At 43.9% G+C, this 450,961-nt stretch overlaps 7 protein-coding genes and 1 pseudogene across 22 annotated transcripts; 5 read left to right on the top strand and 3 right to left on the bottom strand.

Annotated features, from left to right (window-relative positions):
* The first annotated feature begins 41,883 nt into the window (after positions 1-41,883).
* Positions 41,884-48,178, top strand: COMTD1 (catechol-O-methyltransferase domain containing 1). 4 transcript variants are annotated; one of them, XR_012093979.1, is made up of 8 exons: positions 41,929-42,137; positions 42,251-42,378; positions 42,623-42,728; positions 42,817-42,935; positions 43,003-43,057; positions 43,243-43,376; positions 47,049-47,165; positions 47,589-48,178. XR_012093979.1 is itself a non-coding variant. In XM_007962921.3 (7 exons), exons 1-7 carry the CDS (start codon positions 42,044-42,046, stop codon positions 43,815-43,817), a joined length of 906 nt encoding a protein of 301 aa, XP_007961112.1. In that variant the 5' UTR covers positions 41,884-42,043; the 3' UTR covers positions 43,818-43,913. The 4 variants fall into 4 exon arrangements, 3 of the variants coding, with proteins under 3 accessions (XP_007961112.1, XP_072875140.1, XP_007961116.1); XM_007962921.3 differs by lacking the exons at positions 47,049-47,165; positions 47,589-48,178 and adding an exon at positions 43,548-43,913 and having other exon boundaries at positions 41,884-42,137; XM_073019039.1 differs by having other exon boundaries at positions 47,049-48,178.
* On the bottom strand, positions 46,590-67,481 carry VDAC2 (voltage dependent anion channel 2). Its single transcript, XM_038009003.2, has 10 exons — positions 67,328-67,481; positions 67,077-67,132; positions 65,979-66,047; positions 64,244-64,293; positions 58,484-58,636; positions 58,344-58,396; positions 56,693-56,920; positions 55,271-55,421; positions 48,098-48,155; positions 46,590-46,974 (listed from the first exon to the last, which is right to left on the bottom strand). The coding sequence occupies exons 2-10, from the start codon at positions 67,105-67,107 to the stop codon at positions 46,883-46,885; spliced, it is 885 nt and encodes a 294-aa protein (XP_037864931.1). The 5' UTR covers positions 67,108-67,132; positions 67,328-67,481; the 3' UTR covers positions 46,590-46,882.
* Positions 67,482-96,485: 29,004 nt separating this feature from the next.
* SAMD8 (sterile alpha motif domain containing 8) lies at positions 96,486-165,934 on the bottom strand. 2 transcript variants are annotated; one of them, XM_007962927.3, is made up of 6 exons: positions 165,625-165,934; positions 126,841-127,433; positions 113,037-113,132; positions 109,050-109,167; positions 102,396-102,546; positions 96,486-102,222 (listed from the first exon to the last, which is right to left on the bottom strand). In XM_007962927.3, exons 1-6 carry the CDS (start codon positions 165,796-165,798, stop codon positions 101,918-101,920), a joined length of 1,437 nt encoding a protein of 478 aa, XP_007961118.1. In that variant the 5' UTR covers positions 165,799-165,934; the 3' UTR covers positions 96,486-101,917. The 2 variants fall into 2 exon arrangements, with proteins under 2 accessions (XP_007961118.1, XP_007961120.1); XM_007962929.3 differs by having other exon boundaries at positions 165,569-165,691.
* Positions 165,935-168,163: 2,229 nt separating this feature from the next.
* Positions 168,164-172,055, top strand: DUSP13A (dual specificity phosphatase 13A). The gene is made up of 3 exons (XM_038009005.2): positions 168,164-168,366; positions 169,166-169,383; positions 171,856-172,055. Exons 1-3 carry the CDS (start codon positions 168,218-168,220, stop codon positions 172,053-172,055), a joined length of 567 nt encoding a protein of 188 aa, XP_037864933.2. The 5' UTR covers positions 168,164-168,217.
* A 5,805-nt stretch (positions 172,056-177,860) lies between these two features.
* Positions 177,861-182,980, top strand: DUSP13B (dual specificity phosphatase 13B). The gene is made up of 4 exons (XM_007962931.3): positions 177,861-178,341; positions 179,547-179,720; positions 181,625-181,845; positions 182,536-182,980. Exons 1-4 carry the CDS (start codon positions 177,935-177,937, stop codon positions 182,736-182,738), a joined length of 1,005 nt encoding a protein of 334 aa, XP_007961122.3. The 5' UTR covers positions 177,861-177,934; the 3' UTR covers positions 182,739-182,980.
* Positions 182,981-187,908: 4,928 nt separating this feature from the next.
* Positions 187,909-188,476, top strand: LOC103215968 (peptidyl-prolyl cis-trans isomerase A pseudogene; annotated as a pseudogene).
* Positions 188,477-208,171: 19,695 nt separating this feature from the next.
* DUSP29 (dual specificity phosphatase 29) lies at positions 208,172-241,907 on the top strand. 2 transcript variants are annotated; one of them, XM_073019040.1, is made up of 4 exons: positions 208,172-208,271; positions 221,543-221,776; positions 235,000-235,220; positions 241,306-241,907. In XM_073019040.1, the coding sequence occupies exons 2-4, from the start codon at positions 221,577-221,579 to the stop codon at positions 241,542-241,544; spliced, it is 660 nt and encodes a 219-aa protein (XP_072875141.1). In that variant the 5' UTR covers positions 208,172-208,271; positions 221,543-221,576; the 3' UTR covers positions 241,545-241,907. The 2 variants fall into 2 exon arrangements, with proteins under 2 accessions (XP_072875141.1, XP_007961131.1); XM_007962940.3 differs by lacking the exon at positions 208,172-208,271 and having other exon boundaries at positions 220,865-221,776.
* A 4,834-nt stretch (positions 241,908-246,741) lies between these two features.
* Positions 246,742-450,638, bottom strand: KAT6B (lysine acetyltransferase 6B). Of its 11 annotated transcripts, XM_038009007.2 has the most exons (19): positions 449,334-449,593; positions 447,212-447,268; positions 437,479-437,548; positions 432,747-433,625; positions 312,158-312,266; positions 301,632-301,747; positions 301,306-301,387; positions 298,782-298,914; positions 295,090-296,021; positions 293,982-294,103; positions 292,085-292,200; positions 289,572-289,713; positions 286,233-286,394; positions 282,396-282,489; positions 258,547-258,778; positions 258,099-258,258; positions 257,153-257,503; positions 254,165-254,456; positions 246,742-250,886 (listed from the first exon to the last, which is right to left on the bottom strand). In XM_038009007.2, the coding sequence occupies exons 4-19, from the start codon at positions 433,365-433,367 to the stop codon at positions 248,338-248,340; spliced, it is 6,213 nt and encodes a 2,070-aa protein (XP_037864935.2). In that variant the 5' UTR covers positions 433,368-433,625; positions 437,479-437,548; positions 447,212-447,268; positions 449,334-449,593; the 3' UTR covers positions 246,742-248,337. The 11 variants fall into 11 exon arrangements, with proteins under 11 accessions (XP_037864935.2, XP_037864941.2, XP_037864939.2 ...); XM_038009013.2 differs by lacking the exons at positions 447,212-447,268; positions 449,334-449,593 and adding an exon at positions 450,442-450,638 and having other exon boundaries at positions 295,966-296,021; XM_038009011.2 differs by lacking the exons at positions 447,212-447,268; positions 449,334-449,593 and adding an exon at positions 450,442-450,638 and having other exon boundaries at positions 295,639-296,021.
* Between the last annotated feature and the right edge of the window lie 323 nt (positions 450,639-450,961).

The following is a 450,961-nucleotide window of genomic DNA, read 5'->3' on the forward strand; positions in this document are numbered from 1 at the left end:
ACCCATGTCCAGAGCAGCATTATTCACATAGTCAAAAAGTGGCAGCACCCCAAGTGTCCACTCACAGATGAATGGATAAGAAAAATGTGGTCTATATATATAATGGAATATTATTTAGCCTTAAAAAAGGAAAGAAGTTCTGACACATGCCACAGCACAGATGAACCTGGAAGGCATTATGCTAAGTGAAATAAGCCAGACACAAAAAGACAAATACTGCATGATTCCCCTTTTCTGAGGAACCTAGAATAGTCAAATTCAGAGAGACAGAAAATAGAATGGTGGTTGCCAGGGGCTAGGGGGAAGGAGGACGGGGAGTTACTGTTTAATGGATACAGTTTCTGTTTTGCAAGATGAAAAGAGTTCTGTGGATAAATGGTGGCAATGGTTGTACAAGAGTGTGGATATATTTAAGTGTATTAGACTATACACTTAAAATGTTAAAATGGTAAATTTTATATTATCTGTATTTTACCACAATTAAAATTAGTCCTCCACTGGCCGGGTGCAGTGGCTCATGCCTGTAATCCCACCACTTTGGGAAGCCGAGGCAGGTGGATCACCTAAGGTTGGGAGTTTGCAACCACTGGTCTGATTCCTACTAAAAATACAAAATTAGCTGGGCGTGGTGGCACATGCCTGTAATCCCAGCTACTCAGGAGGCTGAGACAGGAGAATTGCTTGAACCTGGGAGGCAGAGGTTGTGGTGAGCCGAGATTGTGCCATTGCACTCTAGCCTGGGCAACAACAGTGTAACTCCATATCCCAAAAAAAAAAAAAAATTAGCCCTCCACGGGAGATATTTATGCTGCAAATGAGTTAGGGAAAATTTAAGAGGTATTTTACACCAAAAAAAAAATTTTTCGGCTGGGCGTGGTGACTCACGCCTGTAATCCCAGCACTTTGAGAGGCTGAGGCAGGCGGATCACTTGAGATCAGGAATTCGAGACCAGCCTGGCCAACATGGTGAAACCCCACTCTATTAAAAATACAAAAATTAGCCAGGCAGTGGTGCATGCCTGTAACCCCAGCTACTTGGGAGACTGAGGCAGGAGAATCATTTGAACCCAGGAGGCAGAGGTTGCAGGGTTGCAGTGAGTGCAGATCACACCATTGCACTCCAGCCTGAGTGAAAAAGCAAGACTCTGTGTTAAAAAAAAAAAAAAAAAAGAAAAAAAAAAGAAAAGAAAAGAAAAAAAAAAATGTAAATGCCAGAGGAAGGAAGAGATTTCTCACACCTTGAAAGAACCTAGACAGCTTCTTGGAGGAGGTGTCATTTGGTTGAGATTCAGGAAAGAGAGTAGGATTTACCTTGAGAACAAGAATTGGGTATCCCAGGCAAACGACAGCTTGAGCAAAGGCCAGGAGACTGGAGTGAACACTCTCCAGCCCACTACAACCTCCTGGGGACAGAGAGCTAGCATCCGAGGAACACCCTGAGTTGGGGGTATGAAGTTGAAAAGTAGACGGGGCCTACCCTCGAGGGCCTCCCAGCCTCTGTTGGAGAAGAGAGACATTTGTAAACATCACTCCCAACTGAGCCAGACCCACAGTGCCACAACTCCATGAAGATGGCCACTTGGGAAGGGAGAGACTTGAGGTCAGCTCTGGACAGTCATCAAAAAATAAACATGTCCCTGGACATTCAGGAAACGCCCAGTCAAAGCTGTGTCCAGGCAGGGCTGTTTGCTTATTTGTGACTTTCCTGCTTTCCATCACCCTGTCAGCAGCCACCCTACCCCCATCCTCACTCTGACACCCAGTCCAGCCTGGCCTCAGTCTTTGGCTTCAGAAGAAAACCAGCTCCTATGGCAGGATGTGGTGACTCGTGCCTGTAATCCCAGCACTTTGGGAGGCTGAGACAGGAGGATCACTTCAGCTCAGAAGTTCAAGACCAGCGTGGGCAACATAGCGAGAACTCGTCTCTTAAAAATAAAAAAAGAAAAGAAAACCGGTTCCTGAGAGAAGACAGGCAAGAGAGGAAGCAGCACAGTACGTGTGGGGTTGGTGGGTGAGTGTTGTGTCAGAGTGCTTTTTCTCACACATAGGTCTGGCCGTGTGTGATGAACACAGGTGTGTCTGCCCACATGGGCAGGCAGGAGTCTGTGTGTACATGTGTACACATGTGCATGTCATACTATGGTAGGTGGGGGTCTGGGTGAAGCAGTGTGGACTCTGGGCCCAGCTGGATTGGGCTGAAATCTAACTCTAGCAAGTTACTTTGCCTTTCTCTGACTCAGTTTCTACATTTGCTAAATTGGGAAAATAATATTACTGGTCTTACAGGGTTATAAGGATTGAAATGATTCAAGAAGGCACTTTATCAATGGTGCTGGCGCACAGAAAGTGCTTAATAAGTGTTAGCATTAACATGTATCATGTATCCACGTGCATGTGGGTGAGAGAGACAGGATATGTATGCATGTGTGCACACATGTAGGTTACGAGTGTGGACATGTGGGCAGCTTTGCAGAGACTGCATGAGCGTCTCAAGGGTACAAATGCTGGGATTCTGGAAACAGCCGCCACAAGCAGCCTGGTGCCCTCCTGGGGAGCCCAGGCCCACCCTGCCCTTAGAGGAAAGCCAGGCTTTTAGCAGACTCCTTCCCCGCAGCCCTCTGCCCTGAGGAGGAGGCCCAGGCACTGGTCTGATTCTTCTTGCTTTGAGCTCCTCAAGTCTTTTGTTGTCTTCCCATTTCCTCAGGCTGCAAGAGTGTGGGTATTTTTTTCTATCGAAGGCCAGTGACCCCCAAAAGAAATCGAGCAGGGTTATATGCAAAAATCAACTAAATCTGGGGTCTGTTTTTCCTTGAAAAGTAACAAAGGAACTCAACTCCTCTGCTTTTTAAATCAAGAACAGTAAATGGCACCTACGCTAAAACAAAACAAACAAACAAAAAGTTATTATATTATGTGAAATTGCTTTATAAAGGGTAAAGCACTTTATAGATGTGAGGAAGTCTTATCCCTTCAGAGGCAAAGCGCACTCCTCCAGGGCAAGGGAGGAGGAGCCAGTAAAGGGGGAAAGAGAGATGAAGAGAAAAAGCCGGGAGCCTGGAACTGGGTGGTTCCTGGAGGATCCAACCTTCAGTACTGATAAGCAGACAGCCATGTTGAACTGCTCTGATTCACACACCTTTAGAATTTAAATTCTAGATAGAAACACAGTGGGCTTTGGACTCAGGCTGGCCTGGATTCAAGTCCCAGCTTTGCTGTCACCAGCAGGGCCACTGCATTAAACACTGTGTCCCTGGAGTTGTGCAACCCAGGGATCCGCTGACCAGGCATGTGAATTGAGCTGTAGTTGGATCAGTGGTGACCCCCACAAAGGATATGTCTGTGTCCTAATCCCAGAACCTGTGCACCTGTGAATATTACCTTCTATGGTGAAAGATGTGAATAATCAGAGAACTTGAGAAGAGTTTATCCTGATTTATCTGTGTGGGTCCTAAATACAATGACAAGTGTCCTTATGAAAGGAGGAAGAGAGCAATTGGAGACAGACAAGAAGAGAAGACGTGGACGCACAGAGGTGAAGAGGAGAAGGTGACGTGAAGACAGAGGCAGGGATTGGAGTGATGCAGCCACAAGCCCAGGAATGCCAGGGCTACCAGAAACTGGAAGAGCATAGAAAAGGGTTCTCCCCTAAAGCCCCTGGAAGGAGTAGAACCAGGCTGACACCTTCATTTCAGACTTCTAGCCTCCAGAGCTGTAAGAGAATAAATTTTTGATGTTTTAAGCCTCCCAATTTGTGGCAATTTGTTACAGCAACCACAGAAGATAACAACAGGGGAAATTAGTGAACTTCTCTAAATCTGGGAATAGTGATCACTCCTCCCTCCTAGAGGTTTTATTGAGGATAAAATAAGGAATGCACAGGCCAGGCATGGTGGCTCACAGCTGTAATCCCAGCGCCTTGGGAGGCCAAAGTGGGAGAATGACTTGAGCCCAGGAATTCGAGACCAGCCTGGGCAACATAGTGACACCCTATCTCAAAAAAAAATTTTTTTTTTAAATAACCAGACCTGTTGGCATGCCCCTGTAGTCCCAGCTACTCGGGAGGCTGAGGTGGGAAGATCACTTGAGCCCAGAAGTTTGAGGCTGCAGTGAGCTATGATCACACCACTGCACTCAAGCCTGGGCAACAGAGCAAGACCCTGTCTCTAAAAAAAAAAAAAAAAAAAAATTTCATTTCTGAAGGGCCCTTGGGGGGGAAATTAAAAAGAAAAAGAAAAAAAGTTAGATAGGCAGATGAATGTATAGTTAGCTGTGGAGCTCGGAGGTCCTGTTTGAAGATTCAGGGAGGCAATGTTAACCCTACAGTTGTGTCCCACAATGCTCTGTGCTGGGGATTCATGGCGAGCAGGACTCAGTATCTGCACGACAACAAGAGTTTTGAGCTTTATGTCTGCCTCTGAGGCCTCACAGCCTGAGTCTCAGCCTTCCTCACCTCCTGACTCCCAGCAACAGTCTAGAGTTGCTCAGTTTCCTTGTCTCTAAATGTCCACCAATATCCATTCTACCCAGTTCTTCGTTTTAGGAACAGCAACTGCTGAACTCAGCAGAACTTACTGCTATTCAACTAGAGACTTCATTTCCCGGCCTCCCTTGCAGTTGCGGGGGGGCATCTAAGTAAGTCCTGACCAATGGGGTGTGACAGGAAGTGATGATGCCCGTGAAAGGAAGCGACTTGGGAGCTGCTGCCAGAAATCTCCAAGGTGGATGGGGGAGAAGTACTTATAGCCTCGCAGATGAAAGCGGTCTAGTGCTGTGCTGCCAGATACCGGAGCTACTAGCCACGTGTGGCTACTTAAATTAATAAAAGTTAAATAAAATTTAAGCTCTTCCTTTCTCCACCATCATGGTGTGTGAAGTTAACTGTTTCTCGCCATGTCTTCTCACAAGGCTTTTCAGGGTCAAGTGATTCCCGGCCAAGAAACAAAAGCAAGATCGTTCCATTCCCCAGTGGATTCAGATGAAAACTGGCAATAAAATCAGGCACAACTCCAAAAGGAGACATTGGAGAAGAACCAAGCAAGGCCTGCAAGGAATTGCACATGAGATGGCACACATATTAATGCTGGATCAAGGTCACTATCTTACACTATCAAGCTGACAAGGTCACCACTATCTAGACAGTCAGACATGTTTGATTGGGAAATGTTTTTCTCTTTGTTTACATGTGCTGCACTAGTAGGCTGGTTCAGAAATAAATATGTGAAAAACCCTTTAAATAAATCAATAATAAAATTTAAATAAAATGTAAACCTCAATTTCTCAGTCACATTGGCCACTTTTTTTGTTTGTTTGTTTGTTTATTTGTGGTTTTTTATGTTTTTGGTTTTTTTTTTGAGACAGAGTCTCGGTCTGTCCCCCAGGCTGGAGTGCAGTGGCGTGATCTCCGCTCACTGCAAGCTCTGCCTCCCAGGTTCACTGCATTCTCCTGCCTTAGCCTCCCGAGTAGCTGGGACTACAGGCACCCGCCACCATGCCCGTCTAATTTTTTTTATATTTTTAGTAGAGACGGGGTTTCACCGTGTTAGCCAGGATGGTCTCAATCTCCTGACCTCGTGATCCACCCGCCTTGGCTTCCCAAAGTGCTGGGATTACAGGCGTGAGCCACCGCACCCGGCCCCATCATTGGCAACATTTTAAATACTCACTGGACATGTGGCTAATGGCTGCTGTTCTGGACAGCCAGAGAGAGAACATTTCCATCATCGCAGAAGGTTCTATTGGACAGCACTGTCCTAGAGAATGTACAACAGCAAGAAAGAAGGAGGCTGGGTTCCTGGACAAATTTGAGGAGCAGCCTCTCCTGCTCCAACTGCCTATCATCTTATATTTTTACTCTCTTGTAAAGAGAGAAATAAACCCTCTATCTATGCAACCAAGCCAATATCCTAACAAATACTTCAAAAAATAAAAAAATCTTCTTCATTACTGGAATTAAAAAAAAAAGATAAAAACAAGAATTCTTTTTAATCAACCCCTTTAGGGTTCCTCAAAAAAAAAGTGTCCATTGGCAGATGAATGGATAAGCAAAACGTGGTATATCCATACTGTGGAATATCATTCAGCCTTTAAAAAGAAGGAAGTTCTGGCTGGGTGCGGTGGCTCACACCTGTAATCCCAGCACTTTAGGAGGTGGAAGTGGGCAGATCACTTGAGGTCAGGAGTTCAAGACTAGCCTGGACAACATGGCAAAACCCTGTCCCTATTAAAAATACAAAAATTACCCAGATGTGGTGGCACACACTTGTAATTCTAGCTACTCAGGAGGCTGAGGCAGGAGAATTGTTTGAACCCGGGAGGCAGGGTTTGCAGTGAGCAGAGATTGTGCTACTGCTCTCCAGCCTGGGTGATGGAGTGAGACTCCATCTCAAAAAAAAGAAGGAAGTTCTGACACATACAACAGTACGGATGAACCCTGAGAACATTATGCGAGGTCAAGTAAGCCAGACACAAAAAGACAAATATCGTGATTCCACTTCTATGAAATATCTAGAGTAGTCAAATTCATAGACAACAAATGGAATGATGGTTGCTGGAGCTGGGGGGAGGGGAAGTGGGGAAGTTCGTGTTTAATAGGTACCGACAAATGGAATGATGGTTGCCGGAGCTGGGGGGAGGGGAAGTGGGGAAGTTAGTGTTTAATAGGTACCGAATTTCAGTTTTGCAAGTTGAAAAGAGTTCTAGGGGTGGATAGAGGTGATGGTTGCACAATGTGAATATCCTTAATGCCGCTGAACTATATAACTGAAAAGCATTAAGATGTATTATGTATATACATTAAGATGTGTTATGTATATTTTACTACAATTAGAAAATTGGGGAAAAATCAACCCCTTTTTCATTTAAGTTACCAGGAGCAGTTTCTATTGCTTGTAACTAAGAATATTGATTGTTGAAAAAAGGGTAAAACAGGAAGGGTAAAAGAGGGGGTGCTGATCTGGTCTAGGGGGAGCAGGAAGGCTTTCTTAGGCAACTGTTGTTTACACTGAGACCTTTGCCACTAGAGCAAGTCCACAACAAGGGAACTGAGCTAGGGCTACTCACCATTCTGCCCCTGGGCAGAGCTGCAGTGCCAGGGCCAACGTGGTGCAGAAGATGTCATAGAGGGTACTCCCTCCCCAAAATGAGCCTAGATTTGTTTACACACTAGAAATGGCTGACCCAGTTCTGAGGCAAGAAATGTACAAAATGGGCTATGTTAGATCAGCTTGCAAGGACTTTTCAAAGACCACTAGGATAGTGTCAAATGGACTCAGGAGGCTAGATGCAGCGGCTCACGCCTGTAATCCCAGCACTTTGGGAGGCAGAGGCTGGTGGATCACCTGAGGTCAGGAGTTCGAGACCAGCCTGGCCAACATGGTGAAACCCAGTCTCTATAAATAATACAAAAATTAGCTGGCATGGTGGTGCACATCTGTAATCCCAGCTACTTGGGAGGCTGAGGCAGGAGAATCTCTTGAACCTGGGAGGCGGAGGTTGCAGTGAGCTGAGATCGTACCATCGCACTCCAGCATGGGCAACAAGAGTGAAACTTCGGTCTCCAAAAAAAAAAAAAGGACGCGGGAGCCAACCTGAAGTGCCTCCTACTGGACAAAGGTGGAACAAGTTGCATATTGGTAATAAAACCAATTGAAATACATGAAATCTTTTTTTTTTTTTTTTTTTGAGATGGAATCTTGCTCTGTCGCCCAAACTGGAGTGCAATGGCACAATCTCCACTCACCGCAAGCTCCGCCTCCTGGGTTCACACCATTCTCCTGCCTCAGCCTCCCAAGTATCTGGGACTACAGGCACCCGCCACCACGCCCGGCTAATTTTGTTTTTTGTATTTTTTAGTAGAGATGGGGTTTCACAATGTTAGCCAGGATGGTCTCGCTCTCCTGACCCTTTGATCCACCCGCCTCAGTCTCCCAAAGTGCTGGGATTACAGGCGTGAGCCACTGCACCCAGCCGAGCATGAAATATTTTTAAATCTATGAGTTCATAATGATACTAAAAGCAAATAAACAAATTTAGGATGATAAAAGGGAATTAACTTGTTCTTTTGAAGACTAGTAAATAAAAAGACAAATCCTGCCTTTCTTATATGAGCTGTACCTCTGGATAACCAAAAAGTAAATGAAGATAAGTATTTACTAACAAATGAAGAAGGAATAATAGATTTTTCAGCCCCTTATACATTTATGAATGTAGGCACTGATCGTCAATGGTCTCTAATATCACCAAAAGACAACAGTTTAGAACAAATGGCTAATTGTTTAAAAGATTAATTTTAAAAAGACAGACAACAGATATGTGTCTCCTGATAGAACACATCACCACCAGTGGCATAGCTTTGCCAAAACCAGAAACAAGAACAAGAGAACACCTGAATCTAATCAAACCTCCAGACCCAAATTCCAACTTACAGAATCAGAGTACAGAGGAACCTGCTAAATATACAATTAGAAAATTCAAACTGTGAGAAACTCTTCCTAACAAACAATCCAGTTTCTTTCACAAATCAACCTCAAGAAGAAGAAAAAATAGAGGAGAAACTTATAGTTTGAAAAAGAGGTGTATTAACTAACAATGTGTGGGCCTTATTTAGATTCTCATTCATACATACTATATTTTCGTTAAAGAATTGTTTATGAAACATTTGGAAATTTGGATAATGCCTGAATATTTGATTGTCTTAAGTGCTATTAGTTCTTTTAGGCATAACAATAATATTTTCAGATAAAATGATGTAATGTGCAGGATTTACTCAATATAATTTGGGAAGACAGAAGTGAGTGAGGATGTGGATTTAAAAAAGATTGGCCAAGAGTTGATCCTTGTTGAAGCTGGGCAATAAATACACAGGGATTTATTATACTATTCTCTTTCTGTCTTGAAATTTGAAAGCTTCTGCTTGACTTTTTTTTTTTTTTAAGAATCCTTTGGCATCTGTATCTATTTGAAATTTTCTAAAAAAAATTTTTTTTTTCTTTTGAGACAGTCGCACTCTGTCACCCAGATTAGAGTGCAGTGGTGTGATCCCAGCCCACTGCAATCTCTGCCTCCCAGGTTCAAGCAATACTCCTGATTCAGCCTCCTTAGTAACTGGGATTACAGGCACCTGCCACCACGCTCGGCTAATTTTTGTATTTTTAGTAGAGACAGGGCTTTACCATGTAGGCCAGGCTGGTCTCAAACTCCTGACCTCAGGTGATCCGCCCACCTTGGCTTCCCAAAGTTCAGGGGTTACAGGCATGAGCCACCACACCCAGTAAAATTTTCTAAAATAATTTAAAAATATATAATTTACCACAGGCTGGATGTGGTGGATCACACCCATAATCCCAGCACTTTGGGAGGCTGAGGCAGGCAGATCACTTGAGCTCAGGAGTTCAATACCAGCCTGGGTAACATGCAAAGCCCCATCTCTACGAAAAAGTACAAAACTAGCCTGGCGTGATGGCACACGCCTGTAGTCCAGCTACTCAGGAGGCTGAGGTGGGAGGATCATTTGACCCTGGGAGGTGGAGGTTACGGCAAGCCCAGATTACACCACTGTACTCCAGCCTGGGCAACAGAGCCAGATCCTCTCTCAAAAAAATAAAAATTATATATATATAATTCACCACATACAAAATTTCAGAGGGCGACTCAAGACAACGGGATCAAGGCAGATTTCCATGCCTGCTTTCCCCCACCACCCCCCAGCACCACCTCCCCATGCTCCAGTCAGGCCACTGCTCCTATCCCTTTCCTGTGGTGATTTTATTTCAAGGACCTCAATAGCTTTCCCTGTCACTGGGTCTTTTGTTGTTGTTGTTGTTTTAAATACTGCTCAGTAAGATATAATCCACATATCATATGATTCACCCATTTAAAGTGTATAATTCAATGGTTCTTGGAGTAGTCACAGATATGTGCAATCCTTACCACCATCTATATATATATATATTTTTTTTTTTAATGCGGAGTCTTACTTTGTCGCCAAGGCTGGAGTGCAGTGGCTTAATCTCATCCGACTGAAACCTCCACCTCCTGGGTTCCAGCAACTATCCTGCCTCAGCCTCCTGAGAAGCTGGCATTATAGGCATGCGCCACCACGTCCGGCTAATTTTTGTATTATTAGAGACAGGGTTTCACCATGTTGGCCAGACTGGTCTTGAACTCCTGACCTCAGGTGATCCACCGGCCTCTGCCTCCCAAAGTGCTGGGAGGCATGAGCCATCACACTCAGCCCACCATCAATTTTAGGATATTGCCACAGTCTTTATCAGACACGCACTCCAAAAGTTCTTAATACCTTCCAAACTTACACGAAAGGAGGTGAAGTCTTGATCCTTTCTCTCCCAGGAGGCCTCTGTACCTTTGATGCCAGTTTTCTTGCAATGACACGTGTTCCATGTACCATCCACCTTACATACATACAGTAATGTCCCCTCACTGGTCACCCTACCACAGAATAATGAATGATGGCCTTCCAGGTGCAGGCCCAGCGTGAGCAAAGGCCTGGAGGCATGAAGCTATGAGTGCAGGGTATCTCCAAGAAGCCCGAAGTCATTCAAAGGTGAAAGAGGGAGGAAGCAGGAGATGGAAAAATCCCAGCTGGCCAAGGAGACTGAACCCAAGCAAGCCCACAACACTGTAGGGGTTGCAGGTGCCCCTGCCCAGGGAGGTGGAGCCACTCCCCTCAGGAGGAAAGCCCCGTGCCACCATCACCTTTTCCTGTCCTCAGCCCCTCTCCAGAGGCCTGCACATCACAGAGGCCTAGCAGCCACACCTTTTAAAGCGGGAGTTTTCTTTATTCAAAGACAAGAGATGTTTTCACTGTGGCAGGCCAGCTAGGAGCCCCCTCTCCTTCCTGTCCTCCCTTCTCAGGGAATCAATCTTCTTAAACCTCATCTTTCTAGAGACCATCTGGAGAAAACCGTTCAGGAAACTCAGCCGGGTACTAAGCCCAGAGCTCCCATCCATCTTGCCCTGTCAGAGCCCAGCACTGGGGCCTTAAAGAATCCTTATAGCTGGGGCTGCCACAAAGTTCCTGGCCACAAGAGCAGGCCCTACTTGTGCTCACAGCTGCACCTTCCAGACATCTCCCCCTGCCCCCTCCCCAGTGCCTCTGAACCCCTGGTCCTGCTCCGCTGGTGTCCCTCAGCTGTAACATCCAGAGAAGTCGTGTGGTAGAGTGTGGAACCTGGCTCCGCTGCGTGACTTTGGCCAAGTAACCTGACCTCCCTGAGTCTTGTCCCAATCAGTAAAATTGGGGTTAACACCCTCGTTGAGAAGCTGTGGTAAGGATTAAATGAGATAATATAATTTAAAATGATTCTCCTAATTTGAAAATTAGCCAGGCATGGTGGCAGGTGCCTGTAATCGCAGCTACTTGGGACACTGAGGCAGGAGAATCACTTGAACCTGGGAGGCAGAGGTTGCAGTGAGCCAAGATCGCACCACAGCACTCCAGCCAGGGTGACAAGAGTGAAACTTGTCTCAAAAAAATAAATAAGCCGGGTGCGGTGGCTCATGCCTGTACTCCCAGCAATTTGGGAGGCTGAGGCAGGTGGATCACCTGAGGTCAGGAATTTGAGACCAGCCTGACCAACATGGAGAAACCCTGTCTCTACTAAAAATACAAAATTAACCAGGCGTGGTGGCGTATGCCTGTAATCCCAGCTACTCGGGGGACTGAGGCAGGAGAATCGCTCGAACCTGGGAGACAGAGATTGCAATGAGCCGAGATCGTGCCATTGCACTCCAGCCTGGGCGACAAGAGCAAAACTCCATACATCAATACAATACAATACAATACAATACAATACAATACAATACAATACAATACAATACAATACAGATTCTCCTTGTTTATTCCGCTCCCCGCCATCCTGGCGTTGTTGTTCTCAAACTCACCAGCCATCCTCCCACCTCAGGGCCTTGGCACTTGCCATTCCCTATGCCTGGAAGCTCCCTGGATGGCTAGTCACAGCTCAAATGTTACCTTCTTGGAGAGGCCTCCCTGATCAGGCTATCTACAATAGATCCCTGTTCCTTCCCTCCCTCTCCCTTACTCTGCTTTAACGTTCTTCAAAGTTCCTGACGTACCTGACATGTTACAGAGTGATATGCTGTTGCCTGCCCATCTCTCCACTAGTATGTCAGTTCAGTGAGGGCAGGGACCTCGTCTGTGTTGTTCCCTGCCATAGCCCTAGTGCTAGGACAGTGCCAGGCACATAGTAGGTATTCAGCAGATATTTAATGAATGAAAGAATAAATGGCTGCCTGCATGAACCAGTCACCTTGCACAGTGCCTGGACCATCACAGGAGCTCAGCAAATAGCAGTTTTTTGTTTGTTTCAGACTGAGTCTTACTCGGTCACCCAGGCTGGAGTGCAGTGGCATGATCTCGGCTCACTGTAATCTCTGCCTCCCAAGTTCAAGTGATTCTCCTGCCTCAGCCTCCTGAGTAGCTGGGATTACAGACGCCTGCCACTATGCCCTGCTAATTTTTGTATTTTTTGTAAAGACAGGGTTCACCATGTTGGCCAGTCAGGTCTTGAACTCCTGACCTCAAATGATCTGCCCACCTCGGCTCTCAAAATGCTGGGATTACAGGCATAAGCCACCACACTCATCCAGCAAATAGGAGTTTTTATTGTTTCTGATTTGGAGGTGCTGAGAGGGGCACAGAGGGCGTGGGGACTGGGCTTCTGGAAACAGGTGGAGCTGAAGAGAACTTAGATGAGACTCAACGCTACCCACAGCCTGTTTTGAGGTCAAACACCACAGGGCATGACATTTAGTTAAAAGCAGGCTTCGCTATCAGAGAACTCCCTGGTCTGAGGGGAGCCTCCAGCCCTGCCATTGCAAGCCCTGCTCTCTGATGTCCAGTGAGCTGGGTCAGAATAGGTAAGGGGATTGGGATGGGCCTGTCCCTGAGACTGGACAGACTCCTCCGCCCTTACTTGGGCAAGGTGCCCAGCTGGCCCCAGCAATGGGATTGATAAGAGGCTGTCTCTGCTGCCTGACTGGTCACCAGGACAGAGTTTGCAATAGACCTCTAGGCTGGGTAGGGAATGAGATTAGGCCCCAGCCAGAGGAACTACAGGACAAGGTCATGAGTCTGTAGCCCTGAACTGTGCCAGTGGGGCCTGGCATATCCCAATTCAGAACAAGATGGGCTCCAGTGTTATGGAGGAAAGCCCAGGTTCATCCCTTTAACTGTGTAACTTCTGGCAAATCACTCAAACTCTCTGAGCCTCCTTCCCCACCTGTCAGGGGGAAATAACAATATCCACCGTAAGATGTTGATGGGATGATTATTAAGAATAATAATAGCTACCACTTACTAGCTCTTTGCTATGTGTATTTGGGGGCAGGGGTTGTTACAATATCTCATTTGATCCTCAAAAACTCCCTAATGTTAGATGCTTTATTCTGGTTTTTTGTTTCATTGGTTGGTTTTTTTTTTTTTTTTTAGATGGAGTCTGGCTGTTGCCCAGGCTGCAGCAGAGTGGCACGATCTTGCCTCACTACAACCTCTGCCTCCCAGGTTCAAGTGATTCTCCTGCCTCAGCCTCCCAAGTAGCTGGGATTACAGATGTGTGTCACCACGCCCAGCTAATTTTTTGTATTTTTTAGTAGAGACGGGGTTTCACCATGCTGGCTAGGCTGGTCTTGAACTCCTGAGCTCAGGTGATCCACCTGCTTTAGCCTCCCAAAGTGCTGGGATTACAGGCGTGAGCCACTGCGCCAGCCCTATTTTGTTTTTAAAGATGAGGAGATCAAGGTTCAGAGAGGGTAGTGATCAGTCCAGAGACACACAGCTCAGAAGAATCAGAGTAAAACTGGACTCATGTCTGCGGGTTGCAAAGCCCTATGTTAACCATCATCTAGAAAATGTACTTAAACCCCAGCACCTGGCCAGGCACAACCAGACCCCAAATAAATGTGAATACTTTTCTCCTTCCCTGAGCTTCAGGTCTGGGGGCAGGTGAGTCTGGCTGTAAGGACTGGAGGGACAAGGAGCCAGGTGGCCCTTACGCTGGGTTGAGGCCATAGCAATGGCCCCACCCTAGCCCCAGTCAAGCACAAGCAGCCCGGGCTGGCTTTCCCGGTCTTGGCACCTCCTCCCTGGCCAGGGCGGCCTGGGGTCACCCGAGTAGAAAAAGTTCAGCCAGGTCAGCCTCCTGCTTCCCCTCAGATTTTCCACTCACCTTTTGGCCAGGAATTCCCCGGAGCCCCTGCCCAGGGCCTGCAAGGTTATGCCACCATCTGAGCTGCTCCCCCAAAAGGGGACAGCCTAATTCACTCATGACCCACACCAATAAATCAGGGAGGGGCGGGGGGTAGGGACATTCATAAATCCATATCAAACAGTCCCCAAATTATGACAGATGACATGGCAGTCATAAAATTGCACAAGCAAAACTCACCAAGTCATTAATTTCATGGCCGTAGAAAATAAACAGACACATTTTTTCGCGGTCCTAATAAATTTTTAAAAACTCAAAGAATGGTCCATCTGCTTCGAATAATTTTTAATTTCCTATTCTGTCTCATTCCCATTAGCTATTCCACTGAGATATTTGCTAAATTCTTTCATTTACCTCCTCCCATCTGTATTCAATTACCCTATTCCCAAATAGAGTGAGTTTTTGTTTCTCCTATGCGCGGGACAAAATACCCCCACCTGTACCTTAAAGCAAATGTTATGTGTGTTTTATTATCTGTTAGACCGTATGAGTCATTCTAACTCGATTGCCTGTGCGGAAAGGCTTGGAGAGCAATGTGATTTTGATGTTTTCTGGCTTGGTTGGAAAACACCTGCCCGATTCTCAAAGCTAATCTATTAACGTGGTAAATGCTGTAGCAGATGTTCCTGAGTGAGCGAGGGGCTGCGCTGGGCTATGACCGGGCCCGATGTGTCGGGTGCACTGTGGAAATGCTCGAAGATCAGAGGCCAGCAGCGCCACTGGGGGCCGAGCTGTCACGAAGTCACATTTTCCACTGGCCCCCGGGTTCTGGCTGCCTGGAGGCTCCCTGCTGCCTCCACGGACTCTCAGCAGCCACTCGAGCTGGAAGGACATTTCAAGGTCATCTGGTTCACCTGACCTCCATGTTTTACAGAAGACAGACTGAGGCCCAGAGAGGAGGTATGCCTTGCCCAGAGTCACACAGCATACTGAAAAAGGAGAACACCCTTAGAGGTCAGAGGTGGGTACAGAAAGCTAAGACTTGTTTTATGGAGCTCAGATGGAGGGAGGAAGAGGAAGAGAATTCTATGGGCACTTCCTTCCCCTAATGCCTTCTACCCAGCAAACAAAATCATTTGGAGATTTTCAATCTGAAATTTTCCAAGGCCATCTTTCCTCATTCCGAAGGAGTTGGGCCAGGCCTGTGACAGAGCATAGAACCAAGAATCAGCCAAGGAGCCAACAACTTGCCCAGGGTTAGGTTGTTTCAACACTGTATGCCCTGGCACATGCAAAGCTCCTTTTGCAAAGCCCCAATAACACGGGCTTCCAGCCCGAGCTGCAAATCTGAGGAGGAATCATGGTCTCCAAAGCTACACGTGGCAGGATCCATGTAGCTGCACTGTGAGTACCCACACCCTCTCAGTCCTCAATATTTCCATACACACTGGTGGCTTCTTACTATGGGTGCCTACAATACTGCCTGAGAGCTCCCTCTGGCCTGGGATCATGTTCAGTCAACCCTCAGGACAGGCCAGAGGTGCTAGGGACTTAATGCCCACAAAGCAGACCTAAAACAATGATGAATGGGAGTTGGAGTATAAATACCCCAGCTCCCTCACCTCATGGATGGGACAATTCTGAGACATGTTCTATATCAGTGGTTCTCAATCTGAGATGATTTTGCACTCCTGGGGACATTTGACAATATCTGAGACATTTTGGTTGAGTGGTTGTAATTGGCATCTGGTGGTAGAGGTCAGGATGCTGCTGGACTTCCTACTGTGCACATGACAGCCCCTGTAACACAGAATCCAGCCCAGGCTGAATACAGTGGCTCATACCTGTAATCTTAACACTTTGGGAGGGCAAGGCAGGTGAATCACTTGAGGCCAGGAGTTCGAGACCAGCCTCGAACCTCACCTGAAACCTCATCTCTAATTAAAAATACAAAAATTAGCCAGGCGTGGTGGCACACACCTGTAATCCCAGCTACTTGGATGCCGAGGCATGAGAATTGCTTGAACCCAGGAGGTAAAAGTTGCAGTGAGCTGAGATCACTGCACTGCAGCCTGGGCGACAGAGCAAGACTCTGTCTCCAAGACATCTGGCCCAAAATGTCAATAGGGCCAAGGTTGAGAAGCTCTGTTCTATTCCCTCTCCCAGAGGGACTGAGCTTCAGATGCCCACAGTGATGCTCTGCTTATTTAGGCATACTCTCCTGATTTCCTCCCACCCTCCACCCAGCTCACTTCCCCACTGCCCTACCAGTGTCTCCTGGGCCCACATCCCACATAACTACTTTTACTCAAATCTTCATCTCGGGGTCTGCTTCCTGGGGGACCCAACCTAAGATCATCCATTACTACAGTCATAGTGACAATCTTAGAAGGATCTCAGAAGCCTGGGTTTCTATTTCGGCTATCTAGACTCTTAATACACATGTTCAGTCCCAGTAGCACTCACATTGATGGGGCCACTTGAGGACATATATATGGGGGCATGGCAGACCAGCTTAGGCAGGAGGCCCTTTGTCCTCTGAAGGACTGGCTGATTGGAGCTATGGCCACCCTACACAGTGATGTAAGACTGGGGTCCATATTCAATGCAGTCCCTATCAGAGCCCCAGCTGACCTTTTTATAGAAACTGACAAGCTGATTCTAACGTTCATATGGAATTTCAAGGGACTCAAAATAACCAAAACAATCTTGAAAAAGAACAAAGTAGGAGGACTAACACTTGATTTCAAAACTTGCTACAAAGCAAGAGTAATCAAGATAGTTTGGTACTGGCATAAAAATAGGCATATAGGTCAATGGACTACACAAATTAACTCAAAATGGATCAAAGACCTAAATGTAAGAGCTAAACTGTAAAAGTCTTAGAAGAAAACATAGAGTTTTTTGTTTCATTTTGTTTTATTTTCTGAGACAAGGTTTTGCTCTGTCACCCAGGCTAGAGTGCAGTGGCTCAGTCTTGACTCACTGCACCTCCTTGACCTCCCAGGCTCCAATGATCCTCCCACCCCAGCCTCCCAAGTAGCTGGGACCACAGGCATGTGCCACCCTGCCTGGCTAATTATTTAATCTTTATAACCTTGGATTTGGCAAAGGATTCTTAGACATGACCCCAAAAGCATGAGCAGCAAAAGAAACAAAATGATTAATGGAACTTAAAACTTTAAACTTTTATGCCCTGTAGGACTCCAAAAATAAAGTGAAAATACAACCCACCAAAAGGGAGAAAATATTGTAAATCATATATCTGATAAAAGATCTCATATATTTTGAAGCTATATTATTGGATATCCATGAAGTTAGAATTATAATTTTCTCCTGATGAATTTAAATTTTGTTACATTCACCTTCTATATTTCTTTTTTTAATTAATTAACTTTTTTTTTTAGAGACAGAGTCTTGCTTTGTCACTGAGGCTGGAGTACAGTGGCCCAGTCTTGGCTCACTGCAGCCTCCAACTACTGGACTCAAGTGGTCCCTCCAACCTCAGCTTCCAAAGTAGCTGGGACCACAGGCACATGCCATCTTGCCTGGATTTTTTTTTTTTTTTTTTTTTTTTTTTTGTAGGGACAAGATTTTGCCATGCTGTTGAGGCTAGTCTTGAACTCCTGGCCTCAAGTGATCCTCCTGCCTCAGCCTCCCAAAGTGCTGGGATATAGGCAGGAGCACCACATCAGGCCAACCCTCTGTATGTCTAGTAACACCTTTTTGCCCTAAAGTCTATTTAATCTGATACTGATATAGCTATGCTGTAGCTATATATATATTTGGTCAGTATTTTTCAGGTTTTTCAGTTTTTTAGTTTTGTTTTGTTTTTGTTTTTATTTTTGTTTTTGTTTTTTACTGTTTTACTTAGAATTTTTTATTTGTCCTCATGTTTTAGATGTGTCTCATGTAAGCAGCATTTGGCTAGTCTCTTTTTTAACCCAGTCTGATAGTCTATGCCTTTTAACTGAAGAGTTCAGTCTATATTTCTAGAGATTACAAACATATTTGGCTTTATTTCTTGTTTTTTTTTTTTTGTTTTTTTGTTTTTTTTTTCTTTTCTTTCGAGACGGAGTTTCACTCTTACTGCCCAGGCTGGAGTGCAGTGGTGCAATCTTTGCTTACTGCCACCTCCACCTCCCAGGTTCAAGCGATTCTCCTGCCTCAGCCTCTCAAGTAACTGGGATATAGGCACATGCCACCACGCCCAGTATTTTTAGTAGAGATGGGGTTTCACTGTCAGTCAGGCTGGTCTCAAACTCCTGACCTCAGGTGATCCACCCACCTCAGTCTCCCAAAGTGCTGGGATATCAGGCATGAGCCACTGCTCCCAGCCTGACTTTATTTCTATGACCTTATTTTGTGGTATTTTGGGGGTTGGTTTGGGTTTGGGTTTTGGGGTTTTGTTGTTTGTTTGTTTGTTTGTTTTTGAGATGGAGTTTCACTCTTGTTGCCCAGGCTACAGTGTAATGGCGCGATCTCGTCTCACTGCAACCTCCGCCTCCTAGGTTCAAGCAATTTACCTGCCTCAGCCTCCCAAGCAGCTGGGATTACAGGCGCGTGCCACCACACTCAGCTAATTTTTGTATTTTTTTTTTTTAGTAGGGACCAGGTTTGCCATGTTGGCCAGGCTGGTTTTGAACTCCTGACCTCAGGTGATCCGCCCACCTTGGCCTCCCAAAGTCCTGGGATGACAGGCCCGAGCCACCGTGCCCAGCCAACTCTTCAAATTTTAAAATGATTACTGAACTTAACATGATCTAATATTCACCAATATCGTACCCATCTACTGAACAAGGCAGGGCACTTTGAACACTTTACTTCCATTCGTATCAGGCCCAGTCTTTTAGCTTCATCTCTTGCTTAACCCCATGGAACAGACATTCTTTTGGTCAGTAAGGGTGTTTATTTCGTTTCACCCATATTTTTATTATTTTCTCAATTCGTCTTTTTTTTTTTGTACTTCAGACTTTCTCCCTGAGATCATTTTTCTTCTCTTCATGTTCATTCTTTAGAAATTCCTTTGGGGGAGCATGGGATCTGTTGTATATAAATTCTCTCAGTTTTAGCATAAATGAAAATGTCTTTATTTCCAAACTTAGTCTTGTTTTTTGCATTTGTTACTGAGATAAAATTCACATACCATAAAATTTACCCTTTGAAATCATATAATTCAGTGGTTTTAGTATGTTTATAAGGTTTTGCAAACATCACCACCATCTAATTCCAGAACCTTTCATCACTCGAAAAAGAAACTTTATGCCCATGAGCAGTCAATCCCTATTCCCCTCCAATACCCCTAGCCCTTGGCAGCTACTAATTTACTCTCTGTCCCTATGGATTTGCCTATTGTGGACATTTCATAAATGAAATCATACAGGTGGCCTTTGTGTCTTTCAATTAGCATGGTTTCAAGGTTCATCTATGTTGTAGCATGAATTAGAATTTTATTCCTTTTCATGACAAATAATACTCTATTGTATGGCTATACCACTTTTTTTTTTTTTCTAAACAAGGTTTCATTCTGTCACCCAAGCTGGAATGCAGTGGTGCAATCATAGCTCACTGCAGCCTCGACTTCCTGGGCTCCAGCAATGTTCCTGCCTCAGCCTACTGAGTAGTTGAGACCACAGGTGCACACCACTACGCCTGGTTAATTGTTGTGTTTTTTGTAGAGACAGGGTTTCGACATGTTGCCCAGACTGGTCTCAAACCCCTGAGCTCAAGCAATCCACCTGCCTCAGCCTCCCAAAGTGCAGGGATTACACGTGTGAGCCACCTCACCCAGCCACTATGCCACATTTTATTTATTCATTCATTAGTTCATGCACATTTCAGTTGTTTTTGTTTTGTTTTGTTTTCTTTTTTGAGACAGGGTATTGCTGTGTCACCTAGGCCAGAGTGCAGTGGTATGACCACAGCTCACTGCAGCCTTGATGTCCCTAGCTCAAGCGATCCCCTCCACCTCAGCCCCCCAAGTGGCTGGGACCACAGGCACATGCCACCACACCTGGCTAATTAAAAAAAAAATGTAGAGATGGAGTCTCCCTATGCTGCCCAGGTTGGTCTCAAACTCCTGGGCTCAAGCGCTACTCCTGCTTCATCCTCTCTGATATGCTTTGGCTGTGTCCCCACCCAAATCTCATCTTGAATTGTAGCTCCCTTAATTCCCACATGGACCTGGTGGGAGATAATTGAATCATGAGGGCGATTTTCCTCATACTGCTCTCATGATAATGAATAAGTCTCATGTGATCTGATAGGTTTGGTTTTGTTTTGTTTTGTTTTGTTTTGTTTTGTTTTAAGACAGAGTCTTGCTCTGTCACCCGGGCTAGAGTGCAGTGATGTGATCTCAGCTCACTGCAACCTCTGCCTCCTGAGTACAAGCAATTCTCCTGTCTCAGCCTTCCAAGTAGCTGAGACTACAGGCACACACCACGATGCCTGGCTAATTTTTGTATTTTCAGTAGAGACGGGGTTTCACCATATTGGCCAGGCTGGTCTCAAACTCCTGACCTCAGGTGATCCAGCCGCCTCGGCCTCCCAAAGTGCTGGGATTACAGGCGTGAGCCACCGCACCCAGCCATTCTGATGGTTTTATAAGGGAAACCCCTTGCACTTGGTTCTCATTTCCCTCTTTGTCTGCCACCATATAAGATGTGCCTTTTGCCTTCTGCCATGATTGTGAGGCCTCCCCAGCCATGTGGAACTGTGAGTCGATCAAACTTCTTTCCTTTATAAATGAGCAAGTCTTGCCAGGCATAGTGGCTCATGCCTGTAATCCCAGCATTTTGGGAGGCCAAGATGGGTAGATCACGTGAGGTCAGGAGTTTGAGACCAGCCTGGCCAACATAATTTTGTTTGCCAGAAACCCCATCTCTACTAAGAATACAAAAAAAATTAGCCAGGTATGGTGGCGGATGCCTGTAATCCCAGCTACTTGGGAGGCTGAAGCAGGAGAATTGCTTGAACCCAGGAGCTGGAGGTTGCAGTGAATGGAGATGGCACCACTGCACTCCAGCCTGGGCAGCAGAGCAAGACTCAAAAAAATTAAAAATTAAAAATAAATAAATAAATAAATAACCCAGTCTCAGGTATGTCCTTACCCGTAGCATAAAAGTGGACTAATATACTCCCTAAGTGCTGAGATTATAGGCATGAGTTACCACATCAGGCCCGTTTTTTAGCTATTATGAATAATGCTGATATGAACATGTTAAGTCCAAGTTTTTATGTGGATATGTGCTTTTAATTCTCTTGAGTATTCACCTAGGATCCACACTTACTCCAAAAAGATAATTTCACTGGGGTATGTAGTTCTTCACTGGGGTGTATAGTCCCTAGTTTTGGGACTTTTTAAAAGCCTGTTGAAATTAATATTCTTTCTGTGTTTCATTGCTGATGTTGATGCTGTTATTACTAATCAGCCATTAGTCTAATTTCTTCTAATTATAGAAGTTGTGTGGCCAGGCACAGTGGCTCACATCTGTAATCCCAGCACTTTGGGAGGCCGAGATCGGCAGGTCCCTTGAGTCCAGGAATTCGAGACCAGCCTGGGCAACATGGCAAAACCCCATCTCTAGAAAAAAATAAAAATTAGCCAAACATAGTGGTACGTGCCTATAGTCCCAGCTACTTGGGGGGCTGAGGCTGGAGGATCAATGGAGCCCAGGATACAGAGGTTACAGTGAGCTGAGATCATACCACTGCATTCCAGTTTGGACAATAGAGTGAGACCCTTTCTCAAAAAAAAAAAAAAGAAGAAGAAGTTGTGAACAAAAAAAGTACTTATTTTTCTGGTTCTTTTAAGATTTTCTTGTCTGTGGTATTCTTCATTTTGACTATGATGTATCTACAGATATGATGTATCTATGAGGTATGTATGGATTTATTTCTATTTATCCTGTTTGAGATCATTGGAATTCCTGAATCTGAGGATTCATGTTTTTAATAATCATGGAAAACTCTCAGGTACTGTCTCTTTGAATATTGCCTCTCTCCCTTTTTACTTATAATTACTTTTCAAAACTCTGCTTAGATGTATATTAAATATTTTTTATTCCATCCTTTATGCCTCTTAACCTCTTTCATATTTTCCATTTTTCCATGCTGTATTATGTGTAATTTTTTCAGATCTATCTTCCAGTTTACAAATTCCACCTCCAGCTGTGTCTATTCAATTATTTAACTGTGTCATTGAGTTTTTAATTTCATACCTGATATATTTAAATCTCTAGAAGTTCTGTTTGGTTCTTTTTTTAATCTTCCTGGTAATTTTTATGACCTCTTGCTTCTTTCTTATGCCACAGAAGCTGTGGAGGTTTCAGGCTGCCCAGTGAGGTAGATGTCCTCAGGGTGTGCAGCAGTTTCATAATCACTTCCTGGGCTGATGTTTCCAATTCGTTTCTGGCCTCTGGTAATTCCCTTACCCTCTTACAGGCTCTTCCATTAACTGAAGGAATTTCAAAAGTACTTTTTCTAGCATTTTTAGATGTTTTGCAGCTAATAGATTTGTATGTCTTTAGTCATCATATAGATTTAAAACAATTTGTTACTTTTCTAATGTTCATGCTTTCAGCAAATAACTATGAACCACCTACTTTGTGCCAAGAACTTCTGAGGATTTAGTGGGGAACAAGACTGAACCTGTCCCTCCCCACAGGGTCATTTACAGTCTATGGGGAAGCCCAACACTTAACCAGGCAACTGCACCTCACAGTTAATCAGTGTTCTGATGGAGTAAGCATTAGTAAACAACACCATTCTGAGATATATAGAGGCCAGAAACACTCTAATATTCAAACTGGTTCTCTTTCTATAAAAATTCAACATTTATTTAAGAGAAAGGACTATCCCATAAAGCAAAACCCAAGTTCTTTTCCTACTTTAGAAGGCATTAGGGAAGCTGTCTGTTATTATTCAACTACATGTTGCTATTGAAACATACACTTTCTGGGGGTAAGATCTAGTGCCCTACCTCAACCCCAAACTACTCAGAAAATAAATTATTCCAGCCACATACAGTCGCCTCCCAGAGGATATTCTGGTAAATTTTTTTCATTTCACTACATTTACACTGGTGTTTTAGCTGCTGCCCCAGCCATCCCTTACTTCCAGTGTTCTGGGTAACTACTGCTGCATAACAAAGCACTTCAAAACAGTGGCTTCAAATGATAACTGTCTTCTGGGTTGAATTGTGTCCCCCCAAAAGATATGCTGCAGTCCTAACTCCCAGTACTTCAGAATGTGAACTTATGTGGAAATAACAATCATTGTAGGTGTAATGAGTTAAGATTAGGCATACTGGGATTGAGTGAACCCCTAATCCAATATGACTTGTATATTTACAAGAGGAGGGAAATTTGTACACAGAGACACACAGAGAACACAATGTGAAGATGGAGGCAAATGTTGGAGTGATACAGCTACAAGCCAAGGGATGCCAAGCATTACCTACCACCAGAAGGTGAGAGAAGGGCCTGGAACAGAATTACCCTCAGAGGTTGGGTGCAGTGGCTCACACCTGTAATCTCAGCACTCTGGGAGGCCAAGGCGGGCAGACCACCTGAAGTCAGGAGTTCAAGACCAGCCTGGCCAACATGGCAAAACCCCGTCTCTACTAAAAATGCAAAAATTAGCCAGGCAGGGTGGTTTGCACCTGTAATCTCAGCTACTCAGGAGACTGAGATAGGAGAACCGCTTGAACCCAGGAGGCAGATGTTGCAGTAAGCCAAGATCACACCACTGCACTCTAGCCTGGGCAACAGAGTGAGACTCTATGTCCAAAAAGAAAAAAAAGAATTACAAATTACCCTCAGAGCCCTCAGAAGGAGCCAACCCCACCAACACTTTGACTTCAGATCTGGCCTCTGAAACTGTGATAAAATAAAATTCTGTTGTATTACCCAATTTGTTTTCCTTACCTAGGAAGCCCTTGAAAACTAATACCCTACTATTTTTTTCCGCTTATGAATTTGGAGGTTACCTGGATGCAACTAGACAATTCTCACTCTAGGTCTCATGCATGGCATACAGCTCCAGAGTGGCTGGGGCTGGAACTGTGTTATCTCAAGGGCTTCTTCATGAGGGTATCTGGCACCTGGGCTAGAAAGACTCAAACAGCGGGGGCTGAATGAATTGGGGCCCCTGGCTGCCTCTTACTTTGTGTGATCTCTACACATGGAGGCCTCCTCAGGGGAGATGGACTTCTTATAGGACACCCGATGGCTCTCAGATCAAGGGCTCAAGAGAATCTGGGAGATGCGATGTGACCTTTTCTAACCCAGCCCCAGAAGTCACATGGCATCACTTCCACTACATTCTGTTCAAAAAGGCTGTCGTAGAGGCCTTTCTGGTGTGATCAGATTAGTTCAAGGTAAGGGACATAGACTCCATCTCCTCATGAAAGAGGTGTCTAAAAATTCTGGTTTTTGTTTGTTTGTTTGTTTGTTTTCCCAAGACGAAGTCTTCCTCTGTCACCTAGGCTGTAATGCAGTGGGGTGATCTCTGCTCACTGCAACCTCTGCCTCCTGGGTTTAAGCAATTCTCCTGCCTCAGCCTCCCAAGTATCTGGGATTACAGTTGCATGCCACCATGCCCAGCTAATTTTTGTATTTTTAGTGCAGACAGGGTTTCACCATGTTAGCCAGGTTGGTCTTCAACTCCTGACCTCGTGATCCACACTCCCTTGGCCTCCCAAAGTGCCGGGATTACAGATGTGAGCCACTGCACTGGGCCGAATTCTCTGACATGCTTTAAACCCCTACAACAGCTCCATAAGGAGACAACTGGCCTGAGGAATTGGGGAAGGCTCTGTGGAAACAGCAATGTCTGCCAGCCTGAAGTCATAGGCATGAGGCATTAGCCAGGTGAGCAGGGAAAGTTCCAGGGAGAGGAGCCACTCCCCTTCTACCCCCAGCCCTGCGCCTCCTGACTAACGCTGGAAAACTGCTCCTTCCTTTCCTCACCCACCAGCCCTAGGCTCAGTACTTCAGCTGAGGGCACTGGCTGTATGCCAGACCCTGGAGACATGTGATCCAGCCTCTCCCCAGTTATTGCCCAAGCCAAAGATCATCACCGGGATCCTCTCTACCTGCTACCCAAACCAAAGGCCAACCCCAGGCTCCTCTCTGCCCACTGCCCAGGCCAAAGGTTATCCCTAGGCTCCTCTCTGGCCACTGCCCAAAGGTGGTGGAGGCGAAGTTCAGGTGCTTTCTGTGCCTTGACATAGGCCCTCCTCTTTTCCCCTAGTCTAAGGCCATTCCTGCCCCTGCCTTCCCCACGAATCCAGGGCAGCCCTCAGAGAGGGCTCCCTACACACATAACCACCACCCAGAGTTTGGGGAATCAGTTGCAGGGTCTGGAGCAGTTACTCTTCCCTGCTCACCCCACTGTGGCTCTCAAATTCCCTGCCTTCCAAAGGGCCTATTCGAATCTCCCCACCCTTCTGGGTCAGCTACTGGTCAGTGTCTGGACTGAGATTCAATGTTAGGCCTGTCAAACTCTAACCTGAGATCCTCTCTTCTCCCATCTTCTCATCCTCCTCCTTCTTTACTCTTTCTCCTGCTGTTTTTCCCTCCTTTCCTCTGTCTGTTTTTGTGTGTCTGAGTTCTTTCTCTCTTTTGCTATAACATCTCCCCCAAAGAGGGGCTGTTTAGAGGCCAGAATTATCTCTGAGTTGGGTTTGGGTTTCTCCGCAGTCATTGGTACCAGAATCTGGCCACACTCATTAGGAAAAGTCCATTGAGGAATGCACTGTGGTGACTTGCTGCCTCCCCGCTACTCCACAACAGCTTTTCCTGGGTCTAGTCTGAGACCCTGGGTGGGATGGATAGAGAGAGAAGACCAAAGACCAGAATGGTAAGGGAGGAAGTTATGCCCCATGGTCAGACTGTGATACGACAGATAGAGTGAAGGAGACACGAATTAAATTCTTACCAATAATCAAATCCTCCCAACCCTTCCCAAAGAGGTATTACCACTTGCCAGCTTGACATTAACTATGTCACTTCACTTCTCTGAGTCAAAAACAATCCCCTCCCTAGAGGATTGTTATGATTCAGTGTGATAAGGACAGTTGATTCCGTTTGGAATGCTTTGGGCTACAAATAACAGAAGAGTCAACCAAGACTTGCTTGAGCAATATAGATATTTAATTATTTCACATAGAAAGTAAGGGTCTTCAAGTTTGGTGCAATGATTCAGAAATGCCAGCGAAAACCCAGCTTCTTTTTATATTTCTGCTTCACTAATCCTTAGCTGCTTGTTTGCATGCCGTGTTCTTTCCTCATGGTTGAAAGGTAGCTGCTGCAGCCCAAGGTATCACATTCAAGAAAAGGAGAGGAAGTCATGGTGGCTCACACCTGTAATCTCAGCACTTTGGGAGGCTGAGGCAGGCAGATCACTTGAGGTCAGAAGTTCCAGACCAGTCTGGCCAACATGGTGAAACCTCATCTCTACTAAAAATACAAAAATTAGCCAGGCATGGTGTTGCAAGCCTGTAGTTCCAGCTACTCAGGAGGCTGAAGTGGGAGAATTGCTTGAACCTGAGAGGTGGAGGTTGCAGTGAACTGAGATCGCATCACTGCACTCCAGCCTAGGAGACACCGCTGTCTCAAAAAAAAAAAAAAAAAAAAAAAAGAGAGAGAGAGAGAAGAGGGGAAATTAATAATAATAAAAAACACCCCTTTAGGTGAAGAACTCATTGCAGGTGATCCAAGAATCCCACACTGAGAAATTCTGCCTTGTGGTGTGATCACCTGATTGGATGCTCATTCTCATCTCAGATGCTTTTGCACTGTGAAAACTCCTTCGAGGGAAAAGTGATGCCCCACCCAGTGGCGGAATTCCATGTGCCTGTGGGCCTAGGCAGGGGAGGGAGAAGGCTTCCTGGCACCTCAGGTCACATCATAGACCTTCAGAGCTGGAAGGGACCCTGGAAGATCCTGCTGCCAACCAATCACAGATGGGGAAACTGAGGCCGACGGTAGACCAGTGATTTCCTCACAGTCACATAGCGGAGCCAGGGCCAGGGCCAAGGAGTCCTGGCTCTGAGCCCTGTTGGTGCTCTGGGGCAGTGCTCAGAAGGGAGGCTCGGGCCAGGAAATGCAGGGTCTTAGGTGGACTCCCAGAAGCAGACTCTGAGACCGAACTCCATTCAAATGATCCGCTGTGGAGGTTTGGAGGAGAAGGGGAGTGAGAGAAGCAGAGTAGGGTAGGGGGTGGAGGCAAAGCTGGAATGTGGTCTCAGCTGGAGTCGCACAGCAGCTTTATCCCCCGGGGGTTCTGGAGCATAGAGAGTATCACACAGTTACTCCCACCTCTTGTACCGCCATGCAAGTCCACCATCAGCCACAGCGTGCCCAGGTTGTGGCAAGCAGAGCATGGCCTTCCACGTGGCGGTGGCTCTCTTTTGGCTAAGGACACATCTCCAATGAAGGGGCAGCTATGGGGCTGGGGCATTAGTAGTGACCCCCCACCCCCAGCAGCTGGGGGACAGGTAACTGCAGACTAGAAGGAAAATACACAGGTCTCTTCTCAGAGCCACGAGTCGTCCTTGGCATTGCCAGCACACAACAGTGTCCAGGGGCATAGGCGGTCCTGCCTGCCACCTCATTTTCCCCGTTCATGAAATGGGCGTGCAGGACCAAGGGTGGCCGGGCTCCCTTCAAGCTCTGCCTTCCTGAACTCCTGGGATTCTCCACCTCACCCCAAAGTTCCACTCAGGCCTCCCCCTGCCCCAGACTCCCCACTTCCCCAAGCAGGGGAAGAACCACTGAGACCGAAGTTGGGTCCCCACTCTGTTAGGCCTGAACCCCACGAATAGGCAGAGGCAACGGTTTCTTGGGGTGTGTACCTCCCCTACCTGCCAGTGGGCCTAGGGAGTCAGTATTTCTCAAAATGTAAGTACGGAGACCACACCAGGTTGTCAGTAAATTCATTATCCCATTACGCGGGTCTGAATTATTCAACGCTCTTGGGCTGCCTCAGGAACCTGCCCAAGCACAGTCGATGCTGGCGTGAGGAGATTGGATGGAGTCAGGCCGGGCCCGGGGCAGGGTGGGTGCTAGTGTGACAGATCTGGGCCCAGAGAGGCTGCCAGGGCTGGAAGGCACAGGGGGCACTGGCTGGCAGGGCCTGGGTCCCGGGTGTTCCTGGGGTAGGGGAGGGGGTTGTGCACCGAAGCCCAGTCCTCCTCACCCCCAGCAAATCAGCAGGGTGTGTCTTTGGGGCCCCACCGGCTCCTAAAAGCCCAGGGACAGAAGATCCAGGCTCCACTTCTTTCTGGCTGCGTGACCTCCAGCAGGTCGTGCATCCCTCTGAGCCTTAGTTTCTTCATCCATGAAATGCAGCAATGATGCTAAACATTCTGTCTCCATTCTCCCCTGCAATAGTAGAGCTGATTTTTTCATTGAGATCATAATCACTGGAATAAAGACCTTTTCTTGGCTGAGGTGTTACTGTGTGACTAAATGTCGGTCAAAGGGAGGCAAGCAGGAGCTTCCTGTGAGACTTTCAGCAAGGATCCTTAAAGGAAGGGGTGAGTCCTGTGTGGTCCCTTCCTTTTCGCTGAAAACTGGAGTGAGGTGTAAGGCCGGAGCTCAAGCAGCTATCTTACTCAATGAGAAGCCACATGTTGAGGATGGCATGTCCTCCAGAATGGTTCAGTGGTTAGGAACTGTGGGTCCTGAAACCAGAGGACCTGGGTTTGAATCCCTGCTCTACCACCTATAAGCTGTGCAACTTGGGGCAAGTGGCTTAACCTCTCTATGCTTCAGTTTTCTCCTCTGTAAGACAGGGATAAAAGTGGTACCACTCCCCTTACAGGGCTGGCTTGAGGAGTAAGTGGGTTAATATAAAGCCTCATCCCACGGGGAATAAAGTGTCACAAAAAGTGGCTGGTACACAGGAAGTGTCACATTTGTGTCGGCTGTTATGATACTATTTTATTTCATTTATTTTATTTATTTATTTTTTCTTGATACAGAGTCTCACTCTGTCACCCAGGCTGGGTTGCAGTAGCATGATCGCGGCTCACTGCAACCTGTACCTCCTGGGTTCAAATGATTCTCCTGCCTCAGCCTCCTGGGTAGCTGAGACTGCAGGTGTGCACCACCACACCTGGCTAATTTTTGTATTTTTAGTAGAAATGGGGTTTCACCACGTTGGCCAGGATGGTCTTGAATTCCTGACCTCAGGTAATTCACCCACCTCAGCTCCCCAACACGCTTGGATTACAGGCGTGAGCCACCGTGCCCAGCCAATGATCCAATTTTAAACATCTGCAGGGCTTCTCTGTATAGCTCAGGGATATGAGCCTCCCTGCCCCTCATGTCTCCCAGAGCTTCCTCTCAGTCTGGACTTTTTCCTCAGGTGAGTGTACCCTTGGGGCAGCAATGCCAGAGAGCTTCATTAAGCCAGGACACAAACAGCTTTGCCTGGAGAGAAAGCCCCTAGCCTGAGCCATTGGGGGCAGGAAATAGAGACTGGGCCTCTGGGTTGGAATCCGCAGGAGGGATCCAGATGAAGTTCTTGGGAAGAGAGAAAGAGAAATAAGGTATTGTGACTGGCCATGGAGCCCAGACAGGAGTCTCTCCTCTCTGGGCCTCTGGGGACTGGATTAAATCAGAAGTTACAGCTCACATGCCAGCAGCATAAAGACCAATATAGAAAATTAGTGAAGTTGTTTGGGTGTAAGGCAGCAGAGAGTGGTGGGGACTGGGGCAAGGGCCCTTAACCCATCCGAGCGGGGGGTGGGGCACCATGCAGCCCCAGCAGACCTGCTCTGCAGCTAAGTGGGTCCCATGTAGGCAAATCTTTCACTGTTTCAAAAGGAATAGAAATTAAATCTGAATTCTTTGTGAAATCTGACTGTTTAGTGCTGGCTCCATTGAAACAAACAAAACCCTGAGCAAGGCAAATAAAAATCCATCCCCAGGCCAGCTCAGGGGCTGCCAAATGCAAACAAGAGCTGAGAGGTCCCTGGAGCAGGGCAGGCTGCACCCTGAAGTCCACGGCTGCATTTCCTTGCGTCTCTGCGGGGAGGGCATAGGCTGAGCGTGGGGGTGGCATGGAGGAAAGGGGCAAGTGGCTGGGAGTGTGTCCCTCCCAGGAGGCAGGTGCTCAGGGAGGCGAGCCTGACCACTCAGCACCTCCCTGCTGGGCTCAGGATGGCAGTGGGGGTTGGGCAGTGGGTCTGCCCTGCAATCTCCGGCCACACCCTGGCTCCCTGAACTTCAAGTTCTTCCTCTGAGAAAAAGAGGGAGTCTTTGGCTTCCCAAAGCTGATGGGAGGCAAGATGGGAAACCCTGAACCCTTAGGAATTGAGCAAGAATGGATTTGCAGAGGCCCTGGGGCCAGGCAGACCTGAAGGCAGCTCCTGCGTGAGGCGGCACCCCCACCCCCCTGCCCTGAGGAGATCCTGCCCAATGGTGTAGGTGGGGTTAGGGTGTTACTGTGGCTTTGGGATCACCTTGGAGCATGTGGGACCCATTAGAGTGGATTGTTCATCCTGACCTTTCACTCCTCTACCTGTAATAGGATTACAAAGGTGGCCTTGCAGGGCCACCCCACAGAGGGGGTAGAACAGAGTCACTTACCCTGATACTACAGGCTTGGCCAAGTGTGTGGCTTTGGCCAATGGAACTTCAGCAGACTTGGCGCAGGCAGGGGCTTTCAATGCACTTGTGTGGTTGCCTCTCATGCTTGCGCTGCCCAGCAGGCAAGAACATCCCCAGGTCTCTGCTGCTCCCCAGATGATCTGGACCCATGACTTGAAGCAAAACCATGCCAGCCTACTCCTGAACCAGGAGAGAGAAAGCAAATGGTTATTCTGGAAGCCACTGAGATCCAGGGCTATTACAGCACTGTTGCAACAGAAACCTGTTTCTCAGGCCCAGGAGAACACAGGCCTCCTCAAGCCCTCTTCAGCTTGCTGCATGGAAGCACCCACTCCACCTGGTCATCCACTGTCCCAGAAGCCCCTGTGCCCCTGGCCCTGGGGCAAATAGACAGACTCCCCCTGGAGTGGGACCCCTAAGCTTGGATCCTACAAAACTGGAGCCAGCCCCTACACCCTGCCCATGGGACCTCAGATAAGTCACTTCTCCTGCCAGAGCCTCACCTGCAGAATGTGGGGATCTCGCCTCACCCACAGGGAGATCTGGAGGGGCCATGAGACCCCACGGGCCTGCCACAGGGTGAGGGTGGGCTGCCGGGCTGGCATATGGGCTCCTCAGGATGGGGAGGGACTGGCTTGCCATGAATTTGTCCGCAAGGAGACTGGGCAAACTCACTCCTGAGGAATCAGAGGCTTCACCCATGCAGGGTACGATTCCAAGTTCATTGTGGAATCTGCCACTCTAGCCTGAAGAAAAAGCAAACAGGGTTATCCAGCACCAACTCGAAACCATCCCTGTGGGTACGGGCCACACTGCCTGGGGACTGGAATCAGTTAGGATAGCTCTCTGAGCCTTAACTGAAAGGGTATATATACAGTTAATCATTGCTTAAACACAAAGGGCTCCATTTTCTCTCAGAACAGAGTGTGGAGGTAGATGCTGCTGGTGTTGGTTCACGGGCTTGACAATGTCTTTGAGAACCAACACACTGTCTTTCCTCTTGCCATCCTCACTGTTTGGTGTTTTTTGTTTGGTTTTAATCCTTAACCTTGTTGTCTCATGGCCACAAGATGGCTGCTATGGCTCCAAGCATTTCATCTTTATACAACCCCATTCAAGGTAAGAAGAGACTAAGCAGGAAAAGAGGATTTCTTATTATTAGAAAGAAAAATGTCCTGAGAAGCCCCCCTTTATCTGTGGCCAGGAATGAACCACACAGTCATCCCCAGCAACTATGAGGGTAAGAAAGGAGTATCTTGGGAAAAGGACTCCGATGGTTATGGCAGCCTGAGACTGATCATAGTTCCCCCATAGAGTTGCATGTGTTGCTGCTTAAACAATATCAGGCCCCTGGTGGCAAGGCAGGAGGAGGAATGGCTCCGAGGTGAACAGTAACAGTGTGGGCTGGAGGTCCAGGACTCAGAGTTCTATCAAGAGGAGTGTACCAGGCAGGGTTTTTAATTATAAACCACAGAAGCCACTCAGTGACAAAGGACAGATTCTACTTTATTGCAAACAACAGAATTCACTTTGTTACAAACAAACAGCAAGTTCTACTTTGTTGCAAACAGCAGACTCTGGGAGTACCAGAGAAGCAGACTTGGATGACCCACAACCAGGAACAATACAGCCCGGGAGCCCCACCCAATCACACCACAGGACTGTCCTAATTACAACACAGCTACCGCCACAGCCCGCCTCTTGGTAGAGGCTCCACCACAGCCACCCAAGCGGAAACAGGCACCTGCACCGCCTCGTACCTGCTTGCCGGGAGACCACTCTCCTCCATGCTCAGCTAGTTCACCTTGCCCACGTGTACTTGCTTCCAAGTCTTGTGCATCTGATTGGTGGAAGCTAGTGTATTTTATCTTCTTTGGGGGGAAGGAGATGAGAGGTGACAATGTGCTAGCAGCGCTCACTCTCAGCGCCTTCTTGGCCTCGGCGACCACTCTGGCGGCGCTTGAGGAGCCCTTCAGCCTGCCACGGCACTGTGGGAGCCCCTCTCTGGGCTGGCTGAGGCCGGAGGTGCCTCCCTCTGCTTGCGGGGAGGTGTGGAGGGAGAGGCGCAGGCAGGAACCGGTGCTGCGCGCGGCGCTCGCGGGCCAGTGCGAGTGCCGGCGGGCGCGGGTGCGGGCACCGGCTCGGTGGGCCCAACACACCGGGCGGCCGACTGGCGCCGCCGGCCCTGGACAGTAAGGGGCTTAGCACCCGGGCCAGCAGCTGCGGAGGTTGTGCCGGGTGCCCCAGCCGTGTTGGCCCGACAGCTCTGCACTCAAATTCTCGCCGGGCCTTAGCTGCCTCCCCGCGGGACAGGGCTCAGGACCTGCAGCCCGTCATGTCTGAGTTCCTCCGCTGCTGTGGGCTTCCGCGCGGCCCGAGCCTCCCCAACAGGCGCTGCCCCCTGCTCTGTGGCGCCCGGTCCCATCAACAGCCCAAAGGCTGAGGAGTGCAGGCGCCGCTCCGGACTGGCAGGCAGCTCCGCCTGCAGCCCCGGTGCAGGATCCATACTAGGTGAAGCCAGCTGGGCTCCTGAGCCGGATGGGGACTTGGAGAACTTTTATATCTAGCCGAAGATTGTATGTGCACCAATCAGCACTCTGTATCTAGCTAATCTGGTGGGGACTTGGGGAACTTTTATGTCTAGCTAAGGGATCGTAAATGCACCCATCAGCACTCTGTGTCTAGCTCAGGGTTTGTAAATACACCAATCAGTACTCGTGTCTAGCTCAAGGTTTGTAAATACACCAACTGGTACTCTGTATCTAGCTCTGTATCTAACTAACCTAGTGGGGACTTGGAGAACTTTTCTCTCTAGCACTGTGTGTCTAGCTCAAGAATTGTAAACACACCCATCAGCACTCTGTCAAAACGGTCCAATCAGCTCTCTGTAAAATGGACCAATCAGCTCTCTGTAAAATGGACCAATCAGCAGGATGTGGGTGGGGCCAGATAAGGGAATAAAAGCAGGCTGCCCGAACCAGCAAGCTGCAACCGGAACCAGCCAGCGACAATCGGTTTGGGTATCTTACCGCACCGTGGAAGCTCTGTTCTTTAGCTCTTTGCAGTAAATCTTGCTGCTGCTTAACTCTTTGGGTCCGTGTTTGCCTTTATGAGCTGTAACACTGACCATGAAGGTCTGCAATTTCACTCCTGAAGCCGTCCAGACCACGAACCCACCGGGAAGAACGAACAACTCTAGACGCGCTCCTTTTAAGAGCTGTAACCCTACAAAGGTCTGCAGCTTCTCTCCTGACAGCGAGACCGTGAACCCACCAGAAGGAAGAAGCTTCAGACACATGTGAATGTCTGAAAGAACAAACTCCGGACACACCATCTTTAAAAACTGTCACATTCACTACAAGGGTCCGTGGCTTCATTCTTGAAGTCAGTGAGACCAAGAATCCACCAATGCCGGACACAGAGGGACTCACAATGTAGTCCCGCTTCTCAATGTGGAGAGATAAGAAGTGCAAGGGGGCCGAGCATGGTGGCTCATCCGTGTAATTCCAGCAATTTGGGAGGCCAAGGCAGGAGGATCATCTGAGGTCGGGAGTTCAAGACCAGCTGGGCCAATATGGTGAAACCCCATCTCTACTAAAAATACAAAAATTAGCCCAGCTTGGTAGCAGGCACCTGTAATCCCGGCTACTCAGGAGGCTGAGGCAGGATAATTGCCTGAACCCAGAAGGCAGAGGTTGCAGTGAGCCTAGATGGCACCATTGCACTCCAGCCTGGGCAACAGCGGAGACTCTATCTGGGAAAACAAATGAAAAAAAAAAAAGCTGCAAGGAGACTTTCTTTTTTTGAGACGGAGTCTCGCTCTGTCTCCCAGGCTGGAGTGCAGTGGCGCAATCTCGGCTCACTGCAAGCTTCACCTCCGGGGTTCAGCCATTCTCCTGCCTCAGCGTCCCGTGTAGCTGGGCCTACAGGCGCCCGCCACCATGCCCGGCTAATTTTTTGTATTTTTAGTAGAGATGGGGTTTCACCATGTTAGCCAGGATGGTCTCTATCTCCTGACCTCGTGATCCGCCCGTCTCGACCTCCCAAAGTGCTGGGATTACAGGCTTTGAGTCACTGTTTATTGAGGCCCTGTTTATTTCTCAAAGAGTCTCATGAAGTTTCCACCACTGGAAGGTGCCTAAGAATCAGCTGAGGTGTCCAGTAGAAGCAAGGATACCCAAGAGTGGCCGTGATATGCATCCCTAGCCACCTCCAAGAAAGACGAAAAAACAGCACTACCAGAAAATACACACATGTAAGTCATCCTCTGGGGACTCCTGTTAACACCTATGTGACACAACAGAATTGAGCCAGAGAAGCTGCATCACATGTATATTGCTGGTACATGGTGGGTGCCTCCTAGAAGAACTAAATTTCCAAACGATTCAGGAGCCGTGGATTTGGGCCAATGGTGAGATGATAAGCCTTTATGTGAAGCTGAGACAGGGAGAAGTTCACATCTTGGCTCTGCCGCCTATGTTCCCTGATGGCTGGGATCTTGGTGTGCACATCTGGAAGATGGGGAGACCATGCTAGCTCCCTTAGAGGGTTGCTAGGAGGAGCATTCCCACCACCCAGTGCATTAGTGCAGGAGCAGGGACCATGTATTTAAATGTCTAATACCAGCGCTTCTCAATGATAGGGGATGGGATGGAGGCGGGGCATTTTCACCCTTTCAATCATCCCAAGCTTTTGGAGGCTGGAAGAGGCAGAATTTTGACCCCATAATCTCTGCCACCAGTGTCACTCCCTTGTTTGTGGTGTTTGGTTATTTTGTTTTGTTTGAGACATTGTCTCACTCTGTCGCCCAGGCTGGAGGGCAGTGGCACAATCTTGGCTCACTGCAACCTCTGCCTCCCGGGTCCAAGCAATTCTCATGCCTCAGCCTCCCGAGTAACTGGGATTACAGGTGTGCGCCACCATGATCAGCTAGGTTTCGTATGTTTAGTAGAGATGGGGTTTGACCATGTTGCCCAGGCTGGTCTCGAACTCCTGAGCACAAGTGATCTGCGTGCTTTAGCCTCCCAACATGCTGGGATTATAGGCATGAGCCACTGCACCTGGCCTGTTCTTTGTTTTTTGAGACAGGGTCTCCCTCTGTCACCCAGGCTTGAGTGTAGCAGTGTAGCCATAGCTCCCTGCAGCCTCGACCTCCTAGTCTCAAGCAATCCTCCCACCTCACCCTCTTGAGTAGTTGGGACTAGAGGTATGCACCACCACACCCAGCTATTTTTTTTATTTTTTTGTAGAGAAGGAGTCTCACTATGCTGCCCAGGCTAGACACTAACTCCTGGCCTCAAGTGATCCTCCCATCTTGGCCTCCCAAAGTGCTGGGGTTACAGGTGTGGGACTTCAAAGACATAACCAAGTTTACTAGGCAGTTCCCTTAAAATAGGGAGATTATCCTGGATTATCTGAGTGGGCCCAATGTAATCACAGGAGCCCTTAAAAGCAAAAGAGGGGCCGGGCGCTGTGGCTCACACCTGTAATGCCAGCACTTTGGGAGGCCAAGGTGGGTGGATCACCTGAGGTCAGGAGTTTGAGACCAGCCTGGTCAGTATGGTGAAACCCCGTCCCTACTAATAAAAAGTTTGCTGGCCGTGGTGGTGCATACCTGTAATCCCAGCTACTCGGGAGGCTGAGGCAGGAGAATCACTGGAACCTGGGAGGCAGAAGTTGCAGTGAGCTGAGATTGTGCCACTACACTCCAGCATGGGCGACAGAGACATAGTCTCAAAAAAACAAATAAATAAATAAAAATAAGCAAAAGAGGAAGACAGCAATTCGGAGCACCAGAAAGATGCCAGGTGCCTCTGCTGGCCTTGAAGATGGAAGAGTTTCAGGACAAGGAACTGAATTTTGCCAACAATTGGTGAGCTTGGAAGAGGCCCCACAGCCCCAGGGGAGAATTTTGTCTTGAACCTGGTGAGACCCTGAGCAGAGAATCCAACCAGGCCTCGTCAGACTTCTGACCTATGCTCTGCAAGATAACAAGTGGGTTTTGTTTTAAGCTACTAACTTTGTGGCAATTTGTTGTACAGCAATGGAAAACGAAGACAGAAGGTTCATGCTCATTTCCTAGTTTTCTAGAGTTTCGCAGAAACCCTGAGCTTACTCAGCTGCAAAGTGAGTGGTGGGGCAGATGTTGGAACCCAAGTTCATCTGTTCTAAAGCCCACGCTGTGGCTTTCCCATTCAGCCTCTCCAGATGAGAAAAGTGAGTCACGAGAGGCACTGCCAGGGTCAGCTCCCCAGTATCTCAGCACAGAGGAGGTAGGACCATACTGTGGCCCCCTCATGCTCCCAGCTCATGTGAGGAGCCTCAGGAGCCCCCAAGTCGCCATCTGTCTGTGTCTGCCTGTGTCAGTGCATTCGGCCTGAACCATCCTAAAGCCCCTGGAGTCAAAGCCCTGCCTCCTGACACCTTAGGTAAAAGGTAGTGTTCTCCTCAGGGAGCCCAGCAGACCCTCACCCAGACATCGGCGGTGGTCTGCTGGCTACTGAGGCCCTTCTCACTCTAGGGGACTCCGCTTCATGCCCTAACTTCTCTCATTCATGCTTAGAGTCAGAGGAAACTGGTGCCTCATGAGCCAGAGCAGACATGAAGCTCAAAGACGTGTTCAGGCCAGGCGTGGTGGCTCACGCCTGTAATCCCCCAGCACTTTGGGAGGCTGAGATGGGCAGATCACGAGGTCAGGAGATGGAGACTATCCTGGCTAACATGGTGAAACTCCATCTCTACTAAAAATACAGAAAATTAGCCGGGCATAGTGGCGGGCGCCTATAGTCCCAGCTACTTGGGAGGCTGAGGTAGGAGAATGGTGTGAACCCGGCAGGCAAGGCAGAGGTTGCAGTGAGCTGAGATTGCGCCACTGCACTCCAGCCTGGGCGACTGAACAAGACTATGACTCAAAAAAATAAATAAATAAATAAAAAGATGTGTTCAGTTTGGCCAACAGTGTTTAAACACATACACACACACACACCGATGTTTAAAATGTGAAGTTTCACACTGAAAGCCATATTGCCAAACTCTGTTGGGGAATCGGAAGCTCTGGCCATACTGGGCCCATCTTCCCACTTGGCATCCAAGGCTAAAGCCAAGTGGCCACCATGTCCCCTGGTGAAGGGTGAGCTCTGGAGTGCTCCAGTCCCCACCACCCCCTATCATCTCCCCCCACTTACTTCACCTGCCTGGACCCAAAAGACATCTGAACTCCAATCCCTTAGGATTGATTCTATGACCTTACCCTTCTGCCTCCTGCCCTGCTCAGTCCCAGGGGATCCCAGGCGACAGCAGCCAGCCTGTGTGATGCTAGCAGGGCTATGAGAAATAGGAGTGGGGCCACCAGGATGGAAACTCAAGGGTCTCCTCCAGACCTGTTTGTGTGGACAGCTGTTCCCAGTGACTCCGTTCAGCTAAGACTGTCAGGCTATCTGCATCTGTCTGTGTCAGTCCCCTCAGCCTGAACTGGCTTCCTCTCTGCCTGGTGAGGGCCTAAGTGCAGGTGCTGATGCCCATTTTCTCTGCCCTGATGAGGCTTCAGTTTCCTTGGTGCTTAATGGGGCAATGGCATTTGGCCAGAAGGCACCTGAGACAGGTGTAAATGACCTCCCCTGCCCATTCCCTCCCCTGGGGGCTGCTGCCCACATCCACACGGCCTTTTGGGGAGGCTCAGCCCCCCACCCCACCCACTACCAGGCCCACTGCCAGGAGAAGAATCAAAACCCACTCTGTCTTCATCCCCCAGGCTTCTAGGAAAAAGCCCTAGAACAGATTTGGAGGCGACACTTTGCCCACTTCATGGTGAGCTGAGATGCTGGTGCCGCAATGCAAGAGACAAGAAATGAGTAGCAAAAAGGGGAGGGAGGTGGAAAAATTAAATTTTGCATGATCAGCAAGGTTTCAAACAATCGCTCGCCAACTGAAGTGGGTGCCACATCTATAAGTCATTCTGTTTTATAGACCATTAGGATCTCCAGAGAGAACCTGCATGGAGACCACTGCTTTTTGTTGAAATTAAAATGTCAGAGAAAAAGAAATAGAACAAAACAGGGAATCTGCAATTAATTACCAGGCCATAAAAATTCAATAATCAGGAAGCAGAGCGGCCGCGGGCCCAGAGGTATCACAGCCAGTGTAACAAGAATGGAATACATTAATCTTTTCAAATTAGTTTTTTAATCTGACGGGGATATATGGTGACATGCCTCCCCTCCCCACCCGCTCCCCCTCAACCTCCACGGCTCCGGCCTAAAGCCAGGCTGTGGGAGGGAGTTTCAGTGTGAGCTGGGGGCCTGCTGCAACCCGGACCCCTGGGCTGAAGGGAGAGGGCCTTCCCCGGCCCCACCTGAGCGCAGGGCCCTCGTCCCAGCAGTGGAGCCAGGAAGGCCTGTTCCCCCTGGGTCCCAGGGTACAGGGGAGTGGTAGGCGTGTTTCCTGTATTGGCTGGGGGGTCTGGGCGGTGGTCTCTGAGCTTTCCTGCTTGGAAAATGGGAACAAGATCACAGCCATCCCCGGATCCTGGAAGCATTGTGTCTGGTGCCCGGCAGGTCCTCAATAAAGGGGTCCTGCTATTACTATTTTTACTCCTGGCAGCAAGGAGCGCCGGGCAGCGCCAGGACTCTATTCAAGAGCATTTATTTAGTGCCTGCTGTGTGCTCAGTCCTGGGAAGGAGAGACCAGCAGCCTTAGTCCTTACCCTGCAGAAAGAGGCTCACAGTCAAGTTAGAGGCCAAGCAAGACGTAAAGCGTAAAAGAGTAAAGGGCAAGAAGCTTGTCCTCGAGCAGGGCTGCTGGTCCGGTGGCAAGTCCCAGGAGGGCCGAAAGGGCACCTGGGCACGGAGACGGCAGGCTCTGGGCCCACACAGCCGTGTGCTCCCGGGGCTGCCGGCTGATTGGTCTAAGAACCAGCCCCAACCCATCTCTGATTAGAGGCCGTGCCCTCCAGCCCGGAGCCTCCCCCCAGAGCTTCGCCTCCTCCTTCCTTGCCTCCACTAGGCCCAAGGTTCCTGCAGCTCAGATGACTCCAAGTTTCTGGCCTTCGTCCTCAGCCAAGCCACTCTCTCATTAACCCCTCAACAAGCCGGCCTCTGGGCCTTGCTCAGGCTTAGCCCCTGCCTGGGATACCCCCCAGTAGAGTTCAATGCCTAGTCAGCGTTGTTAAAATGGACTCTTGGCCGGGTGCGGTGGCTCACGCCTGTAATCCTAGCACTTTAGGAGGCCGAGGCAGCAGATCACATGGTCAGGAGTTCAAGACCAGCCTGGCCAATATGGTGAAATCCCTCTCTACTAAAAGTACAAAAATTAGCTGGGCATGGTGGCGGGTGCTTATAGTCCCAGCTACTCAGGAGGCTGAGGCAGGAGAATCGCTTGAACCCGGCAGGCGGAGGTTGCAGTGAGCCAAGAACACGCCAGTGCACTCCAGCCTAGGCAACAGAGCAAGACTCCATCTCAAAAAAAAAAAAAAAAAAAAAAGGACTCTTATAGCCTCCACCCCAGGGGACATCTGCAGAGCGCAGGAACATAACAGTCTGCCCTTCGGACTTTGACTCCTTTTAAAGGTAACATGACAGCTCACTAAGTGCCAGATCCCGTGTAAATCCTCCACCTGTATTGTCTCATTTGGTCCCCTGGGGGGTTGGGACTATTCATAACCCCATTTCACAGAGGCAGAAGTCGTGAAGCTTGGGCCACCCACCAGTTCTGTGTGACCTGCATCTCTGAAACCAGCTTCACTAAGAATACCAACCAGAGGCCAGGCATGGGGGCTCACACCTGTAATCCCAGCACTTTGGGAGGCTAAGGCAGGAAGATCACTTAAAGCCACGAGTTCAAGACCAGCCTGGACAACATAGAAGGGGTCCAGTCTGGACCCCTTCTCTCAAAAAAAAAAAAAATTCTTTTTTTAAATTTTTTTTTAAATTTAGCCAGGCACAATAGTGACTGCCTGTGGTCCCAGCTACTTGGGAGGCTGAGGCAAGAGGATTGCTGAGCCCAGGAGCTCGATGCTGCAGTAAGCGGTAATCTTGCCACTGCACTTCAGCCTTGCCAGAGACCTTGCCAAAAAAAGAAAAAGAACAAGGCCAGGCACGATGGCTCAGGCCTGTAATCCTAGCACTTTGGAAGGCCGAGGCAAACAGATCACTTGAGGCCAGGAGTTTGAGACCAGCCTGGCTAACATAGCAAAACCCATCTCTACAAAAAAATACAAAAATTGGCGGGGTGTGGGGGTGCGTGCCTGTAGTCCCAGCTACTCCAGAGGCTGAGGCAGGAAAATCGCTTGAATTGGGAGGTGGAGGTTGCAGTGAGACTTGATTGTGCCACTGCACTCCAGCCTGGGTGACAGAGCAAGACCCAGACAAAAAAAAAAAAGACAGTGTCTTTCACCTCCTCCGGAATTTGACGCATGGTAGGGGTTCAATCAGTGCTCTCCGGACTGTTTCAGCAGAACAACCTTGCAAGGGAGCTTCACTGGCTCTCTCCTCAAGATGTCTTCCAACCTACAAACTTAACAGCGGCTGCCACTTACCTATTGTGCTACTGTGTGCGAAGCTGTGGGATCTGGTGCCTTTTATGGTAAGATTGTGGGCCTCATTTTACCGGAAGGAAACTGAGGCTCAGAGAGACTGGCAGGCCCAAGATCAGACGCTCATATCTATCTGGCCCCCAAAGGCAGGATTTTAACAGCTAAGAATATGGTCTCAGTTCCACAGGCCCACCCCAGGGCTCCTGAACCCCAACTCGAGGCTGCGTGCCCTCAAACCAGGTCCCTCACTCCTTCAGCCTGATGCTTTGGGGCATCTTGCCCGGGAGGCCTTCAGGAGGCCTTCCCCCTTTAATCTGTATCTCTTGTACTTGTGACTATCTTGTAATTTACACTGGCGCCCTCCACACACAATCCACATATGCCCCAAGGGGCCTCAGAATAAATGGTGGCGAGGAGAAAAAGCATTGGCAGGAGGAGCAATGGACGCAGGCCCCTGGACTGAGGGCAAAGGCGGGAAAATTCAGATCCAGCAGGGGCGCAGTTCCCGGCGCGGCCACCAGATCGCGCCCGGCTCTATCGGGCAGGGCTTGCAGTAAGGCTGTGTGGCCGCCAGATGATGCCCGAGACCACCGCTCCGCGGGCAGTGCCCAGACAAGGTGGAGCCCGGCGGGCCCGCGAGTCCGAAACGTGTCCCAGGAGCTCCAGCGCACGTGACCTGCCACTGCCTCCCGCCGCCTCCTGCCCGCGCCATGACCCAGCCGGTGCCCCGGCTCTCCGTGCCCGCCGCGCTGGCCCTGGGCTCAGCCGCGCTGGGCGCCGCCTTCGCCACTGGCCTCTTCCTGGGTGAGCAGGACCCTGTCCCGGCGGGCGGGCGCAAAGGAGGGCGCGGCGTGGCTCAGGTTAACCCCTGTGGCCGCAGAGCCCTGTACCCTGATCCAGTATCTTCTCCCCGGCAGGAAGGCGGTGCCCCCCATGGCGAGGCCGGCGAGAGCAGTGCCTGCTTCCCCCCGAGGACAGCCCGCTGTGGCAGTATCTTCTGAGCCGCTCCATGCGGGAGCACCCAGCGCTGAGAAGCCTGAGGCTGGTCAGCAGGGCGCGGGACGGGAACGGGCGTCCCTCTCGGGCCCTGCGGGTCCCACGTGGCTGTGTGACCTTGGGCTGGGCCGTGGCCCTCTCTGGGCTTCCGGCTTCCCCGGGCCGGGTGCGGTGGGCGTTCCCGGAGGGTCCATCTCCCAGGCCACGCCCAGAACCGCGCTTTTGGGGGTTTGGGACCACAGGGCGAAGGTGGGTAACCGGCATGGCTGGTGCCACCTTCTCCTTTCACGCAGCTCACCCTGGAGCAGCCGCAGGGGGATTCCATGATGACCTGCGAGCAGGCCCAGCTCTTGGCCAACCTGGCGCGGCTCATCCAGGCCAAGAAGGCGCTGGACCTGGGTAGGGGCACGCGGCCGGGATCCCGGAGGGCCGAGGTTTCTGGGCCGACCCCCACTCTGCTCTGAGCCCGTCTGTGTTCTGGTCCCAGGCACCTTCACGGGCTACTCTGCCCTGGCCCTGGCCCTGGCGCTGCCCGCAGACGGGCGTGTAGTGACCTGCGAGGTGGAAGCGCAGCCCCCGGAGCTGGGGCGACCCCTGTGGAGGCAGGTGAGCGCCCGCGCGTAGCCCCGCAGCCCTTGGCGAGGGCGCAACGGCTGACCCGCTTCCTCCGTAGGCCGAGGCGGAGCACAAGATCGACCTCCGGCTGAAGCCCGCCCTGGAAACCCTGGGTGAGCACCGAAGCGGGAAGGGTTTTGTGGCCATTGCAAACGAGGCCGCTGTGTGGCCGAGCTGTGACTAGGCCTGCGGGTTAAGGGCACGGTCGGCTATCACAGCGCCCGGACCGGCCTGGGAGGGGCCTTAGGGAGGCCGGGGCCGCGGACTCAGCCGCACCTGCCCTCCCTCCCGCTGCAAGACGAACTGCTGGCGGCGGGCGAGGCCGGCACCTTCGACGTGGCCGTGGTGGATGCGGACAAGGAGAACTGCGCTGCCTACTACGAGCGCTGCCTGCAGCTGCTGCGACCCGGAGGCATCCTCGCCGTCCTCAGAGTAAGGGATCCACTGCGGGGGAGGAGAAAGCACCCTCTCGGGGCGGGTCCCCATCTTTTTCCTTGACTCCTCATACCCCAAAACCCCACCCAGTCCAGTCACGTAGGCTCCATCCCCTGCGGGGCTCCGGCCCCAGTAGGTACCCAGGCTTTCCTCCACTTTGGTTCTCAGTCTCCGGCTCTGATCACCTCCCATCCGGGCACCTCCCTCCGAGGTCCCGCCTCCCGCCTGGGCACCTCCCTCCGAGACCCCGCCTCCCACGGCCCGGTTGGCCCCGCCCTCTCGCAGGTCCTGTGGCGCGGGAAGGTGCTGCAACCTCCGAAAGGGGACGTGGCGGCCGAGTGTGTGCGAAACCTAAACGAACGCATCCGGCGGGACGTCAGGGTCTACATCAGCCTCCTGCCCCTGGGCGATGGCCTCACCTTGGCCTTCAAGATCTAGGGCTGGCCCCTAGTGAGCGAGGGAGGGTTGCCTGGGAACCCCAGGAATTGACCCTGAGTTTTAAATTCGAAAATAAAGTGGGGCTGGGACACACGACCTCCTGAGCCTCCGTGTGTGGCGCTGGATGGGGAAGGGAGGGAAGGCCCAGCACAAGACAGCTCCTTCAGTGAAAGGGGCCTTGAGGTTTGTCCCCTCCCTGGCGCCAGGTCTGTGGCCCTACTGCAGGAACCTCCAGCTGGCAGGAGGCAGGTTATGAAGTTTTAATTGGCCTGGCCACATGTAATGGCCAGAGACCCCAGGCTTGTCTCCCTCCTACATCTCTCCCTCAGGGCAGGCGAAGCTCTGGTTCCGTGAAGTTGGGGACTGGTGGAGGGCCACTATGGTGTCTGACAACAGGAAAGAGGATTGCAGGTGCCCACGGGTGTCACTTGTGTGCTTTTGTAGGTGATGCCAGTTCTGCTGGCGGCTTGCTCATATCTTCACAGCACAGTCAGCTCCCCAGCCTCACCTCTCCAGTGGAGGCCCTGGTGGGGGAACATCACCTCTGAGAGCCAGATCAGTTGGCCTGGACCTGAGGACCTCAGGGTTGACTTGAGTATCCCGCCGTCTCCTTGAAATTCTGAAGGAAAGTGAGGGGGATCATTGGCCAGGGAGGCGTGAAGCAAACAAGCCTATAGGTACAGCAGTTGTTACCACACTCCCTAGAGGATGAAGAGAACTTCAGGCTTTCCTGAACCATCTGCCTATGAGGTGAGGTGGAGAAGGAACCAGGCCTTATGGAGCACTTTCGACCCAGGTGCTCTGCTTCTCATTTAAATCTCCCCAACCTCATAGATCTTACCTCTACTGACAGATGAAGGTCAAATTCTTTCCACTGACACTGCCTCAGGCATAAGTGGCATTAGCCTGGAATTCAAGCAGCCTTTGTCGCTACCTGGTAAGCCTCGGTGATGGGAAGTGTCCCTGGAGACTGCTGGAAGCAGGGCTAAAGAGCTAGCTACATGAGGCTGGGTGCAGTGGCTCACGCCTGTAATCCTAGCACTTTGGGAGGTTGAAGCAGGTGGATCATTTGAGGTCACGAGTTCGAGACCAGCCTGGTCAACACAGTGAAACCTGGTCTCTACCAAAAATACAGAAATTAGACAGGTGTATTGGTACACGCCTGTAATCCCAGCTACTCGGGAGGCTGAGGCAGAATTGCTTGAACCCAGGAGGCGGAGGTTGCAGTGAGCCCAGACTGCACCACTGCACTCCAGCCTGAGCAACAGAACGAGACTCTTCTAAAAAAAAAAAAGAAAAAAAAAAAAAAAGCCACATGACCTCACAGCTCCTGGGACACACTTTGCATTTTGGACACTACACAGGACCATGGCTGGAAACCTACACTTTTCTAACTCATGAAAGCATATTAGGATGCACATGAGTGAATAGGTTCAACTTACTCTAAACAGATCCTTGACAAACAGCTAACTCACTTGTGCCACACCTCAGTCTATATCACTGTAGCCACTGCCCAATAAAGGGCCACCTGTTAGCTAAGGGGCAGCAGTCGCCATGACTAGGATTTTTCCCTTTAGAGGACCACCAGCAGTGATTAGTTACCTGTGGGTCTACTTTACACTGTAAGAGTTGCTTTCAGGCCTAGCCTGCATGGACATCTTTTCATGTTTCTCCTCTTACCTGACTCAGGCTGACTCAAATTCTAACCTTCTGTCCCTTAAGTCATGTCTGTCTGGAGAGGGCTTTTCAGAGAACCATGATTCACATGGGCCATTCAAGGCAGTCCCCTAGGACAAAGTGGGACCAGAGGGGTCTTCATGCCCCCAATCCTCCTGTGTGGACAGCTTGCTTGAGCTCTGGTTTCTCACCAGCTTCTTCTCAATCTCAAAGTTTGTAGCATGTATCATTTCTTGGGTGATGAGTCCTTCCATTTTCTTACCCATTTCTTATCAATCAGGCTCTACCATTCTTCAGGTCTACTATTACAGATTTGTTGAACAAATCTTCTCCAGACTTTAATCGTATCATTCCAATTATCTCCTATCAGAAAACTTGCTCCTTCCTACTTTTCCAATCAGAACCACCTATTAATGTCTCATTCGTACCCAGATGAAGGCCAATGCTACACAGCCAAAAGGGGCTGCCTCTGGTCTCCTACCTATACCCACCTTCCAATGTCTGCCTAGAAGGAAATGAGTAATGATCTCTCAGAGTCCCACAGGTTACCCTTACTGTCTACAACTTACTCCTCTTCTGTACGCCTAACACCATCTCACCAAACCAGGACCTACTTTATTTTCCTAGCAGTAGCTCACAGGGGTATGGTGTGTTTGTGTATCTTTTCAGCACCTTCTTTTTCCTTTCAATTATGCAGGGCAATTCTGCACAGACTTACAAACTGAAGAGTGTAAAAGCATGTATCCTCTTATTGTAGTCTTAAAAAGCTCGTGGAATTCTTCTAGGGACACAGAAGATTCTGTGGCACAGATTTAGGTAAAGGGCAAAATACTCACTGGAAAAATTAAATATTGGCTAGCTACCACGGAGATTTGACCCTAGCTGGCAAACGTGGAACTCTGCAAATACTTGGAGCCATTAATTATGTGTACTTGTTTTATTCATAATTTGTCATGTTCTGGGATACCAAAAGTAATAATGGCTGAACTTAACAAAATTTTTAACCTCATCTTAATATCCACTGATCCATCTCATTCAATGGTAATAGTCAATGTTTTCTAAAGGAACATAAAAACAAACATGCACACAATTGCACAGTTTTCATAAAGGTCTATTTCATTATTGGTGGGTAGCGCATTTAACAGTTAAATACATTTAAATAATGTATAGGTGACTGCAGGACTGCAGCATTGGTAACTAGATAACCAATTCAACTAGAAACCAGCTAACAAGGAACTGTCTAAATACTTAAAATACAGCTCTTGTTGAGATCATCCTTTGTTTTGATCATCTTCTTGGGGGGAAAAAAGCCTGCTGCTGGTCACAATGGAAATATATTAAGGCCAAATCTTCTGATATCCATTCCCAAAGGTTATCTTTCAGCTGGATTAAGCCTCCAACTCCAGGGCGAGCCCAAGCTTGTGGCCTCCAGCATTAATGCTCTTTCCGTCTACCAGAGCAGAGAGTGTAAGCTTCACACCTATTAAGACAAACACAAAAACAAAAAACCGTGATGTACCTGGCACTTCACTCAGTCTGAGCCTTCTTTCACAGTCATCCCCAGAAGCCGGCCTGTCACTTCCTCAGCCTGTCAGCTGACCTACTAGTGCTGGCCACCAGAGGGCGCTTGGAAGTATCTGAGACACCAGAAGGACTGGGTTACCATTCTAGGTAAGGCACCAAGTCACAGAGAAATGTTTTAATAACAAGTTCAAGGTGTTCTAGAATATAATGTTGAGTGTACTATCCAGATGAAAAGAGACTAGAGACATAATCATAATTAGATCCTAGAAAGGAAAACCTACAATAAAGACACATTTGGGGACGGGGGTAAATCTGAATATATATTTGGTATCACATTAATGTTAGTTTTCTTAGATGCAACAATGGTATTATGCTTATAAAGAAAAATGTCTTACTCTTAGGATACACATGCTAGGAGCTGCCGTGTCTGTATGTCTGCAAAACATACAGTTTTTTTAAGAAAAGTATGTGAAGTTTCAGAGACATAAAATGTTGTAAATTTTAATAACTGGTCAACATAGGGTAAGGGTATATGATGTTCACTGTACCATTCTTCCAACTTTTCTTTAGGTTTCAAAATCGCCAAAATAAACTTTGGGAAGGAAAATCCTATTTGGAGGGGGGAAAGTCCCCAGTACTTTAACCAGACTCCAAGATGAGTCATGTGCACTGTGAAGTTGGAGAAATGCTGCTCTAGACACAGCATGCTTCAAAATATTATATAAAGTCAACAAGACTATAGACAGAACCAAAGCAATGAATGAACTTTTATCAACAAAATAAAAATTACTTTTATTTTAGAGAGAGAGAGAAAGAAAGAGAAAGGAAGGAAGGAAGGAAGAGAGGGAGGGAGGGAGGGAAAGGAAGGAAGGAAAAGAAAGAAAAAGAGAGCGAAAGAAAGAAAGAAAAAGGAAGGAAGGAAGGAAGGAGAGAGAGTTGTGGCAAAAGGTAAACATGTATTTATTGTACTTTTCTTTCAACTCTTCTGTGTGCTTGAAAGGTCTGAAAAATAAGCTGAAGAATGAAAACTAACTTTTTTAATACTATCAAAACAATCCTACTTTATCAAGAATACTTACCAGGCCTCAGAGTCTGAGTGTAGCCTACTCCAATTAAGCTAGAGTTGTTGACTTTTGCCTAAAATAAAATTCAAAAACAACTGTAAGAAAAATATTTCAGTAGGGACAAAGCCCCTACATGTTTCCCCATCATGTAGTCATGAAGTGTTCAGTTTTATTCACGAGACAATAAAATTCATTATGTATTAAGCCAAACAGAAATGAGTCACTACTTAATTCGTATCCATTCAACTCAAAAATCAAATTGTCAGTAGGACACAATACTCCTGATAGCCACTGGAATGTATCCAAAGACCCCAAACTGTCCGTACAGCATAAGAGCCTAAGCACTCTCATAAAACTCATCTTTGTCGATTCTAGTCTAGCACAACAAAACCAGACCAAATGTGGTACAAATCAGGCTCACTAAAGGTGACACACAGCAGCCTTAAAGTGCAGGGTATAAAGTTTAAATTCATGACTTAGTTACACACATGTAAACTTTCCTACTTTCAGGACTCTTCCTAAAGAACCAAAACCATCAATGTTAAAAAAAAAAAAAATCTCCGAACAAGTAATTCCTCTGAAGAATCAGATCAAACAATCCTTTATCCTCACATTCTCGCACCTCTCATGAATGCCAGTGCCGCTGAGTTCTGGCTGTATGTAACCACTGTGCTTGGGAGGAGGTCCCAGTGAGGTATCATGTACCCATCCAGGCCCCTGCCTTCCTTGCACAATCCTAACATTTCAGGACTTACAGACTTCAAGGGCTGGAAGGAACCCTGAAGAGTAAGACATAGTAAGGAGTAGATTCCTTCTAGTTCCATTCTCTACCACCCCTAACATTATGAAGCCACACCAGAGGCCAGGAACACCTCCCTTCATTTCTAGGGCGTAGGTTGCCTAGACACGCAACTTTGCTTTGCTTTCAGCATTCTGAGGCTACTGTATAAAGGTAACAAACAGCCTATGTGACCAAAACAGATCTCCAAATGATTTGATGTCTATAGTCTTATAATGTGTAACATCCAAAGAGCCCAATCCAGAGAAAGGAATGATGTAACTATACAGACACAAACCACATCCACAACACCTGTATTCACTTGGCACTACAGCCAAATATTCATGAGCTACCAATGACCATCTAAAACAAAAAACAGGCCTGGTGCAGTGGCTGACACCAGTAATCCCAGCACTTTGGGGGCCAAGGCGGGAGGATCACTTGAGCCCAGGAATTCAACAACAGCCTGAGAAACACAGTGAGACCCCTGTCTGTCTGTACAAAATTTTTCTAGCTTGGCAGGATAGTGCACACCTACCCAACTATCGGGGAAGCAGGGGTGAGATGGAAGGATCTCTTGAGCCCAGGTGGCTGAGGGTACAGTGAGCTGTGGTTGCACTAGTGAACTCCAGCCTAGGCAACACAAAGCAAAAAAAAAGAAAAAGAAAAGAAAAAAAAATACCTCACTAATGACCATCCTGTGCCCTACAAATAAGAGCCTCAGACAGCTGAACAGACATTCCTATTATTGGCCGGCGCAATGTTTCACGCCTGTAATCCCAGCACTTTGGGAGGCCGAGGCGGGTAGATCACAAGGTCAGGAAATCAAGACCATCCTGGCTAACACGGTGAAACCCCGTCTCTACTAAAAATACAAAAAATTAGCCGGGGCATGAACCCAGAAGGCGGAGTTTGCAGTGAGCTGAGATTGCACCACTGCACTCTACGCTCGGCGACAGAGTGGGACTCCCATCTCAAAAAAAAAAGAAATTCCTACTATTGGCCAGACTCAGTGGCTCACGCCTGTAATCCCAGCACTTTGGGAGGATCACAAGGTCAGGAGTTCAAGACTAGTCTGGCCAAGATGGTGAAACCCCATCTCTACTAAAACTACAAAAATTAGCCAGGCACAGTGGCAGGCACCTATAATCCCAGCTACTCAGGGGGCTAAGGCAGGAGAATCACTTGAATCCCGGTGGCAGAGGTTGCAGTGAGCAGAGGTTGCAGTGAGCAGAGATCGCACCACTGCACTCCAGCCAGGGTGACAAAGTGAGACTCTGTCTCAAAAAAAAAAAAAAAAAAAAAAAAAATTCCTATTATTTTAAACTCAGTTTCTCCCTCTATACTCTCACAAGGCCTAGGGAGAATTTCCCACACATCAAGCAAACAATTCTGCAGCAGATTCCAGCTAGATGTTCTCTAATTCGATTCTGATACCATCTGGAGAGAGCATTGGATCACACAGGTTCAGCGCTCAGTTTCATAAAACTGCCCCGCCCTCATTTTCAATGCCAATTGAAAGTTCCAGATTGTTTTGCCTCTGTTTCTTACAGACTGGTTATAAATCGGGGTTCCCACAACTCCCTGGGGTTCAATTTCCCAGAGTGGCACAGAGAACTCAGGGAAACACATTTACCAGTTACATAGAATATTTTAAAGGATGTAAATGAACAGCCAGATGAAAAGATACTTATGTATCTTTTCCTTTATAGGTGAGGTCTGGAAGGGTCCCAAGCACAGGAGCTTCCATCCCTGTGAAGCTGGGGTGCCCCATCCTCCCATGACATGAATGTATTATTGTTTACCTTCCTGAAGGCCCCCTGAACTCAGTCCTCTGGGTTTTTATGGAGACTTCATTACAAAGGCACGACTAATTAAATCACTGGTCACTGGCTCAACCTTTAGCTACTATGCCGTCCCCAAGGAAGGTTTGTTCCCTAGCAACCAGCACCCCCTACCATGTGGTCATCTAGGGACTATCCAACAACCACCTCATTAACATAAGTTCGGATGTGGTTGAAAAGGACCCGTTAAAAGTAACAAAATAGCCCAGGGCACAGTGGCTCGTGCCTGTTACCCCAGCACTTTGGGAGCCAAGGCAGGGGGATCACCTGAGGTCAGGGGTTAGAGACCCACCTGGCCAACATGGTGAAACCTCATTTGTACTGAAAATACAAAAATTAGCTGGGCGTGGTGGCAGGCACCTGTCATCCCAGCTACTAGGTAGGCTGAGGCATGAGAACTACTTGAGCCTGGGAAGCGGACTTTGCAGTGAGCAGAGATGGTGCCACTGCACTCCATCCAGCCTGGGTGACAGCAAGATTTCATCTAAAAAAAAAAAAAAACCACAAGACTCTTTCACTTTTATGCTCTGGAGCTGTTTCAGGAACCAAGGACAAATGGCCAAATATCTCAACAAAAGATACTCCTACTGCTCTAGTCACTTGGGAAATTACAAGGGTTACAGAAGCTGTGAGCCAGGAACTGGACAAAAACCAAAATATATACACCATAGTATCATAGGCCACCCCCTGGTTTCAAACAGGGATCCCTTAGAGCAAAAAAGTCCATATATCTGTCAAGGATGTTTACACTTGTTACATTTATGTAACACACGTATCTGCAAGAGTACAAACACAAATATGCTTATCATCTGGAGAAGCTACTGTGGGATAGGGATAGGTTTAAAGAAACAACTAGGCCAGGCGCGGGGGCTCACGTCTGTAATCTCAGCACTTTGGGAGGCTGAGGCGGGCAGATCACCAGAGGTCAGGAGTTTGAGAACAGCCTGGCCAACATGGCGAAACCTCATCTCTACTAAAAATACAAAAATTAGCCAGGCGTGATAGCGGGCACCGCACCTATAATCCCAGCTACTCGGGAGGCTGAGGCACCAGAATGGCTTGAACCCAGGAGGTGGAGGTTGCAGTGAGCCAGGATCACACCACTGCACTCCAGCCTAGATGACAAGAGATTCCATCTCAAAAAAATTTTAAAAACCTAATTTGTCCTATGAAGAGAAAAAAAAAATAGCTCAGCAGTATGAGGAATGTGAGGTATGCAAAATTTATCAGGCCCAGAGAGACGTGAGAATGAGACTTTAGTCACAGGACACACCCCCATGCCCAGGGGAAATTGTTTAAAAACATTTTTTCTTTTTTTTCTTCCTTGTAGTTTCCAGGCTAGCTAGTAAATATCTAAAGTGTTACTGCAAGTTGCACAATGTGACCCTCACCCATTATCTAACATTGTATAACATGAATTCCTGGAATCTGTGATACAAAGAACAATGTATAGCCAATCACTAATCAATGTTATTTCTGTAAACCAAAGAGAATTCCTGCCAAACAACTTTGTATCGGCCCACATCCTGTCCTGGATTTTTGGCCTTTAAAAACCTGTTTGTAACAAAGGCCAAATGGAGCGCAAATCCACTTGGATCTGGGTCTGCTGGGCAGCTGTCCTCATTATGGTGCAAGTAAATTCTTTAAAATTGTATTTTGTGCCTTAGTTTCTTCCTTTAGGTTCACAGAAGCCATTAGAAACATCTTTATCTTCTTCTACCAGCTTTTTCCCCCTTGATCTACTGTTATTTGTACCTTGTGCAGAACTATTCAGGACAGAAATCAGCTGATAGTGAGATCCATTTCCTCCTCAGGCCAGTCACTTTCCATAGGTGTTACATCCTGAGGCGGCTTCAACTCAATTTCACATATGATCATCAATCCGTATTATAAGACTTATTTACACAAGGGAGTTTAATCTTGCCAACAGTATTACCATATGGCAGTATGAGCATGGTACAAAAAAAAATCAGTTTCGTTACAAATCAGTAAGAATTAGAGACACTTGCTTTGCCTTCCCAACAGAAATCTACCCTTCCCCATTTGTCAGCTTTATCTTGATAAGCCTGATTACTGTCCCAGGCAATTTCAGATCACATTTCTCAATGTAATCTCTGACTTCTGACTTTTTAAATTTCTCCAAATTGGGCAAAATACAGCAAATACAGGTCTTAGGGGTACTTTGCCCGAGGTTGGTGGCCAAGGCTTAAGCCAAATGAAATCTGAGTTTGGTCTAGCATCAAGGTACAATCCAGCACTCTTTCACTTTGATTTTAGTGATTACAAATAACAATAATCAAGGACTTATATATTTTGTTTCTTATTGTTTGCACTTCCCCTTATGCACCCAGTGAACCAACTCCCTGGCAGTTGGATCTATCTCCAAATTCCACTGGTAATTTTTAGGTACCTGAGCACAGCACAGTTGTGGCTCCATAGTAGGGGTGACCACCTGACCACCCAGGGGTCAAAAGTTCCTCATTCCCCATCCATTTATCCTTTTTCTTCCTAAACCATGCTTCGATGAGCCACTCTAGCTAGAGCCACTCTAGCAAATCCCAATCCTGACATCTGAGGATACAGAAAAAAACCAACTCAGTTTCTCCTACCATTCTCTCACAACACAGAATGTTTCTGTGACATGTGTGAGGGCTTTCCCCACACACTAAGCAAGCAATAATTTCTGCAGCAGACATTTGGCTAAATGTCCTGTAATTCAATTCAATTCTATCCTGGAGACATCAGATGCCACAGGTTAAGGGCTCAGTCCCACAAGACTGCCCTCCTCCCACTTCAGATGCCAACTGCAAGCCCTAGATTGTTTTAACTGTTTCTGACCTGGCAGCTCTAGAGGTTCCCACAAGCCCCTCCCTTGGGTTCAATTAATTTCCTAGAGCAGGTCACAGAACTCAAGAAATATTGTATTTACATTTACCAATTTTAATAAAGGATATTACAAAGGATACAGATGAAGAGACGTATAGTGCAAAACATAGGAAAGGACACAGCTTCAATGCCCTCTCCAGGCATGCCACCTTCCAGCAACCTCAGCTACCCAGCTCACTGACCTCTGTCCTTGTGGGTTTTCACGAGGCTTCATTATATAGGCATGACTGATTAAACCACTAGCCATTGGTGAACAACTTAACCTTCAGTCCCTCTCCCCACCACCCTCTAATCACACCTTGGTCTCTCCACTGGCCAGCTCCCACACCAGTCAACTCATTAGCATACAAAAAGATACTTAACACTTTGGGGATTCCAAGGATTTTTTAGGAGTTCTATGCCAGGAGAGGGAAGAAAAACCAAATATATACTTCCTAATATCACAAGGAGCATTAAGCAATGCTTCTGGGTACTGCTGAATTGGAGTAGCAGCTAACATTACTAAGTGGGAAAGGCTAGGTATGTTTCCAAACTAATTCCCAGAAGTCACTAAATGACACAGAGGTCCCAACCTGCCTTCCCATTTTAACTATGAACTCCTAGTAGCTGAGATAAGCTTCTTCCACTGACATTAAATCTGTTAAAATGTCACAGACATCAATGCAAATAACAGAATAGTGTGCTGTATGAATCCTGAGGTTTTTATTGCTGTAGTGCAATTAGAAATGGAGAAGGGGGCCAGCCGTGGTGGCTCATGCCTGTAATCCCAGCACTTTCGGAGGCTGAGGCGGGTGGATCACTTGAGGTCAGGAGTTTGAGACAAGTCTGGCCAACAAATCCCGTCTTTACTAAAAAATACAAAAAAATTAGCCAGGTGTGGTGGTGGGCACCTGTCATCTCAGCTACTGGTGAGGCTGAGGCAGAAGAACTGCTTGAACCCAGGAGGTGGAGCTTGCAGTAAGCCAAGATCGCACTACTGCACCCCAGCCTGGGCGACAGAGTGAGACTCCATCTCAAAAAAAAAAAAAAGACAAAGTGATGATTAAAATACTAGCCAGGTGCAGTGGCTCATGCCTGTAATCCCAACAGCCTCCTTTGGGAGGCTGAGACAGGATGACAGCTTGAGCCTAGGATGGGCAACATATGGAAATCCCATCCTTACAAAAAAACATCAAAAAATTAATTGGGAATAGTAGGAGGCTGAGGTTGAACCCAGAATGTCAAGGCTGCAGGGAGTCATGATTGTGCCACTGCAGTCCAGCCTGGACAAAAGAGAGCCTTAAAAAAATGCAGGGAGTCATGATTATGCCACTGCAGTCCAGCCTGGACAAAAGAGAGCCTTAAAAAAAAAAGATTAAAGCACTATTATTTCTGACACGGTAAGAACTACCCAGGGACCAAAACACCAGCTATACCTGGGTTTAGACAGGCCTATGGCTCAAGGTTATCATCAACATTAACTTGGCAGTTTTTGAGATTAAACAAACTCCACGGGCCTGGCCTGGAAATAAAACATCTAACACTGTATTCATCAAAAAAGCAACATTTCAAAATTTAAAGCCAATCTATCTGTAAAGTGGGGACTGTGTGAAATCAGTTCAAATTTTCAACATAATTCAGTATACCCAAAGACTCATTCCCACAACCAAAACCCCCTTCTAAGTCCACAAAAGTACTCACAGAAATGGAAGCAGTGGGATCCAACTGATATTTAGCTGCAATGCCAAAACGAGTGCAGTTGGTACCTGATGTCCAAGCAAGGTTTACTGAAGTGTCAAGATCTTCACATACTTTCTGATAAATTGATCCTCCAAATTCCGTCCCATCATTCCTGTAAGATATTTTAAATTAGTAGATCTAGAATAGACAACGTAATAATGTCTAAGGCACAGGCTGATTTGTAGCATTACATTTAAATAAAAACCACAGCTCAAGTGGGTCTTTAGTGTTCCACTGAAAACTTGCAAGTTTTAACAGGTTTTTTTCCCCAACCCATACCCATACAGGGACTGGTAAAATGAACCACAGAATATCCATTCAGTGGAATTATCACACTGTATTAAACATACAAGAGATTCCCATACAGCCTTTTGGTTATGTATTTCATAAACACATATATATACACACACATATAAAAAGGTGAACCATCACAACGTTAACAAAGATTATATACCTAGCTGGCATGATTACGAGAAATGTAGGTTTTCTTCTTTGTGCTTGTTATTTACCAATAAATTTTTACAATGGAAAGAAAAACATTTTAAGTACTTTTCATATATCTATCTAGTTTGGGCTTAGGTAAAAACACCAGGCTGGATGTAGTGGCTCACGCCGATAATCTCAATACTTTAGGTGGAGGCAGGAGGATCGCTTGAGGTCAGGAGTTTGAGACAAGCCTGGGCAACATAGCAAGACCCCATCTCTATAAAAATAATTAAAAACAAACAAAACAAACAAAAAAACAGCAGCAGCAGCTGGGCACAGTGGCTCACGCCTGTAATCCCAGCAATTTGGGAGGTGGGCAGATCAAGAGGTCAGGAGTTCCAGACCAGCCTCACCAGCATGGTGAAACTCCGTCTCTACCAAAATACAAAAATTAGCCGGGCGTGGTGGCATGCGCCTGTAGTCCCAGCTACTTGGGAGGCTGAGGCAGGAGAACTGTTTGAACCCGGAAGGTGGATGTTGCAGTGAGCTGAGATCGCCACAGAGCAACTCTGTCTCAACAAAAAAAAAAAAGAAAGAAAAAAAAAACCCAACAACAAAACACCATACATTTTAGGCAATCCTATCACGTCAGCATCCCACACATCTTTTAAAATGAATATACTGGTAGCAGTCTGCCAATATCTAATGCCTCGTGTAAAATACAAAGTGCATTAAACCCCATATAAAATGAACATTTACTCTCTCAGCACCAAAGGTCAGATTAACATTCTTTTACTATAAGCTTTCAAGGGGCACCCTAGAAATGACCAAGAATGATTTTGTTTTTAAATGTTAAGAGAAATCCTTTAGGGTGCACTCAGATCAATAAGAGATGACAGACATCAAAATCATCCTCTGAGGGCCTACATCACAGTATCCTATGAAAGAAATACTTACACATTAGTGTGTAGCTGGAAGTCCCCAGTCCTGTAGCCCACTGCAAAGTTATTCCTTGTCAGCTTTGATTTGGCACTGTCAAAGGTCATCTGGTACCCAGCAAGCCAGCCCTCATAACCAAAGACAGCTGAACCATGGATTGCAGGTCCAGCAAAATCAAAGTCAACATCACAACCAAGGTTTATACACTCCCTCTTGTAAGAGGACTTGATTTTACCACTTTTCTTTCTGGAAAAAGAACAAACTGACGTCACTGGGAAAAATGTACACACACTTATGCACAAGAGAGCACAAAACAGACTTAAATGAACTGCAGTATGACCAGGGAGTAAAAACCAGCAATACAATAACGGAGTAAAAAAATCATCTCAATGAACTACAAGACAAGGACACATGAGGCAACTGGATGGCCATCTAGAACTGCTTTGCAGAATTAACAATCATTCACAAAAGCCTGTTAGAAACACATTAATTGCCCAAGTTAGTGCAACAACGAAGAGGCAAATATTGGAAGGCAAGCCAATGATAGCAACCATAGTATTCTAAAAGCAGATACAGGCCAGGCATGGTGGCTCCCGCCTAAAATCTCAGCACTTTGGGAGGCTGAGGCGGGTGGATCACCTAAGGTCAGGAGTTCAAGACCAGCCTGGCCAGCATGGTGAAACCCCATCTCTACTAAAAATACAAAAAAAAAATTAGCCAGGCATGGTGGCACATGCCTGTAATCCCAGCTACTCAGAAGGCTGAGGCAGGAGAATCGCTTGAACCCAGCAAGCAAAGATTGCAGTGAGCCAAGATTGCACCATTGCACTCCAGCCTGGGTGACAGAGAATAAATAAATAGGCTGGGAGCGGTGGCTCACACCTGTAATCCCAGCACTCTGGGAGGCCACAGCAGGCAGATCACAAAGTCAGGAGTTCAAGACCAGCCTGACCAACATGGTGAAATCCTGTCTCTACTAAAAATACAAAAATTAGGCGGGCGTGGTGGCACACTGCCTGTAATCCCAGCTACTCAGGAGTTTGAGGCAGTAGAATTACTTGAACCCGGGAGGCGGAGGCTGCAGTGAGCCAAGATCACGCCACTACACTCCAGCCTGGGTGACAGAGTGAGACTCTGTCTCAAATAAAAATAAAAATAAATAAAAATAAATAAAATAAAACAAAACAAAACAAAACAAAATAAAATAGATGCAATAAAATATGAAAAAAAAAAAAAAAAATGGCCAGGTGCGGTGACTCATGCCTGTAATCCCACCATTTTGGGAGGCCAACGCAGGCAGATCACCTGAGGTCATTAGTTCCAGAACAGCCTGGCCAACAAGGCGAAACCCTACCTCTACTAAAAATACAAAAATTAGCTGGGCGTGGTGGCGTGCGCCTGTAGTCCCTGCTACTCAGGGAGGCTGAGGCAGAAGAATCGCTTGAACCTGGGAGGTGGAGGTTGCAGTGAGCCAAGATGATGCCACCACATTCCAGTCTGGGTGACACAGAGAAGACTCCATCTCAAATAAATAAATAAAAGCAGATACAGAGATTTCACCACCACAAGGTAGCTTAATAAGCTATCAAACAGTAAAGGTACACCTTTTCTAAATACACAAAAGAGAAATGCTTTTAAATGTAATACAGATAAAAATGTCTGTGCTTACCCTGTGTTTGGTGAGAAGGTAGTATCAAATGTCAGTTTCAAACCTTGACAAATCTATTTTGAAAGAAAAGTAATTTGCTTTCTTTTTTTGAAATACAAAAATAATTAATAAAATTAATACTAAAATTTTCAAAATGTTACCTGGTCTTCAATTGCGATTTCTGTTCCCAGAGTGTTATCAGTGTTCCACTTTTCTGTGAAAGTCAGACCATACTCACACCACTTGTATTTGGTCTCCAAGGTCCCAGTAACTTTACCAGTGTCTGTATTAGATGAACCAGACGTTGAAAATTCCTAACAAGACAATCAATAACTTCATGAACATTCTCATAAGCCTAGAATTCATCACTAACTTACAAACACACACACACACACACACACAAACCCGCTGAAACATTTGGTAAATTCATGAATCCTCCTTTTTCTAGGTTCCTGAACACTCGTATCCCTCTGCACTGTGCTACTCTCTGAAGCTTATATAAGAGTGACAAGCCTTTGAGCAACTGACTGCCACTTTACATACAGCTGACACTTCTAATCAATCACAAGTTCATCTGTAGTGAATTCTCAAGTGAACAAACTGTACACCCCCATTTTTTTTTTTTTTTTGAGACCGAGTCCCGCTCTGTCGCCACGCTGGAATGCAGTGGCATGATCTCGGCTTACTGCAACCTCCGCCTTCCAGGTTAAAGTGATTCTCCTGCCTCAGCCTCCCAAGTAGCTGGGATTACAGGTGCCCGCCACCACGCCCAGCTGATTTTTGTATTTTTAGTAGAGATGGGGTTTCACTATGTTGGCCAGGCTGGTCTCCAACTCCTGACCTCAGGTGATCCACCATCTCGGGCTCCCAAAGTGCTCGGATTACAAACCTGAGCCACTGCGCCCAGCCAACTGTACATCTTTTAAGGAAGGTTTTGCTAAGGTGATTTTATTTGGGATTCAAAAGTCAGCGGGAAACTGAGAGTGGCAGCTCACGCCTATGATCCCAGCACTTAGAGACCAGCCTGGGCAACATAGCAAGACGCCATCTCTACAAAAATTAAGAAACCAGCTCAGCGTGGTGGTGTGCACCTGTAGTCCCAGCTACTCAGGAGGCCAAGGTGGGAAGATTGCTTGAGCCTGGGAGGTCCAAGTTGCAGTGAGCCATAATCCCACCATTGCACTCAGCATGGGTGACACAGTGAGACCCTGTCTAAAAATAATAATGTGCCAATCCCTGGTTGCACACGAACTGAAAAAGAAAAAATATGGAGGGCTTATCTGAATTTTTGTTTGTCTGTCTGAGACAGCATCTTGCCTCTGTCACCCAAGCTGGAGCACAGTGGTGTGTGATCACAGCTCGCTGCAGCCTCAACCTCCCAGGCTCAAGTGATCCACATACCTCAGCCTCCTGAGTAGCTGGGATCACAAGCATCACCACGCCATGCCTAAGGAAGACAGCTGATGTGAAAATAATAAAGAGACTACAGCCAGAAATTGTGGTATCTGCAGAGTGAGAAATATCAAAAACTGTATCAACAGGAGGAAAGGGCAGTCATCCTTCTCTCAGAAAATAGAACGTTTGTATAACTATTGCTCTGCTGATAGAGACAAATCCTCAGGTCTTATATATACTCTCCTAAATTAGATCCTTTCATTAACAGGAATTTCAAGTCAAAGCATAGCCCTCAATACCTACACTAAAAAGCACTGGATTGGCTGGGCACAGTGGGTCACACCTGTAATACCAGCACTTCAGGAGGCTGAGGCGGGACAATCACTTGAGGTAGGGAGTTTGAGACCAGCCTAGCCAAAATGGTGAAACCCCATCTCTACTAAACATACAAAAATTAGCCAGGCATGGTGGTGCATCCCTGTAATCCCAGCACTCAGTAGTCTGAGGCAGGAGAATCACTTGAACTCGAGAGCCTGAGGTTGCAGTGAGCCAAGATGGTGCCACAGCACTCTAACTTGGTGATGGAGTGAGTGAGACTCCATCTCCAATTAAAAAAAAAAAGCATTGGATTGGCCAGGCACAGTGGCACACGCGTGTAATCCCAGCACTTTGGGAGGCCGAGGCGGGCAGATCACGAGGTCAGGAGATGGAGACCATCCTGGCTAACACGGTAAAACCCCATCTCTATTAAAATACAAAAAATTAGCTGGGTGTGGGGGTGGGCACCTGTAGGCAGAAGAATGGTACGAACCCAGGAGGCAGAGCTTGCAGTGAGCTGAGATCGCGCCACTGCACTCCAACCTGGGTGACAGAGCGAGACTCCATCTCAAAAAAAAAAAAAAAAAAAAAAGCACTGGATCCTGTTAGGAAAGAACACTGGATATAAAAATTGGGAGTTCTGATGTCTAGTTCTTCATGTCATTTACTAAACACATCACACTGGGCAGGACACACTTTTTGTTTTGTTTTTTTTTTTGGAGACAGGGTCTCACTGTCGCCCAGGTTGGAGTACAGTGCCACAGGCACAGCTCACTGCAGCCTCAAACTCCTGGGCTGAAGCGAAGCGATCCTGCTATCTCAGCCTCCCAAATAGCTGGGACTTCAGGTGCCCACCAACAAGCACAGCAAATTTTTAAATTTTTTTGTAGAGACGGGGTCTCGCTATGTTGCCCAGGTTAGTCTCAGAACTCCTGGGCTCAAATTATCCTCCTGCCTTGGCCTCCCAAAGCGCTGGGATGACAGGAATGAGCCACTGTGACCAGCCTCACTTACCTTTTTTGGGTCTGTTTCTGCAACTATAATTACAAAGCTTACCTCCGGATGATTAAATTGAACTGATACTGTGAAAGTTTGTACATTTTCATATGCTCCGCAGAAAAGGAAAGCATTATTAAAACAATATACATGGAACAGGTTCTTCTAGCAGATAGTTTGAATGGGGAATGTGTGAGTAGCTATTTTTAATCCTGAATGACATTAATGACTCTTGGGGCCCCACCCACTGCCATCCATCAGCCCATAGATCAAGAGCCAGCCTATATACACATGCCAAGGAAGCCTCAAGAAACAAAGCCAATACCACCCTGTGGGACCAGAGTTGGGCCAGATTACAGCTCATGCCCTTTACCACCAGACATTTTGGCTTCTACATTCTGGGGCGGCCTCAGTAGCTTTGCAGTTCAGGTAAGAAAACAGAGCCAGGTATTAATGGGACTTATCCGGGGCCAGAGACAAACTACAGGATCAATACCACAGCTGTTCAATTACATGTATTAAATGTGAGTAAAAACATGCTACATCTAATCCAGCTCCTATACATCCTTCATGCTCTTAAACCTACTTCCATAAAACTTTCCCTAACCCTATACACAATAATCTATTCCTTTCCAACAAAGACTTGGTTTATCAAACAATCTAGTATTTGATATTAATTATCTCAGTATTCTCAGTTTATTTTCTCTCTCCAACTAGAAAGTAAGCTTTTTAAACACGAGGACTGAGTCTTTTTTAGAAGGCCCTTTGTGTTTCAACAAATACGCTAGGGGCCTCAATAGACTAACAATAGGAACATTAAAAAACACACTAAATCACTGCGCTGTAACCTGTTAACTTGGCGAAATAAGTCATTCAATCATAACTAAACACCTAGGCTTCCTTTCAGACCAAAGAAAACAAGTGACAGATACGATCAATGTAAAACCCCAGAAATCCAACAGGCCTAGGCTTTTAAACAACTACAGGCCGAGCGCTGTGGCTCACGCCTGCAATCCCAGCACTTTCGAATCACTTGAGGTCAGGAGTTTGAGACCAGACTGGCCAACATGGCAAAACCCTGTTTCTACTAAAAATACAAGAATTAGCAGGGCATGGTGACAAGCACCTGTAATCCCAGCTACTTGGGAGGCTGAGGTTGAGGCAGGAGAATCGCTTGAACCTGGGAGGTGGAGGTTGCAGTGAGCTGAGATCATGCCACTGCATTCCAGCCTGGGCGACAGAGCAAGACTGCGTCTCGGTGGGGGGGGGGGGGGGGGGGGGGACAAAGAAAGAAACCACAATACGATTAATTTAAATAAATATCAGTTGTATGCACTACATCAAAAATGTCTATACAGGCCAGGCATGGTGGTTCATGCCAGTAATCCTAGCACTTTGGGAGCCTGAGGCGGGCAGATCACGAGGTCAGGAGATCGAGACCATCCTGGCTAACATGGTGAAACCCCGTCTCTACTAAAAACACAAAAAAATTAGATGGGTGTGGTGGTGGCCAGTGCCTGTAGTTTCAGCTACTCAGGAGGCTGAGGCAAGAGAATGGCGTGAACCTGGGAGATGGAGCTTGCAGTGAGCCGAGATCATGCCACTGCACTCCAGCCTGGGTGACAGTGCGAGACTCAGTCTCAAAAAAAAAAAAAGTCTCTCTCTCTCTATATATATACACACACATACGTACATCAAAATAACCTATAGTATTCTAATATGCACACACTTATACCCACCCCGAAATAATCTCAAAACAAAAATTTTTAGAGTAAAAAAAATTGCACAAAGTTAAATTTTACTAGCTGGGCATGGTGGCTCACATCTGTAATCCCAGCGCTTTGGGAGGTCAATCCAAGGCAGGTGGATCACTTGAGCTCAGGAGTTCAAGACCAGCCTGGGCCACACGGCAAAACGTCATCTCTAGAAAAACTATAAAAAATACTCAGGCATGATGATAGGGCCTATACTCCCAGATGCTTGGGCGGCTGACGTGGGAAGATTGCTTGAGGCTGCAGTGAGCTGAGACTGTGCCACTGCACTCCAGTCTGGGCAACAGAGTGAGACCCTGTCTCAAAGAAAGTTAAATTTTACTTTATCCCCTTTGTAACAGTTCACTCAACTATCAAGACACCAAAATACCAAAATATTAACCTCTTTAAAAAATATTCTTGGCCAGGCACAGTGGTTCACGCCTATAATCCCAGCACTTTGGGAGGCTGAGGCGGGCGGATCAAAAGGTTAGGAGTTCAAGACCAGCCTGACCAACATAGTGAAACCCTGTCTCTACTAAAAATACAAAAATTAGCTGGGCATGGTGGCAGTACCAGCTAATCGGGAGGCTGAGGCAGGAGAATGGCATGAACCTGGGAGGCGGAGGTTGCAGTGAGCCAAGCCGTGTCACTGCACTCCAGCCTGGGCAACAGAGTGAGACTCCATCTCAAAAAAACAAAAAAAAGTCTTGGCCGGGCATGGTGACTCACACCTGTAATCCCAGCACTCTCCGGGGCCGAGGTGGGTGGATCACCTGAGGTCAAGAGTTGGAGACCAGCCTGGCCAACATGGTGAAACCCCAGCTCTACTAAAAATATGAAAATCAGTCAGGCAGGGTGGTGGGCACCTGTAATTCCAGCCACTAGAGAGGCTGAGGCAGGAGAAACACCTGAACTCAGGAGGCAGAGGTTGCAGCGAGCCACGATCACACCACTGCACACCAGTCTAAGTGACAGAGTGAGACTCCATCTCAAAAAAAAATTCAGATCAGGACTCCCTAAACTCACAAAATACATGTGGAAATCTTCTCCAGGGAGAACTTCTAGAAAATGGACATTATATAAATGATTAGTGCACATTATATAAATGATTAATGAGTTCCTGATAATTTTATGCCCATAACTGACGAGCATTGTTGACAAAGGGTTACAAAAAAGTCTCATGGGTTCCCTGCTTTCAAATGTGTAATCTTACTGAGTAAAGAATACCACCTGACTGGTCTTTCCTAAGTTCCTTGTACATACATAACACGACAAAAGACCACATGAAAATCAGAAATCACATTCAAGACCAAAATAAATCAGGTTACAAGCAAATCTCTTAAACTTAACTTCCGCCTCTTCTTAAAACAGGTAGACATCTTTCACTTATGACCATTTTACGAGTTGAAAAATTGGGGTATAAAGGTTCAATAAAACTTATTCAACAGTAACACTCACCACGCCACTGCAAGACTTTGTTTTCACATCCAGTTTCACCAACCCAAAACCTTCAACAAATAGAGAGCAAAAGAAACAAAATGATTATTTTGTATGAAAGATGCATAGCAATTGTTGACTATACATAAATAAAAAAAGATTCCACATATTCAGAGGTGGATAAAAATGTGTTAATATACAATATTTAAATGAAATTGTTACAAATTCATCTTTTGTAAACTGGCTTATAAAGGGCAGAATTATCCCTATGCTGCTTTGTCTAGTTTTTTGGTAGTTGGTACACAAAAGAATGCTTTCAAACTGTTCTTTTTTTTTTGAGACAGAGTCTCACTCTGCCGCCCCGGCTGGAGTGCAATGGCACGATCTCGGCTCACTGCAATCTCCGCCTCCCACGTTCCAGCGATTCTCCTGCCTCAGTCTCCCGAGTAGTTGGGACTACAGGTGCGTGCCACCACATCCGGCTAATTGTTTGCATTTTTAGTAGAGATGGGGTTTCATCATGTTAGCCAGGATGGTGTCAATCTCCTGATCTCATGATCTGCCCACCTCCACCTCCGAAAGTGCTAGGATTATACGCGAGAGCAAACACGCCCAGCCCCCAAACTATTCTTAAATATCAGATTTAAAAACCATTCAACTTAAATCTCAGAATAGCTAATAACTTATCATGATATGGCTGGGTGCGGTGGCTCATGCCTGGAATCCTAGCTCTTCAGGAAGTTAAGGTGGGTGGATTACTTGAGATCAGGAGTTCAAAACCAGCCTGGCCAACATGGTGAAACCTCATCTCTACTAAAAATGCAAAAAAAAAAAAAAAAAGCCAGGCATGGTGGCGCATGCCTGTAATCCCAGTTACCAGAGAGGCTGAGGCAGGAGAATTGCTGGAACCCAGGAGGCAGAGGCTACAGTGAGCCAAGACCACGCCACTGCACTCCAGCCTGGGCAACAGAGCGAGACTCTGTCTCAAAAAAACACAAAAACAAAAACAAAACCAATTTATCATAATACAGCAATGGGGTATTTCCAACAATCTAAATAAAGGGGGGGATGGTATGGAACAAAATCTTAAAAAAAACTCAAATTTACCTGAAAAAGCTCATAACTCTGGAAAGTACTAGGAGTCACCACAAAAGCAACACAGTAATATATCATAACTCTAGTCAACCAAGACCTAAGCTATAACTGAAAAAAATTAAAGCACAAGTCGCTTTTTCTTAAAGGCTCAAATCCTCTAACTACAGTTTTAAAAAATTTTGGGAAATTGGGGGAGGGGGATGTAGACTGTAAAAGAACTATTTTCACAGAAGTTTAATGTAAGCATCTTAAGTTTCTAACAGAAGAATTAAAACAAGGCTGGGCACAGTGGCTCATGCCTATAATGTAATCCAACCAGGCTTTGAGAGGCCACTGTGTTTACTGGGTAACACAGTGAGACGCCACCTCTACGAAAAATAAAAAAATTAGCCAAGTGTGGCAGAGTGTGCCTGTAGTCCCAGCTACTTGGGACTTGGGAGGCTGAGGAAAGATGATCGCTTGAGTCCAGGAGGTCCAGGCTGCAGTGAGGTATGATCGTGCCACTGCGTCCAGCCTGGGCAACAGGCTCAAAAAAATAAGTAAGTCTAAATTTAAAGCAGCAAGATATTTGCAATTTGCAACGATTAATCTGATTTTACTAAGCAACCCAAACATACATTTTCACCCTTTATCTAACACGTTTTAAAAATAAGGTTCTTACCAAATCCTTTGTTGAAAATATCTCTGGCAGCTTTGCCAAGGTCAGCATATGATGGAGGAATACACATTGCTGGTAGAAAAAAACATTCCAGTGTTAATGTCTCTATTCTCCCATCTTCTGTCCAAGAAGTAGAGTATGACCCACTGCTGATATCAAAATTCAAGCAATCCCATTTGTTGGAATTATGTTTTTTATCTGGTCAGGAGCTACACTAAAACTATAACGACCTATAAAGGAGATACCACCAACGAATTATTTCTAAAATAGATAACCATGGTTATACAAAGTTGGGAAATTCGTTCCAAAATAGAAAAACAGTCTATTACCTACAGCCTCACTTCCTAGGACTGGACAGGTACAAAGAAACAAGTATTTGTGTGCATGGATATGTATCTGCCAAAATTCACTAAGATGAGCTGACTGAACTAAATTAGATAAAATCAAAACCTAAGACTAGGCCCTGTCCCTGATGCGTCGTTTAATATCTTCACTGAGGTGAAAACCAACATCCTGGAGTGGGAAGAGAACTTAATACTCTGAGAATTTAAATATTGAAACTTTGAAAAAATACTGCCATCTGTGTTTCATTCAAATGTCTGTATCAACTAAATATCAAATGGCGCTTCAAACTTACTAATATGACTCTCAAGTCCTTAGCCAATGCTGTGCTGCTTAAGGGCAGGCAATCTGAGCTCATTACACCAGCTCATTCATTCCACAAAGCACGTCCACGCCCTTAGGAGCACATGTAATGACCTTGTGCTCTCACAAGGACTGCTACTTCCTCTAGAAAAGTGACTGATCCCATCCTCCAAAGCGGAATCCCCAATTAATAACTTTTACTTCTGTACGTCAAAGACACGTACAAAAGCTGAAAGTCCAAGCGGCCACAGACCAACTCCCCGGGCCTTGTTCCCCTATTTGAAATCCAGCAGCCCAGCCCCTTCTCGGCAGAGGTGGTCAGACGGTAAGGCGACCACCAAAAGCAGCCGAATTTCCAAGTCCTCGGAAAGACAGAGGGAAACAAACTGCGGGTTTCTGGTCGACAGGCTTCGACTCCCCGCCGCCCCATCCGGCAGAGATCCCTGCTCTACTTACGCCGCGCGCAAGTCTGTCCGTAGGTCGCCATTGCGAGGCCGTGGGAAGAGGGGAATCTGCGGGAGGGACAAGAAGTGCGGTCAGCTGGGGTCAAAGGGCCAAAGGGAGGTCCCGGGCAGAGAGGGGCGAGGGGCCGCGGGGCAGCGCGGCCATCTTAGGAAGCCAGGGCCGACCCCAAGTCCGGCGCAGGCCTCCCGCTTGGCTGAAGCGGCCTAGGCCCCTGGGTCGGCGTGAGGCGGGCGCGGCGGTACCTGGTGGTCTCCTGAGGGGGGCCGCAGCCACCGCTCCGCTAGCTGCTGAAGCCGCTCGTCACGCTCACGGTCGGGCTGCAGCTGCAGCGGCTGGAGGGCGAAGTGAAGGAGACACCGTTCCGCCCGCCGCAACCCTGTCCTCTCCCAGCCAGGACCCCGCCGCTGCCCCCGGGGCTGTCCGCCGCGCCTGTGCCCGCAGCGCAGCCCGCTGCCAACTCCAACCTGCTCCGGAGCGGCCACGTGGACCGACAGCGCCACGGTCCTGCAGGTGGGCTGCCTCCGTCCGTCGGTGGGGATCGGAAAGGCAGAAGCTGCTGGGCCTTGGATCAGGCAGCTATCCGGGCAGCCTCAGAGGCAAGGGGGCGGGGAACGGCGAAGGCAGCGCGCTGCCGCCCGCCCGGGAGGGGGATGGGGCGGAGGCCCCGCGCGAACGCGTCACGGACGGGGCGGGGCGTCGGCGCGTGGTCTGGGCGATAGGGCGCGGCTGCGCACCACCGGGGTCACGTACATCTCTCCTACTCTCCTTACACGCTGGTGCGGGTCCCGCCCAGAAACAAACCCCTGCATAGGGCGCCTGCGGGGAGTCAGCTGAGCGTTACCCACGTCCACCCTAAGCTAGCGCAGCCTGCGCTTCTGAGGGACAGCTTCTCTTTCCCAACCCAAGGAGAGCGAGTGGGACACAGGGGCGCCACCTCCAGCCCCTCGCGCTCTTCTGCCCTCTTTTCCCATCTTGGTGTGACTGCCTTGCTGTGCCAGGCCGTGTGCCTGAGAGGTTTTTCGGGACTGCCTCTCCCTGAACAAATGTGGGCGGGTCCCAGCGTGCCCCACCCGTTTCCACTCCGCCTTAGGCTTTCTCTTCCGCGGCTCCTCCCCACTCAGGCATGGCACTGCCTCACACCCGCACGGAGCCGGAGCTTGGCGAGACAAGCCCGCCAAGCGGATTATGGGCCTGGAGAAAATGTGGAATCCTGAGCAGACGTTAGAATGCTGCACACCCAAGTTCCCCGGGTGTGCAGGAAGGGTGACAGAGCTGTTAGATAAAATGTATAGGAAGCCGTTAGTTTAGACTAAGCTCCTGCATTAGGCACATCAAACCAAACCAAATTGGGGTTGTTCATGCTGAAGTTCCAAACTACCACGCCAAAGCTAGGATATTTCCAAGAAATCAGGAGAGAAACAGAGATGCTAACCAGATCCCCAAACAGGTTGGGCGCGGTGACTCACATCTGAAATACCAGCACTTTTGGATGCCAAGGTGGGCGGATCGCCTGAGCTCAGGAGTTCCAGACCAGCTTAGGCATAGTGATACCCTGTCTCTACCAAAAAAAAAAATGCCGGGCGTGGTGGCAGGCGCCTGTAGTCCCAGCTACTTGGGAGGCTGAGGAGGGAGGATTGCTTGAGCCTGGGAGGTTGAGGCTGTAGTAAGGTTAGATGGTGCCACTACTGCACGCCAGCCTGCCCACTGGAGCAAGACCCTGTCTCAAACAAAAATCCCCAAACAGGCCAGTTTTAGCTGACGTAAAGAAGTCCCATGTTGTTTAACCTTTACAAGAAAAGTGACTTTCTACCGACTAATCCACGTTTTGTTTCTGCTTTCCTTGGCCCTTTTCTGTCTGTAATATCAACTTCCTCTTCTCATTGGAACATTCATTCCATTTTATAGAATGAAGCATTGCCCAATTGTAGAATTGGAACTAAAAGCCAGTTAAGATGTGTAAACTAAATTTGTTGTAATTTTTTCTTTTAACAGAACCGAAGGAAGGAAAAAAAATGAGCAGTCTAATGATATAGAGCAGTCATCTATCTCAGTAATTTAGCCAGTCTACCTCAGTTTTTGTTTTGTTTTTGGTTTTTTTGGGTTTTTTTTTTTTTTTTGGTTTGGTTTTTGTTTTTGAGATGGAGTCTCACTCTGTCACCCAGGCTGGAGTGCAGTGGTGCTCTCTCGGCTCACTGCAAGCTCTGCCTCCCGGGTTCACGCCATTCTCCTGCCTCAGCCTCCAGAGTGGCTGGGACCATAGGCGCCCGCTACCACGCCCAGCTAGTTTTTTGTATTTTTAGAGATGAGGTTTCACCGTGTTAGCCAGGATGGTCTTGATATCCTGACCTTGTGATCTGCCTGCCGCAGCCTTCCAGAGTGCTGGGATTACAGGTGTGAGCCACCACACTCGGCCTACCTCAGTTTTTTAATCTATAAAATGACAAATGAAACGAAGTGATCTTTAGTAGCCATCTGCCATAGTCTCTGAGCAAAGCCTTTTCCCCCTTGACTTTCTCTAGCTCTGAAAGCCATGTCTGCTCAAATGCTCTCAGGGTTCTACCCTCCTCCTAAACCAGAAAAGGATGGCTAGATGGGCTTCCACAGTTCAAAACCCAGGTTAAAGCTGCAACCCGGAAGATTTCCCTCCCATGAGCAAGCCCAGCCAGCTGTCTTGCCTGGTCATGACTGGGCTTACTTATGTTGCAAAGGTTAGCAGAATTTACTTCTAAGAGATCAATCACCAGAAGCCCTCATTCATTCCTTCATTCGAGCTCAGGTTGGTTTGCAATCATTTTGGCTTTTCTGGGAAATGGTCTGGTATGTTTGATGTTATTGTGAGGCTAATAACAAAGACCGGCATTTCCATCCTAACTGCACCACAGCACACTACCTCTCACACTACCACATCACACCCAGTCTGATAAATGAGTCACTTCCACTACCTGCAGCAGGGCTTATTCACAATGTGAATTTTCTGTAGCAATTTGTAGCCCCCTGAGCTTCACTTTCTCTGAGGCTTCACCTTCTGCAAACCCAAGGAATATACACAATACCTAAGGACCAGGGGAAGAACATCTGTGGCCAAACAGGGGAATAATGGCAGTTTTTTCCAGAGCTGGATTTAGTAAATAAATCTGAGTGCTTACATCCAAAGTCCTTTAGACCAAAGCTGCATTAGTAGGCAGTTACTACCTACCACAAGCAACTACTTTGTGTCATCCACGGGGTAAGCAGAGTCCATTGAGACACAGTACCTACTCTCAAGGCACTTACAGTCAAGTGTGTGTAAAGGTGTCAAGAACAGGGGAAGGTCCAAAATTTTACCCTACTTGCACACTAACAAGTTAGCCTGCCATAGTTTCAGAGGCTCACAGATGCCAGCAGAAGACGTGAGACGTGTGGGTCAAGGACAAAAGACTCTCTTACCTGTGACACAGCAGGCAGCATAAGCTTCGTGTTTTGCCTCAATTTCTGCTGTCCTCTGCGTCCCTCAGGAGTGATGCAGAGCAGGTTAGGTGGATGCTGTGCACACCATGCGTTGGTGTCACAGCCAAGGAACCCTAAGCTTATAAAACCACCTGTCTTAGAAGGAGCTGCTAACAAATCTGCCCAACCTTCATCCTATGAAAGGAAAGTATCTTGGACCCCTAAGATCATTAAGCTAAAGGGAAAAGTCAAGCTGGGAATTGCTGAGGGCAGACCTGCCTCTTATTCTGTTCAAAGTCATCCTTCTGCTCACTGAGATAAATGCATATCTGATTGCCTCCTTTGGAGAGGCTAATCAGAAACTCAGTGCAACCATTTGTCTCTCACCTACCTGTGACCTGGAAGCCCTCTCCCCACTTTGAGTTGTCCCGCCTTTCCTGGCCACTTTGAGTTGTCCTGCCTTTCTTGACCGAACCAATGTTCATTTTACGTATGTTGATTGATGTCTCATATCTCCCTAAAATGTATAAAACCAAACTGTGCTCTGACCACCTTGGTTACACGTCATCAAGACCTCCTGAGGCTGTGTCAAGGTTAAGTGTCCTCAAACTTGGCAAAATAAACTTTCTTTTTTTTTTCTTTTTAAGACTGAGTTTCGCTCTTGCCGCCCAGGCTGCAGTGCAATGGTTCGATCTCTGCTCTCTGCAACCTCTGCCTCCTGGGTTCAAGCAATTCTCCAGCCTCAGCCTCCTGAGTAGCTGGGATTACAGGTGCGCCACCACCACGCCCGGCTAATTTTTGTATTTTTAGTAGAGACAGGGTTTTACCATGTTGGCCAGGTTGCTTTTGAACTCCTGACCTCAGGTGATCTGCCCGCTTTGGCCTCTCAAAGTGCTGGGATTACAGGCATGAGCCACCATGCCTGGCAAATTTTTTTTTTTTTTTTTTTTTTTTTTTTTTGAGACAGAGGAGATAGAGTTTCACTCTTTTGCCCACACTGGAGTGAAGTGGCACAATCTCAACTCACTGCACCCTCCGTCTACCAGGTTCAAGTGATTCTCCTGCGTCAGCCTCCCAAGTAGCTGGGATTACAGGCGCCTGCCATCATACCCAGCTGATTTCTGTATTTTTAGTAGAGATGGGGTTTCACCATGTTGGCTAGACTGGTCTCGAACTCCTGACCTCAGATGATCCACCCACATTGGCCTCCCAAAGTTCTAGGATTATAAGCGTGAGCTACTGTGCCTGACCTGGCAAAATAAACTTTCTAAATTCTCAAATTTTAATTCTAAATTCTCAAATTTCTCAAATTTTCAGGGTTCACAATCCCTGAGGGGGAGATTATTATACTGCTCAGGAAATAAAATCTGTTTCCTGCCCAGAGAGAGATATTATCTTCCAAGGCTGTTTGCTAAGTAAACATCCTGAAAAGATAGTCTGAGACAAAAGCTGCCATAAGATGGGTAGAAACGCCATGGAGAATTGGCCCCAACAAAAGATGGGGAATGGGAAAGACAAGCTCAAGATGTCACAAGTACAGTTTTTTTGTCGGGGAGCAGGGGCTTACTATTTTGCCCAGGCTGGTCTTGAACTCCTGACCTCAAGCAATCCTCCCATTTCAGCCTCCCAAGTAGCTGGATCACAAGTGTGAACCATCACACTCGGCTTCGGCAAGTACAGTTTTAAGATGTAAATACAGAGAACCGTGGGCACAGTCAGACGGAGGAGCTACTTGCACTAAAGTTTGAAAGCAGGACTTAACAAAATTAGAAAGCCAACAGATGGAGGATGGGAAGGCAAAATTCTAGAAAGAGGATGTGCAAAATCATAGGAGTGTTTGAAGTGGCAAGAATTGTTTGGAAACCACATATTATTTTTTTGCTTTTGATTTGCTTTTGTTTTTGTTTTTGTCTGAGACAGAGTCCCGCTCTGTCACCCAGACTGGAGTGCAGTAGCACAATCTTGGCTCACTGCAATCTCTGCCTCCCGAGTTCAAGCAATTCTCCTGCCTCAGCTTCCTGAGTAGCTGGGATTACAAGCACGTGTCACCACACCCGGCTAATTTTTGCATTTTTGGTAGAGATGGGGTTTCGCCATGTTGGCCAGACTGGTCTCAAACTCCTGACCTCGGGTGATCTGCCCGCCTTGGCCTCCCAAAGTGCTGGGATTACAGGTGTGAGCCACTGCGCCCGGCTAGGTTTCTTTTTGTTTGTTTGTTTGTTTTTGATACAGGGTCCCCCTGCATTGCCCAGGCTGTTCTCAAACTCCCAAGCAATTCTCCTGCCTCAGCCTCATGAGTAGCTGGGACTACAGGTGCGTACCACAGGGCCTGGTGGAAACCACAAGTAATTAAGTAAAGCTGGAACAAGCTATCGAAAAAGTTGAGAAATTAAACTAAAGATGTTGGCTGGAGCCAAATACTGAAGGTCCTGAAAGCAGCAAGTGAGGACAAGTCTAGGGTAGCTGGGAGCAACATTTCTGATTTGAGCAATGGGGAGGACAAAGGTTCCAGCCACTGTGGGAAGGTCTGCAGGAAGAGGGGCAGGTGTGAGGGTGAAGACCATGATTCCATTTTGGATGAATATGAGAAGCCAGGTCCACATTGCAATGCAGTTGTCCAATAGGCAGTTATGAAGCTTTGGAGAGAGGTCTGGCTCAGAAGCATGGGTGTAAAAGTTAGTTTTAATTATGACTAACTATGGGTGTGGTTTAAGTCAGTGAGATATGGGACAGGAATAAAGACACTAACAGCCTAAAGGATGAGGCCATGGGCATTAGTCTTCTTTTTTTTTTTTTTTTTTTTTTTGAAATAGAGTCTCACTCTGTCACCCAGGCTGGAGTGCAGTGGTATGGTCTTGGCTCACTGCAACCTCTGCCTCAGCCTCCCGAGTAGCTGGGACTACAGGCATGTGCCACCATACCCAGCTAATTTTTTTGTATTTTTAGTACAGCCAGGGTTTCACTATGTTCTCCAGGCTGGTCTTGAACTCCTGACCTTGTGATCCACCTGCCTTGGCCTTCCGAAGTGTGGGGATTACAGGTAGGAGCCACCGTGCCCCGCCAGGAGCATTAGTCTTTTAGGGGCAAGAAGCAGAGGAGGAGCTAATAAAGAGAACTGACAAAAACCAGCCAGGAGGATAATAAAAAGAGAACTCAAGAGGAGCACTTCTGTGGAAACCAGAAGAAGAGAGCACTGGGTAGAGAAGGGAGCACTCAACAGTGTCACAAACTGAGGAGAGGTCAAGTGAGGCAAGGGCAGAGAGCATTAGGGCCGGACGCAGTGGCTCACACCAATAATCCCAGCACTTTGGGAGGCCAAGGCAGGAGGATCACTTGAGCCCAGGAGTTTGAGACCAGCCTGGGCAACATGGCAAGATCTCATTTCTGCAAAAACAGAAAATTAGCTGGGCACAGTGGTGTGTGCCTGTAGTCCCAGCTACTCGGGAGGTTGAGGTGGGAAGGATCGCTTGATCCCAGGAGTTTGAGGTCACAGTGAGCTATGATTGTGCCATTGCACTCCAGCCTGGGCGAGAGAGCAAAACCTTGTCTTCAATAATAATAATAATAAATAAAAGAAATAGCAGCATTAGCTGCTATTACTGTGTAACAAATTGCCCCCAAATTTAATGGCCTAAAACAAGCATTCTATTATCTGAAAGTTTCTGTGGGTCGAAAATTAGGCACTGGCTTATCTGGGTGGTTCTGGCTCGGGGCCCCTCAGGGGGTTGCAGTTGAGATGCTGACTGGGGCTGCAATCATCTGAAGGGTTAACAGCACTCAAGGACCTGCTTTCAGGATGGCACCCTCATGTGGCTTTTGGCAGGAGGCCTCAGTTCCTTGCTATGTGAGCTTCTCCATGTGGCCTCTTGGGTGTCCTTGTGACATGGCCGCTGGCTTCTCTCAGAGCAAGTGATCTGAGGGAGACACTGAAGCCACAATGTCTTATATGATCCAGTCTCAGAAATCGCACTATCATTTCTGCCTTATTCTGTTTGTTAGAAGTGAGTGAGTAAGACCAGACCACACTCAAGAGGAGGGAAATTAGGCTCTCTCTCTTGAAAGGAGTGTCAAAGAATTTGTGGATATTCTTTAAATCCCCACGGCCTATCTTTTGTTTGTTTTTTTTGTTTTGTTTTTTGAGATGGAGTCTCACCTTGTCGCCCAGGCTGGAGTACGGTGGCGCAATCTCACTGCAACCTCTGCCTCCTGGGTTCAAGCAGTTCTCTGCCCTCCGCCTCCTGAGTAGCTGGGATTACAGGCACCCGCCACCACGCCCTACTAATTTTTTGTATTTTTAGTAGAGATGGGGTTTCACCATCTTGGCCAGGCTGGTCTTGAACTCCTGACCTCTTGATCCACCCACCTCAGCCTCCCAAAGTGCTGGGATTACAGGAGTGAACCACCACACCAGGGCCCCACAGCCTATCTTTTGAAAGGAGAGTCAATTTATGGATATTCTTTAAATCCTCACAGCCTACGCAATGGTCACATTTACTTTCATTCCTCCCACATGCAAAACATACTCCCTCCCAAAACCTCCCCCAGATCCCAGCCTTCACAGTAGCCACATGAGGCTCCTCGGATGTAGTTCCTTGAGTCCAGCAGTTCCTCTCCATCTGAAGACCTGTGAACTAAAGAGATATCAACACAAGTGGTGGGATAGGCACAGCATAACCACTACAGACACCCCTGTTCAAAAAGGGGGAAACAGGAAGTACCCAGGAGTCACAGGTCCACAGAGATTCTGAAATCCAGCCAGGCAAACTTGGAAGTTCCCTTATTAGGACTCAGTCCTCCTCCTGCCTGCACCAGATGAGGTCATGCAGGGAGAGCCAGCCCTAGACACACACTCCTTCTCTTCCTGCCCCTGGCCTCTGTCCCACACTGGAAGGGGCACACCCCAGCCTGCACATCCAAGCTGTCTCCCCATCACGTACATACTCTGTTTGACCACCCCAAGGGCTTAGGGGTGTGTCACTGGCAGTTCAGTCCATCTTCTGGAGGAGGGACCCTGGGGGAAAGTCCATGCAGGCCCCAGAAGCAGGCTCAGGATGGTTCGAAACAAGAATTCTGAGGTCTCCTGTATTCTGAGTTTGGTCTGGATATGGGGAGGGCGGGCGTGGGCTCTGGTGGGCATGTTCTCTGGGCCCTGCAGGCTCCTCACCTCATAGGAATGGGCACAACGTGAGAAGGGTTCTGGTGGGGTCTTCCAAAGCATGAGACCCAAGAGGCCCTCCAAAGCATGAGACTGGGGAGGGGGCTACAAAGCATGAGACCGGGTGGGGCCCTCCAAAGCCTGAGACCCAGGGCAGGGGCCCTCCAAAACTTGAGACCCGGGGAGGGCCTCCAAAGCATGAGGCCCAGGGGAGGGGCTCCTCTTGCCTAGGTTGAAGAGCAATACTGGGGCTAGGGACTGAGAATCTTCCTGTGATTGAAGTATGTTAGGACGAAATGAGAAAGAGAGAGAGGACTGCAAGCTGGGGTTATGGTTAGAATGTGGGACACAGGGAGGCAAGATTTTGCCATGGCACATTCAAGGTGGTGAGCAGCTGTGGAAGCATGGAGTGAAGTGAAGCCCAGTGGAGCTGAGGTGATCAGGGCTGTAGCTGAGGCTAAGATGTTGAAGCTATGCACCCCACACACACCCAGCAAACAGTGGCGGGGTCGGCACAGGTTATTGACAGAGGTACTGATGTCACCAGGGTGTTGCCAGGATAAGAGATGAGGAGGACAATGATGAGTCAGGTACCAAAGTCTTCAGGGGACATGGAGGCGTGACCAGGAAGTTGGCCATAAAGGATGACAAGTAAAGAAAGCCAGAACTGGCCGGGCGCAGTGGCTCACGCCTGTAATCCCAGCACTTTGGGAGGCTGAGGTGGGCGTATCACGAGGGCAGGAGATCAAGACCATCCTGGCCAACATGGTGAAACCCCGTCTCTACTAAAAATACAAAAATTAGCCGGGCCTGGTGGCGGGCGCCTGTAGTCCCAGCTACTCGGGAGGCGGAGCTTGCAGTGAGCCGAGATCGCACCACTGCACTCCAGCCTGGGCGACAGAGCGAGACTCCGTCTCAAAAAAAAAAAAAAAAAAAAAAAAAAAAAAAAAAAAGAATGGCAGAGCTGATGGGATGAACCTCAAAGCAGGTGATCTTATAGGAGGTGACAAGTGAAGTAAGTGGCCCCCTCCCAGTCTCAGTCCAGTCGTGGGGTGTGGGAGGGAGTCTTCCCTGGGCTCCAGTATCCATGGGGAAGGGTGAGGGGAGTGAAAGAGCATTCAGCGGTGCAGCTGAGAACTTAGGGTAGTTTGTTAATAACAGCACAGGCTTCTAGAAGGGCACAATGGGATGGGGTGAGGAGGGCAGTGGTGGAAGTTCAAACCAAGGAGAAGGAAGCGCAGACAAGACTGGGATAAAACTAGGAAGAGCACAAATGAACAGACGAACTCATATTTTGGGGAGTTAGGGCCAACGGCCAGAGGTGAGGGGCATGCTAGGGCTCAAAAGTCAAGCCAGTGCCTGTGAAAATCCTTAAATCATGCATAAAGGACAGTATGCCTGGTTTTGGGTATACAACCTCGGGTTGCCATTTTTAGCCACACTAAAGCATGAAAACCACTGATCTACACTGTCTATCAAATCCCAGAAGTGACTGGGAGAAAGGAGGGGCATTCTACAGCTTTCCAGATGACATTCAGATTAATCTACTGGATGTAGTTTTTAATATACAATGTGCTGATTAAAGCAGATAGTGGAATTATAGCTCAACAGTCAGGACACAAGTTAAGTACAAGCTTCATGCAGCTCCTCTCAACTGATATCCCAGTTTAACCATTCAGAGTTGATATAAAGTTTGATATAAAAGGACTTTCCCACCGGGCGCAGTGGCTCACACCTGTAATACCAGTACTTTGGGAAGCCGAGGTGGGTGGATCACTTGAGGTTAGGGGTTCGAGACCAGCCTGAGCAACATGGTGAAACCCCATCTCCACTGAAAATACAAAAATTAGCTAGGCGTGGTGGCGCATGCCTGTAATCCCAGCTACTTGGGAGGCTGAGGCAGGAGAATTGCTTGAACCCAGCAGGTGGAGGTTGCAGTGAGCCAAGATGGTGCCATTGCATGCCAGCCTGGGCAACAAGAGCCAGACTCGGTCTTAGTTAAAAAGGAAAAAAAAAAAAGGACTTTCCAGCCAGGCTCAGTGGCTCATGCCTGTAATCCCAAAACTTTGGGATACTGAGGTGGGCAGATCACTTGAGCTCAGGAGTTCAAGGCCACCCTGGGCAACATGGCAAAACTCCATGTCTACCAAAAAATACAAAAAAATTAGCCCGGTGTGGTGGCACGCACCTGTGCTCCCAGGTACTTGGGAGGCTGAGGTGGGAGGGTCGCTCGAGCCCAGGAGGCAAAGGTTGCAGTGAGCTGAGATCGCGCCACTGCACTCCAGCCTGGGTGACAGAGTGAGACCCTGTCTCAAAAAAAAAAAAAAAAAAAAAAGGGCGTTCCTATTCATTGTCCAGTCAGTAACCTGTGGCCTTGCTCAGAGTTCTGGTTGCAACACTGGTGAAACATTGTTCTGTTTCTTTAAAAAGCTCAACACAGCTGGGCAGGGTGGCTCACCCCTCTAATCCCAGCACTCTGGGAGGCCAAGGCACGCGGATCACCTGAGGTCAGGAGTTCGAAACCAGACTGACTAACATGATGAAACCCCATCTCTACCAAAAATATAAAAATTTGGCTGGGCGCGGTGGCTCACGCCTGTAATCCCAGCACTTTGGGGGGCCAAGGCGGGCGGATCACAAGGTCAGGCGATTGAGACCATCCTGGCTAACACGGTGAAACCATGTCTCTACTAAAAATACAAAAAAATTAGCCAGGCGTGGTGGCAGGCACCTGTAGTCCCAGCTACTCAGGAGGCTGAGGCAGGATAATGGCGTGAACCTGGGAGGCGGAGCTTGCAGTGAGACGAGATCACGCCACTGCACTCCAGCCTGGGCAACAAAGCGAGACTCTGTCTCAAAAAAAAAAAAAAAAAAAAAAAAAAAAATTAGCGGGGCGTGGTGGCGCACACCTGTAATCCCAGCTACTCAGGAGGCTGAGGCAGGAGAATCGCTTGAACCTGGGAGGCGGAGGTTGCAGTGAGCTGAGATCGTGCGATTGCTCTCCAGCCTGAGCAATAAGAGCGAAACTCCATTTCAAAAAAAAAAAAAAAGCTCAGCACATTCTGTGGGAATGCTTAGCCCCAGTAGTGGGGATAACGCAGAGGCTCCTGCTCAAGGATCTTCAGTGGCTCCCATTTACCCATAGGATAAGGTCCCCGACACAATGGTGATGGAACCATGATCCTACCCTGCCTCTGTCACAGTCGTGTTTCCCACCTGCCACCTGTGCCAATTCAGGTCACAGGCAATTCCCAAATCACGGTTTCTTTAGTGTCACTGCCATTGCTTATGCTCACTGTACCTAGAATGCCTCCTTGTCCCCACTGTTTTAAGTTAAATTCTCGATATCCTTGTAAAGCCCAGCTCAAATGTACTCCCACCACAGTTTTCTTCTGTCTTACCAGCTACAAGTTCATTTTATTTCCTCTGAAATTCTATGGCATTTGTTACCTTATAACACTTATTACATACTTTCTTTTTTTTTTTTTTAACTTTCTCTCTGAGCAAACATGATTAACACAATATTTTCATTTTTCTTTTCTTCCTTTCCTTTCCTTTTTATATTCCTTTTTCTTTTTTTTCTTTTCTCTTTTCTTTTCTTTCCTTTTCTTTTCTTTTTCAAAACAAATGCAGTGGCACAATCTTGACTCACTGCAGCCTTAACCTCCCAAGCTCAAGCAATCCTCTCACCTTAGCCTTCCAAGTAGATGGAACTACAGGCATGTGCACCACCATACCTGGCTATTTTTCTCATTTTTGTAGAGACAGGGTCTCTCTATATTGTCCAGCCTGGTCTTGAACTCCTGGGCTCAAGTGATCCTCCTGCCTCGGCATCTCAAAGTGCTGGGATTACAGGCATGAGCCACCATGCCCAGCCCACTTTTTTTTTATATTAAAAAAACAACAACCACCAAAAAAACACAACTCTGCCCTCCCCATCAAGTTCTTTAATATAATCCTTCCTTCCTTCCTTCCTTCCTTCCTTCCTCACCCCCTCCCTCCCTCCCTCCCTCTCCCTTCCTCCCTCCCTTCCTTTCTCTTTTGAGATGGAGTTTCACTCTTGTTTCCCAGGCTGGAGTGCAATGGCACGATCTCAGCTCACCGCAACCTCCACCTCCTGGGTTCAAGTGATTCTCCTGCTTCAGCCTCCCAAGTAGCTGGGATTACAGGCATGCGCCAGCACACTCAGCTAATTTTGTATTTTTAGTAGAGACGGGGTTTCTCCATGTTGGTCAGGCTGGTCTCAAACTCCTGACCTCAGGAGATCTGCCCGTCTCGTCCCCCGAAAGTACTGGGATTACAATTGTGAGCCCCTGCACCCGGCCGAGAATTGTTTCTTACTCAACTCTATCCCCACCACCCACCAAATATCTAATAATGATGACACTAGTCATGAATAATAAACACAATCAAAGTAGTCATGGCTAACACATATAGGGCACTTCCTCTGTTCCAGGCATTGCTCGAAACACTTCATGTGCTTTATTTAATTCTCCCCACCTTTTTTTTCTTTCTTGAGACGGAGTCTTGCTCTGTCACCCAGGCTGGGGTGCAGTGGCACCATCTCAGCTCATTGCAACTTCTGACTCCCGGGTCCAAATGAGTCTTCTGCCTCAGGCTCCCAAGTAGCTGGGATTACAGGCGCCCGCCACCACGTCTGGCCTATTTAATTCTCGTAACAACCCTATGAGACAGGTACCATTAAGTGTGAAACAGAAGCTTATGGGGGTGCACAGGCCTGGCTTGGGATGCATAGCTAGTTCTTCAGGAGTTAGAGACAGAATCTAAGCCAGCTGTCTCTGAGTGTGAGGTGCATACTCTGAGCCACCACTTATATTGCCTCCTCATTGTCAAAGCCTTTCCCATGGAGGGTGACTAATAATATTTATAGAACATTTAAAGAGTCCACTGCTTTGGACTATTCCAGTCATGACTTGCATCCATTGACAGAGTTGCCTTCAAAATTCTTTCCTTTTAAATTTGTAGTGGGGACAGGAGCTTCCACAATGAGGGTAAATTGGGCAGCAGGGAGGGTCTTCTCCAAGACCTTTCACTGGGTCACCACTGAGAATGTCTCGTGACTCACATTCCACGGCTGCCTGAATCTACTGTGTGACTGCCCTGTGTCTCTGGGGCCGGTGTGGGAGGCAATGGAAGGAGGGAAAGGGAGCATTCTGAAGCCTGGGAAAGTCACATGGGCAATTTGGCCGGCAGCCGCCTGGACACTCAGTACAGAGGGAAGCTGATGAGGAGGCCAGAGGGACAAAGGGCCATTATTTCTGGCTGTAGGAGTTTGGTCAGTTTGATACTGGGTGACCCACCATCACTCCCACCAATTTGAGTTCTCCTAGAGCTTTGGTGGGAAGTAAAGCAATGAGATTTCAAATGAGTCACATCCTATGTCTGGAAACTGAGGCAGCGTCAGGGCTGGTTATGGCTGTAAGGACTGATCAGTCATGACTTTGAGGACTTTTGAGGACCACCCTCTCACTCCAATCCCCACTATACCCCACTGCAAGATGAACACAGCTCTGAGTACGTGACTCCTCTCTCAGAACCTCTCCATGAATCTACCCACATGCCAGGTAACATACAGGTTAAACCTCTCCACGGCATGGCCTCAACTTTCTAAGCCAGCACAGCTTTGTTGAATAATTACACATGTCATTCATATAATTTACATATACAGAAAGAGCTCTGTGATCACATAGGTTGGGGAAACTTTGGATTAAACCAAGATTAACCCATTTCTGTAAGTGGAACTTCTCAGAGCCCCACTTCTGTGCAGGATGAGTCTCTGAGAGGATGCAATATGGCCCCAGTTTTTTAAAGAAGGATCTTGACAGACTATAAAGTATGCTGCATTAAATATCATTCCCACCCTGAAATTTAACCAGTTCTTCCAGGCCCATTGTGGCAATCATAGAAAGGTACTGTTCAGATCTGCTGCTGTGAGGAGCAGAGGGCTGACTGCTGCAGCTGCTGGGCTCTGGACCTACTGATGCCAGGCAGGCTGCTCCCCGCCAAAGACCTGCACTCATGCAGGGCCATCCCTGCAAAACCCGGGACTCCTCTAACAGGCAGCTTTGGCTTGAGGATGACCTTTTGTCCTGGCTGAACTTTCCTAGAACTGTGTTGCCATCTGAGGCTCTTCCCACTTTATCTCCCCTCCTTCCTGTGTCACAATGTGCACACTTACACCTAGATATATAGTTTAGAACATATATAAGCTCTGGAAAACTTTGCAATTTTGAGTCGGTCTGGTGATAATTTCCAGGCCTTTGCCCTGTAACCGGTTGCAGAAATAACTCTCTTCTTCCCTAGTTCATCTCCATCTCGTTATTGGGCCACAAGAAATAGCAACCCAACCCTCAGTTTGGTCCAGGAACAAGAGGGTCTCACCATGTTGCCTGGTCTGGCTTCAAGGGATCCTCCCACTTCAGCTTCCCAATATGTTGGGATTACAGGCTGAGCCACCGCGCCCAGCCTGGTCGTGCTTGTTAAGCCCCATTAAACACAACCTGAAAGGGCGGTTTGAGCAGTGAAAGCCTCAGACTCAGGCTAAGCAAAAGTAGAAAAAAATGGCAGAAAACCAAAGGAAGGAAATTCCAAAGGCTGGTGAGAGTGTGTTGATGAGGGAGCACAATGAGGACACACAGAATCCAGGCTTTCCTGGCCTTCTCCATTAGTGCAGCATGTCAGGCCACCTTGGTATTAGAGTTTTCCCAAGGAGTCTAACTTGGCAAGGGAAACCACAGCTCAGGAGTGGTGGCTCCCAAACTAACCTGTTGTGGGTCTTTGCAGGAGGAAGCTACTGGAATTCTTAGATCTTCTGCCTATGTGTCTAGCTGTGACCTGGCCTCTGGGGAGGCTCAGTTAAGGGCTTCACTTTGTCCCAGGAGCCCAACATTGCTCTCAGAGGGGAGAGGAGGTTATTTTCACTCACCCCAGCTCCTCCCAAAATCTCATTAGTTCCTTGAAACCATAGCACCAGGACATTTTACTTCCAGCTGTAAGTCACAGCTGGAAGAAATTCCTGCGACCCTACTTTGGGGGCATAGTCCATCCCTAAAGGCCTCCTTGCTCTTTTTTTTGAGATGGAGTCTTGCTCTATTGCCCAGGCTGGAGTGCAGTGGCATCATCTTGGTTCACTGCAACCTCCACCTCCCGGGTTCAAGCGATTCTCCTGCCTTAGCCTCCCAAGTAGCTGGGATTGCAGGTGCCCATCACCACACCAGGCTAATTTTTGTGTTTTTAGTAGAGACGGGGTTTCACCATGTTGGCCAGGCTGGTCTCAAACTCCTGACCTCAAGTGATATACCCGCCTCGGCCTCCCAAAGTGCTGGGATTACAGGTGTGAACCACCATGCCCGGCCACCTCCTCGCTCTTATAGGCAGGGGAACTCGTGTGTAGCAAGGTCTCCTCCCCACAGGATCCTTCTGTTCTAACTGGATAATCTTCCATGACCAGTCTCTCATTTTCTTCATTTAAGACCCTTATGGGACAGGAAAGTTCTATGTGTATGTGTATGTATACAGATGTGGGCTTTTGTGGTTGTAGCTTTTTTGGGGGGTTGGAGGAGGGGAAGGTAGGAGGAGTTCTTGTTGAGAGTTGAGGCTGCTGCCACAGCTGCCCTACAAGTAGAAAGCCACTGGGTTTATGAAATTCAAATATAGAGGCCAAAGTATACCAGGGATGCCACCATCACCTCCAAAACAACATCAATTTCTCTGTATTTCCAGCAATTTTATGAGACAAGCTACAAAGATACACCATTTAGATGAATCACTCTGCTCTCTGCAGTACCAAGAACTTCAAGCATAGTTAATTCAGAATGACTAGGTCCAGCTAACAAGAGCTGGTTTGTCTGAATCAAAGTATATTTAAAGAAACTCCGTTTTATTACCTTCAGGAATCTAGTGGAACTATGCTAATAAATTGCTCCTCTATGTAGGTCTTAAGGGAAATATGTTTTAATGAACAGATGAAAATATTTCCTAATTCAGTCTATCCAGTGTTTATATAGAAAGTGTTACTCATCAAGTGTTTACGTTTACTTGAAATGCTTGCTCTTGTTTACAATCACAGTATTTTAGTTTAATGAACCCTGTGTTTATAAATGGTATAAAATAAAACTATCCACCTTGTCATTCCCTCTAAATTAGTGAAGTCCCAACTAATGCCTCAATGGCTCTGTTAGCATAAAATCAAGACTCATTGTACCAGCTGGGTACGGTGGTTCACACCTGTAATCCTAGCTCTTTTGGGAGGCTGAGGTGGGAGGATCACTTGAGGCCAGGAGTTGAGACCAGCCTGGGCAACATAGTGAGACCTCATTTCTACAAAAAATAAACAAAATTATTTTTTGTGGCCATGTGCCTGTGGTCCCAGCTACTTGGGAGGCTGAAGTGAAAGCATCACTTGGACCCAGGAGGTCAAGGCTGCAGTGAACCATGATCATGCCACTGCACTCCAGCCTGGATGACAGAGGGAGATCCTGTCTCAAAAAAGAAAGGAAGGAAAAAAAAAAAAAAAAAAGAATCATTGTACCCATCACTGAAAAGAAACACTTAGCTTTTGCATGGGCTATTCTTCCAGCGGTGGGGGTTTGGGGATCCAGCCCTAGTCTTTCATATTTTGTGACACACATTCTTTCTCCCTCCTTTCTACGAATGTTTGTTAAGGAACTAGTAATGTGTCAGACACTATGCTAGGGACTAATTAACAGTCAACAATCTCACAGTCTAGAAAGGGAGACAGACATGAACAATGAGCAAGTATTGTAAAGTGCTGTAGGTACAAGGATAGCTGTATGAACAGAGGACAGTGAGGTTACAGGAGTCAGTTCACCTGGGGAGCTTCGTGAAGGCTTCAGCATTGAATGGATTCTTTTTTTTTTTTTTTTTTTTTTTTGAGATGGAGTCTTGCTCTGTTGCCCAGGCTGGAGTGCAGTGGTGTCTCGGCTCACTGCAACCTCCGCTTCCTGGGTTTACACCATTCTCCTGCCTCAGCCTCCTGAGTAGCTAGGACTACAGGCGCCCGCCACCATGCCCGGCTAATATTTTTGTATTTTTAGTAGAGACGCGGTTTCACCGTGTTAGCCAGGATGGTCTCGATCTCCTGACCTCGTGATCCACACGCCTCCACCTCCCAAAGTGCTGGGATTACAGGCGTGAGCCACCGTGCCCAGCGAATGGATTCTTAAAAATGGAGGATACGGCTGGGGGCAGTGGCTCATGCCTGTAATCCCTGCACTTTGGGAGGCTGAGGCAAGTAGATCACCTGAGGTTAGGAGTTCGAGACCAGCCTGGCCAACATGGTGAAACCCCATCTTTACTAAAAATACAAAAAATTAGCCGGACATGGTGGTGCACATCTGTAATCCCAGCTACTCAGGAGGCTGAGGCGGGAGAATCACTTGAGCTTGGGAGGTGAAGGTTGCAATGAGCAGAGATCCTGCCACTGAACTCCAGTCTGGGCAACAGGGCGAAACTCAGTCTCAAAGAAAAAGAGAGGCTATAAGACCGGGCATGGTGGCTCACGCTTGTAATCCCAGCACTTTGGGAGGCTGAGTCAGGCAGATTACCTGAGGTCAGGAGTTCGAGACCAGTCTGGCCAACAGCCAAGATAGCACCACTGCACTCCAGCCTGGGTGACACAGGGAAATTCTCTCTCCAAGAAAAAAAAAAAAAAAAAGGAGGGTATATTTAGTTACACCCATGGGCTATTTAAAAAAGAGAGGATGCTCCAGGCACCGTGGCTCACGCCTGTAATCCCAGCACTTTGGGAGGCTGAGGTGGGCAGATCACGAGGTCAGGAGATATTGAGACCAGCCTGGCCAACATGGTGAAACCCTGTCTCTACTATAAATACAAAAATTAGCTGGGCGTGGTGGCGGGTGCCTGTAATCCCAGCTACTTGGGAGGCTGAGGCAGGAGAATCCCTTGAACCCAGGCGGCGGAGGTTGCGGTGAGCCAAGATCGTGCCAACTGCACTCCAGCCTGGGCAACAGAGCGAGACTCCATCTCAAAAAAAAAAAAAGAAGATGTGTTTGGCAGACAGGGACAGGAAGGGCAGCACATGAAGGAAAGGTGTTCAGGCATGATACTACAACTGCAAGGCATATTTAGCCAGCTGCAAACAATATGGCAAGAATGGAAATGACAATGGATGGGCCATTAGGGGAGAAGGTTACCCAGCAAGACCAGGCTGGAGAGGTCAGGTAAGGCCAGATTGGAACCTATGCAAGACAGTGCCTGCTCAAGTTCTACCTCCTCACAAAATTACAAGCATGAAATAAGACATAGATACCCAGCTGTGGCTTAGTCCATATCCCCAGCCATGTCATGACCCATATATGCCCAGTCCAGGTCAAGGGAGAGCACGGGTTGGCTGTCCTCAGCACTTGACCCATATCACATCTGGAGTATCATATTTAGGACCTCAGTGACAAATTAGGGGGCATTGGTGAGGCAAAAGAGTAAATCTCATCCCTGTTACTCTTGTCTTGGCCACAGGCAGATGTCTAAAAGTATGATTTCCGGCTGGGTGCAGTGGTTCATGCCTGTAATCCCAACACTTTGGGGGGCCAAGGCATGGAGATCACTTGAGCCCAAGAGTTTGAGACCAGACTGGGCCACAAAGTGAGACCCTTTCTCTAACAACAACAACAAAAAATATTTAAAAATTAGCTGTGTGGGCCGGGCGCGGTGGCCCACGCCTGTAATCCCAGCACTTTGGGAGGCTGAGGAAGGTGGATCATGAGGTCAGGAGATCGAGACCAGCCTGGCCAACATGGTGAAACCGTGTCTGTCCTACAAATACAAAAATTAGCTGGGCTTGGTGGCACGTGTCTGTAGTCCCAGCTACTTGGGAGGCTGAGGCAGGAGAGTCAATTGAACCCGGGAGGTGGAGGTTGCAGTGAGCTGAGATTACACCACTGCACTCCAGCCTAGGTGATAGAGCAAGACACCATCTCAAAAAAAAAAAAATTAAATTAAATTAAATTTTTAAAAAATTAGCTGTGTGGTGGTGTGCACCCTTAGCCCCAGTTACTCAGGAGGCCGAGGTGGGAAGATTGCTTGAGCCAAGGAAGTTGAGGCTGCAGTGAGCCATGATTGCACCACTGTACTTCAGCCTGGGTTGACAGAGCAAGTCCCTGCCTTAAAAAAAAAAAAAAAATGTGATTTCTCAATTGAAAAATTTAAAAATTGCCGGGCACGGTGACTCATGCCTATAATCCCAGCACTTTAGGAGGCCAAGGCAGGCGGATCACAAGATCAGGCGTTCGAGACCATCCTGGCTAACACAGTGAAACCCCGTCTCTACTGAAAATACAAAAAATTAGCCGGGCGTGGTGGCGGGTGCCTGTAGTCCCAGCTACTCGGGAGCCTGAGGCAGGAGAATCACTTGAGCCCGGGAGGTGCAGGTGGCAATGAGCAGAGATCGTGCCACTGCATTCCAGCCTAGGTTACAGAGCGAGACTCCGTCTCAAAAAAAAAAAAAGGTAAAAATCATATGCATTGTGCAACTCAATTCCAGGCAAAGCCAAATGACAATGCACCAGTGAGTCACCAGTGAGATTGCATTTAAAATCCAGCAGCCTCAGAGCCAAGACCAGCCTTGTGTAAACAGAGTTCAGGGAGGCATGAAGACAGTGGAGTGAGGTGTGCCGAGGCCAGCCGGCCTCTGGGCTCAGGGTGGGCTGTCCTCTGGGGGGCTGAGTGCATCTGCTGGACTGAAGGCAGAGTAATTTTTTCATCTCATCCAGGAGAAGAAAGAAGATATGCAGCAGAGGAAAGGAATGGAACATTATCCCTCCCTACCTTACACAGGGGAGTGGTCATCTACACTAAAGCAAAACTTCCTTATCATAGGAAGACCATTTCCTTGACCTTCAGGCGATTTTATAGTCATCTTGAAAGGAAAATGAAACTCAACTCAGGACTTGATTGAACACAGAGAATCCATTAGGATGCAGTATTCCTGCCCACTTCTCTGGGAAGAAAGAAGCAAATGATGTAGTCTTTTGGCACTGTTTGCTTAATTATAAAGAAATTATTTCGCAAGCTGGATACTGATGCTTTATTTGAAACAGGTGTTTAGATGGTGGCATTTGTGAATTCTTTATCTTTTGTTCCAAACCAAAAGACTAAATAAATAGCAAGTATGGGTAGAAAAAAAAAAAGCCTTCGCCGGGCGCGGTGGCTCATGCCTGTAATCCTAGCACCTTGGGAGCCCAAGGAGGGCGTATCACAAGGTCAAGAGATCGAGCCCCTCCTGGCCAACATGGTGAAACCCCGTCTGTACTAAATATACAAAAATTAGCTGGGCATGGTGGCACGCACCTGTAGTCCCAGCTACTTGGGAGGCTGAGGCAGAAGAATCATTTGAACCCAGGAGGCGGAGGTTGCAGTGAGCCAAGATTGGACCACTGCACTCCAGCCTGGGCGACAGAGCATCTCAAAAAAAAAAAGACTTCAAAACAGTACAGAACTATGGAACTGGATGCCATCCAAGAATACGGGAAAAATACACTCTGACTTCTTTATGCAGTAGAGCTAGGCTTTTCAAGATACAGGAGACCAATGAGAAGGGTTTTTTAGGCCAGGCGCAGTGGCTCATGCCTATAATCCCAGTACTTTGGGAGGCCGAGGCAGGCAGATCACCTGAGGTCAGGAGTTGGAGACCAGCCTGGCCAACATGGTGAAACCCCATCTCTACTAAAAATACAAAAATTAGTAATCCCAGCTACTTGGGAGGCTGAGGCAAGGAGAATCACTTGAACCTGGGAGGCAGAGATTGCAGTGAGCCGAGATTGCATCCCTGCACTCCATCCTGGGTGACAGAGAGAGACTCCATCTCTCTCAAAAAAAAAAAAAAAAGAGAAGGGTTTTTTGTTTGTTTGTTTGTTTTGAGATAGAGTTTCGCTCTTGTCGCCCAGGCTGGAGTGCAATGGCGTGATCTCCGCTCACTGTGACCTCCGCCTCCCAAGTTCAAGCGATTCTCCTGTCTCAGCCTCCTGGGTAGCTGGGATTACAGCCACATGCCACCACGCTCAGCTAATTTTTGTATATATTTTTTGAAACAGAGTCTCGCTGTGTCACCCAGGCTGGAGTGCAGCTGGAGTACGCTCTCGGCTCACTGCAACCTCCATCTCCTGGGTTCAAACAATTCTCCTATCTCAGCCTCCTGAGTAGCTGGGGTTACAGGCACCTGCCACCACACCCAGGTAATTTTTTCATTTTTAATAGAGATGGGGTTTCACCACATTGGCCAGGCTGGTCTCGAACTCCTGACCTCAGATCATCCACCTTCCTCGGCCTCCCAAAGTGCTGGGATTATAGGTATGAGCCACCGCACCTGGCTTAATTTTTGTATTTTTAGTAGAGATGGGATTTCATCATATTGGTCAGGTTGGCCTCAAACTCCTGACCTCAGATGATCCGCCCACCTCGGACTCCCAAAGTGCTGGGATTATAGGCGTGAGCCACCATGCCTGGCCTCAAAGTATTTTTATAATATGAATGCAGTAGGTCCTTATAATATCCTTAAAATGTGGTAATAATAGCAATGTTTAACATTTGTAATAATAATATTTAACTTTACATCCTTTGCATGTTATCCTCAGAATAACCCTATGAAGGTAAGTACTATAATCACCTTAAAACTGAGAGAAAGATAGGTTATATAATTGCTCAAGGTAATTCAGCTAATAAGTGGAGGAGCCAAGATTTGAATACAGGCACTTGGCTTCAGAGTCTGTGTCCTTAAACCACTATGCTATCTGCCTTCCAAATATTATCATGCATTATATCAAAGGAGGAAATTGAGACAGTGCAGTTTGGTGACTTGCCTGACCTCACACACAGTCGCATTACATCATGACTAAGAGACAGAACCCAGGTCTTCCCCTTGAAAGTCAAGCCCCATTAGAGTGTGGCAGTTGAGATTAGCAGCCATTTCTACTTTAGATGGCTTTCCTAATAGGAAGGATTGCAGAGGGTGAGGGGTTGAGTCCAGAGTGGGAGGCCAAAGGCTTGCTGATATTTGCCTTGAGAAGACAATGGCTACCTTTACGTTTAGCAGCAGAGGGTGGATGAAGCTGTGTAAATGGGAGCTGCTTGGTGAGCTGACCCTGGAAGCCAGTCCGCAGGAACAGGGACTTGGCAAAGGTTGGGCCAAGGGAGGTGATGCTCCTTTGCCTCTCTATGAAGACACCCAGCAGCACATAGGGAGAGAGGGTGCAAACACATTATACTGCCACTACCTCCCCCACCCCAGATGCCATCTACCCCATTCCACTACTGTCCAGGAAAGGGCAAATTCACTCTCCCTGCTGCCTAGATCAGAAGCCCCATCTCCTGCCTTCCTTTTGGAGCACTCCAAGAGAGCACAGCTGCCGATTTCCACTGACCTATCAAATGGGCTGAGGGCCACCTCCACCTCTGCCAAGCCCTGTTCCACCCAAGGCTTCGCCTCAGAGTCCCCTCGGAGGCCACAGCTCAGACACTGGACCCACTCAGAAACTCTGGCTCAGAGAAGCAGGACTGTGCTCAAGGTGAGGCTCAGGCTAGGCACTTCCCCACTGTGGGCTGGTAGGGGTTCCACTCACTAGCTCTGGCCAATGAGAACTAACTATTTCATCAAGGCTAGGTCTCCCTCATTTCGGGGCCAGCGGCCTGATCATTTCAGATGTCTTCCCCCTCATTGTCCTTAGTGGTCTTTTCTAGGATTCAGAATACTGTCAAGTTGCTTTGTGAACTGGTGGTATGTTATCTGCCCCTAAATATCATGACAGAATGGGGTTGGCAGATCTAGTTCTGGTCACCAGAGAAACTAGAGTTCAAGATGGAATAGGGGGAAGGATAAAACTGTTGCTATTCAGAAATGATGGGATTGTCTATGACTATGTAAACACACTAACGAATCTATGAAAGAACTCCTACATGACTTTGGCACTGTCACAGGATAAAAGGCCAGCAATTAAAAATCAATTGTATTTTTAGCCGGGCACGGTGGCTCATGACTGTAATCCTAGCATTTTGGGAGGCTAAGGCAGGTGAATCACTTGAAGTCAGAAATTTGAGACCAGCCTGGCCACCGTGGTGAAACCCCGTCTCTACTAAAAATACAAAAAATCAGCCAGGTGTGGTGGTGTGTGCCTGTAGTCCCAGCTACTTGGGAGGCTAAGACACAAGAATCACTTGAACCCAGGAGGCAGAGGTTGCAGCGAGCCGAGATTGCGCCACTGCACTGCAGCCTGGTGACAGAGCAAGACTTTGTCTAAAAAAAAAAAAATTGTATTTCTATACACTAAAAATGCACAATTAGAAACCAAAATGAAAGGATGGGAGGGAGGAATAAAAGCTAAGATGCTGGCAGTGATCATTTGTATGGAGTTTACTAATTTACAGCATTCAGTACTTTCACAACAGCCCAGGGGAGGGAGGAGGGAACTCAGGAGCTTGGGGAACACCTGCATCCTCACTCCAGCCTGTTCTGAAATGCCTTTTGGGGATGCTGCTTCAAGCTGTGGGTGTTGGTGAAAGGCTCTTCAGGGGGTTCTGATCACTTCCTGAGGAAGAACCAGCCTGACAGGGAGCCTCAGCATCACCTGGGAACCTGTCAGAAATAAAAATTCCTCCCACTTAGGCGGAAGGTAGGGTTTAGCAATGTGTTTTAACAAGCTAGGTGATTCTGATGCACACCTATATGTTGTTCAAACCAGTGACTTCCTGTGACAAAGGCACAAGGGCTGCTGGAGGTTTGTGGCACCCTCTGCTGGTGACCAACTGCAAAGGTTGACTTCTGAACCAAAAAAAGGTTCTCATAACTCTAGTTTGTCAGCCTGTGCATTAAAAAAAAAAAAAAAAATTAAGCAAAGAAAAGTTAAAAATTCTGCTGCCATTCTATCCAGGGCTGTCTCATCCCACTGCAGCACTTCTGAGATCATGCCGTATTTTCCTTTGGCTCTGCTGCAGCTTTCATCTCCTTGCACATCCTTCAATTCTTCCATGCTCCTAATAAAGCACCCAGAAGCACTTGATGAAACCTTCAAGGATAACATGGTCCAGGGCCAGGCAAATTGGCCTACACAGAAAGAGCTGGGTGGAGGAGGCCTTCTCTGCCTTGGCCTACACGTCACTCCGGCTCCAATGGAGATGTGAGGTGGGAATGTGAGTCACTCCTCTGCACAAAACCCAAATCCACCAATGGCTTCCCATGTCACTTGAAGCAAAACTTAAGTTTTCACCAGGACCTTCAAGGATTGTATGACTAGAGCCTAGTTACTTCTCTAAGTTCACATTCAGTCACTTTTTTTTCTTTTTGAAATGGAGTTTTTGCTCTGTCGCCCAGACGAGTGCAGTGGCACGACCTTGGCTCACTGCAACCTCCGCCTCCCAGGTTCAAGCGATTCTCCTGCCTCAGCCTCGTGAGTAGCTGGGACTACAGGTGCCCGCCACCACACCTGGCTAATTTTTGTATTTTTAGTAGAGACAGGGTTTCGCCGTGTTGGCCAGGCGGGTTGCAAACTCTGACCTCAAGTGATCCACCTGCCTCGGCCTCCCAAAGTGCTGGGGTTATAGGTGTGAGCCACCGCACCCAGCCGAAGGTAGGTTTTTAATTAAACTTCCTGCAGCGAGAAAGACTAAACACCTGGAGAAGGGAGGGGACTCTCAGTAAGAGAGTGTTAGGTGGGGCTGGTACAGGATTTGGGCTTGTGCTGGGTGTTCTTAAGGAAGGTTTAGGAAAGCAACCAAGTAGGGTGCTGCTCTGGACTCAGCACTTTCAGAAAGCTGAGGCAATTCGGAATCTTAATTCTTATGAAGGAACAAATAATAGTTGCCCATGTTAATCAGAAGAGGGGTGTATGGCTATTTTTGTGGCTGCACAGTGTCTTTATTGCCATTCAGGCATGATCGTGAGTGAAGAGGATCCATTACAGCCAGGCAGGGTTCTCATCTGACGTCGATACTCTATAGAATTGCTTATGTTCATTAGGAGAATGCCACTGTACCCAGGTCAATTACTAGTTGACAACTGCCAGGAACGCTTTTTTTTTCTCTCATATATGTGTTTATTGTCTAGAAAGTAAGATTCCTGAAGGCCGGGGCTTTATTTTGTTTACCACTGAACCACTAGCACTTAAACAGTGCCTGGCATAGAATAGGTACCCAATAAATGTTTAATAAATATTCTTTCGAAACATCTTCCATAGCTCAGATCCTACACATCTATAATGAAGCCCTCCACAGGTAAAGCTGGGTCTTTGGAATGTCTTCCAGGTGATGGTAGGGCCAAAAATAGCTACTGCAGGCAGACCGGTATGAACATTACTCTTTATAGAACTTTAAAACAGAGAGCAGCTGAGTCCTTTGGGCTTTCCCTTGGACCAGACAGGACTTAGCCTCCTACAGGTACTCAAGGAAGACAATGATCAGAAAAAATTGCTACTTTTCAATGGCAAGAGATGGCCAAAGTAAAGACTATGTTAAAAATTAAACAGGAGAAACACTCCTCAATCTGCTAAATCATCTTCCTGGCTGGGCACATGGCTCATGCCTATAATCCTAGCATTTTGGAAGGCCAAGGTGGGAGGATCGCTTGAGGCCAGGAGTTCAAGATCAGCATGGCCAACATAGTGAGACCCCCATCTCCACACACACACAAAAAGATTAAAAAGTATAATTTGAAAATCATCTTTCTTTTCCCACTCAACATCTTATAGTCATATAGTCTTTAATCTATAGTCATATAATCTTTAATAAGTCATAGTTGGCAGTTTCCAGAAAGTTTTACATACCAACCAAGTTGTCACTACTCTACCAATTCCTTATCATATTACTATTTTAAAAACACTTTTTTTTTTTTTTTTTTGGGAGACAGAGTCTCACTCTGTCCCCCAGGCTGGAGTATAGTGGTGTGATCTCGGTTCACTGCAACCTCCACCTCCCGGGTTCAAGCAATTCTCCTGCCTCAGCCTCCCAAGTAGCTGGGATTACAGGCGCACGCTGCCACCCTGGCCAATTTTTTTATTTTAGTAGAGATGGGGTTTCACTGTGTTACCCAGGCTGGTCTCAAACTCCTGAACTCAGGCAATCCACCCGCCTCCCAACGTGCTAGGATTACAGGCATGAGCCACTGTGTCCTGCATCTTAAAAACACTTTTGGGCTGAGCATGGTGGCTCACGCCTGTCATCCCAGCACTTTGGGAGGCTGATGCGGGCAGATCACGAGGTCAGGAGATCCAGAACATCCTGGCTAGCATGGTGAAAATCCATCTCTACTAAAAATACAAAAAATTAGACAGGTGTGGTGGCGGGTGCCTGTGGTCCCAGCTGCTTGGGAGGGTGAGGCAGGAGAATGGCGTGAACCCGGGAGGCAGAGGTTGCAGTGAGCCAATATCGCGCCACTGCACTCCAGCCTGGACGACAGAGCGAGACTCCATCTCAAAAACAAAAACAAAACAACAACAAAAAAACACTTTTGAAGATTACTTTTGTAGCTAGGGAATTAAGATACCATTTTAAAATCTATAAATTTAGGCCAGGCGCAGTGGCTCATGCCTGTAATCCCAGCACTTTGGGAGGCTGAGGTGGGTGGGTCACCTGAGGTCAGGAGTTTGAGACCAGCCTGGCCAACACAGTGAAACCCTGTCTCTACTAAAAATATAAAAATTAGCAGGGTGTGGTGGCAGGTGCCTATAATCTCAGCTACTTGGGAGGCCGAAGCAGGAGAATCACTTTAACCTGGGAGGCAGAGGTTGCAGTGAGCTGAGACTGTGCCATTGCACTCCAACCTGGGCAACAAGAGTGAAACTCTGTCTCAAAAAACTAAATAAATAAAATAAAATCTATGAAATTGGCAAACATAAAAAAATTCTGTAATACATTGCTTTGGCAATGGTGTTGATTAAGTAATTCTCCTGCCTCAACCTCCCGAGTAGCTGGGTCTATAGGTGGGCACCACCACACCCAGCTAATTTTTGTATTTTTAGTAGAGACGGGGTTTCACTGTGTTGGCCAGGCTGGTCTCAAACTCCTGACCTCGTGATCTACCTGCCTCGGCCTCCCAAAGTGCTGGGATTACAGGCGTGAGCCACCGCGCCCAGCCCCTCCTGCCTTGTTAAGATATATTAAGATATTCAATAATAGAAATACCCCCATCTAATCAGAACAGATTCCCACTTCAGTTAAACCTTCCCAGAAGCTGCGTAACTCAAGCCCACATCCTATCCTTTCCAACACCTTCCCACTGAGATGCCCCACAACTCCCCATGGTGTGTATTCTCCATTATAACAAACAGTAAACCCAACTTATTCAACTAAGGCGTGTCCTTCATCCTTGGCTGGAAGGCACTGGAACATGTTAAGTGAAATAAGGTATGAAACCATGTGCATATGTACATATATATGTATATGCTACAATTGGAGTAAAATAATGTAAACATTTAAAATTTAAAAAATATGTTTGTAGGCCAGGCGCAGTGGCTCACGCCTGTAATCCCAACACTTTGGGAGGCCGAGGCAGGCGGATCACCTGAGGCTGGGAGTTCGAGACCCACCTAACATGGAGAAACTCCATCTCTACTAAAAATACAAAATTAGCTGGGCGTGGTGGCGCATGCCTGTAATCCCAGCTACTTGGGGGGCTGAGGCAGAAGAATCGCTTGAACCTGGGAGGTGGAGGTTGTGGTGAGCCGAGATCACACCACTGCACTCCAGCCTGGGCAACAAAAGTGAAACTCTGTCTCAAAACAAAACAAAAACAACAACAAAAAAAACCATTAGATACAGACATTCACTTCATAATGTGACCCGGGGCTCCTAAAGCTGGAATATGAGCAGGTCGTGGTGGTTCTGTATTTCTGGCTCTCACGGGAGCCCCATGAACTGAGAACATACAGCATTTAAATGTCATGCTACTCTACCAGAAGGCTTAAAACTATCATTTGGGCATCTTCAAAGTTCCAGCTGAAGGTGGCAACTGAGCTCCTCTGAGGCACTCTCTTACCTCAGCACCCTCATCTTAACATCTCCATGAGCAAGGCTACAGTACTTTCATAAATTGGCCCTTAATACAACCTATGTGGTAGGCACTTTTTTCCACTTAAATAAGGTTAAGCGGAGGTTTGAAGAAAAACTTTGTCAGTGTCAGAAACACAACTCATACCCAGGTCCTCAGAGTCTAAACCCAGTGCATTTTGTACTCCACCAAGCTCCTTGTGGTCTCTTCTGGACTATTTTTCCCAGAGTTCTCAAAAAGACTAGCTGGGCCAGCACTACAGAGGCTACATATTAGCAGTGATCAGGAAGACACGTTCAGTCGTGGATCAAGCAGATATGGTCCTGCACCTGTGACAATGCTTAGCATTCTAACTACTCCACAGTTCTGGACTAAGTACCACAAATTTAAAGTTGCAGAGCTCAATCACTTGCTTGTTTTTTGGAGACAGGGTCTCACTTTGTCACCCAGGCTGGAGTGCAGTGGCGTGATCTCGGCTCACTGCAGCCTTGACTTCCCAGGCTCAAGCGATCCTTCTACCTCAGTCCCCCAAGTAGCTGAGACTACAGACGTGCACCACCATGCTTGGCTAATTTTTGTACTTTTTGTAGAGACGGGGTTTCGCCATGTTGCCCAGCCTGGTCTCGAATTCCTAGGCTCAAGTGATCAGCCCGCCTTGGCCTCCCAAAGAGCTAGGATTACAGGCGTGAGCCACTGCACCTGGCCAATCATTTGCAAAAACTAAATTCATTATATAAAAAACTGACCAGCTCCATTAATAATGCAAAGACATTTAAATAAGAAACTGCAATCCAACTTTCAAATGTTTTATTTTTAGTGTTTTTAAACATTTTAATACAACAAGGATATAAAATAATATATATTAGTTAAATCTGGATTTAATTTAGAATCAAGATATTTACTTATGTACAAACACTGTGCTTCAAGGTATGGCTACCACAGGAACTTTCACATCTTCAAGTAATACTAGTTTCTCTGTGGATAGAGAGACATTTAGGTAGAATTCACAAAACAAAACATGTCCGTTTTAGTCCAAGCTAATTTTGCTTCTCCCATTAAGTACCAGTTTCCACTTTCTTTGTTCCATATCAGAAATACTTCATTTTTCTAATGATACATAGATCCTCTGAATAAAACTTAGTAAAACTGAACATTTTTAAGATGACATTACTAATTGATAATATTGCTTGGCTATGTTCAATTCTCCAGAAAACCCAGTCCTTCAGATTGAAAGAGACCTGAAGCAACAATGAAATTAACATAGTGTTCTTTCTCTTCCCATATCAGGCACAAACCTTCCTTATGCTGAAATATGAACTACACTGAATAAAAAGCTCTTTGGTTAATTTAGGATAGAATGTATTCTAGAAACCAGAATAGCTGAAATATGGCTTACAGATTTCAGAGATATTTGTACAGAACTTGAAGCAAAGTAATTGGTCACATTTTAGTTATTTGAAATTGGTGGCATTATATCCGGGTGGGGTGAGAAGGGGGGCCCAAAACCTAGTTTCATACTAATTTTAGTCATTCAAAGTTACTCAAAGACAGGGAAAAGAAACAACCTACTCAGTCTCTTTCCATTCTTATTCATCACCTTAAGCATTATGACCTTTGATGTTACTAACAATTCTCCTCTATAGCAGTATGGGGTAATTCAGGCTAAACCGCTTACAAACACAAACGGTTAAACTGTCAAGTTGGCATTAAAATGGACACCTTTGCTGGCTTAGAAACTGTCTAAATGAAACCAATACTGTTTAAGAAAGCAATTGGACTATTCTACAAGAGAGCTTTCTTGTCTCAAATGCCTGAATACCTTAAAGAACTAGCAAATGACTATATTATCATTACCTTTATTATGAAGAAAACCTAAGTCTATAAAAGACTATCAAATAATTACATTTATTAAATTAGAGAGTTTAAAACAAGAATGTGGTTAACATTCTTAGGCAATTTAGATCTAGACTCCTTTAAAAAAGCTTACTATGAAATTAATGGTGAAACTGCGTTTTGTTGAACACAGTCAAAGCAAATTAGTGTTATAAATATGACTTTGTGAATACATGAGTAATACTTTCCAAACAGATGTTTCTAAAACAGACTGTTTCTTATCAGCTATAAAAGAATCTGGCTTCTCTGTTTCCCATTTACAAATTATAGGATTTCTGGAATTCTTAGTAAAAACACACAGGCAGGGACAGGGCATGAAAGACCACTGCTCACAGAGTAAAGAGTTACATTCCCTGCAGGTCTCTTGGTCCAATGGGTTCTGGTCTCTCAGTCACTGACTTTTTCTTCTGAATAGCCCACATTATTATTTAATTTAATTAATTAATTTATTTATTTGAGACGGAGTCTCGCTCTGTCACCCAGGCTGGAGTGCAGTGGCACGATCTCAGCTCACTGCAACCTCCGCCTCCTGGGTTCAAGTGATTCTTCTGCCTCAGCCTCCCGAGTAGCTGGAACTACAGGCATGGGCGCGCACCACCATGCCCGGCTAATTTTTGTATTTTTGGTAGAGATGGAGTTTCACCGTATTGGCCAGGCTGGTCTCGCTCTCCTGACCTCGTGATCTGCCCGCCTCAGCCTCCTAAAGTGTTGGGATTATAGGCGTGAGCCACTGCACCCGGCATAGCCTGCATTATTTAACTGACCAGTTCTAAGGCTAAGTTCACTACTTTCTGATTTCAAAGGATACAAATAAATAGAGCTAGAAGTTCTATTTTTGTCCTAGCAATTCTGGTCACAGAACTATGGAGAGGATAGCCACACCAAGAATTCTTGCAGCACAGCCACGAAAGGTTTCCCCCAAATTATTTGGTGACAACAGCAAACCTGTCTCCTTCAAAACCTCTTACTCTCTACCAACTTTTCAATTACCCTTCAATAACACTACCCTGCCTGGTCTTAAAAAAAAAAAAAAAAAAGGAAAAGGTTAAAAAAGGCAACACTGCTTCCAGGAACATAGAAAATGCATTGAAGACTTGCAACATAACCTCCAATTTGCATCCCCAACCAAAAACCTTTTGGTTCCTTCTATACTAAAGTATCTATGATGTAAGCCTCTCACAAGTCTGCAACTACAGAACCAAATACAAGGTCAAAAAATATGTAGACCAAAGCCATGTAGCTTCTCTGCCTAGCCACATTCACAGATAAAATGTAAACATAAATACTATCTTCACTGTGGTTTAGATTTTAACCAGAAAAAAAATATAAAGAAAAAAATCTGGAAATTTCTGGACAAAACAAAAAGCAACTAAAATATAGGTTTCATGTTTAGGTAAAACTGAAAATAATTTTGTTTCAATGTTTTCCAAGAAAGAGATGATTAATTTATGTAAACACTGCCTTATAATAGTTAAAACAGTAAGTTATAAACCTAACTTACATTTTCCTCACAACATATATGAGCAAGTGCAAGGCTGAAAAGTTATTTTACAATCCCCATTGCAGTCTGTTGTTAGGTACTCTCAATGTCAATAGCTCTGCAAAGTTAGTTGCATTTGATTTTTCTATTTGGTCCTAGAATAGAATTTATATGAAAGAAAGACCAAGGTTAATAGCTATTTAACTTTTTGTTATTGATTGATTGAGACAGGGTCTCACTCTTGTCACCAAGGCTGGAGTGCAGTGGCATGATTACAGCTCACTGTAGCTTCCTTGGGCTCAAGTGATCCTTCTGCCTTAGCCTTGCATGTAGCTGGGACCACAGGCATGCACCACCATGCCCAGCTAATTTTCTAAAAAACTTTTTGTGGGGACGAGGTCTCACTTCGTTGCCCAGGCTGGTCTCGTTTACCTGAGCTCAAGTGATCCTCCTGCCTCAGCCTCCCAAAGTGCTGGGATTACAGGCATGAGCCACTGCGCCCAGTCTAACTTTTTTTTGTTTGTTTTTTTGAGATGGAGTCTTGCTCTGTCATCCAGGCTGGAGTGCAGTGGATTGATCTCAGCTCACGGCAACTTCCACCTGGGTTCAAGCGATTCTCATGCCTCAGTCTCCCAAGTAGCTGGGATTACAAGTGCGTGCCACCATGGCTAGCTAATTTTTGTAGTTCTAGTGGAGATGAGGTTTTGTCATATTGGCCAGTCTGGTCTCAAACTCCTGACCTCAAGTGATCTGCCTGCCTTGGTCTTCCAAAGTGCTGGGATTACAGGTGTGAGCCACTGCACCCAGCCATGTTCTTAAGAGAATGGGTCTTGCTGTGTTGCCCAGGCTGGAATGCAGTAGTTAGTCATAGCCTCAACACACTCCAGCCTAACTCCTGGCCTCAAGCAATCCTCCTGCCTCAGCCTCCTCAGAAGCCAGGACACTACAGCCTTGCACCACTGCACTTGGCTTAACATTTTAACATTAATGTTGTCATAGAGTTTTTTGAACCCTTTCCCAAAAGCCAACATCAGTGCCTCCCTAGCTAAATTCAGTCTGTTCTGTCACTAGAAAAATAACAGTAACACATCTTTCGACCTCAAGGGTCAAACCACTCTAACTAGCATAGGAAACATCCTTTACTTTTCATGATTATGCAACTCCTTTACATGTTGACATTTTGTTCCTAGCATGTAACAGAATCAGCAATTTAAGATATCAGATTCTGAGGTGTGAGATTTAAAAGCATAAAACTTGAATTGCCTCGCAGCATTTCTCAAGTGAGAAATAAATAATGTTCACAGCAGACACAAATTGGGGTCCTTCAGCACTAGCTGAGACTTGTTTGCATAATTTCCTTTCCTACCCAATTCATTTGGGCTTCTATGTAGCTTATACAGGGGTGGAAATATGACTCAAAGTGCAAAAATAAAATATTTCACCCAGATAACAAAGGAGCAAACTTCTGATATGCAGCCTAATTTTAGGCCTCAGAATGCCAGCACCTTTTCTAAGTTTTTATTTTAAAATGGAATGTAAAACCTAATTATTATTCCCAGCAGCTAAGCTCATTAGTTGGGGTTTAAATTCCAATTCCATAACCATCCTACTGTCATAACTATTGTAAAAAATCATTCAAAACAAAGTAACAAATGTTATCACAGAGGTGAAATTACTTAAAGTACTGTATTTCTAGTGTTGTAAATAGCAGCTAAGTTATATCACTTCCTGACTGCCAAATTAAGACTAAATACAAAGAAGGTATATACATTATTATATTTAAAAGTAAAAAACAAGACAACTTTTTCATATCCAAGTATGTCTGAGACTGTTTACTTCCAACGGCCAAGAATGATAAATTTCAAAAACCAAAAAGCTGTATTTTGCGTGCTATAAGTTTCTTTTCAGGAGAAAACAATTCTTTGCATGCATACCTCCCTACTTAACGACAACAGAACTTTAACATCTGGTAAAACACTCCTATTTGGCTTATTAAATAACACCATTAAAAAAGCATAAAATTGGACTGTCATCTACTATAGCACAGAGTTATTCTGGGTACCTATACTACTAACATTAAGTCCATTTATTTTTATGGATGCAGCCATTTTTCCCTCATGAATACTTACTGATGGTTACACTGAACCCTTAGAACAAAACAGGCACTGCATCTTTTGTTGCATCTTTGGTGAAAAATGCCAGCTCTACATTTGCATTAATGAGGAGACCAATGGCATCCTAGCCAGTACTCTGTCATATCATCTATGGCCTCTTTCATTCTCCTCTTATTTCAGGCATCCTGGTATGCTCAGTATACATAAAAGATGGTTCAGAAGGCAAAAACTGTCAGTAAAACAGATCATGTCCCAGCGTGGCATATTTTTAAACTGACACAGAGATTAGTCCAAAGAACAAGTACTGATCACTTGGTAGGGTTTCTTCTTCTAAAAATAATAAGTAGCTTCAAAACATATTATTTCTTGACTAGAGCCTTACTGGAAATCAATGAAAATTCCTCAATCAGCAAACTGCTCAAGTTGACTTGTTTAAAGTTCAATAAGCAAATACTCAACAGGTAAAAGTACAGCCTAACTTCAATCACAACATTAAGTCTTCCTAAAGAGAAGGGGCAGAAAACATCTACTTAAGCTTTCTGTTCAAACAGCTACATAAGGACTCTTGATTGTTCTTGCTTGCTTTTTATAATCATAACTTTGCTCAGAACAGAAAACTTTACTTTGTCAACACATAAGCCAGGCATCTAGGAACAACCTAGGGGGAGAATGCAAAGTTACTCATTTTCAACAACTATTATATATTTAGTCACAAATTCATTAGAAAGATAGTCTTCATCCAATTAGTCTTTTCATTATTGCTGGTTTTGAAAATGGCCAACAATATTCATTAGGAACTGTGCCATTAACATTGCATTCAAAAAAAGAGAACATGGGAAACCAAATCCTTGCTCTCCTACTCTGCTGATATGCTCTGGTATTGGCCAGAGTATGGTAGTACAAAAAGAGTCTTGTTGTTATATAAAAAGCAATAAACACATCAATGGAATAATGTTCATGGGCAGCCAAGATGAAGAAGATTCCAAAGAGGTTGAGAACCCAGGATAAAGTGTGCAAGAAATTCCAGCTTCTTGGTGTATCTAGGAAAAGGACAGAAAGATCATTTTAAAGCTACATTCCTTCCAATGCTGCTCAGTCACATGTTTCTCAGGTCAGGCTGTTTTGCCATTCTTCACAGGATCTGACACCCTCCCCACAGCCTTCACTGCAGCTAGTTATCTAATATGCATAGAAGCACTAAAAAGATACTTACATTCAGTGACAAAGAAATTCAGCATAGTTAGGACAACTGTGTGGCCACTAAACATGTAATCTCCACATGTGTGAACGCCAGTCAGGGTCATACCAAAGCCACTCCAAATGGCAAAGGCTCGATGTAATTTCTCCCATACACTGCCATATATCTATAAAGAAAAGTTAAGAATTAGTGCTTCAAATGCTTAGGGAGGTGGGAACTTCCCAACATCCATTCCCATTGAAATTCAAATGCTGAATAACTTAGAAATAAGATCTAGGCCAAAGCAGTTAGGTCCTCAGTCTAATGAATTCCAGGCAGACTTCAAGACTGGGTGGGTAAAGCTTGGCTGTACTCAGAAATATTTTGGTAATTAAATGAAATCAGGCTGGGCGCAGTGGCTCAAGCCTGTAATCCCAGCACTTTGGGAGGCTGAGGTGGGCAGATCACCTGAAATCAGGATTCAAGATCAGCCTGGCCAACATGGCGAAATCCCATCTCTACTAAAAATGCAAAAATTAGCCAGGCATGGTGGTGCACGCCTGTAATCCCAGCTACTCAGGAGGCCGAGGCAGGAGAATCACTTGAACCTGGGAGGCAGAGGTTGCAGGGAGCCAAGATCGTGCCACTGCACTCCAGCCTGGGTGACAGAGTAAGAGTGTGTCTAAAAAAAATTAATTAATTAAAAATAAGTAACTAAATGAAATCACTGTAACATGAACTCCTTTACTAGGAGTTCCTTTATAATAAAAAGTTCTCTATAACACAAAAACATCTCAAAGTTTTTAATCCAATATCACAGTAGTATTTGATTGGCTATTCTTGCCAGTAAGACATAGGCTATGACGGACAGAGATCAATGTCTACTTTTCAACATCCACTCTCCCCTTCTTCACTGGTAACAGAATCCCAAATATATTGAGGCAGCAATGAATTCAGCCACAATATTGCCTTTCCCAACCTCCCTTGTAGCTAGGTGTGCCCACGTGACTAAGTTCTGTACAATAAGATCTAAGTAGAAGTGTTAAGGGTTTCTGGGAAGGCTACTTATCAAGGTAAGAGACAACAGTTTTGAGGAAGTCTTTTCAAATTTTCTACCTTCCCTTCTTTTAGTCTACAACTCAGACTCATTCAACTGGAGGTGAAACTCCAGCAACCATCTTGGACCACAAAGTGGCTTTGAGGCTACAAGCCAAGTATTGGGATAGCAGACCAGAAAGACAGAAGAATGATGGGGTTTTTTTGGATGACCTTCATAAAATTATCATACCAGACCTGGTGTACCTACCTTCAGACTCTTTTTTGAGAGACAATAAAGCATTGTGTGTTTATTAAACCATAGCCACTTTGAATTTCCAGTTGTCAACAGCCAAACCTAATCCCAACTCCCACACATACGCCTAAAAGAGCAATCCATTTTGAGGAAGATTTTGAGTGATAGCTGCTTTACAAAAGAGGGGCAGTCACTACTTTAAAAAAAAAAAAAAAAAAAAAAAAAAAAAAAAAAAAAAGAAAAAGAGGCATACTGCCGGGCACGGTGGCTCACACGCCTATAATCCCAGCACTTTGAGAGGCTGAGGCGGATGGATCACCTGAGGTCGGGAGTTCGAGACCAGCCTGACCAACATGGTGGAACCTGTCTCTACTAAAAGTACAAAAATTAGCCAGGTGTGGTGGCACATGCCTGTAATCCCAGCTACTCAGACAGAGGCAGGAAACTCTCTTGAACCCGGGAGGGGGAGGTTGTGGTGAGCGGAGATCGTGGCATTGTACTCCAGCCTGGGCAGCAAAAGCAAAACTCCATCTCAAAAAAAAAAACAAACAAAAAACCCCAGCATACTAATATTATAACAATAATACAATTTAATAACAACATAATAATGGTACAAAAAGGTGCTAAAATTTTATGTGCATTTACTATGTGCAAGGCATGCTGCTAAGTGCATTATGTGTTATTGCATTTAATTTCCACAGCGATCCTATGAAGTGATTTAATTGTACAGATGAGGAAACTGGCTTAGAAAGGTCACATAGCTAGTAAATAACATAGGCAGGATGTGAACCCAGGGAGCCCAATTCCAAAGCCCTGTCTTCAAGACTCTATCAAATATGACCAAAATAAACAACCTCATAGATATCATAATCTCATTAGGAATCTCACCTGCTGATTATACACTACCCAGCTTTCCCTTTCTGCCTCATTTGAGGGAAAGAGAGGAAGAAGAATTTACTGTTAGAGAGAAAGAAAGAGAATACACATGGGTTTGGTTCTTCCATGATCGCTATGAACATGGGCTTAGAGATACTACTCTTGAGAAAGTAAAAAATCACGTAGTAAATAAAGAGAAGGGATTGCTACGAAAATGATTCAACCAAGGATAGGAAACTAGTGATGCCAGTCAAAAGGTGTCTCTCCATCCTTTCCCATCTTAAATGTCCCATATATTCTTCCAGAAAAATAAAAACTGAAACACAACAGAGCAGAATGAAGAGGATGTTTTGATAAGAGAAGGTGTAGAAATATGCATTAAGTGTTTCTAAATTTCAAAAATAGACATGTTCTTGGTTCTGTCCTCAACCCCCTTACTTCTGGGAATGCAATTTCAAGCAATTAATTTATTATAATGAAAGTACCTTATGGAATTCACTGTAAGAGATTTGATTTCAAGTTACTATCACTTTAACTTTCTATTTATAACAATTGCTGCAAATAATACGGGTCAGTAAGTAGGTTATATTATAATTCAAAGCAATTAACAGTATTTAGGTCAGACTGGAGGAGAAATATCTATATACAACCAACTGATAAAAACAGTCATTAGAGACAGAAAAAGGGCTGTTTATACCATAGAGGGATGGTATCTAATTTATTTCTGCAGCATATGTTGCAGCCCTATGCACATATATCCCTCTCCTCGGTGGCTGTCCTACAATTAAATCCCTTAGCTATGGAAAATTTTCTCTTTTCAGTGTAATAAGCTTATATTTTTCTTTTTCTTTTTTTTTTTTTTTTTGAGACGGAGTCTCGCTCTGTCACCCAGGCTGGAGTGCAGTGGTGTGATCTCAGTTCATTACAACCTCTGCCTCCCAGGTTCAAGCGATTCTCCTGCTTCAGCCTCCCAAGTAGCTGGGATTACAGGTGCCTGCCACCAAGCCCAACTAATTATTTGTATTTTTAGTAGAGATGGGGTTTCATCATGTTGGCCAGTCTGGTCTTGAACTCCTGGCCTCAAGTGATCCGCCCACCTCGGACTCCCAAAGTGCTGGGATTACAGGCATGAGCGACCTTGTCCAGCCCGTATCATATTTTTCAATGTGCGTGTCCTTTAATTCTGTAATTTTACTTTCAATAATTTATCTTAAGAGATAACTAAGTGCAAAAGCACAATGTACAAGAATGTTTACTATAGCACTGTTTATAAATAGTAAAATTTTGAAACAATCAAAATGTACATCATTTGGAACCTGGTATCCACAATGGACTACTGTTAAAAAGATGTAGTTCCTTTTAGAAAAAAGTAAACAACATACTATTAAATGAAAAATAGGCTAAAGAGGCTGGGTGCAGTGGCTCACGCCTATAATCACAGCACTTTGGGAGGCCAAGGCGGGCAGACCACGAAGTCAGGAGATCGAGACCATCCTGACTAACACGGTGAAACCCACAAAAATTAGCCGGGCGTGGTGGCTGGTGCCTGTAGTCCCAGCTACTCAGGAGGCTGAGGCAGGAGAATGGTGTGAACCTGGGAGGCAGAGCTTGCAGTGAGCAGAGATCGCGCCACTGCTCCAGCCTGGGTGACAGAGCAAGACTCCATCTCAAAAAGAGAAAAAGAAAAAGAAAACTAGGCTACAGAACAATTTTTGCAATATAATCCTGTCTTGTTTAAAAAGTATCTATAAAAACTTACATGAAGGCCAGGCACTGTGGCTCACACCTGTAATCCCAACACTTTGGGAGGCTGAAGTGGGTGTATCACCTGAGGTCAGGGGTTCGAGACCAGCCTGGCCAACATGGAGAAACCCCTTCTCTACTAAAAATACAAAAAACAGTCAGGTGTGGTGGTCCCAGCTACTCGGGAGGCTGAGGCAGGAGAATGGTTTGAACCTGGGAGGTGGAGGTTGCAGTGAGCCAAGACTGCACCACACTACTCCAGCCTGGGCAACTGGGAAAGATTCCACCTCAAAAAACAAACAAACAAACAAACAAACAAAAAACTTATACGAGTGTGTAAGTATGCTTAAAAATGGTCTGTGTGGCTATACACACAACTGTTAACTGTATTATTTATAGGGTGGGGCAAAAAAGAATCAGGTAAATTTTTACTTTTTAATATATACATTTCTATATAATTTGAATTTTTATAATAAAATATAATTTTATAATTTGAAAAAATTACTTTTCCTTTTTGGAAAAAGAAAAAAACACCTCAAAACAGCTTTTACCTTAAAAATAAAACATTTCCTTTACATGAAATCCTGTGTCATATCAACCCTTCCCCCTTTCTTACTGGTCAGTCTAAGCCTTCCTAATATCAGGAGAAAGTTTTGTCACCCTTCAGCTCAGGAGTATATTTTTAGCTCTTGATCTCGTTTGGCTGCTTAATCTTCCCTTGTTGGCATTTCAGCTATGATATTGCAGCACAAGAAGTGAACTTGAATGCTGTTACAAACAACATTAAAATAACTACAAAGGTGTTAACACATACATTTATTTGAATATGTGAGAACACAGAATTAAAGCACAGAGGCCTAGAAAAGTAGGGTTCTTTTGTCCAAATTTGTATATAATTTGGACAAAATTATTTGCAAATTTGTATATAGATTTTACCCAATTTTGTACATAAAGTACGGGCGATTTTCAGAGTTTTATTTTGTCTCCATCTGCATAATTTATTCTGTTTAACCAGAAGAGATGTCTATAGTAAACCAAAACAAAGCCACAAAGAATAAAATGAAAACCAAAAGTCAGCCATTACTCGTTTATCTCAGAAAGAGTAAAGTTTAGAGTGATGAGTATGTCATCAAACTGTAACTTTTTTTTCTTTTTCTTTTTTTTTTTTTGAGATGCAGATTCACTCTTGTTGCCCAGGCTGGAGTACAATGGTGCCATCTTGGCTCACTGCAACCTCCACCTCCTGGGTTCAAGTGTTTCTCATGACTCAGCCTTCCGAGTACCTGGGATTATAGGTGCCTGGCACCATGCCCAGGTAATTTTTGGTGTTTTTAGTAGATTGCACCATGTTGGCCAGGCTGGGTCTTTAACTCCTGACCTCAGGTGATCCACCCGCCTCAGCCTCCCAAAGTGCTGGGATTACAGGCGTAGACACAGCGCCTGGCCGGCAACATTTTTAAAGGAGTGAGGAGGACAGTGAAGGAACCAGAGCATGCCATATGAGAAACTTTGAAAATGCTGAGGATGGTAGGAAAAGGAAAATGATAATTGAAAGAAAATTTTCTTTCTTTCTTTCCTTTCTTCCTTTCTTTTCTCTCTCTCTCTCTCTCTCTCTCTCTCAATCTCTCTTTCTTTCTTTCTTAGACAGAGTCTTGCTATGTTGCCCAGGCTACAGTGCAGTGGCGTGATCTCAGTTCACTACAACCTCCACCTCTCAGGTTCAAGCAATTCTCCTGCCTCAGTCTCCCGAGTAGCTGGGATTACAGGGGTCCACCACTGAGCCTGGCTAATTTTTGTATTTTTAGTACAGATGGTGTTTCACCATCTTGGCCAGGCTGTCTCAAAATCCTGACCTCATGATCCACCCGCCTTGGCCTCCCAAAGTGCTGGGATTACAGGCATGAGCCACCGCGCCCGGCCAAAATAAATTTTTCTTTTCTTTTCTTTTCTTTTTTTTGAGATGGAGTCTCGCTCTGTCGCCCAGGCTGGAGTACAATGGCACAATCTCGGCTCACTGCAACCTCCGCCTCCCGGGTTCAAGTAATTCTCTGCCTCAGCCTCCCGAGTAGCTGGGATTACAGGGGTCCACCACTGAGCCTGGCTAATTTTTGTATTTTTAGTACAGATGGTGTTTCACCATCTTGGCCAGGCTGTCTCAAAATCCTGACCTCATGATCCACCCGCCTTGGCCTCCCAAAGTGCTGGGATTACAGGCATGAGCCACCGCGCCCGGCCAAAATAAATTTTTCTTTTCTTTTCTTTTCTTTTTTTTGAGATGGAGTCTCGCTCTGTCGCCCAGGCTGGAGTACAATGGCACAATCTCGGCTCACTGCAACCTCCGCCTCCCGGGTTCAAGTAATTCTCTGCCTCAGCCTCCCGAGTAGCTGGGATTACAAGCACTCACCACCACACCCAGCTAATTTTTGTATTTTTAGTAGAGACGGGGTTTCACCATCTTGGCTAGGCTGGTCTTGAACTCCTGACCTCGTGATCCACCCGCCTCAGCCTCCCAAAGTGCTGGGATTACAGGCATGAGTCACCATGCCCAGCAGAAAGAAACTTGTTTTCTATAGCTCCATAACATAGAACAAGTTTCAACAGAAATAACGGGAGGTAGAATCTGGCTTAAGACTGTTACCAAATTATTTCTATATTTTTTTGTAGGCATTGCAGATACTAAAAAGCACATTTTAATACTATAAGCAAAATGTTAGCCCTATTGCATATAGTGTGCGATCAACCCACCAAGAACAAGAATGAAAAAGAAGGTAGCAGGCTACCTTTCCAGTACACTGCAGGTGTTGTCCTGGCACGGAGAGGGAGGTCACAAACATGGTAAAGCAGCGAAGCAAGAATACAGTTCCCATCAGACTACAGAGCCTTCGCAGAAGTATTGACCTGTAAACAGATCAACCAAAAACGGGGAAAGATCAGAAGAAAACAAACCAAAAAACCCCAGGTATCAAATATTTACTTCAAGGAAGAGCAAACAGAAAAATCACTAGACTCTTTGAAGAGGACAGAAATCTTAAAGACCATCAAAAGCATCATTGTCCAATAGAATTCTCTGCAATGATGGAAATGTTCAATATACTGGCCAAGAAGCTATTTATATACCATGTGGATCTCAAGGACTTGAAATGTGGCCAGTATGACTGAGGAACTGAAGTTTTAAATTTTATTTCATTTTAGTTAATTTAAATTTTGCCATAATGAACAATACAGGCTAAATTAGATTCTAAAAGCATCATTTCAATGATAAGAAAATATGGCTAAGAGTCCAGGCATGGTGGCACATGCCTGTAATCCCAGCTAGTTGAGAGGCTGAGGCAGGAGAATCACTTGAACCAGGGAGGTGGAGGATGCAGTGACCCAAGATTGTGCCATTGCACTCCACCCTGGGCAACAACAGCAAAACTCCATCTCAAAAAAGGAAAAAAGAAAAAATGGCTAAGAGAAAGTAAAAGAGTTATGCAAGACAGAAGACAAGTAAGCCTGGTGTTAGTCCTATTACTCAAAATTGCTCATAAATTATTTATAAGAGATAAAGTTGGCTGGGGGTGGTGGCTCATGCTTGTAATTGCAGCACTTTGGGAGGCCAAGGTGGGAGGATTGCTTGAGTTCAAAAGTTTGTTTGACAACAGCTTGGGCAACATAGCCAGATCTCATCTCTACAAATAATTTAAAAATGAGCTGGATGTGGTGGTGCACACCTGTGATCCCAGCTACCTGAGCAGCTGAGGTGGGAGAGTTGCTTGGGTCTCGGAGTTGGAGGCTGCAGCGAGCTATGATTGTGCTACTGCACTTTAGCCTGGGTTACAGAATGAGACATGCTTCAAAAAATAAAAATAAAAAACAAAAAAAAGGAGGTAAAGTTAAACACCTGTGATTCCAGGGAATTTTTTGCTCATTAATAACTGAAGGCTAGGTGCAGTGGCTCATGTCTATAATCCCAGAACTTTGGGAGACCAAGGCAGGAAGGAGGATTGCGTGAGACCAGCCTGGGCAACACAGTAAGACCTTGTCTACAAAAAATTAGTCAGGCATGTTGGTGTGTACCTGCAGTTCTAGCCTGAGGCAAGAGGACTGATTGAGCTCAGGAGGTCAAGGATGCAGTAAGCCATGATATATCACTGCACTCTATCTAGCCTAGGTGACAGAGCAAGACCCTATCTCAAACAAAACAAAACAAAAAACTCATTGTAAATTAGTTAATGATAGTAGCTATCGAATACTCATTCTAACTTCTCTTAAGCTATAAAATACTAAGTTAAAAAAATTTTTTTATGTCAAGTATATATCAAACAAAAATTTTGAATAACTGTCACTTGGGTAATCATGAACTGTACTGTGACAACACTAGTACTGTTAGACTAAGATTCCTGAGGACAGGGACCATGTATCACATATTTTTGAAATGATCCTTCCACCCTCAGAAAAAGCACTGAACACAAGGCTAGGTATGTTTCAAGCATTATGTGCACTCCTGGGATGGAGCCTAGGAATCTGCATTTTAACAAGCACCCAGGTGATTCTAATGAAAGTGGTACAAACACTTTGAGAAACACTTTCTTTGACTAAGTAAACATTAACACTTGGATTTAACAGGTTACCTCTATGCTTTATTAAACCTACCAAGGTTTCCTGTAAGGTAAACTCCAGTTTTGAAGAGTAGATAAATTCAAATTCATGAGATCTTGTGAGGCAAAGTTAACCAGAAAGCAGCAATGATACACACGTTTTAAAACCACCTCTGGTTTTAAGCAATCCAGAATTTAAAATATTGCTACAAAACAGGACAAAATGGGAGAGATGAGGCTCAATGTGGCCTAAAAGTGAGATAAGAATAGTAACCACCGACCTTTCTTTCCACCTTCAGAACACTGAAATAACTGCTACTTAGGACCTAAAGCTCATCACTGTGGTTTACCTCAAGCACTTCCTGGTGACGAGAAAGGTCAAAACCTCAGGCAACTACCCTTGTTCCTCTCTCCAGTGTTCCAAAGACAATGGACAGCAGAAGCTACAATTTTTTTTCTTTAAACAATCTCAAAAGCTCACATATCTATAATTTTTTTAACCCCCTCAGGAGTTCTTAGGCAATATCTACTAATTTTGTCTTTAAATTTTTTGCTTACAATGCCTTGTTTTTTTACTTAAATCCACTAATTCTTCCTGCCCATTAAACTAGGAAAGGAGCCCCCCAGGCCTCCTTTTTTTAATTAAAAAAATTATTCCTTGCTGACTCTGGGTACACTGCCTGTGAGTTAGCCCTGCTCCACAAGAAGCAGTAAAAATAAATAAAAGTAAATAAATTCTTTCCTCTATATTTTTTTGTGAAAGTGCCAAGAAGCACTTTCCCATTTAGCAACTTCCTATACCATCTGAAGTAAACCAGAAGTATATATGTGAAGTATATATGTGAAGAAGTATATATATACATGTTGTGCAAAATAATCTTTTTTTTTTTTGGAGACAGGGTCTGGCTCTGTCACCCAGACTGGAGTACAGCGGCACAATCTCAGCTCACTGCAACCCTGACCTCCTGGGCTCAAGCAATCCTCCCACCTCAGCCTCCTGAGAAGCTGGGACTATAGGCATGTGCCACCACACCTGGTTAATCTTTAAATTTTTTGTAGAGACAGGGTCTCCCCATGTTTCCCAGGCTGGTCTCGAACACCTGGGTGCAAGCAATCCTCTTCCCTCAGTCTCTCAAAGTGCTAGGGTTACAGGCATGTGCCACTGTGCCTGGCCAATAATTTTTTGTTGTTGAGATGAAGTCTCGCTCTGTTGCCCAGGCTGGAGTGCAGTGGAGTGCAAAGCTCCGCCTCCCGGGTTCACGCCATTCTCCAGTCTCAGTCTCCCAAGTAGCTGGGACTACAAGTGCCTGCCACCATGCCCGGCTAATTTTGTATTTTTAGTAGAGACAGGGTTTTACTGTGTTAGCCAGGATGGTCTCGATCTCCTGACCTCGTGATCCGACCGCCTTGGACTCCCAAAGTGCTGGGATTACAGGCGTGAGCCACTACACCCAGCCAATAATCTCTTTTTTAATGGGCCTCCTCCAAGCAGAGAAAATTTCTTCCATCTAAACACGTAACCAAAGAATGTCCTTGGAAGAGTTTCTATCCTTCTACAGAAAGTAACATTTCCAGTTAGTTTCTAAAGAAAGATAAGGTTTTCTTATCTTTCTTTCTTTCTTTTTTTTTTTTTTTGAGATGGAGTTTCACTCTTCTTGCCCAGGCTGGAGTGCAATGGCGCGATCTCAGCCCACTGCAACCTCCGACCCAAGGGTTCAAGCGATTCTCCTGCCTCAGCCTCCTGAGTAGCTGGGATTACAGGCATGCACTACCACACCCAGCTAATTTTGTATTTTTAGTAGAAACAGGATTTCTCCATGTTGGTCAGGCTGGTCTCAAACTCCTAACCCCAGGTGATCCACCCACCTTGGCCTCCCAAAGTGCTGGGATTACAGGCACGAGCCACCGCACCAGGCCTCTTACCTTTTTTTAGATCAGAGATGAGCATGATCAGGCATAGGGCATCTCTGATCTTTCCTTGCAAAATGCATTCAGGATTATTACTAAATACGTAGATATTATCTTAGGCTGACTCTTACTGATCAAACTCAAAATCCTTTGTTAATAACTATGTCACAATGACCAGAGAAGGAAATTAACAAGGAAATGCAAAGAGAAAGATAAGATTTTATGGTATTGATACAACAATTAAAATATTTTCAGTATTTTAATGGAGTAATGAGGTACCTGTGCTTGTGAAGAAGAAGAACCAGGAGCCAAATATAGCACAGAATCATGCCACATACTTCCGTCATGGCAAAGGCCCATGGGATTCTAGGAACGCTGCAACAGGAAAAAATGATTTTGAATTGAAGAAGTATATATGTGAATGATGCCACCCTTTTCAGTAAGGTGCTCTTTTAATAATGACCTTAAAATTGGTTTTATATAACTTTTATCCCTTTCAGAAGATGATATTTGGAGAAACAGGAAGAAAAAATCTGTGTCATAAAGTACTCCCACCTATCAGAACCTGTTTCTCGTCCACTGATTCCCAGTCAGGGTTCTCTATAAAGAAGTGACTGACAGCAAATACCAGAGGGGGAAAAAAAAAAAAAGAATTCATTAGCTCCAGAGAATTACAAAAAGTTGTACAAGAAAGGAATTTTTTTTTCTTTGAGATAGAGTCTCGCTCTGTGGTCCAGGCTGGAGTGCAGTGGCGTGATCTCGGCTCACTGCAATCTCCACCACCCGGGTTCAAGCAGTTCTCTGCCTCAGCCTCCTGAGTACCTGGGACTACAGGTGCCCACCACCACGCCCGGCTAATTTTTTTGTATTTTTAATAGAGACGGGGTTTAACCATCTTGGCCAGGCTGGTCTTGAAATCCTGAGCTTGTGATCCACCTGCCTTGGCCTATCAAAGTGCTGGGATTACAGGCGTGAGCCACTGTGCCCGGCCATGTTTTCTTTTTTTTTTTTTTTTTGAGAGGGAGTCTCGCTCTGTCGCCCAGGCTGGAGTGCAGTGGCACGATCTCGGCTCACTGCAAGCTCCGCCCCCCGGGTTCACACCATTTTCCTGCCTCAGCCTCCTGAGTAGCTGGGACTACAGGCGCCCGCACCGCGCCTGGCTAATTTTTTGTATTTTTAGTAGAAACAGGGTTTCACTGTGTTAGCCAGGATGGTCTTGATCTCCTGACCTTGTGATCCGCCTGCCTCGGCCTCCCAAAGTGCTGGGGTTACAGGCGTGAGCCACCATGCCCGGCCTCTTTTTTTAAATAACTATTTCCCTAGTTATCAAATTAACAGGTCATTGTAGAAAAGTTTTTAGTAGAAATGTCCAAAAAATTAAAAAAAAATCAGTATTCCTGGCACCCAGAGATGACCTATTTGAACTATTTCACTTTGTTTCAGTCTCCTTCCCCTTCCTTTCTTCCTCCCTTCCTTCTTTCCCCCCCTCTTTCTTTTTTTCTTTTTTGATACAGGGTCTGGTTCTGTCGCCTAGGCTGGAGGCAGTGATGAAACCTTGGCTCACTACAACCTCTGCCTCCCAGGCTCAAGCCATCCTCCCATCTCAGCCTTCCAAGTAGCTGGGACTTAGAGTTGTACAGCACCACGTCTGGCTAATTTTTGTATTTTTTGTAGAGACCCGGGAGTTTGGGGTGTTCATCATGTTGCCCAGGCTGGTCTCCTGAACTCCTGAGTTCAAGTAGTTGGCCAACCTCAGCTTCCCAAAGTGCTGGGATTACAGGCGTGATCCACTGTGCCCAGTCTCTTTCTCTCTTTTTCTCTCCCTCTCTCCTTTTTCTTTCTTAAAGTGACCTGTCCTTTATTAGTGGGTAATCATAGGAGCTGTTTTGTGAGGAGGAAAAAGGGACAAATGGAAAAAAGATTAAAAAAACAGGGGTCCAAAACAAGGGAGGATAGAGAGAAAGAGATAAAACAAAAAACAAATGAAGGGCCAGGCGCAGTGGCTCATGCCTGTAATCTCAGCACTTCGGAAGGCTGAGACAGGAGGATCACTTGAGCTCAGGAGTTTGAGACCAGCCTGGGCAACAAAGTGAGACCACATACAAAAAATACGAAAAATTAGCCAGGCATAGTTTCACGGGCCTGTAGTCCCAGCTACTTAGGTGGCTGGGGTGGGAGGATCACTTGGGCCCTGGGCGGTCTAGGCTGCAGTAAACCGTGATGGCACCACTGTACTGCAACCTGGGTGACAGGGCAAGACCCTGTTTCAAAAACAACAACAACAACAAAAAACCATCGAGTTCAAACCCTTATTGTTTGCACTCTGAAATGAGCACTTCACGTGAGAAATGGGCCTTTCTCCCATTGTCCTTTGTGGGCAGTCCTATATCCAGAGTCTCGCTTTGTTGCCCAGGCTAGAGTGCAATGATGCAATCTTGGCTCATTGAAACCTCTGCCTCCTGAGTTCAAGCAATTTTTGTGCCTCAGCCTCCCAAGTAGCCGGGATTACAGGTGCCCACCACCATGCCCAGCTAATTTTTGTTAGCAGAGAATGGGTTTCACAATGTTGGCTAGGCTGGTCTTGAACTCCTGACCTCAAGTGATTCACCTGCCTTGGACTAGGATTATAGGTGTGAGCCATGGCGCCTGGCCGATCCTGCTGGATTTTTTTTTTTTTTTTGAGACGGAGTCTTGCTCTGTTGCCCAGGCTGGACTGTAGTGACGTGATCTTGGCTGACTGCAACTTCTGCCTCCTGGGTTCAAGCAATTCTCCCTGCCTCAGCCTCCCGAGTAGCTGGGATTACAGGCACCTGCCACCATGCCTGGCTAATTTTTGCATTTTTAGCAGAGATGGGGTTTTGCCATATTGGTCAGGCTGGTCTCAAATGCCTGACCTCAGGTGATCCAGCCAAATCAGCCTCCCAAAGCGCTCCCAAAGGATTACAGGTGTGAGCCACCATGCCCAGCCCCTGCTGGATTTTAAATCTCTACTTTCATTTTTTTTTCCCCCAAAAGCTCTTTTTCTCTGAATTTTCTTTGGGCCTTTCATTACTGTCATAGAATGCAACATCTCTCATTTCTCTTGAAAACATGAAAGTTTTTTTTAAGTGTTCATCTGCTCCCTATTTTGCGTTTTCCAATTTACTTTTTTTTTTCCTGTTTGCGTTAATGTTTTTCTCAGACGTGTGGTTTCTTGACTGACCATTCATATTTGACAGTAAAGTACTAGAAGAGATGATGAGACATTCTGTGGGCATAGACTGAGCTTTGTCAAGTTTCAGGTTTCTCTGCGCACTCAGAGTGCACAGGGATCTGGTTGATTAGATAAGGATATCCCAACCAGTTATTTACAGTGTTTTTCTCCAGGTTTTCCAAGGAAAGAAATCTTATCCTTCTTGGAAGACTGGGGTTGGGTGGGAAGGGAGATGGGAAATGTCTGGCTACTTAAGGAAGGGAGCTAGAAGTCTCTATGATTGGTATATAGACTTTTAATGAATCCTCTTGAAAACACTGCAGCTCTGTTCCCATCTGGACATGGTATCCCTAAGTGAACAGTGCTTCACATTCAACTGCTCTAGAGAACAGACCACTAGTCTTCTATCAGAGTAGAGCAGGTCTAAAAGCTTAAGTAGATTTTCTTTCTTTTTTTTTTTTTTTGAGACAGGGTCTCACTCTGTTGCCCAGGCTGCAGTGCAGTGGGGCAATCTCGGCTAACTGCAACCTCCACTAACTGCAACCTCCACCTCCTGGGATCAAGCCATCCTCCCATCTCAGATTCCCCAGTAGCTGGGACTACAGGCACACTCCACCATGCCTGGCTAATTTTTGTATTTTTTGTAGAGAAAGGGTTTCACCATGTTGCCCGGGCTTAAGGATATTTTTAACCAATTCTCCCCTACTTAGCTCCTATCTGTACCTGGGCTTGGGTGATGCTTGGTACTTTCTGTTTTATCGGAGCTCTGAAGTACAAATAAACTTACCTCTTGGGCAGGGCCACCTTCCACCCCCAACTTCACAACAGGTACTTAGTGTTCCACTTTCCAAACTTTCATTATTAGCACTGTTTTTGCTTTCATGGGATTATACAGTTTCTTCACTCTTTTACTGTCATTTCAGTGGACTGTTGTGAGGAACCTGTCAAATGTGTATTCAATCCCTCATATTATTTTTGAGCTAAGCTTTTAAAATGCATTATACATGGATACGCCTTTTTTTCTGGATATAATTTAATTTTCTTGGCAGGGCGCGGTGGCTTATGCCTGTAATCTCAGCACTTTGGGAGGCCGAGGTGGGCAGATCACGAGGTCAGGAGATCGAGATCATCCTGGCTAACACAGTGAAACCCCGTCTCTTACTAAAAAACACACAAAAAAATTAGCTGGGCGTGGTGGCGGGCGCCTGTAGTGCCAGCTACTTGGGAGGCTGAGGCAGGAGAATGGCATCAACCCGGGAGGTGGAGCTTGAGGTGAGCCGAAATTGCGCCACTGCACTCCAGCCTGGGCGACAGAGCAAGACTCCGTCTCAAAATAAATAAATAAATAAATAAATAAATAAATAAATAAATAAATAAATTTTCCTTAGTAATTTAGAGTCATCACTATGAACACTGATTATTACACTGTATATGGTAATGACCTCGGAGACTACTGAAAAATGAAGGACAGTTAAGCCCCAGATTGATGTAGTTTTTCCATTATTTATGTTTGCTTTTTATAGTGCTTCTGTTTCCTCCCTTGCTACTATGGTTATCAGCTCTCACTTCTCACTGCCGTAGGTGGGCCTGCCTCTAGAAACATTCCTATTTCCTTCTAATTTTCTGTTTCTATGTGCTGAACATCTTGGATTTGTATAAAGTAAGCTTCAGAAGCAGACCCTGAAACAAACATCAGTATGAAAGTCAATTACAGGGAAATGTTCTCAAAGAAAACCCACAGGGCAGTGGGTTATGAGATTAGAAGGCAAGGAAGCAAAGCAAGGGTGAGACATCAAGCAAAGCCCTGTGGAGAACTCAGGAAAGGGTAACATTGGCTTAGGCTTATGGGGAATTTGGGACAGTGTAGGTCCAATCTAAATGTCATCCCAACCAGGGCAAAGAGAAGTGAGTCACTGGTTAAGGACAGCTGCTGGTGGGAAGTAAATTTCCAAGTACTTTTTGGCTTTCTCTTCAAGCAGGCAAAGTTGCTCCAGCAGCCCAAGAGCAGCCCTCCAACACAGACATATCTACTGGATGTTGGGAATATCCATGTGCAAGAAAATGGAAAAGAGATCTGAGGGGATATAGAAGGAACACTGACATCATCTGCTACCATTCTCCCATGAATAAAGTTTAGATGTTTAAGACCATGGAGTTTCACTGAGTGGCATAGTAAGTAAAAAGAGTTAGGCAAAATTTGGTTTGAAATCATCACTGCAAATTAATAAAGGATAATATATGTCCTGCTGGGCGTGGTGGCTCACACGTGTAATCCTAGCACTTTGGGGGGCCGAGGTGGGCAGATGTCTTAAGGTCAGGAGTTCGAGACCAGCCTGGCCAACACGGTGAAACCCCTTTTCTGCTAAAAATACAAAAATTAGCTGGGTGTGGTGGTGTGCGCCTGTAATCCTAGCTACTCAAGAGGCTGAGGCATGAGAACCGTTTGACCCAGGAGATGGAGGTTGCAGTGAGTTGAGATCACACCACTGCACTCCAGCCTGGGTAACAGTGAGACTCTGTCTCAAAAAACAAAAACAAAAACAAAAAGGCTTTGCACATGAATGTTCATAGCAGCATTATTAATAATAGCCAAAAAGTAGAAACAACACAAACACCTATCAACTGATAAATGGATAAACAAAATTGGTACATCCATACAGTGGAATATTATTTGGTAATAAGAAGGAAGGTAGTGCTGATACACGCTATGGTATGGATGAATCTTGAAAATGTTGTGCTGAGTGACACAGAAAGACCCGATATTGTATGGTTCCACTTATATGAAATGTCCAGAATAGACAAATTCATAGAAACAAAGTAGATTAGTGGTTGCTAGGGTCTGAAGAAAGGAACAGCGTATGACTGCTAATAGGTATGAGTTTCTTCCCAGGACGATGAAAATGTTCTGGAATTAGTGGTACAACTTTGTAAATACACTAAAAACCACTTAATTGTATACTTTATTTTATTATTATTATTTTTTTGAGACAGAGTCTTGCTCTGTCACCCAGGCTGGAGTGCGGTGGTGTGATCTCAGCTCACTGCAAACTCCACCTCCCAGGTTCAAGCAATTCTTCTGCCTCAGCCTCCAGAGTAGCTGGGATTACAGGCACATGCCACCACACCCGGCTAATTTTTGTATTTTTAGTAGAGACGGGTTTCGCCATGTTGGCCAAGCTGGTCTTGAATTCCTGACCTCAGGTGATCCACTTGCCTCGGCCTCCCAAAGTGCTGGGATTACAGGCATGAGCCACCGCACCCAACCAGTATACTTCAAAATAATAAAAGCCTCATTGTTCTGCTGGACCATTTCCTGCTCTCCCACTATGCTTTTTTTTATTATTTTTATTTTTTGCTTGTTTTTTGTTTACTATTTTTTCATCTACCGCATATCCTTTACTTCCTTCTTTCTTTTTTTTTTTTTTTGAGACAGAGTTTCGCTCTTGTTGCCCATGCTGGAGTACAATGTGATCTCAGCTCACCACAAACTCCGCCTCTCAGATTCAAGCAATTCTCCTGCCTCAGCCTCCCGAGTAGCTGGGATTACAGGCAGGCATGCACCACCATGTTGGCTAATTTTGAATTTTTAGTAGAGATGGGGTTTTTTCATGTTAGTCAGGCTGGTCTCGAACTCCCAACCTCAGGTGATCCACCTGCCTCAGCCTCCCAAAGTGCTGGGATTATAGGCATGAGACACCGCGCCCGGCCTTACTTCTTTCCTCATCCGTATCAGTCCGTGGTCCCTCATTATAACCACTCCCTTGCCACTTTTCCCTTCATTGTACTGCCTAGCAAAACTCATTGTACTGCCTAGCAAAAAGCAAAACTGCCTGCTTAAATCCAGTTTTCCACCTATTCCATACCTGTATCTGTTGTTGAATGAGGCTGGTAAAAACACACAATGCTAATATGACTACTAACCTCAAGGAGACCATTAAGTGCTGCTACTGCATTACACAAGTCTATTCACTCTCCTACTCTCCTAGATGGCTAATTTTATACATCTTATCCTTCCTCCTCAAACCTCCATCCTCCTCTCCATTCTCACTGTCTTTACACAGAGAAAATAAAAACAATCAGGAGAGCACTTCCTTGTGCTCCACCATCACATACGGCAACTCTCTACCTGTTTTCCTATTTTCTATCTTCCCCTCTGTTATGAAGGAACAGCCCAAGGGCCTAAGGCCAGCCTCTCCCAGCCACAAGGTCCCATTCCTTTTCATCTACTCAAGGGCACTGTTCTAACATTGTACCCTCTCTTTCCTCTGCCATCATTGCCCCCCCATATTGAGTCATTCTTATTAATACAACAAACATGCTATCATATAGCCAATCAAAAAAACAAAAACGAACAAACGCCCTCTTGACACTAGATCCTTCCCCACTCCTGCCCAAGCTACAGCTCCATTTCTCTGCTGCCCTTCCAGGAAAACTTGCCCCTACAGGAAAGACTTTTTCTCCAATTTCTCTGTTCCCATTTTCTCTCTCTCTCATTTCTTTGCCTAATTCTTTTAATTTGAAAAATTCTGATCCTACAAAAAAGTTAAAAGAATCAACACTATATTTTTCACCTAAACTCATCATTTACAATAAATAACATTTTGCCACATTTGCCTTCTTTCATTCTTTCTATACATACCTACGTACATATACACACATACTCTTTTCAGGGAGGTGAACCTCTCCCCGAAGTAAGTTGCACACATTATGACACTTCTCCCCTTTGTTTCTCTAGGAACAACGATATCCTCCTCATAACCCAATACACTATTACACCTAGGAAATTGTAACACTGATTTAGTATCATTTAACATGCAGTCCATATTCCAATTTTCCTAATTGTCCCAAAAATGTCCTTTATAGCAGTATTTTTCTTTTCTTGATATAGGATCTAATTAAAGTTCATGTTTCTCTTGGTTGTCTCTTCAATTTCCCTTACATTTCCCCCTGGATTTTGCCTGCCATGACACTGACATTTTAAAGAGTCCACATCAGCTGTCTTGTAGAATATTCCATGTTCTGGATTTGTCTGATTGTTTCTTCGTGATTAGATATAGGTAAAAGTTTTTTATTTTTAGACAAGATGATTACAGAGGTGATGCTGTGGACATCACGTCCAATGCACATAATGTCTGCTTGTCCCACTGTGATGCCACATTTGATCGTTTGGTTAAGGTGATGCATGTCAGATCTTGTCACTGTAAAGCTACCTCATTCCCTCTGTAATTATGTAATATGTGAGATGAAACTTTCAGATCATGTAAATAAGCTCCCCATCAGTGGCCTTTCACCTAATAGATTTTATCATCTACTGATGACTTGCCTGAATACACTCGAGGAGGCAGAATAATCATGCCGTCCACATTTATTTGTTCATATTATTCTTGAAGAGCTTCCCCTCTCACCCCACTATTTTTGTTTGTTTGGTCTCAGCCCTGGTCTGGTTCATTTTAGTGAGGAATGGTATGTATTTATTTGTTTACTTACTCACTTACTGAGACAAACAAAAGGTGTCGCTTTGTTGCCCAGGCTGGGGTGCAGTGGCATGATCACAGCTCACTACAGCCTTGATCTCTTGGGCTCAAGTGATCCTCCTGCCTCAGCCTCTGAAGTAGCTGGGACTGCAGGCATAAACCACCACACCTAGCTAATTTTTAATTTTTTGTAGAGACTGGATCTCACTATGTTGTCCAGGCTGGGCTAGAACTCCTGGGCTCAAGCAATCCTCCCGCCTGGGCCTCCCCAAATGCTGGGATTACAGGAGTCAGCCACCGTACCTGGCCTGGGAATAGTATTTTAAAACCATGATCTGTGTGCTCATAGTGCTACTGTTGCTGAGTTTTTCCTGCAAATCATTTTGTATCAGTTCACAGAAATTGTCTTCATTCTTTTCTATGATTAAATAGTATTGCACTGTATAGATGTACGATAGTCTATTCAACCAGCTCCCCATGGGTAAGCATTTAGATTTACAATATTTATAATTATTACAATTAATGTCACAACAAATACTGTTGCACTCATGTTGTTTCATATTTGTAGAGTACTTTCATGTAAATTCCAATACATCTCACATTCTCTCCTGAACCCATTATAACCCATTTTGCCCTTATTAACTCTTGTCATAGTCACTGATGACCAACATGTTGCTAAAGCCAATGGTCAATTATCCTCATCTAACTTGACCTCTCAGCTGCATCTGATACAGCCAATTGTTCCTAACTTCTTTTTTTTTTTTCTTTTTTTTTTTGAGATGGAGTCTTGCTCTGTCACCCAGGCTGGAGTACAGTGGCACAATCTCAGCTCACCACAACCTCCACCTCCCATGTTCAAGCAATTCTCCTGCCTTAGCCTCCCGAATAGCTGGGACTACAGGCAGGCGCCACCATGCCCAGCTAATTTTTGTATTTTTAGTAGAGACAGGGTTTCACTATGTTGGCCAGGTTGGTCTCGAACTTCTGACCTTGTGATCCGCCCGCCTCGGCCTCCCAAAGTGCTGGGATTACAGACGTGAGCCACCGCACCTGGCCTCCTAACTTCTTAAAATACTTTCTTTTTTGGCTTGGCTTCTGGCATACTATTCTCTCTCTCCGCCCATTCCCAAATCTTAGCCTAGATTTCTGTCTCAATCTCTCTGAACTTCTGCTCATATTTCTATCTCTTACTTGACATCTGATTTTGCTATAAAACATATCTCAAACCTGACATGTCGAAAACTAAACCCTTAATTTTCCCTCCAAGTCGGTTCCTTCCACAGTTTTCCCATCTCTGTAAATGGCAACTCCATCTTTACAGATGCTCAGGTTAAAAACTGGAATAGGCTGGGGGTGGTAGCTCATGCCTACAGTCCCAGTGCTTTGGGAGGCAGAGAAGGGAGGATCACTTGAGGCTAAAAGTTTGAGACCAGCCTAGGCAACATAGCAAAACCCCATTTCTACAAAAGATTTAAAAATCAGGCAGGTGTGGTGGCACACACCTGTAGTCGTAGTGACTCAGGAGGCTAAGGAAGGAGATCACTCGAGCCTAGGAATTTGAGATTACAGTGATCTATGACTGCACCACTAAACTCCAGCCTGGAGAACACAGTGAGACCCTGTCTCAAAAAAAAAAAAAAAAAAAAAAAAATCTTGGAAAAATATTTGACTTCTCTCTCTTAATTCATCAAATCCATCAGCAAATTCTGTTCTGATTTCAAGATATATAGAATTTGACTCTTTCATACCACCTCTACCACTGTTCTCATCCAATCTAACATCTTTATCTAGATGAATTTAATAAATTCTTAAATGATCCCTAGATCCCCACCCACACTCCCAGGGTATTCTCAATACAACAACAAGAATGACCTTTTAAAATAGAAGTTAGATCCCTCAACTCTTTTCCTCAGTACTTTCCAGTGGCTTCCCTTTTCATTTAGAATGAAAGCTGAAGTCCTTACAATGGTCCTCAAGTCCTTACACAACCTGGCTTCTTGTCTCCTCTCAGATCTGCTCTTCTCATCTCTCACTGGTTGTTCCTTAAACCTGCCAGGAACACTCCCAGTACAGATTTTTGCACTCGGCTGTTTCCTTTCCCTAAAGTACTATTTTCCCCAGACAGCCACATGATTTCTTCCTTACTTCCTTGGGGTCTTCTGTTTACAGCTGGAAAAACTGTATAAAACAGGAGAGGAGATACAGGGATATAACAACCTCTTAAACAGCTTTCAATAAGTTCTCCTTACTGTAGTATCACCCCTTCACCTCCAGTATCCAGATCCTTGAGAAATCGGCAATATAAACTGGGTTGGTTCTCAGTTTTCCCCATTGCTCAAATTTTATAATTAGGTTAATTTTGGGTTTGCCAATTGCCACTCATCCATCTTCCAACTTCCAAAAATATATGGCTGTTTTCTCCTATTTTATCCACTCCATCTTGTGGGCTTACTTAAAAAACAAAAACAAAAAACTCTTTACTATAGTTCGCCAGGCATGGTGGCTCACGCCTGTAATCCCTGTACTTTGGGAGGCCCAGGTGGGTGGATCATTTTAGGTCAGGAGTTCGAGACCAGCCTAGTCAATACAGTGAAACCCTGTCTCTACTAAAAATACAACAAAACTAGCTGGGCATAGTGGCACATGTCTGTAATCCCAGCTACTTGGGAGGCTGAGGCAGGAGAATAGCTTGAACACGGGAGGCAGAGGTTGCAGTGAGCTGAGATTGCGTCACTGCACTCCAACCTGGACTCTGTCTCAAAACAACAAAAACAAAAAAAAACTAGTTTTAGTTGGGGTTTGACGGGGAGCAAAATGAGATGTATACATTATTCTGGCACGGTAACACAGACATTTTAAATTCATTTCATTTTCAAATACAAATACTACAAAGCAGTTTTATTTTACTTTATGTACGTATGTATGTATTTTTTCTGAGATGGAGTCTCGCTCTGTTGCCCAGGCTGGAGTGCAGTGGCACAATCTCGGCTCACTGCAAGCTCCGCCTACTGGGTTCACGCCATTCTCTGGCCTCAGCCTCCCGAGTAGCTGGGACTACAGGCAGCCGCCACCATGCCCAGCTAATTTTTTTGTATTTTTAGTAGAGACGGGGTTTCACTGTGTTAGTCAGGATGGTCTCAATCTCCTGACCTCATAATCTGCCCGCCTCGGCCTCCCAAAGTGCTCGGATTACAGGCATGAGCCACCGCGCCCGGCATATGTATTTTTTTTGAGACAGACTCTTGCTCTGACACCAAGGTTGGAGTGCGATGGCACGATCTTGGCTCACTGCAACCTCTGCCTCCCGGGTTCAAGCAATTCACCTGCCTCAGCCTCTTGAGTAGCTGAGATTACAGGTGTCTGCCACCACATCCAGCTAGTTTTTGTATTTTTAGTAGAGACGGGGTTTCACCATGTTGGCAAGGCTGGTCTTGAATTCCTGAATTCAGGTGATCCCACATGCCTCATCCTCTCAAAGTGCTGGGATCACAGGTGTGAGCCCTAATGCCCAGCAAAAGCACTTTTAGAAGGGCAAAATGTTTTATAAAAAACAAACAAGCAGCCAGGCACGGTGGCTCATGCCTGTAATCCCAGCACTTTGGGAGGCTGAGGTGGGCAGATCATCTGAGGTCACAAGTTCGAGACCAGCCTGACCAACATTGTGAAACCTCGCCTCTACTAAATATACAAAAATTAGCCAGGCGTGGCGGTGGGTGCCTGTAATCCCAGTTACTCGGGAGGCTGAGGCAGGAGAATCACTTGAACCTGGGAGGCGGAGGTTGCAGTGAGCTGAGATCATGCCATTGTACTCCAGCCTGGGTGACAGAGCAAGACTCCATCTAAAAAACAAAAACAGAACCAAAAATTAACAAACAAGAAAGTAATACCCAAATTTTTAAAAGATTTAAAAATCAAAAATGTGAAAATAATTCTGAATACTTCTTTACTGTTTTATTATTATTGCTGTTGTTGGAGACAGGCAGGGTCTTGCTGTGCTGCCCAGGCTGGAGTGCAGTGGTGCAACTACAGCTCACTGTAACCTCGACCTCTTAGGCTCAAATGATCCTCCCACCTTGGCCTCCTGAGTAGTTAGGACTACAGGCATGTGCCATCATGTCTGGCTAACTTTTAAGTTTTTGGAGAGATGGGGGTCTTGCTATGTTGCAAGTCTTGAACTTGTAGGCTAGTTTTGAACTCCTGGACTCAAGCAAACCTCCCACCTGGGCCTCCCAACATGCTGGGATTATAGGCATGAGCCACCATGCCCGGCCTACTGTCCTATTCTTATTTTTCATATGTTACACATATACAATATTTTTTATGTATTCAGTATATAATAAAACAGCACGCTATCACTGAATCCATTTGCCCTCTTTGTGATAGTTCCAATTCATTTGGTGATATGACACCACCAATATTTTTTGAAAAAGTACAACCCTATTCTTCATTAAAAAAAAAAGGCAACCAAGTTCCATTTATTACAAACATCATTCCAGGATACCCTCTTAAAATCTAAAGTACCTGGCCAACCACGGTGGCTCACGCCTGTAATCCCAGCACTTTGGGTGGCTGAGGTGGGCGGATTTCCTGAAGTCAGGAGTTGGAGACCAGTCTGGCCAACATGGTGAAACCCCGTCTCTATTAAAAATACAAAAAAATTAGCTGGGCATGGTGGCATGCGCCTGTAATCCCAGCTACTCCGGAGGCTGAGACAGGGGAATGGCTTGAATCAGGGAGGTGGAGGTTGCAGTGAGCCAAGATCACACCACTGCACTCCAGCCTGGGTGACACAGCGAGACTCTCGTCTCAAAAAATCTAAAGTACCCAAGGAGCTATAACTACACAAAAATAAATTAAGCAGTTCAGGCCCTGATGGCTCATGCCTGTAATCCCAACACTTTGAGAGGCCAAGGTGGGAGGATCCTTTAAGCCCAGGAGTTCGCCCAGCCTGGGCAACCCGGTGGGACTCTATCTCTACAAAAAAACTTAAAAATTAGCTGGGCGTGGTGGCACATGTCTACAGTCCCAGTTACCTGGGAGGCTGAGGTGGGAGGATTGCTTGAGCCCGGGAGGTTGAGGCTGCAGTGAGCCATGGTCATGCCACTGCATTCCAGCCTGGGTGACAGTGCAGTGTGAGATTGTCTCAAAATAAAAAATTAAATTAAATTAAAATTAAAATTAAATTAAATTGAAAAATTAAAAAGTTAAGCAGTGGTTTTTCTCACTCACCTAGGTTTAAGGCCTAATTTAAGTGAAAAAGGTAACTTCAAAGCATATCTTTTTATACCAGCAGATAAAGCAAATGGAAAGTATACATCTACCACAATAAGAAACAATATAATTATCATAAATATAGTATCACTGCTGCTAATTATAGCAACCTCCTACAAACTTAGCAACTAGAAACAAAACTTACCTATCTAAGAATATATCTGGGAGTGGTGGATAGGTCTGCATGTCAGGCACTCGCTCATGGACTATAACCATAATGAAAGATGTAAATCCAAATACTATAAAAACATATATACAACTCAGTATAGTCTTCCAGTATTCTGGGTCCAATCTTCGAACAGAATGTTTGTTTTTACCATTCATGTACTGGTACTGATCAGAATTCAAGTCAGTGATGGGTCCGTCACAGTCATGAGAAAGCTCCCCATTACAGAGCCAGTCTGTACTCTGAAGAGCACTGATGAAAGGGGTCATGGAACCCATGGGGCTGTCACTGTTGTAGCCCATCTCTTCTAAAACATCAATATGTATTTTCTGCAATTTTCGGACCGAGAGCATTAACCTTTTAATGTCCCCTAAGACTTTGATTTCCAGAGGAGGAGACCGGAGATCATATTCAGTCAATGTTAGCAATGTGATTCCATCAAGTCGGTGCTTATTGCATAAAATGTCCACATATTCAAAAAAGCCTTCATCCTTCAGCCACACAGCTACATGCTTGGTAGTCCAGCGGCGAATGCAGAGTTGATTATGACCTGCCATTTCCTCCTCCACTGCCTGTCAGGAGAAAACAGGAAAACAAAACAAAAGCTTCAGTGTGTCCTAACAATTTCTTCAAAGACAAACACACATAAATACACCAGAAACAGGCCAGGCACAGTGGCTCATGCCTATAATCCCCAGCACTTTGGGAGGCTGAGTTGGGAGCATCACTTAAGCCCAGGAGTTTGAGACCAGTCCTGGCAACATAGCAAGACCCTATCTCTACCAAAAAAGAAAATTTAGCCTGAGCATGGTGGTATGCCTATAGTCTCAGCTACCTGGTAGGCTGAGGAGGATTACCTGAGTCTGGGAGGTCAAAGCTGCAGTGCACCATGGTTGTGCCACTGCACTCCAGCCTGGACAACAGAGGGAGATTGTCTCAAAAACAAAAATAAGCTATATACATATAAATACACACACACACACCCCCAGAAACAGTAATTTAGCTACACCATCCTGTTGGCTTCTAGAGTAAAAGAAAAATTATTCAATAACAAATGGTTTTCAATAGATTAACATACTAATAATTTTATGCATATGACTCCAACAGCAGAAGAAAATTTAATAACCAAATATTTTTATAGAAAGACATTTTACAAACAGCTTTTCCACTATATCAGTCATAATTAAAAAGTCTACTCGAGAACTAAGAAAAATCCCATTTTAATACTTTTCATGAAATCAACAAATATAGGAAGATTTATTATATTTTTAAAAGTCAAAGAAAAGAGAGAAAAAAATCCAGTTTCTGAAATCTCCATGTTCATGGAAAATGTATCTCCCCACCTGGGGGGAAATAAACATAAAAGAAAAGTAGATAACTGTAATTCCAGGAAACGTTTTAGATTAAGCATATTTTTTTGTTTGTTTGTTTGTTTTGAGACGGAGTCTTGCTCTGTCACCCAGGCTGGTGTGCCGTGGTGCTATCTCGGCTCACTGCAAGCTCCGCCTCCCGGGTTCAGGCCATTCTCCTGCCTCAGCCTCTGGAGTAGCTGGGACTACAGGCGCCTGCCACCACGCCCAGAGAATTTTTTGTATTTTTAGTGGAGACAGGGTTTCACCGTGTTAGCCAGGATAGTACTGATCTCCTGCCCTCGTGATCTGCCTGCCTCGGCCTCCCAAAGTGCAGGGATTACAGGCGTGAGCCACCGCGCCTGGCCAATTAAGCGTACTTCTAACTACTATATACAAAATGATTTCTATAACAGATATGAAGCCTTTAAACTAGACATATATTTGAATCTCAATAATAACTCAGTTCTTTCTACAGCTTTGAATATTACATTATAGAACTGAATAGGGCATTTTATTCTTAAACTATCATGGACTTTAGCAATAAAATTTTAAAATTTTATTTAAAATTTAAAATAAATTTAAATTTTAAAACTATCATTTCAATGTACTCACAAATTTGATGACCCAGACTATATACTGCAGAATAAAAGGCCAATAATGTGCTATGTTTTAAAAAGTACCAATAATTTTTACTACCTTGATTTCACACAGCTCTATTTATGTTCTTCTATTGTAAAACATTCAGTTACTTGGGCCTCCTCAGGTTTATAAAGTATATCAGATACATAGGAGACAAAGGTCTACATGGAAAAAAAACACTATTTCTCAAAAGTACTTTCTCAACTATTAAAGCCTGTAGGTTTTTTGACACTTTCCAGACCTCTGAAGATTGTATTTCCTCCTGAGATAATTTTTTAAAAATGGTAGGCAAACTTTAAAGCATAAAAGAATAAAATGATACAACGAACACCTATGTGCCTACTACCCAGCTTGAAAAAAAAAAGAAAACAAAAACTGTTATAATACAAGTGTTCTTTTTTAAAAATCTGGATATTAGTTATATGGGTTTGTTCCTTTTGTGAAAATTCATTAAGCTATATAATTGTGATCTATACTTTTCTCTATATATGTTAGGTTAAACTTTATTTTCGAAGTCTTGAAAAACCAAATAAAATATCAATACAAATGAATATCCTTCTATCCTGAAGGACAAATGAATGAGGACAGCATCCTCTTCCTCAATGTAATAATTCTTGATTTAATGATTTAGTGATATAAATGCATTTAGTGATATAAATGCACTGTTGGCTATGAAAAACTTTCTGTGCTTCCTTACAACAAGAAAAGTAAAAAGCTGGTACTGCTCTGAATTCTTTCCCTACCCACATAAACTCTTGCCACGAAGACTTAAGAGTTACTTGGCAAAGGCAGACATTTTAACTACATGAGTACCACTTGTATCATCAAAACTATTTAGAAAACAATAAGCTTGATAAAATCCACCCATAGATGAATGTCAGGGAAATGTCAGTTAATCAGTAAGTATTTATTTCTTTATTACTAAAAGCAATCTTAATTTTTGGAAGGCTTAAGTCATATTTTGTTTCACAAAATAACTTTTATTATCGACCCACCTAGTTTCCCTGTCTTTGAAAATTACTATCACATCCATTTACAAGGAGTCTATATTTTTTACAAAGTTGTCTAATTCTTATGCATTATGGGATAACAAAAACTCTTAACTCTTTTTAGCTATAGCATATCACCACCACCTCAAATGTCAAACAATTATGATTTATTCACTTTAACACATGGAACTTACACATTTATGTATTATATTATATCACTTATTATATCATATATACAATTCCATTAGAAGTATGATTTTGCTGTTTTAGTTCACATGGATAACTAGATGCTTTCACCCTACCTACTATATATACCTTCTTTTACCCAAGGTATGCTCTGACTAAATTACTTCATCCTTGGATATCCAACAAGCACACGCTATAATCTCTGTAGCAGTTATGACACAGCGAATCTGGGAGACAAGTTTCTTTCACATAAAACAAAGCCAGCTAGGCACGGTGGCTCACGCCTATCCCAGCACTTTGGGAGGCTGAGGCGGGTGGATCATGAGGTCAGGAGTTCAAGACCAACCTGGCCAAGATGGTGAAACCCCGTCTCTACTAAAAATACAAAAAAATTAGCCGGGCGTAGTGGCAGGCGCCTGTAATCTCAGCTACTAGGGAGGCTGAGGCAGAGAACTGCCTCAACCTGGCAGGCAGAGGTTGCAGTGAGCAGAGATCTCACCACTGCACTGTAGCCTCGGCAACAGAGGGAGACTCCGTCTCAAAAAAAAAAAAAAACAAAAAAAAACAAAAAACAATACAAGGCCAGATTTCTTTAGTCACATTATTTCTAGTCTGTTAACATTCCCCTTTCTCTAACAGCTTACCACCAATGGGTTCCACGTCACTCCCATTCTTGAAGAATTATTCGTTAGGACAGTTTCCTCTCATACTCTGTTCAGAATGATTCTTCTCTTCTTTTATGTTTTTTCCCCTGTCTTAGCTCACCAGTTCTTTACAACCTCAATCAGGCTAACAGGCTTTGATGCTGACGTTTTAGCTGCTAGAAAATATGAGTTATACATGGAAGTCTCTTGGAAGTCTTTGAGCCTGCTGTGGGAATGCCCTAAAAGCATGACACATTTCACTGTTCTGCTTTATCAGGTCAGTGCATGCCCTTTAATTGTATGCTACTATATAATAGTTAAGAGGCCCATACTAAATCACTACTTAGCCAACACTGTGAAAGCCTGCATGAAAGAGGTATATTAAAAGATGATAAAAAGCTTTAGGGCCCATTTAATATTTATGGTGTACCAAAGGAATTACAGGGAACAGGAGACTTTGAGTGATAAATACAAATTGAAAAATAAGGAAATTAGATTAGTGTTTACAGATATTAAGAATTCAGATTTTATCAATAATTAATACAAATAAATGATCTGTTAAAGGACATGTGCTTCTGACCAAGATTTACTAACAAGAACCAGATTTATCCTCTGACCTGAAACAACCAAAAAACAAACAAAATATATGGGGAAAAAAATTTTCAGCCAGGTGTGGTGGCTCACGTCTGTAACCCCAGCACTTAGGGAGGCTGAGGTGGGTGGATCACCTGAGGCTGAGAGTTCGAGACCAGTCTGGCCAACATGGAGAAACCCTGTCTCTACTAAAAGTACAAAAAATTAGCTGGGTGTGGTGGCAGATGCCTGTAATCCCAGCTACTTGGGAGGCTGAGGCAGGAGAATTGCTTGAACTCGGGAGGCGGAGGTTGAGATGAGCTGAGATCGTGCCATTGCACTCTAGCCTGGGCAACAAGAGCAAAACTCCGTCTCCAAAAAAAAAGTTTCAAGACACTGGACATCAGGAAGATCCCTGAGAGCCAGGAAACAAATAAAGTGAACCCTACTGCACCAGGTTATGGCCTTGAGTTTCCCAGCCACAAGAGGCACAGGATGGGAAACTCACATGAGGTCTGGCAGGCTCAATGAGTTGAGGAAATGGAGCTGAGAGTTTGGGGTGATCAAGATGGCTAGTGTTTATGGGGCACAATACTAAAGAGGAGATACACAGACGAGAACTCCAGAGATCTGCGGGTCTCTCTTGAATATTTAGCTGAATGCCTATCAGCACATGCATGTAAGGAAACTAACCAAGACCAAGGAAAGACCACCCAAATGAATTCCCAGCACTCACATGTGGCCAAGAAAAGTGCCTATTCCAAATAGCCAGATTGAAAAAAGGTCTCATGAGCAGCTTTGGGTAGAGTACACAGAAAGATCTTGCCGTGGTAGTGAGGCAAAACTAACCCTAAGGCAGCAACTCTCAACTGGGGGCAATCCTCCCCACTTCCTGGAACATTTGGCAATGTTTGAAGACATTTTTGGTTGTTACAACTTTGGGGGGGAATGCTGTCAAACATTCTATAATGCACAGGACTATCCCCTCCCCCAACAAAGAATTATTTGGTCCCAAATGTCATGGTGCTGCTATTGAGAAACCCTACCCTTGACTAAACATGTCTCTGGGTTCATCCTAACAAATCTTAAAAGGAAGACTCAAAGGGATCAAACTGTGTTCAAGTAGTTGAACAGCATCCCACAAAAAGCTCAAGAATATTAATAGAAATACCAAAGTATCTAGAGTACAACAATGAATTCATAATGTCCAACAATGAATTCATAATGTCTGGCATCTAGTCAAAGATTATCAGGCATGCAAAAAAGCAGAAAAGTATCACTTACAATGAGGAGAACAATCAATCAATCAAGAACTTACACAGATAATAAAATTGGCAGATAAGGACATTAACATAGTTATGATAATTGTGTAATACATTTGTCCAAAAAGTTAAATGAAGAAATAGACACACAATGGGCAGGTGGGGGCTCATGCCTGTAATCCCTGCACTTTGGAAAGCAAGGCAGGAGGATCCCTTGTGGCTAGTTCAAGACTAGCCTGAGCAACAAAGGGAGATGCCCCCTGCCCTCGCACCATCTCAACAAAAAAGGAAATAGATACATAAAAAAAGACTAATGCAACTCATAGAGTTCTAGAGATAAAATGACATTATCTGAGATGAAAAATACCCTGGATGGGACTAACAGCTGATGAGACACTGAAGAAGGTAAGAGCAATAAATGTAACTAAGTAACAATAGAAGCAATTCAAGGGCTCTGGTTGCAATCCCAACACTTTGGGAGGCTGAGGTGGGAGGATTGCTTAAGCCTATGAGTTCAAGACCTGCCTGGGCAACATAGTGAGACCTCGTCTCTACAAATAATTTTTAAAAATTAGCCAGGCATGGTTGTCCATGCTTGTAGTCCCAGCTACTCAGAGGTTCAGGCGAGAAGATCACCCGAGTCCAGGAGTTCAAGGCTGCAGTGGGCTGAAAGCGTGCCACTGCACTCCAGCCTGGGCAACAGAACAAGAGCCTGTCTCAAAAAAAGAAAGAAAAGAAACTATTCACAATAAAATACAAAAAAAAAAAAAAAAAAAAAGAACTTTAAAAAAGAGAATATTATTCAGCCTTAAAAAGGAAGGAAGTTCTGACACATGCTATAACATGGATGAACCTTAAAGACATACTAAGTGAAATAAGCCAGTCACAAAAGGACAAATACTGTATGATTCCACTTACATTAGGTAACTAGAGTAGTGAAATTCACAGAGACAGAAAGTAGAATGGTGGCTGTCAGGGACTGGGAGCAGGGAGAAGGAGTCATTTTTTAATAGGTATAGAATTTCAGTTTGGGAAGATTTTTTAAAAGTTCTGAAGATGGATGGTGATAATGGTTGCACAACACAGTAAATGTACTTAATGCCACTGCACTATATAAAAAATGGTTTCGGCCGGGCACAGTAGCTCACACCTGTAATCCCAGCACTTTGGGAGGCCGAGGCGGGCAGATCACGAGGTCAGGAGATACAGACCATCCTGGCTAACATCGTGAAACCCCGTCTCCACTAAAAATACAAAAAAAGAGCCAGGCATGGTGGCAGGCGCCTGTAATCCCAGCTACTCCGGAGGCTGAGGCAGGACAATCGCTTGAACCCGGGAGGTGGAGGTTGCAGTGAGCCGAGATCGTACAACTGCACTCCAGCGTGGGTGACAGAGTGAGACTCCAACTCAAAAAAAAAAAAGGTTTAGATTATACATTTGGTTGTATATATTTTACCACGCACACACACACCAAAGAAAGAACGTCAGTGAGAGGTGGAACAACATCAAACAGCCTCCAAAAGACAAGAGAGAACAGAAAAAAATATTTGAAGTAACAATGGCCAAAAATTTTCCAAATTTGGTGAAAACCATAAACATGTGTATCCAAGAAGCTCAACAAACTCCAAAAATAAGAAACAAGAAGAAAGCTATACCAAGGTATATCAAAATCAAATTACTTAAAAACAGTGACAATGAGAAAATCTTAAAAGCAAAAGAGAAAGCAGACACATTAGGAACAAAGGTAAGAATGATAAGAGATTTCTTACTGGGCACAAGCCAAGCTAGAACACAGTGAAACATATCTTTAAAGTATTAAAAGAAAAAAAAAATTAACCTATAATTGTATGCCCAGTGAAATATCTTCAAAAGCAAAGGCAAATACTTGTTCAGACACACAAAAACTGATTTCATCACCAGCAGACATGCACTACAAAAATTTAAAGTCCTTCAAGCAGAAAGAAAATGTTACCATACCAAAATATGAATCTACACGAAGAAATGAACACCAAAATGGTAGCCACATGCATAAATATATGCATTTTTTCTTATCATTTTTGTTTGTTTATTTATTTGAGACAGCGTCTCACTCTATCACCCAGCCTGGAGTACAGTGGCATGATCTCTGCTCACTGCAACCTCTGTCTCTGGGTTCAAGAGATTTTCCTGCCTCAGCCTCCCCAGTAGCTGGGATTATGGGCCCATGCCACTGCACCAGGCTAATTTTTTTATTTTTAGTAGAGACGAGGTTTCACCATGTTGGTCAGGGTGGTCTTGAACTCCTGACCTCAGGTAATCTGCCTGCCTTGGCCTCCCAAAGTGCTGGGAGGCACCGCACCCGGCCTTAAGTTTCTTGAAGAGATAATTTAGGCCGGGCGTAGTGGCTCACGCCTGTAATCCCAACACTTTGGGAAGCCAAGGTGGGCAGATCACATGGTCAAGAGATTGAGACCATCCTGGCCAACATGGTGAAACCCCATCTCTACTAAAAATAGCAAGACTTCATCTCAAAAAAAAAAAAAAAAAAAAAAAAAAAAAAAGATAATTTACAGTTTACACAAAAAGCAATGTACTGTGGGATTTATAACATATGTAAAATATACATTAACAATAATAGCACAAAGGTTGGGAGAAATGGAAATCCATTAATATCAGCTAAAATAATGCCACGAAGAAGCTAAAGAGAAAATTAAACCCAAAGCAGAAGGAAATGATAATGATGAGGGCAGAAATCAATAACAAAGGCTGGGCATGTTGGCTCACACCTGTAATCCCAGCACTTTGGGAGGCTGAGATGGGCGGATCACCTCAGATCAGGAGTTCAAGACCAGCCTGGCTAACACGGTGAAACCCCATCTCTACTAAAAATACAAAAATTAGCCAGGTGTGGTGGTGGGTGCCTGTAATCCCAGGTACTCGTAAGGCTGAGGCAGGAGAATTGCTTGAACCCAGAAGGCAGAGACTGCAGTGAGCCGAGATCGCGCCACTGTACTCCAGTCTGGGCAACAAAGTGAGACACTCTCAAAAACAAAAATAAAAATAAAATTCTTTTAAAAAGCGAGTATAAGGAAAAAAAAAAAGATGCAAGGCAAGATCGTCACTCTCACCACTTCTATGAAACATCAGAAGTTCTGGTCAGTGTAATAAGATAAGAAAAAGAAGTAAAAGGCAGGCCGGGCATGGTGGCTCACACCTGTAATCCCAGCACTTTGGGAGGCTGAGGCAGGCAGATCACGAGGTCAGGAGATACAGACCATCCTGGCTAACATGGTGAAACCCCGTCTCTACTAGAAATACAAAAAATTAGCCAGGCGTGGTGGCAGGCGCCTGTATTCCCAGCTACTTGGGAGGCTGAGGCACGAGAATGGTGTGAACCCAGGAGGTAGAGTTTGCAGTGAGCTGACATCGTGCCACTGCACTCCAGCCTGGGAGACACAGGGAGACTCCATCTCAAGGAAAAAAAAAAAAAAAAAAAGAAGTAAAAGGCATACAGATTTAAAAGGAGGAAATAAAACTCTATTTGCTAACAATTCGTTTATGTTGAAAATTCAATAGAATCTACCAAAAACAGCTACTAGAATAAGTCAGTTTAGCAAGATTGCTACGTATGATATCAACGAACAAAAATGAATTGTCTTCCTTTTTTTCTTTTTTTTTTTTTTTTTTTGAGACAGGGTGTCAGTCTGTCACCCAGGTTGGAATGCAGTGGCATGATCTCAGCTCACTGCAACCTCCACCTTCCAGGCTCAAGCCATTCTCCCACTTCAGCCTTCCAAGTAGCTGGGACCACAGGTGCATGCGCACCACACTTGGCTAATTTTTAGTATGTTTGGTAGAAACAGGGTTTCGCTATGTTGCCCAGACCCATCTCAAACTCCTGAGCTCAGGAGATTCACCTGCCTCAGACTCCCAAAGTGTGGGATTACAAGTGTGAGCTATCATACCCAGCCATCAATTGTATTTCCACATGCTAGCAACAAACCACCAAAAATTAAAATGTACAAAATACCATTTGTAATAGCATAAAAATACGAAATACTCAGGGATAAATCTGACAAAACATGGGCAAGACCTACATGCTGAAAACAACAAAACGCTGCTAAGACAAATACCTAAAAATGAGAAATGAGTAGGTCAGAAGAATCAATACTGTAAGAGGGCAATTTTCCCCAAACTTATCTGTACATTCAACCCAATTCCAATCAAAATCCCAATAGGCCTTTAATTTTGTAGATATTGATACATTTCATAAACAGCTGATTTAAAGGCTCATTATACAACTGCCTGTATTTGTTTTCTATTGCTTTGTAACAAATTACCATAAGCTTACATAAGCTTACTGACCACTCGAATTATTTACTACATGGTTTCCTCTTTTCCCAAAAATCAGCAGCTTCTTCTGTGTTGAATTCCCTCCCCTTGTACTTGGATTAATTCTCCAGGAAAAGCCCAGTCCCTTTTAAGGGTTTGTCTGATAAGATCAGGTCTACTGAGGATAATCTCCCTTTCTTAGTCACCATGGGAGTCATATCCCATGATTAGGTGGGATTACAGGTCCCTCCCATTATACAAGAGCATAGGTCATTAGGGGTCATTTTAGAATTCTGCCTATCTTCTCAGGGCGGGGTGGCTCATGCCTGTAATCCCAGCACTTTGGGAGGCAGAGGTGGGTGGATCACTTGGGGTTAGGAGTTCGAGACCAGCCTGGTCAATATGGCAAAACCCTGTCTCTACTAAAAACACAAAACAGCCCAGCATGGTGGTGCTTGCCTGTAGTCCCAGCTAATTAGGGGGCTGAGGCAGGAGAATTGCTTGAACTCAGGGAATTCTGCCTATCTCAGTACTCAAATCAAGACAAAGTGGTATTAACATAAATCAAGGAAACAGAATATAGAGTCTAGAAACAGACCTATACATATATAGATATCTGATTTTCTACAAATGTGCAAAGGCAATTCAGTGGAGAAAACACCCTTTTCATTAAATGATGCTGGAACAAATGGATATCCATATATAAAAACCTCAATTCATACTTCTACCACATATAAGAATTAACTGAAAATGGATCATAGACCTAACATAAAACCTAAGACTAGAAAATTTCTAGAAGAAAACATACGAGAAAATCTTTCTGACCTGAGTTAGGTAAAGATCTCTTAGATGTGACACCAAAAACAAAATTCATATAAAAACAAACTGATGAACTGGTCTCCATTTCTCTAGGTTGGGGATTGAGTTTTTAGGGTTTTTAGTCTGCAAGTTGCTGCATGGTTTGAATCTTTTATAATTAAGTATCTCTATAATAAAAAGCCAAATATATAGAAGCAATATATACTCATTGAAGAACAGAAAATTTGAAAACTAATCCCTAGAGAATCACTCCTTATAATTTATTATAGTTCTCTCACACGCAAAATTGTCTATAAAGAGAAAACACATCATACATAATTCTGTATCATTTTGCTTAACATTACTGCATGAGTCCTGTCTAATGCTATTACATGTCTTTTGAAAAGTTTTAAAACATTCCATTGTATGACTATACAATAATTTATCCATCTCCCCATTGTTAGCAATTTTTCACTATTTTATTATTATTATTATAAATGGCATTGCAGTGCCTTAGGTTAAATTTCTAGAAGTGGAATAACTGTATCAACAAATCTGATTTAAATACTAACTCTTGTTACACCATTAAAGCGTGGTCCACCTTAAAAAGCATTTCATGCAAAGCTTGGTACTTGTCCAAAATGTTAATGGGTAGTGATCCACGCCTATAATCCCTGCATGCTGGAAGGCCGAGGCGGGTAGATCACTTGAGGTCAGGAGCTCGAGACCAGCCCGGCCAATGTTGTGAAACCCCTGTCTCTACTAAAAATACAAAAAAAAGAAAAAAAAGAAAAAAATTAGTCAGGCGTGGTGGCGCATGCCGGTAATCCCAGCTAATCTGGAGGCTGAGGCGGGAGAATTGTTTGAACCTGGGAGGCGGACGTGGCAGTGAGCTGAGTTTGCACCATTGCACTCTAGCCTGGGTATCAACAGTGAAACTCTATCTCAAAAAAAAAAAAAAGAAAAAATTACTTAAGCATCAAAGGTCAATACCTATCAAAGTGCTGAGAGAACAGTCATTCCTGCAGAATTTGATTATCAACAGGAATTATTCAAACTTAGTTTTAGGTCATAGATAACAGATAAAAACAGCTGACTGTTCTAGACAATATGAAATATCTTTTGGGTGACCTCTGGTTAGAATTTTTGAAAACTGTTTTTAAGAAGTGCAATTTTCAGCAAGTAAATGCTTTACTAGTAAATTTGTTTCTTTTCTCTCCAAACAAATTTAGTTCATACTGATTAGAGATTTCAGCAGCCTAAGAGCAAAAGAACTCAGTATATTTTCTATTATATTCTTATCTCCATACTTGATGAAATGAAAAAAGCTTATCATAAACGTAACAACCTTATATTTGGTACTCCTAAACATTAGCTCAGATACTCTTTAGTCAATGAGTCTTTAATGCATACCATTAGAACGACCCAAATCTCTTTACAATAATTTAAATACTCCAAATGTTTTCTACCACATTAAAACTGCAAATACCATAGCACAATCAGCCCATTAACTGCAAAAAGAGATAATGACTTTGTCCCCACCCTACCTCTCCAACTTATCAGCTGCAGGACATGCTCAACACTATTGGAAATGGCGACCTGACTAAAAGGAGTGCTGCCATCTATGAATCGCCTCTGACTCAGTGCCTGTGGCAGATATGACGAGGTAGCACTCAGCATCCTTTCCAGTCTCCCTCTAGTTGTTTCCTCCTACTACGGAGTCTGAAAAGCTAATCATTATTCCTCAGGGTCCCTTGAAACTAGGATTCAAATGTGAATCAGGTTCGGTCAACTAGATGCTCATGAGATGCTCATGAGACAAGATGTGGAAAGCAGATGGTGAATGAGAGTCGTTTTACTGAAGTTTTGGCTATCCACAAGGATTAAGGAAATGTTGGCCATGTGCACATAATTCTCCAGTTTTCAGTCACTAACTCTGTAAGGGTCATGAAGCAGCTGCAGTTGTGGGGCAAGTAGTAGTGGTTTCCTAATACCTGCATAACAGATACATGCTCTTTTCTGTGTGTGTGGTTAACTATACATAAAATTTACCATTTTTACCATTTTAAGTGTTATAGTTCTGTTTCCTTAAATACATTCAATGTTGTGCCACAATTACCACTATCCATCTCCAGAACTTCATCATCACTCCGAAAAAAACCCTGCAACCATTAAGCAATAACTCACTATCCCCCTCATGCTCAGCCCCTGGTATCCTCTAACCTACATTCTGTTGCTATGAATTTCCCTATTCTAGATATTTCATATAAGTAGAACCATGCAATATTCGTTCTTTTGTGTCTCGCTTATTTCTCTTAGGCTTCAAGGTTCATCTTCTGTATTGTTGTGTATGTCAGAATTTTCTTTCCTTTTTTTTTTTTTTTTGAGACAGAGTCTTGCTCTATCGCCCAGGCTCAAGTGCAGTGGCACAATCTCGACTCACGGCAAGCTCCGCCTCCCGGGTTCAAGTGAGTCTCCTGCCTCAGCCTCCCAAGTAGGTGGGACTACAGGCACCCACCACCACACCCAGCTAATTTTTTGTATTTTTAGTAGAGGAGGGGTTTCACAATGTTGGCCAGGCTGGTCTGGAACTCCTGACCTCAAATGATCCACCCACCTCAGCCTCCCAAAGTGCCAGGATTACAGGCCCAGCCCAGAATTTTCTTTCTAAGGCTGAATAATATCCCCTTCTATGTGTATATCACATTTTGTTTACACATTCATCCATCCATGGACACTTAAGCTGCATTCATCTTCTGGCTATTGTGAATAATACTGCTTTTAACTTGGGTATACAAATATCTGTTCAAGTCCCTGCTTTTACTTCAGGTACACACCTAGAAGTGGAACTGCTGGCTTGTATGGTAATTCTGTTAAATTTTTTGAGGAGTCACCATATCATTTTCCACAGCAGTTGTACCACTTTACATTCCCACTAGCAATATGCACAAAGTGTTCTAATTTCTCTATATTCCTGCTAACGCTTGTAATTTTGTTTTTTTCTTAATAGTAACCATTTTTATAATGTAAAGTAGTACTTCATTGTGATTTTGATTTGTTTCAGTAATGATTAGCCATGTTGAATATCTTTTCATATGCTTAATGGACATTTGTATATTTTGTTTGGAGAAACACCTATTGAAGTCTTTTGCCTATTTCTTTACTGTTGGTTTTTTTTTTGGTATTGAGACGGCCGTGTTCTCAAACTCAGCAGTTTCACGTTGGCCTCCTAATACCAACCTTCTGACTGTAGCAAAGGTAGCATTTCTCTGACAGGCCAATTTAAATATTGTAGAAGTGATTCCTAGCCCAGACCAGAGAAGTTTCTCTCTCTTGCAAGTGAACCCTGACTGATTACCAAAGGCCCTTTAGTCCTCTGAATTGTCATCTTTCAGAGCAAGCTAAGTACCGAAAGTTCAAGGTTTCAAGCTGTCTCATATAAGGTCCACATTCTGGTCCAATTCTAGGTAAGGCAAAGTAAGTTTATGTTTTCTTCCCTTAGTTTCCTGGGAAACTAAGCAGGATATGTTTTTCAGCTCTCTTCTCATTAACTATATGTACTTTTGCATTTTTTGGAATGAATGACATGTTTTATTTCAAAAAGCTATTCAACTATTTTTTCTCAACCAAGCACTTAGTGACATGGGGAAAGAGTCGAATAGTAAAATAACCTATTAGTAACTTACACAAAACAAAAGCTCTGATCTGGCTACTTCATCTGTTAAGTAGGTTCAATAGCAGTAAGAACATGAAAGCAGGTAAGTACCACACTACGAATGAAAGAAAACGAAAAGGGAAGAAAGGCAAAATGAGAGTGTGTCGAGCCAAAAAGAAAAAAAGAAAGAAAAGAAAAGTAGCACATAGTGCAGCAGAAGAGCTTAGTGGGTTTTTATTAGGTTATTTTTGTTTTATTTTTAGGAAAGATGGTCAGAGTAACCAAGATTACTAAGGCCTATATGATTAGCGCATGGTAGGTTCTCAATAAGCATTTATTAAATAAATGTGCAAAAAAAAAAAAGCAGCAATCAAAATATTAATTCATTCAATTCCCCAATGTCCTTCTAAACAAGATCTTTTTTTTTTTTTTTTTTTTTTTGAGACGGAGTCTTGCTCTGTCGCCCAGGCTGGAGTGCAGTGGCACGATCTCAGCGCACTGCAAGCTCCGCCTCACGGGTTCACGCCATTCTCCTGCCTCAGCCTCCCAAGTAGCTGGGACTACAGGTGCCTGCCACCACGCCCAGGTAATTTTTTGTAGTTTTAGTAGAGATGGGGTTTCACCATGTTAGCCAGGATGGTCTCGAACTCCTGACCTCAGGTGATCCGCCTACCTCAGCCTCTCAAAGTGCTGGGATTACAGGCGTGAGCCACCACGCCCGGCCATAAGATCATTTTTAAAATTATAACTTTATTTATAATTGACACATAATTGTACATATTTATGGGGTACAGAGTAATTTTTTTTTTTTTTTTGAGATGGAGTTTTGCTCTTGCTGCCCAGGCTGGAGTGTAGACACATGATCACGGATCACTGCAACCTCCACCTCCCCAGTTCAAGCGATTCTCCTGCCTCAGCCTCCTGAGCAGCTGGGATTACAGGCATGCACCACTACCGCCCAGCTAAATTTGTATTTTTAGTAGAGACGAGTTTCTTCATGTTGGTCAGGTTGGTCTTGAACTCCCGAACCCAGGTGATCTGCCCGCCTCAGCCTCCCAAAGTGCTGGGATTATAGGAGTGAGCCATCACGCCTGGCCCAGTGTAATATGTTAATACATGTATATACTGTATAATGATCAAATCAAGATACTTAGCACATGTATCATTTTAAAGAGTTATCATTTCTTTCTTTTTTTTTTTTTTTCCTAGAGACAGGGTCTTGTTCTCTTGCCCAGGCTGGAGAGCACTGACACAATTACAGCTCAATGAAACCTCAAACCCCTGGGCTCATGTGATCCTCCCACCTCAGCCTCTTGAGTAGCTGGGACTACAAGCATGTGCCATCATGCTTGGCTAATTTCTTTTTTACTTTTTTGTAGAGACAGGGTCTTGCTATGTTGACCAGGCTGGTCTCAAACTTCTAGGCTCAAGTTATCTTCCTGCCTCGGCCTCCCAAAGGGTTAAGATTACAGGCATAAACCACCACACCAGTCACCTCTATCATTTCTTTGTGGTGATAACATTCAAAATCTTCTAGCTACCTTGAAATATACATTATTATTAGTCATAGTCACCCTACTGTACAACAGAAAACCAGTTAACGCTTCTCATCTAACTATAATTTTTTGGGGGGTCGGGGGGAATAGTCTCACTCTGCCGCTCAGGCTGGAGTGCAGTGGTGCAATCTCGGCTCACTGAGCCTCCACCTCCTGGATTCAAGCAATTCTCCTGCCTTAGCGTCCTGAGTAGCGGGGATTACAGGCGCCCACCACCAAGCTAGGCTAATTTTTGTATTTTTAGTAGCGACGGGGTTTCACCATGTTGGCCAGGCTGGTCTCAAACTCCTGACCTCAGGTGATCTGCCTACCTCAGGTGATCTGCCTACCTCAGCCTCTCAAAGTGCTGGGATTACGGGCATGAGCCACTGCACCTGGCCTGTTATTTTATTTTAAATTCCAGGATACATGAGCAGGACATGCAAGTTTGTTTACATAGGTAAACATGTGCCATGGTGGTTTGCTGCACCTATCAACCCATCACCTAGGTATTAAGCCCCGCATGCATTAGCTATTTATCCTGATGCTCTCCCTCTCCCGGCACCCCCATCCCGCGACAGGCCGCAATGTGTGTTGTTCCCCTCCCTGTGTACATCTGCTCTCACTGTTCAGCTCCTACTAAATGCCTTTTGTCCCAGCAATCCCATTACTGAGTATATACCCAAAGGAATATAAATTATTCTATTATAAAGATACATGCATGCGTATGTTCATTCCAGCATTATTCACAATAGCAAAGACATGGAATCAACCCAAATGTCCATCAATGATAGACTGCATAAAGAAAATGTGGTACATATACACCACGGAATACTATGCAGCCATAAAAAGGAACGAGATCACGTTCTTTGCAGGGACAAGGAAGGAACTAAGTGTAATTTTGTACTTGCTGACCAACCTCTCTCCATCCTCCTCTCCTATCCTTTCTCTCTAGCCTCTGATAACTACTATCCTACTTTCCACTTCCACAAGATTAACTGTTTTTTTAGATTCCATATATGAGTGAGATCATGTAGTATTTGTCTTTCTGTGCCTGGCTAATTTCACTTAATATAATGTCCTCCAGATTCATCCATGTTGCTGCAAATAACAGGACTTCATTCTGTTTTATGGCTGAATATGAATATAGCGCATGCCCACAGACACACACACACATTTTCTCTATTTATCTGTAGATGGACACTTAGGTTGATTCCTTACCTTGGCTACTGTGAATAGTGCTGCAATAAACACAGAGGTGCAGATCGCTCTTCGACATACTAATTTCATTTCCTTTGGATATACATCTAATAGAGAGATTGCTAGGTCGTACGGTAGTTTTATTTCATTTTATTTTTTGAGACAGGGTCTCACTGTGTAACCCAGGCTAGAGAGAAGTGGTGCAGTCTTGGCCCACTGCAACCACCACTTGCCAGGCTCAAGCAGTCCTCCCACCTCAGCCTCCCAAGTAGCTGGGGCTATAGGCATGCACTACCATGCCTAGCTAATTTTTGTACTTTTTTGTAGAGATGGGGTTTTGCCATGCTGCCCAGGCTGGTCTTGAACTCCTGAGCTCCAGCAATCTGCCTGCCTCAGCCTCCCAAAGTGCTGGGATTACAGGTGGGAGCCACCAGACCCAGCCTCTCTTTTAATTTTTGAGGAACCTTCACAGTGTTTTCCATAATGGCTATATTAATTTACATTTCCACCAACAGTCAATTAGGATCATTATAAACAAAACAAAAAACTGCCTTTTTCTTTCTTTATTGATTGACTGAGACAAACTCCTGCTCTGTTGCTCAGGCTGGAGTGCAGTAGTGTGATCATGGTTCACTGTAGCCTTGACCTCCCAGGCCCAAGGGATCTTCCCACTCAGCCTCCTGAGTAGCTGGGACCACAGGTGTGTACCACCAAGCCCAGTTAGTTTTCTTATTTTTTGTAGAGATAGGGTCTTCCTAAGTTGCCCAGGCTGGTCTTGAACTCCTGGGCTCAAGTGATCCTCCTGCTTTGGCCTCTCAAAGTGCTGGGATTACAGCTGCGAGCCACCATAGCTGGCAAAAATAATCCGCCTTTAGACAGCTGATTATTTCAATCTTAAGAGTATACAGGAAAAATTTTATTACATATTTCTCTTTATTTGTATTGTTATTAAAATACTTTATTACAAACTCTTCTCAGCTTCAGGGAGTTTTATATCCATAAATTTAAAATGTCCAACTGTCAAGAGATAACACAGGGCCACTAATTTGGTAAATTTTCCAGGAATCAGGATCTGGTATTCACCCTTAGAGATCAAAACTTGACCCTGTCAGTTTCCCAGACCAAGAGAGACTAAAAAGCAAACTCACAAGGTACTAATGGATAAATTAGAGCACCAATTCTAGGCACTCAAGTGTCTAAAAGGAATGCTCAAGCATTATCTCAGACACATCCTTTTGTAATTCTGAAGTGTCTAGGAGGCTGATTTAATAATCAGAATGCTACTTGTAGAGCAAGTAACCAGGGCAAAGAAAAACAGATCGTCTTGGGCCAAATCTAATCCAACTTCCTGTGAGACGTAACGTAACATCAGTGCCACAGAGTAGAGAGTGCCTGTCTAGAAAAGGTTGTTCGCATCTCCCAGTTTCAGTCTCTCTCTCTCTCCTAGACAGTGTAGGATATAAAAAGCCAATTCTCTTTGATGACTCCTTTGCGTAGGCTTCTAAGGAAACTACATGTACAAAGGTTTCAATCCTGGCTATACATTAGAATAATCTGAAATTTCAAAATGTATTTGTATCAATGTCCATGCCTCATCCTAGGACAACTGAATCAGAATCTCTCAGAAGAGACAGAAATTTTATATCTGCATTTTTAAAACAGCTCCCCATGTGATTCTAATGCACAGTGAGGCTTGAGGTGCCAAGATGTTTAGAGTATTTAAAGTCATCTAGAGAGTTAATATTGGAGTTGAAATTAAACTCCAAGAATTTGGACAATGAATTCAGTGTTCTTTCCACCACTTTATGCTGCTTTTCCGTGGAGCTAAAGGATGGGTTGAAAATAATGCTACCAAGTTCTAACAGAGATTTAAATATTTATTATAGATTTTTAAAAAATATTCTTACCATATTTTGGAGGCTCACTTATTTCTTTACTTATCAGAAATTTATAAATTGTAGATAAATTTGATCGTTTATTTTTAATAAAGTTCTGTTTTCTGGCTATTAGATTTTGATATTACAGACAGATTCTAAGCTTCTAATTAGTATATGTTTTAATATAAAATAACCTACAATTTTTCTTAATATTATATATCTGCAGTCAACCCTAGAGCCTGATTTTTCTTTTCAGACAGTTCTGTGTATATACTTAAACTATATTTTATTCAACTGCATTATGTAGTAATTAGGAGAGGTAACAAGTCAATATCAAATCAAGATGTAATAGATGAAATCAGATGTGTGGAAAGGCACCTCAAAGACTCAATGTTATACAAACCAGAAGTAGAGAACAAGCAGAATTACATTGGATGGTCACATAGTGCTCTGCAAGCCTTAGATTAAATAATACTATAAAATGAGGAGGGAAAAAAAGGGATAACAGAAGGAAACTAACATTTATGAATACCTACTACAGGTCAGACCCTGCAGGGTGATTTCATGTGTGATCTCATTTCCTAATTATAACAATTCCTACTTGATCTTTGCCTAGTTGTTTTGAGGGTTCTGCCTGCCTGGACTTCTGTTTTATATTTTCTACCTCTCGAATCTTCCAAGCGCTCTTCAAAGTAATAGATAATAAAATAAATATAAAACAGTAACAGCAGCAGCAGCTACATTTGTTGAATGCTCAGGCACTATTCTGAGCACTCTATCTTTATAGTATTATTTAATCCTCACAACAGTTTTATGAGATAGATATTACTATTATCTTCATTTTACACATGAGACAATGAAGGCACAGAAAAGTTAAGTGAAGTGACCAAGGTCCTACTTGAAATTGTCTGAGCCAGCATTCAAATTTGGGATTCAAACATTTTGCCACATTTGCTTTACACAAATTATTTAAATTATTATAATTTAAATTATTTAAAGTCACCTAGAGAGTTAATATTGATGCTGAAATTAAACTGCAACAATTTTGACAACAAATTCAGTACTCTTTCTACCATTTCATGCTGCTTTTCCTTGGAGCTAAAGGATGGGTTGAAAATAAAGTTACTAAATCCTATCAGAGATTTAAAGAATGATCATAGTTTTTTTGGTTTTTTTTTTTTTTGAGATGGAGTTTTGCTCTCCTTGGCCAGCGTGAAGTGCAATGGCATGATCTCGGCTCACTGCAACCTCCGCCTCCTGGGTTCAAGCAATTCTCCCGCCTCAGCCTCCCAAGTAGCTGGGATTACACGCATGTGCCATGAAGCCCGGCTATTGTTTTTTTTTGTATTTTTAGTAGAGACGGGGTTTCTTCATGTTGGTCAGGCTGGTCTTGAACTCCCGACTTCAGGTGATTCGCCTGCCTTGGCCTCCCAAAGTGCTGGGATTACAGGCGTGAGCCACAGCGCCTGGCTGATCATAGGTTTTATTTTAAGAATTCTCATCATATTTTGAAGACATTGCTTAACTGTTTAATATGAAGACATTATGACATTCACCATAAATATTTCAGCATCTAGATGTTATTCATCTTCTAATAATAATGACACCTTCCTATATAAGTACAATACACATTACCACACCTAAGAAAATTAACCATAATATCACCCCTAATTGTCCCTCAAATATTATTTTATTTCTGTTTCCCCCCAAAAATAAGGATTCAATTTAGGATCATGCATTACACTTGGTTAGCACATCTTGTTAGTGTCTTTTAGTCTAGAACAGTGCCCTAGCTCTTGTTTCTTTTTGTGGGGAGGAGGCGAGTTCAGGGTAGTTCTTTTGTGGAATAACCTGTATTCTAGATTTACCTAGTTGTTTACTTCCTCTACTCTTAACCACTACACTATGATGTCAAGGTTTAAGATCACAGCTAAACCTAACATAAATCTCCAATAATATGTATTCGTGTAACAACTCAGATGGCTTTGGGGTGTTTCTTAAAACATTAATGGCTTTGTTATGTATCTAAGGCTGTATAAACAAACTATTTTCTACTATCCCTAAGATTATATAACTTCTTTTTCCTACATAGATGACACAGTCAAATCTGAAGATGCCAAATGAAACTAGCTAATCATTTTAACTTTGAAGAAGTCTAGGCCGGACGTGGTGGCTCACATCTGTAATTCCAGCACTTTGGGAGGCTGAAGTGGGCTGATCAGGAGGATGGAGACCCTCCTGGCCAACATGGTGAAACACTGTCTCTACTAAAAATACAAAAATTATCTGGGCATGGTAGTGCGTGCCTGTAATCCCAGCTACTTGGGAGGCTGAGGTAGGAGAATCACTTGGACCAGGGAGTCGGAGGTTGCAGTGAGCTGAGATCATGCCACTGCACTCCAGCCTGGTGACAGAGTGAGACTCCATCTCAAAACAAACAAACAACCCAGAAGTCCAAAAGAGTCACTTGAGCTGGGGACTTCCAGGCTATAGTGAGTTATTACTGTACCTGGGCAACAGAGCATGACCTTGTCTTTAAAAAAAAAAAAAAAAAAAGACGACGACGACGAAGAGGAGGAAGTACAAAGAAGATATAACGAATATCTTTAGAATTAGAAGAAAAGCACACTGGAAAAAAGATCCAGTTGAGATGGTTTTTTTTAGGTGATTCAGAATACAGAAAGAAGTATGGAGGAAGGTAGGTCTTCTGTATTATGAAAGTGTCAACTTTTGTTAAAAGACCCTTTTGCAGAAAAAGTAATACCATTTTCATCAGTATGTGTCTGAAATTTTGCTACTTAGGTACTAAAACCAGGTATATGCATGTATTAACAATGCAATACAAACAGCTGGATAAAAAAACAAATCTTTTCATCTCAGGCTTCCAACTATTCACTTCCTTTACTTTGTAATCACCCCAAGGCACCAGCCCAGTATCACTGTGTACCATTTCTAATCAATAATCCCCTTCCCCACCCCCTGCTGCCCACCCCATGGTAACCACAAACCCATCTTCCTGATAATCCCTTGTTTTTCTTTATAGCTTTACTACCTAAGCATCTATACATAACTATATTGTTATGTATCCATGAACAATATAGTTTAGTTTTCCCTGCATTTGTACTTTATATGAATGGAACAATACTATATGTATTATTTTTATCTTATACAAAAGTAGATTTCAGAATTCACCTGTTATCAAAAATAAGCTGGGCCAGGCGCCGTGGCTCAAGCCTGTAATCCCAGCACTTTGGGAGGCCGAGACGGGCGGATCACGAGGTCAGGAGATCGAGACTATCCTGGCTAATATGGTGAAACCCCGTCTCTACTAAAAAATACAAAAAACTAGCCAGGCGTGGTGGTGGGCGCCTGTAGTCCCAGCTACTTGGGAGGCTGAGGCAGGAGAATGGCATAAACCCGGGAGGTGGAGCTTGCAGCGAGCTGAGATCCGGCCACTGCACTCCAGCTTGGGCGACAGAGTGAGACTCCGTCTCAAAAAAAAAAAAAAAAAAATCTAAGTTGGGTGTGGTGGCACACATCTGTAATCTCAACACTTTCACTTTGGGAGGCGAATTCGGGAGGACTGCTTCAGCGAAGTTCAAGACCAGGCTGGATAACCTAGGGAGATTTTGTTTCTATTAAAACTAAAAAAAACAGAAGGGTGGGTGCGGTGGTTCACGCCTATAACCCAGCACTTTTGGAGGCCGAGGCAGGTGGATCACTTGAGGTCAGGAGTTTCAGACCAGACTGGTCAACATGGTGAAATGCTATCTCTACTAAAAATAAAAAAATCAGCTGGGCATAGTAGCAAGCACCTACAATCCCAGCTACTCAGGAGGCTGAGGCAGGAGAATCGCTTGAAACCTGGGAGGCGGAGGTTGCAGTGAGCCGAGATCGCGCCACTGCACTTCAGCCCGGGTGACAGAGTGACTCTGTCTCAAAGAAAATAAAAATAAAAATAAAAAATTAAAGAAGAAAAAAAATCAAAACCAGATTAATTTTAGAGGGCTGTTAAAAGAGTTTTACGGTTCAAAATAATACAGGGGCCGGGCGCGGTGGCTCATGCCTGTAATCCCAGCACTTTGGGAGGCCGAGGCGGGCGGATCACCTGAGGTCAGGAGTTCGAGACCAGCCTGACCAACATGGAGAAACCCTGTCTCCACTAAAAAAATACAAAATTAGCCAGGCATGGTGGTGGATGCCTGTAACCCCAGCTACTTGGGAGGCCGAGGCAGGAGAATCGCTTGAGCTGAGGAAGCGGAGGTTGCTGTGAGCTGAGATCGCGCCATTGCACTCCAGCCTGGGCAACAAGAGTGAAACTCCGTCTCAAAAAAAAAATAATAATAATAATACAGGAAACGTTAAATAGCCATTTTAATTTGTCTGTGAAGACCCGTAAAGGGTTTATCACCTAGGAAGAGTTAACTGCACGAAATGGGAAAGTATCTTCAACCAGAACAAATAAAGTTTGTTATTGTATCCTTCAAAGGAAATACAGTGAACAAAAGCACATGTTGTTCCTTGGTATGAACTAGTTAACCCTTTCTGACTTAAAATGTCTCAAGAGGACTTGTTCATTTAACTGTTACATGCTGAGTACTGTCTGTGATGTAACTGGGATTATCAGCTATCCATTCAATACCTAGTTAAAATAGTAGGAAGCAGACAGGACGTATAGCTAGAGGATATGTGATGTCAGCAGAGTGCTATTCCTTAAAAAGAATGTACACCCTAACTCACAAACTCAAGTTCTGAACGATGTTCAGTGCATTTTCAGGAAGTAACAATAAATTAGCTAACATTTATGGCATTTACAATGTCTGAGGAATTGTTCTAAGTGTTTGATTTATATGTCCAAATAATCCTCACAACTATATAGAGTAGGTACTATTAATTTCCTCATTTTATAGATGTGATAACTGATATAACTGGGTTAAGTTCCCTAAGATCAACTTGTACTAGCAAGTAGTACAGAGAACTGTTCAACCTAGGCAATCTCATTTTAAAGTTCATGTTCTTACCCATGACAGTATACTGCCTCACACGAACTGAGGGCTCTTGTACTTCTTTAAGAACTAAATCTCAAAAATAAAATACTAAATATTTCCTAGTTATCAGCAGAAGAATGTATCAAAGTTACATTACATAATGAAGACTTTTTTTTTTTTTTAAAGACAGAGTCTCGCCCTGTGCCCAGGTTGGAGTGCGGTGGCATGATCTTGGCTTATTGCAACCTCTGCCTCCCAGGTTCAAGGGATTCTCCTGTCTCAGCCTCCCGAGTAGCTGGAACTACAGGCACAAGCCGCCTCTCTCCGCTAGTTTTTGTAACTTTTAGTAGACACATGGTTTCACCATGCTGACCAGGCTGGTCTTGAACTGTTGACCTCACGTGATCTACCTGCTTCGGCTTCCCAAAGTGCTGGGATTACAGGTGTGAGCCACCGCGCCTGGCCTAATGAAGACTTTTTGAATCACAATTTTGCACTGTTCAGTCTCAAACATTTACTAAGTGTCTACTATATAGAGATGCCAGACACTAAGGCACTGAGGATATAGTCAGGTCAACCCAGTGGCTCAGGCCTATAATCTCAGCATTTTGGGAAGCCAAGGCCAAAGGATTGCTTGAGCCCAGGAGTTTGAAATCAGCCTGGGCAACATAGGAAGACCTCATCCCCACACACACACACACAAAAAACCATTAGCCAGCGTGGTGGCATGTGCCTATAGTCCCAGGTCCTCAGGAGGCTAAAGTGGGAAGACCATTTGAGCCTAGGCGGTTATGGCTGCAATGAGCCATGATCATGCCATTGTACTCCAAAAAAAAAAAAAAGCAAAGGCATTCATATGTTACATTTATTCATCTATTAAATATATTTATTGTGTACATACTATATGAAGGGTATTACACTAGGCAATGTGGCATTTATCCAAATGAATCTGAATCAGATCCTGTCCTCAATGATACTACAGTCTGGAAAGGGATATTAAAGAGAGTCATAATTAGTTCACTCAATCCTCAAAAGACTAATAAAGTGGATACTTATCTAATTTGCTAAAAATTAGAAAGTTAAAGGAGTTGGAAAAAGAGAAGTTATTTCCAGTTGGTAAAATCAGAAAACAGTTCTTGGAAGTGACTTTTGAGCTAAGCCTTAAAGGAGGGGTGAAACTACATGGAAAGAGATGAATAAAGTACAATAACAAAAATTTAAAAATCAATAAATAGATCAATAAATAAAAGTACACTAGCAGAGGAAACTGCATGACCAAAATATGAAGGCAGGAAACAGTGGTGAACCATCAGTATGTAAAAGGCACAGGGGAATAATGGATAAAAAGTTGAAAATATAAACTGGGGCCAGATCATGAAAACCTTTTTGTTTTTGTTTTTAGTATAATCTCCATTTTATTTTTTTCCAGAAGATAGTTTTTCTTCAGTCCTTAAGGAGTCAGCTCCTTATATGGGCTTTGGTGGACGTCATGGGGCAGCACTCAAAAGTCTAAATCAGGTGAACGTTTGGTCCTCGCAGGCTTCACAAGATCGATTCCTGACTACCTTTCTGTGAATGGCACAACTCATGTAGTTACGCAGCTTCACCTAAGCTTTGGAAGCACATAGGTGCCCAGGGTACTTGTTTCAGAAATATCCCTGATGGCTGTGGGCTCGACTATGTTCCAAATAACGAACTTTTTTTTTTTTTCCTTTTTTTGAGACAGGGTCTTACTCTGTCATCCAGGCTGGAGCGCAGTGGCACAATCTTGGTTCACTGCAACCTTTGCCTCCTGGGCTCAAGTGATCCTCCCACCTCAGCCTCCCAAGTAGCTGGGACCACAGGTGTGCACCACAATGCTGGGCTAATTTTTGTACTTTATTTTTTTGTAGCAATAGGGTTTTGCCATGTTGTCCAGGCTGGTCACAAACTCCTGGGCTCAAGCGATCCTCCTGTCTCAGCCTCCCAAAGTGCTGGTACAGGCATGAACCACCGCACCCAGTCTCAAATGATGAATTTCTTAATAGGCTTGTCCTTGGGCATACCTTATACACAGTTCATGCAGCAAATAGGCTGCATATGGCAGTAGCCCTTTAGATGCAACAGTTGTTCTTTCTTGGAAATGAGGACCTGAGAGAGCCATGGAAACCTTTAATTGTCAAGTTAAAAACATTCTACACACAATGGGATTCTCTGCAGATATCTGAAAAAGAGGATGACATAATCAGAGTGTGCTTTAGAAAGAATAACTGGCCAGGTGTGGTGGCTCATATCTGTAATCCCAGCACTCTGCTAGCTAGAGGCAGGAGGATCACTTGAGGCCAGGAGTTTAAGACCAGCCTGGGCAACATGGTGAAACCCCATCTCTGTAAAAAAAAAAAAAAAAAAAAAATTAGCTGGGTGGGCTGGCATGTGCTTATACTCCCAGCTACTTAGGAAGCTGAGGTAGGAAGATGGCTTGAGCCCGGGAGGTTGACGCTGCAGTGAGCCATGACTGTGCCACTGCATTCCAGCCTGAGTGACAGAGCGACACCCTATCCTAGGGGGGAAAAAAAAGGAAAAGAAAAAAAGAAAGAATAATTGTTGTAAGAGTGTAAAACAGATTGTGAGGCAGGATGGAATATAATGACAGACATGAAGACAGAATGAAGGAAACAGCTTCTAAAAAGTGGAACAGAAAAAAAGAGCTACTCTTCACTATGTGTACCATTTTACTCTCCAGATTTTTCTGACAGGTATGTTTTTTTGTTTGTTTGTTTGTTTGAGATGGAATCTCGCTCAGTCGCCCAGGATGGAGTGCAGTGGTGTGATTTCGGCTCACTGCAAGCTCCGCTCCTGGGTTGAAGCAATTCTCCCACCTCAGCCTCCCGAGTAGCTGGAACTATAGGCATGCACCACCACGCCCGGCTAATTGTTGTATTTTTAGTAGAGACGGGGTTTTACCATGTTGGCCAGACTGCTCTTGAACTCCTGACCTCAAGTGATCCGCCTGTCTTGGCTTCCCAAAGTGCTGGGATTACAGGCATGAGTCACGGCGCCCAGCCACTGACAGGTACATTTTTTAAAATACATGGATTTCTGCTTGTAGGAAGATGGAGTAGACATACTTTTTCCTATTACTCCATGGATATTATATATAAAATAAACATAAGACGACTCTGAAAAATGAAGAGGAAGCCTGAATGGCCAGGCACATTGGGACCCAAGGAACGACATAGTAGTGAGCTCTTTGGGTGTTTTGTTTGTTTGTTTTGCCACATATATCCCAAAGTGGATACTAGAGAAGATAGCAACCTGGAAGTATCAAAGGTGCAGATAAAAAAAGCTCCAAGAAAAACCAAAGGACTGGCTGGGTGCGGTGGCTCACGCCTGTAACCCCAGCACTTTGGGAGGCTGAGGTGGGTGGATCACCGGAGATGAAAAGTTTGCCACCCTGGGCAATATGGTGAAACCCCGTCTCTACTAAAATACAAAAAATTACCTGGGCGTGGTGGCGCGTGCCTGTAGTCCCAGCTACTCTGAGGCTGAGTAGCTACTCCGAGGCTGAGGCTGGAGATTCGCTTGAGCCCTGGAGGCAGAGGTTGCAGTGAACAGAGATCATGCCACTAAACTCCAGCCTGGGAGACAGAGTGAGACTACACCTCAAAAAAAAAAAACAAAACAAAAACCAAAACCAAAGAACCAGAAAAAGACACAGCCTAGCAAGACACAAGACTTTCAGACAATAACCCGCTCTATTCCAGCCAAACACCACATAAAAAACTAGCCCCATTTCCACTCCCCCCTTCACGAGGAAAGGCCAAATGGAGAGCCTTGATTTTTAACCCTGTCAGGTTACAATCCAGCCATAACTCTCTCCACACCAGGGTGGTATCAGAGAAGGCCAAGTAGGGAGCTGGGATTGGCATCATTGTCTAGCAGTAACAAGTCTCTCCCCTTCTCTTAACAGGCTGTCAGAGGAAACCATTTGGGGAACTTGGACTTCAAACCCAAACAGCACTTATGAGGCACCCGTCCTGCTCCTTGCCGAGGTACTACCAGAGGAGAGGAGGCCTGCTGGAGGGTTAGGAGTAACACCACTCAGTGGTAAATCAGAGGTAACAAAGCCACTCACAACCCTCATCTCCTCTACCCCTCAACCTCCTGCACAGGGTGGGGTGGGGTGGGGTGGGGTGGGAAGCAAGCATGAGGTGTCCATTTCCTTCCCAGCAAGCAAGGTACAAAACCTAACCCTTCTCTACCTGGCACTATGAAGATGGTGCCTGTAGAACACTACAATAGGAGGGGCCAATATCCCTCAAGAATATAGATACAAAAATACTTAATAAAACATTAGCAAACAGAATGCAGCAATATATAAAATTAATTATATATAAATAGAGGAGGATTTTTTGGGGAAGGGGTAAGAGACAGGGTCTCGCTATGTTGCCCAGGCTGGTCTTAAACTCCAGGGCTCAAGCATACATCCACGTCAGCCTCCCAAAGTGCTGAAGTGCTGGGTTTACAGGCAAGAGCCACAGTGCCCAGCCAAGAATTTTTTTTTTTTTGGCCTGAGACAGAGTCTCCCTCTATCATTCAGGCTGGAGTGCAGTGGCATAATCACAGCTCACTGCAACCTCTGCCTCCAGGGTTCAAGTGATTCTCATGCCTCAGCCTCCCAAGTAGCTGGGATTACAGGTGCCCCTGCCACGCTTGGCTAATTTTTCTATTTTTTTCCTAGAGACAGGGTTTTGCCATGTTGGCCAAACTGGTCTCGAATGCCTGATCTCAGGCGATCCACCTGCCTCAGCCTCCCAAAGTGTTGGGATTACAGGCATCAGCCACTGCGCCCGGCCTATAATTACTTCAAAATAAAAACTGAAAAAATTTTAAAAGAAGCACAATGTCCTAAAAAATAGCAAATATGCCATATGTGTATATTTTTAAATAAATAAATATCAAACTAGTAATATTTACTCCTTGGATGGGCCCTTTCACTGTCTACATTAAAAATTTCGAAAATGTCTATATTCTACACAATAAGAATGTAATATAACCAGAGAGAAAAGGTTTTTTTAAGAAAATGACGTGATACGATTTTAAAAAGAAAAAAAATGAAAGCAGTATTATTTTTCACTGTTTGAAGCAAATCTCATTTAAACAGATATAAAGAGAAAATTAAGAAAGACACCGGGCATGGTGGCTCACTCCTGTAATCCCAGCACTTTGGGAAGCTGAGGAGGGTGGATCACTTGAGGTCAGGAGTTCAAGACCAGCCTGGCCAACATGGTGAAATGCTGTCTCTACCAAAAATACAAAAATTAGCTGGGCATGGTGGTGGATGCCTATAATCCCAGGCTGAGGCAGGAGAATCGCTTGAACCTGGGAGGCAGAGGTTGCAGTGAGCCAAGATCCTACCACTGCACTCTAGCCTGGGCGACAAAGTAAGACTCTGTCACAAAAAAAAAAAGAAAAAGAAAAAGAAAATGAAGAAAGTCAATTAAATTCAATTATTAATCCATTTATGCATATACACTCTAAGTAAAAGTAAAATCATGAGGCAACCAGCAAAACCAAGATGTCCAAGAAAAGATCTGATCCAGTTCCATGACCCACTAACAGTGTGATGTTGGAAACAGCTTAACCTTTATCTCATAAGGGATCCAGAGATTATAAACAGAAAGTAATTTGAAACATTAAACACGTTGTGTTTTGTAAATCAGGATGACAGAGTTCTTAGGTTAGAAATGGAAGTGACCTGAGAGATCTAGTACAATTCTTCAATTTACAGCTGAAGAAACTAAGACTACAGAGTTAAGTAAGTTTCAGATAAATAAGCTATTCGCCAACAGCGTCTGATACAAAGCCCAGAAAGAGTGCTGGCTCTAGAATTAAACTGCCTAGGTTCAAAGTGTGGATTTACCACTCACAGTTATATGACCCCGCAGAAGTTACATAACTTTCTTGGGCCTCACTGTCTTTATCTGTAAAATGAGGAGAATTCCTACATCATAGGCTTGTTGTGAAGATTACATGGAATAATACACATAATGCACTTATAATAATGCTTAGCAAATAGAAACTGCTCAATAGGCCGGGCGTGGTGCCTCCTGCCTATAATCCCAGCACTTTGGGAGGCTAAAGTGGGTATATTACTTGAAGTCAAGAGTTCAAGACAAGCCTGGCCCACGTAAAACCCCACCTCTACTAAAAATACAAAAATTAGCCGGGTGTGGTGGTGCATGCCAGTAGTCCCAGCTACTTGGGAGGCAGAGGCAGGAAAATCACTTGAACCTGGGAGGCGGAGGCTGCAATGAGCTGAGATTGTACCACTGCACTCCAGCCCAGGCAACAGAGTGAGATTTTGTCTCAAAAAAAAAAAAGATGGAAATTATTTTTCAGCAGAACAACAATGTAATTAAGCTACATAAACTGAGAAACAATAATACAAAATAGAAGTTCTAGTTACTCAATGCATTGTTCTACACATCAATATGCACTGCTCATATAAAGACTTAACATAAAATTTATTAATAAATATTTCCAGAGGAGCATACCACTCGCCAACATTTTAAAAAGTATGTCAGTGATGTAACTGATTACTGTTGATACCTAAAAGTATTTCTGTACAGTTTGGGAACTGGGAAACTTCCTAAAGTGATAGGCACTAAAAACTAGAAAGACACAAGCTATTCCACTGGGCTTAATTATACCAACACACAAGAGACCAAAACGGCCTCTAATCTATCACTGGACAATCTTTACTTTTTTTGAGACGGTGTCTCACTCTATCGCCCAGACTAGACTGCAGTGGCACAATCCGGCTCACTGCAACCTCCACCTCCCGGGTTGAACCGATTCCTTTGCCTCGGCTTCCCGAGTAGCTGGAATTAGAGACACACGCCACCACGCCTGGCTAATTTTTTTGTATTTTTAGTAGAGACGGGGTTTCACTATGTTGGCCAGGCTGGTCTTGAACTCCTGACCTCAGACAATCCACCCGCCTTGGCCTCCCAAAGTGCTGGGATTACAGGCTTGAGTCACCGTGCCCAGCTGGCAATATTTAAAATACAGAGGATGTATCAACAAAATGAAAACTTTACAATATGCTTAATTTTACAGAACCAATGTCCATGTTCAGATGGTGATTACAGTGACTTAAACATGCTGAATTTTTCTTGTAGTTTCACTTCTCACGTGTGTGCATGTGTGTGTGTGTGTAGAAAATAATAAAAAATATCGGAGTATAACCAGCTGAAGCAACTGTCCTCTATTCTAAATTCTGTGATTGTATTTAACAGCCCTACATTCAAATGCCCCTAAAGGAATTTACAACTGATAAAACTTGATTAATAAATACAATATGTGCTATTTATATAAATTATTATTGATTCACGCCTGTAATCCCAGCACTTTCGGAAGCCAAGGTGGGTGGATCACCTGAGGTCAGGAGTTTGAGACCAGCCTGACCAACATGGAGAAACCCCGTCTCTACTAAAAATACAAAAAAATTAGCCCTGCATGGTGGTACATGCCTGTAATCCCAGCTACTCATGAGGTTGAGGCAGGAGAATCACTTGAACCAAAGAGGCGGAGGTTGCAATAACCCGAGATGGCGCCATTGCACTCCAGCCTCAACAACAAGAGCAAAACTCCGTCTCAAAAAAAAAAAAAAAAATTATTACTGATTTAGTTTACAAAATTTAAAAGTTAAACAGTTTCCAAATGATATATAAAATATAAAAAATTAAGATCCATATCCCTAGACAAACACTGAGGAAGAGATTTTTAAAATTATATATAAAGTAAGAGTTAATAAATTTTCCTTAGGGCAATTATATTTTATAGATGCACTGACGCTAAAATATGGCTGAATCAAATACATTTAGCTTATCTAATATCCACATAATAAAGACTAACGTTTGCAGATCCATAAACCAGAACATAAAAACAATTCTTGTAAAAGCAAAAAGCCTAAACTATGATGTAGGAGGATAAGGTTTAATTTGGGCATTTATGGCCAAACTTTGTGATTAATAACTGTAGTTTATAGTATTTGGGATTATCCCACTTTTTCCATCCCATTTTAAAATTTTTACCATAAATGAAAACATTTTCGCTCAGCAAACAAAAACTACTCTTTTCTCTTTATACTTATTGAAAGATATTTTTCTTTTTCTTTTTTGAGACAGAGTCTTGCTCTGTTGCCCAGGCTAGAATGCAGTGGCGTGATCTCAGCTCACTGCAGCCTCCGCCTCCCAGGTTCAAGTAATTCTCTTGCCTCAGCCTCCCCAGTAGCTGGGACTAAAGGTGTACACCATCACACCTGGCTAATTTTTGTATTTTTAGTAGAGACAGCATTTCACCATGTTGGCCAGGCTGGTCTCGAACTCCTGATCTGAAGTGATACGCCTGTCTCAGCTTCCCAAAGTGCTGGGATTACAGGCGTGAGCCATTGCGCCGGGCCTATTTTGCATTTCTTAGTAAGTACAGGGTATTGTTTCCAAAACATCAATAAAATCTGCAATAATTACAAAACAGTCTCAAAGACCTTGCACTAATTCCTACCACCCATTTTGAAACACTTTAGTGGTGATTTTCTGTTTTACTATGTCCCACTTCTAAGCAGTAGAATTAAATGAAAAAGAATTAAATTCCCTCCTCAGTTACATCATAATTCTCTTGGCTGCACTTCAGTTCTGGGACTTTTTTGCTGCCCTAACCATGAACTCTTACAATTTTACTCAAAAAAAGTTGTCATATATACCAAATAACACAAACTTTTTCTGGCTCCAAATAGCCTTTAAACTAACTTCTACTATCAGGCTGCACCTAATTATCTACACCAAATCCAGAACTGTCTCCCCTCAATGAGTAAGAATCTGACAGATACTACCATCCATTTTATATCCTCAGTTATACCAAAAGTTTTCACATGATGACAGGAGTTTATTGATAAATTTGGTAAAGGGTTCCTGACCTGGCTGCAATGACACAGTAAACCAGTAAAGAAGTCAAGTATCTAAAATTCTAATTTTTATTCTAACCAGGCTAGCAGTTTAACATATCAATTTGGTAAAATCTTTTTTGTTTGGTTTTTTGAGATAGCGTTTCACTCTTGTCACCCAGGCTGGAGAACAATGGTGTGATCTCGGCTCACTGCAACCTCTGCCTCCCGGGATCAAGCAATTCTCCTACCTCAGCCTCCCAAGTAGCTGGCATCACAGGCACGCGCCACCATGCCTGGCTAATTTTTTTGTAGTTTTAGTAGAGAAAAGATTTCACCATGTTGGCCAGGGTGGTCTCGAACTCCTGACCTCAAGTGATCCACCCACCTCAGCCTCCCAAAGTTCTGGGATTATAGGTGTGAGCCATCACGCCCACCCTTTTTTTTTTTTTTTTTTTTTTTAAGATAGGGCCTCACTCTTTACCCAGGCTGGAGTGCAGTGGTGCAATCACAGCTTATTGCAGCTTTGACCTCCTGGGCTCAGGTGATCCTCCCACCTCAGCCTCCTGAGTTCTGGGACTATAGGTGCATACCACCACGCCTGGCTAATTTTTTGTATTTTTAGTAGAGACGAGGTCTCACTATATTGCTCAGGCTGGTCTCGAACTCCTGGGCTCAAGGGATCCACCTACCTCAGCTTCCCACAGTGCCGGGATTACATGCATGAGTCACCCCACCCAGGTGGTAAAATCTTTATTTTTAAATATGCTACACTGGCAGGGTGCGGTGGTTCACGCCTGTAAACCCAACACTTTGGGAGGCCAAGGTGGGCGGATGCCTTAGTGAGACCTCATCTCTACTAAAAATACAAAAAATAAGCTGGGCGTGGTGGCATGCGCCTGTAATACCAGCTACTGGGGAGGCTGAGGTGGGAGAATTGCTTGAACCCGGGAGGCAAAGGTTGCTATGAATTGACATCGCCCTACTGCATCCAGCCTCGGCAACAGAGTGAAACTCTATCTCTAAATAAATAAATAAATATGCAACATCCAAAATCTAATCAATATAATGGAAAATGAGAAACTGGCTCAAGATTTCAAACTCCATTACATACTGTTAAAACTGACTGGATTTGGAGCCAAATTTTAGTGTATGGTTTTGGAAATCTCTGGCTTTCAAGCCAATATTATATTGACGGAACTGACATCAATTCCATTTAATCTCAAAGTTCCAAACTAAAACAGATTTGCAAGTATTTCCAAAAACTCAGTGACACCAGTTAACCTACAGGAAGACTCTAAATTAGCAGAATCCATGGTTCTCACCTCCAACTAGAATTTACTTGTCAAGAATTTCAAGACAACAGAACAATTATCAAGATAATAGACACTTATATTACTACCTCTCTTGTCCTCTGGCACAACTCATAAGTTTAACTAAATGCACAACAAAAATTTAAGACACTCACACCTGTAATCCCAGCACTATGGAAGGCTGAGGTAGGAGGATCGGGAGGCCAGGAGTTCTAAACCAGCCTGGTCAACATAGCTGATGCCCCATCTCTACAAAAGAAAAATTTAAAAAATTAGCCAGGTGTAGTGACACACGCCTATAGTCCCAGCTACTCAGAAAGCTGAGGCAGGACGACTGCTTGAGCCCAGGAGTTCCAGGCTGCATAAGTCATGATCATGCCACTGTACTCCAGCCTGAGAGACAGAGTGAGACCCTATCTTTAAAACAAACAAACAAACAAAAAACCTTTTAGACAAATATAAATATAGTTAACTGCCCTGCCCCACAACACTCTTTCCTGAGGTACATATCATAAAACATTGTTTTATGGTGAAACCCTGTGGTGAAACTATTATAACCAAATTTTTCTTAGTTAATAGTCTTACAGTATGTTACATTCTATAATATTGTGAGGGTCCAATACAGTGAAGGAATAGAACATTTCAATACGGAAACATGAAGTCACTAAACTCAGCTAAAAGGTTAGGCTTCACATCTGTGATGATGGCGCTGTGTGTATGGGAGGAGGGGGTGCAGGAATATTCACACCACAGGTCTGTTACAAATTCATACCCACACATTCAGATGGCAAGTTACCAGGAAGCAACAGTGGTAGCATGTAAACACTGATCTGTTTTCCCAATGTGTCTGGCCCATGCTCTCCTATTTTTAGTTAACATCTTGATTTCTCAAGGCCAAGAAAACCACAAGAACTAAAGTAAGCATCACGGCCCTGTTGATGTATGTTGTAAAATGGCTTTCTCCGTACCTGCCCTACTATTAACCCCTCAATGTGTTACATCATACCCTTAGAGCAAAACAAAAACAAGAACAAGAACTAGTTCCAAAAGAATTCCCAAAACCACATGTAAGCAAGTATTAAAGAAATAGCATTTTGCAAATAAGTAACACTTTATTTATAAACAAATACAAACACATGAGAGATGTGAAAATAATCAAGGCTCTCCCCTGTCATCTCTGCAAAAAAGTAAAACACTTAATCCAGGAACGAAACGGTACAGTCCTCCTCTATAACCTAAATCCATTAGAAGAATTATGATTAGCTCATACTGTATTTTTTCATCAAATACCACAATCATTCAAAAGAGCTTCATAAGTAATTTAGCAGAATATGGAATTGTATTCATATCTCATATAAATCAGTTTTATGTCCAAAGAGAATCAAAGCTACAGAAGCTTTAAAACTAAAAAGTGAATTCAATCTTAGTTCACTAATAATCCACTGGCATATGAAAAATGAAGGGGGTAGAATGTGAAAACAGGAAAGACTTCCATCCATAAATTAACGGGCATGCTAGGTACACCCAACAACTAACACCATATATTACATCAGGCCTGGAAGTAAAAATCTCGAAAGAATAGCTCGTTAACATGGCATTCTTATAAAACAACAATAATACTATTCATGGAAACGTCTGTGATTTAAGTGTCTCAAAAAAAGTGTTCAAATTTCAATTCTTAGAAAAGCCATGAAAATGTCTTAATCAGTAACAACAAAATTTTGAAGAAGTATTGAGGATCTAATGATTAACAAAATTTAAAAAAATGTTTACAAGCAACTGTGCAACGTGAATAAGCTTTTGCAGAAGGGGGGTTATGCTACTGAAATCAAAACTGATTTACCTAAATATGTCTGCATATTCTGCCATCGCAGTCATGATGGCTTCTTCTGCCTTAGAGAAACTGATTTTCTTTTTTTTTTTTTTTCGAGACATATCACTCTGTTGCCCAGGCTGGAATGCAATGGCGTGATCTCAGCTCACCATAACCTCTGCTTCCCGGGTTGAAGTGATTCTCCTGCTTCAGCATCCTGAGTAGCTGGGACTTCAGGTGTGTGCCACCACACCTGGCTAATTCTTTTTCTATTATTAGTAGAGATGGGGTTTTGCCGTGTTGGCCAAGCTGTTCTTGAACTCCTGACCTCAAGTGATCTGCCTGCCTGGGCCTCCCAAAGTGCTGGGGTTACAGGAGTAAGCCCAGCCTAAAACTGATTTTCTTTACTCAGTGGGTGCAAGAACTGACAAAGGGAAACAAAAATTTAAAAAACTATTAGACATGCTAATATGTTAACTGTACAACTCCATCTAACAGTTTCTCTTTAATTTTGCAATAACATTAAGATGTAATCTGAATAGAGTTCTTATATTGCAATTCAGCAAATTTTTACATGGCCATGACTTTTATTCAGAACTAAGTATGAAGACAAGGTCTCTAGAGGATCTCACTCTAGAGATAAAACCAACAAACAGTAATATTATGTAAACTTCAACAGAAGATAATTTGTATTAAGTTAAAGGGAATTAATACTTTAACAACCACAGCGTTTTTAGCTAAGAATTCGCATTTCCTTTGAAGAAACAATTACTATTCCACTGTGCATCTGAGGGTATGTCACATAGCCCATACACATAAACTAATTTAAAAGCTGTTGCCAATCAATAAATTATCATCTCATGAAGATTAAACAGTAGATATCTATTTAGATTTAATCAAGCATTTAGAAAACGCCTGATGCTAACAAAAATTAGCCAGGCCATGGTGGCGCCCACCTGCAGTCCCAGCTACTCCCAGCTACCTGGGAAGCTGAGGTGGGAGGATCACTTAAGCCTGGGCAACACAGTGAATCTCTGTCTCAAAAAAAAAGGAAGAAGAGAAAAGAAATGGCCAACAACTTTACAAACCTATAATCACACAAAAAGTTGTAAAACATATGAGACGTGGCTAAAGTCAAACAAATACTTCATAGAGCCATGTTATGACTTAACAATCACAAAAGGAAGTGAATTTATCTCTACTAAAGTGAATATAAATATTGCAATCATTCTTTTTCTGGCATAATTATGTTTTGGAACTATGTCTTCTATAAAAAGTATCTGAGTTCCCACCTGTCCCAGTTGTGCTGGCTGCCAACTACAAGCACCCTCTGTCCTTATTTTCCTAAATCACTCTACTAAAAATATTATTCACACAATATCTGCAAAATAGTATTTCAATATTGGTTCTGCAAATCAGTCAAAGGTATCTCTCCAATTTTCAAGAGCTAACTCCAATCCTGGGGTTGTCAGTGAGAGGAAGATTTGGTATTGGCCTAGACTGTGGCAACTTCACTGTGCCCCCTTAACCCAGAAACTTGCACTGACCACATTTTTACTGTGTGGCAAATACATGTGTCAACTTAAAACGTTGGAAGTGGAACCAGTCCATGTTGAGTATCTGTAAAATCCAAGCGTCCAAATTCTTGTTTCATGTTTAACTTTTAAAATCCGAGTGTCCAAATTCTTGTTTCAAGTTTAATTTTTAAAATCTGAGTATCCAAAGTCTTGTTTCAAGTTTTTAAAACTTAAAGGTAATGTAGTAAATCTTTTTTAGGATCTTAACACGTCTGGTATTTAAACTTATTTACGAAAGAAAAATACGATGAAAAAGGAGGACACCATTACTGTCAATAAATCCAAATGATATCATGTTCAGAATCACGTCTTTCACTACCTTCTTGAAACATCACTTCCTCTCCACTACTTCCCCCAGTCCTTTAGGCAAATCAGTGATTCACACCGCCCCTTCCACCCAAGATTCTTAAAAGGATCCACTGTGCACGAATGAGAAAGTCCCACAATCCAAGTACATTGCCCTAGTGATCTTTGATGTTTTAAAACGCACCTGTAAAAATGCCAAAACCCAAAATTAGATCCCCAAGGGCTCCTTTTCTTTCTTGATCACACTTCTCTTTTTCAATGCCTCCCTCACCCCTAGAGGCCAGACGATTTCCCATCCAATAGCCCTCCTCCTTCTAATCAAACCGAAATCCTGCCCTCCATCACCACCAGCCCCACCCGGGTAAGAGGCTCCAGTCCCTGCCCCGATCGCCCTCCCTCGTCCTGGGAAGGGAACACCGGCGCAGGTCTTGCTCCTCTGACTCTTCACTCCCGCTGCCAAACCCAGAGCATCTCTTCCTCCGGGTCCACATTCCCGCAGGACCCCTTCGATCTTCTTCCCCCACTGCGCAGCTTTCAAAAGCCCCCAAGCTCTGGGCTCTTCAAGCCTTCCCCCCCGCCCCCTCCCTCTCGTTCCTCGGCCTCCACTTACCACTCAGCCTCAGGCCCTGGGTTCGACAACCTCCATTTCCTTCAGTTTCCATTCCAGAGCTGACTCTCCCGGCTCCCTCAACCGTCTCCCCGGGGCCCCTCCGGGTCGCAGTCCCTCGGCAGCCCCCGGCTCCATCCCAGATTCCCTACTCACCCTTGGCAACAGGCGCCCCCCAAGCTCCCCTCTCCTCAGCCTCAGCTCCCGCTCACCTCCGCGGTCCGAGTCGGGCTCCCCGGACCCACCTCCGAGTCGGCGTCCGAGCCGCCGTCGGAGTCCGGGGCCCTGCCCGCCTCGCCGGAGTGCAGCACCTCAAGCGGCGGGGGCGGAGCCCGGGGCGGGGAGCCGGAGTGCAGGCGGGGGCGGTGGCGGCTGCGCGCAGGCATCGTCCCGGCCGCCGTCACCGCCGCGCCGGTAGCTGCTAGCAGCCGAACCGGAACTGCTTCGGGAGGCGGGGTCCTACCGGCCAGGAACGGGGTTCTACCGGCAGGGGGCGGGGCCCACACTGGAAAAGACGCGAGGCTCTAAATGGGCCCGACAGGAGAACCGAGAAGCTGCCGCGGGGGAGCCCGAGGGCGCATGCGTCATGCCGGGGGCCAAAGCAAGAGTAGGAAGCGGGACTAGCGGAGCAGGGGCGGGGCCTGTGGGATCAGTAAAAGGGGTTAGGGCCTAGAAGGAGGTTATCCTAATTCCTCTGGAGAGAGCCAGCTGTTCTCCAATAGCCAACCACCAATGATAATTGTTATAATTTATTGCCCACTTACTCTTTGACAGCGTCTATGCCAAATGCCATATAAACATCTCATTTAATCCTTGTGCTAAGGCCAGGCGTGGAGGCTCACGCCTGTAATCCCAGCACTTTGGGAGGCTGAGGCGAGTGGATCACCTGAAGTCAGAAGTTCGAGACCAGCCTGGCCAGCATGGTGAAACCTCATCTCTACTAAAAATACAAAAATTAGCCGGGCGTGGTGGCGCACACCTGTAGTCCCAGCTACTCGGGAGGCTGAGGCAGGAGAATCGCTTGAACCTAGGAGGTGGAGGTTGCAATGAGCCGAGATCACGCGGTTGCACTCCAGCCTGGGCGACAAGTGCGAAACTCCATTTCAAAAAAAAAAAAAAAAAAAAAAAAAAAAGATCCTTGTGCTAACTCTGCAAGGGGGATCGTATAGCACAGAAGGGTAAAGAAACACGTTGCCTGACGTATTGCAAACTGATATTCCAACCCAAATCTCTCTAACATCCGATCCTATATTTTCCTCACTCCACCATGCTGCGCCACCCTGAGGGAAAGTCTCCTCCCAAGCCAGCTCTAGCATTGGCATAAACCAAGTCCAGACCCAACTGTAACCTGGACACGAACCCCTCCTTGGCCTTGCCTCCCCACGCAGTGCCGGGCTGACTTCAGTGGTTCTGAATGGGATGGACATGAATGTAGACTGCTTCCATGGAATGCCCTGGTGTGGCCTTTCCCTTCAAACTGGTCTTAAGGCCAAGAACAGCTGGGAACCTCCCCACTGCAGCCCATACCCTTCCCAGCTCCATCAGGGCTGCTGAGAAGTCACATGACAGAGGGCGAGACATCTCATCTCTTTTGCTGATAGCCAGCTCTGGCAGAAGGACAGGTTGACCTTTCTCAGTTTCTATTTTGGGACCCAAAGCCCTTATAGACAGAGGAATCTCCCTCCCACCCTCAAAATGTTTCTGATGACAGTTGGTCCCTTTGGCTCTCAAAGTCTAGGGCAACACTCACCTCCCTTCTCCGCGTTTGACATACAAGGCCCTCTTCAGCCTTCTCTTTGAGAAGTCAGCTATGTTCATTACAGGACCATTGTTCAAACCTTCCCCCACTGGCCCGGCATGGTGGCTCACACCTGTAATCCCAGTACTTTGGGAGGCCGAGGCAGGCTGATCACTTGAGGTAGGAGTTCAAGACCAGTCAGACCAACACGGCTGACAAACCTCGTCTCTACTAAAAACACAAAAATTAGTGTGGCATGGTGGTGCACGCCTATAATCCCAGCTACTCAGGAGGCTAAAGCAGGAGAATCACTTGAACCCGGGAGGTGGTGGTGGCAGTGAACCAAGATGTCACTGTACTTCAGCCTGGGTGACAGAGTGAGACCCTGTCTAAAAAAACAAACAAAAAACAAACACTTCCCCCTTCCCCCATGAATCTTGTGGGCACGCTTTAAAAATGAAGCTCTCCATGTCTCTTATCCGTATTTCTCTGACTCTACAACTCAGAAAACTGTCCCTGACCTCCATAATTCAGAGACTCATCCAACAGACATCCAATCCAGCTCCTACCCAATTTGTGGCCCACCTAGACTGTACACTCTTTCAGTTCTATCATTCATCCTTGGAACCAGCCACCTCCTCTGCACCCTGGATCTCTACTTTAACTCAGTCCTCATAACCTAATAGCCTTAGGCAGGGCTCTACATCTACTAATTCCACAGACGTTTCTAAGCACCTACTATGTGTCAGACCCAGCACGTCTTTTGTTTCATTCAATCCTCAAATTCTCTGAGGTAGGTGTGATTATCCTTACTTTACAGATGAAGAAACTGAGGTTCAGGGAGGTAGCTGACTTGCAGAGGTCTCTCTGATTCCATGTTCTCACGGAGTTTGGGGGTGGGGGAAGGCTTAGGGAGGAAAAGGTCTTGTCTGCTCCAGAGGCCCCTTTGACTTGCTGAGTCACTTGCTCCTGTCCCACCTGTCCCTGTCAATCTCTGGGAAGGAGAAATGACACTGGAGAGGCAGAGAGGAGTGACCGCAGAGGCAGAGGGGTGGGCGGGCTGGCCCATGGCTGAGACCTCGCTCCCAGAGCTGGTGGGAGAGGACAAAGCCACGCCTTGCCCCAGCATCCTGGAGCTGGAGGAGCTCCTGAGGGCGGGGAAGTCTTCTTGCAGCCGCGTGGATGAAGTTTGGCCCAACCTTTTCATAGGAGATGCGTGAGTGATAGCTGGCCAAGGGTCATGGGGGTGGGGACAAGGAGAGGCAGTTCTTGGTGGCTTTACCAGACACAGGAGGGTAGAAACAAGGAGAAATAGCTCTGCTCCGACCATCCCAGGCCAGGGACCTTCTCCAGGACCCCAGGGTGCCAAGGACAGTGCAGTGACCAGGTATGGCCACGAGGGGGAGCAGGGACTTCGCCTGACTGAAAGCAGGGAGTCTCCCAGGAGTCCTGGGAAACACTTCCATGACAACTGGCAAGTGTAGAGGTATAGGCCTGAGAAATAGTATTTGCAGCATGAGATGACGTAGACAGAGAGCCCCCTATTTCTGGACCCAGCCTCCCTCCTCTGGATACAGATGGTGGAGAAGCCTGACTGAAGGTGAATCAGAAAAGGTGTTGCCTCTCAACATTTGTAGGCTAGAAGCAGGTATTAGGTGGTAGCCGGTAGAGGACGGATGTGTGTGGGAGGACATGAGGCAAGAAGGGAGGGGCAGCCAGGTTCCAGGGCTGAAGCAATCCCTTCCTTCCTGTCCTGGCCAAGGCAGGAGCAGAGGCCTTGAGGAAGCAGAGAGGGTCTAAAGATCCCCCAATGCACGCATACCACCAGTTCTGCCACCATAAAGTGTGGGGCTCTGGGTATGGGGCTGTGGAGTCAGACCCCACTTGGAGCTTGCTGGGGTTGGATTCTCTTTGGACCCTGATGGCTCGGTCCCTCTGCAGCAGGGGGCCAGGCAAAGCCTTCCTCCTGGTCCCATGGCTTGGCTGTCATCCAGTGCCCTTCCTGCCCTCTCCAGGGCCACAGCAAACAACCGATTTGAGCTGTGGAAGCTGGGCATCACCCACGTGCTGAACGCCGCCCACGGGGGCCTCTACTGTCAGGGCGGCCCTGACTTCTACGGCAGCAGTGTGAGCTACCTGGGGGTGCCAGCCCACGACCTCCCTGATTTTGACATCAGTGCCTACTTCTCCTCCGCGGCTGACTTCATCCACCGTGCCCTCAACACGCCTGGGGGTAGGACTTGGGGTCCAAGCCCGTATCCCATCTTGCTCATTCCTGGGGAGGATGCCTCATTTCTTCTCAGTCATCAGTGCCCTCCCATCCCTGGTTTTTAAAAATCCTCTGCTTAGGCCAGGCACAGTGGCTCATGCTTGTAATCCTAGCACTTTGGGAGGCCAAGGTGGGTGGATCATCTGAGGTCAGGAGTTCAAGACCAGCCTGGCCAACACGGTGAAACCTCATCTCTACTAAAAATACAAATATTAGCCGGGCATGGTGGCACACACCTATAATCTCAGCTACTCGGGAGGCTGAGGCAGGAGAATTGCTTGAACACGGGGCAGGGGGAGGTTGCAGTGAGCCGATATCATGCCACTTCACTCTAGCCTGGGCAAAAGGGTAAAATCCATCTGCCCCCCACCCCCCGAAAAAAAGTTCTCTGCTTAGTGCTCCAGCATTTTATCAAACCCTATTCCTTCCCAGATGGGGAAACTGAGGCCTGGAATACAAGGTCATGCCATGAGTTAGGAACAACCCTAAGGCTGAAAGCCATTTCTCCCAAACAGCAGAATAGCTCTTTCTCTGCAGCACTCAGCTTTGGGAAAGCACCATTTGGTACCTAGATGTCTGCCCCAAAGTACTTCTTTTATTCCTTTTTTTTCTGAGACAGAGTCTCAGTGCTACCCAGGCTGGAGTGCAGTGGCACGATCTTGGCCCCTCCATCTCCTGGGTTCAACGTCTGCCTCCCGGCTTCAAGCAATTCTCGTGCCTCAGCCTCCCAAGTAGCTGGGACTACAGGCATCTGCCATCACACCCAGCTAATTTTTGTATTTTAGCAGAGACAGGGTTTCACCATGTTAGCGAGGCTGGTCTCGAACTCCTGACCTCAAGTGATCTGTCTGCCTCGGCCTCCCAAAGTGCTGGGATTACAGGCATGAGCAACTGCACCCACCCCTCAAAGTACTTTTAACTAGAAAAGAAATGTATCTTCAAATAGTCAGGATACAGCATAGGAGTCCAGGGAGGCTGGTGTCCTGGCTTTGTGTTCATCCTAGAAGACAGCTGTGTCCCTCACTATGTGACCCTGGGCAAGCCAGTGTCCCTCTCTGGACTTCAGTTTCCTCATCTATGTGACAAGAATGACAAGATTACAGCTCACATGACTTTTTAGTATCCAAAGCACTTTGTCATTCTTTTGTTCTTTGTCCATTCATTCATCAGCTATTTACTGAGTATCCACTATGTGCCTGGCACTGAGCTAAATAAATACTGGGAATCCAGACTTTAAGAAGCAGGGTCCTTGCCCTCTTGGAACTGGTGGAAAGACAGCCAAATTGTGAATAGTATAGTGAAAGCTACGCATAAGAGTGGGCCAGTGTGGAGGGCTCTGGGAGCACACGGCGGGGGTGCTGAGCCTAGAGGATCAGTAAGATGGGGGGACTTCCCTCTACAAAAGTATTCATGGGTCATATGCAAAAAAGATGAGCTGCTCTGTGATTCAAGCAATACTTTGAGCGGTCAAGAAAGCCTGTGGAGGAAGCCATGTCTCAGCTGAAACCTGGTGGATGAGTAGTAGAAGTTAGTCAGACCGAGACCAGGGGAAACAATTTGCAGGTATTTGGAATAGCATGTGGTAAGGCTGGAGGTCAGAAAACATGGCAGCCTCAAGGAACTACAAGTTCCTCCATTTTTCCTCGAGCTGAAGGTGGGGGAGGGACAGTCTAAGATGAGGCGACAGGGGCCAGCTCTTGAAGGGTCTTACAAGCTATGTTAAAAAGGTTAGGAGGCCAGGAGAGGTGGCTCACGCCTGTAATCCCAGCATTTTGGGAGGCCAAGGTGGGAGAATCACTTAAGTTCAGGTGTTCAAGACCAGCCTGGGCAACATAGTGAGACCTTGTCTCTACAAAAAAAAAAAAAAGGCCAGGCGCGCTGGCTCAAGCCTGTAATCTCAGCACTTTGGGAGGCCAAGACGGGCGGATCACGAGATCAGGAGATCGAGACCATCCTGGCTAACACGGTGAAACCCTGTGTCTACTAAAACATACAAAAAATTAGCCAGGCCTGGTGGCGGGTGCCTGTAGTCCCAGCTACTCGGGAGGCTGAGGCAAGAGAATGGCATAAACCCAGGAGGCAGAGCTTGCAGTGAGTCGAGATCATGCCACTGCACTCCAGCCTGGGCGACAGAGTGAGACTCTGTCTCAAAAAAATAAAAAATAAATAATAAATAATAAATAATAAATAAATTTTAAAAAAAGGAAAGAAAGAAAAGAAAAAAGAAATTCGGACCCTATCCCAAAGGCAGGCAGAACAGGTATCGATCTACCCATTTTACCAATCAGGAAACTGAGGTTCATAAAGGTTGAGTGACTTGCTCAGGATCACAAAGTACACCCAAGGCAGGGTCAGGAAAGGAACTTGGGTTCCCATCCCAGCCCGTGGGTGGGCCGGCTGGTGGGAAAGGGTTTTTCACCAGGATGTCTTCCTCAGCCAAGGTCCTGGTGCACTGTGTGGTGGGCGTGAGCCGCTCCGCCACGCTAGTCCTGGCCTACCTCATGCTGCACCAGCGGCTGTCCCTGCGCCAGGCGGTGATCACTGTGAGGCAGCACCGATGGGTCTTCCCCAACCGAGGCTTCCTGCACCAGCTCTGCAGGCTGGACCAGCAACTGCGGGGTGCCGGCCAGAGCTGAGGGGCCAGGTGAGGCCTCGTGGGGCGAAGCTGGATGTGCTTGGCAGGAAGAGGCCAGGTGAGGGCCTGGCCTGCGGACATAGGATTGGGTTCTTGCAGGATTGGTTGGCAGGGCTGCATGTGGCTGGAAGTGAGGATTAAACGGGGCCTGGCCCTCTCCCCAAACTGCTGGGTTCCCTTCACCTACCCAAGGTCTCACCCAAGGGCCCGGCCTAGGCAGTTCTCCTGTAGGACCCCCAACCCATCTCCCCCACCCTACCTGGATCCTTCAGACCCCAAAGAGAAGAGGAGGACTAGGATGTGAGGGCGTGGAAAGCGTAAAATGGAAGAGGGGAGACTTTCCTACCTGGTCTTGAGGCCAACCTGCCCTGCCTCAGCTGAAATCCTGTGGGGGCTCCCCTAAATCTCACCGAGGTATCTGCACAGCCAGCCTGGACCCTCCTGAACCTCCACGTCCCCTTCCCCCTAGGTCTGGACCCCAGGTACAATGCCGCAGAGAAAACCTTCCAGACTTAGCTAATTCTTATCCGTGAGCTAAGGCCAGGCCTCCACGGCGGCTCCCCACCCAGCAGGGCCTGCCTCCACCTCTGCTTCCCCTACAACTCCTTCCCTGTCTCGCCTCAACCCTGTCTTTGGCTGTCCCCACCACCCCACGCCACAGACAGGCTGCCATTTGGGGGTGGGTGACTGGCCTGGGCATGCTTGAGAGCTGGAACAGCAGCAGTTTTTTCCTCCCAGAAGCCTCCCAGGGCAGGGCCTGACTCTCTCCCTGTCTCCCACCCCTAAAAGTGGTTCCTATCTCTGCAGGCATAGCCAGCCCAACAAGAAGGGAGGCCCTTCAGCAGCATTGACCCCTTCCCACGGGCTGGCTGGAGGATGAGCATCCTGGGGAGGAGAATTAGGGAAGGATCAAGGGCTAAGTTTAGAGTTTGGGGGTGAGCGTGATAAGAAACTTTGGGTTATAGCTGGGCTTGAGATTGGCCTGCTGCCAAGCTGTGGCATGGAGCTCTATGGGTAGAAGGTCTGAAGGGGGCGTGTTTCCCGTGGAATGGCAAATTCCCAGCTTGCTCTCTCTCCTCTAGACAGGACCCAGGAACCTGGCAGAGCAGCAGATCTCAGACCATGCCCAGTCACCCCTCTCCCTCAGCCTGGGGACTTAGGCTCCCTGACCTCTGACCTCAGCATCTTTCCCATCAGGCAACTGACTTTGGGGGAGTTGGATAGGTAGGGGTATAGCATTGCACAATTCATGGAGGTGTCATCCACCAAACTGTGCAACTGGAGGCCCCAGGAGTTATGCAGTGTGCAGCCTGTGCAGCCGTACACAGCAGCTCTGGGTCTGGGGACTCTGAAAGATAAGGGGCCGATGGGGAGAGGTCATCTCTGTCCCTAAGCCATGGATATCAAATCTACCTCCTCATCTCTCCCAGCAGCTGCACTCATTGACCTTATGCACAGGGCTTAAGGCAGAAGCAGGTTTAGGTGACAGCTCTTACTCCTGCCTCAACAAGTCCCAGCCAGCCTGGGCCTTGGTTCACCTGCCTGTAACACAGAGCTCATCTCTCTTCCAGAGCTGGTCCTTACTCCCTGCCATGGGGCTTGGCCAATTTGCCACCCTGGCACTGGTCCTTCTGGTGCTGCTGGAGACTCTGGCCCAGGCGGACACACAGAAGATGGTGGGAGCCCAGCGTGGAGTCCGCCCTAGAGCCTGCTACTCCATCCGGCTCCTCCTGGCGCCTGCACCCCCTCTCCGCCACTGTCTTTGGCCTCCACAGGTGGGAGTGGGCTCCCCTCTCAGCCAAGCCCTCAGGCGTCTTGGCCAGGGATCCCAGGTTCCCTGGGAAAGTGGGGAGGGCAGGAGAGAGGAAGGGGGTTTCAGGTATTTGTGATAGCTGTTGGCCACAGCTGCCTCCAGCAGCTCGCCTCAGGGTTCAGGGAGCCCCAGGAGGGGCTGAGCCTTACTTCCCGGAGCTCAGATCTCAGAGCCCCAGCGCAGGTGTGGCTGCAGGCATGGGTGTGCCCTGTCCCCATCATCTGGGAGTGCAAGTGGGAGAGTAGTATCAAGGTATGGGTGTATGACAAAGGTCTGTGGATGACAGAGAAGGTTCCTAATGGGCCCAATTGAAGGTCCTAGCTGACCACAGTTAGCAGAGGAGAGACCTTAAAGACCATCTCTCTGGTCTCAGGGGACAGCGGGGCCTGGGTATCCCTGCCTTTTGGGTTGGGGGAGGAGCTTGGCAGAGGGTGGGAGTGGCCCTGGACACACTGCTTCTGCCTGCAGCCCAGGGCTGTCTGAAGACCTGCTCTACACCTGTGTCTGTGTGTGGGCCTGTGCCACTTCCCTCAGCCTGAGTCTTCTAGGTCTTTATCCTGGACCCGTCCCATCAGCCTTGGCCCCTAACCGAGGGCCCCTGGACCTCGGTTCTGCTGTTGGCAATGCCACCAGTTTACATGTGATTTTTGGCTAGTCTCTTCACTGTCCTCCTCCACAGAACATCTTTCCAGCTTGAACTTTCTACCCTTCTTCCATAATACCCTTGAAGGCCAAGGGAGAGGGTCTCACTTCAGTTGCGTAGCCTGGAGTGCAGTGGCATGGTCAGGGATTAGGGCTCACTGCAGCCTTGACTTCCTGGGCTCAGGTGATTCTCTCACCTGAGTTTCCCGAATAGATGGGACTACAAGCATGTGCCACCACAAGCAGCTAATTTTTTTTTTTTTGAGACGGAGTCTCGCTCTTGTTGCCCAGGCTAAAGTGCAATGGCGTGATCTCACCTCACCGCAACCCCCGCCTCCTGGGTTCAAGTGATTCTCCTGCCTCAGGCTCCTGAGTAGCTGGGATTACAGGCATGCGCCACCATGCCAGCTAATTTTGTTTTTAGTAGAGACAGGTTTTCTCCATGTTGGTCAGACTGTTCTCGAACTCCCAACCTCAGGTGATCCGCCCACCTTGGCCTCCCAAAGTGCTGGGATTACAGGCATGAGCCACCGCGACTGGCCCAACTGGCTAATTTTTTGTATTTTTAGTAGAGAGAGGGTCTGGCCATATTGCCTAGACTGGTCTCGAACTCCTGGACTCAAGCAATCCTCCCACCTCAGCCTCCCAAAGTGTCGGGATTATAGACGTTAGCCACTTTCGCCGGCCAAGAGACCTTTTAAAATGCTTTATTTGATCTTCCTTCTCCTACTGTCAACATACATGTACACAATATGCCACAGTCAGACCTGGGCTGAGCTGCCTTGATTCTTAGCAGTGCTGGGACAGAGGCCTGGGCCTGGAGGGAAAGGTGCCTGGCTAGGCTTGGCACTGGTCATGCCATGGAACCAGTGGACAAGTTGGGAGTGGCAGGGGAGGCTGGAAGAGGGGAGTAGACAGCATGCTTTATAATTAAACTCAAATCAAAAAATAGAAACAGCATCAAGTGTGCGGAGACAGGCGGCTGAAAGCCGGCAGCACAAACTGCCCGTCAGAGAAGTGCACAGCCCGGGCCAGATACTCCCACAGGTGGGTGAGTGCCCCTAATTTGGGGGGGTAGGGTGTGGTCTCTGAGCATGCTGGGTAATGAGGGCCAGGACACTTGTGCCTGTGTGGGGAAGGGTGGGGGTTGGGTTGGGTAGAGAACCGACTGGGTCAGAGATGAAGGTGCAGACAAAGTATAGTAAAGTGAGAAAGACCTGGGCTTGAATCCTGACTCCCACATCAATTGGCTGTGTGACTCTGGGTGTGTTGCTTAACCTCTCTGAGTCTCGGTTTCTTCATCTGTAAAATGGGGATGATAATATTGTCTGTTCCATAAAGGCACTGTGAGGATTCAGTGAGAAAATGTAAGCGCCTAGCTCTGTCTGACACATCCTTGATGAGTGCTAAATAGAACAATTATTGCTGGACAGAGAAAGAAACATTAAGAAATACAGAGACAGAGAAGAAACCTCACTGTCCCGTAGGGAAGTTACCCTCCACCCAGGATATGGCTGGGACTAGAAAGGGTAAGAGTAATTATAGTAGTGATAATAATAGTAAGATGCACCATTTATTGGGCATCTACCATGAGACAGACCCTGTGGGAGGTGCTTTACATTAATTATTACATGGAATTCTCACAGCATCCTCACTGAAGAAACTGGCTCAGTAAAGACCACATAGATGCAACTACCAGACCTGAGAATTCTGCCCAGGTCTGCCCTCCCCAAGGTCCGCAGGCTGAGCGCAGAGACCCACAGCTCTTCCCCACTGGCACCACACACCACCCTTCTGCAGGCCTTCTTCCCCACACTCCTCACTGGTCCTGCCCTGAGATCTCCAGCCCCACGTGGCCTGTGGCCACACTCCTGTCTGGCCTCCCTGGAGTGGAGTCAGAAAGGATGGGTAGGAAGAAAGTCCAGGGAACCATCTGAAGCTGCCGCTGAGAGGTGGATGGCAAAGAGCTGCCCCCTGCCCCAAGGAAGCCTGTGCCTCTGCCTGATGTCGTGGGCACGCAGAGCAGTGTCATGGGAGGCTGCAAAGGCACATGAGCTTCCTGGGGGAGGATGGGAGACAGAGGCAAATGGGGGAGCTACCTAGGGAGGAGAGATGCAAAGACAGAAAACAAGTGCATGGACTTGCAACCAGCAGCAGCACAGGAGCAGGCCAGGAAAAGCCCTGCCTACAGAGGCAGCTGCTCTGCTGAGCGGGGGAGGCAGGAAGGGGGAGAAGAGGAGCATGAGACCAGGGAGAGAAGGAGGGCTGCAGGGAGTGGGAGGGGAGCCCGGCCAGGCCCTGGCCCTGCTGGACATTGGGCCTGTGCCTCACCTGGCTGGGGCCGAGGAGACATGGAAGGTAATGTCAGGCGGGGCCCTCCGAAGACCGTCTGGGGTCTCAGAAACCGGCGGAGCTGCCACAACCACCGACTTCCCCTCCCTGGGAGGGCCTGGGGCTTAAAGGACAAGTCCCTGGGCGGGTGGCTGGGCCTGACTCTGACTGAGGGGCTGGGTTAGAGTGGCCAGGCGGGGCAACACCCTGAGCATCGGGAGCGAGGCATTAGGTGGAGCCTGACCAGGAGTAGCGCTAAGTCCAGGGGAGAGCCCCGTTCTTCAGACCTGGGCCTAGGTCCCCTCGGAGGCAGAGGCACGCACTGTGGCCTACGAGCCCCCAAATCCTTCACCCCTCTGGAGCCTCCTGGGGGTGGGGCCTGGCTGCCTGCTCCCTGGCACGGCTGGGCTGCGAGACACCCATTGGCCACAGGGGGGCAGCCTCACCCCATGCCAAGCTCCGCAGGCCTGAGTCTGGTGCCCGTCCCACTTCCCAAAGCCCCATCTCCCTACCTGACGGCTCCAGACCAGTGTGGCTGTTGGACTCCCCTGGGGCCTGAGGGCTTCCCCCACTCCACCACACTACACTGCCCTCTGCCCTGCAGTGACCGCACATCCAGACCCTCCTCTGTCATTCTCGGGTCAGATGCCCAGAGCATCCTGAAAGTTAAGTTCAGGATCCCTAGCAGGGGAAGATAAACTGTGGTCCAGATCAGGGCAAAGACTTGCTCATGACCACAGAAAGTCATGGCAGAGTCCCGGGGAAGCCAGGCTCTCCTCCCTGCCTCAGAAGTTCTCTTCCCACCTCTTCAGGTAGCCTCCCATCTTCATGGGGAGTTATGGAACCAAGGGTCTTCAATCCCAAAGAGATACCAAGCAGAGAGGAGACCTTGGCGTTTAGAGGGACTGGAGAGCCCACCGCAGTCCACAAGGCCTCAGTCAGCTCTCAGACCCCACCCCCATGAGCGCCCCAGCCAGCACCTGGAATTCTAGCCGCTTCACAGTGTTTGTGTTCTGGGCGGAACCTGCCCAGCCTTGTTCCACTCAGGCAGAGTCCTGCCCCTGCACCCACTCCCCCATTCCTGGCCCCAGAACATGCCCCAGGTAGGTGGCAGGCCACTCAGCCGCCTGGAGAGGTCACAGTGGGGGATGAGGAGGACACCTGGGTCTTCACTTCCACCTTGCCCGACAGCCTCCCACTGGGTGAGCCTGGCCAAGCCGGCAGCCTCCTGGGTGCCCGTTTCTCTTTCTGGTCCTGGCACTGCCTACCAAAGGGAAAAGATGTTCTTCCCAGTATGCACCTTCCCTAGTCACTGGTCCAGGGGATCAGGGGCAGTTAGCAAAGACAGGTCCCCCTCTCCAACACGGCACCAGGCCCATATTCTGGTGCCGCTGAAAATCCAGCTCCGCAGAGTCCCTGACTCCTTCAGCCAGCAGATGCCTGAAACAAGCCACCTGACCCGGGTGGGGCCTGACATCCAGCGCTGGCCTGAGTTGTGGGGGTAAGGAGGAAAACCCGGGGCCTATAGCAGGTGTGTGGTTCAGCAGCACCAGGCCCCCTTGAGAAAAAAGGGGGGTTAGTGACCACTCTCTGGAGGCCCCAAAGATGGTAACTGAAAGACTTGGGGATGGACTAAAACCCCAGCCTTGCTACTTATGAGCCGTATGGCTTTGGGCGTCACTTTTAAAACATTCTGAGCTTTAGCTTCCTCTTGGGTAAAATAGGAACAGACATCCCACGAGTGAGACATCAGGCTTTTTGTTGTTGTGACGGAGTCTCGCTCTGTCGCCCAGGCTGGAGTGCAGTGGTGTGATCTCGGCTCACTGCAACCTCTGCCTCACAGGTTCAAGAGGTTCTCCTGCCTTAGCCTCCCGAGTAGCTGGGACTACAGGAGTGGACCACCACACCTGGCTAATTTTTGTATTTGTGGTAGAGACAGGGTTTTGCCACATTGGCCAGGCTGGTCTTGAACTCCTGACCTCAGGGGTTCTGCCTGCCTCGGCTTCCCAAAGTGCAGGGATTACAGGCATGAGCCACCGTGCCCAGCCAGAGGCATCAGGCTTATAAGAGGCATTAGCTCATTCCATGTGGAGATGCTAACAAATACCAGTTCACAGCCCTGGCCTCTTACCTGGAGATGGGCTCTGATCTCCGAGTCCCTGAAAGTGGGAGGGGACAGGGGTCTGAGGGTGAGTACTGGAAGCAGCAGGTGAGGGGGCTTGAGAGGCCACAGTGGGGGATGAGGAGGACACCTGGGTCTTCACTTCCGCCTTGCCCGACAGCTGCCTAGGTTGGTGGGGCGGGGGGTGCCCTGAGAGCCACAGCCATCTGTGCCCTGAAAGCCACAGCTTTCATTCCTACAAAGTCCAAGCTGACTTAGGGGTGAGATCTGCACTGACTAGTGCCACAAATAGGGAACTCCAAGGGCCCCTTGGCCAAAGCTTCATACAGCTGCAGCTCAGCAGAGGGCAGGAGAGAGGTCTGCCCAGCTCCACAGCAGTGACAAAAGATTGATTCCCTTGTTCCCTAGGGAAGGGTTCTAGGCCCCAGCCCCAGCTGAGCTTGTTAATACCTCATGTGAAATAGCTGAGGCCCTTCCCGCAGCATCCCCGTGGCACCTGGGTACTGCACCATGGGCTTCCCCATCAGCTGGATCCACCCTCCAGGAGCCTGCCTCCAGCCATTGCAGTGTCCACTCTGTTCCAGGATGGACTCCCTGCAGAAGCAGGACCTCCGGAGGCCCAAGATCCATGGGGCAGTCCGGGCATCCCCCTACCAGCCGCCCACGTTGGCTTCGCTACAGCGTTTGCTGTGGGTCCGTCAGGCTGCCATGCTGAACCACATCGACGAGGTGTGGCCCAGCCTCTTCCTGGGAGATGCGTGAGTAAGACCCACATTAGGAGTGGGGGTGGCAGAAGGGTGTGAGGTTCACACGGGAATGAGGGCATGAGCCTCTCCCAGAGCCCTCCAGGGCACAGGTGGCACCCTTGCCTCTCACCGTCTCTTTCCCTATTTTTCTTTCCTTTTATATTATTACTGCTTTTAACTGTGGAACTAGAATGCACATAAGAAAAGGGCACAGGGCCGGGTGCGGTGGCTCATGCCTGTAATCCCAGCACTTTGGGAGGCCGAGACAGGTGGATCACTTGAGGTCAGGAGTTCGAGACCAGCCTGGCCAACATTGTGAAACCTCATCTCTACTAAAAATACAAAAAATTAGCCAGGCATGGTGGTGGAGACCTGTAATCGCAGCTACTCAGGAGGATGAGGCAGGAGAATCACTTGAATCGGAGAGGCGGAGGTTGCAGTGAGCTGAGATCGCACCATTGCATTCCAGCCTGGGCAATAAGAGCGAGACTCTGTGTCAAAAAAGAAAAAAAAAAGGAAAAAAGAAATGTGCACAGAGCGTGTATGAACAGCTTCATCACCCAGTGAAGAAAAAGGATATTACTTGTCTCCCAGAAGCCCCTACTGAATCTTTCTCATTATAACTTTTCTATTCTCTGTGGTTAATCACTGTCTGTTGAATTAATTATTTCCCTGTTTTTCTTTAAAGTTTTACCACCTATATACCTAAACAGTGTAGTCAGTTTCACCTACTGTTTAAAATTATATGAGTGGAATCATATTGTGTGTGTTTTGTGCCTGGCATCTTTTGCTCAAATTTGTGAGTCACCCACGTTGTTATGTGTATCTGCAGTTCATTCATATTTTCACTGCTGGAGATTTCATTATATGATTATGCCACAGTTTATCCATTTTACTGAATATGGACATTTGGATTGTTTCCACTTTTTGACGATTACAAACAATGATCCTAGTAATATTTCATCTTAAAATTTTTATTTATTTATTTAGAGACAAGGTCTCTCTCTGTTGCCTAGGCTGGAGTGCAGGGATTATCATCATTCACTGCAACCTCAAATTCCTAGGCTCAGCAGTTCTCCTGCCTCAGCCTCTCAAGTAGCTGGGAATACAGGTGTGCCCCACCACACCTAGCGAATTTTTCTTTTTTTTGAGGCGGAGTCTCACTCTGCCACCCAGGCTGGAGTATAGTAGTGCAATCTCCACTCACTGCAGCCTCAACCTCCCAAGCTCAGGTGATTCTCCCACCTCAGCCTCCCAAGTAGCTGGCACTACTGGCATATGCCACCATGCCTGGCTATATTTTTGTATTGTTTGTAGAGATAAGGTTTTACCATGTTGCCCAGGCTGGTCTCGAACTCCTGAACTCGATGAATCCTCCTGCCTTGGTCTCCCAAAGTGTTGGGATTATAGGCATGAGCCACAGTGCCTGCCTGAAAAGGAGTCTTTTTTTTTTTTTTGAGATGGAGTCTAGCTCTGTTGCTCAGGCTGGAGTGCAGTGGCGCAATCTTGGCTCACTGCAATATCTGCCTCCTGGGTTTAAGCGATTCTCCTGACTCAGCCTTCTGAGCAGCTGGGACTACAGGCGCCCACCACCATGCCTGGCTAATTTTTGTGTTTTTAGTAGAGTTGGGGTGTCACCATGTTGGCCAGGCTGGTCTCAAACTCCTGACCTCAAGTGATCCGCCCACCTCAGTCTCCCAAAGTGCTGGATTTATAGGCATGAGCCACCGCACCCAGCCCGAAAAGGAGTCTTAAACTCCAACTGGAGGAGCCCCTTCACCCTGGGCCGATTTGCAGGCTCTTGTCTCTTTCCTTGGTGGGTGGTGGGCGGGGGTGTTTGCAGACTTCAACCCAGCCAGAGCTGCCGCAGTGAGATCTACCTCTACCCTCCTAACCCCTTGTGCCCTCCCCTCCAGGTACGCAGCCCGGGACAAGAGCAAGCTGACCCAGCTGGGAATCACCCACGTTGTGAATGCCGCTGCGGGCAAGTTCCAGGTGGACACAGGTGCCAAGTTCTACCGTGGAATGTCCCTGGAGTACTATGGCATCGAGGCAGATGACAACCCCTTCTTTGACCTCAGTGTCTACTTTCTGCCAGTTGCTCGATACATCCGAGCTGCCCTCAGTATTCCCCAAGGTGCACTTCTGGGTCTGGCATGGTGGAGGGTGGAGGGTGCGCTTTAGGACTCTCCATTTTTCCAGTAGCCCTGGTGGGTGGGAGTCCAGAGAGACAACCCCTTTCAGCAACCCTCCCACTCCATGGGGCAAATAGCTACTACCATTCAGTGAGTGTCCCCTTCAGGGACACCCTCGAGGCTAGCAGTCACGGACATAACTAAGATCCAGTGTAGTCATCAGCATCACCACATCCCTCCATAAGAGGCCAGGCACTGGACAGAAGGTATAGGATCCAGCGAAACTCTTGAGCGGGCTACTCTAAGATGAGTCCTTGGCATAGAGCTGCAGGGGCAGGCTAGATGGCAGAACTCAGGGGAGGTAGGTGGACACCCCCTATAATCTGATGGAAACCCAGGGACCCGAGGAATTCAATAAACCCCCTTCCCCTGGTCCAGAGTTGCAAAGAATGCCTGAGGAAGCACCTGGACCTGAAGAAGGAAATCCCAGCTGCTAACCTAAACCCTGCCTCTAACTTGCTATGTGACTTTGAGCCAGCCTCCTCTCTCTGGGCTTCAGTTGCCCCATTAGACAGAGTAGACAGTGTCAGTATTGCAGGATGCCGTAGAGGATGGCCATGGGTGTCTCTTCTTCCCAAAGGGGTGGGTGGTTCAAGGGCAGGTAGCTGATGTTAGCTTGGTTCTCCCCACAGGCCGCGTGCTGGTACACTGTGCCATGGGGATAAGCCGCTCTGCCACACTTGTCCTGGCCTTCCTCATGATCTACGAGAACATGACACTGGTAGAAGCCATCCAGACGGTGCAGGCCCACCGCAATATCTGCCCTAACTCAGGCTTCCTCCAGCAGCTCCAGGTTCTGGACAACCGACTGGGGCGGGAGACGGGGCGGCTCTGATCTGGCAGGCGGTCAGGATCCCTGACCCTTGGCCTGACGCCACCAGCCTGGCCCTGGGGACAGCAGGCTCTGCTGTTCCTAGTGACCCTGAGATGTAAACAGCGAGTGGGGGCTGAGGCAGAGGCAGGGATAGCTGGGTGGTGACCTCTTAGCAGGTGAATTTCCCTGACCCAATCCAGAGATTCTTTATGCAAAAGTGAGTTCAGTCCATCTCTATAATAAAATATTCATCATCATAAAGACAGGCGATCTTTTGGTAGTCTGTGGGGCCATGGCTTACTCTCGGGATGGTCACAAGGTTCCAGATGGCTCGCCAACTCTGATTCAGTGGGATGGCAGCCTTGGGGAGGAGGACAGGTGGGAATAATTTGTGATATCTGCCTTGGGTGCAGGAGGAAGGAGTGGGGGTACAAGTGTGAGGATTAGATGACCTCGTCCTCATCTTGTCCTCCTCATACCCTCACCCAGGAGTTAGGTTGTCTGATAAAGACCCAAGTTCAATGCATCACCATTCTCTCCATGCCCATCCTACCCAAGGCTGAATATCAAAATTCACTGTGCACAAGTAGCATCTCTTGAAACCAGTCTTTTCACTGACACTCTGCTTTCAAAAATGGACTGCTTAAAATTAGACACCTAACAAATTAAAGCATTAAACAAGAGGATGATGGGATTGGGAAGGAGACATACCAGAACTACTAGGCAAAGGACAGTTATATGATGGAACAAAACAGCTCTGCGTTTCTTAGTTCTTATCTTAGCACAACATAAAATAAAACAATAAAGAAAGGCCCCCTCCCAGCTTCCTCACATGTAAATACATCATAAAAACCCAAGGTATTTATAAGGATTAAATAGTCAGCTTTCCTCTACCTCTCTGGCTGCTCTTAGTGAGGTGTTGTCTCCTCTGTTTTTGTGTGTGTGTATTTGGGGTTTCTGGTTGTTTTGAGACAGGATCTCACTCTGTGGCCCAAGCTGGAGTGCAGTGGCACAGTCAGCTCACTACGGTCTTGAATCCTGCCCCCCAGCTCAAGCAATCCTTTCATCTCAGCCTCCCAAGTAGCTGGGACCACAGGCGTGAGCCACCACACCCAGTTAATTTTTAAATTTTTTTGTAGAGATGAGGTCTCACTATGTTGTGCAGGCTGCTCTTGAACTCCTGGACTCAAGTGATTTTCCTGCCTCAGTCTTCCAAAGTGCTGGGATTACAGGTGTGAGCCACTGCACCTGGCCCCTTGCCTTCTTTGGCTGGCCCTTCAATATCAAGTTTTCTCAGGGTTCTATCCTCTGCCTCCTCTCTCCTGCAGTGTTTCTGCTCTCCCAGTTCTCTGCAACACTTGGTGCCAATCCCACGTTGCTGTTGGCTGCCTCAGGTGCTCTCTAGGTCTTTTCCAGAGGGCAGACATATGTCTTAGGTGGAGGATGTCGGGAGGACTGGTGCCGCTGTGTCCAGCTTAGTCACAGGGCCCAGCCCCCACCAGGCAGGTGCAAACACTCCTGGGCTCCCCACCCTAGGAATGGAAGACTGTTCTCAATTCATCCTGGGGTTGATGGAGTCTATGATTCTCTAGGGCAGACACAGCCCGTCCCAGTTCAGTAGCCCCACCTCCCCACTCCCAACTCCCTTGGGTCCCTCCTCCACCTGACAACTCAGTGCTTGTTGCTGTTTCTTACTCATGCACCATCAGTGGGACCCAAGATAGTGGCTCCAGAAGCCAGTCATCCTCATCTGAGTACGGGCAGCCTGCCCCTGCTGGCTGGGGTGGATGCACTGCGGCTGCGACAGAGCCAGACTCTGGGCCTGGGGCTTGGGTTCCAGCAAGTCACCTTCTTGGGGCTCTGTGGATTGGGTGCAGAATCTGGGGCTGCAGGGGGAGATTGAAAGAAGCCATGAGGAGGCAGGTGGAGGGAAAGCCAAATATTCCCCAAGTACTGAGGGAATCGAGGCTGAGCTCTAGGCTGGCACCTCCTCTGGGATGACTTCCTGCCTGCCACTCTCACCCAGGGAAGGCTGTAATATCTCCCTCTTGTATAGAGCAGCCTTATGAAAGAAGTGGTGTATTGTGAGGAGCATGACTTTGGAGCCAGACTCTTTGGGTTCAAATCCTACTTCTGCCCTTTGTCAGATGTGTCATCTCAGTTAATCTCTCCATACCTCAGTTTCCCTATCCATAACACGGGATTAATGACAGCCACCACATAGGATTGCTGTAAGGATTAAGTGGGGCATATAGAAAGTGCTTTGCACAATATGTGGTGAGTTCCCAGAAATGGTAGCTGTGGCCGGGTACAGTGCTTCACGCCTGTAATCCCAGCACTTTGGGAGGCCAAGGCAGGAGGATCGCCTGAGCCCAAGAGTTCGAGACCAGCTTGGGCAACATGGCAAGACCTCATCTCATTTATAAAAATAATAAAATACGTAAATAAGTGATAGCTGTGATCAATCATCATCACAGCACATAGTACTGGCGCTCCAGTCTTGGACTGAAAGCTGGCAGCATTCTCAGTGCATTGAATGAATTGATGAATGAGTAAAAATTAGCTGACTTAAAGGCAAGATGGTGTTCTGGATTGGATCCTGGGGTTTTTTCTTGTTTGTTTGCTTTTTGTTTTGAGACAGAGTCTCGCTCTGTCACCCAGACTGGAGTGCAGTGGCATAATCTCAGCTCACTGCAACTTCCACCTCCCAGGTTCAAGTGATTCTCCTGCCTCAGCCCACTGAGTATCTGGGATTACAGACGCCTGCCATCACGCCTGGCTATTTTTTTTTTTTTTTTTTTTTTGAGACGGAGTCTCGCTCTGTCACCCAGGCTGGAGTGCAGTGGCCGGATCTCAGCTCACTGCAAGCTCTGCCTCCCGGGTTTACGCCATTCTTCTGCCTCAGCCTCCCGAGTAGCTGGGACTACAGGTGCCCGCCACCTCGTCCGGCTAGTTTTTTATATTTTTTAGTAGAGACGGGGTTTCACTGTGTTAGCCAGGATGGTCTCGATCTCCTGACCTCGTGATCCGCCCATCTCGGCCTCCCAAAGTGCTGGGATTACAGGCTTGAGCCACCGCGCCCAGCTATTTTTTGTATTTTTAATAGGAACAGGGTTTCACCATGTTGGCCAGGCTGGTCTTGAACTCCTGACCTCAGGTGATCCGCCCACCTTGGCCTCCCAAAGTGCTGGAATTACAGGTGTGAGCCACTGTGCCCGGCATATTTTTTATTTATTTATTTATTTATTATTATTATTTAGTAGAGACAGGGTTTCACCATGTTGGCCAGGCTGGTCTCTAACTCCTGACTTCAAATGAACTGCCTGCCTCAGCCTCCCAAAGTGCTGAGATTACAGGAGTGAGCCACCGCACCTGGCCTTGGATTGGATCCTGAAACAGAAAAAGGACGTAAGTGGAAAAACTGGTGAAATCTGAATAAAGTTTGTGGTTTAGTTAATAGTGTTATAGGAATGTTAATTTCTTTGATAAATGTAGCAAGGTTATGTAAGAAGCTAACATCAGAGAAAGCTGAGTGGACATACAAGAAATGTCTCTGCCATCTTTGTAAGTCTGCTGTAAATCTAAAATTATTTCAAAAATAAAAAAATTAGCTGACAATTACCAACTGTTTTGCATATACCAGCACTGTGCCAAGTTCTTTAGAAACATAATTTTTTTTTTCAAATTTCATCCATAATGTTTTGTCTTTTGAAAACACACGAATCAGAGCCCAGGAGGTATAGGCTACAGTGAGCCAAGCTGTGATTGCACCACTGCATCCAGCCTGGGTGACACAGTGGGACTCTGTCTCTATAAAAGAAAGGAAAAAAAAAATCACATATCAAATACAGCAAAATGTTAAGATTTGACCATATTTATGGAGTTATGGGAATATAGGTGTTTATTACATGTTTTTTTTATTTTAAAAAATACTTCATTACTTTAAAAATTAAAAATAAATAAATCTACTAACTTCTAAATTAGAAACATCCTACTCTGTATTTAGGTTTGGAAACCATCAAGTCAAATGAAGTTTAGGAAGTATTCTGGGCTGGGCGCAGTGGCTCACGCCTGTAATCCCAGCACTTTGGGAGGCCGAGGCAGATGGATCACTTGAGGTCAAGAGCTGGAGACCAGCCTGGCCAACATGGTGAAACCCTCTCTCTACTAAAAATACAAAAATTAGCGGGGCGTGGTGGCGCATATCTGTAGTTCCAGCTACTTGGGAGGCTGAGACACAAGAATCGCTTGAACCTGGGAGGCAGAGGCTGCAGTGAGCCAAGATTGCACCACTGTATTTCAGCCTGGGTGACAGAGCGAGACTTGGTCTCCAAAAAATAAATAAATAAAAGTAAAACTTTAAAGAGGCTATATTACAAATAATCTTGCTTAAGAAAAAAGGTAATGATGACTCAGTTGGTAGTATTTAGATCAAATGACCGTGTTGAAGAGAAGCTAAGCTAGTGAGTCATACTCGCCATCATTTCTTTCACTCTTCACAATCCTGTAGGGTGGGTCGTGTGAATACCATTTTATGGGTGAGAACACAGGCACAGGGAGATTAGGCCTGAACAGCAGCTAGTAGTGATTGAGAACTTTATTATCTACCCGTGCCTTAGTCAGTCAGGGTAGGCCAATGGCTCAGACAGCCCCAAAACCTCATTGACTTAAATTCAACAATAGTTTTATTTATTGATTAATATTTTTATTTTTGAGATAGCGTATCACTCTGTTGCCCAGACTGGGGTGTAGTGGTACGATCACAGCTCACTGCAACCTCGACTTTCTGGGCTCAAGGGGTCCTCCCACCTCAGCCTCCTAAGTAGTTGGGACCACAGGCACATGCCACCATGAGCGGCTGATTTTTTGTAGAGACAGGGTCTCCCTATGTTACCACACTTGTGCCAAACTCCTGGGCTCAAGCGATCCTCCCGCCTTGGCCTCCCAAAGTGCTGGGATGACAGGCATGAGCCACTGCGCCTGGCCAGGCCATGCTTTATTTTTTATTCACAACACAGGTTGATGGAGGGCTAGGAGAGTGAGCATGGAGGAATGGAGGCCAGGTCTACCACTCCTGCTCAAGTTCCATGGGTCAGAACCAGTCACGTGGCCACACCTAAATGCAGGGGAAGTCGGGAAATAGTCTAGGGTGGTGCCTAAAAAGAAGAGGAAACTGCAGATATTGGTGATCATGAGCTTTCTACAGCAGGCATTAAAAAACACAAAAACAGGCTTTGCAGATGCCACCGCCACTGCCGGGAGCCCTGTACCATCAGCCACGGTCAACCCCACCGTGTTCTTCGACATCGCCGCGAGCCCTTAGGCTGTGTCTCCTTCGAGTTGTTTGCAGACAAATTTCCAAAGACAGCAGAAAACTTTTGTGCTCTGAGCACTGGAGAGAAAGGATTTGGTTGCAAGGGTTCCTGCTTTCACAGAATTATTCCAGGGTTTATGTGTCAGAGTGGTGACTTCATACACCATAATGGCACTGGTGGCGAGTCCATCTACGGGGAGAAATTTGATGACGAGAACTTCATCCTAAAGCAGACAGGTCCTGGCATCTTGTCCATGGCAAATGCTGGACCCAACATAAAGAGTTCCCAGTTTTTCATCTGCACTGCCAAGACTGAGTGGTTGGATGGCGAGAGTGTGGCCCTTGGCAAGGTGAAAGAAGGCATGAATATTGTGGAGGCCATGGAGGGTCCAGGAATGGCAGGACCAGCAAGAGGATCAGCAGTGCTGACTGTAGACAGCTCTAGTAAGTTTGACTTGTGCTTTATCTTCACCACCGGACCATTCCTTCTGTAACTCAGGAGAGCACTCGCCACCCCATTTGCTCACAGTATCCTATTATCTTTGTGCTCTTGCTGCAGTTCCCTTTGGGTTACATGTTTTCCTTTTTCCCTTCCATGCCTAGCTGGATTGCAGAGTTGAGTTAAGTTTATGATTATGAAATAAAAACTAAATACCAAAAAAAACAAAATATATACATACACATACACACGTGTAATGTATATGTATTTATAATTTTTACATTTGTATTAATTTAGAAATTATATATATGTATATATAATTAAACTCTCATAAACCCTAAGAGGTAGCTATTGTTGTTATTCCCTTTCTACAGATAAGAAAACTGAGGCTTAAAGAGCTTAAGTAAACTTCTCGGGTCACTTAGCTAGCAGGGTAGAATCATGCGACCAACTCGGTCAGTGAACCTGTGTTCTTAAACACTTCCTGAGCCTCCATTCTGGATCGGCCTTAGTGACTTGCTGGCTGGGTGAATTCAGCAGAAGCGGCATTCTGGGGCTTCTGAGGCTGTCATAAGACACTTTGCATCTTCTGCCTGGGTCACTTGGAATATGCTCTCTGGGAATCCTGAGCCACCCTGTGAGAAGCTGGCCTGTGCCCCACTCTGCCATGCTGGAGTGGTCATGGGTAGGCCAACTGGTTGACAGCCTCACTGAGCCCAGACATTAGACATTTGAGTGACCCTTTCTTGGTCACTCCAGACCAGCACGTCTGCCAGTGAAATACCACAGAGTGACCTCTGTCAATGCCACACGGAACAGCAAAATTGTTTACTGAACCCTCCTGAATTACTGACCGAAAATGAGATATCAGAAAATGCTCTTGTTTGGAGTCACTAAGTTTTGGGAGTAGTTTGTTACACATCAGTGGGTAACCAGCACAGGGGCAGAGCCAGGTCTGACCAGCAGCCCTGGCTTGTAGCCACTTCATTAGCCTCCAGAGGAGTGTGTGTGTGTGTGATGAAGGGACAGGGTGGCCACATGCATCTTCCCGTGCTGAGTGCATGGAGATGAGAGGCTGTGTGTCTCCAGAGGAATGAAGATGGCAATAGAGCCCCACTGGAGATCAGGAAAGATGTTAGGGGCCCAAGGGGGATATTGGTGGGAAAGGCCTTGAGATGGGGAGGGTGGAGAGGCTACCAGAAATAAAAACTTTCCTTGCTCCTCATCCATACCCCCAGCTCTTTCCTAAGCTCCAGCTACCCTACCTTCCTCCCAGGGCAATAAACTTCTGCTGAGAGTCCCGAGACCTCCTTCCTGCCCTCGGCAAGGCCTTCTGGGGGTTCTGCTGGCCTCTAGCTCAGAGCCAGGCCTTGATGGCTGACTCCTCTGCTTTCTGCCCTGGGGTGGGGAGGCCAGCTGCAGTGTGGACTCTGTAGCCAGGGAGGCCTTGGGGGAAACCTGGTTGCGGAAAACTCAAGGGGAACTGTCCCACCCCATGATGTCCTCCCCAGGTACTGCCCTCCCTACCAAGCAGGAGGAACCGCCACCATTGTTCTCCTTTGCCTCAGATCACTCTGCTTTTCTCAGCTCATTCCCCCAGGTGTCTGCATTCATCTCCTCATCTGTGCTTCCTGAGCCTATGATGTCAGGTCAGCCTGGTCTCTCTCCTTGGGAGCTGCTAGCATTTCCCCTCCTCTGAGATTTTCTGCACTCTGGCTGCTACTTCAGAGCCTTCCATCAGCCCATTCTTACCCCACCCCCACCCTCACCCTCCTGCTCCCTCCTCAGAACCCTTCCCCTTTCACACCTGTGCAGGTGTTCGGGCTTTGCCTCCTGGACTCTCTGAGCCTGTGAAGAGGCTCCTGGGACCCATGATTAGGACCCCATCAGACTAGGCTTGTGGGCTGCAGCTTAGTGACAGTGATTGCTAGGACCATCCTGACTTCGATAGTGATTATGAGGGAGGGCCCAGGATCAGGGGCATACTCTAAAAGGAGTGCTGAAGAAGGCATCACTTCACTTGAGTGATGAACTTGCAGGCAGCAGTGCTAAGGGGGAAGCTTGGGAGTGGGATGAAGGGGCTTTTCGGGTTCCTTCTCAGCCATGCCACATGAATATGAATGAGCACTCTGTCCAGCCTGTGCAAGGCACCCACCGTGCCAGCACCCCTTTCTGAGGGATTCCTGGCCTCACAAACTCTTTACAGGGTGGACCTGTTGTCCTAGCCAGAGATGGCTGCATCAGGATGGGCCCTGTTAAAAAAAAAAAAAAAAATTAGTGATGCTTTTTAAAGCACAGAAAGGAAGACTTCAGGACCAGCGAGATGGGTGTGGGGACCACGGCAGTGGGGTTTTGCAGCAGGAAGAAGAGATTGGACTCAACTCTGAATACAGCATGGGAAAGCGGGAATTTATAGACAATGAGAGGGGTAGAATTAGTGGAAGGAAAATTACCAAGAGGAAATATCAGGACTAAGAGGCTATTGGCTAAACCAGCCTAACAGGATTTTTGCTGAAAACAGGCCAGGATGGCTGGATATCACCTGAAGAAGGGTGGATGAGGAGATATGATCAGATATGCAGGGGAGCAGGGGCAGGGAGGAGTTCCTGATAAACGGACTTAGCAGGGTTGTTGCTAAAACTTGATTTTACCAGGAAGTGCACAGATGGGTCTAGGAGAAGGTTAGGGAGCCTGACTGAAGTTGGTCAAGCCAAGAATCTTTGTCTGGAGCTGGGTAACGACTTCTACTTGCCTCCCAATATTCATTTTCCCCTTTACTTTGGCAAAGAGCCTTGAGTGTTAGCTGGGTGGCCGTGAACCCAGCTAAAGTAGAACATCTCCCAGTCTCCTTGCAGGTGTGACCAAGTGACTACATTCTGGCCGATGAGATGTAAGTGGAATTCTTGTGTGGAACTTCTGAAAAGTCTCTTTAAAAGGGAAAGTCTAGGCCGAGGCGGGTAGATCACCTGAGGTCAGGAGTTCAAGACCAGCCTGGCCAACATGATGAAACCCTGTCTTCACTAAAAGCACGAAAATTAGCCGGCCATGGTAGTGGGTGCCTGTAGTCCCAGCTACTAGGGAGTCTGAGGCAGAAGAATTGTTTGAACCCTGGAGGGGGAGGTTGCAGTAAACTGAGATGGTGCCACTGTACTCCAGCCTGGGCGACAGAGGGAGAATCCATCTCAAAAAACAAAAACAAACAAAAAAACCCTCCATGGTGCTGTCTGGAGTATGAATGTGAGTGCAGGGCTCCCTGCTCATCCTGGACCGCCTCTGCCCTCCAAATGAGAGAGAAATGATTATCTGGTTTAAGCCACCATTTTTCAAGTCTCCGTTACTTACCCCAAACCTATTCTTAACCATTCTGTCTCCTGACCCACAGGTAGCCAGAGACCTGTGAAGCCCTTTCATGTAAGAGCTGCCATTGACAGGATGGAGGATTGCCCACCCAATGAGGCACTCTCTGGGAGAGTTTGAATGGGAGATGGAGTCAGAGATGGCAGGTTGGGTGGGGAGGGGCCTGCAGAGAGAGATCAGGAAGCAGGAGCCAGGAAGGCAGCAGAAAGAAGTCACCAAGAATCAGAGGCAGGCAGCTGCAGCCACAGGAACCTCAGAGCCAAAGCAAAGGAGAGCCGAGTCCCTGTAACTAGAGTGCTGGGAGGCAGAGCAGTCTGCACTTGAGAACTCATGCAGAGCCGGCCAGGGAGCCACGGGCCATGCCGGGAGGCACTCCCATTGCCCAGCAGAGTCCTTGCTCTTAAGTGTGTTACTCATGAATCTTTGAGGTCACCTGAGTGGGGGTCCACCTTGTGGCATCTGAAAGAACTTCATCATTCACTTATTGAAACTTGATCAGACCACGGGCACCACCTGAAGAGAGGGAGCACCTTTGGGAGGATGGCAGGTCAATGGATCCAAGTCTGTCCCAGAAATGGGCACCACACAGAGGTATGTGGCCCAATCTCACTCACTCTCCATCCAGCGTTGTCCCTCTTGAAAAGCGGAGACATGTCTTCAGCAAGGAGATCGTAATACACCCCGCCACCTGCACACCGCCACCACCAAGCTGCACCACTGCCTGGGGCAGGAACTGAAAGGTAGGAAGAACCAGGCCTTGGACGCGAGTGGACTTGGGTTTTCACTGCGACTCCTCCTGAGACTAGGAGCTGCGACCAGGAACTGCGACCATCCTGTGACCAGCTGTGTGAGCCTGAGGAGATATTGAACTCCTCTGAGCTTCAGGTTCCTCAAGTGTCAAAGTGAGCAGGATTAACAGCCTTGCGCAGCCCTGCTGGGAGGGTGGAAATAATGAAGCAGCTCAGTGCCTGGCACACAGTAGGCGCTCAGTACAAGCTTGAGCATCCCTCCTTCTGCAGAGACAACCAAGGGCACAGAAGGAAGACCTGTATCTCCAATTCCTGAGTGGGCGGTGGGAGGGCTCGTCACACAGACCACAAGAGAGGTTGTCTTTGCCTGCAGCTTCTCAGAACAGCAGTAGTGGGGAGGTGCGTGGGTGAGGCAGGAGGACATAACAGGGCCGTTACAGTCAGCCAGTTTCTAAAAGACCCTCATCTGGCTTTACTTCACATTCTTTTAAATATATGTATATGATTTACAAACTTTTGCCAAGCAGTTTCACAGAGATAACAGGCTCTGCATTCTATTATAGATTTCCTAACTATGGTTGTCAACTTCCATTAGGATATTAGACTGTCATGACAAGCACAGCCCTCCTACGTAACACTCAGATTCTCCAACTACTACAGTATTTGCTTAATGAAAAGATTCTTGCAGGCTCTCCAGAATCCCTACTGATCTTTATTCTGATCCTTAATTTAGAGAAAAGGAGAGAAAAGTAAAATGCCTTACACGAAACCTCCTCACTTTTTCAACAAAGACTCTGGTGTGGTCTGGCCAAAGTATATGTATGTTCATACATGCACACACACACACACATGCATGCACGCCTGAAGCAGGCTTATGAGAAAAATCTGGAGTGTCTTGGAATTTTTTTTTCAATTATAGCTCAATAAAAATGTCCTCATAAAATCCTAGGTAAGCAATTGCTTTGCCTACAGGATGGGGCTACCCACAACCCAGGGAACTCTGCCTGGTGTGATTAGGGGAGGAAGGGCAGAAAGCCAGAGTTGATTTCTCCATCCTACCCCCCAACCCCACCCTCCTCACACACAACAGACATAATGGGCTCCTCTAAGGAACTGAGAATAGCCCATGCTAGGGGGGAAGGTAGGGGGAAATCTCCTTCTTTCTGAAGCCTGTCTAAGTCTGTCCAGCCAAGAGGCCAGAAGGCGGTAAGCCCTGTATCAAGCATAATATTTTGAAAATACTGAATGGCTGTGCTTTTCATTCCTCTCCCTGACAATTAAGTTCTCTAGAAGTAAGGTTGCCAGATAAAATACAGGACACCCAGTTAAATTCGAGTTTCAGATAAGCAACAGATAATTTTTAAACATAAATTTGTCCCAAAGAAGCATGGGACAACTTACATTAAAAATGTATTTGTAGGCCGGTGCAGTGGCTCATGCCTGTAATCCCAGCACTTTGGGAGACCGAGGTGGGAGGATCACTTGAGACTAGGAGTTCAAGACCAGCCTGGGCAACAAAGTGAGACTCCCATCTTTACAAAATATAAAGGAAAAAAGTAGCCAGGTGTGGTGGCGCATGCCTGTAGTCCTAGCTACTCAGGAGGCTGAGGTGGGAGGATTGCTTGAGCCTGAGAGGTCGAGGCTGCAGTCAGCTGTGATCATGTGTAGGGTCCAGCCCCACAGGGTTGGTGGGTTTTTCTCCCCGTGTGCAGAGACAAGAGATTGTAGAAATAAAGACACAAGACAAAGAGATAAAAGAAAAGACAGCTGGTCCCGGGGGACCACTACCACCAAGACACGGAGACCGGCAGTGGCTCTGAACGCCAGGCTGCGCTGACATTCACTGGACACAAGACAAAGGGGCAGGGTAAGGAGTGTGAGCCATCTCCAGTGATAGGTAAGGTCACGTGGGCCACGCGTCCACCGGACAGGGGGCCTCTCCCTGCCTGGCAGCCGAGGCAGAGAGAAAGAGAGGAGAGAGAGAGAGACAGCTTACGCCATTATTTCTGCATATCAGAGACTTTTAGTACTTTCACTAATTTGCTACTGTTACCTAAAAGGGAGAGCCAGGTGTATAGGATGGAACATGAAGGCAGACTAGGAGCATGACCACTGAAGCACAGCGTCACAGGGAGATGGTCAGGCCTCCGGATAACTGCTGGCGGGCCTGATGTCAGGCCTTCCACAAGAGGTGGAGTAGAGTCTTCTTTAAACTCCCCCAGGGAGAGGGAGACTCCCTTTCCCGGTCCACTAAGTAGCGGGTGTTTTTCCTTGACACTGACGCTACCGCTAGACCACGGTCTGCTTGGCAACAGGTGTCCTCCCAGATGCTGGCATTACCACTAGACCAAGGAGCCCTCTAGTGGCCCTGTCCAGGCGTGACAGAAGGCTCACACTTGTCTTCTGGTCACACTTCTCACTATGTCCCCTCAGCTCCTATCTCTGTATGGCCTGGCCCTTCCTAGGTTACAATTGTAGAGCAAGGATTATTATAATATTGGAATAAAGAGTAATTGCTACAAACTAATGATTAATGTATTCATATATAATCATATCTATTATGGATATCTAGTATGACTATTTTTATTTTATATATTTTATTATACTGGAACAGCTCGTGCCCTCGATCTTTTGCCTCGGCACCTGGGTGACTTGCCGCCCACAATCATGCCACTGCATTCCAGCCTGGGTGACAGAGCAAGACCCTATCTCAAAACACGAAAAACAAAAACCCATTTATTTGTAAATCTTTCAACCCTACCTGGAACTCATTTTGTCATTATTGTCTCAGAAAAATGGGAAAGGAAGACCACATCCAGTAGGAGGAGGCCAAGAGGAGAAGATATTCTGGTAAGAAAGGAAGAGAAAGAGGATGCTTGAAGAAGACGGGAGGTGAGGAGGGGCAGCGACAGAGGTCTACGAAGGGTGACCTCCCTTCTCTAAGACAGTGTCCCAAATGTAGGTGGGGGTGCCATATAGAACGAGGAAGACACTGAAAGAGGGGGACTTTGCTCTTTACTCAGGCTTCTAGAAGATCATTTTGCACCAACATAGGTGTGCAACAGTCAGACTCAAGGTGCCCACAGCATCAAGACCTTCTTACCATCTTGCTTCTTGCAATAAACCATGATGTCATCCATAATACATCTTGGGCAGGAGAAGGGAATTTGAAGTGCTTGAGGTGTTGTTTGTTTGTTTGTTGTTGTTGTTAAGACAGGGTCTCATTGCTAGACAGGCTGGAGTGCAGTGGTGCGTTCACTGCTCACTGCAACTTCAACCTTCTGGGCTCAAGCGATCCACCCACCTCAGTCTTCTGAGTAGCTGGAACTACAGGCGTGTACCACTAGAACTGGCTGGTTTGTTTTGTTTTGTTTTGTTTTTTGAGACGGAGTTTCGATCTGTCACCCAGGTTGGAGTGCAGTGGCGTGATCTCTTCTCACTGCAAGCTCTGCCTCCCGGGTTCATGCCATTCTCCTGCCTCAGCCTCCCGAGTAGCTGGGACTACAGGCGCCTGCCACCAAGCCCGGCAAATTTTTTTTGTATTTTTAGTAGAGACGGGGTTTCACCGTGTTAGCCAGGATGGTCTCGATCTCCTGACCTCGTGATCTTCCCATCTCAGCCTCCCAAAGTGCTGGGATTACAGGCGTGAGCCACTGCGCCCGGCCTGGCTTTTTATATTTGTTTTTTGTTTGTTTGTTTGTTTTTTGTTTTTGTAGAGATGTTGCCCAGATTGGTCTTGAACTCCTGGCCTCAAGTGATCCTCCCACCTTGGCTTCCCAAAGTGTTGAGGTTATAGACATGAGTCATAGCACCCGGCCCCCTTGAGCTTTTAACTGCGAAGGGACTGTGGCATTATCATTTAGTAATTTAAAGGTTGTCAGTTCCCAGCAGGGTGGGGCCGGTCATGTGGGGAAAGGTAGAAGAGCCAAAGAAAAATAGACACCTCACATTCTTTGCATATCCCAGTGGAAAGAATAGCAGCAACATGAGGGCAGTGCACAGCATCTCTTGTTGGTACTTTTCACTCAGATTCTAGTGTACTTTTCAGCTCGTAATAGGTAATGGGTCACTATCTGCTGTACAGGAATGGGTAGAGGGAGTGAGTTTTTCACTGGTTTCAAGCCCAACTGCAGCCATGAGGGTCTCTCAGGTTCCTGGGTCATGCCTGTAGACATCCTTCCCTCCTGAAACTGGCCTCAGGGACAGTCCCAGACCTTGTGTCCAGACCCCGAAGTAGTGAGTTGCTTTGCTAACCCAACCCACCAGCGTCTTGTGGGAAAAGCTACAGCAGCGGGATTAGAAAGTCTTTCTTAAAACAACAATGGTTATGTGCTAGGGCCTGTGTTAAGCATTGTGTATTATTTCATTTATTCTTGAACATACAAACCCCTCAAAGTCAAAATCATCAGACAATCCTTTATAATCCACCATCAAAATATATCCAGAATCTGATTCAGGTCTCACAATCTCTGCTGCTACCACCCTTGACCAAGGCAACTAGCAACTCTTGCCTGGACATCTAGAATAACCTCCTCACTAGTGTCCCAGCCTCTACTTTTGTTCGCTGTATTCCATTCTCCACAAACCAGAATGTTCTTTTTCAAATGCAAATCAGAGCGTATAAGCATCGCTCCCTAGAATAAACTCCAAATTCTTTACCTTGGCCTACAGGGCCCTATGGGATCTTCGCCCTCATCTGCTAACTCATACCCTGTCTCACTCTATTCCAGCTGCATTGGCCTTTCAACGCATAAGGGCACCAGCCAGTTGTTGTAACAGAGACTCCAGAATACAGTGGCTTAAACAGACAGCTGCTTATTTCTCCCTCATGTCACTGTAGAGAGGTAGGTGGGCAGTCTAGACTGGTAAGGTGACTTGGCTCCACAAGGTCATGCAGGGACCCAGCTTCCTTCCACCTTGTTGCTCTGCTGTCCCTGAGAATGTTGTCTTTATCTGCTGGATTGAAGCTGGGGCACAGCCACATCTGTATCCCATGGATTTCCACTGTTGCTACTTCCTGGGTGCTGCAGCATTCCTTGTTTATTCCCTTAACCCTGTTCACACTCCATAAGTAGTCCCTTCATTAATATTTTATTGTTTTAAAGAAACCCTGGTGAATTCTGTTCCTTGCTGGTTCCCGACCAGTACAGGATTCTCTGCACAATTTATCAAAATCAACCCCTTCCTAAAACTGAGCTCAGTCCAGCCTATACATTATCATCTTTTTTCTCTTCAAGATAAAGCCCCTGAAATTTAACTGGGGTTGGCTCAAGGTACCTGTCATGACGAAACTATCATGGGTTGGCTGGGTGTGGTGGCTCGCACCTGTAATCTCAGGAGGTGTAATGAAAATTACACCTGTAATTCTGGGAAGCTGAGAGGGATGATTGCTTGAGGCCGGGAGTTCAAGACTAGCCTGGGCCACAAAGTGAGACCCTGTCTCTACAAAAAATTAAAAAACAAAAAACGAAAAACAAAACAAAACAAAAAACCACTTAGCCAGGCATGGGGTGCACATCAGTAGTCCTAGCTCCTGGGGAGGCTAAGGCAGGAGGATTGTTTGAGCCCAGGAGTTCAGGGCTGCCATGAGCTCTGATCACACTACTGCACCTTATCCTGGGCAACAGAGCGAGACCCTGTCTCTAAAAACAAACAAACAAAAAACCAAAGAATCACGGATTGGCTAATGTCTATCTCTGAACAAAAGACCCATGGCAGTTTGGAATACTATCACTCCTGTACAAGTATTTGACTTGTTGAGTGCCCACTGGGTTCATGGATGACTAGCACATTATCACAGGACACTCCCATCCAGTGCCAAACTGGCCACTTCCGAGCAGTCTTTATGGACTCTCCCGGCTCTATGGGACAGCCCTTCCCCGTGTGCACCCCCAGCACAGCCCACATCCACTAAGCCACCAGCCTGTGCTCAGGAGTCCATTTCCTCACCAGACTGTGAGTTCACCCTGGACAGGTCCCGATTTCCTGCCTCCCTGGCCTGCTGGCTGCTTCTAGAACAGGGCCTGGACACAGAGTAGGGCCTCACCTGGGTCAACTGCTGAATCCACGAAGAGATTTCAGCCCCCATTCGTTTGTCAATTTAATCCTCTTTAGGGATTTCTTAGTCCAATCAGAGCTAAGACAATGAACCAGAGTTGAGGGAAAGGAAGGAAAAGCACAGGAGTGACTGGCACAGATTGGTTGCTTAGGACAAGCCAAGAGCTTTATATGCATTTTCTTATTCAATCTGCACCATAATGCTAGAGGTGGATCCTGTTACTGTTCCTGTTATGCCCAACGTAAAGAGAGATGAGCTTGGAGAAGTTAAGGAATTTGCAAAAGCTCAGAGGTAAGTGGGAGAGGCAGGATTTGAACTCAATTCCTTACGTTTTGAAAGTGCACGTCCTTTACTCCTCTGCTCTCCTGCCTCCCCGACGCAAGCAATCACCCTGTCAATCCTCATCAGTGTCACTTTGATGCACTAACAGGCCGTGAAGAGGAAACAGCCATCTATCTGTAAAATAAACAAGTTTTGGCATGCAGACAGAGGTGCTAATAGAGACACAATTGACCGATTTGCTGATATCACTGACAGGCCTGAGTAAAGCATTCATCCCTTGGGAAAGGCAGAATTTGGTGAGGACCCCTACCCATAGCCCCTGCTATGGGTCCTAAGTGCTTCAGAGCCCCCCAGCAGAAGACTGACAGCAGCTTTCCCAGTGTTTTGACAGCCAGGGAGAGAAACAGAGGTATCAATTTCAGAGAAATATCCTTGGCCCTTAGGCCTCCTCGCCAAACACAATGTCCTCACATAGCTCAGCCATCAGAGTCAAAAGTGACAGCTTCACAGCAAATGTGGCCAGGCCAGCTGCCGGCAAACTACTTCGAGAGCCACTGAAACCTCCAAAGGCACCCACACCTAGACTTTAGGAACTGTGGTCAACCCAGGTGGGGCAGGAGGGAAGGTCTGTAAACACCTGAGGAAATTGGTCCTCCTGGTGGGAAGAAGGTAGGTCAGGCCTGGGCGGAGGACAAATGGAAGTTCCCACTCCATAGTCCCATAGTCCCATCACCACACTGACTTGTCCCATTATCAATGATCTAGACCTGGGCTGTCCAGCATGGGGGCCACCAGCACTGCAGGGCTGCTAAGCTCTTGAAAGATGGCTGGTCCAAACTGAAATGTGCTGTAAGTATAAAATACAGATTTCAAAGACACTGTGAAATAAAACATGATGTCAAATATCTAGTTTTTCATATTGATTACATGTTGAAATAATATTTGGGACAGATTTTGCAAAATGTATTATTTATTTATTTGTTCGTTTTTGAGACAGAGTTTGCCCAGGCTGGAGAGCAATGGCATGATCTCGGCTCACTGCAACCTCTGCCTCCCGGGTTCAAGTGATTCTCCTGCCTCAGCCTCCTGCATAGCAGAGATTATAGGCATGCGCCACCACGCCTGGCTAATTTTTTATTTTTAATAGAGATGGGATTTCTCCATGTTGGTCATGGCTGGTCTCAAACTCCTGATCTCAGGTGATCTGCCCACCTCGGCTTCCCAAAGTGCTGGGATTACAAGCATAAGCCACCATGCTTGGCCTTGTAAAATGTATTGTTAAAATTAATTTTACCTGTTTAATTTGTATTATTAAAATTAATTTCACCTGTTTAATTTAGGTTTTCTTTTCTTTCTTTCTTTCCTTTTTTTTTTTTTTTGGAGATAGAGTCTCACTATGTTGCCCAGGCTGGACTCGAACTCTGGGCTCTAGTGATCCTTCCACCTCAGCCTCACAAGTAGCTGGGATTACAGGCATGTGCCACTATGCCTGGCTCTTTTTACGCTTTTGAATGTGCCTACTAAAAAATTTAAAATTGTATACACGGCTTGCATTATATTTCTATTGGACAGTGCTGCTCTGAAGGATCAAAAACAAAATGACTCATTGAATTCAAAGTGAAAAAAAGAATGAACATATTCTTTATCAGAACCAAATTAGGCCGGGCATGGTGGCTCACACCTGTAATCCCAGCAGCTGGGTGGATTGCTTGGGCTTAGGAGTTTGAGACCAGCCTGGGCAATATGGTGAAACCCCGTCTCTACATAAAGATGCAAACAAAAATTAGCCAGGCATGGTGCTGCACAGATGTAGTCCTAGCTACTCGGGAGGCTGAGGTGGGAGAATTGCTTAAGCCCAGGTGATGGAGGTTGCAGTGAGCTAAGATTGCGCCACTGCACTCCAGCCTGAGTAATAGAGCAAGACTCTGTCTCAAGAAAAACAACAACAACAGCAAAAAACCAAATTAAATAAAAACAATAAAAACCGAAAATTATTTTCATATAATTTTCAAGAGTGCTTTTCTTTCTAGGCTATTCAATGTTTCTATTAAAAATAAAAAGAAATATAATCATTGACTATCAAAGTTTTAAGATAAAATTATCTAAATGAACCTGAAAATCTTAACTCACTTTTTTGAAAACTTTGTTAAATTTCACAGAATTTTGTTATAGGCTGGGTGTGGTGACTCATGCCTGTAATCCCAGCACTTTGGGAAGCCAAGGTGGGAGGGTTGCTTGAGGCCAAGAGTTCAAGGCCAGCCTTAGCTGGGCGTGGTGGTGCACAGATGTGGCCCCAGCTACTTGGGAGGCTGAGGTGGGGGGATCGACTGAACCAGGGAGGTCGAGGCTGCAGTGAGTTATGATCACACTATTGCACTCCAGCCTGGGTGATAGAATGAGACCCTATCTCAACAAATATAAATAAATAAATAAAATATTATACAAATGAAACTATTTTCAAGTCTAGTAGCCAATGTAAAGAATTGTCATTATGCGTTAACACTCATTATATCTAGACCTATGTATATATGCTTTAAAGAACACTGTGGGGCCGGGTGTAGTGGCTCACACCTGTAATCCCAGCACTTTGGGAGGCCAAGGCGGGTGGATCACTTGAGATCAGAAGTTCGAGACCAGCTTGGCCAACATGGTGAAACCCCATCTCACAAATTAGCTGGACATGGTGGCGGGCGCCTGTAATCCCAGCTATTTGGGAGGTTGAGGCAGGAGAATCATTTGAACCCGGGAAGCGGAGGTTGCGGTGAGCCACGATCATGCCATTGCACTCCAGCCTGGGCAACAGGAGCCAAACTCTGTCTCACCAAAAAAACAAAAAACAAAAAACAAAACCACTATGAACTGTGTAATATACCAAAATATTTATCAGCTATTGCAACTGTCAGAATACCATGCTAATTCTGGAGCGCCCCCAGAACTGTGAAGTGAAACAGACATTATGACGCTTAGCGCTACCAGGTCCTTTATACTATCTGAGTAGATGTACTTGACAAGTAGAATAAGCTCCCTTTCTTCACCGGGAAGCCGTTTCACAGCTCAAATCCTCCTAGTACTCCAAAGCAGTGTCCACCTCCAAGGTCAGTGGCAGCACGGCCCACCAACCTTCATGCAATTCAGGTTTAGTTACCTTTGGTTTTGAGGACACAGAGCAAGACAAAGGGAAAAGCATTCTCTGTGGCCTGTGGATGGTTTTAGTTACAAAAGTGGGTAGAGTTACAGTCACACTTTGCCAGTGCTGAAAGCCAGATCCCAAGAGAACAAAGCACCTACATATTCTTCTTCTTTTTTTTTTTTTTGAGACGGAGTCTCTCTCTGTCTCCCAGGCTGGAGTGCAATGGCGCAATCTCGGCTCACTGCAACCTCTGCCTCCCGGGTTCAAGCAATTATCTTGCCTCAGCCTCTCCAATAGCTGGAATTACAGGCACGTGCAACCACGCCCGGATAATTTTTGTATTTTTTAGTAGAGATGAGGTTTCACCATGTTGGCCAAGCTGGTCTCGAACTCCTGACCTCAGGTGACCCACCTGCCTCAGCCTCTCAAAGTGCTGTGATTACAGGCATAAGCCACCATGTTCGGCCACATATTCTTATTTTAAATGTGTATACAACAAAATATACTCTTCTTGGTAAGCAGGTTTATTGAGAAATGCATATAGTTCTGTATATACCTTCATGAGCAAGATTACAGAACAGTTCCAGCACATCCAGAATTTTTTGTTTGTTTGTTTGTTTGTTTTGTTTTGTTTTGGTAGGGACAGGGTTTGCTATATTGCCCAGGCTGGTCTCGAACTCCTGGCCTCAAGTGATCCTCCCACCTCAACCTCCCAAAGACCTTGGGATTACAGGTGTGAGCCACTGTGTCCTGCCCTGAAATTATTACCAGCACTGGGTATTGCCAGTTTCCTGTTTGTTTGTTTGTTTGTTTTTAGCCACTCTAATAGGTGTGTCGCAGTTTCTCACTGTGTTTGTGTTTGTAACCTGTGGGTCGTCTAAAAAAACACAAGGACAGGGATTCTTATTTCTAGGGTCTAATGATGGTACTGTTTAGAAGAGTTAAAAAAATTCCCCTCTTGGCCTGGCGCGGTGGCTCACACCTGTAATCCCAGCACTTTGGGAGGCCAAGGTGGGTGGATCACTTGAGGTCAGGAGCTCGAGACCAGCCTGGCCAATATGGTGAAACCCCATCTCTATTAAAAATATAAAAAATTAGCCAGGCATGGTGGCACGTGCTGGTAATCCCAGCTACTTGGGAGGCCGAGGTGGGAGGAGGATGGCTTGAACCCAATAGGTTGAGACTGCAGTGAGCCGAGATTGCGCCACTGCACTTCAGCCTGAGTGACAAAGACTCTGTCCCAAAAAAACTAAAAAAAACCTCCCCTCTTGAATAGGGGACTTCTCCAGGACAATGCCTGGGTGAGCCTGTTGGATAAGAGTGGAGGCACCCTAGGCTTAGTCTGCCTGGGAGGTTGAGACCAAGAGGGAGCTGAGCTGCTCTGCATGGCAATAGGAGGACGCTCGAACCTGTTGAGGCACTCGGCTCTTGAGAGGAGGTGAGAGATGACAAATGAAGAAAAAGGAAGGCTGTGACAATCGCATGTACAGAGAGGAGCTTCATGAACACAGTAGTACACAGGAAGTCCTTGGAGATGCGGCCCAGCCAATACTTTTCAAAGAATGGGGAGGCTGAACCTTGAATGTGGAGTCATCTCCCGCTCTGTGCTGCAATCCCTCTGCCTCACACAATCCCTTGGGCGAGTGATGGAGGAATAATAGAAGACAGTGGTGTCAAGCTCGGAATGAGGTTGCAGGAGTGAGAGGCCAGAGGGTGCCAGCGAAGGTGGAGGGGCCACGGCAGAACTGACTATGGAGAAATGAGAGCCATCCTACTCTTCCTTTCCTGGGGGAAAACAGTCCTCTGAGATGTTGGAGAGGGCTTTGGACTTCCTGCAGAACATGGGCCTCAGTTTCTCTTGCTTTGCTTTGTTTTTTTAATATGAAGGAAGACAGAGCCCTCTGGGAGAGCGGCAGACTTACAGCCATTGGATCTGGCTTCTGGGTGGGCAGGAAGGCCTCTCCCCTGGGCTCCATCCAGCTGGACTCGGCCTCCATACATATTCGGGTATCCACAGGGCACTAAGAGCCTCTGGATCTTCTGAACCCAGAAAAGTTTGGGTTCAGGATGGCAAACTTCATATGTTAGTATCCCCTGTTGGCTACTGGTTTCAAACTCTTGACCTCAAGTGATCTGCCCGCCTCGGACTCCCAAAGTGCTGGGATTACAGGTGTGAGCCACTGCACCCAACCAGTAACAGTTGTTTCTACAGGATGATGCTTGACCTGCACGAGTAGAGCTTGCTTTTTCACAGAATCCTGGGAAATCTCCTTGGAGTTGGGAACAACTGGACACATCTCTCAGTCCAGCTGATGCTTACCTGGCTCGCTCCCATCTCGATGGGATGGTGTGTTTGCTTCATCTACATGAGGCAGCTCTTGGGGTATCTGCCAAAGTCCAGGTTCTGCCCTTGGGGTTGTGCAGAGAATGTTGGTGTTTCCCCTTAGCTCCTCAAAGACTGATCAGGTGTCCTCTACCACCACCACCACCCTTTTCTGAGAAAACCTTCCCAGGTCTTCCTTCAGTTCCCCATAATAAATGATGAATTATTTTTTTAACCCTTCTCTATCCTTGTCACCCTCTTTTGGCCTGTTTTAGTGTGTGAAGGATTAGAGGATGGGCCATCAGTCTTCTGGTTAACCACATTTAGGGTCTACTCTACTGGAGGTGATAATCCAACAACCCACCAAATTCTCCTCTTGACTGCATGTAAATTAAGTCATTGAAGGTTTCCTAGATGGTGTGAAATAGTCTTTCTCTCTCTCAGTCATCTAGCTAGCTCAGATGTCTTTAGATATTTTATTTTTGCCCCCTGCTGAACCTACATCTTCAGAGCTCCCTCTTGCTTCCTCAGCCCTTGACTGGGGCTGGGGCTGGGGCTGCCCCCCAGGCTTTCAGCTAAGAAGAAATCTTTCTTCTCTACCTTGGCAATTCCAGCATCTCTGACTCCCTTAGTTCTCGGGGTAAGTGCAGAAGGGCCTTTCGACCCTGCTGTTTTGACTCCAGCACTTGACAGCAGGGACATTTGGACTCTGACATTCTGACTTCATTGTACACTCAGATTCTGTGTATTTGCCTTGGGAATTTTCCTCACACCAAGAAATCAATAAAAGCTAAGTCACTTAGCAATGAATAGTACTAGTAGAAATAATCACTATAAATAAAACTGGCAGTAGCTAATGTAGCAAATTGTGAGGAAGATATTTGATTTGCCGAATAAAGTTGCAGAGGACAATATAATGACCTCAGTGCAAGAAGATCGTGTTAAATGAAAGATGTGGGAGCCTGGTGCCTCCTTCCCTACTTCTCTCAGTCCTTCACATACTAAAGCATGCCCCAGAGAGTGTGACAAGGATGGGTATGGATGGAGAACCACGTTATTTATTATAAGGAACTGTAGCAAGCCCTGGGAAGATTTTACTAGAAAATTAGGGGAGACTGGGCAGGATTTTGCCCCTAAGTATTAAAAAGGGGGGCTACATTGGTAGGGCTTGGTGGGAGGGATCCCATTCAGGAATCCCAAAGAATGCTGGAGCCGTTGAGGAGGGAGGTTGACAGAAGAAAGGGCCAAGAAAAGAGACCTGAGAATGACTGTTAACATTATATATATATATACACATATATACACACACATATATATACATATATATGTGTGTGTGTGTGTGTGTGTGTATGTGTATGTGTGTGTGTGTGTGTGTATATATATATATATATAGAGAGAGAGAGAGAGAGAAAGAGAGAGAGAGAGAGAGTCTTGCTTTGTCACCCAGACTGGAGGGCACAATCTTGGCTCACTGCAGACTGTTAAATATTCCAATACCACTAAATTCTTTATCTCATTCAGTCCTCGTAGCAACGTAAGAGGAGGGCATTATGATTATTATCCCCACTGAAGTCCAGCATGGTTGGGTGCTTGCTGGGGTCTCACTGGAAGCCATATAGCACAAACTCTGCCCAAGCTTAGAGTCTTTCTCAGAGTTTCATTGATCACCCTGTGTGATGTGGCATCCATTCCATTGGCCTCCCAGAGATGGTTCCACAAATTATCAGAAAAGACTGGAATAGAGAGCTCTTCCCATGCTGGGCGCCCTGGCCCTCCCATGGGATCCGTGCCAGTGGGCAAACCTCCCCTGTTCTAGCTGTTCTGGGACAGGGCTCAGGGCAGGGCCTGTAGACACCTGGCCTCGTCCATCCCAGGAAAACAAAGTTGGAAAATTCCTGTCTGTCCCTGCCCTGGCGGCCACATGTCCTGCCTCTGTGGCTGGATCAGGGACAAGCATGTGAGCTTCAGGTACAGTGCTTCCTAAGTCAAGGGTTTCAGGTCGCACTGGCAAATCATTTTGCAAGCAGATGTCATAGGTCTCCTCTTAGACTGGACGGCACGCAAGGTCAGCGTCAGCAGATCTGACCCTAAAAATAGGCCCTCTGTTGCCAGTCGGGGTGGCTGGGTGTGCAGCTGCCACATGCCCCATGGATCAGAACCTCCTGACCTGGCCAGGCCCCTGAGCACCCAGGTAAGCCTCTTGGGTGGGGAGGCCGGCACCCCTTGGGTTCACCCACGTGTTCTTTGGGGGCCTGGGTGTGGGGATTAGAAGCCCCTTTTCCACCCTGTTCCTGGTGCTGTGGGGAACAGCTGACCTCCTTCTAGTGTGAAAGGTTTCTTACTGTCCTTTTACTAGAGACGCCATGGAATTTTCTCCATTTCCCTTTCTCCAAATCTGAACTTCCAGTTCAATGACCATTTCTAAAGGATAATGGGGTGGATTAAAGCTCATCGAGCCCTTGTGAAGCATTGGATGCATTGTATCATATTTATTCCAACGAGGTTCTACGTTTGTCCATTTAGCCAGTAAAGAGGGAGAAATCTCGGGGGCAAGAGAGAGCGAGGCCCTGGAGTGACTCGGATCCTGTGTAGGGCAGCATCAAAGACAAGAAAGTACTTAAAGTTCCAGGGATGAGAATTCTCCCTGTGTCCCAGGTAACGCAAAAGCATCATTTGGTCAGAGTGACGGGTTTGGAAGCATTTCTCAGTCCTGGTGAGGGGATGGGGTTGGGGATGACGCTGTTGTGGTAGAGATGGGGGGTGGGGCTGGGTCATGAAGATCGGAGCCACTAGTCCAAGAGTGTAGGTGGCACCACGTGTGGGCAGGAGGCGGGATGGGCCTGCGTCTCAGACCTGTGTGGGCAGGAAGCGGGACGGGCCTGCGTCTCAGACCAAGGCTCTCCCGTTAGACCCTGGTGCCCTGTGCTTTGACCCCAGGGGTCCCTTCATGGGCCTGGAACCCAAGAACAGTTGGGCCCGGGGCCTCTGATTGTTCAGGAAAGTGGAAAATGCTCCAGCGAGCAGGAAGAGGGGGCACGAGGAGGATGTCTGGAGAGGTTGCCACACTCACAGCCACCAGCACCTGAGGGTCCCTGGCACTGGATGTTTTTTCTGCTGCTGCCACCTTTAGCCTGTGGTCCCTCCTTGTTCTCGTCATGAGAAAATCATTTGGTCCCACCCACAAATCCAAGGACTCTGACATTAACAAACAACACTTGAAGGGCTTCTGAGCTGAGTGTTTAACAAGGAAGGAGCGTTGGGCATGGAGGCTGGGGTGGGCATGGGGTGGGTCTGAGGAGAGTCAGTGGGAGTGAAGTGGGAAAGGTTCCTTTGTCTCACAGGGCATGCGATGGGGGTGTGGCTCGCCTGTTCAGTACCCAGCTGCTCAGACCTCTAGAGAATCGTACAGACGGGCAGGCTGTGGGGCTCTGACCCCATGGCAGTGTCTAGGGGTGAATGTTTACAGCTGAAGCCCCAGTGGGCGTGTGTTACAGGGTGCTCTTTTAGTTTGCTGTCTATAGGCGGCTTGTGTTAACCGGCTCAATTAGACCTCCTTCCTTATCACAAGGACAGAGGGATTTCTGTATCCCGGGGTTTCTAGCCTTGGTGTATGGGAAGCATCGGATCACATGCAGGCTTGGGGAGAGAGTGCAAGGCTTTGTTGAGTAGAAGTAGCTCTCAGCAGACAGGGGAGCCAGAAGGGAGATGGTTTTTCCCTGGAGTTGGGCCCCTCGGCAGCCGACTCTTCTCCTCCGACCGCTCTGGCCAAACTCCGCATCGTTCGCTGGTCATGGTCTGCAGGCCTGCCAGTGCCTGTCGGCATGATCTTCTGCCGGCGTGCTCTTGACAACCAGCTGCTTGTGTCTTCTTCTGCCTGTGTTCCTCAGGACGTCCAGCCGCTTGTGTGTCTCAGGTTTTTATAGGCACAGGATGGGGGCGTGGCGGGCCAGGGTGGTCTTGGAAAATACAACATTTGGGTGTGAAGGCAGGAGTGCCTGACCTCACCTAGGTCTGTGGGGGTGGAGCCCTAGCCAGGGACCTGCCTTTCTCTATCCAGCACTTCCCGGCCCCCCTCCAGTATCAGGAGCTCACTTGGCTCTGAAGGATCTTCGTGGGCAAAAGCAGATCTGTGCTGAGGGTGAGGAAAGAGTCAGTGGTCCTCTGCATCAGACAAGCTGGAGCCCTTACTGGGGACATTTCAGTCATGGCTGACACCTGGGTTGGGTGGGAACCTGTTCCTGTCTGCAGGTGGCACTCCCATGGCTGTTGTCAACCCCACAGTAGATGAGGAGCTTAGGGGAGGCCCTGAGGCCAGGGGCTGGGCTGTGAGCATTTTCCAGCAGCCCCAGGGAGGCCCAGTTGAGTCCCCCAGGGCGAGGATGAGCAGCCTCCACCAAGCCTTCCCCAGACACTGCGGCCTCGAGGACTGGCAGTGTTTCCTGTGCTGTGTCTGGCACTGTTCCAAGAGCTTTCCTGACAAGCAGGAATCACGTATTCCTCATAATTGCAACAGCTCTATGAGGAGTGGACAGCACAGCCCCATTTCAGATTGGACACAAAGACATAAATACTAAGTGTTTTGCCCAAGGTCATGCAGCCTAGACAGGGGCAGAGGCCAGAACCCAGTGTGCCTCAGAGTCTGGGGGTGCAGCCCCTTTGCCCTGGTGCCCCTCAGTGGGGGTAGAGGCCTGGTGGCATCTCACTCTCCTACTCCTCTCAACCCCTAAACTCCAACCAGGGCCCCTCTCCCAGGGAGGCCTGGCTTGGAAACAGCCGCTCCAGGTTCCCAGGCCAGGAGTCAGCTGTTTGTCCTGTTCGGCCTGATTTCAGAGCAGATAATGTTTTAATTTCCTCTTCTCGTGACCATTCACGTTTCTGGGCCCACCCCTTCCACAGTAATGAGGGGGTCAGATCTCCTAGCAGCCTGACACAGTGACCAGAGACTGACTAGCTGGGGAGAGTCCTTTCTCCTACTCTCTTGCATGTCACGCAGGAGGCGATGGACCCTGTAATCCTCAGGACAATGCTCAGGCTCACATGAGCCCATCTCCACCACAGCCTCCCTACCAAGACCTTCGCCCCGGCCAAACTCCTCCACCCACTCTTTCCTATTCTCTGCTGGGAACACAACTCCCAGTATAGCTGGGAATTCCCCACCCACCCTCCTGGCCACCTCCTTGTCCCTGCTCCCTGAAACCCTCTTTGAGCCCATGCAGAGGTGCCAAGGGCTTAGATGATCTCATTTAATTCAGCAACCAGTGAGGTGAATGTTATCCCCATTTGACAGATGAGGAAGCCGAAGCCCAGGTAGTGAGATTCCAAGGCCCATGAGAGCCGCTTGCTGCAAATTTACATGATTCTGGGCTCCACTCTGGGGAGGGAAGCATACAGAATTGAGAGGCCCAGGCATGCCCTCAGGAACTTATACTTTGTGACCAAGAATATAGTGAAGTATCTGTTGCGGTGGGTTGGGATGTGGGACTGTTGGGTTGAGTCCCATTTGCACCCCTTACTAGCTTAGTGTGTTGTTTCTTAATCTCCCTGACCCTCATTTTTTCATCAGTAAAGTGGAGGCAGTTATTCCCTGTCTAGAAGGTTTCTTACTTTTTTTTTTTTTTAGACAAGGTCTCACTCTGTCACCCAGGCTGGAGTGCAGTGGCGTGATCTTGGCTCACAGCAACCTCCGCCTCTTGGGTTCAAGTGATTCTCATACCTCAGCCTCCCAACTAGCTGGGATTACAGGCATGCACCAACACACCCAGCTCAATTTTTTTTTTTTTTTTTGGTATTTTTAGTAGAGACAGGGTTTCACCATGTTGGCCAGCCCAGTCTCGAACTCCTCACCTCCAATAATCTGCCTGCCTCGGCCTCCCACAGTGCTGGGATTAGGGGTGTGAACCACTGCGCCTGGCCACTATCAAGAAGGTTTTGAGAGTAGATAATCACTGCGCACACAATAAAAGCAACATGATCATTTCTCTGGGTCCAGCCAAGGCCTTGATTTCTCTGCAAGCTTTTGTGGGTGGCAGATTTAAGAGGTGGCAACCTTAGCCCCTCGCCTTCCCAAGGCCCAGAGTGTCCCCTGTGTAGCATCTGAGACAGGACTAGTGACGAATAAGTGGCCTGGACAGGAAGTGGTGGAGCAGCAGGACCATGGTGAGGGCTGCACCTCCCGAGTCTTGCCCTTCCCCGAACAAGGAAGGCTTGTTCTGAGGTGAGGCCCAGTGGGAAATGGTTCCTGTGAAACCGTCTGTGGTGTTTCCACACATCTTCAGAGGGAGCGAAGGCCCAGCTGCTTAGGATTCAGGAACCACAATGGGCCTGGTCAGACGTCATGGTCTGGGTCTCCAGTGCCAGAGCTCACTCTCCCCTGGCCACTCAGGAAAGTCCATCCTAGCCGGCTCCCTTGTCTGAGAAGGAAGCTGAGAGTGGCCTCCAGCCTCCTCAGGGTTTCCGGGAGGCCCGCCTCTGCCAAACCAAGATTGGGGAAATCAATTAGAAGTTCATAAATTACCACCCCAAGCGCTTTGAAACCATTTGAAGAGTTAATCAAACAAGTTCATGACATCAACACCATCAGAGAAGGAACATTAAATTACTTTTAAAATGAAGGCTCTTCTGTATTTTTAATAAAAGGATTTTATATTAATTCACATAATTGCCTCCTGTTAACATACTTGCCAGAATCCAAAAGAAAAAAAAAATCTGTTAAACTTGGAATATGTCGATACATTAGGAATTAAATTATAGGCCACAAAAAATTCCTGGGTTTTTACATCCAAATTTTCATTAAAAAAAAAAAAATCCACTTATTTTATTCCCTAGTTGGGATCATTTTTGTAGATCTAAAATGCATAAAGACAAGCACTGACTTGTACTAAGTTAAAAATATGTACATATTTACATATGGACACTGCTGCCAAATTCTACCCCTCCCCACGTACCCCAGCAGTAGGTATTACTCTCCTAATAGAGTAATTCACCCAACCACAATAACGTTTTTACTCTCCCCCTTCTTTCCAAGCATATCCAAGCCCAACTTGGGTGGTGTGTGGAAGAAACGTGGTACACAGGCAATTAAACACAGACCAGCTTTCCCCATGAGCTCTATGCTTTAGAAACATGAAAATGCAATGGATGTACACACAGGCACAGATACAGAATGCCTTTGAAGGGAGAGGAGGATTTTTCATATTTAGAAGGTTCTCACTCTGTCATCCAGGCTGGAGTGCAGTGGCATGATCATAGCTCACTGCAGCCTCAAACTCCTGGGCTCAAGCGATCCTCCCGCCTCAGTGTCCCAAGTAGCTGGGACCATAGGTGCATGCACCTCCATGGTCAGCTATTTTTTTTTAATCTTTTGTAGAAATGGGGGTCTCATCATCTTGCCCAGGCTGGTCTTGAACTGCTGGAATCAAGCAATCCTCCTGCCTCGGCCTCCTAAAGCACTGGGATTACAGGCCTGAGCCACTGCACCCAGCTTTACTGTATTTTAAAATGCTAAGGTGGTAACTTTTCTGTTATATGTATATAATTTTTTAAAATTTTCTTGTAGAAGGCTGGGCGCAGTGGCTCATGTCTATAATGCCAGCACTTTGGGAAGCTGACGGGGGTGGATCATTTGAGGTCAGGAGTTCAAGACCAGCCTAGCCAACATGGTGAAACCCCGTCTCTACTAAAGATACAAAAATTAGATGGGCATGCCAGCGAGCGCCTGTAATCTCAGCTACTCTGGAGGCAGAGGCAGGAGAATTGCTTGAACCCGGGAGGCAGGGATTGCAGTGAGCCTAGATTGCACCATTGCACTCCAGCCTGGGAGACAAAGTGAGACTCTGTTTCAAAATAAAATAAAAATAAAATAAAATATTTTCTTACAGAGACAGGGTCTCACAATTTTGCCCAGGCTAGTCTTGAATTCTCGGGAGAGGATAATTTTTTAAATGTTTACACTATAAATTGTTCTACTCAGCTAAAAACCTCTAGAAGGCAGAGACCTCCCTGGCCTGGCTCAGCACACCCCTTTCCAATCCCCTCCCATGCTGGCCTGGCCCAGCCCGACCCTACACAGGGACATACACAGTAAAGTTTTGGAGTCAGGGCCAGGCCTAGAGAACGATGCCACTCCCCATCCCTTCTCATGACCCGCCAGAGCACCCCAATGTCAGCTGAGTTAGACTAAGGCCAAGCTAAGCAGAGTCAATGATGCTGGCTCTGACACTGTAAGGGATGGGGTGGGGAGGGGGGCTGCCCTCTTCATCTGAAGTCAGAGGGGAAGGAAGGTCCCCCCTACTCCGAGGTGGATTTACCCCAAGCTTCAGAACCGTGCGCTTGTACCAGCCTCTTCCAAGGCCCTATACCTATTTGGTTTTTTTACTTAAAGAAATTGAGGCTGGCTGCAGTGGCTCATGCCTGTAATCACAGCACTTTGGGAGGCCAAGGCAGGCGGATTGCTTGAGGTCAGGAGTCCGAGACCAGCCTGGCCAACGTGATGAAACCCCATCTCTACTAAAAATACAAAAATTAGCCAGGTGTGGTGGCACACGCCTGTAGTCACATCTACTTGGGAGAGGCTGAGGCAGGAGAATTGCTTGAACCCAGGAGGCAGAGGGTGCAGTGAGCTGAGATTGTACCACTGCACTCCAGCCTGAGTGACAGAGTAAGACTCTGTCTCAAAAAAAAAAAAAAAAAAAAGAAGAAAGAAATTGAATAAGCTTCAAGATCCACAAAACCTAGATTCCTCCTGCTTTCTCAGGAGGCACGGGGGGCTAGGATGACCTTCTGACACCACGGAGGCCTGGCTCTGCCATGGGCAGCCTTGGCGAGGACACAGAGCTGCCTTCAGGGGCTTCCCACTTGACAGGAGGCACTCGGTGCCACTGGAGAGATGTGAGGAGCAGGGTCAGACCTTGTCCCGAGGGTCACCTTCCTGCCTCAGCCTGGGGATTTGGGGCGAGCGTCTACTACATGCAGAACACTTCTAAAATAGAACTTTCATGGAATTTTGTTTTTTTCCCTCCATATGCTCAAGTAAAACATGTCTAGCACAGAAAATTTAGAAAAGATGGTTACTTTAAAAAAAGAAAACAAAAATCACATATAATTTCGTCACCCTAAAACGAGCATGTAGCCAGTGTTAATATTTTGGGGAAATTTATTTTTGTACAAGAAGGGGATGGTTCTGTATTTGCTGCTTCACAAACTTTTGCTTTTTCTCTCCGCCGGCGCCAGCCTCTTTCCCTTTGATTTCTTGGAGTCACCAAGAACATGCCTGTTGTGTGTAACAATTCTGTTGAAGGGTTAGGGTCCCAGTGAGAGGGCTGCCACGGCTATGGGGCACTGCCACGTTGAAGGTTGGGAACCCCCGTTCTCAGTAATCTCGTGGCTGTTCCTCCCCCAGAAACTCCTCACTTGGTGGTCTCTGGCCCCAACTGCTCCTTTCCTCAGCCCTGCCGCAGGGCCCCCTCATACTCCTTCTAGAATGTTCTGGGAAACACAAAGTCTCTTGCTTTATTGTGTAGAACAATTTAGTTCTCTTTGTTTCACTGCACCTCTTTCTGGGCCATGCTGCAGAACTCATCTTTTTCCCATCAAAGGGATCCTCAAATAGGCCAAAGTGGCTCACTTTGTAATTATTTTACTTTATGCCTGTAATCCCAGTGCTTCACGAGGCCAAAGGGGAGATCGCTTGAAGCTAGAAGTTGAGGACAGGCCTGGGCACCATCGCAAGACAGTTGCTACAAAAAAATAATAAAGTAAAATAAAATAATACATAATAATAATAGTAAATTAGCTGGGTGTGGTGGCACATGCCTGCAGTCCTAGCCCCTCAAGAGGCTGAGGTGGGAGGATCCCTTGAACCCGGGAGATTGAGGCTGCAGTGAGCCATGATTGAACCACTGCACCACAGCCTGGGCAACTGAGTGAGGCCTTGTCTCTATGGAAAAATTAAAAAATTCTTAAATTGTGCTTTTTGTTAAGCAAGAAGCCTGTATGTGGCTCTTCAAAATGTTAAGATGGCCGGGCATGGTGGCTCATGCCTGTAATCCCAGCAATTTGGGAGGCCAAGGTGGGTGGATCATTTGAAGTCAGAAGTTCAAGACCAGCCTGGCCAACATGGTGAAACTTCGTCTTTACTAAAAATACAAAAATTAGCTGGATGTGGTGGCGGGCACCTGTAATCCTAGCTACCCCAGAGGCTGAGGCAGGAGAATTGCTTGAACCCACGAGCTCCAGCCTGGGCGACAGAGGAAGACTGTCTCAAAAAAAAAAAAGAAAAAAGATAAGCCTTCTTTCCTGACACATGCTCTCATTCCTAGGCATGGCTCCCTAGCCAATCTCTGCAGCCTCAAGGGTTCTACTTAGAGATTTTAATTTTCCCACTGAAATGAATTATGCATCTCTCCAGGCCGTTTCTCCCATCTGCCACCTTAGCAAGTAAAAGAGTTCAGCTTGAGGGTTTTTTTGGGTTTTTGTTTGTTTGTTTGTTTGTTTTAAAAGTGTCTTTGCCCCTCTAGCTTTAGCTCCATTTTTGTCAAAGAGGGCACTGGAGCTCAGGGAGGATGGAACATGCAGATCTGAGGGTCTCTAGTGATTGTCGGGGCCAGTGACAGTGCCAGGTCCCAGGAGCAAGTGAGATGGGGTGGAAATCGCAAAATAGAAGTCACAAGCAGCTTCCTGCCAAGACTATTCTGTTTGGCCAGCACAGTTTAAAAATATACACGTGGTTATTTATTATAAAATATCACTATTTATTAAAAGAATCCCAAATTAGGAAACAGAAGAAAAAGTCACCCATAGTATTGACATTTTGATGTATTTTTTTCTAGTTAAAAAAAAAAAAACTATAAAAAGTTTTTTGCTTGTTTGGGTTTTTTTATGCATAAAGTAAAATAATGGCGTCAAATTACAGTTTCAAATTCAGATTAAGGCCTTTCCTACTTGGGCAAAGGAAACCTTGAACCAAATGCAAGACTTGCAATAGAAAATTCTGAAATAAGCCAGGTGCAGCGGTTCATGCTTGTAATCCCAGCACTTCGTGAGGCTGAGGCAGGAGGATCACTTGAGCCTAGGAGTTCCAGACCCGTTTGGGCAACATGGTGAGACCCCGTCTCTACAAAAGACTTTTTTTGTTGTTTTTTGTTTTTGAGAGGGAGTCTCGCTCTGTCACTAGGCTGGAGTGCAGTGGTGCCATCTTGGCTCACTGCAACCTCTGCCTCCCAAGTTTAAGCAATTCTCCTGCCTCAGCCTCCCAAGTCACTGGGACTACAGGTGTGCGCCACCACACCCAGCTAAATTTTGTATTTTTAGTAGAGATGGGGTTTCACCATGTTGGCCAGGATAGTCTCAATCTCTTGACTTTGTGATCCACCCACCTTGGCCTCCCAAAGTGCTGGGATTACAGGCATGAGCCACCATGCCCGGCTACAAAAAACCTTTTAAAAAAATTAGCCAGGTGTGGTGGTGCAACCTGTGGTCTCAGCTACTTGGGAGGCTGAGGCAAGAGAATATTGAGCCCAGGAGCCCAGGAGTTCGAGGTTGCAGTGAGTTGTGCCACTGCACTCCAGCCTGGGTGACAAAGTGAGACCCTATCTCAAAAAAAAAAAAAAAAAAAGGTCTGAAATAGAGTCTGAGTTAATGAGGAGTCCCTGTGCTGATAGCTCTTCAAAGGCAAGGTCATTTTCACAAAAGGAAATGGCACTCTAGGCCTTAGTGGTCAAGTACTGCTCGGCCTTTTGCATCTTCTGTTATCATGGTATCTTTATTTTTTCTTTTCTCCTTACATTTTTATTTTTAATTGACAAATAATAATTGTATGTATTTATGGGATACAATGTGATGTTTTGATATATGTATACTGTATCTTTCACCTTTAAATGTTTTTAAATTAGCTGTACCTTGGTTTAGTTTCCTTTAAAAGCAGACCCTGAGACGAGAGTTTGGGTGCATGCTGTTTATTTGAGAGGTGCTCCTGGGAGTACAGTGTGGCATGCAGAGCACCCAGGAGGGAGGAGAACCAGTAAAGGATGTGTGAACGAGTCCCATTGTGGGCAATTGGAGAGCTCCAACACACGGGCCAGCCTCCGGGAGACTGCGGGACATATTTCAAAAGTGGCCCACTCAGGGTTGAGGAAGTGGGGAGGTTGAGGAAGTGGGCAACTCCTGCCCCTAATTGGCGATAACTTCTGGGGGATGTTTCCGCACACTGCAGGCCTGACCAGCACGAGGACTAGAAAATGCCCTCAAGAGGAAAATAGGCACCTGAGGTAGGAAGGCTTTTGGGTATAAAGAACTGTCCACTTCTGCTGCAGTGACTTGAGCTGAGGAGGCACCTGTAGTAGATGCTTTCCTTGCAACGGGACAAGGATAGTATTGACTACAGGGGCTTACATTTAAAAATCAATAGATTTCTCACAACAATCTATGTGAATCATAAAAATATCAGAAAATCTGGGCTTGCATTCCCACATGGGATGGCAAGCTGCTGCCCCCTCAATGGAGGTATATGCTCCCTGGTGTGCCACACTCCCCACCACTCCCTAACGTCTCTTGCCTGAAGCCAACAGTCAGGTTTTTGTTTGTTTAATTTACTTCTTAACACCCAACCCACTTCCTTCCTCTATGTTATCTGCCTGGTCCCTCGCTGAAGGAGCCTGAGTTTGTCACCTTTTAAGGAGGAGACAGGCTGCCGTTGCATGTAGGCCAAGTCGTCTCGGAGATAGCATTTGATTTCCTGGGACCAAATCCTTAAATATGAAGCTGTAACAGGAACCTGGAGGCCTCTCTTGACAGCCTGCCAGCTCTCATTATGACATTTAGCCTGTGATTGATATTGTGTGTGTCATTGAGACCTTGGCAGTTAATCTCTGGGTCGAATCTATGGAAACCAAACAGAACAGATTTGTCTTCCCTTCCATGTTGGCTGTGATCTGGGAAACAGATGCTCCTGGCCTCTCTGAGAATTAGAGAGTTGGGAGCCATGCAGAGAGGGTGCACACAGGCCGCCTTCAGGATTTGGAAAGATTACAGGTCTGTGGTTTCTGGATGGTTCCACACTTTGTTCTCTTTCCCCATCAAATCTGCATGCTGGAGGATAATAGATCCCAGGGCTCACTCTGCGTGCCAAGCTCTTCAGGGTAGACCGCACCACTTCCTCTTCTGTCTGGAAATCCAGCCGAGGCTTTCAGCACAGCGATGGAGACGGGTATGGTTCCCTCCACAGTGTAATGAAGGAAGAACAGCCTCATCAAGGGTGAGGTCAGCTTCAGTGATCAAAGGAGGCAGACAGAGGTTTCAGAATGGAATTGACCCCAGCGTCTCCTGAAAATCACCTCTTCTGAAGCTTCCATTAACCGCAGGCAGAGTTCAAGATGGCCTAAATCACCACCCTTAGGTGTATGGTGCCCAGCTTCTACTCACTTCGAACAAGAAGAGTGGGTGCCATGGATGGGCTGAGTTTCAGATCTTTAGACACTGTGGGCCTGAAGCAAGGAGAGCTATAACTACTTATGCTCTTACAGGACTGAGGGGTCTGGGCTCGTTTCTGTGAGAAAGACTTCTGGCCACTCCTTGAAATAATTTCTCCCTTCCTGACTGGAAACACAGAAGGCAGGCCCCAGAATAGTTTGGGCCTGAACGACCACCCGTGGCAGGAGGGCAGCCCGCCCTGCGCCTGCAGTCCCCTCACCTTCACCCTCCTCCGAATCAGCCTGGAGGCTCAGTCCTGCCTTAGCAGCTCTTGCTGAGCCCCTAGCACAGGCCTCACAGCCCTTAATCATTCCTTCACCCCTCAGTCACTCATTCCATTCATTCACTAAGCCACTTCCTCATCCAACCCATATCTCCTGAGTACCTCCTACGTGCCAGACACCAAGGCTACACAGAGAAGCAACACTCAGGAGTCCCAAGGTCCTCTCTCCTCCCAGCCTGCAGCTGCATTCTGGGCTAAAGACCAGGTCTCCCATCCCACTGGGACAGCGGGAGGCATTTTGAATAAGCGCCCTCACTACCTTTCCCTTGACTCTGCAGCGCCCTGGCTCTCTAGCCACATCTCAGACAATTATTATCAAACTTTACTAAGTGTCAGACTCACTTGGGAGCTCACTAAGATACAGATGCCTGTGCCCCAACTCCTGGTCCAGGGTGCAGCCCGGGAATCTGTATTTTTGGTCAGTGCCAGGTGACTCTGACAGAGGTGGTCTTCAGACCACACTTTGAGAGACTCCACAGGAGGGTCCCCTCTGCTGCCCATTGCCCTCTCCACACCCCCCCAGGAAGCAGGAAGTTGTTGGAGGAAGTCACAAATCCTGGCTTCCCACAATCCCTACAGACACACACGGCTAGCTAGTGATCCTTTAAGTCATCTGCTATGGGCTTGGGAGAATCGAATTCCCCAAATCAGTGGTGTCAACCCTTTCCTTTTAAATTTCTATCATGGAGAATTTCAAACACACCTGAAGAGAAACAGTAACCGGCCAGGTGTGATGGCTCACGCCTATAATCCCAGCACTTCGGGAAGCTGAGGTGGGAGGATCACTTGAGCTCAGGAGTTCGAGACCAGTCTGGCCAACATAGCGAGACCTCATCTCTATTTTAAAAAAGGAAAAAAGAGAAACAGCAACTGCTTTATAACCATCATCCAGCCCCAATCACCATCACTCATAGCCAGCCCATCTCATTCACACCTACATCAATACCCTGCCCCAACATTGTATTATTTATATTTTCTAACTATATTATTTTTGAAACAAGTATTTCAGAATATTTTTCTAAAAGATAAGGCCCTGTGGTATGACATTACTGTCCTCAGAATCTCCAGCAAGTCGGCTGATAGATACAGACCTGAGGACCCTGAGAAGACTGAGATTTTTTTTTGGTGAGATGATTCCTGCCATGGTGGTGTGCTCTTCTGTCCGAAGGCATATAATGTCTGATCATCTCTTCTTATTTGTATGTGGTTGGCAGTTTATGCTCAGTCTCTGGATGCAGCAGCTCATCAGGTGGTGTGAAATGGTGCTTCCTTCTTTATTCATTATTTGGAATACTTCTATAAAAGAAAATTTCCCATATTGAGCCAGTAGTATATAGTTTGTATAAGAGAGGAGCAATACATGCAGATTCTTCTCCTTTATCTATCCATCTTCAAAATAAGGAGCTGGTTCCCAAACATCTTCCAACTGTGCATAATTAAGTTTTGGGTTTTTTGTTTTTTGTTTCTGATAGGGTCTCACTGTGTTGCCCAGGCTGGAGTACAGTGATATGATCATGGTTCACTATAGCCTCAACTTCCTGGGCTCAGGTGGTCCTTCCACCTCAGCCTTAGCCTCAGCCTCCTGAGTAGCTGGGGCTACAGGCATGCACCACCACACCCAGCTAATTTTTGCATTTTTTGTAGAGATGGGTTTTGCCATGTTGCTCAGGCTGGTCTTGAATTCCTGGGCTCATGCAATCCACCCACCTCAGCTTCCCAGAGTGCTGGGATTACAGGCATAAGCCACGCACTTGGCCTGTTCTCAGTATTATTATTATTTTGAGACGGAGTTTCACTCTTGTTGCCCAGGCTGGAGTGCAGTGGTGCAATCTCAGCTCACTGCAACCTCCGCCTCCTAGGTTCAAGCGATTCTCCTGCCTCAGCCTCCCAAGTAGTTGGGATTACAGGCACCCACCACCACACCTGGCTAATTTTTTGTACTTTTAGTAGAGAAAAGGTTTCACCATGTTGGGCAGGCTAGTCTTGAACTCCTGACCTCAGGTGATCCACCCGCCTCAGCCTCCCAAAGTGCTGGGATTACAGGCATGAGCCACCGCGCCCAGCCTTCAGTATTATTATGACTTAAGTGTTTGATGTGTTTTGATCCACTGGAATTATTGTTATTTTTCATGTTCAAATTGTTCCATTTTTGATAAATGGAAGCTTCTTCAAGTTGTATTCTGAGTCCCTTTGACATGTTCCTAATGATCTTTGAAGCCATGAACCCTTTCCTACATTCTCTGCATCCCAGGCCTGCCCCTGCTCACACTGCACCTCATCTCCCTCCCCATCACACTAAGACCCTGTGCTATAGACAGCCTCAATTCATGATCCTCTTTATCTGTAAAATGGGGTTAATGATAGGGTATTAGGATAACCCTACCTCAGTGTTGTTAAGATTAAATGGATTTACAATCATCAAGCACTTGGAACAGTGTCTGGCACACAATAGGTGTTATATAAGTATTTGTCAAATAAATAAACAAATAGCACTCCCTCCCAGTCACTCATCTCCATGGTTCTCCGTCTTCCCACCTTTTCCTCCTTCTCTCCAGTCTCAGAGTAGGAGCACAACTTCCCTTCCCAGGCTGACCATAGGTGCATCAGTTATTCAACTCCGGAAACAATCGCTGTCCAATTCCACTGCAAATTCCTCTCCTTGGGGACAATGGAAAGTCCTCTCTTGCATTCCACTGGCAGAGCCTAACGAGCACTCCAAATTCACATTTCAATCTGGAGGCACAGCTTTCTATCTTGGGGCATCTCTTCCAATCCCCTTGGTAAGTTAAGGCAATGATGGCCAGGCTCCCAGTGTGAGAGCATGAGCACTGCCTTCAGCTCTACTGACAGGTTAACTCTCACGCGGCCACGTGTCCTCCTCTCTCGAGGCTTCTGAATCCTGCTGATGTGCATGTGGCCCAGACCCAGGCCCAGGCAAGTATGGCCTTGGCGATGTGCTCTTTCCGCTGGCTGATGGCTCCCTGCAGACGCTGAGAGGGCCATGGACCTGGAATGTCAGGGATCTTCTGGGCCTTCCTATTTTGGGTCCAAAACGGCCCAAACCAGTAGGTTTCAATCAGATAAAGGAAAAAGTAGGCACCAAAGGAGTAAAGTCTAAAGAAAGGTGGGAAGGGACTGGCTGCTGCTTACAGGATTTCTTAGTCCCAAAACCTGCCTTGGCCCACATCCAAGGACCCCAGCTCTCCTACTCTAGAAAGATTGGAACATTGGGGAAGTGTCATTTAACTGTCATCATGGTCTTCCTTGTTTACCTGGGTGGCCTGGGAAGAGGAAGCAGGGGCATAGCAGGTTGGGGAAACGCTTGCCAAATTTTAAGATTAGCTTATTCCCACCTCTTTTTGTAAAGCCTATTCCCTGCCTCAGTGTCCCTTGCTAACCCCCATCCTGCTTCTCTCTCATAACCAGCTGCAGAAAGGAGATAAAATCCCTTAGCTCTAAAATGACATCCGGAGAAGTGAAGACAAGCCTCAAGAATGCCTACTCATCTGCCAAGAGGCTGTCGCCGAAGATGGAGGAGGAAGGGGAGGAGGAGGACTACTGCACCCCTGGAGCCTTTGAGTTGGAGCGGCTCTTTTGGAAGGGCAGTCCCCAGTACACCCATGTCAATGAGGTCTGGCCCAAGCTCTACATCGGCGATGAGTAAGTGCCATAGTTAGCTGTGCCACAATTTACCCACAATTTCTCAGATGTGAACATTAGGGGAAGGAAGGAGAGGGGTGTACAGAAACTCTCTAAGGTTTTCTTCTTTGAATTCGGCTTTATTGAGAAATAATTCATAGACCATAAAGTTCACCCTTTTAAAGTGTACAATTCAGAGGTTTTGTTATATTTACAGCATTGTGCAACCATCACCACTCTCTAATTTTGGAACATTTTTATCACCTCAAAAGGAAACCCTGAACCCACTAAACAGCCACTCCCCATTCCCTACCTGCCCTTCGGGCCCTGGCAACCACCAATCTACTTTCTGTTTTTATAGATTTACTGATTTCCAGACATTCTGTATAAATGGAATATTATAATATGTTCTTGGCTTTCTTTTACTTTGCATAATGTTTTCCAGGTTCATCCAAATTGTACTTGTATCAGTATTTTATTCCTTTTTATTACCAAGCTCCATGTGACTTTTGCACTTTTCTGTAAGTCTAAAATTAGTTCCAATTAAAAAAGATACACATACATTTTGACCCAAAATATCACTTTAAGAAATGTAATTTATAGAAATAAGAGTAGCAATAATGAGAAAATATGTGCAACAATGCTTACTTTAACAGTGTTTGGACTAGCAAAAAAAAAAAAAAAAAAAGGAGGGACTGACATCTCTAGTCTTTTAATAACAAAATATTAATTAAATGTAGTAAATATTTCCTATAACGAAAGTAATAGGCCGGGCATGGTGGCTCACTCCTGTAACCGTGTCACTTTGGGAGGCCAAGGTGGGAGGATTGCTTGAGCCCAGGAGTTTGCGACCAGCCTGAGCAATATAGCGAGACACCATCTGTACAAAAAATTTTAAAAAATTATCTGGGCTTGGTGGCACACACCTATAGTCCCAGCTACTTGGGGGGCTGAGGTGGGAGGATCACTTGAGCCCAGGAGGTCATGGCTACAGTGAGCTGTAACTGTGCCACTGCACGCTAGTCTGGGTGACAGAGTGAGACTCTGTCTCAAAAAAAAAAAAAAAAAAGTAACATATGCTCATTGTGTAAATAGAGAAGTCTCGGTTTCCCTATTGGTAAGAGGCTAATAAGATAACCTTCCTCATGGGGCTGTATGGATTAAGTGGGATAATGTGTGTAAAATAGTACACTGCCTAGTACATAGGAAGTGCTCAGTAAAGGTTAGCTATGATAATAAAAAAATGATAAATGTAAGAAAGATTGCTTTCAATATCCCAAAGCAATCACCAAAGGCCATTACTCCAAAGATACTCCTATTAATATTGTAGTATATTTCCTCCTAGACTTTCCGAATATTACTTTTGGTTTTGGAATTTGTTTTTACATAATTGTAACTATATTGATTATTCATTTTCTCTTATTTCTCACATAGCATCATTCATAAACATTTTCTTTTATTACTTCTTATGTATTTAATTACAATAGACATGACAATATACCAGATGAACAGAAGAGCGTTCGTTTAACTACTTCCCTATTGTTGGGCATATCAGTTATTTTCATGTTTTCACTTTTATAAGCAACACTGCAGTGGACATCTTTACACGTAATGTTTTTTTCTATATTTAGAATTATTTCCTTAGATCTGACCCTAGAAATGGTACAACTGAGGAAAGAGAGATTAAGATTTTAAGACTTAAACTGTCTCTGTATCTTTATCCATGCTGTTCCCTTTGTCTACAATGTCTTTCCCTGCACCTCATGTCCGAGTCCAGATCCTACGCACTCTTCAAAGTCCACTCAAGTCATTTCTGTCATGAAGCTAGCTTCCCCCAATCCCCATAGTGAGAAGTAAGCTTTTTCTCTGTATATTGTATACTGTATTTACCTTTCCTATGGCTTATAATAATAGCTAAGTTGTATTGAATTCTTAGGTGTTAGGTGTCATGCCTTGTGCTAGGCGTCATTTAGACTCCACAATAATCCTATAAAGGAGGAATCATTATTATTCCTATTTTACAAATGGACAAGTCACAGCTCAGAGAGTTCATTCATTCAGTCAGTCAGCCAATAACCGTTTACTGGACACCTTCCTTAGAGCTGCGGGGGAAACAAGGAAGAAACTGAGGCTCAGAGAAATCAAGTGACCAGCCCAAGTTCTCACCACCAGAAAGGGGTAAAATTTATACTCAAACCCAGATCAAAAAAAAAAAAAAAAACATGGCCAGGCCGGGCGCAGTGGCTCACGCCAGTAATCCCAGTACCTTGGGAGGCCGAGGCGGGCAGATCACAAGGTCAAGATCAAGACTATTCTGGCCAACATGGTGAAACCATCTCTACTAAAAATACAGAAATTAGCTGGGTGTGGTGGCGCTTGCCTGTAGTCCCAGCTACTCAGGAGGCTGAGGCCGGAGAATCGCTTGAACCTGGGAGGTGGAGGTTGCAGTGAGCAGAGATTGCACCACTGCACTCCAGCCTGGTGTCAGAGTGAGACACCGTCTCAAAAACAAACAAACAAACAAAACATGGTCAGGTACAGAAGCTGTTTCAGAGTTGAGGAGGGAAGAAGATGGAGATGAGCAGAAATGTAACAGGGAACAGAAACAGCAGTGAGTACTGGAGGGGAAGGAGCACAGGGTTGGAGTCTTGGCTCTGCCACACAACACACCAGTGTGTGACCTTGGACAAATTATTTTACCTCTCTTCACCTTATATGGCAACAATAATAGGACTTATCTCACGGGGTGAAGTTTAATGAAATCAAACAAATGCTAGAGTATTATCTGGCACATAGTAAATGCTCAGTAAGTGCCTGGTGCTATTATGGATCTGAGAAAGATCACAGAAGACATGAATCCAGGCTCGACTTTTGAAGATGGGTAGAATTTCAAAGAAATTCCAGGCAGAGGACGCAGGATGGGAATAGCTACAGAGGTGAGAAAAGCAGGGGGATTCATCTGGAATATAGAGGATGAATGTGGTACATTTTCAGAAGGTCTAAGATTAAGCCAAATTCTACTGCTGTGTGGTCAGTTTCGATTAGCTGTGCTAGTCTAATAGCTCACCCCAACATCTTGACGGCCTGCCACAGCAAGGTTCTTTTTCACTCACACTGCAGTCCATGGTGGGCCAGCTCTGCTGCGTTCCCGGCCACTTTAGGAGCCAGGGTGACAGAGCAGCCCCGATTTGGGATCTTGCTGGCCTTGCAGCAGAGAGAAAAGAGAGACCGGGCAAACCCTAAGCTGATTTAGAAGTGACACTTGCCATTTTTGCCCACATTTCACTGGCAAAAGCAAGTCCACACCAAAGCCTTATGTCAGTGGGACAGGAAAGTATAACTAGCACAGCCGGAGGGGTTGCAAACATTCTAACAGTAACGCCATCTGGCACAGTCTTCTGGTCAGGTGCATTGGCTTTGGGCAGGTTATTTTATCTTTTTCTCAACTTAAAGAATAGTTGGCCAGGCGCGGTGGCTCATGCCTGTAATCTCAACACTTTAGGAGGCTGAGGCAGGTGGATTGCTTGAAGTCACAAGTTCGAGACCAGCCTGGCCCCGTCTCTACTAAAAACACAAAAATTAGCCGGGCATGGCCGGGTGCGGAGGCTCACGCCTGTAATCCCAGCACTCTGGGAGGCTGAGGCGGGTGGATCACGAGGTCAGGAGATCGAGACCATCCTGGCTAACATGGTGAAACCCTGTCTCCACTAAAAATACAAAAAATTAGCCAGGCATGGTGGCGGGAGCCTGTAATCCCAGCTACTCAGGAGGCCAAGGTGGAAGAATGGCGTGAAGCCGGGAGGTGGAGGTTGCAGTGAACTGAGATCGCGCCATTGCACTCCAGCCTGGCGACAGAGTGAAACTCCGTCTCAAAAAAAAAAAAAAGTAATCGACAAATGCAAATATTATTGTTACTTAACAACATATTATTACTTAACAACAACCACAAAAAGAAATCTGGAAAGGTAGGTCAGGGCCAGCTCGAGGAAGGGTAAATGACGGCCAAGGGACTTCATTCAGAAAACCATTGAATATCTGAGCAGAACCGACGTGTTCTAGTTAATCAAGTGCCAGACAATAAAATATGCTTGCCTCCTTGATGTTTGACCTTGAACTTGCTTCTTTCAACCAAGAAGATGGAAAATGTCACTGCCCTTGTAATTCAACTCTGCCTAATCGAGCCCCAATACAAGCACACACAGGTGTGTGAGGCTTGCACTCCCGGCTGGGGGCCGGAGCCTCAAGTCAGCATGGCGTGGTGCTTGTCCCTGATTTCTGTGACACTCACTTAACAAGGTTAACGACACTCACAGATGCTTATTGCAAGAGCCGCCAATGCAGCCATGCACAGGCCATAACCTGGGCTGTTAGCCGGAAGGGCTGCCTGTGTTTCTTGGTCTTTTTGCAGGGGTTGCCCAAAGCAGCCAAAAGCTCCAAGCTGGTTGCTCGTGCAAAAACCTCAGTTTTAATTTGATATTTACATTTTGGTTAGGTTTTTCCTTTCCCTAAAAGCACCTAAGATTTTTAAGCCCAGTACCAAGGTACCAAGGCTCTGGAAGTGAAGGAGCTCAGGACTCAGGAGTAAGGTTGGATGTCCTGCAACGGCCAAAGCTACTATCTATCCTTGGAGCCCAGGCCAGTGACTGTTGGGCCCGCAGAGGGGCATATGTACCTCTAAGATAAAGCTCACTCTTTTCCCTGCTCCTTTTTGTGGAGAGAGGTCGAGTGGCTAAGCATCTGCTCTGGAGCCACAGTGTCTGGACCCAATACTGGTTTCTGTGTGGCCTTGGGCAAGTCACTCAAGCTTTGTGACTTTCAATTTCTTCACCTATAAAATGTGGATTCTATGCATTAATGCAAACAAAACACATCTCACAGTGCCCAGTACCTTCATGCACTGAATGACAAATCAGGCAGGTTCTGGAAATTCGACTCACAGTGTATGAGGAAGATAAAGAACAGTCACTGTGCCTTTCCACCCAGGGTCCCCACGCTAGGGGAAGAAGCCTTGGGACAGAAAACAACCCTGGGTCAGATTTCTCCCATGAGATTCTATCATGACCCAGGGCAGAGTGCTGGAAGGAGGGCCTGCCCTCCTAGACCTTCCAGGGAGGTGACCTAAGGCCTAAGAAGGCAGCCACATCAAAGCTCCTTGGGCCTGTGGGTTTCAAAACTGCTAAAGCATTTTCTCAATCCCAGGTTAGCCCAAGGGGATTCACCAAGTGGGCTACCTGGTAACTCCAAGTCCTCATTGCTCAGCAGCCCAGGGGAGGGGAAAGGTGGCCCTGCCACTGCAGCCTGATGAGAAAAGGCCACAAACAGGATGGCGATGTGAAGGGTGCTCATTCTGCCGGCTCAGCAGAGGGGTCGAAGGGGTGGGGCCTAGCTGACCACCTTGCAGATATTCCTGGGGTTTGGGGGAAGTCTTCTTCACACAAGGTGTAGCCACCCACTCCCTACTCATTCTTCTAACTCGACAGGGGTCTGAATCTGCCACAAGTGGAACCACAGGCTCAGCGTGGAGTGGAGGGCTCAAGCATGACTGGGCACAGTGTCCCAGTCCCCACTGTGTGTGGGTGGCCACCAACTATGAGCATTTTATTGTTCTGGGACTCAGTTTCTTTATTTGTAAAATAAAGGATGATTTCAAAGGTTCCCTTTCAGCTCTAAAATAAAATTATTTAAGAAATGGCCTATTAAATGAATTAGGCTGTATTAGTTTCAAGCACACACTTGTTTTATTACTTTTAAGTCATTCAAATTAGATTCAAATTAGGTTAACCAAGTGTTGCCCTCCAGAGAGCCAGGGACTGGCGTCAATGATGAGATAAGAATAATTCATCACCTCTTATCAATCAGCAGTCCCTAAATGGGTGCTTCAAAAATGCTTGAGTATGCTCGAAAGCACTAAGTTTCTGTAATTTAAATATTCTCACTTTAATCTCGTTCACATCTTTCATTTGCTTAGCAAAATCTTTTTTCAGTCCTTTTTTTCCCTATAGTCAGCAGGAGGGGAAATATCCTGGCTACCGTCAAAGTGATTGCAAATTCCTAGGCAGGGCAGCCTCCAGTGATAAGGCTTGGCTGAAACAGGATAATTGAGAAATCTCTCTTGCCTCTCCACCATGCGGGTGTCAGAGCCAGTGCCAGGGTGCAGTTAAACTTCCGCTGTTCATGGAATGGTGGGGGCCCTCAGGAGCTCCTTGTTTTTGTTTAAACTACAGTTGCCTCTAAGGTCCAGCATTTGGGGTCAGATTCCTGCCAAGGCCTGCGGCCTGTCCCACCCACCCAGCCCAAGCTGGCTTTCCAGGGAACCCTCTGTCTTGTTCTTTCTGCTTTCCTGCTTCTGACCGGACTCACGGCCTCAGAAGCCAGAGGCATCTCCAGGGCTGGCCTGGCCTCGAGAGCCTGGGAAGTGAAGTGAAGACAAGTCAGTCAGCTGAGACAGCTCCTTCTCCCTGAAAAGGAGGAACCAATTCTGCCTTAAGGCACCGAGCAGGTATGAAATTAACCTGCTTCTTCAAGGTGTGGGTGGCCAGTTTAGGATGCAGCAAAACACAGTTAAGGTTGCCAATTTAACATGCTGGGCATTACCTGAAATAACTAGGACTTCCAACTACTGAAGGCCACTGAGGCATAGCTGGGCAGCGGTCACGGGCAAGACGGTCGGGGAGAGAAGACTGAGGCCTTGGCCTGGCCTGGCCTTCTCATTGCCAGAAAACGGCTTAGCAGTCAAGGTCTCAAGCAACATAAACCATCTCCTTGCATGGTTAGGCAAATACCAAGTCCAATTACTCACACCACATCATTTCTCAAAACCAAGCCTCCTGGGTATTCTCTTCTCTTCTCTTCACCTCCATCCTTGGAGGAAGAGAGTTTGAGAGAGTGGGGCAGACAGGAGATTTCTAGCAGGAGTTAAAAACCCCGAGGCCACCTTATGCCTCTACAATGGTCTCTCCTGAGAACTAAGGAAATAACAATACACATCACGCTATACATTTACATAGTAAATGAATATATGACTGGCTCATTACTGAAAATGTACAAAATGTAGAAAGACAAAAACAAGAAAATTTAAATTACATATAATCCCATTACCACATTTTGTCATGGGATAAGCACATTCTGACATACATCTTTCCACTGCCTTTTCCCCCCGGAGTCATCTTTTAACCTCTCAAAGCTTCAATGCTGCATCATTCAACTTCACAAGACTCTCACAAGGAAAGTACTGCCAGTGTAATCGGTGCTGTTTAGCAAACAAAGAAAATGCAGGCTCCCAGTGGTTCTGCCGCCTCAGTTCACACGTCAGTTTCAGCTGTCGGCCCTGTGTTTTCTCAGGTGCCTCAACAGGGAGGAGCTTCACCATCAGCAACTAACAAGAACACCCAAGACACAGGAAGGCCAGTTCATTTCACTTTCCCATCAGGTGAACTAACAAAGATCAGATGCCAGAAATGTGCCCACTGTTTTAAAGTCCATTTGCAAGGAACGGGCACACTCAAGACTGCACGGTTAAGACTCCACTGGGTTTGGGAGAAGGAGGCAGTTGGATCACCTGAAGTCAGGAATTTGAGACCAGCTTGGCCAATATGGTGAAACCCTGTCTCTACTAAAAATACAAAAAATTAGCCAGGTGTGGTGGCAGGCACCTGTAATCCCAGCTACTCGGGAGACTGAGCTAAGATAATCGCTTGAACCCAGGAGGCGGAGGCTGCAGTGAGCAGAGATCACACCATTGCACTCCAGCCCGGGCAACAAGAGCAAAACTCCGTCTCAAAAACAAAAGACTCCATTGGGGAAGGTCACCATCAAGGCCACACCCATGAAATGATGTGTGACCATGACAGTGTCACACCCTACCGAAAAAATAAGGTGCGAGATGGCAAGGTACAGCCTGCCAGCAAACAGAAATCCATAATCAGGTGTGGGAAATGTGCGGATTCTCTGCAGACGTCAGAGTGTGGGGAACCATTCCGATCATGAGGGCACTTCCTTCAATGCCCAATGTAGAGTCTGTGTAACATGGGAGCAGCCTGCTGCTGCCTGAAGGAAGCTGCAGGGGGTTTGTACAGACATATATATTCAGGGCTTGCGCCTCCTCCCCTCTGTGCAAGGGCACACACCTGGGAAAATGGGCTTGCCAGCAGAGGCTGAGGTATTTAAGCTGACAACAGGAGAGTGACAAGGGATCTGAACAAGTGAAACGTCAGGAGCACTGCCCAAGAAGACCGCCTCACGGAGAGGCAGCTTATCTGTCATTCCTCTGGGGTGGGGCTTTGAAGCAAGCTTCCTGGGAACAACTCCAGAGGCGCTGGCAGGTATCCGGGCCAGGCCAGAGAAGCAGGCAGGGAGGGAAGGGCTTAGCTGAGGAAATTGGGCCATGCAAGAAGGAAGTCGTTTCTTCAGCCCTCCTCCAATCCGGAGTCCAAATCCAGAGCTAGGCTGGAAGTTCACAGGAAGGGAGAAGAGTTCAAGAGAAGTGAGTCAAAACGGGGATATGACTGATGGTGTTCTTCAAAAGTAAACTGCATAGGCCAGGCATGGTGGTTCACGCTTGTAATCCCAGCACTTTGGGAGGCCAAGGCAGGTGGATCACCTGAGGTCTAGAGTTCAAGACCAGCCTGACCAACATGGTGTTACCCTGTCTCTACTAAAAATACAAAAATTACCCATGCATGGTGGCACGTGCCTGTAATCTCAGCTACTCAGGAGGCTGAGGCAGGAGAATTGCTTGAACCTGGGAGGCGGAGGTTGCAGTGAGCAGTGAGCCGAGATGGCACCACTGTACTCCAGCCTGGGCAACAGAGCAAGACTCCGTCTCAAGAAAAAAAAAAAAAAAGTAAACTACACGATTCCAATGAACTAGAAAGAGTCAAAAAATGTTAAAAAAAAAAAAAGAAAGAAAAGAAAAGTAAACTGCATGAGTCCAACAAATGTGTAAACAAAGTCCCTCATTGCTAAAATGAATCAGTGAAAACAAGACACCATTTTTCTTTTGTCTATGAAATTGACGAAGTATATGGACTGCAAATTTTAGCAAGTTTTCTGTAGGGTAATTTAGTAACAAGTATCAAATGTATTTTAAAATGGCCATATCTGTTGACCCAGCAATTTCACTTTTAAAAATGTATCCTATGAACAAAATCAGAGGAGTGCCCAAAGAAACACAGCAAAATGTTTGGTAAGAAAAAATTGGGACTCACCTATATAATGAAATAGCATGCAGTTATTGAAGTCTTGTATGTTGCCATAGGAAGATGTTTACAATATATCACCACGTCAAAGGTTTTGAAAGTTTATATATAGTATTGTACCAAAAAAACACATCACTCTCTATAAAATATGCAAATCTATGCATACAGGAACAATGGGAGGTTCCTACATCAAAAGCTAACAATAGCCTTTATCTCCAGGGGATTAGAAATACAGGTGATTTTTTTGGAGGGGGAGTATGTTTTCTGCATTCTACATTGAGCATTTGTTATTTTTGTCATGAGATGACATATTATATAAAAATTGAACAGATTGATCACATCTAGGATTGTGCCTAACCAGAAACGAAAGCTCCTGTGTCATCTAGATTCTGGAATTACATTCCTAAATCTGTTTTTCTTTCTGAAGTCTTTTCTCCCTCAGCAGAGGCATTTATGTGGACCCAGGAGTGGGGTACATGGCCTTTTCTCCATGCCCATCACCTCAAAATGCCCCTGTGTTTCTTAGTCTCTTTTCAACATATGTGAACAGATAATGTATCTGGCCCTGAAATTTAAAAACAAAACCAAAGCAATCTAGTGTCAGACACCACCCTCTGAGCCTGCCCGACTCCCAATAATTGCTGAGCTGGGTGTCTGTCCCAGCTGGGGATTGGACGATGGGTGTCTGTGATGATGGCTCTGCCTCCCCCACAGCATCTGTGTAAGAGGCACTCCGTTTATTTGCAGATTCCCATTCTGCTGTGGATGCTCTTTCAAGCCCTCAACTGAACTCTAGTGAACGAAGCTGGGGGGAGTCCCCAGAGTGATGTGTGAGGATACCGACTCCCCTTCCCATCCAAGGAGCCAAGACCCTGAAAACTTGTGGTGGGCCTCAAATACCCACCAGGTCTTGGAGTCCTCACGAGCCTTTCTCTCCCTCAGGCACAGCCAAAATCAGCCTGATGCGGTGGATATGGAGGTGTCAGGCAATGAGTCTTGTTGCATACCTACCCCACTCCCCAAAAGTGGCAAAGTGCAAACTGTTATTCATTTAAACTGCCACTTGATTATGTTGAAGGCCAGTTACTGAACCCAGAGAGAACAGTCTTCACGGTGGGTAGGAGCTTCCTGTCAAGGAGAGTTAATTTTAATTTTTCCACTGAGCTCAACCTCAAAGTGAGGTTGATTGCTACTCAGCAAGATGGACCACATTAGCGGCGGCTTTAATTGGGCGCAGAGCTACATCCCCAAAGCATAATGTTTGTTGTATACATACTTTGGGGCAAGACGAAAAATGAAAAGCAGACCTTTCTGAGGAAAAACGGAAAGCACAATGTGTCCCACAGTCAGAATGGCCACACCAAGAGCCAAGTGGAGGGGGGCTCAGTGGGACTCCCCACCTCCCCATGCCACAGTTCCGACGAGCTGTCTGCAAATGTTTCCAAATGCTCAGTTCCCTTCCCAAACACTGGACACCATCGTGGTTCTCATGCCAGATAAAAAGCTCCAGGAAACCAGTGAAAGACGAGTGTGCCCTTGGCCTAGGGGCCATGGCATGTATTTCTGGTGTGAGGCTTCCTCCTGGCCCAGGGTGTTGGTCCCTGCTAGCATCTAACGTGATCACTTCTGTCCACGTGCTTTTACCAGTGGCCTTGAGATAAGCCCTCAACTGGAGTGCAATGCCACTTTTACCCTCTTACTGGTACGGCTCCAGACCCTTGTCACATCTTCCCTGAGCTGAAGTACTGGTCTTCACGCAATTGAGGGAGATGTCTTCTTAAACCCAGGTTGTATCACTTCTCTTTAAACACTCTCTAAAGCTCTCCTTGACTCCCAAACACAGATCCTAACATCCAGCATCCCCACACATCAGCCAGATTGATTTTTCTTTTTCTTTCTTTCTTTTTTTTTTTTTTTTTTTAAGACAGAGTCTCTCTCTTCTGCCCAGACTGAGTGCAGTGGTACAATCACAGCTCACTACAGCCTCAACCTCCCTGAGCTCAGGTGATCCTCCCACTTCAGCCTCCCCAGTAGCTGGGACTACTGGCACATGCCAGCATGCCCAGCTATTTTTTTCTTTATATTTTGTAGAGATGGGGTTTCATGATGTTGCCCAAGCTGGTCTTGAACTCCTGGTCTCAGGCCACCCTCCCGCTTTGGCCTCCCCAAAGTGCTGGGATTACAGGTGTGAGCCACCTTGTCTGGCCAGATTGATCTTTAAAAAAGTAAAAAATGCTTACTTCTTTCTTAAAATCCTCTAGCAGACTTCCGGCCCACTTGCAATAATACTCAAACTCCTTCCTATGGCGGGCAGGGCCCACCACGATCCAGTCCCTCTACCTTTCCAAACTTCTGTACCACTATTCCCCTTGCCACTTCAGCCACTGGCTTCCTTTCTGTTCTCAGCACTTGTTCCCTCTGCCTGGATGAAACACTTTCTCTCCAACTCATCCTCAACCTTCTCACCCTCAGTCTTGGCTTAAACACCACTTCCCCACAGTGGCCTTTCCCGACCACCTTGCCTGAAGCAGGACCACAGTCATTCTGTATCATGTCATGAAGTTTTAGGTCCTTCAGACAGCTCTCACTGCTCTCTAAAATGATCTTTACTTGTTGTTTATTCCTACCCCCATTAGTATCTGACCTTCCTAAGGGACCTTCACTAACTTGTTCACTTCTTTTGTTTTTTGAGACACAGTTTCACTCTGTCGCCCAGGCTGGAGTGCAGTGGCGTGGTCTCGGCTCACCACAACCTCCACCTCCCGGGTTCAAGCAATTCTTGTGCCTCAGCCTCCCAAGTAGCTAGGACTGCAGGCATGTGCCACCATGCCCGGCTATTTTTTTTTTTTTTTTTTTTTTGTATTATTAGTAGAGACAGGGTTTTGCCATGTTGGCCAGGCTGGTCTCCAACTCCTGACCTCACGTGATTTGCCTGCCTCGGCCTCCCAAAGTGCTGGGATTACAGGCGTAAGCCATTATGCTCAGCCTCTGTTCACTTCTTTACCATCAGCACCCAGCACAGTGCAAATAGATTGCAAATCATTATTTGGGGATGGATAATTGATTACAGGAAATAGACAATGCTTCCTGAAAGGCCTTGTTGTCTCCAGGCTCCATACCTTAGATGGTGCTGTTTCCTTGGCTTGGCCCGTGCTTGCCTCCTTCTTCCCCTCCATCACCAAATGTTGACACTTGTAGTGACACAGGTCCCTCCCTGCCCCACCCCACAGGCAGGAAGAACCTATGTTTCCTCTGTCAGCCCATCTCCACCCCGGCCCCACCATGCTGCCTTCTGGTCGAGTCATATTCCAGAGCCATCTACTTCAAGAGGACTAAATTTACTGTTCCTGGAAATTCTTGCCTAGAAAGATAAAGCTGTAGCCCATTAAATAACTTCACTGCTGGCTTCAAGAACTTCCCTGCAATCAATTCAAACGATAGATGGCTCGAAATGCCCTCCTTCTCAGAACAATGCTCTGCCCAGCTGGGCAACAGCTCCCAGCTCCCCAAAGCAACACCTTCCCGTTCACAGCGTGCCAGCGTGAATTTGTGAACTTTGCTCAATTCCAATCCAATCCTCTCATGGAAGGCCTTGCTTTAAACCATTCAGTTGAGCCTCCATCTCCAGACCCTAAAAACATACGGCAGGTTCAGAGGAGACGCTGGGTGAAGGCAGCCCTGATGAACAGGTTATTTTGGAGGGCTTTCAGGCAATTTGGCAGGTCCAGATCTGCGACCACCGTAGAGTCCAGCACCAGGCTCCACTGTGTATAGTGAATGATGAAAGAACGAATGGACGAACGAATAGCTCAGCTCGCCTACCCCAGCCTACACCCTGTCCTTTCTTGAGACAACCGAGCCAGAATAACAAAACAGTGCAGGTGGCGTAGGAGACTGGGTAAGAGCAGAGCTTTGGGACTTCATTTGCAATAACTAGTCCTTATTCTGTGAACTGGAATCCACGGCAGAAAGCGTGGGCGGCCCCTGAGTTTCCCGGACCCGGGGCAGGGCGCCGCGCGCCCACAGATTTCTCTCCCCTGCGCCCAGGGCGACGGCGCTGGACCGCTACCGGCTGCAGAAGGCGGGGTTCACGCACGTGCTGAACGCGGCCCACGGCCGCTGGAACGTGGACACCGGGCCCGACTACTACCGTGACATGGACATCCAGTACCACGGCGTGGAGGCCGACGACCTACCCACCTTCGACCTCAGTGTCTTCTTCCACCCGGCGGCCGCCTTCATCGACAGAGCGCTGCGCGACGATCACAGTAAGATACCCGAGGCCCCGCCCTGCCCCGCCCGGATCTGCCCCGCTTGTAGTCTAGGCCCCGCCCCTTCCCCCGCCCCGCCAAGGCTCCGCCCCTAGCCTAGGCTCCGCCCTTAGCCCAAGGTCTTCCCGCCCGAGGCCCAGGACGGAAGCGGGATGTACGCGTGCGAAATCGTTGTCTGTCGCAAAGCTAGGCCACTGGGGCTGCTTGTGGCCTACGGTAAAGGTCTGAGCCCCTGGAAGCTGTGAAAGTTTAAGGACCTGCACCACCGAGCGTGCTGCTGGCGGGGTTCGGACCTTGATTGCAGCTCTGGGGAATGGAAATAGGGCGTTAAAAAAAAAGGCCTTTTGGTCGGAGTCTTTGCTAAAGGACATTTGCCGTCCTTCAAAAGGCGGAGGCGGTCTGGGAGCCCTCAAAGCTGGGACTACAGCCGGAGACAGTAATTGTGCCTGGGCCTGAACCCAACCAGTAGCCAAGGGCTTTGATGCCGGAAAACCCTCAGGGAGCTGACTTGAGTGGGAATCCATGGAGAGACCTTAAATTCTCCTGCCCACCATCCAAGTTCACAGCCCGCCTTCTAGCCGCCATGTCCCCATTTACACTTAACCTAGTGAGGCCTCCAGTAGAAAGCTGACAAGCTGAGCTTTACTGGCACGCTGCATTTGAGGTATAATTTAGGGTTTGCACTTCCAGCTTCCAAGTTTTCCCAGCGTTAATTATCCATCTTTTAAATCACAGTGCTAGTCTTTGTGCTCAGAATGCACTGCTGGCTACCCTAATCCAGCAAAGACTACAAGGCTATCTTGGAGAGAAGGGCACAGCTTAGGGACGCATCGGGGGTAAGACAATATACAGTTATTGCTGCAGGGTGTACTTTAGTGGCATTCCACAGAGGCCAGAGGGACTTCAGCTCCCTAATCTGTGCTCTGACTTCAGCCCAATGTGTCACACACCCCTTTGTGGAGCCATCACATAATTCAGGGTATCTGGTTACTGAAAGCCTTTCTTGCCACAAGAGGTCAAGTCTCAGTGACTGACCAAACTGTCTGCTGCAGGAACTTGCAACCTGGGACTGGGCCTAGGCCAGGTCTGCTGGACAGTATCAGACTTTAATGGACATCCCAAGGTGGCCCTGGCCCCACAGCCAACCATAGCCACCAACAGTTTGTCATTATTTTGGTTCAGAAAGCAATGTCACAATGAAAAAAACCCTTAGAGCTAACATGCTTGTATTAGAAGATGCCTCATTTCCAGGCCTTCCTTTTATGAGTCTATTTATGAACCATCTTTTGTGCTGTGTACATTCTGGGTTTCCAAGCAGGATCAAAAAAGCAACTGAACTGAGTCATCACCACAAGGTAAAATTTGTCTCATAGTATTTGAAGTTAACTGAAAACATATTTGACATGAAAAAAACAAAGGCTGCAACAACCTAATCCTTCCGTTTCTGTTTAATGCACTCACTTGCCATTACTATGTTTTAGACCTTACCCTTCATGGAAAGGGCCTGGCAGGCTTCGGAGAACACAGGGCTGGGTTTACATTTCTGACACACAATTTACTAACGTTGTGATTTCTCTGAGCCTTGGTTTCTCCATCCGGTGATAAAAATATTTACCTTCAGAGGTTATAATGAGGATCAGCAGTAATGCACATAAAGTGCTTAGCATAGAACCTGGCGGACAGCAGGCTCTCGGATGTATTTGATAAAGCATGGTCATATACCGTGAAGCATATAACCACGCCAGCATGTGCACATCATCATCGTAAAGTTTCCAATCCTCAAAGAAAATAAAAAAAGACATTCCAACTCTGAACTGTAAGATATACTCACATGAAAGCTTGTTTTAGGTTCCTGGCACTCAATTTTAGGGTCTGCCCCAATTGCCAAATCCAGAAAGAATCAGGGTCTCAAGTTGAAGCTTAGGCCTAGGCAGATGACAGAAAATTGTGAGGAGGTGTCAGGCTGCTGTGGATCATGACTGTTAGACCAGGTGGCACCTAGCAAATGAAGGGCCAAGGGAGGAGAGTAGATACTAGATCAGAGACTTTGAGGGGGGTAGAATGAATGGATAGGGGTGCTGGGACTCGACTGGATGGCTAGAGATGGGGAGCAGGACATGACCCCACTGGAGATGGCAGGGTAGGCTCTGCTCTCAGCGCCTTTGCACTGACATGTCTAAAGAATTCAAGTCAGGGCTCAAATGCTTACCCTGCAGAACCACACAGAGTGTAAACAAATGAAGCTGGCTGCATGTACAGCAGGGAGGTGTGGGTAGGGGGCATTGTGGCTAAGCAGAGAGCCCTGTACCCCCTTCACAGGGGCACCTACCACTCAGCCTCAGCTAATGCTTGTCTTATGAGAGTCAGTGCAAATGTGGGAGATCTGACTTTTCAGAAGTTTCCAATCTGGATTTTACTATAAAATCGCTTGATTTTTAGGTCTTGGCAACAGATTGAAATTTCTTAAAATGCTGCAAAGGACAAACTAAAGCAACCCAGTGGCCATCAGGTTGTAACCTGTGCAGTGAGTGGTCACAGCAACCAAACAAAATGGCCGCTAGCTTAGGAGCAGCAATACCATAGACTTCATACCCACTGGATGGCAGGTGCTCAGCCATCCAGTGCAATGGATGGCCCAGTTGTGTCTAGGCAAGGGACACTGCTTAGCATTTTAGTGCCAGATCCAAGGGAAAACCAAGGGACACTGGTTGGCATTTTAGTGCCAGACCCACTTGTATGTTTCTTACACTCTATGTAGGAGGTCTGGATAGATAGTCTGGCCAAAAAGCAAGGCATCACTCTTTGCTTCCTCTTGTCTATGTTCTTCGTTCTCATTGACTGGTTTCAGCCAAGTGTACACCATTCCTCCCACCTGGCTTCTCACAGCCAGTCTCTTTCACTCTTTTTGAAAAGCATTCTTTGTGGAGCTGTACTGTGGCTGTAATCAGCCCCTGGGGCCCTCTCCCACCCCAGCCCTACCCTGACTTGACCCTTTAGAAAGAACTCCCCAGGCAACCTCAGTCACTCTTAAAATACCTCGGAGATAATCTAGTCCCCGGTCCTGCCCTGACAGCTGGGCAAACAGAGGCCCAGAGAAGCCAAGTGAGGTGCCCAGGGTCACAGAGCTAATCAGAGGCAGCGCCATCAGGACACCTGCCTACCAGCAGGGATTCCTTCTGTCACCGAGGCCTCACAGAAGAGTCCTCTGCCCTTATTTTGAGCACCTGGTGACTTTGCTGTATAAGAGGTCACCAAATATCACGGAGGGCGAGGCATGCCAGCTGGTTATAGGATGTGAAAAAACTGAACTTGTCACTCTTCATCAGAAAAATAAGTCCTCACAAAATACTGTCACAGGAACCCCACTTGCGTTGCCTTAACTGCCCTGATGCGGCATCCTCTGAGGTGAATTAGTGTGGTTTTAATTTAATGAAGTCTTCTAAGAAACTCCAGGGCAAATGCCACGAGGCGCTTTAGTATCATGCTCTCCTTTTGTCTGCTCTTTCTTGTTCTTAAACAGTCCATAGTCTGCTTTTGAAGGCATCTTGAAATCTATTATGAGGCCGGGCGCGGTGGCTCAAGCCTGTAATCCCAGCACTTTGGGAGGCTGAGATGGGCGCATCACGAGGTCAGGAGATCGAGACTATCCTGGCTAACCCGGTGAAACCTCGTCTCTACTAAAAAATACAAAAAACTAGCCGGGCGTGGTGGCGGGCACCTGTAGTCCCAGCTACTCGGGAGGCTGAGGCAGGAGAATGGCGTGAACCCGGGAGGCAGAGCTTGCAGTGAGCTGAGATCTGGCCACTGCACTCCAGCCTGGGGGACAGAGTGAAACTCCATCTCAAAAAAAAAAAAAAAAAATCTATTATGGATAAGGGAGGTATGAATAAATAAATGAATCCTGCTTTCAAGCAGGAGGTTGATTCTCTGGTGCTTCTAATAAGCTTTAACCAGACCAGATTTTCACTGTTTTGTTTTTGTATTTGTTTTTTGAGATGGAGTCTCGCTCTGTCACCCAGGCTGGAGTGCAGTGGCGCGATCTCCACTCACTGCAACCTCCACCTCCTGGGTTCATATGATTATCGTGTCTCAGCCTCCCGAGTAGCTGGGAGGTGCTCACCACCACACCTGGTGAATTTTTGTATTTTTTAGTAGAGATGGGGTTTCACCATGTTGGCCAGTCTGGTCTCCAATTCCTGACCTCAAGTGATCCACCCACCTTGGCGTCCCAAAGTGCTGGGATTGGAGGCGTGAGCCACCACGCCCGGCCAATTTTCACTGTTTAAGGGTCTCCTGCCCTATCTCCCTCCAGCCCTGGCAGTTCATAATACACCTTGCACCTTTTTTTCTCAGAACTTCCACATACCTAGAACCTCTTGGGAAGAAGTAAGGGCTCTACCAGAATTTCTTTGCAAGTTGCTAAGAAAGGCAGGTTCCCAGATAGTGCATGGGAGGTGGGCAGAGAGCATCTCCTGAAAGCAAGGAAGGAGTCTGCTTAGCAAGGAGCACAGCTGGCTGGGGGCGGGCCATGGTGCAGGGTAACAGCCTTAGCCCATGTCTGATTTTCGTGACAGGGGCCTACCTTCCAGTCACTTCTAAAAGCACGCAGTTGAGGAGCAGTAGAGATTCTGGATTTGGGTTTTCTTTTCTGGAGATGGGGTCTTGCTCTGTCTCCCAGGCTGGAGTGTAGTGGCGCAGTCTTGGCTCACTGCAACCTCTAACTCCTGGGTTCAAGCAATTCTCCTGCCTCAGCCTCCCAAGTAGCTGGGACTACAGGTGCACCACCACGACTGGCTAATTTTTGTGTAGAGACGGGGTTTTGCCGTGCTGGCCAGGCTTTAACCACATGGGCTCCAGGTGCTCTGATTGTGAGAACATAAGGACCTGCAAGCCTAGGTATGCACCAGCTGCTGCTGTTCCTAAAGATGAACTCTGGTCAGGCACGCCTCAAGGGCTCTGACTGTAGTCATGAAGAAAAGTATCTCCAAGCATGAGAGGGGTGCTGATCTCTCCCACTGTGTGCTCTGGCCAGGGGGACCCTTGGAGCTCTGACAGAAGTTGGGAAATAAAAGCCCAACGCAGGTATAGTGCTGGCCCCTGTGACTGTGAGAGATGTGCTCTGGCATGATGGGTCTCAGCTAATCTGACCCCAAGAAGGAACAAAAGTGTTGCCTGGACCTTGATTCTTCTCAGTGGGGCTGACTCCTCCAATGGTAACAGATGTGCGTTCACCCAGCTTGAACTCCCAACCTCAGGTGCTCTGCCCACCTCGGCCTCCCAAAGTGCTGGGATTACAGGTGTGAGCCACCGCGCGCGGCCTCATGCCCTAGTCTTGGAAACAAAATTCAGCTCTTGGAGCTCCTACCTGAGCTGAGTTTCCTCTGTCCCTCCTCTTCCCCTTTCTCTCCCGCTCTCTCCACTTCCCCCTTTCCTCCCACCCCCTCCACTTCCCCCTTTCCTCCCCCCTCCCTCTCCCTTCCAATTCTTTCTCCCCTTCCCCCTGCCACTTAACAGACTTGAGGCCCCCAAAAGGCTTAATGAACTACAGCTTTCATCTGTTTCAAGTATTGAGTCATGACAGAAAGAATTACCCTGTTTTCTGGGAGAGGAAGAAATGCTTTGGTTATCAGCAGGGCTGGCCAGGGGCCCGGCAGCCTCCGGAAAGATCTGTGGGATTTGAATGGCAGGGGTAGACATTCATCCAGCTGGACACGTTCACACCCCAGGAGCACGGTCATGCCCGGGAGAACCTGGGACCAGCCTCCCTGAGACCCGAAACAGCAATCAGGAAGTGGGTGCTTGCTTTCTGGCCACGGTGCTCAGGGGAAAGGCAGCCCGGCCACACTGTAGGAGCTCAGCAGCCATTCATTAGCACAAATTGTGCTAAAATCGAGTTATTTACAGGGTTATTTGCCTTCTCAACAACCCTATGAAGAAGACACTGTTCTACAGAGGCAGCTGTGGGGCACAATGCTGAGTCACTTGCTGTGGGCGAGAGGGTGACAGGATGGGAGTGGGCCCTACCTGTGCCCCCAACGCCTGCCCCTCAGTGTGGGTTTTCTCCTCCCCGCTTCTTCTGCAGGTAAGATCCTGGTTCACTGTGTCATGGGCCGCAGCCGGTCAGCCACCCTGGTCCTGGCCTACCTGATGATCCACAAAGACATGACCCTGGTGGACGCCATCCAGCAAGTAGCCAAGAACCGCTGCGTCCTCCCCAACCGGGGCTTTCTGAAGCAGCTCCGGGAGCTGGACAAGCAGCTGGTGCAGCAGAGGCGACAGGCCCAGTGCCAGGACAGTGAGGGGGATGGCAGGGAACTGTAGGGCCCGACTCACCTGGCCAGCAGAGGCACTGGGGGACAGAGGGGAGAGGCACAACATAGCCCTGGCCTAGGACTCCAGATAAGGGACAGTTAAACCAAAGCTCAACTTCTTCCAAACCGTCTTGTTCAACTTCCCTATGTGTGCTGGGGACAGGGAGGACCCAGAGTTGCCCCCGGGCAGAGCCGAGCACTCAGTCTCTCAGTGAAATGAGAGGGACGGGCTCCCGGCTCTGGGTCACAGAGGAGCATGCGACACTGCACAGTCTCCCTGCCTTGCTTTTGTTTTTTTTGGTGAGAAGGAAGAGGGAAATTTTAAAATGTTGTACGCATTATGTTGTGATTAAACGTTTGGCTTTGTCTGAAAGGAAATTCACGTTCTTATAAAAAGTATTTTAAAATAGAAATTGCTTTTCCAACTACAGAACAGTACTGGGTGAGCGGTGTCACAGGAGCGCCCGCGTAGCCGTGCAGGCTCCTTCCCGGCATCCTGCGTTTCTGTGGCATCCCCTGCACCCCGTTCGTCTTTTCAGCGGAACCCCCAGGCTCGCGCCACCATCTCTAGATGTGCTCCTCCAGCTGGGTGGGGAGGGGTCCTGAACCCCTGTACAGAGGCCCCTGCTTCAGGCTTCCCCCACTTTCCTGAGGGACCCAGGGCTCCTCAGACTCTTAGCCAGGGCTGCCACTACTGAGAAAAATTCAATGAATTGTGGTGAATTTGGACAAGTAGGAGTTTGACTTTCTAATTTTGGGGGAAAAAAGGGAGGAGACCCTCTCTAGTGGGACCTCAGGGAGGCTCTTTTCACGTGGTTTCTAGTCAAAGCAACACGAGCTTGTTTTCAGGCACAGCAGAAAGTATTTGCAAATTGTTGTCTGCTGTGGAATGGGAGGATGGGGCAGCCAGGTAAGCTCAGGTGTGGCGTTTGCCTCCCCGAGAGCTAAGCCAGCACCATGGCTGCGTGATTTCCACTCTGAAGGAGAAAACGGCAGCAGGCACGAAGTGGGTAGTGACAGCTTCCAGGGTCAGGAATCCCAAACCCGACAGAACCCAAAGAGAGTTGCTGCTGTTGGAGATGCTGGCCGTCAAGGACCAGACACGGAAACGGCCTGGAGAAACCAGAATGTGATAAAGGCCTTCTAGGAAAAAATAAAAAGGGGCCTGGTTCTTCAGTTTGGTTGTGGTTTTCAGCAGAATGAAAGAGGAAGTTATTGATGGGTGGAGGAGAGAATCCAGGGCCTCAGCAGATGTGTAAGCCACCTGAGAGTCACCCTGTGACCTTTGGGGATATGCCCTGCTTTGTGCCCCTGTGGCTGGGCCTGGCTTCCTGGGACTGCCTCGAGTCTGCTCTGAGAGTCGCCTTGGCTCAGGAGGAGCCAAAGCCCTCATGTTCACATGCACATGGGGCTTGGGGGGCATCCCCGGGGACTCCCTCATGGTAAGAGCACTGGTCTTCTAATACATTTTGAAACCTGAAATACTGCAAAGGGGTTGCAAAGCAAAAAGGCAAAGATGATACATAAACAGAAATGTGCAGTGAATTGGTGTGTCCTGGTGCTAAGATAGAAAAGGGGTACATGTTCCCTCTGAAAGTGCGAGAGTCCTGAACTGGACAGAGATGGAGTGTATCAGTCACAACTCATGTGGCTGTGAGGGAGAGAGCAATACTGGGTGTGTGACGACTACAGATGATGGAATTGCTTAATGACTCATACTTGGGTGTGAGGGGACCATATTCCGGCTCTTGGGAAAGAGATGCAGGTCAAAAGGGACCTAGGGTCATAGTGGCCCCAACCTGGGCTTCCCCATCAGGATCCTGCTACCCCCGTCTGAACTCTCTTATTGCTTAGCTCTGATCTGTTCCATGTCCAGAGAGAAGTCAGTATTTCCATTTTAATGAATATTTACATTTAGATGAATTCACGTTGGGGAGGATAGAGCACAGCTAGGTGCATTGCTGGTGTTTCCTGAGCACCCCACACCTTCCTCATGCTGTCATCTCTTTGTGGGACTCTGGGTCCTGCCGAAGGCAGCAGAAGCTGAGAATGGCAAAATTGCAGTTATGGTCTCTTCTAGATGACTCCTGGGAACCAGAGGCAGGAGAAAGGAGGAACAGAAGTTTTTGCAAAAGTGTTTCAAGTCTTCAGAAGTAAGATAGGAAATATTTGTTTGGTTACCAAGTGCCTATTGAGAACCTACCACATGCCAAAACCTGGGTTAGGGGCCAACAGGAAAAATGAAAATGCACGTTGTGATAAAGCACAATGCAGGAAATAGACGTGGAGGTGGAGAAAAGTGAGGAAGGGGAGAAACCCTCTTTAGGCGGGGTGGTCAAGGAAGACCTCTCTTAGACTTGAAGACACAAACCTTCCGAATGTGCTGGAGCATTCGAGGCTGAGGAGCTGCGCATCACTGAGGCCGGAGCTGGTGGCTGAGAGCGGGAGTGGAAGGAGAGGGGTGGAGAGACTTGATTGTATTCCAGGTGCACAGAAGATTCACTGAAGGGTTTTAAGCCAGTGTTTCAAGATCACTCTGGAAAGATCCTTTGGCTGAAGTATGGAGAACAGGTTGTAGGGAGTTAAGAAGTGAGGCAAGACCAGTTAGGAGGCTGTTGACAGGAAAGGAGGAGGTGGACTGGCCTGACAGTGCCAGGGGATTAGTATTCAAGATTATTTTGGAATTAACCCAGAAAATGGACAGGACCTGCCGAGACGGGGAGGGGAAATGAGGGTTAACTGATCTGGTTTCTCGGCAGTGCTTTAACACTGAGATGGGGTGGACCAGAGCAGGAATGGAGAAGGAGTCAGAAATCACCAGTTCGGTTGTCATGCAGAGGTACAAAAGGTGTCCCAGGTCATTTGATGTGGCATTTAAAGCTCAGAGGAATGTTCACAACTGGGGATGTAATTCTGGGTGTCACCTGAAGAGAGGTGGAATCTGAAGTCATCATACTAGATGAGATGATGAGAGAAAAGAGAAAATACTCCCGGCCCGAGTGTTGCAGAACATCAATGTTTACAGCTAAGCCTGGAGGAGGAGGGTCCAGGAAAGGGGACAGAGAAGGTAGAAGGAACGATGGAACCCTGGGTACAGAGAAATGGAAGGTGCTGCTTCATAATGTAACGGTACTTGTACTTTGAGAATATAAGATTGATTGTAGACCAAGGCTTGCTTGTGGCCACAAAGGGACCTGTATTTACATAGCACTTAACAGTTTTTACAGCAACATGCATTCAGTAGCCAAGCCTTTAAATCAGAGAGGTGACAAATTAGGGCCTTTCAGAGTACAGTGTTCTAGAAAAAAAAGAGCTGGGATTTGGAAAGACCTGGGTTTGTTTCAGCTCATACATTTCAGCTGGGTGAGTTTGGGTAATTAATGTAGCTTAATCTGAGCCTCAACCTCCTGATCTGTACATTGGAAAGAATGGCCCCATTTCCTGCACAGGTTGGGTGTGTGGGAGGAGTTTGTGAAAGCTTTGTGACAATATTGTGAGTCATTACTTCTAAAACAGAATGTTGGTGAGGAAGGCGGATGCCCTCATACCTGGGCAGGCACCACTTGCAACTATTAAAAAGTGAGGCTGGCAACTGACCACCACTTGGTGCGACTCTTCTAAATAACAGAACACAGTTACGATTTTAAACGATGTGGCCTGTTAATGAATCTCAATCTAATGGTGTATTTCAGCTTTGATGAATCCAAGTTCCTGTTTCGCCAAATCCTGGGCGTCACATTCAGATGTGAACTGATTTCTCTAGTGAGAGTGGGTGAGGTGGAGGGCAGGGTGTTCTGAGGCCATCTCAGATCAGCAGTTTCCTTCCCATGCTAAGCCTTTCTGTTCCATCAAGGAATGTGGGGACTGGGGCCAGCAGGGAAGCTCCCAGTCCTAGCTCTGCTGCAGTCCTTAGGGAGCCTGGGCAACCGAGGTGTCCCTGGGACTGTTCTTAGATTCGGGTTTGGCAGGTCTGGGGCAATGCCTGGGACTCTTCCACAAGCTCCCTTAGAAGGCTGTTAGGCCAGCAGGGTATGGGAACCCAGACATCGCACAAACCACAAGGTGTGATTAGCAGGCCACGGCCAAAGGGAACACACAGGGGAATCTCAGCCCCCAGAGAATCTTAACCCAAGAGGAAAGAGACAAAATATGTGACAGCTTCAGGTTGGGGCCTGTGGGGGGGCTCTGTGTAGCTTCCCCATCAGATTGCTTGCAGGCCCCAACCCCACCTCCAGGGCTCGGGCAGCCTCTTGTCCGATGTGCGGCCCACTGGGCTGCCCAGTGCTTGGCCACTCCTGAATGGACGCAGTGTTGGATTTGTGCAGGCACAGACCACCACTTCCCACTCGGAGCATGTTTCAGAGGTTTCTTTCCCTACTAGCACAGCACCTTAAATGGATCTTTTCCCTTTGTGCCGATGGCCCTTGCAGACGTGTCTTCTTGGAATCCCTTCCTCAGCTATTACATATATTACCCCCATTGACTTTGCACTTGAGGAAGGAAGAGACTAAAAGATAACATCGTGACACTAAACCCAATATACTTTGTAACTGTGAAAGAAAATAACCATACGGGTGAGAGTACAAGGCAGAACTTCACTGGGCACCCTCCGTCTGCACAAGGCCTTTTATTCTGGTGTGTATGCTCTATCCTGCCTTTGCATGATTTTGGGTCCACTTTAAGGCTTGTATCTATGCTTTGTGCAACATCTAATTTTTTTGTGTTGGACCAACAGTGCAAAAGCAACTTTTTTCCTCCACAGGGTAGTGACCTGCTTAACAGAGGAGTTGCGAGCACACATGTTCAGATACCTGGAGAGCTTAACGGGCCAGTTTCACACGGGTGCTAGGTCAAGAATTCATTTCTAGACTTACTGCTCAAATAACCAAATTCAAGCAACACTCAGAACTTTCTCTGAACGCTATACTTGTGAATATTCACTTTTGGCAGGGGGTCTAAACTTCAGGCTCTAAAGAAAACATACAATTAATCATTCACAACAGAGCAAAACGTTCACACTTTTTAAAAAGACGACGATGTTTCAAACATACAATCCCAAATTGGGTGCTTTTTTGGTATTAATCTTTATAAAAAGGAAGTTTGCTACCCTGGTGCGAGGCTCGGAGGGGTGTTTCTACAGACGGTGCGAGTGAGGCAGCTGGATATTTGTGCAGGATCTCTTTGCAAATGAAGATCAAAGTCCAAAAGAAAAAAACAATTTCACTTTATTTTAAAGACAATGATTGGCATACAGAAGGTATGCACTCGCATAAAATAAACTTTCATGAAAAGCATTAAAATCCATTATAAATTAATTTATTAAATAGGTATTTGGTATATGTGATGGTTTTATTAGATATTACTCTTATTTATTGCCAACCCCTCCCCCAAAGTCAAAACAAATCAGAAAATCCCGTAACTCCAATTTACACTAAATAATTTATTTTCCCAAAATGTGTATGTGTTCTGAGGCGTGACACATGATACAGTTCCATTGGTCATTCTCTATCAATCATAATATGACAGGACACAAGAGGCTAAAAATGGCTCATCATAATTTATTTTATGTTAAAATGTACAGCTTTTTTTTGTTTGTTTTTTCTTTTTTTGAAGTGACTGACTAAAAAGAGAACAGATAAATACAAGAGTGTCGCTGGATCCTATTTTATACAAGGATTACGCCTCTCCTGCTTGGCCCTTACTGTCACCCTGTACAGGTACAAAGGCTACAAAAAAGGAAGCAATATAAACAGACACAAATAACTTTTTTGCTTTTTTACATGCGATTTGTAAGCTTAGTTTGAGCTATTCACAAGCTACTTTTCTATTTTTCCTTAAAAAATAACTCCAATATTTTATAAAGATAGAAAAATCTACAGATGGAATGAAAATGTAAAGTTAGAGGCATTTCCATAAAATAGCAACTTTACACCAAATTCACTATTTTTTTTTAAATCCTGCCAAGTATTTGGACATATATGAAATGTTTCAAAACCTGACAGATAAACACTGAGATATGCTTCATTCAATAAACAGAAGTCTGCATTTATAAAACAGAAAGCTGCCTTTTTTCCCCAAAGAAATCTGTCACCAAAATGGAAAAGGGTCTCAACTTTACACCAAACATTTAGCAATAAAACCCTTTTGACTAACCAAATGGGAATAGCTTTTATAGCTCTTTACAGTTTTATAATTAACAAAAATATAGTTTTTTTTAAAACCCTCAAATTAGGGCACCCTAATCAAGGCAAAAAACTTAAGAAATGGCTTACTGTTAGCACAACACTTGTACAGTACTACAAAATGCACTGTCACTAACAAAGACATTAGCGGCATGCTGAAGTGTCACCTTAAACAAAATATACAATAACTGAAATGCTAAAGGCATTTACATGGAGTGGACAGGGAAGGAAAAAAAAAAGCTCTAGGTTCAATATTAAAACAGATAATTTGGGGGGGCTTGATATCCACATTGTTTAACAGAAGCAGGCACAACAAGTGGCTGCCTCCATATTGTAGTCCAAAGAGAGGCCTTCCTTTGCAGAGAATTTTATATAAAAGTAACAGAAATGAAGGTACCAAAAAAAAAAAAAAAAAAAAGGAAAAGGAAAAAAAGAAAAACAACTTGTATAAGGCTTTCTGCTGCATACAGCTTTTTTTTTTTTTTTTTTTAAATAAATGGTGCCAACAAATGTTTTTGCATTCACACCAATTGCTGGTTTTGAAATCGTACTCTTCAAAGGTATTTGTGCAGATCGATCCAATAGTGATACCCCGTAGGTGTTGTGGACTGCCCACGTTGTCTACCTTCTCATGTAGGAGCCATTGAGAGACTGTTTGGACATGCCTGTGTTCATGTAGCCGTGATGTCCAGGGGCCGTGTACATCATGTTACCGTGGGGTGGGGTCTGCATTGGCTGCTGGGCATATGGCTGGGTGCCCATCATGCCCATCTGCATCTGCATAGGGTATTGGGGCGTTTGATTCATATAGCCATGATTGCTGTGGTAGCCACTGTTCATCATTGGCTGGGACATGCTGTACCCATTCATGGCGTTGAGAGTGTTCATGTTCATGTTCACAGAGTTGACATTGTAGGCTGGGGCTGGCATCAGGTTCACACTCATGTTCATGCCTCTTTGCATCGTTAAAGTCCGTGCAGGACCCTGCATGGCTACAGTCTGGGAGCGCCCATAGATTTGTGACTGATGGGTGGCAGCGGCTGGTGACAGAGACGCTGACTTGGTTCTCATGGAGACGTGGCCCTTGCTGGCAATCTGGGTTTGCAGTCTTTGGCTGTGAGAGATGCCAATATTTGATGCAGCCATGTTTCGTTGCAAAAGAGGCGGCGGCAGATTCATTGGAGGAGGAGTCAGGTTGGGGGGTGGGGTCATGGTAGCTTGTGCTTGGGGTCCCCCAGGGACGGAGTGTGGAGACTGAGAAAGTTGAACAAGCCCTGTGTTACTTAATGGTGTGGACAAAGAGGCACTGTTTGCATAGGAAGTCACAGCAGCGGAATGGCTGTAAGGCAATGAATGATCAATAAGTGTATTAGTTAACTGCTGCAGTTTGGCAAGGCTGAAGGTGGCTGACGGCTGTGGGTAATGCCCAGCCCCAAAATCACTCTGACCCATTCGCTCGTATAAGCCAATGTTGGCGTTGCCCGTCTCGGGGATTTCAGCCAGCTGCATGGGTGGGGTGAAGTTAGCAGCCATGCTGCACTGAGCCAGCTGCTGGCTGCTGCTCGGAGGCCTCTCCACCACACAGCCTTGAGGAGACTTGACGCTGCAGGTTGGAGGGGAGCTGATGCTGGTTTGCTGCAGCATGCTGCAGCTCCCGCTGATGTTGGACATCTGCTGGGTGACAGCACAGCTGCTCTGTGTCAGACTGCTGGAGGTGAGGTTGCTATAGGAGCAGCTGTTCTGTGAAGAGCCATTTCCACAGATGCTGCCTCCCATAGTAGAATCGTAGCTGCTTGGGTTTTCGTAGTTCTCAGTTGTGCTCTCGATACTGCCCAGGTCACTAAATCCACTGTCTACGACTTGCTGTGAATGATCTGAAACTGATGGGACATCCATCATGGGACTGGTTTCCATGTTCTGCAGAGATGGCACTGAGATGGCACTTTGATCTGGGCTGATTTGGGCATAGCTGTTTTCCAAAGCAGGGACACTTGGGCTATTGACAGAACGTACGGACTGGCCAGGATGGGAGTGGACGGATGAAACCGGGCTACTGTGGTCTGACTGTTGGCAATCGTCCAGAGTGGTGGCAATCTGTGGACTTTGGTCTGCACGGGTGTAGTTCTGTAGGCTTCTACAGGCCTCTTGAGTCTCGGCACAATCCTGAAAGGTGTCGTCCTGTTCACTGCTCTCCTGGGTCAAAGACTGAACTGCCTGGACGGTCTCAGAGTCGATTTCCATGGTTGCTGGGTTTCCCTCTTTGAACTCTGTATCGACTTCTTTGCTGTTCTTTTGGTCCTGCTTCTGTGCCTGTTCTCCTGGGGGTGGCTCCTCGTCAGATTCGGGTACGGCTTCAGGGTCCCCAGCAAGCTCCTTGGGCTCACTGTTACAAGAGGCTGTCAGGTCGACACCACAGTCCATTAAGACCTCTGGGTTCGAGTGACTAGGCTGCACATTAAGGTCTAAAAAAGCCTCCTGGTTTTCCAGTACTTCTTTGAAGCTTTCTCTGGGCAGCTCTTCCTTCTCCACTTCGGCAGACTCCATGTGGCTGTCATCCTCGTCATCGGCATCATGGTCCTCGTTGTGAGATGGCTCTTCGTCCTCTTCCTCCTCCTCTTCATGATCATCCAAACGTGCAGAGTCTTCTTTTTCTGTGGAGATTTCTGGTTCCTCTTTTTCTTGGCTTTTAGCACCATCTGGATCTTTTTCTACATTTCCTCCTTCTTCTTCTTCTTCCCCTTCCTCTTCTTCCTCTTCTTCCTCCTCCTCCTCCTCCTCTTCCTCAGGTTTGACAAGATCATCTTCTGGTTTTTCACCTGGTGATGTATTTGGACTTACAGGGGCACATGTTTCTTGTCTTCTGTTTTCCTCTTGAGGCAGCAGGGCTTCCCCAGCTTCCTTGACCTCCTCCTCAATCCTGATGGGAGTGGGGCTGGTTTTTCCTTCTGAAGTCTCCTTCTGTTCTTCCACTGTTACCTGCTCATCAGGCTCCATGGGTGTTTCTGGTGGGGTGTACAAATTCAGTTTAAATCCGGTCTTCCTCTCTTTGTTTTGCCTCCACTTAGACAGACCACGCTTTGTTCCTTTTGGCCACGCTTGTTTGCACTTTAGAGGTTCGGGATTGTCTTTACTGCCTTCTTTCAAGTTACTCGAATCATCATTCATATTGTCTTAGTGAAGAGACAAAAAGGGGAAGGAAGAAAAACAGTCTTAGAAAGCATAACCATGGGCAACTTGAATTCATTCCTCTAAATTAATTAGCAAACACTGCTTTCAATTTGGCATGTTGAGAGTTGATGGTAAAGACATAATCAAGGGTAATGTGTAATAATATTGTGGTATAAACCAAGTAAATAACCTAGGCCTGGGAAAGTAACATATTGGGAACACATGGATATAGGCAATGCTAATGTGCTTATTTGAGTTTAATGAACAAGACATTCTCTGATGCAAAAACCTAGAGTTCCACAGTGTAAAAAAAAAATAAATTTGAACATTTACAAATTAGGACATACAGGGGAAAGGAATTAATGGTAGCTTATATACAAATCATTACTGTCCTCGAAAAATGACTAGAAGCCTTAACTCTCATATCTACCTAGAGAAAGTAAACCTCTGTGGACATTTATAGGATGTAAATTATCTTGGATGACATGATTTATTTACTTTGATTTGAATGTGCTCTCTGGCATAAAAATAAGCTGTATACCTCTGAAACAAATCAGTAAATAACTAAATACCCAAAACAAATGCACTTGTCATCATCATTTTTAGGATCATCATTTTTGCATGATACAAACTACAGTGTAATTACTAGCAAATTCCTGAACATTTAAAATGCAGGTATTCTTTTTATCACTAATTCTGTCCACATTGAATTCTAGATCAGCATGTTGCTGATGTAAGGTTTGAATATTAAAGACAATCAGAAACAAACCATAATTGTGAAGTTCATTTCAGTTCAGGTGACCTTATTTTTACTGAACCTATATGCACATGTGAATATAGATGTAAATATGTACATATTTATATAAGCAGATGGATAACTACATACATATTAATAAATATATAAATAAATATATGTATAAAGCACCCAAGTATTCTTACGATCTTTAGATTACACTAATCTTCTAGAATCAGTGGTCAATTTAAAGGAAAAGCTTTATATAGAACAATGGTTTTATTAGAAACTCTATTTTGGAGAATAAAAATAAGATCTCACAATCATCATAAAACAGATATCCCTTCTGCCAGAAGAGAGTGAGTTCTAGTCCAACCGGTGAATAGCAGAGTAAGCACTGGCTGATTTAGGTAATAAAAGGATTACAGAAAAACTTACCTGCAAGTATTACTTTCAAACTGACCAGCTGAAAAGAACACATATATGATGCAGAATGGTTCCTTGAGAAGTGCCGAGTACCATGCCCGAGTTAAGAGTCATCTCAGGACATTTCTATTCACAATGGCAGGTAATAGCCATGCCAGTGCCCCCGGATTCCACATTCTTTTTATTTTTGAGACAGAGTCTTGCTCTGTCACCCAGGCTGGAGTGCAGTGGCATGATCTCGGTTCACTGCAACCTCTGTCTCCCAGGTTCAAGCGATTCCCCTGCCTCAGCCTCCCAAGTAGCTGGGACTACAGGCATGCATCACCACGCCTGGCTAATTTTTTGTCCTTTTAGTAGAGATGGGGTTTCACCATGTTGGCCAGGCTGGTCTTGAACTCCTGACCTTAGGTGATTTGCCTGCCTCAGCCACCCAAAGTGCTGGGATTACAGGCATGAGCCACCATGCCTGGCTGGATTCCGTATTCTTATTCTACATGCTACTGGACCTACCAGCTTTTGTTGGAACAACTCCCAAAATCAGTAGATGAGTTTTCTGACAATTATTCTTAAGAAAGAAGGACATCCTGAAAGGAGTCAGACATAATACGAGAAGACAGCCAAGAAGGGGAAACAAAGCTCATTCTCACACACAAAATGATTGCTCATCGCAGTTTGTTGTGGTTTGTATGTTGATTTGTTTAAAAAAAAAACAAAACAAAAAACCCCAAAGAATAAGGCTTGGTTTCTCTATACCCAGAGTAAGAAGTCATTCCTTCAGCAAAGAAATGTATGCAGGAATAGCATTTCTGTGAACTAAGAAAGTCAAGAAGATGCTTGTTCTTAAAACTGTGGCTTTTCAAAAGCTAGAGTGATCCTGTGGTTCCCAGGGACATGAGATGGCCTGTTCCCCAGATTAGAGTAAGTTCTGAACAGAGTCATCTCGGCCAGAGAATAGAGACAGTATACCATAAACCCTCATGATTCAGCTGGGAGCACACGTTCTCAACCTGACAGGCAAGGATGGGTGTTTTAAATACAGCAGGAAAGACGATTCACGGGTGTTCAGTATATTTTTTAGAGGATGGGGTACAGGTGTCCCTGTCAACTTAAAAAGGAAGGTTGTCCCTGTCAACTTAAATCAGTTTACTGATTTCTATATTATACAATATTATCAAAGCTAATCTTGATGTGTGGGTAAATTTAGATGATTTTTTTTTTTTTTTTTTGAGAAAGGGTCTCATTTTGTCACTCAGGCTGGAGTGCAATGGCATGATCATGGCTCACCCTGAGCTCACGTGATCCTCCCATCTCAGCCTCCCAAGTAGCTGGGACTATAGGCACACATCACCACTCCCGACTACTTTTTGTATCTTTTGTAGAGATGGGGTTTTGTCATGTTGCTCAGGCTGGTCTCAAACTCCTAGGGTCAAGTGATCCACCTGCCTCAGCCTCCAAAAGTGCTGAGACTACGGGTGCACACCACTACACCTGATTAATTTTTGTATTTCTTGTAGAGATGGGGCTTTGCCATGTTGCCTAGGTTAGTCTCAAACTCCTGGGCTCAGGTGATCCACCTGCCTCAGCCTCCCAAAGTGCTGGGATTACAGGTGTAAGCCATCATGCTCAGCTTAGTTTAGATGAATCTTTATAGTAGTATATACTAAGACACCACTGATTATAAGATGTACTATTGATTCACTAATATTTGTTTTCCAGGAAAAAAAGAAACGATTCCATTCAATGCTCACATTGATAATAATATATACCTTGATTTCAGAAATACTAAATGTGGAAAAAAAAGTACATATTAGAATCAAAGAAATGTAATGTGTTTCTTACCAACAGACTTAAAAGTTTTGGGGGATAAGCCAATTTCTGGTAAGTAAGATGAACCCACCTAGAGGAATGTTCTGGCCTTAGAAGTTGTTTAACATAAAATCCAATTCCAGGAAGAAGGGACAGAAGCTTGTAAGGATGGGAAAGGGCAGATGGGCACTTGCTCCAGGTACATCAGCACCACTTCCCAGGTGCCTCTGGGCATCACGCCAGAGGCCTGCTCTTTGGCACCCAGTCAGATACAGACATTCTCAAGGGTAAGGTTTTTATCATTCCTCTACTTACTTCTACAAGGGTCAGCATTCTTAAAGCAATGATTGTCTTTTCCTTCCTCTTCTTCTGTTTGTCTTTTCTTCCCAGGCTGATGTTGGAATGCTTTTCTCAAGACTGGCTTCCTGCCATCTTCCTCCACTTCAATCTCGCAGGTAGGCTCCAGCTGTGGCATTGGCCTCTCTTCATCTGAGTTGTCGAAGGGCTCATTCAGTACTTCTGTCGTCTCTGAAATGGTCTCTGTTGTTACACTGCTGTTGATCCTCCTGCGTTTACGACCCCTTTTCTTCTTTAGTACAAAAGCCCTCTGAAATTAATTCCAAACACAACACATAAGAGCTCATGAGAAATTAAATGGTTGAGTCGACACGCAGTAGACGTGTACTGAACACGTGTCTGAGAATCTTACACGTAGAGACTTCTGTAATGCCTTTGTACTTAACCTTCCATTTGATGTTTAACATCCCTCTCGGGCTCCAACTACACAGGCAAGTGTTTTCCAAATAAAACAGTTATTTACTCAAGCAGATGCTTTGAGAGGGAACATCCTAGCAGCTTGACTGGAGATTTTAAAAACTAAGCTTTGCTCTTCTAGTATATATTTTCCAAGTGGTACTTGCTGGCTTCAGTACTCCTCACATCACAGACATTTAAGGTCATCACAGACTCTAACGTCTTTATAAATGGTGCCGTAATTAACTAGCCACAGGGTTAACACATTTAATACTTGATAACTCTTGAAGGAGCACCCACTATATGGACAGCACTGGGAAATATGCTACAAGACCAACCTACTTGTTCTCATTCCACAGGACTTCAGGAACTATGAAAATGAAAGGAAAGGTACTTGAAAAAAGGATTACTGTTTATAATGTTAACAGAGTCAAGTACTGGTGGCTGCTGAGATGTAAGCAACTGATAACCTGGCAAAATATTTTAATAGAAGGCATCTAAAAACGTTAAAGACCTGCCAGATGTCTTATTTGTATGACATAAAAATATTTTTTCTTTTGTTTTTCTTTTTTGTAGAGACAGGGTTTTGCCATGTCGCCTAGGCTGGTCTTGAACTCCTGAGCTCAAGTGGTCCACCTGCCTTGGCCTCCCAAAGGGCTGGGATTATAGGCGTGAGCCACCGCACCTGGCCTAAAAATATTTTTTCTGTTTGCACTAAAGGTTGGCATAAATGACTCTCCATAATTGTAATTATAAAATATCTTCCCCCCAGCAAAAAAGTTTTTAATGACACAAAATTCAAAGAGGAATAGCAGGTAGATTTGCTGCTAAGATGTAATTGTTGCCCCCCAGATTATTGAAAATACACTGCAAAGAAGGGTTCAATATGCTTGGTTAAAAGCTAACCTCCAGGTAAACTGTACTCAAGAATTATTATTATTTTAAAAATATTTATTTATTTTTTATAGAGAGAGAGAGTCTTGCTTTGTTGCCCAGGCTGGTCTTGAACTCCTGAGCTCAAGTGATCCTCCTGCCTTAGCTTCCCAGAGCATGGAGATTATAGGCGTGAGCCACTGTGTCTGGCCTCCAAGTATTCTTGTGTCTTACTTTTGTAATGCTCTGAATGCTCACTGAAGCACACACACAGCCGGTTAATCATATTCCGTAATTTAACATTTACGGTTATTATTCCCCCAGTCTGCCTGTCCTCTTTAATCCACGAGGGAATTTTCCCTAATATGAAGGAAGCCAAGGTAGAGAACTGGTTTTCTTCAGGTTGAGTCCAGTTCAGATCATGCCTTGGATGATTCTTGTTTTTGATACTTTTAGAACAAGTTTCTTTTATTATAAATACAACACATGAATACACACTCCTCCTAAGAAATGGAAACATTATTCTTAAGCCTGACGTCTACTTTGTGGGATGTTCCTTTCTACCACCTCCCCATGGAGACCCTTCCAGAAGACTGCCAAGCCTAGAAGAGCGCTGAGCTGGGAGTTAGAACAGCAAGTTCCCTAACAGATGCCATATCGGATGGCCTTGGGCAGAGCCTTAAGCTTGTATTGTGATATCTCTATCAGGCTTGGCTGAACTAACAATATTGGCTCTCCTCTATGTCCCAGATAGATACGGAAGACAAAGATATCAGATCTGGGTGAGCAGTTACCTAAAAACAAAGTCAATTCTTTACTTTCTGTACCATTGGAGATGATATGGTCTATCTAGAGACACCACTGGACTACTAAGATCTGAGGAGATTCAGTAATGCTTTCTAACAATTCTGTGCCAAGAACAAGAGAAAGAAACAGCATGAAGAGCACTGGGCTTGGAGTCTTTTGGTTTTGCTTTGTTTTGAGACAGAGTTTCACTCTTGTTGCCCAGGCTGGAGTGCAATGGTGCCATCTCGGCTTACTGCAACCTCTGCCTCCCTGGGTTCTCCTGCCTCAGCCTCCTGAGTAGCTGGAATTACAGGTGCGTGCTACCATGCCTGGCTAACTTTTTGTATTTTTAGCAGAGACGGGGTTTCGCCACATTAGCCAGGCTGGTCTTGATCTCCTGACCTCAGGTGATCCGCCCGCCTTGACCTCCCAAAGTGCTGGGATTACAGGCGTGAGCCACTGCGCCCGGCCCAGGCTTGGAGTCTTGAGCACGCATTTGGTTCTGTTTCCATCTCTAATGAGTCATATGACCTTAGAGAAGTCTCCTGGCCTCTAGGTCTTGGAGGGTGGTTTAAGTGCTCTCTGGGGCCCCTTTCTGTTCCCATAAACCTCAGTTACTCTACTCCTGCAGACCAGCAGGTGGCAGTGACTACTAGACTACCAGGCTGGCCTGTCCCTGGTTTCCTGTCACACTGCTAACAAACCTCAAAAAGTAAACAAAATCATGACTGTGAGATAAACGATTATGACATATGATCAGCAGGACTGGGTACACACACATAAACTATGACTAAAGAACAGAGAGTGAAATACTAATAGAGAGAATGTCTGCAATGACAAATAAGATTTGATGGAAGGTGACTCAGATAGAAAATCTAAACAGACACCGACCTTTCTCTTTATGGCAACTGACTGTGGTTTCGTCAATCTCGGGGGAGAGCTTTGAATATTTTCTTCTTCTTCTTCTTCCTCTTCTTCCTCCTCTTCGTCCTCTTCCTCTTCCTCCTCCTCCTCTTCCTCTTCCTCCTCGTCCTCCTCCTCCTCCTCCTCTTCTTCACTGCTCTCTTTAGAGAGCTCCAGCAGCTGCCCTCGCTCCCCTGTGACTGGCCGGCTCTCCGGGGAATGCAAATATTTATTTTTCGATTGTACTTTTGCAGGTGATTGCCTACTGTTAGCTCTAGTTGACAGGACTTCTTGTTCCTCCTTCTCCCAGCAGCTAGCTTGTTCCATTAGCCGCTCAGCCTAAGTGGGGAGGGTAAAAATGGTGGCCAGTGAGAGGGCAGTTACACAGCCAGAGCCTCTGAGGATCAATGGCAAAGTGTCTCTAAGTCGGTTCTGATCAGGACAGCCAGCCGGCCAAGCACATTCCAGCTGCATCATCTCAGGAACCTTTTGCATCAGTTAGGATAACAAATCAAAGAAGATTGGGTTTCATGGGATATTTAGCAGTATTAATGATGCAGCGAATTGATTTGAGTCCTTTATCACTACATTACATGCTCACTGGCATGGAGCACTTTAAGCAAGTTCATAAACACAAAGAATCGATTGACACTGCAGCCTTGGAGCTCAGCACCGAATTTGATCTGATTACATGCTCTCAGTAGTGAAAAATGCTGCTTTGTAATCAATGATAAATGTTTCATTTTTCATACTCAATTCAATAAAATTATCATGTCTTACCATGAAACCTCAGTTAGGATAAATTAGTGCCATATCATTTCACATGCTATCTCTACATAACCAAGCTTTTGACAACGATCTTAATGACTTTCTTAGCTTAAGAATGCTACAAGATTGAGGTTACACAACTTAGGATGATAAAGACAATCATTACCTCTTTCTCAGCTTCTCGCTCTTCTTCAGACACTGCAGCATTAGAAATTAAAATTGGGGTCCACCTCAGACTGTCTGGATCAAGTTCATTGGCTCTGGAACAGGTTTTCAGCTTTTCCATGTGGCTCAATATCAACTTTTCCCGTCTAATGATGACAAATCTGTAATGTGATAAGGCAGAACAAGATGTAATCACAAGCTGAAATTTCACTTCAGCTTCACATATGGACATATGCTAGCACTAACGTTATCTAGGTTAGGAAAAATCAGAAAGCACCTCAACGAGAGGGTACAGAACACTGGAATCCAACCAGCAAAAAAGTGTCATTTCATGTATTATTTTTAGGAGAAAAGGTTTGTTCATACTGTTAGGGAACCTCGATCTTTAACTATCTCCAGGGACCCTTTCTGGTGTGGGATGCTGAGCCACGGAGCTGCCCAGGACTCACCTGCCATCTCTCTTGTCGATCATGTGGAGGTGCTGCAGAGTGGTGGCAATGTCATGTGGGCACATGCCCGTCGCTCTGCTAATTGCTTTGATGCTGATGTACCTCTCATGGTGGTGGTAGAGATACTCTAAGATGACGCTCTTCCAATATGCCAGGTAGGAGAGACGGCCCAGATCAGAGAGAGGCTTTTCAGGAGACCCTGCTTGGCCTTCTCTTCTAGAAAGCAAATAGCCTAGGGCAGAAAAAATAAAGGGGCATTCCTCACTGTGGCATTCCCAGAGCTTAGAACAGGAGCCACTAGAAGTAATATGAGTAGCGACAAGGTAAAAACATCACACTAGAGAAGTGCATTCGCTTTAAGAATGTGGCCTCTTCGCAGTTATAGTGATTTGATCTCTGTGAAGTTTATGCTCCTCAACCTTTGACAGTGGCACTCTAAGTCAATTTACGCAGCTAGCAGCAGCATTCCAAACACATATTGTGGCATATTTCACAAAGACTAAAAGCGATGGCTGAAGACATTATTCCTGGTGAGTCTCAACATCTAAGTCTCTAACAGCTTTAGATTCTTCCAAAAACGAAGTGTCAGGCACTTACTCAGAAATCCTGTCAAGGGACCACCCCATACATTAATGGGCAAGTTGTTTTCCACAGGAAGGACCTAATGACCCTTTGACAGCTGGGTCTTAATAAAAAGAGAAGGACCTCTGTTGACTCAAGAGTCTATATTGCTTGTTACATTTAACTAGCAGGTTGATCTGAAGCTTTGTTTTAGGACTAATAAAAGAATGTCTTTCAAGTCAACTGCTGCGACTCACATTAGCTCCACTAGCTCGATTTTCACCTCTTTCATAGAAATTAATTTACAATCCGATCCCAGAACATTGCTCCTACAAATTAAGACAAAACAAAACTAACTCCTTAAAACAACCTATTGCATGTATGCTCAGAAAATCCCCTGGCATCTTAAGCTTTTGAACACATTTTACAGCATTACTGTGAAGGTTCCTTGGCAAAGGAACTTTAAAAATGAAAAAAAAAAAAAAGAAGAAAAAAAAGAAAAAGAAAAAAAAGAAACCAGCCCTTTAAATCCACTTGAAGGTAATGAATGAAAGCTGGCGGCTGTCTCAGTAATTAAGAGCCACTTATGGAGTAGAAAAGAAATGCTATAAACTAATGATGTCTACCTTGCTCTAATTATCTATTTCAACAGCCTCACCTTCATGAACTTCCTAAGTTTAAACAAACATCAACCACATACAGTAGGTGGCAGCAATGACAAAATCATACTGCTCCGTAAACCACCCAAATCTTCAGCATTTTTCTTCTTTATCTACATTTCCAAAATGGCTGCATTCTCAAGAATTTTCTCAATTTTAGGGTTATTTTTTGTTAAAGAAGAAATCAATGCCTCTGATGCATTTTCCTGCCTCTCAAAATCACTGCAAATACAGTAATGCAGAAATATAAAACAAGCATCCAGCCTGAACCCTCGAAGGATATAATCACAGCATTTTGCATTTTGATGGCTTTAATCTGAATGCCATTATAAAGAATGGGCGTAAATTTAACTTCAGGTTTTGCTAAGGTCTTTTGACTTACTTGTCTCTTTAACCCATGTTTAAGTGCAAAGTATTTGACTGAATGCAAACAAGCACCACAACATTTTACAGTGAAACCACTGTCTACATGTAATTTGGCAGCAGGCTGGGGCTTTCAATAGCAGTGTGTCAGGAATGCTAACACAGTGATGGCCACTGTGCCGAAGCCAGACCACACTGTGTCCTGTCAACACGGAGAAGAGCTCTCTATGTCTCTGTGTCGTCAGAGTACGAAGGGGGCCCACACCTCAGAATACAGATAATTGGCACATCCGTCACCTGCCTCCAAAGTGCTTGGCACATGCTGAGAAATGTACTCAGGTGGCTGGGGGGGGGGGGGCCCAGCTTTGTACTCCTGGGGGGTGAGAACCATAGAGCCATGGAGGAATGGAACTATCCCCTTTTGTCCATGAGATCCCACAATTAAAAGTCCCCTGCAGTGAGTGTGAAAGTCCCCAGGTCCTCTACTGGTTCTTATTTGAATCCAGCAGTCAAGGACAGAAAGCCCCACTCCTCTCAGTCTTGCAGAAAGAATTCTGTACAACCAAAGTGTTCATACCAAAGTGGTATGTGCCCCCCCATACCTTATGTCCCCCACTACGATGGGCCAGCTTACCCAGAAGCACATGTGTTCCTTTGTTCTGTCTCCCCGCTACAGTCCCTAATCTGGAAGGCAGCAGCAGCCAGCATCAGGAAAACCCACGCTTTCCGCAGCTGTTCGTGCTTTCACACCCTGAAGTGGCGCAGACACACCCTGTCAGGGCCTGAGCCTAAATGGGTTAGGCCACTCAAACTAGCAGGCAACTTGGGGTCCATGGGGAGCATTTAAGCATAAACCTTTTAGCACCTGCTACTCCTACCATGTTAAGTGGCTGTCTCCTGGGACACTCCCTTGGACACAGACTTCAGGCTATGAATGATAGTCACAGAAGAGTCCTGGGGAGGTGGCAACAGGGTGATGAGCCCCGATGGGCGTGGGTACACTGACAGCCCAGTGGTCTTTTTCAGCAAACACCCTTGCACTGTGCTTGCAAAGGCCAGGAGAAAGCAGGGAGTGGCCAACACCCGCCAGGAGGCCATGCTTCCCTGGGTGCTGGAAAGAAGACAACTGCAAACCCAAGCTCCAGCCACAGCACAGCAGGCGGGTGTGCAGGGATGACGTGCACCAACACTGCAGACTGCCCAAGGTGACTACCCGAAGGGACCACTGCATGGCTTGCAGTGGGTTTTTCCCTCTCCTCTCTGACTCATGAGACCCTCAAGGAACTAACAATAGCAGCAACCGGCACTTATGCCAGGAGCCATTTGGAAGTCCACAAAGTCTCCTCATGTAAGAGAAAACAGAATCCATCAAAACGATCAAAATGAACAAAGATACATTTCTGATTCCTTGCTAGTTAAGTGAACTCACTTGTAATATGTTAAACTGCAGAGCTTAGAAGAAAAGTGTGTGTCATGTCCACTCCACTGGCGCGCTTGGCGGATGTAGGACAGAATTCCATTTGAACGTGCAGCAGCACTTCCTCTCAGAAGGCTGCAGCTGGTGGCACTTCACTACTCTGACCCTCATAACATGTGATGTTTTAAAAAAGGAAATTCTTGCCACCTTTTGTTTCTTTGTACTTTTTTTTTTTGAGACAGAGGCTTGCTCTGTTGCCCAGGCTGGAGTGCAATGGCGCGATTTGGGCTCACAGCAACCTCCACTTCCCAGGCTCAAGCGATTCTCCTGCCTCAGCTTCCTGAGTAGCTGGGATTATAAGTGCCAGCCACCAGGCCTGGCTAATTTTTGCATTTTTAGTAGAGACAGGGTTTCACCGTGTTGGCTAGGCTGGTCTCGAACTCCTGACCTCAATCCCTCAAGTGCTGGGATTACAGGTGTGAGCCACTGCGCCTGGCCTCTTTCTGTTTTTTCTAGGTTCTTCACAACATAATTACAATATAGGCCATTTAAAGAATAATTTTTGGTAAGAACATTTTACTTATTGAGTAATCATAGAGATGTGGTGGTTTAAGTTATAGCTCTTAAATTTAACTTACCAAAAGGATTCCAAATAATTGATCTAAGATGCAGTGAAATAAAAAGCACTTATCTTGGCCGGGTGCGGTGGCTCACGCCTGTAATCCCAGCACTTTGGGAGGCTGAGGTGGGCAGATCACCTGAGGTCAGGAGTTCAAGACCAGCCTGACCAACATGGAGAAACCCTGTCTCTACTAAAAACACAAAATTAGACGGGCATGGTGGCACATGCCTGTAATCCCAGCTACTCGGGAGGCTGAGGCAGGTGAATCACTTGAACCCGGGAGGCAGAGGTTGTGGTGAGCTGAGATCACGCCATTGCACTCCAGCCTGGGCAACAAGAGTGAAACTCCGTCTCAAAAAAAAAAAAAAAAAAAGGCACTTATCTTGGAAGCTAGTGTATTATCTTGAAGCATCTGAAACAAGTACAATATACCCCTGGTGAACAGATTCCCATGGTGCTTTAACACTTCTCCTTAACTCGGGATACTTTCAATCAGAAAACCTCAGCTCTCCCTGGAGAAACCTGGCTGTTTCAGATGGAAAACAAAGTGATGTTTGGAGGACAAATCCCAGTAGCTGCAGTATAATTAATCGCTGGTGAAATTATTCCCTTGAACTTGTCTGTGAGCCAGAGGTGCTGGCGAACAGCACTTACTCTGTGAGTGGGAGCCTTGTAATTGAAAACGGGGTAGCCCATAAACCCCTCATCCACATCAACTATCTTGATCATAGCAAAAGCTGGCTTCCTCTTTTGCTTTACTGGAATTACTTATCCTGGGGAAGGTGACATCTGAGTTGCAGTATACAGGCCACATAATCAATTCAAAAGATTATCAAGATGTCTGCTTAAAGGGAAAGGAAGAACAGTGCAACTTCTGTCTATAAAAAGTAAGCATTTCTAAGCTGTACTGCATGGAACCCAAGTGTGCCTCACCTCTGTTAAGGCTGAACTACTTGTAGTAAGACAATCAAATCTCATGTTAACTAGCCCTGATTCCCTGGAGTTTGAAACGGTTAACTTTCCCCCAGGGGGAGAAAATCAAAGTGGTAGAGAGTTACCTCATGTAGACAGATCTATTAGGATAAGGAAGGAACTATCTAGACAAGGTCAAGATTTGTTTTTGCAGACCCAAATTCCCAAATTAAATTTAATTCCCAGCATAATAACTGTAATGTTAACGCTCACTGAAAATGAAAATTCCTTCCCTTTAAACTAGTGGTATTCAAGGGTGTAAATGGACCATAGTAGAATCATGTTCTCAGGCAAGGGCATGGATAGAGACAGGGATCTCCCCTGACAGGGGCAGACACCCTCACCCCTGCACACCTCCATCTTCCACTACCTGGAACCAAACCATATGAACCTCCTCAAACACCAAAGTGTAAACTTTGGCAACCTACTCACTCCCAACTTCCATCTGTCTGGGTTATGTGAGTTTGGGGTCACCAGCTGCTTTTAGGGGATGATAATCTTTGAGGATTACACACTTTTCATCAGACACCTGTTTAGTTCAGCAAATCCTGCTGAAAGGTCTGTATCAGTCGACAGCACTGGGTTTGCAAGCCTGGGAACAGACACCAGGCCAGGGATTTATGGCAGCTTTTGAGCACAGGAAATCTGATGACTCTAACCAAGTTATCTCATGCTTGGAGATGGCAATTCACTGGTCTGTACGCTCATCTGTTCCTGGTTTCTGGTGCAGAGCAGCACTGTGACCAAGTGGATGAATGGCATGTTATCAGTTTAAATAATGATAAATGAACCTGACAGCCTATTTATATCTCCTCGTTTAAATTTTGTGGTGATTTTGCAATTAGTGCAGAGGAAGCTGAACCTTAGTCCTCACAGCATTTTAAGAGAACAGCCGTGCTCTAAATGACCTGTGACCTGCCTGATATCTTACTGCTTTCCATTTATTAAAAGATACAGGTGCCTCCTTGGCAAAGATGGAAATTTTGAATTTTTCAGATATTTTACGTTTTAAGAGATTGGTGTTGAAACTGTGGAAGTTTAAGAACTCTCTCCTGTAAGTCCTATGGGCATGACGTAATTATATAAGAACTTGAATAAATGCTGCTTATCAAGATCTCAGTGTGGAGACCTGTGGCATCAACATCACCTGACAACTTGCTAGAACTTTAAATTCTCAGAACCTATCTCAGACCTGCTGAATCAGAATCTTTGGTGGGGAGAGGCAGAGCCCAGCATCTGTGCTTTCAGAAGTCCCCCAAGTGATTCTGATGTACCCGAGTTCGAAAACCACTGCTAGAAACCTGCTCTGAAGCTGCTGGCTTTGATGAGGGTGTGGCCACTGAAGAGAGTATGACTGAAGAATGTCAAATAGGTGAGACCTCACTCAGCTCCTTGGATGGCAGATAACTGGAGAATGGACTCGCCAAAGCCCCACCAAACTGAAATTTGGCTAGAGGTCACTGAGTTGCCAAATCGCTTTGTGCAGACGTTCTATGCCTCTGCTTAACAGCACGGACTCCGGTTCAGTAGGTCTGGGGTGGGGCTTGAGATTCTGCACGTCTAACAACTTCCTGTGGCATGGACCACACTTGAATAGCAATGGTTTATACTTTAAATCGGTGGTTTTCAAACGCTTTGGTCTCAGGACTCAAAGAGCTTTTGCTTATAAGGGCTCTATCTATTGATTTTACTAAGAAATTTGACAAATATTTATTAATTTATTTAAAAGATGACAATAAACCATTATGTAACATTTTTTAAATGAAAAAATACCCTACACTTTCTAAAATATAAATAAAATTTATAGTGAATAAGAGTGGCATTATTTCAGGTTTTGCAAATTTCTTTAACTTCTGGCTTAAGAGAAGCCAGTCAGATTATCTCTTTCTCCCTTTTTCTCTATTTTTTCTTTTTCTTTTTCAAGAAGACAGGGTCTCCCCATGTTGCCCAGGCTGGTCTCAAACTCCCAGGCTCAAGCGATCCTCCCACCTCAGTCTCCCAAAGTGCTGGGATTACAGGTGTGAGCCACCACACCCAGCTTGCTAGATTTCATAGATTGGTTTGGTATTGAATCTGTTGTGATACCACAGGTCATGACATTCTGGAAAACTCTTCTGTATACTCATGAAAAAATGAAAGGAAAAAGAGTATCTTAGTACTACTAGGAAAATAGTTATGACGTTGTAGACTCACTGAACCATACTTTGAGACCATGTACATTAAACAAAGATGAGAATTTTTTGAAGTTGGGCAACAGGGCACCGGTATTTAAAAACAATATGTCATATATTGCATACAACATGACAGATCGTGAGAGGCTCTATGGGTGGGTGAACAGCACGGGCTCTGGAGCCAGACTGCCCAGAATGGAATCTGGGGTCCACCATGTACCAGCTGTGTGACCTTGGGGATTTTATTTAACCTCTCTGTGCTTCAGATCTCTCATCCATATGATGTGAATAATAATTGTACCTAACTCTTACAGTTCTGGTAAGGATTGAGTTAATATGAAGCATGCAGAACAGTGCTTGACACATTACAGTAATCCTAATAAGTGTTAGCTATGATTATTATTCAACATATTGAATGAATCAAATCTCAAGGTGATCATTTGGGTAACTAAATATCCTTAAGGTAGGGGAAATAAATAAAATTTGGACAGAAGGAAAGCAACAGAGACAGACTGCTCTATAGAATCAGATTGAGAAAAGCTAACTTTCTTTTCCTACTTTTGTCTGAGGAACCTGAAAACCATTCCATGGACTCAGACAGAAGCTCTCCTCTCATCCCACCCTTCCTTCCTCTCCCCTCCCCCCGGCTAACCACTCAGATACAAACTGAATTAAAGAAAGAGGCCACGAAAAAAAATTCTGCCTCAGGAGTGGTCTTAAGAAATGGCAACAGAGTTCCCAGCAAACACAGTTCTGTGTCCCCAAATTCCCTTTGGCCCCTTAGTCCTTAACTTCAAGGACTATCCTTAGGAAATGGCAAGCCCATGCAACCACAGAAACAATGACTGGTAAAGGCTTCCGCAGAGCCCAGGGACAGTCCTGAGACAGATGAAAGACTCAAATATTTTACAAGACTCAAGTGTGTCTCTGGAAAAATGGCCTGACCCAGTGAAACCCTGAGCATGGAGACAGCATGTCTTTGGGGAAGGAGGCTGGCTGCTCTGGGTCACATTCCAGCCTGTTACTCTAAGCCTCTCTCTTCTCTGGGATCCCACAAGCTCCTCAGCAGACCTCCAGTGCTGAGCTCTTCCCCAAGGGGCCACTGATTTTTCTTACTGAATGTCCCTACCCCTCCAAGTCCATTCCAGAGTGGAATGGTCTTCCTTCAACCTCCCCAGTGGAAGATGTATGGCAGGTGCATGACTCCTCCAATGCTGTGTGGTGTGCCCGTGTCTCTGAGCTGACCGACCATGCTGGGATTTACCAGATAATTCCATGGTTCTGTGGGTAGGTGTGCACTCCCTTGCGGGGGTGGTCATTCTGCATGTCAGTCTTCCAGGTAAAAGGTACAGGTGCTTAGAAAGAAAATCAACTCACAAGTAGGGCATCAGGCAGCAGGAAAGGGGACTTCCCTCCCTCTGCACCGCCCCTGTGTTGAGAAGTGTGCACCTCTGTGGATGTGCTCCTGAGCCGGAGGTGCCAGGGTAGCACGTGCCACATGGAAGCAGCCTGAGGGCCAGAGACAGCTGTGTAAGATGGCATTTACACCTGATTCTCTTACCCAGTGAGAGAAATAATTGCTCCTTTTTCTTTTATTTTTGGGACAGGGTCTCACTCTATCACCCAGGCTGGAGTGCAGTGGTATGATCCTGGCTCACTGCAGCCTCAACTTTCTGGGCTCAAGAGATCCTCCCACCTCAGCCTCCCAAGTAGCTGGGACAACAAGTGCACACCACCATGCTTGGCTAATGTTTGTATTTTTTGTAGAGACGAGGTTTGACCATGATGCCCAGGCTGGTCTCAAACTCTTCGGCTCAAGCAACCCTCTTGCCTCGGCCTCCCAAAGTGCTGGGATTACAGGTGTGAGCCACTGAGCCTGGCCTATTGCTCCTTCTTCTGTCTTCAAGTGTAGCCCAGTGGTTCTCGACCCTGCCTGCATGTCAGAATCACTTGGGCTTTACAAAGCCACAGATGTCTGGGTTCCACCCAACCTCATGACTTGTCTGGTTTCAGATATATTATGGGTTCCATTAAGGAAAGGGCCTTGGGGACTATACTTGGGCCAGAATATTAAATGGGGTGCAGCACCACTTCTTCACTTTTCACCTCACAGGGCTGTGGTGGTAGCAGTGGTGCCTAATGAGAAATCCCAGCAGCAGGCAAATCTTAGAGAAATAGAGGCACTCCGAATTGAGGTGGGGGAGGATGGCCACTCTGTAAAGAACTGTGTGATACCCTTCACAGAGTTTCATTTCGTTAAACATTCAACTGAGGAGTATTTGTGAGTGTATGGTGTGCCACCACAACTGAGTTCCTGGTCTAGTGGATTAGAAGAATAAATTTTTTTTAATAAGATGACTACAAAATAGATTCATCCTTCAATTTCCTTGTTAGGAAAATGAGGTACCTGCCACACGATAAAATGATCATGGAATGAGAGATGTTATACTCTGTCAGTATCATTTATGCCCCAACTAAAATTGTTTGGAGAAGGCAATAATTTTTAAAAATATGTTGACATAAGAATAGCTTACTAAATTGTTGAAGTAACCAAATTGTTCACGAAGCCCATTGCCTATCACCAAGCTAAGTTAACGCTCTGATTTGCGACCGAGAGGCACTTTCAGTTAGGTGATGATAAAGCCCCGGTGCCATGGCCTTCGGCATGACAGAAATGAGAAAGGCACGCAGAGGAAGGTCTTCCTCTTTGACCTTTTAAATTTTCCACAGTTCAAACCACTTTTAAATTCTGGGATATTTAAGGAAGAATACAATTATTTTTAAAAATATAAAGATGAAGTAATTTGGCATTTTAAAATTATTTCCTCTCTTATAAGTAGGCAAAAGTCTACATTAGAGATTCATTAAAAAAAGAAATAGTTTTTGAAATAGAAAATAACACAACTGAAATAGAAGATAACTTACTTCTTCAGTTTTTACTAAAATAAAGCATTTTAAATATCTGGCTCCCCCCAGGCTTGTTCCCCAACTTGGATACAATTTTCATGTCTAAGTTACAAAATTCTGGTAACAAGAACTTACCATTGAAAGGCTTTAAGATAGCAAACTTGATTGAACACATATACACTTCAAATAAAGCATCTGCGCCAAACAAATGACTGCATGCACTTAAAATGCTTTACCTTTAAGACCATTCTCCTGCTGTGAAAACACTGCAATTGAACATTTTCCTCAACTAAATCACTAAATGCAAAAACTGAGACATCTTTTGCCTACTTTTATAGGTCTGAGGATCTATTGAGGCAGCTGAGATAGTTCATTCTAGTATTTAGTCATCTGATCTGGTCCAACCCCACAGACGGACAGTGGAGGGTAGGAGAGGGGTTGTATTTACATAATCATGGCAGTATCACTGATTTCAGAACCAGGTTTGGGAGACAGGATGGTTGGAATAGCAACTTGCCTTTCCATTTGCTCTCCTACAAGCCCCCTAAAATGCTGTGTGTATATGTGGAAGGGAGTGTGTGTGTGTGTACCAGCTGTAATTTTTAAAAATAGGACAAAGTTATGTTGTAATTCCAATTCTGGATGATGAGCTTTCACACAGCAAACAAAAATACACAGCAAAATTGAAGAAAGAAAAAATGAGAATACAAATCTCCTTAGAAATTTTCTTTGTTTTCAAACAAAGTACATTTCAAAAGGGAATCTGTCAGTTTTTGAGATGACTTTCTAAAATCAAAGTACAGCCTATCACCTAATCTGACTGATCAACTACTGTTGGAAATGTAAGACAGAGAAACTGTTGCTAGTTGTCCTCAGGTTATCTAGACAAACAATCCCACTCCACTGATCTACTTTTCTTTTCGCTTACTTTTTATTTATCTCCCAAATGCTCTGAAACGTGATTTGAGGTAAGAAGCCTCTGGAGGTCAATGGCTGTGTCCCCCCAGGGTTATTGCTGAGGCCCCTCTGAAGCTGTGCAGCACATACCCTAGGCAGCGGAGCTGGGGCGGGAGCCGGGGGCCAGACAAGTAGCTGGCTGGTTTGCCCAGGGACTTGGTGTCATGTAGGGACTTAGCTTTTTTTTTTTTTTTTTGAGAGGGAGTTTCTCTCTTGTTGCCCAGGCTGGAGTGCAATGGCATGATCTCAGCTCACGCAACTTCTGTCTCCCAGGTTGAAGGGATTATCCTGCCTCAGCCTCCCGAGTAGCTGGGATTACAGGCATGTACCACCACGCCTGGCTAATTTTGTATTTTTAGTAGAGACGGGGTTGCTCCATGTTAGTCAGGTTGGTCTCGAACTCCTGACCTCAGGTGATCTGCCCGCCTCAGCCTCCCAAAGTGCTGAGATTACAGGCATGAGCCACTGCACCCGGCCAGGGACTTAGCCTTTAATCTTAGGGAATCTTAAAGTCCAAATTGGCTACAGTAGATGTTAGCTGTTAGAAAAACAAAACACATATGCAATATCATCACCAGCAGTGTTAAAGATAGCAATGACTACCCCTTCGGTTATAGATGACACATTTCTCTGAGCCCCTGGAATGAGCTGCTGTTCTGTCCGCTGTTTAGCTAAATTTGAGACTTAGCAACAATACATTAATATTAGCAGAGCTTCACCACAATATACTAATATTCTCACCATGAGACTTTACATTATGTTAATCAAAGAATCTCCATTCCACTTTCAAAGGCTTGAAATGGTTTTGTGCTATGTCCAACAGTTGAGTGCCTACTAGGTACTAGGCACTTTTCCGGTTAGGTTGTACAGAGACACTCTATTTTCCAAATTTAATGAGAAAAAAAGCTCTGGGAGTTTAATTTGTTAGCTGGTATGCAACTGCTGAACGCAAGAACCACAAACTACGTAAATAACAGGAACTCAAATAGACATGTTAACAGCTAAAGTTCATTTTTTAAAAAATCAATTCAATATGCTACATTGCAAGGAATCAATCACACTGCAATCATCATTTACAAATCAAAGTACAACACACATACTCATGGGGGTATATACAACTAGGTAGAAGTGTGTGATTATGGACAAGCAGATTGAAACTGTAAATTATGTAACTGTCTCTTGTAATTACCCTGCTTGAGAACTGAAACAAACTTCCTGTATAATTTTGCAGGAGAATGGAGACTGAGATACAGAATTGCTTTTTAGTTGGTTTTAACCCTTCCACAGCTATTTAATTATGTGTGATGAGGTCAAAGAAAGTTTATGCTTAATTTATGAAAAATTGGCAGGGAGGTATTTCAAAGTAAATCCTCTAAAAAGCTTCCGATTATTAATTAAATCTGGTGATTTCTCTTCCTCTTCAAGGAATATTTATATAAATTATTAGGTAAAATAAACAATGTTTAAAACAAATTCACGGGCATCATTCATTTTATTTCCTCTCTAAAAACATTCATTATATTCTATAAGTTTTTAACTGGATGCAACTGAAAAGCTACAGGGCTGAAAGGCTGTCTTCAGAGGCATCTTCTGCTTCGGTAGAGAAAAATCTTATTAGTGTCCTTAACTTCATGGAGAAAAGCTCCAACGCTGGGCGAACCCCAGGGCAGGACTCTTAGTCTACGAACAGAGAATCACCTTCTTAAGAGGAAGGAAACCCGTTTTTCTGATAAATAGCACAGCCTCAGTTCAGGACATTTTAAGTCATCCTAGCCTTTTTCTTCCCTTTCTTAAAAATCTAACTTTTAACATCTTTTCTCTAAGTTCTGTTTCTAGTGCCTAAAGATCTACCCCAAATTTTAGAACTGCTCAGCAACCAAGGAGGAGGAAAGGGCAGTTTTCCTGTACACATCTTACAGGGTCTGCTGGTGCTATTCTTCCCACAAAAAAAGAAAAATGGGAAAACAGTTCTCACGCTGCAGTGTCTCTTCTTTCTCTCCTCGGGCTCACAGTTAAATACCTTCTCTGTACTCCATCCTCACTCTGCATCGCCATTCCTTGTCCGAATCCTTCATTTCATCCTCATTCTGTTAATGCACAACCCTTCAATTATGTTTTTCTAAGTTTAAGAGTGAAAGTGAAATTTACAGGAATGCTGTTCTCTGATGAACTAGACTCAACACTTCAGAGGATTTGATTCAAGTAAATTTCAGTACATTTCCTTCACATAAAAATGGCTCTGCAAAGGCTGACATGGAGTTAATGCCCGTACACTAAATACTTGTACACTCAAGTTTTCATTTTCGAGCAGTCAAGGTGAAAACCGTGTCTCTCTTTAAAACATGACTAATAGGATGCCACCAATCGAGTAAGTTTCAGTTTTAAGAGTTACAAAAACCCAAGTGCTAAGATACCATAGGATGTCACCTCCCATTTTAAGATGATCACTTTCTAAAAAAACAAAAATAAAACACAGATACAGAAAATGACAAAAAACAAATATATGGCTTAATAGGCAACTGTCCTTGTAACTATCACCCAGGATCAAGAAAGAGAACTTTGCTGGCTACTCCAGAAAACCTTCTATCTGCTCCAGCCAATCACCCCTTCTCTCTCATAAGTAACCACTAGACTGACTCTCACAATAATCTCTTGTATTTTTTATACTTTCATCACCAAAACAGCCCAGCCACGAGAATAGTCTTGCCTATTAAAATAAAAAAAAATCTTAATGCCATTTTAATCTAGGGGTTCTACCTTCACCCCTTTCTTTTCCTTGTAATCTATCTGTGGATGAACTGGGGCCACTTGACCTATACTGTCCACACTCTGAGTTTTGCTGATCTCCTACTTGTACTGCAGCTCAGTATGCTCCTCTTTATTCTATATCTCTTGCAAAATGGCAACTAGATCCAATGCTTGCTTGATAAGACTTGGGTTCAATCCACTGGCAAGACTACAAATATCCTTGATCAGAAGATACATAATTTCTGGTTGTCCTTTTTGAAACTATTGTTTTTGTTCATTGTCTACATCCATTAATTCACAGTGGTGGTGGGGATTACAAAACGGTTATATTTTAATTCTGTCATTTTCTTTTCTTCTTTTTTTTTTTTGAGATGGAGTCTCACTCTGTCACCCAGGCTGGAGTGCAGTGGTGCGATCTTGGCTCACTGCAACCTCTGCCTCCCGGGTTCAAGGAATTTTCCCGCCTCAGCCTCCCGAGCAGCTGGGACTACAGGCGCATGCCACCACACCCAGCTAATTTTTTGTATTTTAGTAGAGACAGGGTTTCACCATGTTGCCCAGGCTGGTCATGAACTCCTGAGCTCAGGCAATCCGCCTGCCTCGGCCTCCCAAAGTGCTCGGATTGCGGGTGTAAACCACTGTGCATTTTATTTTCATTGGTTAGCTGGAATATGTTTATAAAAAGATGTTTCTGGCCAGGTGCGGCGGCTCATGTCTATAATCCTACCACTTTGGGAAGCCAAGGCAGGTGGATCGCTTGGGCCCAGGAGTTCAAGACCAGTCTGCACAACATAAAAAGACTACAGAAAATGAAAAAATTAGCTGGGCATGGTGGTGTTTACCTGTAGTCCCAGTTACTCAGGAGGCTGAGGTGGGAGGATCTCCTGAGTCTAGGAGGTTGAGGCTGCAGTAAGCTGAGGTCGCACCACTGCACTACAGCCTGGGTGACAGAGCAAGACCCTGTCTCAAAAAAATTTTTTAAATTTAAAAAATAAAATGATGTTTCCCCTCCTTTACTACTTGATTACTTCACTGTACAGTTTATATAAGAAAGGCAGGATAAATGCTTTAATTACATTTTTTTGTGGTTTTCAAGATAATAAACTGGTTCCTATTATCCTCTAAATCAGTTTGTTTTTTAATATCATTATGAACTTGTGAATTTAAACATTTGATAAGTTGCAATAAATTGCAATTTTTTATCTTTATTATTATATTTATTGTCTGGTCAGAGCCTCTTCAAATTGACTCCTAAGTCTTTTTGACATGACCCTAACAATTTTTGCTTCCTTGCTGTCTAGTATGACAAGCAGGACTTTTGTTTTGTTTACAGAAATAACTCTTCAACTTCATTTAAAATGATGACTGTATTTGCCCCAAAAAAGGACATATGCAAATTTATTGTGGAGAGCGATGTCCACCTGTATTACATTTTCTCATGATTTCAGCAACACCTCTTCGTACCTTCTGCTGTGTAACTGTGCTACATATTTATTTCCATGTGGACAAATGGTTACATGTGAAACTGAATTGCTTTTAATCCACTCAACCATTTTTATACACTTTAGAAACATTAATTTAAAACAATTTTGCTGAAAAAAAGAGTTCTTCTATGATGTTAACTCAAAGCAGGACTCCATATAAATAATTACAAAACAGAGGTTTTTATATTGGTAAACACGAAAATGTAGCATGAATATTAGGGTACAAACATGCTAACCACAAACCCTCTGTGGGGGAGAAAAAAAATCAGATTCCTAACTAGTATTTTCCTAAACAATTCTAAACAAGTTAAGGAAAACCTTCTGTTTTACCCAATATGAAGTTATATTTAAAAACAAACAAACATGACACCAACAACCAACCAACCAATGAACCAAAAAACTACCTTACAACCAGCTGAAGTCATAAATATGTTGTTTAGGGCCAGGCGTGGTGGCTCATGCCTGTAATCCCAGCACTTTGGGAGGCTGAGGCGGGTGGTTCGCTTTTACTCAGCAGTTTGAGACCAGCCCGGGCAACATGACAAAACCCTGTCTCTACTAAAAAATACAAAAATTACCCGGGCATGGTGGTGTGTGCCTGTGATCCCCAGCTACTCAGGAGACTAAGGCAGGAGAACTGCTTGAACCCGGGAGGCAGAGGCTGCAGTGAGCTGAGATCGTGCCACTGCACTTCTGCCTGGGCGACAGAGCAGGACTCAGTCTCAAAAAAAAAAAAAAAAAAAAAAAAAGAAAAAGAAAAAAAGAAAAAGAAAACGAAATACCATCATGAGAGAGGTAAGTGCAGGCAAACTTTTATCTTAGAATATTCTATCTCAAACATAATGTCTCTATTACAAGCTGGAAAATATGTTCAAGGGGGAAGAGTGCTCCTGAAACCCAAACCAGGTATAGCACTAATTTCAGCCAAGCAGAGCAAAATCTTTCTTGATCTTGTTTTAACAACGGGTCAGGGCACAGTGGCTCACACCTGTAATTCCAGTGCCTTGGGAGGCCGAGGCAGGAGGAGAGCTTGAAGCCAGGAGTTTGAAACCAGCCTAGGCAAAAAAGCAAGAGCCTGTCTCTACCTGACCCCCCACCTCTCCCCAGGAAAACAGCCGGGAATGGTGGCATGTGCCTGTAATCCCAGCTACTTGGGAGGCTGGCGTGGGCGGATCACTTGAGCTCAGGAGTTCAACGCTGCAGTGAGCTATGATCAGGCCACTGTACTCCAGCCTGGGGGACAGAGTGAGACCCAGTCTTAGAAGAGAAGAGAAGAGAAGAGAAGAGAAGAGAAGAGAAGAGAAGAGAAGAGAAGAGAAGAGAAGAGAAGAGAAGAGAAAAATGTGAAAAATGTGTCTCTTCCATATATCTTAACTGGGTAAATGGAAAATAGAGTTGGAAGCATTTCCTCCTCTGCACTGCCACAGCCTCTCTCACATTTGAAACTGCAGGGCTGGGAAGAATTTTGTGTCTGACCCTCTACTACCCTATGGGCAAGGACTAAATCATTCATCCTTATGTCCTCATCACCTAGACCATCCCTGGCACAGTGTATTTAAAGCATGTTTGCTGAAAGATGGGACGAAGGGATAAATAAAGTGTAAAAAACAAAGACTGAGAGGAAGTCTGAGTTTAAGCACTACTGGTCAAAAGCTAGCTGGATGTATCTGGCAGGTGCTGACACTCATACAAAGAAGTGGATTAACTAGACTCAGGCATGCACTGATTTCCCCCAACAATCCTTTATTGTGTATCCTCTATGTGCTAGCCACTGTGCTCATGGCTTGGAGTTTAGCAATGACCAAGTCCCTGCCCTCTTGACGGTCCCACTAAGGTTTCATTTTGTTCCAGTTACCGCTGAAGATTAGGTTATTCTCATCCCAATTCTTTGAATGGAATTTGTCCAGTAGTGGGTTTCAAATCATTGCAAATGCCAGTCAATGTTAGAAATCCAAACAGACAAAAAATTTGTTTGGAAAAAAAAAAAAAACAAACAACCACCTGCATGCCAAAACTCGAAAAAATTCTGAGCTATGTAAGGCAAAACACTAGCTTTCAGAAAAAATGAGAGAGACTGCAGACCGTATGTTTCATATTTACAATGTTTTCATTGAGGCAATGAATACAAACTATTCTATAAGAGCTATTTATTTGCTCTTATTTATGACAAGCTTAGCTTAAAAAAAGATACACAAATAAATCGTTAGCTGCACTGTCTCATGCAACTCATTTCAATGCATTCAGCAGCAGTCAACCTCTGAATAAATCACTGAGAGCTCAATTTTCAACCTTGATGTTATCTTTAGCATATTAAAACATATTGTACTTCAGACCAATGTAATAAAACAGTAATGGCAAAAGCTTTTAGTGAAACATATTATAATGAGAAAATAAGGAAAAATAGCCATTTTCCTTATTATATTACAGACTAGAATCCTATTAAAATAAATGTCATCATTATACTTGAGTACATAGGTCAAAACGTGTCTTCCAAAACCCAGCAAAAGCCCAAGGATATAGCTGCTGGTCCAGTATTTCCAACAAGTGTCATGGGGGTGAAGGTGGGAGGCTCCTTATCCTAGAAAAGGCTATGAAGTACTTGAGCACCATTTCAAAAGCATAACTTATTATTCCTTAATGACTGCTTTGACTGCACTCACCCAGGAGCTGCTGGGAAGGCTAAGCAAAGAGAAGCTTTCTTGACAGCTTCTTATGGCTAAAGCTGGAATTTTCCTTTCAAAATAAATGCAATCAAGAAATGAATGATCTGATAAGAGAAAAGGTAAGGAAAAGGTAAGTGTCTCTTCAACCAGCTATGTACAAATGTGGATTATGTCACAGCTCTGCTTTCTCTGCCAAAGGTTTAGAGCGGACAGTGACATCTTCTTTCTGATGCAACTGAAATGATCTTAAGGTAGAGGCTGCATTTCAGCAAAAGTACCAGACCTCGAAAGAAGACAGGGCATACCTGGCATCATTTGGAAGTAAGTAAACCAGTGCTGATGGTTTATGTTCTAATAAAATAAAATTCTCCCTAAGAATCACACACAAGAAGGGAAAGCACATTTTAAAAGTTCTTCCCGTCATAATTTAACATTTGTTCAACAATTAAGAACCTACTAAGTGCCACGCTCTTCTAGAAGATCAGAACGCAGCAAAAAGCAAAGTCCACACTCTCATGAAGTTTACTTTTGATAAAAGACATGGGCAATCAACAATAAATACAGTCATGCACATACACGGATGCACATACACGGATATAAATATGCATGCTATCCTAGCTCTGTCCTCTGAGAGGGCTAGAAGCAGTGACACCCAAGTAGCCATGGGCACATTTAAGTGATCAGAACTTGGTTTCCTTCTTTTTTTTTTTTTAAGGCGAAGTCTTCTTCTTTCACCCAGACTAGAGTGCAGTGGCGCAATCTCAGCTCACTGCAACCTCCACCTCCCGGGTTCAAGCAATTCTCTGCCTCAGCCTCCCAAGTAGCTGGAACTACAGGCACCCGCCGCCATGCCCAGCTAATTTTTGTGTCTTTTTGTAGAGACAGGGTTTCACTATGTTGGCCAGGCTGGTCTTGAACTCCTGGCCTCAAGAGATCCGCCTGCCTTGGCCTCCCAAAGTGCTGGGATTATAGGAGCCACTGTGCCCGGCCCAGATCCCGGTTCCTAAATACTGTTCTCCACCATAAGGAACCAAGGCTCTTGGGAGAAATGGATGATTCCAGCGCTGGCTTAAGAAAAGGATAAGCTAAATCTGGAACATCATGCTGTGGCAGAAAGGAAGAATCCACAGGACGGAGGCATGTGGAAAAGGCACAAGAACCCACTTGAAACATTTGCTGCTAAATAAATCCAGGACAACTTGATGTTTGGGGAACATAAAAATCAATCATGGTAATGACAAGATATAACCTACAGAATAAAATTAAAACCCAAAATTATACCAAAAAAATTAAATAAATGGGGAAGAAGAAACAATTCTTCCTTATAGAATGCCCATTAGTAAGTTGTAGAAAGAATGAAATTAGAAAATTACCATTTGGTAATTATCATAGTAATAATTATTTTAGATAAGAGCCATAAGTGAAGGTAAAAGTAGGAGGTGAAAATTGGATGAGAATTGATATTTATATAATCCCAAAGTATCTTCTCACCAGATACTTACTGATTACAAAGCAAAAAATGGTAATTTCACAGTGAAGAAGCCTGGCAGGTACCACCTAAACCCAGTGATGAGACAAATGTATTATCATATGATCCTGATGAAATGCACTGGGGAGGACATACGGTCACTTCTATGGTATTCCTGCCAAAAAATGTACAGCCTAAATCTAACTGTGAAGACACATCAGATAAACCCAGATTGAAGCACATCTTACAAAATAAGTGGCCTATATGCTTCAAAAATATCAAAATCATGGAAAACACAAAGCAAAGCAAAACAAAACAAAAAAACAGGTACTATTCCAGATTAAAGGAGGCTCCAGGGACATAACTACATACTCCAGGTGATCCTGGAGATTTTTTTTTTTCTTCTAGAAAGAACATCAGTATAAATTGGTAAAATTTAAAATCTGAACAATGCGCAGAGATTAATATCTTGATTTTAATAATTTGTATTATGGCTATATATGAGAGCATCGTTGTAGAAAAACACTGTAATATTTAGGGATAAAGGCGCCACACGTCTTCAACTTACTCTCAAATGATTCTGAAAAGAAAATATGAGAGAGAAAGAGAGAAACAAAGGGAAAGATTGAAAATAATAGAGCAGAAAACAGACGTGATAAAATGTGAACATGTGCAACAATGTATGGGAAATTGTGGTATTATTCTTAGAGCTTTCCTCTAAGTCTGAAATTATTTCAAAATTAAAGAAGAAAATAGTGAGATGGATAAGGCACTGCTGGCAGCCCCTGCAGCAGAAGCAGTCCAGGGCTTGGGAGGGAGCGCTCTGGGGCCCCAGGGCTCAGCAGTGGCTGGGAGAAGAAGAGCTCCTTGCCTTGTCGGTGTGAGGCTCTGAAGTAGGAACTGCAAATGTTTTGTGGGCAAGGGAGTTCTCTGCATGTCTGGTGGGGATGGAGGGAGAGAGAGATAGAAAGACTTTACAGACAGAGATGGGGAAGACTTTCAAATTTTCTGATTGAGAAAGGGAATCCTAGAATCCAAGAGAAAGGAATGTGTTCTCAACCAATCCATGATAGTCACTCTCTCCTCCACCCATTCCAGTTGTGGGCAAAGAGTCACAAAACCCACTAGGGAGTTTATGAGCAAATTGGGAGTTGGTGCCCTTTAGTCACTTCTGGCCAAACTCTGCAAATGGCCTCCTTGGGAGCCTTGTTCTGACAAATCCCAGAGAAGCTGTTCTAGGAAGTGACAGACAAATGACTCATTCTGTAAGCAGCACATGGTCCCATGGATGACCATTCCACCTCACTCGGTTGCCCTGAAGAACAGTGTTCAAAGCACTGCATTTGCAGTTCTTTATACAGATAGTCCCTGGCTTACAATGGTTCAACTTTACTAAGGTATGAAAGCAACACCATTCAGTAAAAACCATACTTGATCATTTCCTGGGCTAGCGATATGTGGTACAACACTCTTACATGAGATACTCAACACTTTGTTATGAAATTTGCTTTGTGTTGGATGATTTTGCCCAACTGTGGGGTAATGTAAATGTTCTAAGCACATTTAAAGTCCAGGCTAAGCTATGATGGTTGGTGGATTAAGTGTATTAAATGTATTTTTAATTAATGATATTTTCACTTTATGATGGGTTTATCAGCCCATAGCCCCACTGTAAGTCCAGGAGCGTGTATATACACACAATGCATTACATTCCACTCACATCTGTGATCAAGTGTGCAAGTGGGCAGCTATATCTCTCTCCCTGCTTGTGTCTTGTTTCAGCTTACTAAACTGGCAATTATAAAGATCTACCTGATTTACCACCTCATTTGACTTACTGAAAATACATCCCTGACTACAAGACCCCAGGCTCATGTACAAAACAGAAATAAAATAAATATAACCATTAAAAGGTCCGTTAAAAAACCAGAGCAGATTTTAGAAAACCTGTAACCCTAGTTAGCTTTCTATCCTGGGCTCCAAATTATGAGGTCAAAAATGATCATGAGAGGTCATGTGACTCATCCCCACCTTCAAAGGCTGTATTTCAATCATTCTGGAAAGATATTTATCTACTATTACTTTAAGTAACTTCCAAGAGAAGGTGCTATTAATTTCTTCAGCAGCCTACTCTATCTTCCTTACAACTTTTATAGCCAAGAAATTCTTTTGGTTTTAAATTGAATTTCTATTGGGTTTACACCAGTTCGCATTTTCTTTGAGTGCTATAAAATTCTTCCCCTAGTCTCCTCTTCTCTGAGGGAATAACACCAATCCCTTTTCAACTGTATTCAGATCTTTCATCGCACTTCTTAAACCCACTCCAGCAGGGGCAATGCTAAGTGTACAGGAAAGAGAAAATCAAAAACCACACCCTCAGCACTGCTTTGCCTGGTCACATCCTGGTAGACAGCATTCATCATGGTGGCCCTGAGCCACTCAGAAAAGGTTTCAATGTGTTCTGTAGTTTTAAACGACAAGGTAGATTCTAATAACAGTTTTCACTAAAATGGTTTAAAAAAAGACATAGCATTTGAAGATAATGTATTTGTTACCCAGATTGTTTTCTTATGTAGAAGGCCTTAGTGCCAGATCATGCTGTACAAATAAGATGCTACTGAATTTAGAGCTTGAACTTTTACCTAGTAAGTACCAGTTCCTTTTTAATTTTAGGTAGACAATTATTGTGGACAGCAAACATATCAATTTGGAGATTTAGTTTATATCAATACAATTTAATTTATACCATCTAATACATATTATTATATAGGAAACTGTACTACTGGATACAGAGAAGTTGGAAGTATGACACCTCCATCAATAATTATCACAAAAGGGTGAATAGAGTGTAAGTGTGATACCATATACAATAAATGTATGAGATAAAATTCCAGGAGGTGGGATCAAAAAGCAGAGATACTTGAGCTGGCTTGTAACAATGGGCAGGATTTTGAACAGACAGAGACTAGGAAAGGATTAGGTGATCACTTCAAGGAAGGGACTGTATAGACAAAAAATGGAGGTATAGGACCATGCTCAGACTATTTGAGAAAAAGGAGATTAGTAGATGAAAAAGCGTAAAGGACAGGCTGGAACTAGATGTTGGAAGACGTTAAATATTGAGCTAAGGAGTTTGCCTTATTCTGTAGGCATATAGATATGACCAAAAATTTAAGGCTTGAATGGCTGCTATGCACACCAGAAACTATATTTACGGACTACTTATGAATGGAAGACACACAAAACTAGAGAACAAGATAAATGGTTTTGCCCTCAGAAATGATTACAGCTAGGACTCTATAATAATAAAAACGGTACACTGCATTTGGTAAGATGGCCCTCCTTGGGATTACTGGTTTCATGGATAACTAGGTCAGGAAAGTATAGATAAGACTAGGGTAATGAATCAAGAACTAAAAATATTATCTAAAAATGGAAAAATAATCAAAATTTTTCTTTTAAAAGAATCACATTCTTCAATGTCAATAAATTATATAAATCAGTCAAAACTGCTATTCAGTTATTTTACACTTTAATCAGACATTAATCTTTACAATACCTAACAATATAGATTTAGATTCACTGTATTTCTTCATGGTTTTCTGTGAGAACATTTACATTGTGGTTTTTGCATCTGATATAGCTGATGAACATTGTGCAAAGTCCTAAATTTTCCTCCTTTCAGTTAACAAGCAGATAAACTGCAATCTGGTAATCAAGAAGCACCTGGTTCCTAGTGACAGATTTATTTTTATTTATTTATTTATTTTGAGACAGAGTCTCTCGTTCTGTCGCCCAGGCTGGAGTGCAGTGACACCATCTCAGCTCACTGCAACTTCTACCTCCTGGGTTCAAGTGATTCTCCTGCCTCAGCCTCCCCAGTAGCTGGGAGTACGGGCGTGTGCCACCATGTCCAGCTAATTTTTGTATTTATTTTTCAGTAGAGATGGGGTTTTACCACGTTGGCCAGGATGGTCTCAATCTCTTGATCTTGTGATCCACCTGCCTCGGCCTCCCAAAGTGCGGGATTACAGGCATGAGCCACCACGCCTGGCCAATGACAGATTTTTACATGACCAGAAATGACTATTATCATGGGATATCTGGTCATCATGTTATCTAGATATTTTGAATCAATTCTCCAAATGTACCCCTAACACAACATTTACACATCCAGTATCATATAAACAAGGAAAAAAACAAACTACCAATTTTTAAAAACATTATCCGTGTGCGTACTTTTATATATTATTCTGGTTTTAACAGAGAAGGCTCAGAAGATATGAGTGCATATAAGATAAATATTTCTTGGGAAACCTCTAGATACAAACACTGTATTAATTTCCGTAATAGAAAAGGGAAATTAACAAAACAAGGTAAGAGTTATTTCTACTAGCAAGGCCCAGGACAGGCTGCCTAGAAAATTATTTTTCTAAATGGAAATATACCTTTTCTGCTTTGCACTGTACAAGATTACAGGCAAAATTTTAGAGAGCTGAAAATCCTTTCAAATAATACTTCCTTTAGCTTTAATCACGAATAATTGCCTCTTTTGGTGCTAATGAGCATGAGCACCACAAAATGGAATGTAATTCTGTCGGTTCATTCAGGGTAATGGCTTTGTGCATGAGGCCCGCTGCTGAGAGATCTAGTCTCAATTTCCTAGAGTACAATCACTGAGCAGCAGCACATTTTTCACTTGAGGAAGATGTTCTAACCTATGTAAATATAAATAGAAAACTCATTATCTATTGATAAAAACAACAATGCAGGTTAAATAAAGTTTTATGTGTTACTGTTTCCTGTAACAGCCATCAGCCTCCTGGATCATGAAAGTAAATAAAGTACTTCACTTACTGAAATCAATGAGAAACCGTCCAAATCCTTGCCTTTGGTGCTGGGGCATGATCATTATGCAGGAGACATTATACTTCTGCTGGCAAAGCTTTTCCTGAGGGAAGGAGAAACAGATCAAGTATGTCAGAGCCCTGCTGAAGTGGGCAATTCCCTGCACCTGCCACTGTCCTTGTAAAACTGTCCACTAAAGAAAGCCAATGGGTTAGGTCAGGATCAAGCAGAAAAATCCTACTATATTAATCAATCAAACTATCAACTAACAACAAACCATCGACTCTGGCATGCCTCTCAACTACATCTTTATTCTTGAAAGTCAGTGCCATAAAATATGCATAAAGAATCCAAGGAAATATGAACCAAATAAAACAGAATACAGACAGTATAAAAGAAATGCTTTCCTTGCTCAAATAACTTCAGAGATAGAGAAAATAACATCCCAGGGAGTCACCCAGCGGAGTAAGTTAGGATTTAGCCAGCTATCTTGCTAAATATAATAATAATCTACAACTCTGCAACAGCAATCTGTCTTCTGCCTTTTGGCAAATGCCCCAGTGAAACTAAAACAGTATCTGTGTGGGTAGATGTGCACAAATATATTTCTCCTATGAATAAAAAGTCAATGTAAAAAGCTAGAGAAATAATTAATCTGCATTTCAAACCAGGAAAACAAAACAAAATGAAACAAAAAGACAACAAGAAACCCTAAAGCCTCCAAACAAAGGTTAGACCAAAATACTACCAACAGTTTGAAACCAGGAGGAAGATTGGATAGAACATGGTAAGAAACAGCTCTTACAGTTAAACAAGAACTTGCAACTTTCATGGGATGTGGCATCAGGGCAGCATTTTTTTATTCAGAGTACACAGAAGTTGCCAAAACCTACACAGAGATCTGGAAAAGGCTTTTGAGGTCATGGATGCTCTGGCCAAATATAAACCACAAATAAGACTGACCACAAATGGTACCAACCACATCAAAGTTTTACTTCAGAATGCCCAGATCTTTAATGAACCAATTTGAAAGATCACAGGAGATGGTTGTGGAAAAAACCCTACAGGGCAGAACTGAGTATTTCTTTGTGAAAAAGATGCATTCCCAACTTTTGCACATTTGTAGTTGTCTATGGAGCTGCTAAAAAATGAGGAGGAAGCAATGTGTGTCAGTTCTCCTAAAAAGATGAATTGTCCCTCACTGGATGTGCACATCAATGGCAAAGGTTCAAGTAATTCGTCTATTTTGCAAAGTTAGACAAATAGGTCACTCTCTCTAAAAAGAAATGTACTCTGGGTTAAGAGAATTCATCCTTGATGCCATTCCCTTCTTTGTCCAGAACCATTTCCACCTTTCGGAGTTTTCTGAGATCCAACATAGTAGTGATCTTTCCTCCCCCGCCTCGCAACTTAACGCGTTACTACAGCTAAATTCTAAGCTATGAATAAAATAACTACTACTTCTTTCCTTTCTGTTTACAGCCATCTATTATGTGCTTGGAAAGTCATATGCATGTAACAGTTTGCACTGAACCTTTCTAGGTCATTCCAGCCCTTCTCTGGCTATCCTTGAACTGTCATTCTAATAACCTCTAGAATTTGGTTCAAGAATAGCCCCAAAGGGCCAGAGTCCTCTAGATTCCAACTGACACATGAGAATATGGTTTAGTTTCATCTAGTCTTTTTTTTTTTTTTTTTGAGATGGAGTTTTGCTCTGTTACCAGGCTGGAGTGCAGTGGGGTAATCTCAGCTCACTGCAACCTCTGCCTCCCGGGTTCAAGGGATTCTCCTGTCTCGGCCTCCAGAGTAGCGGGGATTACATGCACGCACCACCACACCCAGCTAATTTTTGTATTTTTAGTAGAGACAGGGTTTCACCATGTTGACCAGGATGGTCTTGATCTCTTGACCTCATGATCCACCCACCTTGGCCTCCCAAAGTGCCGGGATTACAGGCGTGAGCCACCGCACCCGGCCTCATCTAGTCTTTTAACATGGTTATTTTTTAGATTAATTTTTGTTTCACTATACTGCCAAGGCATATTAGTATTCCAAAATAGTAGGAAATAACAGCAGCTGCTGCCATGCTATAGAAGAAACTGACAAAATGAGAAAAGTTGAGCTAGTTCTGAGTAAAATGTTACGTACCCTGGGAGGAAGAGAGGCAGAAATTCAAACTTCAAGAATCACCACCAACTCTACACATGGCTGCTACTCAGCGGCCAACACAAGACTCAGGAGTGGTATGGTCAGTGCAGCACGAGTAAGGTGGGCATGGGTAAGCCTATGTTTAAATCCACAGACATTGAAAGAAACACCATTTTCTAACAGGAAGGACGCAACCACTATTCTTTTTAAGTCTCTGGAGAAAAATGATCTCGACAAACCTACATAAAAGGTAAGGTGTTTTATTTATTAATCATATAAATAGATTTCCTATTTATTGTTTTATTCAGTGTTAATTCTCTATCATCTTTTGAATTTGTAATGTGTAAATTAACTTTCTTCTTTTTCATTTCAAAGCTTTACCAAATATGTGGAAACACTGAGACAGTTTTCCATGAATACTGTTATTTATTTTTATGATCTTTGGGTTGACTCTTGAATTTAGGATAGCTATAGTTGGCAAGTACCTTCACATATATTCTATCTTTTGAAACTCCATTAAAACGGCACTTCTATGAAGCATCCCATTTACATTGTGCAAGAGCAGATTCATTAAAATTCAAGTATCACCTAATATAAAAAATGTATCATAAAATAAACAAAAGATAGAGTTTGGACCTTCTACCTTAAAGTCTCATAATTATTGTCTCTATGTACCATCCTGGTAAATTTAACTATTTCCTAGGTGCCTTAGAAAAGTTAAGGTCATTACCTGGTAAACATCTCCAAACTCAGTTATCCTTTATATTAAAGGAGCTATTGTTTCTTAGAAGCCTTTGAGCAGAAGAATGTGAGTAAACTGCTCTGAACCACTGAAAAGGACAAGCTACATCCCCTCAATATGTCGATGTTTCCCCCACTCTAATAGCCGGAGATACTCAGGCTTTTTTTTTTTTTTAAAAAAAAGACGGAGTCTCACTCGCGATCTCAGCTCACTGCAATCTCCGCTTCCCAGGTTCAAGCGATTCTCCTGCCTCAGCCTCCCAAGCAGCTGGGACTACAGGTGTGTGCCACCAGGCTCAGCTAATTTTTTTGCATTTTTAGTAATTTTTTGCATTCACCATGTTGGCCAGGATGGTCTCTATCTCTTGACCTCATGATCCACCCGCCATGGCCTCCCAAAGTGCTGGGATTACAGGCATGAGCCACTGTGCCCAGCCGATACTTAGGCTTTCTAAAGGTGAGATTGCTTTAGAACTTAAAACCATAGCACAGAGAATAAGAGATGAAAGTGTAAAACCAGTCATTTTATCAGCTTGACTGTCCAAATGCCAGCGTCCTAACTCACTGAGATACTGTCGACCACAGAGGGAAGGCAACAAGGAGAAAGGAGAATTCTCTCTTAAATGCTACATTAAACTGAAACCTTCATGTTGACACCACTTAAAGGGAAAACGGAAATAAGCTTACACTGAGAAAATCAAAGATGCTAAGTGGTCCACAAGGCAGCAATTAGAATGTCATCAGGACGGCACACAGTGCTGAGGTCCTTTACACACTTACTAGGTACCATGTTTTTTGTTTTCATCTTTTAAAATGAGCTCTGAACAAGAACCTGAGCTTTTCAAAAACACGTCACTTATTCAAATTACAGTAATGAAAAAGCCCTGTTCAAAGAATTGGGCTCTACCAAAAACATTTTGAAAAAGAAAATGAAGGTCATGCTGGCTCTTGTTTTACCTTAGAGAAGTATCCAACCAGATGACAGCCCTTTTCATCATTTTTTGTAAGGACATAAAAAAGGAATGGCTCGACATCATAATACAACGTTTTGTGGTCCAGGAAGAGCTTGGCTAACAAGCAAAGGTTTTGGCAATAAATTTTGCTCATATTCCCATCAACCTAAAAGAAAGAAACAGACAACATTATTTAACATAAAAATACCACACCATATAAAATTGTTTCTTCTATATGGTATTTCAGAAAGTACATCATTTTATTTCCAAATCTTAAACTGAGAGATTAAAACACTCTATTAAGCAAGTACAGCTTTAACCAGAAAACAGCTGTCACTGGCAAATCAGAATTCCACATTTTCTCTTAAATTAGGGTATATTTGAAGTAGTTAAATTTCTCTTTTAGCTACCAAAGAAGGGCCAAACCACTAGTAAAGGAGTAGTTTTTACTTGTAGTTTATTCTGAGCTAAAAATGATGAGGCATGTCCTCTCTCTTTATTTGAACCAAATAAATCTGTATTAAGGAAATATAAACAGATCAAAATACTTCACAAGTAAGTTAAACTTTATGTTGTTTCAAAAGGGTTTCACATAAAACTAAAATTAATGAACTGTATTATTCTGATTCCTCAGAAGTGTGGATTAGCAAAGAGGTTTCCATTTTGGTTTTATCCCAAGCATCATCTTAAATATAATTGGAAAAGATAAAATATCTATGTTGGGAATACTTACAGAGAAAGTGATATGAATTTCAACCTACAATAAGCACCATGATTACAGTCTACTTCTCTTGAAAATAAAAGAATCAAGCTGTGATACTGATGGCTACAGACAGGAGGCTAGGCACAGATGCCAATTTCTTTGATCAAATGTAGTTACTTGTTGAAAATAGAAAACACAGCAGATTCAAGAAGAATTTCCCTAGCACTTTTCTTAAGGGAAATGGGTATTTGCTAACCAGAGCTCTTAAACAACAAACTTGACCATTCTCAGGTCTCCTGTGGACCATACGGGTTCTCATCTTGCACAAATTATTTTTAGATTTCATATAACTATTTCCCTTAGATGAAACCTAGGTCCCATACATAGCAGCACAATCAAATAAGGGCAACGGGCACAGAGGATACAATTCTCCCTTTAATTAAAGGAAGTTTTCATATATTTGAAAGTATGGCCCTTTTGGAAATGGTAGATATTACAAAAAGGTAAGATGCAGATATACGTAACTGTGAACCAGAAAAATAGAGAGATGACAGTGCTGAAGAAAATTCTGATCAGTTGTGAAAGGTATAAGAGGAATAAAGAAAGGGAAGAAGGCAGAAAAATTATAATCTATGATTATTCCTCCTTTATTTTATAAGTTTTGTAGGAAACTGCTAGGAGAAAAGTTGCCCAAATGTTACACTCTATTAACTCAGGTTCCAGAATAGGGACCTCAGTACTTATCAAATCCAACTCCTTATTCGTACAAGCGAATTTTAGAGACATGCTTCTGATGTTTCCCCTCTCATCTCTGGATGGTCCAAAAGCACCTGCCCTGAAAGAACAGCCCATTCTTACCAGCCTAACAAGACTGATCCCCTTGCCCCTGAGAAGACGTTCCATGGATTTATGACAGCTTCAACCCCAATGCTGACTCATGCCGATTTATTAAATAATTACTTAAGGCCAACAATGTGTTTTGAGCTTTGAGAAACAATGTTTTGGTTGGAAGAACAGATCTAAGGCATCAAGGAAGGATCCAATAAGAAAGCTGAACTTGTGACATTAGCTAAGCTTCAACTGTGAGCAGCTGTGTCACCTCAGCCGGCTGGGGCTGGCGGGATAGCATAGCAACAGGAAGCTCAGGCAACATGTCTTCAGCCTTCCCTCTAGCCCACTGGTTCTTACTGGGGGTGATTCTGCCCCCCCGGGGGATATCTGGCTACGTCTGGAGACAATTTTGGTTGGTACAACTGGAGGGGGTGGTGGTGCTACTGGCATCCAATTAGTAGAGGCCAGAGATGCTGCTAAACATCCTATGCTGTATAGCATAGCCCCTACAACAAAGAACTAACCAGCTTGAAATGTCAATAGTGCCCAGATTGAGAAACTCTATGCCTAACTTTTAGTAAGAACTAATATATCACCTAACCTTCCCAGTAACAATACCTTCTTCCTCCAAGCTTGCCAAAAGAGCCTGACAGAAAAGAGAAGGCTTTAAAAAAATCATAAGACATAACTGGAGTTTCCTGTGTTCTCTGATCAGTCTTGGGGAAAACCTAGTGGGCCCAAACCTGTCTGAGAAGGAGCCTGGTCCATGTGAGAAACCTACAACCTTCCCTTTATTTAATATGATGGCAAGACACTACAGGCCAGAAATAAAGAGAACTGTAAGGGAGAACAATAAGTGTCAGCCTGAACAGTTCAGAAAAAGAGAATCCAGAAGTGAAACTATATTTCACAGAAAGAAGACATCACGTTTGCTGTACAAGGTAGGTGTGTTCCCAGCACCCAGGAATGAGCATCAATGCATACCATGATGGGTCACAAAAGAAAAAAATGCAGCAGGCAACAGAAGTGTGCAAGTGGAGGGAAGAGCATAAAGGAGAGATGTGAAAAGTCCTGCAGACAGACAACAACCTGGGAGAAAGGCATGGTCCCTGCAAGGTAAAACTGACTCAGCTTAACTGAATCCCTGAAACTGACAACAGATACATAATTAAACAATGCAACTATATAGAGGCAAAGGCCTGCTACTAAATCAATTCTGGAAATACAAAATGTCTTCAAGAAACCCACAATGACAGACATATGGCCACAAGGGGTTCCTGTGAACAGCAGAGTTCTTCAGGGGTGGCCATCTACCCAGATGGGAGGGAGTCCCAACATCTGCTAGGGTCTCACCAAAAGGATTATCCATCCTGCCAAGAAGTGGATGGAAACACAGGTGGTTGTGTATTGAGGAGATATGTACAGCTGCTCCATTCCCTGGAAGAGTGAGCACCTGCCAGACATTGGCTAGAGCTGCTGAACAAAGCTCATTTCTCCTGCCAAAGAAAGTGGAATTTACAAAGAGCTGAGCAGATCATAAATTCATTGGTGAATATATCTAGTGTAGACAGGGATTTTGGGGAAGACAAAAATGTCAATGTGATGAAGTAGGGATTCTTCATCAATCTAAATGGTTGCTTAATATGGTTAGATAAACATTCCAAAACACGGAGATGTTTTAAAGGGCAGTCTGAATTTCAGTGCCAAAATTAAATATACTTTGCACGTTCTAAACACAAATCAGCACATAGTCAACAATTAGGAGTACTAGATTTCAAAAAGCTGAATTTTTTATTTACACGTGCTTACCTCAAATACTGAAAGGTCTTTCCTTCGGTAAATTTCATTTGCTGGAGGATGAAACCATCCGCACTTCTTGGAGTGTCTTAGCAAAATATTTTTACTTTTCATATATTTAAGACAGAATTCACACAGGTAAAGCTTTGGTAATCTGTTGAAGTTTAAAAATCACAGAATCTATCAGATAGATTATACTGTTTCGGGGGAAGATTAAATATTGTTCAATTTTCTCTACCTCATAAAAAGGTTGTATAATAACATTGGAGGCTGGGTGCAGTGGCTCCCGCCTGTAATCCCAGCACTTTGGGAGGCCGAGGCGGGCAGTTCACCTGAGATCAGGAGTTTGAGACCAGCCTGGCCAACATGGTGAAACCTCGTCTCTACTAAAAACACAAAAATTAGCTGGGCGTGGTGGCACATGCCTGTGGTCCCAGCTATTTGGGAGGCTGAGGCAGGAGAATCGCTTGAGGCGGAGGGTGCAGTGAATCGAGATCGCACCACTGCACTCCAGCCTGGGCAACAGAGTGAGACACCATCTCAAAAATAAATAAATTAATTAATTTAAAAAAAAAAGAAAGCCAATAGTAAAGAGAGAATGTAAAAACAACCTTACATTATTTTTCAATATAATCCATAATACATGCTCCCTTTACTTTGTGAACAAATCATTTGTTTGCTTAAAAATATCCTATGTAAAGAAAGGTTTACAGATGTGGAACCACCACCCTAAAAATCAACTTAATAAGGATACCATCCTGTCAAGGGGCCAAGCATATTTTTCAAAATTCACACTTACTATCTTATTTCCAATTATATATGGTCAGCAGTATAGCTATAATATTTTACTCAGAAGTGAATTTATTATTTTTAAACAATCTGCATACATATGAGGCCGAAAAGTCCTTGAACTTAGTTGTTACCATTTCCACTTCTGGAAGAGGTAACTTTAAAGTTATTATTATAGATTTATACATGGTCTAATGCAGTAAATGGCAGGGCTGAAAATCAAAAGATCTAATTTGTTTTCTACCAATTCCACCGTTACTTTGAGTAAAAGACAAATACCTCTCTTCCCTGCTGACTTTTTCTCCACCTTAAAAATTAGAACACTTTTTATTTCCATATTTTAATGAACACGGCTGATATTTATAAGAAAATGTTTAGAAGCACTTGCAAGGTCTTTGGAGTTTAAGAATGGGGTAAAAGGTTTTCAAGAGACAGGCAGACACAGATGAGACTACTTTCAAACCTTGCACTTATGTACAAATTTTATCCAAAGTTTTCAGAGCACATGGCTTATGATTACCTAGGCAAATGAAAGCTCACAGTCATTTTAAAAAATTGTTCAAGAACACACAACTGAATGGTATAAGCTAGGAGGAGAAACCAAAATTCTTGACTCTTATTTTGTCATTTAACTTTTAGAAAACGCTTCGCATTTTCTCCACTTACGTGATTGGCCAGACGCTCATATGCTAATGAAAAAAATAAGAGCTATTCTATAAGAAAACCAAATTTATAATTGCTGAAAACTTTGCAGACTAAAACATTTTTGGAGACGCTAGTAAAGTGTGCCCTGATGTACTGCATGGAAGAAATCTACTCTCAATGCACCTATTTTGGGATATATTCGTTCACAGCTAATTTGAGTTCAAGACAAATGAAAACTCGGATACCATTTTTTCTCCTTTTTACTTTTTATTTTTTGAGATGGGATCTCACTCTGTCACCCGAGCTGGAGTGCAGTGGTGTGATCTCGGCTCACTGCAACCTCCACCTCCTGGGTTCAAGTGATTCTCCTGCCTCAGCTTCCCAAGTAGCTGGGATTACAGGCGTGCCCTATCACGCCTGGCTAATTTTTGTATTTTTAGTAGAGACGGGGTTTTGCCACGTTGGCTAGGCTGGTTTCACACGCCTAACCTCAGGTTATCCACCTGCCTTGGCCTCCCAAAGTGATGGGATTACAGGAGTGAGCCACTGGGCCTGGCCTTCTCTTCAAAGTCACAAATGGTTCTAAAAGTAAAGATTTGGGGAAGGGTCTCTTAAGACTACCCATTCCCATCTACTTTCTCCCATTTTTCCTTCTTTTGCTAAATTTCTATTAAAAACTTGAAAATAAAATGCCAGAAATCAGAGATAAAATGAACAGGCCTAATTAAAAAATATAAAAGGCAACCAGAGAAGAAAGTCTACCAAATAATTCACCATGGCAAATTTCTTTTTTTTATTGGGTTTCATACAAAACCAACATTTCTCCAATTAACCAAGGAAAGAAAGCACAGTCTAGAAGCTAAATGGCAAAATGTATAATGCCCGTGTAACTAAGGAGCATAAGGAATTTACCAAGAACAAGGAATACTATTAAAAGGCGCTGGCAAAAGCAATAGTTTGGGAAGCACTTAGCACTGACTATCAAAATTTATTTCCTAAAATCATCCTTAATTCCTGCTTTAGAATCAAGAATTTTCCTTTCTCACATATGTGACATTCAAGTTATACACCTGCCAGACTTATTCCATTACCTTGCATATTCCTGTGGGTAAGGCGAGGAGTACCAGGTTTGGATTTCGTATTTACCAAATTCAATCACAGAAGGGTACCGGCCACAGTCTTCCACCCCACTCTCACACTCTATTTTCTGTTAAATAGAAAGAAAAGGAAAATAATAATATATATACTTCACTTACATTTTGGTTCTTTCACCAGTGACTATCAAAGCTTATCAGAACGCTAATCTTAATTGTGAATTTGCATGGTCTTAAAACACTATAGACCCTTATGAAATGGGTTGGTGCAAAAGTAATTGCTGTTTTTATAATTACCTTCAATGGCAAAAACCACAATTACTTTTGCACCAAACTAACATTACCTCTGTGTAAGATTCACAGCAAACGAATACCCTAAGAAACAATATAGCAAAGGAAGTAAGTATGGTATAAATACATACAAATGTCGATAGAACTGGATTTAACAATCTGTTGTAACAGATTAGAAATTAGGTGATTATAAATGATGTGGCTATTTCACAGGCTTATTTATTACATATGTTTACAGTTTCCTATTCCTCCATGAGGTAGTATTTATCACAACTGTAATTAAATAATCAATTGTGAAATCTGCAGCTTAGCATTTGTCTCTTCTTATTTCCCTTATTTCCATGTAGAAAGCCATATGAGGTTAAGAACTCTGCCTGCCAGATTCACTGTGGTATCCCTGGTGTCTAGTACAGTGCCTGACACAGAACAAGAATATTTCTTGAATAAAAAAAGCCAGTTTTACCATGTTGGAATGAAAAAGTTTTAGAATTAGCAGTATCTTTCAGATAATGGCCTACAGTTCATGTTTATACATGAATGTCAGAAGAAGGCCAAAAAAAAAATGATAACATTTAAGGACTTCGAATCTTTTTTTTAAAAGAGGTGGCATCTTGCTGTGTTGCCCAGGCTGGAGTAAAGTGGCTATTCAAGGGCATAATCCCACTACTGATCAACATAGGAGTTTTGACCTGCTCCACTTCCAATATGGGCTGGTTCAAGGACTCCCAATCTTAATAACGGGGGGAAATTTGACTTTTATCTTAGCCAAAGGAAAGCTGATACAAGGCATCCTGATAGGGGCAGAATGAGGGTTGGAAATATCCAATAGCTCTAAAGGTAGAAACTGTCAGGAGTATTTAGCCCAACTGGCTGCTACTAAAAATAAAGTGTTAAGAGCCTACAGAAAACCCCTTCCCCACAAAACAGGAAGTGGGGTTGGGTAGGGAGTCTAACTGACCACATTGGCCAGAGAAACCGAATGTAGTCACTGACACAACAAATTCACAATTCATAACAGATTCGTCTTTGAGAAGTCTGACAGCCTCACCTTTCAATATCTGGGTGGTAATAACTTATGCAGAATCAAAGTGGAATCACTTAAAGAAATTACTGGACAATAAAAATAAAACTGACTACAACTGATCATGAAACACAATATTTTTTCATCAATGCAAAAGAGCTAAAAATATGAGACATTTTTCATATGGCTGGCCATCTGTGTTGGAAGAAACATCGGCAAATTTAACAGCGATGTTCCTCTTTTTGTTAATGATTTTAAATTGTTATTTTCTAAATTTAGGCAAAACTCATCAGAAATCTATTCCTTCACACCTAGAAACGTTTTCCAAAATCTGCCTCAACTAGTGCTACTCTGTTTTATTTTGTGAGACCAGCTGAGCCAATACCTACTTTTAAGAGTGGAGACAATTCTACAAAGTCATTGCTTTTGAATACACAGTCAATAAAAATGGGCATGATAATGGCTAAAGAATCACACAGGATGTTGAAAGGGATTCTCTATAAAATCAACACAGTAACTCCATATGGATAGTCAGAAGCCACATTTTATACTTGCTAGTACAATGTGGGATCCTCGCCTTACCTCCCAAGAAAGTTCCTGGGCCTGCTTAAAAACATCCAAATCCTCTTCAGTAACGACATCCTTGTTTCCAATCACATTTACATCTGCACTTTCTTGTTTGATGTTTATTTTTATTTCAGTATCTGTCATTTAAAACCAGCAGAAAGTGTATTCACTGACTTGAATCATGAGTAACCATCATATATTACCAAAATGGCACCAAATTAGCATACTGGGCAAATAGGGATTTTTTTTTAAAGCTTTATAAATAAGCTTTTACATCTAAGCACTGCTCATAGATCCAGCAGTATCCTTTCCCTGCTATACTCAAATTTTTATTTGAATTTATCACTGTCATCTTTTTACAGCTTTAATAAATATATGAGGGAAAGTAACAGCAATACAAAGTGAAATCATATTTTTCAACCAAGATAAGAAGTTTTATCAATGTCTAGTTATAGCATTCCCATTATCAGTTTTGAGATAATAAATTCTACCACTTTGTCCAAATGACACATTTTCGGTTTTTGTTTGATAAAGGGTAGCAAATGTAATGGGCCAATTTGTTCAATGAAATTATGAAATCCGTTTTCTCCCTAAGGTGGATACACACACAGACACACTCACATCCAAAAGCACACATCACAGAGTCACAGATCAGGCTTTGCTGAGACGGAAGCAGGATGAACTTTGTCATGAGAAAGCAATGGAGCAGAGGGAAGAGCTGAAACACCCCCTGTTGGAAGCACTGACAGCACACAACCGAACAGCGCTGTGGCTACAGAGGCGACATGGGGGAGAGCATGGCAGAAGCATGGCGGTGGCTACTCATGCGGGACTACAAAGCCATAAGCAACGCTATGGAGGCATCTGGGGGTCCTAGTGTCACTACGAATGGAAGTAAATAATAAAAGGTGGGAGAGTATTAGTTGGAAAAACAACATTTTGGAGGTTTAGTCAGCATTAGAAAAAGGTCAAAGTTTCACTGCTTCTGTATGAAAGTGAAGTGAGAACAAGAGAAATAGCTAAGACCTATGTGACAAATAGGAATTGATTGGTTGATTTTTTTCGGGGTTGGGGAGAAAGGGACGGGACGCAGGTTTGGTTGGAGCTTTGACCTTTTGCTTACCATCATCCTGATCAGGTTTAATCCTTCCGTCTGTCAAGCTCCCCTTCCCTGGTGAGGGGGTCCCCATCTGAGGGGTCACTTTATATTTTAATCTGCCTAGCATCCTGTGCTTTTTAAGGAAAGTTGTTCGCTTGAAGTGAGCAATTGCTTTAAAAATACGTCCTCTAGCCATCCCCCAGCTAGAGGAGGAGGAGTGAGAAATAAACCGACTTCTAATATCTCTTTTGCCAAAGAAGTGGGCTTTAGATTTTGCCGTGGAAGACAATTCAGTTTTACGACGCATACGTTTGGGTGGTGCATAACTTGGGTGTCCCTTTTTGCGAGACTGTCCCTGAGTGGTATAGATATGAGAGAGCCCATCAAAGAGTGCCTTCAGCTGGCTGTTAGTGGTCAGGCCGCTCAGGGAGGGCACGCTGCACTGGCTGGAAGAACTCTGGGGAGAGGGAGAAGAAGTGGCCGTGCTGGACTTTTGTGAACTGGGGCTCTGACCGGAGATGGGGGTTGGGGGTGGAAGTGAAGAAGGTGGAGGTTTTAGCTTTTGTGTGGTACCTGTAGCCAACACATGAGAAGTGCATGACTGTTTCTGAGAGACCTTTTTCCTTGGACGATAGTGCTTTGAAAAGTCTATTATTTCACCTCGTGATCTGCGACCATCAGGTGATGGTGTAAAAAACTTAGTAAGGCCATCAATGAGCCCTTTGGTTTTCTTGTTAACTTTAAGTGTAGAGGCAGAAATGTAGGTGGAGGTGGTGGTGATTTTGGTGGTGGCACCAGGCCGAGTGGGGTCTGTAACAGCCAATCTGCTGCTTGAGTCCTTCCCAGATGCAGCATGACCAGATGAAGGTGTGGTACAGACTTTAGTCTTTTGACCCCTACCAGGTGACCCCCTTCCTGTGAATGCATTCATGGATCCTTCATCACTGGTTACAGACCTAGGCAGAAATTTAGAGAATAGTATCAGCATTTAATAAATAGAATTATAAAGGTATCTAAAAACAAATTTATTGCAACTAGATGCATTCAATGGGCTTAAACTTAAGAACTGTATTTTTTGTGTGTGCCACCACCTAGATGTTTCTCTGTTGGAAAGGCAGCAGCAACTGCATTTGCATGTCATGGTTTTTCCAGGGCCCATCCAACAGGTACTGGAAGAATCCATGTGGACCCAAGAGCAATATAAGCAAGAAAAATGTTGAAGAGACTAAAAGAACACCCGATGCTTTAATTATAATTAAATAAAAACAAGCTATCCTTTGGTGTCGTCACAAAGAGTTATGATCTCCTGGAATGTCTTTTTTAAAGTATTAGGAGGAAATAAGTCATATGTGTTATCCAGAAGCAAAAGAAGAAGCTTATCTAATCTCTAGTTAAAAGTAATTTTTAATTCAATTTGCAAACTTATATAAATAGAGTTTGGATATGGCTATAAATTTGTACTTTTTTTTAAGAAAACATAAAAAGACACCCTCTTCCTCTCAGCAGTTTGTGTTTAGGATGGTAAGATAACCAATAATACTCTCTTAGGAGAGAAGACAATTAACTACAGCATAAAATATTGCTGAAAAAAGGACAACAATAGCAAAAAACTGAAGAAATGATTAAAGAAAAGCTACAGCGGGTCAGACATGACATGGAGAGTCTGGTGAAGAAGCGGCACATTTACCATGGTCATTATCAGACACTTGGCGTCAGAATCTTTATACCCCGGTTCTGCCCATACTGTTGAGCAGTCAACAGAAACTAGAGGTCACTCGCTAACACAGCTGCTTACATGAACAGCAGCCGACTGTCTTCACCTCAGGCTAGGGTTTGCGAAGCTACCCATTTCGTAGCAGAGTTTCATATAATAGAGAAACATTTGCAGATGAATTATGACAATGCTGGGGCCCAAGAATGTACTTTCAGAATGATCAATTTAGCTGAAGGCAAATAATGACGAAATGAAAGCCTTGAAAAGAGACAATACCGAATTATAAAAATATCTTAAGTAATTACAAATACAAGAGCACATTTTAGTGATCATCTTGTATACAAAGATTTAATGACCAGATTTTAGCTGCTGGCTGAAGAGGAGGTAGGTGCAGCTACCAGGCTCATCTGAGGTGGCTCTATTGCCAGGGACTCTGCCTGGCACCACCAATTCAGCCAAGTCAGGTGAACATTGGAGATCTCTAGTGTCACTAGAGACACAGTGAGAGTTACCAACAAGAACTCATCCAGGCTAAAATGCTTCACATCAGAACGCTGCATTTGGACTGTATCTGGAATCGATTGCCCAGAAAGGATAATATGCTTATAAAGCACGTAAAAAGGAAAACTCCCTAGACTGTCTTAAAAATTCCTAAGCTCAAAGGACAATTTTGGACAAACAAAAAGTTAGGATTGGTGCCAGATGCAATTTTCAGCTGTGTCCTTTGTTTAGAAAGTTTATATCCTAATTTGGTTTTTTTAATTGGGCCCTGAGGATACGGTCCCATGTTGGGAACAATGCTTACACAGGATGAATGCAAAAACATATAATTTCTACTTCAAATGATACTACTATGAAAGATTTTATTCATAACCATGTTTCATGTTTGCCTCTAGAAATTTTTTCAAAATCTATTGACAATGTCTACTGGTTAAAGGGTTTTCGCAAAGTTTCATAGAAAACTCTAGAAAGAAGCCTGCATTTCTTACTTCTTAGGAGATAAAGGTGCGGGAGGATACTATTTTCCTGAGAGCGAGTAAGATAGTGAGAACTGCTTCAGATAAAATTAGGGGAAAAGGAGTAAGCAAGAGAGTGAGATTCTCGGTGTCTGTTCAAGGTGTGTGCAGAGCATGTATTCTTTCTCCATCACAATGGTCCTTTCACTAAGCCTGAAAAGATGGTGGTAGTCTGTTGGCAGAACTGTTATAGATGTGCAAGTCTCCTGATTCCATTTGTAAACACCTTAATGCTGATAGTCAAATCTATACTCTACACAGGTTAAAATAAATTCATTTCACCTCTTATCTTTTCTCTGCTTTTCCAACTAACTCCTGCTAAATGCTCTACTGGGCTTTAATGGCAATTATATGGCAACAAGATAGTGAAAATGGGGTTATCATAGCAGATTTCCAGGCCACTGCGAATATATTATTTTATATATATGTCTGCACACGTGCAGTTGTCAAATAGCTGTGTCTAACTCTTCAGAGGCAAATGGTCATCTGCAGGTTTTTCAGAAGCTCCTATTTCATAAAAGAGATCTTAAAAAGTGGTAATGCTACATTACTATCAGAAGAGAGAGGTATTTTTCTAAAATGTTATCTGGAGTGACGAAAGAGATTTGCTATAGACATGGACAAATCCCTCTCGTTTTAAAATTCCTATGAAAATATTTATATAATTAAGCTCTTCTATGCTCAGCCAGTAATAAAGTAGGCTGAATGATTGTTTCCAGTTCTTACATTCTGCTTCCATCCTGCTGCTTGAAAAATGTCACTTAGTATCACAGCTACTGCCAACAGAAGACCCCAAAACGCCAATGGTAATTAAAAATGTTATTTTCAAAAAATTTCCACAGCTCAAGTAAAAAGAGAAGTATTTTTCAACCCTTGAGTTTGAAAAAATGATGCCAAAAAACCCCTAAAGGAATCTAAGAGAATAACAATCACCTATATTTTAAAGCAAAACATAAAAGATTTCTTTTGATAAGATCTCAACCTACAACAATCGTTGCTTTAATTTATTTTTCGGTCGTCCAATGGGTTTTGCATATCGTCGTTTTATTTGTGCAGCTTTCTCATGAAGTAGTTTTCTTCCCTTTTTCTTTGGTCTGCAGACTTGGCAAATCCACATCCCTGAATTAATATATATATGAGAAAAATATTTTAATGTTTCATTTTAAGAGAAGATATTAAATATCTGTAAAAAGCTGCTCAAGGATGCCTGTATGCTGAACTTTACTCCAAAAAATGCGTCATTCCCTTTTGTCATTTTCGTTAGGAAACCATCACTACAGGTCAATTTCCCCAGAACGAAGGTGGTGAGGGCAGAGGTGGCCTCTCTCTCAGAACCCTTCCATAAAGCTGTTCCCAACATGTCATTAAGCCTCTCACCAACATATAAACACACATGAAAACTCGCCCCTGTCAGATATTTTATCTTTTGATTTGAGGGAGACATTTTCAAGTCAGTCCGTTTTTGGAATTTCTAGAAGAAAAAAAAAATTATCATCTCTTTCTGGAAAGTTCCAAAACTAAAAAAATTATCAGTAGTTTTGAGTACTGCAGAACTACAATGATTAAAACTATACATCTAGCATAGAAAAACAGGTCAATGGATAAGAATGGAAAGACCAGAACAACCGAAGCCTACAGAAAAGTTTAGCATATCAAAAGGTCATATTTCAAATCAGCGGGGAAAAGATGAAATGATTCAATAAGCGTGATAGAACAAATAGCTATCTACCTGGAAGAGGAATTATTTCCTATCCTTTATAAGAATAAATTCTAGACAGATGAATATTATAATATGAAAAAATAAAATGTTACAAGTACCAGGAAAGATATGTGGATATTTATATAATCTAAGCATGACTGACATTTAAAACTGAAGCCATAAATAAAAAGATTCATGAATCTGACTACATGAAAAAAAAAAGAGCTTCTGCAAATCAGGGAAAAAAAGGTAAAAATCCCAAGAGAAAAATGATTAATGGATAAAAAGAGGCACCTTAGAAAAGATGATATACAAACAACCAAGAAAAAAACACAAGAAATGTTCAATCTGACTACTTTAAAAAAAAAAAAAAATCAGACATATTTCTATTATCAAACTGGTAAAATTTAAAAAATAATAATACTGTATTTCATCAAATCTAAGATACTATATGATGCATCTGACTTCAAAGATATTAAAACATTAAAAACAAACAAAACACCTGTGTCTTAGACTCGAGATATAGTAACGGTGAGTACTAGTCACGATACAGGAAAATAGGTATCCTCATACACTGCTGGACAGCCTGAAAACTGATATAGCCTTTCATGTATCTAGCCTTTGATCCAACCATTCCTCCCCTAGGAATTTATTTCAAGGAAATAATTGTGGATGGAAAAAATTGGAAACATTTGTAATATCCACCCTAAGGGATTGGTTAAATGAATTATAGTTCATTTATACAGGGGGCTGGAAAATCAAATACCTCCAGGAAGGACCTAGATTGTATAATACATGTGACTGATGCAAATTGGAACGTTTAAGACAGCAGGGAGTAGTGAGACTGTGGCAAACTGGAGCACACATGCACCACCCAGAGGTCTCAAACTTTTAAAAATATGGTGCCAACAAAGCGTATCTGTGACCCACAGTTGCCAGGTTTGTAATCCCTGCTCTATACTATGGAGTTCTACACACTTATTAAAAACTATGTTTAGGAGAATATTTAATGATGTAGGGGTGCTTACAATCTATTAAGAGGGAGGAAAAAAGTACATTACAAAAACATGTACAGAATGTTCCATTTCCCTTCAAAGGGTATGTGAAGGCAGAGAAGGTATTTCTAATTCATTTTTATTTTTATTCCTTTTTTGTCTACCTGTATTTTTTAAATCTTCCACAACGTAAATTAAGGATTTTTTAAATAAAAAGGCAAAGTTATTTTTAAATGTTTAATATATTGCAAAATGGGGGGAAAAGGCTGAGCTTAGCTGATTTACCCAATAAATAGAAGAAAATCCACATTCCATCAGACACGATCAGCTATAAGATCATTCAGATGCTCGTGTTCAAAATATCAACTAATGGCCAAGAAAAAGGTGATGGCTTCCTGTTGTAGGACTTTGGAGTCACTATCATCCTCGAAAATATAAAATTTCTTAAGCTCTAAACACTGTGCTGAATAACATGGAAAGTGTTCTAAACTTTTGACCTACATAATCTAATCTTATTCTAATAGGGGAATGGTTTGGAGAGAGAGATGGTCTTTTTCATCCCTGGGTCTGAATTAGAGCCTTTCTTTTATATATATGCATATACATATATATACACACACACACACACATATATATGTTATTTTTTTCTATGCTTTTGTAATCCTCCATTCACAACCCTAAACTCACAAGTATAGGGAAGGTGGGAGGGATGAAAAAAATGCTTAAAGAACCTGTATAACTCTGAGCTGTCAGACCTCAGGACAAAGCTAACCAATACGTAATAAAATACATTTTTAATACAGTTTAAAAGTTCACCTTTTGGCATTCTGGAAAGTGGTGGGTCACAGCATTCCATATGGAATCCTCTATCACAGGAATCACAAAAAAGCATATTATCCTGTAATATAACATATTAGAGACTAATTGAGACTGAAACCAACTGTAAAAGGCTAAAAATTATTTTGTTACTGGATTAACATTAATACAACATAAGAAAAGTGCACCAAGATCCCAGTTGCAGTCTGACAACACGTGAATTTAAAACTTTAGAAAGAAAGTAGCCATACTCTATAAAAACGAAAACACCTTAATACTGGAAATTAGCGAGTTACCTGGCAGCGGATTACGGGAGCCATACTTACAGCATTTCTGCCTTGGACTCTACAGGCACTGCATGTCTTGCATTCGATGCACTGCCACCTTAAGGCCTTTACATTTGTTGTTAATTCAGGACAAAATTTCAAACAGGATGGGTGTCCTATGAGAATAAAAAGCAAATTGCTTGATGGGAATGGTGCCTTTGACTTTTTTAAACTCCCATTCCCTAATATTTAATAGATAGCTGATGAGGCTAGCCAATGAACCTTAGGAACTTGAAAATGCCAACAGATCAGAGAATCTAAATTACAGATTTCCTTTCTGCCTTTTCCCCTTACCTTCTTTCCCTGCATGTAACAAAATGACTGTAAAAATGTTTTCCCTAAGAGAAGTTAATTTATACCAATTCCAATCTCAAGCCTTTGAGAACTTGAAGATAACACAAGCTCAGGCGTTCTCACTCCTGCACCCTGTTCAATCTCCTGTACTCTTCATCAACCACCATCTACCCAGGGGGTCCTGGTTTGCCACACACTGAGGGGAGTTGCCAAAGTTCAAACAATTCCTGCTCTCTATGTGTGATGAAATCATAAAACTTAACAGATAACTAAATAAAAAATTGAGACTGCTTAACCTAACTGCAGATGCCCTCCCCCGCCCAAATCCAACAGTACACAAAGAACATCCCATTGCTGGGACAGACATTGCCATCTTGCCCCTGGGTCACTGAGTTTAAACTCTGGAAGCAGAAGCAGAAACAGTGAATTTGAGAGACAGAGATAAGAAGCTGAGAGATCCAGGTTAAACAGGACCCACCAAGAAGTGCGGTCTCAGCAGGTTCCCCCATTTTCCCGAGCATTGAGTTTTCCACACTGTTTGGTGCACACTTTTCACCTAGCAGCGCTCCACACACCATGTCTTACTGCTCACTTCACAGAGGAAAACTGGAGACCCTGAGGGGCAATGCCATTCAAAGAAGCCAGCCCTGAGCCAGTGAGTAATAGATTCCTTCAAGAGGTGTGGGGAGCGTGAGCCTAGATCGTTTGGAAGGCTGTACAGTTTAAAATCTAATGGTCTTTTATCACATAAACTCAAAGAGATCTCCAAACTCCATTTTATTTTTTTTAAACCTAGTCTTTAAATAGTAAGAACATTAGTAAATCCCATGTGAAAGAACTTACAACCAAGCTGCAAAGGAAACCTGAGGGGTAATAAAAAAAGCAGATTCTGCAATTTCAAAACTGTTTTATAATTTCCTGACTTTGGCAGGCTCATTGTTTAAATATGTATTTTGGATTGCTGCCAAAAAGGTCCTCCTCCCTAAAGCTTAACAGGTGCTTCATAAAATTCCACCCACCAGGAGATTTGGCTTTTTGAAGTAAAAACATTCAAAATCAATCACCAATACTGTTAATAAAAGCACACTATTCCTGAGTTTTTAAAAAAAAAATCTAAACATCTGTATTTAAGATGTTGAGAAAATAAAATATTGTCACAGGATTATGACCTCAGGCAGGAGAGACACCCAGGCAGATGCATTTAACCTGTGACACTGTTCTTTTATGAGGCTTCTCTCATTCAAATGAATGCAAGGAAAAAGTCTGAATAGATAAAAATGGTATCAATCTCCTCTTTCTGCTCAGGAACGGCAAACAAAGACAGCCTGCTTGTCGACTTTTAAGAAGCATACTGAAGGGGGGGAGGGGAGAGGTCTACTTTGATCAGAGCCCTCCCCTCTGTCCCCTTATATAGTGAGGGGGGTAAAAACTTAACTTTTAAAGAACAGCAATTTAAATTCCACCCTTAAAATAGTCCCATCAGCTTAAAAGTATACCATTTACTTCCCCCCTCTTTTTTATTACTTCCTGTAAGGCATACATCATGGGCACATATGACCTCAATTTCACGCACTGAATTTTTCTCTACATTCAAATCTGCTTTTGTACTTTGTGACTTAATATTCAGTAACTAAGGTAATTCACATCATATTACAGCTTACTATTTATTCTCACAGGTATCTTATGAAATACAGACTTTTTAATAATTATACAGCTTGAAAATTAGTGGATTTCAGCCATTTTTCAATCAGGGGCAAGGAATATTCTTTCTCTTAATGGTTTCTCTCACTTCAAGCAATACTGTATCTCAACTACTACTATTTAAGCTACCCTATCAAATTCTAAAATCTTCAGCCTATCTTTCCTTAGGCAGCAATCTTACCTTTATTTAGCTCAAGAGAATTGGCCATAGATCCCTTCCAGTTCTAAATTTCTATGATTCTGTAAAGGATGCTGAGGGATGAAGAAATATTTCCATTTTATTTTCTCATGGCCAACTTTAAAATAACACAAAAGACTGTAATGTGTCTTGATATACTACTACACAATCTATAGTAATTAGATAAAGGAAAACAATGCTACTGATCAAGTAATTCCTTACCTCTGGTTTAGCCATTTCATAAACTCAACAATTTCCTCTAACTTTTTTCTTTTTTTCTTTTTTTTTTTTTTTTTGAGACAGAGTCTCACTCTGTCACCCAGGCTGGAGTGCAGTGGTGCGATCTTGGCTCACTGCAAGCTCCGCCTCCCAGGTTCCATGCCATTCTCCCGCCTCAGCCTCCTGAGTAGCTGCGACTATAGGCACCCGCCACCACACCTGGCTAATTTTGTTTTTGTATTTTTAGTAGAGACAGGGTTTCACTATGTTAGCCAGGATGGTCTTGATCTCCTGACCTTGTGATCCGCCTGCCTCAGCCTCCCAAAGTGCTGGGATTACAGGTGTGAGCTACAGCACCCGGCCTGTTTTTTTATTTTTGAGACAGGGTCTTACCCTGTTGCCCAGGCTGGAGTGTGGTGGCATGATCATGGCTCACGGCAACCTTTACCTCCCAGACTCAAGCAGTTCTGTCACCTCAGCCTCTTGAGTAGCTGAGTCTACGGGCACGCATCACCATGCCCAGCTAATCATTTTGTATTTTTTGTAGAGATGGGGTTTTGCCACGTTGGCCAGGCTTGTCTTGAATTCCTGGCCTCAAGAGTCCACCAGCCTTGGCCTCCCAAAGTGCTGGGACTACTGACATGCGCCACCATGCCCAGTTAATTTCCTCTAAAATTCTTGTTCTCTCTGTTGATGCGTTTCATGGTGCTTTGTCTTTCTGGAGTTTGTTTTATCACTGTATTCTGCAATTTATCAAATTTGATGGCCATAATACATATTCATTCACTCATTCAATTTCACACAAATACATTATCAAGTACTAGCAGCTTACAATAGTTTTATCTAGCAAAACCAAAGGAATACTATTTAAAATTAAACAAGTACCAATGGAACTACAAACCAGTGGAAAAGCTTTTGGGAGAAAGTACTGAGGAAGAAAAAAACACAGGCTCTGTAGTAAGCAGAACAACAGCCCCCAGCCATCTGTGCTCTAATTCCCGTAACCTGTAAACATACTATACCTGTTGCGGCAAAAGGAACTCTGCAGAAGTGACTAAGCATACAGACCTAGAAATGGGGAGTTTATCCTGGATTATCTGAGTGGGCATGATTGATCTAATCACCTTAATCCTTAAAAGCGGAGAACCTTTTATGAACTTGGTTAGAGAAATGAAATAGGAAAAGGAGGAGGAAGGGTTCAAAGCATGAGAGAGACTCCACCTGCTATCACAGGTTTTCAAGATGGCGAGGGGGCTGCAAGCCAGGGAATGTGGGTGGCCTGTAGAAGCTGGCGATGGCCTTCACCTGACAGCAAGAAAACCAGGATATCAGTCCTATCAACACAAGGAACTAAATTCTGTCAATAACCCAGATGGATAAGAACATGGATCCTCTCCTAAAGTCTCCAGAGAGGAGCCAGCCCTGCTGATACCCTGATTTTCATCCAGTGAGACCCATGATGGACTTCCAACCTACAACTGTAAGATTAAAAATGTGTTGTTTTTAAGTCACTAAGTCTGTAGTAATTTATTTCAGTAGCAATGGAAAACTAATAACGACTCAGACACTAAGCCCCTCAGACTGGCTATCTGACCATCTATCTGTCCATCTCTCCTTCCTTCAACTAATATTTAAGGAGCACTGGATACAGTGAGGAAAAGGAGAGACATCGTTCCCACCCTTTCAGATCACATAGCCCAGCAGGAAAGACAAACATTAAACAAGAATGAGCATTAATGCCTTACAATGGGGTGGCTTAGGGATATGGGAGAATCTAGCAGGAGGTTAGAGAAAGGCCTCCCTAAAAAAGAGACCCAAAAGATGAGTGTGATTGGATGGGACCTGATAAGGGGCACAGCAGGGAAGACGGCATGGACAGAGGGAGAGATGAATGGCATATATCCAAGGAGAGAGAAGTTGTTCAATGTAACCAATGTGCAGAATGTGAACAGAATAGTGATGTAAGATAGGGTTAAACCAGAGCCCAATCCAGAAGACTTTTGGGGGACTATATTAAAGAATATTGATTTCTCCTAAGAGCAACTAACTGGTAGCCACTTATGAAATTCTGTGATGAAATTTATAATTTAAAAAGGTAACTTAGGCTATAGTATGGAAAATGGATTGGAGGAAAAAGGGTGAAGCCTAGATTGAGGTCATTATAATAGCAGATCTGAGTGGGGCTGGTGGGGATGCATCGATAAGTTTAGCATTCAAGATATATATTATGATTTAGAATCCATGTGTTTTTGGTGATTCCTTGGTGTGAGAGAATAGGACAGAGGATGGCTCCAAATGTCCAGTTTGTGTAACTGAGTGAGTAGCTAACAGTGTGCCATTTGCTGAATATAGGAAATCCTCCAGGAGAGGGGGGATACTGTTTCTTTGCTGGGATTTCTGTTGTTATTGTGTGGCTATTGTTTTGGGTAGAGGAAGCAGTGCAAGGTTGATGAGCTGTTCTGGATATTAACTTTGAGGTGCCTCAGGGGTAGACTCGTTGGAGAAACTCTATAGTCGTTTGTATCTAGGGTCAGCTCAGTAGAAGCTACAAGGCAAAGTAACAAACACAGGGCCATGAGAGACATCGGAAGAAACATTTAGGGAATGGAGAGAGGACCAAGCGGCTAACAAATATATGTGGAAAGAAGTGGGAGAGAAAAAACACAGATAAAATGGTGTCACGGGGGCCAAAGGAAAAGAACACCTCAAGAAAAAAGATTCTCTACAAGATCAAATATGACTAAGATAAATTATTTGGTGTGGATTAAACGACACTGATTAGATTTTGATACACACTGAAAAAATGATCATTAGATGTTGCTACAAGGAGGTAACTATTACCCAGACAAGCACAGTTTTAATGAAGTTACATCCCTTTGGATGGTCAATCATGCTTTGGGCTTTTGTGGGGATGGGGCTCACCTTCTTCCCCCATCGCCTTTTCTTGTTTTTTTATTTTTATTTTTTGAGACAGAGTTTCACTCTTGTCACCCAGGCTGAAGTGCAGTGGTGCGATCTCGGCTCACTGCAACCTCTGCCTCCTGGGTGCAAGCCATTCTCCTGCCTCAGCCTTCCAAATAGCTGGAATTACAGGCATGCGCTACCATGCCCAGCTAATTTTTTTTTCTTCCTTTTTTTCAGTAGAGACAGGGTTTCACCATGTTGGCCAGGCTGGTCTTGAACTCCTGACCTCAGGTGATCTGCCCACCTTGGCCTCCCAAAGTGCTGGGATTACAGGCGTGAGCCACCACGCCTGGCCTCTTTTCTTCTTTGGATCATATCTTTAGGTTTCTTACTAGTCAAGAGTCTTCTTTCCAACCTAATGATTCAATCCGCATCTAGTCAATGTGAAACTGGATGACTAAGCAACCAACTCCTGGGGTGACCTTAAGAAACTAGTGGTCTTTTAAATATTTTTATATGCCCATATATCCATACACTGCCCCTACCAGTTCCCTCCACGAGCATGCAAGTTTTGTTCAGGGTTAACACACAAATAAAGACAAACCCAGGAAAGACTTCAGGTCTCCCGAGGGTGCACTGATATTCTACTCCACGGCTCTTGCTTCCTTTATTGTACAAAAGGGATTTCTCTCACTCACCCAGCTGCATCACAGCAGCCTTTCTTCTGTCTCCCGTTTCAATGAGTTTCCATTTAGAATGATGCTGTAATTTTGAACTGTACACTTATCTTAGATTTGCTAATTTGAAAACACACATGCACACAACTCATCTGTAAGTAAGATTTAACCACCCAGCAATCTGAGCAGCAGACACAAAATTTCATTTGGTATAATATCTAATACTTATGTGAAGCTAATTAAAGATAATTTGGTCTTAATGAGGCAAAGAGAATATAACAGTGTTAATTTCAAAGTAGGCTGATCCATGAAAGTCAAGTAAAATCATTTCTAACATTTCCACAGACCTAGACTATCTGATGATTCCCACATTCATATTAGTGGTTGGAATAACCCTTCACATTTGTCTCATGTTTTATAGTTACTGATCATCTTCCTATCATTATCTCACTGGATTCCACAATAGCTCTGTGGATGCAGGGTGCAGACATTCTCCTTTACACTGCAGAGATGAGGAAAACCAAAGTTACACAGCCAGCAAATGGTGGAAGAGAACTGGAGTACAGGCTAGGGACACCACATTCGGGGCTCCAGGCACTGTGTACCTCACCTTACGTTTTTACTACATACAAACTTGAATGTTTTTTTTTTTTTAAAGAACTTTTAGTAGAAAAAAAATGTTAAAGAAAATACTGCCCATTGAAAGCATCGAGCCCCTTTCAAAACAGATAAATTTCTAATTGGCTTTACTTTACGATGTAAGCAGAAGGAAACATTTATTACTCTCATCCATGAAATCTAAGCAGAGTCTAAATGTGACATCATATGAATGGTACTTCAGATAGGGATGGCTGAAAAGCATCAGGCACATATGGGAAACACATTTAAGAATGAGCCTCCCTACAGGCTGCCATCTATATTTCCTTTTTCTGGTTTTATGCTGCTAAGGGTATTTTTTCACATAAACAACTTACATTTTGGGATCCCTTTGATCATTATGAACAGTCTCAATTCAATCCCAGAACCAACAGACTCTTCTGAGGGTGAGAAGGCAGCCATTTCCATAAGGTCAAGTAGGAGTCCCAACTAATCTGTAATTTCCACTTGAAATGCTGAACTGTGACAACAGGGCTCACACCATTATTAGAGGGTGCTGTTGAGGCATGCTGGTCTATTGTTTTCTTTTTTCCTTAGAATTACCAAGGTGTCAAAACAGAGCCTTAGAATCACAAGAACTGGCCAGGTGCAGTGGCTCACACCTGTAATCCGCTGAGGCCAGCAGATCACGAGGTCGGGAGATCGAGACCATCCTGTCTAACACTGTGAAACCCCGTCTCTACTAAAAAAAAAAAAAATACAAAAAATTAGCCGGGCATGGTGGTGGGTGCCTGTAGTCCCAGCTACTCAGGAGCCTGAGGCAGAAGAATGGCATGAACCCGGGAGGCGGACCTTGCAGTGAGCAGAGATAGCACCACTGCACTCCAGCCTGGGTGACAGAGCGAGACTCTGTCTCAAAAAAAAAAAAAAAAAAAAAAAGCCACAAGAACCCCCAAACTCCCTAAAATGAACCATATTTAATTTTGACCCTTCAGTTTAAAGAGGAAAAAACAACAAAGTCTATTCTTCTGATCTATCAGATGAATAAATATCTACAAAGCACGTCCCTGAGTTAGGAACAATAGTTTTTTTGACTAAAGCAGCCAAATCCAGGCTGGCACAGCGCACTCAAGGGAAGATTAAGTGAACTTCAACACTACAGCCGGATCCCATTGCAGAGTCCAGAGAAGCACTCTGAGGCATCCTCTATCCTCAACAAAGAGACATGATGACCCCAGGGCTTGAATTTCTGCCATGACCCATACTTCGGCCCCAAAGCCTCTGGCTCTCTCCACTTGAAGACTGGCTCACAAAGCCTCACCAGCCACATAAACTCTCTGGACAGTATCCTCCAGTCATTATTCTCCATTTGTTAAAAGAGAAAACAAGAGGATATTTTTTAACAGAGAAAACATAACACTGTACCTAAACACCCCTGGCTTTACCCTGAAAAAGTCTGAGCAAAAAGTAAGAAACACCAGGGGAAAGAAATTTTCAGTGACCTCAAATATAAAGGAGATCAAGCTCCCCTCTGGCAGGTCTTCAATCCGGGAAAGACGAAGGGAGATTGATTACATCAGAAAATCTAAGATCTACCTGTTTAGAGTTACACCTTTATACCCTGTGAAGGAGGCCTTGAAGTTATGATCTAGAAGATAACGATCTCGAACTTCTTATCAACTCAAGTAAGTGTATCACCAGAGGTAAGGAAATATATGAAGGGAACTTTTCTTCCCACATTTAAGTATGTCTTTAATCTGTCTAGGCACCCAGACAAAGAGATCCTAAGGAAATAAAACAAGGAAGGGTATTTTTAAAGTACCACCTTAAAAACCACAAAGGGTAAACCCTAGACAAGTGAACAACACTAAATTGATCAGGCATTTACACAAAAGAGTAATTCATTAGAATGAGCCTCATGAGAAAACCCAAAAGATAACGACAGAGTCAGAACTGATGAGTGAGGCACTACCTCACCAGCATAAAACAGGGCTATCGTAGGGCTGAAATGTATTAAACTGAACATACAGATAATGTTTCCATGCCCTTTTGTCACTATCCATGATGCCATGGCCAGGTAAAAGAATTTTAATGAATCTGTAAAGCCCATCAAAAAGACTGTCAGAACGCATTTTTCAAGCAGGGTTTGAAATGTCTTATTTCCCAGGCTCCCCCTTCTAGTCAGCACCTGAAAGCTGCTGAACTACAAAGGGCCTATCAAGTTAAACCTTCATATAAGGAATAAGAATCATTACACAACACTTCATTCTCAGTATGAAACATTTCTTCTATCCAACCATCAAGCAGCTATCATAAGTGATGATAAGATTTTAAATTACGTGCAGCAATCAAGGATAACAATATCAAACATGCTAAACCATAACACAGCTGACATTTGTAGTACGCTTACCATAGTTCTTGCAGACCTTGTGCCAGGCTGTTTACTTGTGCCCTCACATTTCACTCCCATAAAACCCAAGAGGTTGGTGCTGCCATTATCTCTAATTTTCTAATGAGGAAACAGGGGCTCAGAATGGTCAAGTAACTAACTCAAGGTAGAGGAACTGGGCTATGGCTGGCTCTTGAGTTTGCTCCTAGCCAGTACATCTCAAGACTTCCTAAACAAGAATTAGCTATGGTGTTCTGTTGGTTTTTGTTTTTGCTTTTTTTTTTTTAGAGATTACTATAATTAGAGAAATAGTCATGAATTTTAAAATAAGACTTTGGAAAAAAAGTTTGGGTAGTCTGGGAAAAAAAATCTGAAGATTAACAGAAAAGGTTTAATTTTTACTTATTTTTTGCTATTAATTTTTAAAGATGAGGTTTCACTCTGTTGCATAGGCTGGAGTGCAGTGACAAGATCATAACTCACTGTAATCTCAAACTCCTGAGCTCACACAATCCTCCTGTCTCAGCCTCCCAAGTAGTTGGGACTACAGCACACCCAGCTAATTTGTGTGTTATTTGTAGCAACTGGATCTCACTAGGTTGCCCAGGCTGGTCTTGAACAAATGATCCTCCCACTTAGGCCTCCCAAAGAACCGGGATTACAAGTGTGAGCCACCGCACCAGGCCAAAAAATGATTAATCTAAAAAAATCTAACTACCACACATAAACACATATATGTCTATATGCATGTATACATGTGTGTATATGTGTGTGCGCACATGTATTACCTAGGCAAATATGACCTGTTTAACAAAAAGGAAGATTGGCTAATAAAACAAATTAATGTTAGCACAGTTTGCCTTTAAATTTCCATTATGAAACTGGAGGAATGGCCTTAAAATCTTATGAGAAAAAGGTAGAGGTAATAGCTACCTTGAAAAATTTGAGGTACTGCAATTTGCCAAGAGTCCCTACCCAACAATTCCTTGATTTCAATATCACCTTCTGTACAGACTACCCTTTTCTTATCTTATTCCAGACAATATGAATTTCTTTCATGCCTGATGACTTATTGATACTATCATCACAGTTTCCAGAACATTGTCTCTCTCATTTGAAGTCACACAGAGCTGGGCTGTAATATTACATTTCAGCAGTAGGTGTCATGACCTGAAACACTGGAGACCAAAATACTTCTTGAGACTTCAGGTTATATTAAGAGAAAATAAGCCAGTGATTCCAGTTGTACTCAGCTTGAAAGCTTAGAATTCTTTACACTGAATTTACCTATAATGTAGACATCTCCACAATGAATTACCAATGCTGGTATAAAATAAAAGCTTAATCATAAATATGTATAGTATTATATAAGCATATATAATATCCATATGTCAGTACTAACATACTCACGCTTCTTTCTCTATTCCTTTTTATTTTAAAATTTAAAGCCCATGCTATAACCATATAATTGCCTTAAATAACAATACAGTTTTAATAGAGAGATAAATAGCATGAAGTTATGATAATGGGAAGTCATTGTACAACACATAGGAAAAACACAACTTACCACTACTGCCACAATCTGCACAAGAGAGGAGTTCTTCTGGTTTCTTTTCACGATTTGATTCTTTAGTCCCCAAACAGAAGCTACATATTGGAATGGGATCAGCACGTGGCTATGACAAAATTAAAATAAAAAATACTGTCACTTTTCCATTTCAAAATTAAAAACATTAAAATCAAAAGCTTCTTACATTTTTCACTTAAAGCTTCTTCTTTCTTTAACAAAGAAAAACTGCTAAATAACGTATTTAAATAAACATTTTCTGCTAGTAAAAAAAACTCATATTATTTTTGAGACGGAGTCTTGGTCTGTCGCCAGGCTGGAGTGCAGTGGCACAATCTCGGCTCATTGCAACCTCCGCCTCCCGGGTTCAAGCGATTCCCCTGCCTCAGCCTTCCGAGTAGCTGGGATTACAGATGCGCACCACCACGCCCGGCTAGTTTTTTGTATTTTAGTAGAGACGGGATTTCACCATGTTGGCCAGGATGGTCTCAATCTCCTGACCTCATGATCCACTTGCCTCAGTTTCCCAAAGTGCGGGAATAAATCTCTTAAATTATTTGACACTAAAGTATTACCTGAATACATTTCAGTATAATGTATGACTCAGAAGTCATTTTTATTAAACAAATGAAATCTAATACCTTTATATATTATATAGCTTGCCTGAAATGAACATAATTAAGGATTCATTGGACATTTCAATTGTTCCCATTATCTATATGCCTACAATAAATTATCCATTCAGCATTATAGTCTATGAATATCATGTATAGACTGTTTAAACTTATTAAATGTTGTAATGCAGGTTGCTATTATTCACCTACCAAATATTTGACATAAAATATCTGTATGTTTTTAGGTGACAGAATAATAGAATGAGCAGGATTCTGTGGGATCACTTGAAAAGGTCATTATTATCAAGGGTTTTGTGGCATGAAGGTCTTCAAAAGTAAACCACACCACACCAAGCAAAGAAGATAAACCCTCAATCTCTGACATTCCCACTTTATTTATTTATTTATAGACAGAGTCTCACTCTGTTGCCAGTCTGGAGTGCAGTGGCGTGATTTGGCTCACTGCAACCTCTCCCTCCCAGGTTCAAGTTATTCTCCTGCCTCAGCCTCCTGAGTAGCTGGCGACTGCAGGCACGTGCCACCACACTCAGCTAAGTTTTGTATTTTTAGTAGAGATGGGGTTTCACCATGTTGGCCAGGATAGTCTCGATCTCTTGACCTCATGATCTGCCCGCCTCAGCCTCCCAAAGTGCTGGGATTACAGGAGTGAGCCACGGCGCCCAGCCTGACATTCCCACTTTATATATAAGAAACAACAAAACATTTGTCTAGTCCCCAACCACCCTTTAACTCTCGTATGAAAATTGCTTTTAACAATGTATAAATCTACATACATTTTAGTATCTCCATTGTTATTTACTACTATCAGCAATGCTAGTATTCCCATCCATAGGAATAGCTGACTGTGCCTACAGATCTGGTCACATTATTTTCAACAGCCAAAACTACGAAAACTATAATTTTACCGCATATTCCAAGCCTTCACACGTGTTGTCTGCTAGCCATCTGAATGTTACTATGATGTCTCTCTATTTGAATCTCATGAATCAAAAATTCAGAGCAAGAACACCCAACATAATCACAAATGTTTTTAAATGTAAATTAAAAACAAGATTTTGCTAGGTCTAACTCTCTAAATATACATCAGCATAGAATAAACTTCATTTGTTCAGCCACTCTAGCCCAAATGCCTAATGCATTTCCTGGTGCATAGTAGGCACTCAAAATATATCTGCTAACTGAATACATGAAGGAAATATATGCTAGTTAAGAACAAAAAAAATCAATGGTAATAATGATTCCGACAAATGCCTTGGCTCCTTGTGACAACATGTCATCAAAAACAGAAAATCATCTCATGACCAAGCATTTACAAAATTGTTTAATATGACTGCTAATCTCATCTTACAAGGGCATTCATTATCTTCCCTTTACTTTCAGCTTAATTTGTTCTTATAACATGCATAGGCTTTACATTCTGAGGTAGCTATGCAAATGTATTTTTATAGCCCCAGTTAAAAAGTATATTATAAAACATTCTGTACTAGAAAAACCAGAAGAGACAAGCTATAACAAATTGGTCACTGACTCTAGCCACAGTTTTTTAAATGCCAGATAATCAGCACTGCATAATTATGGATCCATAGTTATTACTTGCAACTGCTCAACTGCAGTACCTTGGGAACACTTTTGTTCCTTTAAATAGCAATTAAAAGAACAATCTGGCTTTAAAGTGACAACATTCCCCTGATAGATTCGAGCTAAAACCCGGTCCTCTTACTAATGGGATTCCTGCTTTCATTTGATATAACAATGTTCAAGCTACTGCTGCCATCCTTGCAGTGATAAATAATTTACAGAATGTCACATATCATTCATGCAATGAAACAAATCCAAATCTCCAATCCCATTTTTCTTTCCCGGATGAATTTTTAGCTGTGAGAGAGACATGGCCATCAGCCAGTATTCATGTTCATTTTTCGTTTTTTAACTAAAGGTAACACAAAGGACAAAGGTTGCTAGTAGTTCATGGCCAGAAAGACTGATGTCCCGCGCTCTGCCCAATAATAGAAAGCATAGATGTTATCACTTCACGCTACATTCAAGTGAACCCCGCCATGCTGATGTATGCTCACAACCATTTATTTTAAGGATAACTATCTCACAATACTCTATAAAACCACTGCATTATACAGAAATGTCTGCCCTGCTGAATTATTGATAATTCAAAGCACTTTTTGCTAACCTCAGTGTAGCCAAGTCTAATTAACTTTAAAAAATTGTCACTTGTACGAAATGAAACTTTTACAGTAACGCAAGTAAATGGGTCACAGGATTATTATGATTCACTGTTCTCAATCAGACTACATATAAACTGTTTTTTAAAAAGTCCTTTATAATAAAGTAAAATGGATTCCAGTCAGAAAAAGATCTGAGTAAACGGAAACTTGATTCTATACAAATCTACTACAAGTCAGTCATATTTAAGATGTTTGAAAATGATACCAAAAATCTCCAAATTCTTAATTCCTTTCTTTGAAATTTCACAAAGGCACCTAACCTGTTGATCACATTTTCCCATCAACAAGCCTGAATATTTTAAACTAATCCCAAGAAGGAATGCTCATGAATAAGTCTAAAGATGAATACATCCAGCAAACTGTGCTCTGGAAGGATCTCCTTGTCTCCCATGCAATGGCCCTGGGGCAGCTGCTAGGCTAGAGGCTGCTCCTGTACTGTCTCATTTAATCGTCTTAACAATCTTGCCTGGTATGAGTATTATCTCCATTTTAGAAAAGAAATTGAGTATCTAAGAAGTTAAGCAACAGGCGCGTGCCACTACACCCGGCTAATTTTTGTATTTTTAGTAGAGATGGGGTTTCACTATGTTGGCCAGGATGGTCTCGATCTCTTGACCTCATGATCTGCTGTGTAGAGCTGTACTCAAACACAAGTCTGTCTTCACGAAAGTCCATTTCTTACTTCGCTACCTCCCCTCCATTCCTCAGGATAACAAATGTCTAAAGTTATCTTTCCATCAGTGGCAATAATTCTTGACTAATGTGTTCGTAATCTATTCCATACAATTTCTCCCATGACCAATGGCATATGGTTTTAAAAACTATTAAAAAGGTAATCACTAAACGCCATGGATTATTTATTAATTACTATAGGCAGAAGGTACCTTTACAATGGAGAAATCTGGTGGACACTTTCTAAACCAGTATGGGACAAAGTGACATCATGTGCCTTCCAAGTGCCTATCCTGAAGGACTGAGCACCACCTATATAGTATCATTGCCAGAAACACTTACCCTAAGTCCAATCATAAAGAAACAATCAGGCAAATCCAAATTGGGTGATATTCTCTGTAACAACTTTTCCATACTCTTCAAAAAATGTCAGAGTAAGAGACTGTTTGGGGTGGACACGCTGGGTGTCTTCATCCAGGTGAAAGCGTTAGATTCGTTCTTGTGGTTCCGGAGTACCAAACTTACACCAGTATGGGTTACCATAGAGAGCCTTTCCAACAGAGCTGTCTAGCAATGGAATGGATTTTTTTTTTTTTTTCTGTTTCATTTACTTAGTTTTTATTTTTTAAATTGTGGTTCCAATGGCATTAAGTTCACAATACTGTGCCACCATTACCACCATCTATCTCCGGAACTCTTTTCAACTTGCAAAACTGAAACTCTGTATCCACGAAACAATACTTTCCCATATTCTCTTCCCCCACCCCAGGAAATCACCATTCTACTTTCTGTCTCTATGCATTTGACTACTCTAGCTACCTCATATAAGTGAAATCATACGGTATTTGTGGAATGGATTATTCCTGAGGCAATAAGAGGCCCCTATAATCAAGTGGCCATGGAGAGACTGGATGGCCCCATCAGGATGCTGAGGACACAACAGTATACAATTTCACCTCACACAATTTGGGGATCTGGGACTCTTCAAAGATTCCATCCAGATCAAATATTTTAATGGTTCTAGAGTTAATCTCTAAGGTCTTTCCCAGTTCTAATTTTTTATTGATTCTATAATACTTAGAAATTTTAACAGTCTTCAAGACCTTTGATCTCAAAATAAGATAGCCTTTTCTAAGGAAATATTCTCTAAATCTAGGACAACGCATTTCTGAGAAGCTTTATTTTACTTTATGAATACTTCTGTTTCTGCCCAGAAGGAAACTATATATTTGTTAGCCTTAGTCTAAGTAACTGGACAAAAATAAATGAAAATTCCTGCACTAAATCAGAGCCAGGAGTATTTAGACTCATATCCTCCTCCTGACAATGACACAAAAAGGGGTTTTGTAAGCCATTTCCATGGTATCTGTTCACAATGATCAGGGATATATAGCCCTCTCTCTCCATAATCCCCCATAGATCCATACTTCTTAAGTCATCTACATCTTTCATGAGACTGCTGAAAAAAATACACCATTTTAGTAATCCCAAGTGTTAAAAACAAAACAGTTCAGCATTTTTCATTCATACGTTCATACTTGCACCACAGAAAGACCCAGATTTAAACCTTGCTTTCTAAGCCTCAGGTTTCCTCATCTGTAAAAGTGCACAATAGTGTCTGTGTTGTCTGGCTCTCGGGTTGTTAAAGTTCAAATGTGAGTGAGTGTGGAAAGTATTTTGTAAACTACAAAGTTCTACTCAAATATTGTGAGTATTGCAAAATTTTATTTGGCTATAAAAACAGAAAGAGCAAACAAACAACTTCAAGTCCTTAATAAACATCAGAACAAATGAATTATTCTGGAGTTTAGAATTACTCTATAAAAGACTTTCATTTTCTGAGCCCCCATGATGAATATTAATCTTAGAGGATTTTTTTAAAGAATGAATTAATCAGGGAGTATAGGAACAGAGTAGAAAATGCCTCCACTGAGAGCCAAAAGGCCTGCAACTATTTAATAAAAGGAAAACTCAAACTAAATGAAAAGAAAAAGATATCAGAGAAAGAAAAGCATAAACAAATATAAAATATTAAATGAATAATGCCACAAAAGCAAACAAAGATGAATACTGGCTGGGCACAGTGGCTTACACTTGTAATCCCCACACTTTGGGAGGCCGAGGCAGGCAGATCACCTGAGGTCAGGATGTTCAAGACCAGCCTGGCCAACATGGTGGAACCTTGGCTCTACTAAAAATACAAAAAGAAAAAAAAAAAAGTTAGCCAGGCATGGTGCTGGGTGTCTGTAATCCCAGCTACTCAGGAGGCTGAGGCAGAAGAATCGCTTGAACCCGGAAGGAGGAGGTTGCAGTGAGCCGAGACCGCACCATTATACTCCAGCCTGGGCAACAAGAATGGAACTCCATCTTAAAAAAAAAAAAAAAAAGACTTTTCTATATCTCTTTAGTTTGCACTCCTTTGTTATACTGTACTGAAATGTGAAGTTTAGGTAATGCTTTACTGTTTATCACAATGCTTTTCTCAAGTACCATATATGAATGCTATGCCACAGGCTACCTCTCTAATGTCACCTAACTAGTGAGATGAAGGAACTCCAGCCTGCTGACGCCAAGCCCTTCACTCTCTGGCTTTCCCCATGGTTTGTCCCTCCTTTCACTTGGAGCTTGATACACCTCAGCAGAAAGGCTGTCCCTGACCATCCTCTCTGAAACTGTACTCCACTGGCACCATTCTAGAATCTCCATACCCTTTTTTTTTTTTTTAAATAAGGAGACACCACTCGCTTTGTCACCCAGGATGGAGAGCAGGGGCATGATCAAAGCTCACTGCAGCCTTGATCTCCTGGGGCTCAAGTGATCCTCCTGCCTCAGCCTCCCAAGTAGCTGGGACTATAGAGGCGCGCTACCATGCCCAGCTAATTTTTTAACTTTTTATAGAGATGGTGGTCTCGCAACATTTCCCAGGCTGTCTCGAACTCCTAAGCTCAAGCAATCCACCCACCTCGGCCTCCCAAAGTGCTGGGATTACAGGTGTGAGCCACTGTGCTCGGCTCCACACCTTGGCTTTATTTTTCTTCACTGCACTCATCATTAACTGAAATATTGCATCTCATTTATTTGTCCGTTTCCCTTACTAAACCATAAGTTCCATCATGATGGCAGACACTGTTCATTTCTGTAGCCCCAGCTTCAAAGTATTTCTAGGGAATAAATGAATAAACAAATGAACAAACTGCTCTGAAGTTGGGAACTGGTTTCTCCAATTCACAGGTCCCAAAATATTGTCAACTGTCTTTTATTTTCATATATATCCTCAATGACCACAAACATTACATGTCAAGAAACCATCAATGGCAAGGTGGGTTCCACCACTGTTTAATCTGAAGCCTTTTTTTACTCTGACATACATAATAAATGACATTTGTGTTTGCTGTATATTTCCCTGGCCATAAACTGACAAGGCAGGACCAAAATTTAAAAATCAGTTAGGAGGAAAATTATCTGCCCAGTATTAACTATTAGGGCTTGCTCAGTAATAGTCACTATAGGCTGTAATAGTCACTATATAAGATAGATTATGTAGTCAGTAATAGTCACTATATAAGATAGATTTGGGGCATGACCAGTTGCCAGCACCTAGTTGTAGTGGCACTCCCCATCCCCAGTCTCACCATTTCTTTCCATCTCTAGAAAGAATATAAGGTTATTAAAAAAAAAAAAAAAAAGAAAGAAAGAAAGAAAAAAAAAGAGTCGCTGGTTGTGGTGGCTCACGCCTATAATCCCAGCACTTTGGGAGTCCAAGGCAGGTAGAGCACTTGAGGCCAGGAGTTCTAGACCAGCCTCAACATGGTGAAACCCTGTCTCTACTAAAAAAAATACAAAAATTAGCTGGGCATGGTAGTGCGCACCTGTAGTCCCAGCTACTCTGGAGGCTGAGGCAATAGAATCACTTGAACCCAGGAAGAGGAGGTTGCAGCAAGCCAGGATCATGCCACTGCACTCCAGCCTGGGCAACAGAGCAAGATTCTGTCTCAAAAGAAACAAAAATTAAAAATTTTTAAAAAAAAGAAAAAAGAAAAAGAAGGAAGCCAAGTAAAATGAATACTGCAATGGTAACAAAATTATAACAAGACTACGTATCTGTTTAGTCTTTTTAAATTTAATTTTCATTTCAATCTATACTTATTTTGAGATAAGCTTATGAGACTGGCTAATTTTTTTAATTTTTGGTAGAGATGAAGTTTTACCATGTTGCCCAAGCTGGTTTCGAACGCCTGGGCTCAAGTGATCCACCTGCCTCAGCTGGTGTTGGAATTACAGGAATGAGCCGCCATGTCTAGCCTGTTACAGTCTATTTTTAAAAGAAAAAATATTTTACAAATGTTGGTGCCTTATTACTGGTAATGAATTATTGTCCACAAACTTCACAACTGATGGCACTGCAACAAAGGTTGAAAACTGCTTCCTGTTGTTACTAAGGTTTTTTTGTTTGCTGCTTCAGAACTCTATTTGACACTTACCTAATAAAGAACTAGACTTTATTTCTTGCCACTTAACCCACTTATGCAACTGATGTCTGTTGGAACAGATCAAGCCCGCTACTAATTAGGATAGAGATCACGCACACTCAGGATTTTCCCTCACAGCAATCTGCTTCAGATACGGTCTTCAGAAACTCACTAACTCCAAAAGTAGGGATTTCCTGTGATGATCTAAATCATCCTATTTTTTTCCAGAGCGTTATTTTGTTCCCGTCTGCATCTGCAGTAACAGTAACTATGGTCAGGACAGCCATTCCTCCACAGGGAGGTTCATGCCCAGCACTCCCTCAGAGCAGCCCTGGGTCTACTTCACATTCTTCGGGGTAGAATAGAACTCTGTTTACGACAGGTCTATTGCCCTTTTCTCTACACTCCTGCCCCCTTTTGTTTTATTCCAAGGCTATTCTTGCAATTTCATCATGAATTGGACATAAGTAGACACCAAACAATTTTTTTCCAAAAGATAATTGGAGATATACTTACTATAAGACTTTACACAGGCAACACTGTCATCATAATTTTACTCTCCCTATATAGATTTTTATTGTATCACCTCCCCTGCTCATTATACTTCTCTGTGGGTAATTGGTTCTGTGAGGGAGTACTATATCATCCCCACTGGCTCTGTGGATTGAGTATCTGCATTACTCCGGGCAAAAAGATTTATTATTGTTAATGTATGGAGATCTTGAATGTGACTGCTGTATTTTTACCTCCTTGTCACACGATGAGGGTGCGCCATATTTTAAGTGACAGAAAGAAAGTAGGAAAATCTAATAAAATAAAAATATTCAAAAGCATCCCTACATATATCCCTAAAATACATCACTTCTTTTTTCATTTAAAGAAATCATTTAGAAACAAAAAAAGATATCAAATGACCACACAGTGGGAAAGTCCCATGATCAAAGGCTGACTCAGAAGTATAAAATAATAAAGCTTAGCCACAACGGAGTAAGAAGAGAGAAGGAAAGATTTTCTAAGAACATAAGCCACAACAGTTTTGAATTGTGTGGAGTTAATTGAAATGCTCACACTGTATCCTGTAGTCTAGAACTTGTTCTAATTAGGCAGGTGTGCCATTTATAAGAGTGCTGATTACGGAAAGTGATTCTATTGGAAGGAAGCAAATTAATCCTGCACACTGCATTTAACAATAGCATCTCATTTGTGTGGTGTGTGTTTTCTGGTTTTTTGAGTTTTTTTTTTTTTTTTTTTTTTTCTTTTTCCTGGTAGATGAAGTCCATTGTTTGGGGGTGGGCGGGGAAGGGGAGAACATTCATGAAACAATTGCTTGCCCCAGGGCCTTCAGTTTCTTATCTGGACAGGGACTTTCTCTCCTCCACTTCTGCCATTAGAAACTGCAGATATTGCATTTATCTTCTTAAGAGGGACCAAAGTCTGATTCAACACAGCTGGAAATTCAACACATGGTTACAGGAAGTCTGTTTAGGATTTACAAACTATTCTCTTTGGCAAGTATATCATGATATTAGCAATATAAACCCTACTCTGGATTTAGAAAAATGGAATTTTAAAATCAACTTACATTCAAGTTTCACAAATCTTTAGTCGTTCCTTTTTAAAAAGAAAATTAACAAAGTGCTTCTCTAGTGATTCCCAACTTCAGTGCTGCAGGAAACTTGACTGGAGCAGGGCCAAACTTCAAGACTATAATTTATTTAGGGATACAAAAATTGACAGGGATGTAAATAGAAATTCTGTCTTAAAGACAGCAAGAAAAACAGAATAGGAAAACTTGGGCACTAGATTCTGAAAACAATGCAAGAACTGCTGTTGGTAGAAATTCTATATTGTAATTCATCTCTATGACTTGGGAATGTTTTCCAAGTGAGGCTAGAAGCATAATAGTAATGCACAGATTAAAGGATAGGCATAAAAACAATTTACAAGAAACCAACAGCTGATACTTAGTAGAGCTGCGGATCAGCTAGAGGTAGCTAGGAACTTCCGCAGTTGCCCCAAGGCATTCATTTTAATTTAGATATCGTGCTACAAAACCCTGCCTAGGCACACTGTAAACTGAATGTAGACATTCTTACTATCAATCCTGCCAAGAGAAACCTGCTCTAACTGCTCAGGAAACACAGGCAACTCAATTGAATGTAATTAGATCCAAACAGGAAAGTAGAATGAGGAGATGGGACATAGGTAAGTGGTTATTAACAAGCTAGAAAAGTCACACACTAGTCGCTTTCTCAATAATATTATCACCACCACCTCTGACAATTCCCTGCACTCACAGATTTACATGGCAGTTGAGATGTTATGTGCTATTCAATAAGTTACTAATATTTACTCAGCAACCAAAGTATGCCAAGCAGAATATAATTGGTACTCCAAGTGCTTGTCCTCACAGAACCAATAAAAGTAGTGTAATTCCATTACTACACTTAATTCTCAATTGCCCTCCGGGCACACAAACCATCTGGTGTGCAGAATTTCCATGCTCCTGACTTCTTTTGTTTTCCTTGCTTGCAGACTACCTCTGACCCTTTCAATTGCAGTATTCATAAGCAGTAGGAAAAGAGGATTATGTGGATAATTACTACCTGAAGGTCAAGAGCTCTGACCTTGTTTTTTGGAGTTAATTCTGTGCAGCAGAAGACTCATCCTTAGACCCCCTTTGTGGTAGAGTTTCTAAGTCTCCTTATGCTTTAGGCCAGGCACCACCCTGGGCACGTATATGAGCATTATCTCAGACAGACTCTGCTCCCTGGCACCACAGCTTCACTGTAAGGTGTGTGGGAACTGCACAAAACCGAAGCCCCTCCCCGCATACTAATACAAGCTGCAGCAAGGCCAGGAGAAGAAATGCCAGGCGTGATAGGCTTTCCCCTGAGGGCGAAGATTTTAAACTTAATTTCCTAGAACTTTACAAGTCTACAGAAGCCTACTAAGGGTAAACAGTAGAAAGAAGGAAGAAAAAGCCCATTATTTTGGTGAAATTGGTAAATTTTTGCATATCTTAAATAGCTTAGTACATGGTGAGCTCATGGAAGGAGATCCTTGTTTGGTTTATCTTAATTACTACATATAGTAAAGAACTATACACACAGTAGATGTTTGATAAATATCTGTTGAATATAAGAAGGTAACATTTCTCATACTTGGTACTTTCTTATCACTTTCTAAATTACACTCTTCAGCATATAAATGGTAAATAAATAATAATAGAACAGCACATGGTTATGGGGGAAATACACACTTTAAATGTTTGTGCATTTAGAACCTTCATATCTTCCCATTTACAGTTGTTTTTTTTTTTTTTTTTTTTTTGAGAGGGAGTCTCGCTCTGTCGCCCAGACTGGAGTGCGGTGGCTGGATCTCGGCTCACTGCAAGCTCCGCCTCCCAGGTTCATGCCATTCTCCTGCCTCAGTCTCCCAAGTAGCTGGAACTATAGGCACCTGCCACCTCGCCTGGCTAGTTTTTTTGTATTTTTTAGTAGAGACGGGGTTTCACCGTGTTAGCCAGGATGGTCTCGATCTCTTGACCTCGTGATCCGCCCGTCTCGACCTCCCAAAGTGTTGGGATTACAGGTGTGAGCCACCGCGCCCGGCCTGTTGTTTTTTTTTTGTTTGATTGGTTTTGTTTTTTCAGCCAGGAGCAGTGGCTCATGCCTGTAATTCCAGCACTGTAATTCCAGCACTTTTTTAGGAGGCAGATCACTTGATGTCAGGAGTTCGAGACCAGCCTGGCCAACACGGCAAAACCCCATCTCTATTAAAAATACAAAAATTAGCCAGGCATGGTAGCACACGTCTGTAATCCCAGCTACTGGGGAGGCTGAGGCAGAAATGTTTGAACCCAGGGGGTGGAGGTTGCAGTGAGCCAAGATCATACCACTGCCCTCCAGCCTGGGCAACACAGCAATACTCGTCTCAAAAAAAAAAAATAACCCAAATATAAAAAAAAAAAAACCCAAATATAACAAACAAAAAGGTTTTTTTTTCAGTTGTGGCAAAATATAAACAACATAAAATTTACCATTTTAACCATCTTTAAGTATACAGTTAAGTGGCACTGACTACATTCCCATTGTTATACAACCAAGTTGAGGCATATTTTACATGCAATGAAATGTACAGTTTGATGAGCTTTGAATAAATGCCTACACTGGTAATCCACACCCCTATCAAAATACAGACCACTCCATAACCCAGAAAGTTCTCTCCTGCTACTTCCCAGTCCATACCTTTCCACTTCCCTTCCTAAGCATTCACAAATCTGATTTCTATCACCACGATTTGATTAAGTCTGTTCTAGAACTTCATTTAAATGGACTCAGACACTATGATTTTTTTGTGTAGCGCTTCTTCCACTCTCTAAAATATTTTTGACATTCACATATATTGTTGTATCCATCAGCAATTCATTAATTTTTATCACTGAGTAGTATTTTATTGTAAATATATAAAATTTTATTTGTTCTCTCTATAATTGATTAGCATTTGTCTTAAGTTTAGGGCTAAAATTTTAAAAATCGCTATGAACATTCTTTATTTTTTAGAATATGTGCTTTCATTTCTCTTGATTAAATACCTAGGAGTGGAACACCTGGGTCATTAGATGCGGGTATGTGTTTAACTTTATTAGAAACCCCTAACTAGACTGATTAAGAAAAAGAAAATGCAAATTACCAATATCAGGAAGTAAGGTAGAGATATAACTACAGACCATTAAGACATTAAAACAATGGGAAATATTATTAACAACTTTATGCCAATAAATTAGACAACAGAGAAGAGAAATGGACTTCACTGATAGACAAACAACAAAATCAACCCAAGAAGAAACAGAAAATCTGAATAACCCTAAATCCACTACAGAAAATGATTCATTATTTAAAACCTCCCTAGAAGAACTCCAGGCCCGGATGACTTTACTGGTGAATTATTTCAAATATTTAAGAACACAATGCCAATTTTACACGATCTATTTCAGAAAACAGAGGAGGAGGAAATATTTCTCAATTGATTTTATAAAGCCAGCATAATTCTGATACCCAAATCAGATGAAGATATTATAAGAACAGAAAATTGAAAGTGCAATCAATATCCCTCATGAACATAATCCCCATTATAAAAAGTTTTACTTTAAAAAACAAATCACCTTTACTTAGGTATAATTACATTGAGGTGTAATTTACTTGCAACAAAACACAACCTTTTAAAGTTTGGGCAGGCTGGTGGGCACAAGTGGCTCACACCTGTAATCCCAGCACTTTGGGAGGCCGAGACGGGCAGATCACTTGAGCTCAGGAGTTGCAGACCAGCCTGATCAACATGGTGAAACCCTGTCTCTATTAAAGATACAAAAATTAGCTGAGTGTGGTGGCTGTAATCCCAGCTACTCAGAAGGCTGAGGCAGAAGAATCTCTTGAACCTGGCAGGTGGAGGTTGCAGTAAACCAAGATGCACCACCGCACTCCAGCCTGGATGACAGAGAGAGACTCCATCACAAAAAAAAAAAAAAAAAGGAAAAAAAGAGTTTGGGCAAATGATACATCCATGTAATAATCCTAACAATTAAGACATAAATCCCTCTCTTCACCCCAGAATGTTCTCCTGCATTCTCATTCCTTTTCAGACCCAGGCCATCACTCATCTGCTGTCATGACAGATTAGTTTTGCCTGTTATAAAATTTCATATATGAAATCATACAATCTGTACTCTTTTATGACTTAACTTTACACTTGACATGTTTTTGAGATTCATCCATGTTGTTGCATGTGTGAGTAGTTTATTCCGTTTAATGCTACTTAGTGTCTCATTTTATCAATATACCTAAATTTGTTTATCCATTTACCTGCTGATAGACATCTGAGTTCTTTACAGTTTGGGGCTCTATGAATAAAGTTCATATGAACATTCATGCAAAAGTCTTTTTTGTGTACATGTTTTCATTTCTCTTGGGTAAATATCTAGGAGTAGAACTGCTAGGCATATGGTTAAGTGGGTTTATTTTATAAGAAACAGGCAAAGTGTTTTCCAAGGTGCTTGTGCCATTTTACACTTCCGGTTGCACTTGGCATTGTCAGTCTTTTTAATTTTGGCCGTTCGAGAGAGTGTATGGAAGTGTCTCATTGTGATTTTAATTTGCATATCCTTGATGACTAATGATGTTGTTCATGTTTTCATGTGCTTAATGGCCATTCATACATCTTCTTTTGTACAGTTTCTGTTAGAATCTTCTGCCCATTACAATGGTCACTGCAATATATTGTCAGACCCTATTTCAGTGAAAAACCTATTGTCCCAGCTACTGAGAATGCTATGGGAAAGTACTCAGCTATCACTCCCTCCAGGGATTGCCTCAGCTGCAGAGAATCACACTGGCCAAGACATATCCTTCCTAGCATGGGTCATATCTAGTGATACAGGCCCACATTACTGAGTGATGCAGAAATAAAAAGGCACCATCAGGGCCCAACTCAGAGTAATTCCGAAGGTCCAATTCAGCTTCAGAGCAAGCTGTGAAGTCATCCAAGGCTGTTCCTGGGCCGCATCACTGCTCAACATCTCCCTCCACCCAGTGCTGCTTTGTTGCCCTCCTTCTCAAAAGCCTTAATACCAAGGGCATCCCTTACTAAATATCCCATACCTGAGCTTTATCTGTAGATGCTTCCTGAGGAACACAACCTGTAACACCCATTGTTTAATTGGGTTGTCTTATTAAGTTGTAAGAGTTCCTTACATATACTGGATACAGGTCCTTTGTATGTATGTATATAATACATAAGATGTAAGTGTTGTGAATATTTTCTCCCAGTTTGTGGCTTCCCTTTCCATTTTCCTGACAGTTTCTTTTGAAAAACTTCAGTTTCTAATTTTGATAAAGTGCCATTTATCAATTTTTCTACTTTTTGTGTTCAATCTAAGAAATTTTTACCTATCCCAAAGTTGCAATGGTTTTATCCTATATTTTCTTCTAGTTTTATAGTTTTAGTTTTTTATATGTCTATACACCATTTTTAGTATATTTCTGTATATGAGGTGAGATAAGGGTCAACATTCATTTTTTCCCCCATATGTATAACCAGTTATTCCAGGACCATTTGTTGAGATTTTCTTCTTCCCATTGAATTAGTCTTTCAACTTTGTTGTTCTTTTTCAAAAACTTTTTAAACTATTTCAAATCCTTTGTCACAAATTTATTCATCAGCGTCCCAATTTTTAGGGAAAAGCTTGTTGGGATCTTTACTGGGCTTGTTTTGACTCTATAAATCAGTTTGGGAAGTACTAACATTGTAACATTATTCAGTCTCCTATGAACATGGGACATTTCTCCATTTATTTAGGGCTACCTTAATTTCTTTCAATAATGCTTTATAGTTTTGGGGGTACAACGACTTTGCCTATATTTTGTCTAATTTTATCCCTATATATTTTCATATTATTTGATGCTATTGTAAATGTTATTTCAGGTTCTGAATCTTCATTGCTACCATATAGAAATGCAACTTTAAAAAAAATACTCATTTTGTATCATAGGACCCTGCTAAATCCTCTCTAGTTTGAGCAGCTTTCTTAAAGATTCCTTAGGATTTTTGATACAGATGACCATACGGTCTAAAACTAGAGACACTATTAGTTCTTCCTCTCAATCTGCATACTGTAAGAGATAGTACTAGTACTATCATTAATAATACTGTAAGAGACATTATTATTCTTCCTCCCAAACTTTCATTTCTTTTTCATACCTTGTTGCACTAGAAACTCCAGTACAATGCTGAATAGAAATGATGAAAGGGGGATATTCTTGTCTTATTTCTGACCTTAGGAAGAAAGCATTTAGTCTTTCACTGTTAATAATGACATTAGCTATAGTTTTTTTTTTTTTTTTTGTGACAGAGTTTCGCTCTTGTTGCCCAGGCTGGAGTGCAATGGCGTGATCTCCGCTTACTGCAACCTCCGCCTCCCGGGTTCAAGCGATTCTCTCGATTCAGCCTCCCAAGTAGCTTGGATTATAGGCTTGTGCCACCACGCCTGGCTAATTTTGTATTTTCAGTAGCAATGGGGTTTCTCCATGTTGGTCAGGCTGGTCTCGAACTCCCCACCTCAGGTGATCCACTCACCTCGGCCTCCCAAAGTGCTGGGATTACAAGCATAAGCCACCATGCCCAGCCAGCTATGGCTTTTTAGAAACGTCTTTTATCAGGTTGACAAAAGTTTCTGCTATTCCTAGTTTGCTAAGAGTTTATATCATCAACGGATTTTTAGCTCTGTTGATTGTTTTTCCTTATCTTAATAAGATGATCATATATTTGCTTCATGTCACAATATGAAATCAACTGTATTTCTGGATAAACCCTTTTCTAGGTAAAACTCAAAATGTATTATCTTTTTTATGTATTTCTGGATTAATTTGCTAATTTAAAAGAAATCTGTGTTTATGTTCATGAGGAATGTTCCATAGTTTCCTTTTCTTGCAATGTCTTTGGTTAGTTTTTATTTTATTTTTTGAGACAGAATCTTACTCTGTCACCCAGGCCAGACTGCACTGGCGCAGTCTCAGCTCACTGCAACCTCCGCCTCCCAGGTTCAAGTGATTCTCTTGCCTCAGCCTCCTGAGTAGCTGGGATTACAGGCACCTGCCACCATGCCCGGCTAATTTTTATATTTTTAGCAGAGATGGGATTTCGCCATGTTAGCCAGGCTGGTCTCGAATTCCTGACCTCAAGAGATCTGCTCGCCTCCCAAAGTGCTGGGATTACAGGTGTGAGCCACAGCACCCGGCCAGTTTTTGGCTGGTTTTAGTACGAGAGTAAAGCCAGTCTCATAAAATGAAAAGGGATGTGTTCCCTCCTCTTCTATTTTCTGAAAGAATTTAACATTTGTATTGTTAAATGTTTGATAGATTTCATCACTATTATGTTGTCAGTTGTCTGAGTCTGGAATTTTCTTTGTAGCTAAGTTTTAAATTATGAACCAAATTTATTTGTTGGCTATAGAACTATTCAGATTGTGCATGTGTGCATGCGTGTGTGTGTGTGTGTGTGTGTGTGTGTGTGTATGTGTATGTGTTGGTGGTAATTTGGGCATTCCAGAAATTTTTATTTCATCTCAGTTACCCAATTTTTTTAGCATAAACTTGCTCATAATATTCCCTTATTATCCTTATTATGTCTTCAATGCTATCTCCTCTCCCATTCCTGTTATTGATAATTTGTGTCTTTTTCTTTTTTATTAGTCTAGCTACAGATTTCTAAATTTTATTGATGTTTCAAAGGACCAACTTTTGATTTCTCCTATTTACTTGTAAATGTTATTGGCAGAAAATGTTGGTTCTAACATAGACATCTTATTTGGTATCATCTCTATTATTACCATTATTATTCTAATTCAATAGAGAGAATCATGTGACTATTCAGAGCAACATTCCCTTTTCCTTGGATGTAGAGGATCTGCTCATTTAGCCCTGGTGATGTGCCACGTGTACACCACTCCTGGGATCTGGGGGTGTGGGTGCAGAGATAACAGCTGGCATTTTAGTAGAAGAAAATTCCTACCAAGAATTGCTCTCCAGACAGTGGTTTTTAAACAGGTGTGAAGAATCTTAACCTGATTCTGATGAATTACCCATGGATCTTCTAAAAAAAATGTACATGCCTAAGTCTCACCCACAGACTTTGACTCAATAGGTCTGGGATTAACTTAGGAATCTTAATTTGTAACCAATCTTCAAGAATTCTGATGGTATCCCAACTTTAGAATCACAGCTCTGAATCATCAGAACACTGGACAGTTTATGCTAAGAAGAGTCTAAGGAGTTGGAGAGAAAATACAGAGCAGTGAGGCGACCAAGAATTTGTTGCCTACCACCTAATTTAGGGACCCAAAGGCATAAATTGGCTTAGGTACATAAACATGTTTTAAAAGTGGGGGAAGGGCTGGGTGCTGAGGTGCACACCTGTAGTCCTGGCTATGGAAAAACTGAGGTGGGAGGATAGCTTGAAGCCCAGAAGTTTGAAGTTACAATAAGCTGACTGCACAACTACACTCCAGTCTGGGTGACAGAGCAAGAACCTCTCCAAAAAAAGAAAAAAGAAAAAAAAAAAAAAAAAAAAAAAAAAGGCTGGGCTTGGTGGCTCACGCCTGTAATCCCAACACTCTGAGAGGCTGAGGCAAGCGAATCACGAGGTCAGGAGTTCAAGACCAGCCTGACCAACATGGTGAAACCCCGTCTCCACTAAAAATACAAAAATTAGCCCGGCATGGTGGCACATGCCTGTAGTCCTAGCTACACAGGAGGCTGAGGCAGGAGAATCACTTGAATGCAGGAGGTGGAGGTTGCAGTGAGCTAAGAGATGGTACCACTGCACTCCAGCCTGGGCAACGGAGCAAGACTCCGTCTCAAAAAGAAAAAAAAAGTGGGGAAAAATATGTAAGTGTAATTATGAGTACATACAGCTTTAAACTCCTCAATGTGAGCGCTATTTTGTTGATTTTAAAGTAATGCATACATACACATGGTTTTCTTTAAAAATTCCACACAGTACAAAGACATTTTAATAGAAAGTAAGTGCCCCTCACATTTGAAGGTCTAACACCTTCAAATTCTGTCTCCAAAGGTAGTTATTGTAACATTAAGACACTTTCATTGATAGCCCTGGTACACACACAAATAACACCTTAAGAAGTTGCAGCATACTATACCCAGTCTCATCCTAATTGATATTGGTGTTATTACCACTCATTTGTTTCTACAAAATGTACACATGTACACTTCCATGTGCAAATATACCTATAGGATAAACTCCTAGAAGTGAAATTGCTGGGTAACAGGACAGGCATTTTAAACTGCGACAGGTTGTATCACTGTATACCTCTAACATATTTTATCAAATTTCTTCCCTTTGCCAATTTAGTTGTTTAAAATCATACCATAAACTTGTTTCTCAAATCAACTTTAAAAAACAGACTCCGACTGAGTGCGGTGGCTCACGCCTGTAATCCGAGCACTTTGGGAGGCTGAGGCGGGAGAATCACGAGGTCAGAAGTTTGAGACCAGCCTGGTCAATATGGTGAAACCCCATCTCTACTAAAAATACAAAAATTAGCCGGTTGTGGTGGCACGCGCCTGTAGTCCCAGCTACTCGGGAGGCAGAGGTAATTGTCCTTAGCCCCTAGTATGTGATAATACAAATAAAGCTGTACCTCCACAAGCATCCATAATTCATAGTTAATATCAAAGATTAGTGTTCCATATATCCTCACAGACTTTACATTGGAGGAAACAACTCAAACAGCGGTAGAAGTACCAACAAACATGCAGAGAGTAGTAAACCAAACTCTGCTCTCCTCTTCCAGTGATCTTTCAAGATCAGCATAGGAAGCACACCATCTTCACACTAAAAAGATAACTAAAGCATGATTACAAGGGGACTGATTGTGTGTGTGTGTGTGTGTGTGTGTGTGCGCGCGCGGGGCGGGGGGTATGTTAAGAAATAAAAGGGCTGGGCACGGTGGCTCACGCCTGTAATCCCAACACTCTGGGAGGTCGAGGTGAGCAGATCGCCTGAGGTCAGGAGTTCAAGACCAGCCTGGCCAACATGGTGAAACCCCGTCTCTACTAAAATTACAAAAATTAGCCGGGTGTAGTGGTGGGCACCTGTAATCCCAGCTACTCAGGAGGCTGTGGCATGAGAATTGCTTAAACCCAGGAGGCAGAGGTTGCAGTGAGCCAAGATTGTGCCATTGCACTCCAGCCTTCGTGAGAGAGTAAGACTCTGTCTCACAAAAAAAAAAAAAAAAAAGAGAGAGAGAGAAAATAAATGGTGCATAATTTATTTGAAACCATCAGTTAAAAGGAAACTCTCCATGTATGTTTGACAGATCATTGGAAATTACAAGGGCATGGAAATTTTTTACCAGCCTATAAAATTTCAGTATTCCTTTACATATTCAGTGTCACAACAAAGAATAATCTAAAGACTCAAAGAATAATCAGCAAGCATAGACCCATCTATACAAGTAAAATATCAGTATTGTCAAGCATGGTTTTTCTTCCTCTTTCCCTTCTTCTCTTTTTCCACTTCATCTTCTCTTCTTTCCAATTACCTGCTCTATCTACTTTGAGGGCCTGGCTCACATGATACTGCTGGTCGTCTATTGTAGGGAGTCATCCCTAAATTAGTAAGACGAATTGAGGGATAGCTGGTGGGTTGGGGGGGCATGGTGTAGATTAGTGCTTCTTAAACTTTAATATGCAAACAAAACATCCTTTAACATCTTGTTAAAATGCAGATTCTGATACAGTGGTTCTAGGATGGGGCCTGAAATCCTGCATTTCAAACAAGTTCCCAGGTTACACTGATATTGCTGACCTGTGGTCCACACTTTTGAATGGTAAGAATACAGTCATTTAAAAACAACAATGACATAAACAACAACAACAAAAAAAAAAACAGCCAGGCGAGGTGGCTCACATCTATAATCCCAGCACTCTGGGAGGCTGAAGAGGGAGGATGGCTTGAGCCTAGGAATTTTTTTTTTTTTTTTTTTTTTGAGAGGGAGTCTCGCTCTGTCGCCCAGACTGGAGTGCAGTGGCCGGATCTCAGCTCACTGCAAACTCTGCCTCCCGGGTTTACGCCATTCTCCTGCCTCAGCCTCCTGAGTAGCTGGGACTACAGGCGCCCGCCACCTCGCCCGGCTAGTTTTTTGTATTTTTGGTAGAGACGGGGTTTCACCATGTTAGCCAGGATGGTCTCGATCTCCTGACCTCGTGATCCACCCGTCTCGGCCTCCCAAAGTGCTGGGATTACAGGCTTGAGCCACCGCGCCCGGCCTAGCCCAGGAATTTGAAGTTACAGAGAGCTATGATCTTGCCAAAACAACTCATATTCAACTTTGGGGTATGTTTGGGGTATGTTTTACCATTTCAATATGAGGATTCACCAAAGAGTTAGACCCTGTAGTGAAAGCCCTGGAGGAGGAACTGGAATAACAGTAATTGTAGTCGTTGCTGGTGACAGCAATTGCAGTAGTTGGTAGTAGTTATCATAGCAGTAACAGCAGAAGCAGTGATGGCAATAATTTAAGAGCAAAAGCAAACATTTAAGAGCACTTACTACGAACGGATATTTCAGTAACCATTTAGTTAATGATTAAAATGCAGGAAGATAGGTAACATTATCTCCATTTACACATGAGAAACTGAAGTTAACTTTCCCAGGACAGTCAGACTTTAGAACCATTGCATTACTCTGTCTCTAGTTATCTATCAAGTATCACCATCACTGTATTATTAGTAATGGAGGTCATCATTTCTCAAGCTGACACATAGGAGGAGGCAATTGTTTAAAGACCTTCTTTTTCTCACCCCTGTAAAGTCCAGCTCAGATAAATAAATAGATCATTATAACTTATCAGTTTAGGTCAAGGTCAAGAAGATTTTAAATTAATGTTTGACAATACAGTGCAGTCTAGCTTTGGGTAACGAAGACTGGCTGTGCTTTCAGAGGCTATTATGATGATGTTGTTTTAAACCTCTTGGCTTTATTTGTTAACTAAGGTGTGAGAGAGTGGAACAGCTTGCTTTTAAAGTTATCCTAAGATTAACTTTGGTTACAAGATGAATTCCAGCATTTTTGGCTCTGACGCTACATTTTACGCTTTTTAGAGATTAAGCTAAACATACAATTCTCAGTCAAAAAGCCCTGTGGAGTAACCCGATCTGAGCAGGGGCACTTTAACTCACTGCCAAATAAAAAGCATGATCGCCTTATTCCACACACACAAATACCATTCTTGGATAGGCCAATTAATCATGAATATAACTTTTCAGACATTACATAATTTCACATAGACTTGCTTCTAATGCTTGCCAAAGAAAACATCAATTTCTATCACTAGGAATAAATCTACACTTGAAAAGGAATGAAAGTTACAAACATGAAACAGTGAAATTCTGGCCACCCTTCTCATGCCATCCTCCTTCATAATTTCTCTAATAATTTTATCATACAAAACTGGCATTAATAAAGAACCTAAAATGACATAAGCCGTAAAAGTACATAAATAAAATAAAAATCGAGAAATCCAAGTAAGTTTTATACCCGTGGAAGTAGCAACCTCTAAGATACAGTAGAAAAATAAAGTCACATACATACCACACACTCCTGGATGCTCCAATATTACACACAAAAACCACACATTGATATATTAAATCACCATCAATTTTCCTATCTAAAATTATTTGTTTTCTAAATAGAATAAGTGATTAATTTGAAAGTAATCCACCAGTATCTACAATTAACATTTTCAAATATAAATAATCAACATAAACCTGGTTAGTACATTATTTTAAAAAAAATACCTATGGCCAGGATTCCCTTCAGCATGTTTTACAAAATTTCTTTTCTTTTTTTTTTTTTTTTTGAGACAGAGTCTTGCTCTGTCCGCCAGGCTGGAGTACAGTGGCACAATCTTGGCTCACTACAACCTCTGTCTCCCAGGTTCAAGTGATTCTCCTGACTCAGCCTCCCAAGTAGCTGGGATTACAGGCACCCGCCACTACGCCCGGCTAATTTTTTTGTATTTTTAGTAGAGACAGGGTTTCACCATGTTGGCCAGGCTGGTCTCAAACTCCTGACCTCATGATCCGCCCACCTCGCCCTCCGAAAACGCTGGGATTACAGGCATGAGCCACTGTGGCTGGCCCAAAATTTCTTAACAGATTATTTACAAGCAATAAAACTTGGAAAACAAAAGCAACAAACCATCTTCATGCTAAACCATGGCTATACTAAAGACAGATTTTAAAGAAGGTATATATAAACTCATGACATTTATCTGAATAATCCTCTTCTACAAACATTTTTAGGGTGTTCTTCACATTATCCTTTTAAAAACAAAATTACTTCCTCACACTATCCTTTTAAAAACAGAATTACTTTCTATTTACTTAAAACCCAGTAGGTGACTACTTTAGAAACTTTCCTAAGGAAAATCTCTCACCCTAATCATCATCACTCAAAAGCATGCAAGTGTCCATATATATACATGGCGCTCTATGCTTTTAAACAAAGACCAAGCCATTAATGCCAGATCTTTCAGAGGTGTGTAAAACAACTGGTACGGTGCTTCTCCACCCTTGTTTAAACTCTTGCCTCACCAGCCAGGATTTCGTTCAACTTTACTTGGTATGTTTTGCATTTAAAAAGATGTATTTTTGGCCAGGCTCTGTGGCTTGTGCCTGTAATCCCAGCAATTTGGGAGGCTGAGACAGGAGGACTGCTTGAAGCTAGAAGTTCAAGAGCAGCCTGAGCAACATAGCAAGATCTCGTTTCAACAAAAAGTTTTAAAAATTAGCCAGGCATGGTGGCACATGCCATTGCACTCTGGTCTGGGCATCATAGCGACACTCTGTATCAAAAAAAAAAAGAAAAAAAAGAAAAAGATATATTGTTTTCATTTTCTAAAAAAGATATAATTCTAAATATTTTTCCAAATTATATAGCTATATATGAGTACACAGATGTGTATATATGTGTGTGTGTGTGTATGTACATATGTATAATATGGGGTGTACTCTTCATTCTCTCCAATTAATAAATAACAGCAAATGTTTATTGCATGTTTACTACATGCCATGTACTGTGTGTTAAGTGCTTAAATTATTTCAGCAATCCTATAAGGTCAGCGTTATGATCGAGTTTTAGTGAGGCACAGAAAATGTGCAGCACAGAAATTGTTCAATAATGGGCCCAAAGAGAATAGCTGCAAGTGACACAGCTCAGAATCCAACTTAGGCAGCTGATCTCAGAATCTGCTTTCTTCACCCCTGTGTGGATCTCTAAATTAGAAACAGTAACCAGGACAAGGATGGGATTCTGTCAGTACATGTAAGTCAAGAGCAAGGGTCATTTTGGAAGTGGGAAGCAGAGGTGAGTATAATTGGGGTGGATGTTAGAGGAAGAAGCTATGGGAGGTCTATTATTGTCAGACCTGAATGAAGAAGAGCCCATCAGCAACTCTCTACATTGTGCAATAGCATGATCTCGGCTCACTGCAACCTCCGCCTCCTGGGTTCAAGTGATTCTCCTGCCTCAGCCTCCCAAGTAGCTGGGATTACAGGGAGTTGGGAGAAGCTGGGAAGACGGGATTTCAGGAGTTACTTGGAACAGAAGGAAAAAAGAGAACAGAGTCTAAGACAATGATAGCACTTGAGAGAAGGCTCAAGGAAGTAGGTGCTGCCTAAAGGAACTGAAAATGAATGAATGGAGGGAGAAGACTGGAGATCCATGCAGCGGATGAGGGAAATGAGAATCCAGAGCCTGCTGGTGATCGATTCTGATGTGTGGGGTGAACGGCCAGAGTAGATGCAAAAGGAAATGAGAAGCTACTGTAAAGATTTAAGGATGCAGCTGGCATGGTCAGTCAGGAAGTTCACACGGCCCATTCTAAGAATTTGGAAGAGAAGGCAAGGAAAGGAGAAAGACAAGCCTAGGAGGTACTGAATTTAGTGGATTTTATGAAGACTGGTCAAAGTCTGCATGTTGAAAGAAAAAAGTCAGCCAGGAATTGTTCTAAATTCAATAAAGTTTTCAGAAAAAAATTGCCCAGGCTGAAAACTTGGTAGTGACTCACTCTAATAGTATAGCTAATTGCTTAGCAATTACTGGCCATGACTATAACAGAGACTGTAGGGGTTTTTTTTGTTTCTTTTCTTTTCTTTTTTTTTTTTGAGACAGAGTCTTGCTCTGTTGCCCAGGCTGGAGAGCAATGGCACAATCTCGGCTCATTGCAACATCTGCCTCCTGGGTTCAAGCGATTCTCCTGCCTCAGCCTCCCGAGTAGCTGGGATTACAGATGCCTGCCACCCCACCCAGCTAATTTTTGTATTTTTAGTAGAGACAGGGTTTCACCATACTGACCAGGCTGGTCTCCAACTCCTGAACTCAGGCAATCTGCCCGCCTCGGCCTCCCAAAGTGCTGGGGTTACAGGCATGAGCCACCGCATCAGGCCAATTGTAGGCATTTTTAAACTCTTACTCTGTGAGGATCTGTGTCTCAAGCCCTTGCAATTTTTATTAATACTTAGGTGTGCTCTCAGCAAAGTTGTCTACCTATGTCGCCAGAATAAAGATAATTTTTCAAAGAAAAGTGTTATGTTATCTCCTCCATTAAGGCATCATTATCCTCAACAAAGATGTATATATGAATAATTTATACTCACCTGGAATGGCTAATATATGAGCATATCGCTCCAAAGATACAGCTAGTTTTCTTAACAGGCTAGATCACAGAAATTCCTAACAGCCTTTCTCACTTAGTTAAAGGGATAAAATACATTTACTGGGGGAAAACAACTTTAGTAGTTTATTGATTTAGCTTTAGGAGTATTTCACAGCTGACTCCTTTTTAACAGCATACAACCAGGGGCATGCGTCTAATCAATACTGAACATCTACCTTGCAGTTGGGGCTCATGAATTAATCAACATCTACTCAAATTCAAAACCATCAAACAAAAATCAACAGTGACCTACATCTCTTCGAACACCACAGAACAACCCAATGTTACTGTTTAAAATGACAGCAAACTCAAAACCCTAACTGCAGCAAAACTGGTAGTCTCTACTCATGAGTTACTTATGTCTAGGCTATCTCTTTTTTCCAAGGAACTAATAGTAGGCACTAAGGTTCTCATAACATTTCCTATATGGCTATACTAACCTCATCATACATAATGCTACAAAAGTTTAGACGGGGCAGGAGACTACCTCAAGGACACTCAGCAACCTGGGGAGTGTGGGGAATCTGGTTCTCTCCACTCCATTCAATGGTGGATGATTAGGCCAAGCAACCTGTTTCCTGACCAGCATGTGAAACAACATAGGAAAAAATGGTATGTAAGCAGAAAGTCTTTCCTTGTGAGCTACAAATTGTATAAAGAAGGTTTTATTTCTAATTATGGCCATATAATTACAGACACTTTAAGGAGAAGAGCCTGTTTGTTCTCCCCGGTGTGAGCAACTCACTGATTCAGGCTCTTTTGAAGCCAGCAGCCAAGTGGCAGTGGCACGGATCCAGGAGTTCCTGGAGGAGAACAGATGGACAGCTATCCCAAAAAAGAGCTCCCTGATGTCACCCAGCAATGAGATGTGAGAGCTCAATAAATATACCATCCTCATTCAGGTGGTACATATATAAAATAAAAGGGTTCACAGCATAAGTCGATATTTTTCTCACTGGGTAGCAGACGATACCATGCTTGGCCCCCATTTCCTCATTTTCTAATGAGGCCCTCCCAAGACTTCCCACTTAGCATAAATCCGCTCCATCTAAGGATTACTTTTTTAGTTTTCCATTTAGTTTAAGGGAAAATTCCTATTTCATCTATGTTTTCAGAACTTGTTACAAAAATTTTCAGAACAGTTACTGATCCACCGGGCATGGGGAAAAGAAGTCAAGGATACAGAATCTGGAATCAGACTCACTGGGTTTGATTCCTGTCTCTGTCTCTACTTTCCTAGCTCTATCATCTTCTAGTTGTGTGATCTTGGCCAAGTATTTGACTCCTCTAAGTTTTAGTTTCTACATCTGTGAAATGGGGATAACTATAGTTGTTGGGGGAATTATATGAGATGACATGTATGAAGTGCTTAAGACTGTGTACGGTGCGTGTTAACTGCTCAAAAGATCTTAGCAGCTATGGGTCATTACTGTATTTGATGTAGATATTTCGGCCAATCAACATTTTTTGAGCACCCATGACTTACTCCAACTGGACAAGAGCACAGACTCTCTATTCATTATGCCATAAATGATTCAAAGAATGAGAACGTTAAGACCCAAGCCTTGGAGAGTTTACAAATTACATGGGGAGAGAACACACATATAAATTCAAGAACATGCTTTCAGCCAGGCGTGGTGGTTCAAGCCTGTAATCCCAGCACTTTGGGAGGCCGATGCAGGAGGATTACTTGAGATCAGGAGTTCGAGACCAGCCTGGCCAACATGGCAAAACTCTGTCTCTACTAAAAATACAAAAATTAGCCAGGCGTGGTGGCCCGCACCTGTAATCCCAGCTCTTCAGGGAGGCTGAGGTTGAACCCAGGAGGCGGAGGTTGCAGTAGGCCAAGCTTGCGCTACTGTACTCAAGCCTGGGCAAGAGAATCCCGCAAACACACATTTCTTGCTTTCTTCAATAGTATACTCTATGGAAGGCTGGCAAATTACATTCAGAAAGGCCAGATCTTCCATCCCTTTTAAAAGAAAGGTATGGTCAACAGCTTTAAAACTTAACCATCTCAAGAATTTCACTATTTTCTAATGTAAGTTCACATGGCTAAAGAAATACTTGAGCATTTATTACATGTGGGGCAGCATATTTAATACTAAAATTCAGGGGTTTTTTTGTTTTTTTTTTTTAGGCAGAGTCTCGCTCTGTCGCCCAGGCCATCGTGCAGTGGCGCGATCTCGGCTCACTGCAAGCTCCGCCTCCCGGGTTCACGCTATTCTCCTGCCTCAGCCTCCCGAGTAGCTGGGACTACAGGCGCCCGCCACCACGCCCGGCTAGTTTTTTATATTTTTAGTAGAGACGGGGTTTCACCATGTTAGTCAGGATGGTCTCGATCTTCTGACCTCGTGATTCGCCCGCCTCGGCCTCCCAAAGTGCTGGGATTACAGGCGTGAGCCACCGCGCCCGGCAAATTCAGGTTTTTGAAGTTTTATTTCATTAGCGCTATATTGATAGGTCGAAAATCAACAGAAGGGTAAAAGCTGGGTACAGTCCATCCACAGGACTTCTCTAAGGAGGTAAGTCTTGAAGATAATTTTAACATGGAAAGTGGCAGAGATTTCAGTCAGTTCAGAATCAAACTGCAGAGGAAAAGGCAATAGACATGGGTGGAAAGGGGAGGATGGTGGCTGTGATGAAAATACAGGGGACTTGAGCAAGGATTCACCTAGGGACAGGAGAGGAAAGGAGGCCCTTCGGATGGAGACGAGCCTCAAACAAGGAAAACAAAGCCCTTTTCACTGACCGCCCCTACCAGCCTCACCAGCCCAGAGTTCTTTACTTCTCCACAAAATCCTCAACACTAGTGGCAAATAAGCTATTGTCTAGGGCACCCATGGACTTCTGCTTCCATCTGTTGAGTTCTGTGCTTAACTGCGCTTGTTCTCAAACCTGTTTTTGTCAGTTATGCCTGTACAGTAATCAAGAACCTTAATTAAATGTTGTTATCCAACATCCAATAAGCTATGTGCACAGAAAAAGAATTGCAGTCTCTATGGACACATAGCTGAATGCTTTTAGATGGGTTTGATTAACTGAAAAAAACTGTACAAGGTCGAGGGAGAAATTACAATCTAGAAGAATTCTACATTCAGATTCTTCACAAATGCCTTTAAAGAAACTGAGACTGAAAATCACTGAGAAAAAAGATGGAAATTCCAACCCATGCTCAAAGAAAAGCCTGGAGCCTCCATCAAACAAGTGGCAAATACACATACATGATATATTTCAAAAGTTAAAGTATTAATAAATATTTAACACATACAGAGAGTGGATGCACATTTTTATTCCCTGCTTTTAACCAACTTTCTTGACTAATCGATCAATTCCTGTCACATCAAATAAAAGAACTAAAATGAAATCATTTTCTTTCATTATTACAAAAAACTACCTGCATACAAGTAGAAAGATTTCTACTCAAATACATACATATTTAAATCTGTACTTACTATGTTTCATTTCGGCTAAGTCTATGTGAGTCAAAATCACAGGTAAGTTAAATACAATTCTTGTTAAATATTTTGCCCACAAAACTCCAATCTGAATACTGAATTTAAAGAGATATTTGCATTGGGTACTCCCAACTTTAATATGTTGTTTTCACTTTCTCTAGACCAAAATAAATATATCTGGTACAAAAGAGGTCTGGTCTAGATAGGTATTAAGTATTTTCAAAGTATGTTTAAAAAAAAAAAAAAAGAGGCTGGGCACGGTGGCTCACAGCTGTAATCCCAACACTCTGGGAGGCCAAGGTGGGTGGATTACCTGAGGCCAGGAGGTCGAGACCAGCTTGATCAACATGGTGAAACCCCATCTCCACTAAAAATACAAAAAAATTAGCCAGGCATGGCGGCAGGCGCCTGTAATCCCAGCTACTCTGGAGGCTGAAGCAGGAGAATCGCTTGAACCTGGGAGGTAGAGGTTGCAGTGAGCCGAGATCATGCCACTGCACTCCAGCCTGGGCGACAGTGTGAGACTAAGCCTCGAAAAAAAAGGAAAGAAAAAAAAAAGGAAAAATAATATAAAGATAATTTAGTCTGTGAAAAGCAATCATTTTTCAAATAATATAATTTGCCTCTGACTGATTTTAAGACCTAATAACATTACCATAAAGAATGGTGGCTATCACCTACTTGTGCTCACTTTCCTTGAATGGCTTAAAAACACAAGTAAGAATTAAACCTAGAATGCAGTAATAAAGAATTACTTGGTATAACTTCTTTTGAATACACACTGCTTATATATCTGAAACTAGCAGCCCATTAGAGGCCCTATATATTTTCTCATTAATTAACCATAGCAAGTTATTAGTCATAATTGCAAACAACTTGCCCAACTGATGGTTCCTTGGTTTTTTTTTGACATCACCATTTTACAGATAATTAGACTACAGAACCACTAAATAGGGATTGTGTCTTGGACTATGTCCTGTATATGATGATAAATAATACACTGGTGGCACTCGGTCAATGTATGACTAATACTGCCATTCGTTTACTTTTTAAATACTTCATGTTCACTGAAAAATATTTATCACAAGATTTCGCTGTATGCAAAAGCATCTGTAACACAGGGTAGAAACAGAATGTTTTCAAAACAGAGCACCTGGAAACATGAGCCAGAACTCAGGCGGCCAGTATTTTGGGATTTTTTTTGGCAGGCACATAAATAGATCAGGCATTCTGGTTAGAAAATGAAACTCCCAGCTCTAGGTAGAAAAAACTAATTTCATTCAAGATAAATAGTTACTTTCAAATTCATTAAAGAGGAAAAGAATCTTGGTAGAGACAGGCATAAAATCCTGGAAGTTATGTCAGATATAAGTGATGAGGCTCAAACCACGACCACACAGTCTTATGTAGCACTTCCCAGTACAAAGCCCAAAAAGCTTTGCATACTTTTATCTAATTAATTATAAACCATTAAACAAATCTTGACCATGGTGAGAATGCTACTTGGACAGAAACAGTCTGAACATTTTGAGCTCTAAATTCTACCACATAACAAAAGAGAAAAAGATTCAGTAAGAGAAAACAAAGGTTCTTGGCTAAAACCTCAACGCACCATCTTGTACTTATCAAAGTCATCTTAGGCATTATTTCAGGGTTACTTTACTGTTGTCTAAAAACTAAAAAATGTACATGCCTTACCCAAGGTCAGTGCTCAATAAATACTTGCTGATTTGATGTCTTAATTTTTCAAGAAAAGGGTTATAAAACCTTTAAAGTCTTTAAAACTATGTATAAAAACTAACTCTTTCTTTCTCCAAAAGTTCTTATGACAAACGACATAAGTGAGCTAAGAATTTTAAGACACAGACTAAAAACCAGGCTCTCCACCAGTGATTAAGCTAGTGATTCAAACTGTTCTTCCTGATGAAACAGAAAATATTATAAATATTTATTCTGTAGTAGTGGCATTCATTAAATATTATTTATTTTTCATCTCCCTTCCTGCACTCATCATGCTTATAACTAAACTCACATACTATTATACTTGATTACCACCCAAAATATCTAACATTCTCTGTTTCACATGCATAAATCTTATCCATCCAATCATACTGCTAGTTTCTTGAGAGAGGGGACTGAGTCTTGCACCTTTATATTCTCTTCAGGGCCTTAATGTACCATCAGGATATAAAAGACTTTCAAAAAATTACTTAGCTATCAAGTAAGTGATAATTCAACCAGAGAAAGAAAAAGTTAACTCCTGCGTCTATCTGGCACAGTCAAACAGTGGGTACTTACTTTACTCAAATGTCCTAATTTATAGAGTAGGATTAACAATTTCAAGAATTTTGAGCAGAGTAAAAAATGTTATATTACAGCTATACAAAATGCAATTTACTTTTCCCTGAGTTTTGCATTGCAGACTGATTATTATTATCCTTGATGAAATAGAAGATGGCCCGCTAAAATAGATTTTCAAATAATAATATGCCAGGTAGACCATTTCTTTTTCCTGGAGCACTTTTTGTTGTTGAGTTCAGATGTCTGACTCATGATCTGGTTTGGCTTACATAAGCCTGTGAAGTATTCTCTTGTGAGTTTAGGGCAGCTCAGAGGGTCCACTCTATCCAGAAGCACTGGAGAGTCACACATGAGTACTTGGTCTGAATACTTCCCAGGCTGGAGGGGATAGGGCTCAAGGGCAAAGATCACTGAGGAAGCTGCCGGTTTCCTGACCCTACTGCCGTGGTGGTGGATGCTTATAAACAAAGGCAACTGTGTAGGAAACACACCATCCATTCCAAGCCAGCATGAGAGAGAAACCTGAGGAAGGGTGGGGGGTGAGGGAGATGGGGTACTGAGCTAGCCTAGAGCCCCTTGAGGTTGCCCCATTTCCCGCAATCAATAACCTAGCCCTTCACTACTTGCTGAGATTCTGAATCAGAAAGGATTTTAAATTATCTGGCTTTCAAACAGGAGATTTTCAATGTCCCCAGCAAGCCTGTCAGAGTCAAAAAAAAAAAAAAATCCAAATGTTTTTTGCAGCAGGTTCTGGTTGGCCAAGCAGAGGTACCTCCCGCTGAGCCGATGGCTCCCCAGTTCAGATCTCCTGATCATTCAGGTTCTCCCAAGAGGTTCTTTATACCCACAGAAACAGTGAGGCCCCACTCTGCAGGGATCTGCTCTAGGCAGTCCCTTGCCAGTCAAAAGATACGACTCTTAATTCATTAGCAGTCTACACTATGGGAGCAAAGGGAGGGGATTGAAGTAATGCACAGAAGTCTGAATAGGGCCTTTGTGAAGCACCTGTGCTAGGCCAACACACTAACTGATAGAGAACTGTTCATTACATCAACATCTAGGTCAAACCCAGAACAATGACATCCTGAGTAAGATTTTGTGATAATATTTCTGGACTGTGTATTATAAGGAACTAGAGTGGTGTAGTAATAATAATGCTGATTGTGATGATCAACATTGTGATGATTCCACTGCCTCCCTTTATTGAATATGCTTAACTCTTACATCATTATTACATTTGATCCTTATGATCCTGTGAGAAAAGGAAGAAAAAACATCCGAAAATGAAGGATTGACACAGAGCTGACTTGATTGGAGGTCAATCCTTCAGCTGTTTCCTGGGAAAGCCAGAACTGAGGTCTCAACAGTGAACTGAAGAAGGAACTTAAACGGATACATTCACTCATTAACAAAACCTCTGTCCCATGCCTCCATGTGAAGTGGTAGATCAAGCTGTAGGGTTTCACAGATGTAATTTAGTCCTTGCCCTAAAGAAGTTCTGAGATTACATGGAGGGAACAAGGTGGCATTTAGGCTGGTCTTGAAGGGTGGGTGTGTCTTGCTATGACTACAACATGCCCAACATGTGCAGAGGCACGGGCCCAAGAAAGGACCTCTGTCAGGTTATTAAAATTATTGAACACATACATAAAAATAAGTTATCTGCATTTTCTCCTGTAGGCAATATGGATACAATGGTGTTATTTTTGTTGCTGTTGTTTTTTGAGACAGAGTCTCACTCTGTTGCCCAGGCTAGAGTGCAGTGGTGCGATATGAGCTCACTGTAACTTAGGCCTCCAGGGTTCAAGCGATTATCCTGCCTCGGCCTCCCAAGTAGCTGGGATTACAGGCATGTGCCACCACACCCGGTTAATTTTTGTATTTTCAGTAGAGACAGGGTTTCGCCACGGTAGCCAAGCTGGTCTTGAACTCCTGACCTCAGGGGATCCGCCTGCCTCGGCCTCCCAAAGTGCTAGGATTATAGGCGTGAGACCCTATGCCTGGCCGGATACAATGCTATTTTTATTAAAATAATAACATCCCATTTTTGACTAGTCTAAAACATCAAGTATTTAATTTCAAAGTCAAACTCAACAATTATTGAGAATTCACAATACACATATGAGGTCTATATATTATTTATGTAGGCAGGGGACAGTCACTGTTCCTGCGCATATTGGCACTGTACTGCGCGGTTATCTGTATCTTGTTTGCTGGCTCCCCTGCCCCCCGCCCTGCCATGGGCTGTACACACATGCGACACAAGCTGCATCTGTTCTGCCGACTGCTCTGGCTCCTGCACACACTCTATTTCAAGCACATAATGAGCACTCAATACATTATTTCAAGGAATGAATGAATGCCTATCAGGCACTGTATTATAAAAGAATTCACAGTCTAGCAGAATGGAATGATGCCTAAACAACAGTGATAACACTGTTGTGTTATAAGAGTTACCGTTAAAGAGCTTTGAAAACACAGATAAAGGAGCAACTAATCCAGTTCAGATATCCTCCTATACATCAACTTGTATAGACAATTTCCACCCCTTAATAATTTGCTTTCACAACAAATACTCATCCAACAGAACCTATGTTTTTCTGTGAAGAAAATCTAAGCAATAAAAAGTGACTCAATTTCCAGGCATAGGTTTTACAAAATGCTTCTGGATTATGGAAAAGAAATGTTCTTATAAAGAGAGACTGTAACAAAACTAATCCTAGACCAGCACAGGAAATCATCTGCACTTGGCTGGGGGGAATGGGGAGGTGGGGACTAGAGAGGAGGGAGAAGTATGGAATGATTATTCCACAATAAAAAAAGAAATTGGCCAGGCTCGGTGGCTCACGCCTGTAATCCCAACAGTTTGGGAGGCTGAGGCAGGCAGATCACTTGAGGTCAGGAGTGATCAGCCTGGCCAACCTGGCCAACGTGGCAAGCCTGGCCAACACGGCAAACCCCCGTCTCTACTAAATAATACAAAAATTAGCCAGATGTGGTGAAGGGCACCTGTAATCCCAGCTAATTAGGAGGCTGAGGCAGGGAGAATTGCTTGAACCCGGGAGGCAGAGGTTGCAGCGAGCAGAGATCGCGTCACTGCACTCCAGCCTGAGTGAGACTCTGTCTCAAGAAATAAAATATAAAAGTAAATTTACATTTTGGTTTGGATACAGAGACTAAAAGGTCTCCTCTATCACCCCATAAATTCCAGTATCAGACCTTTAAACTTTCAGATGTTAAGAATTACTTTATCCCCCAAAGTTTCAATTAGAACACAGTTGAAAAAAAAAAATTCAATATAGCAAACTGACTGATTCCATGATCTGATTTCATCACCCAGCAGTAGGAAGCATTTAGCTGGTCTACAGAGAGAGAGATGTGTGGTTCTCTTGGTTAGAAGGCACAAAATCCAACTTTCTGTTCTTTTGGCAAAAGAAGGAATGTCCAATCAGCATAGTAGGAAGTAAGTAACAGAATTTCTAATTTTACAAAGTTAGTCAATTTCATGGTTAAGCAGTGCTGTTTTGATGGTAACCTTTACATTTTTACAACCCAACTATGAGTATTAAGTAGGGAAGATCCAACTAAGATAGTTATTTCAGGGGTAACGTCCCTTTTTCTCAAAGTTAAAACTCTTAATATTCACTTGGCTTGTAACATGGTATTTAGTCATTCCCATTCTTTGAATTGTTGCCTAATGCAAGCTTTCATTTGGATACACCACTCCCATTGATGTTTATAAGACTGCCTTGTTATTAACCTCTAACCCAATTAGTCACCAAACTGACAGCATGCATTGCTATTTGGAAGCCAAAGGCTTATGAAGGATTTTTTTTTAGAATCTGAACAAAATGAGCTGTATTATGGCCACTTTATTTATAGTTTTTAATGAAGTCTTCCAGGATATCTACAGTGACAAACTCAGGGTAAAAGCAAATCAGGTCCTTTGTGTGTACTAGGCCAGGGAGCGAGGGCTATTTTAAATAAAAATATGTTTTAAAAATTTAAAGGTGCAATCCACCTTCTACCATGGCCATCTCTTCCCTTTACTTCTGTTACCTGTTTATCTCAGTGATAGATAACTCCATCCTTCCAGTTATTCAGGCCAATAACCTTGAAGTCTTCTCTTTTTCTAACACTCTGCATCAAGTTCATCAACAAATTCTGTGGGCTGTACTTCAAAATACATCCAGAATCCGTCCTCTCCTCACACTCTCCACCATTACCTCTGGCCTAAACCATTGTATCTCTTGCTTGTTTTGTGGCAATACCCTCCCAGGGGCCTCCTTGGTGCTGCTTACAGCTTATTCTCAACACAGCAGCTGGAAACATCTTGTTAAAACGTTAAGTCAAATCATGTGCCTCCTCTATTCAAAACCCTGCAAAGGCATCCATCACTCTCAGCAAAGTCAGAGGCCTGGCCTGTGCTGAGGCCTTCCTCCCATCCGCTCTCACCTCTTACTACTTGACGACTCTCCCCTCTCTCTCCACGCCAGTCACACTGGCCTCTTATCTGTTTCTCAGACATGTCGGAGGCTCTTTGCACTTGCTGTTCCCTCCATCTAGAACACTCCTTCTCCATGCCTGGAATGCTCCCTCACTTCCCTCAGAAGTCAGGTGAAATGTCACTTTCTTAGAGAGGCCTTTCCTAATCAAACTATTTAAAAGAGCAGTGCCTCCCCGTCCCATCACTCCTTAATTTTCTTACTCTGCTTTGTTTTTCTCCATAGCATTTATCACTGCTGACATGCTATACACTCACTTATTATTTGTCTCTTCCCATTAGGATGTAAATGAATTTCATGAGGGCAGAGACTTGTCTGTTTTGCTCCCTGTTGTGTCCCCAGTGCCTACAACAGTGCCTTACATACACCAAGTGCTCAAGAAATAGTGGTTGAGTTAATGAATAAATTAATGAATGCTAGACTTTCTCCCTTCTACTTCTCCCACTCCTTTTCTATACTACTTCTAACAATAGAATTGTTTGCCCATGACTCATTGATAAAGTTGTCTTGCATTTACTTCTCTAAGATCTATTTCAAACGAATTTATCCTGAGCCCACACCCAATAAATAAACAAGAACTTAAGAAACCAACTTACTTACCTTCTAGCTAAACATTAGGTGCTTGAATCTTTCCCATAACCTCTACCTGTTTCTAAGGGCCTATAATTTCTTCTGCCACAGTGTATAATTCAGCCAGTGTTTCTCAATCCTCAGGCATTCCCAGACCATCCATGGCAATTTTGCTTCATCTGTGTATTACCCGTGCTATTATTTTCTTAATAAGTTTTAAACTTGGCTCACTTTTATACTTTAAAAAGAAATATAACTATAGACATGAAGTGTTTGTCCATGAACCACCACTGAGATTACATATACCAAACTCTGGATTCCCTTGAGCCAAAAAGTTTACCATGGGGCCTGTAATACCTTTAGGATGTAAAACAAATACACATACATACATATACATCCCTTTGCTTAACACTACGTAAGTTAAAAATTGAAGTCACAATAGAATCAGATCATCTATGGACTCAATATATCATGAAGAAATTTCTAAATTCCTGGTCAGAGTAATTCAGGCCAACACTAAGTTCCTAAAGAGAAAACCTGCCCAATTATCTGCTGGGTCCTTTGTAAAATATTACCTCCTAAAATGCTCTGGTAAAGTGCACACTGGTATGCTTTTCTAGAAAAGTTCTTTTATTCTGATCACTATTCCATCTACCTAACCATCTTTCTTCTCTTTTTCATTTCTTTTAGGAGACGACTGGTTGGGATGAAGGGCTCCTGGAGGGCACTTCCTAAATTTGACAGGTTTCTTTATAACAGCAATATTGCAGTTGTTTTCTTGAGCTTTATCAAATTTGACTTCTAAAGCTCACTTTTTATTTTAGAGAATGATATTAAGAATCCCTGATTAAGAACAATAATCTTTACAAACTAAAAAGCCATCCTTATATTCAAACACGCTTTAAAACGTGAGTAGTATTCTAAACTTGCTGCAGACAACCCATACAATCACATGAGTTATTTTAAGAAAAAGACTCAGTTAGACACATGTACAGAAGCTAATACTAATGTGCTGTTCTTCCAATGAAAAGGTTACTGACCTATCAGTAGGAGTTGTCTTTTCTGGCAGAGATGATAGATTTGCCTTGTCTTATCTCCACCCCCTGCTCTGTCCCCATAATGAGCCATAGCTACATGTGCAAGACAGCTGGCAAGGGGGAGTCAGGGTCTGTGGCCATGGGCCAGAGCAAAGCTTACCAGTCAACCCAGAGCCTGGACCTATGACCCGTGTCTCATTAACACCTTGCTCTAAGCAACTGAGCTGCCACAAAAATCAACAGTGGCTGAAGCATTTTGTTTACAAGTGAAACAAATCAGGTCAATCTGACAACCGATAGTTCAAGCAGCCACTAGAAAATTGCCAAAAGGACACAAAAACCAATAGTGAGCAGGAGTGATAAGGGTCTTGCAGTCCTAGGTTGGGAGGTAGCCACACAAGCAAGGATGAGTATGGAAGGGAATGAGACTGCAATAGGCAGGTCTATTTCTAACATACCAGGCAGTCAGTGCACGTTAATTAAAGACAAAAAAAAGAAAGGCACAGCTATAACCCCCTTAGTGATAGCCTTCTTACTCAGTGGTTAGAACAAATGCCTTGATGGATGCCCAAAAAACAGCAAGGGATAGTTCACACTCAGGAGCTACAAGCTTAAAAACATCTATACTTTAAAAATATTTAGAGGCCAGGTATGGTGGCTCACGCCTGTAATCCCAACACTTTGGGAGTCCAAGGCAGGCGGATCACCTGAGGTCAGGAGTTCCAGACTAGCCTGGCCAACATGATAAAATCTCATCTCTACTAAAAATACAAAATTAGCTGGGCGTGGTGGCAGGCATCTGTAATCCCAGCTACTCAGGAGGCTGAGACAGGAGAATCACTTGAACCCGGGAGGTGGAGGTTGCAGTGAGGCAAGATCTCGCCATTTAACTCCAGCCTGGGCAATAAGGGCAAAGCTCCATTTTTTAAAAAAAAGTGTAGATTACAGTGACCCATACACATTAGGAAACCATTTGATCTTAAGCCAAAATAAAAGAAAAAAATCCACAACAAATCAAGCTCAAAAGAAGTAATTATATACATATTTTCATTGCCAAAATTTTGGATTTCTAAGCAATCCAAATAGTCTTTCCCTTTAGAGTGCACACTAATTAATATGAAGAAAAGCTCCCTGGGCACCATTTTATGCCCAGGGTTTCAGTGGTTAGTCTAATTGGGGCCATCCCACCTTGGGATGGAACAGCAAGGAAGAAAAGAAAAATGGACACAGCCACTTGTTAAATTATAACAAGTCTCTTCGTTAGGGTATAAAAGCAGTCTTATGAACAGAAAGGAGAAATCACCAGAGTTTGGAGAATTGCCCGTTGATCAGTCAACTGGCCAAGAGAACCAATTATCCACCTATCATTGTATTAAATGCTATATGAGAAGGGTTAAGAAATAGTAGACAGGGACCTTATCCACAAAGTTTATGATCTGGTTGAATACATATGATTAGCAAAAATTTTTATTTTAAATCAAACTATAATACTCAGCTGTCAAGTTTAGGCAAAAAATGCTGGAGGTACTCTGATGATGATGACAGAATAGGTAATTCAAAGAGCTAACAACATAAGGTTGAATTCTCGGTCAAAAACTGGTGAGGACAGGAAGTCCTAGAGGTAAACCCAACACTCAGAGTCACTTTTATCATGGGGTTATATTTACCAATCCAGGAAATAAAGCTGATGTGAAATTTTGGTGACCTCTGGAGCCTAAGCAGGTAGGGTCTGAAGGATACCAACCCCTACTGTAAATGGGGCTACACAGAGGGAAAGTGAACTGTAAGTAACCAGCCTATACACAGGTTTGCAGTCCAACTCACAATACCTGAATCATGAACTCGGCTTGAGGAGGCCTTAAATTGTACAACCTAGGCAGAAGGGAGAATCATATGAAAATTTCTGACCTCTAATTATTTCTATAAATACTTTTTCAAAAACAACATCCAGGATGTAATCAGGCACAGGAAAAAACAAACACCATGAGTCGGAACAAGCAGAAACAAGAAACTACAGAAGAAGACCCACAGGAACTTCAGATATTGAAAATACAGGCAAAGATTTAAAAACAATGACATTAACTATATTCAAAGAGATAAAAACCAAGCTAAATGGTTTTAACAGGGAACTATAAACTATAAAAGATGACAAACTTAGAAATAACTAAATAAAAATTCTATAACTAATGGCAGATTAGATATAGTTGAAGAGAGAATTAGTAAACAGTACAGCTCAGAAAAAGAAAAAGATGAAAAACACAAAAGAGGGTAAACGCACAGAGCATACAGTGAGAAATTTTAACACATGTTTAATTGGAGACTGAAAATGAGATTAAAAGAGGATGAAGCAGGCCGGGTAGAGTAGTAGCTCACGCCTGTAATCCCAGCACTTTGGGAGGCCAAGGTGGGCGGATCGTCTGAGGTCAGGAGTTCAAGACCAGCCTGGCCAAAGTGGTGAGACCCCATCTCTACTAAAAAAATTTAAAAATTAGCAGGACGTGGTGGAGCAAGCCTGTAATCCCAGTTACTCAGGAGGCTGAGGTGGGAGGATAGCTTGAACCCAGGAGGCAGAGGTTGCAGTGGAGCCATGATCACGCCACTGCACTCCAGCCTGGATGACAGAGCAAGATTCCCTCTCAAAAAAAAAAAAAAAACAAACAAGAAAAAGAGGATGAAGCACAAACAGTATGTGAAGAAATAATAGCTAATAATTTTCCTGAACTAAAATACCAACCCTCAGATACCTAGCAGAATAAAAATAAATCTGTATCTTGATATATTGTACAGAAACTTCAAACATAAAAATCAGAGAGAAAAAATATATTTTTTGATATGGAGTTTTGCTCTTTTGCCCAGACTGAAGTGTGGTGGTGCAATCTCGGCTCACCACAACCTCTGCGCCTCAGGTTCAGGCAATTCTCCTGCCTTAGCCTCCCAAGTGGCTGGGATTACACACCACGCCCGGCCCATTTTTAAAATATATTTTTAGTAGAGACAGGATTTTGCCATATTGGCCAGGTAGTCTTGAACTCCTGACCTCAGGTGATCCACCCACCTCGGTCTCCCAAAGTGCTAGGATTACAAGCGTGAGCCACTGTGCACAGCCCAGAGAAAATATTTTTAAAGGCAGCCAGGGAAAAGACAATTACCTTAGATTGACAACTGAAGTCAAAGGACAATGAAATAATATCTTCAATGTGTTCTAACTACCTAAGAATAATCTCCAAGAATGCATATGAAATAAACAAAAATTACTCGTGCCAGCAAATCTCTACTCAATGAAATCTTTTTTTCTTTTCCTTTTTTTTTTTTTTTTGAGACAGAGTTTCACTCTTATCACCCAAGCTGGAGTGCAATGGCACAATCTCGGCTCACTGCAACCTCTGCCTCCCGGGTTCAAGCAATTTTCCTGCCTCAGCCTCCCAAGTAACTGGCATTACAGGGGCCTGCCACCACACTTGGCTAATTTTTGTGTTTTTTGAAGAGACAGGGTTTCACCATGTTGGGCCAGGCTAGTCCTGAACTCCTGACTTCAGGTGATCCGCCTGCCTTGGCATCCCAAAGTGTTGCGATTACAGGCACGAGTCACCGCACCCAGCCTGAACTTTTTTTTACCTCCTTCAAGACCCAGCCATATATCTATTCATGTTTTTAAAAATCTGCTGAGCATCTAGATAACATGCTAGGCAGTTAACATTTGACTTATTGACTGAAATACCATGTTAATTCAAACATACTGCAAATAGGACCACTAGAATATATTAGAACAAGAGCAGGAGTTTTTCTGTTTTCTTTGCTGCTATATCTTTGTCACCTCAAATAGTACCTGCCATACAACAGGTGCCCAATAGGCATTACAGAATAAATTCATATTCTTTATTAACAGAATTTAAATGCTATTAGATGCTACTGCAACAGCTAAGCATAATTATTTGTTCTCTTTTTCTTTCCAAAAGTACAATAACAATCTTAATGCTGTGCAGTTTAAAATTAGAAACACTGATTACAAATTAAATGCTCATTAAGTATGAATAACGAGATTTTTTTAAAATTTAGGCCAAAACTTACCCTACAAGTATAAGGATACATTTACTAATAAAAAGTAATGAAAAAAGGTAGTTTTTAAACTACCCTTCTAGTTTCATGTCTCACATATACTATGCTCCATTCCTATCAAGTGATTTGCCAGTCTGCAAATAAGCCAGTCTTTCACACTTTCATACCAAATGCCCTTGCCTGTCCATGATGAACTCCTCTTCCACCCCAGTTCTCCACAAGGAAAAGCTTCCCCATTCTTTAAGACCCAGATGAACGTCATTTTTTCTGAAAATGCTGCCTCAACACTGTTATTCAGTGAGTCAGCAATTCTCTCTTCCCTAGGGAGATAGTATAAAGGCCTTTTAAAGGCACTACATTGTTTTAGCATTACTTGTCTAGATGTTGGCTTACCTCATTAGGTAAGGGCCAAGTCTCATCCATTCATTTATCTCCCTACCCTCAAGCACCAATCTCTGTGACTGGTATATACTAAGTATCCAACCAAAACTGTTTGCTAAAGTCATGAAAGACAAAGAAAGGATTAGAATCTTTAACAGATTGCAGGAAATAAAGGAGAAACAACAACTGAAGGCAATGTGGGATCCTGGATGGGATCCTGGAACAGAGAAAAATACAGGAGGTGAAAAACTGGTGAAAGTCAAAAAGAGCCACAGTTTAGTTAATGGTATTGTACCAGTGAATTTCCTGATAATTTTTTTATAACTGTGCTATGGTTATATAAGTGGTTAACAGGGGAACTGCATAAGGGTATATATAATTAACTCTATCCTATTTTGACAACTTTTCTATAAATCTAAAATTATTTCAAAATAATTTTTAAAGTGCTTGGCTGACTTGAATTATTCTGTCAAACTGTAGAACTATAACAAAGAAGTCTGTCAGGTTTTTTGTTTGTTTGTTTTCTGAGACAGGGTCTTGCCCTGTCACCCAGGCCAGAGGGCAGTGGTGCAATCTCAGTTCACTGCAGCCTCCACTTCCCAGGCTCAAGCAATCCTCCCACCTCAGCCTCCTGAGTACCTGGGACTGCAGGTGTGCACCACCACACTCAGGTAATTTTTGTATTTTTCTGTAGAGACAGGGTTTTGCCACATTTTGCCCAGGCTGGTCTCAAACTCCTGAGCTCAAAACATCTACCCGCCTGGGCCTCCCAAAGAGCTGGGATGACAGGCATGAGCCACGGTGCCAGGCCAGTGTTTAGTTTTTATACAAAGTTCCCAGATATATAAGGTAAGTAAATAATGGGAGGGGTTAAAGGAACCACTGCCATATCTATACTATCTGAATTTTTTTAACCAATAATGAATTTATGTATGCATCCATCAAGTATAATTAAGAAGAACGCCAACCAAATCAATTGTGTGAAAAGTATAAAGCAAATTTAATATACCTACAAATATGTCTATGGCCAGTACAGTCGATAACAATACACAACTCTCAACCAACACTATAAGCATTCTCTGGGTAATATAAAACCAGCTGATATACAGAAGAATATGTAAATCATAATACACGAAATTCAGTACTACTGGGCAGATATTTCATTCTGACACATCACTGCACATGAAACTAGGCTCTGTAGAAGGGACTGTATCATGCTATAGAATATAAAAATATGTCCCTGAGAAAACTGTTGAGGTTGTAAAACTACAAATATGGGATGAGGTCAGTTTACAAATATGAATTATCAAATAAAGCACAATTCAGTAAAACATTTGGAACTACAGACATAAGTGAAAGGACAAACAAGACAGGTTATCATTAAGGGATTATGATGTCTCACAGGGTCACTATAATAGCACATGAGTACACAAATTATAGATTTTATTTTTTATTTTTATTTTTTATTTTCTTCAAGACAGAGTCTTGCTGTCACCCAGGCTGGAGAGCAGTGGCACGATCTCAGCTCACTGCAACCTCCACCACTGGGTTCAAGCAATTCTCCTGCCTCAACCTCCTGAGTAGCTGGGATTGCAGGCGCATGCCACCACAATCGGCTGATTTTTGTATTTTTAGTAGAGACAGGGTTTCTCTACTGTTGGCCAGGTTATTCTCGAACTCCTGACCTCGTGATCCACATGCCTTGGCCTCCCAAAGAGCTGGGATTATAGGTGTGAGCCACCACGCCCAGCCAAAATTATAGATTTTTAAATACTACCATCACAAGCAACATAACTGAATTTTAAATCATCTTCAGGACATCGATAACAGTGGCAATGAGCAGCAATATGGAAGCTGTGGATTTGAACTGATCCACCGGCACATGCAACCTTTTGAAACTGTTTTAATTTAAGACAAAGGTAACTAGATACTTCTTTACCTGAAAGACTGATGATGAAGGATGGAAGCACTCTTTTTCATTCTAGAAATATTAACTGCAACTTAACATGCACCAGGCACTGTGGTAGTGTTGGGGATACAGAGAGATACAGTTCCTTCCTGCCTTATTGGGATTTACAATGAGACAATACTAATAAATGTGATGACTTTATATTAGTGAAAAACAGAATGCAAAGGAAGCTCAGAACCTAGTCAGAAAGGCCTCCCAGATGCAAGTGACATTTCACTTGGATCTAAAGGATGAGTGAGCATTAGTTAGACAAAGGGAGTAGAGCTATGGCAGGGGTTCTGGACAGATGAGGCACCTTCTGTGATGGAAGATCTGTAAGTGCACGGAACATGGCATATTCAAGGAAGTGAGAAAAATTCAAAATGCTGGATGTACAGTGGGGCAAAGAAAGTATGCATTTATCAGCCTATGGAATGATTCTTAAAACCACAGAGAAACTTACATGGATGCGTTAGACAACTGATTCTTATAAGCTGCATATAGTAACAGTTTATCATTATGATTATCACTATGAAGAAACACATAATTTTGCCAAAGAAAGAGCATGTTTTAATAAAAAGCTTTTTTTTTCTTTTCAAAAAAAAAAAAAAAAAAAAAAAAAGGACTCCATTGCCCAAGCTAAAGTGCAGTGGCTCAATCATAGCTCACTATAACCTTGAATCCCTGAGCTCCAGCAATCCTCCTGCCTCAGCATCCTGAGTAGCTGGGACTACAAGTGTCAGTCACCAAGCCTGGCTATTATTTTATTATTATTATTATTTTAAAGAGATGGAGTGCCTGTGTTGCCCAAACTGGTCTCAAACTCCTGGCCTCCAGTGATCATCCCACCCCAGCCTCCCAAAGTGCTAGGTTCACAGGCATGAAGCCACCATACCCAGCCAAAAAGTTGGGATTTTTAAAGATATTTTCTTTGCTTTTAAGAGAACACTATAAACTAGTCTTTGAAAACAAAGTAGAATGTGTCAACAGAAAAAAATATCAATTTGCACTGAGGGGAAACTCGAATCATATCTGAACTATGCAGGCCTTTTAAAAATTGTTGAATTCAAAAAACGATGGCTCATTATTAGAGAAATTCCTAATTTCTTGAGCCAGTTGCTTGAAAAAATTGCCAATTTTGGCTGACGTCCCTCACTCATAAGATCCTAAAATTTTTCAGAAGAAATAAAATTGCTTTAACCTTTGTAGTAAACAAGAATTAAATGTGATAAACACTGAATTAACTAAATCCACATTCATTATAAGCATCCAATATTGAAAAATTATGTTGAAAGCTACCCACATAACAATTCAGTTAAAAATAATTAAATAATAAGTAAGATGGAATTTCATTTCTCATATTTTGTGAGAATAACATCTGTTTTCTGTCACAGGACTGTAAATTTCTAGATTAAATAATTACACTTTGAAACAGAAAAGCACAATGATACACTGTGTGAACAAAATGCTACGGACTTACTAAATAAGTAATAGGTTTTTTTTTTCTTTCTTTTTTTGTGGGAGAGAGAGTCTCGCTCTGTCACCCAGGCTGGAATGTACTGGCGTGATCTCAGCCCACTGCAACGTCCACCTCCCGGGTTCAATCAGTTCTCCTGCCTCAGCCTCCATAGTAGCTGGGACTACAGGCGCCCGTCACCACACCCAGCTAATTTTTTGTATTTTAGTAGAGACAGGGTTTCACCGTGTTGCCCAGGCTGGTCTCGAACTCCTGAGCTGAGGCAATCCGCCCGCCTCAGCCTCCCAAAGTGCTCGGATTACAGGCATGAGCCACCACTCCCAGCCAGTAATACTTAAGGCTCATGCTAGGCTTGAAAACAAGTCTACTGTACTGGCATAGAGAAACAGGTAAGCATGAGACCCCGGCACTGGGCAAAGCTCTCTGTTGGGGAAACCCTGGGAGATGGCTCCCCTGTAGGGCGGGTTACTTCCGGCCTCCAGAAGCTTATCTGTTAGTGGACCCTGAGCACACAAGTTTTCTTTCACCTTTGTGTATTCTCCCTCAAAAGGGCAAATTTCTACATTATAAGTTGTTGCTGGACTAATATTGAATAATAAAGTACTTCTTTAGCAAGATTCAAGTTTAATTCAATCTTTGTGAATTCTAGAAGCAATTAACATTATGAGAATACAGTAGTCCCCCTTTATCTGAAGTTTTACTTTCTGTGGTTTGTTACCCACAGTCAACAGCAGCTCAAAAATGGGTGAACACACAGCACAATAGGATATTTTGAGAGAGAGAAAACACATTCATATAACTTTTACTAGAATATATTGTTATAACTGTTCTATTCTTACTTATTTTTGTTAATCTCTTCCTGTGCCTAATTTATAAATTAAACTTTATCATAGGTATGTATTACATACAGGGGAAAAACAATATATAAAGACTTCAGTACTATCAGTGGTTTCAGACATCCACTGGAAATCTTGGAGTTGGATAAGGGGGGACTACGGTATTTCAAAATCTTGTTCAGAGTTTACAAAGGGAATGCTTAATTTCTGATTTCTCGAACAAAAGATATCTGCAGAGTTACCTGTCATACAAAATAACCACACTGAATAATAGCTTGTTATAGCAAACCTTCCCCCTCCAACTACTCATACCCCTTTCTGTCTCTTCAAGTCCTAAATTCAAGTAATACTTCACTTGACACTTATTTATCTCCAGGATTATCAAATAACTACCATTGACAGTTAGATCCACTTTTTTTGCAATTGACTGAACAACCCAATCAATAGCAACAAGGACACTCTGCTTTCACAAGATGACGGCTGCTCCAGCTGCTGGTTCCCTGGGGCTGATGTTGGGGAACCAGGCCAGCACAACATGACACATTCACAGGGACACGGACACCAGGTACAACACTAAATCTACATGGGTCATTAGCATGACTATAAATTAGGCAATGCCACAAAATAAGAAATGCAGAAAAGTGTTCCAATCTGTACAACATACAGGACCATGTATTATATCCTCCTTTGTATTTGTGATGTTGAAAGCCTAAAAACTGGATATGGGTGCTCATATTATAAACTATATGCACAGCTGTTATAACTGATGTTAAAGAAAGAGGGAGGGATAGAGAAAGCAAAATGCTCACATACTAAAAAAGCTTCCTACAATACAGGCAGAGAGCCAAATACAAGAGACATGGATGAACTTGAATATAGGAAGTTACATATATGAATGACTGCTTGATAGAAAATATACTGGAAAGCTGGAATCCCTCCTCCAGTCCTACCCTTCAACCTTCATCTATATCTATCTATCTATCTATCTATCTGTCTGTCTGTCTGTCTGTCTATCTATCTATCTATCTATCTATCTAATCTATCCATCCATCCTTCAACCTTCATCTATCTATCTGTCTATTCATACATACATACACGAGACAATCAATTAACATTCCCAAACGACCTAGAAAGTAGAATATTTGCAGACTGAACTTGATAGGAATTGAAGAAAAGTTTAGGAGGAAGCCAGTCTAAAAGTCCTCTGTAATATTAAAAAAAAAAAAATTGAGCATAATTTTTGAAAAGCACAGCATCTGCTTTTAAATTAATCATAAACACTTACTGCACCTGGTTGTGATAACTCATACCTCTAATCCTAACAGTTTAGGAGGCCAAGGTGGGAAGATCCCTTGAGCCCAGGAGGTCAAAACCAGTCTGGACAAAATAGTAAAACCCTGTCTCTACAAAAAAAAAAAAAATTACAAATTAGGTGGGCATGGTGGGATATGCATGTAGTCCTAGCTACTCAGAAAGCTGAGGTGGGAGGATTGTTTGAGCCCAGGATCATGCCACTGCTCTCCAGCCTGAGCAACAGAGCAAGACCCTGTTTCTTAAAAAAGTAATAATAACAAAAATAAATAAAAATAAATTTAAAAATGAAACAGTGCATTTCCCCCCATGTTATAAACACAATATACTAGCATTCTAGAAAATGTATCAAAATATTTTTCAGGAAAAGTTAACTTGACATGGATATAAAAATCTCAAATATTACAAAGTATTAATTTTTTAAATCATGATGAGAAGACAGGGGAGGCATCAAAAGGAACCAACAACATGCTTTCATAAACATGGCATGGAACTGTAAAAACAGAAAGCAGACTAAAGGCTGGGCACAGTGGCTCACACCTGTAATCCCAGCACTTTGGGAGGCCAAGGCAGGTGGATCACTTGAGGTCAGGAGTTTGAGACCAGCCTGGCCAACATGGTGAAACCCCGTATCTACTAAAAATACAAAAAATTAGCCAGGCAACTGTAATCCCAGCTACTCAGGAAGCTGAGGCAGGAGAATCGTTTGAACCTGGAGGAGGTTGCAGTGAGTCAAGACTGCGCCACTGCACTCCAGCCTGGGCTACAGAGCAATACTTTGTCTCAAAAAAAAAAAAAAAAAAAAAAGAAAAGAAAAAGTAGACTAAGGTCTACAGTAAGTGAAGACAGCTAAAAACTATGTTCAATAAAATTTTTAAAGCATGTTTACACACACAGAATCACATGCATATATATGCTGTCATCTAGGAGCACAAATCCCAGAAGAATGCAAGCAGTGTTTATGAAATATCCCCATGTGTATCACTCTCTGCTAGACTACCCATAGAAATCAAAGAGAGGCAAAGTTACTTTGAGGATTTTAGAGGAAAGATGTTTCACAAAATACTCAATCTCAAAATATATTTTTTAAAATATATTCTTCCAAGAAGGAAGAAAAATACAAGACACTTTTCCCTATCAAATATCAAGGAAAAAAGATCTTGAAAATGGCAAGGGTAGCCTAGACTACATAAAAATACCTGAAGCCCCAACATCAGGAAAGAAATTTAAGAGAATGCATATAGCTGTTATGTGCTATCTGTATTTACTCCATGCCTTCTTCCATTAAAATGAGTGGTGACATCTGTTTTATACAAGTTCAAGTTTCCAGGCCTACACAAACTTCCTCTCAAACCCAAGAGGAATTACCAGGGAGGCTGCAGATCTGTAGTCCATGATGTTTGAAAAATCAGGAAGAGTGAGAAGGATGCAGATAATGGAATATGGACAAATATCAACAAAAAAAAAAAAAGAAGAAGAAAAAATGTGAAAGAAAACTCAGGAAATTAAAATCAAGAAAATACTGCAATGACCATCAGCAAAAGGTTTAGGAAAAAAAATTAAACATATTATTTTTGGGTGCCCACAGTGAAGTTATCTCAAGAAGCCAAGACAGAGTCTCTAAGCACTAAAACTCAAAAACTAAGCTCATTTCTCCTCCTGATAAGGCTGTTGAAAACTTCAACATAGGAAATGCCACAAGGGGGTACTGGGATTTCGAAAAAGCAAAGAAAAAATTATTTTCATGCCATTATTATTGAGAAAAGAGAAATATTAGTTTATTTATTTTTTGAGACGAAGTTCCGCTCTTGTTGCCCAGGCTGGAGTGCAATGGTATGATCTTGGCTCACCGCAACCTCTGCCTCCTGGGTTTAAGCGATTCTCCTGACCCTGCTTCCCGAGTAGCTGGGATTACAGGCATGTGCCACCATGCCTGGCTACTTTTTTTTTTTTTTTTTTTTTTAAGTAGAGTTGGGGCTGCTCCATGTTGGCCGCGCTGGTCTTGAACTCCCAACCGCAGGTGATCCACCTGCCTTGGCCTCCCAAAATGCTGGGAGTACAGCCGTGAGCCACCGTGCCCAGCAAGAAATATTAGTTTAAAGGTGATTAGGGGAGGTTTTTCCTTTCAATAGACATTCTATTCAATAGACAAATGACCTCAAGAAAGCAGGAAAGATGAAACAGTGAGAATGTTAGGGAAAAGAAGAGGCAGCTGACCACAGAAATGTACTCACTCCTCCCTTGACACACATGACTGAGATCTAAGTGGTTTGGGGTGGGGCATGGAAGCTGGGCACTCTGCTTACCCTATAAATACTACAACTGCTCCATAAGATTTCCTTCAGAACTGAGAATGGCTAACAAGTGTTGATTACTCTATATAGACAAAGAACTTGGGGGAAGAAATTTAGGTCTGCTGCAGAACCTAAGCCGGTCCTAAATTATATCAAAAACACCTTTTGCCAAAGAACCTCCTTCTCACCCAAAAGGCCAGTATACATCCAGAACCCAAGAAAGCTAAGGGAAAGCAGTGCACAGCTGTGAGGCAGAGGAGGTGAGCCTGGAGCTTATGCACAAAGGAAGATTATCCAGGAAGATGTGGCAGTTCCGTTAATGCAATGCTAACCCAAACTGAGGAGTTCTGCCTGCTATCTAGCCCATAATGAGGTGGAAAGGGAACAATTTTTCTGTACAAACAAGGGTAAACCCTAAAATTGATTTTAGGGAAAAGGCCTTGCCTTACTTACATTTTATTTATTTATTTGTTTGTTTGTTTGTTTTGAGATGTTGTCTTGCTCTGTCTCCCAGGCTGGAGTACAGTGATGCGATCTTGACTCACTGCAACCTCTGCCTCCCTGGTTCAAGCGATTCTCCTGCCTCAGCCTCTCAAGTAGCTGGGATTACAGGCACATGCCACCATGCCTGGCTAATTTTTGTATTTTTAGTAGAGATGAGGTTTCACCAGGTTGGCAAGGCTAGTCTCGAACTCCTGACCTCAGGTGATCTGCCCACTGTGGCCTCTCGTGCTGGGATTACAGGTGTGAGCCACCATACCCGGCCTTACTTACATTTTAATAAGGCTAAGATGACCATTGCTTACTATTACTTTTCAGATTTCTCATGTCCCCAGTAGTTACTTTTCCCTTAACCTCTTCACATGTAGACTTGTGGATACTCTAATTAAGAAACCTTGGTTCAGAAACCAAAAAGGAGAGAAGTTGGGGAACAATTCACAGTTGATTCAGGGAAAAGGAGCCAAGACAGAATGTGGGTTTGCAGTAAGCAAGTCTCAGGGGGCTACCAGAGGAAAGATACACATAAAATAATTTTTAAATTTTTAAACTATAAAGGCAAAAACAGGAACAAAGAACTTATATCATGATTTAACTGACAGGAGGTTATTTAAACTACAAAAGTATATAAGCTGGAAAAGCAGAGAATCAGGAGGCATATACTAGGTTGATCTACATAAAATTCCCATTTTTATAGGCTAAAACAATTGAATATCAGTGTCTTAGTTCATTTCCTATTGCTTATAACAGAATGCCTGAAACTAGGTAACTTATAAAGAAAAGGAATTTATTTCTTTTTCTTTTCTTTTTTTTTTTTTGAGACGGAGTCTGGCTCTGTTGCCCAGGCTGCAGTACAGTCTGGGCTCACTGCAACCTCCGCCTCAGGTTCAAGTGATTTTCCTGCGTCAGCCTCCCGAGTAACTGGGACTACAGGAGCGTACCACCATGCCCAGCTAATTTTTGTATTTTTAGTAGAGACAGGGTTTCACCACTTTGGCCAGGATGGTTTCGATCTCTTGACCTCGATTCGCCTGCCTTGGCCTCCCAAAGTGCTGCGATTACAGGCGTGAACCACCGCACCCAGCCAGGAACTTATTTCTTATGTTACGGAGACTGCGAAGTCCAAGGGGTCTCACATCTGGTGGGGACCTTCCCGCTGGCGGGGAAGAATCTGCAGAATCTCATGGCGGTGCAGGGCATCATATGGCAAGCGGCTGAGTGTGCTGGTTCGGGTCTCTCGTACTGTTCTTATAAAGCCACCAGGTCCACACCCATGATAACCTATCAGATCATTAATTCATGAATTAACTCATTGATCTAGTAATCCATGAATGGATTAGTCCATTCATGAAGGCAAAGCCCTGGTGACCCAATCATCTCTTAAAGACTCCACCTCTCAATACAGCCACATTGGGGATTACATTTCAATGTAAGTTTTGGACAGGACAAATATTCAAAACATAGCAATCAGTAATTTCATAAGGTTCAAAGGAATAACTATTGCAATGTTTTGCATTGGAAAAGCCATCATGGCCGGGCGCAGTAGCTCACGCCTGTAATCCCAACACTTTGGGAGGCTGAGGCGAGTGGATCACCTGAGGTCAAGAGTTTGAGGCTAGCCTGGCCAATATGGTGAAACCCTGTTTCTACTAAAAATACAAAAATTAGGTGGGCATAGTGGTGGGTACCTGTAATCCCAGCTACTTGGGAGGCTGAGGTAGGAGAATCGCTTGAACCTAGGAGGCAGAGGAGGTTGCAGTGAGACCACGCCACTGCACTCCAGCCTGGGCAACAACAGTGAAACTCTGCCTCAAAAAAAAAAAAAAAAGAAAAAGAAAGAAAAAAAAGAAAAGCCACATGAAGCAAATGACTGCACTGAAGAAAAGCCATCCTGAAGCAGTATGACCGCACTGAAGAGCACCAGAATGAATGGAGGTTTTGGGCTCAACATGAAGGATGTACTGCTGACAAACAGGACAGCCAAATCAGAAACTGGAGGTGTCCAAAAGGAACAGAAAAACACCCTCTCAAGAGATTTCTGTACTAGCTAGTCTTTAAGACCACCCAATGTTCTGAAAAGTTCCAAATGTTCTGAAAGTTCTTGCCCATTATGTCTAAGGAAATCCTGGTGGGTCTGGCTGGTTCGGTTTGTAGTGAGAGCAGACAACTGTGTAGTGAAAGGAATGTATCCTGAAAAGAGAATGGAACAAGAGAAATTCAGGAAGGCAAGAAAATAACCTGTATCTACCACTTGCAGTCCACCCACTGCAGAACTTAGATATCCTGCTTTGATCACAGTGGAATCTCAATGGACATCTGCAGGCTGGAAGAATGAGCCCTATAAACCAGTGACATAAATTTAAAGGAAGGATTGACAGCACTGCTGAAATGCAGTACAGGGGGGGTCTGGAAAGGAAGCAGTCACTGGGATGTGGGGACTTAAACTGCGAACCTATGACCAGGTAGATGTGGGAAGGGCAGTTTGGGACCTCAAAAGCGAGGGCACTCCAGAGGCAAGCAGGAGACAATAATGTAGCTGGAAAGGGGTCTGGGTGTTGAGTCAGAAAAGTGGACAGAAGCTAAGACCGTAAACCATCCCGACTCCCAAGCTCAGGTTTTCACGAAGAAGTCTGCTCACTCTGGTGTCTTAAGCATAGTTTGTAAAGGAAACAGAAGACCAAAGTAAGTAAAGGGGTGATTTCAAAGTAGGTAAAAGGGTGGAAATGATTATTTTCTTGCCTTCTTGATTTTCTCTTATCCCATATTCTTTTCAGAATATATTCTTTTCTCACCTACCATTCTCCTCTATTCTTACTACCGAGAAAACCAAGCAAATCCACCAGAATTTGCTTAGACTAAATAGGCACATCTTTGAAATGTCTCAATATTTAGGATCCAGACAAAAATATAAAAATGGTAAAAAAAATAATAATTTTTCTTTGAGGTGGAGTCTATTACCCAGGCTGGAGTGCAGTGACATGATCTCAGCTCACTACAACCTTCGCCTCCCGAGTTCAAGCAATTCTCCTGCCTCAGTCTCCTGAGTAGCTGGGATTACAGGAGTGAACCACCATGTCCGGCGAATTTTTGTATTTTAGTAGAGGTGGGGTTTCACCATGTTGCCCAGGCTGGTCTCGAACTCCTGACCTAAGGTGATTCACCTGCCTCGGCCTCCCAAAGTGCTGGGATTTCACGCGTGAGATACTGTGCCTGGCCAATCCTATGGTTTTCTATTCATCAGTTGCTACATTTTTTTCTGTTTTTCAGACCAGATTTTGCAGTATTTCACTCTTAATGGTGTACAAACCATACTAAAATGTCTCATCATTTTTATTAAACCAATTTTTCTACATAATCCTCTTTAATGAAAATATACACCTCAGTCGAAATGCGGGAAGGGCAACAACAGCACACATTTTTGAGCCCTTATGTGCAAGACAGTGGCACTGCAAGGCATGGATGGAAGGAGTGGTCCACTCAGAGTGCAGGCAATCGGAAGGGCCTTGCCACTAGGGAATTTAAAAATAGTAATAAACCGACCAAGAGTCAGTTTGCTTTTTATTATCACCCTACACTGGCAATTCCAGACAATTCTAACTCCTGCCTGCTGGGGCTGACAGCTCCCATCACAGTCCTCTTCTCCTTAGTCCACCGCTAGTGCCCAACAACGTATTAAATGCTTTACAGAGACTCTCTTTTAACCCTCATTTTACAGACAAGAAAACAGAGTCTGGGAGACTGAGTTAAATGGGGAAATGAGGATTTACCCTAGGCAGCCTGATTCCCAAGCCCACCTGTTTAACCTGCAGGCCACCATCACTCAGGGAAAAGGAGCAAAAGGCAGCAGAAGCCCAGGGTTGGGCTCAGCTGAGAGGCAACAGCTGAATTTAAATGTCATCGTCCATTAGCCTACCTCCTACCTTTTCCATCAGTCAATCAACAACTGCCTGGAGCTCAGAGAACACTTCCTACTTATTAATTTATTGCCCATTTCTTGACGGTTTCCCTAGAGAGCAGGCAGGTTAACTCTGCCACACACCTAGTTGCTGTGGCCTGAGGCAATGATCTCTCACAACCGACAGGCAACAGCAAAAAACTACCTCACGAAAATATTTTGGACTCCTTGGTGTTCACTTTAATGGGCAACGACATTTGTGGTTTTTTGTACTGTCAGAATTCCCGTAATAGAAAAATTTTTAATTGCTTTAATTTTAGACTATGCCTTTTACTGGACATCATCATATTGAGAGAAGGCAAGATATAAATAAGAAATAAATACATTTCTTCACTGGCTAATAAATTAATTTACCCATGCAAATAACTCATTTTGTCTCCCCAGTTTCTACATCTAGTAAGTAGAATTTTAAGTTACATCTTCAAAATTCTAGTGAGGGTAGAAGTTCTCTAATAACCTAAAATCCTTAGACCATCAAACTACAAACAAAGGCCATTGCTGTGAAGACCTTGGAAACTAAGATGAAGAAATCCCCCCTCATCCCATTCCCCAATTACTAAAGGGGGGAGGATCACAGAAATAAAAGTGTGATTAAGTTCATAAATTTAAATTTTAAAAATCAATACATACTGAATGTGAGAAGAACTATGTAGTCACTTCACAGATGTGAAATATCCAACCAAGCCTGGACTCCCAAAGACCTAATATATTAACACAGCTAAAGAAAGGAGGTGTCAAACGGCAAGCTGGCCAATCAGCAAGGGATGCTGAGGGGAAGGCAAGTGTGGGAGCAGAATTTTACAATGCCCTCAAGATTTGGGCCCCTGGTATATACATCCTGTACAATCCTCTCCCTATGAGCATACACAGGGCCAGGCTTTTAAAGGGGGTCAGAGATTGTAAAGACCAAAAGTGTGTGGGAGATTTTCCAGCTGACATTGAAGCAGCAAAATGCTACATTGTAGAGAGGGCCATGTGGCAGGGCAGCCTCTGGGAGAAGAGGACCTCAGTCTTACAACCATAAGGCACTGAATTCCACCAACAACCAGTGAGCTAAATGAGACCACATCCCCAGCTGACACTTTGATTTCAGCCTGGTGAGTCCTTGAGCAGAGGACCCAGTTACCTGTGCCTGGACTCAAAGAAACTGTGAAAGGGCCAGGTGCGGTGGCTCACGCCCATAATCCCAGCAATTTAGGAGGCCGAGGCGGGCGGATCACCTGAGGTCGGGAGTTCGAGACCAGCCTGACCAACATGGAGAAACCTCATCTCTACTAAAAATACAAAAAAATTAGCCAGGCATGGTGGCGCATGCCTGTAATTTCAGCTACCAGCTACTCGGGAGGCTGAGGCAGGAAAATCACTGGAACCTGTGAGGTGGAGGTTGCAGTGAGCCAAGATCGTGTCACTACACTCCAGCCTGGGCAACAAGAGTGAAAGAAGGGAAGGGCAGGGCAGGGCAGGGCAGGGCAGGGCAGGGCAGGGCAGGGCAGGGCAGGGCAGGGCAGGGCAGGGAAGGGAAGGGAAGGGAAGGGAAGGGAAGGGAAGGGAAGGGAAGGGAAGCTGTGAGATAATATACTTGCATTGTTTTAAGCTGCTAACCTGTGGTTATGTGTTACAATGTAATTGAAAACTAATACGGTGAATCTCCAGAGAAGCTGGCAGTTCCCATCTAACCATTGTCCAGACATGGAGAAGGCCACCCCTGTTGTGAGACAGGTGTTTGATGCCATGGAAACTGTGCTCACCTAACTCATGGTTTGGATGCCATGCTCACTAACACACACCTGGCTTCCTACACAGATCTGCCTTAAGGGAGATAATGTACTGACCATCCACATGGAGTATCTCAGTCCCTGGAACATTGACTTTTCAGGTAAATAAATAAATAAATATCAGGATAAATAAATATCCTGATTCCATACACCAGTTTCTTCAGCTAGGCTCCCGTAAGTCTACCCCTGAGAGACAGCTCCACCCTTGATATCCACAGAAAATCAAGTTAAAATCTGACAAAGCTAAGAATTAGCCAGACCCTGGACTGTATTAGTCTTACTGCCACAAACAGCAGCTTAAAACAACACTCATTCATGAGCTCACAGTTGAGTGGGTCAGAAATCCAGCCAGGCTCAGCTGGGTTCTCTGCTTAGGGTCTCACAGAGCCAAAAGCAAGGTGTTGGCCAGACTATGCTCTTATCTGTGAGCGCTTAGGAAGAATCCACCTCCAAGCTTAGGTTGTTAGAATACTTTGGGGTTCCTAGTGGTTGTATGACTGAGGTCCCTGTTTCTTTGCTGGCTGCCAGCTGGGGACCATGCTCAGTTTCTAGAAGCTACCCACATTGCTTGGCACGGGGTCCCTTTCATCTTCACAGTCAGCATCGAATCCTATTCATGCTTCAGATCACTCTTCCCACCTGCTGAAGAATATGGATTCTAAGGTGCTTGTGTGATTAGATCAACCCCCCTGGATAGTCTCCCTCTGCCGACCAAGGTAATAAAATCATGGTGATATCTCAAACATGCATAGGTTCCATCTATACTCAAAGGGGAAGGTATAATGCAAAGGGCAGGGTCACTGGGGGTCACTCTCAGGATTCTGCTAACCACACTGGACCATGGCAATCTAATGAATGCCCCCCAGGGAGAGCTCCTAAAAGAGCCAGTCAGCTTCCTACAGGAGACCTTCATATACCACAATACTGCCAAAATCCCTGTTCGTTTTAAAGCAATTAGGATATTTCCCCGTTGTTTTCCCATATTCTTAGTGCTATACATTGTTCCTTTTTACTTCTTCTGAGCTGGAACCTTATGAATGTATTTTGCCCACTCACAGAAATCAAGTTTCATAAAAATTAAGCAGAAACCATAGACCAAATACTGAACATCTACTAAGTATGAGACAGTATGTCAAGTACTGTGAAATATGAAAATAATATTAACTCTTCTCAAAGGAGTTGATAAGTAATGCAAGCCAAAGTGAAGATAATACAACATGATTAATGATGCCACACTTAATATTAGTCAAAAGGCAAGAATTAATAAAAGATTCACACCAAATTACCACAGTTTTTAATACAGGCCTGATAGCCAGTGTATTCCTACAGATGCCACTGGTAACAGGTAGATATGAAGATCTTTAAAATGTTACCACTACGATTCTAAAATTTTGGGATGTTTAATGTATATATAATGTTTATGTATAAACAAGCAAAAAAAAAAAAAAAATCAGAGGAAATACACCAAAGTAGTTAGCTATTTGAATAGTCAGTTTACCGGAAATTTTAACTGTATTTTTATTAGTTTTTCAAAACTTTTTCATTTTTACCCCAGTAAGCATATGGTACTTTTAGAACGAGAAAATACATATCTACAAGCATTTATATTGGGCAAATCATGGTTTTTGCCCCAACTAATCTTTCCTTCAAGCCAAAAACTGTCTTGTCCATAGCTCCCCATGCTTTGGACAGCATAGGCAATTTGGATATGGCACAAAAAAGATCAGGAGAGCCATTCAGACCCAGCTAATTGGAACGTGAACAAAGAAACAAACTTGTTGACAGCAAGACTTAGAGCTGAAACTACCAAGAGCCCTGCAAACTGACGGCATGTGAGAATAGAAATGATGAGTAAAGAGGAGCTATGGGGTAGAGAGGACACGAAATAGAGATTGAGGGAGCCAACAGAAGAAAGGAGAGAGCAGACAGGCTATGAGCAGAGGACACCCAAGACAGAGACAGAAGAGCAGGGATGGACGGGTGGGCAGATGGATGGGTGGGTGGGGTGATGGGTGGACAGGAGGACAGGGAGAGCCAGAGTGAGTATGCAGTCCTCCTAGCACTTCTTTGATTTCTGACAAGTTTCCAGCTCTCTTTTTAACAAATGATTTTCCATTCCTTTCAACCAAAATGAGCCTTAAAAATGTTATTAAAAATGTTACTTCTATAAGACTAAAAACTGAAATAAAAGACAAGTTTTTAAAGATCTTCTAAAAGACAATTTCTTAATTTAGATTTGTTTTTGCTTCTTCAAATCCCGATTCCTCCCCACAAACTGATGAGAATCTCTGAATTTCTCCATCCCCAGCACTCACAAACAGAACAATCCCAGTCAGAAGAGGATTTGCCTATTAGCGACGCTATCTCCACCAAGACAGCAGCCTTATTAAATTACAACTGTTTGAACAAGGTCAAGCACTCAGAGTTTAATTCAAAGTGTTTCCAGGTATAATGCTGTCAGGTCAACTTAAACAAGCCAACAGAGGCTTGGAGCCTGATTAAATATTAAAACAGAATCTTTCACATCTGTTTTTACCCAAGGATGAAATTACTGTACATCACTTCAATCAGCTCATTAATACACTACACACACATCTTGCCTCAAAGGTTACAGGAATATCAATGCTTCAGAGGCCTGCAGTGAAACCTGCCCACACAGCCAGAAGTGAGGTCACTGCATACTTTACAGAACGTCAATATTTCTCTATAAAATGTGAGAGATAATCAGTTAGACATAGACACATTTTAAATTAAAGGATGAAAACCTCCATGAAGTTAAGCCAGTTGCTTTTGATCTGAACCTTTTCATCATTCAGTTGGCTTTGATAGGTAACTTGATAGCACACATTGAGCAAAAATTTTGATTCAACAGTAATTATTTTATAAAATGGAGGGTTGTCATATCCAAAGAGAGGGTCATGTTGATTACATTTTTTAACTTACAAAAGCACAAATATAAAATATAAAAGATATTTTTTTAAGTATAAAAGATATTTAAGATTTTATACTTAAAATATCTTTTATATACATAAACATTTCAAAGGACACACACTGAGGACACTCAAGAATACATACTTTCATGGAGAATTAGGTGAATGAGCAATTGAGAATTTTCTGCTTTTAGAACTCCTATAACAAGGAATGACACCTGGACAAACAGTCAAGAATCACTTAGAATAGGTCTCTGTTTAACCCCACTCCCCCAACATCTGCACTCAGTGAATCATTCTTCAACTGCTTTGTAGCACTATGTGGTAGGCAGTGACAGCTATTAGCTGGGACTGCTATGCACATCTCCCACCCATGCCTCGTCTTCTGGTATATTACCCCCTTTCATCTGGGAACCTCACTAGTCCTTGACAGTTGTCAAACACAGTGCCCTCGCCTCCTAGCCAGTCGAGTGAGCACACTCTTCAAACCACAGTCCTCATGACCTGGGTGACAGTCTAAAGCGTGGGCACATGCCTCCAACAGGCTGCTTCTACACGTGTGTTGGGAGAGGAAAGTCTTTAGGGTTGCCCACCTGGCAGAAGGTACGCACAGCCATTTTCCCACCCCCAACGAGACAGCCAACAGGCAAAACGCAAAAACTACTCATAGACAGAGGGAGCAGAGCTCAAGATGTACAAAAACAGGGCGGACCACATCCTCTGAGCAACTGGAGCCAACTGGGCCCAATCCACCTCTACTTTCTGTTTTGAACATTAGGTGTCTCTAGCTAAGTATGATATGTATTCATTAATAATATATTTTAATACGATATTTTAAATTAGTTCAATATTGACAAAGATGATGAATTTTAAATATTTAACACTTGACCAAAAATAATGATGTTAGTATCAATGGTACTTGTGAGGTCTGTTTCACTGCGATACTGCCCTAAAGTCCTTAATTAATGTTAACATTATCTGTGTTTAGGTATGTTAGTAATAAAAAAAAATCAGAAAAGGTATTCTGACCCAAAGTACAGATAAAATCACACTTGCTCTAAGAATCCTACTGAATTCTCTCTTTTCTGAAGTTCTACAGAACTTAACATTATAGGACACTACCTAGATATTTTTATCTTGCACTGCTTTCTTACTGTTTAATGTGTAATTGATTTAAAGTTTTATTAACTGTTTTGCTATGTTAAAAACAATAAAGGTTGCTTAAATATAAGATATTTTAAATTAGTTCAATACAGACTAGGATGACAAATTTTAACTATTTAACATTTGACCAAAAATAATGATGCTGGTATCAACGTCACTTGTGAGATCTGTTTCATGGTAATACTGCCCTAAGGTCACTTACTTACTCAGGAGTAAAGGCCAAATTTATACCCAAAAAAGGGTGATTGTGGAGTAACAAAACCTTCAAAACCCAACTTAAACACTGCAGGCTAAGGAAAAATTATTCAAGAACCATTTGTGAGAAGTTGGAGTTTTAAAAATTCATTTAGAGGTCATGCACGGTGGCTCATACCTGTAATCCCAGCACTTTGAGAGGCTGAGGTGGGTGGATCACCAGAGGTCAGGAGTTCGAGACCAGCCTGGCCAATATGGTGAAACCCTATCTCTACTAAAAAACATACAAAATTAGCCGGGCATGGTGGCAGGCGCCTATAATCCCAGCTACTCAGGAGGGTGAGGCAGGAGAATCGCTTGAACCCAAGAGGCAGAGGTTGCATAAGCCGAGATCATGCCATTGCACTCTAGCCTGATTGACAAGAACAAAACTCTGTCTCAAAAAATAATAATAATAATAATAATAATTCATTTAGAATTTTAGAAATAGCAGTTGTTTCCAGGAATACATGAAAAACATTTTATTTCTTTGAATTCATTGATACTATTTTTTTTTTCTTTTTTTTTTTGAGACAGAGTCCTGCTCGGCTGCCCAGGCTGGAGTGCAGTGGTGCAATCTCAGCTCACTGCAACCTCCGCCTCTTGGGTTCAAGCAATTCTCTTGCCTTACCCTCCCAAGTAGCTGAGATTACAGATGCCCGCCACCATGCCCGGCTATTTTTTTTTTTTTTTTTGTATTTTTAGTAGAGACAGGTTTTCACCATGTTGGCCAGGCTGGTTTCGAACTCTTGACCTCAAGTGATCCACCCACCTCAGCCTCCCAAAGTGCGAGGATTACACGCATGAGCCACCGTGCCCAGCCGGTTGATTCTAAATAAAGGAATGAGATTTGGGACATGAAACTCAAAGATTCATTTGCCCTCCCCCCAGCATATGATTACATTTGAAACTGAAGGTTACTATAAGCACAGAACTGTCTTAACCTTCTTTCTTCTGCTATAGCACAGTAATAGACAGTATTTCAGTAGGAAAACCATGGGACACAGAGCCAGGACACCCAAGTGGAAGTTCTTTCTCTGTCATTGACTGGCCTTGTGAAAATAAAACAGGCAGTTCAAAACTTCTTTTGAACCTGTTCTCTTAACTGCATGAGACTAACGCCCACCTTATCCACTATATAAGAGGGCAGTGAACGGGAATTTGAGGCTATGGTGAGCAATGATCAGCCACTGCACTCCAGCCTTGAGCAACAGAGTAAGAGCCTATTCCCTAAAAAAAAAAAAAAAAAAAAAAAATTTAAAATTTAAAAAGACGGCGGTGAAGACCCACTGAGACAACGTTAGAAAAAACAAAACCAGTGCCATTTGAAAGCAATATACAAATGTAAGTTGCAGTCTCCTGTCTACAGAAAATAAATGAATTTGTGTCATGTGCCATGTACAAACATGATCTTAGTCATCTTCTAGGAGAAAACAAAGCTCAAAGAGGCTACTCGTAACTTGTGCAAAGTCATAGCACAGGTAGAAGCAGCAGCTCAGTCCAAAGCCCACATCCTTCCCCTCACCACACTGCCTCCAGTAACTGCAGAACAAGGAAGCTGTACTCCTGGACCCACTGAGGATCCAAATCCTAGGTGCTTTTCCCTTTTCATACCAATGTGTTTCACGTTTGTTAAAAAGGTAAACATTCTACAATAAACACTTCATTGCTGTTCTTTTTTTTTTTTTTTAACCAAAGAAACATGTAGATTTATTGTTGACAAAGAAAAACTCCAGCAAACACATATGAGGGCCTACATGGTGTTTTGCTAAACAAAATAATTGAAAAGTATGTTTGTTATGCTTGCTATGGCTAAAAATCCTAATTTAACATGGCAAAAATAATCTGCAAATGAATTATAGCTAATTGCCTATGGTGTTTTCAAGTTCTAAAGAATGAAACAGCCCCCAAAATTTCCATTTTTAGAGCCATAGATTCCTGTTTATAGATTCCTAGTGTTCATTTTACTGAGCGTAAGCAGTTACGAAGACATTTAAATTTTTAGTAGTATGTATTTCTTTAAAGAAAAGCTGAAACTTCCTGTTTAGTGATTTAATCACGACACAAGTTGAAAGCATTTAAAAATCAAGTACCTATTGGATGAAGTTCACTGCTAAGACACAGAATAGATGCTGGCCCATCTTTTATATTCTGTAGGATGCAAACTACATGCCTTGCTAGGGTGTAACAGAAAAAAGAAAGTTGCCTGGTAGTGGTGACTTACTGAATTTTCTCTGCCCACAAAGCTTAATGCAGGTAAAATGACTTAGTTAACTAATGGGGCTGAGGGATAAGGGTTGTGCCTACCACTGTGGCCCCCACAGCGGAGAGGGCACTTTCGCCCCCACTCTAGGTCCAGCAGTATGCATTCTTCCCCAGGCAGAAAACAGGTACTCTAGGTGCACAATCAGATTACTTTCAGGACAGACACTTCTTGTCATGTTAGAGTGGGGGAGCGGGGGAGAGGAAGGGTGCACAGGGGTGCATACCAGCATTTGCGTCTGTGTCGGGGCTTTTTTCAAGGCTGGAGAAGGATGCAGTGAAACCAGAAGACGGTTAGGCTCAGGATTATAATAAAAGCTTTCAAATACTGACAAAAAGGGCTCTCTGAAATCTTAAACCATCAAATTTAAACACTGGCAGTTAATAAAACACAAAGCTATTTGTTTAACAGAAAATAGAATCCCAATATGGCATAATCTTATACTATACACAAATTCACACTTGAACAAAATAATCAAGTAGAGTAAACCATACTAAATGTAAAGTCAATAAATTCTTTTCTTGATTGTTGACCCCACACACACACCAAAGAAAAGACTATAAGGGATTTAACAGAAGGAAATTAATCATCATAATACTTTGGTTCAATACTGATCTAGGGTGAGATAATTTGGGCATTAGTACAGTTTACATGAAATAAGATTTAAAGCAGCACATTTAAAAGAAGCAGAATTCATTAAACAACCTCTCAAAAGGATCATTTCCTCTAATTATTGCTTTTATAACAGAAGACAAAGGCAACCCAATGTAAGTTCATAAAATCTACAATTAGCTGCCAAAATCTTAGCAGATAAAATTAGAAGAGAAAGCATATTTGGAAGCACAATTGGTAAAAAGTTCTGTTATCTTATTTCTAAAAAGGCATTTGCTCTTTCTTTCTACCCATAATCATTTAAAGTACACAAATAGGCCGGGTGTGGTGGCTCACGCCTGTAATCCCAGCACTTTGGGAGGTCAAGGCAGGTGGATCACTTGAGGCCAGCAGTCTGAGACCAGCCTGGCCAACACGATGAGACCCTGTCTCTATTAAAATACAAAAATTAGCTGGGTGTGGTGGTGCGTCCTGTAGTCCCAGCTACTCAGGAGGCTAAGGCAGGAATACCGCTTGAACCCAGGAGGCGGGGGTTGCAGTGAGCCAAGATCGCGTGCCACTGTACTCCAGCCTGGGTGATGGAGTAAGACCCCTATCTCAAAAATAAATAAATAAATAAATTTATTAATTAATTAAAAACTAAAGTACACAAATATTATGGACTAGATATTATGGTAGGCCCATGACAACAGAGGAATAAAAAGGCAAAGCTAAGTTAGGTGATCTAGCAGCATACAGTCCTAGAGAGAGGGGGTGTATAAAAGTCCTCACAATACTTCCAGACAAGTGTGCTAACCTGGGCTGTACCTAAGAAGCTCTAGGAGAAAAAAGCAGCTGACTGGCTGACTGGAACATTTTCACATCTGGGCTGAGTCTTCAAAGGAAAAGAAAAAGAAGGAGTCTGAAAAACAAGGTTAAACAAGACGGAAAGGTACATATTCCATATTCCAGGCAAAAACAACAACAACAACAAAAAAGCAGTGTGTGAAAGGATACAGAGTTAGAATATTTTTAGGGAATCTTTGGACAGAGGAAGGGGATAAGAGGGAGTCATGCTGGGGAAGGTAAAGCTGGAAAGATTGACAGGAACAAGATTAAGGGCCAGGCGTGGTGGCTCATGCCTATAATCCCAGCACTCGAATCCCAAGAGTTCGAGACCAGCCTGGCCAACATAGTGAAACTTCATCTTTACTAAAAATACAAAAATTAGCCAGGCATGGTAGCTCACACCTGTAGTCCCAGTTACTCGGGTGGCTGAGGCACGAGAATCACTTGAACCTGGGAGGTGGAGGTTGTAGTGAGCTGAGATCACACCACTGCACTCCAGGCTGCCTGGGCCACAGAGAGTCTGTCTCAAAAAAAAAATAAGGAATAAGATTAAGAAGAAGACTGTTTTGGTCAAACTGTGGAATTAATTCAGGCTTTTTATGCCTTACTCATAGGGCCTATTGGGAAGATATTTAAGACCTGATCAAAATCTGTCATATTATTTCCTAAACTTTTCAGTAGTACATAATTGATGTTTTAACCAGAATAATAACAATAATAATAATAATATGATTAAAGGGCAAAGTGAAAAGGCAACTTATGAATGGGAGACAATATTTTCAACCAAATATCTGATAAGGCATTGATACCCAGAATATATAAATAACTCCTACAAATCAAAAGCAACAACAAACTAATCCAATTAAAAAATAGGCAAAGCACTTGAAAAGACATTTCTCCAAAGAAGATATACAAATGGCAAATGGCTAAGAAGCACATAAAAAGATGTTCAACATCACTAATCATTAGGGAAATGGAAATCAAAACCATAATGAAATATCACCTCGGACCCATTAGGATGGCAAAAAAAAAAAAAAAAAAAACAAGTATTGATAAGGATATGAAGCAATGGTAACCTCTGTGCACTGCTGGTGGGAATGTAAAATGGCATAGCTGTTATAAAGAACAGTTTGGCGGCTTCTCAAAGAATTACAAGCAGAATGATGAGCCAGCAATCCCCTTCTGGGTATATAGCCAAAAGGATCTCAAGGAGATTTCTGCTTATCCATGTTCACTGTAGTAGTGTTCACAGGAGCTGAAAGGCAGAAGTGCCCTAAATGTCCACCGACAGACAACTAGATAAAGCAAATGTGGTCTATCCGTACAATGGAATATTATTCAGCCTTAAAAAGAAGGAAATCTTGTCACATGCTACAACATGCAAAAACCTTGAGGACATTAAGCGAAATCAACCATTAAGAAAACGAAAAATACTGCATTATTCCACTGATGTGAGTTGTCGAAAGTAATCAAACTCTTAGCAACGAAAAGTAGAATGGTGGTTGGTAGAGGCTGGCAGGAGCAGGGAATCAGGAGTTGCTTCCTGGGTACAGAGTTTCGGTTTTACAAGATAAAAAACCTCTAAAGATCTGTTGCACTAACTGTTGCATATAGTTAACATTACTGTACTACACACTTAAAAATGGTTAATATGGTAAATTTAATGTTACGTGTTTTCTTTAACCATAATAAACAAACAAACCAAAAACAACAACATGGCCGGACACGGTGGCTCATGCCTATAATCCCAGCACTTTGGGAAGCCGAGGCGGGTGGATCACTTGAGGTCAGGAGTTTGAGATCAGCTGGTCAACATGGTGAAACCCCGTCTCTACTAAAAATACAAAAATTAGCTGGGTGTGGTAGTGCATGCCTGTAGTTCCAGCTACTCGGGAGGCTGAGGCAGGAGAATGGCTTGAACCCAGGAGGCAGAGGTTGCAGTGAGCCGAGATCGTGCCATTGCACTCCAGCCTGGGCGACAGAGGGAGACTCCGTCTTAAGAGGGGGAAAAAAGAGAGAAAAACATGATTAAAGGCTATAAAGTTTCAGGCTAATTCATAAGGGGTCCCTAATGCCAATATGGGAATGTGACCTTTATTATTAGCTGTATGTTACGTCAGCAAATTTAGTGTTCAAGCTGTAGTAAAATTTCAAATTTCTCAGCCAACACAGTAATTGCTGGCAAGTTGTATGCTTGAAACCTGCAGAGTATAAATAAGAGATAGGATGCTAAATTCTAAAATCCACTCCAGTCTACTGGGGTTGAGATCGTTGATTGATTTTGCCATCATGGAAAGCTGTTTCAGGATTTAGTAACATCAAAACCATGAATTTTGGCTGGGCATGGTGGCTCATACGTATAATCCCAGCACTTTGGGAGGCCAAGGCAGCCAGATCACCTGAGATCAGGAGTTCGAGACTAGCCTGGCCAATATGGTGAAACCCCGTCTCTATTAAAAATACAAAAATTAGCCAGGCGTGGTGATGCATGCCTGTAATCCCAGCTACTCGGGAGGCTGAGGCAGGAGAATTGCTTGAACCCGGGAGACAGAGGTTGCAGTGAGCTAAGATTGCATCATCGCACTCCAGCCCAGGCGACAAGAGTGAAACTCCATCTCAAAAAAAACAAAACAACAAAACACTAATTTCTAGCCAGTGTTTTAAAAATAAAATATTATCTTAAATAAAGCCAAACTTTCAGTTATTAAAAAGTCTAGTCTAAATCCAAACTCATTTTATCCAATGTCAAGCTTTTCCCCTAAGAACAGCAGTAAGGAAAAAGACAGGGTTCCAAGGAATGAAAGGGGGTAAGTGTGAGGAAAGGGAAAGGTCTACCCACTTGTCTGTGGTCTGGTCCTGCAGCCTGTAAAATATCTTCCACCATTTGCAGGAGTCCACATAACAGCTCTCTCTAGTGAGACCCCTTTGCTGGGACCTCCATGTTGTCTGATGTAGGCAACGGGTGCCCTTTGACTCAGCTCTCAGTCTCCTCTCAGCTCCTGCCCCTGAGGAGCTCTTCACCCATGACCTCTTTCTGCTGGGGGCCTAGCCCTGGGAGGCAGCCTTCACAGGCAGGACAAGTCTTTCAAAAAGACTTGGGCCAGCTGTCCTCCATGCAGACCACCAGGCCCACAGGAAATGTCAAGCATTTTTGCTGCCCTCTCTCCATACACTGCCCCCAGGGGCAGCTCCAGCCACATGGGGGGCTTTCAGATGAGAGGAAGATACCTGTCTGTATTCACAGACATCCCCAAACTCCAGGAAAGCCACACCACACTCACTCAAGAACGCTTTCTCAGGAGTCCATTCTAATCCCACAGCGGCACCTGGCTGGTACCTCTGTGCAGCTCGGGAAGATGTCAATACCCTCTTGCATTCAACCCTAATCTCTGAGTTATTCTCTTGAGGTCTTTCTCTAATGACTGGGGGAGGACAGAGAGAGGAGGAACCCTCACCTCCCCCAGGAAAGAGCTCCCTACCCCTAAGAGTTCCTTGCAAGCAACTGACTTACACTCTTCTCTTACACAGGCCGATTGTGCTATGGGGGGTATAGCAGCTACTATGTGCACAAAAGGTGGTTAGAGGTATCGGTGCGAAATGTACAACAGTAAAGGCTAAGGCCATCTATATTAACACTGATGTGTGCAACTAGGACTATCCAGGAAGAAAATCTTGATAATTTTAGTAACTCCAGTGCCACTACTGTCACTGCCTTTATTTTGGAGACAGGGTCTCTCTTTGTCCCCCAGGCTGCAGTGCAGTGGGGCAAACATAGCTCATTGCAACCTCAACTTCTAGGCTCAAGGGATCCTCCTACCTCAGCCTCCCAAGGAGCTGGGACTACAGATGCACACAAATTAGCCATGCCTGGCTAATCTGTTTACTTTGTGTAGAGACTGGGTCTTGCTTTTATGCCCAGGCTGGTCTCTAACTCCTGGGCTCAAGTGATCCTCCTTCCTTGTCCTCCCAAAGTGCTGGGATTACAGGCGTGAGCCACCACACTCGGCCTGTCCCTGCATTTTCTAACACTCTGTTCAGATTCAAACTGCAGGTGGAAGCAGTCAACAGGCTAAGCTTAAGAAGCATGTCCACCCCTGCAGTTCCTAGGAGGCAAGAACAGAAAATGCTCATTTGATCTCTGCTGGCTTCCACAGCAGAAGGTAGAACCTACCAGGACTCATCATTGGGCAACCTAGAGTGGACAGCAGATGTCCATTACAGACATTCCCTATCTGCTTCCTTAAAGAACTCAGAATATCTGTCAAAACAACACTGGCAATGATATACAATGTTAATTCTGTCAGTCCACATTACATGCCAATATTGTTCCAACTAAAAAATAATTTATAAACGCACAGCTCTGATCACTACCACAATCTGCCATCATCAGTCAGAGTCAACAAAAAATGAAAGCTCCCAGAAGGGCTAAAATCCTTAATGCAAGGCTGATGACAAAGACGGCAGGAGATTATTTAATTTTTTAATGTCGGATCATGTTAACTGCCATGCTTAAATTTGCAAATTGTTGCTTGTTAAAATATCCATTTACTAAAATGATAAATAATACATGTTGTGACACATTAGTGAAACTGTTATTTTTTAAAGCATCACAGACACAGATGAATTACCATTTCGGTGCAAACCCTTGTACCATTTAGGGAAAAACAAGAGGATCTGTTAAGTTACATCGTGGCAGAAAAATCAAGAGTTGCCACCACATTTCCCTACCCCAAAATGACCCTCCACATTTCAGATTCTTAAGGTCAGCTCAGCGAGGCATGTGCAGAGCCAAAACCAGAGCCCAGAAAGTTGACTGAAGGCTTCCTGCCAAAGGCAGCCCTTGCAGTAGCAGCACCAGCTAACATCAAGGTCGAGCTGGCAATGGAAAGGTGGCCAGGTTTAAAAGAAATGCTGTCAGGAATTGCCAGGAATAAAGAAGCCATTCCAAATTGCACTATAGCAAAGGAAACAAGGATCACAGCTTTCCCCAAACAATGTTCATCCATTTCATCCCCTACTAATCTAGCTCAGTAAACCTTTCATGTTCAATTTTACCTCTTATATATATAGAGCTCAGCTCTTTGCTTTTATTGAATGGGGATACATACTGGAATCTCCTTTGAAAGATAAATGGTTATTTGCAAATGCTGAAAGGCAGAGAGTAAAAACAAATTTTGTAACACAAATATAATTTTGAAATTCAACCATTTATATGCCAAAAAAAAAAAAAACCCGAACTGTGTTCTATCTACCTTTGACTCAAGATTTGAATATATATCATAAAATCCTTAGAAAATAAAGTGACTGTATTTTAAAAATCAAACCCATGATGGTACAAAAAAATACTTGGTAACCAAAAGATTAAATGTAAAACATAAGCTCACTGACTCGAGGTCAAATTTCTAAATTCGGCATTCTCAGCTCTTCATGGTCTGCCCCTAACCTACCTTTTTCTATTTTACTTCCTACAGCTTCCCTTTAACAGACATGTCCTCCAAGAAAACTGTACTACTCAGTTCCTCACATTCTCCTGTGTGCATTTGTTTGTTTTGAGACGGAATCTCGCTCTGTCACTCAGGCTGGAGTGCAGTGGCCCGGCTAATTTTTTGTATTATTAGTACAGACAGGATTTTGCCATGTTGGCCACACTGGTCTCAAACTCCTAGCCTCAAGTGATCCGCCTGCCTCAGCCTCCCAAAGTGATGGGATTAGAAGTGTAAGCCACCATGCCCAGCCTCCTGTATGCATTTGTAAGTGGTGGGCCCACCTCCCTTTCCTTCTGAATATCTCCTTAAAAATTACATGTCCAGGTCGGCTCACTTAAGGTCACGAGTTCAAGACTAGCCTGGCAACATGGTGAAACCCCATCTCTATTAAAAACACAAAATCAGCCAGGCGGCTGGCATGTGCCTGTAGTCCCAGCTACTGGGGGAGGCTGAGGTAGGAGAATCACTTGAACCTGGGAGGCAGAGGTTGTGGTGAGCCAAGATCGCACCACTACACTCCAGCCTGGGTGACAGAGTGAGATTCTCTCTTTAAAAAAAAAAAAAAGGCTGGGCGCGGTGGCTCAAGCCTGTAATCCCAGCACTTTGGGAGGCCGAGACGGGCGGATCACGAGGTCAGGAGATCGAGACCATCCTGGCTAACATGGTGAAACCCCGTCTCTACTAAAAATACAAAAAAAAAATAAGCCGGGCGAGGTGGCGGGCGCCTGTAGTCCCAGCTGCTCGGGAGGCTGAGGCAGGAGAATTGCGCGAACCCGGGAGGCGGAGCTTGCAGTGAGCAGAGAGCGGGCCACTGCACTCCAGCCTGGGTGACAGAGCGAGACTCCGTCTCAAAAAAAAAAAAAAAAAAAAAAAACACATGTCCAAATTCTCCGTTTCCTACAGTGACCAGCTCAAATGGCATCTTGGCTGAGCGTGCTCTCCTTCTTCTGCCTCCCACAGTCCTGGCAATGAGCTACACTCCATACACCTTATCCCTTCTTGAAGAGTAATCTTTGGTCAAAAAGCCACTACTGAACTGTGAGTTCATCTTCACAACACAGCTCTTACTTATGGAGAGACACTCACACTATGCCCTGTTGACACAGGATCCAAGCAGAGCCTGACTCCAACCTATGGCAGGTCATCTCCTGCCTCACTTGTGTAAATTCCTCAGATTTAAAAGCCCATTTACTCCTTTGGCTCTTTCCCACTAGGGCTTAGCTCTCTCCCAAAACAATGAATTTTTCTTTCAAAGACACTGAATAAGGCTCCTTGATTTGATCTATTTTCTGCCTCCCATCCACTGAGCCTCGCTCCAAGGTACGCCCAGTCCAGTATAAAAAGTCCAGCACCACCTTGCAGGGTGAGAATTTCAACCTCTTTACACAGATGCAAAGGTTCCCATGAGGCAACTGGCCCTGGGTTCTGGAGTTTGGCTCCTCCCTTGTCTCGGACCTCAGTTCTCAATTCTCTCCCACTGAATCTTCACAGCTACTTAACTTCTTAATGAAGCTGAAAGCTCTATCAACCATCCAGGCCTTAAAGTTCTCAAAGCTTAATATCAAGCATAATCACTCAAGTAGAGAAATGGATCAGACATCAGAGACATCCAGGCAACCTTATCTTGTCTAAAAAATATAAATATGTATTTTAAAAATTTTTCATTACACAATAATGGAATACAATTTCACTGTAAAAATTTGACAACATAGATGATACAAAGTCCCCACTGACACTTCCTCAATCCCATCCCGTGTCTGTATTAGAGTCTTTTATCCATGTATTTACATAGCATCCTTCACCAAATCTAAGATCTTATCACTTGTGGGTTTTTTTTTTTGAGACGGAGTCTCGCTCCGTTGGCCAGGTTGGATGGAGTGCAGTGGCGCGATCTCGGCTCACTGCAAGCTCTGCCTCTCGGGTTCACGCCATTCTCCTGCCTCAGCCTCCCAAGTAGCTGGGACTACAGGCACCCGTCACCAAGCCCGGCTAATTTTTTGTATTTTTAGTAGAGACGGGGTTTCACCATGTTAACCAGGATGGTCTTGATCTCTTGACCTTGTGATCTGCCCGCTTCGGCCTCTCAAAGTGCTGGGATTACAGGTGTGAGCCACCATGCCTGGCCGATCTTATCACTTGCAATGTGCATTATGCTTCACTAAGAAAGAGTTTAAATTAGTAAACTATGTCACCAATTGTTAGATACACTGATTTCAGAAATGTTAAAAAACCTGAAAGGCATGTTTTAGAATTTACAAAATACAATCCATATAAATTTTGAGCTTTACAAATATAAATGTAATAATCCTGTATTTTTTCTCACTAAAAAAGGAATCTAAGACAGCCTCCCACATCAGTTGCATAAAGATCTACACCACACTCTTATACACTTTTTAGGTACTGCATTCTATATGCTGGCTGTACCACTTGTACATTTAATCATTCCAATATTTCACCATTCCAGTGCTGGAATGAGCATGTGTTCATGTGCATTTCACTAGACGTAAAACTACCAAATTAAAAGTACGTGATTTTATTTTCAAAGATACAGCCAAACTACCTTCTCCAAAAAGGTCTGAACAATTTATATGCTCAGGATATGAAAGTACACCGATTTTTCCTCATTGCTGCCAAAGAATATTATTCTCTTTAATTTCTGCCAATCTGATGGGATAAAATCATATCTGGTTGCTTTAATGTGTAATTCACTAATTATTAATGAAGTTAAGCATCTCTTTGTATTTATTGGCCATTTGTTCCCTTTCTGTCAATGCCTTTTTATATCTTTTGCCCATTTTTCTAGTGTTTTCTTATTAATATGCAGAAGCCTCTTTATATACTCTGTATTTATCCTTTGCGTATTGCACATGGCCTATTTTCTCCTAGTCTGTTATTTGTCTTTTAATTATATTTGTGATTTTGTCTTTGGTGATACAGACATTCTGAATCTTTTAATGGTCAAATTTATTCATCACTTCCCAGCTATACCCAAGATTACTTACATGTAGGTAATATTTTCTTCTAATATGAAACCCATTCTTTGTAAACTCCACTGGGTTCTGGCCTGGCAGTGCTTGAAGGGATGAATATGAGACACACTCGTACAACCCACACACTGGAGAATTTCCATACAGCTATCCTGACCCCACCTCTGTAAGAGGCAAGCGTCAGTCAGTGCTCTGCCAGCCTGTGGGCACTATATTTCAGGAAGGACCAGCCAGTTCTCTTTTTTTTCCAGACAAGATCTCATTCTAGTCAACCAGGCTGGGCTGCAGTGGCACAACCATGGCTTACTGCAGTCTCAGTCTCCCCAAAGTGTCTCAGCCCAAGGCATTGGAATTATAGGCACACGCCCCACACCAAACTACCTTTTTTTTTTTTTTGAGGTGGGGTCTTGCTATGTTGCCCAGGCTGGTCTCAAACTCCTAGGCTCAAGCAATCCTCCTGCCTCAGCTTCCCAAAGTCTTGAGATTACAGGCAGGAGCCACTCCACTCGGCACTAGTTTCCTTTCTTAACATCAAAGCCAGAAGCCTAACCCATTCCAGGCTACATATGTGTGCCAGCCTGGTCATCCTGACATCATGACTCAAAAACAGAGAACAGGTTGGGCATGGTGGCTCACGCCTGTAATCCTAACACTTTGGGAGGCTGAGGCAGGTGGATCACCTGAGGTCAGGAGTTCAGGACCAGCCTGGCCAACATGGTGAAACCCCAACTCTACTACAAATACAAAAATTAGCTGGGCATGGTGGCATGCGCCTGTAATCTCAGGTACCCAGGAGGCTGAGGCAGGAGAATCGCTATAACCCAGGAGGGAGAGGTTGCAGTGAGCCGAGATCGCGCCACTGCACTCCAGCCTGGGCAACAGAGAAAGATTCTGTCTCAAAAACAAAAAACGAAAAACAGAGACTAAAGCCTTGCCACACAGAGAGACAAACATCCCACCATCCATGGCTCAGTCTCTGGGCCAGGAGCGTCTGGACACCCTGTGGCAAGACTGTCACCCCGCCTCTCTCTCCCGTAGACTCAGATGTAACATACTGCCTGCAGAACTGCATCCCTGACCTGGTACAAACAAACCCCAGGGTACTGAGTAACTCTGATGACTAGATCCTGGTCTGACAGGCCCAAATGCCAAGGTACGGTCCCTGTGAGACGGTCCCCTGTCCCCAGAGAGACAGTGGAGAAAGGTTGGCTCTTCTCCCTTCGCATCTGCACTATGAGATCAGGTCTTTGATTCCTCTGCATTCTGCTCCCCACTGCTGACATGGTCTCCTTCACAAGATACGCTATAACCTACTGCCCAGCCTGTCCAAGCTTCACACATCAGGCCCTCAGGACTCACCCAACTGCCAGAAAGAGGGCCCAGGACAGTTAGGTTCCAAGTTCCCTGACTCCAAGCAGGGCGAAGTGAGCTCTGGTTCCTGGGTCAGTGTAATACACTGAGTTATGGATGGGCCAGAGGTTGGTGGGAACACACACCCTCTGTGATACATGAATGATTTAGTCAAGAACACAGCACTTAATGGGCAGGTAAGGTGGCAGCACAGAGTAGGAGCAGATGCAGCCTATGTTTCTGTGGCTTGTCCTTTGCCCCTGGGTTTCCACCTAAGAGCATCAGCTTGCACAAAGCCAAATCCTACTGTTTACAGCCTGATGATAACCCAGTTGGCATTCTGTGCTCTAAGTTACTCCCTCAGAAAGAGCTTCCCCTGGCCGGGCGCGGTGGCTCACGCCTGTAATTCCAGCACATTGGGACGCCAAAGTGGGAGGATCACAAGGTCAAGAGATCGAGACCATCCTGGCCAACATGGTGAAACCCCATCTCTACTAAAAATACAAAAATTAGCTGGGCATGGTGGCAGATGCCTGTAGTCCCAGCTACTCGGGAGGCTGAGGCAGGAGAATCGCTTGAACCTGGGAGGCTGAGGTTGCAGTGAGCCAAGATCATGCCACTGCATTCTAGCCTGGTGACAGAGCAAGACTCCATCTCAAAAAAAAAGAAAGAGCTTCCCCTTGACCTTTCAAGGCCTCCCCAGCAGGACTCAAAATAGGCAGCTCCACCTAAGTCCCACTCACCTCTGGGTCCTCCACAATATTTACTACACCTCTTTATCCTAGAAAACATTTTCTAAATATTTGTTCAATTAATTATGTTGGAATTATTTCTGGAATTAATTTTTGCCTCCCCAAAGTTCATATCTAGCACATTTAAGCTGCATAAACTTGCATCTTTATTAAAGAAATGTCTCATTAGGTCTAATAGCAATATTATCCACTATCAACTTCAGATTTAAGCAGCCTCAACTTCCCAACCAAAAAGAGGAATCTTGAGAGCTTCAGATGGCATTAAACTAAATGGAGATTTTCCTCAGATTCTAAATCTGTGCTGTCCAACACAATAACCACTAATCACATGTGACTATAAAAATGGACATTTTCTCCTTTGGGAGGCTGAGGCCAGGAGTCCAGACCAGCTTGGGCAACATAGAGAGACCCCATATCTACAAAATTTTTAAAAAATTAGCCAGGTGTGGTGGCTGAAATCCCAGCTACTCAGAGGTGAACTATGATTGCACACTGCACTCCAGCCTGGTTGACAGAGCAAGACCTTGTCTCTAAAATAAATAAATAAATAAATAAATAAATAAATAAATAAATAAAATTTACATTTTCAAGAAAATTAAAATTTTAGTTTCTCAGTCTCAGCCACATTTTAAGTGCTCAATAGCCACATGTGGCTGGTGGTTACCATACCATATTGGACTGTGCAGATACAGAAAATTTCTATCCTCAAAGAAGGTTCTTTAGGATAGCGCTGCTCCAAATGCATTAAAAATCTTGAAAACCAGCCGGGCAGTATGGCTCACTCCTGTAATCCCAACATTTTGGGAGGCCAAAGATGGCGGATCATTTGAGGTCAGGAATTCGAGACCAGCCTGACCAACATGGTGAAACCTGTCTCTACTAAAAACACAAAAAATTAGCCAGCATGGTGGCCCATGCCTATAACCCCAGCTACTTAGGAGGCTGAGGCAGGAGAATCGCTTGAACCCAGGAAGCGGAGGTTGCAGTGAGCCCAGATCACACCACTGCATTCCAGCCTGGGCAACAGAGCGAGACTCCATCTCAAAAAAAAAAAAAAAAAAAAAATCCTGAAAACCCGAAGAATCCTTAGCTTATAGCTAGTATCAGATCTTCAAAGTACCATAATTAAATTTAAAAACACACTGCTCCTTTAATTAAAACAACATAAGGAAACACTCTCACTGATAAAGTAGGGCTTTTATAATAATAGATTTGTCTCATCACGATGAAAAATTTAAACGAAGCCTAAGTCTCATCTATCTTCGGTTGCCAAAGCTAATAGGCTATGCAGAGGGCAATGCATTCTTAGAGTTGCATGAATCCTTTCTCCTGACAGATAAAATTTCTGGTTAACAGTCACTGAGGAAACTAATCTTAATATAACCCTTAATGTCCTGGGCTTGACTGGAGTATACAAACAACACCTAGAAAATTTTCAACCCAGGGATTTCAAAAGGTATGCACACAAAACCAAAAATACCAGCCGGGCGCGGTGGCTCATCCCAGCACTTTGGGAGGCCGAGGCAGGTGGATCACGAGGTCCAGAGATCAAGACCATCCTGGCTAACACGGCGAAACCCCATCTCTACTAAAAAAAAAATAAATAAAAATACAAAACATTAGCCAGGTGTGGTGGCAGGCGCCTGTAGTCCCAGCTACTAGGGAGGCTGAGGCTGAGGCAGAAGAATGGCGTGAACCCGAGGAGGCAGAGCTGGCAGTGAGCCGAGATCACGCCACTGCATTCTAGCCTGGGCAACAGAGCGAGACTCTGTCTCAAAAAAAGACTCTGTCTCAAAAAAAAAAAAAAAAAAAAAAAAAAAACTAAGTCTTCTATGAGTTCAGAATTTGATGCTAGGTGGAAGGTGTCTATGAATATGTGAAGTGAGTATGTATGTTAGAATAAAGGAACTGTCTAAGTAGGCTTTTTCTCTCCCATCTCCATGAAATGCCAGTGTCTCCTAGCAGACAAAACACATATATAAGGGAGTTAGAGAAAAGAGGCCTTGTAATCCTTTTATAGACTCCTAGGAGCACTGAGACTCATTCAACAGCACGTGAGTACGAGTCCTGGAAAGCACAGCTTCAGCACTTCAATAGAAAAGTTTTTCCCCTTACAGTGAAGCAATGAGAGGACTAACAAGCACATAATTTGTAAAAATCAAAACAGAATTGGATGAAGATGGGCAGAACGGTAGGCCTGGGGGCAGAGGACCAGGTCACCCAACAGTCTCCAGGTACAAAGTCTCAATTCTACACATTCATAACGTGTATTGGTGATGTTCCCACTGGGCTGGCCACCACACTGTACAATCATAAAGTGAGCTTTAATTACCCAAGACCATTCACTTGCTCTTATGAGATGTGTTCCACCTGAAGGACTGCTCAAAAGGGTTACAAATGGCTCATAATTTTTTTCTGCTGGATCTTAAAGCCTACAACTTCCTACTAAAGGAAAGATCAAAGGAAATACATCTGTAAAATACTGCCAGAAGGGCAGCAGGAGATGTGGGGGGCAGCTAACAACTGACCTCGGTGATGCCAACCTTAACTGTCATTTCACCCTTTCCCCTGCAAACCATCCTGTGGTCCTAAAACCTTTATAATCCTTTTACACTTGACACTATTGTCCCGGAAGAGCTGTTTGTCATCCTGAAATCAAACTGTATTTTCTCCTTTGGGAGCATGTACATTCTGTAAAAAGACAAGTAATCCTCAGACAGTGGCAAGCAGAACCATACTAGGCTCAGATACTGACCTTGACTTCACTGAAAAATGTTAAGTGGTAAAAATTTCATCAAGGTCAGGGAAGAACAAAGGAAGAACCTGTTTCCATGTTTTCCCTTCCATTTTACATGTGCATTATTTCAATCCCATAGCCAACTGTTTGTCATCTCTTTATAAACTCTCAGGAACTCAAGAGAAAACAGTACATCAGTCACTCTCTCAAGAGCTACAAATGATGAGGAATACATTCCCATATATACACTATTATTCACTGAAATTTTTACTTAGCTGCTTTTAATAAAGAAAACCATATGGTTATGAAAAATATACTATAGGCAAGTTACTGATTCTGACAGAGCTTTCTTAAAATTCAGAAGAAAGTATGTGAACCAAACAAACATGAACACATCAACCCTCAGAAAAGATGTTTAAAGAGCAATGCAAAATGTTTTAACTGGACTTTATCAGGCTTCTTAAATACTATAGAATTTCCTTACTGAGATATTAGGGAAAAAATTAACTTTTAAAGACAATTGTTTAAAGTAAGCAATCTCACAAAATGTTTATCTAACAGAATCCAGGCATGCTGGCTACAGCATCTCTATTGACATACCTTTGAAAACCACAAATTATTAGGAAATAGGTCTAGAAAAATGTGGCCCATGTAGAAAAAGTCTTTAACAAAGAAAGGTTTATTTCCAAATTACATTAGTATTCACAAGGTGGAACAACTTGTTATAGATGCACAGTATTAGTCTCATATACAACAATACCTTTACTAATAAGAGAATATGTCCAAATGTCACATTTCTTTTTTACAAAGCTAATTACCAGAGGTGAGAACTGATAGGCACAGGAATGAGTTCCAGGGTATCAGACAAGAGGATAGCTGAGGAATGAAATTACTGTAAAATATTAACTAAAAGTCAAACTTGCAAGAACATATAAAATATGCATCAGACAGTTTTAGGATGAGGTTAAGGAAAAGAGGCAATGAGCGAGATTAATATTAATAGTAAGAGGAAGAATAAGAGGAATCTGTGGTTGAGCAGGGAAGGAGAGACAGCAGGAAAAATCTTGAAGGGGCAGAGCTTTCAGCTCTTAAGTGAAGTTTAAGTGAAAATGGAGACTCCAGCAGCCCCAGCAGACACATCCGCTTCAGGTGGAGAAGCAGCGGGAAGAGCAGGTTCCTTTTGACTGTATTTTCCCATCCCATGGCACCCACCAAGGGTGCCTTCTAGGTCAACCTCAGAAGGAAGCCTCTGGTGTCTACAACTCCATCCCCAGCCAAGCGTGGTGGTTTGCACCTGTAATCCCAACATTTTGGGAGGCTGAGGCAGGAGGAACGCTTTGAGGCCAGGAGTTTGAGATGAGCCTAGGCAACATAGTGAGACCCCATCTCTACAAAATAATTTTAAAAATTAGCCAGGCATAGTGACATGAGACTGTAGTCCCAACTACTTGGAAAGCTGACATGGGAGGATCACTGGAGTCCAGGAGTTCAAAGTTACAGTGAGCTACGATTACACCACTGCACTCCAGCCTGGGCAACACAGCAAAACCCCATCTCAATCAATCAATCTCCACCGCCATCTGTGTGCTGGTTAGTGGCATCCTTGCAACATAGGGTTTAACATGAAAATTCTGCATGAGATAACATGCAATTGTTTTCAGTATAATCAGTCAAAAAGTATCAATGAATGGTTTTAGATTCCTGTGTTTCAACAGAGGGCAGAGCACAGAAGGCATGGGGCGTTTGGAGATGGCCAGAAGCCAAAGGCAGGAGGCAAAGGGCAGTGAAATCACCACTACTGAGTGACGTACAGGGTACAGGCCACACCTTACTTTATGCAGATTAACTCACTGAAGCCTCACAGTAACCTTATGGCCGAGGTGAAAGGAGTCAACTGGGGACAACTCTGATCCTTATAGCCCCCAAATCTTAGAAAAACGAGGCTGTCCAGTGAGAGTCCAACTATAAAACCCACAGGGGATATTACAGACACAGCCTCCTTAATGGCTGGGCACAGTGGCTCATGCCTATAATCCCAGCACTTTGGGAGGCCGATGCGGGTGGATCCCCTGAGGTCAGGAGATTGAGATCAGCCTGACCAATATGGTGAAATCCCATCTCTATTAAAATGACAAAAATTAGCTGGGTGTGGTGGTGTGCGCCTGTAGTCCCAGCTACTCCGGAGGCTGAGGAAGGATAATGGCTTGAACCCGGGAGGTGGAGGCTGCAGTGAGCCAAGATGGCGCCACTGCACTCCGGCCTGGGTAACAGAGTGAGAGTCTGTCTCAAAAAAAAAAAAGTGTAAGATAAGGCCAGGAACAGTGGCTCACGTCTGTAATCCCAACACTTTGGGAGGCCGAGACAGGAGGACTGCTTGAGCCCAGGAGTTCGAGACCAGCCTGGCCAACATGGTGAAACCCCATCTCCACTAAAAATACAACAATTAGCTGGGCGTGATGGCGCGCACCTGTAATCCCAGTTACTCGGGAGGCTGAGGCAGGAGAAGTGCTTGAGCCTGGGAGGTGGAGGTTGCAGTGAGCTGAGATTGCGCCACTGCACTTCAGCCCAGGTAACAGACCAAAACTCCATCTCAAAAAAAATATCAGTAAGACACACCTGAAGACCAGCAATTCCACTGCTAGGTATAAAGCCAAGGGAAGTAAAAACGTGTCCACACAAAGATATGTACACAAATGTTCATAGTAGTATTATTCATAACAGCCAGAAAGTAGAACCATCAATGTCTAACGAATGAATAAATAAAATGTGGTATATCCATACAAAGAACTATTATTTGGCAGTTAAAAAGAATGAAGTACTGATACATATTACATCTTAAAAGAACCTGAAAAATTGTGCTCAGTGAAAGAAGCCAATGATTTTTTTTTTTAAAAGGCCACACACTACAGGATTCCATTTATATGACATGTCTAAAATACACAGTCATCAAGACAGAAAGTAGATCAGTGGTTGCCAGAGTCTAAGCGAAGCAGGACATGGGCAGTGATGATAATGGGTATAGGATTTCATTCTGGGGTAAGAAAAACGTTCTGGAATTAGACAGTGGTGAATGACTTTGTGAATATACTAAAAACCACTGAATTTATACACTTTAAAGAACTAAATTTTACGATACTCAAATTACGTCTCGATTTTTTTTTTAATCTACCTTTATTTTTATTGTTATTTTTTGAGATGGAGTCTTGCTCTGTCGCCCAGGCTAGAGTGCAATGGCATGATCTCAGCTCACTGTAACCTTGGCCTGGGTTAAAGCGATTCTCCTGCCTCAGCCTCCCAATTAGCTGGGATTATGGGCACCTGTTACCATGTCCAGCTAATTTTTATATTTTTAGTAGAGATGGGGTTTCACTATGGTGATCAGGCTGGTATCAAACTCCTGACCTCAGGTGATCTGCCAACTCTGGCCTCCCAAAGTGCTGGGATTACAGGCATGAGCCACCGCACCTGGCCAGATCTACCTTTAGACAATAACATATCTAAACACTGTCCATTAGAAGGGGAGACTAGTCAGCACCAGAAGCTTAGAAAGGAAGGAAAAATCAAAAATGACACTGTCTAGGGGAGAAGCTTCAGTAACAGGGGGACTAAGAACCCTGAGCTCAGATCCATTGAAAGGCTTCTCGGAATGACATTAGCACTACAGAATTAATCCCAAGCTGCTGGCAAAGTGAACAGAGCCCCCTGAATTTGGGTAATATAGTAGCCCTAAGACCTCTTCTCAAAATTTCACATGCACCAAGCAAATCCCATGGAGCTCTGCTTCCAGTATCCTCCCCTGACCCAATACCATTTATTTCTCATTATAAATTATTAAGCTGCCTTTCAGGCCTTTTTAAGCCCAGTCAAGGCAGCTCCCGTGTCAAGAAATGACCTGCTTCCATATTTTTGGACAACAGAGGATATGGGAAAATACTAGGATGGCCAACTATCCTAGTGTTCCTAGGGTTGTCCAGGCTATAGCACTCAAAGTCCTACAACCCAGAAAAACTCTCAGTCCCAGGCGACCCAGGATGGTTGATCATCCTAGAAAAGACCTTGAACTTGGTAACAATACTAAGATAATGTTTCCCTGATAAAGCAGATACTGTGTAGTGACTGATGCAAACCTATTCCCACCATCTTCTCCTTTGCCTTCTAACCAAAGAGACTGGGAAGCTAAGTTCTTGACTGACATCCCAGACTACTTGCCAGTAGTGATAGTCGTATGGCTCAGCTTAAGCCAATGAAATATAAGCAGAAGCCTTGGGGAGTGCCTCATTTCCTGAATAAAAAGGAAGAAGTTTCCGATGTTACCCCTGGCACTTTCCCTCTTTCCTCTGTGGGAACAGAGAGCTGGGGCCTACGTATGAAGCAGCTATTTTGTGAGAATGAGATGAGCAAGTGAGTGCAAGGAAGGCCTCTATGCTAAAGATGGTGAAGCAGAAAGACCCTGAGCCACACATTGTTTGGCCAGACACCACTCACCATAATGCAAACATGTACCCTGGTTCACACCTCTGATCCCGGTAGCTTGCTACTCCTCTACGTAAAATGCCTTCCCTACTTTGTGGATGAACTCTGACTTTACATCTCAATCTAGAAGCAGCTACCTCCCCCTGCAAAGCCTTCCCCAGCAAAACAAATGTCTTTTTGTTGTTGTTGTTGTTGTTGTTTTGAGACGGAGTCTCGCTCTGTTGCCAGGCTGGAGTGCAATGGCACGATCTTGGCTCACTGCAACCTCCACCTCCTGGGTTCAAGTGATTCTCCTGCCTCAGCCTCCCGAGTAGCAGGGATTACAGACACATGCCACCATGCCCGGCTAATTTTTTGTATTTTAGTGGACGGGGTTTCACCATGTTGCCCAGGCTGGTCTAGAACTCCTCAGCTTTAGGGGTAATTTGTTCACCCCAAACCCCGTCAGCCCGCAACATTAGCATTAGCTGTATGGTTAGTTGCTAATGCACCCACTACAGTCTCCCTGGCTGACCACGCTGTACTATATCTACAAAAAGTACTCCATAAATGAATGAGTATGAAATATTCCATAAGTCACTGACTCCATAAATGAATGAGTATGAAATATTCCATAAGTCACTGACTGAACAAGTCAACCCCTTTCCTCTTTGAGTTTCTTTTTTTTTTTTTTGAGACGGAGTCTTGCTCTGTCTCTCAGGCTGGATGGAGTGCAGTGACTGGATCTCGGCTCACTGCAAGCTCCACCTCCCAAGTTTACGCCATTCTCCTGCCTCAGCCTCCGGAGTAGCTGGGACTACAGGCGCCCGCCACCTCGCCCGGCTCGTTTTTTGTATTTTTTAGTAGAGACGGGGTTTCACCGTGTTAGCCAGGATGGTCTCGATCTCCTGACCTTGTGATCCGCCCGTCTCGGCCTCCCAAAGTGCTGGGATTACTGGCTTGAGCCACCGCGCCCGGCCCCCTCTTTGAGTTTCTTAAGTGAACAAATAGTATCTCACTCATCGTTGCATCCCTAACAGGCAAATCTGAGATGCCCAATATGTGTTTCCTAAACATAAACCATCACAGCTTCTCACAGAAATGTCTCCATTGAGCTGTGATTTAATGCCATCCCTTTCTGTGGGCTGAGAAATGCCCACTTGGACAGGGGTTTAGTATCACTCAGGGAGACTGCATTTCAATACATATATTTCTTATTTGTTTAAAATGTTTCTTTTTGTACAACCAACATGCTTTTTTTTTTTTTTTTTTTTACAATCTGGTATTTCCCTTTAGTGGGGAGGATGAAGCAGAATGGGAGGGAAGATTGCCAATGTTATTACTCTTTGATGATAATATAGGATTAGAAGCCAAACATAAATCGTTCCTAAATTCAGAAAGAAAAAATAAAAACATAAACAAATTATCTTTCTTCAAACTTCTATGCTTCCTTATTTGACAATAAGAATTTTATAAACCAACATCTTGTTCTTTTCTCCTTCGCTTCCAGGATGTTTAGAACTAAATTATTCATTCTAGACATGGGGTTTATCTGATATTTCATCTTAATTATTTTTGATGCTTTGAAAAAAGATTAACCTATTAAACATATTTTAACAAACTAAGCAATGTAAAATCATTTTTTGGATCTGGCATAGTATAACCAACATCCTCAACAGCTGAAATTAAGCAGAGTCACTTTCTGCAGCATCAAAACTGCAGTAAAGGGAGTCTCTGAGCTTACTCTGGTTCAGAAGCTGCCTACAAAAAACTAAAATATTTTTTAAAACTGCTATAAAGCCTTGAAAAAGAGTATACATCTCTCAAATTTCAGCAAAATCAGCCCCTCTTTTCCTAAATTATTTCAATACATTTTAACAAGCTTCGATTGAGACTTTTAAATCACTGCATATTTATACATCTTTAACAGTTTTCTTGGCTGGGTGTGGTGGCTCATGCCTGTAATCCCAGCACTTTGGGAGGCCAAGGTGGGCGGATCATCTGAGGTCAGGAGTTCGACACCAGCCTGGCCAACATGGTGAAACCCCACCTCTACTACAAATACAAAAATTAGCCAGGCATGGTGGTGTATGCCTGTAATCCCAACTACTCGGGAGGCTGAGGCAGGAGAATTGCTTGAACCTGGGAGGTTGAGGCTGCAGTTAGCCGAGATTTGCACCATTACACTCCAGCCTGAACAACAGAGCAAGACTTTTCTGAGACGGAATCTGGCCCTAACAAGGGTCAAACAAACAAAAAATGGAGTGCATGGTGCAATCTCGGCTCACTGCAGCCTCAGTCTCCCAGGTTCAAGCGATTCTCCTGCCTCAGCCTCCCAAGTAGGTGGGATTACAGGTGCCCGCCACCATGCCTAACTTTTGTATTTTTAGTAGAGGTGGGATTTCACCATGTTGGCCAGGCTGGTGTCAAACTCCTGACCTCAGGTGATTCAGCCTCCAAAGTGCTGGGATTACAGGCATGAGCCACCACACCGAGCCAAAAGTTTCATCAAGCATTAGACTGCCCATATTAACACCTCAGTTCTTCATTATTTTTCTCCCAGAAACCTTCTGATTGGCTTAATTTTGTCCTAGAATAAAAGGCCTACTTAAATAGAGAAATTATTCTGTGGAACTATCAAAGCAGTAACTTCTCAAAATAAAATTTTGCCTTTCTACTTGGAGGTACCTTAGAAATAGTATACAAAAAGCAACAACCAAAAAACTGAAGATTAACTTCTAAACAAATCTTTGTAAGAAAAAAAAGTAATGCCAGTCACAAAGAAAGAACACTTATTTGTACCTGCCACATTCCCTACATAGGATATGTGCTCCTGGAAAGTTGAAACCTATTTTTCTACTGCCATAGTTTAAAAGCTGGCCGGGGTGGGGAGTGGGGGACGAAGGAGGGGGTGATATATTTACATTTTCAGAGCTCTTCAAATAGTGGGCAATGTTGACATGAAGTTGCAAGTGTAAATATTTGTTCCCTTCTTGGTTTATAAATTTCATGATGATAAAATTCTGTGTATAGAGTCACTAATTAAAAAAGAATCTATTTGCCTTGTAGGATGCTTGAGGTTGTATGTTTATTCAAGATGAATAAAGTGGTGCACACTAGAAAGGAACAGGAATTAGATTTTTGAACTTCATTGGTTTAACAAGTTCCTCCTGGGAATGAAAAGAGATTTCATTTGTCAAATCTGAGAAGGCTTTTCAGATGATAATTTGTGAAGATGCAGCAGTACATACAGTAAAAATTATCTCCCCTGACCTTGAAAGGAAAGAAGGATGATATGTGATCAAGAAACAGCAAATTAAATGTTTGAGAAAAAGGAAGACAGGTCGGGCACAGTGGCTCACACCTGTAATCCCAGCACTGAGGCTGAGGTGGGCAGATCACTTGATTTCAGGAGTTCGAGATCAGCCTGGCCAGCATGGTGAAACCTCGTCTCTACTAAAAATACAAAAATTAGCTGGGCATGGTGGCGTGCATCTGTAATCACAGCTACTTGGGTGGCTGAGGCAGGAGAATCTCGTGAACCCAGGAAGTGGAGGTTGCTGTGAGCCACTGCACTCCAGCCTGGGCAAGAGAGCAAGACTCCATCTCAAGGGAAAAAAAAAGAAAAAGAAAAAAAGGAAGACAATTTTCCATTACTTTGGTCACTTAACATTACCATTTAATGGTAACCTAGTAATGAGGTCCCCTCACTATTCAAGATTGCTTTAATGTGCTACACATGAGAACTAGCTAAACAAAACCGATTACTACATTACACACACAGATGACAGCCAGGACTACTATTATTTACTTACATACTAAAGTGGAATCTAGACCTTAAGCCTGAATAGCCACCACCATCACAAACAACAAGATCTTATTTTGCACTACGAATGTTTAAAGCACTCTGTGCTTATTAACTAATTTAATTTATCCAACATTTTGTTCTGTGAAATGACTATTATCCCCAATTTATCAAATAAAAATATTTTTAAACATATATCTCACACCCATAGAATATACAACACCAAGAGTAAACCCTAATGTAAACTATGGGCTTTGCATGATAAGGCTGTGCAATTACAATGTGTCATCAGATGTAACAAACCATTCTGTTGGGAGATGTGGATGTTGATAATGGGGAAAATTGTGCATGTGTAGGGGTAGGGAGTACACGAGAAATCTCTGCCCCTTCCACTCAATTTTGCTGTAAACCTAAAATTGCTCTTCAAAAAAAAAATGAAGTCTATTTTTAAACACACAAACACACACATACACACACCCTCCACACACAAAACATAGATCTCACACAGAGAAGCAACTTCTCTAACCCTGTACACAGCGAGCACTCAATATTTGCTAATGGCAAGACTGGAAGTAGAGGATGACTATGAAATCAACTAAGAAAGGCCGGGCATGGTAGCTCACGCTTGTAATCCCACCACTTTGGGAGGCCAAGGCGGGTGGATCACTTGAGGTCAGGAGTTTGAGACCAGCCTGGCCAACGTGGTAGAAACCCTGTCTCTACTAAAAATACAAAAAATTAGCTGGGTGTGGTAGCACACGGCTGTAATCCTGGCTACTTGGGAGGCTGAGGCAGAAGAATCCCTTGAACTAGGAGGCAGAGGTTGCAGTGAGCCGAGATTGCACCACTGCACTCCAGCCTGAGCGACAGAGCAAGACTCTGTGTCTGGGAAAAAAAAAGAAAAGAAAAAGAAATCAACTAAGAAAACATTGACTTACAGCCTATCAATCACTGAAGAAATAAACAACATATGACAACCTACAGTAGCCGCCCAAGTGAATTTGTCTTTTGCTTTCTTATTCCCATGGGGACTACAGGACCTCTGATAACATAAGTTCCTTCTACAATGATCCTGTATGTGCCTTTCCAATTTTTCATAACTTCAAGTAAGAAATACGTTCACATCATGACCTAGTATATACATATGTGAATATGAAACTAAAACAGAAGTTTCATGAAACATTACTTACCCTTTTATACAAGGCATGCTATATTTTTATTGTTTCTTTTTCTTTTTTCTTTAACACTGACAGGAACTCATGTTGATTTCACAATCAATTAATGAGAGACGATTCAGTTTGAAGAACACTGATTTCATGCCTATGTTTTGGTTTTCTAGGTAGAGTAAAATTTCTGTCTGCACCTGATAATTCTGAATGAGTCATTTCATCTAAGTCTCACCTCATCTGTGAAATAAATACCTGTATTAACTACTCATAGAGTGGCTGAATTGAGGAAAAGAGGGAATAAAAAGACCTTGGGGAGAAGATTCTATTGGAATTCAGTCTGCAACCATCAGGGTGCAACAAGCGGGGAACATCTACCTCCCTCTCTCTCACCTAAAATCTCATCCAATCCATGAGCAAGTTCTGTTAAATATGTTCTTCAAAACATATTTCAGATCTGTCCTCATCTCTCCATCTCCACTGTCAAAACCCCAGTCTATGCCTCCATCCTCACAAAGGCATCCTCCCAGGCCTGCCCTCCTCTACCCTTGCTCCTCTATAGCTCTGCTGGCCACACAGCAGCCTCGGTGACCTTTAAAAAGTTTTATTTTGTTTTATTTATTTATTTATTTTGCTGCTGCTCAGACTAAAGTGCAGTGGCACGACCACAGCTCACTGCAGTCTTGTATTCCTAGGCTCGAGCGATCCTTCTGCCTCAGCCTCCTGAGCAGCTGGAACCACAGGCACATGCCATCACATATGGCTTTTTTTTTCTTTCATTTATTTGTAGAGACGGGATCTCTCTATGCTGCCCAAGCTGGTCTCCAATTCCTGGCCTCAAGCGATCCTCCCACCTCAGCCTCCCAAAGCACTGAAATTACAGCCATGAGCCACTATGCCTGGGCAAAAAAGTTTTATTTTGAAAAAATTTCAACCTATAGAAAAGTTGCAGGAATAATACAGTAAACACCCATATGCCCTTTAAAATTGGCCACATTTGCTTTCTCTCTCTCTTGTGAATCATTTGAGAATAAGTTGTAAAGACCATGATCATTCACCCCCCCTTAAGAACAAGGTCATTCTTTTCATTTCCATAGTTTATTATCACACTTATGACACTTAACATTGATATAACAGTATCATCTAATAGTCAGTACATATTCCAAATTTGCCAATTTTCGCAATACTGTCCTTTATAGTAACTTTTTTTCCTCCATCCCAGGACCATTTAGTTTTCGTGTCTCTCAGTGACTTTAAAACATAAACTAAGACAGGCGCAGTGGCTCATGCCTGTAACCCCAACACTTTGGAAGACCAAAGTGGGAGGATCACTTGAACCCAGAAGTTCACCCAGCCTGGGCAACATAGCAGAACCCCATCTCTACAAAACAACAACAACAACAACAACAAAAGTTTTAATTAGCCAGGAGTGGTGGCGCAAGACTGTAGTCCCAGCTACTCAGGAGCCTGAGGTGGGAGGATCGCTTGAGCTCAGGAGTTCAAAATCAGCCTGGGTAACATAGTAAGATCCTGTCACTACAAAAAAACTTTAAAAATTTGCCAGGCATGGTGGTATGCAACTGTAGTCCCACCTACTCGGGAGGCTGAGGTGGGAGGATCACTTGAGCCTGGGAGACGGAGGGTGCAGTGAGCTGAGATCGTGTCACTGCACTCCAGCCTGGGTGACAGAGTGAGACTCTGTCTAAAAAAAATAGAAACTTACAGAATCTCAGGGTTGAAAGAGACCTTTATTTAGGCCATGTAGCTGAGCCCACGCTACTGCAAAATCCTCACAAGTTGTCATGCAACCTCTACACCAGCTGCTGCAAGGATGGGAGCCCATGTGCCTAGAAGCCACTTCTGTTGTTTTCAGGTTCTGTGAGCATGGAATACTTGCATATTTTGAGCTGCTCTCTGTCTGGGTTCAAACAGGGCTGAGCAAGTATGAGAAGGGAACTATTGAGTATCTAGTCTGTGTCAGACGCATTTCCCTTAGGTTATTGTTAGTAAGGGATAATTTATTGTTGCTCTCATATGTGCCATAATTCATTTCCATCTCACACCTATCCAGGAGCCTATTTTCCTTTGATTTTTAAAGGACCTGCTGCTCACTGTCTTTCTTGAAGTAACCTGTCCTCTCAGGTGGGCTGAAGAGTAGGCCATTATCCTTATTAAACATATGAGGAAATTGAGGTCTAGAGAGAGTTAGGACCCCACACATGGGAGTCACACCCTGTCTTCTGACTCCAGCTCCATGCTTTCTTGTATACTGCTCTGGGCATTCCTGTTTGAGTTGAGGATGTCTGTGTTTCTAGCACCTGAAACTTCCTTGTTCTGGTATGCTAAACCATATTGTTCTTACTCATCTTGGCATTCCTCACAGTGTTCCCCTTAGAGTGAGTGTTGCAGCCTATTTTTCAATTTCTCGTAGAGACAGTATCTCTATATTGTCCAGGCTGGTTCCAAACTCCTGGGCTCAAGCAATCCTCCCATCTTAGCCTCCCTAAGTGCTGGGATTATAGGCGTAAGCCACCATGCCTAGCTTGTAATTATTTTTTAAATTGAATCAAACATGTCTTAAGCACTCATAACCCATATGGGGGCCAGGCGTGGTGGCTCACACCTGTAATCCCAACACTTTGGGAAGCCAAAGTGGGTAGATCACTTGAGGTCTGGAGTTTCAGACCAGTCTGACCAACATGGTGAAACCCCATCTCTACTAAAAATACAAAAATCAGTCGGGTGTGACAGTGTGTGCCTGTAATCACAGCTACTTGGGAGGCTGAGGCAGGAGAATCATTTGAACCTGGAAGGCAGGGCTTGCAGTGAGCTGACATGGCACCATTGCACTCCAGCCTGGGTGACAGAGTAAGACTCTCTATCAAAAAAAAAAAAAAAAAAAAAGGCCGGGCGTGGTGGCTCATGCCTGTAATCCCAGCACTTCAGGAGACTAAGGCGGGTGGATCACGTAAGGTCAGGAGTTCAAGACAAGCCTGGCCAACATGGTGAAACCCCATCTCTACTAAAAACACACAAAAAAATTAGCTGGGCGTAGTGCTGGGCACCTGTAATCCCAGCTACTCAGGAGGCTGAGGCAGGAGAATGGCTTGAACCTGGGAGGCAGAAGCTGCAGTGAGCTGAGATCGTGCCATTGCACTACAGCCTGGGCGACAGAGCGAGACTCTGTCTCAAGGGGAAAAAAATATAGATATAGATATAGATAGATACAGATATAGATATAGATATAGATATAGATATAGATATAGATATAGATATATATGTAAAACTAAGTTTAAGACATAGTTTCTATCTCCTAGGAGCATACAACCAGCTTAGAAGGTCAAGGCCCACAGAACTGAAGCATACAAATAGTACCAATGAGCAAGACAATGAAGAACATAACACTACAGTATCTCAGAGGGGGAGAAATTACCAGAGGCTAGGAGACTTTCAAAGAAGTAAAAAGTTTTGCTAGGACATGAAGTTTTGCTAGGACACGAAGGCCGCGTAACATATGGCTACCTGAGGAGTGTATCTTCAGCTAAGTAACATCAGTGGTGGTTTTCTTTTTGTGCTATGGTGCCCGCTGGACATACACAGCTATGTACTGACGTCTCCAGGACAGAAGGCATGTCTCGTTGGTTAACCATTCAGCACAGGTTGTAGAGCATGTGGTGACCTGGCAAACATTTCTGCCACACAGAGGAAGATGACATGAGGTAGCATGAGGGATGGAAGAGAGACTGTGGAAGTACCCTGTGGGGCTGGAGGAGAGGGATGTGTCTATAGGAGGAGGAAGAATGTGCCCAGAGCAGTGCAGACACAGAACAACACAAACCAAAGTAAAGAAGGGCGCCAGTCGGTGGCTCACGCCTGTAATCCCAGCACTTTGGGAGGCTGAGGCGGGCAGATCACAAGGTCAGGAGATTGAGACCATCCTGGCTAACACAGTGAAACACGGTCTCCACTAAAAATACAAAAAATTAGCAGAGCGTCGTGGCGGGCGTCGGTAGTCCCAGCTACTCAGGAGACTGAGGCAGGAGAATGGCGTGAACCCGGGAGGCGGAGCTTGCAGTGAGCTGAGATTACACCACTGCACTCCAGCCTGGGCGACAGAGCCAGACTCCTTCTCAAAACAAAACAAAACAAAACAAAACAAAACAAAACAAAAGAAGGGCACCAGTGGGTACCTATCTAATTCCAGTTTCCATTTGTTTTCCAAGAGCAAAGGCCAATCTTCTATCCCTCAGTTCAAAACAACTCGTTTTTGAAATGTCAGAGATTGTTTTTTTTTTTTTTTAAAAGAAGTCTCACTCTTGTCCCCCAGGCTGGAGTGCAATGGCACGATCTCAGCTCACTGCAACATCTGCCTCGTGGATTCAAGTGATTCTCCTGCCTCAGCCTCCGGAGTAGCTGGGATAACAGGTGCCCGCCACCACACGCAGCTAATTTTTGTATTTTTAGTAGAGACAGGGTTTCACCACATTGGCCAGGCTGGTCTCGAACTCCTGACCTCAGGTGATCTGCCCACCTCAGCCTCCCAAAGTGCTGGGATTACAGGTGTGAGCCACCGTGCCTAGTCGAAATGTCAGACAGACTTTTGTTTTTACATACACACCATGGAATACGAAACAGCCATTAAAAAGGAACAAGATCATGTCCTTTGCAGGGACATGAATGGAGTTGAAAGCCATTATTCTCAGCAAACTAATGTAGAAACAGAAAACCAAACACCGCATGTTCTCACTTATAAGTGGGAGCTGATAGATGAGAACACATGAAATCATGGGGAGGAGAACACACACTGGGTACCTGTTGGGGTTGGGGGGAGGGAGAGCATCAGGAAGAATAGCTAATGGATGCTGGGCTTACTACCTGGGTGATGGGATGATCTGTGCAGTAAACCACCATGGCACACATTTACCTAGATAGCAAACCTGCACATCCTGCACATGTACCCTTGAACTTAAAAGTTAAGAAAATACTTGTTTTTATTTAACACTCTCCATGTTTTTCCATCTGCATGTATTTACATAAGATTTTCTAATACCAGGTGGCAATTAATTGGCCTTTTTTTTTTTTTGAGACGGAGTTTCACTCTTGTTGCCCAGGTTAGAGTGCAATGGTGTGATCCTGGCTCATCACAACCTCCGCCTCCCGGGTTCAAGCAATTCTCCTGTCTGAGCCTCCTGAGTAACTGAGATTACAGGCATGAGCCACCACACCCAGCTAATTTTTGTATTTTTAGTAGAGACGGGGTTTCTCCACGTTGCTCGGGCTAGTCTCGAACTCCCGACCTCAGGTGATCCGCCCACCTCTGCCTCCCAAAGTGCTGGGATTACAGCTGTGAGCCATAGCGCCTGGTCCACAATTAATTGGCTTTCTTACACACCTGGAATACGTTAAACCAATCAATACCTGATTTTATTTTAGACTCAAAGACACTGATTAATCATAAGCATCTCTTTTACTCTCCAAATATTTGTGTTGTTTGTTTCATGAGCTCACAAAAGTGTTTCACAGAAGAGAAATAGCTATTTAAATGAGCTCTTTCAGCCAGGCACGGCGGCTTATGCCTGTAATCCCAGCACTTTAGGAGGCCGAAGTGGGCGGATTTGTTTTTTTTTTTTTTTTTTTTTTTTTTTTGAGACGGAGTCTTGCTCTGTCGCCCAGGCTGGAGTGCAGTGGCCAGATCTCGGCTCACTGCAAGCTCCGCCTCCCGGGTTCACGCCATTCTCCTGCCTCAGCCTCCCGAGTAGCTGGGACTACAGGCACCCGCCACCTCGCCCGGCTAGTTTTTTTGTAATTTTTAGTAGAGACGGGGTTTCACCGTGTTAGCCAGGATGGTCTCGATCTCCTGACCTCGTGATCCGCCCGTCTCCGCCTCCCAAAGTGCTGGGATTACAGGCTTGAGCCACCGCGCCCGGCCGGATTTGTTTTTTGAGACAGAGTCTTGTTCTATCTCCCAGGCTGGAATGCAGTGATACAATCATGGCTCACTGCAGACTCAACAGACTCAACCTCCCAGGCTCAAGTTATCGATCCTTCTGCCTCAGCCCCCCAAGTCGCTGGGACTACAGGGGCAAGCCACCACACCTGTTTAATTTTTGTATTTTTGTAGAGCTGAGGTCTCGCTATGTTGCCCAAGCTAGTCGCAAACTCCTGGACTCAACTGACCCTCCTGCCTCAGCCTCCCAAATTGCTGTGATTATAGGCATGAGCCACCACACCCAGCTAGGTCTCATGTTTGAAATCTCTGTATGTTATCTCAGACACAGGATCAGAAAATACATGTCATGTTTCTCCTGATCACACAGATGCCCTTCAAAAACCTTCCAAGTTTGAGGAAAATCTGTCCAACTGTTTCTGACAGATGAAGTAACAGATAAACAGAAGCTTAATTTTAGTTAATAAATAACATAACTACTTGCATCCATACAGCAGAGGTGAGCAAAGAAATAAGGTCCCTGTCTTCACAAAGCTTTTCCATTTAGAGGGGACAACTTAAGTTACAAAATAGCCAGACAAATAAATATATAATTACAGACTATAATAAGGGCTAGTAAGAAAAAGCATATGGTCCTTTGTTAATATTATAAAAGGGACCTCATTGAGATTGGGAAATTCAAAGAGGTATGAAAAGTCTTTTTAAAGAACAACATTTAGGCCAGTCGCAGTGGCTCATGCCTGTAATCCCAGCACTTTGGGAAGCAGGGCAGGCGGATCATGAGGTCAGGAGATCGAGATCATCCCGGCTAACAGGTTGAAACCCCGTCTCTACTAAAAATACAAAAAAGTAGCTGGGCATGGTGGCGGGAGACTGTAGTCCCAGCTACTCGGGAGGCTGAGGCAGGAGAATAGTGTGAACCCAGGAGGCAGAGATTGCAGTAAGCCGAGATCACACCACTGCACTCCAGCCTGGGCGACAGAGCAAGACTCCGTCTCAAAAAAAAAAAAAAAAGAACAACATTTAAGGCCTGGAGTGGTAGCTCATACCTGTAATCCCAGCACTTTGGGAGGCCAAGGCGGGCAGATTGCTTGAGGCCAGGAGTTTGAGACCAGCCTGGCCAACATGGTGAAACCCCGTATCTACTAAAACTACAAAAATTAGCCAGGCATGGCCAGTCCCAGCTACTCGAGAGGCTGAGGCAGGAGAATTACTTGAACCCGGAAGGCAGAGGTTGCACTGAGCGGAGATGACACCGGTGCACTCCAGTCTGGGTGGATGACAGAGTGAGACGCTGTCTCAAAAAAAAAAAAAAAAAAGAGAGAGAACATTTAAAAAGAAAATATGTATAAAATAACACTATGTTTAAAAAAAAAAAAACAATGCATAGGTGTATATACGCTTTGATTATAGTTGTGTGAAAGGACATGCACATAAACAAATCTGGAAGGAAATAAGCAAAAACCAAACAGTTGTATTAAGGTGGCAAGAGTCTAAACAGTGTTTCACCCTTCAACATTTTTCTTAAATGTTGTTACATTATTTTTACCATGAATAAGACAAGCACAGACATAGAATCTGAAGCCCTAACAGAGAACTTGGGCATTTTCAGTTTAATCTTAAGCTTCATTGTAAAACTATGGTTCAGAACAAGGCTGATTCATTAAAACAGCAGCAGGGCAGAAGGGAGCATGAGCCTGAGAATCTGAAGGCTCTGGACTCCAATATGGTCCAGCCATTAATTATCTGTATGATACCAGACAAGTGAACGGACGTCCCTAGGAGGCTGCTGTATCATCTCTAACATGGAGCTAACAAGACCTGCCTCATAAAGTGGTGGTGAGGACAAAATGGAAGAGCATCTATAAAGGGCGACATCCAGCACAGAATATGTGCTTAATAAATACTGGCAGACATTATGATAGTTACTAGCATATAAATCCAAATGAAACAGTGAGCTCTGAATTGAAAGGCTCTAGGGCCCAACAGGTGACTAAACTGGAGAAATTAAACAGTTCCTTATCAATCACTGTTAAATGATTTCTCTCTGACAATAAGCAAATCAACTAGTGGCTAAAGTCACTTTCTCTGAGGTTACCTATATTGTACCCTCAGTAAAACCAAAAGGATCAGTTCAAGAAAAAAATCTCCAAGAAGAGAAATGAGCCATACGATTTCAGCGATTTACTAAAAACGATTAAGAACCTCTTTATTTAAAATGAAGCCTCCTGAAAGAGTTTCTAGAAACTGAGATGGAAGCTATATAAAAAAATATATGGCAGATTTATTCCAGTTATTTGGGAAGCTGAAGCAGGAGGATCGCTTGAGCTCAGGAGTTCAAGAAAAGCCTGGGCAAGATAGGGACACTATCTCTTAAAAAATAACAAACAAAAAACTGATTTTAAAACAAATAACCCTACAAACCAAAAGTTATATAGCTAGTATTTGTCGAGATGATGTTATTAAGCATGCATGATAAAAAAAAGAAAAAGCATGCTTTTCAGTTTCTAGATACTTGTAAAAATAAACTTTAAAAACTCTACCATGTATCTTCAAACATAAGACTGTGCCATAAAATCAGAATGCTTCTGACACCAAATATTATGAAAGTGTATTTTCTTCAACTTAAAGCACTAGGTTAAAAAATTCTCATTTGGCCATTCCATAAACCTTTGCTTCAATCATTTAGTTAATTGAGCAAAATGTAAAAATATTTTTGCTCATTCACTTCCATCAGAAGAGAAAACAGTGTCAAAAGGGGAAGAAGGCTTTCAATATTGCTTTGTTGAATACCTGGATTAGACTGACCACCCTTTAAGATAGTCTTTGTGCACTTCAAAACCCAAACCAAGCCACATGGAGCAGCTGCTCACTGACCAACTGGTCTGCAGAATTCAATGAACGACAAAAGGTTACCTTAATTCAATAAGATAATCAGCATACATTCACCCACCACCCAGAGTCTAACCATCTGCAAGGCGGCAGAGCCAAATGCCTCTAAAACAACTGGCAGTGTGCAGACATGTCCTCGTGTCCCTCATGTCAATGAAATTTCTCTCTTAGCAACAGCTAAAAAGAAGCTGAACTTTCAAAAAATCTCAAGATATCATGATCCAACAACTTGTTAGTAAGTTATTTTGAGTGTCACTGAGATTTCCAGGCCAGATGGGTAATATGTTTTATTCAATTGAGTCTTGTACTGGGATAACAAAATGTGAGACAGACACGATCTGGATCCTTTCATTGTTCAAGAGGCAAAATGTCCTAGTGCCTTCCAAATAACAGCAGGAACAATGCAGCAAGAAAAAAGAAGGAAAGAAAAAATATACATAGCAAAAACCCACTACAAGAGCAACTTCAAAGTAAGAAATCAATAATAATTAATTTTTTAAAGACCTCAATTGGTTTTATTGTGCTTCAAGAGTCAGGCAACACTGCATGCCATAAAATAAAATAAGTATTCCCCAATAATAATTTAGACTGCAATATCTGACATCTGCCCTAAGCCAGGACACCACGCAGCTAACCATGCAGCTAGCCATAGTTATCGAGACTACCAAATAATAATAACGATGATGATGATGATAAACCAACATAGAAGGTTTAAAAAAGACATAATGGGCACTATAAACAGTATTTAATATAGAAATTTACTTTCATTCTAACACATTACACTGAAATCACCTGATATAGTATTTCCCAAAGTGTGGGATTCTATCACTAGTGGTAGTCAAGATGCCTTGAGGTGAGACTTGAGATGTTATGTGAGGTGAGCTGAATCACACAGAACAAGAAACTTGTTCCCTTCTCAATGTTCTTTCATACCTTCCCATTAAGTCAAGGATAAAGTCTCAGTTTGGTGCTAATATGTGTTTAACACCTCTCTAATGCTTGTTAATCTTCTTTTGAGAGAGCACGCCTCAGGCTCAGAGCCTTGGCAGACAACAATATCCAGCTACATTTTAATGAAACTTTTTAAATAATAACTTTTACAGTTATCTTCTATTTACGGCAAGGAATGCTTGTTTTCCACTTATAGTAATGATATAGACTCCCTTTTTTAGTAAATCTATTAAGATAAAGAAAATGAGGCAATTTAATTTTAAATAAATATTCTAATTACATTTATTTTTCCAAGTTTACACTTTGAAAAAATTTCAGCCCTACAGAAAAGCTGAAGTAGCATAATGAACACTGGCCTTCATATGAACATAATGAACATATGCCCTTCACCTAGATTCAACAATTGGTCCTATCTTTTGCCTCATATCTTTATCTGTATCTATCTATATTCACACATATATTTATACATACATATTTTTAATATGGTTTTTGCTGAACTACTTGAAAGTAAGCTGCAAACATCAAGACACTTCACCATTAAATACTTCAGAAGTCATCTCCCAAATCACAAAGACATCCTAGATAATCAAAATGCCATTATCATACTGAAGAAAAATAAGATTAATGCCATTAAGTTCCCTTAATATGTAATCCAAATTCAAATGTATCCAATTATCCCCCAAATAAATAATTTTTTAATATAGTCATCCCTTGGTATACATGAGGGATCAGTTCCAAGACTTCAGACTATAACAAAATCCATACATACTCAAGTCCTGCAGCTGGCCCTGAAGAACCGACCAAGACAAAAAATCAGCCCTCTGTACATGTGCATTTTGCATCCATGAATACTATATTTTGCATTTAGATTTGGTCAAAAAAAATCTGCACATAAGTTGACCAGTGCAGCACAAACCTGTGTTGTTCAAGGGTCAACTGTACTGCTTTCCATGCATGGCATTTGGTTGTTATGCCTTCTTTTTTTTTTTTTTTTTTTAGTGAGGTAATGTGAAAGCAAGTATTAAGAAAATAATATAGGGGCTGAGTGCAGTGGCTCAGGCCTGTAATGCCAGCACTTTGGGAGGCCAAGGCATGAGGATCACTTGAGGTCAGCAGTTCAAGACTAGCCTGGGCAACACAGTGAAACCCCCTCTCTACTAAAAATACAAAAACTAGCCAGGCGTGGTGGTGCAAGCCTGTAATCTCAGCTACTTGGGAGACTGAGGCAGGAGACTCGCTTGACCGGGAGGTGGAGATTGCAGTGAGCTGAGATTGTGCCACCGCACTCCAGTCTGGGTGACACAGTGACTGGAGTCACTCAAAAAAATAATAATGATAAAATAATTAATACAGACAGTATATAAAACTGGTAAAAATTGTGATTGAGGCACACTTTGGTTTGGGAAACTCTGAGCTTTTGGCTTGAAGGGTGTAGAGAGGAAGCAATCCAAATAACTAATTCAAAAAAGAAAGAAAAACTCTGCTATTAAACTAAACTTATATTTATAGCATACAAAGCTATGAAGGAAAACATTTAAGACTCTCCTTTTCTTCTGTAGGACCTTGAGAAAGGACTGAGCAAATCAAAAGATCATTGTCAAACTGTATAGTAATATGCCAAAATGTTCTTCATTAAAAATTCCAGAGCTGATACATGTTCAAAATAACTAGCACATTTTTGTTACTGAACAGGCTCTGTGTTAGGCCACCTAAATGCACAATTTCATTAAATTCTAATTAACAACCCTATGAGGAATATATAATCATTCCCATTTTAAAGATAAGATAACTGAGACTCAGGGAGTTTGTGTGAGACTTTCTTTCTGCTATTAGAACTTTTTCAAGAAGAAATGTACTCACACATGTCTTATATATCTAAAAAATTTTCAAAAGAAAAAAACACCCAAAGTCTGATCCCAATTTCTGTTAGAAGAAATATATAAACATATGTATAATATTAGCTTATAAGTGCTTTAAAAAGCCCTGTAAGAATACATACAAACCACTAACCGTGGCTGCCTTTGGAAAGCTGTTTTCGGAGAAGAACACACAGGGCCAATGAAGTAAAGCTTTTAATCTTTACACACAATTGGACCTCTGCATGTGTGGATTCAAGTAACCTCAGATTTAAAACACCTGTGGTAGTCAGATGAGGGCAGGGGGCACCCACGCCTATAATACCAGCTACTCAGGAGGCTGAGGTGGGAGACTCACGAACCCAGGAGGCAGAGGTTGCAGTGAGCTGAAATCGAGTCACTGCACACCAGCCTGGGTGACGGAGCAAGACCCTGTCTCCAAATAAATAAATAAATAAATAACCTGAGGGGGGTTAAAATGGATGGTTGCGTCTTTACAGAACACATACAGGTTTTTTGGTACAGACATTTATACAGACTTGAGGTCAGGAGTTTGAGACCAGCCTGGCCAACATGGAGAAACTATGTCTCTACTAAAACTCAAAAAATTAGCCAGTGGTGGTGGCAGGTGCCTGCAATCCCAGCTACTCGGGCGGCTGAGGCAGGAGAATCGCTTGAACCTGGGAGGCGGAGGTTGTAGTGAGCCAAGATCAAGCCATTGCACTCCAGCCTGGGTGACAGAGGGAGACTCCATCTCAAAAAAAAAGAAAAGGAAAGAAAAGAAGCCCACTCTCTTTCAACTGTGTCAGATTCAATAAAACAAGGATCTCTAACAAATGCACTTTTTGTCATTACAGCCAATATCTAATCAGCTAAAATAAATTCTTTTCTGAATCCTCAGGTTCACAAGATGATCTTAAGGAGATAGTGCAACACAGGCTGACATATAGGCTGTCTGTGACCCTACAGACCACCAGAATTCAAAGGGAAAATGACATAGGTGACATACATATTCCAGAAAGCCTTGGAAATGGGAATACTGTACAATGGAGGCCACTTGCCTCTGCCTTATCCCCTACATTCTGAAGCAAAGCTGGATAGCTCCAAAGGTTAAAAGAGGCTAAGTGGTAAAAAAAAAAAAAAAAAAAAAAAGTTGAAAATTAGTTAAATTTAAATTGTCAAAGAGGAAAGTGAAGCTGAGTACTAGCAGAGACCTAAAATTCTTTTTTCCTTTCTTTCTTCCTTTTTTTTTTTTTTTTTTTTAAGACAGGGTATTTCTTGTTCTGTTGCCCAAGCTGGAATGGAATGGATGATCACAGCTCACTGCAGCCTCGACCTCCGGGGCTCAAGCCACCTGCCTCAACCTCCCTCCCGAGTAGCTGGGATTACAGGCACGAGCCACCATGCCCAGGATCATACTTTTTCTTTTCTTCTTCTGCTGCTTCTTCTTCTTTTCTTTTTTTTTTTTTTTTTTTTTTTGAGGCAGAGTCTTGCTCTGTTCCCCAGGCTGAAATGCAGTGTAGCGAACTCGGCTCACTGCAACCTCCGCCTCCCGGGTTCGATCTCTTCTCCTGCCTCAGCCTCACGAGTAGCTGGGACTACAGTCACATGCTACCACACCTGGCTAATTTTTGTATTTTTAGTAAAGATGGGGTTTCATCATGTTGGCCAGGCTGGTCTCGAACTCCTGACCTCAGGTGATCCACCCGCCTCGGCTTCCCAAAGTGCTGGGGTTATAGTTGTGAGCCACTGCGCCCGGCCACATTTTTACTGTCCTTACTAATTTATAATCCCTTTAAAATAAATCATGTAGTAGCTTTATATCTGTCAGAAATCTAGGTCGGGGCGTGGTGGCTCATGCCTGTAATCTCAACAGTGGGAGGCTGAGGCAGGGGGATCACTTGAGCCCAGGAGTTAAAGATTAGTCTAAGCAACATAGGGAGACCCCATCTCTACAAAAAAACAAAAAAATTGTGGCCGAGCATGGTGGCTCACGCTTGTACAAAAATACAAAAATTAGCTGGGTGTGGTGGCATGCGGTTGTAGTCGCAGCTACTCCAGAGGCTGAGGCAGGAGAATCGCCTGAACCTGGGAGGTGGAGGTTGCAGTGAGCCGAGATTGCGCCACTGCACTCCAACCTAGGCGACAGAGTGAGACTCCATCTCAAAAAAATACAAAAATACAAAAATTAGCTGGGTATGGTAGCGCGCACCTGAAGTCCTAGCTACTTTAGAGGTTGAGGCAAGAGAATCGCTTGAACCCAGGAGGTGGAGGTTGCAGTGGGCTGAGATCAGGCCACTGCACTCCAGCCTGGGTGACAGAGAGAGACCCTGTCTCAAAAAAACAAAAAAAAAATTTTGATGGCTCACGTGTGAATATTTACAAACTCATAAAAATGTAAGCACTGAATACATATACTTACCTATATAAAAATAGTGTATATTGAGATGACAGGGGCAAAGGGAAAGAGAAAAGTGTATGTGTATGAGGGACCTTTATCCTTATCTACACTCGCAAGAAGTCAATAGATAATGTCTAAAATTTAAAAATAAGAAACAACAGCATAAGAATATTACAGACCTCCAACTTCCCTAAGAAGCCAGACTAAATGTGGTTGAAAGAGTTGAAGATGCTTATCTGCAGAGCATAGGAATAAGGATGGGGAAATAACCACAACACTGTTATTGAGCAATGGCCATTAATCATTTAAAAACGTCCAAGTCATTAGTAATCAAAGAAATGCAAAGTAACTCCTAAGGATCCATTCTTCCCTCTACTACATTAACAAGATAAAAGGTAAGCATTAGTAATCAATCAGATGCCCACACTCCCTTACACTCTGCCCACAAGTATAAATTGGTACTATCTTTTTGGAACAGTTTTTGATAATATGCTTCAAAAGCTTTAGAAAAAGAATTCATAGTCATGCCTCATAATTACCTCCTGTAATAATCTATTCTATGGGAAATAATTATCCACGCATGCACAAATTTTTAGTAGCGGTATTATTTGTAATAGCAAAAGATTTAGGAACACCTTAAATTTTGAAGGATAAAGACATAACTACTATGCGGCTATTTAGTCAGCTTCAAATAATCAAAAATATGGGACAAGGCTCACAACAGATTTTAAATTTAGGAAGGAAGATACAAAATTATATAGCTCACGCAGTCTTCTTTTTATTTAAATACAGCATACATATTTACATGTAGGAAAAAAGACTGGAAGAAAATACACACTTTCAACAGTAGTTATCTTTACAGTCAAATTTGCAGTGATAATGTATCATCTCCAAATCTTTCTGTTTTCAAAGTCTGTACAAGGAGCATGTGTTACTCTGAAAATAATAGACGCCTTTTCTAATTACTTAAATAACATGAGGTGGGGTGGAAGGAGCCACAAAGAGAAACAGACTCTAGCCATTCTTGGCCTATGTGACCAGAGAAAGAGGACAGGAGGTCTTCATTAGAAGGTAATGAGGACATCGGTTTACAGCTTTTCCTTCCCAAACAGGACAGCAGAATGGAGTGCTGGGGGCTGCCGTTCCTCCACCGCCTTGGGTTCTGTTCAGCCGACCTTTCTCTAGAGGCTGAGGACAAGCTCACCACCTCTGTAGCTCAGAAAGCGACTATCCCAGTGTGGTCGGTGCTATTATCATCCCTATTAGTCAGCTGAGGAAAACTTGGGATTTGAACCTAAGCATTCTGGTTCCAGAGCCACTTCCCCACAAGACTCCTTTAGAATGATCTCTAAAATCTCTTTTAGCAGGAAGCAGAGCCCTGAACAATTAACATCGCTAGATTGCTTCCTCAGCCGCATAAGTAGATCCTACTTGCTCATCTAGTAAAGAAGAAAGCCTGTGATGCATGCTGGCATCACAGGGAAACTTCAAAAAGTTCTAATGCCTGACTCCCACTCCAACGTTTTTATTTAAGCAGCATGGAGGTGTGATCTGGGCATCTAACTTTTAAAAGCTCCTCCAGTAATTCTAATGTGCAGCAAAGTCTGGGAAACACTGGCCTAGGTCGGATGACCTGCTGAAGGAGAGGAGGGGCAAGAAGCTCCAGAAAAATACTCTTTTTGCATATAATTTCAGAGGTCTACAAACCCCAGAAAAAGGGCTCCTTGAACCTTAGCTTTAAAACCCTGGACTTGGTGATCTCAAAGATCTCCTGCAACTCTGAAGTTTTATGCTACATTTAAAGAATCACACAAACAGTACTAAATCAATACATAATAGATATAAGAGGTGAATTTGACGATTTTTGGTTTTCTATTCTGAAGCACAAACTCCAAGTTTAATTAATCAATGGTTTCCCTTGGGATGTGTATTTAGAAGAAATGAGGAAAGGAGTTCGCACTATAACCTTGTATCAGCACTATCCAAACTGCTTAACCAAATGCAAAGATTTTTAGACAACTGAATGGCTGCTATGAAGAGAAAGGGAGAGGAGAGAGGCCCATCGTCAAATCATCTTGGGTTAGGCAAGGTAAATTTTAGAACTACTCAGGCACTTTAAATCTCAGACTATTATTAGCATCATTAATTTCTTGCAGAGTACTTCCTTCTTCCTCAGAACATCATTTGGGAAAAGCTACTTTAACGATATCCTCCTATAAATTTTAACAATCTTCTCAGTGACACCTATTATAAACACTAAAAAGGCACTTAAAGGCTCATGTTTATAAGAACCTAATATGAAACTATTTTCAATATCTCCTCATTAAAAGAAGTTTTCTTCATCAGGAAAATGAAGGGCAATGTAGTATAATGGTTACATGTACAGATCAAGGAGCTTGGATGCCTGGGTCTGAATCCTGGCTCTAACTCTACCACATTAATAGCTAGGTAACCTTGGACAAGTCCTTTCACCTCACATGCCTCAGCTTCTTCCTTTGTAAACGAAGAATGAATAGTCCTACCTTATAGACAGGTTACACACAAAGCACTTGAAGTACTGCCTGCCTCATAGTAAAGCATTTTATAAATGTTGGTTGTTATTATTCATTCTTGAAAGAAAATTTCAATTGCTCTAAAAGTGAAGATCACCCCACTGGTCATTTGAAAAGGAAGAACAGCTGTATGTATCAGCATGTTTCAATGGATCTTTTTTTTTTTTTTTTTTTTTTTTTTTTTACCTTTGAGACAGAGTCTCGATCTGTCGCCCAGGCTGGAGTGCAGTGGTGCAATCTCTGCTCACTGCACCTTCAGCATTCGGGGTTCAAGTGATTCTCCCACCTCAGCCTCCCAAGTAGCTGGGATTACAGGCATGTGCCACCACGCCCAGCTAATTTTGCATAGTTAGTAGAGATGGGGTTTCTCCATGTTGGTCAGTCTGGTCTCGAACTCCTGACCTCAGGTGATCCGCTCACCTCAGCCTCCCAAAGTGATTACAGGTGTGAGCCATCATGCCCAGCCCAGCTAATTTTTGTATTTTTAGTACAGACGGGGTTTTGTCATGTTGCCCAGGCTGGTCTCAAACTACTGGCCTCAAGTGATTCTCCTGCCTCAGCCACCCAAAGTAGTGGGATTACAGGCGTGAGACACCGTGCCTAGCCTCAACTGATCACTTTTATTACCATTTAAATATGTGGTAACTTCCATATTATATACCTAATACAGTGTTTTACATATTACAAGAATTCGCTAGGTATGAGTTGATTTCGCCTGAAGAAATGAGAGGCAGAAGGTCATAAAGTGACTACAATACACTCTGCCTGTGCACCAGGATTGAAACACCAGCTCCAACACTTCCTGTGTACTCTTGGGCAAGTCACCTTATTTGGCCTGTTTCTTCATCTGTAAAATTCAATTTAAAACAGTACTTATCTCTCAGAGTTCATACAAAATTATATTGTATATATTAAATGCTTAGAACATTACTTGGTGTACAATAAGCACTAAGTGTTTAATATTAATATCTTCTTGCATGTTTTCTGTACAGCCTTCAAATCTAGTATTAACTACTTATAATGCACACTGTATAAGGCACAAATACACGTTTGCTTTTGCTGTGTGTCACATACTAAATGAGGAAACTAAATGTTCAGAGACACAAATCATGGATTTCAGGAAAGAGAAGGCACTCTCCACAAGATACACGTCAAAATAAAAAACAACCTACAAACCAACATAGCACATGTATGCATATGTAACAAACCTGCACACTGTGCACATGTACCCTAGAACTTAAAGTATAATAAAAATAAATAAATAAAAATAAAAAATAAAAAACAACTGAAAAAGTGGTATTCTAGCTAGCTCTTTATTTCATTCTGCTATAAAATTTTTAGAAGCGAGAAAAATATATACAATTTACACCTGATCAATGTTCTCCAAACTGCCTGCAGGCTTGTGTTCATACACTAGCAAGATTTACTGCTAACCAACATGCCATGCTAAATTGAAATCAAGATATTACACAATTTTCCAACAAAGGGTGGTTTTATAAGCTGGTATACGTGCTCCACGAGGATGTAATTGTTGGCATCTTGTTATATTTCTGTAGCTGGTGGAAAATGAAATAAGTTAGAAGGTTTATAGAGAGTCAGAGCTCATCAGATGAAAAAATCATCTTTTTTATCAGCTCTAGGAAACATATTTATTAAGCTAGCGAGTTATCCTTCAACAATTGGAATACTCAGAATTTCCAAAACCTTCCAACTAACTGTAGCTACTGCAGAAGACTCTACTGAAACACTGTGAAATGAAATAAAATGAAGAATTCTAGAGGCTCATTACCTTAAGTTATTGTTTATTTTTCTGAATTTTTACTAAAAACTAAAAGAATATACATCCATCTGCATGTCATTTTTGTTTTTTAAATAAACGAGTTTCTTTTTCAGCCTATTTAGACTTCTCTAATTGACGGTTCTAATTTAAATTATAGATATAGGCCAGGCACAGTGGCTGGCGCCTGTAATCCCAGCACTTTGGGAGGCCGACGTGGGCGGATCTCTTGAGGCCAGGAGTTCAAAACCAACCTCATCAACACAGTGAAACCCCATCTCTACTAAAAAAAATTAGCTGGGCATGGTAGCAGGCATCTGTAATTCCAGCTACTCAGGAGACTGAGGCATGAGAATTGCTTGAACCTGAGAGGTGGTGGCTGTAGCGAGCCAAGATTGTGCCACTGCACTCCAGCCTGGGCAACAGAGCAAGACTTTGTCTAAATAAATAAATGAATAAATAAATAAACAAATAAATAAATAAATAAAAGACATAAAATTCTTCAGATGTTACTTAGTCTTTAAAATATCAAAGAGGCAGGGCACAGTGGCTCACGCCTATAATCCCAGCTCTTTGGGAGGCCAATGTGGGTGGATCACTTGAGGTCAGGAGTTCCTGAGATGGAGTCTTGCTCGTGCAGTGGCACAATACTGGCTCACCGCAATCTCCACCTCAAGGGTTCAAGAGATTCTTCGGCCTCAGCCTCCCCAGTAGCTGGGACTATAGGCGCGAGCCACCACACTACTAACTTGTACATTTTTAGTAGAGATGGGGTTTCATCATGTTGCTCAGGCTGGTCTCGAACTCCAGACCTCAAGAGATCCACCCTTCTCGGCCTTCCAAAATGCTGGGAATACAGGCATAAGCCAAAGAGCCCATCTTGATAAAGTACCTTGTATTTTTCATGCACCCTGTGGGCATTTAAATGAAAGACCTTTCTCTACAACTTTAAATGTACTTCTCAAAAATCATTTTGGGCGAGGCATAGCGGCTCTCACTTGTAATCCCAAAACTTTGGGAGGCCAAGGTGGGTGGATTGCTTGAGCCAAGGAGTTCGAGACCAGCCTGGGCAACATGGCAAAACCCATGCCTACCAAATATACAAAAATTAGCTGGGCATGGTGGCACACACCCCTGTAATTTCTAGGAGCCTGAGGTGGGAGGAGTGCTTGAGCCTGGGAGGTCAAGACTGCAGTGAGCCATGACTGCACCACTGTATTCCAGCCTGGCCAACAGAGCGAGATCCTGCCTCAAAAAAAAAAAAAAAAAAAAAAAAAAAAATTGCACATCCAAACTTCTATTGTTAAAAACTCTGAAGCTATTAGTGCCAAATCCATTCTTCAGTTCTTCAACTAGTGAGTAAAGGGACATGAAGTGGAGGCAAGAGGCAGTCCCATTCCTGCCCTCCTGGAAATGACTCAGGATGTACCATGAGACTCAAAACTCAGGCCTCTTGACTCCCAGTCTTCAGCTAGCATTACTCCCATAAACTGTGATTAATTCCTTTCTGGTTATTTTTTCCTTTTTTTTTTCTTTAAATTAAGAAATAGAGTCCTACTCAGTTGCCCAGGCTGGAGGGCAGTGGCACGATCATAGCTCACTGCAGCCTCAAACTCCTGGACTCAGGCAATCCTCCCACCTCAGCCTCCCAAAGAGTTAGGACTACAGTTCTGTGCCACCACACTTGGATAATTTTTAAAAAATTTTTCTAGAGATGGGATCTCACTATCTTGTCCAGGCTAATCTCAAACTCCTGGCCTCAAGTGATCCACCCGCCTTGGCCTCCCAAAGCACTGGGATCATAGATGTGAGCCACCCGCACCTGGCCCTCATTCCTTTCTAAGCAGACTTGATCATGGTCCACCATAGCCCAAAACCTTCAATGATTTGCAACCCCCAATGCAAAATTTGATTTAGGTGACAATACTAAACCCTGTGTGGCAGGCAAAATAATGGGTCCCCCCAAAATGTCTACTTCCTAATGCCTAGAACCTTACATGGCAAAATAACCTTGCAGATATGATAAAGTTAAGGACTGTGAGATAAGGGCATTATCTGGATTATCCAAATGGGCTCAATCTAATAATATGCATCCTTTAAAAGCCAAGAAGCTGTCCAGGATGTGGTAAGAGGGAGATGTGACTATGGAAGAATAGTCAGAGAGATGCAACACTGATGGCTTTGAAGATGGAGGAAGGGACCATGAGTCAAGGAATATGGGCAGCCTCTAGAAGCTCAAAAAAGCAAGGGAAAAGATCCTCTCCTAGAGCCTCCACAAAAGAACATTACTTTGCCCTCACCTTGATTTTAACCTAAGAAACCCATGTTGGACTTCTGACTTACTGAACTGTAAGACAATACATTTGTGTTGTGTTAAGCCACTAAGTTGCTGTAATTTGTTACAGCAGCAATAGAAAACTAATACACACTGGGTGAAAGGTTACTCACCTGCTTTCAAAGTATCATTGCACAGACTGCTTGTTAATTACAAAAGGGAAAAGGTGCCTTTATAAACAAAGATCTAGTAGATGCCACCTTAACCAACTGATAAAATAAGCACCACCAGTAATGAGACAACCTGAAATTATTTATCTCCTGGTATATCATAAGAAGAAATACACAACATCTCCCATACAGTATTTTTTCTTTTCTTTTTTCTTTTTGAGACAGAGTTGCACGCTGTTGCTCAGGCTGGAGCACAGTGGTGCGACCTTGGCTCACGGCAACCTCTGTCTCCCGGATTCAAGCATTCCTTCCATCTCAGCCTCCCAAGTAGCTGGGACTACAGGTACGTGCCACCACACCCGGATGATTTTTTTGTATTTTTTGTAGAAACGGGGTTTCGCCATGTTTCCCAGGCTGGTCTCAAACTTCTGAGCTCAAGCAATCCATCCATCTTAGCCTCCCGAACTACTGGGATTATAGGTGTGAGCCACCACTCCCAGACCCCGCTATTCTTGTTAAAAACGTTTACTCTGAATCTAATCATGAGGACACAGTCAGACAAATACTAATTATGGGACATCCTACAAGACAACTACCCTAGACTTCAAAAATGTCAATGTCTTCAGAAGCAAAAAGGAGGGAAAATTGTTCTCTATTAAAGGTGACATGACAGCCAAATGCAATATATGATCTTTGGTTGGATCCTGGATGAAAAGTCAAAAGTTAGCCAGGCGCGGTGGCTCATGCCTTTAATCCCAGCACTTCGGGAGGCCTAGGTGGGTGGATCACCTGAGGTCAGGAGTTCAAGACCAGCCTGGCCAACCTGGCGAAACCCCATCTCCACTAAAAATACAAAAAAGTTAGCCGGGCATGGTGGCACACACCTGTAGTCCCAGCTGCTCAGGAGGCTGAGGCAAGAGAATTGCTTGAACCCGGGGGGATGGAGGTTGCAGTGAGCTGAGATCATATCACTGCACTCCAGCCTGGGCAACAGAGCGAGACTCCATCTCAAAAAAAGTCAAAAGTTATAAATGAGATTTTTGGGGCCATCTGGGGAAATACGGACCGTCAGTTAACACTCATTCCACTGCCAAATTTTTTGCATAATAGTGTAGTATATAAGGGAATGTTTTTGACGTATTATTAAGTATTTAGGGGTGAAACATAATATTCACCATTTAGTTTCCAACAGTTCAGCCAAAATTGTGAATATATAAATGTGCTGTATATATACACGCACACCCATGTATAAAAGCATATACATATACACACAAGAAGAGAAAGAATGTGGCAAAATGTTAAAATTGGTGAATCTATGTGAAAGAAATAGAGTGTTTACCGTACTACTCTTTCAATATTTCTGAAATACTCTAATTTTATAAATTATAAAGGTTAGGGCCGGGCGCGGTGGCTCAAGCCTGTAATCCCAGCACTTTGGGAGGCCGAGACGGGCGGATCACGAGGTCGGGAGATCGAGACCATCCTGGCTAACATGGTGAAACGCCGTCTCTACTAAAAAATACAAAAAAAACTAGCCGGGCGAGGTGGCGGGCGCCTGTAGTCCCAGCTACTCGGGAGGCTGAGGCAGGAGAATGGCGTGAACCTGGGAGGCGGAGCTTGCAGTGAGCTGAGATCCGGCCACTGCACTCCAGCCTGGGCGACAGAGCGAGACTCCGTCTCAAAAAAAAAAAAAAAAAAAGGTTAGGAGAGAAGTATCTTCCTAGCTCCCTCCAAGCCTACCTTTCCCAGGTCTGCACGCACATTGCCAGGAGTCTACCTGGAACAGCCGGTGTTCTTCAAACAGCCAATACTCTTCCACCAGCAGATCCTGTTTTCTGCTGCTTTACTCACAACTCAAAGCTCAATAGCTAAAGCTGGGTTTTGTTATAAGATAGAAGTGTCTACAATACTAATTTTGAAAACAAGTTGGTCAAATATCAAATGGGAGTCATCTTTTAATGGCCTTATTACTAGATTTTAATACGTTCTTTTCTCTTCTTACTATTGTTTCTCTTTCCCAATATAATGTTTATGATCTGTTTCTTAAACTTCATCATACCCATAGGGTGCAAGCATGACAGGGAAACCTTGGACAAAAAGCAGGGCTGGTCACATCAGAAACTACTACAGAAACAATCAAGCTCTGCCTCTGGCTCTCAGCCCATATCACTCTGAACACCCCAGGCAGCCCAGACCAAGGCTCACCTCCTTCCTGCAGGCCTCACTGCTCTCCATATGGCAGCTCACTGACATCAAAGAAGACGGAAGAAATTATCTAAATTCACCAGGCTAGTCCCACTCCTTCCCTTGAACTGTGGAAGAGTCGCTGATATCTCAATTACCTCTCCGGCAATAGTACCTTTTTCCCTGCATGCTAAGATTTTGCAATGCTAAAAAGGGGGGTGAGGAGTGTATACTGGAATAACAGATGGAAGACTGTTAACAACAAAAGACCTCCTTGATGGGGGCAACAAAACTAAAATGTTTGTATACCTATAATAATAACACTGAGGAAGAAAAATTGAACTTGTAAGTAAAATTAGGTTGCTCTTCTGTAACGCCTGTCTAGCTACAGACAGGAAAAGGCCCAGCATGGTTTCTACGTACGCCTATGCTGTTTCTAATAGAAAGGACAAAATAAAGCCAAAACATCTGTTAACCAGTTAAGTTTGTTAATGAAATCAAATTGCAGCTGGTTTATCAAAGATCAAAAGTGAGGCAAATTAGAGAAAGGATGTATGAACAAAGCTGGTTTCTAAAAAATAGTGGCTAAAGAATTCTAAATTCATTTGTCAAATTAACACAAATCCTTCCTGGATTTTGCTTAGACCACTGATTAGTATTTCTTTTGTATCTTTGCAGAGACCAGCCTCATAGTTTAAATCTAGTAACATTTGTTCTAAAACTTTGTCTAGATTGCTCATTTTGCAGAGTTCTCCAAATATCACCTGTCAAAAAACAAAATCAGAAAAAAAAATACACTCTACATAATATTACACTAATTAAAAGATTCACTTATATAAGGAAAAAGAATACGTAGTTTGCAACTCTTGGAGACTTCTCTGGTAAAGTGGTTCTGCCCCAAGCAGAGGCACATATACATTTAGCATTTCACATATCCACTGCCACAACTCCTTCTCTTACTTGTACAACTTTCCATCACCACCTGAAGACAGAGAGATAAGCACACCCACTCACAAAAACATACTTCCCTCATGGCCCTGCTAACTCAAAATGTCACGAGCAAATTACATGGCTGACGCATTTGCTAACTTTAATTTGGTGAGCTAATTGATGTTTATGTACTCAGAAACATTAATAGATTGGAGAGATGAAAGTACCTGAGAAGATTCAGGTTCATATTTTAAATGCTAGTGTGATCAGAGAACAGTTTCACCTAATCTACTGTAGTTTAATGCACAGGGCCAAGAAAAGGAAGTTTATAAACAAAACAAAAAGTCAAGAATTTTACAATTAAAACACATTGCTACTGTCATGATAAAACAAACAATGAGTCGGGCGTGGGGGGGGGCATGCCTCTAATCCCAGCACTTTGGGAGGCTGAGGCGGGCGGATCACAAGGTCAGGAGTTCGAGACCAGCCTGGCCAATATGGTGAAACCCCATCTCTACTAAAAATATAAAAAAATTAGCCAGGCGTGGTGTCGCATACTTGTAATCCCAGCTACTTGAGAGGCCGAGGCAGGATAATTGCTTTAACCTGGGAGGCGGAGGTTACAGTGAGCTGAGACCACGCCACTACACTCCAGCCTAGGCAAGAGAACGAGACTCCATCTCAAATTAAAAAAAAAAAAAAAAAAAGGTATTTCTTATATATCAAAAATAAAAGGCTGAGCATGGTGGCTCACACCTGTAACCCCAGTACTCTGGGAGGCCGAGGTGTGTGAACTGCTTAAGCTCAGGAGTTCGAGACCAGCCTGGGCAACATGGCGAAACCCTATCTTTGCAAAAAATATAACAATTAGCTGGGTGTAGTGGTGTGTGCCTGTAGTCCGAGCTACTTGGGGGGCTGAGGTGGGAGGATTGATCATTTGAACCCAGGGAGGTCAAGGCTGCAGTAAACCATGATTACACAGCTGCACTCTAGCCTGGGCAACAGAATAAGACTGTCTCAAAAAAAAAAAAAAAAAAAATTAGCCAGACAAGGTGGTGCACACCTGTAGTCCCAGTCACTCAGGAGGCTGAGGTGGGAGGATCAAGGATCACTTGAGCCCAGGAGGTGGAGGCTGCAGTGAGCCATGATCAAACCACTGCACTCCAGCCTGGGTAACAGAGTGAGACCCTGTCTCAGAAAAAAAAAAAAAAAAAGATGAAAGAAATAACATACAAAGATAAAACATATAAAAAGAATAAAGGCCTTCATTTTTGAGAAACATTAAAATGTACCATTTGTCAAATAAAGTTTGAAGAGAAAGGATGAATAAAATATTTGTCATTTAAGACAAAATCAGAATAAATTAGCAAATAGTACTTAACTGTTAAATAACTTCAAAGCTATAGAATATAGATTTTCTTAGCACTGAAAGTATCACAAGTGTAGCTGGGAATACAAGAGTAACTCCTGAAAGCTGCTGATCATTCAGGACAGCATCATGTGTGACAGTAAAGGTATCCCAAGTATCAAATCCATCCAAGATCCAAAGAGTTAAAAGAATGTTTAACATTTATTTGAACAATCAAAAATCCTCTTGACATAATATTTCTACTTTACCTGAAGCCCATTTCATTAGAAGTCTAGACAAGTCCCATCTTGATAAAAGCTCAAAAGTGGAACACGCTGTCATGCCTCAGAGTACAATAGAAAGACTCATTCACTCTTCATTTTATCTTTCCCTTGACCCAACTAACTAGTTTGAGACAATTCATGTGCTCTCTCAACAATGTCTCAACAACTGGTACTACCTGCTCACAAAAGCAGTCCTCAGACACTGCTATTCTGAAGAACTTCTGAAGCTTAATTGTAAGAAGAACATGAACTGCAATTTTTTTCCTTCCATGACCCCGGAACAACGAGTATTTGATCCACCTCGTCTTTCACATTACAATAGGTTTCTGTCTGACTTTAGTGATTCTAAAACTGACTTTACCCATACCAATTCCAAAATGCAGGTTATTTTGAAGAGCACATTTTACAATGTTTAGAGATTTATTCGATTTTCAGTTAAATACACATAATCAAGCACTCTTCAAGAAAGATGACATCTGCAACACAAAGGATACCAATTCAAAGGAAAACTAAGAAGGTCAACAGACAGGAGGACATTCAGGCTCTATAATTAGCAGATAAAAAATATACACATTTCTGCCAAAAAAGATCCAGAGTCGCCTGAGACTATGAACAATTCCCCTAGGGCTGAAAGACTTCTGGAAGCCTGCCACATCAAAGAACAATATGGACTAATGAATGGTCCTTCATAAAGTACAGGCTATTGGAAAAGTCCCAGAACAGATGAGGAGGGTCTGCTTTAGGGCAGGGTTAGGGGGACTGGAGAGGAGAAAACAGAATGGAGAAAACAGAAGAAAGGAAAATCTAAAAATAAACTTATCTAATTCATGGCATCTCTAAAAAACAAGCAACTGCTGTAGGATATACATTTATCTTCTATTTATAGAAATATTTCATATTAATAACATTGCCAAAAACCCTAACAAAGTATCTCCCTAAAAGGGGCAGGAGAAATAGAATAAACAACTGAACAAGCCAAGATCACACATGACAAGAGTCCTACGTTTGTCTTTCAACCCCATTTCTGATCATCTGAACTCCTTTTAAAAATCATTTTTGCCTGGCGTGGTGGCTCAAGCCTCAGCACTTCGGGAGGCCGAGACGGGCGAATCATGAGGTCAGGAGATCGAGACCATCCTGGCTAACACGGTAAAACACCGTGTCTACTAAAAAAATACAAAAAACTAGCTGGGCGTGGTGGCGGGCGCCTGTAGTCCCAGCTACTCGGAGGCTGAGGCAGGAGAATGGCGTGAACCCGGGAGGCGGAGCTTGCAGTGAGCCCAGATCCGGCCACTGCACTCCAGCCTGGGCGACAGAGCGAGACTCCGTCTCCAAAAAAAAAAAAAAAATCATTTTTGTGGCCGGGTGCGGTAGCTCACGCCTGTAATCCCAGCACTTTGGGAGACCAACGCAGGTGGATCACAAGGTCAAGAGATCGAGACCACCCTGGCCAACATGGTGAAACCCCGTCTCTACTAAACATACAAAAATTAGCTGGGCATGGTGGTGCGTGCCTGTAGTCCCAGCTACTCCAGAGGCTGAGGCAGGAGAATTGCTTGAACCAGGGAGGTGGAGGTTGTAGTGAGCCGAGATCTAGCCACTGCACTCCAGCCTAGCAACAGAGCGAGACTCTATCTCAAAAAACAAAAAACAAAAAATCATTTTTACCAGCCTGACCTACCTAGTGAAACCCTGTCTCTAACCTGGTGAAACCCTGTCTCTACTAAAAATACAAAAATTAGCCAGGCATAGTGGCGCACGCCTGTAATCCCCAGCTACTCAGGAGGCTGAGGCAGGAGAATCGCTTGAACCCAGGAGGCAGAGGTTGCAGTGAGCCAAGATCGCGCCACTGCACTCCAGCCTGGGTGACAGAGCGAGACTCTGTATCAAAAAAAAATCATTTTTTTCTTATTGACAATAATGATATTGACAGTATCACTGTTTTTGTGATTATGTTTATGTTTGAAGGTTTTTTGTAAGATTCTAATACAATTATTTCTTCAAGAGAAAAAACATCAAAAGCCCTACTTGATACTGAAAGTGTCCCACCTTCCAATTACGATGCCAACCTAGAATGAGAATTCCCACATTATGTACTACACTGGAAACAGACCAAGATTTGACGCTTAATAAATTTTATGAAGACATTTTCACTAAAGTGAAATACTAAGGAATTTATTTAAAATGGAACTAAACTGATTTTATAAAAATGCTAAAGCTCAAACGTTCAAATGGAATCTTAGTGCTACAAAGTGCACAGTGATAACGGAAGTCTCTCTTAGAATATTTGACTTTCCAAAGTCCTTATAATCTGACCTAATTGAGCTTTACTACTTTTAATGAGAAACACTAATACTATCCTTTAGGAGTTCCCTCACCAAGTCAAAGATAAAGTTTTATCTTTGGTGGTTTAATTCATTTCCATATCACCTCACCGAAGAGAGCTTTCTTAAATAAATACAAAGAATTTATGCTAAGGAGCCAGTGTGGTAATACCCAATTTGAATTCTAGACTATCAGAAGATGTGCAATTACATTTCAGAAAGGAAGGAGCCCTTCTATTTTAACTTGCATTGTATTCCTCCTAGCAGTCATGCATCGGAATGATGATGATGTTAAATCTAATTAGACACAGACTTACTACTTTCTCTACTGCCTTTCCATATTGCTAATATTATAAATAGTATCTACTTTAAAAACCATAATAAGCTCATGGCATCTACCAAATTTAAAATGTTGGAAATCTATTTGTTGGGGCAAAACGGCTTCTAATCATTTGAAGAACTGGAAGAGATACTTTTACTGTTAATAAAAAGCCACCACAGGCGGGAGATCACGAGGTCAGGAGATCGAGACCATCCTGGCTAACATGGTGAAACCCCTTCTCTACTAAAAATACAAAAAAATTAGCCAGGCAGGGTGGCCTGTGCCTGTAGTCCCAGCTATAGTCCCAGTTACTCAGGAGGCTGAAGCAAGAGAATGGCGTGAAGCCGAGAGGCGGAGCTTGCAGTGAGCCAAGATCGTGCCACTGCACTCCAGCCTGGGCGACGGAGCAAGACTCGGTCTCAAAAAAAGAAAAAAAAAAGCCACCACTGTTGACCAGTGTACTGCCCAGTGGTAAAGAGCTCTGAAGTCAGACTGTCTCGTCAGAATCTTGGCTTCACCACTCACTAGCTCTATCAGTGACCCTGGGCAAATCACTTAAGCTTTCAGCCTCATTTTTTCATCTGTAAAATAAGGGTAATAATCTACCTCCCTTGCAGTTATTGTGACGAGTCAAGGAGATAATAATTGTAAAGCACTTGGAATAGTGCCAGCATTTAACACTTACAAAATGTTAGCTATTATTCTTACTATTTTTATTTTGTTTTGCATTTAACGTAACTGCTCAAAAAAAAAAAAACCAGAATAACAGCTTCTTTGAAAGTCATGGCCAGGCATGGTGGCTCACGCCTGTAATCCCAGCACTCTGGGATGCCAAGGCAGGTGAATCACTTGAGATCGCAAGTTCAAGACCAGCCTGGCCAACATGGAGAAATCCCGTCTCTACTAAAAATACTAAAATTAGCTGGTCGTGGTGGTGCGTGCCTGTAGTCTCAGCTACTCGGGAGGGTGAGGCAAGAAAATCACTTTGAACCGGGAGGCAGAGGTTGCAATGAGCTGAGATGGCACCACTGCACTCCAGCCTGGATGACAGAGCGAGATTCCATCTCAATAAAAAAAAAAGTCATTAGTTAGGGCAGGCATGGGGGCATGGTATCTCACGTCTATAATCCCAGCATTTTGGGAGCTAAGGTGGATCACTTGAGGCCCTTGAGGCCAGGAGTTCGAGGCCAGCCTGGCCAACATTAATGAAATCCCATCTCTACTAAAAATACAAAAATTAGCCTGGTGTAGTGACACACACCTGTAATCCCTGCTACTCGGGAGGCTGAGGCAGAAGAGTCACTTGAACCTGGGAGGCAGAGGTTGCAGTGAGCCATGATTGTGCCATTGCACTCCAGCCTGGGTGACAAGAGTGAAACTATGTCTCAAAAAAAAAAAAAAAAAAGAAAGAAAAGAAAAGAAAAAAAAAAGAAAAACATGTGGATACACATATGGCTTTACATTCTATTTCAGAGGACTTGTGGGATACCCACCCAAGCTCATTTGTGGATCCCGGGTTAAGAATTTCTATTAAATTTACTTAGTGAGTTTACATGGTTTTAAACTATTAAACCACTTTTAATTTCAAAGGGTAATAATTAGGTTGTAATTTTCTCACATTTTTTATTTATTATTTTTTTTTTGAGATGGAGTTTCACTCATTGCCCGAGCTGGAGTGGAATGGCGCAACCTCGGCTCACTGTAAGCTCCACCTCCCGGGTTCAAGCAATTCTCCTGCCTCAGCCTCCCCAGCAGCTGGGATTATAGGCATGCACCACCACGCCCAGCTAATTTTGTATTTTTTAAGAGACAAAATTTCTCCATGTTGTTCAGGCTGGTCTTGAACTGCCGACCTCAGGTGATCCGCCCTCCTCAGCCTCCCAAAGTGCTGGGATTACAGGCACGAGCCACTGTGTCCGGCTGGAAAAAATGCTATTTTATTAAAGAATACAAACATGTCGCCAAATTTGTTTAAACTGATTTTTATTTATTTATGTTTTTTTAAGAATCAAATGATTATTTAATAGAATTAGTCTCCAAATTTCATCAAGTAAAAATTCTAGAAAACATTTCTCAGCTTTCCTCATTATAGCATGATGCTAACTAAACAATTTAAAGATCAGCATCATAAAAAGAGCAGTAACAATTGCCTGCTAAGCAATAAATTACTCTGCTCTCAATCCTAGATACTTTCAGACATGAATTTTCCTTTAGATTAAAAATACTTGTGTATAGATGCTGCCTGAAAAAAATATGATAAGGTTAGCAAGAAATGATGGGCAAGGTTAAAGTGAAGGATCAGAAGAGACTGTGGAAAATTTGTACTGACTCATCCATCACAAGTAAAAATAACCCCTGGATCACAAAATTATTGAAACATACTGCTAAATTGCCTAAAGCTGCCTGAATTAGTCCATGTACCTGTTCATTATAAAACCTTAACATACCTTAGGGTAGTGTATATATTTTAAAAAACAAAGATATCCAAATCCATCAAGAAATGGCTCTATAGTCCCTTAATGAATTTCTTCATAGTATAAGCTTTTATTAAAAAGCTTTTATTAAAAACCTTATACTAAAAATAAAATATTTTTTATTAAAAAATATTTAATTAAGCCTGGGCATGGTGGCTCACACCTATAATCCCAGCATTTTGGGAGGCTAAGGCAGGTAGATCATGAGGTCAGGAGACTGAGGCCATCCTGGCCAACATGGTGAAACCCCATTTCTACAAAAATACAAAAAATTGGCCAGGCATGGTGGCACGTGCCTGTAGTGTCGGCTACTCTGGAAGCTAGGGCAGGGGAACCACTTGAACCCGGGAGGCAGAGGTTGCAGTGAACCGAGATCGTGCCACTGCACTCCAGCCTGGCGACAGAGCAAGACTCCATCTCAAAAATATATATATATATAAATATATAATACATACATATATTATACATATTATACATATATGTAGTATATATAATATATGTATTATATATGTATAATATATTTTTAATTAAAAACAGAGGTGCCTGATTTGGCTGTGTCAGACATATGAATTAGGATTTCAGTCACTTTTTGTATTTTCTTTTCAACAAATGTTATTAAGAAGAAAATTTCATAAGTTTACTTCTTTCTTTATGCCCACATTCTCTCACAGAGAACTAGAGCTTGGTTACACAAACACAACCACCACCTAAGGATCAAATAAATGTGGCAGAAGACTAACAAAATAAAAATACAGTTAACAAATAAATGTTGGCTGGGCACAGTGGCTCATGCCTATAATCCCAGCACCTTGGGAGGCCGAGGCAGAAGGATGTCTTGAGCCCAGGAGATCGAGACCAGCCTGGGCAACATCGCCAATCCTCATCTTTACAAAAAGTACAAAAATTAGCTGGGCACGGTGGTGAGCACCTGTAGTCCCAGCTACTTGGGCGACTGAGGAGAGAGGATCACTTGAACCCGGGAAGTGGAGGTTGCAGTGAGCCAAGGTGGCACCATTGCAATCCAGTCTTTGAGATCAGCCCATAGAAAGGCAAACCACTAGGTCCTATCCAATTTGTAGGACTACGTAGTTTGCCTTTCCATGGGCTGATCTAAAGCTCAAATGCTTTAGCTGGGCCTCTACCAGCTTAAGAACTGAGGAAAACAGGTTCCATTTCAAGGGTTCATGGTATCCAAGCAAGAGGAGCATAACTTTTCCTAACACGCGTGTTTTGATTGTTTCTAAACTGCATTTAGCCCAGGCAACATGGTAAAACCCCATCTCTACAAAAAATTTAAAAATTTAGCAGGGCATGGTGGCGTATACTGTATTCCCAGTTACTTGGGAGGAGCGCTTGATCCCAAAAGGTCAAGGCTGCAGTAACCCATGAGATAAAACCACCAGTTATTTCTTTTTTTTTTTTTTTTTTTGAGACAGAGTCTCACTCTGTCACCCAGGCTAGAGTGCAGTGGCGCGATCTCGTCTGCCTCCCAGGTTCAAGGGATTCTCCTGCCTCAGCTTCCAAATAGCTGGGATTACAGGTGCCCCCCACCATGCCTGGCTAATTTTTTTGTATATTTAGTAGAGATAGGGTTTCACCATGTTGGCCAGGCTGGTCTCGAACTCACGCGATTGGCCCACCTTGGCCTCTCAAAGTGCTGGGATTACAGGTATGAGCCACTGCGCCCGGCCAAAACCACCATTTCTTTCTTCCTTTCATTATCTTTCAGATAGGATCTCACTCTGTCACCGAGGCTGGAGTACAATCAAGGCTCACTGCAGCCTCTACCTCCCATGCTCAAGTGACCCTCCCACCTCAGCCTCCCAAGTAGCTGGGACTACAGATGTGCTTCACCAAGCCCAGCTAATTCTTTGATTTTTTTTTGTAGAGACAGGGGTCTTACTATGTTGCCCAGGCTTGTCTTGAACTCCTGGGCTCAAGCAATCCTCCCACCCTGGCCTCCCAAGGTGCTGGGATTACAGGCAGGAGCTACCCTGCCCAGTCAAAACCACCTTTCTATCAACAATGATTAATGTTTTGTAACATGCATTAATAAAATTAACTGATATCAATATATCTGCTCACCCAAAAGACAGAGAATAAACCCTCAAACTAGACATGAACGATAAATCACTTTCTGCTGCTCTACTTCATTTTTAGTTTGGGAAGGAAATACAGTAGCTTTGAAACAAAGAAAAATCTTAACCAAAAACTTAGTGGTAGCAGCAATGTAAGGAGAATTCTGACATATATTTATAAATACTACAGAAACAACATAAGTCCCAAGAAATCAGAGTATTTAAGATACTTTATGAGACAAAATAAACATTCACCTACAAGACAGACAAGTGGACAATCAAAAATGACTTTAAATTGAAACGAGGGATTTAGGTCACATATTAAAATAACTTCTTAAACGCACGGATTATCAGCCAGGCGTGGTGTCTCACGCCTGTAATCTCAGCACTTTGGGAGGCCAAAGCAGGTGGATCACCTGAGGTCATGGTGAAACCCCGTCTCTACTAAAAATACAAAAATTAGCTGGGCATGGTGGCATGTGCCTGTAATCCCAGCTACTTGGGAGGCTGAGGCAGAAGAATCACTTGAACCCGGGAGGCAGAGGTTGCAGTGAGCCAAGATTGTGCCATTGCACTCCAGCCTGGGCAACAAGAGCAAGACTCCATCTCAAAAAAAAAAAAAAAGCATAGATTATCACCATTAAAATAAGAAGTCTAGCTGGGCGCAGTGGCTCACGCCTCTAATCCCAGCACGTTGGGAGGCAGAGGCGGGCGCATCACTTGAGGTCAGGAGTTTGAGACCAGCCTGGCCAAGATGGTGAAACCCTGTCTCTATTAAAAATACAAAAATTAGCCGAGTGTGGTGGCAGGCTCCTGTAATCCCAGCTACTTGGGAGGCTGAGGCAGGAGAATCACTTGAACCCAGGAGGCAGAGGTTGCAGTGAGCCGAGACTGTGTCACTACACTCCAACCTGAGCAACAGAGCTAGATTCTGTCTCAAAAAAATAAGAAGAAGTCTGTAGATTCTTCTTTGAAAATAGTAATAAAGAGAAAAATATACAATGGCCTTCCGCAGATTTCTGAAATATATATGACCCTGCCTAGACGAAGGACGATTAATATTATCCTCCTGGTCCCTTCAGGCACCAACCAATTAGCAATTAGAGCTTAAAAACAAACCACATGATTGTTCCATTAAATTCTTGGCCAATCAGTGAGGAAGTCCTCAACACAACACAATACAATATATACATTTTATACAATATATACAAAAGCCTGCTCTAAGGCAAAACATTCAATTCTATCAAACTTCACTCAGAACTTCTGTCCACATAAAACTTAAGCAAAACTGTAAAAGACAAAAGGACAGTAGTGAGAATGCATGAACATTACTCATTTGCTTACCTGGTCCTTCTCATGGGGTAGAAGGCTGACAGGTGGGAGCGAGGATGGGAAAGCACTGGGATACTGAGGTGCCCCTTTGCCATCTAAGCTCCCATAATTGACCCTGTACTGCGGTCCATCTTTCAGTAACCTCCCATTATTCACAGCGCGTTTGGCCCCCAGTCGCAGCCGCTGCTGAAAGGCTGGGTTGTTGGTGGTGCTCGTGAGATCACTTTGACTTCTGAGATACTTCTCTATGTTCTTCAGGGAGGAGCCATTTGGCTCCTCAAGTCCTTCAATTGCTCTCCTTAAAAGTTTATTCCAATCCACATTGCGGAGATCGTTACATGATCCTCTAGACCCCTTGGTTGACTTAGGAAAAGTGCCTGGTTTAACTGATGAAAAGCGCCCAGGGTTGTCTGGGTCCTTATAGGAGGCAAGGCCTTTGTTGGTGACTTTGAGAACTGAGCCATCCTGAACACTGAGTTCCAGCTGTTCAGAGACTGTCTTCTTATCCAACCCATGGGAAGTACTGACCGCATGGCAGATTCTCTCTTCAGAGGGCCTTTGCTTTTGCTTTTTTATTTTCTGTATAGCTTCAAGAATCCACTCTGTATAAAGTGGGTTTGCAAGTTTTACCATGGTTGACAAATGACTTCTTCAACACAAAAGTTACCCATAGAGGTTCTCTTTGTATTTAACAGAACTTGCACATTTGAAAGTCATTTACAATTCAACAAATGGACAGAGTATTCCAGACTGTATTAAGCAACATCTTACAAACATCCATCCTTAAGAGCTTCAAAAGCAGACAAACAGGCAATGTTGATGGTTGTCTTATTTTACCAACAGGAAAGACTGCATTCGGGTGAAGAACATCTTTAACTGGGAAATCAAGACCTTAAAGGATAAAAAGAAGGGAAAGACTCTTAATAATGAAGCTCACACAAATAAACTAAAAGATTCTTTAGCATGACTTTTTCAGACACAGAATGACCACAGAAGTAATGACAGGCAGGTATTACATAACACAGCCACAGTGACTATATTTTTCAACAAGAAATTGGGTCACAGTCTGAAAAGAAATTGTTTTTAGAATGTTTCACTTCTCTATATGAAGTCATTTATGAAGTATAATCACATCTAAATTACACATTTAATTATCTTTATTGAAATTAACAAAATTACATGAAAGTGGTTCAAGGTATATGTCTTCCATAAACATAAAATATACATGAAAGAATAAATCTATGATATAAAAAATTTGATGAAAGTACATTAAACTTATTTCAAGAAATCCTGAACTTAAAAAAAAAGAGTAAATAATCCTGCTTTCAACTAGGTATTGTATTTCCCAAGTCTCAGACTAAAAAAACTTCCCTTCTAGCTACTTCTATGGAATCACCTCCCCCATCCCTTTAACAGAGGTCTATGATACCCTCTAACCCACAAGTTGGAAAATTGAAAATAATATACTAACATAACCCTTCACCTTTAAGTAGTAGAGCATTCTAATTATCTTAATACCCAGTTAGCTCATTAAACAGCTCAATACAAAGAAGGTATATACACATCTGATTTCAGGTGGACAGTGGTATTTGTTCTGAGAGATGCCTGGTATATACGAAAACCACCCTAGATCTCCAATCTGGTATTAAGTACATCTACAAAGAGCATACAAGGAGAAAGAGCCTTGGCCTGGGAATTGGGCCAAACCTGAGCTCTAATCTTGGTCTCCAATGATAACACCCACTTCTTAATTCTTTTTATAGTTTAAACTGTACAGAGTGTGCTCATATATAACTTGTCACTTAAACTGCAGAACAACTTTGTGGGTAAACTGAGGCTCGGGAGAAGATGGAATTCACCCAAGGTAAGAGTCAGAACAGATTTAAGGGTCAAACACCATTAATTTTTTTTTTTTTTTTTTTGGCCGAGTCTCACTCTGTCACCCAGGCTGGAATGCAGTAGTGCAATCTCAGCTCACTGCAATCTCTGCCTTCTGGGTTCAAGTGATTCTCCTGCCTCAGCCTCCCAAGTGGCTGGGATTACAGGCATGTGCCACCACACCTAGCTAATTTTTGCATTTTTAGTAGAGACGGAGTTTTGCCATTTTGGCCAGGTTGTTCTCAAACTCCTGACCTCAGATGATCTGCCCTCCTCAGCCTCTCAAAAATGCTAGGATTACAGGCGTGAGCCACTGCGCCCAGCCAATTCTAAAATCCAACTAAGTCCGTCACTGTTCTCCCCTGAGCCACAACTGCCTACTCTAGCTAGTTCTGCCTCTGCAAAGAGACCAACATGGGCCTGAACCCCAGCTCTACCACAATGTCCAGTGGAGAAAGCATCCATCACTTCACTTGTAGATAATACTGGTATATCCCTTACAGGATTATTCAGAGGATTAAATGAACACATATGATCTAATATTCAATATATAGTAGTTATCACTTTCATCAAATGCAACGTCTACATACTTTGAAAATTTTCTAATAAAATACAAAATTAAAGTTATCTCTGATTATTTATTTAGACAGAATATACCTAAAAGGAGAAAACAATATCTTTCCTTAAAAACTTTAGCCAGACATACTGAAGAATATAGTATTTGCTCTCAGAGATCCTGGAATGTTGCTGAAAAACAACTGGGTCATCGAACTATACTTGTTCAAACGGTACAGTTTTAAATGCCAACCCAAAATGCCACCTTGAAGGAGGCGGTTTAAACAAGACTGTCCCCTCTGTGATCAGTAAGCTGTAAATTCACTCTACTCATTTTCCCCTCAGATTCAGAAACTTGGGGCTGAAAGGACCTTAGAGGTCATCCAGTCCAACCTCTAGTTATCCAATAAAAGATCCCTGCCCAATATCCCAAATAGATGGGCAATGAGTCTTTACATTTTTAAAATACTTCCAGTGATTGATAATTTGTCACTTTTTGAGGCAGTTCACCCCACTGTTGCACAGCTGTAGCTATATTTCTTGCTCGGAGAAGCAAAAATCTGCCACTCCATAACTTCTACCCACTAGTCCTATTCCCTGGAACGATCCCAAGACAATTATTAGTATTTCTTCAATATGAGAGGCCTTCAGATGTCCGAAAACAAGTACCTTTTGAAAACCACTAACAACAAAACCCCGTGCTACCTCCAGCCATAACTTAGACCACTCATATCCCAGTTCCTTAACCCTTCCACATATCACACGGTTTCAAAGCACCACCTTCTCTTGGTTGCTCACTAGTTTGGCTAATGGCCATCTTAAAATATGGCAGTTCAGGTGTTATCCAATTATAAATGCAACCCAAATTACAGGAACTTCCTCAATACCCCTGCCACACAAGTGGCCATGCTGAGCATGCAGTCCAACTAAAAATCCCAGATCTTTTTTCAAAAAGTGCTGTCAAGTTGAGTCTTTCCACTCCTTTCCTTTTGCAAATTGAAATGCTGGGATTTAACATTTATTACAGTTCAATTTCATCTAGTTGATTTAAGTCTGTCTTCCAACCTGCTAAAGATTGTTTTGAATCTTGATTCTGTCATCTATGTCATCTACAAATCTAATAAGTGCTCCCTTTTGTTTCATTATATAAACCCTTGACAAAAATGTTAGACTTGGAACACAGTGTGTTTAGGAATGAAATCACTGGCTTTCACAGTGCAACCACTTTCAGGATAGAACACAGGAATCATTCTGTGTCAGTCAGTTGAGAACAGGAAATTGAGTTTTCCAAAGTAAAATGGTTTCGGGCAAAATTTCATTAGAAGATATTTCACTATATCCAAGTAATTATTTACTCTTTCATCATTTATTCAGGATGAATCACAACTAATTTGATTGCACAAAATACAACTGCAGAAAGTAGAAGAGGTCACAGGAAAAGTGTCCAATATTGCCAAGTTGCTTTTAGGTGTTTTGGTTACACAAGCAAATGAACATACATTAAAACAAAATGCGTAGCCGGGCGTGGTGGCTCACACCTGTAATCCCAGCAGTTTGGTAGGCCGAAGCGGGTGGATCGCCTGAGGTCAGGAGTTCAAGACCAGCCTGGCCAACATGATGAAACCCCATCTCTACTAAAAATACAAAAAATTAGCTAAGCATGGTGGCATGTGCCTGTAATCCCAGCTACTCAGGAGGCTGAGGCAGGAGAATCGCTTGAACCCAGGAGGCAGAGGTTGCAGTGAGCCGAGATTGCACCACTGCACTCTAGCCTGGGCAACAAGAGTGAAACTCTATCTCAAAAACAAAAAACAACAACAAAAAAATGTGTTTCATACCTAATAGATAGCCAAAATATACCTTCATGACAAGCTTTTACTACAATGCTTTTTGTTTTCTTTGTTTTTTTTTTTGAGACAATCTTGCTCTTCTCGCCCAGGCTAGAGTACAATGGCATGATCTCGGCTCACTGCAATCTCCACCTCCTGGGTTCAAGCGATTCTCCCGCCTCAGCCTCCCAAGTAGCTGGGATTACAGGTGCCCGCCACCACTCCCAGCTAAATTTTGTATTTTTAGTATAGATGGGGTTTCGCCATGTTGGTCAGGCTGGACTCAAACTCTTGATCTCATGATCCGTGCACCTCAGCCTCCCAAAGTGCTAGGATTACAGATGTGAGCCACCGCGCCTGGCCCGCAATCTTTACCCACAATCATTTATATCCATAAAACAATCGTTTATATCCATTACCAACACGTTTCAATAAGACTGTCATTTTATATGTTAAACATGTAATAAAATAAGGGAAAGTACCAGAATTGGAACTTCAAACGTTTTAACAGTCCATGACAAAAATGGAGATTATCCAGGTCTTCAGGCAAATCTGCCAAAAGAAAAAAGGAAATGTTCATGTGGACATAAGGACATCCTTAAACTCAGCAACCATCCATGTATCTCCACCACCATTGAAGACAAACAGCTCCAATGAGTTATTATACTACATTTGGTAATACAATAATTTTTTCACACCACTGAAGGATTCTCATAAATATGGAACTTGAGACAGAAAATGAAGCCCCAAGGACCCAGCCAAGTGCCTAAAGAAGTAAATTTCATCCATAAGCCCAGATCTGTTCAAATTTTAAAAATCAAGTTTGTGACAGATTCCTAAGAATCTCATCATGGAAAAACAAAAACAAAAACAAAACCCACCACTACTCAAATAGCCAAACAGATAGAACATTTATCGGAAAAAAAGATAGTCAAAAGTTGTTTTAAGGTCAGCATTCACTGTTTGTCCCAAAGGCCACCAGGCACATAGGTACTGAATGGACTACCCAGATATGACCAATAAGCTCACCTACAAGAAAAATGTACCAGTTTACATAATAGTAAATATGTATTGACACAAGTCACATTTTAGTACAGCACTGATTATTTTTACTTGAAAAGCAAAAAATAAATTTAAAAGAACAACTGTGAATAACTGCATTTTGATCTTATGTAAAACAATCAAGCAACCTTGGATCCTCCTTCTCCCCTCCCCCAGCCACAACAGACACCCCACTCCTCAATTTAATCTCAAAATTAGCTCTCATCTGACACCAACCAACAGAGTTAATTAGGCAGAAGCAGATGTAACTCAGCAGCTCTTTGCTACAAGCAGAATCACAGTGTTTAAAAAAAAATACACAGCTAGGAGAGGAACAAAATCAGAAGTCTCTTATCTGTAGCCAATTCTCAACTAAACACATGTATATTATCCACTTTGTATATTATCCACTGCAAATTTTTTAATCTTAGGCTGATTTGTTTCCAACATCCCACTGGCCCCACTGTAAATTCGTATAAGCAAGAGAATAGATTGAAAACCAATTTCATTTCAGCCTAAGTAGTCTCTAACTGGAAAGACAAATCCACAGGAAAAAAAAAAAATGTATAATTCATTCAAAAGCCAAATAGAAATTATTTTTTTTTCCTGATTTGGCATTATCCACACCATTTCTCTTTTTCAGAGCACGGGGATTTGTTTCACATAGAGATAGGACATTCTATCACAAGCTAAAACCCTAAAATCATTATTCTCTTTTCATTTTTCTATAAAAACTTGAGAGTTGGACTAAAAGGCTATCAAAAAGGTAGCAAATCATCCTAAATTAATTCTGGGGATCTATGCTACATCGAATTAAATTATTCTATTTTCTAAGGTTGTGAATCATTTTATTTTTAACTACAAAATATCAGTAAATTATATGGTTGCATCATACGGTCTTATAATATAACACTATTTACATCATTCATTACAAATATTCTAAACATATCTAGAGAAATGCTTAGTCCAGCACTGAGCTTTTAGTTTCACTGGTATTACATAAACATCAACACTATTCAGAAATATTCATGTCAGCATAAGAAGAGTCAAAATATCCTGGATCATAAGTATTATGCGAGGCCCCCTCTAAGCTTTTACTAAAGCTGTGTGTGTTGTTTCAAAACCAGTGTCATAACACTCAAGTCATGAGTTTATGGATGAGCCAAAAAACAGTGGTAGAAAAAACAAAGATTAATAATAGAGTTTACACTTTTGTCATCCTGAGTTTTACTTGCTAACAGTTATTTTTAACTCTTTTACTTTCATAAGCTCCTGGCTTTTTCTTTCTTTTTTTTTTTCCCAAAGGGATCACCATCGGAAAACCTGGATTTTTTCAAAGCCGATTTTGTAACTGAGTAAGCGTCCACAAATCTAAGCAGTATCTTCCGAAACAGAACAGAACTGTTTAGGGGAAGGAACTCGGACTTATTTTTCTTCTATCAGCACCCAGCTCAGGTTATTGGCAGAGTTGCTCAAAATAGTGTCCTTGGTTAACAAATATCTGTTGTCTGACAACATCAAACACCATCCATATGGTGATATTTGTTATCTTTCAAATCCTGGATGCATCTATTTCCTCTGAAATCAATGCTTCAGGCCCAAAACATGTGAACTGGGAGGTGAGGTTATAAATACTAATCAAAGAAAAACCAACAAATATTTAGTGAGCTGATGTTCCCTGCATGCAGCCCTGTGGTAAGTACTATGCGGAATACAAAGCAAAGCTAGAGACAGAACATACAAGAAGCAATTAAGAAATAAAGCACTGTTTGGCGGTTCCTCAAAAAGTTAAACACAGAACTACCATATGGTTCTGTAATTCCATTTCTAGGTATAGACTCAAAAGAATTGAAAACAGATACTCAAATAAGTACACATACACTCATGTTCATAACAAAACTATTCACAATAGCCAAAAGGTGTAAACAGCCCAAATGTCCATCAACAGATGAACAGATAAACAAAATGTGGTATATCCATACGCTAGAATACTATACAACTATAAAAAGCAACGAAGTTTCGATACACGCTACTACAATGTGGACAGACCTCAAACACATTATGTTGTGAAAGATGCCAGACACAAAAGGCCACACATCATATAATTTAATTCATATGAAACATCCATAAATCCACAGACAAAACATAGATTGGTGGTGTCTCAGGGACATATCTAGAGAAACTGCTTAATGGGTAAGGGATTTTATTTGGGATCAATAGAAATGTTTTGGAACTTGATAGTGGCAGTGGTGACACAACACTGAATGTACTAAATGCCAGTGATTTGTTCACTTTTTAATGTTTTTTCATTTTATGTTATGTGAGCTTCACCTCAATGAGTTGTTTAAAAAGAAAAAGAAATAACCAAGTACTGAACTATAATAATAATAATACCAACCATTTCCTGACATGTACTGTGGTCCAGGTACTTTACATAGATTATCAGTAAACCTTAAAACAACATGTAAGGTAGCATTGTTGTTTTTACAAAAGGAAAACAGGCTTGACTTAGCCAAGATCTCAGAGTTATTAAGTCACGAAGGATTTTAATTCAGATGCCAAAGCCCAAACTCTTTCTGTCTCTCCAGCGGTTTTCAAACTAGGCTCTTTGGATCTCTTGTGACAAGGAATTACCTCGGGTATTACCTTCAGGTGCCCCCTTGTGGGTTAAACTTTGGGCCATCACAGCACCTTGAATCCAACAGCGCAGCTTCACTTTAACTGTTTTATGTATATCGGTCTTCCCTGGAAGATTTGCTTTAAAGAAAGTATTCCTCTGATTACAGAAGGAAGAAGTCTGGAAACAACAGTGACTATACTACCTTGCTGAAACCATGTGAAGGATGGATGAACATCTCTTGGATGGATGGGACTGAAAACTGGACCTTGAAAGATAATGCTGAGCCTGGATAAGTGCCCCAACATCCCTCTGCCCAAATTCAAATCCTTCATGGCCCAGTGCAAACAACTTCTCAAAAGCCCAAACATCTTTGTCTAACAGGAAGCTTTTAGCTTTTTTACTGTTTTGACATTCATTTCCCACTCTGTATTATGCTTAGTTGTGTATTAACCTTGTCACCCCTACTAGACTGTAAAATTCTTAAAAACGGGATTCATGCTTGATTCATCTTTGTATATCCTAAGATTTACCCAAGACTACAACTTGATAAGAGGGGTTCAATGCCTATTTGCTAAATAAATGTATCAAGGAATGAATGACGGAAATCAAAGTGAAATAATAGAAGCTAAGAATGAGCTGTCAAACAAAAGGGACACCAAGTCCATGTGCCTGACTAGAACAGATATATGCTGAAAAGGGATAAAGAAATTCAGTTGGGCCAGGCACAATGGCTCACGCCTCTAATCCCAGCACTTTGGGAGGTCAAGGCAGGAGGATTACTTGAGGTAGGAGCTCGAGACAAGCATAGGCAACATAGCAAGACCCCACCTCTATAAAAATAAAAAATTAGCTGGGTGTGGTGATGTACACCTGTAGACCCAGCTACTCAGGAGACTGAGGCAAGAGGATCTCTTGAGCTGCCCAGGAGGTTGAGACTACAGTGCGCTATGATTGTGCCACTGCTCTCCAGCCTAGGCAATAGAGCTAGACTCTGTCTCTAAAAAAGATAAATATAATTAAAAAATAAAAAACATTAATAGGCCAGGTGTGGTGGCTCACATCTGTAATCCCAGCACTTTGGGAGTCTGTGGCAGGCAGATCACAAGGTCAGGAGATTGAGACCATCCTGGCCAACACGGTGAAACCCTGTTTCTACTAAAATACAAAAAATTAGCCGGGCATGGTGGTGCGTGTCTGTGGTCCCAGCTATTCGGGAGGCTGAGGCAGGGGAATCACTTGAACCTGGGAGGCAGAGGTTGCGGTGAGCAGAGATCGCGCCACTACACTCCAGCCTGGCAACAGAGCCAGAATCCATCTCAAAAAAAGTAAAACAGAAAGTTGGCTGTGAACAAAGTCAAGCTGTGGTGTGTGAATGTGACAGATGAATAGGAAGCCACTGCAGGAGCAGGTGACACCATAATGCACAGTGAAGGGCATGCACATACACACACAAACCTGTTGAATGTTTGAATCACTCTGGCAATAGTATCCATCTACTCTGGAGGGAAGGGTGTTTGAAAGAAAAAACAAAAGCAACCAGTATTTCACCTCTCCAAACATCAATCTTGTTCAACTTATATTTATGAGCCTAACTCAGCAGCAAGCCCAGAACAGGCACTCAATAAAACGTTAGTTGAACTGAATATTTAATTCCCCATCTTTTTAGAGTAACACTAAGTTCTTTCCCACTACTCATTAACAAAGAGAGTTTTCAATTCATAAGCTAATAATGTTTTCCAAGGATTTCTAAGAGGCTAAATCACCATAAAAATTATCATTTCAACTAATACATATTATATTAATTGGAAGTTTAATTTTTCATGTCATGCTCTCCTAGTTGACAATATCCTTGTTATGTCATTAAACTATAATTGTGTAAATGTGCTTCAACAAACAATAACTGAACCATCAATAAACTATTATGGCTTCCATAATCTCTAGCAAAGATTAGTTTCAACATCATCATCATAAATTAGTAGAGACAGTTCCCAAATCTCCTGGTGAAACCCATGAATTAGGTTTGCATAGTCATCCCTGCATTTAAGTGCTCAATAGTTTCAGTCTCTAAAATTTAATCACACTGTTAGGAACCTCACAGGAAATTTGATCCCTTGTAAAACAGAGGAATTTAGAGACAAGATGAAAAGTCATTTGAAGTCATCAGGCCTTTGGAGCCAGGGTACACTGATCAGTAATGATGTATTGTAACTAAGCACTTTCACTTAAGAAATAATCAACTAAATTTAGAGTGTCTTTTTTTGGCATTTAAAAATTCCTATTCCATCCTAGATTTCTCCCTAATTACATATTAGCTTTAGTTGGTTTTTGATGACAAAGACTGAGAATAATGTATTAAGAAAAAAACGTGATTTTTTTTTTTTTTTTTTTTTTGAGGTGGAGTCTCGCCCAGTTGCCCAGGCTGGAGTGCAATGGTGCGATCTCGGCTCACTGCAACCTCCGCCTCCCAGATTCAAACGATTCTCCCGCCTCAGCCTCCTGAGTAGCTAGGATTACAGGCACACACCACCATGCCATTGTTTCATTATTATTATTATTATTATTATTATTATTATTTTTAGTAGAGACGGAGTTTTACCATGTTGGCCAGGCTGGTCTCAAACTCCTGACCTTGTGATCCACCCGCCTCGGCCTCCCAAAGTGCTGGGATTACAGGCGTGAGCCATCGCGCTGGGCCAAAAAATGTGATTTTTAAAAAACTTTTTAAAATAGAGACACAAGGCCAGGCTCGGTGGCTCATGCCTATAATCCTAGCACTTTGGCAGGCCGAGGCAGGTAGATCACCTGAGATAGGAGTTTGAGACCAGCCTGGCCAACATGGTGAAACCCCATCTCTACTAAATACAAAAAATTAGCCAGGCGTGGCAGCGCATGCCTGTAATCCCAGCTCTTTGGGAGGCTGAGGCAGGAGAACTGCTTGAACCCAGGAGGCGGAGGTTGCAGTGAGCCAAGATTACGCCATTGCACTCCAGCCTGGCCAACAAGAGCAAAACTCCATCTCAACAAAATAAATAAGATAAAATAAAGATACCAAAAAATCTAAATAAATAAATAAAAATAGAGGCGGGGGTCTCACTATGTTACCCAGGCATGTCTCGAACTCCAAGGCTCAAGGGATCCTTTCACTGTAGCCTCCCAAAGTACTGGGATTACAGGCATGAGCCACTGTACCTGGCTGAGAAAAATTTTATATCTTAACTTTTTTATGATTCTTTTGAAAGATAGATTATTGCAGGATTCTTTGTTAACTGTATTACAGATGTCTTCAGACCAGATATCCAGATACCCTGAAAAATTCAGGTTCCCTTTTGAGAGTTTCATAAATATTATGGCTCTACTCTAAAAAATAAGCACATGTACCCATATGCACTGGCATACGTTTTCAAGGGTTAACAGACCTTCTGTCATCCATCCATGGACCACTTAAGGTCCAGTGGCTATATACAGAGAGGTATTTTATCCAGTTTCACAATAGTTAGCTTCGTGCTTTATTTAAGGCATGTTACATCAAGAGTAAGAAAGTTATTCTTGGCCGGGCGCGGTGGCTCAAGCCTATAATCTCAGCACTTTGGGAGGCTGAGACGGGCGGATCACGAGGTCAGGAGATCGAGACCATCCTAGCCAACACGGTGAAAGCCCGTCTCTACTAAAAAAATACAAAAAACTAGCCGGGCGTGATGGTCGGCGCCTATAGTCCCAGCTACTCCGGAGGCTGAGGCAGGAGAATGGCGTAAACCCAGGAGGCGGAGCTTGCAGTGAGCTGAGATCCCGCCACTGCACTCCAGCCTGGGCAACAGAGCCAGACTCAGTCTCAAAAAAAAAAAAAAAAAGGAAGTTATTCTTTTTGGTTTTGGATGTTATCAAAAAACAGGTTTCTGACATTTTAATCAACAAGTAGGTGTGCTGTGATGGGAAGTATCAGAGTCAGGGATCCAGTCCCCATTCTGCTAGCTACCTAGGCTAGAGGATATTGAACATGTTACTAAGTCAATCTAAATCTCCGTTTTCTCTTCTGTAAAAATGAGAATACTTCTCTGTTTTACAGAACCGTTAAGAGGAATCACTGAGATAACAAATATGAAAGCAGCAAGGATGATGGCAGACACATAGCAGGAACACAATAAATGCTAGCTCATAAAAGGAAAAAGGGCAATACAGTCAGCTGGAGACCTGTAAAATCTCATCTGGCTGAACTTCTGTCTATATGACCATTTTCTCCTAAGAGACAGGAGAAGTCAGCACCTGGCTCTTAGTTATAGCTGCAGAGAAGTAAAAATTCAAGACAGAGAATAGAAGAAAGTGAAGGAAAGCAAAAACAGATTGTAATGGTCAAGAAGAGTGTATTTTACTCATAGTTATACATTATTTAAGGGCAACAAAGCTTTTAAAAGATAGTACTGCATAGGAGAATATCTTCTTGACCTCAGGGTAGGAAAAGTCTTAAAACAAGACACAAAAGGCACTAACCATAAAGACCAATAAATTTGACTCCATTAAAATTAAGAACTTCTGTTCATTAAAAGACACCATAAAGAGAGTGAAAAGGCAAGCCACAGCATTTGCAACATACACACATGACAAAGGACTTGTATTCACAGTAAATAAAGAACTTCTAAATAGCAATAAAAGATACAAGGCCCAACTTTTAAAAACAGGGTGGAAAAGACTTGAACAGAACTTTAGAGGCTATCTAAATGGCTAAAAAAGTATATGAAGAGCTGGCCGGATGCAGGGGGCTCACTCCTGTAATCCCAGCACTTTGGGAGGCTGAGGCAGGCAACTGAGATCAGGAGTTCGAAAACAGCCTGCCCAACATGGCAAAACCTCACCTCTACTAAAAGTACAAAAAATTAGCCAGTTGTGGTAGCGGGCACCTGTAATCCCAGCAACTTGGGAGGCTGAGGCAGGAGAATCACTTGAACCTGGGAGGCAGAGGTTGCAGTGAGCCAAGATCACGCCACTGCACTCCAGTCTGGGTGACAAAAGCGAAACTCCATCTCAAAAAAAAAAAAAAAAAAAAAAAATATATATATATATATATATATATATATGAAGAGCTGTGCAATCTGATTACTAATCAGGTAAGTGCAAAATTTACCATACTGGCTAAAATTTTAAAAGCTAAAAAGGCTGAGATTGGAGAGGGCGAGAAGCAAGGGAATTCATATATTGCTGGAAGGAGTGTAACCTGGTATAATACTTTGAAAAGTTTGGTACTTAGTAAAGATGAAGACAGGTATACCTATCTATGACTAGGGTGACCATACAATTCATCATCTAAACCTAGATACTTTTGAAAACTAAAAGTATAACTAAAAGTTACACTGGGAAAATAAGCAAAAGCCAGGACAAATGGTCACCCTAGCTATAAACCAGCAATTTCATTCCTAGGTGTATACCTTAGAAACCTGTGCACATGGGCACCAATGACAGGTATAGGAATGCTCATAGCAGCTTTGTTCACAATTACCCCAAACTTGAAACAACTCAAATATTCGGCAATAATGGAATGGATGATCGGAAAATTGGTGTATTCTCTTTCTGGGGTCTGCGGGAAGACAGGTATCAGAAGATGTGGGAGTCCTATTAAAAAAGGTGCTTAAAGGTGCTTTGGAAATGCAAATTAAGGCATTACAGGGAAGAAATATTCCATCACCCCACTTCTCCCATCCATGCATCATTTACCATTCTGCAACAAAGACTGATCACCACAGTTCACACATCCCTACTTACATAAAATATTTATTTCTTTTTTTCTTTTTTTTGAGACAGAGTCTCGCTCTGTCACCAGGCTGGAGTGCAGTGGTGCAATCTCGGCTCACAGCAACCTCCGCCTCCCGGGTTCAAGTGATTCTCCTGCCTCAACCTCCCAAGTAGCCGAGACTACAGGTACCCACCATCACGTCCAGCTAATTTTTTGTACTTTTAGTAGAGACGGGGTTTCACCATGTTGGTCAGGATGGTCTTGATCTCTTGACCTCCTGATCTACCCACCTCGGTCTCCCAAAGTGTTAGGATTACAGGCGTGAGCCACCGCACTCAGCCACATGAAACCATTTCTTTAATCCCAGCACTTTGGGAGGCCAAGGTGGGTGGATCACCTGAGGTCAGGAGTTTGAGACCAGCCTGGCCAACATGGCGAAACCCCACCTCTACTAAAAATACAACAATTAGCTGGGCATATGTCTGTAATCCCAGCTACCTGGGAGGCTGAGGCAGGAGAATCACCTGAATCCGGGAGGTGGAGGTTGCAGTGAGCCAAGATCATGCCACTGCACTCCAGCCTAGGCAACAGAGCAAGACTGTCTCAAAAAAAAAAAAACAAAAAAACACTATTTCCTTTTCTCTCAATACAAACGTAGGCACGTGCAGGCATGTGGAAAACTGAGGGTACACTGTAGAGAACTAGGAGACTGAAAGCCAGATCACTTAGTTATGTCTTTTATTAAGTGGTATGTGAAAGTCCATGAGAGCTTCTAAAGCACATTAAAATTATTAAACTTCCTCATCTACTTTCTAATATTCACCCTATTTACCTTTCATTCATGCGATGCCTCACATCTGACAGTTTCCACCCAATCTTCAAAAGCAGTCTGTGAAATAAACACATGCTATAATAGCAATGACATAATATCCACTCTACTCAGAAGCCTAAGTGTGGCTGGTAAGCAAAACTTCCTCTGCCGACCATGTCATGACTATCAGCCATTCCCTAAATTCCTCCTTTAATGTTAAAATCTTCCTCTGTCTCTATATTTTCTTTTCTTTTTTTTGTAAACCGTCACTTCACCTCCCCAACCTTTAACTCTCAGTAGAAGTTCTCGGGAAAGAAGAAACATGTGCATTATCCTTTCCTTCTTAAAAACATAAAATATTGTCCAAATTCTTTTTGATAAATGTGTAAACAACTTATGAATAAGAAAAAAAACAGAGTGTTTTATTTCAAGGCTATGCCAAAAAATCTAGGGTATACAAGTAAGACAGGAAGAATGCACTTAAAAAAAAAAACAAAAAACCTTCTTGGGGCCCCATAGAACTAAGACTGTTCGAACACAACTAATTCCCATTTTCTACTTCCACCTTCCGTCCATATAGGAGGGGTCTTCATATGCTGTATCCTGAATTTCCTTGGTATCTCCAACCCCAAACATACTTGGTTCATTGGTTTTCATTTCCTATTTCCCACATCTGTAATTCTTTATCACTACCCCTTCAGAACTGCTGTCTAATACTCTCTTTAACACATCCCAACACCTTCTACCAATTACAGGGCTTAAACTCCTTCATGGGGCATAGGACACCATTTGTAATCTAACCCATCCTGCGCCTTTGCCTGGTCATCTCCTACCACTCCCTGCACTCTGCCCATAGCAAAGTACTAGCAAATTCAAACCTATGCAAAAAGTCCTATCCCAGGGTATGGTGTATGTCTCTTCCTGGGATACTCTGCTGCCCCACACTCCCTGAAGACTCCAGATCAAGTTTAATATAATAAATCCAGCCTATCACAGGTCGCCCTGGCTCACGCCTGTAATCTCATCACTCAGGCAGGCAGAGGTGGGCAGATCACTTGAGGCCAGGATTTCGAGACCAGCCTGGGCAACATAGTGAGACCCTTTTCTCATTTTTATTAAAAAATAATAAATACAGCCTATCAAGCAACTTGTCTCCCAAACTAACACCTTTCTTTGCCCCATCCTCACCCCTGGCACAGTCCACCAAATCACATTCACCCAAAATTACTGTACAGCTCCGCCCACTTTCTTCACACCTGCCACTTTGTCCCACCCCTACCAATCCCTTGTCCCCCGGAGATTTTCTGCTACAGATTTATTCTGCAAGTTCTAAGCAGCCTCTCTCCCTTCCCTTCACATTTAAGTTTGCTCTGCTGCCTTAGCATCATCTTTCAGAAACTCTCCCAAGCATAACCATCCCATCCTTCCACGTTTTTAAAAACACTTCATACTCCAAAGCTAGCAAATCTCCTTCTTATTCCAACATGTCGATCCACCCAAATACCTTTCCCATCACTGCAATCGCACCTGCTCCTCACATGCGCCTCAATGCCTCCCCAAACCCAACACTCTCCACTGCTTCAACTCTGCTCCAATCCACCACACCCAAACCCACCTACTCTGCGCCCAGACAACTGCAATCTCGCCTTCGGCATCATCTCACCTGCCCTCACACACCCCTCGGTCCGCCTTCCACTTCTCTCAAATTGCATCCCTCCCTAACTCTCCCTCTGCACCTGTTCTACACCTCCAGCTTCCCCTCCCACCCAACCCTCACTAGTCTTCCTCACACCCTCGCTGGCCCCCACCGCTCCTATCAGTTCACTCCCACTCAGAAATTCCCTCGCAGCCCCCGCCTTCCGACTCCCCGAACCCCGCCCCCACCCGATTCCGCCCCGCCCCCTCCGCCCTCGAGCCCCGCCCCTTGCCCTAGAGGCCCTGCCGAGGGGCGGGGCCTGTCCCTCCTCCCCTTTCCCCCGCCCCCTACCGTCACGCTCAGGGGCAGCCTGACCCCGAGCGGCCCCGCGGTGACCCTCGCGCAGAGGCCTGTGGGAGGGGCGTCGCAAGCCCCTGAATCCCCCCGTCTGTTCCCCCCTCCCGCCCAGTCTCCTCCCCCTGGGAACGCGCGGGGTGGGTGACAGACCTGGCTGCGCGCCACCGCCACCGCGCCTGCCGGGGGCGCTGCCGCTGCCTGAGAAAGAAGCCGCGGCTGCCGCCTGGAGGAGGTGCCGTCCCCTCCGCCACCGCTGCCGCCGCCGCCAGGGGTAGGAGCTAAGCCGCCGCCATTTTGTGTCCCCCTGTTGTTGTCGTTGACATGAATCCGACATGACACTGATTACAGCCCAATGGAGTCTCATTAAACCCGAGCTGCGGCCCCGCCCCGCCGCTGCTCCATTGGAGGAGACCAAAGACACTTAAGGCCACCCGTTGGCCTACGGGTCTGTCCGTCACCCACTCACTAACCACTCTGCAGCCCATTGGGGCAGGTTCCTGCCGGTCATCTCGCTTCCACATAGACACACCCCTCGACCCATCATCCCCCCTCCGGCACCACCCCGGGGGAGGGTCCACTGCCAGTACCAATCAACAGACCGCTGGGTCCGCCTCTTCCGGGCACCTATTGGTCCAGCCTTTTTTCTCTCTCCTAGATACCGCGCCACCTCTACTTCCACCTACCCGCCCCCTCCACCTCTAGGAAAAGATTGGGTCTACTCGCAGCAGGGGAGCTTGGCCTTATTGGCTGCAGACGACGCCAATCAGGAGGCCTTTTCCCTCTCCCCTCCCCCACTCAACCCCAAACCCCCTAGCCCGCAGCTAAAGTTTGTGTGAGAGCTGATCGCTGGCGGCGGCCGCAGGATTTAGGGGTGGGCGCGGGCGGGCGCGCGCGGGCGGGCACGCGAAGTTAAAATTCGAGGTTCTCAGTCGCCAGCTTCTTCGCTGGAGTGCGCGGACGGGCGCGCCGCCCGGAGCGTTCCATCCCGCCCCCTCCTCCACCCTCTCTCCCGTCCCGTCCCGGGCGACTACTCGCCCGCCCCCTGGCTCGCATCCTTCCCCCCCAACACACCCCTACCCTGCCAGCCCCAGGCCGGGTGCAGGCAGAACGATGTCGCTGCAGCCTCCTCGCCATCCCATGCCGCGGGGGAGCAAGCCCCTACCCACCGGGCGTGCACCCCCCGGCTCCACACTCGCCCGTGTCTGCAAGCACGTGCACCGTTCGCCGCTGCCTCCGGCCACCCCGGTCCCCGGCTAACCTCGCCTGCAGCCCGGCCAATCGCTCGCTGCCCTTTGTTGCTGCAGCCTGGGTCTCCCTGCTGCCTTCCTCAGCCTCCGCCTCGTCCTTTGCCAGCCGCCCGGGTCCGCAGCGCCGCGCTCCCCCCGCCCGGGACCCACCGCCGCCGCCTCCTTCTCCTCCTCCGCCTCCTCCTCCTCGGCTCCGGGCTGCAGCGCACAGAGCCCGAGGCAGCGCCGCCCAGCCCCGCTCCCCCCGCGCCGCCCGCCAGCCCGCCCGGCCTGGCCGGGGGCGCAGCCCGGACCCCGCCCGCCCCAGTCTCCGCCCCGGGGGTACCTGCCTCCGCCCCGGGGGGCTCCTCTCGCCGCCCTCGGGGGAGGGCGGGGACGCTGGTGTCCGCGGGAGGATGGGGACGCCTGGGCCGTTTGGGGCGGGGAGTGTGCCCGCCGGGGCTGGGACTGAGGTGCGGTCCTCGCCAACGCGCCCCCCTCCCGTCGCTATGGGCCCCAAACTTCGTCCTTTGCCCAGGCTTTGCGCCCTCG

Source organism: Chlorocebus sabaeus, chromosome 9 (genome assembly GCF_047675955.1).
Source record: "Chlorocebus sabaeus isolate Y175 chromosome 9, mChlSab1.0.hap1, whole genome shotgun sequence".
Taxonomy (NCBI): Eukaryota; Metazoa; Chordata; class Mammalia; order Primates; family Cercopithecidae; genus Chlorocebus; species Chlorocebus sabaeus.

What these genes read in the sequence shown, in the direction of transcription:
- COMTD1 (XM_007962921.3), top strand. Translation starts at nt 42,044, where the DNA reads ATGACCCAGCCGGTGCCCCGGCTCTCCGTGCCCGCCGCGCTGGCCCTG. An exon ending in GGCGACCCCTGTGGAGGCAG is followed by an intron (nt 42,936 to 43,002) that starts GTGAGCGCCCGC and finishes CTTCCTCCGTAG; the next exon opens with GCCGAGGCGGAGCACAAGAT. An exon ending in GCATCCTCGCCGTCCTCAGA is followed by an intron (nt 43,377 to 43,547) that starts GTAAGGGATCCA and finishes TTTGGTTCTCAG; the next exon opens with TCTCCGGCTCTGATCACCTC.
- VDAC2 (XM_038009003.2), bottom strand. Translation starts at nt 67,107, where the DNA reads ATGGCGACCTACGGACAGACTTGCGCGCGGC. An exon ending in AAATCGCAATTGAAGACCAG is followed by an intron (nt 58,397 to 58,483) that starts GTAACATTTTGA and finishes CTTTCAAAATAG; the next exon opens with ATTTGTCAAGGTTTGAAACT. An exon ending in CACTCAGACTCTGAGGCCTG is followed by an intron (nt 46,975 to 48,097) that starts GTAAGTATTCTT and finishes TTGTCTTAATAG; the next exon opens with GTGTGAAGCTTACACTCTCT.
- SAMD8 (XM_007962927.3), bottom strand. Translation starts at nt 165,798, where the DNA reads ATGCCTGCGCGCAGCCGCCACCGCCCCCGCCTGCACTCCGGCTCCCCG. An exon ending in CTTCTTCTTCACAAGCACAG is followed by an intron (nt 109,168 to 113,036) that starts GTACCTCATTAC and finishes ATCTGTTTACAG; the next exon opens with GTCAATACTTCTGCGAAGGC. An exon ending in ACCTGCAGTGTACTGGAAAG is followed by an intron (nt 102,547 to 109,049) that starts GTAGCCTGCTAC and finishes TTTTCTTTATAG; the next exon opens with ATATATGGCAGTGTATGGGA.
- DUSP13A (XM_038009005.2), top strand. Translation starts at nt 168,218, where the DNA reads ATGGCTGAGACCTCGCTCCCAGAGCTGGTGGGAGAGGACAAAGCCACG. An exon ending in AACCTTTTCATAGGAGATGC is followed by an intron (nt 168,367 to 169,165) that starts GTGAGTGATAGC and finishes TGCCCTCTCCAG; the next exon opens with GGCCACAGCAAACAACCGAT. An exon ending in TGCCCTCAACACGCCTGGGG is followed by an intron (nt 169,384 to 171,855) that starts GTAGGACTTGGG and finishes TGTCTTCCTCAG; the next exon opens with CCAAGGTCCTGGTGCACTGT.
- DUSP13B (XM_007962931.3), top strand. Translation starts at nt 177,935, where the DNA reads ATGCCCCAGGTAGGTGGCAGGCCACTCAGCCGCCTGGAGAGGTCACAG. An exon ending in CGCTGGCCTGAGTTGTGGGG is followed by an intron (nt 178,342 to 179,546) that starts GTAAGGAGGAAA and finishes ACTCTGTTCCAG; the next exon opens with GATGGACTCCCTGCAGAAGC. An exon ending in AGCCTCTTCCTGGGAGATGC is followed by an intron (nt 179,721 to 181,624) that starts GTGAGTAAGACC and finishes CCTCCCCTCCAG; the next exon opens with GTACGCAGCCCGGGACAAGA.
- DUSP29 (XM_073019040.1), top strand. Translation starts at nt 221,577, where the DNA reads ATGACATCCGGAGAAGTGAAGACAAGCCTCAAGAATGCCTACTCATCT. An exon ending in AAGCTCTACATCGGCGATGA is followed by an intron (nt 221,777 to 234,999) that starts GTAAGTGCCATA and finishes CCCTGCGCCCAG; the next exon opens with GGCGACGGCGCTGGACCGCT. An exon ending in AGCGCTGCGCGACGATCACA is followed by an intron (nt 235,221 to 241,305) that starts GTAAGATACCCG and finishes CTTCTTCTGCAG; the next exon opens with GTAAGATCCTGGTTCACTGT.
- KAT6B (XM_038009008.2), bottom strand. Translation starts at nt 433,367, where the DNA reads ATGGTAAAACTTGCAAACCCACTTTATACAGAGTGGATTCTTGAAGCT. An exon ending in GAGTCCAAGGCAGAAATGCT is followed by an intron (nt 301,388 to 301,631) that starts GTAAGTATGGCT and finishes GTTATATTACAG; the next exon opens with GATAATATGCTTTTTTGTGA. An exon ending in ATCGACAAGAGAGATGGCAG is followed by an intron (nt 258,259 to 258,546) that starts GTGAGTCCTGGG and finishes ATCACATTACAG; the next exon opens with ATTTGTCATCATTAGACGGG.